The sequence below is a fragment of the Bos grunniens genome, chromosome 28 (assembly GCF_055505025.1).
Source record: "Bos grunniens cultivar Pamir isolate PY7600 chromosome 28, Bosgru_T2T1.0, whole genome shotgun sequence".
Lineage (NCBI taxonomy): Eukaryota > Metazoa > Chordata > Mammalia > Artiodactyla > Bovidae > Bos > Bos grunniens.
In genome coordinates, this window is record NC_141192.1 from 41,282,936 (window position 1) to 41,828,877 (window position 545,942).

The 545,942-nt window shown below is 43.6% G+C and overlaps 1 protein-coding gene, 1 long non-coding RNA gene, 2 other non-coding genes and 1 pseudogene across 15 annotated transcripts; 3 read left to right on the forward strand and 2 right to left on the reverse strand.

Moving 5' to 3' along the window:
- Nucleotides 1-47,757: 47,757 nt before the first annotated feature.
- On the reverse strand, nt 47,758-470,944 carry DISC1 (DISC1 scaffold protein). 12 transcript variants are annotated; one of them, XM_086381280.1, is made up of 14 exons: nt 470,640-470,934; nt 391,462-392,438; nt 379,356-379,425; nt 331,750-331,897; nt 316,896-317,025; nt 312,914-313,140; nt 282,141-282,195; nt 277,611-277,713; nt 265,436-265,624; nt 139,237-139,297; nt 83,155-83,428; nt 62,178-62,296; nt 53,177-53,333; nt 47,758-49,900 (listed from the first exon to the last, which is right to left on the reverse strand). In XM_086381280.1, exons 1-13 carry the CDS (start codon nt 470,695-470,697, stop codon nt 53,195-53,197), a joined length of 2,550 nt encoding a protein of 849 aa, XP_086237406.1. In that variant the 5' UTR covers nt 470,698-470,934; the 3' UTR covers nt 47,758-49,900; nt 53,177-53,194. The 12 variants fall into 12 exon arrangements, 10 of the variants coding, with proteins under 10 accessions (XP_086237406.1, XP_086237405.1, XP_086237414.1 ...); XM_086381279.1 differs by lacking the exons at nt 47,758-49,900; nt 53,177-53,333 and having other exon boundaries at nt 59,766-62,296; nt 470,640-470,936; XM_086381288.1 differs by lacking the exons at nt 47,758-49,900; nt 53,177-53,333; nt 331,750-331,897 and having other exon boundaries at nt 59,766-62,296; nt 470,640-470,935.
- LOC147343196 (small nucleolar RNA SNORA25) lies at nt 115,384-115,505 on the reverse strand. Its single transcript, XR_015157240.1, has one exon. It is a non-coding gene; the product is annotated as a small nucleolar RNA SNORA25 (small nucleolar RNA).
- LOC147343197 (uncharacterized) lies at nt 322,237-323,012 on the forward strand. Its single transcript, XR_015156617.1, has 3 exons — nt 322,237-322,374; nt 322,713-322,789; nt 322,894-323,012. It is a non-coding gene; the product is annotated as an uncharacterized LOC147343197 (long non-coding RNA).
- LOC147343198 (small ribosomal subunit protein eS24 pseudogene) lies at nt 405,635-417,258 on the forward strand (annotated as a pseudogene).
- A 15,064-nt stretch (nt 470,945-486,008) lies between the features above and the next one.
- Nucleotides 486,009-486,082, forward strand: LOC147343199 (small nucleolar RNA SNORD65). Its single transcript, XR_015157243.1, has one exon. It is a non-coding gene; the product is annotated as a small nucleolar RNA SNORD65 (small nucleolar RNA).
- Nucleotides 486,083-545,942: the final 59,860 nt, after the last annotated feature.

The window sequence follows — 545,942 nt, forward strand, 5'->3', positions numbered from 1 at the left end:
CCTTAACAAAATTCTAGCAATCAGAATCCAACAACAAATTAAAAAGATCATACACCATTACCAAGTGGGCTTTATCCCAGGGATGCAAGGATTCTTCAATATCCACAAATCAATCAATGTAATACACCACATTAACAAATTGAAAAATAAAAGCCATATGATTATCTCAATAGATACAGAGAAAGCCTTTGACAAAATTCAACATCCATTTATGATAAAAACTCTCCAGAAAGCAGGAATAGAAGCAACATACCTCAACATAATAAAAGCTATATATGACAACCCACAGCAAACATTATCCTAAATGGTGAAAATTTGAAAGCATTTCCCTTAAAGTCAGGAACAAGACAAGGGTGCCCCTCTCACCAGTACTATTCAACATAGTTTTGGAAATTTTGGCCTTAGCAATCAGAGCAGAAAAAGAAATAAAAGGAATCCAAATTGGAAAAGAAGAAGTAAAACTCTCACTGTTTGCAGATGACATGATCCTCTACATAGAAAACACTAAAGACTCTACCAGAAAATTACTAAAGCTAATCAATGAATATAGTAAAGTTGCAGGATATAAAATCAACACACAGAAATCTCTTGCATTCCTACACACTAATGATGAGAAAATAGAGAAATTAAGAAAACAATTCCATTCACCATTGCAATGAAAAGAATAAAATACTTAGGAATATATCTACTTAAACTAAAGACCTATATATAGAAAACTATAAAACACTGGAGAAAGAAATCAAAGAGGACACTAATAGATGGAGAAATATACCATGTTCATGGATCAGAAGAATCAATATAGTGAAAATGAGTATAATACCCAAAGCAATCTATAGATTCAATGCAATCCCTATCAAGCTAACAACAGTATTTTTCACAGAGCTAGAACAAATAATTTCACAATTTGTATGGAAATAGAAAAAACCTCGAATAGCCAAAGCAATCATGGGAAAATTTAAAATTACAGCTTGCTGCTTGTTCCATCAGCAGTGCTGGTCTAGAGCTGCAAGAAGAACGAAGGATTTAGAGTCCACTGGGGGACTGATGCGGAGAAGGCAATGGCAACCCACTCCAGTACTCTTGCCTGGAAAATTCCATAGACGGAGGAGCCTGGTAGGCTGCAGTCCACGGGGTCGCTAAGAGTCAGATACGACTTCACTTTCACTTTCACTTTCATGCATTGGAGGAGGAAATGGCAACCCATTCCAGTGTTCTTGCCTGGAGAATCCCAGGGACGGTGGGGCCTGGTGGGCTGCCATCTGTGGGGTCACACACAGTCAGACACGACTGAAGCAACTTAGCAGCAGCAGCAGCAGGGGGACTGATGTGTGCTCCAGTGGGAAAGGGGGTGAGTTTGGATCATTTCAGAGAAGTCTAAGTTAAAGGAACTTCCAATACAAGCAGAGAAGTACCAGCACAGAGCTATGAGATTTCCCAAGCAGGAGAAAGACTAATCTATAAGGAAATTCAGGCATAAGGAAATCTGTGTTTTCAAATGGTTAAACTATCCTCTTAATAATGAACCAAAGAAGGCTATTTGTGGAAGGGTGACAGGATGGGAAAGGAAAAGCCAGTGGTCCCATGAGACTTCCTTCCAGTGTCCTGTCCCTCCAGCATCTCAGTCAGCAGATAACCCATCCAAAGTCAGGTCCCATTGTCAGAGCTATGGTTTTTCCAGTAGTCATATACAGATGTGAGAGTCAGATCATAAAGAAGGCTGAGCGTCCAAGAACTGATGCTTTTGAATTGTGGTGCTGGAGAAGACTTGAGAGCCCCTCAAACAGCAAGGAGGTCAAACCAGTCAATCAGAAGGGAAATCAACCCTGAATATTCATTGGAAGGACTGATGCTGAAGGTTGGCCCCAGCAAAGAGTCAATTAGTTGGAAAAGATCGTGATGCTGGGAAAGATTGAAGGCAGGGGAAGAAGGGAGTGACAGAGGATGAGATAGCTGAATGGCATCATGGACTCAGTGGACATGAGTTTGAGCAAACTCCCAGGAGATAGCATAAGACAAAGGACCTAGGCTTGCTGCAGTCCATGGGGTCACAAGCAGTCAGACACGACTTAGCAACTGAACAATAAAAGCAGCTAATGATACTTAAAAGAGAATGGGATACTGGATGGGCATAGTCTGAGGAAAATAAAAATCTGAAATATGGGGATTCAAGATTTTTGAGAGGAGTATAACAGAGCCAAAAGAGGTGCAAGAAGCCTCAGCCTCTTACCTCCACTACTTCTGCAGAAAAGTTTTGGCCCATGATTCTGAGTCAAGCTAATCTTAATAGTTAAATAATGACCCACGTTTGCTCATAAAATAGTTATGACAAGCTATTTCATGTAAGCACAGGGTACTTAAATCCAGAACTAATACAAACTTACAAATTTTCCTTCATGGTCTATATCACCCTGTAAATGGCCAAGTTGTTTATCTTATGCTGTACAAAATTTGATTTGGTGCATTAATGCTAATCCTGCTCATTGATTATTTGCCCTGTTTTCTCCAGGATCCTTTTTCTTCCTGGAACTTTGTAATATTGCTCATAATTGTACAAACTGTTAAAAGGCACTGCTCTTGAGAGCCCTTATTAGAAGCAATTGAAGGGAATGATTAAATAATTCCAGTGGACTACTGTAAAGCCATAGAAACAGATAATGCAGATCTTTATGTATTTACATGGAAAGTAAATCATAGCATGCCAAAGAATTGATGCTTTCAAACTGCAGTGCTGGAGAAGACTCTTGAGAGTCCCTTAAATCGCAAGAAGATCAAACCAGTTAATCATAAAGGAAATTAACCCTGAACATGCATTGGAAGGATTGATGCCGAAGGTGAAACTCCAATACTTTGGACACTTTATGTCAAGAGCTGACTCACTGGAAAAGACTCTAATGCTGGGAAATATTGAGGGCAGGAGGGGTAGTGGGTGACAGAGAATGAGATGGTTGGATGGCATCACCGACTCAATGGACATGAGTTTGATCAAACTCTGGGAGATAGCGAAGGCCAGGGAAGCCTGGAGCACTGCAGTCCTTGGGGTCACAAAGAGTCCACAGGGAACACGACTTTTTGACTAAACAACAATAAATTATAGAGCAATATGCACCTGTGGGGGTTCCCTGATAGCTCTGTTGGTAAAGAATCTGCCTGCAGTAGAGGAGACCCTGGTTTGATTCCTGGGCTGAGAAGATCCCCTGGAGAAGGGATAGGCTACCCTTCCAGTATTCTTGGGCTTCGCTGGTGGCTCAGATAGTGAAGACTCTGCCTGCAATGCGGGATACCTGGGTTTGATCCCTGGGTTGAAAAGATCCTCTGGAGGAGGGCATGGTAACCCTCTCCAGTTTTCTTGCCTGGAGAATCCCCATGGACAGAGGAGCCTGGCAGGCTGCAGTCCATGGTGTCACAAAGAGTTGGACACAACTGAGTAAGCACGTGTGTGTGTGGACATGGGGATTTTTTATTTAAATCATATATCACTGAACAAATCTTGCTAATGCTGTTCCCCTGATTTCATGGTCCTATGAATGGATTTATTCCAGCTCTGCCTTCCTCTGAGGTTATCTCAGCCATGTTCTCTCCTTGGTTCCTCGCTGGTTTCAACTCTTAACCTATTAAGTCTTTATAACTACTTTCTGATGTGTTTCCCTTTTACTTACATCCCATTTTGAATTATGAATTTAAAAAATAAGTGAACAAACACAACACCAACAAAATAGCTCCATACATAAGTTTGACTAGTCCTGAATGAGTTCAGGTTTGATACTACCCCTGCTCTCTACCTGGTGTTTGTCCTTCTCAAGTCTCCTAAGCTTTAATGACCCATCCTCAAATCTTCACATGATTTATTCTCATGAATGAAATTTTGTAGTTCCTCCTTTTTATTTACTTACCTGACAATGTTCCTGAAAATTTAGAACCCTGATTCCCTTTGGTGTTAAACCCAGCTGTTCACTAAACCCCATATCACCTTCTACAGTTCAAAGTGATATAGAAAAAAATCTGTTCACGTTAACAAAATATTTGGACTTAGATGAGAGAAAATCTGGGAGAAGACAATGGCACCCCACTCCAGTACTCTTGCCTGGAAAATTCCATGGGCAGAGGAGCCTGGTAGGCTGCAATCCATGGGGTTGCAAAGAGTCGGACACGACTGAGCAACTTAACTTTCACTTTTCACTTTCATGCATTGGAGAAGGAAATAGCAATCCATTCCAGTGCTTTTGCCTGGAGAATCCCAGGGACAGGGGAGCCTGGTGGGCTGCCGTCTATGGGGTAGCACGGAGTCGGACACGACTGAAGTGACAGCAGCAGAGAGAAAATCTAAGCCCCACCACCTTATGATAGTGACTTAAATTTATATAATTTTTCATATGTAGATATCTTTAGATTAATAATTATCATTGTAGGAACAAATAGTATTCCTCTTTTCATCTATTATTATATTAAAATTTTTGTTTTATTTCAAAATTTGCAAAATCATAATTTGTAATCACCATATAATATTCCATTAAGCTAGTTAATCATAATTTATATAACCACTCCTATATTTTAGTTATTTGGGTTTCTCATAATTTTTTATTTGCTATTAGTTATACTAAAAAATATTTTGATGCATGTGTATTTTTATGTGTTTGGATGATTTATTTAAGTTACATTCTTAGAATTAATATTTTATTGGTTTGGAAGAGAAGAATACATTGTTGTTTTTGATAGACATTGCAAAAATTTTCTATTGTGAAAGATTTTACCATAAACCATGCTGAGAAATCTTCCTCTGTCATTTATAAATCTGCAACAGAAAAAATATATAAAATTCCTGTTTTTGGAGACTGGACAACAGGCAGCACAGGTCTGTGATTTCTATAGAAAGGAAAAACTGAGGAAAACCTCACAATTACTCAAACTTTTTTATGGGAAGCACTTTCCAGATGGTGATAAAACAGACCACAGTGATTTCACTGAGCAGAGAAGACAGACATTGGAGTTTGGAGTACCAAATCAGTTGAAATTTTCAGAATGTAAAAAGAAGGCTGCACTAGAGCACTCCTGAGGCTTTGGTCAAATACTAAGCTTTCATACAAAGAGCAAGAAACCACTAATTCTAGCAAATAACAACTGGATATAAAACAAGTACTAGGAAAAAGAACATTTCCTGGAAGCTATTAAAATTTGTACAAGTAGGAAGACACTTAAGACATGATTGAATGTGCTGAGCTTTCAGCAAAGACTCCAGCAAGACAAGGCCATAAGAGTAGGATATTCCAGTCACAGAGAAAAAATTATTTTACATGCATCCAAACAAAACTTTTAGAAATACTTCTTTCTTTTAATTAGTTAATGTATTTATTTTAATTGGAGGCTAATTACTTCATAATATTGTAGTGGTTTTTTCCATACATTGACATGAATCAACCATGGGTGCACATGTGTCCCCCATCCAAAACCCCCACCCACCTCCCTCCCCATCCCATCCCTCAGGATCATCCCAGTGCACCAGCCCTGAGCACCCTGTCTCATGCATCGAACTTGAACTGGTGGTCTATTTCACTTATGGTAATATACATGTTTCAATGCTATTCTCTCAAATCATATCACCCTCACCTTCTCCCACAGAATCTAAAAGTCCGTTCTTTATATCTGTGTCTCTTTTGCTGTCTTGCATATAGGGTCATAATTACCATATTTCTAAATTCCATATATATGCATTAATATACTATATTGGCGTTTTTCTTTCTGACTTATTTCACTTTGTATAATAAGCTTCAGTTTCATCCCCCTCATTAGAACTGATTCAAATGCATTAGTTTTAATGGCTGAGTAATATTCCATTGTGTATATGTACCACAACTTTCTTATACATTCATCTGCCAGTGAACATCTAGGTTGCTTCCATGTCCTGGCTATTGTAAACAGTGTGCAGTGAACATTGGGATACATGTGTCTCTTTCAGTTCTGGTTTCCTCAGTGTGTATGCCCAGCAGTGGGATTGCTGGGTCATATGGCAGTTCTTTTTCCAGTTTTTTAAGGAATCTCCACACTGTTCTCCATAGTGGTTGTACTAGTTTGCATTCCCACTGACAGTGTAAGAGGGTTCCCCTTTCTCCACACCCTATCCAGCATTTATTGTTTATAGACTTTTTGATAGCACCTATTCTGACCAGCTTGAGGTGGTACCTCATTGTAGTTTTGATTTGCATTTCTCTGATAATGAGTGATGTTGACCATCTTTTCATGTGTTTGTTAGCCATCTGTATGTCTTCTTTGGAGAAATGTCTGTTTAGTTCTTTGGCCCATTTTTTGACTGGGTCGTTTATTTTTCTGGTATTGAGCTGCAGGAGCTGCTTGTATATTTTTGAGATTAATTCTTTGTCAGTTGCCTCATTTGCTAGTATTTTCTCCCATTCTGAAGGCTGTCTTTTCACCTTGCTTATAGTTTCTTTCATTGTGCAGAAGCTTTTAAGTTTAATTAGATCCTATTTGTTTATTTTTGCTTTTATTTCTAATACTCTGGGAGGTGGGTCATAGAGGATCCTGCTGTGTTTTATGTCAGAGAGTGTTTTCCCTATGTCTTCCTCTAGGAGTTTTATAGTTTCTGGTCTTACATTTAGATCTTTATCCATTTTGAGTTTATTGCTGTGTATGGTGTTAGAAAGTGTTCTAGTTTCATTCTTTTACAAGTGGTTGACCAGTTTTCCCAGCACCACTTGTTAAAGAGATTGTCTTTTCTCCATTGTATATTCTTGCCTCCTTTGTCAAAGATAAGGTGTCCATACGAGTGTGGATTTATCTCTGGGCTTTCTATTTTGTTCCATTGATCTATATTTCTGTCCTTGTGCCAGTACCATACTGTCTTGATGACTGTAGCTTTGTAGTATAGCCTGAAGTCAGGCAGGTTGATTCCTCCAGTTCCATTCTTCTTTCTCAAGATTGCTTTGGCTATTCGAGGTTTTTTGTATTTCCATACAAATTGTGAAATTATTTGTTTTAGTTCTGTGAAAAATACCATTGGTAGCTTGATAGGGATTGCATTGAATCTATAGATTGCTTTGGGTAATATATTCATTTTCACTATATTGATTCTTCTGACCCATGAACATGGTATATTTCTCCATCTATTTGTGTCATTTTTTCTTTCTTTCATCAGTGATTTATAGTTTGCTATATATAGGTCTTTTGTGTGGCTCAGCTGGTAAAGAATCCACCTGCAATGTGGGAGACCTGGGTTCATTCCCTGGGTTGGGAAAATCCCCTGGAGAGGGGAAAGGCTACCCACTCCAGTATTCTGGCCTGGAGAATTCCCTGGACTGTATGGGGGTTGCAAAGAGTTGGACACGACTGAGTGACTTTCACTTTCACTTTTGTTTCTTTAGGCAGATTTATTCCTAAGTATTTTATTCTTTTCGTTGCAATGGTGAATGGAATTGTTTCCTTAATTTCCCTTTCTGTTTTCTCATTGTTAGTGTATAGGAATGCAAGGGATTTCTGTGTGCTAATTTTATATCCTGCAACTTTACTGTATTCATTGATTAGCTCTAGCAATTTTCTGGTGGTGTCTTTAGGGTTTTCCATGTAGAAGATCATGTCATCTGCCAACAGTGAGAGTTTTACTTCTTCTTTTCCAATTTGGGTTCCTTTTATTTCTTTTTCTTCTCTGATTGCTGTGGCTAGAACTTCCAAAACTACATTAAATAGTAGTGGTGAGAGTGGGCACCCTTGTCTTGTTCCTGGCTTTAGGAGAAATGCTTTCAATTTTTCACCATTGAGATAATGTTTGCTATGGGTTTATCATATATGGCTTTTATTATATTGAGGTATGCTCCTTCTATGCCTGCTTTCTGGAGGGTTTTTATCATAAATGAATGCTGACTTTTGTCAAAGGATTTCTCTGCATCTATTGAGATAATCATATGGCTTTTATCTTTCAATTTGTTAATGTGGTGTATCACATTGATTGGTTTGCAAATATTGAAAAATCCTTGCATCCCTGGGATAAAGCCCACTTGGTCATGATATATGTTCTTTTTAATATGTTTTTGGATTCTGTTTGCTAGATCACATCCTGGGCCATAAATCTAGCCTTGATAAATTAAAAAAGTTAAAATCATTTCAAGCATCTTTTCTAATCACAATGCAGTAAGATTAGATGTCAACTACAGGAAAAAAAAACTATTAAAAGTACAAACATATGGAAGCTAAACAACACGCTTCTGAATAACCAATAAATCACAGAAGAAATCAAAAAAGAAATAAAAATATGCATAGAAAATGAAAACACAACAACCCAAAACCTATGGGATTCAGTAAAAGCAATGCTAAGGGGAAGATTCATAGCAATACAAGCTTACCTCAAGAAACAAGAAAAAAGTCAAATAAATAACCTAAGTTTATACCTAAAACAACTAGAAAAAGAAGAAATGAAGAACCCCAATGAAGAAGGAAAGAAATAATAAAAATTAGGGCATAAATAAATGAAAAAGAAACAAAGGAGACTATAGCAACAATCAACAAAACTAAAAGCTGGTTCTTTGAGAAGATAAATAAAACAGACAAACCATTAGCCAGACTCATCAAGGAAAAAAGGGAGAAGAATGAAATCAACAAAATTAGAAATGAAAACGGAGAAATCACAACAGGTAACAGAGAAATACAAAGGATCATAAGAGACTACTATCAGCAACTATATACCAATAAAATGGACAACTTGGAAGAAATGGACGAATTCTTAGAAAAGAATAACCGTCCAAAACTGAATTAGGAAAAAATAGAAAATCTTACAGACCCATCACAACCATGGAAATCAAAATTGTAATCAAAAATCTTACAATAAACAAAAGCCCAGGACCAGACGGCTTTACGGATGAATTCTACCAAAAATTTAGAGAAGAGCTAACACCTATCCTAATGCAAACTCTTCCAGAAAATCACAGAGGAAGATAAACTCCCAAACTCATTCTATGAGGCCACCATCACCCTAATACCAAAACCAGACAAAGATGCCACACAAAAAACAAAACTACAGGCCAGTATCACTGATGAACAGAGATGCAAAAATCCTCAACAGAATTCTAGCAAACAAAATCCAACAACATATTAAAAACACTTCTTAATGGCTTGAAGCTTGTGACTAAATTAACAACCTTTCAGAATAAAAATTGACACACAATTGGGGAAAAAAACTAAACACAGCATTTATGATACTTAGAATACAACAATGATGACCAAACAAACACAGACAAATATTAAAAATAATCAGAAAAATTCTGATATGAAAGTTTTCTTGAAATGACAGAAACAATGGAATTAATAGACACATACTTTTAAAATGCTATCACAAATATGGTAAAGGCTTTCAATAAAAGCATGAATATAATGAAGAAACAAATAAGGAGTTTCAGTAGAGAAATAAGATGTATAAAAATGTTAGGACTAAATAATATAACTCTAAAATACAAAATTTACTTCATGGGTCTGACAGCTGAGTAGACACAGAAAGGAAGAGTGAATTTAAATTCAGGGCTAGGGAAATTATCCAAACTAAAGCACAGAGTGAAAAAAAAATACTGGGGAAAAAATAAAGAGTGCCTCATTAATCTATAAAATAATAGCAATCAGGTTAAAATATGCCTAACTACAGTACAGAAGTAGAGGAGAGAGACATGGGAGAGCAAAACTATTTGAAGACATCATGATCACATATTTTCCGATTTTGATGAATGATTGAAGATCAAAAAACCCAAGTAAGATAAATGTATATAAAACCACAGTAAAGCACATCATACCCAAACTGTTGAAAGCCAATAATAAAAATAAAACATTAAAAACAACCAGAGGACATAGAGATACATTATACATGCTTGAGAAACAGTAAGAATGATTTCTGACTTTTCATCACGAACAAGGCGAGTCAGAAGACAATGGAATGAAATATTTCCTCTGTAAGAAAAGATATTTCCATTGCCAACTAGAAGTCCAGCAAAAATATCCTTCAAAATTCAAAGTACAAAAATGTAATAGATGCACTTCTTTATGCTCCTCCTCCTAAGTTATGTTTTTAAAAAATGTTCTATTGTATCTAAGTGAAAAGTAAAAGCATTGTTCAGTCATGTCCAACTCTTTGCGAGCCCATGGACTGTAGCCCACCAGGCTACTCAGTCCATAGAATTCACCAGACAAAGAATACTGGAGTGGGTAACCATTCCCTTCTCCAGGATATTCCTGACCCAGGGATCGAACTCAGGTCTTCCATATTGTGAGCAGATTTTTTACCATCTGAGCCATGAGGGAAGCTCATTATATCTAAAACAAATATTAAAGACTGTGGAAGGTGGAGAGAAGTAAACAGATCAGCTAGAGACCTCAAGACCCAAAGAATTACATGCAGTGAGTTCTTGGATTTTCTTTTTGCCTTTTATATCTCAGACTGGTTGCCTGGAAAATAGGTAATAGGGAAATGGAAAGTAAAAAACACTAAAGGCAAAAGGAGCCCAAGGAAAGACTGCTACCTGTAGTCAAAGAACCAACAAATAGAGAACAAACAGCAAGAAAGAAAGCAGTACTCCTTAGACTAGTCTCCTACCCCTGCTGGGATGGTCTCAGGGTCATTGATTGAGGAGCTGGTAGTTTTATTTCTACCTGGCAGTAATGATACATCCCCACATGTGAGGATCCTGGACTCTCATTCAGTAGCAAGGAAGTGCTCCAGGCTCATCATACCTGCCAGGACTAATGTTAGAGGCCAAATGAGAAACCAGAACCTTCACCATCATCCAGAACACTTACTGGAAAACCAACTTTACCTGATTGTACATCCAACACCATAGAAAATGCATTCTTTTCCAGTGCACATAAATAAACACCAAGACAGATCATATGTTGGGCCATAAAACCAGTCTGAAGAAACCTAGAAAGATTGAAATTAGGCAGAGTATATTCTTCAACCACAAGGAAATTAAATAAAAAACACTGACAATAAGAAACCCAGATGCTTATATTAGAAAGGGGAAAGACTTAAAACCAAAGCTTTAAAATCCATCTTAAGAGGCAAGGATAAGAGCAAATCAAACCAAGGTAAAGGGGAAAAAGGATATTTGTAATAGAAGAAATCAATAAAATAGATAAAAAATACCAAGCTTGTTCTCTGAAATTATTAATAAAGTGATAATTTCCTGGCTAGAGTGGACAAGGAAAAAAAGAAATAAAAGAATATCAGGATGAAAGAGGGGATATCACTACAGATCCCACAGATATTATAAGCAGCTCAGTGATATAAAATTCTAAAAGTAAAAAATAGAAAACCTGAGTAGCCCTGTATGTATTAAATAAATTAAATTTATAGTTTAAAAAAATTTCCCACAAGATTCTAAGTCCAGATGGACTCACTATGGAATTCCCCCTATCATTTTTTTCCCCTACCATTATTTTAATTCTATCAATCATTTAAAGAATAAATACTAATACCAAATAACTTCCCCAGTAAATCAATACATCAAATTATTTTTAGCCAAATCCCAGCAGCCTATTTTGCAGAAATTGATAAGCTACTTTTAAAATTTATGTGTACATGAAAGGGGCTTCAAATAGACTAAACAGTTGAGAGGGTAACAGGCAGGAAGGCCAGGAGTCTCCAAAGGGAGGAAATAGGCTGCAAGTGTCTCTTAAAATTCTGTGTTGTTATGACAACACCTGGTTCCACCTGAACTCAGCATTTCTCAAACCTTGAGCTAGCCAGTGGGTTTTTCTTATGGAAATGCTTTTCTTAAGCTATATTAATGAAACTATGTATTTGCTTTGAAATTTGCCTTTCTTCAAAAGGGTTCCACCTAAAACTAACTTTTGGCTGATAATAGCTCAGCAAACCAGTATTCATGTCAATTGTTTTATGGCTGGGGGATGACAGACCTCAAGCCATCTTATCTCAAAAATGCATATTGTGGGAGGGGGCCTGTCAGCCTTGAGGGGGCTCTCTTATCTGATTAGCTGCTTTCCAACAGGCATAAAACAGCTTGCTAAAACTAGCAGGGGGCACGCTCCATCCCCCTTCTGCTGTCTGTGTCAGAAGCTTTCTCTGGCCCTTTTCACTTTAGTAAAACTCTTCTCTACAAAAGCCCTTGAGTGATCAAGCCTGGTCCTTGGTCCCGAAGTTAAATCTTCTACGGAGATAACGAATCCGACACCACTCACCATAAGCTATCACAATCTTGAACAAGAAGAACAAAATTGAAGCACTTATACTAACTTTTTTGAAGATATAAACTTACGGTAATGAGGGATATGTTTTATTGTCATAAAAATCGGTAAATGGTATCTATCTGAAATAGACATACATTTATACAGTCAACTGATTTTAGGGCAAGCTACCAAAACATTTCAAAGCAGAAAGGATTTTCAACAAATGATTCTCAAATAATTGGTCATCTCTTTGAAAGAAAAAAAAAGCTCAACTCCTACTCATTCCATATAGAAATTAATTTAAAATAAATCACAGACTTAAATGTAAAAGCTAAAATCATAAAGCTTTAGAAAATATGTATAAGATTTCTTAACTAAACTTCAGAAAGAAGAAAATACAGAAAATTAAGCTTATCAAATTAAATAATTTTACTCATGAAAGGTTTATGAATAACATTTACTAAAAGAACAAATAGGCAAACCATAGATCAGGAGATAATGTTCATAATATATTTATCTGACAAAAGACTTAAAGGACTTGCATCCAGAATGGTTTAACTTCTCCTGTGACTCAATCATAAAAAGAAAAACATTCGATTTAAATTTTTTTTTCAAAAGGCTTTAAAAATCAATTCCCAAAGAGAGATAAACAAATAGCTACTATGAATAAGAAAAAATGTTCAATATCACCTTTCAACAAGAAAGTGCAAATTAAAACCATGGTAAAATATCATTGGACACTCTTTCGATTTGCTGAACAGCCACTGGAATTTTCATAATGTGTTGGCGGAAAGTTTCAACCACTTTGTAAACCGTGAGGGCAGCGTCTCTAAAATTGTGTATACTTACCTTATGATTCAGCAATTCCACCTCTAGGTGTTTACCTAAGATAAATGAAAACATACTCATATGTTTCATACTCTATTTTCATAATTCAGATGTATTTATACTGTAGTCAGCTCTTGTTACTTACTCGTGGTAGTTTGGTTCTATAAATCCACTCTGAGCACTGAATTAGTAAATACCAAACTATTACTCCTAGGGAGAGTAAAGGATTAGGTCCCTGAGAGCCTCTGGTCACAATATTTTCATCAATCTATCAATACATCAACTTGTTCTAAGTGTGTTTTTGTTTAAAGGCAACTTAATATGTATGGTTGATTTGTTAGCATTGAACTAATGGCCAATAACAGTGTAACTTATGAAACAACCACATCTAACACACATACCTTCTCCATATGGCACATCGCAGCCTTCTTGATTAGGAATACTAGCCATAACTTCAGCACAATACTTGGGGCTATTTTAAAGAGCAAAATCACAAGTGCTAAGCACAAGGGGTAGACCACACACAGAGCACTTGCGGGCAGTACGAGAGCTGAAGCAAGAAAGTGAACGTCGCGCTGTTCTGTCTCAACTCTGAGCACATCAGCTCAACTCACAGTTTTTGCTGCTCTGCCCATGTCCATGAATGACCACAAAATCACCACAAAAATTGCAGTATTTGGGGGGGTTACAGATAAATTGTAGGAGAAGGCAATGGCACCCCACTCCAGTACTCTTTCCTGGAAAATCCCACGGACAGAGGAGCCTGGTAGTCTGCAGTACATGAGGTCGCTAAGAGTCAGACACGACTGAGCGACTTCACTTTCACTTTTCACTTTCATGCATTGGAGAAGGAAATGGCAACCCACTCCAGTGTTCTTGCCTGGAGAATCCCAGGGACGGGGGAGCCGAGTGGGCTGCTGTCTATGGGGTTGCACAGAGTCGGACACGACTGAAGCGACTTAGCAGCAGCAGCAGATAAATTGTGCATAGTAGACAAATTCACTAATAGAGAATCCATGAAAAAGGAGACTCAGCCATAATTATTCTATATATGTAATTTTCTAGGACAGGCAGAGCTCATCTACAGTGAAATCTGCAGAATAGAGGTTATCTCTGGTGGGATGGGGAATAGATATTGCTAACAAGTGTCATGAAGCAGCTTTTTGATGTGATATAAGTTATATATCTGAACAGGCTGTGTAATACAGGGGAGTGTTTGTTTTGTCAGAAATCATTAACCATTACATATATATGTCATCATATGAATTAAACCCCAATAAAATAATAAAACCACACAAAGGAAATTCAGCACTCTCTACACAGAAAGCAAACAAAACAATGATGTATCAAAGTTAATAAAAGCAAACTCTTTCAAAGAAAAAGTGATTAAAAGATATGAAAAGTCAATTCACAAAGGGAGAAATACAATATCCCTGTGGTGAATTGACTGTCTCAAAGCCACACAAGGATTTAGTTGTAAAACAAGGACTAAAATTTAGACCTCCTGACTTCTTTTCTATTATATCAAGGGAATGGTGCCTGATGTCAACAAATGTGGAAAACATTTAAGAGCAGGAGACAACTAAGTACTACAATGATAATTGTTTCCAAGTGAATTGCAGTTATATACTATTAATGGGCTTCTCAAGTGGCACTAGTGGTAAAGAATCCTCCTGCTAAAAAAGAAGACATAAGAGACATGGGTTTGATCCCTGGGTCAGAAAGATCCCTTGGAGGAGGGCACAGCAACCAATTCCAGTATGCTTGCCTGAAGAATGCCATGGACAGAAGAGTCTGGCAGGCTACAGTCCATAGGGTTGCAAAGAATTGGACACAACTGAAGCGACTTAGCATGCATGCATGGTATCAGTTTTCTTCTTGCATCATAAACAAGTAATTCTGAATTTTATCAGAACAATCAATATGAAAGAATATAGACACAAACATAGAAAATGGACTTTTGGGACAGAGAGGGTGGGACATGTTGAGGCAGTACTGTTGACGTATATACATTATTGTGTAAACCAGCTAACTAGTTGGAAGCTGCTATATAACACAGGGAGCCCACCTTGGTGCTCTGTGACCACCTAGAGGGGTGGAATGGGAGCGGGAAGGGAAGCTCAAGAGATAGGGGATATATGTGTGCATATATATATATATATTCATAACTAATTCATGTTGTAAGGCATAAACCAACACAACATTCTAAAGCAATTATCCTCCATTAAAAAATTTTTTTAGAGAATATAGAAACAATTCTGGGAGAAAAATTTTTAAACTGGCAAATGACAGTGAGTTACAAATACATTACAATCTAACTATAATTAAAATGTATTGGTGCAAGAATATAGAATTAAGTCATTGGAATAGAATATACACTTCCTTTGTATTCAGAATTGTCAAAAGGAATGAGACTATTATGTAGTAAATTGCATTCAGATAATAAGTAAGTAATTTTGGGGAAAATGTATTCAGTTTAGTCACTCAGTCATTTCCAACTCTTTGTGATCCCCACGGAATGCAGAAAACCGGGCTTCCCTGTCCATCACCAACTCCCGGTGCTTACTCAAACTCATGTCCATCGAGTCGGTGATGCCATCCAACTATCTCATCTTCTGTTGTCCCCTTCTCTTCCTACCTTCAATCTTTCCCAGCATCAGGGTCTTTTCAAATGAGTCAGTTCTTCGCATCAGGTGGCCAAAGTGTTGGAGTTTCAGCTTCAGCATCAGTCCTTTCAATGAATATTCAGGACTGATTTCCTTTAGGATGTGTTAGATTCTCAGTATGAGTTCAGTTCAGTCACTTAGTCGCATCCGACTCTTTGCAACCCCATGAATTGCAGCATGCCGGGCCTCCCTGTCCATCACCAACTCCCGGAGTTCACTCAAACTCATGTCCATCAAGTCAGTGATGCCATCCAACCATCTCATCCTCTGTCGTCCCCTTCTCCTCCTGCTCCCAATCCTTCCCAGCATCAGAGTCTTTTCCAGTGAGTCAACTCTTCGCATGAGGTGGCCAAAGTATTGGAGTTTCAGCTTTAGCATCAGTCCTTCCAATGAACACCCAGGACTGATCTCCTTTAGGATGGACTGGTTGGATCTCCTTGCAGTCCAAGGGACTCTCAAGAGTCTTCTCCAACACCATAGTTCAAAAGCATCAATTCTTCGACACTCAGCTTTCTTTACAGTCCAACTCTCACATCCGTACAGGACCACTGGAAAAACCATAGCCTTGACTGCTGCTGCTGCTGCGCTGCTAAGTCACTTCAGTCGTGTCCGACTTTGTGCGATCCCATAGAGCCTTGACTAGATGGAGCTTTGTTGGCAAAGTAATGTCTCTGCTTTTTAATATGCTATCTAGGTTGATCATAACTTTCCTTCCAAGGAGTAAGTGTCTTTTAATTTCATGGCTGCAATCACCATCTGCAATGATTTTGGAGCCCAGAAAAATAAAGTCTGACACTGTTTCCACTGTTTCCCCATCTCTACCATGTGAGAAAATGTATTAAATTCTCATTATACCATGCCATACCAGGGGGTGACTCAGATGGTAAAGAATACACTTGCAATGCAGGATTTGATCCCTGGGTGGGGAAGACCTGCTGGAGGAGAGCATGGCAACCTACTCCATTATTCTCGCCTGGAAAATCCCATGGACAGAAGAGCCTGGAGGGCTGTGGTCCATTGGGCTGCAAAGAGTCAGGTATGACTGTAGCGATTGAGCATGAGCATACCATAATATATGATAATACACCATAAACTACACCATATAAATGTTTGATATGAATATTTAAAAGTAAAGAACGGTAGAAGAACATAGTATCAAATATAAATAAAATATCTGGAGTTAACATTCTAGGCACAGAAGTAATTGAAAAAGCCTTCAAGGAAATGTATGATGGGGTTCTGCCAGTTGCTCATAAATTCAAAGATGAGAATGAAAGGAAGGTTTTGCCAAGAATGATTATTTTTATACAAGATTTTAATTTTAATGAAGTATAATATTTAAACAGAAAAGTGCATTAAGGTGGAGTCATTAGTCTCTACTTAAAGGCAACCTATATTTCAACTTCTAATACCATAGGTTTGACTATTTTTTAACTTTACATACATGGAATTATATAGCATATATTATTTTGTGAATGACTTGTTTCAGTTAACATTATATTTGTGAAATTCCCCCATGTTACTGGATGTAGCAGTAATTTATTCATTTCCACGGCTGCATAGTATTCATGCTACTATTTGCATCTCTGATGTAATAAAAACAATGCTGCTAAAAACATTGCCATACAAATCTTTTGGAACACGTATGTGTTCAGTTTTACTGGTAGACATCTAAGGTAGAAAGGCTGGTTTGTAGGAATATATATGATCTGCTCAGGTATATGAGCAAAGAGGAGATCCAAGCCCCACTGTTGCATTCTGTATACTTGGTATTTCTGACATCATTTTTCTTGGCATTTCTGGTATTTCTGTCCGAGGATGAAGGGGAGGGAGGGTTTGGGGGTGCTGCAATACCTTGTGTTTTACTTTTTAATTTCCTCAATTAATAATGATTTTGAGCTGCTTGCTTGGTCTCATCTTCTATGAAATACCCATTAAAGTTTTTGGCCCATTTTTAATTGGTTGCCTATTTTTTTCTTAATGGCTTTTAGGAGTTTTAAAAATATTCTGGATTGAGTCCTTTGTCAGTTAAATATACTGTTAATATCTTTCACTTCGTAGATTTCTTTTTTAACTCCTTTATTCATATCTTTTGATCAACAAATGCTCTAAATACTAACGAGGTCCAATTTATCAGTCTTCTATACTGTTTTTGTATGTGTGTCTTTTAAAAAAAATCTTTGATTTCTCAGGGTCGAAACTGTCTTCTAGAAATTTACTGTTTATTGTGCCCATTTAGATGCACAATTCACCTAGAATTAGTAACAGTTTTTTGTGTTGTGTGAGGTAGGATTTAAGTTTTTTAATACAGATATTCATTTAACATTCCCCTCTTCCACACATGAATATTTATTGAAAAGACCACACTTCTCCCCTCACATAGCAAGAGTATCTTTGTCAAAAATCAAGGGCCCACATAAGTACAGGTTTGCTGAGACTGACTCAATCTGTCTACTTTGAGTTGAAGTAATGAACTGGTTAAAAAATCACAAATGAACTGGTTAGAAATCACCACAAATGAGTTTAATGAGATATTATTAGATGTCATTTGCTCGTGTCCTATTTTTGTTTACACTGGAATGCAAATTCTGTCAAAAGTTGAAAGCTCCAAACTTCTAGCATTGTCCATTGTTTCTGTTTCCCTGAAACATAAATTAATCACCTGTTTTGAAAAAAGAATTACCTAAGAAAAAATACTTTTTTTTTTTGATGGAGGTAATGAAATGAGGAGTGGAGAAGAGGAGAATAATTTGGAAATTGAGAATTGTAAATCTCTAGATACAGTTAGATTAATAATTTTATAACTGAGTTCTCAAGTTACTTAGAATTGTTAAGTGACTTTTCTTGCCTCCTATTTATAGCCAATAAATGTTTCATTGGCTATAGTCCAATATAGTCCCTGGCTTAAGTCCAATTGCTATTTTGCTGAGGCTGAATGTGATACTTTGAGCCCATCTAAATGCTCTAACTTTGTATCAGTTCATTTAATCTTCTCATCACTGGAATACAACTCTTTTATCTGTCCATTCCCTATTCACTTTATAAACAAAGAGTGGTAAAACACAAAATAAATAAATGACTGCATGAGCCACGACCAAGAAGCAAAGATGGCAAAGTTGCTCAGATGGAGCCATTGGCAGGCAGAAGCATGCTCACAGCACCACACCTGGAGAAGTCGACTGGACAATATTTGAAGTCCCTTTGTAATTACATGCATGCTATGCATGCTAAGTCGCTTCAGCCACGTCTAACCCTTTGTGACCCTCTGGACTGTAGCCTGCCAAGCTCCTCTGTCCACAGGCTTTTCCAGGCAAGATTACTAGAGTGGGTTGCCATTTCCTCCTCCAGGGGATCTTCTCCACCCAGGGATCGAACCTGGATCTCCTGAATTGCAGGCAGATTCTTTACCACTAAGCCACCTGGGAAGTCCCTGTTACTTGGAAGCAAGTAATTACATGCTCACTTTCAAACACGTCCATCTTCATTTGAAGTATTTACAAATAGGAGAGGCTTGGGAAGCCGAAATATCATGCCAAGTGGAAAAAGAAATAATCAGTAGGGAGGAATATTTTGAGGTGAAGACGGAGGACAAAGGTGTGCTGGAAACTGATTTTAAGGTTCCCTGGAGGAAGGAGGCCTTCAACTCTGATTTAAAAGTGGGAAAGATTTTGGTTTTGGCAAACCGTGTCTATATAGTTGTACATAGATATAAGTACATATGAATAAAATTATGGGTAAACGGTTACATATATACACACACGAGCACACACACACGTGCACACACACATACACGGGGGTTCCCTGGTGGCTCAGCTGGTAAAGAACCTGCCTGCCAATGCAGGAGACTCAAGAGACTCAGGTTCAATATCTGGATTGGGAAGATCTCCTGGAGAAGGAAATGGCAACCAGATCCAGTATTCTTGCCTGGAAAATTCCATGGACGGAGGAGCATGGTAGGCTACAATCCATGGGGTCACAAAGAGTCAGACACAACTGAGTGACTTAACTTTCATTTTATTTGGAGTGTATTTGCAAGGCAATGGCACCCCACTCCAGTACTTTTGCCTGGAAAATCCCGTGGACGGAGGAGCCTGGCAGGCTGCAGTCCATGGGGTCACTAGAGTCGGACACTACTGAGCGACTTCCCTTTCACTTTTCACTTTCATGCATTGGAGAAGGAAATGGCAACCCACTCCAGTGTTCTTGCCTGGAGAATCCCAGGGACGGGGGAGCCTGGTGGGCTGCCGTCTATGGTGTCGCACAGAGTCGGACAGACTGAAGTGACTTAGCAGCAGCAGCAGCAGCAGCAATAGTAAGATTGTACCTGTAGGGTATCATTTTTTTTTTAACTGAAATGTAGTTAATTTACAATGTTGTATTAGTTTTATGTCTACAGCAAAGTGATTTAATTTCATATCTATCTATATAAATATATATATATAAACCTTTTAGGATTCTTTCCCACTGTAGGTTATTACAAGATATGAGTACAGTTCCTGTGCTATAAGCAGGTCCTTGTTGTTTATCTATTTTATATATAGTGGTGTGTATCTGTTAATCTCTAACTTATAATTTATCCCTCTGGTGGCCTTTCCCCTTTGGTAATCATTAAGTTTGTTTTCAATGTCTGTGCATCTATTTCTATTTTGTAAATACGGTCTTTTGTATCATATTTTTTAAAGTCCACATATAAGTAATATATGATATTTTTCTTTCTCTGTCTGATTTACTTAATACGATCATCTCTAGGTCCATTCATGTTGCAGCAAATGGTATTATTTCAGTCTTTTTTCTCTATAGCTTCTTTGTACATCTATACCAAAATATTAAGAGTATACCTGAACAGTAGGAATTCAAGTGTGAGTTTTTTCCTCTGAATTTTCTAAATTATCTACAAAGAACATGTATTACTTTAAAAGGAAGAACCTCTAAATCAAATTTAAAATTATTGATTGGAAAAATAAATCTTCAGAGAATGTTGTATTTTCAAGTAGAAAGACTCTGTTTAGGAGTAAAGAGACTTCCTCTCTGTAGGGAGAGACCCTAGATCTCTACAGGAAAAAGCCTTTACATAGAAAAGCTTGGTTATCACCAAGTCCCCAAAGCTCCAGTCAGCACGTCATGTTTTGTTTTGTTTTTTCATTTTTGAAATAAATTATATCTGGCTCTAAGGCTTTAAAAAGATTCAGTCTCAGTCATTTTCAGGGAGTCCCCCTTTCTTTTGGCCTTCTTGGAGTTTTATAAAAGCCTCGTGGCTAATGTGGCCTGGGACATTGGAGAAGGCCTTCCAGGTTTCAGCCTTTGGAGACTGCATTCCAGAACTCTGGCTGCTGGGTGACATGGGGCTAGGAGGGAGACCCCCACATGTGCCCTTCTCCCGTCTCCCCATCAGACCCTGCCATGGGACCTTATTACTTCCTGCTCCCTATAGCAACTATCCACCCACCTTGAAGATCTCCAGCATGGGAGACTTCCAACATTTCCAAGAGAAGTCAGATATCTATAATTTATGGGACAGTCTCCCCAGTATTCTAAGGTTGGCAACAAAATAAACTTTTTCTGGTGGCTCAGATGGTAAAGAATCTGCGTGCAAAGCAGGAGACCTGAATTCAATCTCTGGGTTGGGAAGATGCCCCGGAGAAGGGAATGGCTACCCTCTCCAGTATTCTTGCCTGTAGAATCCCATGGACAGAGGAGCCTGGTGGGCTACAGTCTATGGGGAAGCAAAAGAGTTGGACATGACTGAGCAACTAACCCTTATACTTTTTAGAGAAGTCAGCTTGCCCAGAGGGTGATTTAGCCAGAATCCAGATCCTGGTGGCCCAGTGATCCCGCCTATGAGGGTGCAGTAGGCAATTCTGTGTTCTCTCTTCTTAGCTGGTAAGTCCAAAGATCAAAACTGATAGCATTATTGTTAATTTTTCAGTAATTCACCCTGTCATAAAAGGGAGTATAGGACCTAGTCTTCTATGTTTAAGGTTCCAGAGACACCTACATCATTATGTCTCAAATGGGGCTCATAAAGCCCTTGCCTTCCAGACTTTACAAGGCTGCTGTGAAGATCAAATGAGTTAAGAGCTGCTCTCAATACATAAACACACTGCATAAAATTGGGGTAATGCCCGATGGGAGAAGAGAACAGACAGGGGCTGGAGCAGCTGGTGAGTGCTTTCTGGCCTGGCTGCAGGCGCTGTCTTGGTTAGAACCACTCTTATTTTCTTCATACTTCAAATAACAGTTTGCAACAGGACACACAGCTAGCCCATGGAGCTGGGACAGGAAAAGGACAGTCCCTCTGGAAGAGCTGGAAGAATTTAGAAGGGTTCCATGTACATAGACACAGATCGCAGGAAGCATTACCCAGAAAGAATGAAATAACAGTCGTAGCAGCATCATTCTTTATGCATGAGGACATAGTCATAGCTAATATCCTCATCTCACTATGGGAAGGTCAGCCAGGCAGGGTGTGTCCATTCTAGGGTGTGCAGAAGTGTAGCATCATATCCATCACTTAGCCCTCTGGTCTGCAGACAGGTAAATGGAATGGAAATGAAGCAACTAGAAACAGAAATTCCGAGTATCATATGCACAGATGCTTTCTGCTTGCTCCTTCTTCTTTGTTGCTCTATTGGCATTACTTATTCATGATAACAGGCCACTAGACTGTGTCCTTCAGGGCCGGCTCAACAGATGTGAAGTGAGGAAAACATGACTGTTGTATGTGTGCGTGAGTGTGTGCATGTAAATGCACATGAACTATAGATGGGGGTCTATAAAGGCTTCACAAATCACACACCACAAATATTTTACATGTTTTACAAAGCTTTAAAATTTTCAAAGCACTTTATTCTGAGTCCTTTCATAAATGATGTATTTTGATGAACATCAAAGTCTATGGGGTGGAACAAGGGGTCACCCAAGTATCAGAGGTCCAGGTCACAAATGCTGGCAAAAGGAGTCAAGTCCCTCTTGAAATGGCCATTGGACCCAAGCACTTTGTCTTTTTCATGCCGCCCCTTGTACTTATTCATTGCAGCCTATACATTTCCACTCTTTGGGAAGGGCTGCTTGGGATGGAACAGTATTTCAGAGGATGTGGGGAGAGCAGAGCAGCCTGGAGGAAGCCACTGCCATCAGCAGAGGCACAAAGAAGGCTGCGTGGAACAAGTGCCCAGGCGATGCTGGCAGGAGGCTACTCCCCCATCTCCTGTAGGAAGTGGTGTGAATGGCACTGGTTGGAAATCTTTCATGTGAAGCAGTTGGGCTGGAGCCACTTTACACCTTCCTTTTCACCCCATCCCCTTCCACGAACACTCCCAGACACACATAGGTACATTCATAGATACACACTTGCAAATACTTCCAAGTCCAGTGTCCTCCCAAAGATTCACCTGGTGTGGACAGCTGGCTGGCTCTCAGGAGGGAGAGTTAGAATAGAACTGAGCAGATGCTAGCCACAGGGAAATGCTGAAGGAGAAACACAGGACACACCGAGCTGGAGAGGGAGGAAGAAGATGCTTTAGAAACTGCAGTAGCAATCATGAAGTGTTACCTAAATATGGGTTATACATACCAGCTCCCAGCCAGAGATCTGAGGGCTTTACAAGCATCCCTAGAGAAGAGCTGTCACTTCCATTTTGACTGAGGGAATCCATTAAGGGAAATGATCTACTTGATCAAGGGCAATGAGTCATCCTGATGGGGCAAATGCCCAGGGTCCTTGCCCTGCACTATCTCCATTAGGTTGGTTCAAATGGCTGGGAGTCCAGCATGCATAGTGACCTCAAGCATCCCTACCCTGGGACCCTCCAGTGACTCCATTTATAGTGAACCACATGTCACAGGATGGGAGGTCTCTAATCAAGGCCTTTGTCTTCAGCCCCACCCTGCTAAACATTTCTAACAATGTTTGTAAAACCAACCTGATTATCAGATTTGCAGCTGCCCGAAGTTTGAGGAGATGGTTCATTTCTTAGATAACAGAACTGCACTGTGAGAAAAAAAATAATAATAACTGGAATGATAGTTCCCAAAGCTAACATGATAAAATGCTAAAGGAATTAACGTGAAGTCCTTAACTCAGGTTCAGAGTGTCAACCTCACCTGTACATAATATGAGACACCAATGATAGCAATGTCTATGAAAACGACCTTGAGCAGAAATTAAAACAGCATTGTAAATCAACTATACTTCAATTAAAAAAAAAAAAAAACAGAACTTGAGTGTTTAGTTGGCGCCAATGCTTATAGAAAAACTTGCAAGAAAACTAATTTGACCAAAGTCAAGTCCATTGATATGTATGGTGACATAATCATAGAAGATTATGACTGTAGGTGACATTAGAGGTCATCTGCCCCAGCTTTACCATTACATGAAGTCTTTAGTGGCTGCATAAACTAGTAGGTAGGAAGGATATGAATTGGGTTCCACCTTGGATATCAACTCTAATTGATGAGAAGTCCCCGCCTGGAGAACTGATTTTGAGAAGGAAGTTATCTTTAGCTCCTGCACCCCTTTGAAGGGAGTATTCAGAGGTCTCCCAGCATTGGCTCAGTCCCAGGGCACTGAACTGCCCAGAGGGTCTTCCTAACTGGATTCCTTCCTTGTCTGTCTCTTCTCCACACTCCCTACCAGGGCTTCCTGGAATCGACTCAACAATAAGCCACTTGCACTCAAATCCTCTCTCAGAATCTGCTTCTGAGAGAGCTGACCAAAGCTACATAGTTGCCATCTCGACAGAACAAAGGAAACAGTCATAACCCAGTGCTGGTCAGGTGACCCAACAGAGTGCTGTGCACCAGATCACTGTGGACGAAGAAAAACCCAAGGACAGAGAGCAGGACTGTGAAAGCATCTGTGTCCCGCAGGCAAGAAGGCAGGGCTCATATCCAAAAGGACACTAGGTCTGGAAATAGAGAGGGTGGATCTTCAATGAGATGGAGATAGTTTAGCCCTGACTTTGGTCCCATCATCCTTGGTATACAGGTCAGATCCGCCACTTGCTGGATGTGTGGTCTGAATCAATCTATCCCTTCCTGTGACTTTGTGAATTAAATGTGATAAATGCCTGAGTAAGCACAAAATCAGCACAAGCTATACATAAGAAAAATAACATCCTTCATCTTTTTTTTTTTTTGGCTCTCGAAGGCTTTGTTAGAGACATTGTTTTCATACAGCAGGCAGTCAGATTCAGGTGTAAATTAGTCAGCTGTGGTCATCACTTTTAACTGATACTCAGAGTATTCTCTGGTGATGAGACTGGCTTCCTTAGGCGTGACCCAGAGGAGAGGAGTGTTAGCAGCGGGTGGGGTTGGGATCGATGACCTCTATTGACCATGATTCTAACTGCCCCTCTGTCTGCCTCCAGCCCCTTCTGCCAGCTTTCTTCCTACAGCCCTCATTTCCCACCCGAGGCTCCAGACTGTTTAAACCCCCCGGGGACTCCTTTGTTTTCTCTCCTTAGAAGCATGTGCCCTGCAATGCTGATTTCAAGAGGCTAATTGGGTGGCATCCAGAAAGAGCACATCCGGCACTTCAGAGATGCATTTGCAGGGAACCTCAAAGCAAGACGTTGGCAGCACAGTTTCAGGGGAACATACGGAAGAGGGAAGCCACCCATGGGAATCCTGGAGACAAGCTGGGAGAGGACTTTTTGCACTGAGCCGGGTTGCGAACAAGTTTCAAGCGGCAGCTCAACCAAAACCAGTGTCAGGCCTCATCTGGAAGTGGGCCCCCACCCGTAAGGAGTGGGCGACTCAGACTGGCTGGACTCTAACGGCAAGAAGTTGCCACACTCCCTTCCCCTCCATGAAGGCTACCTTCACTGCCTCTCCACATCCCACACTATATCCTTAGGCTCTTTAGAGGGAACACAAACCCACCACGGTGGCTCAGCAGTAGAGAATTCCAATGCAGGAGACCTGGGTTCGATCCCTCGGTCAGGAAGATGCCCTGGAGGAGGAAATGGCAAGCCACTCCAGTGTTCTTGCCTGGGAAATCCCAGGGACAGAGGTGCTTGGTGGGTTACTGTCCACAGGGTCTCAAAAAGAGGTGGACACAGCTTAGCAACTAAACAACAACACACAACTGTTACTTTATCAAAATACCTAAAACATGAAAAACAATGCACTTAAAATACTCCCAACCATATCAAAATTAACATAGGATTATTCGGAGAAGGCAATGGCACCCCACTCCAGTACTCTTGCCTGGAAAATTCCATGGACGGAGGGGCCTGGTGGGCTGCAGTCCATGGGGTTGCTAGGAGTCGGACACGACTGAAGCGACTTAGCAGCCGCAACATTCATTTAACATTACATCTATCCATTACACATTAAATTATTACTCATAAATACACTGCATTTGAAAATAATTTGTGGGTTAGAATTTCTAATCCACAAATTTCTGAGTAAGCTCATGTTTGGATGAGACACAGCCAACAATAAATTGAAGGTACTATTTACTGCTGCTGCTAAGTTGCTTCAGTCGTGTCCGACTCTGTGAGACCCCATAGACGGCAGCCCACCAAGCACCCCTATCCCTGGGATTCTCCAGGCAAGAACACTGGAGTGGGTTGCCAGTTCCTTCTCCAATGTATGAAAGTGAAAAGTGAAAGTGAAGTCATTCAGTCGTTTCCGACTCTTTGTGACCTCATGGACTGCAGCCTACCAGACTCCTCTGTCCATGGGATTTTCCAAGCAAGAGTATGGTAGTGGGGTGCCATTGCCTTCTCCGGGTATAATTTGCAATCATTCTTTATTCTATAAGGACTGATTGTTTTCATATCAGGTTCTGGAGATTCAACCTTGAATGAAAAGGACAAAGTTTTGCCCCTAGGGAGAAAGTCTTTTCAACATGAAATGACATCCAGTGTCGGGTGTTATTACCCAATGATGTGGGTGGAGCTGTCAAGGTTGGAGGGTCTACAGAAGTCAGACCCAGACTCCAGCAGCCCTGGCTGCTGACTTGATCATCTTGTATGTTGTTAATTCACAACTACAGAATTTGATGAAGTATGAAGGGAATGTCTTATTGTGTGGAGATATTTTTTCATATGAGGCCACCTAAAGAAAAGAACAGAGACCAGTAGCCATAATTCAAGGTTATATTTTAATTATTTTTATATCTCTGCTGCTGCTGCTAAGTTGCTTCAGTCGTATCCGACTCTGTGCACTTAGCATATCACAGAGCTCAATAAATAACTATGAAACTAAAAAACCTAAAATATAGGGCTGGTATTACAGCTATGTTTTTTTTTTTTTTTATTCTTTGGATTTTATTGTTGAATGTTGCTTAATGTACTGGCCTGTGTAAATTCCTTGATTGTGATTACCCAGAAACTATTTTTACACACAGTGAGGCATTTCTTATTTCTGTAGCTTAGTTATTCCTCATTTTACCCTATAAAGACTTATGTTTAAGTGCAAGAGAAGCAGACTCCATAGTGGAAAATATCAACAAAAATAAACACACAAAAAAATTTTCCCCTGCCACCCAGTAATAAGTAGTATAAACATTTTGGTGAATCTGTAACTGGAGGATCAAGAAGTCCCTTACTCAGGGTAAAGGAGGTGTTGTTGTTTAGTTGCTAAGTGGTGTCTGACTCTTTTGCGACCCCATGTACTGCTGTAGCCCACCAGGCTCCTCTGTCCATGGGATTTCCCCGGCAAGAATACTGGAGTGGGTTGCCATTTCCTTCTCCAGGGGATCTTCCCAACCCAGGGATTGACCCTGGGTCTCTTGCTTGACAGGTGGATTCTTTACCACTGAGCCTACGTGGAAGTCCATATATAAATGATATGGATATTGATATAATAGGTATCTCCCTTACCAGGAATAAAAGATTATATATCTTTATGCTAGTTATTGTCCATTTACTGAAGCAAGTGAGGGACTCTCTCCTGTCAAACCTTAGTCCAGCCGAGGGTCATTGCAAAGTTTAGCCCTATTTGTGTGTGGCCCAAGATTGGCCGCTGAAGGTAGATGGCCATGGCTGTGTTGTTAGACAAGGCATCGCGCTGGATCCTGTTTCTTGTGCATCAGAAGAGATTTGTCAGCGTCTGAAAGTAGGAGGCTGAACAAGGTGGAACTATATTCCTCTGCTGGAACATCACCTCCAGTGTAGACAAGGCAACTTTTGGATATTATGTGGCATTGAAGAAAACCTATCTCTTCCTTTCTGTTGATTTAAATTGTGAAATCTGAGATGCAAGCCTGTATGTTTCACCTAGCAGATGGCCACTGGAGGGTCCCAGGAAGAACAAGGTGTATGTCCACCTCACAGCAAATAAGAGACCTCATCGGGACGCAATGCTGGATTTGAGGTGAAGTGTTTTTCTCTTTCTGACTTACTTTAGTCATGTGATAGTCTCCAGGTTCATCCACAGCTCTGCAAATGGCACAATCCCGTTCCTTTTTATGGCTGAGCAATATTCCATTGTATGTATGTACCACATCTTCAATCCAGAAAAAATTATATGGATGAACTTATTTGCAAAGCAGAAATAGAGGACAAGTGCATGATACCAAGTGGGGAAGGAGGGATGGAATGGATTGGAAGATCAGGATTGACGTGTATACACTTGATATTATGAATAAAATAGACAACTAATGAGAATCTACTGTATAGCACAAGAGAGCTCTGCTCATTGCTCTGTGACCTAAATGGGAAGGAAATCCAAAAAAGACAGAATATATGTATATGTATAGTTGACTCACTTTGCTCTACAGCAGAAACTAACACAACATTGTAAAGCAACTATACCCCAATAATTTTTTAAAAGTGTTTCCCAACCCAGGGATTGAGCGTTTGCCGTCTCTACTCACTTCCCAGCACAGCAGCTTCGCTGACTAGCTCAGAATTTGGGAGTAGAGTGCATTATTGCCCTGATGGTAGAAGGCAGTAGGATTCTAATCCTGCAAGAAAGCAGTGGGTTTTTCCAAAAGAATAAGGTAGTTTGTACTACTTAAAATAGAAGTGAGTGGCTGTCCTTCCAAGGAAAGAGAGAGGACAGATTTCAATACAGGGAGTGCCTCTATAAAATGTTAATTTCTTCTTTAGACTTCAGGAAGAGTCATATTTAGCATTCAGGATAACTTTTAGCTATTGATCCCATTTATTATTCCTGTCCCTACACTTACACATGTGCAGACTTGCACAGGTGAAGTCACAGGACTTGATGAAGGGCCATAAAGGAAATGTGTCCACCAACGTCACCACCCCCAGAGCACCAGTGATGCTGAGTCTTTCTATCCAAAGTACATATGCTTTTCCACGTGTCTGATTCTATCTTCATGGCTTTCAGGAGTGTTTCCAAGTTTTATTCACATGTTCAGATATGGCTAAGTATTTTTTTATGCCACATCAATATTGTAGATGAAATCTTTGTTTTCATCTTCTAATAGGTGTTCTACTCTTTTATGTTCTATTTCTCTGTGTAGAGACTATTAGGCATGTGTGTGTTAAACTGTTGACTAATATTTCAAAAGGGACTTCCCTGGTGGCCCTGTGGTTATGAATCTGCCTTGCAGTGCAAAGGACATGGGTTCCATCCCTGGTCGGAGAACTAAGACCTCACATGCTACAGGGCAATGATGCTTGCCTTGATGCTGGGAAAGATTGAGGACAGGAGGAGAAGGGGGTGACAGAGAATGAAATGGTCAGATGGCATCACTGATTCAATGCACATGAGTTTGAGCAAGCTCTGGGAAACAGTAGACAGGGAAGCCTGACATGCTACAGTCTATGGGGTTGCAAAGAGTCGGACACGACTGAGCAACTGAACCACAACAATATTTCAAAGACAATGAGAAGTAGTAGTGACTTTACTATTCCTGATTTTAGCAAGGATGCCAGAGTATCCTCATCAAATAAGATGCTAGTTTGGGAGCTGAGATAGATATAGAGATCTATAGAGATAGATATACAAGATATAGTATACTTGTATACTTTTTATGTTTAGGAAGTATCTTGACTTCTTCTATTTTTTTCCAGGGTTTTTCAGCACCGATGGAAAAGATCATATGACTTGCCCTGTGATTCAGTAGTATTTTGAATTACATTAAAGGATTTAAAGATATTTAATTATCCTTGTATTCTTGGAATAGATCCCACTTGGTCATAATATATTATTATATATTCTTGGAACTATTTTATTGTTATATATTTTTCTGGGAACAAACATTAAATAAATTTTTACTATGTTAGTTTATCCATAACACTAAAACAAAAAAGGAAAAAATAATTAAATGATAATGCACAATATTTTTCACTGTTTATATGCTGTGCTGTGTGCTCAGTCACTAAGTTAATGTCTGATTCTTTGCAACCCAATGGACTGTAGCCCACCAGGCTCCTCTGTCCATGGGGTTTTCCAAGCAAGAATAGTGGAGTACATTGCCATTTCCTTCTCCATGGGATCATCCTGATCCAGAGATCGAACCCACATCTCTTGCGTCCCTTGCATTGGCAGGTGGATTCTTTGCCACTCAGCCACCTGGGAAGCCCCTTTATGTGCCAGTCCTTTATAATTTTCTAAAGATTACTTTGTGACTCTCGGCTAATTTAGGATTTAATTATTAGGTTTTTCAGATTTTAACATATTCCATTAATCTGAGCAATTTTAACTATATTCTTCCCTGATCCAGTGTGTGTGGTGGCAACACAGTTGTTCGACATGATTAGGTCCAAATTATTTGATTTCCAAGGGGGCAGTCTCTGGAAATGTCTGTATTTTCAGTTGCAAAATTATTTCTTTCCTTTTCAGTTAAGAGAAGTCTTTCCATTCAATCTTGCCCTGAATCTAATAAACAGACCAATATGTTTCTATTTCCTTTTATGACTCTTGGAAAATGCATTTTACTTTCCAACTTTGTTGTTATAAAGTTGGCTCCTTGTCTAGTTTGTTTCCCCGTCCTCTTTTTCCTTTTTCATAAGCTATGGTAGATTATTTTGTTTTTTCCAAACATTTACTTTCCCCTCTGCCGTATTGCCAAGCAGTTATAGGATGTTCGTGCCTCCAATGAGGGGGGAATCGCTCAAACTCTACTGACGTTGGACCTGGGCCCTGTGACGTGCTCCCACCAATGGAAAACAAGCAGAGGTGGTAGATGCCATGTTTTAGCAGGAATTTTGAGTCATTGAAAATTTCATAATTTATACAACCACCAAAATGGTCTTGATTCTTTGGGAAGCTTTTTAACTTTTTTCTAGTGCTACTGTCATAATGCAAAACATTTTTGAAACTTCAGTTTCGAAATTGTCTTCAGAGTCAGTTTTAGAAAACTTAAAATGTGCCAGATCTTCTTTTTTGAAGGCATATATTGTTCTTTGAAAACAACCTGAAGTTAATCACAGTCAAACACAGCCAAGTGCATTGTACCAGTTAAGAGTATGAGCTTAGGTTAAGGTAAATTGAAAGCGAAAGTGGCTCAGTCATGTCTGACTCTTTGTGACCCCATGGATTGTAGTCCACGGAATTCTTCAGGCCAAAATACTAGAGTGGGTAGCCGTTCCCTTCTCCAAGGGATCTTCCAACCCAGGTATCAAACCCAGGTCTTCCACACTGCAGGCAGATTCTTTAGCAGCTGAGCCATAGGAAGTCCAAGAATACTGGAGTGGGTAGCCTATCCCTTCTCCAGGGGATCTTCTCCACCCAGGAATCAAACCGGGGTCTCCTGCACTGCAGGCAGGTTCTTTACCAACTGAGCTATCAGGGAAGTCCTGATTACAGTAAACCTGTATTCAGATCACAGCTCTTCCCTTCAGTTTCCACAACAGTTTTCTTAAAGTAACAAATGTGAGCAGTAATCGTGCTAGTTGTTTTCAGGAACCAGCATCCATTCTCACTTCCTTCTCATCTCTTCACTGTAACCCAGGGAAGAACTAGATTTCTCAGACAACCTTGCTTCCAATCATTTGAATGGAAGGAGATAACCCCTTGTGAAATTGGGGCATGGTGGCCAAATTCATGTCACTTCTCTGGACGAGGGCAATTGTGCATAGGCTTGTGTGCCCAGGGAGGTGAGGTGTAGAAATTGGATCTGAAGACAATTCAAAAAGAGGAATTAGACTCATTAAAGTAAGAATATCATCTCATGGAAAGCCTACCTTTTAAACATTAGTCCCTTGAATGAATAAGCTTTGGTCTATTGGTTGTTATATACTTCATTAATTCTTAATCATTCTTCGGAGTATTCTGCTCAGATCTTCCTTCTATGTTAGGGAACATAAGGATTATTAATCAGGGAAAGAAAGAAATATCTCCTACCACTACCATTTCTATTTTTTCTCCTTCTGAAACCTCTGGAACAGGGAAGAATTGACTTGACCAGTTGCTTCTTGTATTTTTCATGACTATTGTCCTGTGATTCAATGACACCAGACAAAAGTCTAATTAGCACTCCACATGGGGAAGTTGTTGTTTAGTCAACCAGCCGTGTCTAACTCTTTGTGACCCCATGGAGTGCAGCATGGCTGGCTTCCCTGTCCTTCACTATCCCCCTGATTTGCTCAAACTCATGTCCATTAAGTTGAAGATGCCATGCAACCATCTCATCTTCTGTTGCCCTCTTCTCCTTCTGCCCTCAATCTTTCCCAGCATCAGGGTCTTTCCAGGGAGTCAGCTCTTCACATCACGTGGCCAAAGCAATGGAGTTTCAGCTTAAGCATCAGTTCTTCCAATGAACTGATTTCCTTTAGTATTGACTGATTTGATCTCCTTGCAGTCTAAGGGACTCTCAAGAGTCTTCTCCAGCACCACATATTGAAAGCATCAGTCCTTCAGTGCTCAGCATTCTTTATGGTCCAACTCTCACATCCCCACATGACTACTGGAAAAACCATAGCTTTGACTAGTCGGACCTTTGTTGGCAAAGTGATGTCTCTGCTTTTTAATTTGATGTGTAAGTTTGTCATAGCTTTTCTTCCAAGGAACAAGCATCTTTTAATAGCATGTCTGTAGTCACCATCTACAGTGATTTTGGAGCCCAAGAAAATAAAGTCTGTCACTGTTTCCATTTCCTCCCCAACTATTTGCCATGAAGTGATGGGACTGGATGCCATGGTTTTCATTTTTTGAATGCTGAATTTTAAGCCAGCTTTTTCACTCTTCCCTTTCACCTTCATCAAAAGGCTCTTTATTTACTCTTTGCTTTCTGTCATTAGGGTGGTGTCATATGCATATCTGAGATTACTGATATTTCTCCTAGCAATCTTGATTCCAGCTTGTGCTTCATCCAGCCCAGCATTTTTCATGATGTCCTCTGCATTTATGTTAGATAAGCAGGGTGACAATATACAGCCTTAACATACTCTTTTCCCAATTTTGAACCAGTCTGTTCTTCAATGTCCAGTTCTAACTGCCACTTCTTGATCTGGATACAGGTTTCTCAGGAGATAGGTAAAGTGGTCTGGTATTCCCATTTCTTTCAGAATTTTCAACAGTTTGTTGTGATCCACACAGTTAAAGGCTTTAGCTTAGTCAATGAAGCAGATGTTTTTCTGAAATTCCCTTGCTTTTTCTAAGATTCAACAGATGTTAGCAATTTGATCTCTGGTTCTTCTGCCTTTTCTAAATCCAATTTGAACATCTGGAAGTTCTCAATTTATGTACTGTTGAAGCCCGGCTTGGAGAATTTTGAGCCTAGCTTGAAAGATTTTGACATGACCTTGCTAGCATGTGAAGTGAGTGCATTTGTGTGGTAGTCTGAACATTCTTTGGCATTGCCCTTCTTTGAGATTGGAATGAAAAGTGACCTTTTCCAGTCCTGTGTCCACTGCCGAGTTTCCCAAATTTGCTGGCATACTGAGTGCAGCACTTTAACAACACCATCTTTTAGGACTTGAAATAGCTCAGCTGGAATTCCATCACCTCCACTAGCTTTGTCTGTAGTGATGCTTCCTAAGGCCCATTTAACTTCACACTCCAGGATGTCTGGCTCTAGGTGAGTGATCACATCATTGTGCTTATCTGGGTCATGAAGATCTTTTTTGTATGGTTCTTCTGTGTATTTCTACCACCTCTACTTAATATCTTCTGCTTCTTTTAGGTTCATACTGTTTCTGTCCTTCACTGTGCCCATCTTTGCATGAAATGTTCCCTTGGTATCTTCAATTTTCTAGAAGAGATCTCTAGTGTTTCCCATTCTATTGTTTTCCTCTATTTCTTTGCACTGATCACTGAGGAAGGCTTTCTTTTCTCTCCTTTCTATTCTTCGGAGCTCTGCATTCAGATGGGTATATCTTTCCTTTTCTTCTTTGCCTTTCATTTCTCTTCTTTTCTCAGTTATTTGTAAGGCCTCCTCAGAAAATTATTTGCCTTCTTGTACTTCTTTCCTTTTGGGATGGTTTTGATCACTGCTTTCTATACAATGTTATGAACCTCCATCCATAGTTCTTCAGGCACTCTATCAGATCTAATCCCTTGAATCCATTTGTCACTTACACTGTATAATCACGAGGGATTTGATTTAGGCCATAACTGAATGACCTAGTGGTTTTCCCTACTTTCTTCAATTTAAGTCTGAATTTCAAGTAAGTAGTTCATGATCTGAGCCACAGTCAGCTACTGGTCAGTTTTGTTGACTGTATAGAGCATCTTCATCTTCAGTTGCAAAGAATAAAATCAATCTGATTTCAGTATTGACCATCTGGTGATGTTCAAGTGTAGAGTCATCCCTCGTGTTGTTGGAAAAGGGTTGTTTGCTATGATCAGTGCATTCTCTTGGCAAAATTCTGTTAGCCTTTGCCCTCTTATTTTGTACTCCAAGGCCAAACTTGCCTGTTACTCAAGGTATCTCTTGACTCCCCTATGATGAAAAGGACACCTTTTATTGGTGTCCTTTAAAGGTCTCATAGGTCTTCATTAGAACCATTCAACTTCATTTTCTTCAGCATTAGTGGTTGGGGCATAGATCTGGATTACTCTGATATTGAGTGGTTTGCCTTAAAAACAAACTGAGATCATTCTGTCATCTTTGAGATTGCACCCAAGTACTGCATTTCAGACTCTTTTGTTGACTATGAGGGCTACTCCATTCCTTCTAAGGGATTCTAGCTCACAGTAGTAGATATAATGGTCATCTGAATGAAATTCACCCATTCCCGTCCATTTTAGTTCACCAATTCCTAAAATGTGATGTTCACTCTTGCCATCTCCTGTTTGACCACTTCCACTTTACCTTGATTCATGGACCTAACACTCCAGGTTCCTATGCAATATTGTTCTTTACAGCATCGGACTTTACTTACACCACCTGTTGCATCTATGACTGGCATCTTTTCCACTTTGGCTCAGCTTCTTCATTCCTTCTGGAGCTATTTCTCCACTCTTCTCCAGTAGCATATTGGACACCTCCCGACCTGGGGGGTTCATCTTTTATTGTCATATCTTTTTGCCTTTCATACTATTCATGGGGTTCTCAAGGCAAGAATGCTGAAGTGGTTTGCCATTCCTTTCTCCAGTGGACCATGTTTCAGAAGGTAGACAGAACAAAAACTACAATTGCAGAAGACCCAGGGAAGGGACTTACCTTATTCACATGTCGTGTGGGTGTCCAGGCTTCCAAGGGAAGGAGTAGGGGACCAAAACTGGTCTCAAGAAGGGCAGATTAGACTATCATATATGCATAAATCTGGAGTGCCAGAGATCAAAGAGCCAAGTACTTTGAGGAACAGAAGTTCCTAAAAAGAAAGAAAATGATGTAGAAAGAAGGAAGACCCTAATTATAAACTTTGAGTAAGTTGTAATCATATTGAAGATGAACTCTGCTGCCAAGTTCCAATTAAACAGTTTACCAATAAACAGTGGGTGCCCATCAGCTCCTCCATTTTCAAAGGTTACCTAAGATAGACTGGTCATATATATTACAAGGGCTCCCCAAGTGGCTCAGTGGTAAAGAATCCCCCGGGTAATGCAGCAGACACAGGTTCAGTCCCTCAGCAGGTAAAATCCCTTGGAGAAGGAAATGGCAACCTATCAGTATTCTTGCCTGGAAAATTCCATGGACAGAGGAGCCTGGCGGGTTACAGTCCACGTGGTCGCAAGAGTCGGACAAGACTTAGCGACTCAACAGCAGCAACATGCATCACAAGCCATTGATATATTAGTTCAGTGACACCTAAATACTGTGCAAGACTCCGTAAGAAGAGAAGCGAATCAGCCAGTGCGTTAGCTAAAAGTCACTGCATTTTAATCATAAGACAACATGAAAATGGAATCAATGTGTTTCTGTCTCCTGGTAACATTGCTCTTTTCAGATTTTGGACTGAGGCAATCCAATATATCCTCCTTATAGGTAGGGATCCATAAGTTTAAGTTTCCTTATCTGTAGAAGAGGGATAACAGTAACTACCTGTGGGGTTGTTGTTATAATTAAGATTATTCATGCAAATCCCTTGGAAGTTCTCTGCTGAATATGGAATCATGTTTCTGCTCTTCTTCACATTAAAACTCCTCCCAAGGATTTTGTTTACTCTTATAATCTCCTGTGACTTTCTTTCCTTTTCTCCACTTACACTTCTCTTTCTTTTAAGTATTCCTCTCTTCCTACTTGTTCTACACGGTTCTATGGCTTTAAGCACTATCTATATGGCATCATCATTTAAGCACCATCACCAACTCTGAAAGATGGTGATGGACAGGGAAGCCTGGCATGCTGTAGTCCATGGGGTCACAAAGAGTCGGACACAATTTAGCGACAACACAACAGGACATGACTCCCTGGTCCAGCTTAAATATATGCTGCCTACTCAATATTCTGGCTGGCAATTTCCATTCCCTGCACCCCTCTTGCAACACACACACACACACACACTCACCCTCTTCCTCAAGCTCTTCTCTACCTCCATAATGATATCATAATGATATTTACTCACTTGCTCAGAACCCAAACCCAGGGCTTCATTGCTTTTCTTCCCTCACACTCTGGACAAATGATTATAAAGTGAGATACATGAAACCCAAGAATCAAGGCTGTGAGCACAACCATGAGCAAAGGCTGGTATGGAAACAGGTGAGAATTTGAGGAATAGTGAGTAACCCAGAGTAACTGGGAGGAGGTTGCTTAAGATGGGTTTGGAAGGATAGTCTGGTTACAGACAATGATCACCCTTGAATAAAAATTTTATTTTCTGGGCAACAACAAATGAAGATTTTGAGCCTGATCTAACCATTGGTTTAGGAAGATAACTTTGACCACGAATTTGAATTATGAGACATGCAAGACAAAGAAACCAATTAGAAACCTATAGCAATAGTTCAAGTGTGATGAAAAACTGGAAAAGATAGTGAATAGAGAAAATAAGAGAGATATAAAAACTTGAAATGCTAAAAGCATTAAGACTTTCCTGTTTGGATTTGGGATAAGGAAGAAGGAGTATAAGGTAATAGTGAGGGTTCTTGTCTTGTTTCCCAGAAGATAAATATGCCAGGAACTATGGTCAAAGACAGCTGAATGATAGACAGATTTTTAGAAGGAAAAACAAAATGAAATTGGCTTTAGACATGTTGAATTTGGGATGGTGTAGTGACAGGAATCTCCAGCAGAATCTAAAGCTCTGAAAAGAAGACAAAATCTGAGAATGATAGGAAAATACTGAGCCACATGTAGCTTCCCTGGTAGCTCAGACAGTAAAGAGTGCACCTGCAGTGTGGGAGACCCGGGTTCAATACCTGGGTCGGGAGCCACACACAGTTTGGAATCTGGGACCCAGCACCTAAAAATGGCAACCCACTCCAGTATTCTTGCTGGGAGATCCCATGGACAAAGAAGCCTGGCAGGCTACAGTCTTTGGGGTCACAAAAGAGATGCAACAACAACACTTAGTGAGCCAACAACCACAACCACTTAACATATGGGGGGTGCTCAATAAATAGTTTCAATTGTCTCATAACTTTGGGAATGATCTCTAGAAAGATAATGTTAAAATTGTTGGAGCAGATGAAATTACCCAGTGAGAAAGGAGATCTGAGGACAGAGGCTCAGGGTATCAATCTTTGAAGCAGGAGAAGGAATAATCAAGCAGCAATACTGACGCAGGATGAGACCTTGGTGGGTGTAGAGTCCTAGAACCCCAGAGGGGAGAGAGAGATTCAATGAAGAATAGATTTGTTTCAACACTGGACTTTGCTACCAAAATGTCAAGTGGAATGAAGACAGAAAACGCTATGGGATTTGGAAGGCCATACACAAAAAGAGTTTTAATGAGGTGGGGGAGACAAGAGTCACCCCCTGGGGACTACAGAGTGAGCATGGGATCTGAGAGCACAAGGATGCAGCAATAACTTCTAGTACTGAATCTTTATCCCAGATGCTTCCATGGTCAAGTTTCCCAGGTCTCTGGTAGTTGCATCAGCATGAATGAATATTTTAGCCCTTCAGTCCATACAGGTAACTATTTCTGATGAGCCCAGGAAACATGCCCATTTTGACAGTTCTATTCGACTTCCCATCGTGGTTCAAAACCAAAATACAATTTTTATCCCAACAACGCCACTAGGCTGACTTGTGGGAATCACATGTCTACCTCTGGAAATGTCTGGGGGATAAAAGGTTTCATTCTGTGTGCCTTTATGAATTTTTTTCCCCCTAATTGGGGAAGTCTTTCAGTAGTTCAAGAAAATCCTTCACTTCCTCTATGGGAGAGAGGCGTATCTTTATGATTCAGGGAAAAGCATTATGGCAGAGTGAGTCATAGTGTCTTGATAATATAACAAAGGGAAAAAATAAGAACTAGGCAATTTGAGAGCAATTATTGCAATCTTCTTAGTGGCTATGATTTCAGATTTGCCATAACCATCACCAATGAATAGCTGATTTAACAAGAAAGTGGTTTAACAAGAGAGAGAAAGGGAGAAGGGGTGGGCTGGGGTGGGGAGAGCAAGGAAATGATTCAATGTTGGTTCCCAACCTCCCCAACTGAGTCAGTCTCAATTCCCGACGTGGATGGGCTGGTGTCATCCCCGAGGACACTTGCTTTGGGTCAGTCTTCTACTGGCCTGTCTCCTGACTGCTTTTAGAATTCCATTCCGGGCATCTAGCAGGGCACAGCCTCCCAGGACAAGGTCCAGACCTGACTCCATGCACCTCAAGTACTGCTTGTTCATGGGAAAGAAACACAGAACCAAAGAAACCCTTTATCTGTGAATTCGTAGTCTAGAATCTTCCTTACATCTGAGACCTACCATGGTTCATTGGCCTCACAGTAGGAAAGAGCTCAGGGTCTTCCAAGCACAAAATATCCAGACGGGGAGTTCCCTGCTAGTCCAGTGGTTAAGACTCTGCGCTCCCAATGCAGGGAACTCAGTTTCCATGCTTGGTCAGGGAACTAAGATACCGCATGCCGCAACTAAGAGTTCGCATGCTGTGACTAAAGATTCCTCATGCTGCAACTAAGACCCAGAGCAGCCAAATACATGAAATATTTTTAAAATATCCAGACACTTTAATTCACTTCAAACCCCTTGAGGTTAAGTGTCTCTCTGGTGACTGCCAGCTCTTCAAGCCCAGAAGAGATGCCTATGTACACTTGTCCTTAAAAGTCAAAACTCCACTTAGCAAGATCCCACTTGGCTTGTGCCGGGCATGCATCTGATTTTCCTTGTGTGACAAATAATTAATTAGAGATTTCCTGTGCTTTGTGTGGGACCTGCCATTGCACAAAAGTCTTTTACATGTTTATTTTTTCCCCCCAGAGTTACAACGTATCTTTTGCCTCCCCCTGGCCTCATTACTACTTTCTTATTTTCTCCCATCTTTTGTAAGAGTGCATGTTTTATTGTCATCTTCATTTTTAAAAACACCCTTCAGCAGTGTCTTTGCCCACAGCAGGGATTATCAAAGTCTTTCTGGGTCCCCTCATGTTCCTGTCAAGGAATTCTTACTCACTCTGCTTGTAAAGAATGGAACTCTGGTGGACACAAAGCATCAGACACTTCCATCCCGATGAAGAAAGCCTTGGTGCAGGGCTCCTATTTACAAAGACTCCTATGGAAGCAGAGTCTCCATTCCCAGCATCTCCAGCTGTGTGGTTGTTACAGATGCTTTTATCCTGCTGAGAGCAGGAGTCCCCAGTGAAGGCGAGATAAATGCCGGAGCCCAGCCAGAGTCCCTTCAAGGTTAATAAACGAAGAGGGTGCTTTCGAACCAGAGTTCACCCTGGAGCTCTCAAGTCATCAGGAACTGCTACTTTTCCTTTCCCCTCTAAAGAGGAAAAGCAAATAAATTAGGTAAGAAAAAGAGATGGAAATCATCAAAGCCCTAAGAAGGAAGGATCAGTAAAAGTTAGGAAAGTAGGTGGTTGAAGTGGGGTGGAGATAAAAAGGATGGAGCGTCAAGGGACAGGGTACTGAAATACACCTTTGGAAGGAGACCAAGAGCTGGGGTAACTCACAGGGGCCTGGAATCTGCATTCCTACATTGCTCAGGGGCTAAGGATGTGAAATGTGTGGGGGCCAGGTAGGGGGAATGTTTTGGCTCTGGTCATTCAAAGCCAAGCTCTAGTTCATATGCAAGTCTGCAGGTTGGGAGGATGCTTTAGAAGGAGCCATGAGTGTTTATGATTATTTACCCCTCAGCTAGGCTGGACTGAGTAGATTAAACAGACGTTCCCCAAAGCACTTTCTATGTCAACCTTTCATGTTCTCTTGAGTATCTGAGACCACTCTGGGAGTTGGGAGAAGGGGCACACAAAGCCACAAATGTGAAACACGTTTTTTAATTGAACAAGAAAGGATCTCTTTATTTAAGTATATGTACCTGATTCTCCAGAGAAACCAAGATGATTTCAAGGAACATCCCAAGAAATACTAATCAATAATAAAATAGAGCAAAATTTATATAATAAACAATGCACAAAGTAAAATGTTATGCAAAAACATTTACATTATTAACACAATGTAATAAGCAAATATATTAATAATTGTATAATATACTATAAAAACTATAAGATTAAATTTTTAAAATCAGAATACTAAAATACAGAGTTAAAGAACAAGTAGAAATAGAAAACCCCACATACAACTCAAGTTATTCCCTTTGGGGCATACACAGTGGTCTTGACTGGGTTGCATTCACCCTTAAATTGATTCTGTTCACTTTCTATACTAGAAATTTTCCTCATTTTAAAGCCTATATATGCTGATTTATCTTTCAGTTCTTTCATTTATATTGATCTCTTTGTCTTTCCACCATGCCAAATGGAAGGGTTTATTATTATCAATTTCAATTTGCAGATATTCAAACAAAGGATCAAGAAGACAACTGGCAAGTGGGAAATGACTTCAGTCCAGGTCTTTGGTCTTCTAAATCCTGGATGCTTGTGGGACCCCACACACTTACCTGGAGAGAATCCAGACCTTCAAGAGGCAGAGCACAGACCTACAAGAGGGCAGCATCGGTGAGGAGGGCAGTGAAATGCCGCTGCAGAGTTGAAGCTGCTCGTTTTAATGGCAGAAATTGCCCAGCTGTGATTTGCCTGCTGTGGTAATTGTGGATATATCCGTGACAAGAGGAAGCACCACAAAATCAATGAAACCAATCAATACCTGGTCGGGAATCCCCTCAGCAGAGGAAGGACTGCTTGCAAGCTGGTTGCTGTCGTCAATTTGTTCCCTAATTTAAGCTTCATTGCAAATGCGTCACTCTTCCTTACCTTTTACTCCAGAATTCTCACTCCTGGGAATTCCTCCCAGGAACAAAATTCAAAGGAAAGGAAAATCTATATGCATGAAAATATTGTTGCAGCTTTGTCTATAACAGCAAAATATTGGAAAGATTTAATATCTCTCAAGAAACCTACATGCAGGTCAGGAAGCAACAGTTAGAACTGGACAGGGTTCAGACTGGAACAGACTGGTTCCAAATAGGAAAAGGAGTACATCAAGGCTGCATATTGTCACCCTGCTTCTGTAACTTATATGCAGAGTACATTATGAGAAACACTGGGCTGGAGGAATCACAAGCTGGAATCAAGATTGCCGGGAGAAATATCAATAAACTCAGATATGCAGATGACACCACCCTTATGGCAGAAAGTGAAGAACTAAAAAGCCTCTTGATGAAAGTAAAAGAGGAGAGTGAAAAAAGTTGGCTTTAAGCTCAACATTCAGAAAACGAAGATCATGGCATCTGGTCCCATCACTTCATGGCAGATAGATGGGGAAACAGTGGAAACAGTGGCTGACTTTATTTTTGTGGGCTCCAAAATCACTGCAGATGGTGATTCAAGCCATGAAATTAAAAGACGCTTAGTCCTTGGAAGAAAAGTTATGACCAACCTAGATAGCATATTCAAAAGCAGAGACATTACTTTGCCATCAAAGGTCCATCTAGTCAAGGCTATGGTTTTTCCAGTGGTCATGTATGGATGCGAGAGTTGGACTGTGAAGAAAGCTGAGCGCCAAGGAATTGATGCTTTTGAACTGTGGTGTTGGAGAAGACTCTTAAGAGTCCCTTGGACTGTAAGGAGATCCAACCAGTCTATTCTAAAGGAGATAAGACCTCGGTGTTCTTTGGAAGGAATGATGCTAAAGCTGAAACTCCAGTACTTTGGCCACCTCATGAGAAGAGTTGACTCATTGGAAAAGACTCTGATGCTGGGAAGGATTGGCGGCAAGAGGAAAAGGGGACGACAGAGGATGAGATGGCTGGATGGCATCACTTACTCGATGGACGTGAGTTTGAGTGAACTCCAGGAGATGGTGATAGACAGGGAGGCCTGGCATGCTGCAATTCATGGGGTCGCAAAGAGTCGGACATGACTGACTGAACTGAAGTGAACTGAATGACATAGGAAAGAAATAGAGGAAAATAATAAAATGGGAAAGATTAGAGATCTCATCAAGAAAATTAGAGATACCAAGGGAACATTTCATGCAAAGATGGGCACAATAAATGACAGAAATGGTATGGGCCTAACAGAAGCAGAGGATACTAAGAAGAGGTGGCAAGAATACAGAAGAACTATACAAAAAAGATCTTCACGACCCAGATAATCACGATGGTGTGATCACTCACCTAGAGCCAGACATCCTGGAATTCAAAGTCAAGTGGGCCTTACTTCGAAGCATTACTACGAACAAACCTAGTGGAGGTGATGGAATTCCAGTTGAGCTATTTCAAATCCTGAAAGATGATGCTGTGAAAGTACTGCACTCAATATGCCAGCAAATTTGGAAAACTCGGCAGTGGACACAGGACTGGAAAAGGTCAGTTTTCATTCCAATCCCAAAGAAAGGCAATGCCAAAGAGTGCTCAAACCACCACACAATTGCATGCATCTCACATGCAAGCAAACTGATGCTCACAATTCTCCAAACCAAGCTTCAATAGTACATGAACAATGAATGTCCAGATGTTCAAGCTGGATTTAGAAAAGGCAGAGGAACCAGAGATCAAATTGCCAACATCCTTTGGATCATAGAAAAAGCAAGAGAGTTCCAGAAAAACATCTACTTCTGCTTATTGACTATGCTAAAGCCTTTGAATGTGTGGATCACAATAAATTGTGGAAAGTTCTGAAAGAGATGGAATATCAGACCACCTGACCTGCCTACTGAGAAACCTGTATGCAGGTCAAGAAGCAACAGTTAGAACTGGACTTAAAACAACAGACTGGTTCCAAATAGGGAAAAGAGTATGTCAAAGCTATATATTGTCACCCTGCTTCTTTAACTTACATGCAGAGTACATCATGAGAAACGCTGGGTTGATGAAGCACAAGCTGGAATCAAGATTGCTAGGAGAAATATCAATAACCTCAGATATGCAGATGCTACCACCCTTATGGCAGAAAGAGAAGAAGAACTAAAGAGCCTCTTGATGAAAGTGAAAGAGGAGAGTGAAAAAGTTGGCTTAAAGCTCAACATTCAGAAAACTAAGATCATGGCACCTGGTCCCATCACTTCATGGCAAATATATGGGAAAACAGTGGAAACGGTGACAGACTATTTTCTTGGGCCCCAAAATCATGGCAGTCATGAAATTAAAAGAGGCTTGCTCCTTGGAAGAAAAGCTATGACCAACCTAGACAACATATTAAAAAGCAGAGACATTACTTTGCCGACAAAGGTCTGTCTAGTCCAAACTATGGTTTTTCCAGCAGTCATGTATGGATGTGAGAGTTGGACTATAAAGAAAGCTGAGCACTGAAGAATTGATGCTTTTGAACTGTGGTGTTGGAAAAGACTGTTGAGAGACCGTTGGCCTGCAAGGAGATCCAGCCAGTCCATCCTAAAGGAAATCAGTCCTGAATATTCATTGGAAGGACTGATTCTGAAGCTGAAGCCCCGATACTTTGGCCACCTGATATGAAGAGCTGACTCATTTGAAAAAAATCCTCATGCTGGGAAGGACTGAAGGCAGGAGGACAATGGGATGACAGAGAATGAGATGGCATCACCGACTCGATGGACATGAGTTTAAGTAAGCCCCGGGAATTGCTGATGGACAGGGAGGCCTGGAGTGCTGCAGTGCATGGGGTCACAAAGAGTCGGACACGACTGAGCAACTGAACTGAACTGAACTGACACAGAAATAGGGATTTCCCAGGTAGTGCTAGTGGTAAAGAACCCACCTGCTGGTGCAGGGCACCTAAGAGACACTGGTTCTTTCCCTGGGTCAGGAAGATCCCCTGAAGGAGGGCATGGCAACCCATCCCAGTATTTTTGCCTGGAGAATCCCAGGCAAAATGGACATGAGGAGCCTGAGAGTCACAAAGAGCCAGAGAAAACTGAAGTGACTTAGGACAGATGGATGGACATAGGAATATCTAAGTTACAGCAGATCAACTTGATAGAACATTATGCAGCAACAAATACAAAGATTACAATGATTATGTAGCAAAATGGAAAATACCATCATCTTAAACATAAAAAGCAGAATAAAAAATATACTAGCTGCAATTTAATGAAAATATATTTTTGTGTAGATGAATAGAAAAATGAAGATTATACATGAATCTTTTAAAACAATTTTTAATGTTGTTCTTATAAATAAAATAATATAGGAAACAAAATAATGAGTGACTATTGCTTAATATGAACTTAACTGCTATTGGGTGTCTTTCTGTGTGTGCATTGTCTTACAATTTATCATGTAGATGTAAAACCAAGAGTTCTGAGAAACAACGCATATTTTCATTACTGGCTGAATGATTTTCACTAAGATTTTAACCTCTATAAATTTATAAATAGTCAAAAATTTATCCATCATCAGTTCAGTTCAGTTCAGTTGCTCAGTCATGTCTGACTCTTTGCGACCCCATGAACCGCAGCACGCCAGGCTTCCCTGTCCATCACCAACTCCCAGAGTTCACTCAGACTCATGTCCATCGAGTCAGTGATGCCATCCAGCCATCTCATTCTCTGCCGTCCCCTTCTCCTCCTGCCCCAATTCCTCCCAGCATCAGGGTCTTTTCCAATGAGTCAACTCTTCGCATCAGGTGGCCAAAGTACTGGAGTTTCAGCTTTAGCATCATTCCTTCCAAAGAACATCCAGGGCTGATCTCCTTTAGAATGGACTGGTTGGATCTCCTTACAGTCCAAGGGACTCTCAAGTCTTCTCCAACACCACAGTTCAAAAGCATCAATTCCTTGGTGCTCAGCTTTCTTCACAGTCCAACTCTCACATCCATCCATGACCACTGGAAAAACCATAGCCTTGACTAGACGAACCTTTGTTGGCAAAGTAATGTTTCTGCTTTTCAACATAGAAAGAACAATTTTTATAATAAGAATTCAATAAATATTTCTGGAGTGAATAAATAGACAATGGGAAGAGATCAAATTCCTGTCATGCACTTGAGCTGTTTCCAATAGATGCTTCAAACTCTTGAAAACAGAAGAGTAAAATCAATCAGTTCTTATGTGTTATTTTAATAATGAGAAGAGATATTTTCTGGACTGTTCTTCACTCTGGTGTCTGTCAGAACCTCCTTTCTCCAGTGTGAAAGTAAATGTGGTAGGTCCCTTTCAAGGCATGCTGCTGCTGCTGCTAAGTCACTTCAGTCGTGTCCGACTCTGGGCGACCCCATAGACGGCAGCCCACCAGGCTCCCCCGTCCCTGGGATTCTCCAGGCAAGAACGCTGGAGTGGGTTGCCATTTCCTTCTCCAATGCATGAAAGTGCAAAGTGAAAGGGAAGTCGCTCAGTCGTGTCCGACTCTTAGCGACCCCACGGACTGCAGCCCACCAGGCTCCTCTGTCCATGGGATTTTCCAGGCAAGAGTGCTGGAGTGGGGTGCCATCGCCTTCTCCCCTTTAAAGGCCTACCTATTTGAATAAAACACTGATTGCAGAAGTAACTCCTAAGAAGCAATGGGGAAGAGATGTAACTCCATCCCCCAGCCGCACTCTGACTTCACAGCCAACTATAGCTCTCTTAGATCTCTTCGATCTTGTGTTCCGAGGAAGGAGGCTTTGCCCAACTCCCTAACCCAGGACCAGAACTGGAATTACAGAAGGGACTGAGTTTTTGGTACTCTACCACCTGACATCATTGTTCAAGTGTCAAAACAAAATTCATCCCTTGTCTTTAAAATGGTAATATTTATATTTTATAACATAATATTTGTAATTATAAATATTATTAGTTACTTCCTTCAGATCATTTGATCATAACATCTGACAGTTGTCTTTTTATCACCAGTATGTGGCACACTCCCCAGTATGGTGCTGGGTACACAGTGGGTGCTTACAAGGGGGTAAATTCTGAGGCAGTGCTGGGGGCCTGGGCCCAAGTGCCCTGTCCTACCCAAGGCCCCACTTCCAGTCTCCGTGATCATGGCTTTTTTCTTAAAGAATTGATTTTTTGAATAAAAAGCAGAAGCACTTGGTACAAATTTTTAAAAGAACAGGACACAGAAAAAGTAAATCTCCTTCCAACCCTCTTCCCCAAGTTAAGTGGGCCCCTTTGCAGGGATATTTCTGCAGACGCAAGTAGGCATGTATAGAAAGACCTTTTAGCAACTTCAAAGCATTCCGTAGTGTGGCTGTGCCATAATTTATTTAAAAAGTTTGCTATGGATGAAAATTTAGCTTGTTTCCAATTTTCTCTCTTACAAACAATAGGGCTGTTAAAAAATATACTGAGGCATTTTAAACTTTTTAAGATTTTTTTTTTTTTTTTGAGCAAAAATCAATCTGAATCAGTGCCAAACCAGAAGTAATTGGGAGACACCACTGACAGGAGGAAGAAAAAGTTTCACAGAGAAAATGTGGAAGCAAGGGAAGGACTGATTGGCTATAGTTCAAAGCCTAATTGGCTGTTTGTGACTGGTCGTCCTCAGGCCTCAATTTCATAACCTTGAAGCATTTACAGGCTTAGATGTGGGCTTGCTGGTATAGGTGCCAGGGCACTGGAGCTCCCCCAGGCTAATGGATTCCTCGTTTAACTGCTTTAACAGTATAAATGCATATGGCAACTCCGCTCATGTGTGAGTACATTTGTAATTTAAGCACCTGAATGAAGAATTTCTAGGAAGGATGAAGCAGAGAATGGTTGCTGAGAATATCTATACATTTGTGACTCTGTTGGGATCAGGTAATATTTAAGAATTTATTTACAGAGGTCTGATAATTTATGATGACTTTCTACCCAAAAGTTAACGTCATTCTCTGTATTCAATTCTCCTCTTGTGTTCTTCATCTTAAAATTTCCTTCAGACAAGGCTTATATGTTTCTTATTTATATTTGTTCCTAGCTGTTTTCTTTTCTTGTTGCTATTGAAAGTAGGTCTTTTCTTATACTTTATGTTCTGATTATTATTTGTATATGTAAAGCATATTGATTTTGGTAAGCTGATTGTGTTGTTATTTGTGTAAGTAAGTTTTGTGTTCGTTAATTCTCTTAGATTGTCTGGCTAACAATGACATCACCTGTCACTATTAATGTTGTATCTCTTTCTTTCCAGATTGTAACTCTCATTTATTTTTCTGGCCTAAGCCAGTACCTCCAGTAAAATATTTCAGTGTTGTTAGTGGACACTCTGTCCTGTTCCCCATTTAATAGTAATGTTATTTTCAATTGCTTCAAAGGGTCTGGAATAGAAAATTCTATCATTTTATGACTGGTTAATATCTGAAAGTAAGCATATACACACTTTTAAAGCATTGCTTTATTACAAACATTTTGTGCAATGTAAGTACATGACTCATCCTATAACAGAAAGATGAGACGAGTAAAGCTGTTACATTTTTCTATCCTCCATACTCCAGAAGATAAAAAAAAAAAGAAAAAAAAATTGTTAAAGGTGCACCAATGACTTGGGTAACATTTTTAGTTTAACACATAAAAAGTAAATTTCATGAAGTAATAAATTACATGACAAAATTCAAAGATTAGATAAGATGAGGGTATTCAAAATTAGAGCATCAAGTTACTTCTTAATGTAAGCCATTAAACAGTGAGTGTAAAGCTGCTTTCTCTAATGTTTTCTGAAAAACACCGATTAGATGGACGTTTTCAAGAAAATCTGCCTGTTGTCGGGGAGTAGGTGGTTGTTCCTGGCATGACTTTACAGGGGATGGGGAATGAATGGTGGATTAGGACAGTGGTGGGTGGCAGGTCCTTGAAGCCTGTCTGAGCCTAGACTTCATGGTCACAGTGCAGCGAGGCTCAACTCAGGGTGTGAGGAGCCAGGGTTTCCCTAGGCTCAGTTCTCTGATTCTTAAGCAGGAGTTCCAAGATGACCACCTGTTCTCAAGGGAACAAATAAGCTCTAGGGGAACAAATAGTCCCCCAAAGACATTGAAAGCACTTTAGTAAGAACACAGGTAAGAGTGGTCTACCTGTCTTCGGGGGTCTAACTGTTGCTTCTGGTCCCCTATTCACCTGCTCTGTGCTGTGGGTAATGTTCATCAGTCTCCCGAGGTGCAGTTCCATCAACTACAAACACCTGCCCCCTAAGGTTGGAGTAAGAATTAAGATGATAATGATTGCAAAGGTGTGGGAACAGTCCCAACACACACGTGAGCATTTTCATGCTCCTGTGCTGGGGAATCCACCCCTACTACACAGGGCGAATCGTTTCTAATATTACATGTTCATCTGATTTGAGGAAGATCATTTGATGTTGAAATTTCAAGAAGTTAGAAGGAGCCGGGAATGTCACTGACTGAGAACATGCCACGGCTCAGGCTGGTGGAAGACAAATGGCTGGCGTTCAGGTGCCAGCAGCTCAGTGCAGACTACCACGTGATTCATCATTGATTCTCTTGCATGGTGCCATGGAATCAGACCCAAAGTCATCATTTTCCACCTGCACTTGTGCTTGTGGTCCTGACTGTCTCCATAAAAGCTTAGCTTTTTTATTGTTATTGCTTTGTGGCTTTTAAATTCAAGTTCTAATCTCCTCTTATGTTGCCCTGACAGAAACTGTCCTATATTATGGTTTCGGATACACAGCCCTGGGTTTTTGGGGATCACAGTGGCTGAAGAGGGGTGTGAGAAGGTCGTGTGGGCAGAAGAAACACCCTGGCCTTGTGCAGGCTTCCTGGTTGCCTCTGACACCAGCACAGGCTAGGGATGAGCTGCAGCAGGTGGTTAAAGCATCATTCACCCACCTTGATCTGGCATCTCAACAAGGAGATGGATATGCTGCCCACTGGGGCACTGGAGAACACTTATTTGGGGCACACTCAGATAGTCATTAGCTTCCAGAATTTTCAGCTACATCATAACCTCACAGAATTATTCATGATGGTACCTGAGTAATATAAAATACTTGCGTTAGGTGACTCCCAAAATGTCTTGTGGGGTTTTTTAAGATGACACTTCTCAAAGTAGGGATTCATTAGAGACAATTCTGACTCTACAAGTTTTGCTTCACTGGAATTAATTCAAGGACTGAGGAATTCCATGTGCCATGTGACTAGTACATAATATTGCTTAGACATGATAAATAATTCAGGAATTTGCTCCATCATTGAAAAACACTGAAAAGCATTCCTAGAACAAACTAATTATATAATTACTAAAATATGCATAGTATATATTTTTAAGTGCTCACCAGAAAATTTTAGAAAAAACAATCAGAAAATTCATATGCTGTGCTTTTGCTTGTTCCCTGGACCACAGCCACCTGCTGGCTTAAGCAGGGCCATCTCCTGACGGAAGCACTGCACAGCATGGAAGGCTGAGCAAAGCACCAGCTGCCTTTGGTAATGGCAGTGTGACTTCAGGAAATGACAAAGATTGTCAACTGTCCATGGATCTGAATGAAGACAGGAGCGTCACTCCTCCTGTGAGCATCAAGAGACAGAAATATAAAAACACCAGTTAGTCAATTACACTTACGAACTGTGGCCAGTCCTTACTAACTCAACACTGCAAAAGTTTGGGGCTTTACTGGTAGCTCAGTCAGTAAAGAATCTGCCTGCAATGTGGGAAACCTTGTTGGGGGCCAGCGTGAGGCACTCCGCCCGTGGCAAAGGTCATGAGGAAGGAGGCTCGACATACTCAAAGGCGAGATCGAGCCTCAGGAGTCCCCCTGGAAATCCTCGAGCATCTACCCCCATAACCAGAGCCTGCCTACTTTACTACTTTGTGCTCTCACCTACACCTCTGACTTTACGGGGGGCTGTCCCCCACCACCTCTTTTGGAGAAGGAGTTAACTTAGAGCTCCAGTTAGTAATAATTCCTGGGCATGACAAGAGTGTTTTAACATACAAACTCCTCTGAAGGTTCTCTAGCCTGCCTGACAGGCTTGTCCGGCCCCATGTGATTGCCCACAGCCTCCCAACCGTGAGAGGCATGAGATGCTTTAAACCTTCTAAAAACAGGTTCCTTAGAAAAGTTAGAAAACCATTGGTATAAGTATAGTGGGCTGATTAGAAATTGTATTGGTGAAGGGTTTTTCATTTGTTGAGCCAATGTTTGTTGCTAAGTCTCCACATCCCCTGCCCTTACACACATTAATGAATATATAGAAGAAATAAGTATTAAATTTTGATATAAATCACGTCAGACCTTAGGCTAAGTAAATTCTTTCCTTAACTAAAACCCACTACACCCTCACCCTATAGGAATGTAACTTTATTTGGGTGGCATCTGTTTTAAGAATAATCACCCTTGGAGAAATAAGTGTTCTGGTTGACTGACCACTGTCACAAGGAGAAGGTCATAAATTGTCAGCAGGCCCCCTGGCCAGAAGATGATGTAACACCCCTAAGACCTCTGTATACATTTGTATGAAGTACCTGACTTTAATAAAAGTCAGGACTGCTGTCCCCACGTGACTTTTGTATAACATCTTAGTGTATAAAAACAGACCCCGGAAAATAAAGAATTGGGATCAGTTCCTCAAAATACTGGTCTCCCCATGTCTTTCTCCCTCTCAAACTCTGGCTGAGTCTCCATCTGGAGCGCGGAACCCACCAAGCTTACTAATTATGCCTGGGCTTCTAAGATCCGACTGGGGAGGCCTCAGTGTCTCCTCTCCTTCGGGAAAACGGAAGGATGCCTGCGGCCTACGTAAGTGGTGCAAGCTTCTTGTCTTGAAGTTTTATTGGTCTCCCGTGTAAACCAAGCTACTCAGCCTCTTTTCTCCACTGAATTTTCCTACTGAGCTATCCTCATTCTATTACTCTTTATATCTCTAATTAATATTTAATTGAAGCTATTGTATCCTGATGCTCGCCGACGCTGTCCCCGCTTCGAATACCCTGGATCAGCCGGGGCTGGACCCCGTCAAAACCTGGATTCAATCCCTGGGTTGGGAAAATCCCATGGAGGAGAGCATGGCAACCCACTCCAGTATTCTCGCCTGGAGAATCCCCATGGACAGAGGAGCGTGGTGGGCTGCAGTCCATGGGATCGCAGAGTCAGACATGACTGAGCAGCTAAGGACAACACAGCATAGCAAAGGTTTTGAGTTTCATCTCTAATGCATACATAAGTGATATAAACCAGCATATGGATCATGACACCCCTAGAGAATGCAGTTGACTGATGGAATATTAATAGAATTTAAATTTAAAAACTATGATCCATTAAACTTGGGGAGTTTGGGGTGAGACGGAATCAGGAGGGTTTTCTTACTTGAAGCACTCTCAAAGGCTAATATGCTGATTGCACCATTGCTTTCCAGCAGAAATGATGGCATAGGAATCTTCCCAAACATGCCAAAGGAGAGCGGTGTGTCTGCAGAGCATCTCTCAAGGCTGCCTTCCTCAGTGCACCTTGGGAAGTGCTGTTGGGTGAGCTCAGCCTGTTCTACAGCTGCTTCAGCAGGGAGGGGCCTTCAGTGCTCCACATTACTATTACTGACTACAGTCCTTCCTCACTGAGTACAGCACTGGTTAACTGAGTTCAGCACTGCCTCACTGAGTACAGCACTGGTTAACTGAGTTCAGCACTGCCTCACTGAATATAACACTGCATGACTGAGTACAGCACTGGTTAACCAAGCACAGCAGTGATTAACTGAGTATAGCACTGATTATCTGAGTACAGCCCTGCCTCGCTGAGTACTATACTGCACTGGAGCTTTCCATTTCCATGTCCTGCCTGACCCTGGGTGAGACTGGTTCAGGGGAATATAGGAGAGGTTTAAACATTTAAATAATTTCCCAACCCACTTATGGCCCCTACTCCCTTCCTGCTCTAGTTGTCGGTGAATTTCAGCAAGTCCTGATGAAACATCAGGGACCATCCTATAAAGATAGGCATTGCCACAACAGGAAAACCAGACAGCTGGGGTTCCTGATAGGCTGTCTCTTTAAAAATACCTTCTGGAAATTTTGATCTTAATTCTCCTGAGATGATGAAGAATCACAGGAGAAGTTAAGGTGAAAAGCTGTTACTTCCAGATTCTAGGGTTAATTAGCTCCCTTATATCGTGCGCCTGTAGGAAAATGTAGCAGGTATGATGAGAGAGACATGTATGCTTTCCTTTTTTATAAGTTCCTTAAATCAGGAGCTATTTTAACTGCAAAGGAAAGCAAGATGATGCAGGAAAAGAGACATCTTTCTAGGAGAATTCACCCCAACTTCTGTCTAATGAGGCTCCCTTGGTGGAATGAGGTTCAGATGGTAAGGAATCTGCCTGCAAGGCAGGAGACCCAGGTTTGATCCCAAGGTTGGGAAGATTCCCTGGAGAAGAGAATGGCAACCCACCTCAGTATTCTTGCCTGGAAAATTCCATGGACAGAGGAGCCTGGGGGGCTACAGTTCATGGGGTCGCAAAGAGTTGGACACGACTGAGCGACTAACACTTTCACTTTCACTGTCTGTCTAATGGGGTCTGTAATGGAGAGATTTTTTTCAAGTCCTCTGCAGGATGCTCTTGTTAATGACACAGTAAAAGTGTCTCAGACTGACAGAAGGAAATCAGCAGATGACCCCCTGCCCTGCATATTCCAATCTGCAAACTCCCCTGAACTCAGCCCCAGGAGAGAGGACCACCCTTTGGCTGGGCATCCAGGCTGCGCATCTCCGTAATGGGTTCAGGCACACTGGTTATGCAGAAGAGATGGGAGAGGCCCCCAGCACTCATGCTGATGACACAGTCACTCACCCTCCATCCTGTCAGGCCTCAGGACTGTGCTTCCCGGATGCCAGCTGTCACACAGGAAGCTGCAGCCTCCCTCTCCTCTGCCTCCTTTGCTGGCTGGAGCTGCAGGGCCATGGCCTGGAGAGTTTCCTTCACCATCTGGAGCTCCCCCTTGAGAGACTGTGCGCATGTTGTTAAGGAACACACGTGAAGGTGACGGGCGGCCCCTGCAGCCTCCCAGGGATCTGGGAAGAGCCACGTGCCTGCTGAAAGCAGATGGGCACTGCCCTCTAATTGCAGTTTCAAGTTCCTCCAAATTGGACCAATTAAATATTAATACAAATGTTACACTTCTTTTAAGAGTGACTGCAGTTCCTACGAGGCCCGAGGTCATTGACTGTCTCAAGGAAGGTTTCCAACAGGAAAAAGAAGAGTCAGCTTTTAGACTGAGACAGATGGCAAGCTAGGATGCTCCACGGAATATGGTCAGAGTGACTGTACTCCTGCTAAGCCCCCTGCTGGGGTGGGGGCCCCTGGCACATCCAAGTGCTCTGACAGTGGAAAGGAAAGAAGGCTGGAAACCAGAGTCTTCTGGAGAAAGCCAGGACTGGGCACCACCACAGGTCCACATTGAGTCATGAGTTACAGTGCCTGTTGGCCATTGGCCAGCCTTGTCACCTTGTGTAAATCATTTTGAATCTCAGTTTTCTCCTGAAACAATGACTTCAAAACACCTTTAGTTCTAAACTGCTCTCATGTGTTATTATGCTCTAGGGTACTTGTAAAACAGCCATTCGGGGCACTAGAGACTTGACATAAGGCAGGGAGCTTGCATTCTCTAGGTTGGCTAGTTGGTTGATATATTTTTCTTTAAACTGTTGGGCTCTTAGTTTCCTAACCTATAAAGTTGTTTCTCCTGTAGATAAAGCAATCACAGGGAACTTGGCAAGTAATCCTATGGAATAAATAATATGACTGCCATCCTTTAAAGAGATGAGCTCTCTTCTAGGTGTTTAAGCTCAGGAACATTTAACCAACAGTTGTCTTCCTGTCTGTCCACAGCTAACTCTGCTTTTCCTGGTGTGCCTGCAGTCAGAACAATTCTAAGACAAATACAGAATGAGTGGTGGCTTAGATTCTCTTAGTTTAATAAGCAAACTAATTTAACTTCATCCAACAGGAACTTAAGAAGAAACACAGAAACATGTTGATACCACTTAAATACTGTTAAGTCATTGCACGAGGTCAGACCACTTAAATATTACTAGATCAGATATGGAGAAGACAGAAAGCTTTAGGGTAAGCAGCTTGCAGAAATCTTCCCACTCAGACTGCCTACATCTACTACAATGTTGTTTTATCCAAATGCGATGTTGATGCAGTGTCAAGAGATACAGATACCTTCAGGTTATGACTATAGGAAGCGTTCTTTTTTCTTTTTTAAATAAGGAATTCCAAAGGATCCTGGGAATTATGCAAATGAACCTCACCTAAGCAAAAATCGCTGAGCCACCCTGACAAGGCTTTGGCAGTTATTCTTGCTCTTGAAGCCTCACCAGACTTCATCATTTACATAATTTACATACGTCTACTATGATGATTCACTCTTTGCACTTGAACTTGAGGGTGGGGGGGAACAAGGGTGGAGTTGAGATCCAAGAGAAGAAAGTATCCAATACTTGTCTTTTTCCTTTTTTAAAAGATTTCGTTTTCTTCTGTTTCTCTGAACAGCTCTGTTAATCTTTAGTGAAAACACATATGACTTTACACAAGCAAGAGCATAAGTCGTCCCAGACCAAATACCAAGCTGCCAATTAATCACAAAGTTAAGCTACGTTTATAAAGAGTAAGCATAGAGCTTAAGCAGTTTATGAATCTTGACAAACTCCTGAGACTTCATTACCTCTGATAGGTAGTCTGGGACTACAGGCCCCACTCTTGTGATATGCTGAATGACAACCAAGGTTTTTAGAGAGAGAAACTGAACCAAACTCAACTGCCTCTTAAAGAACTCATAAAATGTCTAGTCATAAAATGTCTAGCACTGGGAGAACACACTGAAAAAGGGTTTTGAAAAGAAAGTGAGAGAGAAGCCACAAAAGAGAAAGACTATGTTATACAACTAAAATAACACTCAGACAATAATCTCAGACAATCTCAGCCCTCAGACAATAATCTCCAGGGACACAGGGAGGAATGAGAAGATGGAAATTTGAGGATGTGCCCATCAGCTCTGGGAAGCTGGCAAACCGTCCGATGCTTTCATTATCTTACTCATAAAACGCAGATTTTCCTGACTGCTCCCCCAATAAGTTCATAGTTAAAGCCGATTGGCGTTTGACCATGTGTTTTGTGAAAGTTCTGAGGAAACAGAGTAAAACTTCGGTGTTGGAATTTATGTATATGTGACAGAGGTGCTCATTACATCTAAGTGCAAGAAGAGGTCTAAAAGGAGTTAAATGATTCTTAGTATGCCTGTGCTCTAGCAGCCTCTCAGCCAAGTGGGTATTTCATCCTCTGTAACAGATACGCCACCAAAGATCTGTGGCAGCTAAGAAAATCAGCCCATTAATTACAACAATGACACAAGGATTGGCATGCCAGTATCTTTAAAAACCCCTTGGAACCCGAGACCACCTTGCTGTAGACTACAGGTGTATTAGGCAGGAGTATTACTTCTTTAAAAATTTTTTTTACAATTAAAAAATGTTTTTTAAAATTTTGGCTGTGCTGGGTCTTCGCTGTAGCACATGAGCTTGGGAGTTTTGCCACACGGGCTTGGCTGCCTGGAAGCAAGTGAGATCTTTGCTCCTTGACTAGGGATTGAATCCATGTCCCCTCCATTGAAAGGCGGATTCTTAACTAGTGCACCAACAGGGAAGCGCCAAGAACATTACTTCTTGATAGTAAAATTGTGCAGAGTGTGTTTGCAATGAATAAAGGCACGTTTCACATGAGTCTTCTAGTGCTAAGACAACACTGTCCTTTAGGGCAGCCATGTCCAAAGATCCTCAGATTTTTTCAAAGGGGTCTTTGTTTATATATCAAAAACAATTGAGAATTTTACTGCCAATTGTGATTCCAAGCGATCATTTTATTAGCTGGGTCAAACGACGGTCTTCAGTTCATCTGATCTCCTTTGCTTCCAAAAGAAGTAAGTTACTCATTTGCTAAATTATTTTTTCCTTATCAACAGTGATTCCTCTGCAGGCCCTGTGGCCACAGTCCTGGGAACTTTCCTTCATTCCCAAAGCCAAAAGTGAGGGGCACAGTTGTTGACGAGCAAAGAGGAAAGCCCCGTCCACAGGCAGCAGCCTCAAAGGTTGTGAAGCTTGCGCAGGCCCACTTCCTTTGGTGCCACCCAGGGCCAAGTTCACCTGTGCTAAGCCTGCAGTAGGAGCCAGGTGTCCACACCTCTCCTGGGCTCCCACTCCTCCTCTTCCCATTCCACTCCTTTTCATGGGGGCCAGAGGGAAGAACCCCGGCCCCCATATTCGCATCAGACCAGTGCACACAATGGTCAAACTGCAGCATCTTAGGGTCTCGGTTCTTTCATCTATGACACCATGATGGTCACAATCCCTCTTCCAGCTCTTCAGTTCTAGAAGATGAAAGCATTTCCAAGGAGGCAAGAGCAAGCCCCCCAAACTCCCATTTCCTTTGTCAGTTACAGCTGCATGTTTTAAAGCTGAACCAAACAAGGGCTCTTAAGCTCATGTGGCATCTGTGCATGTATCTGGATGTATTTAGTGTTTGCATGCCATCAAGCACCACCAAAACTAATGGATTGGGCACCACGCATTCCAAGTAAAGAGAAAGAACAGAAATCCAGGAGGGTTTCCTGGACATGAATGCAAATAGAACCACAGATAGAATCAGTCTGTCCCATCTCATCTAGGATTCAGAGGCGTGCAGAACTACCCTGGGGGCTCTGAAATATGCTAAGTGTCCCACTCCTAGGTGTCCTTCTTTCCTTCTGAAAGTGTGTTGTAGAAGATGAAGGAGAAAGAGAAAAATCGCTGCTAAAACATCCACCTAACTTAGGTGGTTTTCAGTTAAAGCACTATGTACGGGGAGGAATGATTCCATCCCCTTAACATGTTTTTTCAAAACACAACTGCTAATTAGGATCCAAAGTGACTGTGAAATTATACTACAGACTCAGACAAACACTCCTGGAAATCCCGGCTTGAGTGGCAGTGAAGTCGCACCTCCCGTCCTCGCCTTAGATGCCAGGCGTGAGTCACCTCTGTGATGCCGGCTCTTCCAATTAAGGCTGCAGACTCTTCTCAGATGCTTGCCATGTGCTTCCTGACGGGTTGGTGCTGTTACTCGGTGTGATTTAGTGAGCCTGTCAGGAGGATGAAGAGACACGGCCTGTCTTCTTCCCTTCCTCCACTCTGTCAATCCAGTGTCTTCTTCATAAAAGCAAGAGACTACAAGTCAGCTGTCCACAGCCTTGATGTTAAATCAGGATGCCCAGAGGATCTGCTGGGAAGATCAGCCCCGCTGCTTGTGACTGGCCCACCCTCCCCTGATGCTACAGCCCCAGGGCTTTCTCACACTCATGGCTTATGCAAAGTTCCGTGCCTCCCGCATCTGCAGTGTTCAAGGCTTGAATCTTCTGGACATGGACATTGATGTGGGCTCGAATTAATCATGTTTTCACTCTGCAGCCTACACACAGGAGGCTCTGGCAGAGTCCTTAATGGAATCAAACAAAAGTACTACACTCGCTGGGAAATTCTTTCCTGTTGTTGATGGCAAGCTGTTTCTTTCAACTGCACTCAGCTTTGTCTCTTTGATGAAGAATGGAAACACAAACCAGTTGGAGTTTGGCTGGAGGATTTCAGCAGCCTCTTTGAATCGAGATAAGCTCTCATTTGAAACAAGAGCTTCAGTTTGTGTAAGAAGCTTCAGCAGTGCCTTGTAAATGTGCCTTTCTATCTGAAGGCACCGAGATCCACTAAGCACCACTCTGTTTGAATTCAAAGATACCTTCTTTGTATTTACTCTCAATCAGTGACACAGAACAAAGCCAGAGTTGCAGAGGAAAGTCTGCATTGAAATCCATATTGTGGTGTAAATGTTATTGGTGGAGGGTGACTTCAGTACCAAAACCAGTGCTTCCCAATCCTGGTTTGACCTGTTCCCTCTATGTTTCCATTTATTTCAGCAAGGACTAGCAAAATTCTCAATAAACATATCTTCACTTAACACCTCTTATTAAAGCTTAACATTTTGATAGTAATTGTGTGTTCCACAGAACAAGCCTGTCCAGCTATGTACAGGCATGGCTGCCTCCTGATTGGCCATGAAGGACCATGGGCAGGTGGCTGGATGCTTTGCCGTTCGTCAGAAATGATCTTGGACAGTCATGCAATTTCTAAGCCTCAGTCTTCTCAACTATCAAGTAGAAATAATAATCCCTATTTGTCTATAGAAATTTTATCAGAATGAAATGACTTTTCATATAAGTCATTGTAGGGTTACCAATCAGTTCTCTCAAGGATTTATTACAAAATGATTGAAAAAAATCTATCTTGAAACCTCATATAAAAATGGGATGTGGTTTGATCTTGTGACACTGACACTGAAAATGTTTTTCTTCCTAAAACCAAGCACTTAACCATGTATAAGAACTAGTGAAGTAAGCCAGAAGGAAAAACATAAATACAGTATACTAACGCATATATATGAAATTTAGAAAGATGGTAACAATAACCCGGTGTACGAGACAGCAAAAGAGACACTGATGTATAGAACAGTCTTATGGACTCTGTGGGGGAGGGAGAGGGTGGGAAGATTTGGGAGAATGGCAATGAAACATGTAAAATATCATGTAGGAAACGAGTTGCCAGTCCAGGTTCGATGCATGATGCTGGATGCTTGGGGCTGGTGCACTGGGACGGCCCAGAGGGATGGTATGGGGAGGGAGGAGGGAGGAGGGTTCGGGATGGGGAACACATGTATACCTGTGGCGGATTCATTTTGATATTTGGCAAAACTAATACAATTATGCAAAGTTTAAAAAAAAAAATAAAAAATAAAATTAGATTTAAAAAAAAAAAAAAAAGAACTATGTTCAACACATTTTCTGAATCTTAACCCATTTAACTCAAATAAAAACCTTAGTGGGTGCATGCTCAGTCACTTCCGTTGTGTCCGACTCTTTATGACCCTATGGACTGAAGCAGCCAGGCTCCTCTGTCCATGGGATTCTCCAGGGAAAGAATACTGGAGTGGGTTATCATGCCCTCCCGTCCAGAGGATCTTCCTGACTCACGGATCAAATCCACATCTCTCACATCTCCTGCACTGGCAGGCAGGTGCTTACTTGTGGCACCTGGGAACCTTACAGGTACCTGTTGTTATCTGACTTTAGAGATGCTTATAGAGGCATCTCTAAACCTATAGAAACCTATATGCAGGGCAGGGGGCAACAGATAGAACTGGACATGGAACAACAGACTGGTTCCAAATAGGAAAAGGAGTATGTCAAGGCTGTATATTGTCACCCTGCTTATTTAACTTCTATGCAGAGTACATCATGAGAAACGCTGGGCTGGATGAAGCACAAGCTGGAATCAAGATTGCTGGGAGAAATATCAATAACCTCAGATATGCAGATGACACTACCCTTATGGCAGAAAGTGAAGAGGAACTAAAAAGCCTCTTGATGAAAGTGAAAGAGGAGAGTGAAAAAGTTGGCTTAAAGCTCAACATTCAGAAAACAAAGATCATGGCATCTGGTCCCATCACTTCATGGCAGATAGATGGGGAAACAGTGGAAACAGTGGCTGACTTTATTTTTGGGGGCTCCAAAATCACTGCAGATGGTGAATGCAGCCATGAAATTAAAAGACGCTTACTCTTTGGAAGGAAAGTTATGACCAACCTAAACAGCATATTAAAAAGCAGAGACATTACTTTGCCAACAAAGGTTCGTCTAGTCAAGGCTATGGTTTTTCCAGTGGTCATGGATGGATGTGAGAGTTGGACTGTGAAGAAAGCTGAGTGCTGAAGAATTGATGCTTTTGAATTGTGGTGTTGGAGAAGACTCTTGAGAGTCCCTTGGACTGCAAGGAGATCCAACCAGTCCATCCTAAAGGAGATCAGTCCTGGGTGTCCATTGGAAGGACTGATGTTAAAGCTGAAACTCCAGTACTTTGGCCACCTCATGCGAAGAGTTGACTCATTGGAAAAGACCCTGATGCTGGGAGGGATTGGGGGCAGGAGGAGAAGGGGACGACAGAGGATGAGATGGCTGGATGGCATCACTGACTCAATGGACATGAGTCTGAGTGAACTCCGGGAGTTTGTGATGGACAGGGAGGCCTGGTGTGCTGCAGTTCATGGGGTTGCAAAGAGTCGGACATGACTGAGAGACTGAACTGAACTGAACTGAACTGATAGAGGCATTATCCACTGTCCATGATCCCATTGCTCCTGAATCTGGGTTGGGAACACTAAAAGCATCCCATTTATACACATCTCTGTCCCCTCTCAGCCTCCTTCCCACTACCCAAATCTATTAAAGAGAAAACCCAATTCCCTAGAGTCAAACTAACGTTTTTGAAAATGTCTAAATGAGAGGCTAACACAGACCTCAAATGCAGCTGTCAGAACTGTTACCTGAGCCCACCAGAAGCTGAGGGGTTTTCCCACTGACGAACAAGCCCACCTGCTGGCCAGGAGCCGCTCAGTGTGCACTGGCCCTCGGCAGGACCCTGCTCCCAGATGCCCCGGCGCAGACTGTCACTTGTCCATCTGCTGGAGGCCATACTCCCCTAACAACTGTCAAATCTGTGGGATCCATGAACATGAAATAAACAAAAGTAAAAGGCAAATATACTGCTACTGCTTCTTTGGCCAGCTTTTTAATAAGAGCTTAAATAACAGTTTATTAGGGGCAGGGACTTACAAAAAACAGAATGTCTGCTTTTAAAAATGTACCTTGAGCAATTGGAAATAATCACTGATTAAGTTGAAAAATTTTTTCCTCCTAAATTTAATAAGCAAGGTGAAAGATTTCAGGTTATAAGGAGAAAGGAAACACAACACTGAATCCATCATTAGACTGTGGATCTGAATACTTGTGATTATGATTAATGCTTGACCATTCAAATCTCTTTAAACATACACACGTATTCCAGATAAAGTCTGATAAGAACTAGAATTCTGAAAAGACAGCAATGAGAAACAAAGTTCAAAATAGCTACATTTCTCACAAATACATCTAATAAAAGTCATACTACTGAACAGAAAGGATAAATGAACAAAGATGTACTTTCATCTAGAGAAGTTTCAACTTATGATTAAATACCTAAAAAAAAATACAGGATGGAGCTGTATATGCCTTCATCCATCTTGCATGCACTCCTCTGCCCTCAGAAGAACTAACCAGGGACAAACCACACACTGATTAATACGCGATTCAATGCTTCACGTGGACAGACACCTAAGCCAGCAGTTTCTTGTGCCATCTTGCTCACTGGCAACTAGTTTTGATAAAGGGATTTGCAGATATGACAGGAAATGCACTGAATCTTGTATGAGAAAAAATTGGAAGGGAGTGATATGAAGTCCCACTAGTGTGATACTCTCCTGCCCCTTATAAAGCAGAATCGCATGGAAGAGGAAGCTGAAGATGGATTTGGGTTTCTCGGTATTCAGAAAGCCCCTAGAAAACCGATGCAGTCAGACTCACAACCGTGTGAGCCCCACAAACCCAGCTGCACAGCCCCAAACTGCATTTTTATTTGGCCTCATTTTGTGCATGTCTGAATTTCTTTGGTAATTATTAGCAGTCAGGTTTAGTCATCAAAAATGCCAACTTACCAAAACCTAGAGAGAAAACATCGCATACTGAATAATCTCAGAGATCAGAGGTGTGTTGAACTCTAAATACCAGGAGTATCTATTTGTTTCCATCTGCTGAGGCATAGGAAAACTGTGCAATTTTTTAAGACTTTCTTTTACAAAGTAACTTAACAGGTGCTCCATCTGCAGGATTAAAAGGATATGAATGAGATCTTCATCATGACTGTGGATTGCCACGTGCAGTTGATCTTCTAAGTACAATAGCTTCTTGCCTATGGTTTCACATTTTTCTCCAAGTTCTGCTGAAAAGATGTAAGATTCCTGGCCAGGGAAAAAGAAAAATATACCATTAGTAAACTACAGATATTTTCAGGGCTATGAACACATCTGTGATTTATCCAATGGTCTGCAAAGGGAAGACTCCCCAACACAGCTCTGCTACCCTCTGCATCCCATTGGAATCATGCCAGAAACTTTGTCTTCCCTGGAGGCCATTCTTGAGAATGGCAATTTCAGGTTATTACTGAATGATAAGCTGTATCTACATGACTCCACAGTTTATCTCCTGCATCCAGTCATTTCTAAGACTTATATCCAGTATATCAACTCCTAAAGTGGATTTATCAAAGGGGAAGCCTGGGTCTTTGAACTGCATTCATAGGCAAACTCACACTGGACTAGGAATTCTAACCAAAGAGAGGCTGACCTGTAATAACAGAGAGATGTTCCTTTAGGGGCACAGGGCTCCAATAGGGCACTGAACACGTATCTGTACACTGGTCACAGTCCCTGAAAGCTAGAATATTTAGGAGACTTTTTATGATTTTTTTAAACTTTTATTTGTTTTTTAATTGAAGGATAATTGTCTTACAGAATTTTGTTGTTTTCTGTCAAACTTCAACATGAATCAGCCATAGGTACACCCATGCCCCCTCCTTCCTGAACCTCCCTCTCATCACCCTCCGCATCCCACCCCAGCCCCTGTTTGGGTTTCCTGAGCCATACAGCGAATTCCTGTTGGCTATCTATATGGTAATGTAAGGTTTTCCAGTGGTCATATATGGATGTGAGAGTTGGACTATAAAGAAAGCTGAGCGCTGAAGAATTGATGCTTTTGAACTGTGGTGTTGGAGAAGACTCTTGAGAGTCCCTTGGACTGCAAGGAGATACAACCAGTCTATCCTAAAGAAAATCAGTCCTGAATATTCATTGGAAGGACTGATGCTGAAACTGAAACTCCAATACTCTGGCCACCTGATGCAAAGAGCTGACTCATTTGAAAAGACCCTGATGCTGGGAAAGATTGAGGGCAGGAGGAGAAAGGGATGACAGAGGATGAGATGGTTGGATGGCATCACCGACTCAATGGACATGGGTTTGGGTGGACTCTGGGAGTTGGTGATGGACAGTGAGGCCTGGCGTGCTGCGGTTCACGGGGTCACAAAGAGTAGGACATGACTGAGCGACTGAACTGAACTGAACTGAACTTTCCATGTTACTCTCTCCATACATCTCACCCTCTCTTTTCCTCTCCCCATGTCCATAAATCTATTCTCTATGTCTGTTTCTCCATTGCTACCCTGCAAATAAATTCTTCAGTACCATTTTTCTAGATTCTGTATATATGCATGAGTATACGATATTTATCTTTCTCTTTCTGACTTGCTTCACTCTGTATAATAGGTTCTAGGTTCATCCACCTCATTAGAACTGATTCAAATGCATTCCTTTTTATGGCTGAGTAATATTCCACTGTGTATAAGTACCACAACTTTTATATCCATTCACCTGTCGATGGACATCTAGGTTGCTTCCATGTTCCAGCTATTATAAATAGTGCTGCATTGAACAATGGGATACATGTGTCTTTTTCAATTTTGATTTCCTCAGGGTATATCCCTACGAGTGGGATTGCTGGGTCATATGGTGGTTTTATTCCTAGTTTTTAAAGGCATCTCCATACCTTCTTCCGTAGTGGATGTATCAATTTACATTCCCACCAAAGTGCAAGAGCGTTCCCAAGGAGACTTTAAATGCCAGGAGACCTGTATTATATGTATGTTATATGTAGCTGCTATCAGCACCAGTGCAAATACTCATTTTCCCTCTCTCACACCAGGGCATAAGTTCCATAAAAGAAGGGACAATCCACGTCAAGCCCCATAAGAGCTCGGACGATGGCGGCTTGCTCACTACTAGGTTCAGAGCTCCTGGCACAATGTCAGACACATGGTAGGCACATGGCATTCATTGTTTCCATGAATGAATAGCCAAGTCTGGGACCTCCCGCCTTCTGAAACGTTTCCCCTTCACACTTGTATCCAACACATGAACCAGAAAAGAGCCCTCTTTATGTCACTTTTCTGTACAAAATCACCATGTGGAGAATAATATGAAGGTTACTTTAAAAATGAAAAACAGAGCTACTGTATGAACCAGCAATCATACCCCTGGATGTATATCCAAAAAAAACTATAATTCAAAAGGATGCATGCACCCCAGTGTTCATAGTAGCACTATTCACAATATCCAAGACATGGAAGCAACCTAAATGTCCACCCACAGATGAATGGATAAAGAAGATGTGGTACATATATACACAATGGAATATTACTCAGCCATAAAAAGAACAAAATAATGCCATTTGCAGTATGACAGGACCTAGAATCTCTACTATACTAAGTAAGTCAGACAGAGAAAGACAAATGTCATATGATATTGTTTATATGTGGAGTCTAAGAAAATGATACAAATGAACTTATCATAAAACAGAATCAGACTCACAGACATAGAAAAAAGACTTATGGTTACCAAAGGGGAAAGGGGGAGGAGGGATAAATTAGGAGATTGGGATTAACGTATACATACTACTATACATTAAAATGGATAAACCAGGACCTACTGTGTAGCACAGGGAACTATATTCAATATCTTGTAATAACCTGCATCATATAAAAACAATGTACATCTCAACTTACACAGTGTTATATGTCAATTATATCTCAATAAAAATATAATAAATAAATAAATAAGCAGCAAAAAGTGAGCTCAGAATTTAAAAGTAACCAAAAGTAAAACTAATATTTTTCCAACTAATGGTGAGAGTCCTAGAAGGTATATAAAAATAATTTTGCATAGGGAAAAGAATTGAGATATACATTCAGATTAAATTGCAGAGTTACTAAAAAAGCTATAATTAATGGCTAGAAAAGAAACAACAAAATGCCCAGGTGTGGCAATATTTAAAAAGTCCTTAGAGTTCACAAGTTGTATAATACTATAATTGGAGTCCAAAAATAACTATTTAATCAAGATATGTAATTTAACATTCACTATATCAACTCCATCATTCCCTAAAGTTTATATCCCAAATGGTCAACTACATTAGAAGAAAACAGCGCAGATGAAGTACCCATAACTACCATAAATACTGAAGACATCTAATATATTATAAGTTAATATATGTACAAAAAACTTAGTGACAACATACAATTTTGCAGACAAATGGACACGATTATACAAGAAAGCATGTGAAGCATGTGTGAAGGTTTGTTCATAACTGACCATAGTAGTGGTGAGGAGAAAACAGTAAATATGTAGAAATCACATATACATATATATTTTCCTGCTCTAAAAGTAGTAACATTATCATTCAAAGATGTAGAATTACAGAGTAGACAAATTACATGGAAGTTAAGACAACAGGCAATGAGTAATGGCATAGTCATGCATGAACTAAATGAGACACCAAGAAAAGGAACATCTGGAGCAAAATGATTGACAGCAGCGAAACCACAAGGCATACATGAAGGAGAAAAATACAGTGTTAGTGGGAAAATATATACGACAGAGATTACACTTTAAAGAGACACAAAAGCATAGAATCAGAACATGAAGCTGAGGAATTGAAAACACTCTTTGATGGAATCAAATGATTCAATTTTCATCTTGGGGCTAAAACAAATAGAAATCAAAGCTAAATTGAGTCCATTTAAAATATGGCTTTACATATTTCCCCAAATACATAATTCCTGCCTGTTTTTATTTCAAAATTATGTGCAGATTGATAGTGATTGTGTGAATTTGGAAAAGTGATTTAAGACCATATAGAAAAACTTTGGGCTTTCCTGATAATGCTAGTGGTAAAGCACCTGCCTGCCGATGCAGGAGAAGGAGGTTCGATCTTCAGGTCAGGAAGATCCCCTGGAGAAGAAAATGATAACCCACTCCAGTATTCTTGTCTGGAAAATTCCAGGGACAGAGGAGGCTGGCAGGCTACAGTCCATGGGGTTGCAACAGAGTCAGACACAACTTAGTGACTAAACAACAACAACAGCAAAACTTTAAATTATTTATAGTCTATGATTCAATAGTCCCTTTATTGGAATTTATATATTTAAATTTAAATAATTTTTATTAAGCATTTTAATAAATATTGAAAATCTCTATCATATGTTAAATAAAAAGTTATTGTTATTTTAGTAATGCAAAAGTAATTGCATTAAGAGTATAAGAAAGAGGAAATAACATATGTCCAACAATAAAGAGAGTGGTTAAAATAAGTCCTGGTATATTCAATTTGTACTTAGCCATTAAAATCATTTTAATAGAAGAATATTTAATAATGAGGAAATACTCAAATAGGCAAAGCTCTAAAATATTAACAATTATTTGGAGGGCCAGCATTACAGTACGTTTTTATTTTCTTCTCAATGTTTTGTTGTATTTTCCACATCTCTGAAATATAATAAAGAAAAAAGTCACTAAGAACATTAATTCAGGCCATAATGAAAAAGTATGGAAGACATACAACTGAATATTTTTTTTTTAATTTTTTAAAGCTTAAAAAACACAGGAAATAGAAAACAAGACATACGGTTACTAAAGGGGAAGGGCAGGGGATAAATCAGGAGTATGCAATTAACAGATACAAACCACTCCAGATAAAATAGATAACTGACAAGGACCAACTGTATAGTATAGAGAACTATTTTTAATATCTTGTAATGACCTATAATTCCTGGTGGCTCAGATGGTAAAGCGTCTGCCTGCAGTGCAGGAGACCCGGGTTTGATCCCTGGATTGGGAAGATCCCCTGGAAAAGGAAATGGCACCCCACTCCAGTACTCTTGCCTGGAAAATCCCATGGATGGAAGAGCCTGGTAGGCTGCAGTCCATGGGGTCGCAAAGAGTCGGACACGACTGAGCGACTTCACTTTCACTTTCAATGACCTACAATGGAAAATGTAATAACTGAATCATTTTGCTACACACCTGAAACTAACACACCTTGTAAATCAACCATACTTCAATAACTGAAAAAAAAGATGAAAAGGCACAAACAGGCACAGGGAAACAAACTCAGTGAGATCAAGGTTCTCTGATCAGCAACAGAAGAGCTGACTGGCATGCTCTGGTGGGACCGCCTCTTCAAGTTACAGAATCTCCACAACACTCCTGCACAGATCACTGCGGACAGATTCTGATCCTGTACTGAAAGGACACTGCATGTGACCTGGGCATTATTTGAATGACTTATGGCTTTACCATAATGCTCTCATATGGATCCATGGGGATGGAATTCGCTTAAGACCTAAATTGAGAAGTGACAGCTAACGAGAGGAAAGATTTACACATTTTATCAATCTGATAAAAAAATTCTCCATCATTCAAAGAAATTCCGTCTGTCCACAGAGGGCCAGACGGAACCAGAGTCATGAGCACCAGATGGACGAAGCTGTGGAAGCCCTGCCTGTGGAGCACACCCTGGAGGGGCCGGGTAGAGCCTCCTTGCGGTTCCCATGCTGTGCCCAGGCAGGGCAGAATGTGTGTGTGGCCACAGCAGTATGGCCTTCCAGAACCTTCCCTGTGCTGCCAGGAGACAGAGTATTATTAATACTTCTCCCCCTTGAACCTGGCTGGTCCTTTAAGGATCCTCTGGAGCTGACACGCCTGACTTCCAGATCAACATCATAATAGGTGGTATGTCTTCTCAGATCACTTGCCCTGGAACCCAGGGTCCATGTCATGAGGAAGCCCAAGTCACTTGGTTTGGCCAGGTGTAGGTGTCTGGCTGAATGCCCCAGCGAAAGGCCCAGTCAATAGCCAGGTATGAGTGGGACTGAGCCTTCAGACAATTTGAGGACCCGCCTTCAAGTGATTCATTAAACACTCAGACCATGTGGGGCAAAGACAGTCCTCCTCACAGGTCCATGCATATATGAAAAAAATTTTTTTAATCACTAAGCTGAGCGTGATGTGTCAAGAATCATAGTAGCTAAAACAGTAGGATGCATGGGTATACACCACATGGGAGCCTGCCTGAATGGACAGGACCCCTGTACAACATTAGCAGGAGGTATCCCCTTCTGGTCCCTAGACCAGAAGTGCACGAAAGTGCTAACACCCAGACTTGTCTCAGGGTAGGGAGTGCCCAGCTGTGCTGGGAACTGGAGCCATGAGCGTAAGAAAAAGATTGCAATGAGTGGTCACTGCTGTTGGTCACTAGTCCCCAGATCCCCGAATTCTGGTCAAATATGCAGGTGCATAGTCTGAATAACATATTTGCTCAGGATGTAACCAGTGGGAGCTTGCTTCCCTCTAGCTTTGGGGCAAATGACTGTTTAGTGGATATTGTACAGCAAGATGTTTCCTCATGAGAGGCAGAAGTGTACTAGATGAATGGATTCATCTCTAGATCTCACAGCCCCCTTGGGGACACACTGCCTAGGATGAAGAACAAAATCGCCATCCTATGTAAATCCCCAAGGATTATATCCTCCTAGGAACATACGTGTGCATGTGCTCCATTGGCCCAGGGTGGCAGGGTGTTGGCGGGAGGCATCAGGCCTGTTACCATTATATCCCTCTTGCTTTGAGAACACTTTTCTCAAGTATGTCTTTTTTAAGTCATTGGTTTTTAGGCTCACTCCTTGGAAGGAAAGTTATGAACAACCTAGATAGCATATTCAAAAGCAGAGACATTACTTTGCCAACAAAGGTTCGTCTAGTCAAGGCTATGGTTTTTCCTGTGGTCATGTATGGATGTGAGAGTTGGACTGTGAAGAAAGCTGAGCGCCGAAGAATTGATGCTTTTGAACTGTGGTGTTGGAGAAGACTCTTGAGAGTCCCTTGGACTGCAAGGAGATCCAAGCAGTCCATTCTGAAGGAGATAAGCCCTGGGATTTCTTTGGAAGGAATGATGCTAAAGCTGAAACTCCAGTACTTTGGCCACCTCATGTGAAGAGTTGACTCATTGGAAAAGACCCTGATGCTGGGAGGGATTGGGGGCAGGAGGAGAAGGGAACGACAGAGGATGAGATGGCTGGATGGCATCACTGACTCGATGGATGTGAGTCTCAGTGAACCCCCGGAGTTGGTGATGGACAGGGAGGCCTGGCGTGCTGCGATTCATGGGGTCGCAAAGAGTCAGACACGACTGAGCGACTGATCTGATCTGATTCAGAGGTCCCCGGTCAGGAGAGTAGGGGGCTTCATTGTCAACTTTACCCTAGTCTCTAATTTTATCCATATCATTTGCCTAACCTGTGATGAAATAGGGAGGGACACCAAAAGGGATTTGTGTAGGGTTGACCTAGGGCAGGACTGAGGGGACGACAAAATGATTACAGAAAGAAATCAGAGAAGCAAAGAGCACCAGAAGCTGTCTCTTGACTTCCTTACTGTGGCTGATTCACGTTCAGGTATGGCAGAAACCAACACAATATTATACAGCGATTATCATCCGATAAAAAAAAAATCAAATAAAAAGGTAAAGTAAATAGGAGCCATAGAAGGGCTTTTGTTTGTTTGTTAGTTTTAACAGAAAGGGAACTTCTGTTCAAAGCAGTTGTCTTTCAACAGATCTTTGGCAATGCTGGCATTTCTCTTTCAGCCAAAATAAGCGCACTCTTAAAGCAGTGCACTGCTCCTGAGGCCCCAGCTTGGGATGTAACTGCAAGAAAGTGGAGTCCTTCATTTTCACTCTCGCCTGTTTCCCAGGACATCACACACAAGCGTGTACAAAGGGCCACCTCAGTCAGGGCTGCTGAGAATGTCACAGATGCTTCCCCAAGCACCTTCATGCCTAAGCAGAGAGAATTGGAGCTGGTGGGCCTAGGAACTTAGGTCTCATCTAATTCAGTTCCTCCTTATACACACACCAGAAGCATCTCTAAGAGTCTTGTGACTTGCCGAAGGTCACACAGAGAGAAAGTGGTAGCTTGGGGTTCAAGACAGAGGTCTTCCCACATCTACCCAGCTCTTTCCTCTGGATCTGGACTTAACCATGATGCAAGGAGGGGGAATGAAGGACACAGAAAGGGATTTGTGCAGGGCTGACCCATGGCAGGACTGAGGGGGCTATAAGTGATGACAGAAAGAATCAGAGAAGAAAACAACATCAGAAGCTGTCTCTTCTCTTCCTTCCTCCCTCAAAACTCAGCAAAGTCTGTCCTGTTTCCCAGAGGGCTCAGCCTCATCCAGAGAGGTACCTCCTCCATGACTTGCATACACGTCACCTAGCTGTTGGTGATGATAACCAGGACAATCCGGGATGCAGTGGTGAGTGAGGGACCTTTGGTCTCCAAGTCCATGAAACCCAAGGCTGGAGGCAGAGGACAGCGGGTGAGTCACATGGGAAGGATGGCCTGTTTTCCTTTCTGAATAAGAACATGTATCTGTGTGTTCAGTTGCTCAGTCATGTTCGATTGTGACCCCATGGACTGTCGCTGGCCAGGCTCCTGTGTCCACAGAATTTTCCAGGCATGAATACTGGAGTGGGTTTCCATTTCCTACTCCAAGGGACTTCCTGATCTAGGGATGGAACCTGCATTCTTTACCACTACCCCTCTGAGATTTGAGAGCCTTAACTGCCCATCTTTCCCATCTACTTGCTAGATTCCCAATGGACATTCTCTGAACCATATTCAGTAGTTCTTCATGCACTGGGCTCCTCTTAGTGTGAAATTGGTAACATTTGCTCCCACTTAGTTATTAAATTAAATGTGGCCCCCAAAATGTTACATGACTACATGACTGATACTTGAAGATTAAAATATCCCCCACAACAAAATCATTGGTATTCCTGGCTGAAATGGACTTCTGTAGTATTTGCAATTCTGAACAGATAAAGTACAGGTTGTTTGGCATTTCAAAGTGGCTTTGAAAACTCTCTAGTAATTTGTCCCATCAGGCAGTCTTTTCAGCCATTCAAATTATTATTTTTTTCTTTCTACACATTTATTCCATCATTTAGCCCTAGGAGTAACTATTTTCACCACAGGCCAGAATGAAAAAAAGCTATAGCAGGAATAGAGCCTCTTAGTGAGCTTTTCCCTTCTCTGCCTGGCTGACGCCCCCTCTCCTCTAAGAAACCCTGCAAACCTCACTTCCTCCAGACATGCTCCTGAATCCCTGAATCTCTTACTACCGCAGCTCCAGGCTGGGGTGTTCCTCCCATACCATGGACAGAACTTCTCTCACATGTATGCACCTGCTTATCTCTCCAACTAGACGGGGTTAGAATGGGGTCCTTCCATCCCTGGAGTTCCAGTGCAACTTGCCTAGTTTTCAAAAGATGCTCAGGACACATTTGTTGAAGCAAGGAATGGAGACTTCTTTTTTGCCAGGTCTTGAGGAAGCGATGCGGTTTCTCAGCCTGCCTTGGCCAAGGCCGCCTCTCACCAAGTGTGAAGAGCCAGGCAGAGACCTGTGAGATGTCCCTAGACTCGGTCCCTTCCCTGGATGCAGCCAAGAGTAGCTTGCCTGGGATGATCTCCTGCCTCTAGGGCAACTAGCGGGTCTTGTGTGTCTGTCCCCACTCTTCCACACACACTTGCCTTTTATCAGCCTCAAGAAGAGCCCTAAATCTTCCCTCCTGTCCTTCCACACATGTCTGATTCGGTAGCCCTAACTTGGTCAGGCAATATTTCAAAGAGAATTTGCGTAACTCACCTCATGATCAAAACCCGTAGACTTGAGTGTTCGGGCAGAAATTTCCAGCTGTGTTGAATTAGGGCTGATGTCAAATTTCTGTCCTACTCACTAAACTGGGGAAGCGTGATTTAAAACAGAAAAAAGGATTTCCTTTGTTGGGCAGGATTTTCTCATTAAAGTGACTTTCTAAAAACATTTATCTAGAAAGGTTTATACTTGGATCCAAAAATACATTCAGTTGCTAGCCTGAGCAGATGCCTGCACCCCACACACTGCTGAAAACCACACTCGCAGGCTCCGTGGTCAGGCTCTCCAAGGACTTTATTACTTAGTGATTTTCCCATAAAGAAGACTATGCCCTTGCCTATGAAATTTGGAAGATAAAAACATTTAAAGTTTTAAAACTAGAGCTCATATTGAAAGGGAAGGGGGGACTTCCCTGGCAGTCTAGTGGTTAAGACTTTGCGTTCCAATGCAGTGGGTACAGGTTCGATCCCTTTTTGGGAAGCTAAGATCCCACATGCCTCATAGCCAAAAACCAAAACACAAAACAGAAACAATGTAACAAATTCAATAAAGACTTTCAAAATGGTCCTCATAAAAAGTACTAAAAAAAAAGGGTAAGGATTATATTATATTATAACAATAATTGCTTTGATAAGAACAAGTATCTGGTAACATCTCATCTGGCTACATCTAGAGTGATGAGAGAATCATATGTATCATACACACACACACACACACACACACATTATTTCCTGAATAAAATGTATTTGGAATAGAAACTGTTTAGGTTACATTGCTAGTTAGGTTAAGTACTGCTGTAGCTGCCAACTTTACTTATGAAAGACTGCCACACCTAACACAGCATATGCTTTCAGAAATGTTATTCATCAGCGGTGACCTGCTGCAGATTTGAGCAGACCGGCTCCACCTTGGGTTAAGTCACTGGATAAAGAACATTGAAATAGCTGATGTTTTAAAATGCTGACAAAAGTAGTTCTAAAGGGCAAGGCAGTATGATGTCTGAAATGATAATAAGCAGCAGGACAAGAGAAACCTGATAACTGAGGTAAGAAGCCTTGCTGTGATTTACAAATTAAGCTGAGGAAATCAACAAGTACCCTTCAGGACTGTATCCCATGTGAGAAATGCATTGTGCTGGGCGATGTGCTTAAGGAACTCATCAGTATGAATGAGTGGACAAAGAAGACGTGAGGCACACAGATATATTCCATTACATATGTAACGGAGTACTACTCAGCCACGAAAAAGAATGATGTAATGCCATTTGCAGAAACATGGATGGACCTAGAGAGTATCATACCAAGTGAAGTAAGCCAAAGACAAATACCTTATGATATCACTTATATCTGGAATCTAAAAACAGATGCAAATGAACTTATGTACAAAACAGACTCACAGACATAGAGAACAGACTTATGGTTACAAAAAGGGAAAGGGAAAGGAGGAATAAATGAGGAGTTTGAGATTAACAGGGCTTCCCTTGCAGCTCAGCTGGTAAAGAATCCGCCTGCAATGCAGGAGACCTGGGTTCAATCCCTGGGTTGGGAAGATCCCCTGGAGAAGGGAAAGGCTACCCACTCCAGTATTCTGGCCTGGAGAATTCCATGGACTGTATAGACCACGGGGTCACAAACAGTCAGACACAACTGAGCAACTTTCACTTTCACTTTGGGATTAACATATATACACTACTATATATAAGATGGACAATAAGGACCTAATGTATAACACAGGGAACCATATTCAATATCTTGTAATAATTTATAATGGAAAAGAATCTGAAAAAACATATGTATATAATGGAATCGCTCTTTAAAATTGGCATATCATTGTTTTACAATGTTGTGTTAGTTTCTGCTGTATAAAAACATGAATTATACATATATATACGTATATCCCTCCCTCTTGAGCCTCCTTCCCACACCACCTATCCCACCCCTTTAGGTCATCACAGAGCACTGAGCTGAGCTCCCTGTGCTATTCAGCATCTTCCCACTAGCCATCTGTTTTACACACAGTTCAGTTCAGTCGCTCAGTCGTGTCCAACTCTTTGCAACCCCATAAATCACAGCACGCCAGGCCTCCCTGTCCATCACCAACTCCCACAGTTCACTCAGACTCACGTCCATCATAGTGTTACCTATTAACTGAAACATTTTAAATCAACTATACTTCAATTTAAAAAAAAGAAAAAGAAAAAATTAGCCATCAATATTTCCCACAGTTAGTAGCCAGGATCTGTGCTAACAGGGAAGGTCTCTGACTTGGACAGCCCCCTCTCTGTCCTACCAGCCTACTCAGATCCCTACTTTCCTTGGCCATGTAATAAGGCAACAGCAATAGGGGCCTATCCATAAAAATATCTAATTCCTGCAGTGAAAGTCACAGGCTACGTCACAAAGAAAGGACGGGCGACAGAGCAACCTGCATTTAGTACTTATGTTTCAAAATCAGTTAAAAACCCTGCACTGCACACATGCATCCTTGCAAACGAAAAATGGATCTTGAGCCTCATGATGTGTGTTCTGTTCTTAAGTTTCATTCCCTCTACTATAGCTTGAGGTAAACCAGATGTGATTACCACCATCCATGAGCTTAGCTGATACATTAAAGCATTTCCTTAGTTCAGTATTAAAGTCACAGCCTTAAATATGTTCCTTTGGGCTGTTTTCCAAAATACAAGCTTGGCAAATACATTCCAGAAATGCTATATGGTTTTCCTTTTTCTATTGTCCACATAAAGAATATTTACCTCAAACTCCCGTCCAATACCACAAAGGATATCTTTCACAATCTATTTGAAATAGATTTTGTAAGTATTCAGGTTTTCACATAAATGCTGAGTTCTGCAGTCATTATGTAATGCCAAAAAGCAGAGAGGCACATGGTGACACTAATGGTACATCGTTACTACTCCATAAGATACATGTATTCATCCAAATATTCAGATTATATGGTTACACCCTGAGTAAGTGGGTATTTCTTTCAAAAGCATCCAGATGTTGGTGGTGGTAAGGAAAGCATCTGAAATGTTTAGATGTCTTTAGGTCAGAACAAGTCAATTATTTGTCTTCAAGTATCTGCACACTGAGTTGGGGGAATATCCCCTGGAGAAGAAAATGGCAACTCACTCCAGTATTCTTGCCTGGAGAATCCCAGGGACAAAGGAGCCTGGTGGGCTATAATCCACAGGATCACAAAAGACTCAGACATGACTTAGTGACTAAAACAACGAAATGACAAATCTGCATGCTTATTTCAAAGAAGACACTAAGAAATGAGTTCTAAATAGAACCATTCATAGAACAAAAGATATGGCTGAAAGAAGAAATGGCCTGGTAATTCATGTATGTTCATTGGCCTGTGGTTTCTAGTTCACACGAAAGGCAAGCTTTAGAAAGCCATATTTCCTAGCCCATGATCACATGAGAGAATTTGGTCTGCTTCCTTTGACACACCAATGTTGCCCAAGGCCAAACTGTACTGGAAACTTTGGAGGAAAAAAATCTATTTGTAAAGGAGATTGATAGAATCAGTGAATACCTAAACAATCTGTTTAACACAAGACTTCAGATTCTGGTGATAGCCACATAAACTCTAAGGTCCTTTTGCATGAGAAAATGAAGACAGAACACCTCTGGGGGGGTTGCCTTTCAGGGGATGTGTCCTGTGTGTGTGTGTGTGCATGTGTGCTTCAGTTCAGTCACTCAGTTGTGTCCGACTCTCTGCGATCCCATGAATCGCAGCACGCCAGGCCTCCCTCCCTGTCCATCACCAACTCCTGGACTTCACTCAGACTCACGTCCATAGAGTCAGTGATGCCATCCAGCCATCTCATCCTCTGCTGTCCCCTTCTCCTCCTGCCCCCAATCCCTCCCAGCATCAGAGTCTTCCAATGAGTCAACTCTTCACATGAGGTGGCCAAAGTACTGGAGTTTCAGCCTCAGCATCATTCCTTCTAAAGAAATCCCAGGGCTGATCTCCTTCAGAATGGACTGGTTGGATCTCCGTGCAGTCCAAGGGACTCTCAAGAGTCTTCTCCAACACCACAGTTCAAAAGCATCAATTCTTCAGCGCTCAGCCTTCTTCACAGTCCAACACTCACATCTATACATGACCACAGGAAAACCATAGCCTTGACTAGACGGACCTTTGTTGGCAAAGCGTGCGTGCTTGGTCGTGTCCAACTCTTTGGGACCCCGTGGACTGTAACCTTCCAGGCTCCTCTGTCCATGGGATTTCCCAGGTAAGAATACTGGAGTGGGTTGCCATTTCCTACTCCAGGGGATCTTCCCAACCGGGGAATCAAACCTGCGTCTCCTGCACTGGCAGGTGGATGCTCTACCAACTGCGTCACCTGGGAAGCCCTGCCAGCTGCCTGTTGCTAAGAAGCACTGAACTACAAGGAGCTCAGACTCAAATGCCAGTTTCCACTTGTGTTCATCTTAAATTAAAGTTGTTTTGAATTTCTACATGTTTTTCTGTGAGTTATGCAACTATGAGACGACTAGAATCACTGCTTTGAACAGAGTATTAGTACACTTTCCAGAGATGTAAAAGCCTGGATTCAAAATCTCTCAGTTTCTCAACGGAAACTGTGCCACAAGTGTAACAGTCCTCTCCACCCAGCCTGTGACCAGCCTCTCTCAACCCCTCAAGTGTTCATCAGTGAGCGACAAGGAATTTCCAAGGTGAAGGAGGCTCCGAAGGCCCTGAGGTAGTTTTCCTCAGAAGCACAGAACTATTTTTAATTAGTAGAAGAGGCGCCACAGTTAGGCCCTGGAGCAAAGAGAGTGGTTCCGTAATTTTCCAAAAGCAGGGAGAGCAGACAGATCAGAGGCATCCACTTCCTCTCCTTGGGCAGGAGGCTAGCAGGCCGATAATATCAATTAACTGAGAGAAGCGACAGGAACCAGTTAAATGGTGGCCTAGAAGCCCCCTCCTCCCACCAGACAGGTGTCCGGAGCTCAGAGCCCTCCCCCAAAGCCAGGGGCCAAGGCCAGGGCCAGGGTGGCGCTGGTGAGCCTGCCAACTTCCCATCCTACTGACGGAGTGTTTTCTAAACCTTTTGGTGCCAGCTGTACTTAAAATTCTAATTACACAAAACCAATACAATATTTTAAAGTAAAAAAAAAAAAATTCTAATTACATAATTTAAATAAATACTATGTAAAGTAATGAAATATTAGTGGGAAAGAAGAGGAGTTCCTGTGTCCATCTAAACTATGTTGAAAACCTTGGGAAAACTCAATAATATTTAAGCAGGGAGGGACTGAGGACTGTTATGTAAGTGTTCTAGAAATTTCCAGGCCTCTTTAAAGAAACACAAACTGGAAATTTGTTGATGATGCATTATTGGTGAGGTTTCTGCAAGAAGAGCCATGGGAAAAGCCAGTCAGGAAAACCTGTACAAACGTGTGCCAAGCCTTGGTCTTATAAGTAGCAACAATTAGGAGATAAACTTAAAAAAAAATTTCAATGCACATATATCATTTTTTTACAATTCTCTGGCTTTTAAATCAATCAATCAATCAATTACCAATCCCCATGGCAACCTAATTGCTTCTACTGCTCTCCTCTTGGGGTAAGGAGGTTGGGTTTGCAACACAAAATCTTAAATTGTAGAAAGGATGGAATTTCTTTTCATGCCCAAGTTTTCTGCTTTCTCCTCAAAGGCCTTAGACAGAAAGAGAAAAAGAAGCTAATGATTAAGTGGGCATTCTACCCTGGGGGTTGTCTCACAAATTTCAAGTTAGATGAGCTACCAAGAGCATGTCCATTCACAAGTGAACGGATAAAGAAGTTGTACATATATCCAATGGACTGTTACATAAAAAAGAATGCATTTGAGTCTGTTCTAGTGAGGTGGATGCTAGAGCCTGTTATACAAAGTCAAAAGAGAAAGACAAACATTGTCTATTAATGCATATATGGGATCTAGAAAGACGGCACTGCTGAACCTCCTTGCAGGGCAGGAATAGAGACGCTGACAGAGAGAACACGCTTGACACAGTGGAGGCGGGAGAGGGTGGGACCAACTCAGAGAGTAGCACTGAAACATACACATTACGGTGTGTAAAGTAGAGAGCCAGTGGAAAGCTGCTGTATAACACAGGGAGCTCAGCCCGGTGCTCTGGGACAACGCAGAGGGGTGAGGTGGTGGGGGTGGGAGGGAGGGTCAAAGAGGGAGGAGACGTATGTATACTTATGGCCGATTCATGGTGATGTATGGCAGAAACCATACAATGCTTTTGTAAAGCAATTATCCTCCAATTAAAAATACAAAAAAAAAAAAAAAAGAAGAAGAAGAAGACATGTAGTTCAGGCCCTGCTCTTTTTACCCTGCTTCACTGGTGAGGCTGCTGCCCTGCTTATGGGAGCCAGGAAGTGATGAGAAAGAGAGAGAAGCAAAACTGCATCTGCCAGGACTGGAGAATAAGCCCTTCAACCACTACAGATGTTTCTAGAATTATAAATCAGTTTAAGATGGTGAGGACACACTTCTTCACCGCATATTGGTTTTTTTTTTCAGCTTTCCTTTCATGTGAAATGGAATAAAATGAAATTGGGAGACATTGGCAATCATTTTTGGAGACCTATATAATAACTAAAGGGCTTCCCTGGTGGGTTAGATGGCGAAGAATCCACTGCAATGCAAGAGACCTGCTGGGTTCAATCTGTGGGTCGGGAAGATCCCCTGGAGAGGGCATGGCAACCCACTCCACTTTTCTTGCCTGGGAAATCCCATGGACAGAGGAGCCTGGCAGGCTACAGTCCATGGTATCACAAAGAGTCGGCTACAACTTGGAGACTAAACCACAACCACAACAATAATAACGAAAACTGTAAGTCAACTAGACTTCAATCACAAAACAGAAACTAACAACATAAAATTACCCTGTATCTTACTGCTAATGCCCTTTACTGCAGACATCTCAACACCCTGGCTACTCAAATCCTGTGTGAGATGCTCAAAGCTGCTGGGCCTTTTTTAGCCTCTTTGAGCCTCTTTGAGCAGCTCCTGGCTGGGAAAGGAAGCAGCTGGAGGCAAAAGGCAGGGAGAGTGATGCTGTCCAGGGGAACTCGGCGGGAGGGAAGCCCACTTTGTAGTAAAAACAGAAAGCACCCCAGCAGGACAGGCTGCAGACAGGAAAGAGAGAATTACGCAGGTATAATGGCCAGAACACCAAGTACAAAAGAGCAACTTCAGAGTGGAGGAAGCTGGCTCACTGATTTCCCCAGCTTCTGTCTGGCCCCCATGCAATTTCTGTAATGTCTATAAAGCAGGGCCAACAGCAGCTGATTGTTTCCAGAGGCTGAGGCAACGCTTGCAGGAGAGCTGTAATGAAGCTGAAAAAGAAGAGGGCTCTTACCATTGAAGAAGCGCAAGTGAAAATTGGCCCTTCGCCCTGTGGCCAGCTTCCTAGGTAACAAAGCCCACAGCAAATTACTATGCCTTAATGGGCCCAGTTGTAAATGGGGGAAATGGTGCTGAGAAGCCCGGTGGGACCCTAAACACAGCAAAATCTCTAATTAATGACAAAGTACTTGTGAGAACCGGTGCAACCAAAATGCATGTACCCACGTGGGGCAGATAAGCACAGGGAAGGCTTTGAAAATCCATCTCCCTGTGGACCTCCAGAAGAAGTCAGCAATTTTTCATGGAAGATTTAGGTTAGAAAGTAATTGACTGCCTTCAGGGCACCAGGTTTCAAGAGAGAAACCAGTGCGGGGTGGCCAGACCCAGCAGGGAGTTCCACAGCAAAGCAACTCAGTGCTGCAAAGCAAACAGACACCATGGCCTCAGGATAAACACACGAGGAGCCAGAATCCAGTGAGTCCCTGGAAAGCAAGGCAGGAAAACAGAAGCACCTTCCTCCGAATGAGACCCTTGGTTATTGTTCACATTTCAGTAGCTTAGAATCCTTCATCCAAATACAAACAAAACTGTCCCTTTACTAAACCTTTCTTTACTTGAATATCTTCCACGGATTCATTGCTCTCTTTTCTGTCAATAAAAGAAGCAGGGTATACTATTTTTAAAAGGTCTTAGAGATTGTTGTGACTGCCATAGTGATAAACACACACACGATTATGAGTTAAGCCTGTACTATGTATGTGTCAGAGAAGGCAACGGCACCCCACTCCAGCACTCTTGCCTGGAAAATCCCATGGACGGAGAAGCCTGGTGGGCTGCAGTCTATGGGGTCGCTAAGAGTCGGACACGACTGAGCGACTTCACTTTCACTTTTCACTTTCATGCATTAGAGAAGGAAATGGCAACCCACTCCAGTGTTCTTGCCTGGAGAATCCCAGAGATGGAGGGGTCTGTTGGGCTGCCGTCTATGGGGTCGCACAGAGTCAGACACGACTGAAGCGACTTAGCAGCAGCAGCATGTATGTGTCAGGGCTCCCCTGCTGGCTCAGATGGTAAAGAATCTGCCTGCAATGCAGGAGACACAGGTTCAATCCCTGGGTCAGGAGATTCCCTGGAGAAGGGAATGGCTACCCACTCCAGCATTCTTGCCTGGAGAATCCCATGGACAGAGGAGCCTGGTGGGCTACAGTCCATGTGGTCTCAAAGAGTCAGACGCGACTTAGTAACTACACTGCCACCACATGTATGTATCATTCACGTTTAGGTGCATTATTTTATTTAAATCTTCACAAGCTTCTTTCATGAGATATTTTTCATTGTCCTCATTTTTTGTTTGGTTTTTTAATAGATGAGGAAACGCAGTCTGGATACAGCCCAGCGGCCTTGGCTCTGCTCATCTGCTGTACTGCCTTCTGATAGCCTTGAGACAAATGCAACCAAATCGAACAGCTAGAGCCTCACTTTTAAAACAGGGAGATATCATTTTTAAAATTACAGTCATTTTTGTAACATTACATGCAGTAAAAATTTTGGTGTAAAATTATAAATTTAGACGTAGGCACTCAGTTATGCAGAGACTTCCCAGGTAAGAGATGCAGTTCAATCCCTATGTTGGGAAGATCCCCTGGAGGAGGGCATGAACACCCACTCCAGTATGCTTGTCTGGAAGATCCCATGGACAGAGGAGCCTGGAGGGCTACAGCCCATAGCATTGCAAAGAGCCAGACATGATGGAAGCGACTTAGCATGTATGCACACACAGTTACATAGCCACTGCTACAATCAAGAACTGAGTAGTTCTCTCACTACCGCCCCACCCCCAACTCTTTCATGTTGCTGTTTGTGACAGGTACCCCTCCCCCGACCCCCACCAACCCCTCATCCCCACCCCTCCGCACCAGTACCCAGCAACAACTGATCAGTTTTCTGTTTATATAATTTTGTCCTTTCCAGAAAGTAAGCTCAAGCGTTCCAAAGATGCCCACCTTCCTCTCTGACCAAACCCCAGAACGCAATGCAGGGAGAGCACATTGGAACATGAAGGACACACAACTGGAAATGACCAGGCAGCATGCCCCTTGCATCAGAATATTCTTCGAAGCTGGCCCACCAAGACAGGCCACAAGTTTTAACAATGCTAGCCAAAAGCGAGGCAGCCAGGCTTTTCAGGGGATGCCCCCTGCAGGGCCTCAGCTAACAAAGGAGTTGAGATCATCCACAGCTCAGTGCAGAGGCTCCTTGTATGAAGCCAGCAGGATTCCAGAGAATGACAGCAGCTTGCTTTCTCATAAGGTTGCTCAGTGAAAATATATGATCAAGTATCAATTATCCAGGCAAGTCCAGAAGGCGTTGACAGTAAGCACAGGTCATCAGAGGGTGTGTGCTCTTAAAGACCAGGGTCCTGCAGACAGGACAGGGGCAGGGTACCCACATGGACATGTTCCCTGGTGAGTAGTGGCAAAGGCCCAGGGAGGCAGCACATCCAATGTCAACTGTGAGACACGGACGTGGAATGACACGTTCCTCCAGATTTGGGTGTGCGTGCTCAGTCGCTCAGTCGTGTCCAACTCTTTGTGACCCCATGGACTGCAGCTTGCCAGGCTCCTTTGCCCATGGAATTTTCTAGGCAAGAATACTGGAGTGGATTGCCATTTCCTCCTCTGGGGAATCTTCCCCACCCAGGGGTCGAACCCATGTCTCTTGTATCTCCTGCACTTGCAGACGGATTCTTTACTACTACACCACCTGGGAAGCCCCTCCTCCAGTTTCACCAAGGTTTTATTTTCTTTTAATATTCAGAACACCAGGGAATCTGGCCAGAAAAGTGCTCTGAAGCCTCGTGTCATGGCACTGAAACTGGAAAGAAATTCATAGAGCCCTTTTGTTGAAAGGATCTTATTAAGGCTAGAAGGGAAAGTGAGCAAGGATAAGGGAGAGAAAGGAGAGATGAAGCAGGGAGGGGAGGGGTGGGGAACTCAGATCTCTGTGAATCTAGGTCAGCCCTGGGGTAAAACAATGAATAAATCTACACTTTAATTTTTAATGCATATATCACAGGCCATATCTTAAGTTTTTTAAATGAAAAGAGCAAATTCTAACATTCATTATGATCTTGCTTTGGCAAAAACAGTTAATGGAATATATACATATATTTGTTTGATTCTAATGAATAAATTGTAGGATATGTATTCTAAATATAGAATTAAATGTCATGCCGCTACTGCTAAGTCACTTCAGTTGTGTCCATAGACAGCATCCCACCAGGCTCCCCTGTCCCTGGGATTCTCCAGGCAAGAACACTGGAGTGGGTTGCCATTTCCTTATCCAATGCATGAAAGTGAAAACTGAAAGTGAAGTCATTCAGTCATGTCCGACTCTTAGCGACCCCATGGACTGCAGCCTACCAGGCTCCTCTGTCCATGGGATTTTCCAGGCAAGAGTACTGGAGTGGTGTGCCATTGCCTTCTCCATTAAATATCATAGATGACATATATAGTATGTATACAGACAACAGCAACATGTTATATATGACATATAGAGTGTGGGCTATATACATACAGTAATTATATATTAGTTTACATATTCTGACTAGAGCCATGAAATTAGAATAAAAATAGAACTAAATATGCCAAAAGTTTTTTTTTCATTCTCTTATATATTGAACAACTTCTATAAAAATTCTACATCATTTTGAAATCATGTTCAGGAGTTGTTAAAACTTTAAAGAGTTTGGGTGGTTCGGTGGGAAGCCCACCCAGTATTTACTGCTCTCACTTGCAGTGTGGTCCCAAAGCCCCCCTCAGAGTAAGAATCCTTAATCCTATGAGGATGGACAGACCTCTTTCTGTTCACTGCTAGCACAGTGAGGCGAGGGAGTCAGGTGCACCGTCCACTCTTCAAAGGCTTGCAAAGGGTTCTTCCTTCCATCTTCAAGGTGGGACCTCAGGGGGGTGGCCAGAGCCATTGTATAAGTACCCCCCCCTAAGTCATCCGTCTGTCTCTCATCTGCAAACAGGCTGCCCCTGGCCTCCTGGAGCTGCAAGCTCTGGATAAGCAACTGACAAGCTTCCAAGTCAGCTTCCCATACTTTTCCAAGCAGCGGACACTTGCAGCTATAAGGCAGAGGAAGAAACAAAGGCATAAAGATTAATTCAGTGCTGTTTCTTCATACCAAACCAATAGCTTTTCCACTGGCTAAAAAGTTAGAGTGAACAACTTGCTTTTACATAATGATGGATTATTTCAACCAGAAGATTCAGAGGGGCCAAATTTGTATACCATCAAGTAACAGTGAAATAAGTATAGTCCTTCTTAGCTACTTGGTCTGTAAGGATATCCAAGATCCTAAATATTTTTCAAGACTTAGTGGTTCAATACAGCAACCCTACTCATGTTTGTCCTCTTGTCTTTCTGCCTTAATTTGAGTCCCTAGACTTGCCCAACTCCCTCAGGGCAAGTACTTTTTCATGTGCTACTTCATCTGCCTTGGACTATAAGAAGATTCAACCAGTCCATCCTAAAGGAGATCAGTCCTGGGTGTTCATTGGAAGGACTGATGTTGAAGCTGAAACTCCAATACTTTGGCCACCTCATGTGAAGAGTTGACTTATTGGAAAAGACCCTAATGCTGGGAAGGACTTGGGGCAGGAGGAGAAGGGGATGACAGAGGATGAGATGGCTGGATGGCATCACCTACCAAACCAATACCAAACCACCCATGGGTCTGGGTGGACTCTGGGAGTTGGTGATGGACAGGGAGGCCTGACGTGCTGCGATTCATGGGGTCGCAAAGAGTTGGACACGACTGAGCGACTGAACTGAACTTCATCTGCCTAGATTGTCCCTCCCCCACCTTTTCCCTTTACCAACCCATGTTCATCCAGGTAACATAAATGAGTGAAGCAGTGCAAGGGTAATATAAACCATAACAACAGATACTCAGCCTCAGTAACAGAATGCAGTAAGAGAGATGTGAACTAAGAGAGATGTGAACTCTTGCTAGTAGGAAGGACATATCCCTTTACAGGGAGCCCTTTCATCAGCTCAGACCAGATAAAGCTATGAGGAATGTAGACTCAATGTTCACAAAAATTTTGATTTTAATGGAAAGCCAAAAGCCCAAAATTTTAAATGAAAACATATTTTTCATCATCCATTCAGCTTCAGACCAAACACTTTCTATACAACTATCTTCCATTTATTAATCCTTCCTTCTACTGTATCTAATCTGCTATTCAATTTATTTATTGTGTTCTAAATTTTGGTTACTTTATCAGTTATATAATTTCTGTTGACTTTTTTTTTTTACATTTCAGTTCTCTTCTGAAATTATCCACCATCTCCTCTATCTTCCTAAATATATGGATCATCATTATTTTAAAGCCTGTAACTATAAATGATGAATCCAAAAGTAAGTAAGAAAAATGAGACAGAAGCTATATATTAGAAGAGCTATTGAGAATTTTCAGGTAATTGACAAGGGGCATCAAACTACACATTCAGATACAATCTCAAGGAAGGAAAAAGCAAACTTAAAAACACACCCAGGTTCATCTTAGTGAAACTGCTGAACAACAAAGACAGATCAAATCTCTTAAAAAGAGGGAAAAAAAGACATTCACTTCAAGGAAGCAATAATATGGGTGACAGAAATGGTGTAAGCCAGGAGGTGATAAAGCAACATCTTAAAAACAGTGGGGAAAAGGTAACATCCTATAAATTATACGATTATTTTAATTTCATTCAAAAATAAAAGTTAAAAAGGTATCCTCAAATAAATAAAAATGGAAAGAATTCCTTGCAGTATATGCACAATAAAGGAAATGATCCCAGCTGGAAGCAAGGACAGGCATTATTGTTGTTATTTAGTTGCTAAGTCATGTCCAGATCTTTTGTGACCCCATGGACTATAGTCTGCCAGGCTCCTCTACCCGTGGGATTTTCCAGGCAAGAATACTGGAGTTGGTTGCCATTTTCTTCTCCAGGGAATCTTCCCAATGCAGGGATTGAACCCACAACTTCTGCATTACCTGGTGATTCTTTATCACTGAGCCACCTAGAAAGCCCAAGGACATGCAGGCTGCTGCTACTGCTAAGTCACTTCAGTCGTGTCCGACTCTGTGTGACCCCTTAGATGGCAGCCCACCAGGCTCCCCCATCCCTGGGATTCTCCAGGCAAGAACACTGGAGTGGGTTGCCATTTCCTTCTCCAATGCATGAAAGTGAAAACTGAAAGTGAAGTCGCTCAGTTGTGTCTGACCCTCAGCGACCCCATGGACTGCCGCCTACCAGGCTCCTCCGTCCATGGGATTTTCCAGGCAAGAGCACTGGAGTGGGTGCCATTGCCTTCTCCAAGGACATGCATAAAGGAATGGAAAAAAACGGAAGAGTAAATATGTGGCTAAATTTAAGTGACTGTTGATATAAAAAAAAAGCAATAATTTCTTCTGTGATCTAAAATATATGAAGACTTAAAATACATGACAAAGAGGGAATGAAAGGCATTAAAATAGTTTCAGGTCCTTGAGTTTCCAGAAAGTAGTAAAGTGCTCAGTGTATTAAATTTTTAAAACTCATGGATTCATATTGAACTCCTTATGGTAATCATAAAGCAGAGAGATTTAAAGAATGTATAACTAACAAGCCAATATGTGAGAGCTTTAAAATTAAAATATACTAAAGTATTGGTTTTAATGAAAGCAGTAAAGATAGGAATGAATGTGATATAGATAGGGAAGATGGCAAAATAGAACTATTTATCCCTAATATGTTAGGAATTACATTAAATATAAATAGACAAATACTGTATTTAAAAGTCAGTTCTAATGAGGTGGATGAAACTGGAGCCTATTATATAGAGTGAAGTAAGCCAGAAAGAAAAACACCAATACAGTATACTAACGCATATATATGGAATTTAGAAAGACGGCAACGATAACCCTGTATGCGAGACAGCAAAAGAGGCACAGAGGTATAGAACAGTCTTTTGGACTCTGTGGGAGAGGGAGAGGGTGGGATGATTTGGGAGAATGGCATTGAAACTTGTATAATATCATATATGAAATGAATCGCCAGTCCAGGTTTGATGCACGATACTGGATGCTTGGGGCTGGTGCACTGGGACGACCCAGAGGGATGGTACGGGGAGGGAGGAGGGAGGGGGGTTCAGGATGGGGAACACGTGTATACCTGTGGCAGATTCATGTTGATGTATGGCAAAACCAATACAATATTGTAAAGTAATTAACCTCCAATTAAAATAAATAAATTTATATTTAAAAAAATAAATAAAAGTCAAAGATTTTAGACTAGAATAAGAAAAAATCAAAATCCAATTCTATGTTGCTTATAAGACACATACATCATTAGATATAAGGATACAAACAGGTTGCAGACAAAAGAATGGAAATATGTCATGAAGGCATAAGAAATACAGTGTAATGGGTAAAGGACAGCCTATTCAATATACTCAGGTCAACTGGATTAATATCACTATATGAATGGGATTCCCAGGTTGTGCTAGTGGTAAAGAACCTGCCTGTCAATGCAGGAGACATTAAGAGATCTGGGTTCAATTCCTGAGTTGGGAAGATCCCTCAGAGGAGGGCACGACAACCCACTCCAGTATTCTTGCCTAGAGAATCCCAAAGACAGAGGAGTCTGGTGGTCTAAAGTCCATAGTGTTGCAAAGAAGTGGACACAACTGAAGCAACTTAGCACGCACACACTATAGGGAAAAAAAGCTAATTCATGATTATTGGCTCACACCAGGCAAACATCAATTTCAGGTGCACTACAGATCAAAATGCGAAAAAGGAATAAAACTTCCAGAAAATAATTCAGGCATATCTTGCTTTATTATGCTTCATTTTATTTTACTTCACAGATACTGCTTTTTTTTTTTTTTTTTGCAAATTGAAGGTTTATGGCAACCCTGTGTCAAGCAAGTCTATCAGCACCATTATCTTTTCTTTTTAAAAAAAATCTATTTATTTTTAATTGAAGGACAATTGCTTTACAGAATTTTGTTGTTTTCTGTCAAACATTAAGAATAAGCCATAGATACACCTATGTCCCCTCCCTCCTAAACCTCCCTCCCATCTCCCCCCCAATCCCACCCCTCTGGGTTGATACAGAGCCCCTGTTTGAGTTCCCTCAACAGTAAATTCCCATTGGCTATCTATTTTACGTAAGGTATTGTAAGTTCCTATACTCTCTCCATACATCTCACCCTCTCCCTCCCCAAATCCCACTGTGTCCATTAGTCTGTTCTCTAGGTCTGTTTCTCCATTGCTGCCCTGCAAATAAATTCATCAGTACCATCTTTCTAGATTCCATATATATGCATTAGATTATGACATTTATATTTCTCTTTCTGACTTACTTCACTCTGTACGATAGGCTCTAGTTTCATCTCCCTCATCAGAACTGACTCAAATGTGTTCCTTTTTATGGCTGAGTAGTATTCCATTGTGCATATATATACACCACAGCTTCTTTACCCATTCATCTGTCAATGGACATCTAGGTTGTTTCCATGTTCTAGCCATTGTAAATAGAGTTGCAGTGAACATTGGGGTACATGTGTCTTTTTCAATTTTGGTTTCCTCAGGGTGTATGCCTAGTAATGGGACTGCTGGGTCATATAGTGGTTTTATTCCTAGTGTTTTTTTTTTTTTTTTTAAGGACTCTCAGAGATACTGCAGGTTTGGTTCTAGACCATGACAGTAAACCTGCGATGTCTCTGAGGTATGTCTGAATAGGATAATATCTTTATGACTTTGCAGTAAACAAAGATCTCTCAAACTGGGTATAAAAAGTACTAGCTATAAAGAAAACAAGTAAGAAATTTGACTATAAATATTAAGAATTTACATTCATCAAAAAACAAAACCATTGAGAGAATGAAGTGATAAGCCACAAAGTGGAAGAAGTTATTTGTAATGCATACAACCAAAAAAAAACTGCGTCCTGACTATAAACAGGACTCCCAAAAGGCAAGGAAGAGACAGACAACCCCATTTTGGTCAAAGACTGGAAAAGACACTTCACAAAAGAGGGGATCTAAATGCCAATGAGTGCTTTATGAAAAGATGTACAACAACATCAATCATCAGGAAAATGCACACTAAGCTCCAGAGTGAGACCCTACTGAGAGAATCAGACGTGACTAAGCACACACATGCGCACATGACCCCTGGGAACCCCGCAAAGATTACTAGTCCTCTCCTGTGCTGCTGGTGGGGGTGTGCACGAGTGCAGTGCCTGTGAAATCTTGTTGGCAGATGTGCTAATGATGAAAATACATCAGTCACATGACCCAGCAACAACTCTTAGGAATACGTACATTTCATGAGTATATATTTAGGACTTGTGTTAATTCACAGTAGTCATTTCTACAGTCACTATGAGCACTAAATTGGCAGATGCTGAACCACTGCTCTCAGAGGAAATGCAGCGCTAGCCTCCTGTCAGCCTTTGGTTGCATTATCATGGGCTTCCCAGGTGGCTCAGTGGGTAAAGAATCTACCTGCAATGCAGGAGACACAGGAGACATGGGTTCAATTCCTGGGTCAGGAAGATCCCCTGGAAGATGGCACAGCAACCCACTCCAGTATTCCTGCCTGGAGAATCCCATGCACAAAAGGAGCCTGGTGGGCTACAGTCCACAATCACAAAGAATCAGACGCAACTGAGCACACTTGCATGATCAATGTATAATCTTGTTTTATGTGTGTTCCTGTTTTAAAAAACCTTACTTAATATATAGTGTTGATTCACTAACACTAGTCCCATACAGAGCACTATAACTCATGCCCGAGCAAAGCTCACCAAACACATATGCTCTCTATAAGGCACATTCCAGCTTTCCTGCCTTTAGGAGCATCAGACAGCACTTCATCACTCTGCTGGTGAGATAGCCATTTGAACAGCAAAATCACCAAGAAAAAGCACAAAGATGTGAAAAACATGGCACTAAAAAGTCAGCAAAAGGGGGATGTCTCTACAGTATGACAACTGTAACCAGGAAGCGGAGCACTGCCTGGTTCAACCTCAGCTGGAATCGTGCCCATCAAGTGACTCAAAATTTTAGCCACTCTGGGCATGTCCTTGAATAACAGGGAGAACTCTGCAGGTATTGATTTGGGGGTTACAAGTAAATTTCCGTAAGTAGACAAACACACAAATTCAAAATCCACTAATAATGAAGACCAACTGTATGTATGATCAGACGTTATTTGTAACAGCCAAAACCTGGGAGGGAAAACAGATGTCCATAAATAGAAGAATGGATTAATCGTGGAGTGTCCAGTCATTGGAATTTTTGCAAAGAAGATGAACAAATTAGTACAATCTTCAAGAATATGGATGAATCTCAAAAACATAAGCTTAGACAAAAAGGCAAAGAGGAGGTACTATGATTCTATTTATTTTATAGTTTTAAATATGAAAAATTAATCCATGGTATTAGACATCAAGATAGTGGCTTCTTTGGAGAGAAGTGGAGTAAGGACAGGGAGAGGCATCAGGAGGCCCGCGGGCATGTTAGAAGGGTTTTGTGTGCCCATGGTGGTGGTGATGGGTATGTTCATTTTGTGAATATTCATCAAGCAGTGTGTTCACCATGTATGTACTTTCTCATCGTGTGATATGCAGTCTAAAATAATAAAAAGAGGTGGTCCAGTAGTTAGGGATCCAAGTTTCCACTTCAGGGACAAGGTTCCATCCCTGGTTCTGGGAACTAAGATCCCACGTGCTGCATGACACATCCAAAAAAAGTTTTAAAGGGATAAAATAATAAAAAAAAGAGAGAAAAATCACATTTCCTTAGCCACATCCTGGATCAAGAGAACAGGAATAGGGTCTGGTACACATGAGAAGAGATCATCCTTGTTAGAAACACTAGACTCTCTTTTCCAATTTCCTAATTGTAGCCAATCTGATATGTGACAAGTAGCATCTTGAAGTTGAGTTTCTCCACTACAGTCGCTTATTAGACACTCAGATTTTCTCCTGTGAAATATCTCTTCTGATCCATTGTCAGTTTATTCCTTTTCTGGGTTCCCCATCCTTCTCCTAAGGTTTTCGCTGAAAGTGTGAAAAGTGTTAGTCACTCAGTTGTGTCCGACTCTTTGCAATGCCATGGACTGTAGCCCACCAGGCTCCTCTGTCCATGGAACTCTCCACGCAAGAATACTGGAGTGTATTGCCCTTTTCTTCTCCAGGGGATCTTCCTGACCCAAGGATTGAACCTGGGTCTCCCAATTGCAGGCAAATTCTTTACTGACTGAACCATGTTAAAGGAAGCATTTTATTGCCAGTTGAATATCTTTAATTTTTATAGTCTACTCAGTTTTCCTTTTTCTAGTGTCTAGTTTAACATTCAGAGAAGGCAATGGCACCCTACTCTAGTACTCTTGCCTGGAAAATCCCATGGATGGAGGAGCCTGGTAGGCTGCAGTTCATGGGGTTGGGAAGAGTCAGACATGACTGAGCGACTTCACTTTCACTTTTCACTTTCATGAACTGGAGAAGGAAATGGCAACCCACTCCAGTGTTCTTGCCTGGAGAATCCCAGGGACAGGGGAACCTGGTGGGCTGCCGTCTATGGGGTCGCACAGAGTCGGACACGACTGAAGTGACTTAGCAGCAGCAGTAGCAGTTTAACATTAACACTGCATCTTTTATAGAAATCAATCCACTTTCTCACAGGTTTAATATGCATTAAAATGTTTGTTCATAAATTTTAAAATCACTTTTCTCCATAGACATTTTTCCTTTACATTCTGTATTTTATTTAAACATTTACCTCTTTTCTGACTAATCTTGTTCAGTGTTATCAGAGTCTTGCTAGCTTATTAACCTTTTCGAAGAACCTTTTGCTTTGTTCATCTTTGATACTTATTTTTGTTCTCTATTTTCTTAATTTCTGATTTTATCTTTATTTTTCTCATTCTTTAGATTTATCATCTTTTTATTAGCTTCTGCTGTCAAATGCTTGTTTTATTTTTCTCTCTATTTTAATTTTCTAATAAAAGTATTTAAAGCTCTAAATTTTCATCTAATACCTTAATCGTCTCCAATATTTTTGTTTTTTATTATAAAATGTTTTTTTACTATTAAAACTATTAAATATTTTAAATATATAGAAAAACATGAAAAATAGTTTAAAAGACACTTGTATAAGGCAGAGGAACCAGAGATCAAATTGCCAACATCTGCTGGATCATGCAAAAAGCAAGAGAGTTCCAGAAAAACATCTATTTCTGCTTTATTGACTATGCCAAAGCCTTTGACTGTGTGGATCACAATAAACTGTGGAAAATTCTTCAAGAGATGGGAATACCAGACCACCTGATCTGCCTCTTGAGAAATTTGTATGCAGGTCAGGAAGCCACAGTTAGAACTGGACATGGAACAACAGACTGGTTCCAAATAGGAAAAGGAGTTTGTCAAGGCTGTATATTGTCACCCTGTTTATTTAACTTATATGCAGAGTACATCATGAGAAACGCTGGACTGGAAGAAGCACAAGCTGGAATCAAGATTGCCGGGAGAAATATCAATAACCTCAGATATGCAGATGGCACCACCCTTATGGCAGAAAGTGAAGAGGAACTAAAAAGCCTCTTGTTGAAAGTGAAAGTGGAGAGTGAAAAAGTTGGCTTCAAGCTCAACATTCAGAAAATGAAGATCATGGCATCCGGTCCCATCACTTCATGGGAAATAGATGGGGAAACAGTGGAAACAGTGTCAGACTTTATTTTTCTGGGCTCCAAAATCACTGCAGATGGTGACTGCAGCCATGAAATTAAAAGATGCTTACTCCTTGGAAGGAAAGTTATGACCAACCTAGATAGCATATTCAAAAGCAGAGACATTACTTTGCCAACAAAGGTTCATCTAGTCAAGGCTATGGTTTTACCAGTGGTCATGTATGGATGTGAGAGTTGGACTGTGAAGAAGGCTGAGCACCGAAGAATTGATGCTTTTGAACTGTGGTGTTGGAGAAGACTCTTGAGAGTCCCTTGGACTGCAAGGAGATCCAACCAGTCCATTCTGAAGGAGACCGGCCCTGGAATTTCTTTGGAAGGAATGATGCTAAAGCTGAAACTCCAGTACTTTGGCCACCTCGTGCGAAGAGTTGACTCATTGGAAAAGACTCTGATGCTGGGAGGGACTGGGGGCAGGAGGAGAAGGGGACGACAGAGGATGAGATGGCTGGATGGCATCACTGACTCGATGGGCGTGAGTCTGAGTGAACTCTGGGAGTTGGTGATGGACAGGGAGGCCTGGCGTGCTGCGATTCATGGGGTCGCAAAGAGTCGGACACGACTGAGTGACTGATCTGATCTGATCTGATACCTACCATCAAACTTCCTGATTTTTCATATTTTTCTGTAATTGAATTTGACTTACTTCTAATTTGTGACATTATTGCCCCCCAATTTTACATATACTGTTGTTTTTTCTAATATTATAATTATTACTCCAACTCTCTTTTAGTTCAATTTTTCCTTTTACTGCACCTTATGTTCAGTTTTTTTTTACACTTTTCCTTTTTTTAATTTATTTTAATTGGAGGATAATTGTTTAACAATACTGTGTTGTCTTCTGCTGTACAACAGTGTGAATCAGTCATAGGTATACATATGTCCCCTCCTTCTTGAACCTGCCCCAGTCCCCCCACTCCACCCTACCGATTTTCCTTTTTCCAGAAATGAATGCAATACAACACATTTGGCTGAAATGTACAAAAATCCATTCTGGAATTAATCTTTGGGATTGGTGGCTTTCACCTATGTGTTTAGAATTACCATAATTACTGTTTAATAATTATGGTTGTTTTTCTGATTTGTTACAACCAAGATTCTTAATTTTTAAGTTTTATGTCTTTATTTGTTCCTATCTTCCTTTTTCTTAATTTATATAAAATCATGAAAAAGAATAAAGAGAGATCCATGAATCCTTTACCCATTTTCCGACAATGGCAACATTTTGCAAAAATATAGTACAATATCAGAACCAGGTAACTGCCATTGACGCAATCCACTGATCTTATTCAGATGTCCTCTCTCGTGTGTATGTGTGTTTGTGCGTGTCTACAGTTCTACATAATTTTATCCCTTGTGCAAGTTCATGTATCCACCACCACATTCAAGGTACCAAGCATCCTAATACCCTTTGCTATAACCACATTGCCACTTCCCACCTTGACTACCATCTCTAGTGTCTGGAAACCACTACATCCGTTTCCAAATTTTATCACTTCAAAAACATTATATAGATGGAATCATAAATTATGCAACTTTGGGATTGGCTTTTTTCATTCAACATAGTTCCCCGGAGATCCACACACCAGCAGTTCATTTCTTTCTATTGCTACATAGTGTTCCACGCTGTCTGAACCAGTTTATTCAACTATTCACCCACTGAAGGACATCTGTGATGTTCTTCCCAGCTTGGGATTATTATAAATAAAGCTCCTATGAACATTTGCGCACAGGTTTCTGTGCGAAATTAAACGTTCATTTGTTGTCTGAGAGGCTCCCACTGGGTCATGGAGGGAATGAGCCTGCCTGGCTGCCTCTTAGCAAACTTCCACCGCCCCTTCATTCTATTCTCATTCCACCTCAAAGGGGATACACTTGGACGCATTCTGAGGCCGTATTTTAGTTTCATATTTACTAAGACACATTTCTTGTTTTATTTGTAAGTTCTCTATCTCATCAACAGTAAAATTTACTAAAGTTTTTTTCAATTCTCTCTCACATAACTCACGTTGCCCTCCTGAACTTATTGTTTGTATTGTTGAAATATTTCCTTGAAAAACACTTCAAAGAAAACGTGTTTTGTAAATCTTTTAAGGACCTACAGGTCTGAGAACATCTTTATTTCATATTCAAACTCTAAATAATGGTTAGGTTTAATATTCTGCCTTCTTGCCTTCTATGATGTTGTTGAAAAGTCTGAGATCAGCCTAATTCTTACCCCTTTCTAGATAATCTGCCCTTAGACAATTTCTTTTTATCTTGGTTTTATATGAAGTTTAATTGCAACCTATTGATCCCCTCACTCTTTCCTATTCTGTTAGAGTTATTAAGCCCATTAGCAAAAGGTCTTATATCTTTCCCTTTTTTCTGGGAAATTTTCAGTCATTAGTCTCTCAAATATTTCCTCTCTCTCCTCTATTAATTGTTTTCTTTTCTTTTGGGATTTTTTTTTTTTTCATATGAACACTGATCAAATAACTCTATTCTGTACCTTGCTTAGCTTCTATTTTTTTTTTCCTTCTCTCTGTCTGCTCCTCAGGCCTTCAGAGTATTTGAATAGTTGTCTGGCTCACTAATTGGTTCTTTAACTGAATCCACTTGGCTATTCAACCCATTTACTGAGACTTTTTTCAACTTTTATATTCTGTATTCTCTGAATTTCCATTTGGTGTATTTTTTTTTTTTTTTTTTTTTTTACGGAAAAAAAAGAAAAAAAAAAATTTCCATTTGGGTTTATGACTTCCTATTTTACCTCCTGTTTCCAATATTCTCCTTTACCTTGTGGAAGTATATGATACAACCATTGAACATCTTGCATCTAATTATGCTTCATCAAGACTCCATTATTGTTGCTCCTTTACGGCAGTTGCCCTCCTAAGAAGTCTCATGTATATCCCATTGAGTTCTGTTTGCTTAGGCATATTAACCACCTCAGCTGGTGATGGGTCTTTGGAGAAGGGGATAACACCAAGGCCATAACTTGTGCCTATAGGCAGGCTGTCGTCTCTTATAGAATAATTTGTACTTCTGTGTTTGCAGAATTACACAAGACTCCCTCAATTATCTACCCTCCATGGAACAGAGAGGGCTGGAACAGTGCTGAAGATCCAAACCTTCCCGGGGCAGCTCCTCTGATTCACTGGCCGGCAGGCGCTTGTCTCTTTCCAGAAGCAACACGATGGGTACTGGTTTTCCCAGGCAATGTGGGAGAAAGAAAAGGGCGTGTCCCAAAACCCCTCCTCCACTTTATCATCTGTTTCTTCCCCACATGGAGACCACATCACCTTCAGTGGCCTGGAGGGCCCTCAGTTATTTTTTATTATTAACTTGTCAGATCCCCTGGCATCTCTCTGGCTTCTTTCTAATGGTGTGTGCAGGGCTGGATTCACACCTGTTCCCAGGAGAAAGAGTTTGCGGAGTCTATAAATAATTTTCTACATTATAGAACTCTGTGTCCATTTCCTATTTAATAAGATACATTATGTGTGGTCTTGGAGTGAAAATGAAAGATACTTATCCTGAAATACCTCTTAGAATGCATATGTCAAAGTTTGGAAATCAGTTTTAGAGACACAAACTGAATGGTAAGCAAATCATGTAGGTGTGAAATTACAGTGCTTCATTATAGTTCATGTAATAATTTCATGAAGGTTTAGATTTTTAAAATATCTTCTTATTGAATCCATTTGTAATGAAGCGTAGTAGCTAATTTGAGTCTCTCCTATGAAGGAGAATAATTAGGTCATTAGTAACAATCCCTTAAACAAATGACTTACAGCCATTTGAGCTATGTGAGATCTTTGGTGATGTTTTTACAACCAATAATGAGACAATTTGAAGACACAGGTTCAGTGTTTCTGGGGAAGCTCTTGAATAGCGAATAGAGATTCATCATTCCTATTATTCCTCATTTAAAAGCTAAATGAAGTCCCAGAGAGATCATCAGATTGTAGCTTGAATCTTGGTGGAACTTAGGAATGAGTGTGCTATTTACAGAGAATGATGTTAAAAGAGGGGCTAGGCAGGAAATTTGTGCACAAGTTTCCACTCATTTTAGAAATAGAAATAGTTCTACTACAGTGAGTTAGAATGCTAACACAGTGAGTGAATTCTAACACAATTCACAGTGAGAGAACTGTACGTGTCTAACACAGATGCTAAAGCTGAAACTCCAGTACTTTGGCCACCTCATGCGAAGAGTTGACTCATTGGAAAAGACTCTGATGCTGGGAGCGATTGGGGGCAGGAGGAGAAAGGGACAACAGAGCATGAGATGGTTGGATGGCATCACTGACTCGATGGACATGAGTTTGAGTGAACTCTGGGAGTTGGTGATGGACGGGGAGGCTTGGCGTGCTGCGATTCATGGGGTCACAAAGAGTCGGACACGACTGAGCGACTGAACTGATCTGAACACAGACACTGACAACTTCATTTCTTCTTACTAAACTCTCTTTCCTGACCTATTAGTATTTTCAATGATAGAGTATTAGCATTTTACCTCATTCTTTAGGAAACTTGAAAATAACCAGGTCTTTTCACAGAACCATAATGGAGTAAACTATCAAACCCGTATATGAATGCCCAGTGGTACTAAGCCTTCAACTGCAAACTGCTCAGACACCACCAGTCCTCATGTGTCTAAAATATTTTCATTCTTTGCACAACATAGATTAAAGTTCCAATTTTCAGAAACTGATTTTCTTAGAAATTTTAAAATATCATTCCTTTGTCTTCTATTTTCCAAGAAAGAAAGATTAATACAATCCTCCCCTGAGCAAAGACTTGTAGATAGTTTAGCCTGCTTCCCAAAATGCCATCTGAAACTCTGACAAGAGGAAATGTAGTATATGAAAAAAGTGTTTGTCTAGGAAACTGTAGTGAATACTGTTATTTGATGAGCCAATGTCTCTTCTTCTTATCCTTCCTAACAAAACTCAGGGAGTATTCAAGTAAACAACCCTCCTTTGTTGGGTCTTACTGGATGGGCTTCCCTGGGGGCTCAGCTGGTAAAGAATCCTCCCGCGATGCAGGAGACCTGGGTTCGATCCGTGGGTTGGGAAGATCCCCTGGAGAAGGGAAAGGCTACCCACTCCAGTATTCTGGCCTGGAGAATTCCATGGACTCTATAGTCCATGGGGTCACAAAGAGTCAGACAGGACTGAGCAACTTTCACCTTCACTTCACTGGATGATAAGCCTAGCTCCCCAGATAGACTGTGACTAGATGAAAACAGATAACCTATGACAGTCTATTGGGCAATCCTTTATGGTACAGGGGTTGGCAATCCAGATAGCTAAACTAAGTCAATCAGACCAAGTTCTATGGCCCATGCTGAGATGGTGGTGGGTGGCGAATAGTTTTCGTTTTCTCTCCCCAAACAGCAATGAACAAAGAAACCACTGTGTCTATCCTGTGATCTAATGGAGTCTTCCTACAGGCAAAGCTGATGCATTGTGAATGGAAATGATCGGAAAAAAAAAAGAAATGGAAAGAATCTTTGAGTTTTTGATGACAAGTCTGAGTTGCTAACTCAATCAACCCAGGTATCCATCCTACTTTTGTTTAAGCCAGTTAGAGTTTGTATGCCTATTAACTGTGGCTGAACATAGAGTTGATTCAGTCAAGATCAGATGACTTTGATTGGAATTTAGCCTCTACTATAAAGTTTGGTGATCTTTGGAAAGTACTTTCTCGCAGTTTGAGTTTCTACATTTGTAATATAACATCTCTTATTATCTCAGAGGATGGATTATAAAAAAGAAAGATATAAAATGATATATACAATATATAAAAGAGCAATAGTAGTAGAAAAAGTATTGAAGTTCTCAAATCTTGAATACTGGTAAGCACTAGGAAAATGAAAATCAGTCTTAAATGTGCATGTATGATGGCTAGGATATGATAATCATGGGCCCTAGTTATTTTTCTCCTATTAATTGGGTGAGACCACTAATTAATTCCACCCAAGATTTAACCTTCCAACAATGTAAAAGATGTTTTTCAGAAAGGTGGTACAGTTATTCATCTTCATCATTCTCATCATTCCTATCATCCCCATCATCTCCATCATCTTCATCAACTCCATCATCTCCATCAACTTCATCATCTCCAGCATCCCCATCAATCTTCATCTCCATCATCTCCATCATCTCCATCAACTTCATCATCTTCATCACCCCCATCATCTGTCTCCATCACCACCACCACCCTCATCATCACTACTGTTAATTAGCAGTGATTGGTCAGAAGTTGTTCTAAAAGTTGTTACCTCAAAATAACTTTAAGAAGTAGTCAGTATTGCAACACTGTGGAAGATTTAAATTACAATTCAAATTCTTTGACATTCCTACAATCGAGAGGTGGAGTCTCGTCCTCTCTTCTTGATTCTGGGCTGCCTTACTGACTTCCTTGTAACCAGTCGATCCTGGAAAAGGCCCTGTAGTTTCCACCAATTGTTCTGGGACACTTGCCCTGAGGGAAGCTAGCTGCCAATCAAGAAGTCTGTCTATTCTGAAATCAGCACACTGAGGGGACTACATGCAATTGGCCAATGCAAATTGGTCACTGATGCCAGCTACAATCTCAGCTGATGGCTACTCTCAGCTGCCAGTCATGTGAGCACCTTGGCTGTCCAGCACAGCTGAGCTGACAAGACAGCAACCTCAGTCTCATGACTACAGCCTCTAGTGAGAACTGCCCAGCCATGCACTTCCTGAGTTATGACCCACACAATTGTGAGCAAAGTAAAATGGTTGTGCTCGGAGAGATCTCCATTTTACAGGTGAGAAAATTAAGGTATCCTCAAAAGCCAAAGACATAGTCTAACCATAAGTCTGCTCAATTCCCTCTCCTTTGTAGATAGGCCAATTAGCCACGATTGGATCAGCCACGGGATCAGCCAGTCCTTCTAAAAGGACTTTTAGAAGTCCTTTCCGACTTTACAGCTTCTTTCAAACCGTTACTCCGCTCCCCGCCGCCCCACCCCACCACTGCCCACTGCATCACTCAGCTGTAAACACCGAGACAAAAACGGAAAGAGAATATCACCAGAAATAGCTATTGATATATAGACAGATAATTATCTTGAACAACTGAATGCTCAGTTTTATAACATGAAATCCAGGTTATCAGGAATCTCCATCAACCCAGCTCCTCCTCTTAATTTCTCCATTTATATTCATGCTCTCTTTATTCCTGCCTCCTCTTGGCTTATTTGTTGCTCTTGCACCATTAGAATTCCATCCTTGGAGAGCAGTAATCCTGACTGCCATGCTGACTGCTGCTCCCAGCACCTAGCACAATGTGATGTGTACTAAGACTCAACACATGCACCCCAACTGACATGCACACACTGGCATATTTTAAACAGGTAACCAACACAGTACCAGGAGCTCTACTCAATGTTATGTACAACCTAAATGGGAAAATAATTTGAAAAAGAATAGATACATGTACATGTATAACTGAATCGCTTGGCTATACACCTGACACTATCACAACACTGTTAATCAGCTATACTCCAGTATAAAATAAAAAGTTTAAAAAAGAGTAAACCGATTAACACAGCACTGTTCATCAACTACACTTCAATTTAAAAAAGAAGAGTGAATTGAATGAAGGCCAGACATTATGGTCACTTTCAACGTTCTTCTTTCCATCATCAAACTATAGATCCTAAACGGAGAACATTGTTTAGGTCTGTTATTCCTTTTTTGACTCTACTTTGCATTAAGCAATTCATCTTGTCACCCCTGCAGTTAATTATGAGCCTTTCTGCCTTCAGACATTCCACTCTTCTAATCTAGCACATCTATTATTGCTCCAAAAACGTTAGTGGCCTTCATTGCTTGCCAGATGGAAGCCAGCTCTTTCAAGGCCTTTCCCGTTGACCTCAGCCCTACTCTGGACACCTCCCCACGGCTCCCCTGTGTGTTCCCCGATGACACCCAAGTGCATCGCTCGCTCTTCCCAGGACAAATGCACAAGTTTCTAATTTCAGACAATCACTTCTCATGCTTTTTCTTTTCCAAAATCCCCACCTGTTAAAAAGCCAACCAATTCATCAAGGCCCATCTCAAATGTCACTTTAGTAAAGAACTCTTCCCTCATCCCTCACCATGTATAGTCTCCATTCTCTGAACCCCTATGGCATTTGGTAGTATTCTTAATACAGTTATTATATTCTGCTTTGATGTCTGACTTTGATGTACATATACATTCTACTGCAGGTTTCTAATGAAGTTTGAGAATAATTCATACTCATTTTTTTAAAAAATCCTGTGAATCATACAGTCTAGCAAGGTATTAACCATGATAATAATTCAGTAAGTATTTAATTAACTGAATGAACTTTCGGGAAAGATACACTAAAAGAACTCCTCCAATTTGAAGCAGATAAAACAATTAAGTGAAAAAATATCCACCCTAATAAAGGTTAATAGGGGAAAAGCTTTCCTGATAAGTGATCCCAGTGGACTGACTACATTAAAAATTAAGGTCTCAATATGCCACTCAACTGGCCAGTGCTGCATTGTTTTCTAAGCTGTTCAATGACTAAATGGAAATTTTAAATCATTTGACTACAAGTTTAAAGTGGGGAAGACACAAAAACCCGAAAGTCAAAAAAGGGACAAAAAGTGACAAATCCAGATACATGCAAATTTCAACTTCTAGACAGCAAAATGCCATAAATGAAAATCAAAATTCAAATGGCCTGTTTAGGAAAAAATATTTCTAATACATTGCACAGTCCAAGAATCAAATTCTTTAACCTTCAAGAGTTCTGAAAATCAATAAGAAGAAAAACAAACATTCCAAGAAAGAAACAGAATCAGCAGAAGAAGAAAAAGAAATGACCAATAAATACATAAAAAGGTGATCAGCAACATTTCAAGGTAAAGATGTGCAAATAAAGCATTACCCTTTTTTAGGAAAGTCATTTGGCAATGCTTGTTAAGATTAAAAAAGCACATGGTCTTTGATCTAGCTGCTCCACTTCGAAGCATGTACCCTACAGACATATTCAGACAAGAAAAAAAGAGCTGCATGGAAAAGTACAGTAATTGCATCACAAGAAACAACTGGAAACAACCAAAGGGAGAAAACAAATCAACCAAATTTACTGTTGCACACAATGCAACCATTCACAACAGAAGGCTAGGCTATGTTTCTCAAAATAATGGAAAGGCTTCTAAAAAAATTAAATCAAAGTAGGCAAAGCACAGAACAAATAGTATCCTGTTAAGACCTCATTTGAAGTTTAAAAAATAACAAAAGGGCAGACATATACATCCATATATGCCTAAGCACAAGTAAAATATTTCTGGAAGAATATACTTGAAATTGTTTCCTTATAGTTGGGAGGGGCATGGGGGATTTACTTTATATTTTACTGTTTTCTGCTGTATATATTCTTTTTTTTTGCATTCAAATAAACCACATGTATCCTTTATTTTTATAACAGAAAGGAAATCTAAATTTTAAAAAAATTTATCCACTGCTTTTCCTTTGGCCTTTTGGCCAAAATTTGCACAGTCCCCTTTGCAGAGAGATGCTGTCCTAGTTTCTGGGCACATGTGTGATCAGTGCAAGCTGTCAGTTGAGGAAAGGGCTTCCTAATCAGAGCTTTTCGAAGTAGGAGCTACACTAAGTCCTGAGAGCCACAGGATAAACAGAAACACATGCCCATGCTGAGGGCAGCCAAGGAATTTTAAAGGGAAACAGGAGCTAGACAGGAAGAGAGAGAGAGAGCTTCATAAATCGCCCCCCAGCTCCTCTCCTGGGTACTGTCCAATAGCTCAACTTGAAGAGAAAAGGAGCCAGACCCCACCCTGTAGGTGAAGGCTATGATTCTCCCCACCTCTCGGAGCAGGCACCTTTCCACAGACAGCTCAGGGCTGGGATGGGAAGAGAGACCTACCAAAGGGCTCCCACTGAATGCTTTATGGGACAAACGTTCAGTCAGAGTGTCAAAGAGGAAAGCATCCCTACAGCTCCATAGACATGTGCATCTGGCCTTATGGAAAAGAAAACAGAAAAATGTCCCCAAACTGTGTTCTATGGAGAAGAGTAAAAGCTACTTGGGAATGAGTGATGCCCCGAGCCCCAGCCCGGAGATGCTGCTGGCACAGTGTGAGAGCCTTGGAGATTCTGCGGGGCTGGAGCAGTGGAGGCCATCAGCTCATGCTGACATCGTGAGAGCCTTAGGTGGGCTTTCCCTGGTGCTGGAGTGCTCAGTCCATAAGCCACAGGAAGTGTAACATGAGCTCCAAACAGACCACAATCATGGCTCCAGAGACAGCAAACAGCCAGGGCTGGAGCCTCTGACACGAAAGGGAGCCCAGCAGCCAGCTGCAGCCTCATCATGGGCTGAGCCCCGATCCCCCGAACAAAAGACGTGATCAATATATACTCCAAGCAAAAGGAGCTCACCTTAGACTTCTTCACAGATGATAGACTGCAGGGGTGAAACAGGGGTGCTTTATGACAGCCCCACACAGCGGGATGAGGCACTGAGCTGCTGGATGACCACGTTAGGAGCAGTGGGCGCACCACACGAACATCCTTCGTTTATGGCCCTGCAGCCCATACTTCTGCTTTGACCTGTATCCTAGATTGTAATCATCCACATGTATTTGTTGCTGTTGTTGTAGTTCAGTTGCTCAGCTGTATCTGATTCTCTGCGACACCATGGACTGCAGCATGCCAGGTTTCCTTGTTCTTCACGATCTCCCGGAGTTTGCTTAAACTCATGTCCTTTGAGTCAGTGATACCATCTAACCATCTAATATATATTTGCTCCCTCCCAAAGCAAGGACAGGACTTCCCTGGTGGTTCAGACGATAAAGAGTCTGCCTGCAATGCAGGGGACCTGGGTTCTTTCTCTGGGACAGGAAGATCCTCTGGAGAAGGGAATGGCTACCTACTTCAGTATTCTTGTCTGGAGAATTCCATGGACAGAGGAGACTGGTGGGCTACAGTCTATGGGGTCACAACGAGTCAGACATGACTGAGTGACTAACACTTTCACTTTCAAAGCAAGGACACCTTCGAGGTCAGAGTGTGCCCTTGATGAATCAGGGAGTGAACAGACTTTAGTGTCCAAGGTGACACTCAGGCTGTCTTGCACTGTCCTCAGGCCATCATCAAGGCTGGAGGAGATCAAAGCCCAGAGCTCCCCTCGGGCCGGCAGAAAGGATGCTGTCAGCACAAAGAGCAGGAAGACTACGGAAACCTTCCTACCTCTCAGGAGAACATGTGCTGTGCCTGGGCAAGGGCCTTGGCACCTATGCCTCGCAGCTGCAGGTTATTCTAAGACCTTGGCTGCTGCTGCTGCTGCTTTTCAGTGGCTAAGTCATGTCTGATTCTGTGCCACCCCATGGACTGTAGCCCACCAGGCTCCTCTGCCCATGGGATTCTCCAGGCAAAAATACTGGAGTGGGTTGCCATTTCCTTCTCCAGGGGATCTTTCCAACCCAGAGATCAAACCCACGTCTCCTGCTTGGCAGGCAGATTCTTTACCACTAAGCCACCTGGGAAATCCAAGACCCTGGCTATAAACCAACCAAGGAAAGAGAAAGCCAGAGAGCAGAGTGGCCACAAAAGGATCATAACAATAGGACTGGTAAACAAGAGCCTCAGTGTTGAAGGGGCTGGAGAGATGAGCAACAACCTTCCCTGAGCTAGTTCTCCTTAAATGTACGAGATCAGGCATCACAGTGAAGGCCGGTCCACAGGACAACCGAGCCGCAGTGCAGGGGGTGCCCATGGCATAGGGGGTCCCACCAGGTATGCACTCAGAGCTCCTGATTGGCTGACTGAAGTTCATGGGGGCTGCACTCATTGAAATTACCTGCAAAATCTCATGTGAGAGTGCAGGAGAATAGGAGCCACAGATTTCATAAGATTCTAATATAGGCATGTGATTTTTTTTTTTTTTTTTTTAAGAAAAGAAAAAGGGATTAATGTACACATGGTTCACTTGGCATTCTTGGTTCCCAAGCCAGGGCGGGCCTGAGACCCTGCCTTCCAGCCGCATCTGGGTGGTGCCCGTGTTGCCAGTTTGCAGCCACACCTTGAACAGCAGGGTCTTACCTGCTGAAACCTACAGCCTCCGGGGCTGACCCGGCCTGCACCCACAGGGTTCAGTGCCATGCTGACCGGTCCATATGTTAGCACATGTGACAAGAAATACCTGACAAGAGACAAACTCAGACAAGTATCACTGGCACTTCCTAAATGCCTTTGGAGTTTACGACCAGCTCATCATTAATAGGGAAGAGCTAGGAAGACTGGCTTCCATCACCGCTGAAGAAAGATAACCCAGAGTACCAGGTGCCTGGGCCTTTCTTGTGAGTTCAGAAGGAAATCCAGCAAAGAGAGTAGTTTTTCTTCATTTTGGCTTTTATCTACCACCTCTGGGAAACTGACAGGAAAAAGAAGGATGGTCAAGCGACTTCATTTTGTTTATAGAGAATGTGTGTGGTGCTGAATATCTATGCATACGAAAGATCAGATTAAACCTTTCCAGGCAAAATGAAGCCTAAGTGGTTTCTGGCAGCAAATTCCACTGGCAAAGACTGTCGATATAGAGTGGGTCTTAGCCCTCCCAGCCTGGCTGGGCTTTTGGCCGCCAAGGAGCGTCCCGAGGGCTGAGCAGTGCTGAGACGCGGTCCTGAGACAGGAGTCTACGGGGGCAAGTAGAAAGCCTAGCTCCTGACAGCCGCTGGATTGTGCATCTACAGCTCTATCCCCAGTACACAAAGTATCATAAAGGCTGAAATCCAAATTGAAGTCTAAAAATAGCAGGATGAAATTATTTCCTTCCTTCCCTTCACCAGAGAGCAAAGCGGCTGACATCAATATCCGCAGGGCACAACTGACTTCTCCGAGTTTGCGTGGAAAGAACGATTACACAACTGCCCTTTCTCACCAGCAGACCTACTGTCCCAGGAAATAAGGAAGGGAAAGCAATTACACTGTTGCTGAAAACCAATAATGGATATTTGATTACGATTATTAATGGGGAAAGAAAGAGATGGACCGCTGAGCTGCAACCAACCGCTAAGTGAATTTGCAGGATATTCCAAGAGGGGGATTAATTTTTTGTTTTCTTTTCATCTCTCAGCCAGTCATTGGAATGTGACACCAAACTTTAAGCATGGCCTGTCACATCCTTATCAATATTCAATGCCACAGCACTGTGGTCACATTATCTCCCCTGGATTCCCAAGTGACAGGCTCCTTGCTGTGGGGGCTTGTTTTCCCTTTGCCTCTAAATAGGAGGCGGATGTAGCTGAGAACCGACTTGTCAGGTGTAGGAAATTAACTAATTTTCAAGACATCAGAAAGACATTTTGTAGCAAATATTTACTTCTCTGTTTCTTTCCTCCTGATATTGAACATGCATTATCTAATCTGGAGGACGCGGGATTTATAATCTCTCTGAACCAAGGGATGTTATGGCTCTTGCTGAAAAAAAAAAAAAAAAAAGAAAGAAATGCTGTCAATTCCTTCAACCCCTGGTGAGAACACTACTACAGCACGAAGTACATTTGTCATAAAAGAATAGAACATCTGGTGAGGCATGCAGGGAAAGAAGACAAGGAGAGATTTCTCTGACTTGATATGGCACCTGAAAACCCATTCCCCTGCACCGGCTACCTCACCACTGAATTTCCAATCACTGTCTGCCTCAAGGTCCAGATAAACATGGCAGCTTCATGTATTGGCCATTAGCCACTAGAGCTCCCCAGACAGGGAAGGCTGGGAATGGGGAGAGCTGAATTAGAGGGTGCAGGCTGAGAGGAGACTGGTACCACCCTCACTGTGCCTGCCAGGGCTTTAGGCACTTGTCACACATTATTTCATCCTCTTGTAAGATTTCACTACCAAGGTGAGTATTATTATTACGATGCTCTCAACTCTGTAGATCAGGGTGTGGACTCGAGGGTCTGGTATTTGCTCAGTTATCCAGCTAGCTAGTTGGTGGAGCTGAGACTGAATCCCATCCTGATGACAAAACCATGACCTGATGGCATTAGGTTTTCACTCATTTTGTGAGAAATATTTACTTTCCCTCTCCACCTGGGAAATGCAATTTCCTATTCTATACTAAAACCAAACAAAACATGTAAGGACTCATTTGACTGGTCTCTAAGTCCTAAGTGCCAAAGACCCATACAGTCACCCATACCTGATAATTTTTTTGTGATAGATCTTGCTCATTTTTGTGCCAACATAGGAACATCTCTCTTGAGATGACAGAAATAACAGTAGTTGCTGTAAATGGTAACAGACAAAGCAGGCATTCATTATTATGTGCAAAACTGAGCATTTCCCTAGACTGCCTGTCACACACAAAAAAAGGATTTCAAATGAAAACTATCTCAAAATTCTATATACATACACACACATACACACACACTTTTTAATCTAATCCTTAACATTCTGCAAACTCTAACATTCAGCCTTTTCCAATAATAATAGTAATCATCATAATAGCCTTTTCAATAATGATAGTAACAATCATAATTATTATAAATAATATTATTCTTGCAGATAATAATAGCAACAAACATTTACTGAGCCTATCCCATTATTGGTGAAAATAGGCCTGATGTATCTCATTTAATCCGCATAATAGCTTTGTGAGGGTTTCACTGTTATATGTCTTTTTAATAAACAGGAAAACTGAAACTTAGAGAGGTTAAATAATTTCCCAGGTCAGAAGGCACTTCCTTGGTGGCTCAGACAGTAAAGAATCTGCCTGCAATGCAGGAGACCCTGGTTCAATCACTGGGTTGGGAAGATCCCCTGGAGAAAGGAATGGCAACCCATTCCAGTATTCTTACCTGGGGAATCCCACGGACAGAAGAGCCTGGCTGTATATGGTGCTGCAGTCAAACATGACTGAGTGACTAAGTATGCATACCTGGTCACAAAACAGAAGCCAGGATCAGATAATCTGACCCAGGACCGTCTTCTGGACCCTGCATCATCCCTCTTCCCAACCCCTCATCCATCTAGGTCCTTGCCAGGCACTGGCCCCAAACCGACAATGCCTTGCTCTCTCCAGACATCCTGGAAACTCTTCTAGCTTGGGTACTGTCTTTTCTTGCTACCTTCCCTTGACTATTGGCACTCTCACCTTGCCTTACACTAAAGAAGCAGCCACATCTCAGCCACCAGGCAGCAAGCTCCCTAAGGTCAGGTCTCCCTTCCCCACCCACCCAGCTTGGGGTCTGGGGCACCATGAATCCTGCGCAAAGCACTTCCCCCAAGCCCATCCTCTGAGATCATGGTTCTGCCCCACTCCTCACCTAAGGGTATGAGAAACACTTGTCAAGATCTTCTGAGTGACATCTCTTCATACCTATAATGATAATTTTGAACTTTTCCCCTTTTCTGTTTTTATTACACTAAAGCAGCCCCCAGTCCATCAAACCATACTCAAAATACTATTTTCTAGTATTTTAGTAGCACCAGTTATTCCATTTATTCACGTTCCCCACGTGTTCTACCCCACATGTCCTGGTACATTTGTACCTTAAAGTAATTAAAATGCCTGTGTTTATAAAATATATAAGGTAGAGTTGGCTGGTTTCATCACAAAATTGTGTGTGTGTGTGTGTGTGTGCGTGTGTGTGTGTGTGTGTGCATGCGTGCGCTCAGTTGTATTCAACTCTTTGTGGCCCCATGGACTGTAGCCTGCCAGGCCCCTCTGTCTATGGAATTCTCCAGGCAGGAATACCTGAAGTGGGTTGCCATTTCCTACTCCAGGGGATCATCCCACCCCAGAGATCGAACCTGTGTCTCGTGTCTTCTGCACTGGCAGGCAGATTCTTTCCCACTGCACGACCTTGGAAGCCTGATCACAAAAGGTGTGACTGCAGAATTCTTTAAAGGACCTATGTTGCCTGACAGATACATCTGTTTGTTCCAAGATCAGTAATGACTTGACAGAATCTGTCAGACAGACTCGGGGTCAGACTGCTCACAGCTGAGCGCTGACTGTAGGCAAGCAACTTATCTGCTCTGAGCCTCAGTTACCTCATCTGCTAAGTGAGGATAATGTCAGCATCTCACTGGATTGTGACAGCAAAATGAATTAAAATATGCAAAGCACCAAGAACAAGGTCCGGATGTGATAGGTACCACTACCAATACTTCTACTGTTATCATCACCATCACCTCCATTACAGGGTCCTCCAAGTTCAGGGCCCTGACTATATGCCAGTTAAGAGTTCCCTGACTCAGCTCCAAATCTCCCTCACTGCCTGCTTTGCAAACATTTTAGCTGGACCCTTTAAAACTTTTTCCTTTGCCAGCAGAGGGCGCTGGAGAGACCTTCTTAGAGGAGGTGGGTCCTGGTTTGGGTTTTTTCAGGTGGACGGGGGAGCCTGGTAGGCTGCCCTCTATGGGGTCGCACAGAGTCAGACACGACTGAAGCGGCTTAGCAGCAGCAGCAGCTACTAGTAAAGAACCCACCTGCCAATGAAAGCGGAGAAGGCAATGGCACCCCACTCCAGTACTCTTACCTGGAAAATCCCATGGATGGAGGAGACTGGTAGGCTGCAGTCCCTGGGGTCGCTAAGAGTCAGACACGACTGAGCGACTTCACTTTCACTTTTTCACTTTCATGCACTGGAGAAGGAAATGGCAACCCACTCCAGTGTTCTTGCCTGGAGAATCCCAGGGGCAGGAGAGCCTGGTGGGCTGACGTCTATGGGGTCACACAGAGTCAGACACGACTGAAGCGACTTAGCAGCAGCAGCAGCCAATGAAAGAGACAAAAGAGACAGGTTCAACCCCTGGGTTGGGAAGATCCCCTGGAAGAAGACATGGCAACCCACTCCGGTGTTCCTTTCTGGAGAATCCCATGGACTGAGGAGCCTGGCAGGCTACAGTCCACAGGGTCTCAGCAGGATCGTAAGGGGATGGCTCCTCTAGACCCAGCTCCCAGAGCACATACAGCTGCTGCAGTGCCCAGGGCCCAGAACACGTGTGGGAATCTCCCAGTTCCTAGCTCCTGCAGGGAGGGTGGTGTCCCCCGTGCTCGGCTTTATGGGTTCTGCAGCACCAGCTCATTCAGGCTCCTTCCCCAGCATCCAGTTCCTTTTATGTGAACAGCTTCTGCTGCACAAGCCCCTGAAGCAGGCACAGCTGCTCCAACACCAGCGTGTCAGCAGCTCCTGGAAGGCCACAGCTTCTCTGAGAACCTCCTCAAGTACTTTGTCAGCAGACTGCCTCTGGTGAGACAACTCCCTATGAACCATCTCCTTTGGATCCCTGGAAGGTAGGTCCCAGGAAGTTCCAGGTAGAGGCTGGCCGCAGGTGCACTGGTGTGGCCCCACAGGCTTCCTGACTGCCATTGGTCATACCCCTTAGCTTGGGAGCAGCGGTTCCTGATCTCAGCCCTGAGATTAGCAGCTAAATGCTGTTTACTTCTTCTGGTGGATCCCTCATTACTTCAATACTTTGTTATAATGAATAGCTCTCTGTCAGGTGGCGCTAGTGGTAAAGAACCCACCTGCCAATGCAGGAGACATAAGAGATGCAGTTCGATCCCTATGTTGGGAAGATCCCTTGGAGGAGGGTGTGGCAACCCACTCCAGTATTCTTGCCTGGACAATCCCATGGACAGAGGAGCCTGGTGGGCTACAGTCCCTGGGGTCACAAAGAGTCAGACACGACTAAAATGACTTAACCTGCCCACATACTGTCCCTTGCCAACAAAGGTCCGTCTAATCAAGGCTATGGTTTTTCCAGTGGTCATGTATGGATGTGACAGTTGGACTCTAAAGAAAGCTGAGTGCTGAAGAATTGATGCTTTTGAACTGTGGTGTTGGAGAAGACTCTTGAGAGTCCCTTGGACTGCAAGAGGATTCAACCAGTCCATCCTAAAGGAGATCAGTCCTGGGTGTTCACTGGAAGGACAAATGTTTAAGCTGAAACTCCAATACTTTGGCCACCTGATGCGAAGAACAGATTCATTCGAAAAGACCTTGATGCTGGGAAAGATTGAAGGTGGGAGGAGAAGGAGACAACAGAGGATGAGATGGTTGGATCACATCACCGACTCAATAGACATAAGTTTGAGTAAACTCTGGGAGTTGGTGATGGACAGGGAGGTCTGGCGTGCTGCAGTCCACGGGGTCACAAAGAGCAACTAAAGCAACCAAACTGAACTGAATACTGTCCCTGTTCAAGTTACTTGTCTTGAGTTCTGTCTCATTATTAGACTTTGACCGAAATACTCTCTGCTCCCATTTCCTTCCCCTTATTAGGAACCATCCAGGGCCCTCAGCCTTCTTTTTCTTTCATACACTCCAAGTCTATTCTTTTTTGGGGGCTGTGCTGGGTCTTCGTTGCGGTGTGGGCTATTTTCTCTAGTTGTGGCAAGCAGAGGCTACTCTCTAGTCGCAATGCACAGGCTTCTCACTGTGGTGCCTTCCCTTGTCGCAGAACCCAGGTTCTAGGGCTTTCGGCCTTCGGTAGTTGAGGCACGTGGCTCAGCAGTTGCGGCTCCCAGGCTCTATAGTGCAGGTTCAGCAGCAGCAGTCGCACACGGGCTTAGTTGCTCTGTGGCATGTGGGATCTTCCTTGACCAGAGATTGAACCCTCGTCTCTTTCATTGGCAGGTGGACTGTACCACTGAGCCACCAGGGAAGCCCCACTCCAAGTCTTTTCTTGTCTTAAGATATCTTTTTCATTTTCCAGAATGTCCTGAAATCCCACCAAGCCGTTCCACGACTGGCTCCTTGGGCATTTCCTCTAAGTCACTTTCCAGGGTTTCTACCTGCAAGAGCCCTCAGTCACCATCTAGTACATGGTCCTGTTTCCTCTTCTTCACCACACTTATCACTGCATGAATTATCTTATTCTCTCCTCTGCCTCCTTCCCTAATTAAATCCAAGTTGTGACAGCAAAGACTGCGCCTGGATTGTTTGCTGCAGGGGCTACAGGGAAGAGGGGTCAGATGTGGGAGCACTTGATAAATAGCTGTATAAAAGAGATGAGAAGGGAGAATAAGAAAGTTTTGTTTTTAAAAAGGAGGAATCTAGGTCCTAGTTGTAATGGCCTTTACATGTAATGAATTACTTCTATCACCTGTTCTCCCAGTCACTGCTGCCTCAGATTCTGGAAGCACCAATATCGGTGACTTCCTACACTTGGTCACTAAGACCCACAGATTTTTTTAGTTAAATTTGCCCTTTCTTCTACTGTCTCTTCTCCAGTTCCATCCTTCTCCACACATCAGTCCTGCCTCTATGAACTCATGACTGTATTATCTTAATAACTTGCATGCTCAGTCGCTCAGTTGTGTCTGACTCTTTGTGACCCCATGGACTATAGCCCACCAGGCTCCTCTATCCATGGGATTTTCCAGGCAAGAATACTGGAGCGGGTTGCCATTTCCTCCTTTGGGTAATCTTTCTGACCCATGTCTCCTGAATCTCTTGCACTGGCAGGCAGATTCTTTACCACTGAGCCACCTGGGAAGTCCAATAGCCTACTTACTGGCCTGTCTAATTCCAAGTTCTTTCTCCTTTTAAATCTATTCTGAATAGTGTTGCCAATGAATTTTCCTAAAACCCTGCTTTTCTTTGAGCCCTTCCTCTCTTCTTTACAGACCAGTTGTTACTTGTTTCCTCCAGCCTAAACATACTGTCTCCCTCCTAAGGCCCCCTACGTTTGCTCCATGCTGCCTAACAAGCTGTACTGTTCATCAAGGTGCGACAGCCCTTCTGCCTGTTCAGACTGGCTCTCCCCAGCCCCATGAGTGAGCCAGGCCACCCTCATCCCAGGGCCCACTCATAGGGGTTCTCCTTCACCGAGATTCTGGTAGGGGACAACTCAAACTTTCCACTCTACAAACACTGGCAACCATGGGATCACTGACACACTCCTCTGTCACCTCCAGAAAACAGCAGGAATCTTTTAGACATGTATGTTGTCTTTCCTCATATTATCTAAAGAAATGCCTAAGCTCCTTAGTTCTCTGTGGCTTCCAGTAAGGTATCAAATGCATATTGGGCAAGGATGAATGAGGACAACTGACAGCCTTCTGGTTGAGGATCAATGTGAATTCTAGGGTCTGGAGAATCTGCCTTGGGGCAATCTAAGATCTTGTTGTTCTGTTCTGTTCTGTTCAGTCACTAAGTCATGTCTGACTCTTCTCAACCCCATGAACTACCACACACCAGGCTTTCCTGTCCTGCACTATCTCCCAGAGTTTGCTCAAATTCATGTCCATTGAGTCGGTGATGACGTCCAACCATCTCATCCTCTATCATCTCCTTCACCTCTTGTCCTCAATCTTTCCCAGCATCAGGGTCTTTTCCAATGAGGCAGCTCTTCACATTAGGTGTCCAAAGGATTGGAGCTTCAGCTTCAGCATCAGTCCTTCCAATGAATATTCAGGACTGATTTCCTTTAGGATTGACTGGTTTGATCTCCTTGCAGTCCAAGGGAATCTCAAGAGCCTTCTCCAACACCACAGTTCAAAAGCATCAATTCTTTGGCTCTCAGCCTTCTTTATGGTCTGACTCTCACATCTGGACATGACTACTGGAAAAACCATAGCCTTGACTATACAGACCTTTATATAGTCGGCAAAGTGATGTCTCTGATTTTCAATATGCTGTCTAGGTTCCCCTAGAAGGCTCTAAGATAGTCATCTGACCCAAATCACAATCTTTCTCATGATTCTAATATTAAATCTAATATGACACACTTTGCTGTGCCTTGTATAAAAAAACTTCTTTGGAAAAAATCAGAAATGAGAAGTTTCACAAAGGTGTTTGTTCTGTTTAAAGGTCCTCCTCCTGTCTATTTTCATCTGGTGTATGTTTCATAGTTTTCTTCTTTTGAAATTGTTAAGAAAAAAGACTTTTTTGGGGAAGAGCTACATCTTTCCTCATACTTCCAACCCTGGAAACAAGGACCCAAGGAAAGGACACAGGTGCCTATTAGTTAAATGATGTTGGTCCTAACAGTTCAAAGGTTCAAGCCTCTTGAGCAAAAAGAAATTAATTTTTAAGTTTTCCATGTAACAAAAAATTGGAAAACAAAAAATGTCCTTCAATGAAATGTGGTTAAGCAAATTGTAATATGTGTACTTATTGGAATGTTAATTACTCTGAAAATTGTGGTTATAATTGTCATGTGGTAACAGAGAAAAATATTTTGACAAACCACCTGGTTGGAAAAAAAAACAGTATTTCCAAAATCAGTTTATACAATTAATTATAACTATTGTGAGTCCTGGCAGATCTTGGAGTGGCATACTCTAAGTATGAGAAGGAAAATAAAAATGTTAGCACAGAATGGGTCACAAACAGAGCTCTGCACAATTGAAATCTAAAGAGGATGCTGGCTTGCTGTTCTTTACGACTTGACCCCTTTCTGATTAAATGGACTGCTGGGTTTACAATACAAAGATGCTTAACGATTTGTGGGTTCTATGTCCTACTCTCGGGAAGGCCTACATTCACAAGTAATGCTATCAGATGCAAGACAGCATGTGCAGTACTGCACCTTTCATCTAAGAGAGGGTTGTGAAAATATATGGGTATGTTATTAAAAAGCAGTGGAAGGATAAGCCAAAATTGAATTAAGATGGGTTCCTGTAAGAAAAAGTCAAGGAGAGGCTGAAGAGATGGAAAGACAGCTATACTTCTCTGATTGCACCTTGTTTTGTACATTTAACTTTGAGAATAAATTTTGTATTATATATTTCTAAAAGAAGCAACCACTAAAATAAAAGACAAAATGGTTAGCCTACTGTGCATTGAGCTAACTATGCACCGAGTTGATGGCTGAATGACACCAAGGGGAATTAATTAAAGTGATTTTGAAACTCTGTAATTTAACTCTGCATCCCTAGTGGGATATATGCTAAGAACAAAAAGAAATGCAAAGAAGTCTTAGGATGTTTTCAGTTATTATATTGTTAATTAAAATGTTTAGTATTATTCTGAAACCATACATAAAATGGTTATACCAAATATAATATAATATATATCTGTGTGAGCTGCATGCTCTGTCACTTCAGTCACGTCCAACTCTTTGTGACCCTGTGGACTGTAGCTGCTTCTTTGCCCATGGGATTGTCCAGGCAAGAACACTGGAGTTGGTTGCCATCCCTCCTCTAGGGGATCTTCCCAACCCAGGGATCAAACCCATGTCTCCTGCATCTTGTGCATTGCACATGGATTCGTTACCACATGCAGTCAGCAGGGAAACCCCAATAGAACATATATCTATATATACATATAGATATACACACACATATATAATGCAATATACTGCATGAGAGTGAAGTGAAGTCACTCAGTCGTGTCCAACTCTTTGTGACCCCATGGACTGTAGCCTGCCAGGCTCTTCTGTCCATGGGATTTCCCAGGCAATAGTACTGGAATGGATTGCCATTTCCTTCTCAGGGGATCTTCCCAACCCAGGGATCTAACCCAGGTCTCTCGCATTGTAGACAGACGCTTTACCATCTGAGCCACCAGGGAAGTCCTAATGTACTGCCTACATATATTCAGATATACTTTATAACAAAGATAAATGAAGACAGGTAGGTATACAAGTCTCTTAATGATATAAGGAATAAAATTTTTCAGCATAAGAGAAAAAGAAATGCAAGTATAAAATCAAAGAAGTAAAACTATATAATCATAAATTGAACTGGAAATAACAGTGTAAATCTGTGATATAATTTCTTTGTCTGAAAGAAAAATCCTAGCTCTACTTAAAAGTTTAAAAATAACAAAAATCCAGTACCTGTTAGCATCCCCAGGGCCCAGATTGTGGTCTCTAAATATCATTTCCTACTAAGAGTAATAAGAGCACCTTGCAGAGAATACTGATTCTTGACTTGGGCCAGAAAATATTCAAGATGAGCCCAAAACATCTTGTTACATCAGAAAACAAGGAAGTACTTTGGTTGATGTGAAATTCAGGAGCCAATCTGAATGGGATCTCAGCCAATGATGGGAAAATTTGAAAAAGGATAATGTCTGCAAATAATTGAAACAACAAATATGTTAAACATCCATGACTTCATAATGCTTTACACACATGTGTGTGCAAACAAACTTTTTTGTTGACCTTTAGGAATTCTAGAAAACCAATTATTATTCTGAAACCGGTGCATAAGAAAAAGAATCAAGCATTTCCTTTCTTAAATTATAAATCAGAACAATCAAATAGATATTGAAGGAAATTTTGTCTTTAAACTCTGAGACATTTACTACCTTTCTCGTATCACCAATCATGAATTATCTTTCTTCTCTTCAGGAAAACAGCACCATTTTTGTGGAGACATCCTGTGGAGAACTTTAGTCTCTGGTCATAGCATTAAGAGCTGTTTTCACATACCCACAAACCCTCTTTGAAATGACCCAAAGAAACTTCTTTTTTACTGAAGAATTTTACGTAAAAAAAATAAATGACTGTGATGGAAATAGAATGTTATTTTGCAGTCCACTAATGAAATAATAAACCCAGTCAATAATCACCAATTACATTTTTTAGGCAAAAAGCTGATGGAAAATTTGATACAGAGTGCAGGGCTCCCAAAATTTGAACCCAACAACCAGTCTCAACACCACAGGAGATGAAAAACAGATAGTATTGTCTTCCTTATATAGAAAATCACAACACTATCAATGAAGTACTATAACAATAAAATCAAACCTCAATATAATCAAATCTATAGATTTAGCTACCAGTTTATGGAAAATACATGAGGAAAAAGAAACATGTTAATGACTACAAAGATACAAGTAGTCAAATTCTGTAGGATAAAAATACTGGTGACTTCAAAAACAAGCAAGTGAAGTAAAAAGGAATAGGAACCTATATGATTAATGAGACCTAAGACCCATTTCTTAATTTGAATAAGCCACATGTCAAAATAAAATTATGAGGCAATTTGGGAAAACTGGGTATCTGACGATATTAAAAAAGTCTTCTTAATGTTTTTAGGTGTGATAAGGGTGTTTTTAGGTGTGATAAGGGTGTTTTTAGGTGTGATAACAGTATATGAAGTGAGAACTTCCAGATGTTCAAACTGGATTTAGAAAAGGAACCAGAGATCAAATTTAGAAAAGGAACCAAGATCAAATTGCCAACATCCGTTGGATCATAGAAAAAGCAAAAGAATTCCAGAAAAACATCTACTTCTGCTGCATTGACTATGCTAAAGCCTTTGTGTGAATCACAACAAACTGTGGAAAATTCTTAAAGACATGGGAATACCAGACCACCTTACCTGTCTCCTGTGAAACATGTATGCAAGTCAAGAAGCAACAGTTAGAACCAGACATAGAACAATGGGCTGGTTCATAATTGGGAAAGGAGTATGTCAAGGCTGTATAATGTCACCCTGCTTATTTAACTTATATGCAGAGTACATCATGCGAAATGCCGGGCTGGATGAAACACAAGCCGGAATTATTGCTGGGAGAAATATCAATAACCTCAGATATGCAGATGACACCACCCTTATGGCAGAAAGCAAAGAGGAACTAAAGAGCCTCTTGATGAAAGTGAAAGAGGAGAGTGAAAAAGCTGGCTTAAAATTCAACATTCAAAAAATGAAGATCCTGGCATCTGGTCCCAACACTTCATGGCAAATAGATGAGGAAACAATAGAAACAGTGACAGACTTTATTTTCTTGAGCTCCAAAATCACTGCAGATGGTGACTGCAGCCATGAAATTAAAAGACTCTTGCTCCTTGGAAGAAAAGCTATGACAAACCTAGACAGCATATTAAAAAGCAGAGACGTCACTTTGCTGACAAAAGTTTGTATAGTCAAAGCTATGGTTTTTCCAGTAGTCATGTATGGATGTGAGAGTTGGGCCATAAAGAAGGCTGAGAGCCAAAGAATTGATGCTTTTGAACTGTGGTGTTGGAGAAGACTCTTGAGAGTCCCTTGGACTCCAAGATCAAACCAGTCAATCCTAAAGGAAATCAATCCTGAATATTCATTGCAGGGACTGATGCTGAGGCTGAAAATATTTTGGATACCTGATGGGAAGAGCTGACTCACTGGAAAAGACCCTGATGCTGGCAAAGATTTAAGGCAGGAGGAGAAGGGAATGACAGAGGACAAGATGGTTGGATGGTATAATCAACTCAATGGACATGAATTTGAGCCACCTCCAGGAGACAGTGAAGGACAGGAAAGCCTGGCACACTGCAGACCATGGGGTCGCAAAGAGTCAGACATGACTGACTGAACGACAACAATGGTGTTACTGTTTGTTTGTTTTTTAAATGTTTATCTTTTTGCAGATGTGTACTGACATATTTAGGGCTTTCCAGGTGGTTCAGTGGTAAAGAATCCGCCTGCCAGTGCAGCAGACACAGGAGACTTGGGTTCAGTCCTTGGGTTGAGAAGATCCCCTAGAGATGGAAATGGCAACCCACTCCAGTATTCTTGCCTGGGAAATCCCGTGAACAGAGAAGCCTGAGTGGGCTATGGTCTATGGGGTCACTAAAAGTCAGACACGACATAGTAACTGAGTGCTGAGCACTGATATTTTTATGGGTTAAATAAAATGAGATTCCTTCAAAATACTCTTGTAGGAGGCTGGGTGGTATCATTGGCTGAACAGTGGCTCCCCAAAGGTGTTCAAGTCCTAAAGTTCAGGACCCATGAATGTTACCTTGTATGGCAAAGGGGAACTTTACAGACATAATTAAGTTAAGGATTTGGGGATGAGATTAGGTTTGGCTTTCTGGTCAGTCTAATGACATCATCTAGAGACTCTTGTAAGAGGCAGGCAGAGGATGATATGATGGCAGAAGTAGAGGTTGGAGTGATGTGCTCTGAAGATGGAGGAAGGGGTCACCAGTCAAGGACACAGGCGACCACTAGCAGCTGAAAAGGAGATGAAGCAGATCCTCCCCTGGAGCCTCCAGAAGAAACCAGCCCTGCCAACACCCTGACTGTAGCCCAGTGAGACCTACATCTGGGTTCCAGAACAGGAAGAGAGTCAATTTGGGTTGTTTCAAGTTGCTTAATTCACGGTTATGTGTTTCAGCAGCAGCAGGAAACTAGAACAGTGGTGAAGCGGAGGGGAGGACAGTTGAAATCAGCTCAGCCACGTACTGAAAATGGTTGGATTTGTGAGATGTGCGCATGGGGCTTCTTTATAATTTCCCTAGCTTTGCATATGTTTGAAAATTTCCACAATAGTTGGGATTTTTTAATAAAGTCTTACTAAGGAAATTTAAACCAAAAGGTTCATTTTTAAAGGGCTTTTATTTATTTATTTTTGGCTACGCTAGGTCTACGGCACTGCACGTGGGCTTTCTTGAATCGTGGTGCGCAGGTTTCTCGTTGCTGTGGCTTCTTGCTTCAAAGCACAAGCTCTGGGAGTGCAGGCCTTAGTGGCTGCAGCACAAAGCCTCAGTAGCTGTGGCTCCAGGCCTCAGAGCGCAGGCTCAGTGGCACACGGGATTAGTTGCCCCGTAGCATGTGGAATCTTCCCGGACCAGGGATCAAATCCATGCCCCCTGCATTGGCGGGCATATTCTTATCTTCTGGACCACCAGGGAAGTCAAAAAAAAAAAAAAAGTTCATTTTTAAGACACTGTTTCCGAGTTTCATACCTCTGTCCCATACCCAACTCCAGAAAGTTGTGCCAACATTAGCCGTGGAGAACGGAACTCTTAGGGGGTTTGAGACAGACAGATTACACAGCCATAGTGTACACCCTGAGGCATCTGAAGCAAGGCACTTGATCTCTGCTAGCCTCAGGTCCCTATGTATTCAGATAATAACAGAGCCTGCAGCTCACCAGGTTGTTGGGAGGCTTCACTTAAATAATCTATTTCAAGTGTTTCATGGATTACCTTCATACAGTATCTCTTATTAAAGGTCAGCCGTTAATACAGATCATCATTGCATGTCATTTCCAGCTTTCCAGAAAATATTTGAATAATTTCTCCAGACAGTCTCAATCATAATGCTTTCATTTGAATTAATGAATCCTCTAATATGTATTTGTGACACAAGTATTTAGGAGCTATTTAAATCACCAATATTTGGTTCTTAAAAACTATTGTGTCTGTTTGATTGTTTTCTTTTGATGGTCTCCTGTGATGATGAGCCATTCAAACTAAAGGTCCTGAGTGAAGCCCAACAGGGAAGCTATAAAGAAATAAGCCACGTCCTGGGAAAATGACTGGCTGGTCTCTCAGGCTCCAAATACCCTATGGTCCTTCTGTCCAGGAGGAGTGTCTGTGTCTTCTGGTTTAGTCTTTACCATGGAGCAGAGCATCACAACTCATCGTCCTATGTAAACTGAAGAGGGAACTTCCTTTTCCTGTCCCAAATTTCTCCTGCAGTAGCTGCAAGAAAGGTCAGACCAGTTCCTTCTTCATGAACAAATTTTCAGTACCTCTTCTGGGGTCAGCTCCTTCTCAAAAGCACACTCCTCTCTGCTAACTGGTAACAACAGGTGCTATTGTGGGTCAGAAAGCTGGAGTCCCTGCTGATGCCCCGAGGCTATGAAATAACCGGTAGTTTTAAAAACACCCCTCCCCCAACACTGTGCTGCCTCAACTTCATTTAGGGTTTGGAGTAACAAGCAGAGTTGGAGATGGGACTTGAAGGCTCATTTGCACCGAAATAGTTAGGACATTAGCCCTGAGACACACTAGAGTGAAGGGGACCACAGTGTCCCCTGCAGCCTAGCCTCCCTCCTGTTTCAGAAGCCACAAGACTTAAGAAGAATACGCAGTGAGCCAAGAAGGGCTCTTTAGACACTTAATAAATACACTAATGAGCAAGGCCTAAAATATCTTTCAAATGACTCTGTAGGCTTTGACATTTCTTGGAGAAAATTACTACTCCATAGGTTGCTATTATTGGTTAATTTTATTGTAATGCTAAACTAGATTTAAAAGAGTTAGCAGACCCCTGTGTTCACAGCCGCACTATTTACAACAACAGAAATGACCTAAAAGTCCATTGACAGATGACTGGATAAAGAAGATGGGGTACACATATACAGTGGAATATTACTCAGCCGTAAAAAGAATGAAGTAATGGCACTTGCAACAACCAGGATGGACCTAGAGGTTGTCATACTGAGCAAAGGAAGTCAGAGAGACAGGAACATCGCAGTGTACCACTTATGAAGTCAGAGAGACAAAAACATCGCAGTGTACCACTTGTATGTGGAATCTAAAATACAACAGAGGTGAAATTACTTATGAACAGAGACAAACTCACAGACATAAAGAACAGACTTGTGGTAGTCAAGGGGATCACTGAGGAGGAGAGGATTGGGAGCTTGACATTGGCAGATGTAAACTATTATATATAGGATGGATATACAACAAGGTCCTACTGTACAGCATGAGGCACTATATTCAATATCCTGTGATAAAACATAATAGAAAAGAATATATATACATAGGTGTAGTTGAATTACTTTGCTGTACAGCCAAAATTAACACAACATTGGAAATCAATGTTCAATAAAATTTTTATATACTTCAATAGTATTGCAGGGGAAAAAAAGTCACCACTAACTCAGAACCACAGAAACAGTCACAGGTTCACAGAAAGAGAGTGTTAGCTTGCAGTGGGAATAAGAAAAGTCCTTCACCTCTTAAGTAGCCTGTCACTGATTAAAATGCTGATTTTCGAGCTTTTGACCTCTTCTGTATGCAGGTCAGGAAGCAACAGTAAGAACTGGACATGGAACAACAAACTGGTTCCAAACCGGGAAAGGAGTACATCAAGGCTGTATATTGTTACCCTGCTTATTTACTTTTATGCAGAGTACATCATGAGAAATGCCGGGCTGGATTGAAGCATAAGCTGGAATCAAGATTGCTGGGAGAAATACCAATAACCTCAGATATGCAGATGATACCACCCTTATGGAAAGTGAAGAGGAACTAAAAAGCCTCTTGATGAAAGTGAAAGAGGAGAGTGAAAAAGTTGGCTGAAAACTAAGATCATGGTATCTGGTCCCATCACTTCATGGCAAATAGATGGGGAAACAGTGGAAACAGTGACAGACTTTATTTTGGGGGGCTCCAAAATCACTGCAGATGGTGACTGCAGCCATGAAATTAAAAGACATTTGCTCCTTGGAAGAAAAGTTATGACCAACCTAGACAGCATATTAAAAAGCAGAGACATTACTTTGCCAACAAAGGTCCATCTAGTCAAAGCTATAGTTTTTCCAATAGTCATGTATGGATGTGAGAGTTGGACTATAAAGAAAGCTGAGCACTGAAGAATTGATGCTTTTGAACTGTGGTGTTGGAGAAGACTCTTGAGAGTCCCTTGGGCAGCAAGGAGATCCAACCAGTCCATCCTAAAGGAAGTCAGTCCTGAATATTCATTGGAAAGACTGATGTTGAAGCTGAAACTCCAATACTTTAGCTATCTGATGCAAAGAACTGATTCATTGGAAAAGACCCTATTGATGGGAAAGATTGAAGGCAGGAGGAGAAGGGGATGACAGAGGATGAGATGGTTGGATGGCATCACCAACTCAATGGACATGAGTTTGAATAAACTCCAGGAGTTGGTGATGGACAGGAAGGCCTGGTGTGCCGCAGTCCATGGGGTCGCAAAGAGTTGAACATGACTGAGCAACTGAACTGAACTGAACTGACTGACCTCTTCAGTCTTGAAAATACTGAGTACTGTCTATAGTGGCTCATTATTATTGTTACTAAAACAACTCTTTGTGTAAACAGATGCCTGGCTTCTAACCTGATTCTGAGTCTCCATTGGTAAGGCAATGTTAACTTCACTGTTAATTTCACCATTGAGCAGCTATTGAGCCAAGCCTGAGAGATGCCTGTTACTATACAGTTAACGCAGATCTGGGACTTCCCCGGTGGTCTAGTGGCCAAGACTCCATTTTCCCAATACAAGGGGCCTGGGTTCTATCCCTGGCCCGGGAAGTAGATCTCACATGCTGCAACTAAAGCTCCCACATTAAAAACAGAAAAGAGAAGCAATGACAACAACAAAAACTCCACAGTTCTGAACTCAGGACTTTGAGTGGACAAGAAATCAACTGAGGCATTGAGGGGTTGTAGATAATGTTTATAAATCACATCCTTAGAGATGCCTGCTCCCGTGTGTGGGAACAAGATCCACAGTATATTCATGGCCCACATGATGTGGTGGGTTTGAAGCACCCTGATCGAAATTTTATCCTGAACCACAGTCCCCATCCCAGGAATTCTCGTTTCTACAACTTTGAATAAAGTTGTGGCCTTCTCTCAAGTGTTTACTTACTCTTCCTTAAAAGAGCAAGACGCTGACCTGGTAAGCCGCACATTCCCCAAAGTTATAATGGGTCAGGCTCCATCAGACAATGTGGGGCCAGACTGCTTAGGGTGTGTGTAGAAAAGGCACATGAGAAGGGACAGAGTCCAAGCAACAGGCCTCACATGGAACTCTGTCCTGGAAATGAAATATGGTCGTTGCTCTCAGGAGTAGCGTATTAGCTTTTCCCTAAACCTTATAGCTGGTTTCATTCCTTCCTTTCTTACCCTTGAGTTCAGGTGACACTGATGCCTCAGCATAGACTGTGGTAGCAACAGGCTGATACCTACTTTCTTGATCCACCTCCATAATCCTCCTATCCCAAAGTATCGGGGCCATTATCAAGGGTCAGACCTGGACAGGGAAGCACAGTCTGAGGCCACACTGCTGGCTGGTTTGCCTTCACGAGTCCCTCTCTCAGGATGTGAGTCTCCAGACACTGTCCCACTGATCTCAGAGGAGAGTCCTTCCTCCTGGATGGACTAACGTGCCTTGAGAAGTCAGGGCCCCATTATCACAGCTGCCACGTAAGGGCCCATGTGCTGACAACCCAGGAAATAAAGGTGGGACCAAATTCATTCTGAAGTCATTCAGATACACTAGAGTGAATCCTTCTCACTGAAAGGACTTGTAGTCACTTACAGAGACACAGAATCAGATGAAACATTCCAGGTGAGACCCTGCCCCTCGGCAAGCAGGAGGTGAGACCACTTACACAAACGCATCCCCACTTCATGCTCCAGGAAGCCACCCAAGTGGGCACATGGGCACCAAAACAACACTGAGAACCATCTCCTCCCTGTAACCACATGGCGGGCAAGCCTCATCATCAAAACAAAAATAGCTTCCACTGAATGGCTATAAATCAAGAAAATTTAGAGACAAAGCGTCAGTGAAAAGAGACAGGTTTGAGTTCACTTACAGAGTGAAATGGTGTGGCACCATGACCAGCCTGCCCAGGTGGGACGTGCCTAGTGCAGAACCACAGCTCCTAACCGGGCCACCTCTCCTTGCTGCCCCAAACTCAGAATAACAGAGAAAACCACCCAGGCGGACTGCTTTGTGTAACTATCACAAGTCACCATCTTGGTGAGTCCCTTTGCACATTGTTCACTAAATAATTTTATGATTTCTTTGGGAAACTTTTATTTTAAGAAGCACAACTAACAGCTTGGGAGTTTGGGATTAGCAGATGCAAACTAGTATATATAGGATGGATAAACAACAAGGTCTTACTGTATAGTACAGGGAATTATATTCAATATCCTGTGATAAACCATAATGGAAAAGAAAATGAAAACTGAGTCACTTTGCTGAGTCACTTTAATACAGCAGAAATTAACACACTATCCTAAAGATGTACTTCATCTTCATCAACTGTACTTCAATAAAATTTAAAAAGCAAAAAAGAAGCATCATTAAAAGGCCTTGTTGGGTAATGAATGAGAGCTACAAAGTTATCTTTTTAGGCTTAGCACATAATACCGTCAGGGCCCTTCCCAGATGGTGCAGTGGTAAAGAATCCGCCTGCCAGTTCAGGAGATGCCAGAGATGCGAGTTCGATCCTAGGTCAAGAATATCCTCTGAAGGAGGACATGGCAACTCGCTCAGGTATTCTTGCTTGGGAAATCCCATGGACAGAGGAGCCTGACAGGCTACAGTCCATGGGGTCACAAAGAGTTGGACACAACTGAGCAACTGAACACACATACACGTGTATAGTATAATCACATACAATTCTTCCAGTTCAAGAAATGGCATCTTTATATCAACGTCACAGAAGGAGAAAGGCTGGTTCCCACCTGAGAAGGCTGTAATCAGGGATTTAGAACCCACCCTGGGGTGAACTCCCAGGTGGAAGGGGAGCAGGCCAGCACAGAGAGTGTCTGCAGCCTGCTCTGCAGCTAACGTTCATACAGCTGTTGTATGACTCAGGGATAGAGGAGTGAGGAGGAAAACACAAGCAAAAATGAGCCACAATGTATGTGTATTATTTCGTCTAACCTACCTTTGCCAAGGTTACTGCAAAACTGTCACCTCACTTCACATGAGACAGGAGCACTGAGCATACTCTAAAAATGATTGCACGCTAAAAGTGAGTGTCGGAGAAATTCCAGGAGGAGCTTCACTTGTATTAATCATGCGTCTGAAGCTAACAGGTTCATACCACATTAGCAAATTAAACTATCACATAATCTTGACAATGCTTCCTTGAATCATTAAAAGTCTTCTCGTTTTAATTAATGACAAATTGGATATCTACCTACTGGGGTTTCCATCGATATAGCAATTAATTTTTCTTTAAGATTTCTCAGCTCCCTGCCAAAATGCATCAGGAACACTCAAGCTATAATGGTTTCTCTTGAGCTTGTAAAAATCATCTGAGTTTGGACATCCCTATTGATTAATTGGAGTTTCAGCTTCAGCATCAGCCCTTCCAGTGAACACCCAGGACTGATCTCCTTTAGGATGGACTGGTTGGATCTCCTTGCAGTCCAAGGGACTCTCAAGAGTCTTCTCCAACATCACAGTTCAAAAGCATCAATTCTTTGGCGCTCAGCTTTCTTATTATAATCAACTTTTAAAGAATGTGACAGGCCCCTTGAAATAGGCACAGAGTGGAGCACACTGGTGTATCCAGGGTCAAGGTACAGGGGCCCACAGAGCACAATGAACATAACATCTGCCCACTCCTGCCTGAAGTTCAGGCTCACACGGTGATCGCCACGGAATGGCTTGGCGCCACTGAAACTGAACAGAGTAAAGAAAGAGGATTCACTGGGCATCATGCCAAGCCTCAGGCCTCCTTAAATATTGACTGATTCCTTAATTGATCTCAGTGGGCAGAGTGATCGTATCGCTGATTTAAAACACACACTTCGGGTTGAACAGCACAAGCCACAGTGGAGTCTGTGAGCAGAGCCTTCTGTTTTAAGTAATAGTCAATCTCCTGTCCATTTCCTATTACACAAAATCACAGTCATCTTTTTTTCATTTTCCAGGCCACCTTTTCAGAATAGTGTTCAATGAAGGGCTAAAATATCAGGGGCAGAAAATGGTGACAGGTGACCAAGATCTTTGGTCTACACTTTTAATTCTGACGCTGCAGGCAAAGATCTGTCTTCTCATATATAAATGACCAATAGGCACATAAAGAGATGGTCAATATCACTAATCATTAGAGAAATGCAAATCAAAACCACAATGGTCAGAAAGTCTACAAATAATAAATGTTAGAGAGGGCATGGAGAAAACCCTCCTACACTGTTGGTGGGAATGTAAATTGGTGTAGCCACTATGGATAACAGTATGGAGGTTTCTTACAAAACTAAAAATAGAACTAAAAATATTCTAATAATCTAACTCTTGGGCATACATCTGGACAAAGTGAAGTCACTCAGTTGTGTCCAACTCTTTGCAACCCCATGGACTACAGCCTACCAGGCTCCTCTGTCCATGGAATTTTTCAGGCAAGAATACTGGAGTGGGTTGCCATTTCCTTCTCCAGGGGATCTTCTGACCCAGGGATCAAATACAGGTCTTCTGCACTGCAGCAGATTCATTACCATCTGTGCCACCAGAGAAGCTCTTCATCTGGACAAGACTATAAATCAAAAAGATACACATACCCCAGTGTTCATAGTAGCACTAGTTACAATAGCCAAGACAGGAAAGCAACCTCAATGTCCATCAACAGAGGAATGGATAAAGAAGATGTGGTACATATTTACAACGGAATACTGCTGCTGCTAAGTCGCTTCAGTCGTGTCCGACTCTGTGTGACCCCATAGATGGTGGGCCACCAGGCTCCCCTGTCCCTGGGATTCTCCAGGCAAGAACACTGGAGTGGGTTGTCATTTCCTTCTCCAATGCATGAAAGGGAAAAGTGAAAGAGAAGTCGCTCAGTCGTGTCCGACTCTTTGTGACCCCATGGTCTGCAGCCTGCCAGGCTCCTCTGTCCATGGGATTTTCCAGGCAAGAGTACTGGAGTGGGGTGCCATACTGCTGCTGCTGCTGCTGCTAAGTCGCTTCAGTCGTGTCCGACTCTGTGCAACCCCATAGACAGCAGCCCACCAGGCTCTGCCGTCCATGGGATTTTCTAGGCAAGAGTATTGGAGTGGCTTGCCATTGCCTTCTCCGGGGTGCCAACTACTTAGCCATAAAAAAGAATGAAATAATGCTATTTGCAGCAACATGTATGGGCCTAGAGATTATCATATTAAATGAAGTAAGTCAGATGGAGAAAGACAAGTATGATATCACTTGTTTGTGGAATCTAAAAAAGGGATACAAATAAACTTATTTATGAAACAGAAACAGATTCACAGAAATATATAACAAACTTATGGTTACCAAAAGGGGAAAGGATAAATTGGGAATTTGGGGTTAACAGATATACACTACTATATATAGAATAGATAAAACAAGGTCCTACTGTATAGCAAAGGGAACTATTTCAATATCGTGTAATAACCTATAATGAAAAAAAAATCTGAAAAAGGATATATATATGTGTGTGTGTGTGTGTGTGTGAGAGAGAGAGAGAAACCTGTGTGCAAGTCAAGAAGCAACAGTTAGAATCAGACATGGAACAATAGATTTTTTCAAAATTGGGAAAAAAAGGATATCAAGGCTGTATAGTTTCACCCTGCTTATATAACTTATATGCAGAGTACATCATGCAAAATGCCAAGCTGAATGAATCACAAGCTCGAATCAAATTTGCATAGAGAAATATCAACAACTTTAGATACACAGATGATACCACCCTAATGGCAGAAAATAAAGAGGAACTAAAGAGCCTCTTGATGCGAACGATCAATGGTTACATGTTAAAGATTATACAGACCTTTGTAGAATTAAGTGCTTTAAGATGTCTTATCAGTTTGAATCTCAAAATAGTAAGGTATTTTATTTAATTTTTTCTAATATTTATTTATTTAGCTGCCTTGGGTCTTGGTTGCAGCACACAGGACCTTTCTTTTGCCGCAGTACAGATGCGCAATATAGATGTGGCATTTGGGTTTAGCTGTTTCTCAACACTTGGGATCTCAGTTCCCCAACCTGGGATCAAACCCATGTCCTCTGCACTGCAAGGTGGATTTTTTAACCACTAGCAAAGTCCCCTCAAAATAGTAAGATATTCTAGATCCTTGTCTCCCCTGGAAAATTAGATAGTATAACCAAATTGTTTCAATATTCAAAAGTGGGCAAATCTAACAACGAATATTTCCATGAAGGCTTTAGTGTCTATGATGTGTCAGATCAACCCATCTGGTTTTAGAAGGAAACATGGACTTGCTAAAGTATCTCTGTCCACAGTGGATGAAGTCACAGCATCTTCTGGGTGGACAGACAGAGCCCCAAGTGGGCAACTGAGGTGAGAAGGCAGAACATGGACACAAAAAGGAAGTTCATGTCCCAAGACAGTGCAGTTGAAGGACAGGCAAGAAATAGACAGGAGACAAGACAGGAGCCAGAGGATGGAAACACTGTGGGCAGCACCTCCTTAATACAGTCTGGAATGGATAGACAGGAGTCAATGCAGGAGAGAGATGGCACAACAGGCAGGAATGAAAGGGGTGATATCTTTACTTCCTAGCCTCTGCACACTATACGTCTCCTTCTGCTAGTAAGGAGGCAGAGGCAGAGAGAGATAGGGAGAGGCAGAGAGAGACAGAGTGACAAAGAGACACAGAGAGATAAAGCGACAGAGATAGAGAGACAGAGAAACAGAGAGAGAGAGAAACTAAGATCAAGTGTAGTATGGGAGCTTCCCAGGTGGCACAGTGGTAAAGAAGCTGCCTGACAAGGCAGGAGATGCAGGTTCAATTCCTAAGTTGGCTAGATCTCCTGGAGGAGGAGACGACAACCCACTCCAGTGTTCTTGCCTGGAGAATTCCATGGACAGAGGAGCCTGGTGGGCTACAGTCCATGGGGTTGCAAAGGGTCAGACATGACTGAGTAACTGAGCACAACACAGAAGGAAGCAGAGAAAGAAACAGAGTGATAGAGAGACAGAGCATGAAGAGACAAAGGAACAGAGAGAGACAGAGAGACACACAGAGAGACAAAGAGACAAAGACCGAGAGATGGACGAAGACAGACAAAGAGGAAAGAAATCGAGCTGACGCAAACACAAACAGCTCCCAGCTGAGGCCGGAGGTGAACACAGGAGGGACACGGCAAACCGAGGCGGGAAAAGAGAGAAGCTGAGACCCTGCCTTCCCGAGATGGAGGAGGAACAAACAGCACGAGGCCGTGGAGAAGCAGTGAGGTCTGAGGAGAGAGGAGCATGTCTGACTTGTGCCTGTCAAGAAGGGGAGGAGGAAGGCCAAGGTCAGAAGCAAAACAATAAAACCAAAGTGCAAAATGCAGACGGGGGCATCCAGCTCTCTCTCTCTTTGCACCTGGGGGGCAGGGGTTCCCATGGCAGCCGGTCGCCTGTCTGCTGGCTGCCACTTCTTACAGTCACTTCCCTCAACAGCCTTTGAAATAAGGTCAATGTGGGTTGAAAATGGATTGTTCCAGGTGCACAGAAACGTCAAAATCGCCTTGCATAATTCAGAATAAAGAACATTCTATGTGGAACCCCAAAGAATTCTGTTCATTGTTAAACTCCTGTTGGGAAGCAAGTGACGCTCAGTCAAGTGTGGACCACACTCCCCGGATAAGCGGCCGCCTGGGCCGTCAGCTATTATGCTCTTGAGGACCACACACCTGAACAAGGCTCCTGAATTCCTGCCTGAGTTAACAACAGCTCCACATTTTAAATCCCTCTCTCATGCTGTTTGTAATCCTGCCCTTTCTGTCTGCATGCCTCTGCCTCTTTCATCTTCTTTTTTTTTTTTAATTTTATTTTATTTTTAAACTTTACAATATTGTATTAGTTTTGCCAAATATCGAAATGGATCCGCCACAGGTATACATGTGTTCCCCATCCTGAACCCTCCTCCCTCCTCCCTCCCCATACCTCTTTCATCTTCTTTGTGTCATCTGAGAGTCGGCTCTACTCTTACAGAATTAACTCCTTTTTTCCTCTGCGGATGTGAAGACAAAGAGGGTTGCTGCATAGCATGGTCATATACTGAATGCGACATCGGACTCAGTATTGGAAAATAAGTGAACACTAATTCAGCACTGTCTCTGATTTTTTTTTTTTTATGCAGGCACTCATCAGTGAGAAAATGACAAATATACACTCACACATTTGATAAATTGTATGCAGGCACCGCTATACACTGAAGCGCCAATACACTGGCCGCCGGATGCGAAGAGCGGACTCATTGGAAAAGACCCTGATGCTGGGAAAGATTAAAGGTAAAAGAAGAAGAGGGCGGCAGAGGATGAGATGGTTAGATAGCATCACCGACTCAATGGACATGAATTTGAGCAAACTCCAGGAGATAGTGAAAGACAGGGAAGCCTGGCGTGCTGCAGTCCATGGGGTTGCAAAGAGTCAGACACGACTGAGCAACTTAAAAACAACAACAACCACTACACATATAAAACATGTTCAAAGACAAAACCTAAATGAGTGAAATGAAAAAGTGAAACATAAATGCGAACGTGTTCTCCCCACATCCTAGGGGACTGTCTCATATGCAGCTGTCATGGAAACAAATGTTCTAGAGACCCCATCTTCAGCCCTAATTCCCATCTTCCTGAGACGGTGGGCACCTGGTCACCAACACTTGCTTTTAGCCTTGACTGATGGGTTCCTGGAGCCTCAGGTGAGGAAGCACACTTTAAACCCTGAGGTGCATGTGGACAGTGCTGCTCCCCCTCCAGATGGCACGCCCAGTGGGCACAGAAATGATGCCTTAGTCTCCTGATGTCCTCCACATGGCACACTGTGTTGGCTTAGAACACAGGACAGCTGTACCCACAAATGACTGGGCTGAAGGCAGAGCTGTCCAGACAGACAAGCTAGGAAGGTGGTAGGGTCCAGGCTGGAGCCACTATAGAGCTCCTCTCTCTGCTAGCCACCAGGCAGAGTGAATTCCCTGAGCTACCACTTCCCTGTAGGCTGAATATACTGAAATTGCAAGATAAACAGAAAGTAAACATTAATTTTAAAAAAAGAACCAGACCACCTTCGGAAAAATATATCAGTCTCTAAGTAAATTTCAGGTTAAGATCAAGGAGTTTTTGATTGTCCCTCTCATGCTAAGAAGGCCTATAAAAAAAAGGTATCTAATTACTGCCATATTCGAAACAGACTTTAATGATTTTTCTGCTTTCTTCTCTGATTGTGAAAGTATGCATATTCAAAAAAAAAACCTACTTGAGAAACGCAGAAGAGTACAAGGAAACAACCTATAATCCACTAAGCTGCACCTATATTTTGTGGCAGTTTTTAACGTCTAACTTTGGGGGGGGAATGTAGAAAAAAGAGAAATTTTACTATCAGGAATGTATACAAGAGATTCCACAAATCTAAGCGGAGCCTTAGGGTGGAGGGCTTGGTGCCCACGAGCCACAAAGGTGAGCTGACCATTGGACAATGATAAATTACTTCCATACATGTTTAGATACAAGATAAAAGTTGGCAGAAATATCAATAACCTCACATACACAGACGACACCACCCTTATGGCAGAAAAAGCGAAGAAGAACTAAAGAGCTTCTCCATGGAGGTGAAAAGGAAGAGTGAAAAAGCTGGCTTAAAGCTCAACCTTCAAAAAACAAAGGTCATGGCATCCGGTTCCATCACTTCATGGGAAATAGATGGGGAAACAATAAAAATAGTGACAGACTTTATTTTCTTGGGCTCCAAAATCACTGCAGATGGTGACTAAAGCCATGAAATTAAAAGACATTTGCTCCTTGGAAGGAAAGTTATGACCAACCTAGACAGCATATTAAAAAGCAGAGACATTACTTTGCCAACAAAGGTCCATCTAGTCAAACCTATTGTTTTTCCAGTAGTCATGGATGGATGTGAGAGCTGGACTACTAAGAAAGCTGAGCACCAAAGAATTGATGCTTTTGAACTGTGGTGTTGGAGAAGACTCTTGAGAGTCCCTTGGACTACAAGGAGATCAAACCAGTCAATCCTAAAGGAAATCAGTCTTGAATATTCATTGGAAGGACTGATGCTGAAGCTGAAGCTCCAATCCTTTGGACACCTGATGTGAAGAACTGACTCACTGGAAAAGACCCTGATGCTGGGAAAGATTGAAGACTGGGAAAGAAGAAGGGGTCGACAGAGGATGAGATGGTTGGATGGCATCACAAACTCAATGGACATGAGTTTGAGCAAACTCCAGAAGTTGGTGACAGACAGGAAAGCCTGGCATGCTGTAGTGCATGGGGTCACAAAGAGTCGGACATGACTGAGTGACTGAACTGAACTGCAAACATAGAATCAATGAAAATGAAACTCATCTACAAGACCTCTGAATATTCCTTTTGCCTCTTTGAGAAAGACAGTTAAGACAGAATATGTAATATTTGAGAAAACAGATACCACATCTTCTATATACAATAGAATATTACTCAGCCATTAAAAAAGAATCAAATTTGGCCATTTGCAACATGTATGGAGCATGCCGGGCGGAGGTTGGGTTGGTATTATGCTTAGTGAAATAGGTCAGATGGAAAAAGATAAATTCTGTATGCTTTCACTTTTATGTGGAATCTAAAAAATAAAACAAATGAACAAATATAACCCCCAAATAATAATAATTGAGAAAACAGAAATTCAAGCAAGGTTCAGCTGTAAGCGAAAATGAGTGAAGCCAAAATATCATGCTTAATTACTATAATACCTCTGGAAACAATAACCTAAGGAGTAAGAAGAAGTGGAGAAGACTTGTTAAGAGTAGATTTTTTCCCGAGGACCTAAAAAACCTCTTGATGAAAGTGAAAGTGGAGAGTGAAAAAGTTGGCTTAAAGTTCAACATTCAGAAAACGAAGATCATGGCATCTGGTCCCATCACTTCACGGGAAATAGATGGGGAAACAGTGGAAACAGTGTCAGACTTTATTCTTTTGGGGCTCCAAAATGACTGCGGCCATGAAATTAAAAGACGCTTACTCCTTGGAAGGAAAGTTATGACCAACCTAGATAGCATATTCAAAAGCAGAGACATTACTTTGCCAACAAAGGTCTGTCTAGTCAGGGCTATGGTTTTTCCTGTGGTCATGTATGGATGTGAGAGTTGGACTGTGAAGAAGGCTGAGCGCTGAAGAATTGATGCTTTTGAACTGTGGTGTTGGAGAAGACTCTTGACAGTCCCTTAGACTGCAAGGAGATCCAACCAGTCCATTCTGAAGGAGATCAGCCCTGGGATTTCTTTGGAAGGAATGATGCTAAAGCTGAAACTCCAGTACTTTGGCCACCTCATGCAAAGAGTTGACTCATTGGAAAAGACCCTGATGCTGGGAGGTATTGGGGGCAGGAGGAGAAGGGGACGACAGAGGATGAGATGGCTGGATGGCATCACTGACTCGATGGACGTGAGTCTGAGTGAACTCTGGGAGATGGTGATGGACAGGGAGGCCTGGCGTGCTGCGATTCATGGGGTCGAAAAGAGTCGGACACGACTGAGTGACTGAACTGAACTGAAGATTTTATGGCAAGACAAATGGATTTATGGAGCATTGCATCTTCTTAGGCTGCCTTAATTTTTTGAATTGAATAGTTGAAAATAACATTTTAAGGTACAATAGCTATTTATCTATCCACTCTTGCATTCTTAATTTTATTGAATATTTACCCCATGCCAAACAGCATGCCAGCCATTTGGAACACAAAGCAAGCTTGGCCTGGAACCCATTCATTCTCAAGGAGCTCACAGTCCAAGAGAATAAAACAGAAGTCAATGCAACAGATTGCTATAAGTGACTCCCATTGTGGGAAGCAAGAAGGAAGCAAGAAGAGGCCAGAGAGGCCCTGGAGAGAAGAGGTATTGTACTGAGTCTGGGGGTGAGTGTGCACCCAGGAGCCGGCATGGGAGGACTTCCCAAAAATGCTGCTGGGGGTGAATTGGGGAACTGAGAGCACAGGTTCCTCTGGAGCACTGAGCACCCAGTGAGGGTGGGGATCACAGTGACAAGGTGGACAGCAGGCTGAAGTCCCCTCATGGGGAGCCCTGGGAGCCTGGATGGGGATTGTGGGATTTATGCCAGATGCAAAAGAGCCTAGAAGGATTGTAAGCAGAGCAGTAACAAAGTCACTTTGGCTGCTGAGGCAGAGTGTACTGAATAAGGGCGTAGGGGGACAGGAGGAAGGAGGTATTACATGCTTTAATGAGCAGCAGCAGTGGGAACGGAGGGGAAATCCCAGAGGGAGTGGGTCTGTGAAATGACCATGATCCCTGTAACTGACGGCAGCCACCCTCCTGGTTCCCTGGCTGTAGAGAAGGCGGAGGTGGGACACCTCTGAAACAGATGAGGGAAAATCCACAAATCCCATCTCCTTTGTAGAACAGGGAGCAGCAACATACATGCACCTAACTTAGAACTCAGATTTTTTGTCATCAGTTCATTTTCTTCTTGAGAACAGGTGTATTTGCCAGAGGTTTGTAGTTTCTCTGCCTTTCACTGATAGAGAAATAATAAGCCAGATTCTCCCCAGCCTCCAAATAACCCCAATCATAAGGTTGGATGTAAAGCAAAGAATATCACCTGCTTCTTATCCATGAGTTTTCATTCAGTGCCATGTTACTAAAAGGGAATTTTCCAAATAAATATAATAACTATGAAATGTTTATTTTTCAAATGCAAGATTGTATGTTTGTGTATGTGTATATAAACCCACGTATGTGTATGTATCCCTGGAGGAGGAAATGGCAACCCACTCCAATATTGTTGCCTGAAAAATCCCATGGACAGAGGAGCCTGGCAGGCTACAGTCCATGGGGTCGCTAAGAGTTGGACAGGACTGAGAACGCATGTTAGTTTCATGTATGTTACATGAAATAAAGAGTTTATGGGTGTAATTTACAAATAATGATTTTACTATTGACCTATTTACAACTATACTTGATGGAATAGACAGAGCATATGAAATAACATAATTGAGATAATTTTAGGTGCATCAAATATTTGGCAGCATTAACACTGACAGCAAATAAAATCACGGTTTTAAAAATCAGGTTTTTAAAAAATCTTAATGCTTTTATGAGCATTCAAATTTAGAGGGAAATTCCCTTTTTTATATAACTCAGATTATCAAAAGGCAAATTATTCGTTTACTATATACTGCTGCTGCTACTGCTGCTAAGTTGCTTCAGTCGTGTCCGACTCCATGCGACCCCATAAACGGCAGCCCATCAGGCTCCCCTGTCCCTGGGATTCTCCAGGCAAGAACACTGGAGTGGGTTGCCATTTCCTTCTCCAATGCATGAAAGTGAAAAGTGAAAGTGAAGTCGCTCAGTCGTGTCTGACTCTTAGCGACCCCACGGATGGCAGCCCACCAGGCTCCTCCATCCATGGGATTTTCCAGGCAAGAGTACTGGAGTGGGGTGCCATTGCCTTCGTTCTGTACTGTGAGGAGATCCCTTTGGGCTGCTGACGGCGTCAGTTATTTCCTAATTTCTGATTCATTTGACTTTCTTGATAGAGAGAGGGACATTGAACCCACCCCAGTTTGTCTCAGTACCTGAGTGACCAGGTCTCACCAAAGATGTTGTTGTCATTTAGGTGTGTCTCCAAAATCATGACTGTGGTAGTTTAGTCGCCAAGTCGTGTCCAACTCTTGCAACCCCTATAGACTGTAGCCGGCCAGGCTCCTTTGTTCATGGGATTCTCCAGGCAAGAATACTGGAGTGGGTTGCCATTTCCTTCTCCAGGGAATCTTCCTGCCTCGGGGATCAAATCCAGGTCTCCTGCACTGCAGGCAGATTCTTTACCAACTGGGCCACCAGGGAAGCCCTAAAATCACGACTGGCCAGATCCAAATCTCGTGGTGACACTGATGATAAAGTGTGTCCTCAACAACTTTCTAACGGGAAATGAGCAGTTCATTCATTTATCAGCGACTGTCCTTCTAAACCCCTGTAAGTTCAAGAGACACTACAAACACTGCAAATAAAAAACAAAGATTTTCATCGGCATCTATCACCTTGCTTTTGTCAACATCTTGCAATATTAATTGAGTAGCCACCATGATGCAAACCATGCTATGCTATGCTAAGTCACTTCAGTCGTGTCCGACTCTGTGCGACCCCATAGATGGCAGCCCACCAGGCTTCCCCGTCCCTGGGATTCTCCAGGCAAGACCACTGGAGTGGGTTGCCATTTCCTTCTCCAATGCAAGGGCTAAAAACTGCTTTTGTGCTTTAAAACATTGATTCTCTTAGAAAGAACTGACTGTAGCAGGACTGTGCAACTATCACTCATCAAGCCTGGTAGGGAGGGTGGTTCTGTGTTGGGAGGGAGAGGCCAACCATGACCACACTTCCGTGGCCCCCAGACTGGCCTCCTGCTTTGAGGCAGCAGTAATTCGCCAGCATGCCCCTGGGGGCACACCAGTTCCCAGCCTCTGTCTGCTCCTTTGTCCACTGCTTAGAGATCACAGACCCCACTGTCTTTTCTCCTGTCTCTTCATGTGTTTCCACCACAACAGTTCAAAAAAATGTGGGCCAGCCCTCCTCAAACTTGAAACAGTCATGGAAAGAACCCTCAGGAAGTAGGCTGGAAGATGGCCAGCCACCACCCTGGTCCCTGGAGATGGCTGACGGATCCCAAGTCACAAACATCTGTCTTTCATGCATTCACAAGGCCGGAGAGGTGACAGATATGACACCGAGGTGTCTACAGATTGGCAGCATTCATTCGTCTATTCAATTATTCGTTCAGCAAATATCGTTTGCCACTCTAAACTGTTCTAACCTATCAAATCACTGAGGATACATTCAGAACAAGACATGTAATCTTCCATACCTGACATTAAGCACTTTGAAAATGAGAATAATTCAGTACAAGCATATGACTTGGTCCTGGGGAGTTATGGAGGGCTTCAAAGAGAAGATGTCTAAAACATGAAGGATGAACAAGGCTTATACAGATGGAGGGCTGGTAGGGTGGAGATAAGACAGCCCCCTGGAGCATATGCCAAGGAGGAGGTGAGAGTTCTCATGTCCACACGTGGGCTGGTGTGTCATGGGGAAGCAGACTGGCCAGTCTCAGGCCGTAGCATCTGACCTATTGCAGATGATTCCAAATCACTAGATACTTGGTTGAACCATAAGAAATTGTCATTTTCTAGGTCAAAATGGTCTAATATCAGTAATTTCACATGGTTCAACTGAATTCTTCCCTGAACAATGTCCCTTGACCATTTTCCATTCTGAATTACGTTCTCTCTAGAAAAACACCACAGTGGCATTGAGGAATATAAGGGAATCAGCAGGCATGGAGTAGGCTGGCGACCAGTGATGATGGCTGATACTAAACGACCTCCACAGAGGCCGTCCCACCGTTCTTCCCACGGAAGAATGGCAGAAGCCACAGTGGGACATGTAACTTTTATCCTTAGGAGGATGGGGATACATAAGGACCAGATTTGTATTTTAAGATGCTCCCTCAAGATCAGACGGAGAATGGGGTAGAAAGAGCAACATTGGACACAGAAAAAAATGTAAAAAGTAGCTGTGAGTGTCATTCAGGGAGATCCACACTAGTGTGGTGAATGCAGGCAGGCAGGAGGATCCTACACGGGCTGACGGGGCAGGACTACTGACTGACTCCAAGGAGCAGAGGAGGGAAGGGGTAGTGAATGGAGGTCCTGGTTCCACACAGGTGTTAGGTGGGACGGCCCGAGCAGCTGGGTGAAAGGCCGTTCCCTGACTGCATACGCAGCAGAGGGGCCCGGCTTGGAGGGGAAAGGATGCATGCTGTGCATGACTGTTCAGCCAGTCTGACAATTAGGGCAAGGAAGGTTGGAAAGTAGCAGGAGGCAAAGGAACGAACCTTTGTTGGCAGTTGACCATAAGAGTGCTTTATATACAGTGAACAATAAAATGCACACACCCATCCATCAGTTTTATAGATAAAGAAACTGAAGGTAGGTGAGTGCTTACCTGAGGTTAGGCAGCTGGTAAGTGATAGAGCTGCAATTTTTAAAGGCATGCTTTGCAGTATTGTTTACAATAGCCAGGACATGGAAGCAACCCAGATATCCATCAACAGATGAATGGATAAAGAAGATGTGCTACATATGTATAATGGAATATTACTCAGTCATAAAAAGAAATGAATTTGAATCAGTTGTAGTGAGGTGGATGAACCTAGACCCTGTTTCAGAGAATGAAGTAAGTCAGAAAAACAAATACAGTATATTAACACATACATATGGAATCCAGAAAACCAGTACTGATGGACCTATTTGCAGAAAAGGAATTGAGATGCAGATACAGAGAATGGATGTTGGATACAGTAGCGGAAGGAGAGGACAGGGCATGTTGAGAGAGTGGAACTGACATATACTAGTGTGTGTAAAATAGATAACTAGTGGGAAACTGTTAAAGAACAGGAAGGTGAGGTTGGCGTTCTGTGATGACCAAGGGGGTGGTATGCGGGGAGGGAGACTCAAGAAGGTGGGAATACGTATAATTATGACTGATTCACAGTGTTGTATGGCAGAAACCAGCACAACATTGTAAAGCAATTATCCTCCAATAAAAGAACAATAAATGGGCACCCTCTACCCATACCCACATCTTACAACCCCAACCTACCGTCCAGTCACCTAACAGAACACTTGGTGTGTGTGTGTTGTTTATGGCTAAAGCATGATAACTAGAGTTAAGATCAAAAGGGATGTGCAGAAACCTTCCCCAGCAGAACATGTGGGAGAGCAGGTGCCAGCCAGGGCAGCACACCTGAGCCAGGGGAGCACCTCCTTTCTAAGAAGGAGAGACCTCTTCTCAGAGGATGCCTCCTACCTGCACGCTCTCTCACCCCATACACACTACTGACTACCTTTGTCGTGGTTCCTCCGCACCTCTGGGGCTGGAAGAACCTGCTTTCCACGCATTAGAATTCACCCTGCAGAGCGGAGCTCAGCAAGGCAGCTCCTCTTAACATCTTAAGGGAGAAGCAGTATTTTAGCCGACGGCATTACCCTGGCAGACAAAGGTTTAAGGCATAGGCTATTTAAAGAGTTATTTAACAATTTCCAAAATAGTAGCAAAACATTTTCCATAAAGCTAAATGAGTCCCAGGGAAGAAAGCACGTATTACATTTTTGTACATGTTTCCTTAATTAGGAACAGAGCCTGGTGGCTGGGGTTTATTTTCATGAGTGCACATCCATAAAATCCAGAAACATCTTGACATGCTGCAGCATCCCTAATGTTTCTCAAATCTGAATGCCTAATTGGGTTAAGAAAAAAAGGCACAAGAATTTTCATGCTGGTTTTGATTCAAGATTCAAAACAGAACCTAAGATGTGCATTTTTCTATGGTTCCAAAACATATATACGCCGGGTCAACATCCATAACACCCACTTCAGACATTTAAAAGAACAGGAAGACAGACCAAGGCATACATTCTGAATTGAACATACCAAGGAAGATTCTTCTTCTTCTTCTGAAACATGAAAACTCTCTTGTGATCTCCCTCAGACACTTTTCAACTTCTTAATCTACTTACATTTTATAAAAAGAAAAACGTGCTGGGAGATGTTTGTATGACACCTGATTCTTCTGTTATGGGGTTCAAAGAACTCCTTTTTGTGTGTGTTTTACTTTGCTAATTTATGACAGAATTGGCTAGCCTTTTTCCTTGCTTTCACTAAATTTTGTTACAATGAAGAATCTAGACGTACCATTGAGTCTGCGATGAAGAAATTACCATCCTTACCTGTGCAGTTTCTCCTCAAGCATTTCCATGTACTTCATAGTATTCACCTTCACACTGGTTTCTGCAAAACAAAAATCCAAAATGAATGCAACTGGAGTCAAAGACTGAACAAAACCCAGAACTGCTCAACTAAAAGCCAAAACTCAAAGGATCACAGTCAAGGTGCCAGTGATAACATCCTATGTTTGGAAAACACCCGAAGCCACTGGAGGGGCTGTCTGGAGGGATGAGTTGGAAAGGGTCTGAGGCCTCCAGGTGCTACTGGAGCTGGAGTCAGGAGAAAAGGTGTGGGGCCTTTCACCACCAGCTTTCAAAGGCAGCTCTTTACATGTCTGGCGTGGATCCCATTGTACTCTGTGCCCCTCCCACTGCCCACTTGGTAGCTAAGAGCTTGGTGTAGAGTTTGGGAAAGAGCATAAAAGCGAGAAGAACAACCCATCTCAGCAATGAATCAGATAACTTCACCAGTGGTAGCTGAAGATTACAGACCCTTTCATTAAAACTCAAATAGAAATCCGATCCAGCCAATAAGTTGGCATTAACTGCTCAGCTCCCAAGCTGTGAGGTCAGCTTCTCCTAGAGATAAACTCAGTGCCTCATTACACCAAATGCTGAAGGAATAGATTACTCTTAAAGCTTCCCTGGTGGCTCACACAGTAAAGAATCTGCCTGCAATGCAGGAGACCCAGCTCTAATCCTTGGGTGAGGAAGATCCCCTGGAGAAGGAAATGGCAACCTACTCCAGTATTCTTGTCTAGGAAATCTCATGGACGGAGGAGCCTGGTAGGCTACAGTCCACGGGTTCACAAAGAGTCAAACACCACCGAGAAACTATCACCCACACAAAGCTCAATGGGCCAAAGAAGCACTTTACTAATGTAAAGGAGATATGGTACATTGGGGGAAAGTTCTGATATAGACTGAGATACAGGGGCTGTACTGGAAACTGGAAAAAGTAACTTAAAATTCCTCATCAAGAAAGCAAATATTTAGATGGGAATACAACAAAAGTTCTGGTTCATTAGTTGTTAATAGCTAATAGCTAAAACAGAAACACACAGAGTGAAATATATATTGTTTAAGTTGGCCTCTTATTTTATTGACTTGTGCTGCACCAACCTACAAGTTCAGTCAGTTCAGTTCAGTTGGTCAGTCATTTCTGACTCTTTGCCACCCCATGGACTGTAGCACGTCAGGCCTCCCTGTCCATCACCAACTCCTAGAGTTTACTCAAATTCACATCCATTGAGTCAGTGATGCCATCCAACCATCCCATCCTCTGTCATCCCCTTCTCCTCCCACCTTCAATCTTTCCCATCATCAGGGTCTTTTCCAATGAGTCAGTTCTTCACACCCGGTGGCCAAAATATTATAGTTTCAGCTTCAACATCAGTCCTTCCAATGAATATTCAGGACTGATTTCCTTTAGGATGGACTGGTTGGATCTCCTTGCAGTCCAGGGGACTCTCAAGAGTCTTCTCCAACACCACAGTTCAAAAGCATCAATTCTTCGGCGCTCAGCTTTCTTAATAGTCCAACTCTCATATCCATACATGACCGCTGGAAAAATCATAGCTTTGACTAGACGGACCTTTGTTGGCAAAGTAATATGCTTTTTAATATGCTGTCTAGGCTGGTCATAACTTTTCTTCCAAGGAGTGTCTTTTAATTTTAATGGCTGCAGTCACCATCTTCAGTGATTTTGGAGCCCCCAAAAATAAAGTCTATCATTGTTTCCACTGTTTTCCCATCTATTTTCCATGAAATGATGGGAATGGATGCCATGATCTTAGTTTTCTGAATGTTGAGCTTTACACCAACTTTTTTACTCTCCTCTTTCATTTTCATCAAGAGGCTCTCTAGTTCTCCTTTGCTTTCTGCCATAAGGGTGGTTTCATCTGCATATCTGAGGTTATTGATATCTCTCCTGGCAATCTTGATTCCAGCTTGTGCTTCATCCAGCCCAGTGTTTCTCATGATGTATTCTGCATATAAGTTAAATAAGCAGAGTGACAATATACAGTCTTGACGTACTCCTTTCCCGATTTGGAACCAGTCTGTTGTTCCATGTCCAGTTCTAACTGTTGCTTCCTGACCTGCATACAGATTTCTCAAAAGGCAGGTCAGGTGGTCTGGTATTCCCATGTGTTTAAGGATTTCCCACAGTTTGTGGTGATCCACACAAAGGCTTTGGCATAGCCAATAAAGCAGAAATAGATGTTTTTCTGGAACTCTCTCTGCTTTTTTGATAATCCAGTGGATGTTGGCAATTTGATCTCTAGTTCCTCTGCCTTTTCTAAAACCAGCTTGAACATCAGGAAGTTCACGGTTCACGTATTGCTGAAGCCTGGCTTGGAGAATTTTGAGCATTACTTTACTAGCATGTGAGATGAGTGCAATTGTGTGGTAGTCTGAGCATTCTTTGGCATTGCCTTTCTTTGGGATTGGAATGAAAACTGACCTTTTCCAGTTGTGTGGCCACTGCTGAGTTTTCCAAATTTGCTGGCATACTGAGTGCAGCACTTTCACAGCATCATCTTTTAGGATTTGAAATAGCTCAACTGGAATTCCATCACCTCCACTAGCTTTGTTCATAGTGATGCTTCCTAAGGCCCTATTGACTCCATATTCCAGGATGTCTGGCTCTAGGCAAGTGATCATAACATTGTGATTATCTGGGTCGTGAAGATCTTTTTTGTACAGTTCTTCTGTGTATTCTTGCCACCTCTTCTTAATATCTTCTGCTTCTGTTAGGTCAATATCATTTATGTCCTTATTGAGCCCATCTCTGCATGAAATGTTCCCTGATATCTCTAGTTTTCTTGAAGATATCTTTAGTCTTTCCTTCTATTATTTTCCTCTATTTCTTTGCACTGATAAATGGCTGTCTGAGGAGGCCTTACAAATAGCTGTGAAAAGAAGAGAAGAGAAAAGCAAAGGAGAAAGGGAAAGATACACCCATCTAAATGCAGAGTTCCAAAGAATAGCAAGGAGAGATAAGAAAGCCTTCCTCAGTGATCAGTGCAAAGAAATAGAAGAAAACCTACAAGTTAAGTTGTGCTAAATTTTTCTCCAAATAAATTAGTTAAACATTTGTTTTCAGTTTCTACGATGTGTCAGATTGTGTGCCAACCTGAGGATTCAGTTGTGGCTGATATGGTTCCTCAGAGCAGAGATCTCACTGGTTTATTAGGAATAAGTACCACAAATTCAGAATATTCCAACCAGAAACGCTCTGTTTCACATCTTTTATGTCTTTATGTGCCACACACTGTTATGTAAGCCCTGAGTATAAACCAGTGAACAGGATCAGTAAAGATGCCTGGGTCTTTCATTCTAGAGGGTAATAATAAGTATATAACATTCCATAGATGACTAGGGAGTGGTCAGTATTATAAAGCAAGAGAAGGAGATCAGAATGCGGCTACAAGGGTAGGCTCTGCTGAGCAGCTGACATTCGAATAAAAGCATGAAGATGGTGGGGGGAGTACATGAGCCGGCAAGCTGAGGAGGGCAAAGCTGCAGAGGGCCAGCCAAGGCAGGAGTCTGCCTGAGTGCCCCAGCCACACATGGCCTGAGCAGCAGGTCCCCCAGGGTAAAGCAATGCAGACAGAGAAAGAGCCCAGGTCCAATCACAGGCTACTGAGGCAGACTCTACTTCCAAACATGGCCACAGTGATCTTTCTGGCCCCCCACATGCTTCTAGAGCTTGGCCACTCTCCATTAAGCAGGAAAATCTATTTCCTTTCCCTTGAATGGAACAGGCTAAGACTGTTCCCACCGTTGAGTGTAACAGGAAGGGTGCTATATAGCTTCCGAGGTTAGGGGCCCAATCTGGGTTTCTCCTCCTTCTAGGAACCTAACCACCATGCTGTGAGGAAGCCCAAGCCACACTGAGAAGCCATGCAGAGTTGTTTAGGCCGAAAGCCAGGCAAAGATCTCAGCCTACAGCCTGCATCACTCACCAGATGTGCGAATGAGTGAGCTTCCAGATGATCTGTGCCTTTCAGTCTCAGGGAGCACCCAGACTTCATGCAACAGAGACAAGCCATCTCCACTGCTCCCTGTCTAAAGTCCTCACTCACAGAATTTGCGCATGTAAGACATAGTTGGTAGTCATTAAGTTGGCGGAAAATTTGTTCCATAGCTCTAGTAACTGGAAAGCGCATGTCAGGATTTGGGGTCTTCTGAGAGAAATGGCAAAGCACTGCAAAAGAATGGCAATAAATTGGCTCCTGGTTGCTGTGCCAAGAACAGATCCTGGCAGCAAGTGAGAGAATCAGAGCGACACAGGGAGGTCAGCTGATGGGAACTGAGACAAGGGCATCAGCAGGAGGTGGTGCTAAGGGGCAGATTTTAGGTATACTTTAGAGACAATGGGAGTTCTTGATGGACTGGATTTGCATGTGTAAAAAACCGACACATCAAGAATGACTATAGTACAAGATTTTTGCCCTGAGCTCCTGAAATAAAAACAGGGTTACCATCAACCAAGATGGGAAGATCTCAGGTGAAACCAATCTGAGGAGACAAGCAAGAGTTAATTGTGGATTGAAATTTGCTAAGAAAGTAGAACTTAAGTGTTCTCATCAAAGAAAAAAAAGGTAAACATATGAGGTTATGTTTAAACATATGTGTTAATTAAACATATGTGTTAATTAACTCAATGAGGGGAAATTCTTACACAATGTATATCAGACACCACATTGTACACTTTAAATATCTCATGTTGTCAATTACACCTCAGTAAAGCTGGAAAAAAATCAAAGCAATTGAAAAACTTTAAAAAAGAGCTCAATTTTGAATATGATAAATTTAGGTTTATTAGATATCCAGCCGGGCTGTCAAGTATGAAGTTGGATATATGAGCCTTGGAGAAGGTCTGAACTACAGATGGACACTTGGAAGACCCTGGCAACTGAAGCAAGGAGGAAAGATGTCATCACACTGGGAGTGAGAGTAACTTAAGAAAACCTTGATGATTCCATATAACTATGATTATACTGTGATAGCACCTTTTATCCAAGGGACAAAAATTCATAGCACCTCCCTTGAGGACAAGAAAGCCATATTCTCAAGTTCAAAATAATCCAGAGGTACACCTTTTAAATGATTTTGTTAAGAAATCAGGCAGTAAATACTTGAGTCATCTCAGTACTTGAAGCTCTAGTTAGTGACCTGCTGGACCCACAGGAACATCTTGTCCACTTGCCCAGAGGCTGCCATCTGCAGAGGATGTTGTGTTGATTGCTTTTGCTGGATCCTGGACTCATCACCCAGGCCAGCCTTGCTCACTCATTCCTGGGTTGAGTCATCACCTTCCCAGAGAGGCCCAGATTGCAGATGGGGAGTTTAGGTTTTTAACTTCCTAAAAGATGCCTGCAGACACACTGGGAACAGAGCTCGTCTTTTCTTCTCACTCTCCCTCTTCCTCCTTCCTTTCCCCAGCATCTTAGAGCAGGGACACGGAGAACAGTAATGGTGGTGAGACAAGGTCCCAAGAACCAAAGATGATGCTGAAACAGGAAGGAAGGGAGCAGGGCACTTCTGAAAGAATGATACAGCCCAAGCACACAACATAAGCCAATTAGAATCAAATGGGTCCAAAATGGCAGACAAGTCATCCTCAATCAGCAAGCTAAACGACACACCCAGAGGCACCAGGACAATTCCAAGGTACTATCAGAAGACCAAAAAGTGGGCAATGGCCCAGTTCCTGGAAATCTCCACCCCTTCCCCAAAATAGTTGGGATAATCCTCCGACTCATTAGCCTATGATATTACCCAGCCCCTAAAGACTAACCACACCACATTTCAGGATCACCACACTCACCCTCTGCAACGGCCTGCACAATGTCTGTGGAGTGTGTTTTTCTCTGAATAAATCCACGTCTTACTATCACTTTGTCTCACTGAATTCTTCTGTGATGAGACATAAAGAACCTGAGCTTCATTAGATTCTGAAACCAGGTCTGTGATCTCAGAAGACCCTGGGTTTTGACTGGGTTTGAATCCTGCCACATGGGTTCAAGTGCCAACCTGAGGTAAATGGTTTCAGCACCAAGGGAAGCTGAGTACCAAAAGAAAAAGGAGACCAGGGGTCACCAGGCATCCTGATGGGGAAGAGACAGGAACACTTCCTCCTCCCCACATGCTAAGGGAATCTGAAATCCAGAATCAGGCCAAAATATCAGAATGAAATAGTTTTATGAATCCAATTAAATAAGAACCAATTGATCATTAAACACAGAAAATCTGCAAAAACATTTATCAGAGTGCATGACACAAACACAAATCAATGTTACAGGAATGGAATTTGGGTCCTACTTCATGCAATACACTAGCCTAGGCACTGTTTAAGTATAAAAGAGACATGGCCTTGAGGGGCCCAGGGAGCAAGGTGGAGTCAGATGCTAACATTGACAACTCCCTGGAGGGCATAGCAACATTTTCTGTAAATCTTCATCATAACTGATGATCCAAAAATATCCCTACAAGTCTAATGAAAAAAATTACCAAGCTACCAGCAATATCCTTTTCAGGATAAGATAGGAGAATGTCAAGTGGAAAAAGGTCTAACTGAGTTTCATTGTATTAGATCTTTTGTTTGTGTAATAGAAGGACAGGAGGATTTGTCATGGGAAATGAGTAACACCTGCCATGAGACTGAATGACGCAGTGGTTCCAAAGAGCTTCAGCCCCACCACCTCAGTTAATAAGGACAGCATCATGAGATGAGTACAATATAACCTCAGAGTTGAAAATGGAAGCAAAGGGACCTCATCAGCTTAGCGTCAATCACAAATTTTCTCTAACATTACCCATTTTATTGACGTTTTCTAAAATAAGTAACAAGTGAGGTAGGACCTCATTTTACAAAAATAAATCATCAGATTTCAAAGATCATCATTCAAGGACAAATTTAGATAAGATGAACTCTCATTAGTGACATCTTCCAGAAGGAAGATGTGAAAGAGGAAGAATTTCAGAATTCTGAGAAACTTCTGACCACCTGAAGCGCCATTCTTCCGCATGAGCTAATGGAAGCACTTCTGTTTACTTGGGTAATTAAGCCAGACACGGAGATGAAGTAGTGAAGTAGCATCAACCAAAATCCAGGGAGGGAGCAACAGGAAAAAACGGACGTGCAGTTGGACTGAAGTGACTTAGCAGCAGCAGCAGCCATTATTATCCTCATTTTGGGCGTAGAGAAACAAAGGGACCAAAGTCACACAGCTAGTGAAGGACAGTTCCAGAGCCCACTGTTACAAATCACAAACTCAATTTTAAATAACGCAATAGGAGTAAGGAAATGCACACTGAATAAATGCACGTGAAATTTCGGCTGCCAACAAAATGAAGTCGGTGTTCAAACATGTTAAATTCAGGACAGGCCAAAGACTGCTGTAAAAAGTCAGAGTTACAAAGAGCACTAGCAATTACAAAACACAGCCATCAAAAGATGGAAACCTAATTGTACATCAACTGTGGGGAAGAATACTGCTAATATATCAGAATAAAATACATTACCATTGTGTGTCTTATATATATATACATACCACATATATACATGTATATGTGATATATATGCATGTGTGTACATTATATGTGTGTGTGTGTGTGTGTGTGTGTGTATAGTATAGGCCAAGAAGTATAGACAAAGTAATTGTTCGTGGTGGTGCAGTCACCAAATCATGTCCAACTTTTACAACCCCATGGACTGTAGCCCTCCAGGTTCCTCTGTCCATGGGATTTCTCAGGCAAGAATACTGGAGTGAGTAGTCCAGGGGATCTTCTCCAGGGGATCATCCCAACCCGGGGTTTGAACCTGGATCTCCATTGCAGATGGGTTCTTTACCAAATGAGCCACAAGGGAAGCCCTCTAAGTAGTTTGCAATGAGAAAATGATTAATGAATGATTACTTAATTTTCCAAGTCTTATATTCAGGTTGAGTCACTCCTCCCACAATGTCATATTCATGCGGTTTTACAAAAAGATTTTATTTGCCTCTATAGATTTTTTTTACTGCATTTTCCTGCCATCACTGTATGTGGTGGTCATTCACACAGAACTCTCAAGAGAGAGATCCCAAGTTAAATAGGCTATAATCCTTCCTAGACTTCAGACTGGTCTATCAGTTTTCAGAACCAGAGCATCGTAATATGATTCAGTCATCCATGAAGAGTAAAAGCAGTTATTCTGAGTTCTGTTGATGTGAACATCCTCTAGGGTTGGAACTAAAGAAACACCATCACTAACTTAGCAATGGACTCACTTATCATCAGCAGGACATCATTCAGTGTGCTGTTGTTAATTTTCTCTGATGTTGATACCAGATTTCCAGAGAGGAGAAAAGTGATCAGATGCGGGTCCCACCAAATTAACAGATGCTAACAAAGAGCAGACCTCTCTTTGGGGTTCCGTCTGACTCTCATTCTTATATCCATCTAACATTTCTGAAGTGCCCACTGCATGCCGGGTTGTGCATTAGCCACTGCGGCTACAGACTTGAATGTGGCACTGCTCTCAGCCCAGAGAAAACCAGGTTTGGAGATAAAGACAGACAAACAGATAGCTAATAAAAGCAACAAATTCGGTCCAATGATGGAAAGGTAAAGCATCTGTCACTCTGGGAGCACCGTGGAAGGAGATTCAGCCCAGCCTGAAGGGGTAAACACGACTTCGGGTGGAACCGACTGAGTAGAGATCTTAAAGGATTTTCCACACTGGCTGAAGCCGGAGGAGGCGTGCATAATCCAAAGCATCAGGTGCACATAAAATAAGATTTGTGTTTTAGAATATAGGCATTTAACGCCACATCGCTTTATCTTCCCAATAATTTCTGAATCACTCTTCCCTGAGCTTACATGTAGATCACTCAGTGTAGCGCACGAGCTGGCTACAGGAGATAGGCAGGTCCGAAGGTCTGAAAGCACAGGTTCTGAGCCTCCATCACCTGTCTTGGCCACTCCCAGCAGTGGATGTAAAGATTAACTGCTTCATCCAGATTTTCTCCTTTGGGCGATATGAGTCAAGCTATTACGGTAACTTCAAAGGCAGAGGGTAGGAAAGCCTTTTCAGAACTGGAGCATCATAATGTGATTCAGTTGTCCGTGAAGAAAGTAAAAGCAGTTCCTCTGAGCTGTGTTGATGTGTATGCTTCCGCCTCCACAGTCCCACGCTGTGTGATGCCCCAGGAGAAGCCCTGTCACCCTTGAACCCAGAGCGCATCTCAGGGACTCAGTCCAGATACTCATGTCAGTAGAAACGGTGACTGCTTAGATGGGAAGGGATCCTGGGCAGGAGGAAAGGGGAGAGAATGAGTAGGGAAGCTCCCCCAGGTTTAAAAACAGTTAACTATACAGCAAGCACTCACTCTACATAACAGATAAAGCCCGGTTCCAATTTCACCTGCTGGGCTTGTCACCAGTTAATTGGGTATCATCTGATACAGTAATTCTCACTTTCCCTGTTCAGACTTGCTCCTACATGCAATCTCTCCATGCCCTTGAAGCACACGGCCTAATAAATCAGCACTATTCAGTGACAAAAAGAAAACCAAGCACTCCCGGTATGGAAAGCAAGAGAGAAAAATGCGAACTCTGTCAGTTCTGCCCGCTTTAGCCACCCCCACTCACATACCCCTGACAATCAAGCCCTCCCACCGACTCCCCAGCTCTCCCTGCTGACAGAAGGGCTTGGGTTTGCTTTCTTCCTTCCTAGTGCGTATCCTTGGAAGAGCTGTGGTCTGGACATCCATTGACAATATTGTGTAAGTTGCTTAAAAAGTCTATTTACTAGTTTTGCCTGGGACTCTCCACTTGAGACTATACCCTCAAGTCTGATTCTTTCTCCTTTCTTCCCTCAAACATGGCACACACCCCACCGACGCCCACAGGATTTAGTTCTCTTCATTCTTTTCTAAAGGCAGACAAGGAATAGAATTGGGGACTTTGTTTTTAAAGTGGAACACTATATTCTTAAACAGTGTTAAAAAATTTTAAGCCCAAATCCACACTTGATCTTCTTGATTTTATTTTTTTATTTTATATTGGAACATAGTTGATTTACAATATTGCATTCATTTCAGGTATGCAGCAAAGTGATTCAGTTATGCGCGCTAAGTCACTTCAGTTTATGAACTATAGCCCGATAGGCTCCTCTGTCCATGGGATTCTCCAGGCAAGAACTACTGGAGTGGGATGCCGTGCCCTCCTCCAGAGGATCTTCCTGACCCAGGGATCAAACCCATGTCTCCTGTGGTTCCCGCATTGTAGGCGGATTCTTTACCGCTGAGCCACCAGGGAAGCCGATTCAGTTATATATACATATTATTTCTCAGATTATTTTCCCATTTAGGTTACAGAATATTGAGTCAAGTTCCCTGTGTTATACAGTAGGTCCTTGTTGGTTATCTATTTTATATATAGTAGTGTGTTTATCGGAGAAGGTGATGGCACCCCACTTCAGTACTCTTGCCTAGAAAATCCCATGGATGGAGCAGCCTGGTAGGCTGCAGTCCATGGGGTCAGGAAAAGTCGGACACAACTGAGCAACTTCACTTTCACTTTTCACTTTCATGCATTGGAGGAGGAAATGGCAATCCACTCCAGTGTTCTTGCCTGGAGAATCGCAGGGATGGCGGAGCCTGGTGGGCTGCCGTCTATGGGGTCACACAGAGTCAGACACGACTGAAGCGACTCAGCAGCAGCAGCAGCAGTGTGTGTATATGTTAATCCTAGACTCCCAATCTATTACCTTGATCTTCTTAAGCGAAGGAAAGCGAGCTCACACTAGATGCTGGTGTGGGGCTTCACTTTGTGCATTACCGCCTTTAATTTTCACAGTAACTCTCTAAATCCCTTATGAGGGTAAGGAGACTGAGCCTGAAGAAAATGCATTTAAACATAAATAAAAATAATTCATTCGGCTTAATTCCAGAGTCTACGTTTTTTTCAAATACGCAATACTGCTGCTCATTTATTACAGAACATATTTATGAACTTCACTGAAGGGCTTCTGTATTTCACAGAAAGTATGTACTTTTTCCTCTAGAGCTGAGGCTTAATATCTATTAAAGGTTTGAAACTGGACTCTCTCTATTTGACCACAGAAGCATCCTAGGACTGAGGGTCTGTCTGAGCTATAGCCCTTGGAAAAGAGACCCCAGAATTCTGGCTGGAAAACTCAGAACATGCTCCAGGGCAAGGACTGGCCCATGTGAAGCTGATAAGATCCCCAGCTACACGGTGTCTCTGTGTTGGAGGTATCCCACTGCACCGTCTTGGGAAGTAACTTGCACCCAGATTTTGGCAGTGTGGTGATAGGGAGGGGGAGGGCAAGATTTTAACATCAACTCCTGTGCTTACAGCCCCATGGAATATCACACCCATGACCACCTCCTCGGGGAGAGGGTCTCCCTGCACCACACCTTTCTCTTTGAACTTGAATAATCATCAAGCTTCCCTGGTGGCTCAGATGGCAAAGAATCCACCTGCAATGCAGGAGACCCTGGGTCAGGAAGACCCCCCAGGAGGAGGAAATGGCAACACACTCCAGTAGTCTTGCCTGGAGAATGCCATGGACAGAGGAGCCTGGTGGGCTACAGTCCATGGAGTCTCAAAGAGTCGGACACAGCTGAGTGACTAACGCTTTCATCACTAATACCTTCATCAGTTTCATCATCAACCTAGCCCCTGCCAGCAGGTCCTAGCCCCCACCACTCTCTCAGCAGAGTCTGCCCTCCACTGAGGGGCCATCAGGCTCCTACCCCAGCGTTTCCAAACCGTGTTAAGTGAAGAGGCCCTTGCCCCCCTTGGCTGACGCTGAAGAATGAGGGCTGCAGCCACCGCGGCCAGGCTTCAGTCACGGCAGGCGGGTGCAAGTGACACTCAGAGGTCAGCAGAGGGGGGAGGGAGTCCTCACAGCTCCCGAGGCCCCACCCCTTGCCTCGCCGCCTCCAGGGGACCAATCTGGGCCAGTATAGACTCTCCTGCTGTCCCCTTTGCCTGGAATACCCTCCCCAAATGTTTCTGCTCTCTGCCCACCAAGGGCGTCCTTGCTCTCTTGCCTTGCAGCCCCTCTTCCCACATGCTCTCCTCCTCTCTGGGGTCCTGCAGTCCTTTACAACCATCCTAGAGACACTGAGGTCACTTTGGCCATGCCCAGCTCTCTGCTAGAGCCATGGATGCTACGTCCTTTGAACCCTTAGAGCCCGGTACAGTCCTGGGCTCAGAAAAGGTGCCTAGTACCTCATGCCTCTCCCCCCGGGGGCAATGCTGTGCTGGTTGCAGGGGAAGCCACCACGAGGAAGACACGTGAATAATATCAAGGAATCAACAGCCTGATAAAAAGAGAAGTCAGAACAGATTCTCAGGATGCTGAGCAACTGAGGTCCTCGAAGAGTGAATTACTGGAGCGTGATGCACGCATGCGTGCTCGTTTGTGGGGTAGAGACACAGACCTGGGCGTGTGCACCCTGAGCGTGTGTGTTAGGGGTGGAATCTCAGAGCCAGCTGAGAGCACACTTCTTCTGTAAAAGGCTTGAGAAAATAAGGCAGTGAAAAAACACTAGAGTTTTTCCAAAGTGCATGTATTAATAGAAGATTAAAAAAGAAATGAAAGTGTTAGTCGCTCAGTCGTGTCCCACCCTTTGCGACCCCATGAACTGTAGCTTCTCTGTCCATGGGATTCTCCCGGCAAGGATACTGGAGTGAGTTGCCACGCCCTCCTCCAGGGGATCTTCCCGACCCAGGGATCAAATCTGCATCTCCTGTGTCTCCTGCATTGGCAGGCAGATTCTTTAGCACTGCCACCTAGGAAGCCTGACTGGAGGGTGGAGGACACACAAATGCAGCCCAGCCTGAGAAGGAGAGAGGGGGCCATGCAGGCTACCTGGAGCTGAGAAGGATGTGAACATGGGGCATACTTCCATCTCTAAATCAAAGCAAAACATATGGAAGAAGACACAGCGTTGTGACAGGAATGAAATAAAGAGGGATGATTTCAAAGCCCCTCAAGATTGCCGGGAGAAATATCAATAACCTCAGATATGCAGATGACACCACCCTCATGGCAGAAAGTGAAGAGGAACTCAAAAGCCTCTTGATGAAAGTGAAAGTGGAGAGTGAAAAAGTTGGCTTAAAGCTCAACATTCAGAAAACGAAGATCATGGCATCCAGTCCCACCAGTTCATGGGAAATAGATGGGGAAACAGTGGAAACAGTGTCAGACTTTATTTTTGGGGGCTCCAAAATCACTACAGATGGTGACTGCAGCCATGAAATTAAAAGACGTTTACTCCTTGGAAGGAAAGTTATGACCAACCTAGATAGCATATTCAAAAGCAGAGACATTACTTTGCCAACAAAGGTCCATCTAGTCAAGGCTATGGTTTTTCCTCTGGTCGTGTATGGATGTGAGAGTTGGACTGTGAAGAAAGCTGAGTGCGGAAGAATTGATGCTTTTGAACTGTGGTGTTGGAGAAGACTCTTGAGAGTCCCTTGGACTGCAAGGAGATCCAACCAGTCCATTCTGAAGGAGATCAGCCCTGGGATTTCTTTGGAAGTAATGATGCTGAGGCTGAAACTCCAGTACTTTGGCCACCTCATGAGAAGAGTTGACTTATTGGCAGAGACTCTGATGCTGGGAGGGATTGGGGGCAGGAGGAGATGGGGACGACAGAGGATGAGATGGCTGGATGGCATCACTGACTCGATGGACGTGAGCCTGAGTGAACTCTGGGAGTTGGTGATGGACAGCGAGGCCTGGTGTGCTGCGATTCATGGGGTCGCAAAGAGTGGGACACGACTGAGCGACTGATCTGATCTGATCTGATCTTAGGCACTAATCCATCCACAAGGCCACCCACATCACAGACCATTGGCATCCCACCCATCTCTGCTCTGGATGCTAGCCAGTGCAAACCCAGCCTTTCGTGCGGGCCACACAGATGTTCCCAACCTCTTACAGGCTGTGTGTGTGTGTGCACGTGTTAGGTCAGTCGTGTCTGACTCTTTGCAACCCTATGGACTGTAGCCTACCAGGCTCCTCTGTCCATGGGATTCTCCAGGTAAGAATACTGGAGTGGGTCGCCAAGCACTTTTCCAGGGGATCTTCCCCACCCAGGGATCTAACCCACATCTCTTACGTCTCCTGCATTGGCAGGAGGGTTCTTTACCACTAGCACCACCTGGGAAGCTGTTACAGGCTGTGACAAAGTCCACAAGTGAACTGGCTTTTTACTTCCTAAATAAAGGCCAGACAGGGACCAGCAATACACCCCAAGTGGGAAACCTGGAGTCTGGTTCCACACGAGGTTCTGGGCGAGGAGCGTGCCTGTCCAATCCGTGCATGTCACTCACCGCCCAGGCATGAGCAAGCCAACTCAGCCCCAGGGCCCAGCTCAGAGTACCCCGCCTCTCCCCACTAGATCAGACACCTCAACAAGACACCCCTGAGAAGACCAGATGGAAACTCTACATCATGGTGGAATGCAATGATTATCCCGGTAAATCTTCTATTAATACATGCACTTTGGAAAAACACTACAGTTTTTTCATGGCCTTATTTTCTCAAGCCTTTTACAGAAGAAGTGGGTTTTCAGTTGGCTCTGAGGTTCCACCCTGAACACACACAGGGTGCCCACATCCAGGTCCGTGGGTCAAAATCACGCGGCCCCACAGCCAGTCCACACCCGCTGGGCACTTCTTGCTTATGGACCAAATCTTGTCAGAAGCCGAACGCCAAACAAACATGCCTGTCCCTTCCTTCAACGCTCAGATGATGCATGGGTGATAAAATAGTTTTACAAAATTAACAGGGGAAAAGTATGAACGTTTGCATATCTGCTTCATCAGGACAAACGCAAGCCAGGTGTGGAGGGACCGAGCATTATAATAATAATACCAATAAATCACATACTATAATATATATTATATTCCTGTAATATAAAATCTTACAGGAAAACAGCCTGGATGGAATCCCTTGCTTCTGCCCTGAAGCAACTCATCCTCCAAAGTTCTTGAATCCAAGATTGCATTACGACAAGTACAAGAAAGCCCTGTGCCCACAGTATGCCCAGAGTCCAGAGGAAACCCCCTCTCCTTCCAGAAAGGGGCCTCAGGCCACACAGAGGAGTGGCCAGAGCTAGGACATGCAAGCTGGCTGTCCAACACTCGTATGGGAGGTGCTTGTGGTGACAGATGATAGAGACAGGCAAGGATGGGGAGGCCAGGGGCTGTGGCAGCTCTCTCCCTCCCCTCTACTTTCCAGCACAGAATACAAGGGATCCAAGAATTCTAAATCCCGGTCTCCCACCCGTTAAAGAGTTAAATTTGTCGAGGGCATTCATCATATTTTTTATTTTCTTTACTTGAGGATGCTTTGCCGTTGGGGTCTTCCTGATCCTAGAAGGTCTGCCCCTCCCACGTCTACGTGTGTGGGTGCTTCAGTCATGTCCACCTCTTTGCGAGCCCATGGACTGTAGCCCTCCAGGCTATTCTGTTCATGGAATTTTCCAGGCAAGAATACTAGAGTAGGTTGCCGTTTCCTTCTTCCAGGGGATCTTTCCAACCCAGGGATCAAAACCACATCTCTCCTACCTGGTCCCCTAGCCATTAAAGAGTTATATTTGTCAGGGCTATTAATCACATTTTCTACTTTCTTTATTTTACGATGCTTTGACATCTGGTTCTTCTTGATCCTGGAGGAACTTCCCTTCCCAGGGCTGGCCAGTTCCTAGAGAGGGAAAATACCTCACCTGAGGGCAAGCCTTTCACAGCAAAGCAACCGTCTCACAGCCCGCACCCAACCACCTCCTCTGTAGGCTCTCTCCACCCCGTACTAACCCTGATCACCCAGGGCCAGCTACCAGACAGCCAGGGACAGCCCCTACACCCCAGAGCCTTGAATTGATTCAGACTGGCCCGTCCTGCTCTACTGACCCTGCCTCACCTGTTCCTTCCCCCACAAACCTCAGTAAAGCCCCCTTGCCCAAGTTCCCCCTCTCTCTGCCCCCTCCTGACCATGCTGGTGCTTCTCCTAGGACTCTGCATAGCTTGACTGTCCCTCCTCTTGGGAGCCGTGAGTAACAAACTCTCTTTTCAACGGCATTGATCTGAGCTACTGGCCTCACCACATGTGAGTAATAACAAAACCTACACTTTAAAGCTCAGCTTAAGACAATAGAACATGCTGTATTTAGCCACTGACTAGACTGATTCACAACTTTAAATATCCAGATCTACAGTCTGCATGCCGCGTGCCGTGTCTCTGCCCCCAGCCCCGTGTGTATTAGTGATGAGCCTGCTCTCACCAACATTTGCAGTTAATTCTATAATGGACAAGGGGGAAGAAAGAGACAGGCCTTATCAGCTAGGAACACGACATTGTGAAAGAGGTAGATTACAGCCTTATCAAGACAGCCGACAGGGAACATAATCCTTGATCTATCAGAGCCCAGCAAGAACGTGTTATGAGACATCCAGCTGGTACCTTCCTGGAGGCAGCATCCGGGAATCAGGAAGGCAGTGTTGGGGGCTCAGCACAGGGGTAGTGAGCTGGGGGCTGGGAATGCCCACCCTGGCTGGGCTTCTGTGGCCCCCAACACGACACCCTGAACCAAGGTTCGTCACATCTGGCTACTGCATTTTCCATTTCCTCCCAGCAGCAGAGCTGAGAGGCGGAGACGGCTGGGTGCAGAGCTCAGATGGCGACCACGAGTTCTCCTTCCTCCAGGCCATTTGGCTGGGCCCCGACTCCCCCTCCTCACACGGGTCCTTCTCATTGGAGAGAGAGCCCACAAAAAAACTGCTTAACACCCTGCACTGGTTTCCCTTTGACCTTGGAACAATACCCAGACCCTCCACGATGCCTGCAGGTCTCCCCTTCCGCATCTCGTCCACCCGTCCCCTCTACCCACGTCTGGCCTCACTGACACACCGGGTTCTTCCCCATCCGTGCCTGGCAGGCTCCTCCTTGTACCCCCTGCAGGGGTGGTTTTCTTATCCTTTAAGCTTCAGCTTCAATGTCACCTCCTTAGAGGGCACTTCCCCTGGAGCCACTGACTGTCTGTCACTCAGCTATTTACTGTCTGATCCCTGACTGTCGACTCTGCAGGTCTTTAGAGCATCCTGTAATTATTTTATTTATGGGTTCATTTACACGGGCTCCCCAGATTGACTCATCTGTCAATGCAGGAGATGTAAGAGACATGGGTTCAATCCCTGGGTCAGGGAGATCCCCTGGAGGAGAACATGGCAACCCACTGCAGTATTCTTGCCTGGAAGATCCCACGGACAGAGGAGCCTGGTGGGCCACATACAGTCCATGGGGTCACAAAGAGTCAGACAGAACTGAGGCGACTCAGCATGCATGTTGTTTGCTACTTTTACTTTTCTGCTCCTCCCATTACAATTCAAGTTTCAGGAGGCCAGCCCCCATAGTGGTTCTCAGTGCCTGTCCATTAGTTAGCTTGTGTAGCTGCTCTGTTACAAAGTGTGTCTGATTTCATGGTCTTGGCCTCCTCGGTGCTGAGCCCCACTCCTGCTCTATAAAGCACAGGTGAAAACAGCCTAGTCATGAGCACAGGCACTGGGCGTTCGGCATCCCTGGAAAGCTGGTTGTGTTACCAGCTTTAGGAGACACTGGTGCCTTACACAGTCAACTTCAGTGTCAACACGCAGCTCCGCCCACCTGCGAGAAGCCTCAAACTCACACCCAGATGAGCAGAGCACCTCCAGGTAGAAACTGATGTGAAATCAGAAGGTTTGGCACCAACTCCTAATCCGAGAGCAGGGGCTCAGGACTGTGGGTGAGGAGAACCACCTCCATCTGTTTACAGAGACGGCTATGAGAGCATTGTTTGTAAGTGGGTGGCTGGCAGCCCCTGCGAACACCCGCATCTTCATCTGCTCCCATCCTCTGTCTGCAGGGGGCACAGGATAGACAGGGGGACACATGGGCTTGTAAGCAGAAGACAGAAGGTCAGTACTCACTCCCCAAGAAGTGAGGGCAAGCTGGCCACAGCCCCTTGTCACAGTGGAGAACAAAAGTACAGCACGTGTTGAGGCTGACTCTGATTTTCAGGCTTTGACTCCGGACATTGTATTTGAGGTAACGCTAGTGTGAAAATCGAAGGTATTACAACAGAGTGCAGCAACACCTCCAGCAGCTTCCGGTGCCCTGTCTCTGCTCCCTCTCCCACACCCTGACGAGCACAGGATCCGTGAGAATTTAAAAATAGCCTAACATGGGTTTCAAATAGAGTAAACTAAATGAGTCCAATTTTCTATGCCTTTCATTTTAAATTATGCGCTGACTGTCTAGCAGCAGAAAATTCAAGTGAGGAGGATGGGACATTTAAAATCTAATTTTCAAAAATTGGGTCCTAAGGCAGAACAGAGAAAATGCATTTACACATATAATTGCGCTTGTAAATCAATCCTGGCAGAACAAGTGGCCCTTTGGCTGGCGAGAGCGCCTGGCCTGCGCTCACCTGGCCCCAAGAAGCCAAGTCACAGGCTCACGGGTACTTTCTGAGTCCCTGCTAGGTGCCAGCTGGGGTGCGAGGTGCTGAAGGAGACCCCGCTCACCAGCCCAGTGCCTCAAGAACCTTGTGAACTCATGAGGATATCACCCATGTAAAGGGGTTTTTACAGCATGCTGGCAGAGGCCAGGATGGGCTAGCTGGTGAGAAGGTAGGCACTTCCCGTGGTAGAGATGGATGGAGGCCACAGAGGCGTCACGGGGAGGGGAACAGCCAGGGAGAAACAGGAGGGATGAGCAGGGAGCAAGGCAGGTAGCAAGAGGGAAGGGAACAAGAAGCCATGTGCAAAGACTTGGAAGTAAGGAGAGAAAGTACATATTTGGGAAACCGGAAGCTGAGACCACAGATGATTAAAGTGTAAGGAAGGAGGGGAGGGTGAGAAACAAAGATGGAGAAAGCATGGCAAGAAGGCCATTCAGGGACTTCCTTGGGGGTCCAGTGGTTAAGACTCCAAGCTCCCAGTGCAGGGGGCGTAGGTTCAAATCCCTGGTCGGGGAACTAAGATCCCACATGCTGCACAGTGTGGCCAAAAGATAAAATTTTTAAAAAGAAGGGGCATGCAAAGGTCTACCAGGAAGCACCACAGACCTGGTCTCCTAGTCCATTAATTTCTCTGCAGCGTACAGAATGGATTGTAAGGGGATGAGATGAGACACAGCCGGATCAGCGGAACACTGCTGCTGTGATGAGGGAGGCCTGGAACCAGAAAGTGCCTGCGGGTGAATAAAGGCAGGTTGATATCAGAACTAGTACGGAAACAGAACCGACAGGATTTTGTGTTGGGCTGAATTTATTCACTCAACTACTGCACACCTAGCAGCCACTCTGTACTGGGCACTATCAGAGAAGCTATAAGCATCACAGAAGAATGAGAAATCAGTGGGTATTTATAAAAATGTTTAAGGCAGTACTTGCTATTTGGGAACTACTGGGTTATTGCTTAAATAGAATGAATAAAATAGAATAGACATGCAGCTTACATTCCAAGTGGGGAGAGACGGAAGCCAAGAAGTAGGTATGATATACCAGCTGCTGTGAGTGAAAATGGACCATATGTGTATTGAGGGCAGCCGTTGTAAATATGGTGGTCAGAAGAGACCTTAAGATGGTAACAATTCAACAAACACTCAGCAGAGGTGAGACTACATGAGAAGCAAAATGAGACGAAAAGGCAAGCCTGATGGCAATGGGCATCACCAGAAAAGAAAGATTTGGGAGGACAGAAAATGAGCTCACTTTCTAACAGGTAGACTTGGACATGACCTTAAGATATCCAAATGGAGTTGACCCATAAAAGGTGGTCATGAGGGGTAGGAATTCACAAGGTGGAGAATAGGGACCCAGCCGGGAGTAGGGTTTCAGCTTCTAGAAGCTGCCCACATGCCTTGGCCCAGGGCTCCTTCCTTCCAGCTTCAAAGCCAGCAACCCCATGTCATTTCCCACCTCAGATCTCTCCAACCCTCCTCCTGCCTCATCTCTTCTCTGCTTCCAGCCTAGAAAGTCCTCTGCTCTCAAAAGCTCTTATGATTAGATTGTGCTCTTTATAACCCAGGGCGTTCTCCCCGCCTCAAGATCCTCAACCTCAATTATATGTGCAGAGCTTTTTGTAACATCACCTAGTCATAGATTCTGGGGACCAGGGCATGGCTATTTGGGGGCCATTATTCACCTAATGTGCCAACCATGTAGCATGGCAAGAAAAAGTGGCTGGGGACAGAATCCCCAAAGGAACAAAACCTTAAAATGATGAGCAGAGAAGGAGGAGCTGGCAAAGATGACAGAGATGGAGTGATCAGAGAAGTAGCAGGATCCCCAGAAGGGCAGGGTCTACAGAAAAGCAAATGAAAGGTGAAACGTCTCCAAGTGTCAGCAGGGTTAGACACTGACAAGAAAGCTAGAAAGGATCACCTGGGTTTACAATAGAAGGTGATCTGCAACTCCCCCCCCCCCCACACACACACATACACACACACTCACACACTCAGAAATCCCTCTTCCACACCACTTCCTACCAGGCTGCTGTTCCCTAGGCTGCCACATCCCCCAAACCCACCCAGGATTGGCCCCCAGAGCTGCACGGAGGGGACACAGGCTGGGCGCCAGGACCTCATCAAAGAGACATGAGCCTGGTTTTGAAAGAATCAGGCTGACTTCCATCCCACATGCTCACTCTCCCTCCTGTGGAACAAAATGAAGGCTCCGTGTGCAGGGGGCAGGGAGAGGATGGAGCCCTTTCTTACGAAATCCGCTGAGATTGATCCCTTGGTATGGGAAAACACTAAATGCCAACAGAAAATCTATTCTCCAATCCCCATGGTTTCCTGGTATTTGTTTTAGGTATTTAAAATGCATTTGCTTTGACTCTAGAATGGTTAATAAGTTAATGTCCTAGATATTTAGGAGGAGGTAGGTATAAAATCATTGGCTTAAAATGATCCCAGTGAAACCATTTCTTCTGACAAGATCATAAAATGCACTTTCCCAGTGAGTCATCCGTAACTGGCTCCACTCTGTAATAAAGTAGGGCTGCAGGTTTAATGGAAGACAGAACCTGCTCCACCACAGATTAAAGTGTCATTTTCCTCACGCGTCTCCATGTGGTTGAGGGATTGCAGTGTCTTTTTTCTGATACTCTTTCTATCATCGGACCCAGAGATAAGCAAGCAGTTTCTCCTTATCACAGGGTCATGTTATAAATATGTGAGTTGGATAGTGACCCTTTGACCACAATGAAAAAGAAAAAATAGGAAGTCACCGCTGAGTTTTTTATTTTACAGACAACACCAGATGGCCCTGTTATCACCTCAAGATCCCATTAAATTTTTAGCAGGGAATTAGTTTTTCATTTGGGGGTATTTTTCTTTTAGATTTTTTTTTTTAATGTGGGCCATTTTTAAAGTCTTTATTGAATTTGTTACAATATTGCTTCTGTTTTACGTCTTGGTTTTTTGGCCCTGAAGCATGTGAGATCTTAGCTCCCTGACCAGGGATCGAACCCATACCCTTTGCAGTGGAAGGCGAAGTCTTAACCACTGGACCACCAAGGAAGTCCAAACAGGAAGTAAGCTTTAAAGTTATGAAAATAGATTTATTGTGTTTAAAAATCAGGAAATACGGGGTGGGAGGTAGGAGGGAGGGGACATATGTATACCTATGGCTAACTCATGCTGATATATGACAGAAACCAACACAGTATTGTAAAGCACTTATCCTCCAATTACAAATAAATAAATTTAAATTAAAAAATAAAAGTCAGGAACTAGAGTAGATGAAACTCCTATGGACATTTTCTTTTTTAAAATTTATTGAAGTATAGTTGATTTACAATATTGTATTAGTTTCGGATGTACGACAAAGTGATTCAGTTATACATATATATGGGGCTTCCCTGGTGGCTCAGACGGTAAGAATCCATCTGCAATGCAGGAGATCTGGGTTTGATCCCTGGATTGGAAAGATCCCCTGGAGATGGGAATGGCAACCCACTCCAGTATTCTTGCCTGGAGAATGCCATGGACAGAGGAGCCTGGTGGGCTATAGTCCACAGGGTCACAGAGTTGGACACGATTGAGTGACTAACACTTTCACTTTTCAGGTGTATACATACATTCCTTTTTTATCCCCCCATTCTTTTCCATTATAGCATATTACAAGATACTGAATGTACATCCCTGTTGGGCTTGTTCTTAATTATAGGTGTTGAGAACAGAGACATTAAGTGGCCTTGGCCTCTGTTATGACAGCTGCCATTTTGACAGCTGAATTTTTTGAGACAGGTTTGTCCACCTTTTCATAAACTGAGCCCCACCAGTTTCACACCTATGCTGTTTTAATTATGTAATTCTTTTTACTATCTACCTTCCACCAATAAAAACCTTAAGAGACTCACTTAAAACAAAGACTACAATGTTGTCACTGCTTTCCATGATGTGGGCAAAGGGGCCGGAGAGGGACAAGGACCACCCCGCATAATCGCACGTGGCTGCCTGGTGCCCAGAAACACATGGCTGACTCCTGGACAGAGTGTATTGCTTTGTCCTCTGTGACATGCCCACCTCTGTGCCCTCTGGGCTAGAGAGACAAGAGTGCCCAAAGATCTGCTCTGAGGGGTTGCGGAATTGGGCCCAGATGGCGCTGGATGCTAGGCGAGCACAGCAGGAGGAAAACAGCTGGTCTGTGTGAGACAGAGCAGAGGGCAGCCGGGCTGGTTCAAGGTGCTGCAGGTAAGTTCCAAGGATTCAGCTAGGTGGGTTCTGTGTAACTCTGTAATGCACTAAAAATACTGGAAAGTCCTATTTTGCATGAATTTTCCATTAAATATCATGCACGGTGCATTTGTGCTGTGCTGGGCTAAGTCTCTTCAGTCATGTCTGACTCTTTACAATGCTATGGACTGCAGCCCACCAGGCTCCTCTGTCCATGGGATTCTCCAGGCAAGACTACTAGAGTGGGTGGCCATTTCTTCTCCAGGGGAGCTTACGTGTTGTACATTTATGTATACTCAAATCAGGGAGTACATATACACATATATATATAAGTATATATACTTCACTTCATGGGCAACTTAAGAGATTTTCAGGGGCAATTTTCAATGTGCTTTTTGTTTTGTTTTGTTTTTGTGCATCTTGTGGGATCTAAGCTCCCTGACCAAGGATTGAACTCGGGCCACTGAAAGTACTGAGTCCTAACTACTGGACTGCCAGGGAAGTCCCTATAGGTAATTAATAATTGCCTTAAGTGCCACCTTTAAAACTCAACCCGTGGACTTTCCTGGTGGCCCAGTGCTTAAGACTCCACACTTCCACTGCCGGGAGCATGGGCTCAATCCCTGGATGGAGAACTAAGATCCCACATGCCCCATGGCACACCAAAAAAGAAACCTAACCCCTGCATAAGGTGACTGTCTCTCTACCAATTGGCCTGAGTTTGAAGGCCGACCAGTTAACACTTGGATTAGACAGGGGTGCAAAGTGTTTGAAAGATGTTTTCAGGGCTTTCCTCGTAAAAGACTTTACGCTGATGTGTTCTGTGAAGCCAGCTGTCATTGAGCCATTCCGATTGTACCTGAAGGACAACGTGTGCAATTTAGGAACCCGACCTTCAATCTAAACTTTACTGCTTTGGAAAATCCAGGATCTGAATTTTGAGAACCATTTTAATAAAATGTAGCACTTTCTCCCCACCCCTTTTGTGGATTTATTTCCCTTGTATTCATGAGGTGGTTGGGGGGAAAAAAAAAATCTGTGTTTAAAAAAAAAGTAAGGACCTACCCACCATTGTTCCCAAGTGGCTTGGCCTCCCTCAGTCATGCACCACTTGTACATTAAACTCTCATTCTCAGGATGGGCCCCAGGCCCAGAGGCTCAGCTCCGGCCTCTCCATAAAGCCCAGGGCACAGCGCGGATCATCCTGCTTTACTCAGATGTCCTGCACTCTCTTTACCACAATCCTTCCTTGTCCCATTTTGGCAAATGCTCTCTCTGAATGTGAGCATACAAGTGCTGTGTCATTTATCTCTCTGGCTCAGACCCAACCAGGAGTTAATCCTTGCAGGCTGTGCAAACAAGAGCAAGAGGCTCAGAGATAAACCCTTTCCTGGATCCACCAAGCCTCTCTCTATATCACCTCCAGTGGGAGACACCAGTCCAGAGTCAGCTCTGCCCTCCCGTGGGGGAGACCTAGACACCCCCTTCACTGTCCAGAACCTTCCAATCACCTCCTTGGAAATGGAACTCAAGCTTGGATTATGAAATCTAACCATTTTCCATGCAAATAAGAATATGTATGTATAAATGAGCCACTTTGCTGTATAACAGAAATCTACACATTGTAAATCAAATATCCTTCAATAAAATTTTTCAGAAATTTAAAAAATAAGGAACTACACATTTTCTATAACTTCATCAAACAAATCATTCACATAAGACACCTAACAATAATTTATTTAACTGTTTTTGTCCAATTAAGTGACAATATACAAAATATACATCTTACAGTTTCAAAGGAGTGTGATATAAGATTTCACCTTCTAAGTTTAATATTTCTACCTGGATTTGCATTGCTTAAAAAAGATCATTCCTTTTTTTCTTTCATTTACCTGTACTAATGTGATGTCCATTCACACCCAGAACAGATACTCTAAGAACCCCCATCCTTGACTACAGGTACTGTTTCCCAAGCATGGCCATGAAGTAAGTGATGGGTCTACACTGAAACTGAAAACTACTCCCACAAAACCAAAAGGACAAGAAGGGGGAGGGGATGGAAATGGTGTCCCTGGAGCAGAAGGTATGCCACCTGAGACTGTGGCCCTCCCAGCCACTGCTACACGTGCTTCTCCACCTAGGTTCCTCACTCTCCATTCCCTCTGCTCTCTCTTTCCTCCATCCTTCCTTCCAGAGACATCATGGGGTAAGTCTCAGGTAGGCTGAAGGCTGAACAGGTAGGTTAATATTGGCTTTCTGCTTTCTACTTCCTCCTCAATCTCATTTTCACACTAGAATTTTCTGAGGTCTGCATAGCAGAGCCTGCAGAGAGAGTGAAGGATGGCTCTTTGGCATCCTAGGGGAGGTTCTCGGTGACCCACAGGTATGCAGATTTGGGGAGGTGGGAGGCCCAGCCAAGGGGAGGACTCTGGCCAGGGGACATACTGCTTGATTTTGTCCCAAACGTTTGGGTTGTAAGTATATCCCTACTGAATTTAGAACACCAAGTCTTCCCCACTGTCGTAGTCCATTCAGGCTACAATAACAAAAATCCCATAGACTGGGTAGTTTATAAACAATAAAAATTTATTTCTTATGGTCTGGAAATTGGGGAGTACAAGATCAAGGTACTACAAGGTTTGGTATCTAATTAAGTAAATGCTAGTCGCTCAGTCGTGTCCGACTCTTTATGACCCCATGGATTACAGCCCGCCAGGCTCCTCTGTCCCTGGGATTCTTCAGGCGAGAATACTGGAGTGCATAGCCATTCCCTTCTCCAGGGGATCTTCCTGGAGGTTTGAACCTGGGTCTCCTGTATTGCAGGCAGATTCTTTACCATCTGAGCCACCAAGGAAGCCCTTGGTGTCTGATTAGAGATAGTTTTCTGGTCATTTCACTGTGTCCTCACCTCCCAAAGGTGCCACCTCCAAATACCATTATATTGGACATTAAGATTTAATATATGTATTTGGGGGGAACAAATATTCAGTCTATAACATTCACCAATATGCTTGATGAAATATTTAATTTTGAAAGAAGTCAAGTTAAAATGAGCTTTTGAATTTTTTTTTTGGAAATTCACATTTTACCCTACAAAAATCAGGTATCATGAAATGTCACAAAACTAGGGATAAGTACAAATGTTTGAAGAAGATGCAACTGGTGTGTCTTAATCAAAAGGACATGTGTTTTAGCCATAATTGCTTTAGAGGTGGCAATAGGTGGCTGGATGATTTATTTTGTGCACAATTGGGGGTTTATTATTATAGTACTAACTTGTGTTTGCTTTCAAAGAGTCTGAAGCTCTTATAATTGAGAGACAGTATAAGTGGTTAAAAGTAAGACTTTGCACTCATGCTAACCTGGGTTAGCTTTGTGAGTTATCAGTTCAGTCAACTTGGGCAAGTGCATCATTTATTCATCTAAAAATCAGGACAAACTTGTACTTCCCTCATAAGATGGCTGTAAGGCGTCAAGGAAAAAATGCTCAGTAACTGTTAACTTTGATCAGTTCTTCTACTGTCATGATCGTCAATTTCACTGTTGTCATCACAATGATGTTGTGGTGGCAGAGGGACAGTAGATAGCCTCCATTTCACATATCTCTATGCTGGGTTTTTCTAACATGAGTTCAAAGTGGATCTAATTTATAAAGGAAATCTACAACTTGACTGGAGCTCTCCAGGGCTCCAATGAGAGGCTGAGAGCCAGAGGCATGATATGATTTTTCACAGGTTGCAAGAAGAATACAAGCTTTTAATTCTAGTATGTTAATACTAGATAAATATTAAATGTATCTAGTAGAGGATACACTATTATGCATTTTAGGATTATTGCATAGCTTCACTCACTCACTGAACTTAGAATACTGAACCGAATAAGAAACCAGCTCCTGAGGGGTCGGGGTGAGGTCGGAAAGGACGGCTGCATGTGGCACTACAGGGCCTCTCATGCAGATGATGAACCTGGAGTTAGGTGGCACCACTGAAGGTCAGAGGAAGACCAGACTTTGAGGTCAGACAAAGCAGGATTCAAACCCAGCCCCTGACATGAATCAGGCCTGTTACTGAACTTTAGATATACTTCCTAATACGTAAAATGAGAAAAATTATTCCTATGTGTTAGGTTACTCTCAGAATTAGAAATTTAATTCAGACCATTTAGTCAGACAGTCCTAAATACCCAGCCCTAAGAGAAGACAGGGCTTCCCCAGTGGCTCAGGGGTAAAGAAACTGCCTGCAATGCAGGAGATGTGAGTTCAATCCCTGGATCAGGAAGATCCTCTGGAGGAGGGCATGGCAACCCACTCCAGCTGGGGAATGCCATGGACAGAGGAGCCTGGCAGGCTACATAAGGTCACAGAGTCAGGCATGACTGAAGCAACTTAGCATGCACACAAGCAGGAGAAGACAAGAGGCTCATTGTCATTTTGGTAGATTATTTTGCAAGGTTACATCTCCCCAGGTAGTGCCACCACATAACTCCAAGGGGATAATCTCATGGAATACCATGACTTAACACTTTTGTTGTTGTTCAGTTGCTCAGTCATGTCCAACACTTTGCAATCCCATGGACTGCAGCACACCAGGCTTTCCTGTCCTTCACTATCTCCCAGAGTTTGCTCAAACTCATGTCCATCGAGTCAGTGACGCTATCCAACCATCTCACCCTCTGTCATCCCTTTCTCCTCCTGTCCTCAATCTTTACCAGCATCATTCTTCCCCAATGAGTTGGCTCTTCACATCTGATGGCCAAAATACTGGAGCTTCAGCTTCAGCATCAGTCCTTCCAATGAATATTCAGGGTTGATTTCCTTTAGGATTGACTGGTTTGATCTCCGTGCTGTCCAAGGGACTCTCAAGAGTCTTCTCTAGCACCACACTGCCATTGATTTAATAGGTACTGTGTCTGCAATTAAGGACACTGCCACGAGGTGTCAATATGGAGAAACAACCACGTGGTACAAAGAATCTGGCTCCCCAAAGCCAGGAGCAGTACACAAATCAGTGCTGAGGTACACAGCAGGTACCACAATTAATTGTGTGTCAGAACAGTGCAGACTTCCTATTGCTCTAGAAACACTTATTAGCCTAATTTGGTTCATTCACTTACTGACTCAACAATTATTTATGAACCCTGCTACGAACTGCTGAGTCAAGTCAAAGGTTTGTAAGTGAACCCACTCCTGGTTACTACATTATAAGCAAGTCCTTAGGGCATCTTCTGTAGATCCACATGCCCACAAATGCATCATAACAGGGAGGAGCTGTACAGATTCACCCACTCCTCCATCTGCAATTAGCATGACTTCTGTTAAGGGCTCTGAACACCTTGTGTCCAGGCTGGTTCTGGCTTCTTTCAGGCGAGGGACCACCAGGAAATCAGGACTACATTAAAGTAGGCAGGGGTGGTCCAGGTCCATTCTGGGCAACCAAGAGGAAGACTAGCCAAGGCAGGTCTCTAAAGCACAGTCTAGTTTGGGAGACAATATTCACAAGCGGACCAAAAGCAGAATAATCAAAACGGAAGCAACTTGCCCAGCCTTGAGTCTGTCCGGTGAGACACAGGAAATGTGACACTGGCTACTGAAGCAGCACGTGGGGAAGTGAGAACTAAATCAATGGCTTCCAGGTCTCCATCCCGCCCTCTGCTCAGCCGTGGGCCCCTGAAGCTAGACTTGCATCAGGCTGGCAATCTCCCCTGCTCAGTACCCAAGACGTCAACACCTAATATGGCACCATTCTTTCTGCCAAACAGCTGCAGCCAGCAACAGCCCCGAGTCCCCAGGCCCCCTGGTACCTGTCTGTGCTGATGGGCATCTTCTCTGTCAGGACCCAGAACATGTTTCCCTAGGGATGGGATGTTATAAATGGTGGTCAGGATCTCAGATTGCCTACCAAAAGGCGAAGTGGGCCATGCAGGGTAGTGACCAGGGCATAGCTCCCAAGGCCCACCACCCAGCGGGAATCCCACTGTCACTGGCCATAGGACGCTGGCCTACAGATTGAACCCTGCTATGTATGTCTTGGCTCATTGTCTAAACGTGGATCAAAAGTACTGCAGCCACCTCACATTGTTATGGTGAGGATTCAATGTGTTTGCATTTGAGTCACTTAGCAGGATGCTGGGAAAGAAACACTCAAAGTGTTTGAGTGAGAGAATACTGGCCTGGCAGCCCAAAGACCCGCACGTGGCTCTGGGCTCCCTGTAAACTTGAGACTCGAAGCTTCCACTGAAACTTGTCTGACCTCACGTGCCTGATCTGTAAGTGGCAGGAGATAAAACACCCGATCTCTGCAGTCTTTCCGATTCAAACCCCAAAGGAAAATGCTAATGGGAACGTTTTGTCAATTTGTTTTCTGAAATTCTTTGTTTAAATTTTCCTTTTCTTTTCCAGTGATATTCATAGTGAGGGCCTGCTTGATAGTGAAGGTCAGGTTCCCTGTCTTGTCCTGGGTCCCAGAGGCTTTGGGTGACCTCTCACTCCAAGCTGGAGGTCCTCAGCCTCGGGCTGGCTCCACAGGCCCCTTTGGCACCCGGACACCTGGCCCCACACATCAGTCAGGCTCAAGCAGCCACTGCCCTGAGCATGCCCTTAGCAAATGCCCTTAAATACAAGACCCGGGGAAAGTCAAGAGTGATTGTCCCTCAAGGAAGCAAAAAGAGGAGATGCCTTCTTATAAAGTGCCTTTCTCTCACAGTCTCCAAAGAAAGTCAGGCTTCCCCGGCATTTATTTCTTTCTGCCATCTGGTTTTAAGCCACCAAAAGCTCTCTTCTGCCCACTGAAGCCTGAGCCACCCTGTGCTTCCCAACCCAGACCTGCTGCACAGCATGAAGCACCTGCTCGCAGGTCCTGAGCACCCACCACCCCCGGCTGTTCCAGGTAGGCTGACGCCAGCACTGGGACAAGTCAGTCCGTCTGGGCCCGGAGCCGGCCGTCTGCTCTGGGAGGCGGGGCTGGGAGGCTCATTACGGCTGGGAAACATAACCACCCAGCAGCAGACTAACAGACGACAGCAGGAATGATTTAAGCCATTTTCGAAGTCTTGGGGTTAAAAATACATGCTTTTGGCTGTGAGATGGTGCATTGTGATCACAACTACTTGGGGACAGGATTTCCATATTTTGTCAGGAGTGGGGGAGGCGAGCAGGGGAGGAAGGATGGCGAGAACAATAGCATGGCCCCATGGATGGCTTGCCTGGTGCAAGCCCAGAAGGGCACGGCCTTCACCCTGAGTACACCCTGCTGGCAGGCAAGCAGAGGCCGTCTCCACAGGCCACCTCAATGCTCACAGCAACACCGTCCACAGTAGCCAGGATGTGCAAGCAACCTAAGTGTCCATCCACAGATAAACATTAAAGAAGATGTGTGTGTGTTTAGTTGCTTCTGACTCTCTGTGGCCACCAGCCTCCTCCGCCCATGGAATTTTCCAAACAGAATACTAGAGTGGGGTACTATTTCCTACTCCAGGGGATCTTCCCGACCCGGGGATCAAACCCATGTCTCTTGTGTCTCTTGCATTAGCAGGCAGATGCTTTTTTTAAAATTTTAATTGGAGGCTAATTACTTTACAATATTGTAGTGGTTTTTGCCATACATTGACATGAATTAGCTATGAATGTACACGTGTTACCATCCCATCCCTCTAGGTCATCCCAGTGCACCAGCCCTGAGCACCCTGTCTCATGCATTGAACCTGGACTGGCGATCCGTTTCACATATGATAATATACATGTTTCAATGCTATTCTCTCAAATCACCCCACCCTCGCCTTGTCCCACAGAGTCCAAAAGTCTGCTCTTTACACTTGCTGCTCACATATAGGGTCATCGTTACCATCTTTCTAAATTCCAATATATATGCGTTAATATACTGTATTGGTGTTTTTCTTTCTGACTTACATCACTTTGTATAATAGGCTCCAGTTTCATCTACCTCATTAGAACTGATTCAAATGAATTCTTTTTAATAGCTGAGTGATACTCCATTGGGTATTCTTTACCACTGGCACCACCTGGGAATCCCTAAAGAAGATGAGCTACGTATATATACATATAGAATACTGCTCAGCCATAACAAAGAGGTATCAACATGGATGGACCTAGAGAGTTCTATGCTGAGTGAAATGTCAAGACAGAGGAAGACAAATACTGTACAATATCACTTATATGTGAAATGTAAAAAACAAAGCAAAGGGATATAACAAAACAGACTTACAGATACAGAGAACAAACTGTGGCTACCAGTGAGGAGAGGAAAGCAGGGAGGGACAAGATGGGGAAGGTGATGAAGAGATACAAACAGTGTGTGTAAAACAGATGACCAACAAGATTCGGCACAGAAAAATACAGCCATCATCATGTATCAACTTTAAATGGAGCAGAATCGATGAAAAGATGGAATCACTGTGTTGTACACCTAAAACTAAGGCAACATGGTAAATCAACCACACTCCAATAAAAATAAATAAGAAACCTGATGATCATGTCTTAGTGCTCCTAATCTTGAAGTGTGCACGTATGCCTCACGCTTGGGAGCAGGGTTGGTCTTGGACTCAGACAGATCCCACGACCCAGATGCAGGAGGGTGGAGTCTAGACAGAGAATGAGGATGCTAAACCTTCCCATCTTTTGTCTCAGAGAAAGGGGGATTCTCCTTCCAGTGGGGGGACAGAAGGACCATCCCGGGTGCTCTCAGTGGTCCCCAAGGCTCCGTGATTAGGGTATAAGCACACTGCAGTGAACACGTGTGCCATCTACAGTGTGAGTGAAAACACCATTGTTGGGCTAAGTGGAATTCTAAGTAAAAATTCCAGGAAACCAATGGACTTTTGAGCAAAGCACATGAAGTGATGAAGACAATGCATCATACCCCTTGGGAAAGACTCGTTTTTCAAAGCTGGCCTTTCTTCAAGGAGGTCAGGAAGGGAGCATGAGAACTGAATTCGCATTTGAGCCCTCTCTCCACTCCACTCTCGGTCCTTAGATTTGGTGGAAGATAAATCCCTGCCTCTGACTTTCAATCTAAGGAGTGGCCTTTTTCTTTGTCCCTTTGGCTTTCCTCCCACTGTTTGTAAAAGTGTTATTACATCCCCAACTCCCCTTCAGCCTGACCTCTTGACATTCAGACTCAAAGGCAGCCACTGAAACTGGGTCAAGCAGAGATATGAGAGCCTGAGGCGGATCATCAAGCTTATAAACATCACAACAGCTAAATCTCCAGATCCAACTGTCCCAGGCCAGAAGGACAGACAGCTGTTGAAATGCGTAGGTAAGACAGACACCCACGAACAGCCCTCACCTCCACACAAACTGGCATTGTAACACTGGGTCTGGATTCGGACCTGTACTTCCCTGAACTTTATATTCTATACTCAGGGAGATAACACACCAGTGTTTTATACACATCTACTTTTGACATGGGTCTGGATTATAGAGACATTCTACTGATAAATACCAATAATAAATCTGGGCTTCCCAGGTGGCACTAGCAAAGAACCCGCCTGTGAATACAGGAGATGTAAGAGATGCAGGTTCGATCAGTCCCTGGGTAGGGAAGGTCCTCTGGAGGAGGGCATGGCAACCCACTCCAGTACTCTTGCCTGGAGAATCCCATGGACAGAGGAGCCTAGTGGGCTACAGTCCATGGGGTTGCAAAGAGTTGGAGATGACTGAAGTGACTTACCACATAACTACCACAATGATAACACTACTGATAATTCCTAAAAAAGCAATCCTGCTCTCTGAAATGTATTCACAAACAGGGTATGTCAAAGGTTGTTGTTGCTGACAACAACAATCTGAGGTCAGAAAGATTCTTGGAAGTGGAATAACTAATTCTCTTCAGGAACACACTGTCCTCCTGGGGCCAGGAGTCACCAGAGTGGCGTCTTCATAGCTGACGTTCATGGGGCGCTTATTATGGGTCAGGAATTGAATTCGTTTCCTGAGGTTGCTGTAACAATGTACACGAACTGGGTGGCTGAAAATAACAGAAATCTATTGTCTCACAGTTCCATCAACCAGAAGACCAAAATCAGTGTGACGGGGTTGGCACCTTCCGGTGGCTCAGGGGAGAATCAGTCCCAGGCCTCCCTCCCAGCCCCTGGTGGTGACCAGCAACCCTCAGCATCCTGATTATAGATGCAGCCCTTCAACCCCTGCCTGCATCTTCACGTGGCTTTCCCCAGTGTGATCTCCATGCCTCAAACCTCCCTCTCCTTTCTCTTAAAAGACCACCAGCCATTGGATTCGGGGCCCACCCTAAATCCAGGATAATTCCATCTCAAGATGCTGAAATTAGTTATATTTTCAAAGATCCTATTTCTGAGTAAGTTCACATTCACAGGTACTAGGGGTTAGAACTTGGACCTGTCTTTTGTGGGGCGGGGGGTTACAATTCACCCCTATTACAGGATTCATAAGGGGGACTTTGTGTTATCTCACTGGTGGAGGAAACCTCTGAAGTCATCCTGTCCCCACCTCCATGGCTGTGAACATTCTCTGCTATGATCCCTGACACCAGCCAATCAGCTGTCCCTGGACCAGTCCAGCACCAGGGAAGTCTCAGCTCTGATGGAAGCCTTGGCCACTTCAGACAGCTCTGGGCTTCCTAAAGATTGTCCTGGGTGCACACCTTCACCATAGGGTTGCTAATCCTATTATCCCCAACTTTCAGATGAAGAAACTGAGGCCAGAGCAGTCTCCTGCAGCAAGAGTACAGGGGAGGGGGGTGGTAAGTCTCTAGACGAGTTCTCAAGTCTCCTCTCAACTCTAGACACGTTCTCAAGGTGCCAGAATTACCTGGCATTTATAAGGCCACCACAACCTCACCTTGTTCATAAGACTGACAAATTCTGAGCTAATGCCAGGCCAATAATCAGAGCAAGAGAATCATATATTTTTTTTTCTTTGAGTTGCAGATACCCTTCCATTTTCTCAACAGACCAGTTGTGTCCCCCTTATGCTTGGCTGAGAATACAGAGCATCTCTTTAAGCAGAATCAGGGTTCCCAGGATCACACCTCCTCCCCTTTCCCTGCATCATTCACATGGCCACATTATCCTCATATCAGCCATGTGAATGTATTCACCCCACACACCCTCTGCTGAACACTGAAAGTATTTCAGTAGATTTTCCAGGAGAGCATTTTTGTCCCATATGTAGCCCTGGAGCTCAGTATGCCTCCTTTGACGAGACTGCTCCTTCCTTCCCTGATCCAATCATGAACAGACACACAGCATCCCTGGTAGGTGCAGCTGAGTGAGCTTAGCCCGAAGGCTCTGGGGGCTTGGGTGCAGGTCGCTCCCCAGGGACAGAGGAACAGGGCTTTCTTCTGCTGCTCTCCTTGGACTGACGGTCAGCTGCCTTACTCACTGGGGGAAACATTCATCTTTTTCCCTTTACATGTGTTTCTATGACAAGCTCCTCAAATTCCGTCATTAAATCATTACTAAGCTTTCAGGGAAAATAAAGCCAAACTTATTCAGGGAAATGAACCACTTTTAAGCCCTTAATACAGGAGAGAATAAGTAAAGGGACACAGCAGGACTTGCCTGATGAACTCAAACAAGCGCTCGCTTTTATGACTTCAGAAACACACACCCTTGAGCCCTCATCAGGCCTCCTCTCCGGGTAACAGTGCTGCAGCCAGAAACTGAAGCTGTTCAGAGCAGAATTCTTGCTTTTAGTTCTCAGGCAGCTCCAGTTTGCACCGTCTGATGCCCTGTGTCAAGCTGTCGTGGACGGATCTCGAAAACCATACAACTAACTGCCGACATCCTTCCTGCATGATGTGTGTTAACACGTGGGCCAAACCCACCCCCAGCAGCCATGCTTTCTCAGGAAGAAGCCCTAAGAGGTAGTCTGAATGTGCACCGTGCAGGTACATGTGTGCCTGTGTGCACGTGGGTGTGAAGTTTCTCAGTGAAGAAAACCACCCCCGGTGAGGTGAGGTCTATCTGCAGCAGTCAGTGAGTGAAGGCTCCTTTCCAGGCCCCAAAGCAAAACATCACAGAATTTTAAAAAAGAGAGAGAGAGAGGCCAAATTTTCCATCAACAGTTTAAACTGTCAACACTTGGGAACACCTGCTGAATGGGTGGCTTGGGAGGCAGGGTCCCCAGGAGAGCAAGTGTGTGGAGCCCCGGGAGCCCAAGACCAAGGAGAGCTAAGTGATAACTGACTGACTTCTTATTTGGGTCAGTACAGAAAAATTAAAACCATTTTGGTTTTTGTAAAAGTAAGCATTGCATTTTCAGGATTTGTGGCTTGAATCCTACTGCCATGCGGATGACATTTTGCCAGAATCAGAGGGAGGCTCTGAGTAGGTTTGGAACACAAAAGTTGTTTTAGAAACAACATCCTGGGGCTTCCCTGGTTGCCCAGGGGTTAAGACTTTACCTTCCAATGCAGGGGGTGCAAGTTCAGTCCCTAGTCAGGGAGTTAAGATCATAAATGACTGTGGCCAAAAAACAAAACAAAATACAGAAGCAATATTGCAGTAAATTCAATAAAGACTTTAAAAAATGGTCCACAAAAATGTAAAAAGAAACGATACAAATGAACTTACTTACAAAACAGAAAGAGACTCACAGACTTAGAAAACAAATCTATGGTTGCTGGGGGTTGGGGATAGTTGAGGACTTTGGGAAGGTCATGGACACACTGCTGTATCAAAACGCATAACCAACAAAAATCTACTGCAGAGGACAGGGAACTGCTTCATGCTATGTGCCAGCCTGGATGGGACAGGGCTCTGGGGGGAAAGGAAACATGTGTATTATGCCTGAGTCCCCTCACTGTTCACCTGAAACCATCAAAATATTGTTAATTGGCTATACCCCAATACAAAATGATTTTGGTATTAAGATAAAATAAGATTTTAAAATGGTCCACACACAAAAAAAGAGCAACCTTCCTGTGACTGGACTTGAGGGGCTGCAATGGCATCTTCTCTGGAGTCTGAGGGGGACCCCTGCGCTCAGTGCTCCCCACATATGTCATTTCTGCTCCCTTAGTTCCTTCCAGGGAGCTCAGTGTAGCCGAGTGTTTAGGACAACTATTCAGTCTGGATTCATGATGCTCCAAGGCCAGCCCCAGCTCCCCCACACACTGTCTGTGAAGTAAACTTCCCTGGGCTCCAGTTCTTTATCTGTAAAAGGGAATTATAGTGGTCCAACCCTCATGGAGCTTCCCAGGGAGCTCAGTGGTAAGAATCCACCTGCAATGCAGGAGACCCAGGTTCGATTCCTGGGTCGGGACGATCTCCTGGAGAAAGAAATAGCAACCCACTCCAGCATTCTTGCCTGGAGAATCCCATGGACAGAGGAGCCTGGCAGGCTACAGTCCATGGGATCGCACAGAGTCAGACATGACTGAAGTGAATTAGCACTCATGCAAGCCTCTTGGACTCCACGTAAGTATTAAAAGCAACAAAGCATACAAAGACTTTATTTAGGCTTTTACACAGAATACAGTAAACACTTTATAAGTGTTAGCAATTACTGCTATCTTTCTGCCACCAAAACCTCACCCCAGCTCCACAGCTGAGTGGAGCTGAACACCTGCAGGTACTTGATATTCCCACAGTCAGACCTGTATCTGAATGATCTCCTCTATCCTCCTGGGGACCTCACTGAGGACAGCATTCCCGTCATTATTTTTATCCTGATGAGAAAACTGAAGCTGCGGATGCAGAGATAGGATCCACCCAAGTCCCTGTGCCTCAGAGGCAAAGTTCTAGGTGGTCACACACGACTGTCCTCAATCACATAGAAATAATCCATTAAGTGGCTTCTCTGGGTGGTAAAAAAAGCAAAATGGGAAAAGAGAAATGATCTGAAATGGAGATGAGCAGCCAGTGAGGATGTCAACTTGTAATTAAATTGACTTTTTGAAAAATCCAATTGTGATACTATTTTTTCTATAAGCACCTTGGTGAACGCTAAGTCACTTCAGTCATATTCTCCTCTTTGTGACCCTATGGACTGTGGCCCACCAGGTTCCTCTGTCCATGGGATTCTCCAGGTGAGAATACTGGAGTGGGTTACCATGACTTCTTCCAGGTGATCTTCCCAATCCAGGTATCTAACCTGTGTCTTCTGTGTCTCCTGCATTGGCAGGTGGGTTCTTTACCACTGGCACCACCTGGGAAGTCCTTAATGAATATTACTTTGGCAGAACCACTGTGGGTGAAAAATAGAGCAAAACAGTATGTCAACACCTCCATCACCTTTCCCAAATTGAGAGCAAATGGCTGTGGACTCGTGAAGTTTAAGGAAACTAGATGTTTAATAGCACTCACATTGTTCTGCATGCACTTAGCTGTGCTGGGGATCTTGGAATATCCCAGATTTTACCTGCAAGTATGCAGATGACACCACCCTTATGGCAGAAAGTGAAGAGGAACTAAGAAGCCTCTTGATGAAAGTGAAAGTGGAGAGTGAAAAAGTTGGCTTAAAGCTCAACATTCAGAAAACGAAGATCATGGCATCTGGTCCCATCACTTCATGGGAAATAGATGGGGAAACAGTGGAAACAGTGTCAGATTTTATTTTGGGGGACTCCAAAACCACTGAAAATGGTGATTGAAGCCATGAAATTAAAAGACGCTTACTCCTTGGAAGGAAAGATATGACCAACCTAGATAGCATATTCAAAAGCAGAGACATTACTTTGCCAACAAAGGTCCATCTAGTCAAGGTCATGGTTTTTCCAGTGGTCATGTATGGATGTGAGAGTTGGACTGTGAAGAAAGCCGAGTGTCGAAGAATTGATGCTTTTGAACTATGGTGTTGGAGAAGACTCTTGAGAGTCCCTTGGACTGCAAGGAGATCCAACCAGTCCATCCTAAAGGAGATCAGTCCTGGGTGTTCATTGGAAGGACTGATGCTAAAGCTGAAACTCCAATACTTTGGCCACCTCATGCGAAGAGTTGACTCACTGGAAAAGACTCTGATGCTGGGAAGGATTGGGAGCAGGAGGAGAAGGGGACGACAGAGGATGAGATGGTTGGATGGCATCACTGACTTGATGGACATGAGTTTGAGTGAACTCCGGGAGTTGGTGATGGACAGGGAGGCCCGGCATGCTGCAATTCATGGGGTTGCAAAGAGTCAGATGCGACTAAGTGACTGAACTGAACTCATACTGAGAATCTAACACATCCTAAAGGAAATCAGTCCTGAATATTCATTGAAAGGACTGATGCTGAAGCTGAAACTCCAACACTTTGGCCACCTGATGAGTGACTGAACTGAACTGAATATATGACAATCACAGGGATCACAGCTGTCCATACAGCCCCAAGCCAGGGCCCAAGGAAGGGGCTATGGCCACGGTTCTCCACTCAGTAGGATTATCCAACAAAAGCAAACACAGGATGGCCAGTTAATTTGAGTAGTGGATTAACAGTGCATCTTTAAAAATATAAGTATATTCTGAAACTGCTTGTGACACATTTTACTAATAAACCATTCAGGAGCAGTAATGTTCAGAGCAGCACTATTCATAATAGCTGAAATGTGGAAACAATTCAAATGTCCATCAACAGATACTTGGATAAACAAACTGTGCTACAGTCATAACTCGGAATATTATTCAGTCTCAAAAAAGAAAGGAAATTCTGTTGCATGCTACAACATCAATGAAGCTGGGAGGATATTATGCTAAGGAAAATAAACAAAATGCAGAAGGACAAATATCATACGATTCCACTTCTATGAGGAACCTAGACTAGTCAAATTCACACGGAAAGTAGAACAATGGTTGCCTGGGGCAATTTAACAGGGATAGAATTTCAGTTTGGGATGATGGAAAGGGTTCTGGAGATGGACGGTGGTGATGGCTGCACAACAAGGAAATGAACTTAATGCCCCTCAACTTTACACTTAAAATGGTTTAAATGGTCATTTTTATGTTATGGATATGTAACCACAATAAAAAATGTTTACTGTTTACCTGAAATTCAAATTTAACTGGGTGTCCCATGTTTTTATTTGCTAATTCTGGTAGCCCCAAGCCTCAGGGACATTGGCACAGTCTGGAGACATTTCTGATTGTCACAACTGAGGACGAGGTGCTTCTGGCATCTAATACGCATCTAATTAGACTGGCTTCTAATACCGCTACCCATCTTCAATGCACTCCTTGGAGAGCCTCTGTAACCGGAGTTACCTGGTCTAAAATGTGAAGAGTGCCGAGGCTACGGATCCCTGCCCTAGAGAGATGCAGGGAAACCCTCAGGAGATTTTGTCCTGGACCTGGGAAAGTAAAGTTCACCACTGATCACAAACAATAGGTTCCCACAGGAAAATGAAAGTGCACAAATCCTAGCTGTATCAAGGCACACCCAAAAACTATTTTTAATCACTCTGCACATTATTTTTACATACAAAATTCTGTTTGTCAGAGAGACCCTGATAGCTATTCAGTTCAGTTCAGTTCAGTTCAGTCGCTCAGTCGTGTCCAACTCTTTGCGACCCCATGAACCACAGCACACACCAGGCCTCCCTGTCCATCACCAACTCCTAGAGTTCACCCAAATTCACGTCCATCGAGTCAGTGATGCCATCCAGCCATCTCATCCTCTGTCATCCCCTTCTCCTCCTGCCCCCAATCCCTCCCAGCATCAGAGTCTTTTCCAATGAGTCAACTCTTCGCATGAGGTGTCCAAAGTACTGGAGTTTCACCTTCAGCATCATTCCTTCCAAAGAACACCCAGGACTGATCTCCTTTAGAATGGACTGGTTGGATCTTGCAGTCCAAGAGACTCTCAAGAGTCTTCTCCAACACCACAGTTCAAAACCATCAATTCTTCGGTGCTCAGCTTTCTTCACAGTCCAACTCTCACATCCATACATGACTCATTGCCAAAAAATAGACACCCTAACAGAATTTGTTTTGACTCCTTCCAATAAAGATTAAGGAGGGGGGTTCACGATGGGGAACACATGTACACCCGTGGCAGATTCATGTTGATGTATGGCAAAACCAATACAATATTGTAAAGTAAAAAAAAAAAAAAAAAAGATTAAGAATTTATCAAAAAAATATCTTTCTGTCCAATCTCAGCAGCAATATGTCTGGTAAAGCACTTCAGCCACAAAAATAAAATTAGGAGATTGCCTAAGGATGGATTTAACCCCAAGCCCCACAGCAGATTTCCATGCAGTATCCAGAAAGACATGCACTTCAGCCATTGGGACAAAAACAGTTCAGTGGCAAGTCTGTGTGCCAAGGAGAAGCTTAGCTGTCCCCATGGGACCTCTCATTCCCTCCCTAATCCTTTTAAACATAGAAGAAAAGAAAATCCAACAAGAACCTGAGAACAAGCACAGCAAAGTTTGAAGCGCATTTTTCACTGTTAATCAATGACACAAATGGATGCTTTATCACTGATGAATTCAGAATCAAAGACAAATAGCGGCTTATTGTCAAACCTATCTTAAGAAAAACAACCAAACGAGTGCCACTGACTATGTATACATTATACTCATGATCCATCAAGAAAATCAATCAGTGAGGAGAAAAAACGCTATTTCTGTGGCTTAAAAACCATCGATTCATTCATCAACAAAAGTTTTTTAGTGCAACCAGGAAATCTGAAAGAAAATAGATGTTGGCAAGTTAAACCCTAGGAAAAGCACATTTTTTTTTTAATTGAGGGCCTTTATAGAAAGTTATGGGCTTCCCAGGTGGCCCCAGTGGTAAAGAACCCGCCTGCCAATGCAATAGAAGCAAGAGACTCAGGTTCAGTATGTGGGTGGGGAAGATGCCCTAGAGGAGGAAATGTCAACCCACTCCAGCATTCTTGCCTGGAAAATTCCATGGACAGAAGAGCTTGGTGGGTTGCAGTCCAGGGGGCCGCAAAGAGCCAGATATGACTTAGTAACTGAGCACACATAAAAAGCTGAAGAAGGAAAAAGCTCTATAGAGAATGGAATGCAGAAAACATGTAAATAAGAAAGGAAATCTATAGCCAAAATTAGGTCACAATGGGACAGCTGCTTCTCAGGTCTTGGAGGCAGGCACTATGTACAATGCCTCCGGGTGTGGAAATTTGCATTCATTTCCTCTGGCTGCTCCCGTCTCCTGCCTTCCTTCCCCAACTGTCTCTTCCTTCCTGCTGGCCTAGGGTCTCATAACCCTTGTAAGCATTCAAAGAGCCCTTAAAAAATATCCAGGAACCCTCAGAACAAGACAGATATATTTCTCCTAACCAGCGGTCCTACAGGATAACTGCCGGTAAAATGCAGACTTTAAAACCATCCTTGTATTTTACAAATATTCTGTTACCAAATAGCTGCTCTGCACCAGTTACCTACAGTCACACATGTAACACACGAGCATGCACAGGCAGGGTGAGGGCTATGACCACACTTGGCGTGCGTGTATGCTCAGTTGTGTCCAGCTCTTTGCAATCCCATGGACTGTAGCCTACTTTGTCCCTGGGATTTTCCAGGCATAGATACTGGAACACATTGTCATTTCCTTCTCCAGGGGTTCTTCCCAACCCAGGGTTTGAACCCACATCTCCTGTGTCTCCTGCATTGGCAGGCAGACTCTTTACCACCGAGCCACCTGGGAATCCTGTGCTTGATTGGAACGCGACACAGCAAACTCCACAGCTGGGACACAACCCAGAACCAGGCATCAAATTGAGGGTGGGATGACTTGAGAGAATAGCACTGAAACATGTATATTACCATATGTGAAACAGATCGCCAGTCCAGGTTCAATGCATGAGACAGGGTGCTCAGGGCTGGTGCACTGGGATGACCCAGAAGGATGGGATGGGGAGGGAGGTGGGAGGGGGGTTCAGGTTGGGGAACACGTGTACACCCATGGCTGATTCATTTCAATGTATGGCAAAATCATTACAATATTGTAAAGTAATTAGTCTCCAACTAAAATAAATTAATTAATTTACAAAAATAAAAAAAAAATAATAAAAAAATCTGAATAGTCACCCAGGAGTCTACAAGGAGGTCACTGGGTTTGTGCACTTTGTGGACAGTCTACCTTCAGCCCAGCGTCTGTCCTCCTTACCACACTTAGAGTTCTAAATGGTCTTGGTTTTCTCATTTCAGAGATCCCATCAGATGAAAACAAACAAAATAGCAAAGAGCTGAAACAGACAGGAACATCTCTCTCACAAATACAGCTCATAGCCTGGATGAGAGGAAAGCAGAGAAATGCAAGATGAAAAAGGTGATCACAACTCAAAGTACAGCAGCCCCTTGGCCCTCAGGGATGGGGTCCCTGCCACGCACCACTCCACAGACCACGACGTGACCACCTTGCAGACAAAGCCATGAACCTGGAGTCAGATATTGCAGTTCCAATTCTAATTTCTGCTGTTCACAAACACAGATAGTTTAGCCTCTTGGAATCTCAGCTTTAATCACAAAATGAAGATAATCAGCTTGCCACTTCTGACCACCACGCTGAGTATGAAAACGGTCTTAGAAATAAAGTGTGATCATATAAACAATCCAGGAATATTACTTACCTCATAATTAGTATGTATATGTGTGCAAGGGTTAGTCACTCAGTCCTGTCCAACTCTTTGTGACCCCATGGACTCAGGCTGCCATTTCTGACCCCAGGCTCAGGTTGCCATTTCCTTCTCCAGGGGATTTTCCTGACACAGAGATTGAACCCTGGTCTCCCACATTGCAGGCAGATTCTTTACCATCTGAGCCATCAGTGAAGCCCCTAATAATTAGTGTGTGTTAGCTTAGTCATTCAGTCATGTCTGACTCTTTGTGACCCCATGGACTGTAGCCAACCAGGCTCCTCTGTCCATGCGGATTCTCCAGGCAAGAATATTGGAGTGGGGATCTTCCCAACCCAGGGATCAAACCCAGGTCTCCTGCATTTCAGGCAGATTCTTGACTGTCTGAGCCACCAGGGAAGCCCAATAACTAGTATACATGATATTAACCCTAGGTCATCATGAGAATTTGGTAGTGGGTGTGTTCCAGGAAGAGAACATTCACATCCTAGTAGTCTGAACTAGGTGTGCATACAGGGAAGAACCTAGCAGAGCCTGTTGTTAAAACTTCTCTGTGTCCCCTTGTCTCCATCTGGCCCAGCAAATATCTGTTTACCAAATACATACTTTTCGTGAACTGACTTCCCCGCTCTGAGGTCCCTGACCACCCCAGTTAGCTCAGAACACCATGTAAGTCTCACTTGCCTGACTGTCCTCATATTTCTTATGGAGCCCTTGTATGTATGCAAATAATTTTTTCCCCCTGTTAATGTCTCATGTCAATTTAAGTATTAAGCCAGCCAGAAGAACCTAGAAGAATAGAGGAAAATTGTTCCTTCCAAATAGATCACCTATCTAGGGCCAGCCACTGTACTCTCTCCACCCAGACTGCTGACCCATCCTGGTTTCCTCTAGCTTGCAGCATCCAGAGGAAAAAGACACAGGAGGAGGGAGGGGAAGAAACAAGCTCATTCCTGCAAAACCTCAGGAAAGCCAACAGAGCTCTTAATTTGAATTTTCCTCATTATAAAAATGCCTGTCTATGTGATTCTTAACTGTACATTATCTTATTTGGAGCCCACAGTATTACATAAAGCATCTTGGAAGCCTTAACACACTCCCCAGACCACTGTAATTCATATCACCAAGGCATCAGGCTTCAACACACACCTGTATTTTCTTTATAGAAATTGAGATATATTCATTCAGTGAGAATGAAATACACTCCTTCTCAAATTTGATTTCCCCTCAGTAGAACAGAAGCCTTTCAAACAATTAGATTTATCCAGTAAAGCTGCAAGGAAAAAGATGGGATGATCCTTTCTTAAGCATATTTGAGACAGGTAGCCTCCATTATGTGCAAGGGTCTTGTAAACCCTGATGTTTCCAACTCTGGGAGTTTTAAAAATCTTTGTTCTTAATGATTAAATGACAAAGTATTTGCATTTTAACATTATGATGATTCCCTACAGCTTTACCATTTCTATGTCACATCCCTAAAAAGTGTGGATGACCCAACTGGTCACTGAGAAAAGGCACTTCTGGCACAATGGAATCCATATAAAAAGGCAAATCTGGAGAAGACGCAGTTTATGACTCTTGCAGAGAGCCAGTACACACATGCCTGCCTCACCTGCTAGGCGTCCCCAAGTAATCAACTTGTCTGACAATGCTCGGCCACTAGAGCCAAACTGAATTCATCTTCCCAAGGAGAATAAACCCATCATCCATGATATTTGCATCATTAACAGGAGCAGTGGATTAAATATAGTTCTGGCAGCTTTGCAGGACACAGGTAAAGACCATGGATGTTCAAAGAAAAGAAAAATGTATCATCAAATAAGAGGTCTCCGGTCAAACGAACTGTGCCTCTGGTCACAGTGGGCATGCTGTGGTGTGCAAATCCTATGCAGGAGAAATCGCAGATTTGAGATCTAAGAACTCAGAATCCTTCTAAGAAATTTTGACCTACACAATCTGATGCTATGATGCTTCCTTGGAGAATTCAGTTAGGTGACTTCCATGTGAAAACTTTCTTCTACTCTTTTCTATCTCAGCTAAAAATTAGTAGAACTTCTTTATTTTTTAATTTTATTGAAGTATAGTTGATTTACAATATTGTGTTAATTTCTGCTGTACATTAAAGCAACTCAGTTACACACACACACACACACACACACACACATATATATATATATATTCTTCTTCATATTCTTTTCCTATATGGTTTATCACAGGTTATTAAATATAGTTCCCTATGCTACACAATAGGACCATGTGTTTTATCAATATTATACATAATAATTTTCATCTGCTAATCCCAAACTCCCAATCCTGCCCTCCCCCATTCCCTCCTCCACAACCACAAGTCTGCTCTTTCTATCCATGGGTCTGTTTCTGTTTTGTAGACATGTTCATCTGTGTCATAATTCAAATTCCACACATAAGTGATATCATGTGGTATTTATCTTTCACTTTCTGACTTACTTCACAAAGTATGATAATGTCTAGGTCCACATTGCAAATGGCATTGTCTCATTCTTTTTCATGACTAATATTCCATTATAAATATATAGTATTTATACATATATATATATATAATACACATGTATATATATACACACACATGCATCCGGTCCCATCACTTCATGGCAAATAGATGGGGAAACAATGGAAACAGTGACAGACTTTATTTTCTTGGGCTCCAAAATCATTGCAGATGGTGACTGCAGCCGTGAAATTAAAAAACACTTGCTCCTTAGAAGAAAAGCTATGAAAAACCTAGACAGCATATTAAAAAGCACAGATATTACTTTGCTGACAAAGGTCCATCTAGTCAAGGTATGGTTTTTCCTCATGTATGGATGTGAGAGTTACACCATAAAGAAAGTTGAGCACCGAAGAATTGATGGTTTTGAACTGTGGTGTTGGAGAAGACTCTTGAGAGTCCCTTGAACTGCAAGGAGATCTAACCAGTCCATCCTAAAGGAAATCAGTCCTGAATATTCATTAGAAGGACTGATGCTGAAGCTGAAACTCCAATACTTGGGCCACCTGATGCAAAGAACTGACTCCTTAGAAAAGATCCTGCTGCTGGGAAAGATTGAAGGCGGGAAGAGAAGGGGACAGAGGATGAGATGGTTGGATGGCATCACCGACTCGATGGATATGAGTTTGAGCAGGCTCCGGGAGTTGGTGATGGACAGGGAAGCCTGACGTGCTGCAGTTCATGAGGTCACAGAGTCAAACACGACTGAGTAACTGAAATATGAACTGAAATATATATACATCCAGTGTGTGTATATATGTGTGTGTGTGTGTATATATATATATATATATACACACCACATCTTCTTTATCCATTTGTCTGTTGATAGACATTTAGGCTGTTGCCATGTCTTGGCTATTGTAAGTAGCGCTGCAATGAACATTGGAGTGCATGTATCTTTTTTGAGTTAGAGTTTTGTCCAGATGTGTGCCCAGGAATGGTACATAAAACTTTCTATGGCTGCTGAGATTCTAAGCTGTTCCATGAAGAACTGCTTTTCTTTATAACCCTGTAAATGTTGCTGTTGATGCACCCCAGGCTGTTTGCAAAGATACAGTCCAACCCTCTCAGAGCAAACACCCACGCACTGGTAAGAGGGGCAAGTACAGATCCCTGCCACCCAGGTCCCCCTGTACATTTTCTGCCTCAAATATAATTTCCTTTCCACCTAGACAGGCCTCTCTTTTTGTCTTTGTTAATATATATTAACTAATCAGATCAGATCAGATCAGTGGCTCAGTCGTGTCCGACTCTTTGCGACCCCATGAGTCGCAGCACCCCAGGCCTCCCTGTCCATCACCAACTCCTGGAGTTCACTCAAACTCACGTCCATCGAGTTGGTGATGCCATCCAGCCATCTCATCCTCTGTCGTCCCCTTCTCCTCCTGCCCCCAATCCTTCCCAGCATCAGAGTCTTTTCCAATGCATCAACTCTTCGCATGAGGTGGCCAAAGTACTGGAGTTTCAGCTTAAGCATCATTCCTTCCAAAGAAATCCCAGGGCTGATCTCCTTCAGAATGGACAAATTCAGGACAGCAATGTCTGCAGCCACAGTCACCTGTTTTCCTCTGTTATTGTCCCATCCTCAGGGAAGCCACCCCTCCTGGTGTGTAAGGCAGAGATGACAAACGTGGCTCATGTTCCCATGACCACGGGGATGGACATGTCACCCACAAGGAACCAGAGTCCTCCCTGAGACTGACATACGGGAAGCAGAAGAAAGGGTTTCCTTTCTGTGGTAGGGATGATAAGGCGGGGTTGCAAGGTGGAGCCTGCCAAAGGCCACTTTGATGGCTATTCTCCCTGTCTCGTCAAGTGACATGTTTGCAAAAGGAGCCAAGCAGAACTGTGATAAAACTCCCAGTTTTCTACCCAATAGCTATTCCCCTCATCATAACCGAACTCTTACTGGGGATGGCAATATGCTTAGCTAACAGTAAGTAAACTAGAACAAAACAAATGAAAATAAAAAAAAAACAGCAACAACTAGATTTCAGCTTCCTTGCAGTTAGGGTTCCTGAAGGACACAGTGGGATGGAAGCATGAGCTACTGGCTGGGCTTGTGAGAAATCTACTTATTAGAGAAGTAGACTCCTCTGGCATGCAACTTTGGTCCCTTGTCTGCTCTCTGCCTGGAATGCAGATGTAATGCTGGAGAAGAGACAGTCATATTGTGAACATGGGGGATAAGCAACAGTAGGGACGGCTCAGTGGAAAGACAGAAGGATCCTAAGTCTCAGGAAGTCACCACACAGACCTTGGGCTGCCTGCTTCCAGGGTTCTCATTACAAGAGAAAAGAAAATTTTCAAAAGAAAATCCTCATCAGCACTGTATGGAGGCTTCTGTCACTGACTCCTCACTGATACAGAATTTGTTACCTGCAAGCAGGATGCTACGAGAAACAGAACCAAAGTGAGAACCTGGCCAAAGAGAGAAGATAGAGCTTTCAGCATGTGGATGGAAATCTGGTATCTTGTGTGATGGGAAAAACATGATGAAACTGTCACCGACTGTACCCTGGAAATGCTACTTGCCAAGAGAAGCTGTGATATCAGAAAGCATGGCGGGGAGAATTCAGAGCACTGGCATCTGCTGGATGCTTCTTTTTAAAATATGGGTGGGGGGGCTATTCTGGGTCTTCATTGCGGTATGGGGGATCTTTGTTGCAACATAGTAGGATATTTTCTGTTGTGGCAAGTGGGCTCAGTAGCCCCAGGGCATATGGGATCTTAGTTCCCAGATCAGGGATCGAACCTGAGTCTCCTGTGTTGGAAGGTGGATTCTTAACCACCAAGGAAGTCCCCTGCTGGTTGCTTCCTGACAAAATGAAGATGAACCCAGATGGTCATGAGCCGGGCTGCATGGCCAGGACCAAGACAAGGCAGTGAGGTGCCTGTGTGCATGCTAAGACACTTCAGTCGTGTCTGACTCTGTGTGACCCTATGGACTGTAGCCCGTCAGGCTCCTATGTCCATGGGATTCTCCAGGCAAGAATACTAAAACGAGTTGCCATGCCCTCCTCCAGGCAATCTTCCTGACCCAGGGATCGAACCCGCATCTCTTAACGTCTCCTGCATTGGCAGGTGGGTTCTTTACCACTAGCTTCCCCTGGGCCTATAGTACATTTAAGAAGGCACTCACCCTGCCCATGCACAACCCTGAGAGTTGAATTCTATGTACTGGTGCCTCTGTGCACCCCCAACTAGGCCCAGCCTTGCCCTGCCTCAAACAGAGAGGAAAGGAAAGAAGTGCAGTCCTTCTAGAAGAGGCCTCTGCCTGAAGCTGGCAGGAGAAGCTAACCAAGAGTCTTATCATTTGAAGCCTTTAGTGCCAAAAAGGCCAACTTCTTTTCTATCCTAGAGTGAAGCATTAATAAGCATTAGCCATCAAATGACAGCCTTAACCAGAGATAAAACTGGGGCTCCACCAGCCAGAGGGGGTGAGCTTGCAGGCCAACATGGGATTATGGATGTCCCTGGAGAGGGACAAAGCGCAGAAGTAAAAGACGAGACTCTTCAGCTTAAAAAATTACATCCTGACAAAATGTTTGAATGCAGTAATTCACTCATAGGATTGACTGGAAGTAAATAAAAACAAATCCACTAAGCACAAAGGTTCCTTCTATTTGTGTATAGAAACCTACTGGGTACAAACACAAATAGACAGAATAGACAAACACAAATAGAAATTACGTATGCTGCTCATGTATTGCCTTAGAAGAGACTTAAGAAACATGCACACAGTATCTGCCCAGAAGCACAGTAGGGCACCATCTAACCTGAGCAGATTTAAACAACCCACAGCATCTACTGGGCTTCCCTGATGGCTCAGTGGTAAATAATCCACAGGCAACGCAGGAGATGTGGCAAGAGCCAAAGGTGTGATCCTCGGGTCAGGAAGGTAACTGGGAGAAGGAAATGGCAATGCACACCAGTATTCTTGTCCGGAGAATCCCATGGACAGAGGAGCCTGGCAGGCTACATGCATGGGGTCACAAGGAGTCGGACATGACTTAGCAACTAAACAACAGTGTCTAATAGAGAGAGCAGCGAGGCTCAGACAGCTGCCAGGTGGGCTACAGCCAGTGTTTGCTTTGTGTTGCTTTGTTCTTATTTTCACCCAACACGGTGCTATCCCGAGGAAGGACATATATTCCCCCTGGACTCACCCCGCCTCCCACTTGCAGGAAGCACCAGGAATATGTTATGACCTCTAAAGACATGGGAGAGGATTTTGTGGTTGTAGAGTGCTAACCTCAAGAACAACCCAAACAATCAAGCATCGTGTGTACATCTCCCCTGATTCATGGATCAAAATGCATGCCCTCAGTGGATTTACACAATCACAAGTTTCAGAAGAGCTGCAAATATAACATGAAGAACTTTTTGTTCCTCTGAATTATTGGAGAGTTGACCCTATGTCCCTTCATTCCTGAATACTTCAGTGTGTATTTCCTACAAACAAGTACATAACCTACTTAAGCAGGAGAAACCACCAAAGACTATCACCAAATTCTCAGGTTTCATTGATACTTTTTAAATGTCCCAATACTGTCTTTTGTAGACTACCAGCCCCTTCAGAACCCACACTAAATTTTCCTCTCTCTTCAGCTTCCTTCAATATGGGATGGGCCTCTCGTCTTCCCTTAACCTCCATAACTTTGGCACTTTGGAAGATTACATGTTAGTTAGTATACAGAATTTCCTCCCATTTGAGTTTGTTGGGTATTTTCTCATGATTATGTTCAGGTTTCTGTTTTGGGTAGAAATATCTCAGATTATTTATCTATCTATCTATCTATCTATCTATCTTGGGGCTTCCCTGGCGGCTCAGATGATAAAGAATCTGCCCGCGATGTGGAAGACCCAGGTTCAATCCCTGGGTCAGAAAGATCTCCGTAGAGCAGGAAATGGCAACCCACTGCAGTATTCTTACCTGGGAAATATCAGAGGAGCCTGGCGGGCTACAGCCGTGGGGTGACAAAGAATCGGACATGACTGAGCTTTGGAGGTTTATTTATTTATTTGTTTGGCTGCATTGCACAGGATGCAGGATCAAGTCCCCCAACCAGGCATCGATCCCAAGCCCCCTGCGATGGAAGGGTGGAGTCCTGTCCCCTGGATCACCAGGGAAGTCCCTTTATTGATGTATAATTGATTTACAATGTTGTGTTAGTTTTAGGTGTGCATCAAAATGACTCAGTTACACATACACGCATATAATGTACAGATAATTTTCATTTTCAGATAATCTTCCATTATAGAATATTGTTGTTTTTGTTTAGTTGCTAAGTCGTGTTTGACTCTGTGACCCCATGGACTGTAGTCCGCCAGACTCCTCTGTTCATGGGATTGCCCAGGTAAGAATACTGGAGTGGGTTGCCATTTCCTTCTCCTGGGGATCTTACTGACCCAAGGGTCGACTCTGCCTCTCCTGTATTGGTAGGTGGATTCTTTACCACTGAGCCACCTGGGAAGCCCACAGGGCATTACCAGATATTGGATATAGTTCCTTGTGATACACAGTAGGTCCTTGTGGTTCATCTATTTTATATACAGTAGTTTGTACTAGCTAATCCCAAACTCCTAATTTATCCCTCCCCTCCCCTCTCTCCCCTTTGGTAACCATAAATCTGTTCCCTATGTGAGCTTGTTTCTGTTTTGTAAATATGTTCATTTGCATCATAATTTGGAGCCCACATGTGAGTGATATCATATGGTATTTGTCTTTCTCTGTCTGACAACTTCACTCTCTATGATCATCATGTTGCTGCAAATGGCATTATTTCACTCTTTTTGTGGCTGAGCAGTATTCCATTGTTTATATATACCGCATCTCAGACCGTATCTGGGGAATCAGAAACTCTGTTTTAAATATATCCACCAGGTGAATGTGATACACACTATAGTTTGAGAACAACTGCCCCCGAGATTTAAGTGGGGAGCATAAGTTAGAATTCTACTCTTTTCCTGCCTTGGAAACTAGTATGAAAATTCTCAGGATGGACAATCAGTTTGTGACTGACAGCTTAGGGAAACCACACTGTATTCTGGAAATTTTCTGGTATTATTTGTTGCCTGGTTGTCCCATCTGGTCTAATTATTTATTGATGGAAGCAGTGAGCAACTATTTTCAGCTCTAGGGCTTCCCAGACGGCTCAGCGGTGAAGAATCTGCCTGCCAACGCAGGTGATGTGGGCTGGACTTCTGGGTCAGGAAGATCCCCTGGAGACGGAAATGGCCACCACTCCTTGCCTGGGAAATCCCCTGGACAGAGAAGCCTGGCGGGCTACAGTCCATGAGGTCACAAAGAGCTGGACAAGACAGCGACTAAACGACAGCAAATTGTCAACTTTACTTGCTGAATTCCAACGTCAATTTCCAAATTCCGTTTTGTTCCAAGGTCTTCAATTGACTCTAGAAATTTCCATGGTGAAGGGATAAAAGTCCAGGCTGTTCTCCTCTTTGCCTCCCTTGCAATTTGGTTAAAGGAAATCTTCATTCAGTCAAAATATCCGTCCCTCCACTCCCCTGCCCAGCACAGATCCCAGCCACTCCTGGCGAGCACCCCTTGTCTTCTGGACATCTGTCCTCCTGAGCAGCCTGCCGTTCCCCCTCAACACTGAAGCAATGGAAAAGCAAGAATATGAATTCTTTCTTCTGAGAGTCAGTGTGTTACCGTTTTGTTTTAAGATCTGTTTTAAGACCCTAAGTATACAGACATGCACGTGGTTGGAAAATTATGTGCGGTTGTATGAAATGCTCGCTGGAGGTCAAAGTCATGACTGACCTAGATCAAGTAGATGTAGACTTGGCTCATTCTCAGCTCACACTTCTGTGTCCAGTTTATACTGCTTTAATTCACTCAATTACATCTTGCTATGTTGTCTAATATTAATGTCTAACATTTTAATATAATTCTTCGTGATTCTACATTCTTTGAGGGCCACAACCAAATCTCTAACTTCTTGTGAAGTAGAAATATTCTTGTAATGAGATTCAAACATATTTGCTTGCATATATTTAATCAAGTACCTTCTCCCTCCTCCTTGCTCTAGGAATGAGCCTCTAAAATCCTACTTTGGTGATTCACCACTTGAAACTAGATTTTTCTCTGATTTTAAAAAATAAAGCAAAAGTTAAGACAGCCCTGGCTTAAGCTAACCCTAAAGGAGAAACTGACAGAGACAGTGCTATCTGTTCCTGAATATGCCAGTGATCAGGTGTGAAATAAACACAGTGTTAAATGCACCACGGGGCCTGGTTGTTACACCAGCACATGCAGATCAGCTCAAAATCAGCCACGTAACTTTGCTATCTAGCCCTGACAGCAGCCCAAGGCAGTTGACTCAACAATAAATGACCGCAAAATGTCACGGCAAAGGAGTTCTTCAGATGTTACAAATAGGCTGAAGGTCATTGTGGAAAAAGGGAAAGAAAAGGACAATTTAGTCAGTGGTGTGTGTGAAAGAAATATTTTGGCCTTGTTCCATAAATGATAACTGAAATGCTATCTGGACCAATTTATCAGGGGAAAATAAAGCAACGTGCCACTGTAACCCAGAAAGGAGAAAAACAAGGATAAAAGATCAAAAAGCCCCATTCGTTTCAAAGAAAAGACACAGTAACAAAGAAATGACAGCAAGGTTGACTATTAATCCAAGACCCCCTGTGATTCCAGCAGAAGCTTGCCCGAGTGAGTTCACCAAGGTCTGACCGCAACCCGCCCTCCCTCTGTTCCAAGTGTCCTGCCCACATCATCTAGCTGATGAAATTTCAATCTTCCTTCAATGTTTATCTCGACTGCCACTTCCTCTCTGAAGTCTTGCAAAACCCTGCCAGGCAAAATGAATCACCTGCCCCTTCCTGCTCCCAGCTCCCGCTGCTCTGCGGGTGTAGCCCTGTGGGTTCACATGCCTGATCCTGTGTGATTCTCACCCATACCAGCCAGTGATGCTGGGGATCATTTTTCAGTCACCTTTTGTTCACCCACAGAACCTGATAAAAGGTCTGGTGGCTTGCGAGTCAGTCCTCAAAGATACCTTCCACTAAATTGTTAGAATGAATTATAGACAGTGCTTCAGTCCCCAGTAATGGCAACTTTATCGGGTGTATTAAATTCCTCACGTCAATCCTGTGAGGACACTGGTGAAGAGACTACAGCACTGAGCTCTGAATCGAGTCTGACCCTGGGGCCTATTTTGCATCCTTGCTTAGTCACGTGCTGGGGGGCCATTTACACAACTTGTGTGAGCCCCAATGTCCACCTTGATAAAACTGGAATGACTACCTTTTAGTGCATTAGCCCACTTCCTACAAGGGCACCAGGAAGGTAAAGGAACCCCACCATTTATTGACGAAGGGAGAACAGTGAAAAGCATAAACTAAAATAGAAAAAACATGTGGCACTTGACCTATTTCTTTTCCAAAAGTTTCAGAAATGGCACCTTGCCTGCATCTCCAGAAGGAATAGTTCTCAGCACAAGTTATATCTTGGAGGGTTGTCTAGACCTCTATGAAGAGGCAACCTTTTTTGGACAGATTTTTGTACCAATTATTTAAACACTATCTATATGCCTGCTGTAACCGTCTGCCCTGGACCCCAAATTCAGGGAAAATACAGAGAGTGTCAGGTCACTGCATTTGCATTGCCGTACCCCTGACCATTCCCTGAATATCCCCATCGAACCAGGCTCCAGATCACAGCATACAAGTAATCGCATGAAAAATGATGGAGGGGCAGCAGCTATTAATACCATCATTGATACAACTGAACTCCACATGAAGTGGGAATATGGAGGTAGAAAATCTGCTGTGATCCAGCCAATGTTGTGTAGAGAAACCCCAGAAAACAAATGGACACTTAGTCACTATCAAGGGATGTGTATTTTAGAAGAATCACCGCACTGTGGGAAATAGTGTTGGGAGCAGAAGTGTATGTCAAAACAAGAGGGAATGGGTAAAGACCAGCTCCCAGGTTGCTGCAGCAGCCCAGATGGACGGAGACCTGGGAACAGAACACGAGGGACACGTGCCCAGTCACTTTACAAGTCTAACATAACCTCGGTGCCAAGACTGGTAAAAGGCAGTGTGAAGAAACAACATTATATTTAATTTACCAGTATGGATGCAAAAATAAATTAGTAAAAATCCAGCATGGAATTAAAAATAACAGTTTATCCCAGAAAAAGGAACAATAATGTAATTTTGAAAGTCTTATTGATTTGTGTTTATTATATATCTATCTATATATATATATATATATAGAGAGAGAGAGAGAGAGAGAGAGAGAGAAGAAAAAGAATGACAGCAAAAAAAAAAAAAAAAAAAAAGGAAGGGAAAATAAAAGTATATAGTTGTAAAATTCTTACTATATTTGATAAAAATTCCCTGGTGGCTCATGTGGTAAAGAACCCACCTGCAATGTGGGAGACCTGGGTTTGCTCCCTGGAGAGGGAATGGCTACCCACTCCAGTATTCTTGCCTGGAGAATTCCATGGACAGAGGAGTCTGGCAGGCTATAGTCCATGAGGTCACAAAGAATCAGACATGACTGAGCGACTTTCACTTTCACCTTTCACATATGACTTTAGATTAATTATATCTGTAATATATAAGGTATAACATTGCTTGAATACAGATTGTGATAAATTAAAGGTCCACAATGTGAACCATAGAGCTGCTGCTGCTGCTAAGTCACTTTAGTCCTGTACGACTCTGTGTGACCCCATAGATGGCAACCCACCAGGCTCCCCCATCCCTGGGATTCTCCAGGCAACAACACTGGAGTGGGTTGCCATTTCCTTCTCCAACGCATGAAAGTGAAAAGTGAAAGTGAAGTTGCTCAGTCGTGTCCAACTCTAGCGACCCCATGGACTGTAGCCTACCAGGCTCCTCCGTCCATGGGATTTTCCAGGCAAGAGTACTGGAGTGGGGTGCCATTGCCTTCTCCCTAACCATAGAGGAAACACTGTAAAAATAAAACAAAGTGGAATAGTAATAATCTAAGAGAAGTGATAAAATATCATACTGAAAAAGACTCAATTGTAAGTGAAGACAGAAAAAGAATAAAAAAATACACACAGAAAAAATAGAAAACCAACAGCAAAACAGTAGACTTACACTCAAACATAGTAATCATATTAAATATAAATGGATTAATGATTGCTGTTAAAGGAGAAAATTGCCAGTCTGGACAAAAAAGCAAATATCAAATTACAGTATATTTCCAAGAAACCCACTTTAAATATAAAGACACAGATAGGTTAAAAGTAAATAAGTGTAAATAGATACATCAAGTTCACACTAATCGTAAGAAACCTGAAATAACTATATTCAAACCAGATAAAGTAGACTTCAGAAAAAGGAGTACTGACATAGGTAAAGAAGAACATTTCATAATGATAAAGTGGACACTTTGTCAAGAACACTTAATGATCCTAAATGTGTATGTTTTTACTAGAGCATCAAAATACTTGAAGCATCAAAATGCTTAAATAATACAGCACTGAAATATATTATTTCATAGAACTAAAAAGAGAACAGACAGAATCATAGATGGAGATTCCAACATACGCCTCATAGGGGATAGATCAAGTAGACATTAAGAAGTAAGAATAGAGTATGTTTGAATGCTATCAATCAATATAACTTCCTTGACATTATAGAACATATACCCAATAATTGCAGAAATTACATTATTTTCATGTGCACAGAAAATATTACCCAAGATAAACAATATGTTACCTATAAAACAAGTCTCTAAGTCAGTGATCACACCATCGTGATTATCTGGGACATGAAGATCTTTTTTGTATAGTTCTTCTGTGTATTCTTGCCACCTCTTCTTGATATCCTCTGCTTCTGTTAGGTCCATACCATTTCTGTCCTTTATCGAGCCCATCTTTGCATGAAATGTTCCCTTGGTATCTCTAATTTTCTTGAAGAGATCTCTAGTCTTTCCTATTCTGTTGTTTTCCTCTATTTCTTAGCACTGATCGCTGAGGAAGGCTTTCTTATCTCTTCTTGCTATTCTTTGGAACTCTGCATTCAGATGCTTATATCTTTCTTTTTCTCCTTTGCTTTTTGCTTCTCTTCTTTTCACAGCAATTTGTAAGGCCTCCCCAGACAGCCATTTTGCTTTTTTGCATTTCTTTTCCACGGGCATGGTCTTGACCCCTGTCTCCTGTACAATGTCATGAACCTCTGGAACGTGAAGTCAAGTGGGCCTTAGAAAGCATCACTATGAACAAAGCTAGTGGAGGTGATGGAATTCCAGTTGAGCTATTTCAAATCCTGAAAGATGATGCTGTGAAAGTGCTGCAATCAATATGCCAGCAAATTTGGAAAACTCAGCAGTGGCCGCTGGACTGGAAAAGGTCAGTTTTCATTCCAATCCCAAAGAAAGGCAATGCCAAAGAATGCTTAAACTACCGCACAATTGCACTCATCTCACATGCTAGTAAAGTAATGCTTAAAATTCTCCAAGCCAGGCTTCAGCAATATGTGAACCATGAACTTCCTGATGTTCAAGCTGGTTTGAGAAAAGGCAGAAGAACCAGAGATCAAATTGCCAACATCCGCTGGATCATAGAAAAAGCAAGAGAGTTCCAAAAAAGCATCTATTTCTGCTTTATTGACTATGCCAAAGCCTTTGACTGTGTGGATCACAATAAACTGTGGACAATTCTGAAAGAGATGGGAATACCAGACCACCTGACCTGCCTCTTGAGAAATCTGTATGCAGGTCAGGAAGCAACAGTTAGAACTGGACATGGAACAACAGACTGGTTCCAAATAAGAAAAGGAGTACATCAAGGCTGTATATTGTCACCCTGCTTATTTAACTTCTATGCAGAGTACATCATGAGAAACGCTGGACTGGAGGAAGCACAAGCTGGAATCGAGATTGCCGGGAGAAATATCAATAACCTCAGATATGCAGATGACACCACCCTTATGGCAGAAAGTGAAGAGGAACTAAAAAGCCTCTTGATGAAACTAAAAGTGGAGAGTGAAAAAGTTGGCTTAAAACTCAACATTCAGAAAACAAAGATCATGGCATCCGGTCCCGTCACTTCATGGGAAATAGATGGGGAAACAGTGGAAACAGTGTCAGACTTTATTTTGGGGGGCTCCAAAATCACTGCAGATGGTGACTGCAGCCATGAAATTAAAAGACGCTTACTCCTTGGAAGGAAAGTTATGTCCAACCTAGATAGCATATTCAAAAGCAGAGACATTACTTTGCCAACAAAGGTCCGTCTAGTCAAGGCTATGGTTTTTCCAGTGGTCATGTATGGATGCGAGAGTTGGACTGTGAAGAAGGCTGAGTGCTGAAGAATTGATGCTTTTGAACTGTGGTGTTGGAGAGAAGACTCTTGAGAGTCCCTTGGACTGCAAGGAGATCCAACCAGTCCATTCTGAAGGAGATCAGCCCTGGGATTTCTTTGGAAGGAATGATGCTAAAGCTGAAACTCCAGTACTTTGGCCACCTCATGTGAAGAGTTGACTCATTGGAAAAGACTCTGATGCTGGGAGGGATTGGGGGCAGGAGGAGAAGGGAACGACAGAGGATGAGATGGCTGGATGGCATCACAGACTCGATGGACATGAGTCTGAGTGAACTCTGGGAGTTGGTGATAGACAGGGAGGCCTGGCGTGCTGCGATTCATGGGGTCGCAAAGAGTCTGACACGACTGAGCAACTGAACTGAACTGAACTGAAAACAAGTCTTAATAACTTAAAAAACGGTTAATATCATACCAAGAATGTTTTTTGAACACAACATAATTTAATTAGAAAGCAATAACAAAAAGATATCTAGGAAGTCCCCAAATGTTTAGAAATTAAGCAATCTATTTTCAAATAATGTTACACCATATGTACTGTAAATATAATAAGATGAAACAGAAAATTTTCTCAAGAGTGCAAATTGTTGTCGTTTACTCACTAAGTCGTGTCCAACTCTTTTGCGACCCCATAGGCTGTAGTTTTCCAGACTCCTCTGTCCATGCTATTTCCCAGGTGAGAACACTGGAGGAGGTTGCCATTTCCTTTTCTAGGGGAATCTTCTTTACTCAGGGATCAAACCTATCTTTACCACTGAGCCACCAGGGAAGCCCCAAGAGTGCAAATAAACCCCCCCAAAAAAGACAAGAATTATAATACTTAATCTAAAACCCTATATTTATTTAAACAAGTTGAATTTGTAATCTTAAGCCTTATTCAAATAATGCCAAAGTCAGGTAGCTTTACTGTTAGATATAATCAAATATTTAAGAGGGGGGAAGACACCAATTTTACACAAACTTTCAGAAGGGAATACTTCTCAATTTATATGAGGGCAGCATAACCCTGATCTAAATACAAACCAATTACTCTCATAAACATAGGCAAAGAATCCTTAATCAAACAGTAGCAAATCAAATTCAACAATATGTAAACAGCACAATATTTCATGATCAAGTAGGGTTTTTGTGGGAAGCAACATTATTTAGTGTGTGAAAATCAATTACTGTAACATAAAAGAGACAGTAAACACATTTCATAGAAATCTGGTAGAGGTATAAAATAGATTTCAACAAAATTAGAAATTTTTAGTCATCCAAAGACACCATTAAGAAATAGGTAAGTCTCCAGAGCAGTAAATAGCTGGAATAAATATACATGACAAAAGACTTGATTTCAAAATATACAAATAGCTTCCTTCAAAGTTAATAGTTAACAGAAAACCCAACAAAACCCTCAGCAAAAGGTTTGAATAGGCACTTCACACACACAAATATATGTATACACACACATATATATATATGATTAATAAGTACATGAAAAATTGCTCAATACCAATAGTCTCCAGTACATCGCCAATGAATGGCTATTTACAATGGCTAAAATGAAAGGGACAGATGACATTTAATGTTAGTAATGATGCAGAACAATTATAACTCTCCAGCAATGTTGATAGAAATATAAAATGGTATAGTTTTGGAAGTTTCTGATTAAATTAAACATGTGCCTGCACTATGACCCAGTAACTACACTTTTAGATTTACTCAAGTAAAATGAAAACAGGAAAGAGGTATACAATAATGTCCATTGAAGCTTTAGGCACATTAGTCAAAAACTAGAAACAATCCTCAATGTCCATTAGCAGGACCAGGCTCCCCCATCCCTGGGATTCTCCAGGCAAGAACACTGGAGTGGGTTGCCATTTCCTTCTCCAATGCAGGAAAGTAAAAATTTAAAGTGAAGTTGCTCAGTCGTGTCCAACTCTTAGCAACCTCATGGACTGTAGCCTACCAGGCTCCTCCATCCATGGGATTTTCCAGGCAAGAGTACTGGAGTGGGGTGCCATTGCCTTCTCCAATAAATAAATTACACTCATATAAAGCAAAAAAACTCAGCACTAAACAAGGAGTAAACTATTGATACCCACAAAACATGGATGAACCTCAAAAATATTATGCTGAATAAAAGATGACAGGCAGAAATGAATGTATGTTATCTGATTCCATTGATCAGTTTTTAGCATGTAAAGCTTTCAAGACTATTGAATTTTACCAGCCACACACATACACATGACCCAAGTTCTTTCGAATCTGGGTTTGAGTTTTCACTCTAAACTTACAATCTGCTGTTAACCTCGCCCAATCTGCCACACATTGTGCTTTTAATTCTGGAGTATGCCACATTCTAAAACACTGACCAGGCTTCGCAGTCATTTACATGGGTTATTCCCTACTCAGAGAATTGTCTTCCCTTTGTATACCCATTAATACTTAAATAAAGTGTCTTTTTTCATATGTGACTTGTCTACCCAGATAACCCCAGAAAGTGAGGTGACCCCCTCCTTTATGCTCCAAATAAGAAAACTCATCAACTGTTCTCCAATTGCCTGTTTTGATATCCATTTCCCCCAGTGGACTCCATGAGAATGGAGACCGCATCTCACATGTCTTAATACCTAGCATAGATGACATGGTAAAGTACCATAAGCACCATCCTCCTTAACATGTACAGCTCTGATCTTTCTATCAGTGTGTTCTTTAGTCCTTACAAGAATCCCATGAGCTTTGTATTACCACCTTTATTTGACACATAGGATACCTAGGCACTGAGTGGTCCGGCAGTTCACCTGAGAACACAGACCATAAGTGAGGGGAGCCCCTGACAGGCCATCCGGACGCCACACCCCATTCCTGTGACCATCATATACGCTGCCTCTCATGGAAATATTCCTGAATGAATAAATGAGTCGAGAATTTCTTCTTCTGTGCTAATGGAGTCAATGCTCTTGAAGGGACGTTTTGGAGGACAAGGCATTACTTCTGTGAAACCTGCTTCTGGTTTCTCATGCCCACCTCACCCATTTGAGGCCTGAACACTCTTCACCTTTGGGTGGTCATTCCCAGGGGGGTAACAGTGCTCTCAAGTGTCAGGTTTCTTCTCTGTGTAGAGCAGCTAAGCCCCGAAGAGGCTCTGAGGTGAGGGACCTCCTTTGTATTTGGAACCCCTATCCTGAAACATTTGTGGAATTGGGCCAAACAACCCACCTGGGTCAGTCAGTGCAGGAAAACACATCTCTCTTGAGCTGAGGCGGCAGCCAGCCTTGAGAAAGGGGCGGCCATAGGTTACCGCCACCGCTCAAACATGGATGCTCAAGTTCACATGGAGTGATGCTGTAGCACCCAGAAACGCTGCCTTTCTACTGGCAAGAGATGGCCTGGTGGATGGAACACAGTTTTTAAAAACATTCTCTTGACTCAGTCAAGAGTCTGAGTCTGACTGGCTAAAGGCCAGTCAATCCCCCTTCGAGCAGCCAAGAAAGTCCACACCCTCCCACCACACCCTCTGTGGGGCATTCAGTTCCCCACCTCACCACTGCCTAGTCACCTGGGGCTAGGAGTCAGACAACCAGGGAAGCCCCTACTTCAGAGCCCTTAAATGATCCAAAGTCTGAGCCCGCTGGCCCTGCCTCTCCTGTTCCTTCTCATGGAAACCACAATAAAGGCTCTCACCCTTTCCCCCCTCCTTCTGCCTCCTGATCAACCTCAGAGTTTCCCCACATGGCCCCCCTGGCATGGTTGCCTCTCCTCTTGAAATCTGTGATATTAAATAACAAACTACCTTGTCAGTGGCAGTTGTCTCCTGATCTGTTGCTCTATCTCTATCTCAAATTTTCTGTTTGGTACATTATATTTTAACACAGTGGAGGGCAAGGCCAAGCCAGTGGGCAAGGAAGCAGAAGGATAAGATAACTCCATGTGAGTAACTCCACCTTCCAGTCCCATGAGGCTTCAGGGCTGCTGTCAAACAGACGATGAGAGACAAACACCTGATTCCCACTCTTTGTCATGGGAGGAAAACATGAGCATAGCTTTAGCTATTAAAATAATCTAAAATGCTGAACAGGACACCCAAAGGAAAAGAATCAAAATGCACTCAATATCCAGAAAAACACACGCTCAGGTTTATCAGTAAATGGGAAATTTATCAAAATTATCAGGATATAGTGTCTGTTTTTAAATTGCAGTAAAATACACATAACATAAAATTTAACATTTTATCCATTTTTAAGTGTCTGATTTAGTAGCACTAAGTTAGGTTCACATGGTTGTACAGCCATCACCACCATCCACCTCTGAAGCGTTTTTAACCATCCCAAACTGAAACTCTGTCTCCATTAAACACTATCTCCCCACATACCCACTCCCCAGCCCCTGGCACCCTTCTTCCACATTTGTCTGTAAGAACTTGCCAACTGTAGGTACCTTATATAAGTGGGATCACATAGAGCATTATTTAAAGGGATTCCAAATACTCTGTGGTGTTATTTAAAAAATAAAAACAAATATATAGCAGATGTGCCTTCTCTGTTTGACTTTTATTTTTGCTTTGTGAAGGTAAATTTGTGCTCAATGAATGCTGTGTAGATAGTTTTCTATTTTGTGTATGCACAGCACATAATTTCATGGGAACTTTACTATGGGTTCCCATGGGAAGGAAAAAGAGATTTCTTTCCCTCTGTTTAATCAGTCACTATGCTTTTTGCTTACACAAGACTGGAGCCATCAAAGGCAGAGATCAGTCCCCTGTATACACGGGAGTTAAATATGCATGGTTTATAGTAATGTTTGGTACAATTGAAGAGCAACTACACAACTTATGGCACACCTTGGAAAATCCATGAGAGGAAATCAAATTTTAGCAAATCAAGGAGAAAAACACTCTCTAAGCAAATTCTGGAGTTTAGGAGAAACAATTCCTTGTAACAACAGTTCCAAAATCCCCCAAAATAATAGAACCACAAATGTGGGACAAACCACAGCTCCCTTTAGTATTAACTGATTTCAGTCTTTTGAGCACAACCTGAAGTATGAACTACACATGATATGAGCAACACTGCTCTTCCAAAAAACGTTTTGAAAAAGTAATTTTCAAAGGGAGCAGTTAATATTTCTCATAATCAAAGCCAATGAGGTATCACCTCACACCAGTCAGAATGGCCATCATTAAGAAGTCTACAAACAATAAATACTGGAGTATTTATTGTAATAATACTGTAATATTTACTGTAATAATACTGTAGTAATACTGGAACCTCCTATACTGTTTGCAGGCGTGTGACTTGGTGCAGCCACTATGGAGAACCGTATGGAGGTGCCTTAGAAAAGTAAAAATAGAACTACCATACGATGCTGCAATCCAACTGCTGGGCATATATGAGGTCAAAACTATAATTCAAAAGGACACATGCAGCTCTATGTTCACAGCAGCACTATTTAGAATAACCAAGCACTGACTCGATGGACATGAGTTTAAGCAAACTCTAGGAGGTGGTAAAGGACAGGGAAGCCCAGAGTGCTTCAGTCCACAAGGTCACAAAGAGCTGGACACAACTTGGCGACTAAACAACAACAAAGATATGAAAGCGACCTAAGTGTCCACCAAAGGATGAGCAGACAAAGAAGCTAATGGAATGTTAGCCATAAAGAATGAAGTAATGTGATTTGCAGCACCATGGATGGACTTGGAGATGGTCGTACTAAGTGAAGTCAGACAGAGAAAGACAAATACCATACGACGTCACTTACATGTGGGATCTAAAATATGACGCAAATGAACTTACTTACAAACAGAAATAAACTCACGGACATAGAAGACAAACACACGGTTACCAAGGGGGAAGGAGGGGAGGGGTAAGTTAGGAGTTTGGGGTTAACAGAAATACATAAACAACAAGGACCTACTGTATAGCAAACAGAACTAGTCAATATATATGATAAAACATAATGGAAAAGAATGTGGAGAAGGTTTCATCTATATATATATACATATATATATATATATGTGATTCACTTTTCTTGTACAACAGAAACTAACACAACATTGTAAGTCAACTATACTTCAATTAAAAAAAAAAAAATGTCCATTGTCTACGTGTGTTTCCCAGGTGGCGCTAGTGGTAAAGAACCCGCCTGCCAATGTAAGACCCAATCCCTGGGTAGGGAAGATCCCCTGGAGAAGGGGATGGGTACCCACTCCAGTATTCTTGCCTGGAGAATTCCAAGGACAGAGGGGCCTGGCGGGCTACAGTCTATAGGTTGCAAAGAGTCAGACATGACTAAGTGACTTAGCACGCATTGTCTACATGGGGAAAAAAATGGAAAGAAAAAAGAGGCAGGACTGCACAGAGGGAAGCATGTGTGTGTGTGTGGTGTGAAGGGGCAGAGGGGCAGAGGAACGGAAAGCCCGTATTTTAGGTGTGGCGCTAACCCCTCTTCTGTGGGAGGGGTTATTGAGTCAGTGCTTGGTTATTTTAAATAGTGCTGCTGTGAACATAGAGCTGCATGTGTCCTTTTGAATTATAATTTTGACCTCATGTATGCCCAGCAATTGGATTGCAGCATCATATGGTAGTTCTATTTTTAGTTTTCTAAAGCATCTCCATACCGTTCTCCATAGTGGCTGCACCAACTACCTGCCCCAGAGGGGCGGTTTTAGGCGCTTATTGTTCCCACACATGGATGTATGCTCTTGCTTCATGTCTGTGTGTCCATTAACATAATAAAATGTTGTTTTGCATATTTCTAAACTAAATAATTGGTGTTGCACTGCATATATTTTTCTGGAACTTATCTTTCTCACTGAGATTATGTATATGGAACTTATCCATGTTGCTATGTGTAGCTATAGTCTATTCACTTTCATAACTGTACCGTATTTTGTTTACTTGTTCGTAAAAGAAGTACTCCAACTATAAAGCAATGATTCTGGATAGAAAATCGATGTGAAGAAGTAAGGTAAAGTGTCCTAAAATTCAAAGGACACAGATAATAGTTGTGAATCCCCGCTTTATTTTCCTTCCTCTCTTATACCGATTTGATATCTGTAATTAATATAAATGCTAGGCTTGTTTCTAGAGTGATTACTTACAAATAATTCCATGCTTTAAAGAACAGAAATAGGTACGTATAGTAGAACACAGAAAAATGGACTAATGGCCAGTTAATAACCACCCGATCCCATCGATTTAATGGCATAACTCACAACATACAAATTTGAGAGGAAAGCTAGGGGAGGACTACACCCTCTAAAGGAGGTACCGGGGCTCAGATGCTCCACAAAGGGAATGAACGCTTATGGAAATAGAGCAAATCTATCTGTCGAGGAATACAATAATCCAGTATGGCACCTTATGTTCATCTTCCCAATGTTAAATGGAATATAAAAAGTCAACTCTAGACAACTGCTTGGTGCCAGGAGAACGGAGGTTGGCATGGGAAGAAGTTGGGGCACTGAGCGGGTTGGGAAAATGGCGCCATGGAAGCAGCCAAGACTTTGAGAAAACGGTTGGTCCATCTGTCTTCACGAGTTGCTTCAAGAAGGAACCAGCTGTCTGATATTGGGGAAAGTAGAGCAATAACTTGCATTTAAAATAAAATTATATTAGAAAGAAGATAGGTCTATTCTCTTTCACTTGTTTCCAAGTCATGTCCAATGTTTCATCCCATTTTATTGGCTTTCAGAGCCAAGCACTGGGTGGTTTAAATCATTTTGCAAAATTTAGCTAAGGGGAATAAATTTCCAGAAGACTTGAGAAATCCATATTACTCGTGTTCCATAAGACACACATCTGGAAATAAAGATGGCAACTGGACTGACCCAGATACAGCATTCAGCGCCCAGGGGAAGGAAGGGAGAGAAATGCACATTTTGGGTGTCCTCAAGTGTGTGTTCTTTCCTTAAAAACTCAGACACATCTTTCCTTCAAGAAAATTATTTCCTCAGTGATCCAACTTACCTGGAACTTTTAATCCATAGAAACTACCCAAGGGTTTTGAAGGCATCCCATAAGCAAACGATAAAGAGGGAGACTTGCTAATAATGTTTGATAAGTAAAATCACCACAAGGTTACTTCTCATTGTTATAAGGAGTATGACAGCTGAGGGAGAGTAATTTTGCAATAATCTCAGTTCCTTTTATTTTAGCTGCAAGCTCCCCAGAGCTCTCTCCCCTTCTTCTGCCCCCCTCCCCATCCCTCTCTTCCTCCCCTTCTGCTCTCCTCCCGTTCCTCCTCCTCCCCCTCCTCCTCTTCTACTGTCACCACGAACAGGATTAGGGAGAAAATTCTTCAGAACCTCATGCATTCATAGAATACATATCCACAAGATTGACACATAAACATATTTGATCCGGAAAGACCCAGAAAATGGTAACACCATCCACACACACAATTCCAGGCCATCCACACACAAGAGTAGGAGAGGTCATTGTCTTAAAGTTTTGAAAGATGGACTCCTGGGCTTCAGCCTGTGGTCTTCAGCTAAGGCTTTGCTTCCCCGACGGTTTGCTGTGCACAAACTAAATCAGGTTTGAATATCTTCCCTCACACTTTCACGCAGACAATAATTATCACAGAAGAGAGGCAAGAACTTACTCCCCCACTGCACTCCTTCCCTCCATCTTATCTCAAGAGTTCAGAAATGCTAAAAATATAAACTATGATTCAGCTTTTAGAACTTCTGTGGTCCTGTCATAATAACAGCAGGCTAGATGCAAGGGGGCAAGAGAGAAAACCCAATTACTCCTTCCCCCCTGGGCAAGCAATCTTATCAGATATTTCCCTTTAGCCCCAGCAAAAGTTTTGCATGAAAGATTCCACCTGTCAGTTTCTCGTCTGTTGCAGTCCAAAATCTCTGAGGCAGCATTTTTATTTTAAATCAGAGGTAAGTTTTATTAAAAATGCCTTTTACAGCCAGCTGGTGTCAAACTGTTGGCCTGCTAACCAGGCATCAACTGAAGAGTCTGTAATTCTCTGTTTCATGAAGATAAGCACTGTGATCTATTAATAACAAGTTCTAAAGCCAGTCTGCCCCAAGCCTTAGAGACCACAGAAGGTGGGAGATACTGGTGGAGAGAGGAGGGAGGAGGATGGAGAGAGGGGGGACCCTCCCTTTATGCCCCTCCAAGTCACATGCTAAGTCGCTTCAGTCACGTCCAACTCTTTGCCACCTTATGGACTATAGCCCACCAGGCTCCTCTGTGGGAGTCTCCAGGCAAGAATACTAGAGTGAGTTGCCATGCCCTCCTCCAGAGGACCTTCCAGCCTAGGAATCAAATGCACATCACTTAGGTCTCCTGCACTGGCAGGCAGGGATTTTACCGCTAGCACCACTTGGGAAGCCCTCCAAGTCAGATACTCCTGTCTTAAGTCATTCTTTCTCCCATCCTGGACTGATTCCTTCCAAAAAACTGGATCACACAAAGACACATTGCAGATTCCCTCCCAAGTTTCCTGTTATATTTATTATATTAGCATAACATATGGTGCTCCTTGGAAGAAATGTTATGACCAACCTAGACAGCATATTAAAAAGCAGAGACATTACTTTGCTGACAAAGGTCCGTCTAGTCAAAGCTATGGTTTTTCCAGTAGTCATGTATGGATGTGAGAGCTGGTATATAAAGAAAGCTGAGCACCAAAGAATTGATGCTTTTGAACTGTGGTGTTGGAGAAGACTCTCGAGAGTCCCTTGGACTGCAAGGAGATCCAACCAGTCCATCCTAAAGGAAATCAGTCCTGAATATTCATTGGAAGGACTGATGCTAAAGCTGAAACTCCAATACTTTGGTCACCTGATTCGAGGGACTGACACATTTGAAAAGACCCTGATGCTGGGAAAGATTCAAGGCGGGAGGAGAAGGGGATGACAGAGGATAAGGTGGTTGGATGAAATCACCAACTCAATGGATATGAGTTTGAATAAACTCTGCGAGTTGGTAATGGACAGGGAGGCCTGGCACGCTGCAGTTCATGCAAAGAGTCGGACACAATTGAGCGACTGAACTGAACCGATAACATACAGTATCACACATCAACAACATATGTGTCAAACACAAAATGCCATTCTCACCCATGGCAAGGGCATTTTCACAAGCAAAAACATCTCAGAAGAGATAACTTATCCACCAGACACGGGTGGGCACTGGCCGAGTGGCTGGGATGGTGGATGCAGAGAGGCAGGAATCCAGACTGCCCCTACCCCACCACCCTCCCTAGATCGCTTGACACCAGAACCTCACCTTAGGACACCAGGAGCTGCCATTCAGTTGGCTGACCCCCTGCCATGGGGGTGGGAGCTGGTATCACCTAACTTTCTATCCTGGGGTTCAGGCAGCCCTGGAAAAAACCTGGGGGATTTTAGTGGAAAAGCACTAAATCTGGTGTCGCTCACCCAGGTGCATCCTCTGGGTCCCCACACTCTGCTTTTTAACTAGCACCAGCCTTGGTTTGCTTTCCCCGCCATGAAGGTGTTAACAGTCCCTCCTACAAACAGTCCCTGCTACACCGAGGACATGTGACGTCTTTGAGGAATAGTACATTCGGGAAGCAAGTCTCCACAAATGCCAGTAAGGAGACCTCATCCTTCTGATGCACTCCCGGGTGAAGCATGAGGAATACCATAATTTACAAGCGGGATGGCCAAATCTGAACTGAGCAGTTTCTGAGACCTGACCCTTTTCATCCGTCCTATCCTTCAGTGGGTGGTGACGTGACCCAGTAGAAAGCTAGAACTCCGGAGGTCCTTCCAGAATCCTCACCCTACGCTCCCAAGCACTCCCGCATCATGGAATTGTTGTCCTCTTGCCCCTGGGCCCACTGTGTGGGCCCTGAGTGGGCTCTGCCTGAGCCCCGCCCTCTCCACCCTGCACCCCACTGCCAAGCTCTCCAAGTCCAACCTCGGGACCCTCATGGAAACCAGCAGGGCTCCTCGTGGCCTTCAGAAGACAGTTTCTGCTCCCTGGCTTGGTATCCAGACACTTTCCTGGGGGCCTGGTGTTGACCCTGCCTGCCTCCCTCTGAAAGTGAAAGTGAAAGTCACTCAGTCATGTCATGACTCTTCGTGACCCCATGGATTATAGCTTGGCAGGCTCCTCTGTCCATGGGATTCTCCAGGCCAGAATACTGGAGTCAGTAGCCATTGCCTTCTCCAGGGGATCTTCCCAACCCAGCAATCAAACCTGGGTTTCCTGCATTGCAGGCATATTCTTTACCATCCAAGCCACCAAGGAAGCTTCCCTCTGACTGCCCCATATCCACTGGATTGTTCAAGCCTCACTCTAAAGCCTGTGCTGTTCTCAGCTCTAGGCCCACCCTTCCCACCTGACTGCCTGACTACCCTGTACCTACAAGGATATGAGCTTCCCGAGGGCAGACGGGGCATGCCTTTTTTGCTCATTGCTGTATTTTCTGTACCTAGAACAGGGTCTAGAATCACATTTGTCGTCCTCCCTTCGTGTGTCTCTTTCTGCCTGTGACAGCCTGCAGGTACCTGTTTGTGTAGTGTCTGTTGCTCTGCATATTGACTGCTCAGTTTCCTGCGTGTCTTCAGCGCTATGCTAGAGGCCTCTGGAAAAAGGAACTGCCTTACTCTGCTCTTGTGTTCTCTGCTTCCATCTCCCTCTCTTGCTTTTCTCCCTCTCACCCCGCTCCCTCTTCTCCTGCATATCTGATACAAACAAGAAGGTACCCAGCTGAGCACCCTGAATGCTGTAAGCATCTCTGCAGGCCTAACATTAAGCACAATGATGAACACATTGTGGGCTGGCCATACATTTTAAGCCATTCCACATTCACATCTGGATAAGGCATCTTTTCTCTGAGCTAACTCATGGGTCTAATGCTATCAAGGACACATTCAAATACACATCAACCATTGGGTTCCATGAGGCAAATCTGATGAGGGACAGTGATTGAAGCTTCTCAACAGAAACATAAAACCACCTCATTGTACAGACAACGGATGATATACAAACGGTACAGACACCACAGCAAGACAGGACATGAGAAACGTGACATTTCCTATTTAATATGCTTTGCTCATTCAAGTGATGCCTGAAGGATTTGTGCGAGAAGAAAGTGAGGCAGACAGACGAGAACAGCATGAAATAAACTGTTGTGAGGTGTAGAACAGAAAACTCAAACGCATTTTCTCCCGGAGATTTCCAAATCTAATTCCAGTCAGGTTTATTTCTCTCTTTTTCATGAATGGATGAGACGGGATGTGGGGAATGCTGGAGACCGCTCAGCGTGAGATGATGGGGAGCATGCGCCACCCTGAAACGTGCTTCTTTATCTGGTGTTTCTCATGCTTCTGGGGAGTATTAAAGATAATCTCTTCCGTAGCTGTCAGAGCCTTGACTACAAGCCCTGGAAATAAGTCAGGGAAAAATAGTACATTCACCCAAAAGATAACTATTAAAAATCACTGTGCCTGGTCTTTCCTGGTGGTGCAGTGGATAAGAACCTGTCCGCCAATGAGGCAGACACAGGTTCAATCCCTGGTCGGGGAAGATTCCACTGGCTGTGGAGCAGTTAAGCCCAGGTGCCACAACGACTGAGCCTGAACCCTACAGCCTGCAAGCTGCACCTACTGAAGCCCTAGCACCTAGTGCCCATGCCCCACCACAAGAAAAGCCACCGCAGTGAGAAGCCCGCACACGGCAACTCAAGAGTAGCCCCTGCTCGCCACAACTAGAGAAAACCACGCACGGCAACGAAGACCCAGCACAGCCAAAAATACGGTAATTTAATAATTTTCTAAAAAATCACTGTGCCAACATTTGCTCCTTCCGCTAAACTGTGTTTTCAAAACCTGAGAGAGGAGCCAGATCCTGGTGCATCCCTTGTGGCCCAAGCCTGCAGCAGGCTGGAGAGGGGTGGCAGGTAGGCCTGGACAGATGCCTCATCTCTACTGACCAAGCATGTGACCCACATCACAGTTGCTCATCAGTTCGATGAAGTGGGAAACAATACCTCCTCCATGGAGTCGGGGGCGGGGGGTGGAGGGTGGGGCCTAGATGTGAATTTGAAAAGAAACAAGTTAAAGAAGCAAGCGAAACAAGTTAAAGGCACACATTAAAGGTCTGTGGTCATGATTATTATGGCTTTGCTTCAAAATTTCTGGTTGCTTGGAAGCCTTGTATGATAAGACAATTTTTGCTGACTCTAGAAATTCTAACTGCTTAGCTTGGTTGCCAGTGAGACGCAAAGTAGGGACAAGTTAGGGTTTCCTGAATGTGCAGGGTGAAGGACAGGTGAGCTCTGGTCCAAATGCAGGACCTTGACTGAGAGGGTATCATAGGAAAAAGCAGATTCCTCTGGGAAAGATACATTGGGGTCCTTAAGCCCTAGGACCTCAGAGTGTGAGATTACCAGGAGACAGGGTCCTCAAAGAGGGAAGAGAGTTATCAGGCTGGACCCTGATCCATCTGACTGACGTCCTCGTAAGAAGAGAAGATTGGGACACAGGCAAGCACAGACAGAGGACCATGTGAGGACGCGGAGAGAAGACTGATCGACAAGTCAGCGAGAAAGGCTTCAGGAGGAGCCAACCCTACCGATACCATGATCTCGCGCTTCCAGCCTCTACGAACTGTGAGGACACAAACTGTTGTTGGCGCCCCCCGGCATGTGGTATTTTGTTAAGATAGTCCAAGAAATTAAGACAGAGATACTCTGCCCCCGGCCCCATGGTGTCCTACAGCAAATACACACTTCCCACTTCCCCACTCGTGTCCCCACCACATATACAGTAGCCTAATGATCTTCAACCTGAAATAAAATAAAATAATTTTTTTCCTTTAAAATGTGTTCAAAAGTTACATTAGGAAAACCTGCTCTGAAACTAAGAAGTCATGGGACTGGATTGGCTGCTCTCCTCCCAAGTGACCTCCTCTCATCTGTGCTCCTGTGATTATCAATACCACATGCCCACCAGCCCTCCTGCCCTCCCCTGAGTCAGGTGCCTCTGTCTCACTGCCTCCTTGATTCCCACTTGAACAGCCCTGATGACCCTCAAATCAACAGGCACAAACTAGAATTAGGGTCCACACCTGCCCATGTCTGGCCCATCACCAGAGTTCAAACACCACCACCTAACCGGTCATCATGGTAGTAAGAGGTGAGCACAGCAGTAAGAGGTGATGAGGTCCTTCTTGTCGCCTCTCCCACTCCCACCCCCAGTTCATCCCCTGGGGCCATCAGCATTGCCCCACCAGTCTCTCCTGCATCCGTGCACTTCTCTCTGCCCACCTGGCTTCACCCACTGCATCCCCCCCATTGTCCTTTACCCACCAGGACAGCCCCCTCCGTGCGTACTGTGCTCTACAATCCACTCTCCTCCTAGCAGCCCACATGGTCTTTGAAAAACACAGGTCTGATCAAAGCACTGCTTGCAGAAAAACCTGTGAGAACTTTCACACACTGCAGGTGGGGGAGAAAGTCAGAACAGACACCTTAGAAAGTGGCTTGTCAGGATGCATTACAGTTTTACATACATACAGTCGACCCCAGACAGGATGGCTGGGTTTTTCAGCTTTACAACACTGCAACAACGATATACACTCCATAGAAACCCTACTTTGACTTTTGAATTGTGCTCTTTTCCCAGGCTAGTGATATGTGTTTAGATCCCTCCTTGTGAGGCTGGGCAGTGAGCAGCAGCTCCCAGTCAGATTGGAGAGCACAAAGGCAAACACGTGACACACTTACAACCACACTAGACCCAAGACAACCATTCTGCATTCCACTTTCACTATAGTATTTAATCAATTACATGAGATATTCAGCACTTTATTATAAGACAGACTCATGTTAGATGACTTTGCCCAACTGCAGGCTAATGGAAGTGCTCTGAGCATGCTTAAGATGGCTGGGCTAAAAGTCATGATGTTGAGTAGGTCAGGTGTATTTCAATGTGTTTTCAATTTACAATATTTTCAACTTACAATGGGCTTATAGGGAAGTAACCTCATCACAAGTCACGGAAGAGATACACCTTAAGTTCCAGAAGTTCCAATCTTAGAAAAACAGCCAATAGCAAAGTGAAATAGAATCACCAAGTATTTCACAGTAGCAGTACTCCAGACAGCCAAACCCAGGAAACAACCCAAATGTCTGTCCATCAATAGTAGAACTGATCAGTTATGTTATATTCACATACTAAGCTATTGTTGCAAACAGCTAGTGGATACATCTCATACTGTTGAGTAAGAGAAGCTAAACCAAGAATACAGGGTACGCCTCCGTTTATGTAAAAGTTCAGAATTGGTCAAAGTCAGTCTGTGGTGTTACCAGCTAGGAAAGGGTTTCCGTGGGAGCATGCTGGTGACTGGGAAGGTGCTGTGGCGTTCATCATGTTCTGTGTATTGGCCTGGGTACCGGTTACATGAGCAATGTATGCACCGTGAAAACTGATAAGCTGACCTGTATAGGCACCTTTCTGAAGGCATGATTGTGGACTAAATGTTTGTGTCCCTCCCGAGATTGTATGTGGAAACTCTATTCCCCCAAAGTGATGCTATTGGGAGGTGAAGCCCTTGAGGGGTGATTAGGATCAAACAAGGTCCCAAGGACTCTACACACAGGTTGCATTAGTGCCCCTGTAAGAGTCAAGGGAAAACCTCCCACTCTTTGCTCCCTACCAGGTGAGGACATGAGGAGAACAATCTCATCGGCAACCTGTTAGCAAGTCCTCACTGGAATTCCAGCCTCGGGAACTGTGAGAAGTGAATTGATGCCGTTTATAAGGCACTGGGTCTGTGTAATTTTTCACAGCAGGTTGAATGGACTAAGACAGCTTATCATACTTCAATTTACAAAAAATAAAGGAAAAAACAAACAATATTGATGATTCCATTGCTCTTTATAGAAAGATCAAGGTCCTTAACTTGCTTCAAAAACTTCTTGGTTGGGTCCTGGTTTATATCTTGAATACAGGGCTCCCCACACTCCTCTCCCCATCCTGGGCTTCAGCTACACTGGCCTCACTGTTCTCTCCATCCCCTGAAGCCACAGCTTCCTCTGACCCCTGGTCCTTGCACAGACTGCTTCCCCAGCCGGCCTGAGCTTCATCTCCTACTCCATCCACCTGTTACTTTCTATTCATCCTTCAGACCTCCACTCAACCCTCACCTCCTTGGAGAGGTCTTCCTCTGCCTCCTGGCCCTAGGCTGTGTACCCATTTTATACTCTTAGACTTCCCTTCATGGCAACTGTCACAGCTTATAATTCCCTGCTTGTGTCTTAGCCTAATATCTGTGTCCCCCACTAGACTTCAAAGCTGTGTGGTCAGGGTGCAGATCTGTCTGTTCTACAGACTGGATCTACAGTGCCAAGCCCAGCACCTGCCTTGTAGCATGTATTCACTGCATAAATATTCATGGGCTAAGACAGTGATCCATCATGAGACAGCGGCTTCATTTTTTTTCCATCAGACATCTCCAAAGTTAGGAAGTTTCCTTCCTGATGTCTAATTCCTTTCTGCTGCAATTTGAGTTCCTTTATCCTCATCTTGCCCTCAGTGAATATAAATTGAGATACCATGGAATTTCCATTTTCCATACTTTCTGTATATGTTTGAAGTCAGCTATTAAGTCACTTTTGATGTACATGTGTTCAGGAGAAAGAAGCTGATCCATGCAGATCAGTCATTCATGCCTGTTCTCTAATTGTGTTTTGTTTAAATGTAAACTCAGAATGCAAAGTTATTTGGAGGAAAAAAAAAACCAAACCACAGATCTGAACATCTACGTTTCACCAGGGATTGTAGACAGCCGCATCATTCAGCCTCACAGCTTGCTTGCTTAGTGGCTCAGTTGTGTTTGACTCTTTGTAAACCTTTGAACTGTAGCCTGCCAGGCTCCTCTGTCCATGGGATTTTTCAGGCAAGAATACTAGAGTGCGTTACCATTTTCCTCCTCCAAGGGATCTTTCTGACCCAGGGATCAAACCCATGTCTCCTGTATTTCCTGCATTGCAGGATGATTCTCTACCTGCTGAGCCATTGGTGTTTGGCACAGCCTCACAGAGTGTAGCTAAACTGAGGGTACCTAAAATAATACTGACACCCAACCTCCACTGAGCCCCACTTAGACCAGGAACCAGTAAGTCAGAGTGCTCCGGTACGTTTTGAGTAACCCAGCTCCTAAGAACTCGAGTCAGGATGAGGGCACAGAAGCCTAGAGTCAGCATCCAGATCTTTATCCCGTGAGAATACAGAAATACTTCTTCCTTTCCCTCCACCAGTAAATGAGCTACAAAAATAACAAAGCTTTGTGCTTACATTTTATCTTATTACTTTCAATGTTGTAAATATACTTTTTAAAAGATGGATTACTTGAATGTTTATGACACGTGACTTGTAAAAAAAACTAGAATCATTAACTTGTGTCCCTGTGTTATCAAAAAATAAATAAATACAAAACTTTGGATGCCTGTGTCTTGACTTTTCTTTAAGCTGTAATGAAGATAAGTTTTAGTCCCAGTATACACTGACTTTAGTTACTAGATTCATGACAGGTCACTAAGTAGAACATGATCTTATCCCCTTAGTGTTCAGAGTCTAACATAATTTGCCTATTACCTGGATTAGGAATATTCTAAATGAAAATGACATACGGGATCATCCAATTAATCCTCCTGGCTGTTCAGGTTTGGGCTCTGCAGTCAGACTCTTCTTTAGCACAGCCAGAATGGTGGGTGTCATAACATCCTATAGACCTCTTGATAGAAAAGGACATGCTCGTATTAAACTAAATGCCCCCTTTTTCATTTTCATCCACTGTTTGTGGGGGAGATTTCCCTGTGACTGTGATCTGGCCCCTTGATCAGGTAACCCCTAGTCTACTTTCCCTCCAGAGTGGTCCTTTAGCTGGATATAAAATCAGCACATGTACTATGGCTCCTATTGAAACTGTTCTCCATCCAGATAGAACCATCTTTCCTAATCTGTGGGGCTTCCCTGATGGCTCAGTGTATAAAGAATCCACTTGCAATGCAGGAGATGCATGTTCAATCCCTGGGTCAAAAAGATCCCCTGGAGGTGCGCATGGCAACCCACTCCAGTATTCTTGCTGGGATAATCCCATGGACAGAGACTAGTGAGCTACAGTCCAAAGAGTCACGAAGAGTCAGACACGACTAAGCATAAGCACAAGACTCCTAAGCTGTGGGCATGTTGTACATACCCCACATTCCAAGGAGGGGACCAAGGGAGGGGGAGGACAAAAGAGGTCCACATACCAGCCCTGAGCATCATCAGGCAGACAAGAACCACAGAGTTCTGATTCACCACAGTGCCCTGCATATCTCTGCTATGGCTCCAAAAAACCAGAAGCCCTCCAGATGCTCATTTGCTGCACAGGGTTCTGGATTGTGATACACTTAAATCAGTGGAGATGTTCAGACCCAAAGTTTAAAATACAGAATGCAGCTGCTGTGGGTCAGTGATACCCAGGCCATTTCTGCAAATGATATGACCGCCCTTCATGACTACTAGGAGAGTTAGGTGCTGCCACTGATGCTAACCAGAGTTAGAAACTTAACTAAAAGAAATATGACATGGGATAAGGTCTTCCGGTTACGCCACTATGTGCCAGGGCTCTCAGATCTTTTTTGGTCTGCATTCTACATCATTTTCAACCAGGAACCAGTGCAGAAGCACATTTGGGAAACAGTTAACAGGCAACAGAATGGTCTCAACATGACCTGGCCATTCACATACCTTCTGGTACGGTTTGCTCTATTCTTTTTTTCCCCTTTGGTTCTATTTACTGGGCACTCATGAGCTCTCTAAATCCTCCATGATGGATCTCAGGAGAAAGGTGGATGGAAGGAGAAGACCAGAGCCACGCAGCCCTTGCTGCTGCAAAGAGGGGTGGCCATGGGGTCTTTCCCTTTTGCCATTTAGAGCGAGAACAATTCAGTGACACCAAACCAGTATGTTCATACAAGACAGACCCAGATGAGCTAGAGGGGAATTAATGGATCATTTCAGCCATTCAGCTTATTTACAAAAGAAGAAACATGAGCTCAGAACCAGGAAAGTGAACTGCCTGAGACCCCTCAAGTTGTCAGTCCTGATGAAAGCATCAAAGTTGTGGCTTTGGTCTATAGCTGGCCGTCCCCACAGCAGGTGACACGCAATCAGTGCACCCAGTTTCCAATAAGGGGAGTCCCATGGTGGCTCAGACGGCAAGGAACCTGTCTGCAATGCAGGAGACCCGAGTTTGATCCCTGGGTCAGGAAGATCCCCTGGAGGAGGGCTTGACAACCCACTCCAGTATTCTTGCCTGGAGAATCCCATGGACAGAGGAGCCTGGCAGGCTACAGTCTATGGGGTCGCACAGAGTCAGATAAGACTGAATGACTTACCTGCTTGCTTAAGGCAACCAACACCCTACAATGGTGGCCTCAGTCACCTAGGCCCAAAGCTGGCTAAGGCTGGTTTCCCCACAGATTCAGCTAGCAGACAGCTTCTCCTCCTGACTAACAGCACCCCAGGTCATTGCCTCCAAATACTACAGCTGTAAGTGTCTGATCACAGGCTTAATGAAAATTCACTTTGCCACCAGGCAGGGCAGATTGATTTCTCTCTCAGTGTTTATATCCATATATTAGACAAGCTTGAGGTCAGACTGGGGTCAGACAGAGCTGGTCTCCTATGGTCACATCCAGAGGATGCTTGGAACAGACCCTGCGGGCTTCTAATGCCTGTACCCCGGATTCTGATAGAAATAGCTTTAGTGCCTTCATGAGTATCTCAGTTAAAACTATGATACTCTGAATAATTTAGATGACTGCTAAAGGGATGCACTGCGTTTTATTTTCTCAAACTGAAAGGCTATGAACAAAAAAAGTTTTCAAGTGAAAAAGACAAAAGTCATGAAAATGTGTTAGCTCCTAAGTCTTTGACCAGACCTACATTGGAGAACTATTTAAGATTATTCAAGATGCCTTCTAGTTGTAAAATTAAAATTTGAACATTTCAATTACATTTCCCCCCAGAACCCCACTTCTGACTTTCTGTTCTGGAAGTCTCCCATATAGAGAGGATCTCTATAGGAAAGATCTGATTGTGAGGTTGATTTTTCCTTAATAGCTTGAAATTTATTGTGTGAATGTTCCTTGATGGGTTGCCTAAGATGATTTTATCATTAGCACACCTGTGCGTATAATCCTAAACCCTTCCCCCTCAATTCCTTACCTGCTGGTTCTGTTACATTCTGTGAGCACTGCCTTCACTCCATTTTTCACATCATTAGTGGGCTGCTACGAAAGTCCAGGGCTTCCCCGGTGGCTCAGTAAAGAATCTGCCTGCAGTGCAGGAGACCCTGCAGGTTCTATCCCCGGGTTGGGAAGATCCCCTGGAGGAGGGCATGGCAACCCACTCCAGTATTCTTGCCTGGAGAATTCCATGGACAGAGGGGCCTGGCGGGCTATGGTCCATGGGATCGCAAAGATTGGGACACAACTGAGGGATTAGCACTGTTTGAGCCTCACGGCTACAGAGCGCTGAAGAAGGATGCAGGGTGGGCTCTTGGCCAAAGGTTGAGACACAGCCCTGGGACTGCTCACCACACTGACCTTAGTGCTGCTTCTGATGTGTTGCCCTATTATAACTCCCTAACGTGGTCTCAGCTCAAGAATCATACCCAGACACTACGTGGGTCATTCTACCCCTCTCTCTTCCTCATTTCTAGTCAGGCCTTGATGAGAAAGGATGTCCATATCTTTTGTGGTGACACAGTACTAGATCATAAGGTCTTCCTCCTCAGGGCTCCTTAAAATGGTAATGTGCTCACAATATCTTTCAGAGTCTGGGCACAAAGAGGACTGAGTGGGCCCAGGTGGAGTCCCTTTCACAGCCGCAAGTAGAGGGCGCCGGGGCCCCTCTGTCAACCTTCCACAGCCACGTCTGCAGGAAGCAAACTGAAGCTCCCGAGAGGATCCCTGGAAGACATCTTTATATGTGGCAGCAGGAAATTACATGAAACGGGAGGTTATTTTAGAATGTAAAAGGAAACATTAAAACCGAAAGCATATGTCAAAATCAATTTCTTAGACAATTGCTTATCTGGGGTAAAGGAAGCTACCTCAGAAACATGCACTTGTCTTGAGATATGCCGTAAACCTGGTGATAGACTGTAGACGGAACTGCATTGAGTAAGCAGATGAGTGATTTGATGAGAATATTCTTCTACTGGATCCCAAAGCATTGTCAAGACTGCTCCTGTCATCTGGATTGGTTCAAAATAAAACTCACTTGGTTTGTTCAGGTTTTTTTAAGAACAGATGGAAATAGGGACATAAAGGCGAAAGTATGCAAACAACAGCCAAATTTCAAACAGTAGTGGGTAAAGAAACGGAAAATAAACATAAGTCTAGGAAACAGCTACAACTTCAGTCCTAGAATGACATTCTGGAAGCTACCCTGCAGACACGTTCAAGCTGTTATTCTGTCTTCAGCCAATATCAGACTGGGGGTCTGTTAGAGACTTAGATACAAGGGGACCCAGAGGCCAGAATCGGACCTGAGGAGCTTTTCCAGGAGTTAAATCAATCAAAGGGGCTGGGAGTAGTAAGAAAGAGTTTTCAGGCAAATGGAGAGAAATAACCTTACAACAAGAACCAGTGTGACACATACATTTTTTTTCATTACTAAGATGAGGAATTTTTTAAGAGAATGAAAGAAAGCCAGTATTAAAGGGAGTAAAATGCCTACATAATTCAATAGAGTCTATGATCAAGTACCAAGGCAAAAATCCTCATTTTTGAGACATGGGAATTGATCTGCCCAGACAATAACATCTGCATGGACTGCATCAATCAGGCTGTCTGCATGCTGCAGAGCAGGGGTGCAGGGAGGCTTCCTACGCTCCATCCACAGATCTGCCCACCACATGGAGGACACCCAGCGCTGCTCTGTGGTGGGGAGATGGGGCAGCTGGAACCTCCAAAAGTGAATCCAGTACTCATACACAGGGGCTTTCCTAATCCTAATGGATTACATCAGGCCAGGGAGAGGAGGGGCAATGGCAGCCACCTTGTGCCACCACCAGGCCCTGGAAGCAATTCCCCAGTGCTCTCCCTGCCCTGACTCCACAGCCCACACATGCCATACACACACAAAGCACACGCCACACACACACAAAGCACACACCACACACATCACACACAGACACCCCACGCATACCACACACATGCATACACACATCACACATACACACACACGCACAAACTTCATCTTCTCCTCCAGTTCTGATTATCTTCACACTGCCTCTGCTCTTTTCCTCTCTTGTCGCACCTCCTGTCTCCCCACCCAAGTGGGCGTCCAGCCTGAGGGCGACCCTCACGGGCACTGTGACATCGGGTCCTGCCAATGTCACTCAGGTTTGTGGATGAGTGGAATCCTGCCCCCAGTACAAACACGTGTCTCTAGAGGGAGCTGTGTGGATGTCTCAGCCTGGGAGCATCATGGGCTCAGGCCCCTCCAGACACCCCAGCCCCATCCCCAATGACATCTAGGAATCCAGGCTGCTCAGCCCTGTCTCCAAGGGAGATGAAACCCTCAAGGCTCCGCCTGGCTACAATAATAAGATAAAATAATGAATGGAGGTTCATGAAGATCAGATCAGTTTTTTAAGATAAACAGGAGAAGTCATGAGTGATGTAGAAATCGTGTTTATGGAACTGCTCATATGTTCTGTGTTCACATAGTTGTTACCGGAAAACCTGCTTTTAGGAAGAGGGTGGTGGAGGAGGGGCACTTCATGAACTCTGCTGGCCACTGGGTACAGGAAGTCTCTAAGACTACAACCTAACTGCTATCTCCTGACGGAAAGCTGGCGGGCAGGCCAGGGGTGGTGCAGATGACTGCGGGTCTCACCCCCAGCAACCCTTAATTTCAAGTTTAAAGCTGTTTTCTCTATATCAGAGCCGGCAAAGTTGGTATCAACGTGGCTACCTGTTCTTACAAGGGCAGGGCTGGCACCAACTGGATCAGGGTACTGGGGTCAGAAGTCAAATAGGTGTGACTTAGTGCTATAGAAGAGGTTGGGGATGGGGAGAGTCAGTCCCTGCAGGAGCACGTGGAGTTCTGGACAGGCAGATTAGAAATCAGGGCCCCTGTCAGGGAGGGTAAAGGCTAAGGGATCCAACTGCAAAGCTGGGCCGAGGGGTGAGTTTTGTCCTCTCTTGCCCCCTTGACCAGCTAGCTTAGTGGTAAAGAATCCGCCTACAAATGCAGGAGACACAAGAAACGTAGGTTCGACCCCTGGATGGGGAAGATCCCCTGGGAGTGTGTGCGTGTGCATGCTCAGTCGTGTCCAACTCTTTGGGACCCCATGGACCGTATGCAGCCCACCAGGCTCCTCCGTCCATGGAATTCTCCAGGTAAGAATACTGAAGTGGGTTGCCATTTCCTTCTCCAGGGGATCTTCCTGACCTAGATAGAACCCATGTCTCCTGGGTCTCCTGTATTAGGAGGTGGATTCTTTACCCCTAAGCCACCCAGGAAGCCTCTCCTGGAGGAGGGAATGATAACCCACTCCAGTATTCTTCCCTGGAAAAATCCCATGGACAGAGGAGCCTGGCAGCCTACAGTCCATGGGGTTGCAAAGAGTCAGACATGACTGAGTTACTGAGAACACAACACACACCTCCCCCTTGACAGTGACTGCCCAGCACCCTGGGGTATGACTTTTCTTGTTCAGGAGACCCAGACACAGTAGAAGGCTTGCCCACTCCTGGGGGCACATGATTGGGCCCACCAAACCGGGGAAATGGATAGAAAATCACTCCTCCATGTGAGAGGCTGCCAATCTAGAGGTCTGTGCTGAGTTAGGCCTCTTAGTTCCCTCAAGCACAGGACCCCAGAAATAAGGCTATTTCATATCCTGCCCCAGAACAACCAGGCCCATCACACTGCCTCAGGGCCAGACTAGAAGGAACCTGCAGTAGCCATGGGCAGGCTGCGAAGGACTGACCTCAGAGGGAACACTCCGTTGGCATGACATCATAATCTGAAGACTATTATGGGCTGTTTTTCCAGATCAAAAGATTCCACACGAATGTGCCTGCAGAAAGTCAGCATCACTGGGTACATGTTTCAGGGAGTACATAAGACACAGCATTTTTATCAGCAACCGAGTCAGTGTTCAACCTCAAGGAAAAAGGACTCAGAAATGAAACCAGACAGGCAGGGCATCCGTGGGGAAACGGGCAGGAGAAGGAGGGCGTGTCCCTGGGGATGTGTCAATGTGGCATCTTGGTGTGGCATTGGTGTATGACCCCTGGTGTGCGAACATTCAATCTGAACTCAGCAATGCTATGCCTGGGTGACCTAAAAGCAAACTTCATCATTAAAAGGAAGAAGAAAATGTAAGAGATACCCTTCGATCACATGGCTCCTGAAATACATTCTATCCCACAATCGAAAGTAAAGCTAGTCTAAGGGAAGAAACTGTTCACAGCCATGAGTCAAAACAAGGGCTGGAGGCGAGGAGTTATACTGGACCCGAGAAAGAGATGGAAGATGCCGGAAAGCAGGTTCAAACCTGACTTCAGACCCGAGGCTGCAGGAATTCACTCCCCAGCAGATGGGTATGCCTACAAAGGTTGCAGTTTGGGTTTTAAGTCAGAAATGAGGCTTTCCAGGTGGAGCAGCTGGTAAAGAATCCAGTGCTGGAGATGCAAGAGATGTGAGTCCAATCCCTGGGTTGGGAAGATCCCCCAGAGTAGGAAATGGCAACCCACTCCAGTATTCTTGCCCCCAAAATTCCATGGACAAAGGAGCCTGGCAGGGGCTACAGTCCAGGGGGCTGCAGAGAGCTGGACACCACTGTGCACACACTGGCTGTCTGGCTGGAGGCAGTTCAACAAGCAAAGAAGTGGAGATGAAAAGAGAGTCAGTGCATCGAGGTAGAACCCACCGACAGAAAGGTGAAACCAGCCATAGATGGTCTGAACATAACTTTTCTCCTCCACCATAGGTGTGATCCTGGTCAGCGCCACCTCATACCTGGGACAAGAGTCCGTGTCACAGTTGGCACCACCCTGACCAAATGCACGAAGTGGAACAAGGGGGCTTGTGCCCGTCCAGTGACCATTCCCACACCCTTCCCTCCCCACAAAGGGGCTTCTTCTCTCCACAAAGGCTCCTCTCTTACCCCTGCCAAGTGCTGCCCTCAGAACCCAGCAAAACCCTGAGAAGACAATGACAGCTAAGGGAAAGCCTCTGCATAGTGTACAGAGCCCAGTCCAGGAGGAATCTGTGAGCCCAAACTTCCAGGCACCAACCCAATAAGACAGGGAAGATGGCAGGGCTCCAGGCTGCTGCATCAGTGGGCGAGGTCTGTTCCGAAGGCCCTGGAAGGTTTCAATGAGCTGGTCTACCCCACTTCCAACAGCAACAAGAAGAAAAATGCTGGAAACTCATCATGAAACACAAGATAGATGTAAGTTTATCCTCAGAAACTATATTCCTAGGGCAAAATTAAAGTCACGATATTCCATAAATAACTTTAAGAAAAATATTTATTTTTTAAAATATCTGAATCAATGTTCAAAATTCACCACTTATAAATACCACCAGGAATGCATCAGTTTAGAAAGGTAGGAAACAATTTCAGAGTTGCGGGGGAAAGGTTAATTGCTAATCTCTAAAAGCAGGGTCTATAGTAACTTAACATGATGGCAAGAGTGAAATTAAGCCCAGCATTCTTGTTTGACTTCATTAACAGGTTTTGGTGGCCTTTCTAGGCTGCTTCCAGTGGCCACTCCTCATTAAGCCTGCCAGGTGGGGACAGAGGGCGTCACTGCCGACCACACACCCGTGTCTGGTAGCCTTCGTGGCACAGGCTCAGGGTGACCCAGCCGGCAATGTTGGCCCCGAGGGATGGTCCCAAGAGACTGCAGGGCTGGCCACCTGCTAAGCGCACCTGGGTGAGAAGTGTGCAAACCCACCGCCCGGCGGTCATCAGACCCACTCAGGGGGAAGGAGGGAAGGTGCGCATCAATTGTTAGAACTTTCTGCCTCGCTGGTCTAAGGGTGTTGCAGTTGTAACTGTTTCTTCATGTTGTATTCCAAGCATTACACAGGCTGGCTCCTCTGGCCCCTGGGAGGCAGAGGGCCAGTTCTGCTCCCTAGTGGATGGAGTTGAGGTCTCTGCTACTTTGATGTCCTGCCCTGGAAAGGATGATCCCATAGCAGGAGCTCTCCCAGTTGTCAGGCAAAGAGTCACCAGTTGCTCAAACCTCTTCTCCTCTGCCTTCATTCTTCTCTGCCTTCCCATCCCCCTGCAGAGACCCACCGTGCCCAGGCTCCCAGGACCTCCAGACTCCTTCCCCTTGGGCTCGTGGACTCCAGAAGTGCCCCCTAGAGGTGGTTTCTTTTCTAGCTTCTTCCTACTGGAATTTCAGCCTTGGGTTCAGCTCCTCAGATGCCAGCTCTCCTCTAGGGACCAAGGACATAAGAGCTTTCACCCAGACAACTGAGCAAGGCAAGACCTCTCCCAGGAAAGAACCACTGCGCTATGAGGATTCCCTTGGTGACTCAGATGGTAAAGAATCTGCCTGCAGTGCAGGAGACCCAGGTTCAATCCCTGGGTCAGGAAGATCCCCTAGAAAAGGGGATGGCTTCCTACTCCAGTATTCTTGCCTGGAGAATTCCAAGGACAGAGGAGCCAGGCAGGCTACAGTCCATGCGGTTGCAAAGAATTGGACATGACTAAGCGACTAACACTAACACTTCTTCTCAGAAACCAAGGCCCAAACTGTTTCATCTCAAGATCTTGAGGGGAGACTCTAACCCTGAAAACTTCGGGCTGATGGTTCCCTAATCTTTGTCAGGGCCCACGCTGACCTTTTTCACTCCACATCAACCATCACAATTGTGCTTCTGAGTGAAGCATGTCTGTAAAAACAGGTCCAGTCATCCACTTACTTCACTGCCTGTCCCTCACTCGCCCCCTCCCTGCTCACTCCCCCTGATGTTTTGAGTATTTTCCCCCTGGCCTACATCTCTTCAAGATCAGCACTCCCTCTCCTAAGCTGAAGAACTTCCCATTATGGGTCCAACTGTATCCCCTCCTCCTTCCATTCAGGGACTACCCACCCCAGCTCTTGTCCTAATTAATACCAGTTCCCTGACAGCAATCCCCATGACTAATTTCAAGAAAAATACAACTACCGACCCTTTCTGAAGGTGCTGGGTTGGATTTCATGTTGTTATCTTCTTCATGTGTGCATGCATGCTAAGTCCCGTCAGTTATGTCCGACTCTACACGACCCCATGGACTCCAGCCCACCAGGCTCCCTTGTCCATGGGACTCTCCAGGCAAGAACACTGGAGCGGGTTACCATGCCCTCCTCCAGTGGATCTTCCCAACCCAGGGATCGAACTTGCATCTCTTATGTCCCATTCATTGGCAGCTGGGTTCTTTACCACAAGCTCCACCTGGGAAGCCCCTATTATCTGCTTCACTGCTCTCACAAAAAGAACAAAATCAGTGTGTTTGGGCCAACGGCTATCTTGTGGACACTCGGCTAGAGGGGCCCAAACCTAGCCTAGCCCGGAAGCCAGCAGGGTCCTCAGACCAGTCCTGCCCACCCCTGAGAAGGAGTAACGAGAGAGATGAAAAAGAAACAGAAGGAGGAGAAAAGGGATCGAAGGGGAAACAAGGAGAAGAGGAAGGAGTGGGAAGGAGGGGGAGGAAAAAGGTAAAAACGAGACAGGGCAGCAGAAGGCAGCTCCACTCAGGGAAATGAGGAGAGTTTGGGGCCAGGTATGAACTCCAGCCGCACACATGTGGCTTTTTCAAAAGCAGAAATAACTGTTTGTTTTTTTTATTCCCCCAGAGACAAGCGTCCTCTGAGGCTTCTGTTTTATGTGTGTTTTTGTTTGGGTTTGGGTTTTTGCCTTGTCAGCTAAGCAGGAGTTTTCTCATTTGCTCAGCACCAACACACACTCATTGCAAAACAAATGGGGTGTTATCAGGGGGACGCTAAGGGCATGAGAGGCTTTTCTTCCCTTCCCAGGAGTGGGGTTTCAAGTGTTCTGCTTACTTGCTAGAGATGATCTTACCCACATGAATGATTCACAGCTCAGTAGATGAAAAAGTCTGTCTTTGTGTTAAGCCAAACACAGCGCTGAGCCTAAACAGGCTTTCTTAGGGCTTCTGTTTAGCATCATTTACAAGGACTTAACATCTTTTCCTAACTGAATACAACTGTATGTGAAGATCTATTTTACATATGGACACAGTTAGAGAGGTAACAGGATGATAACACGGGGCCACAGGGCTGCACAATGACCTCCTCCTGTCCTGCACACTCAGGAGGGTTCCCCAGCAGACTAACAGTGAAAAGCATCTCTGTATGTCACAGGACTCTCTGCGGCTCTCTTAGGCACCATTGCTTCTCCCAGTTCCCTCCACTATTTTTTAAAAATCTTTTGGCTATGCCTAGAGGCATGCGGGAATCTCAGTTCCCTGACCAGGGATCGAACCTGTGCCCCCTGCATTAGCAACTTACAGGCTTAACCAGTGGTCTGCCAGGGAAGTCCCCCTCTACTATTATTATTTTTTTTTTTTTTACTTTTTTAAAATTTTATTTTATTTTTAAACTTTACAATATTGTATTAGTTTTGCCAAATATCGAAATGAATCCGCCACAGGTATACCCGCGTTCCCCATCCTGAACCCTCCACCCTCCTCCCTCCCCTCCCCTCCCTCTGGGTCATCCCAGTGCACCAGCCCCAAGCATCCAGTACCGTGCATCGAACCTGGACTGGCGACTCGTTTCATACATTCTACTATTATTTTTAAACACATTTCCAAATGGCTCCTTGGTACCTAAGATCCAGCCACAGGGAGCTTCTACGAGGCAGCCACAGTTCTTTTGTGCTCTCTGTTCTTGTCTGAAGCACAATAGGTATATCTGTTGAATATTAAATAATTACTTTCTTCAAATCTGTCTCATTTCCCATCACACGGAATGGCAGTGTGATCACAAACCATACATGTGAATAAGTAATGAAAGATAAAGAGTGGATTTAAATAAAATATCCCTCATTATCATGCTTAAGTCTATCTGCTGCTAAGAATACAGCCATCTGGAGCACTGTACCAAGGTGAGCTGTGAGAAGGCACACGCCACCCGCAACACAACACAGAACCAGGGGCTCGAAGTCAGACCTGAAGAACGCTCTAATGTTATCAAGGAAGGGTGTGGTTGTGTTGATTTATATGTTTTTTCTATTCTGAATTTTACAGGAATCAAAACTGGCTGACCCACGTTGATGGGTGAAGTCCTAGAAATGCCATATTTCTTTTGAAGTTGGTCCAGGGAAGTTGCACTCTCCTAAGACACAGGATGTGCAGAGTAAGCTTTGCCAGGGCGCCCTCTGGTGTCCAGAGCCACAAGGATGTCATTCCCTAATTGCCCTCCCTAAGAAATCCCATTATTACTTTAATTACAGATTAATTACACCCTTTCATCAAGGTTAGAAGAATCCATACAAAGCCTGATTGCTAGAGAGTAGAAGATGTGCTTTTTGCTTTTTTCTTCTTACTGTGACGTCATTTCTTTTCAATGCTCTTTTAATTTAGTTGAGACCTAGGTTTTGGAGTCAGACTTTGTCTTCCAGGCACGGTGCTCTGGCTTGCAGGCTGTCCTTAGGCAAGTTACTAATTCTCTATGTCCACTACCTCTTTCCTAAGGTAGATGTGAAAGTAAATGCAAAGGGATTTTGAAAGTGCCTAAGTTTTGTAGTACATGTTAGATGGTGGTCATTACTGTTGTTGTTGTTCCTTTAAATTTTATTTACTAATCTATTTTTGGTTGTGCTTGGTTTTCATCGCTTTGTGCAGGTTTGCTGTAGTTGTGGCGAGCAGGGGCCACTCTCTGCTGTGGTGTGTGGGCTTCTCATTTCGGTGGCTTCTCTGGTTGCAGAGCACAGGCTCTAGGCACGAGGGCTTCAGTAGTTGCTGCACTTCGTCTCAGCCGTGGCAGCGCGTGGGCTCTAGGGCTTGGGCTCAGCAGTTGTGCTGCATGGACTTAGCTGCTCTGCAGCATGTGTGATCTGCCTGGATCCAGGATCGAACCTGTGTCCCCTGCATTGGTAGGCGGATTCTTATCCACTGCACCACCAAGTCTTTGTTGTCTGTTTAATAAATTAGAGAACTGCTACATATGCCCTTAAGGGACTTTGGAGATAATTAAGTCCAAGCTCCTCGTATTACAGCTGGGAAATCTCCAGTTTGAAGGAACAAAGTGACAGTCACCCAGACATTCCACAGCAGAGCTGAAATGAGAATTCAGTTCTCCTGGCTCAACAAGATCCAAGCCCTCCACACCCACTTAGGGGTGTGGACACTGGTGCAGGGCCACGGGCTGTGAGGGACGTGTAGGACCAGGGCAGAGCCTCCTAGTCAGAGGTCTGGTCACAGGGGTAATGGTCAGCCCTCTCCATCATTTGTTAGGATAGTTTCAGGGTGGTGACACCTGTTACCTAAGACTGAGAACAGGACGACGTGAAGTGCAGTAGACCTAGGACTGACCCCTCACACTTTCAGGAGGCCGAAGATAACTACACACAGGCGCGGTGAATATCTCAGGCTTGTAAATGTGTTGGCAGAGTAAACTCCCGCATCTTCTGAGATGACACGGATTCCAGAGGCCACGCAGTCTATGGAACTGGCTTCTCCCATGGAAAGGTTCGGTTCATTTTGCTTTCAAAGACAGTATTCTTGCCTGGGAAATCCCATGGACAGAGGAGCCTGGTGGGCTACAGCCCACGGGGTGGCAAAGAGTCAGACATGACTGAGTGACTACACACGCACGCACACACCACAAATGAACAAATGTGGTAGGATCCCATTTATACAGCGTCCCTACAACAGACCAGTCCTTAGAGACAGAAAGTAGAACAGGGGTGACCAGCAGTCGGGGATGGGCGATGGCGTGTTACTGTTTTGTGGATCTGGCCAATATCACCAAGGAAATATATGCCAGTCTGCAGACTGAGTAGTTCTTAAGACTTTTAAATCTCGACCTAATGTTGATTTTACTGGGCTAAAGAGTATTTTATCATGGATTAAAACTCATATACAACCAAGACAATGAGGCAACACATTACCAGAACTTCTCAAATCAACCTCTAGAATTTCTTAACCTCCTTCGATTTCCTGACAGCACCTAATACTGACCTATCAACAAACAGGGGGAAACACAGTTACTGCTCCATGTATTTGGTAGTAGTGTTAGTTGCTCAGTCATGTCTGACTCTTTATAATTCCATGGACTGTAGCCTGCTAGGCTCCTCTGTCCATGCATTTGGTGGTCTTGGGCAAATATGAAGAGTGGCCATGAATGAATGGTACAAAACTCCCTTCCAAAGCAGACACAAAGATGTGGGCCTCAAATATGAAATATTTGGACTTTCCTGGCAGTCCAGTAGATAAAACTCCATGCTTCCAATGCAGGGGACACAGGTTTGATCCCTGGCTGGAGAACTAAGATCCACATGTCTCACAGTGGAATCAAAAAATAAAAATAAACAAGATAAATTTAAAAAAAAGAAATTTCAAAAAAGTATGAAATATCAGCACATGGTAATACTAGATTCATCAAGTCAGCATGTTTGTATGAAAAGAGTTCCAGCACAGAGATGGGAAGATGGGTTCTCATCATAGCTCAGCCACTCATGAGCCATAGGACCCCAGCTAGGGGCACAAATGCTCAGGCCTCAGCTTGCTCCTCTGTACAATTTACCAGGGGATCTCTAAAGGCTGTCAATCATCATAATGTGATCTGAGCCAAAATGGTACTATCCCCAGCTACAAAACTGAAAAACTTCCAAAAAAGATTTCAATTGTACTAAGGTTACAATACCAGACCTATACACAGATCAGGAAGCAACAGTCAGAACTGGACATGGAACAACAGACTGGTTCCAAATAGGAAAAGAAGTACATCAAGGCTGTATATTGTCACCCTGCTTATTTAACTTATATGCAGAGTGCATCATGAGAAATGCTGGGCTGGAAGAAGCACAACCTGGAATCAAGATTGCTGGGAGAAATATCAATAACCTCAGATATGCAGATGACACCACCCTTACGGCAGAAAGTGAAGAAGAACTAAAGAGCCTCTTGATGAAAGTGAAAGTGGAGAGTGAAAAAGTTGGCTTAAAGCTCAACATTCAGAAACTAAGATCATGGCATCCAGTCCTACCATTTCATGGCAAATAGATGGGGAAACGGTGGCTGACTTTATTTTGGGGGGCTCCAAAATCACTGCAGATGGTGACTGCAGCCATGAAATTAAAAGATACTTACTCCTTGGAAGGAAAGCTGTGACCAACCTAGACAGCATATTAAAAAGCAGAGACATTACTTCGCCAACAAAGGTCTGTCTAGTCAAGGCTATGGTTTTTCCAGTGGTCATGTATAGATGTGAGAGTTGGACTATAAAGAAAGCTGAGTGCCAAAGAATTGATGCTTTTGAACTGTGGTGTTGGAGAAGACTCTTGAGAGTCCCCTGGACTGCAAGGAGATCCAACCAGTTCATCCTAAAGGAGATCAATCCTGGGTGTTCATTGGAAGGACTGATACTAAAGCTGAAACTCCAATACTTTGGCCACCTCATGCAAAGAGCTGACTCATTTGAAAAGACCCTGATGCTGGGAAAGATTGAAGGCGGGAGGAGAAGGTGACGACAGAGGATGAGATGGTTGGATGGCATCACCGACTCAACAGAGATAAGTCTGGGTGAACTCTGGGAGCTGGTGATGGACAGGGATGCCTGGCGTGCTGCGGTTCATGGGGTCTCAAAGAGTCAGACAAGACTGAGCGACTGAACTGAACTGAACTGAAGATTACCATGTCCTTGCATGTTAAGGAGCTTCAGTCATGTCCGACTCTTTGTGATGCTATAGACTGTAGCCTACCAGGCTCCTCTGTCCATACGGATTTTCCAAGCAAGGATACTGGAGTGGATTGCCATGCCCTCCTCCAGAGGATCTTCCTGACCCAGGGATCAAACCTGCCATCTCCTGTGACTCCTGTGTCTCAAGCAGAATTTTTCACCACTGAGCCACTAGGGAAGCCCCCACCAAGTTTTTCTAATTCTCTCTTCCCTTCGTGGAATCATCTCCAAATGCAGAATGAAAAACTGAACACAGGACATCCCAAATCCAAACAAAAAGAAAGTTGTAGGAACAACATACAAGAATTTTAAGATATTCTTCTTACCACCCATACTTTTTAAACACCTCATGCATGCAGTGCCATCGTGAAAAAAAATTGTCATATCCCTTCCTCAGGTTTAATGATAATCCCATTGTGTACAAAACAGAGGCAACTGTGATGAGCCATATAAATGGGAGACCAAGTCTTTGACATCCATAGAAGACACATGAGAGCATGACATGGGGCAGGAGATGAATACTTCTAAAATTTCTTCCTGCTTTCATCTGAAAATTTCCCCTCAGAAATGAGAATAGTGAAAACTTATGAGCATCACTGTATAAGCAGGATGCATCTTGCATGTTTTATCTTGTTAATCTTGCACAGCTAAAGCTATGTTTAAGCTCAGAAGCTCATATATTGCTAGTGGTCTATACTCTACAAAAGGATGTATGAAAAAGATGTTCATTAAAAAACATCTACCGTGTCAGCCATTACAGTCCTTTCATCTGAAGAGGCACTAAAACAGAATTCCCCCGTGCAAGATTTGCAAGGAGTACTTTTCTCTTTAGGGGCACAGTGATTTCCCCCAAGAAAGGGAAGAACTCAATATCCTCTTTATTCTGAGTTTCCTCTCATGGACTTCTGATCTAGCTGATTCTTTCCCTCCCCACTGCGCCTCAGGGGACTGGGAATAAACTAGACATTGGCAAAGCCTCCTTTTCTTTTTACAGAGACTAGAAACAAGGGACTCATTACCCTACTTTCTTAAAAGTTCAGGACAAAGAAAGAAATGAACTAGTCTAAAGATGCGGGTGTTGGAAAGAAGTTGTGATCTGTCTCTTGACAGTTTTATGACTTTAATCTACACAAAGCATCTGAAAGAAACCACACTGTCTTATTAAAAGCCATCGTTCAAATTTATCTGAATTTGACATGAAACTATACTTTTGTTAAAAGAATGTTTCATAAACGATGTCAATCATAACTGAATTTTTATTAATCCAATATTTTTGTAGCAGTGAGGCTGCACACCCCAAGGCGGCATCATTATGAACTTTTTATGTGCAGCCCTCGGTGCTGACCCAGAAACTGATGAAGGCATGTGTGTTGCTTATTACCCCTTATCAAAATGGGGTGACCACTGACCATATGAAAACCTTTTAGAGCAAGCCTTTCAGAGCCCGGCAAAACTAACTCAAATACCAGCTCTGCCACTTATTTGCTATGTGAATACGGGCAGGTTTTACCTACACAGCAAACTGAAAACATTAGCGTTTACCTTCAAGGTGACAAGCAAACCAAGTAAAATCTATCCAGTCCTCCCAGCTGTGCCAGGCCCGCAGGAAACCTCCAGCTTCGTGCTGCACTGTGAGTCATTCTGAGATGATCACACTCGTAATGTGAAAATATTGCCAAACAGCAAGGACCTACCGTATAGCACAGGGAACTATACTCAAGGTCTTACAATAACCGCCTATGAAAAAGAATCTTTTAAGAAAATAGATACAGGGAATTCCTGATGGTCCAGTGGTTGGGACACCATGTCTTCACTGCCGAGGGACTGAGTTCAGTCCCTGGTTTGAGAACTAAAATCACACAAGTCCACGGTGTGTGTGTATATATAAAACTAACTGAACCACTCTGCTGTACGCCTAAAACCAACACATTGTAAATCAACTATATTTCAATAAAATAATAAAGATCTACCAAAATATAAAGACAAGTTAAAAAACAGAGAAGTGCTGGGGGAGAATGGATATGTGTATATATATGGCTGAGTCCCTTAGCCATTCATCTGAAGGTACCACATTGTTAATCGGCCATACCGCAATACAAAACAAAAAGCTTAAAGTTTGGGGGGAAGAAAATAGGTAAGTGCTACACAAAATATAGAGGCTATTGTAGGGAAACAGAAAACAAACAAAGAAGTAAATAATAATTAGGTTCTGAGCAAAATTCAGGAGGTATGCCCTTTCTGATAAAGAGGCTTCCAAAACAACTGAAAAAGAAAAGCTTGTGGAAACAATGACAGGAAAGGTTCCTAAAGGGCCCAAAACTGTGAAGAACACTCCAACTGAAGGAAAAACACCTAACCAGGCCTCCCCCTGCAGGGCCTCCATTCACACGGGGCTTCACTGGGGAGCCCGGAGAAGAGCCCTCTTCCTGCTGCTGCTCAGGGCTTGCCCGTGCCCACAGGAGCAGGAACAGAGGAAAACGGAAGTGAAGACGTTCCCCGGATACAAAAACCAGGAAGACGATGGCTTTTACTAATCTCTTTCAAAGGCAAAAATGCCCCTGAAACACTGCTAGTGAGACCAGAACCATTTTCAGACGCCTGGCCTGAGAAGGCGGTCTGAAATCCTCAGACTCAACTCATCGTGCGATTGCCCTGGTGCGCCTGGCTCTTCACGTGGCCCAAGTGAGCCGCCGTCTGTGTGACGTGGTGGGAAACTGGCTACAGCTGGAAAGATCTGCACCGATCTAAGAAGTGGGTTAGGCAGTGATGTAGGGGAGAGAAGTGAGTCACATTCAGGCCAAATTTCAGTTTTTCCGTTTTTATAGGTCCTTCTCAGATTAATAGGGGCTTCCCAGGTGGAGCTAGCCATAAAGAATCTGTCTGCAAACGAGGAGACGCAACAGATGCAGGTTCAATCCCTGGGTTGGGAAGATCCCCCTGAAGGAGGAAATGGCAACCCACGCCAGTATTCTTGCCTGGAAAATTCCATGGGCAGAGGAGCCTGACAGGCTATAGACCATGGGGTCACATAGAGTCAGACCCAACTGAGCGTGCACACACATTAAGTTTAATAATGCACGTAAAGATAGCAAAAATGTGGAATGAGAGGATGAAATGCTTGGTAATAGTAGGTCTGAAGTAGAGTGTCTTCAGTGGCAAATACCCTATGACTTTCACCAGGAAGGGGAAGAATGTCCACTCTTGTCTTCTTAAATTTTTTCCTGAAAATGTTGACTTTTCACATCTGCTTGACTGAAGCGATTCTAAAGATGCCTTTCCCCACCCTCACTCACATGGGCATGTACATACCTCACAGAGACATTACTGATACTATGTTGAATGTGTCTTTGGCTTACAGTATTCAGTTTTTCATAAACCAGAAAAAATCAACCAGAGACCAGACTCTTTAAAATTTTAGTAGCATTACAGATTAATTGATAATAAGCCTTAAACTATATCAAATTAATTTTGTTTGTAAATAAGAAATAGTCTGAAAGTAACAGACACCACTATCTTTCTTAATGTAAGCACTTCACATTTTTTAAGCTTTTACTATCTATCTATTTGGCTGGGTCTTCATTGCTGCATGCAGGTTTTTTCCAGTTGCAGGAAGCAGGGGCTAGTCTCTAGATGCAACGGCTTCTCCAGTTGTGGCACACAGGCTTGGTTGTCCTGTAGCATGTGGGATCCTCCCAGACCAGGGATCGAATCCATGTCCCCTGCCTTGGCAGGTGGATTTGAACCACCAGGGAAATACCAGTAAGCACTTATACTTTGAAGTTCGTTAAGGATCTTTCCTGTCTTCATTTTTTGACAATTTTTTTAAAGACACCTGCACATTTCACTCTTGATTTCCAGATGTCTGTGGTATAGGTGTCAGCTCTCTACCCAAAGCCAGGCTGAAGCGCTAGATTTAGCCTCCTTCTTCACCAAGCCCTTTACAGGCTGCGAAAGCACCAGTCACCTCGCCATGTGAGCTCACATGTGGGCAGAGGCAGGGAGGACCTCCCCACAAGGAACTTAGCTGGGCCCTCTCTGGATCCTCAGTCTTTGACTAACTAAGAATTGGCAAGAGAGCCCCAGCTTTCTGATTCCTTGATGCTCAGGGCACCCCACCACCCATCATCTTCTGCATTTTGAAGGCTTTTCCTGGAAACCACTGACCCATCAATATCGCTTTCAAGGTCACAGGCAATGCATCAGTGTCTTACATCCATGGCCCTTTTCTGACATTTCCACTTTCCGAGACATCCAGCACAAGGACATCTAAGGAACCAAGCCAGAGACATCAAAGTACCAATGAGGCCAAAAGCACTAAACCAAGGGAACCCTACAGTGCTCCAGAGAAAGCTAGCACAGGGAAGGAACTTTGACTTCACAACACCTTTTGAAGGTTAGCAGAGGGCTTCCCTGGTGGTCCAGGGGTTGGGAGTCTGTCCTGCAATGCAGAGGACATCAGTTCAATCCCTGATCCAGGAAGATCCTGCATGCCTCAGGGCAACTAAGCCAGGGAACCACCACTACTGAAGCGTGAGCCCTATAGCCCGTGCTCTGCAAGAAGAGAAGCCCACGCGCCACGAGAGAAAGCCCATGTACAGCAACGAACACCCAGCATAGTCAAAAATTAAACATAAATAAATAAATAAGATGTAGGGAAAAAAAGTCAACAGAAAAAGGGAAACTACAGGGATTGACTCCAAATTATAAGCTGCAACAACAAAAGTATTCCAGAATGGTGAGCAAAGAGCAGGAAGGCAGGGTGCAGAGAAACCAGAGCAAAGGCAGCACTGTCTCACCCAGGGGTCAGTAGCGCACGAAACTTCAGACGTTCAAAATAAGACCTCGTTCAAAACAAGGTTCTCTTTCAAAGAGAGACCATGAGTCAGCTGGTTTTACCCATCTGAAGTCTGGTAATCAGTTATAAGGACTTCCCAAGTAGTGCTAGCGGTAAAGAACCTGCAGGTAAATGCAGGAGACATAAGAGAGGAGGGTTTAATCCCTAGGTCAGGAAGATTCCCTAGAGGAGGGCATGGCAACCCACTCCAGGATTCTTGCCTAGAGAACCCCATGGACAGAGGAGCCTGACGGTCCATAGGGTCACAAAGAGTCAGACACGACTGAAGCAGCTTAGCACACAGGCAATCAGTAATAAATTAAGTATATGCTGACTAAACATTACAGTCGGAGAAGGCAATGGCACCCCACTCCAGTACTCTTGCCTGGAAAATCCCATGGACGGAGGAGCCTGGTAGGCTGCAGTCCATGGGGTCCCGAAGAGTCCGTCGCGACTGAGCAACTTCACTTTCACTTTTCACTTTCATGCACTGGAGAAGGAAATGGCAACCCACTCCAGTGTTCTTGCCTGGAGAATCCCAGGGACGGGGGAGCCTGGTGGGCTGCCATCTATGGGGTCACACAGAGTCGGACACGACTGAAGCGACTTAGCAGCAGCAGCAAACATTACAGTCACCTGGAGCTCTGACATAAATACCTCTCACCCCACCCCTAACCCCACAGACTTATGACCAGAAGGTGGCTCTGAGTGCAGCTGGGGAGAAAAACCCAGCTACAAAGCGGTGCCCACGTACGGCCTCCGAGAACACGCAGGGACCCCCACTGCCGCCGCCGCCGCCAAGTCGCTTCAGTCGTGTCCGACTCTGTGCGACCCCACGGACTGCAGCCTACCAGGCTTCTCTGTCCATGGGATTCTCCAGGCAAGACCTCAGCTAGGCTCTATTTCATGGGCACCTGAACCATTGATTTAGTAAAATCGGCCTTACCTTTTCTGTTGAAACAACAGAATTAGCACAGATGGCTGCTTGTTTTGATGTCCTGCCGGCTCAACCTAAGACTGTCCTAGCGCAGCAGGCCCAGGAATGAACTCCCCTGGGAGGTGGCCTGGGAGGAGAGCTGGGCGAAGCTCCTCCCTCTGCTCAGCGTGGGAGGCACGTGACTTCAGCGCCGGGTAACACCCCGTGCCGGGCACCTGGTGTCTCTTCGGACAGGGTTAGAGGGTGTTTGGAAAATACAGCCACAGAAAGCAAGTGACATTGAATGTGGCAGGGGACCTCCCCTCCCGACGGCCCTGCTCCAGCGATGTCCGCGTGGCTCATCCAGTTCTGACGATGGGAAACCGTGGCTGCATTCGGGCCTGAAGAGCGACCCCAGCTAACTTCAAGATTCTAGCCAACAAGGCTGGTTATTGTTTTCTTGTGTTAGTTTTAAATTCACAGCATCACCAAAAATCACTGCAAAGCCCTTGCAGAGTTATCTAGTGCAGACCCTTATTTTTGCCATCAGGAGGCCAAGGCCCGGTGTGTTTATGGCGCATAGCCAGGGCCATCAACTTATCAAAGATGGTGGTTCCCCGGCCTGCTTCCTCCCCACACGCCAGGGGACCTGACACCTCATGTTCCCCTTTCCTGAAAGTGGGTTCAGAGGCAGTAATCCAGGTAAACTGAATATAAAATTTTTTAATCAGTTAAATAGATGAGTGTTCCTGTGCTCCATGGGCCATGCTATCTAGCCTAGACACTTGAAGCAAAACTTTTAATTGTGTTTCACTAGAAATCTGTTCAAGCCCATTCTTGGTTTCAAACATCTTACTCTTTTCCTCATGTAATTTCATACATACATATATGTATGTATGTATTATATATGTGTGTGTGTGTATATATATAGTCACATATTTCACAATTATTGATATATATGGTTGCTTTGGGGTCTTCCCCAGTGATTCAGCAGCAAGAATCCACCTGCAATGCAGGAGTGGCGAGATGCCAGTGAGATTCCTGGGTCAGGAAGATCCCCTGGAGGAGGGCATGGCAACTCACTCCAGTATTCCTGCCTGGAGAATCCCATGGACAGAGGAGCCTGGAGGGCTACAGTGCCTAGGGTCGCAAAGTCGGACACAACTGAAGCAACTGAGCACGCACACGTGCACGCATGGTTGTTTTGGTTTTATTTTTGCTTTTTTGTCTCTTTCAAAATACAAAAATAAACCTATAATTTCTAACCAAAATTATAACAATAATAGATTGACTCCCCACAGCCGGGCCACATGAGGACCCACAGTCTGTGTGGGGCAGGGGCTTCAACCAGACGTCCTACCCTGAGCTCAGCAGAATCCACCTGAGCAGGAAGGGGAGGAAAACGATGCACAGCCCTGTAGTAGCTAAAAGAACACACAAGCAAATTCAGTATTAAAGCCATTAATTAGGACAGATGCCTACACAGATGTTTGACCGAATTTGATTTTGAAGCAGCTTCTGCATTACCTACCACATTTTAATCAGTAACCCCAAGAAGCAGAGGGGACACCCCAAAGAACAGGGAAATGGGGTGTTTACTGTCCTAGACTCCCAGACTTGCCACCATCTTCCTCTCCCTTCAGGTCACAGATTCATTAAATTCCAATACACTCTGACACATAAATATGCAATCCAGCTAAGAGCTCATAAAGGTCAGCCTCCAAATTGGGTGACCCATCTCCCACCCCATAACTCTAGCAGCTAATGAACTGTTCAGGCTCCCAGAGCTTGACAAACATTGGTAGGAATTCATGTTCTCTGAAGCTGTCAGCATGAGCACCAAGCCAAAAACAAAGCTGTAAGTGCAGGGGCCTCCAGCACAAGCCCTCACATTCTCAGGGCAATTTTAGGATTTGAATTTCAACAGTAGGGTGGCTGTTTAATTTGCATATTTTATCAAGCAGACCCTGTAATGAGAAGCCCTTTTTAGAATATGCACGTGAACATGTCCAGTGAAGACAGATGTATTGAGGGTTTTCAGGCTTTGAATCGAGTTCCAAACTGGAGGCTCACTGTTGTTGACTGTGAAATGGATCAGCTGAAGAAAAGGGAGGAGGAAGGGCACTTCGCTTTGGAAATAATCATCCATAAAATAGTCTCATGATTGGCAAAACCAACCATACTTAGGAAACAGAGAGCAGACAAGAGTTCGGCTTTAAGGATATGAGTGACACCCCAGTTTTATTCCTCTCCCCAGTCCCTGCCCTCCAATATGTGTGGTGTGAGTTGTATGTTGTAAATACAAGAGGAATTATTGCTTTATGAAGAGAGGGTAACAAAGTGGAATTTCAAGATTTGGAGGGAAGATTGGATGAAAATCAAGCTTAATTGCATTTTATCACTGTGGGTGAGGTGACAAGATAGAAAGGCATTATATAAACACAAGACATTATTATATGAGTCTTTATATTATAGTATAAAATTAATGATGAAACCTAGAATAAGGTATCAGGTTTCAGAAGTGTCATTTACAAATTCAATAATTTGTGGAGGAAACTGCATTGACATCGAAAACCACAATTACCTCCGTTTTAAAAACCTACTCAATAAACCTCTTTCCTTATCTAAAAGTTTCCTCAGATTCTTATATCACCTCCTGCCAAGTATATAATAATAAACTACGTGGGCCATGGAATTGTAGAAAGAGCTTTGAAGTCTCGGACATAAAGCTGAACATTCTCAGTATATAACAAATTTAGGGCACTCCTGTAAAGATTTGCAAAAGGATGAAAAGCTAAGGAAGGTACATGATATTTCATAGTTGCAGCCAGGTATTTGATTAAAAATTTTATACATATTGCTCTATATGTTACATAAGAGAATTACATGTAGTAGTATATATAGTATGCATATGTAATATTACATCTACATTACACATAGGAGTAGTCTACATAATATTAGTTAGGAGTTGCCAGGAGTTGGACGCACATCTTACAACTATGGCATTTTACTAAAAGTTTTATACATTTTGTACTATCACATTCATTATATTTTATATTGTCATATATGTTACCTTATTTATCCCTCATGATGGCTATAATAGGATTTACCCTCATTTTATAGGTGGGAAATCTGAGGCTCAGCGAGAAAGAAGTTACATGACTTACACACAATTACACCAGTGAGAGGTTAATCAGTATTAAAACCCGGCTTCACCCAATCAACAAAGCCCATGCAGAAGCTGGTCCCATTTTGCAAGTCTGTTAGTCTGTGGACTGGTTTCAGCCCTAGGGTGATAATCTCCCATGAGGTCCTGTGTCTTTGTGTCAGGCACTGTTGCCCTAGGCCTGCCATCCTACCGTCCACAGCTTGGCTCTTTATCTGCAGTGATGCTACACTTACCTTGATCATTTGCAATAGCCAGCAGGTTATACTGTCAATTTAGTCTCTCTAGTCCCATCAGCGGAGAAGGCAATGGCACCCCACTCCAGTACTCTTGCCTGGAAAACCCCATGGATGGAGGAACCTGGTGGGCTGCAGTCCATGGGGTCGCTAAGAGTTGGAGACGACTGAGTGACTTCACTTTCACTTTCACTTTTCACTTTCATGCATTGGAGAAGGAAATGGCAACCCACTCCAGTGTTCTTGCCTGGAGAATCCCAGGGACGGGGGAGCCTGGTGGGCTGCCGTCTATGGGGTCACACAGAGTTGGACACGACTGAAGCAACTTAGCAGCAGCAGCAGTCCCATCAGGGCCACTAGGCTCCTCAGGCTTCAAACACAACCACAAACTCTGGGTTGCAGGCATGGAAGACGCAGAGCCAACCCAAGCTGTATCCTGGCCCTGGATCCAGCCTAGAGCCTGTCTGCAGCCTACATTCAGCACCACTCAGTCACCATTAAGACAAGAAGCCCCACCTGCTCCGCTTCTTCTTCACCCTGTCTTTTCTGAAGTATTTCAAGACTAAGGTTTGATTTTTTTTTAGGATGAGTTGTTTTGTTTTGGCCATGCCACTAGGCATGTGGGATACTAGTCCCCTCACTGGGGATCGAACCCACACCCTCTGCTTTGTAAGCTCAGAGTCTGAATCACTGGACCATCAGGGAAGTCGCAAGCTTTGATTATTTTGTTTCTCTCCAGTCCTTTTCCAAGGACAGTAGCATTTTATTAAAGAAGTCTAAACACTTCCAGAAAGAATGATAAAGGCAAATATCAGCAAAGTTGTCTGGCACAGTTTTCATGCATCCCCAAGCCGTGTTGCTCTTAAAAGCAGAGTAGAGTGGAATTCATCTGGTTCTGTTTAAAAATCAAGTCCAGGGGGCATTCTCCACTCAACTGCAGTCTAATCTTCTAGAGAGTTGCTCTAAGGTCAAATATTGGGCCCAAATCCAAAACTATCTGGCATAATCCCCTGTCGTTTAAGATGGGATTTGCACAGTGGAGAAACTGAAACTTGGTTACAATTCTATTTCCCATTCACACCAGAAAAAAAATAACCCTGACTTTTTCCTTCTCATTATCATTGAGAATCTGACAAGTACATCTCCCTGATAATCTTCACTCCGCTGTGTGTGTGTGTGTGTGTGTGTGCGCGTGCATGCGCATGTGTGCATGCAAGCGTGTGCTCAATCATGTCTGACCTTTTGCAGCCCCGTGGACTGTAGTCCGTCAGGCTCCTCTGTCCATGCGATTTTTCTTTTTTTTTTTAAATGTATTTATTTTAATTAGAGGCTAATTACTTTACAATATTGTATTGGTTTTGCCATACATGAACATGAATCCACCACGGATGTACACGTGTTCCCCATCCTGAACCCGCCTCCCACCTCCCTCCCCGTACCATCCCTCTGAGTCATCCCAGTGCACCAGCCCCAAGCATCCTGTATCCTGCATCAAACCTGTGTCCATGCAATTTTTCAAGCAAGAATATTGGAGTGGGGTGCCATTTCCTACTCCAGGGGATCTTCCCGACACAAGGATCAAACCCACATCTCGCACATCTTCTGCATTGGTAGGCGGGTTCTTTACCACTGTGCGGCCTGGGAAGCCCTCCTCACTCCTGACTTCATCTCATATGGGAAGGGAATTGGTGGCTGTCCTCATTATGACCAAGCTGTTGGTCAAGCTGACGCAGCCCATGGCGGTAGTGCCACATTAGGCAGAGAGCAAGTCTAAACTGAATAACAAATATGACTGAGTTAACTTGGAAGCTGAGGACACAGAAGAAGCAGCCGCTCTTGCCAAACTGACCCCTGATTTAAACAAGATCAGGCGCATATATTGTAGCTTATCCCAACATCAGCATTTGAATGCTTACAAAATATTAGAAAAACTAATCATGATACTGACTTTTTTTGGTTAAAGCTGATGTGTATACGGAAGACGCATATAAAAGCAACTGTGTTTATATCCTTCGAACCCTTGCTGTGTTCTTACCTCATAGGTCTCATACTTTCTTTACTTATTCAAAGAAAACGGGACACCAATCCATAGCTTTTAGAGTCTTCCAAATCCAAAACCCGAGATGAATAAAGCTCAGATATAAAGATTCAGAGTGACTGAAGAAGTGATCAATTCTAAAAGCAACCTTCAAATATTGCAACATAAGATAGCCCTAGACCATTGTAGAAGAGCTAAAAAAATTTTGAATTTTTTGTCAGTCCTGTTTTGGAGGTTCCATCACTTACTAGCTGTCTGATCTTAAGCTGTCACTGAACCTGTCTCTTTTTAAACTTTAATTGGAGGGTAATTGCTTTACAGGGTTGTTAGTTTCTGCTGTACAACAATGTGAACCAGCTATAAGTATACATACATCCCCTCCCCCTTGAACCTTCCTCCCACCCCACCCCACCCCTCTAGATCACCACAGAACACTGAGCTGAGCTCCTTGTGCTACATAGCAGCTTCCTACGAGCTGTCTGTTTTACACATGGTAGTGTACATGTCAGTGTTACTCTCTCAGTTCATCCCATCCTTTCCTGCCCTCTACGCTGTGTCCAGAGGTCTGTTCTCTATGTTCGTGCCTCTATTCCTCCCCTACAAATAGGTTCATCAGTACCATTTTTCTAGATCCCATGTATACGTGTTAATATACGATATTTGTTTTCCTCTTTCTTACTTTACTCTGTATGACAAACCCCAAGTTCATCCACCTCACTAGAACTGACTCAGATTCATTACAACCACCGTCCTGACGGTGCTGCTACTACCGTACCCACAAAAGTCCCAGGCAGGCACGCCTCTTGGAGGAGAGACCTCCCGCTGAGCACCTTTTTCCATAAGGAGAACATGTCGGCCTGCTGATCCCTTCACTTACCCGCCAAAGATGCCCTTATTCAGTCTTCTCCCAGGTTGACATTTTGCCTCTCCCTCTTCAAATACGACATTCCGATTTTATATTATAAGCCTTTGGTAAAATAGGGACTCAGAAGACTAGGGGACTCCACTCTCCTCAGACGATGGTCTGAAGGCACGTGTGCTGCCCTCCCACCACTAACCTGCATTCCCACTCCTCCCGTCTTTACTGCCCTGTTCTTCCATCAGCTCCCTCATCCCCAGGTCATTAAAATCCTATACAACAGACGTAACTGTGCTGGGGGAATTCTCCTCTCCTTTCAGGTTGCAATTGCACTGGAAGCATAGAATGGTCATGTTCCCACCCACTTTGAACTTGCGCAAAGGTCCACCTGTCTGGTCTGGCCTGCGAGGGGCTCCATTCTGTTGCTGCTGCTCAGGGCTGCCTCCGTTTTACACCAGGTCTTACAGCCGATACCTTGTCCCAGCTCTGCTTCCTGTGATAGGAGCTCAGTAGGTCAGGGGAGTCATCTCTGCGCTCACAGTTTCTCAAAAGGATAGAATGTTGAGAGAAAGAAGTGATCTGCCTAAAGGTAGACACCACCAATATACAAGTGAGTTCTTCTGCACTTAAACCTCTCACAGACAAATTCAGCTTGAAAATGCACTCAGAGGCTCTTGTAATCCAAAATACCACAAACATGTAAGGATATTTACAGCAACAAGTACTAAATGTATGTGTTTAAATGTAGGTATTAAAATGTACAGAAGCTGTAGAAGAGGCAAGTCTTACTCTATGGAAAGTCAGGGGCCTTATCAGACTCAGACCTCACCAGACACGTGCTCCCAGGCACATTGTTGCCCTTGCTCTGACCTTCACACACTCCTGATGCCAGTCTCCCTTTAAGGGTGCCTGAGATGACTAGGTGACAGCCCAGGGAAATTCAAAGTTAAGACAATGAGCTATTTGTGGCTCCCACTCCTACTGATGACTGGCTGAAACAGAGCAAAACGCCGGGGCCTCAAAGCTTCCTAAAAGGAAAGAATATCAGAACAATTCAAGATAAAAAGTAAACCAAACATGCTCCCATAAAATAGTCCCTACTTTTGGCATTTTCCAAACAATTCTAACATATTATGCTTTTGCAACTTCATAAAAGACAGAGAAAACTCTTTTTTCCCTTAGTGTATTTGTTAATAGAGTGACAATGCACTTACCATTCATCTAGTACTAATGTCTCTAGCATTGAATTTTTTTTTTCAACCTGTAACTGTCCACATAGTTAATTCAGAATATCCCCTGTCAGGATCAAAGGAGAGAGTCTATTTTGTGCTCTGTACAACTCTGGAAGACTTTTATCATCCCAAAGACACATGAGAGACATTTCTGGTTTGCTGGAATTTTAAACAACTCAAGCCCAAACTTGTTTGAGACATCATTTCACAAACAGGCAAGTCTTTCAAGAGGCAGCAGATTTACTTGATGGCAAAGTTTGCCGTCATCCCTCACTCCCTAAGGGCTTTCAGCCACAGGATCACACTTTATGCCCACTCTGTCCTGACTTAGCCATCCAAGATGCCAGCAGGGACAGAACAAACACAGCTGACAGTTGTTCCTGGATCCCTCCTGCCTCCCTCTGTGTCCTGCCCAGAGCACAGAGCATGCACCAACCCAGTCCTGGCTGACTCCTGTTATTAGCAAACTGCCTCAGCCCTCTCCATGTTGAACTTGGCCCTCCAGCAGGCAATTTCTCTTTCACTGAAAAATATCATAAATCAAAATTGATCAAGACAGAGAAACCTCGAGCATTCCCAGGTTTGGTGATATTTTTACACCATAGCGAGTGCTGGGGAGACTTCCCTAGTGGCTCAGTGGCAAAGGATCCGCCTGCCAATGCAGGAGACATGGGTTCCGTCCCTGGGCTGGGAAGATCCCCCAGAGTAGGAAGTGACAACCCACTCCAGTATTCTTGCCTGGAAAATCCTGTGGACAGAGAATCCTGGTAGTCTACAGTCCATGGAGTCACAAAAGAGTGAGACATGACTTAGTGACTGAGAGAGCTGGGGAAGCTCTTTTAGGTCCTGCTCCATGCTTCCCAAATCCTACTCAGCTCAAGCCACACCAAAAAAATAATGATTGAGTTCTGGAGGGAATACAGTGGGAAGCAAAACCCAGTCCCTGTTCTTAATAGTCTACAACCTACAGGAGAAAACTGGGCATGTGCCCACAAGAGCACAGAATTAGTACAAGATCAAGGGCTATGGTGGTTAAAAGACAAAGATGATACTGGGGATCAAAAAAGCATCTGAGCTTTCTTGCAAGTTCACAGTTGTCTACAATCTTTGTCTTTAACTTAAAATCACATACCTGCATAGAACCTAAATGATTACTTGACGAGCACAGTGACACAACACACACACACACACACACACACACACACACATCTTCAGAACCCTGTAGGATGCTGACCTGGGCAAACTGGGCGTGTTGTTCAACCTCTCTGAGCAGCAGTTTCCTCTTCTGTAAAATCAGGATAATGATTCCACATTGGAGGACTGTTGTGATGAGTAACACGTAGCCTTTCCCTTCTCCAGGAGATCTTCCCCATCTAGGGATCGAAGCTAGGTCTCCTGCATTGCAGGCAAATTCTTTACCATCTGAGCCACCAGAGAAGCCCAACATGTATAAGGAGCCCTACAAGCAGTATCTGCTCAACAAATAATACCTGTTGATACCTACATTCCTCAGACATGATAACCGAAGGTCTAGAGAGAAGGCAATGGCAACCCACTCCAGTACTCTTGCCTGGAAAATCCCATGGACGGAGGAGCCTGGTAGGCTGAAGTCCATGGGGTCGCAAAGAGTTGGACACGACTGAGCGACTTCATTTTCACTTTTCACTTTCATGCACTGGAGAAGGAAATGGCAACCCACTCCAGTGTTTTTGCCTGGAGAATCCCAGGGATGGGGGAGCCTGGTGGGCTGCCGTCTATGGGGTCACACAGAGTCGGACACGACTGAGGTGACTTAGCAGCAGCAGCAGAGAGGTTAAGGAACCTGTTGAAAGTCCTACAGGACATACATGTCACTTATAATGAAAAAGATTTGATATCTTGTACTTATGATAACGTCCAAGCTCCTTAATTAGTATGCAAGCCCGACTGGCCTGCCTAACTCTGGAGCTTAAGCTCCCCCTGCCCCATCCCACAAAGAAATCGGCCACACTGAACTTCTTGTGTGCGTGTGTGTCACGTGTGTGCTAAGTCACTTCAGTTTGGTCCGACTCTTTGTGACCCCATGGACTGTAGCCCGCCTGCCAGGCTCCTCTGTCCATGGGATTCTCCAGGCAAGAATACTGGAGTGGGTTGCCATTTCCTTCTCCAATGCATGAAAGTGAAAATTGAAAATGAAGTCGCTCAGTCGTGTCCAACTCTTTGCACCCCATGGACTGCAGCCTACCAGGCTCCTCCGTCCATGGGATTTCCAGGCAAGAGTACTGGAGTGGGGTGCCATTGCCTTCTCTCTAGACCTTCGGTTATCATGTATGAGGAATGTAGGTATCGACAGGTATTATTTGTTGAGCAGATACTGCTTGTAGGGCTCCTTATACATGTTGGGCTTCTCTGGTGGCTCAGATGGTAAAGAATTTGCCTGCAATGCAGGAGACCTAGCTTCGATTACCAATCCCCCTCCTCCAGGAGATTTTCCTGACCCAGGGATCGAACCAGCATCTCTATGTCTCCTTCATTAGCAGGTGGGTTCTTTACCACTAGCACCACCTGGAAGCCCACTGAACTTCTTACAGCTGCTAAATGAAGAGCGTTCCTTCTCACCTTCAAGCCCAGCTTTCTCCTGCCCCAGATGTGCTTCCCATACTTTTCTGTTTCAGCTTTTCCATGTCCTAAATCACAGCTTAGGTATCGTTTATTCTGGAATTCTTTCCCTGGCACCCTGTGCTTCTCCATCAGAGCATTTCTCACACTTTACTGCAATTATCTCTTTTCTGCTTGTATCTCCCAGAGTTTTCCCATCTCTGAGGGCTGGACTCTCAGTGGCTGCTACAAAAAATTAATTGAAAACAAGGGCAAATTTTCCATGAATCTAATGATACATACAACTCAGGGCCCCTCACCTTCAGTGGGTCCCCTCTAAGCCCTGTAACTAATTTTAATTCATAACCTTATGTATATAGTTTTTCTTAGCTTCCCTTGTGGCTCAGCCAGTAAAAAATCTGCCTGCAGTGCAGGAGACCTGGGTTTGCAACCTGGGTTGGGAAGATCCCCTGGAGAAAGGAAAGGCTACCTACTCTAGTATTATTGCCTGGAGAATTACATGTACTGTACAGTCCATGGAGTCTCAAAGAGTCAGACATGACTGAGCAAGTTTTTCTTAAATAAGACCAACCTACAAATTGTATGTTTTAGGGCCCCTTAAGACCTGGATCTGCTGCTGGTTACATGAGTAAACGAGGCAGAGAATGAGGGTCACAGAAGTTAAATAGCTACCCCATCTCATGTCCCACTTCATAACTTGAATTTGCATGGGCATCCGCACAGCCCCAACTCTGCCGGGACCCATACTCAGAAAGCCAGTTCATCATGCATGGCCTCCATTTTGTCACATGGGAAAAAGAATACAGACTTCATAGGATTCATGAAGAATAATTCCTATAACACCTCCAGAGGTAGCTACACAGGAATTGGCACAAGAATGATTCTGAATATAGGCATGTCTGGTGAATGATACTTTGAAATACCTCATATCACAAATTCCATTCAGTTCTCAAATTCAGCATCCATCTAATTTATCCAGGCTTCACTAAACCCCTATTCTATACACAGAGCATAGACCTGGGGGTGGTGTGTGTGGGTGGGGAGGACTGATGACCTCAAAGAGCTGCCACAGAGGCTGGGAAAACAGATGTTTAAAGAAAACTAAAATCTGCAAAGAGTTCTTCTTCATCTTCATCTTTTTTTTTTCTGTTCCTCTTTATTTAATACTTTGCTTTTTTTTCTCTTAGGAGTTATCTCCCCAGCCTCTGTTCTATAGTTGACTATGTTGGTAAATTACCAGCTCTACTCAGCCATGTAGTTGTCTTGGGTTACAACCTGAATAATATTTAAGGGGCCTAAGAGAAACCTGTGAACTGACCAACAGATGAACAAGATTTTCAAGGTGTCACCATAAACACCCTCTAGGGAAGTTGCAGTTCCTTGAAAATAAGCCAAACTGAACTTAGCCAACAGCCATAAGTTAAGAAGTTGGGGATGAAACAGTAAGTAGCCAATCCCTCTCTGAGACTAAGCACTTACAAAAACATTTCAAACTTTCTCCCATTTGTAAAATTTGAACCAGCAGGATGCACAATGCAACAAACACTGACCATCAGCTGGATACCTAGTGTGAACCTGACTCTTAGGCCAAGAAATGTGACTTCTGCCCTTCTCCATCTCCTTGAGGGCTGGGGTGCAATCCTGAAAGGTTGTTGCTGAACCACAAAAGATGCCGGGATTCTTGGCCTCCGGAGGAGAAGAATTCAATCCAGGGCCAGAGAAAAGGCTTGATCGCTCAGAGCTTTTGTGTAATAAAGTTTTATTTAAGTATAAAAGGGATAGAGAAAGCTTCTGACATAGACATCAGAAGGGGGCAGAAAGAGTGCTCCCTTCGCTAGTGTTAGCAAGGGAGTTATACACTTTTTAATTAGTTATTACAATGAATCAAAAGAATGTCTGGAGGTTGTAAAGATCGTACTAGACCCATTCCCATAATTTACATTTTAAGATGACAGGATTAGCCAGAAGGTTTTCAGGAAGGAGAAACTGTCCTCAAGCAGGATACATTGTTGTTATATACTCCTTAGTACAGAGTTTAAACTCAGTTGTTTGTTGTGTAATCATTGGTTCAGGACTTAAAGATAAAAACAGTTTATGTGACTAAGACTAAAGAATGTAGAGGGGGAAAAAAAGTTTGCCCTTTCCTCCTCCTTGAGAATTCCAGACCCCTCTCTCCTTTTGGATCCCTGGACTTCTTATCAACCTGCCTAGGAATTGACTCAATCCCGTGGGCCTAACGAGGGACACAGACTTGGCTCGTGCCAGGCTCTGCTGTCTGGAAGGGATATGACCTAGGGCCAAGCCTCAGGAAGCCTCAGCTAAATCAACAGCAATAATATTAGTAGACAATGGTGAAGGACCATTTTTCCAGCATCAGTTCCTGTGACCAGCTCCTACAATTGCATTCAATTAATTCTCAGGTTCCTAAGAATTACCTGCTTTAATTCTACTGTATGTTTGTCCCTCCACAAGCTCCATAAGAAGCCCCATCACCTCCTCTCTCCTTCTCCCCATCCTGTCATCCAAGTTCATACATGGAGAATTAAATATAATATTGTTGCCATACTGTTAAGAAAGGCAGAAAATTCACTTTTAAGAAACAAACTATTGTCTTGCTGTCAAATTCCTCTACCCAAGGTTTGAGAAGCCTCATCACCATCATGCTTCAAGGAAGGGAAAAAACCCTCATATACTTTAGTCACAGAGAGCACAAAAGGGGATTTGCTTTAGATGTTTCCATCTCTGTGTCCACATATCATCCAAGGCCAAACAACAGGCATGTTTAGTGTTTGTAATTAGATGAAAACAGCAATACTTTTTTATAAGAAGCATCTTATCTTCCCCGTATGTATGTGCACACACTGACAGCCATGAGCTGGGTGATGTATCTAACACAGCCTGGCAAGACAAGATGACCTTTCTAATTGTCATGATGAGAAGCACAATTGCAAGTGACTTTGAAACATATGGTAAACTTCATTATGCTAAAATATAATAGCTTCTTCTTTGGGGCTCATGATGAATATTAATGTCAGGGCTCCTGAGGAAAATGTGCTCTAAATTTTATATTGTATAAAACCCTTTCAATACCAAAGAGAGCATTTATTTATAGTCTTCAACCTTCTTCATAGATGCTGTTAAATATTCCATTAAACATGGCAAAATGGAATGAATAATCATGGAACATTGGAGGTGGGTGGGGACAATGATCCCTTTCCAAGTATCAAGCCAAGCTCCAGGCAGGGCCATAAGAAAAAGTCAAGGGATAGAAATACAAGGTCAAGGAGGACACAGAGTATACAGAGAGGTAAGTCGGTGGGTTCTGCTGCTGGAGGGCATCCTCACAGAGATCTCAGAGGAGCTGGTCCTGGAGAGGTGTGGGAGTGCATCATATAAGATATCCAGAGCATGTGGAGACCATGGAAAATTTAGCAGGTCAAAGGATTGTCTGGGTGATACCCAGAAGAAAGACAGGGAGTGTGCACTTGGGTGGATGAGGGTGTGGGAATATCTGAAAGATGGAGGAAAGAAACCCACAGCAAAAACTATAGGAAGATGTGGTTGGGGTGGTGGAGAATCTGATACCCAACGGTGGCAACCGGCAAGGAGGTGCCTTCATAAACCCCAGTCATAGCAATTTACAGTGATGACACATGGTCCATGGAAAAGGACCTTTGACTTAATACCCTGCACTGGTTATTACCTGTGGAGAGAAGGAGCAGGAGCTGTTACAGACCCAGCTCCTCTCCACAAAAAGCTGGTGACAGTCTAAAAGGTCATCCCGTCCAGCCCTCTTCCCACCCGGCCACCATCCATCACCAAGTCCTATGACTCCCACAACTGCAGCCTCAGCAGCCCCAGGCACCAACAGACACTCTCCTATAGTCCCTGAAATAATAGCATGCTTGGCAAGAAAAAAAATCCTACTGGCAGGAGCTGTTTTTCTAATGGATCCATTTAAGAAAACAGCAAATTTTTGTAAAAAGCCAAATATGGTGAAGTACTCAATGTGAGATGCACGATACAGAAAAAGTAAAGCAATGGATATGAAACTGCACATTTCTCTCAGCTTCTTTATTTTAATGGCCGTGAAAACGTAAAATGGATGCCTTCCACAGATTTATTATAAAAATGATTTTGGTTTATTATGGTCCCAGTTACAGCTGTTCCCTTGATATTGCATTAGCTTTAAAGGCCAGGCCCAGTGAATATTAATGCATGGAGTGGAAACAGAATGCATTTTCCCGAGAAAACCTATGTTGTTTGTTAAATCCATTGCACTCTAAGCCTTAAGAAGTTTCAAAATTCACCCTAAACTGCTACTTCAACATGTTATCACTGCTTTAAAAAATTTCTCCTTTCATTCCATTATTAATCATGATAATGGGTTAACTTCACACACATACACACAGCATACAAGCAGGAAAAATGATAATAACCACATTATATAGAGATAAGGAAACGATCAAATTTCCTCCTGCCCCCTCTCCAAAAATAAACAACAGATATGAACAATACACAATAGAAAAAAGTATAAAGGCACCAAAAAAGCAAGTTCAACTTCATTATTAGTCAAATACATACTAAAATAAAGCCTAAATTAAATACAATTTTTATTGTTATTATACTACATAATTTCTTAAGAAATAACACTTAGTGTAGGAAGGATGGATGGGGGTATCAACTAAACTGGTGTAATACTTTTGAAAGTCTTTGCAGGATGTACCAAGTCACAAAATGATTGTGCTCTTTGGCCCCAGAAATCCCAATCTCACTTTATCTTCAGAAAGAAATTTATAAAATGATTGTTACAAACAACAAAATAAGGAGAAAGTTAAGTAGGTCATGGCATAGTGATTCTTAGAACGTTATTAAGGTTCTAGAAACTAACCTAGAACTCTGTGTTACAAGGAAATCTAACTCTGTGCTGATTCTGACTCTGGAGCCACACAGATGTAAGCCATGTTCCAGCTCTCCACATCCATCTACAGCCCTCCTAGCTCCCTAAGCCTCAGTTTCAGCATCAGTAGAATGGTATGATACATTTTTCTGAATGTATAGCAATGAGGATTGAGTGATGTAATGCTCTCATTTCTGCCACATAAGGCTGTAAAGGTATGATGGTGCCCACTCTCTCAGTACAAGTGTGTAAAAGGTCTGCATGTACTCCGGGCATTGGCAGCAGTGGGAAGGCAGGGTGGGAACACCAAAAATGCACCCAGGGACTCTGGCTCTGCTATGGAAGCTATGTGGTGGACATTTTTCATTCAATTTTTAAAATGTTTAATATCTTATGATATTCTGTGAAATAAATTAAAAATTGGAAAAAATCACACTAGAGAAACTCTAGGAATTTCATAACTTGAAGTTCAGAGGATTCTTGTATAATCCACTGGGGAAATTACTCCACCTCCAAAGGTTACTACATTCTCAGGACCCCAGACATTGGGGGATCTCAGTGTCAGGTGGCCTTCTTAGGGCAGACCTGGAGTTTGGTATTCAGTCCCCCAGTGTTCCTCAATCTCTGAAAAAAAATGCAGGGTTGTATGGAGGGCAGACAGACATTCACCAAATTCTAATTTATCTGTCATGCTGATGCAATGGGGACCTAACGACCAAAGTCAAAAGCTGGGTCAAATATGAAGTTAAAAAGAAGCTCAAGACTCCAGTCACCTTGTCCCAGCAAGACCAGGCTTCCTTTCATTAATCATACCCTGATGTCATAATATATTTGCATTAGATTCTTTCGTGGGAAAGGCAATATAATATTTAGAAATATATACAGTGTAAAACAGCTTTAGTAACACAGATGAAAAGAGAGCTGCTCAAAACAAGCTAAAATAACCAAAATTCTAACATCATTTTGGCAAATTAAAAAAGAAAAACAAGTCTGGTTATCATTAAACCTATAGCAAAGCATGCAATCAATTCTTAATAAGTTATAAAAACTTCAGAGAGTTTCATGTCAAAAGACAAATAAAATTACCTTCTGTAACTATAGACCACCTGATCTGCCTCTTGAGAAATTTGTATGCAGGTCAGGAAGCAACAGTTAGAACTGGACATGGAACAACAGACTGGTTCCAAATAGGAAAAGGAGTACATCAAGGCTGTATATTGTCACCCTGTTTATTTAACTTCTATGCAGAGTACATCATGAGAAACGCTGGACTGGAAGAAACACAAGCTGGAATCAAGATTGCCAGGAGAAATATCAATAACCTCAGATATGCAGATGATACCACCCTTATGGCAGAAAGTGAAGAGGAACTCAAAAGCCTCTTGATGAAGGTGAAAGTGGAGAGTGAAAAAGTTGGCTTAAAGCTCAACATTCAGAAAACTAAGATCATGGCATCCGGTCCCACCACTTTATGGGAAATAGATGGGGAAACAGTGGAAACAGTGTCAGACTTTATTTTTGAGGGGCTCCAAAATCACTGCAGATGGTGACTGCAGCCATGAAATTAAAAGACACTTACTCCTTGGAAGGAAAGTTATGACCAACCTAGATAGCATATTCAAAAGAGACATTACTTTGCCAACAAAGTTTCGTCTAGTCAAGGCTATGGTTTTTCCTGTGGTCACGTATGGATGTGAGAGTTGGACTGTGAAGAAAGCTGAGTGCTGAAGAATTGATGCTTTTGAACTGTGGTGTTGGAGAAGACTCTTGAGAGTCCCTTGGACTGCAAGGAGATCCAACCAGTCCGCTCTAAAGGAGATCAGCCCTGGGATTTCTTGGAAGGAATAATGCTAAAGCTGAAACTCCAGTACTTTGGCCACCTGATGTGAAGAGTCGACTCATTGGAAAAGACTCTGATGCTGGGAGGGATTGGGGGCAAGAGGAGAAGGGGACGACAGAGGATGAGATGGCTGGATGGCATCACTGACTCGATGGACACAAGTGTGAGTGAGCTCCGGGAGTTGGTGATGGATAGGGAGGCCTGGCGTGCTGCAATTCATGGGGTCGCAAAGAGTTGGACACGACTGAGAGACTGATCTGATCTGAACTATGGAGCATGTGAGCTATGAGTATACATGGTTTATACATTTTTGATGTCGAGTCAGTAGACCTTTAAGCAGCCCTTGATTGTTTCTGCCATGTCATAAATATTAAATTGCAGTGCATTGGCTTAGAACTGTCTATCCCTACAGGATCCAATTGTCTATCCCTAGGGGCTTCCCTGGTAGCTCAGAGGTTAAACCGTCTGCCTGGAATGCAGGAGACCCGGGTTCAATGCCTGGGTTGGGAAGATTCCCTGGAGAAGGAAATGGCAACCCACTCCAGTACTCTTGCCTGGAGAATCCCATGGAGGGAGGAGTCTGGTAGGCTACAGTCCATGGGGTCTCAAAGAGTCAGACAAAACTGAGAGACTTCACGACGTCACGACATGACAGGATCCAAAGTTGGCTTAAAACTCAACATTCAGAAAACTAAGATCATGGCATCAGGTCCCATCACTTCATGGCAAATAGATGGGAAAACAATGAAAACCGTGACAGACTTTATTTTCTTGGGCTCCAAAGTCACTGCAGATGGTGACTGCAGCCATGAAATTAAAAGACTCTTGCTCCTTGGAAGAAAACCTATGACCAACCTTGACAGCATACTAAAAGCAGAGATACTACTTTACCAACAAAGATCTGTCTAGTCAAAGCTATGGTTTTTCCAGTAGTCATGTACGGATGTGAGAGCTGGACTCTAAAGAAAGCTGAGCACCAAAGAATTGATGCTTTTGAACTGTGGTGTTGGAGAAGACTCTTGAGAGTCCTTTGAACTACAAAGACATCAAACCAGTCAATTCTAAAGGAAATCAGTCCTGAATATTCATTGGAAGGACTGATGCTGAAGCTGAAATACCAATACTTTGGCCACCTGATGGGAAGAACTGACTCATTTGAAAAGACCCTGATGATGGGAAAGACTGAAGACAAGAGGAGAAGGGGATGAAAGAGGATGAGATGGTTGGATGGTATCACCGATTTGATGGACATGAGTTTGAGCAAGCTCCGGGAGTTGGTGATGCACAGGGAAGCCTCGAGAGCTGCAGTCCATGGGGTCACAAAGAGTCGTTCATGGCTGAGTGACTGAACTGAACAGGACCCAACCCTCCTCAGTTCCATAAACGTCTGAAAGTAAAGTAAATGAGGCAGGATGGCCATCACCCAAAGTCTGGTGGGCCCAGGGCAGCAAAATTTGGTGCAACAATGCGGTGAGGACAGTAAACACTTATCATGAAACCCTCTCTTCTTTACAAGAGCTAAGAGAACCTGAAAAGCCAAATTAGCTACAAATGATGACTTCTCAAAAAGAATTATCTCTCTTGGGTTACAGAACATATGGCAGCTTCAAAGAAGAAGAACAAAGAGAAAAGAGCAGGAGGTCATAACTCACGACAAAGTCAAAGAGGAAAACAAGACATTTCTTATTAGATTAAGCACTAAAAATACTATGACAGTATAAAATACATCATAGTTAGCACGAATAAAATTTAATTCTGCAAAACTTCACAAAATTGGACTCAGAAAAAAAAAAAAAACCAGTCTTAATCTCCCAAAGCCTTTAATTATAGAATATTGTACATGTTGCTTAAAGTTCGAAAGCTCACTCAAAAGAAACTCACAACAATGGCCATCAAATTTTTCAAGTTAATTCCTTATAATTTATTGGATGGCATATCAGTAAATTCTTACAGGCAAATAGGGGTTTGAAAGAAAAGTGAATGTGTTAGTCGCTCAGTCATATCTGACTCTTTGGGACCCCCGTGGACTGTAGCCCACCAGGCTCCTCTGTCCATGGGATTTCCCAGGCAAGAATACTGGAGTGGGTTGCCATTCCCTTCTTGAAGGGATATTCCCAGCCTACAGATTGAACCTGGGTCTTCTGCATTGCAGGCAGATTCTTTACCATCTGAGCCACCCTTTTGCAGCTTAATTCCTCATAATCAATTGGATGGCATGTTAGTAAATTCTTAAAGGCAAACAGGGGGTTTCTCCCGCAAAAACTCTGACTGGGATATCAATATACTTTCAATGCCTGATCTTACAGGACTACAAAGGAAAACACTGACATTCAAGCATTTTTGAACAGGAAGCAGAACTAGCCATAGTTCTTTGAAAATAAAATATCCAAAAGTGGTTTGAAGTTACCACATTTGTATCCAACTAAATTGCTATAATTCAACTTTTTTCTCATTTGTGGTAGTATGGTAAGTCCCTATTAGTTATCCTCCAAAAATAATTTGGGTTTTAATACAAAATATGTGAATATTACATGGCTGATAAACCTAGAGAACCTTCTGTCAAGTTCCATGATGAACTGAGTGTAGGAAAATTGCAGACAGTAGATCGTCATTTGGGGCCTGAAATACAGAATGTGTACTTAGAAATTTCAAAAATAAAAACAGTCTCTCTTTTCAGGACACTCAACATCATCAAGAGATGTTGTTAGTGGACTTTTGTTCCATAATCTCGACTCTTGAGTGCAGTATGGAGGTGGCTGGCAATAAGGGTAGTAAGCCGGTGGTAAGGGAGGGTGGAAAGACCTCATGTTAGGAATCAGGTTCATAAAGAATATAAATCTACATAAAAGCTGAAATCACAATATAAAGGGATTCAAATCCTAGCCCAAGACTCCCATCCTTCCTGAGTCTTAGCATCTTCATCTGTGAAACAGATGGTGCTGGGCCAGCTGCACAAGTGTCCAGAGGATCAGACAACCAAATGCACGTGCAGCCTTAGCCCAAAAGAAGAAAAACTAACATTTGTTACTGAAGAGAAAGTGACAACATACAGGGAATCATTCCTTCCTTTCAAAGAACATATCACATCCATTAAAGCTATAGCTACTCTGTGCACACAGCAAGGGATCTAATAAATACATGCTAAATACATACAATAAAGATCACAGGAAGGAGAAACCCCAAAAGAATTCATTTTTAAACCTATAAGGTTCTACATTAAGGATAATATGTAGAGAATTAAATTCCAATAATTTCAATTAAGTTCTAATAATCACAACAATAATATTCTATTTTCAGATCATAACATAATGCTGAAGTTGTTCAGGTAACTGAGGGTGCTACCACTCCCACTCAGTTCAGTTCAGTCACTCAGTCATGTCTGACTCTTTGTGACCCCACGGACTGCAGGACGCCAGGCCTCCCTGTCCATCACCAACTCCTGGAGTTTACTCAAAACTCATGTCCACTGAGTTGGTGATGCCATCCAACCACCTCATCCCCTGTCATCCCCTTCTCCTCCCACCTTCAATCTTTCCCAGCATCACGGTCTTCAATCTTTTCGCATCAGGTGGCCAAAGTATTGGAGCTTCAGCTTCAGCATCAGTCCTTCCAACAAATATTCAGGACTGATTTCCTTTAGGATGGAATGGTTGGATCTCCTTGCATCCAAGGGACTCTCAAGAGTCTTCTCCAACACCACATTTCAAAAGCATCCATTCTTCAGTGCTCAGCTTTCTTTATAGTCCAACTCTCACATCCACACATGACTACTGGAAACTCCCACCCAAGAACATGTAAAAACAGGTGTGGGAAGAAGCAATATACAAAAGACAGTACTGAAGGATGAGAAGCATTCTGCAAGTCAGGGTACAGCCCCACACAATGAATAACGCCTCCCCCAACCCTGGCCAAGGGGCTCTCCGCCAGGAACTGTGGCATCCCGCTTACCACCACTTTTAGCTTAATTTTCAGGAGGGTGTGTATGCGTGTGCATGTGTGTGCACACACCAAGGTCATCAAAAGCCCTGAGTCCAAGTGAAATGTAGACAGAGACTAACATAGGCACTGGTTGATAAGAATGTTCCAGAAAGAAAGCAGAACACTTGTCAAGTACTTTTAAGATTCACATGGAGCCACTTATAACATAGAACCAATTTCCTGCTCCAAACAAATCGGCATGTCGAAAAACTGCCTGTTGCAATTGGGTATGAAATACTGTTAAAATTGTCACTCTATTCCACGTAGGGGCTCTGTTGAGGGAATATTGTTAGGGGTGTATAAAAAATAAATGGAGGGGCTTTCCTGGTGATCCAGTGGTTAAGAATCTGCCTTGCAATGCAAGGGATACTGGTTTGGTTCCTGGTCCAGGAAGATCCCACATGTCACAGAGCAACTAAGCCCATTTGCCACAACTGCTTAGCCTACTTCAGTGCTGCAATGACTGAAGCCCCAGCACTCTAGAGCACTTGCTCCTCAACAAGCCACCACTGTGAGAAGCCGGGGTACCGCAACCAGAGAACAGACCCCTGCACTGCAACTAGAGAAAGCCTGCACACACAGCAACGAAACCCACCACAGCCAAAAATAAACAAATGAATCTTTGGGGAAAAAGCAAATGGAGAGACATGTAGAAAAGGGAATAGCCTCAGTAAGGATTTCTAAAACTAACTGCATGGATAAAAATAGAAAAAAGAAATCAGAAGTGGACATTAGGTCCAGACAAATACTGTTTGATTCCAGTTACATGAGACACATAGAATAGTCAAATTCATAGAATCAGAAAGTACATTGGTAGATGCCAGGGGCCAAAGGGTGGGGAATGGGTATGGGGAATTAGTGCTTAATGGGAGGACAGGGAGTTTCAGTTTAGGAAGGTAAGAAATTCAAGAGATGGACGATGATGAGAAGCTGCACAACAATGTAAATAAACGTAGTGCCACTGAATGGTACAGTTAAATATGGTTGAAATAGTATATTTTATATATGTGACTTTTACCACAATTTAAAAAAATACTTGAAAGCCAATTTTTCTTTAAAAAAAAAAAAAAGGAACAAAATTGGAAGGAATCCTGGGAATTCAAGATCAGAATGGACTAGAGTAACCAGTGATTTCACCTCTTGCAGGAATTGTATGATTCATTCTGGAACACAAAGTCTTTACTAGGGGCTTCCCTGATAGCTCAGCTGGTAAAGAATCCGCCTGCAATGAAGGAGACCCCGGTTCGATTCCTGGGTTGGGGAAATCCCCTGGAGAAAGGACAGGCTACCCATTCCAGTATTCTTGGGCTTCCCTGGTGGCTCAGATGGTAAAGAATCTGCCTGCAATGAAGGAGACCCCGGTTTGATTCCTGGGTTGGGGAAATCCCCTGGAGAAGGGATAGGCTACCCACTCCAGTATTCCTGGGCTTCCCTGGTGGCTCAGATGGTAAAGAATCCACCTGCAATGCAGGAGACCTGAGTTTGATCCCTGAGTTGGGAAGATCCTCTGCAGAAGGGAAAAGCTACCCACTCCAGTATTCTGGCCTGGAGAATTTCATGGACTGCATAGTCCATGGGGTCACAAACAGTCAGACACAACGAAGCAACTTTCACTTTCACTTTATTTTCAAATGATACTAGAGATTATCATATTAAGTGAAGTAATCCAGACAGAGAAAGACAAATCCCATGTAATATCACTTAGTGTGAAATCTAAAACAGGATATGAACTTACCTGTAAAACAGAAACAGAATCATGGACTTAGAAAACAGATGTGTGGTTGACAAGTGGGAGGGGGTTGGGAGAGGGATGGAGGGGAGGTTAGGGTTAGCAGAGGTAAGGTTCTATGTACAGAATGGATAAATGACAGGTCCTACTGTATAATAAACCATAATGGAAAGATATAAAAAAGAATACATATATGCATAACTGGATCACTTGCTATATAGCAAAAATTAACACAACATCGTAAATCAACTATACTTAAATAAAAGAGTTTAAATGACGGAGGGGTGGATGGAAATGAAACGTAGACATCTGGCTTTGCCGTGACTTACATCAAGCACCTGGGAAGCAGAAAGAATTCATTCATCCAACCTCACACTGTGACGCCACACGTGCCAGATGAGACACAGATGATAAAGAAGCAACAGAACTGAACGGAGGCCACCCACCAACTAACACAGGCTTTTTGCACTGTTGTGGAGATGCCTCCCAAAGGAATTATCATGATTATTTAATAAAAGAGGAAGGAAATTAATCACGAATTTCAAGCTTGGAATTTCACAGCAAGAGAGTCTGAAGGGAAATAACCATACTCACAGTGATGCAGGAATAAACTGGAAAGAAGAAAACTATGGAGAGAAACTAAAAATTGAAAATGTAAATTTAATTGGGATTCTGATAATTTAATAAGATGATTAGAGATGTGAAAGCTCAGCTCACAAGACACCTGAGAAAAGAAATTTTCAAATTTTAAAGGTTTTCTCCAAAATGTTCATATTATACATATATTCGATCTAAACAATAAAGATTTCCAGTTAGAGAGGCAGATATTAATAAAATACTTGCCATATAACAATCTAAGTTCCTTCACCTCGAACCTGCAACACTCATTCTGGTTCCCAGATAAATAGCTGAGGTCGCTCAGTCATGTCTGACTCTCTGCTACCTCATGGACTGTAGCCCACTAGGCTCCTCTGTTCATGGAGTTTTCCAGGCAACCGTATTGGAGGGGGTTGCCATTTCCTTCTCTAGGGGTCTTTCCTGACCCAGGGATCGAATTGGCATCTGTGCGTCTCCTGCGCTGGAAGGTGGGTTCTTTACCACCTGGCCCACCGAGAAATCCCCTTGGTCCATCTACACAAGGGCTCTCTAACACCCCTTTAGGTTCTAGGGGCTTAGAACCAGTGATGTCACATCACTGGAAGATTCTATATTTAAACTCAATTAGCCTGAGGCCTCCCTAATTGACTTCCATCTAATTATACGTTAACAGAGTTTCTTAACATTTGGAGGAACTTAAAATTTGAAGGAAATTTTGACTCCCTCAGAAATCTGCTGAATAACTGGATCTTTTTGTGGAAAAAAATGTACAAACTCACAGATCTGAAGTCTGTGTAGTTTCACAGTCTTCCCATGAGCTACTGCTTTCATCTGCTATTTTTTTTTTTTTTTTGTCAGAAATGGTTGGTAACGGCCATGCATGCTTTTTCATTTGCTGTAAATCTATTCATGAAGACTTTCCATTACACTCTCAAAAAAAAATCATCTTTAAGAATTTAACACCACTCCATGTTCCTGAAAACATCATGCTTTAAGCTACTTTTGAGGAGGACAGATGATGCTTTATTGGTCTTTTTTGCTCTGGCTTCTAGGAAGTTCATGATCACATCATATTCTCAACCAAAATAATTAACACTCATCACTTGCATTTTCTTCTGTCTCAGCTTTTCCATTATATTTGTTAATTTTGTTGTGTCTATCTTTGATGTATATTTATATAAATTCCAGTTTTCCATTTCTTCCCCAACCACCCCCCCAAAAGACAGACTTTATTCCCCATTCTAATTTTTCTTGAAAATTTCACCTAAATATAGATAATAAATGTGGAATAGGAGTGACTGCCTATATACGCAAAACCTGCTAAATCACATGATCTCTAAACCAAAAGTTTTTTCTTAAAGTGATTTACAAAAGATGTTTCACCAGTGGACTAAAGAGTTAAAAAACTAAAAAAAAAAAAAAAAAGAGTTAAAAAACTAGTATCTCACTGAATGGCATTAAACTTCCTTTTATTACCTATTAGGAGGTAGTCCAAGAAGAAGGGTAGGATTATGTGAATGTGGCCTTTCTAGCCTAAAGGAAAAAGTAGATATTAGACCCAAATCATAATTGAAAAGTTGAGCTACTTCCACTTCACCACCTTTAAAAACTGACCCTTATCTGACTTCCACTTCCTCCAGACTCACTGAAAGGCAAACATGAGACTTTAGGCTGGACACAGCCAGCCATCACTCCCAGAAAAAAAAACACCATTTGACACCCGCACTGAGAATTCTTTGATGCATTTCACAGATCCTACGTGGATTCCTGACAGCTCACTGGGACACAGACGCTGCCGGATTTTTGAGCTACATCTGCAGTATCTTTTCTACTCGGGCAGCTGGCATAAAGTGGGAAAATTCATTAACATGCTAATGATGTCCTATTTAAAATTCTGGCCCTGATTATTCTGTGATTAAATCTCTCCCCTTGACGTCTGCTTCCTTTATATCCAAGTTACAGTATGAAATCAACAATATTAATAAAGGACAATACAGATTACCAACTTATACACAAGAGAGGGAAACACCATTCTGTAAATCCCAGGGTTGTCTTTTTTTCTGAAAAACACATGTAGCAAACTTAAAAGTGTTACTTATTCTTTTTCATACCACTCTCCCTTAGGGAAAAAAAAAAACACTGAAATCCACAATAATTAAAGGTCTATAGTTAATTTCCACAAGTATTCAGAGGTTGAAAGATAGATTTAATCTATTTACTGCCCCTACAACTGCTCAGACTTCAAATGCATTCTCCTGAAGTCCTAAGAACCACTGATGGGGTATAAGCACCCAGGGTATTCCTTCCCTCTTTAAACAGACTCTGTGTCACTGAGTCGAAAGTCAATAGATTCATAATGATTTCTGCCTCCCTTGCCCCCAAGTACTTTGGCATATTTCAGTCCTTCTCATCACATTGTTCTGTCTGCTGCTGCCCCAATCTGTATAGCCAACTCGGACAACTCAAGCATCTTCCATGAAAAACTAGCAAACTTTATCACTGCCTTAATTAGACTGGAAGATGAATTTTAAACATTTGAAAGAAAAAAAGATACAAGGTCTGGGTCTGTGAGTCAAAATAAGGGAAAAAAAAGACTAATGTTTCTTGTCAGCATCTGGCCCCAGTAAGTGAACAAATATTTATGGCCTCTTTACTAGTTTTAATGACATCATGCTGGATGCTGCCAACAACAAAAATGAAACCTAAAGACCGTGCTTTCACCTCAGTGGGCTCACAGTTGAACCACAGACCCGAGATATAATGACATTGTAAGTGATTTAGCAAAGTCAGTTCATCTGCGATGCGCCATTGCATATTCTCTTCCCATCATTAAGAACCCTCTGAATGACAGAGATTGTTAATTATTCTCTAAGACTGCAGATGTCCCCTTCCACTATAGACACAGAACCCCGACTGGATGTGGACACACACATGGCTGGGTCAGCCTACCTAGAGCCGACATCACGAGCCTGGGTCGCTGACTGTCGTGACAGTCACACATGCATGGAATCTAGAAAAATGATACTGATGAACCTATTTGCAGGGCAGGAATGGAGACACAGACATAGGGAACGGACATGTGGACACAGTAGAGGAAGGAGAGGGCGGGACGAATTAAGAGAGTAGCACTGACATATACGCACTACCATGTGTAAAATCGGCAGCTAGTGGGAAGCTGCCGTGCAGCACAGGGAGCTCAGCTCAGTGCTCCGCGACACCCAGAGGGGCAGGATGGGGGTGGGTGGGCTCGGGTGAGGCTCATGAGGGAGGAGATACATGTATACTTATGGCTGATTCGTGCTATGGGGCAGAAAAAACACAACATTGTAAAGCAATTTCTACAAACAATAAATGCTGGAGAGGACGTGGAGAAAAGGGAACCCTCCTCCACTGTTGATGGGAATGTAAACTGATACAGCCGTTATGGAGAACAGTGGAGATTCTCTAAAAAAACTAGGAATAAAGCTATCGTATGACCCAGCAACCCCACTACTGGGCATATACCCTGAGGAAACCACAATTCTAAAAGACACATATACCCCCAATGTTCACTGCAACACTATTCACAATAGCCAGAAAATGAAGCAACCTAGATGTCCGTCAACAGATGAATGGATAAAGAAGATGTGGCACATATCTACAATGGAATATCACTCAGCCATAAAAGAACAAATTTGAGTCAGTTCGACATATGGAATCTAGAAAAATAGTACTGATGAACCAATTTGCAGGGAAGGAACAGAGACGCAGATGTAGTGAATGGCCTTGTGGACATAGTGGGGGAGGGAGATAGTGGGATGAATGGAGAAAGTAGCATCAGCATATATACACACTGTCCTGTGTAAAAGAGACAGCTGGTGAAAAGATGCTGTATGACACAGGGAGCCCAGCCTGGCACTCTGTGATGACCTAGAGGGGTGGGATGGGGGAGGGGACGGAGGCTCAAAAGGGAGGGGATACATGTATAATTATGGTTGATTGTTATATGGCAGAAACCAACATACTTGTAAAAAAATTTTTTTTAATAAAAAAGAAAATAGGAAATAACATCTAGAAAAAATTTAAATAAATATCTGTTTTTAAGAACATTACACATTGCTCATTTTTTTAATAGTCTTATTTTAGGATGTTTTCTCTAAGATTAACAAGAGTCAGCTCATGGTAATACCTGAAGCAGCACATTATTTAGTTCAGTTGCTCAGTTGCGTCCAGCTCTTTGCGACCTCACGGACTACAGTACATCAGGCTGCCCTGTCCATCACCAACTCCCAGAGCTTGCTCAAACTCATGTCCATTTAGTCGGGGATGCCATCCAACCACTCAGTAATGTGCAGAAGCACCTTACTTCTTTGCATTTGCTCTACATTTAAACTTGAGCACAGAGCTCACTCCAGATTTTTAACTCTCAGACCCAACAAATAACAGAATATGGACGTTGGTCTAGTTTAATATCATATCAACGGATAAAAGCTTCACTTTACTAAGAATTTATTTCTTTGTCTCTCACACTCTCACCACCCCAAGATGATTAGTTTGGTTCACCTAATACCAAGTCACCTCAGATTGCCTAAAAATTAGCTTTAGCCTATAAAACACAAGGAAGGGATACCCAGGTGGCTCAGTGGTAAAGAATCCACCTGCCAAAGCAGGAGCTGCGGAAGATGCAGGTTCTATCCCTGGGTCGGGAAGATTCCCTGGAGGAGGAAATGACAACCCACTGCAGTATTCTTGCCTGGAAAATCCCATGGACAGAGGAGCCTGGTGGCTACAGTCCACAGGGTCTCAAAGAGCCGAATACAACCAAGTGCATGCGCACACACACACACAAAGCACAGGGAAAGGGTAGCTGATCCAGCAAAATCCAAGTGTGAAACATAAAGAATGCCTTCACAACAGTAATGAGCCATCTGCAATTTAGAATCATCCATGGTAACAATCTCTCATTCCATTTGTTTATGTTTTATTCATCATTTTGAAAATACTTAGTCAAGTGACAATGATGAGATTCAAAAAGTACCACACGGCTTTTTTTTTTTTCCTAAAAAAAAAAAGAGATATTAATGGCTTTCAAGAGCTTAACTGTCCAAATGAAAATATTGCTGCATCCTATTATATATAGGATGGATACAAAGATCCTGCTGTATAGCACAGAGAACTTTATTCAGTATCCTGTGACAACCATAATGGAAAGGAATATGAAAAATGTACATATATATATATATATATCTGAGTCACTTTGCTGTAGAGCAGAAATTAACACAACACTGTAAATCAACTGTACTTCAATAAAGTTTTTTTAAAAAAATAAAATATTGCTGAACTAAATTTGTCCAAATTTGTTTTCATCTTTTCTCCGCAATATAAATTTCCTATTTTGCGCCAAAAGTCTTATGATGGTAACACACGACATCTCATAGTTTTCCTTGTTTATATTTTTAAAAATTTAAAACAAATTTATAAAAATTTATAGCAAAATTTATTTAACTACAAAATTAGACCTACAATAACATAATAAACTGCAGCATTACATCTTGGAGGAACATGTTGTCATTTCTCAGGACTATAGTTATATACTAAGGCTCAAATGCATAGTCTCTAGTTTACTTATTTGGCAAAAAACAAAGCTCGGACCTGCCAAAGTGAAAAAAAGATAAGGCCAACTTAGAGGTGTCCACGGCTGAGAAGACACAGTAGTGGTTGACAGTCGCACCTGTCGTTCAGTTAACTACGAAGGAACCTCTCTCTACAAAATTTAGTAAGCCTTTAAAACAAAATGTATTAGCAGTGAAATGACACACCTATTTCTTCTAGCTGATTTCATATTTGTTTGGTTTTAAATACTAATCTTGATTTACTTCAGTTTGTGGACTATTTTCAAGTAAGTGTGTTAAAAGTGTCAGTCACTCAGTCACATCTGACTCTGCAACCCCATGGAGTGTAACCAATGAGCCCCTCTGTCCATGGAATTCTCCAGGCAAAAATTTTGGAGTGGGTAGCCATTCCCTCCTCCACGGGGATCATCCCAACCCAGGGATCAAACTCAGGTCTCCTGCATTGCAGGGGGAATCTTTACTGTGTGAGCCACCAGGGTGGCCTTATTTCAAATCTGGCTACCTAATACCTTCATTCTTGTTTCTTTTCAAACAAGAATACTTTGTAAATACAGTTCTTTATTAGTATAAATGTCATTCATTTTTCTTTTTTTTTTAATTTTATTTTATTTTTAAACTTTACATAATTGTATTAGTTTTGCCAAATATCAAAATGAATCCACCACAGGTATACGTCATTCATTTTTCTAGTAAACATTTATTTAGGAAATATGATTTACTATGTATGAACTTTGCCTTCCAACAACCTCTAGTTCCCAAGGGAAGGGCAAAGGTGTATGCACACACACACAATCTCAGGATCTTAATAATTAATGCAATTAATCTGTATCACTTAACCAGCTTATGAGATGGATAATCTATCATCTCATTTTACTGGTGAAGAAACAGGTTTCAGCATCTATTGTATTTTAAATATAAATTTTCTCCCTATGATTTCATTCTGTATATTAGAAACTGAATCATCAGAAATTCTTTACTACTTTTTTTTTAAGAAACAGATTTGACTTTATTAATTTGGGCTAAACCGCAATCTTCCGAAATTATCCCTCAGAGTGAAACTTCAAGGTGACCTCATTTACTGTTAACAACTAGACAAGAAAAGACCACAAGAATAGTTTGACTCCTCCAACAAATGGATACTTTGGCCAAGGCAGCATCTTCTGCATCTGCCTCTTCTTTGTGGGCAGCTCTCAGAAAAGCCCACAAAGAAGAGGCACTCAATGGTCTTTCCTTGGTTTTCCCAAAGCCAGCCTGCTTTCATGTACAATTGTGCAAGCCAGGAGGCTGAGCCAAGGAACAAAAGGGAGATAATTGTCAACCAGAGAATTCTCAAGACCTGTGCCAAGGTGGAGATTGCTTCAAGCAATCACAAGGCCATTAGCAAACAGAGTAGAGGAGGAGGAAAGACAGGAAATGAAAAGGCATCAGATTGATAGCAAAACAAACACTGAAGAAATGGTGCCCTATTTTCTAGGGCTCCTGCCAAAAATATCCTGTGTGGCTCCAGGACAGCCGTCACAGTGAAGGGTACATGTGAACCAGTACAATAAATAGCACACATATTTCATCGGGCAACCGTGTGACCACTTACCATAAGCAGCTCTCCCCTGGTCCAGTTCTTGCCTGAGTCTGCTGTAATCTTCTTTCACACTTCCCAGCTTTTGGACGTTCCTGGAACTCAGTACCAACAGCTTGTGAAGAAGTCCCTCCAGCGCTTCCCTCTCCAGTGTTAATGATCTGATCTCCTCTGTGAGCTCCTTGGCTGTACAGAAATGGTTTCCTGCAGCGCATTGTGGGAGAGGAGGGAAAACAAGCATTAGAGCATCCCTACATGCAGAAGACGCAGCCATAGCTCACATGTACTAACAGTGAGAGTCCCGTGGACTGCAAGGAGATCAAACCTGTCAATCCTAAAGGAAATCAACCCTGAATACTCATTGGAAGGACTGATGCTGAAGCTGAAGCTCCAATACTTTGGCCACCTGATGTGAAGAACTGACTCATTGGAAAAGACCCTGATGCTGGCAAAGACTGAGGGCAAGAGGGGAGGGGGCGACAGAGGATGAGATGGTTGGATAGCATCACCAACTCAATGGACATGAGTTTGAGCAAACTCCAGGACACAGTGAAAGACAGGAAAGCCTGGCATGCTGCAGTCCATGGGGCCGCTAAGAGTCGGGCATGACTGAGCAACTGAACAACAATAATCATGTGAGGCAAGGAAACTGAAATTTGCAGCTCTGTGTAACTGCATGAACGGTCTTCTGTGGATGAATCTGGAAGCATGCTGACAGTCCTTTTAAACTAGGAAAACTTCTAGTCACTTTTTCACCTTTTCTCATTGTATTTTGTTTTAGAGGTTCCATTGATTCATTCATGTCCTTCTGAAACACAATGACACCAAAATGTCCCAGTGAAACCCAGGGAAGCTACATGGTATCACTCCATTCAAACATCCAAATGTCAAAGAGGTGAAATATTACAGTAGGGTGGAAAGGGAATGGGCCGTGGAGTCAAAGTAGACTGAAATTCAAATCATACTCCCCTGGTAACTCAAACTGTATGACCTGGAGCAAAAAAAAAAAAAATAGCATATGGAATTTCAGGGCAAACTTCTTACAGAATATGATTGTGCTAATACCTGCATTAGAGATGACTGCAAAAATAAACTTGAAATTCTATAAAATTCTAAGCAAAATATATGGCACATTGAATTTATCAGGGGTGAAAGAATCCAGGTCAATACATGGAAATTAACTGTATTTCTAAATACCAGCAGCAAACAATTTAAAATACTATGTATATTTTAAAACTCAAAATACTTAGGGATAAATTTAAAGAAACATGAGAAAACTTCTACACAGAAAACCATTTTGAAGCTTCTGAGAGATCTAAGGAAGACTTAAATAATTAGAAAGACATATCATATATACATATACTAAAACTGAATTTTGTTATGATTTTCATTTTCCTCAAATTGATCTATTGATTCAATACAATTTCAATCAAAACCTTATATGAGTCTTTTGTAGAAATTGAAGAACTTATTCTAAAATGCGGAGAAGGCAATGGCACCCCACTCCAGTACTCTTGCCTGGAAAATCCCATGGATGGAGGAGCCTGGAAGGCTGCAGTCCATGGGGTCGCTGAAGGTCAGACACGACTGAGCGACTTCACTCTCACTTTTCATTTTCATGCTTTGGAGAAGGAAATGGCAACCCACTCCAGTATTCTTGCCTGGAGAACCCAGGAACGGGGAAGCCTGGTGGGCTGCTGTCTATGGGGTCGCACAGAGTCGGACACGACTGAAGTGACTTAGCAATAGCAATAGCAATTCTAAAATGTACAAGGAAATTCTAAACCAAAACAATCATTAAAAGGTAGAACAGAGTTAGAGGACATCTGCTACTTGATTTCTTATTAACACTGAAGTTACATTAAACGCAGACAGTATGGTACTGGCATAGAGACAGACAAACAGCTCTATGGAACAGAACAAACAGTCTAGAAGTGGACCCACACTCACAGAGTTAAGTGATGTTCAACCGAAGTGTCAAAGCAAGTCAATGAGGAAAAAGGAGTGTTTTCAGTGGATACTGGAACAAGTAGCTACCTACCTGGGGAAAACAGTAACCTTAATACATACCTCAAACCATACACAGAATTTAATTAGAGATGGATCAAAAACCTAAATGAAGAAGTGAAACCTGTAAAGCTTCTAGAAGATATAGAAGAATATCTGTCTAACTTTGGAGTCAGCAAAAATTTTAGAAAGGACACAGAAAATATTAATTATAAAAGAAAAAATGGATAAATGGACTTCATCAAAATTAAAAACCTCTACTTCTCAAAAAATGCCATTAAGAAGATGCATAGGCAAGCCACAGACAGGGAGAAAATATTTACAATACATATATCTGATGAAGGACTTGAGTCCTGAAACTCAATAATTAAACCACAAATAACCTGACTGGAAAGTGGACAAATGATGCCACAGACACATTACAAAGATATACACATGGCCAAGAAGCACATGAAAAAGTGTTGCCAGAAAAATGCGCATTAAAGCTGTAGAGATTCCACTGCAAAACCAATCAGGTGGCTCAGATTAACTGGACTGAAACCAGTTAACAAGGACAACCAGCTACTGGAAATGTCCCACATGGTGGAGATTGAAATGTACAACCACTTTGAGAAAGGTTCTGCCAGCTTCTTATTACCTTGCTGCTGCTGCTGCTAAGTCGCTATAGTCGTGTCCAACTCTGTGTCACCCCATAGACGGCAGCCCACCAGGCTCCACCATCCCTGGGATTCTCCAGGCAAGAACACTGGAGTGGGTTTTCATTTCCTTCTCCAATGCATGAAAGTGAAAAGTGAAAGTGAAGTCGCTCAGTCGTGTCCGACTCTTAGTTGACCCCATGGACTGCAGCCTACCAGGCTCCTCCGTCCATGGGATTTTCCAGGCAAGAGTACTGGAGTGGGGTGCCATTGCCTTCTCCTCTTATAACCTTAACATACACCTATCCTGTGATCCAGCAATTCCGCTGCTAGGAATTTACCCAAGAGCAATGAAACACATAAGCAAAAATTCTGGACTCAGATGTTCACAGTCGCTTTACTCACAGCCCCAAACTGAAGACAACCGAAACATCCATCAATTGGAGAATGCAGAAAAAGTGATACATCTACACACAGGAAGGCCACTCTCCAAGAAAAAAGGCATGAACTCTTCATACATGCAGTGACATGGAAGTAGATCAAAAAAAGACACAAAAGAGTGTACCCTACATGATTCTGATGATATTCAATTCTAGAATGTGCTCAGTCACTCAGTTGTGTCTGACTCTTTGCAACCCCATTAACAGCAGCCAGGCTCCTCTGTCCTCCACTATCTCATGGAGTTTGCTCAAATTAACATTCACTGAGTTTTGATACTATCTAACCATCTCATTCTCTGCCATCCCCTCTCCTCCTGCCCTCAATCTTTCCCAGAATCAGGGTCTTTTCCAATGAGTCAGCTCTTAGCATAAAGTAACCAAAATATTGAAGCTTCAGCTTTAGCCCTTCCAGTGAATACTCGGGTTTGATTTCCTTTAGGATTGACTAGTTTGATTGCCTTGCAGTCCAAGGGAGTCTCAAGACTCTTCTCCAGCACCACAGTTCAAAAGCATCAATTCTTTGGCACTCAGCCTTCTTTATGGTCCACCTATCACATCAAGGACCATTTGAGTCCTAACTGTTGACATAGATTTGTAAGATCAGGAAGGCACCAGCATTTAAAACTTGAAGAATGGTGTAAGCAGCTTGGCAGAAAATCCTATAGAAAATAGTTCACTCTTGGAGGAAAAAAGTTACATCACCAATAGCCTCACTGATGCGGAGGATGATAATGTGTGGAGAAACAGGAGTCTTGACTTGAGTCAAACTGTGTATCAGGACACTCAGTCTGAATATGAAACATTTTAGAAAAACCTTAACCAATTCATTGCCCTTATATTTTTCTTTTTAAAGAGTAGTATGTGACTTTTCAAAAGCTTAAGTACATCTAAAAGGGCTATTTCAATAAGTATAAAATAAAAAGTCTAAGCCACAGAAAGCATTGCATCATTGTTTAATTGACAGCAATTTTTCTTTCTTAGTACTATATAAAATAATGGCTCATTTTATGTTCACTAAAATACATGTTGTTATCTCTGTTTTACAGTGGAGAAAAGTGAAATCTAGAGAATTAAATATCTTGCTGAAGGTTCCATGCCAGTAAAATGCAGGCCAAGTTTCCAACTCAAATACAACTCCAGAAGTCTCCGGAATAATAGACTGTGCTATTTATTTCTTCATTCTGATTATTTAATAGGCAGATTTCAATATTATATAAATATGGAAAAGGTTACAAAAATTTTTTCCATGTTAGGGCATTCTGAATACCCAAAAAATATCATTTCTGTTACTGAAATCCAGTTTCCAATTCCATGACTGGATAAATATCTTTTGAGACTATTTATTGTCTATCACTGTGTCGGCATATACAGAAAGGCACAAGGCACAGTCCCTGCTCTCCAGGAAATTATCTTGAATAAAGGGGATAAACTGGGGACTTCCCTGGTGGCCCAGTGGTTGAAGCTTCACCTTCCAATGCAGGTGGTGTGGGTTCAATTCCTGGTGGGAAGTTAAGATCCCACATGCCTCATGGCTGAAAAACCAAAACATTAAAAAAAAAACCAGAAGAAGCAATATTGTAACAAATCCAATAAAGACTTTAAAAATGGTCCATATCAAAAAAAAGGAGGGGGAGGGGGGATAATATGTATGGTTAAAATATATATATAGGCAAATATTCACTAGACGGGATCTTAGAAGGGAGAAAATTCCAGAAAGGGAGATGGAGGCAGGTTCTCCAGGAAAGAATGTAAGGTTTCCAAAGAAGAAATGGGAACCTGGTTAAGCAAACAGCCTCATCTTTGGCGGGAGGCATATGACTGAGGTGGAGCCTAGAGCAGCCAAGAAGTCAGTGGAAGCCCCAAAAGTCAAGCCAGTGGGTTCGGACCACTTAGGAAAACCAAAGTCCTGATAAGGAGAGCAGGCTGGACTCCACAAGTTTTGAGCTGTAAATGGAAATACAATTAAAACTTTTCTGGATCCATGACTTCTATCTGAAAAATGACCACTGAGGGCCGCTGCTGGTGAAACCCCCCACGAAGGGCCCCAAAAAAGCCAAAGGACCTGCCCCAGAGGTGTGGTTGCCGATGAACAATGCAGTCCCAGCACATGGGGTACCTTCAAGTTCCCTTCTCAACCTAAAATACCCCAGACCTAACCCTCACCCTCACTCTCATCCTGCTGGGCCATATTCTCAAGTCCACAGAGTTAATAAAATGTAGGGTAAGCACCAACTGGGACCCAGAGACTCCAGGCAGAAGGTGCCAAGTGTGCAACTTCCTCCCGAGAATAGTTCAGAGAGAAGACCTCTCAAAACAAACAGGAAGAGACTACAGAGATGGAGTGAGTGCCAGTACAGAAGGTTTCCTAGAAATACATCACCAGGCCCTCCTGCAACTCATCACCAGCTCTAGAGAACAAGGCCTTAATAAAACATGGGAGCAATCACTAATTAGGAACCTTCCTTGATCTGAAGGGGTATGGCTTGGGAAAATGCAGAGTGACATGGAAGTTTGATATACACAGAAAGAGTGTGAATTCCCAAAGAGACAGTCAATATCAAAACCCATGCCATGAGAAAGCATGACAGTGCCTTTGGTTAATATTTCCTAAGCATTTTGGCTTCAGATCCAAGCCCAGGAGGTGAATCTGGCTTGAGGCAGCCCTCCCTGATTGCTGAAACTGGCCAGAGTTTTTAGATTAAAATTAAAAAAAAAAATGTTGATCCTTGAAAGTCCCATCAGCAACCCAGTGACCCCAGTCTCCATCACCCTGATGGGCCTTCCCTAAAGCCAAGGGGAATCTCTGTGCTGTGTATGACTTAAGCACAGTCGCTTAAGCTGTGTATGACTCTTTGCAATCCCATGGACTGTAGCCCACCAGGCTCCTCTGTCCACGGGATTCTCCAGGCAAGGATACTGGAAAGGGTTGCCATGCTCTCCTCCAAGAGATTTTCCCAGCCCAAGTATCGAACCTGGATCGCCTGCATCTCCTGCACTGCAGGTGGATTCTTTTACCACTGAGCCATGGGGAAAGCCTGGAATCTTAGGGGTGTGTATATGCTTTGGCATCAAGTTGCACACATGCCCACCTGCTCTGCAGCAAGGGAACCGCACATGGGCCTTCAAGTGGGTTTTTTTAAAGCACCTGTCAAAATATTTTATTCTACAAATAACACAACTAAAAACTTCTAGGTGTATGCCAAAGCTGAAACTGATGTCATCCATTCTGTTCTCTCTAACTACATCCTGAGTGTCTCTGAATTCAAATATTTACTCTTCTCTGCTTCATGATATCTGCAAGTCACTTTCTGAGGTCTTTACTTAAATCTCATAGATTACAGAGCTCATGGATAAATTCTCCTTTAGTCTTCCCAAAATTCCAGGAAGGGGCTCTTGTAATAATTGTCTTTGCTGTCTAGTTGAAGAAACGGAGACCCAGAGAGTGACTCTCCCAATGTCACAAAGCTTTGGAATTTGAAGATGTCACATTAGATTACTGAACTTGAACTTGGTTCTTCCAACCTCATGGTAGGTGCTCATTCTACCAAATATAGTTCAGTAAGGGACTTGGTAAACACATGGCCACAACTCATTCATAAAGGGAGGGAACCACAAGAAGGAGGGTTGAATCCTGTGCTCAGAGGGGCCATTTCCCTCGGTCAGTGCCCAGGCCTCACAATGACATCCGCCCACGGGGACGTGCACACGCATGGTACTCGCTGGGCCAAATGTGTCTCCATTTGTGATGATTCTCCTAAAACTATCCTCTTCAGTTCAGTTCAGTTCAGTCGCTCAGTTGTGTCTGACTCTTTGTGACCCCATGGACTACAGCATGCCAGGGTTCCCTGTCTTCCCATCCTCTTCTACCGACCCAAATTTGAGCTATACTTGACTAGGGAAAAAGAAATAAAGCCAGTGTTGAACATAAACCCCTAACGAATGGAATCCTGCATCTCTTCTCTGGTATGACACCAGATCTTTTGAGGAATTCCAAGTTCAAGTCCACACCCTCTGCCTTATAGGCACCGCCCTCAGCAATGGTCAAGGCCACAATCAAGCACCAGCCAACTGCACCCATCCCCCTATCCGTGGTAGCTCCTTCAGCTAGAATCTGCTATTTTCTGCTGGCTTTGTTTCTTTCTTCCAGCCACCATGATTTCCTGAGACACTGAAAAGCATCTTCTGTGAGCCAAGTTCCATGACTGGTTCTGCACATCAAACATTTTGGAAATGGCCACATTGCATAGAGAAGACGCAGGGAACAGAATGATGTAACACAGGATTTTATTAATACATAAAACATAGACTGCTTCAGCTAGCTTGAGAAAATGAGCTGCCTGGAGAGAGACAAAGTATACAGATAGACAGTGGCCAGATCATACTTAGAATAGAATCCCAGCCTGCAGCAGTGTACCGAGGAAACACACCCCTATCTATGTACAGTAACCAGCAGAGGAGGCCAGCCAGCTATAAGGCAGACTTGTAGGCAGGCAGACGCTTTCTCTAACCACAGTCCACGAAGCTAAACAACAGCTTCTGTAACAACTGGCCCTAAATAGCCAGCACTTGATTAATAACAGCTTCCCTAACCTTTGTCCCTGCTTCCGGCTTAGGACCAATCAGAGAAAGCCAAACATGCTCCCCTAAGCAATCATACTGGATGCTCTAGTGACCTCACCCCCAGCTTCCCCAAGGCCAACAGCTTCCAGTCATTACTGGAACCTCCTTTTTTTTCTACCGCAAAGCTTTCCCACTCCTCTGTCTGCCTTGGAGTTTCTGCCACAACATAAGTGATGGTGGTTGACTCCCTTGCTATTAAGGTTTCAACAATACACTTTCCTTCTTCTCATTTGGTAGGTCTCTATTTCCACCTTAGATAAACATCATCTTTGAAAAATCTTTACTGAGTCTATCAGATCCCCCAGCCATTGATCAAAACCATGAACTTTTTTAGAGAGAAGCAAATATTTTGTATTTACCTAGAAAAACTAATTTTATTTCTAAGAATGTTCCTATTTCCCTCCAAATCACACAGTGGTAAAGGATCTGCCTGCCAATACAGGAGATGCGGGTTCAATCCCTGGGTCAGGAAGATCTCTTGAAGAAGGAAGTGGCAACCCACTCCGGTATTCTTGCCTAGGAAATCCCATGGATAGAAAAGCTTGGCGGGCTACAGTCCTGGGATTGCAAAGAGTGGGACACAACTGAGCGACTAAGCAAGCACAGTTCAGTCACTCAGTCGTGTCTGACTCTTTGCAACCCCATGAATCGCAGCACACCAGGCCTCCCTGTCCATCACCAACTCCCGGAGTTCACTCAGACTCACGTCCATCGAGTCAGTGAAGCCATCCAGCCATCTCATCCTCTGTCGTCCCCTCCTCCTCCTGCCCCCAATCCCTCCCAGCATCAGAGTCTTTTCCAATGAGTCAACTCTTTGCATGAGGTGGCCAAAGTACTGGAGTTTCAGCTTTAGCATCATTCCTTCCAAAGAAATCCCAGGGCTGATCTTCAGAACGGACTGGTTGGATCTCTCCAAGGGACTCTCAAGAGTCTTCTCCAACACCACAGTTCAAAAGCATCGATTCTTCGGCACTCAGCCTTCTTCATAATCCAACTCTCACATCCATACATGACCACTGGAAAAACCATAGCCTTGACTAGCACACACGCACATAAAACAAGAAAGATTTCAGCCCACCATTGTATCTAACCAGTGTATTTTTATTATTCCCTCTCTCTGCAGAGAGCAAATGATTCTTAAATCAAGAGAAATCCTCAGTCCATTGATCAAAACCAGGATGGGAGATCTAGAAGCTTTCAGACAGACAAAAGGCCCTCTAAGAACCTAATGGTATCCCATAAGTTCCTCTCATTCAGTAGGGCTTCTAAGAACCTGTGAGCATTGTCCCAGCATTCTCATAGAGATCCTAAAATAGAGAAAGGCCTAGTACAGCCACTATGGAGAACAGTGTGGAGATTCCTTAAAAAAACTGGAAATAGAACTGCCTTATGATCCAGCAATCCCACTGCTGGGCATACACACTGAGGAAACCAGAAGGGAAAGAGACACGTGTACCCCAATGTTCATCGCAGCACTGTTTATAATAGCCAGGACATGGAAGCAACCTAGATGCCCATCAGCAGATGAATGGATAAGAAAGCTGTGGTACATATACACAATGGAGTATTACTCAGCCATTGAAAAGAATACATTTGAATCAGTTCTAATGAGATGGATGAAACTGGAACCTATTATACAGAGTGAAGTAAGCCAGAAAGAAAAACACCAATACAGTACACTAACGCATATATATGGAATTTAGAAAGATGGTAACAATAACCCTGTGTAGGAGACAGCAAAAGAGACACCGGTGTATAGATCAGTCTTATGGACTCTGTGGGAGAGGGAGAGGGTGGGGAGATTTGGGAGAATAGCATTGAAACATGTATAATATCATGTATGAAACGAGTCGCCAGTCCAGGTTCAATGCACAGTACTGGATGCTTGAGGCTGGTGCACTGGGATGACCCAGAGAGAGGGTAGGGGAGGGAGATGGGAGGAGGGTTCACGATGGGGAATGTGGGTATACCTGTGGCGGATTCATTTCGATATTTGGCAAAACTAATACAATATTGTAAAGTTTAAAAATAAAATAAAATTAAAAAAAAAATAAAACTGTTGTAAAAAAAAAAAAGAAAAGAAAGTTTAAAATTATGTACTAAAAAAAAAAAGAGAAAGGCCTCTCTTGGAGACGTTTGTGCTTTTGTCTAACAGAGTGAGGGTTTGCTATTTTGACTATATAAAAACAGACCTGCCAGCATCCTAAGGAGAATACCTCTTCCTCCCTTGACCCTCCCTCCTGTGGAGCACAGCTCAAAAGGAAATGGAAACTGCATTATGTACAGAAGTTAAGGGGCTTCCCTGGTGGCTCAGCGGTAAAGAATCTGCCCACCAATACAGGAGATACAAGAGACGTGGGTTTGATCCCTGGGTCAGGAAGATCCCTGGAAGAAATGTCAATCCACACCAGTATTCTTGCTGGAAAATCCCATGGACAGAGGAGCATGGTGGGCTACAGTCCATAGGGTTGCAAAGAGTGGGACTTAGAGACTAAACCAATACCACCACAGAAGTTAATGATGATCATCTGTCACCAATCCAACCCACAGGGCAGTTCATGGACTGAAAGGGCTGTTCACCAAGGGGCTCAAGAGTGTCCAGGAAATAGGATGTGGGGAGTGTGTTCCCACCCCAGTTAACTCAGGGAATCCCTCATCCAATCAGTTCTCACCAATTTCTCAGCTGATCTAAAAACTACACAGAAAACTCAGGCCCTCTGTGCAAGATAACATCTTAAGAATTTTCCCTGGATCCTAAATAGGAGATAATTCACATTTGAGAGAGGGTTTCTCTGCTGCCCAAATGATGCATCTCCTCCTCTGGGCTTAATAGAGACACATCCACCTGTATTCTTGAGAAAGATGCATTGATTAAGAAAGGCAAAAACCCTAATTCAGAAGCAAGATTGTATTCAATCTTTTTTCCTCTTAGCAAATGGGGCCATAATTCAAAGGAAATGGAATGTGAAGCTGTTGAGAGCCGAGCCCCACATGCGCGTCCGCGTGTTCTACGGGCTGTAAATGACACGCATCACTGCGCCAGGCACCAAATTGCTCGTTAGCTGCCAACATTAGTTGTTTAATGATCTGAAGAGCAGAAGCTGCCAATTATTGTATTCCTTCTTAAAATGCCATTTAAAACCCATACATGTAATTATTATACCTTTTCATTAAATTTTTATGATTCTTCTGGAGTTGATGCGCTACAGATTCATTCAACTTATAAAACATGGTGTCATTACATAACTGGGTTAAAAATCCATATATCACACCTGGACACTAGCCCTGATCTAGCACCACTCAGTTAATGGGGTTAATTTAACCACAGGACACATTCCAGGGCCTCAACCTCTCCCTTTGTTCCTCGGGATCACAGTGTTTCTCCCTCCTACCTGATAGAGCTGATGTGAAAAAAAAAAATAATAAATGCAGAGGAATGTTCCAAAGCAGTGTTCAGGGGCTTCCCTGGTGGTCCAGTGGTTAAGAATGCAGGGAACACCAGTTTAATCCCTTGTCTGGGAAGTTTCCACGTGCCTCGGGGCAACTAAGCCTGTGGGCTACAACTACTGAGCCCATGATCCACAGTAAGAAGCCACCACAATGAGAAAACTGCACAGAGAAACTTCTAGAGAAAGTACAGCAACAAAGACCCACCTCAGCCAATAAATAAATAAACCTTTTCTTTAAGTACTATTCAAATGATAGAGTAAGATCCTATTTTCAGAGACTCGTCTTTTCAGCCTACTGATTAATGGAAAAGTATATCCCTTTATAACTACCAAATTAAGGAAGGATAATGATCCACTGAAAATCCTCCAAAAATCTCTTACCTATGACTAGGTTGTTACTCTGAGCAGTTTGTCTCCTGATACCACTCTTTCCCCCATAGGAAGCGGTTGATCACACCCTCACTAAGCATCTCCAGATACATAAGTCTGTAGAAACCCTAGCTAGAATTACATGGCATCCAGAGTACATCTCATCTCTAAACACTTAAACAGAAACTGGGAATGCAATCTACACAAATAGCTATTTTATATAACGTGTGCTTGTGCATTTTTAAGAGTCTTATACATCCCTTATAGGAGTACCCTGGTGGCTCAGTGGTAAAAACTCTGCCTGCAATGCAGGAGATGCAGGTTCAATCCCTGAGTCGGGAAGATCCTCTGGAGAAAGAAATGGTAATCCACTCCAGTATTCTTGCCTGGAAAATCCCATGGACAGAGGAGCCTGCAGGCTACTGTCTATGGGGTCACAAGAGTTGGACCCGACTGAAAAATAACAACCCATCCCTTATTAAAAAACCCTGCTGCCCATCTATTCCATGAGTTTCAGTGAGACTCCCTGGGAAGGCTCTGAGTTGTCAAGTGACAGGTAGATGCTACACAACATTCAGCACAGGTAGAATGTTAATCCAGGACGAGAAAGGGGTGTGGCGTTTGTCATCACTCACTCCAACTGTCTCCACATCCCCTCTGTCCCAGGTACCTGAGATGGCAAGCATTTTGGCTTCAAACAGTGCTGGCAGTTGGGTTTCAATATCGTTAACCTTCTTTCTCAGGGCACTGCAGAGTCTTTCACTCACACACACCTAGATGGAGAAAGACAGCCATGAATCATCATTTGCTCAGGTAAAGGTTAGAGGGCGACAGAGCACCAGCCAGATTCCTGGCTTTATAAGTAGTAAAGGGGCGATACAGAATAACCGCAGGAGATTTCTCAAAAAACAAGCAACACATGAAGGAAGGAAGGATGGAAGGAAGAAGAGAGGGGAGGAGGGAAGGAGGGAAGAAGGGAGGAGGGAGAGGAGGGAGGAAGGAAGGAGGGAGAGGAGGGAAGAAGGAGGAGGGAGAGAGGAAGGAAGGAGGGAGGAAGGAGGGAGGGAGAGGAGGGAGAGAGGAGGGAGGGAGGAGGGAGCAGGGAGGAGGGAGAGGAGGGAGAGAGCAGGGAGGGAGGAGGGAGAGGAGGGAGAGAGGAAGGAAGGAGGGAGGAAGGAGGGAGGGAGAGGAGGGAGAGAGTAGGGAGGGAGGAGGGAGCAGGGAGGAGGGAGAGGAGGGAGACAGCAGGGAGGGAGGAGGGAGAGGAGGGAGAGAGCAGGGAGGAGGGAGGGAGGAAACTGAGATGAGCTGGCACAACTGGACACAACCACAGGTAAATAACTCGAGCCCTCTACCTGCTCCCTCCCCAGAGCCTCTGACACTGGCATCCTCCTCTGGGTGGCTCAGCTTGTCCGTGGTGGCACAGCCCACAGGGTTTGCCTTGGGAAGAAGGGCCGTGTGGATCACCCACGGAACATAACCACCCCTCAGCCCTTCCTCCCTCCCACCTGCCCCTGCAGGCTGTCTGTCCATAGCGTCCTCTCCAGCTGACACACTGCTGCCATTCTTCCTTTATTTTTCTCTTACCTCTCTGGGGAGGACACACGCTATGGGAGCAGGGGTTTCATTCTGTGTCTGGCACATAGTAGGCAGGAAATAACGGTGCACAGATGTTGCAATCAAGGGCAGAGAGTTCCTAGTGGATGCTGTCTAATAAAACTGGAGGGTAAATACTTGCTGGGAAGCCAGATTTGAAAAATAGACAAGTAGATCTCAGGAAAGTTTGCAGGTTTTAGCATTTCACTTCCTACATCTTTCTTGATCTTGAAAAAATAGCAAAAATCTTAAATCTCAGTTTGTTTTTCCAGATGTCTTAGGCTATTTTGTATTTGTTTGAAGCTAAAATATGAGATTTTGTTTCTTTTATTTAAAGCAAAAATCTTGTATTCAATTGCTACCTATACTGAGATTAATGAACTACCTAAAAAAACCTCCAGTTCAGCGAAAGCAGAGAGCACAGCTGAATAACAATGAATACATATGTGAAGACATCTGGGGGATCCACAAAGGATGTTACTTAGAAGCACCCCTCTTTTCTCACCAAAAACCCAACATTCCATTCAAGAAATAACAACCCAGGTGGATTCACAGAGCCCAGAGAAAATATAAAATTTAATCTCCCCAGAAGTTTCAGCTCATGCTAGATATTATCACCTTGAAGTGCTTTGCTGACCTCAGACTTCAACAGATATTCTTTCTAAAATCAACACAGACCTGGCCCACGCTGTCTAAAATAGTACACCTTTGCCCCCATGGCCTTCAGCATGTTCCTTTCCATTAAGCAGCTGTAATCTCCCAAATCTCTTTATAAAACTCTTTTTATAAATCTCTTCATAAAAATCTCTGGATGAAGGGACAGCGTAAAGGCTTCTACCCCAAAGCTCGCGCCAGCAGAGCTGAGCAACCACTGTCCAAAGCCATCAATTTAGAGACACCCTCTCGATGGCCCTGAGATTCATCACAATGTTGGGACCAGAAGTTAAAGGAAGTTGCTGTGACATCTGCCCAAGCACTGTCTCGTGGGCTCCATGCTGATGACAGGAAGATCCCGTCCCCTTGGTCAAAAGCGTGTCACCAGAGGTCCCAGGACATTTCTGTCAACTCCATTACCCCAGTCATGACTGTTGCACCTCATCCGGGTATGTCCAGTATTTCTGATTTTAGCTCACAGTCTCTCTTAACCATAATTGGGTCAGTTTCTCTTTTATTGAGTGAGCTGTCACTATTAATATAAAACAACCTCTAAATCTTCTTATTAAATTGCAATGTACATTCTTTCCGGCACTGCTGAATGTAATCTAATATCTACCAACCTCCGGATATCCCATTTATTTCCAACACTTTCTTCCATCTCCTTTATCCCCTAATTACCTTTGGTTTGGGTAACCCATAAGAGTCAAAAAATGTAATGAGTCAAAGGCAGGTGCCAGCTGTCTTTGAGGAAGGAGTTGAAAGAATATCAGATTATTGTGTCTAATACACTGAAGAAAGAAGACTGGGCCAAGCTGTGACTTTCACTTCAAGGTCACCAGTCAATCAAGTTCAGAGTAGAGAGAAAGTTGTTGTGTGCAACTGAGCAGTTTTAATTCTCTATAGACTAATATATGGCTGTCACACACACACACATTCATGTATGTGCACATGTACACACCCACCTATATATACAAACACACATGGCTGCAGGCATGCATGCCCCAGAAAATCTGCATCCCCTTTTTTATTTCCAAATAAAATTAGACCCTAAGGAACTCATTATCAAGTGGAGCTTTTCCATTTACATTTTAAAATCGTAGGCATGCATTTGCTAATTTTTATGGAAAAGCAAGGGAATTGTAATTTTTTTTATAAATGTTTTGGAGCAAAGATACAAACAAAGCAAAAGACTTTTGGCATTTGGGCAAATCACAGCAGCTGGAGAGACTGACAAACCCCAGTGCCGTGTGCACATGTGTACATGTGTGTGTACATGATATAAGATGTCGTAGAAAACACACACATACAAATACCATCTGTGTTACAGATTATGCACACCTACATCCTCCCTGTTGGGATCCAGACTCATTCATGTTACACACACAATATGTGTGTTTATCTGATGCTCAATAAACCCAAACCCAAGAGTCCTTCCACGTTTTAATTCTACACAGAAATTAGGCTGTACTTACAAATGGCAAAATTTCTGGTAGGAAGCACAAGAGGTACCTCTACCACATCCCCATCCAGGAAGCTTTGGCCCCACCTCAACTCCCCAGTGGCTCCCCTGGAGGTCACAGAAGTGGATGGGACAGGAATGTCAATGGGAACATCACCATCCCTGATAAGGCAGAAATCCAGGTGTGCTGCCTAGCATCCGCTCTTGCTTCTTATAACAAAACTGGTAAACCAAGCCAGTGTCCTTGACCCAGTTGGGCAGGAGACACAATGTCAGCCACACTCTGCCTGGGAGCCTGAAATAAAGTCCTTTCCCAAGTTCTGCATGTGGATTCAGGTCCCCAAACGGCCACCTGAGTCTCATCCTGCCCTTCTGCTCTGGGTGAGCATTCTGGGGTGGTTCTTTGGGAAGCCAGGGCAGGTGGACTTCAAGCGTTCTGGGGTCCAAGGCTCAATCCTCACAGGAAGCTCTCTTTCGATACAGGGCAGAACTACCCATCAAACTGCTGTGGTGTGGTTTTTAGCAAAATCATATAGTTTTTTTTCAAAAGTGAACTAGACACAAAAACCAGGAAAAGGACCAGAGCCACTGTGGACATTTTTTGCCAAAAATACATCCACTGTCTTGGTTCTGCTGGGGTCTACAAAACCCCCACAGGTCTTCCTACTCTCCTCCCTAGGGACGGAGAACAAGATCTTCCCTCCAGGCCGGTGGACTCTTGGCTGCTTTGCTCCCTGCTCAGAATCCTGTCCTTTACATATTTCAACCACCTTATAACAGCCTGGTTCCCAGACTCAACACAAATCATTGATTCAGACCTAGTTCTCTGCCTGCCTCCCCTCTAATAATAATTCACAGGGTAATTGATCCTGCTTCACCATTTGTCAATAACTTGGTGGGGAGTAACTATCTCTGTGGAGGAGGGTTTTGTTTTGTAAACTGTGGTTATCCTCACTGACCACATACTGACTATTTAAGTGAATTGACTATGTGCTCCCAGGCAATAATGTTGGGTTCTATCTCTATGCAAACCAAGGTGCTGATATGAAGTATAAATGGTAGGTAAGATAGGCAAAATGATTTCGAAGTCAACTTAACTTAAAAAAAAAAAAAAAAAGCGCCTACTGTACCATTTCCATCTGTTTGTGAAAAACGTGAACCCAGCCCTTCTGGAAGGGAATGTATTCAACTTGTCAGATTACACCCATCTTAGAAGCCTTTTTAAGCAAAGACATTTGATTCTGCACAGCAGTAATCATGTTTCCTTCCCCGAAGGCCAAGCCCATCGATGCCTGGGGACCACAGCCAGAACATCCACCAGAGGAGCAGCCCTTGGCCCTGGCTCATGGGCTAGCCCATCACTTAGCCTGTAGAATGGTTTTGGCAAGTCCATATTTTGTCCAGAGCCCAGGTGATTTGTGACATGAAATTACATCAAAAGAAAACTTCAGCAACTTCTTTAGAAAGTGGGCATAGAAAGGTACTTACCTTAGCAGTGATTTCTTTAAGTGACAAGCTGAGGGACTTTATCCTTTCCTGGAGGCTAGAAGAATTGAAAAGAGGAAATTGGTCTTGGTAAAAGCTGAGTCCTACCACATGTTACAAGATGGCAAAACAGTGAATCTTCCATCAGCACAATGGCTGAAGAAGAACAGTAGGAAAGAAGATGCCAAATTGGTTCTGTTTGACTGGAATTAATATGTCTCTAGGAAGCTGAATTTTCCCTCCCTAATTACGCTCTACCTAGGCTGGTATTGAAATCTGTTATCATTCCCATAATGCATATCTACTGACAGAGTGAACAACTCAGATGTGTTTCTGGCAGCAAAATATCAAATTACATTCCTACAAGTACCTCCCAAGAAGGATGGTCTATCCAAGGTAGTCTCACAGTCAGGTGATCCAATATAATCCATTTGGGTTAATAATTCACTCAATATGTTCCAAGCATCTTCTGGGTTTAGCAGGGAGGTGCAGCAGAGAGAAGATACATATATTTAAAGTATCTAAAACAGAATTCTCTGATCTTTAGGCTTTTCCCTGCTCCTTTTTTTTCTCCTTAGCACTATGCATCTTGACATATTTATTTGCTCGTGTAATTTCTTTCTCCTCTCTTTGGAATAAGAGTTCCACAGCTGGAGCAACTGCCTGCATCCTCCTGTGTCCATTCCTGTATCCTTGGTGTTCAAGATAATTCCTGGAGCTTATAGGTGGGGACTTGGTTAATATCTACAGAATGATCAAGTGAATGAATGAAACGAAGTCTCAGACTTTATTTCCATCACTGTTATCTATCAGAGAAAAAGTACAAAGGATCCACAAAGAGTCAGACATGACTGAGCACACACACACATGATAACCAACAGAGAAAGGTGGGGAGGAAGGGTCAGTTATGAATTTGGGATTAACATATACACACTCCTCCTCCTCCTCCTCCTCCTAAGTCGCTTCAGTCCTGTCTGACTCTGTGCGACCCCATAGACAGCAGCTCACCAGGCTTCCCCATCTCTGGGATTCTCCAGGCAAGAACACTGGAGTGGGTTGCCACTGCCTTCTCCAATGCACGAAAGTGAAAAGTGAAAGTGAAGTCGCTCAGTTGTGTCCGACTCTTAGCGACCCCATGGATTGCAGCCTATCAGACTCCTCCATCCATGGGATTTTCCAGGCAAGAGTACTAGAGTGGGGTGCCATTGCCTTTTCCAAATACATGCCTTTTCCAAATACACACTAGTATATATAAAATAGATAAACAGGGAACTGCTGTATAGCACAGCAAACTATACTCAATATCTCAATATACAGGAAAAGAATTTGAAAAAGAATATACATATATGCATGCATGTGTGTGCAAGTCATTCAGTCGTGTCTGACCCTTTGCAACCCCATGGACTGTAGCCCACCAGGCTCCTCTGTCCACAGGATTCTCCAGGCAAGAATACTGGAGTCGGTTGCTGTGCCCTTCTCCAGGGGATCTTCCCAACCCAGGATCAAACCCATATCTCTTACATCTTCTGTGTTTGCAGGAGGCTTCTTTACCACTAGCACCACCTGGGAAGTCATATATACATATATAACTGAGTCACTGTGCTGTACACCTGAAACTAACACATTGTATAATAAATCAACTATACTTCAATTTTTTTAATAAATTAAAATAATAATAGTATCTTATAAATAGGTTTTCCCAGCCACATACAAAGACTAGTTCATGCATCAACAATTAAGACAGAATTTAGGGAGAGGAGCTAAGATGGCGGAGTAGTAGGACGGGGAGAACACTTTCTCCCCCACAAATTCATCGAAAGAACATTTAAACGCCGAGGAAATTCCACAAAACAACTTCTGAATGCCAGCAGAGGACATCAGGTACCCAGAAAAGCAACCCAAGTCTTCAAAAGGATGTAGGAAAAAATATAAAAGACAAAAAAAGAGACAAAAGAGGGAGGGATGGAGTTCCATCCCAGGAAGGGAGTCTTAAAAAGAGAGAAGTTTCCAAACACCAGGAAACCTTCTCACTGCCGAATCTGTGCGGAGCCTTGGAAGCACAGAGGGCAACATAACAGGGAGGAAAAATAAATAAACAATTAAAACCCGCAAATTACGAGCCCTACGGTAACTCCCCCAGCGGAGAAGCAGCCCAGATGCCTGCACACGCCATTAGCAAGCGGGGGCTGGGCAGGGAGGCACGGCACAGGCTGCATCACTTAGAGTAAGAAGCTGGCCTGAATACCCCGAGCGCTATCTGAGCGAAATAATTTGGGCTAGCAAACCAGACTGTGGGATATCTACCAGGCAAAAAGCCAGCCCTAACCTAAGACACCGCCAGGCCCGCGCACGGAACAAAGGACTGAACAGAGATAGCCGGCTGCAGACCATCCCCCTCCGGTGACAGGCAGCCAGAGCCAGAAGGGGGCAATCGCAGCCCCAGAGAGACATTATCTATAAAACTGTAAGCAGGCTTCTTTGCTAACTAAGATTTCTTGGGGGTCTGGACGGTCAACATCCGCCTGAGAAGGTGCGCCGGTTGTACACCTAGATAACTGAGCGGCGGGGAGGCAATAAGTCGCAGCAATTGCGCTCGCCAAACACCTCATCACCTGAGCTGCTCGGACCTGGGAAGGGCACAAAACGCAGGCCCAACCGAGTCTACGCCTCTGAGGACTACCCGAGTGCCTGAACTTGAGCGGCTTGGACCTGGGAGGTGCAGGCAGCCCAGGGCCGGCTACGGATGGTTCCCAGCGGAACAACCTAGAGCCTGAGCAGTGTGGGCAGGGAGGCTACAGGCGCCGTGAGAGGGGGCAGACCCAGTGTGGCTGAGGCACTGCGAGCACACACCAGTGTTACTTGTTTGCAGCATCCCTCCCTCCCTCCCCACAGCGCGACTGAACAAGTGAGCCTAAAAAGAAAAAAAGAAAAAGTGTCCTCCACCGTCCCCTTTGTGTCAGGGCAGAAACCAGACACTGAAGAGACCAGCAAACAGAAGAAGCTAGAACAGAGGGAACCGCCTTGGAAGCTACAGGCAATAGATTAAAACCCTGTGGTTACTACCGACTACATAGGAAGGGGCCTATAGATCTTGAGAAATAAAAGTCGGACCAAGAAACTAGCCAAAAATGAACTGAACCCACAATACTCACAACAAAACCAGAGAAAGTCCTCGATATATTTTTACTATTTTCACGATCATTCTTTCTTTCTTTCTTTAATTTTTAAAAAAATTTTAAGTCCTCTATTATTCCTTTAATTTTCACTTTTATAACCTACTATTACTTTGCAAAAAAAAAAGACCCTATTTTTTTAAAAGCAAACTTCATATATATATATTTTATAATTTTTTTGACCTTTTTGTTTTTCTTTTCTTTAACATTGTATTTTTGAAATTCCAAACTCTACTCTAGATTTTTAATTTTAGCTTTTTGGTATTTGTTATCAATTTTGTACCTATATATTTTTTCTTTTTATAATTTTTGTGACTTTTTTTTCTCTCTTTCTTTCTCTTCTTCTTTTATATAACATTGTATACCTGAAATTTCAAACTCAACTCTAGATTTTTAATTTATACTTTTTGGAATTTGTTATCAATTTTGTACTTATATTTTCTTTATAATTTTTGTGACTTGGTTTTTGTTTTTGTTTTTCTCTCTTTCTTTTTCTTCCTTTTTTTTAACATTGTATTTTTGAAATTCCAAACTCTACTCTAGAGTTTTAACTTTTGCTTTTTGGGATTTGTTATCAATTTTATACCTATATTTTCTTTATAATTTTTGTGGCTTTGTTTTTGTTTGTTTGTTTTCTCTCTCTTTGTTTTCCTTCTTCTTTCCTTTAACATTGTATTTTTGAAATTCGAAACTCTACTCTAGATTTTTAATTTTTGCTTGTATGTATTTGTTACCAATTTTGTACCTTTAAGAACCCAATCTTCAATACCCATTTTTCACTAGGGAGCGAGATTATTGGCTTGACTGCTCTCTCTCCCTTTGGACTCTCCTTTTTCTCCACCAGGTCGCCTGTGTCTCCTCCCTAACCCCTCTCTACTCTACCCAACTCTGTGAATTTCTGTGTGTACCAGACAGTGGAGAACACTTAGGGAACTGATTACTGGCTGTATCTGTCTCCCTCCTTTTCATTCCACCCTTTTATCCTCCTGGCCACCTCTGCCTCCTTCCTCCTTCTTCTCTTCTCTGTATAACTCCGTGAACATCTCTGAGTGGTCCAGTTGTGGAGTGCACATAAGGAAGTGATTACTGGCTAGCCCACTCTCTCCTCTATTGGTTCCACCTCATCTCATCCGGGTCACCTCTAACTCCCTCCTCCCTCTTCTCTTCTCCATGTAATGCTGTGAACCTCTCTGGGTGACCCTCACGACGGAGAAACTTTTCATCTTTAACGTAGATGTTTTATCAATGGTGCTGTATAGAAGGAGAAGTTTTGAAACTACTGTAAAAATAAGACCGATAACTGGAAGCAGGAGACTTAAGTCCAAACCCTGACTCCAGGGAACTCTTGACTCCAAGGAACATTAATTGACAAGAGCTCATCAAACGCCTCCATACCTACACTGAAACCAAGCACCACACAAGGGCCAACAAGTTCCAGGGCAAGACATACCAAACAAATTCTCCAGCAACAAAGGAACACAGCCCTGAGCTCCAAGATACAAGCTGCCCAAAGTCACCCCAAAACCATAGACATCTCATAACTCATTACTGGACACTTCATTGCACTCCAGAGAGAAGAAATACAGCTCCACCCACCAGAACACCGACACAAGCTTCCCTAACCAGGAAACCTTGACAAGCCACCTGTACAACCCCACCCACAGTGAGGAAATTCCACAATAAAGAGAACTCCACAAACTGCCAGAATACAGAAAGGACACCCCAAACTCAGCAATTTAAACAAGATGAAGAGACAGAGGAATACCCAGCAGATAAAAGAACAGGATAAATGCCCACCAAACCAAACAAAAGAGGAAGAGATAGAGAATCTACCTGATAAAGAATTCCGAATAATGATAGTGAAATTGATCCAAAATCTTGAAATCAAAATGGAATCACAGATAAATAGTGTGGAGACAAGGATTGAGAAGATGCGAGAAAGGTTTAACAAGGACCTAGAAGAAATAAAAAAGAGTCAATATATAATGAATAATGCAATAAATGAAATTAAAAACACTCTGGAGGCAACAAATAGTAGAATAACAGAGGCAGAAGATAGGATTAGTGAATTAGAAGATAGAATGGCAGAAATAGATGAATCAGAGAGGAAAAAAGAAAAACAAATTAAAAGAAATGAGGACAATCTCAGAGACCTCCAGGACAATATTAAGTGCTACAACATTTGAATCATAGGGGTCCCAGAAGAAGAAGACAAAAAGAAAGACCATGAGAAAATACTTGAGGAGATAATAGTTGAAAACTTCCCTAAAATGGAGAAGGAAATAATCACTCAAGTCCAAGAAACCCAGAGAGTGCCAAACAGGATAAACCCAAAGTGAAATACCCCAAGACATATATTAATCAAATTAACAAAGATCAAACACAAAGAACAAATATTAAAAGCAGCAAGGGAAAAACAACAAATAACACACAAGGGAATTCCCATAAGGATAACAGCTGATCTTTCAATAGGAACTCTTCAAGCCAGGAGAGAATGGCAAGACATACTTAAAGTGATGAAAAAAAATAACCTACAACCCAGATTATTGTACCCAGCAAGGATCTCATTCAAATATGAAGGAGAAATCAAAAGCTTTACAGACAAGCAAAGGCTGAGAGAATTCAGCACCACCAAACCAGCTCTCCAACAAATACTAAAGGATATTCTCTAGACAGGAAACACAAAAACGGTGTATAAATTCGAACCCAAAACAATAAAGTAAATGGCAATGGGATCATACTTATCAGTAATTACCTTAAACATAAATGGGTTGAATGCCCCAACCAAAAGACAAAGACTGGCTGAATGGATACAAAAACAAGACCCCTACATATGTTGTCTACAAGAGACCCACCTCAAAATGGGGGACACATACAGACTGAAAGTGAAGGGCTGGAAAAAGATTTTCCATGCAAATAGGAACCAAAAGAAAGCAGGAGTAGCAATACTCATATCAGATAAAATAGACTTTAAAACAAAGGCTGTGAAAAGAGACAAAGACGGTCACTACATAATGATCAAAGGATCAATCCAAGAAGAAGATATAACAAATATAAATATATATGCACCCAACACGGGAGCACCGCAATATGTAAGACAAATGCTAACAAGTACGAAAGGAGAAATTAACAATAACACAATAATAGTGGGAGACTTTAATACCCCACTCACACCTATGGATAGATCACCTAACCAGAAAATTAACAAGGAAACACAAACTCTAAATGATACAATAGACCAGTTAGACCTAATTGATATCTATAGGACATTTCACCCAAAACAAAGAATTTCACCTTTTTCTTAAGCGCACACGGAACCTTCTCCAGGATAGATCACATCCTGAGCCATAAAGCTAGCCTTGGTAAATTCAAAAAAAATAGAAATCATTGCAAGCATCTTTTCTGACCACAATGCAGTAAGATTAGATCTCAGTTACAGGAGAAAAACTATTAAAAATTCCAACATATGGAGGCTGTAAAACACGCTGCTGAATAACCAACAAATCACAGAAGAAATCAAAAAAGAAATCAAAATTTGCATAGAAAGGAATGAAAATGAAAACACAACAACCCAAAACCTGTGGAACACTGTAAAAGCAGTCCTAAGGGGAAAGTTCATAGCAATACAGGCATACCTCAAGAAACAAGAAAAAAGTCAAATAAATAACCTAACTCTACACCTAAAGCAACTAGAAAAGGAAGAAATGAAGAACCCCAGGGTTAGTAGAAGGAAAGAAATCTTAAAAATTAGGGCAGAAATGAATGCAAAAGAAACAAAAGAGACCATAGCAAAAATCAACAAAGCCAAAAGCTGGTTCTTTGAAAGGATAAATAAAATTGACAAACTATTAGCCAGACTCATCAAGAAACAAAGGGAGAAAAATCAAATCAATAAAATTAGAAATGAAAATGGAGAGATCACAACAGACAACACAGAAGTACAAAGGATCATAAGAGACTACTATCAACAATTATATGCCAATAAAATGGACAACGTGGAAGAAATGGACAAATTCTTAGAAAAGTACAACTTTCCAAAACTGGACCAGGAAGAAATAGAAACTCTTAACAGACCCATCACAAGCACGGAAATTGAAACTGTAATCAGAAATCTTCCAGCAAACAAAAGTCCAGGTCCAGACGGCTTCACAGCTGAATTCTACCAAAAATTTAGAGAAGAGCTAACACCTATCCTACTCAAACTCTTCCAGAAAATTGCAGAGGAAGGTAAACTTCCAAACTCATTCTATGAGGCCACCATCACCCTAATACCAAAACCTGACAAAGATGCCACAAAAAAAGAAAACTACAGGCCAATATCACTGATGAACATAGATGCAAAAATCCTTAACAAAATTCTAGCAATCAGAATCCAACAACACATTAAAAAGATCATACACCATGACCAAGTGGGTTTTATCCCAGGGATGCAAGGATTCTTCAATATCCGCAAATCAATGTAATACACCACATTAACAAATTGAAAAATAAAAACCATATGATTATCTCAATAGATGCAGAGAAAGCTTTTGACAAAATTCAACATCCATTTATGATAAGAACTCTCCAGAAAGCAGGAATAGAAGGAACATATCTCAACATAATAAAAGCTATATATGACAAACCCACAGCAAACATTATCCTCAATGGTGAAAAATTGAAAGCATTTCCTCTAAAGTCAGGAACAAGACAAGGGTGCCCACTTTCACCATTACTATTCAACATAGTTTTGGAAGTTTTGGCCACAGCAATCAGAGCAGAAAAAGAAATAAGGAATCCAAATTGGAAAAGAAGAAGTAAAACTCTCACTATTTGCAGATGACATGATCCTCTACATAGAAAACCCTAACGACTCCACCAGAAAATTACTAGAACTAATCAATGATTATAGTAAAGTTGCAGGATATAAAATCAACACACAGAAATCCCTTGCATTCCTATACACTAATAATGAGAAAACAGAAAGAGAAATTAAGGAAACAATTCCATTCACCATTGCAACGGAAAGAATAAAATACTTAGGAATATATCTACCTAAAGAAACTAAAGACCTATATATAGAAAACTATAACACACTGGTGAAAGAAATCAAAGAGGACACTAATAGATGGAGAAATATACCATGTTCATGGATTGGAAGAATCAAAATAGTGACAATGAGTATACTACCCAAAGCAATTTATAGATTCAATGCAATCCCTATCAAGCTACCAATGGTATTCCTCACAGAGCTAGAACAAATAATTTCACAATTTGTATGGAAATACAAAAAACCTCAATTAGCCAAAGCTATCTTGAGAAAGAAGAATGGAACTGGAGGAATCAACCTACCTGACTTCAGGCTCTACTACAAAGCCACAGTCATCAGGACAGTATGGTACTGGTACAAAGACAGAAATATAGATCAATGGAACAAAATAGAAAGCCCAGATATAAATCCACGCATATATGGACACCTTATCTCTGACAAAGGAGGCAAGAATATACAATGGATTAAAGGCAATCTCTTTAACAAGTGGTGCTGGGAAATCTGGTCAACCACTTGTAAAAGAATGAAACTAGAACACTTTCTAACACCATACACAAAAATAAACTCAAAATGGATTAAAGATCTAAACGTAAGACCAGAAACTATAAAACTCCTAGAGGAGAACATAGGCAAAACACTCTCCGACATACATCACAGCAGGATCCTCTATGACCCACCTCCAGAATATTGGAAATAAAAGCAAAAATAAACAAATGGGACCTAATTAAACTTAAAAGCTTCTGAACAACAAAGGAAACTATTAGCAAGGTGAAAAGACAGCCTTCAGAATGGGAGAAAATAATAGCAAATGAAGCAACTGACAAACAACTAATCTCAAAAATATACAAGCAACTCCTACATCTCAATTCCAGAAAAATAAATGACCCAATCAAAAAATGGGCCAAAGAACTAGCCATTTCTCCAAAGAAGACATACAGATGGCTAACAAACACATGAAAAGATGCGTAACATCACTCATTATCAGAGAAATGCAAATCAAAACCACTATGAGGTACCATTTCACGCCAGTCAAAATGGCTGCGATCCAAAAGTCTACAAGCAATAAATGCTGGAGAGGGTGTGGAGAAGAGGGAACCCTCTTACACTGTTGGTGGGAATGCAAATTAGTACAGCCACTATGGAGAAAAGTATGGAGAACAGTTTTTTCCTTAAAAAACTGGAAATAGAACTGCCTTATGATCCAGCAATCCCATTGCTGGGCATACACACTAAGGAAACCAGAAGGGAAAGAGACACGTGTACCCCAATGTTCATCACAGCACTGTTTATAATAGCCAGGACATGGAAGCAACCTAGATGCCCATCAGCAGATGAATGGATAAGAAAGCTGTGGTACATATACACAATGGAGTATTACTTAGCCATTAAAAAGAATTCATTTGAATCAATTCTAATGAGATGGATGAAACTGGAGCCTATTATACAGAATGAAGTAAGCCAGAAAGAAAAACACCAATACAGTATACTAACACATATATATGGAATTTAGAAAGATGGTAACAATAACCCTGTATACGAGACAGCAAAAGAGACACTGATGTATAGATCAGTCTTATGGACTCTGTGGGAGAGGGAGAGGGTGGGAAGATTTGGGAGAATGGTATTGAAACATGTATACTATCATGTATGAAACGAGTTGCCAGTCCAGGTTCGATGCACGATACTGGATGCTTGGGGCTGGTGCACTGTGACGACCCAGAGGGATGGTATGGGGAGGGAAGACAGAGGAGGGTTCAGGATGGGGAACACATGTATACCTGTGGTGGATTCATTTCAATATTTGGCAAAACCAATACAATATTGTAAAGTTTAAAAATAAAATAGAATTTAAAAAAATAAAAAATTAAAAAAAAAAAAGACAGAATTTAGCTGACCAAAGTGTCAGCGCCTTTAGCTCATGCCCAGTAGGTCAGGCACCGTCCTTCCAGAGTTTGACATGTTCATTGGTCTTGGCTCAGTCTTGGCCCTGTCCCAGAAAGAAGATTAGTCTCCTCTCAAATACTGATGTTAAAGCAGGAAGGCAGAGAGGCAGATAATTGAATGCATTGTTTTATATTTGATTTGATTTATATTTAATTTATGCTATATTACTTTTTGCAGTAGATTTACCTTCCTAATTATGTTTTGCTCAGGCTAATATTAGCATTAGTTGCATCCCTGGGGTACGCACAGAATGGAAGCAATGGGGGGCAGAAGAATATAAATCATCTATACCCCACGTGAGTGATTTTCAAACTATTTTTAGTAGTAGAGCTCTTTCAAATGAAATTTTACTCAGAATAGTAATATATACAATAGATAATAGAGCATCTATTCTGATTGAGGTGGGATGTCTGGCCTGGGATACAAGTGAGGTCACATAGACCCTGCACACTGAATATTACCACCATCACCCAGGCGTGTCATTCACTCAGTCATGTCTAGCTCTGCAACCCCATGGACTGTAGCCCACCAGGCTCCTCTGTCCATGGGATTCTCCAGGCAAGAATACTGGAGTGGGTTGCCATTTCCTCCTCCAGGGGATCTTCCAAGGGTCCCCAAATCATGATTCCAGGAGCAGGAATACAAATTGAAAACCACCAAATTAGATGAGTTAAATGTTTATAAATAAGAGTTACATGTACTTCAGTGATTAAAATGAATCCCCACGTTTCTTTGAAGCCTGCATATGATTAACGACAAGTAAACCGCTCTCTCAGATCAAATTATGCGGTACCCTGGAAACACACATTGTCTCCACAAATTAGCACATAATGTTTTAACAAACACACCAGGCCTAATTTACTCAAATGAGTGTCTTCCTGAAAAGCAGCCACCCTAGGAATAATAAGTGTCAAACATTTATTGAGCACTTACTGTGTGCCAGGCACTCTCCCTTGTATTCCTTACATGGATTAGCCTTTTAAATTCTATGTTTAAATTCTAAGTTCTACTTCATAACTCTATGAAGTAGGTACCTAATATCTACATCTTCAGACAAGAAAACTCCAGGAGAGATTTCAGTAATTTTCCCAGGGTCAGCTAGCTGGTAATGGGAGAATGACAACCCAGGCAGTTTAGCTGTCTGTTCTAATTACTAAATTATGCTGCCTCTTCCAGAAGATGTGTAATTATTTGAGGTACACTGTCACGGTATACACTAGTTTTTAGAATCCTATTTGAGAATGGTGTTGAGTTTACAATGTGTGTGTGTTAGTTACTCAGTCACATCTGACTCTTTGCAACCCCATGGACTGTGGCCCGCCAGGCTCCTCTGTCCATGGGATTTCTCAGTCAAGAATGGGAGTGAGTTGCCATTTCCTTCTCCAGGGGATCTTCCCGACCCAGTGACTGAACCCAGGTCTCCTGCATTGCAGGCGGATTCTTTACGGTCTGAGCCACCAGGGAAGCCCTGAATTTACAGCACAACATCATTATTTGTAAATGGACATTATCCTCTACTCACAAATTGTACTTAAATCATTTGACTGAAATTCACCCTTAACACATGAAGCCTCAGAAAAAGTTGAGCCTATTGTGCTATACAGAAAGTACAATAGGGGCAGCTGGGCTTGAGGGTGGTGATGGTGAAAGGAAACTGAGTATACAGGGGTCTATTATGGGTTGAGTGTGTGCCCCCAACCCCAATTCATTATGTTAGTGTCCTCAGAATGGTACCTTATTTGGTGATAGTGTCTTTATGCTGCTGCTGCTGCTGCTGCTAAGTCGCTTCAGTCGTGTCTGACTCTGTGCAACCCCATAGACGGCAGCCCACCAGGCTCCCCCATCCCTGGGATTCTCTAGGCAAGAACACTGGAGTGGGTTGCCATTTCCTTCTCCAATGCATGAAAGTGAAAAGAGAAAGTGAAGTCGCTCAGTCGTGTCCGACTCTAGCGACCCCATGGACTGAAGCCTACCAGGCTCCTCCATCCATGGGATTTTCCAGGCAAGAGTACTGGAGTGTCTTTATAGAGGTGATCAATTAAAACGAGGTCATCAGGATGACCCTAACCCAATATAACTGGTATCCTTGTGAAAAGGGGAAATTTGAACACAGAAAGAGACACACACACAGGGAAGACCACAAAAGAGACACAGGGAGAAGACAATCATCCACAAGCTAAGGAGAGAAGCCTGGCACAGATTCTTGCCTCACAGCCTTAGAAGGAACCAGCACTGCCCACACCTTGATCTTGGACTTCCCGCCTCCAGCACTGTGTTTAAGCCCCTCAGTCTGTGGGAGTCTGTCGTGGCAGCTCTAGCAAACTAACATATGTGACATTTCCATTTTTAACAGTATGATTGATCACATGTGTTATTAAGATTCTACATACTGGTGCTCCAGTTCAGTTCAGTTCAGTTGCTCAATCGTGTCCGACTCTTAGTGACCCCATGTACTGCAGCCAGGCTTCCCTGTCCATCACCAACTCCTGGAGCTCACTCAAGTCCATCAAGTCAGTGATGCCATCCAACCATCTCATCCTCTGTCCCCTTCTCCTCCTGCCTTCAATCTTTCCCAGCATCAGGGTCTTTTCAAATGAGTCAGTTCTTCACATCAGTGGCCAAAATATTGGAGTTCCAGCTTCAACATCTGTCCTTCCAATGAATATTCAGGACTGATGTCCTTTAGAATGGACTGGTTGGATCTCCTTGCAGTCCAAGGGACTCTGAAAAGTCTTCTCTAACACCACAGTTCAAAAGCATCAATTCTTCGGTGATCAGTTTTCTTTATAGTCAAACTCTCACATCCATACATGTCTCTGCTTTTTAATGTTGTCTAGGTTGGTCATAAAGTCTGACACTTTATGTATATGTGTTAGACTTTATTTTTGGGGGTTCCAAAATCACTGAAGATGGTGACTGCAGCCATGAAATTAAAAGATGCTTACTTCTTGGAAGGAAAGTTATGACCAACCTAGATAGCATATTCAAAAGCAGAGACATTACATTACCAACAAAGGTCCATCTAGTCAAGGCTATGGTTTTTCCAGTAGTCAGGTATGGATGTGAGAGTTGGACTGTAAAGAAAGCTGAGTGCCAAAGAATTGAGGCTTTTGAACTGTGGTGTTGGAGAAGACTCTTGAGAGTCCCTTGGACTGCAAGGAGATTCAACCAGTCCATTCTAAAGGAGATCAGTCCTGGGTGTTCTTTGTAAGGAATAATGCTAAAGCTGAAACTCCAGTACTTTGGCCACTTCATGTGAAGGGTTGACTCACTGGAAAAGACTCTGATGCTGGGAGGGATTGCGGGCAGGAGGAGAAGGGGACGACAGAGGATGAGGTGGCTGGATGGCATCACTGACTCGATGGATGTGAGTTTGAGTGAACTCCGGGAGTTGGTGATGGACAGGGAGGCCTGGTGTGCTGCAATTCATGGGGTCACAAAGAGTCAGACATGACTGAGTGACTGAACTAAACTGAGGTGGGTCATAGTTTCTCTTCCAAGAAGCAAGTGTCTTTTAATTTCATGGCTGCAGTCACCACCTACAGTGATTTTGGAGCGCAAGAAAATAAAATCTCTGTTTCCATTGTTTCCCCATCCATTTGCCATGAAGTGATGGCAACGGATGGCATGATCTTAGTTTTCTGAATGGTGAGTTTTAAGCCAACTTTTTCACTTTCCTCCTTCACTTTCATCAAGAGGCTCTTTAGTTCTTCACTTTCTTCCATAAGGGTGGTGTCATCTGCATATCTGAGGTTATTGATATTTTTCCTGGCAGTCTTGATTCCAGCTTGCTCCACAGTCCAAGAAAAAAAGTCTACTACATATGGGAGCTGCCAGACAAGAGTCACAATGGCCCTTCTGTTTGTTTCAGACTAATAGATGATTTCATTTTCAACTCACTAAAGTGGGAAACAGAAAACCTCTCCAACAATAGATTGTAAACATTCTTGCCTTGTAGTGTAGGCTCTAAGGACAGGTGGCTATAAGAAAATTGCATGTGACAATGTCTTTGAGTTTTTAAAAACTGATTATGGGGCCTTTGAAGTAGAAGTGGTAGTCGCACAGTTGTGTCCTACCCTTTGTGACCCCATGGACTGTAGCCCGCCAGGCTCCTCTGTCCATGGGATTCTCCAGGCAAGAATACTGGAGTGGGTTTCCATGGCCTCCTCCAAGGGATCTTCCCAACCCAGGGACTGAACCTGGGTTTCCTGGATTGCAGACAGATTCTTTACCATCTGAGCCACCAGGGCAGCCCAGAGCACCTTGCTAACCTTCCTTGCTAAAACCTAGAGCTGCATCTGGTATCTATCTGGTTACAGAATCCCACGCCCTGCTCTACTAGCCACTAACTATTTACTCCCTGTTTCTCCAGATGCTGTCACTTCGGGAGGCATAACTCAAAAGACTTATCAGAAATTTGAATCCGTACCCTCTCATAGTAATACTTTCCACATCTTTCATGGATCCAGGCATTAGAGGGCTCTGCTCTTATTCTCCTTACTCCCAGAAGAAAATATCTATGGGGCCAAAGGTATTAATACATGCCTATGCAGAAGCTGGTGAAGGCAGCTGAGACCAGAAGAGCCTTCCCAGAGAGCAATGAACCTGCTTTCTGCCTGGGCCTCTTTTTAAGGTCTTCCTCCCCAGGGTGCACCACACTGCAGGGATCAACCTGGAAGATGTGGCTAGTTCTTAGACATGCAGGCCAAGGGTCCCATCACAGTGCAGAACAGACCACAGGGTGGGGATACAAGCCAGGTCCTCCTGCTTCCACTGGTCTCCTGCTCTGGGCCACACGAGAGGCAGCCTGGAGGACACCTCTGTGTTCATTTTCTAGAGAAACCACCTCACACCCATTTCTCCTTCCTCCATTAGTGATGCTGTCTCTCACCTCCAGGAAGCCAGCCACGACTACCCTCAGCACCAGCCTTGGACATCAGCATTAAACTCACACCCAGGATGCCAAGCATACATCTGCTCCAAAGACAAGCCTTTGGAGGACAAACTCTGCCGCTACTCTTGTCTGACCTCTGATGCACAAGAATATTAATGGCATGCAGAGATTTCCACCACCACCTTAAGTTTCTGCAGAATTCTGAATAAGTCCCTTTCTTCTGGGGTTCTCTTTGCTCATCTGCAAAGTGAAGAAGTCGGACCAGGTGATTTCTAAGAACATCCCAGTCCTACCGTCCAAGATGCCTTTACTGTTCTACTATTCAAGATTCTTTTGCTAAGGTTATTTTATTTGCAGAGATCTGGAGAATCTAAAACACACACACACACACACACACACCAGGAACTTCTGTGGTAGTCCAGTGTTTAAGACTTCATCGTCCAGTGGAGGGGTGTGGATTCAATCCCAGGTCAGGAGCGAAGATCCCACATGACTCAGTCAAAAAAACAGAACATAAACATCGGAAGCGATACTGTAACAAAATCAATAAAGACTTTAAAAGATGGTCCACATTAAAAAAAAATTTTTTAACACATCAGTCATGCAAAGTGCCAGAGAGCATTAATGACAGAGGCAGAAATATAAGGCCATTTTTACTAAGCAAGACATGAGTGTTTCTGCCCTCAGAACAGAATTGTGCAAAAAGTCTGCCGTCTGCTGGCCACTGAGCACCCAGCTTTCTGCCTATGTAGATCTGACCATGTACCAACACGCCAATGTAGTAAAGAGCTACAGGAGCAGGAATGTCAGCTCAGTTTCCAGTCTTCTCCCTGTCCCCTGTCCCCATCCCCAGCTCCATCCCTTGGCTTGTTTAGTAAAAACAAGTTTAAGAAGGAGAGACTGTTACTGAAGCAAACTAGAAGTGACATAAAGGGCAAGATGACAGCTGCCCTAGCACAGGCACTACTTGGTCTTGAATTAAAATATATATACAGATACAGGAATCCTTCACATTAACAACCTTGCCAATTACTGCTTAGGCCGCTAACCTTCTGTCAGGGACAAGTGGTGAAGAAAATGACAGCAAAAACAGCTTTAGGAAATGCAGGACTTCATCTACTTGGCTTTTTCCCTTCCTCGGACCCTTCTCTCCTCACAGCTGATAATGTCACATGTCACCAGTGGGACATAGATGGAGCACAGACAACAAATGCCAAGAGCTCCTCCGGGCCTCAGATGATCTCACAAAGGCACGATGGGACACGCAGTCATCAGAGGTAAGCCACTCTCTGTGGCTGTAAAAGCGATCACGCTGGTCGCCTGAGACACTTACTCTGATCAAAGGCTACATGCAGTGAAGAGAGATATTTGCCAGCCTCTAGTGCCACTGCAGGCCACCCTGGTCACCTTGGGCACAGCACAGAACCCCTGTCCAGCAGGGAAGGCAGCCACACACAGGACGTACCCACTCAAAAAGCTAGCTCATGTGTGGGGGACATTGCCAGAATTAGAAAGATTTTTTTTAATAAATCATTTCTACAAATAGCCATGCCTATATCAGAGTAAGAAATATTTTCAAGTAATCTGACAAAAATTGGGCATGTGCATTTTTAACTAATATGTTTGACGTTTTTCTCTCTAGCCCAAGCAGAAGAGGTGAAATGAAAGAATCAAAGCAAAATTGGCCAGAGAAATATTTGGACTTTTGGTCTGTTGATTATTTCTCTGAATATGGATCACATTAGTGACTCATATCCTTACCAAATATTTCTCTGAACTTCAGGGATCTTAGTCTAAACTTAAATAAGGATAATTCATTCTATCGCTCTTGAATCTTTGTGGTAAAGTCCAAATTCTCCAACTGACTCAGCAAACTCACACTGAGATGTCAAATGTTATTAGGGCATACATTCTTTCTAATAAAAGATGTCTGTGTCACTCATATGAAAGTGAAAAGAGTAAAACTGTTAGTTGCTCTGCTGCTGCTGCTACTGCTGCTGCTAAGTCACTTCAGTCATGTCCGACTCTGTGCGACCCCATAGACAGCAGCCCACCAGGCTTCCCATCCCTGGGATTCTCCAGGCAAGAACACTGGAGTGGGTTGCCATTTCCTTCTCCAATGCATGAAAGTGAAAAGTGAAAGTGAAGTCGCTCAGTCGTGTCCGACTCCCAGCGACCCCATGGACTGCAGTCTACCAGGCTCCTCCGTCCATGGGATTTTCCAGGCAAGAGTACTGGAGTGGGGTGCCATTGCCTTCTCCGTTAGTTGCTCAGTAGCGTCTAACTCTTTGTGGCCCCATGGACTATAGCCTGCCAGGCTGTCTCCATGGAATTCTCCAGGCAAGAATATTGAATGGGTAGCCATTCCTTTCTCCAGGGGATTTTCCCGACCCAGGGATCAAACCTGGGTCTCCTGGATTGCAGGCAGATTCTTTACCATCTGAACCACCAAGAAACTCATATAAGCACCCCTAAAAGGGATCTAAGAGAGAGACAGAATAAACACAAGGATTTCCAATTTCTTAAAAAAAAAAAAGACTTCCTGGGGTCGAGGTGCTGATGGAAACATGCTGAGCAGAGGAAAGAGCCCTAATAATGAATTTACTGGATACATAGAATTTTCCAAATCAGCTGACATGAATAAAGTGATGCACATAGACAAGCTCACGTGCACACACGCACACACACACAGCCTGGCCCCTGCCATCTCTTGCCAATTTCCATCTCCACTGAGAAACCGCCTGACTTTACAGAGTCACACTTTGCATCTAAGTCCAGTTCCATCAAGAATCACAGCTTTCTTTTGGCCGCACCATGCGGCATGTGGGATCTTAGTTCTCTGACCAGGGATCAGAGCTGTGTCCCCTGCATCGGAAGTGGAGAATCTTAACCACTGGACCACCAGGGAAGGTCCCAACCACAGCTTTAGTTTCAACTGATGAATTTGTTATCTGGCTTATCCAAATATTCCAAGTGTTATTTCAACCAACTCTTCCTGCTGCCTCTCAAACAACTATATTCCAAACTGAAATTATAATGCAGGTGCCAAAAACATTTTGACTTAGAGGCATTTGTCTGCAAGAGCTTTTAGTTGCCCAATAAACGAAAAAATGAATGGAGTCACAAAAATGAAGGACCCTATGTCTAGGTCATAACTACTCGCCTTTCCACCTCTTCCTCCCAAATTATTTTAAAGATATCTTTTTATATACAGTAAGAAAATAAATTACTGGTCTCTTATTTTCTGAAGATTAGTAACCAAGATGGTGCCAGATTTCAACTACTGTCATAACCCAAATGTATATAAACATTCAAAAAGATTTCTATTCTTGGGCCTCTAGAGCTTTTCGCCACAAAATTCCTGTGAGTTCAATCCTTCAAACCCTACAATTTGATCCAGGGGGAATATGATCCTGCCTCTGGGTTTATTCTGTTAAGGGATCCAAAGGTAACATCCAATTTCCATTTCACTGCTCCCCTAATTCTGACTACTTAATAAGTAATATCCCATTGCTTTCAGGGTTTTTAAAAGAAATGCTTGCATTTCCACTTAATCCAAAAATTTTTTTAAATGTACGTTGTTTCTCCTAAATTCTAAACATGTATACTTTCTATAACTCTAAGGTTTACCTGAAAGGTTTTACTTTCTGTTTTGAGTTTAAAAAGCAAGGGAGTTCCAGAAAACATCTACTTTTTGCTTTATTGACTATGCCAAAGCCTTGGACTGTGTGGATCACAACAAACTGTGGAAAATTCTTCAAGAGATGGGAATACCAGACCACCTGACCTGCCTCTTGAGGAATCTGTATGCAGATCAAGAAGCAACAGTTAGAACTAGACATGGAACAGACTGGTTCCAAATAGGGAAAGGAGTATGTCAGGGCTAAATATTGTTACCCTGTTTATTTAACTTATATGCAGGATACATTATGTGAAATGCCGGGATGGATGAAGCACAAACTGGAATCAAGATCGCTGGGAGCAGTATCAGTAACCTCAGATACACAGATGATACCACTGTTATGGCAGAAAGTGAAGAACTAAAGAGCCTCTTGATGAAAGTGAAAGAGGAGAATGAAAAAGTTGGCTTAAAACTCAACATTCAGAAAACAAAGATCATGGCATCTGGTCCCATCACTTCACGGCAAATAGATGGGGAAACAATGGAAACAGTGAGAGATTTTATTTTCTTGGACTCCAAAATCACTGCAGATGGTGACTGAAGCCATGAAATTAAAAGATGCTTGCTCCTTGGAAGAAAAGCTATGACCAACCTAGACAGCATATTAAAAAGTAGAGATGTTATTTTGCCAACAAAGGTCCGTCTAGTCAAAGTTATGGTTTTTCCATTAGTCATGTATGGATGTGAGAGTTGCACTCTAAAGAAAGCTGAGCACCAGAGAATTGATACTTTTGAACTGTGGTGTTAGAGAAGACTCTTGAGATTCCCTTGGACTGCAAGGAGATCCAACCAGTCAACTCTAAAGGAAATCAGTCCTAAATCTTCATTGGAAGGACTGATGCTGAAGCTGAACTCCAATATTTTGGCCACCTAATATGAAGAACTGACTCATTGGAAAAGACCCTGATGCTGGGAAAGATTGAAGGCAGGAGGAGAAGGGGACAGAGGATGAGATGATTGGATGGCATCACCAACTCAATGGACATGAGTTTGAGCAAGCTCCAGGAGTTGGTGATGGACAGGGAAGCCTGGCATGCTGCAGTCCATGAGGTCACAAAGAGTCAGACACAACTGAGTGACTGAACTAATGCTTTTCTGATTTATCTTTAACTATCTGCCAACTGGCCAAGAATAAGCGTATGCATATAAAGCTGCAGACACAGCTTAAACCTTAGATTTCTCTCAGGCTCTTTCAAAACTCGCTGACAAAGCAACACATCAGTCAGAGTCCTGAAACTGGGGAATACTATAAATTTCACTTCCTAAAATGCTTCAGTGGGTAAGCTAAAGATTTACACATTTTATTGAATAAAAGATTGCAAAAATAGACTGCTCATAAAGAAAATGAATAAACAGCAGGAAAAAAATCCAGTTGACTAAACAAATAATTGAATAAATAATCAAACACCAATATCAATACCACTCAAAGAGGAAGCTGAGGGAACCTGTCCAAAAGGATGTACAAAGTAATTTTGATAATGGTGGCCAGCATGAGCACAGTAACAAAAAAAATGACCCCCATGTATAAGGCACAGGGCCTCCCTGCCTGTGTGTAAAGGAAACCTAGAGGTCCTGGTACATGACTTTCTAGCAGCCTAGGAATCAGTGCAGGGCAGGGCAGGCCTTGAGCAGCTTGGAAAAATGAAAGTGTTAGTTGCTCAGTCGTGTCCAACTTTTTGTGACCCTCTGGACGGTAGCCCGCTAGGCTCCTCTGTCCATAGATTTCTCCAAGCAAGAATACTGGAGTGGGTAGGTATTCTCTTCTCTCTCCAGATCCAGGGATCAAACCCAGGTCTCCTGCATTGCAGGCAGATTCTTTACCATCTGAGCCACCAGGGAAGCCCTGGTACAGCTTGGAAAAGACGTGTTACTAACCAACTGAAGTCTCAGCCAGTAAGGAGCAGATGTTCCAGACCTGGGGATATTTGCTGCAGTCCCTGGGAAAGGATCTCTCAGCAGAACTGAATTACTTCTGCTGGAAGAGCTTTAAATCTTCAGCTCAAAGAATGAAGAACAGTTTAGGTAGGCGTATTCTTTAACATCTGAAAAGTTAAAGCAGGAACCAAAAACCTACAACCGGAAGATAGGATAACACGTTGAGGATTTATCAGGAATAAGAAAATTTGATGAAAGGGGATGGAGGATTGTAGAACACACGCAAGTTACACAGAAATTAAGCATAGGACAATTCTCAAGTTGACAATAATGAAAAATAAAAACTGAAATTAACCAGAATAAAAACTATTAGAAGAGGCCACATGCATTCACCTAGGCCGAGAGCTGACTCACAGTCACAGCACCCAGAGAACCAGCTACAGTCATTTCAGTCTCTGAGAATCCATGAGGCTCTAGTCAAAAATAGTTTATCAGATACCCAAGTTATAAAAGAAGAATGGATGAGTCCATATATTACAAGTTTCCCAAAATAACTACCTAAATAATAATAAAGGTTGTAAATTCCTTGAAGAAAACAAAGCACGGAGAATTTATAAAATATTAAAATGCAGCACTTAAAAATAAATAGCCACAGGAACCTCCCTGGTGGTCCAATAGCTAAGACTCTGTGCCCCCAATGCAAGGGGCCCCGGTTTCCCTGGTGGCTCAGATGGTAAAACGTCTGCCTACAATGCGGGAGACCTAGGTTCAATCCCTGGGTCGCGAAGATCTCCTGGAGAAGGAAATGACAACCCACTCCAGTATTCTTGCCTGGAGTATTCCATGGACGGAGGAGCTTGGTAGGCTACAGTCCATGCGGTCGCAAAGAGTTGGACATGACTGAGCAACTTTACTTTCTTTCACTTTTTTTCAGGGATTATATCATACATGCCACACCTGGTGCAATGGGCATGAACTTGGGCAAACTTTGGGAAACAGGAACAGCGAGGAACAGGGAGCCCTGGCGTGGTATAGTCGATGGGGTGCAGCAAAGGAGGCCTGGCATGCTGCAAAGTCAGACATGACTGGGCGACTGAACAACAACAGGCAAATAAATTAGTAAATAATTCAAAATAAATAAATAAAATTAAAATATATAGCCACTTTTTCATCCTCCTCTGCTCTTTTTTAAATCGTCCTTTGTTTTACATTTTTTCAGTCCTAATAAATTTACTTTAGCACAAAATAAAGTTGTTGTTATTTTAATCTGTAGGTAAGATAAGATTCCTCCTTGGGATTTCTCAAATGTACTAAACAAAATACGGAAGTCAGGGTCCTGTTTCCTCCAGGTAAGTGGCATCCACACATGCCCAGACAGGTGGTAGTTTCAATCTTCTCCTTCTTTTCCAAGACTTTCCTTCTTTTCCAAGTTGTGGCCCTGTAAAAACTTTCCTTTGTCTGTGATGATGACTTTCCAAAGGAAATAGGAGGATACAACAGTCAGTTCCCAACTCTAAACAGTGGCCACTGGGAGACCAACTCCATTTTCATCTAGTGGATTTCCCTGGTGGCTCAGCTGGTAAAGAATCCACCTGACACCACGCAAGAGATCCAAGTTCCGTCCCTGGGTCGGGAAGATCCCCTGGAAAAGGAAATGGCAACCCACTCCAGTATTCTTGCCCGGGAAATCCCAGGGACAGAGGAGCCTGGTGGGCTACAGTCATGTGGTCGCAAAGAGTTGGACACGACCGACCAAATAAACCATCACTAGCAGTCATTAGCAGTGACTCACTTAGAAAAGAACGACCTTGAGCACTGCAGGTCTGGATGGTTGTCACCTGCCTAGGGAACATTACAGGGGAACATATTTGGGGGCTATGAGGAACAGAATTACCGATTTTTTGAAGCCATTTATTTTAACCTATTTTACAAAGTCTGAAAGTGCAAAGTGTTCGAGACCTGGAAGGGACCGCCAGCGTTATCCAGTTCAAACCTTCACTGATAAACAAGACTTCCTGTTCTGTGGGCGCCCAGCAGGTCCTCTCCTCCCGCAGCTCCTCTCCTGCTCCCCTGTCTTTGAAACTGCTGCCACCCCTCTGACCTAGTCAGTTGCCTGGTGGTCTCCCCAGGCTGTCTGTGTTTGGAGACCTGTTTGCCCTGATCCCTCTCAGGTGCCACCTTGTGACCCGTTGGGCTGAGAGAGAACTTGCTGGCCTGAAACGGCAGCATTCTGTCTCACTTGGATCAGCTGCACACCTTTCCCTGCCTGTCAGGCGCACCTGCCCCAAGCCCCGCTCTCTTCCAGGCCATCCATGCTAACCACCTCTCTCCCCTCCATTTCAAAACCTGGCCAAAGACCTCAGGACTCTACTGCAGTGTGAATCTGGACCCTCAGCAGCCTCATCTACAAAAGACATTGCAAAAACCAGTGTGTTGCCCAACATACCTTATAGGGTTGTGAGCAGAAATGAACTTTTGTAAATAATTTGTTATTGTTTACTCACTAAGTCACGTCCAACTCTTTTGAGACCCCATGGACTATGTAGCCCATCAGGCTCCTCTGTCCATGATACTTCCCTAACAAGAATACTGGAGTGGGTTGCCATTTCCTTTTCCAGGGGATCTTCCCAACTGAGGGATTGAATCCGTATCTCCTGCACTACAGGCAGATTCTTTACCACTGAGCCACTAGGGAAGCATAAAGTGATATTTAAATTAATGTATTTTCATGATTACAAATCAAAATAAGAAGGATGATAAATATGAGAGCTGTCTTGAACATTGAGGACTCTGTCTAATCAAGGAAGACTTCCTGCAAGAAGTGTCAGTCTCATGCCGCTTATACGTTGCAACCTCACTGCATTCATTGAGTCTCTGGGCAAAGATTTGCCTGCCTCATGAATCTGTGGGAAAAGCAAGGTGTCTGTTTTAAAAATAAAGGGAAAAAAGTCAGAATCTCACCTCAAAACCTATCAGTTTTAGCAACGCAAAGCAGTCCCCCTCCTCCAGATGAGTCCTCGTACTTCAGTCCCATCAAGCCCCTGTCTTTTTTTTTTTTCAATAAGCCAGTTTTTAGCTTTATTAATTTTCTATTGCCTATTTTGTACTTTTCTAATTGCTGCTGTTTAGCAACAAAACATTTTCCTTCTACTTATGTTTATTTTGCTCTCCTCCTTGTAGTTTCTCTTTTTTTAATATAAATTTATTTATTTCAATTGAAGGTTAATTACTTTACAATATTGTATTGGTTTTGCCATACATCAACATGAATCCGCCACAGGTATACACGTGTTCCCCATCCTGAACCCCTCTCCCACGTCCCTCCCCATACCAGCCCTCTGGGTCATCCCAGTGCACCAGCCCCAAGCATTCAGTATCATGCATTGAACCTGGATGGGCGATTTCTTTCACATATGATATTATACATGTTTCAATGCCATTCTCCCAAATCATCCCACCCTCTCCCTCTCCCACAGAGTCCAAAAGACTGTTCTATACATCTGTGTCTCTTTTGCTATCTCGCTTACAGGGTTATCGTTACCATCTTTCTAAATTCCATATATATGCGTTAGTATACTGTATTGGTGTTTTTCTTTCTGCAAGCCCCTGTCTTGACAAACCAACTAGATGAAGGACAAAGGCAAGAAAGAAGAAAAGCAAAGACCGGAAGTAGAGACTAAAGCACACAATCACAGCAAGTGGAGAAGAGGCGTGGAGATCAGGAGCATTTCTTCTGAACTCTGCACTGTCCAGGCGCATCGCCAGGACACACACAGCTGCTTCCCCTATCCCTGAACACACCCTTTGAGAATCAGCTATGCTTGTCCCACACCCTGGAGTCTGTTTTCTGATTCAGGCCTTGCTGTTGCACTGTGACTTTTAACTATAATAAGATAAGTATCTCGGAGGAAAGTGGGACTATTGATGTTTTTTTCCCAGTCAATTGTGAACTGTGCTGAATTTCATTATTTCAAATCTCACTTAAACAGAGTTGTAACATCAGCCTGGCTGCTCACTGTGGGCTGAGGGTAGGTATGATGGGAGGCTTGAGCACCTCTAAGAACTGGTCAGCCATGCCAAGGGGCCCTAGGAGGTTAAGTCATGGGGACCAGGGAGCAGGCCCAGCTCTCCACCCACACCCCCAGCAACTCAGACACACCCACCAAGGTCCAACCAGTCTCGCAGTAACCAGAGCTTGTGTTTGTTTTGCAGTCTGTGCCAATGGTTTATAAAAAGATGTGACATGTTTCTCCCAACTGTACAACCGGAGACGATTCATCCATGAGCTGCCAGAATGCATTTCATTTGAAGCATGAAAAATTCCAGGAGCCGAGGAATGAAGAACTCAACCACAGACTAATACAAAGCAGCCAAGCATCTCTAAGGAATGTTAGCAAGTAATGGAGCCCTCACTCTGTCAGTTACTACTACATTCCTACCTGGCTTTGCGGTCAGCCAAGGTCACAGTCGGCCCTGCCTCCACTCATGCTCAAGGCTCCCAGACCAACAAAAGGGGCTGAGCTGACCACCCTGGAGGCAGATGAGCTGCAAATCACAACCCTCCTCCACTTACAGAAATAAACAGACGGACACTCACATCCCACATGGGGAGACATGGTCCAGGAAAACCCCAGAAACTGTCACCTCCTCCCTCCCTCTGTCCCCATTCTTCCCATCCCCTAGTCCACCCCCCAATCCCACTACAGAGAAGGGAAGGGTAGGTTCCCAAGGGAGAGTGAATCAGGCTTACCAGAAAAATAGCTGTCCTTCTAGACCTCTCCCATCACAGGAAGACTTGAAGGAAGAAACAAGGAGTTTGTTCTAAAGCCAAAGGACTGGAATCCCAGGGATGAGGGAAATTGCAAAGAATATTCATCTTCCGAGTGGCTTCTGTCCCTCACCCATCCCTACCCTGTAAGCTTTCACATTGCGGAGTGCCTACTACCCAAGTAGTTAAAAACACTCTCCTCTTGTTTGGAGGAAGAAATCCACTCTCTGGTCCATTGGAAGGCAACTCGGATATTTGAGAAGGCAGCTCTTCATTCCATCCTGATAAATTATTTGATCCTGGGCTTCCCTGGTGGCTCAGACTGTAAAGAATCTGCCTGCAATGGAGGAGACCAGGGTTCGAGCCCTGGATCAGGAAGATCCCCTGGAGAAGGGAATGGCAACCCACTCCAGTATTCATGCTAGGAGAACTCCATGGACAGAGGAGCCTGGCAGGCTACAATCTAAGGAGTCGCAGAGTCGGACATGACTGAGCAATTAACATATGCACACACACATGTTATTTTATCCAAAACACAAACATCAGAAAATTCAAACTGCTGCTTTGATTTCTATCAAAATACCCAAATATTAAGCTGCCAGGTCTCTCATCCCCAGCACGTGCCCTTCTACTTTCAGTCTTTCTCAAACATCAGCCCAAGGATTCCCCAACAAGCTACAGTCAGAACGTAAGGCGCCCACAAAAGCAGAGTCTCCAGCAGCAGTTATCTCAGGAATGCCAAGTGCTCTTAGGAAACTCCTCCCCAAACCAGTGCGTGGTTTATCCAGGCAAAGAAGCAGAACCTCCCCTTGAACTTGCACACTGTTGATAGAGTCGATCAGAAGCAGCTCCTCCCCAGACAGCATCCTAAGCTTATAGCTGGCCTCCGTGAAAAACCTTCGTGGATGATGACAAAGATGTTAGGATGTTGAATGGTCTGTTTCTCCAGCTTTCTCTAACCTCTCTTCCTAAGACCAAGATTTTCCTATTTCACAATTTGTCCAGATCTCTCCATTGGGTCTGAGAAGAAACTACAGTTGACCCTTGAACAACGCAGGTTTGAACTGCAAGAGTTCACTTACACACAGCTCTTTTTCAATAGCATATACTGTTGGTGGTTGGTTGTTGGTGGAATCTGGGGATGCCGAGAAACCATGGATACAGAGCCAGCTGTAAGTTACAGGGGGGCTGAAAGTGAAAGTCGCTCAGTTGTGTCTAACTCTTGGCAACCCCACAGACTGTAACCCACCAGGCTCCTCTGTCCAAGGAGTTCTCCAGACAAGAATACTGGAGTGGGTTGCTATTCCCTTCTCTAGGGGATCTTCCCAACCCAGGGACTGAACCCAGGACCCCTGCATTGAGTGTGGCATGTTAGCCATTGGACCAGCAGGTAAGTTTCCCATGTTGATCTCTACCTTTAATGATCCCAGGATATTCCCTCCTACCCTCATTGGGCAACTCTTAGTCCTTTTATTCCTAGGACTCGCTCTTATACAGAGCCCTGCTGGGTTCAGGTCACCAAGATGCCCGGGTGTTCCCACAGGCAGACAGGCACAAAAACTGACAGACTGCTCTTGACTGAACTCTGTAACCTCCCGGGCACAAGTGGGCTCGGGGATGGCGGGTCCTGCCCGAGGAGCCCCCAGCCAGCACCGCAGCACGTTCAAGAGCCAGCCTTGCATCCGATTTCCCTAAAAGTGTTGTAGAATCGGATTGCCACACGCCTTGAAAGGTCTTTCAAGAGCCTGTTCAGTTGATTAGAGCACTGGATGACTTAGCAAAAGTCACACTTTTATTTCGACTGCTTCTCATCCTGATTAAAAAGGCAAAGCTGGAGCACGTGGGCATCATAACAGACTAGAAATGGTAAGATCTGAGTTCCGGGGCCCAGCTCCATCAGCCACCATACTCAGGAGTGCCTTGTTTTAGACTGAGGCCTCTAAGTGGAAACTCTTTCAATGGTTCAGACCCAGAAGCACCTATAGGTGGATATAAGTAGTCTCTAACCAACTCCATCCCCTGGAAACTTTGAGCTTTTATTTCCTCAACTGTTAAATAAGAACAACAAGCCCAGCCCTCCCACCACGTGGGCTGCTCTACGAGCCGTGAGTTGATGAGTGAGAAAGCAGCCTCTGCCCCGGGGCATCTCTGTGCAATTGCAAGGATGGGTCACACCTGCAGGTACGCTGCCCAGGGACTCAGCTCAAAGCACAGAGGCATTGTGAATCCTGCAGCAGGGTCAAAGGTAAGCACACCCCAGTGTTTCCCCTCGATAGAGCTTATGAGTGACATAAAAGGAGTAAAACTAGCCTCTGTGCTGCTCAAAGCGAAAGGAGAAATAAGTAGGACACATCTGGACAGTGGGACAGAAAGAGGCTCACTTTAAGCCTCATGTGTAAATTGCGTTTGTAAAAACAAATGTATATGTATATTTCATGTTATATAAATATTCCTTATATATTAATGTGTGTATGTGCTTAGTCACTCAGTCCTGTCAGACTCTTTGCGACCCCATGGACTGTAGCCTGCCAGGCTCCTCTGTTCCAGCAAGAATACTAGAGTGGGTTAAAAAAAAAAAAAAATACTAGAGTGGGCTGCCATTCCCTTCTCCAGGGGATCTTTCCAATCCAGGAATAGAACCCATGTCTCCTGTGTTGCTGGAGGATTCTTTACCATCTGAGTCACCAGCGAAGCCCATATATCAGTACCTCTGTGTATTATAATGCATATATCACATGCATGATTACACATGATATGTAACATCATGTGTGTGTCCACATGTGTGTGTGTGCTATGAGTGTGTATGTGTGTGCATGTGTGTGTATATATGTGTGTATGGGCTTCCCTGATGGCTCAGATGGTAAAGAATCTGCCTGCAATGCAGCAGACCCGGATTCAATCTCTGGGTTAGGAAGATCCCCTGGGGAAGGGAATGGAAACCCACTCCAATATTCTTGCCTGGAGAATTCCATGGAAAAAGAAGCCTGGTACACTATAGTCCATGTGATCGCAAAGAGCCGGACACAACTGGGAAACTAATGGTTTCACACTTTCACATGTGTGTACACATGTATAAGTGTGCATGTGTATATATGTATGTGTTTGCATGCATATGTGTGTGCTTGTATATGCATGTTTGTGTGCATGCGTGTGCGTGTGTGCGTGTGTGTGTGTGTGTGTGTAGAAAGACTTCCGCAGGAGGGATATGGGAAGCAGGAGTAGGAAAGGTCACGGGAGGCCAAGGCTGCACCGTGGGGGTGAAGGAGAAAGGGCACAGGCAGACCTGGTGGTCAGCTTCCTTTGACTAAAATCTGGCAACAACCCACGTCTTCCCCTTCTCCATGGATGGAGCCCAGGGTTAAAGCTCTGCAGGGAAATATCAGGGCTGGGACGGGGAGGGGAGGACATGGTGAACATCTTCCTGGACAAGCATCCCAGCTGATACTGAGTGTGACATGTGTACAGGGAGCAGATACTTGCTAAACAGTCTACGACACATTTGCACGGCAGTTAGAAGGCTTCTGAAGATGGAAATCCCTGTGATGGAAAGGACAGGCACCGTTACATGACCGTAAAGGGGCGTGCTGCCACCCGGGCACCAGCATATGACCTCTATATTGATACATATTAACTCCGTTCATCCCAGTAACAGCCCCCCCATAATAAGTGGTTCCAACTAATATGTGGATGAGTAAATAGCTGCTGCTGCTGCTAAGTCACTTCAGTCGTGTCCGACTCTGTGCGACCCCATAGATGGCAGCCCACCAGACTTCCCCGTCCCTGGGATTCTCCAGGCAAGAACACTGGAGTGGGTTGCCATTTCCTTCTCCAATGCATGAAAGTGAAAAGTGATAGTGAAGTCACCCAGTCATGTCTGACTCTTCGAGACCCCATGGACTGCAGCCCTTTAGGCTCCTCTGTCCATGGGATTTTCCAGGCAAGAGTACTGGAGTGGGGTGCCATTGCCTTCTCCGGAGTAGATAGCAAGAGTCCATATTCTCAACCGCTACAGGTGGTGAAGCTTTCTTAAGTTTTTTCTGCAGCATAATTATCGAGCAGCACATTCATTCCCCTCGTTGCTGCACCCACTGAACCCTCAAGCCTCACCACCAGCTGCCTCTCCTTCAGGGCATGGCTCGACTTCTGTCTAATAGGAGTAAGGGCGGGTTCCATCTTTGGCTAGAATAAGGCAATGACCTCCCAGAAGGTCAGAGGTCCACACATATCTCTTGTGTCTTCCTCAACACAAAACACAGGGAAGGTTCTCCCTCCACAACAAGTGGATAAGAAACAAGGCTTTGACGTAACAAACACGAATTTTAGTATCAGTTTTGCCTCTTATCAATTGGGACTTTGGCAAATTATGTGACCTTCCTAAACTCTCTTGTCCTCATCTGTGAGATGGATGTAATAATGGACACCACTCATAGGGTAAAGCTTAGCACAGCGCCTGACACACAGTAAGACTCAATAAATGTTGGTTGTCATGAATAATAATTTCTTCTTCCTGCTCACTGATTGAGTCTCCCCTCTTAGTAGCTCATTCCCTCCTTTGTCTCCAGGCTTCCCTGGTGGCTTTGACAATAAAGAATCTGCCTGCCATGCAGGAGACCCAGGTTCGATCCCTGAGTCAGGAAGATTCCCCTGGAGAAGGAAATGACAACCCCCTCCAGTATTCTAGCATGGAGAATTCCACGGACAGAGGAGTCTGGTGGGCTACAGTCCATGGGGTCGCAAAGAGTCGGACACAACTAAGTGACTAACACTTTCTAACATCTCTCATCTCCAGATGATTGTCCTCAGTAAAGGTTGGCATCAGACTCTCCAACCGATCAAACTCCAATAGATCCCAAAGACAGAGAAGGCACCTGGGGGGGGGGCATTAGGATATGGGGAAGGTGCCTAGCAGAATGGAGAGAAAGAGTGGCATTTAGCAGGTTGGATGCATCCTGCTCAGTCACATCTGACTCTTTGCAACCCTACAGACTGTAGCCTACCAGGCTCCTCTGTCCATGGGATTCTCCAGGCAAAAATATTGGAGTGGGTTGCCATGCCCTCCTCCAGGAGATCTTCCTGACCCTGGGATTGAATTCGTATCTGCCTGTGTCTCCTGCATTGCAGACAGATTCTTTACCCACTGAACCACCTAGGAAGCCCAACAGGTTGGGTAGCCAAGGTGTAGAACATCCTGAGGTGCACAGGACTGCCCTACACAAAGAAGGACCTTGACACTCAAAATACCAAGACTACTTTCCCTTGAAAATTCACAGCACTGCTTGGAAAATACTGAGTTGACCGAAAAGTTCCTTGGCCAACCCAATATTTACATATGTAGGACAGCAGACTAAATCAATCCCATAAACAGATCGACAAGGCGAGAGATCCAAAATCACTTAGGAAATCACCGGTACCTCCGGATGGTTTCAGGTGGCTCTGCGTGGAGGGGAATCTGCTCGGCCAAGGCCAGGGTGTCCTGCAAGGTCTTGGTGACCTCCTGCAGCTCGCCCAGGGACAATCCTCCTACAGGGTCGCAGCCCTGCCATGGGAGAAGCCGCTCCTGCTCCTCTATCTCCCGTCTCAGCTGCTGATCTTTTGCTTCCAGAACAGACATCCTGGCTTGGAGGGTCTCAATTTCTTTCTGCAGAGAATGGAGAGAGCAGGTTTTTATAAATTAACCCCATTCATGGTCGACTACACTGCTCAGAACTCTCTCTTTACAGGAGAGTTCGCCACCTGCGTGAGGGCCGTGAAGCTCCCCTTCAAGGCGGGCAGATTTTTGGAGGTTTGCTGAACTGGAAAAATCATGCCAGCTTTGTATTTCTGATTAGCTGGCATAAGGAAAAAGCTTCCCTCCCAAGCATTAAATAACTGTGGGTGGTGAGCCAAGAATTAGACGTGGAAGAATCCAGCAAATATGTAAGCCACTTACTTCATTTCAGGTCACAGAGCCAGAACACAGTGCAACAAACTTCAGGGACTTGAGATACCAGCAAAGCAGCTAACATGACCGAGAAAGGAAAAGCAAACAAGCCATGGCTGATCTGACCCCAAACATGCAAATGTAGCATGCGTAGAAAGATTAGAAGTCATAGTTTCTTAAGTCTAAGGATTGAAAGAGATGCCACAGATAGGGTTATGCAGTCTAAGGTTCATAAAAATATTAAATAAATTTAATTTCCACTAATACGGCAAACCAAATCCCAAGAATTGAGTATCATCCAATCTTGAGGTCAATGAACAAAATAAGCAGCAGGTAATTGAATGCCTGCTGTGCACACAGTGTTATGGCAGATAATCATCTCAGTGCCCATAGCATCCTGAATCTCCAATGAGACTCTTGTAATTAACATACGCCCATGTTTTATGCATTGGCTGCCAGCTGATAAGAGCACAGCTCTAATACTGGCTGTCTCCCCATCTCACCCACATCCTCGCAACCCCAAGATGCCGACCACCCTACCTGATCTACCTGCTGACCCCTTCTCCAGTAGGGGAGGGAAGAGACACAGGAGGAGGCACTGAAGATCCACGGCTAAGACACGCTAAGAAGACAACAGCGTGTGTCCTGCTGGTCCAAGATTATAGAATCATTGACAGGGTCTCCCATCACACCTCCCTACTTCCTACCTTTGAATTCCCATCCCTATTCTTTCTTTTTGTGTTTGTTTGGGTTTTTTCAACTGTAGTAAAATATAAGTAATAGAAAACTTACCATCTTAACCATCCATCTCCAGGATTCTTTTCATCCTGCCAAGCTGAACTCTGACCCCCCCTCCCCCCCTGCATTCAGCCTTGGAAGCCATCTTTCTACTTTCTGTCTCTGTGACTCTGACTCCTCTGGGTGTCCACACGTGGAATCATACAGGATTTGTCCTTTCATGGCCGGCTCATTTCACTTAGAATAATGTCCTCAGGGTCCATCCATGCTGTTTTTTGTGTCAGAATTCTCTTCCTTTTAAAGGCTGAATTTAAAGGCTTCATTGTATTTATATACCACATTTTGTTTATCCAGGCATCCCTGGTAGCTAAGCTGGTAAAGAATCTGCCTGCAACGCAGGAGACCCTGGTTCGATTCCTGGGTCGAGAAGATCCCCTGGAGAAGGGATAGGCTACGCACTCGAGTATTCTGGTCTGGAGAATTCCATTGACAGAGGAGCCTGGCAGGCCACAGTCCATGGGGTTGCAAAGAGTCAGACAGGACTGAGCAACTCGCACTCTGTGTGTCCATTCATCTGTTGATAGACACTTGGGTTGTTGCTTCCACCTTTTGACTATTGTGAACAATGCTGCTGTGAACACATCTGTGAGTCTCTGCTTTCAGTTCTTTGCAGTCTTATACCCAGACGTGAAATTGATGAATCACATGGTAACTCGACTTTTAATTTTTTAAAGAACCATCATACTGTTTTCCACAGTGGCCCTCTATCCTATCCTCACACAGAAGTCAAAATGACTTTTTGAAATGTGGTCAATTACATCACTTCACTGGTTAACCAACCCCACTCCATGGCTCCCATTCCAGTCAGAGAAAAGCCCAAGACCTCACAAAGGCCTGCCAGCGCCCCCCCAATCACTGATTCTCTCCTCTTCTCCCCCAGCACTGTGCCAAGAATGCTTCCTTCAAACACTCAATATGTGCATGTGTGCTAAGTCACTTCAGTCATATCCAACTTCGCAACCCTCTGGACCGTAATCTGCTAGGCTCCTCTGATCGGATTCTATAGGCAAGAATACTGGTCTGGGTTGCCATGCTCTCCTCCAGGGGATCTTCCCAACCCAGAGATCGAACCCACATCTCTTATGTCTCCTGCATTGGCAGACAGGTTCTTTACCACTAGTACAACCTGGGAAGCCCTCAAACAGTAGTTCAGTTCAGTCGCTCAGTCATGTCCAACTCTTTGCGACCCCATGAATCACAGCATGCCAGGCCTCCCTGTCCATCACCAACTCCCGGAGTTCAAGTAGCCTGGGCTAAAAGTATGTTCTGTGCACTCTGACATTATCAGGAATATTCACCTCCAGCTGGTGAATATTATCCAGAATCAAAAATCAGACTTCACATTTTCAGCTACCTGAACTTGCTCAACAAGTGTGCTCAACGTGGTGAGCTCAAGAGCGTGAAAGCACCAGTTTACTGAAAAAATATTTTCAAACTGGAGAAGGAAATGGCAACCAGTATTCTTGCCTGGAAAATTCCATGGACAGAGGCATCTGGTGGGCTACATGTAGTCCATGGAGTTGTAGAGTCAGACACGACTTAGCAACTAAAAAACAACATTTTTTCAAACCTCTTGGCTCAGAGGGTAAAGAGTCTGCCTGCAATGTGGAAGACCTGAGTTCGATCCCTGGGTCAGGAAGATCCCCTGAAGAAGAAAATGGAAACCCACTCCACTATTCTTGCCTGGAAAATCCCATGGACAGAGGAGCCTGGTGGGCTACAGGGCTATAGTCCATAGGATCACAAAGAGTTGGACACGACTGAGCGATTTCACTTCACTTTTTTCAAATTGCAATGATATTTGCCTCCCTTTGCTGCCTTGCTATCATATGGAATTGGAAGGGTGAACTCATAACAAGAAGACTCTGCATGGGAGGTGGGGGTTTCCAGTGACCTCTCCACGCCCCATTCATCTGTCTAAGGTCACTCGGCTGTTTAGAGGCTAAGCCACCCTGAGGATGCATGTGTTAAAGAGCTCTGCATTTTCCAGAAGTCCGTGTTTCCTCACTGCTCCCCAGTCAGGCTTCAAGTTCTCTAGTCTTGGGAAGGTGTGGACAGAACTTCAAGGCTCCTTGCTTCTGGGGGGCCCTGTCAACTTCCAGAGCCCCTGGTCACCTTCTGGCTATAACTCAGAGTTGCACCAAGATTTCCAGCCCCCCATGATTCTCAGCCAATTTGTATCCACTGCTTCGGGACAACCCAGAGCTCCCACGAAGCCCAGTCATTCCCAGTCTTTCCCAGTTCCGCCCGCCTTGCCCAGTCCCCACTCACAGCTCTGCCTCCTGACAGTTGCTACCCACAGTCCAATCTGATAGCAGTTTCCATAAAGGATTGCCTCAGCTCAGATTTTTTTTTTTCCTGCTTTCCGAAAGAAACTTCTCAAGGACAAAATGATAAGAGGTGACAAATTGGCCTGGCACACAAGGAAAGCATATTCAAAAGGTAAAGTACCAGCAAACACAGGCACAAACACTGCTGAACTTCCAACCCCTTGTTTGTAAAGAGACTCCAACAAGCCCTCCAGTCGTCTCCACCCCTCGCTCTGCCTCATGCCTCCTGGGTGCACTGCCAGCTCTCTAAGGGCTGTATTTAAGCAAAGACTCACTTTGCTGCATTTGGCTCACATGTGTTAGAAAACTGCTGTCTTGCTTCATAAAGAGTCTTCACCTGCTCACCTGTAGCTGCTGCTTTTCTCGGAGAAGCCAGTCTCGCCTGGTGATGGACACTCGCAAACTGTCCTGAGCAGCGGCTTCCAATGTCTTTGGATCCATTCTCAGCCGGGCTTGGGGGTCGTCACCGCCAGCTCTTAAAACACACACACACACACATATATATATATATATAGGCACAGATATGAATGACCTGAAATCTTCAGATCTACATGAATGTTAATGCAAAGAAGACTCACAAAGTGGCTCCCAGCTGCCCTCATCCTTAGAAGGGTCATGGGGAAGAGGTCCCTAGTGTATGTGTTGGTTTGAATGATAATCTGTTGGGGCTTTAGCGGTTGCCTAGAGTACTCTTGCCTGGAAAATCCCATGGACGGAGGAGCCTGGTGGGCTGCAGTCCATGGGGTCACTAAGAGTCAGACATGACTGAATGACTTCCTTTTCACTTTTCACTTTCATGCATTGGAGAAGGAAATAGCAGCCCACTCCAGTGTTCTTGCCTAGAGAACCCCAGGGATGGGGGAGCCTGGTGGGCTGCCGTCTATGGGGTCACACAGAGTCGGACACGACTGAAGCGACTTAGCAGCAGCAGCAGCAGAGTCACCTTGCTTTATTGGACTGGGTGCTGTCCCACTCAACAACTATGCATGTAGCTATCTGTACTGAAAGCATAAAATACACATCAGATTTTAATGTCTTAGTATGAAAACAAAGGATGCCAAATGTCTCATTAATGATATTTTCACATTCATTACATGTTGGGATGACAACATTATTGATACACTGGGTTAATTAAATGTATTTCTTAAATTAATTTCACTTGTTTTTTTTTTTCTTACATTTATAAAATATGGAGAGTAGGGACTTCCCTGGTGGTAAAGTGGCTAAGAATCTGCCTGCCAATTCAGGGGACATGGGTTCGATCCCTGCTCCAGGAAGATCCCACATGCCAAGGGGCAACTAAGCCTGAGCTCTAGAGCCTGTGAGCCACAAGTACTGAAGCCCACATACCTAGAGCCCATGCTTTGCAACAAGAGAAGTCACACAATGAGAGGCTCCGCACAGCAACCAGAGAGTAGCCTCTGCTCACTACAGCTAGAGAAAGTCCAGCAACAAAGACCCAGCACAGCCAAAACTAAATTAAAAATCTTATTGTGGCTACTATATTATTTAAAATCATGTATGTGGTTTGCATTATACATCATTGGACAGCCCTGCCTGGACCCATCCAGAGCCAAATTCCAGGGCAGATCCTGGCTGTGGACACTACAGAGAAGGATGGCTGATTTGAAGATGTTTGGGTCAGAGCTTCTCAGAAAATGTGTGCTAGAAGACTATCAAAAAACCACTTAAAATCTGTATGGCTCTTTCTCCTATGCTCACAGGAGTTGGCATATTTGGTTGAAGGAATGCTGGTGAAGATGTGGCTCAGGCTGCCACCTTACACGGGTGAGTTGGCCTTGCAGAAACCTTGCAGATGTTTCTCATCAAAGGATGACAAGTCAATTTCTAACTGAATACAGTCGGTTGGGAAAAAAGTCTACCCTAAGCAAAACTATGTCAACAATTCAAGGAAACAGTGTCTATGAAAGCTCCACTGACTACAGTTAAAAGGCAAACAACAAGTTGGGGAAAAGGAAATATTGCTAATGTCAAGAGTGCTAGCAACAGAAGAAGAAAAAGATGAGTACATCTATCAGAAACTCAAAAAAAGAAATTATGAAGGTTTATCATCAAAAATGTTTTCAAAAGCAAATTCAAACAACATAAAATATCATTTTTCATGTAACAACTGACAAAAGCTTTTAGAAACCACAATTCCTTGGTGAGCACAGGGAATAAAAATTAGATCCAAAACATGCCTTTGGATCCTCTTGTCTGGGCTTTAAAAATTAATTATATGTAAATTGCCTTTTCAGACTATTCATGGGGTTCTGACCATCCTTATGGCAGAAAGTGAAGGAGAACTAAAGAGCCTCTTGATGAAAGTGAAAGAGGAGAGTGGAAAAGTTGGCTTAAAACTCAACGTTCATAAAATGAAGATCATGGCATCCGGTCCTATCACTCCATGGAAAATAGATGGGGAAACAATGGAAACAGTGACAGACTTTATTTTCTTGGGCTCCAAAATCACTGCAGATGGTGACTGCAGCCATGAAATTAAAAGACCCTTGCTCCTTGGAAGAAAACCTATGACCAACCTAGACAGCATACTAAAAGCAGAATATCACTTTACCAACAAAGGTCTGTCTAGTCAAAGCTATGGTTTTTCCAGTGGTTGTGTATGGATGTGAGAGCTGGACTCTAAAGAAAGCTGAGAGCTGAAGAATTGATGCTTTTGAACTGTGGTGTTGGAGAAGACTCTTGAGAGTCCCCTGGACTGCAAGAGATCCAACCAGTCAATCCTAAAGGAAACCAGTCCTGAATATTCATTGGAAGAACTGATGCTGAAGCTGAAACTCCAATACTTTGGCCACTGATGAGAAAAACTGACTCATTGGAAAAGACCCTGATGCTGGGAAGGATTAAAGGCAGGAGGAGAAGGGGACAATAAAGGATGAGATGGTTGGATGGTATCACCGACTTGATGGACATGAGTTTGAACAAGCTTTGGGAGTTGGTGATGGACATGAAAGCCTGGTGTGCTGCAGTCCATGGGGTCACAAAGAATCGGACACAACTGAGTGACTGAACTGAAGAATATGTAAATAATTATCGGCCTGCCATGCAGGAGCTGCTGCTGCTGCTGCTGCTGCTGCTAAGTCACTTCAGTCGTGTCCAACTCTGTATGACCCCATAGACGGCAGGCCACTAGGCTCCTCTGTCCCTGGGATTCTCCAGGCAAGAATACTGGAGTGGGTTGCCATTTCCTTCTCCAATGCATGAAAATGAAAAGTGAAAGTGAAGTCGCTCCATGCAGGAGACTCAGGTTCAATCCCTGGGTCAGGAAGATCGCCTGGAGAAGGCAACCCACTCTAGTATTCTTGCCTGGAAAATCCCATGGACAGAGGAGGCTGGTGGGCTAGAGTCCATGGGGTTGCAAAAGTCAGAGACAACTTAGCAACTAAACAACAACAATAATCATAGGTACGCATAAAGAATGGATAAAAAAAAAAAATACCACACTCCTTAGTAGCCCAAACTGAAAACACTGCAACTGTGGCCCCGAGTTAGGACTGGAGCAGTAAACCATGGTACCTCCACCCTGAGGAGGGCTCTGCAGCCACTAAAATTAAGTCACCAAAGAAGATTAAATTGCATGGAAAATGTTCACTATTTATAGCTGTTTTCTAAAGCAGGTATTTGGCAATCCATATAGCATGGAACAACTATTCTAAAAATAACATATATATTAAGTAAAAGATAGGAAAATATCTGCCAAAATGTATCAGCTTTTACCTCTGTGTGATGGAATTACTTCTTTTGGCCAACCTTTTATTTTCTAAATTTTCTATAATGAGCATGTATTAGTTTTTACAACTATAAAATACAAGCAATAAAATGAAAGAAAAACAATAAGATAATAAAAACATCTTCTACCATATACACAAACAGTTGTATCATTAAACATTCTAACATATCCAACCTGTTCCAGGTCTTGGACAAAAGAGACATGTATGCATCAGAAATAAATCCTATCCATACATTAGCAATCAAGGGTGTCTTCCCAGCAGAGAAGCAGGTTCTGCTGATGGGTGTGAGGCATGAACCACCCTGTCCGCTCTTCACTGGGACTTCCTTCCACACACCCTGGGCGTGGCTGCCATGTTGACCTCAGGGTCCCTCACACTGAAGTGGGGGAGGTGTGTGTTCTGATTTGTACATTCACGCAGGATCACACAACCTCCATATTTCTTAGGAAAGAAAGTGAGTAACTAATCCAAATATGTGTGGCTATTTTGTCCATTTCTTTTCACTCCTACCAATTTGATGTACTCGTTCATTCATTCAGAAAAAGAACCATTCTTAAGCCCATTTACTATGTGCCATGAACTGTGCTAGGTGCCACAGACACAGCAATAAACAAGACGTGGTTTCTGCACAGAGCAGAGGTGATGGATAAACCAAAGCCATGGACCAACATTCCTCCCAAGGCTCAGACAGACTGCAGAAGTGGAAAGGTAGGAGCCGTGCTCCCACTTCCTACATCTTAGCATGGCCCTTACAAAACAAGAAGGCCAGCCAAGCCCTGCAGTGAGGCAACCCTGATATTCTTAGAGACAGTGGTAGAAAATACGTCACCTAGGCTTTTCCAAGTTAAAAACCAGCAGCCTCAGAAAAGGGAGCCTTGCTTGGATTTCTGGGCCTGACACAGATTCAGACTCTGAATAATCTTGAAAGCTGCTTACTTATTGCAGCATACCACGCAATTTAGAAGCTTATTTTAAGACTTGTTACTCTCTGTTTCATCTGTGTAAAGGCAAATTACAATGGTAGTAGTAGTAATGAAAAAATTTAACTGGTAATAACAGAATAACTTAGTATGAATTGAGAATTTACCATACACCAAGTGTTATCAGTTTTGCCAACAAGGAAACAGAGCATCAGCAACTTGCTCTGGTGTAACTGAACAGGACCCAATGGGGGCCTTTCCAGAACAGGACTGCAGAAAAAACTTCAGTCAAAGAATAAATTCAATTGGAAAAAAAGAAAATGCAGAAAGAAAGGAAAACAATCAAGCAAAACAATAATAGCTTAGTCACTAAACTAAGTCAAGAAACTTTAGTTCCTCTTGCAGAGCTATAGATAATTCTCTGAGCCATGTCCTTTGAGATATTCTGCAGGTACTGAAACCTCCATCAGGTGGAAGATGTTAACTGTATGATGCCCACAAGCATGTAGACCCCAGACCAGTTGGAACCAGAAGGTAGATGATGACTCCTGACTACCTCACCACCAACCAATAAGAAGAATGTCCATGAGCTGATCACACAACCCATAACTCCCCCTTCCTCACCCTGTCTTTAAAAACCTTTCAAAGTCTTCAGCGAGTTCAGGGACCTTTCACGCTCTAGCTGCCTGGAGTCCTTGCTTGGTGCCTGCAATAAACGCTGCACTTTCCTCCACCACCACTAGGTGTCAGTAGACTGGCTTTACTGCACAGGGGCGAGAAGACCCAATGCCGCCCTTTTCTAGCCGTGTGTCCTTGGAGTTACTCACCCTAACCCTACCAAATCTCTCTGAAGCTCACCTCCCTCATTTACAAAATGAGAATGATGGTGGTGATCCTGATGTTGATACCTTCCCTGAACAGCGGATTACAGGGAACAAATCTATTCAGCAAATGACCATTGAGTATCTACTGTGTGCAGACTCTGCCCTCTCCCTGGGACCTCTGTTCTCTGTCCTCAGGGAGCTGGCTGCACCCGTTCCCTGCCCACATCAATGTTTGCATCAGGAGAGTGAATGCTGTGCTCACATCCAGTGGACACACTGTCCTTTTTAATGAAGAGTAAAGAAGAGGCTTTTCTGACCACCTTTCCAGGTATCAGAAGAGGGGGTCCCTGGAAGGAAACCACATCATCAATTGTGGGAATGGAACCCACTTCCTCCCCTGGACTCCAGGGTCTTGGCCTGTCCACCCAGCCTCTCGCTCAGAAGGGTGAACCTCAGCCCATCCTGTGCTGTTATCCCCAGGGTCCAGCACTGGGTAGGACTTCACAAATATTTACTGAGTGACTTAATGAATCCCTGGCCTAGAAAAATCAAGAAGCCATTTATATTCAGCTTTCTGTTGCATGAGATCATTGCTTCACACTAATTTATTTCTCAATTTGCTCTGCTTATGCAAATATTAAGAGTTTTCCTGAATTTCCTAAATAGATACCATCTGGGTTGGGACAGGAGTTATTGAAGGAAATCAACACAGAATTGAAAATAAGCTGCGGGGGGAGCGACAGGTGGGTAAGTGGGAATTCTCCCATTTATCATTAATCACATTCATTACTTAATCCTTAAGAAAAAACCCTAGTGATTCACCCAAACTCCTCTTTATGTCTCTCAGACTTTGACTCTGGGTGAAGAAAGCTGGGCACAGACGGCTGTGCCCCGGGACACATGGAAGTTCGGTAATGAAGCCGGGGACGGGTTTGCATCTCAGCTCTCCAGCGCTCAGAGCCAGGCTCCCCTGCTACAACATTCCACAGTGTGTTCCCTTTATTCTAATAAACCTTAATGTGTAATCCCGAATGTCACTGCAAATTAGCTGTGCTGCTACAAACTAATCAGTATGGAAAATGAGCAAACCCCTCGGGGGCAAGAATTAAAAACATGTGGGTTGCAATGTTAGCACAGCACTCACTGCCCACAGGGAATCGGGGTATCTAGGAACCCACCATCAGCCCTGAGTTTCAGGCCCTCAACTGCCCAGTGCTGTATAATCTCTGGCCTTTCTATTTTTGTCTTTTCCATTAATCGTTTAAAGAAGGATAAAAAAGCCATTGGTAAAATAAGCTCCTACACCACTAAAAACAGCATAGCTCCAAATTACACAGGAGAGCATTCTTCATCCCAGGGAAAACATCTTCCACCTGACTTTTGTGAGTGCAGAGTTCAGTAATATTGAGAAAAGGATGAAGCCTTCCAATGCACCACCTTTGATCAAAGGACCACCTTCGGGAATGTCCAGAGTGACAGGGCCGAGGGGAGTCCAGACGTTCCCCCTGCTAGGACACCCCGCGCCAGAATGGCTCATGGCAATTGTGCGGTTTATGTAGTCGTACCTGTAACATGGACGGTCTGTTTCCAGGCAGAAATGACAGTCACCACGATGCCAGAAGAACTGCTATTTGGCTGCCACTGCTCGAATCGCAGAGGCTTTTTTAAAGTAACTATTTATTTACGGCTGATCTGGGTCTTTGTTGCCGTGAGGGCTTTTCTCTAGTTGCAGTATGCGGGCTTCTCACTGTGGTGGCTTCTCTTGTTGCAGAGCACCAGCTCTAGGTGCACGGGCTTCAGCAGTTGTGGCTCATGGACTCAGCAGTTGCAGCTCCCGGGCTGCAGGGCAAGGGCTCAATGGTTGTAGCGCACGTGCTTGGTTGCCCCGTGGCATGTGGGATCTTCCCAGATCAGGGATCGAACCCGTGTCTCCTGCATTGGCAGGCGGATTCTTTACCACTGAGCCATCTCGGAAGCCCCATGGAATCATAGTTTTAACTGAGCAAAGAGCCAAAACTGATGCTCTCATTTCCACTGAGGAAAACCTCAGCTCCAATGACCACTTCCAAAAACAAGACTTGAGCAAGACCTTCTGAGCACCTTTGCCAACTGCTGCTTGTATCCGTTACTATTCTATCAAATTTATGTCATCTGACATATATATTTCCATCTCCCCCATTCTGAGAAGATGGTGATATGGAAGTGGTTTGGGCCAGTCACTGAAGTGTGCTTTAAATCTGGAAATAGCTTCCTCAGCCAACAAACAATGTCATAAATGATGGAGGCCACTCTGATGGCACAATCAAACATTGTAAAATTGTCAGAGATGATGCAGGTAGCTTTGCGGTTCTGCCTTATATACCTGATTGGGGTCTAAAAGTAAGGAGAGTGGAGTAAAATTCATACATCTTAGGAAAGTGGGCATTATTGGTTTCTAAACATAGAGGTGACAGCCCTGCAGGAGGGCACACGGACATCTACTTGGGTTTATAGTAACCAAGTCCAATAAAACAGGCTTCAGACAGACTTCAGATAAGTTGGAGCCAAGAGGATGGAAGTTCTTTATTTGGAAGCTTTTATTTATAATCCACTGATTTTAAAACAAATTTCAGGAAGTCTTCTGTGATTCCCGTCAACTGGCTTTTCTCCTCTCTTCCTTCCTCCCTTATCTTCTCATGATGACGAGGGGTTGGAGGTGGGTCCTCTGGGTCCTCATTTGGCTCGAGCTGTGATTAGGGTTCTGAAATGTCTCCTGGCATGTTGGGAAGAGTGATCATTTTATGCCACCTCATTTTACATCTCAGGTAGAATGTGTCTATGTGAGTTATTTCCTAGCCTCTAGCAGTACATCTCCATTCCAGACTATGAACTTAGAGCTGATGGTCACTGAATTCTATGGCCCCAACATGACAATTAAGTGGTAATAAAGAATCATTTTTCAAAGGGAAGACACAGAGACCTGGTCAGAGGAAAAAGGACTCCATCTAGAAGCAGCATAAGCTACACAACATTCATCTCTTCTGCTCCCATCAGAAAGAAGAGATGTGAGCAGGAAATATTGGGCCTTGATAAGCCACATTGGAAACCTCTGTATATCTTTACTTTTAAACCTCTGTTGTATTTTGTTTACATGTGTTTTATTGGTAAAAAGGTCTTTGATAAAGGACATTTTACACACACACACACACAGTTGAAGTTGTAAATATGACCAGTTTTCATGTACGCATTGGTGGAGGTCCCATGGGAAAACACACACAGGATGCAGTCAGAGAAATGCAAAGTATTAATGAGAAAATTATCAGTTATATGCACACAGTAGAGCAAACCCCTGTCTTAGGAGAAAGGAAAATATAACTTTCTTTGGACTAGATGAATACAGCAAGAATAGATGCCTCTCTGCTCTCTTCCTATCATTGCAGTGAGAGGATATTGAGGTGGAAGTTTCTGCTTGGTCCAGAATTAGAAGCAAACGCTGAAAGACACAGGCCTGAAGCCTTCTACCCTCAGCTGGGAACATGAGGGGAGGTGCCCACCCCAGGCTGCACACAGCATCACCACCTTCCACACCACCACCCTCCACACACACGCACCTGCTGGCCACGTAGGAGACAGAGCCTTCATGAGAGATGCTCCCCAGTCCCACCTCCAGCCCCACATGGGAGGGAGCAAACTCTCCCACTGAAATCAGATGAAAGAAAAGCCACTCCACCAGACCTTCTCCGCCAGCTGGGAGTGCCCCATAAAGGAGGCTGACATCTGTATCTCCCACGTGAACCTCCATCTGCATCTGCATCTTCAGAGCCAAGTCCCAGATGAGGAGCTGAGTTTGGCTGGTTTTAGAAGAAGCAATTCTCAAGAAATTAGAGTGAAGGACTGAGAAGGAGAAAAAGTCAATGAACAGTGAGCTATAATGAGCTGATCACCACCCAGGCAACTGGAGCACCAACCAACTAGGAACCTTCTGGAAAAAAATGTGTGGAATGCTCCTCAGAGCCATCCGCCTGGAGGTGGGGCGGCAAGGGCATTAAGCCACCAGCTCCCACCCTGGGGTTAAGGGCTGCCTTCAGGGGCATTACTCATGCCCCTTCCTCACAGGCTTCAGAGACAGCCCCATGACAGAGAAGCCTGTTGGGTGCTGAGGTGCAGAGCAGTCAGTGGGCACGAAGGTGTCCACAGCTGGAGAGGGAGCGGCGGGCGTGGCTGAGGGACTGGGACTCTGGGTGTCACATCTCTGCTGCAAGGCCCGCCCACACACCAACTTTGTGAGCAGGGATGGCATCTGGTTCCGCACTGCTCTGTAATATAACTGGTTCAGTGGGGTGTTACCACAGCTACAAAGGGGTTACAACAGCTCAGTGACTGCCCGTCAAGCAGGGATGAAGGAACGGGAGAACAGTGGCAAGGCATTGGGAACCACCCCCGCACCCTCAACCCAGCCTCTGCAAGACCACCATTCAGTGTGACAATACATGTGAACCTCCCAGGAATCAAGTGGACATGACAAAAGGGATCCGCCCAACCAGTGTGCCTACTGGGCAAGGGGGCTCACAGGAAGAGGCTGGGTGACATGTAAAAAGCAGTGATTGCCCCCATGGAGCGGAGAGATTGCGTTCACGTCAAGATCAGGGAGGCGCTGCAGTGGCCTCCGGGGACCTCACACCTGAGCTCCCCAGGAGTGAACATGTAGGCACGTGTTCACGGGGGTATGAGGGGCTGCGCTGGCCAGGGGAGCAGCGATGTCCCACAAAGAGAGGATTCCAAACACTGGACAAGGAAAGATTTGAATTGGACATACAACTGACATTTCAAACTGGACTGACAGGGTGAGCATCAGTAACTGAAAATGCCCCGGACATCTGTTATTATCTTCCCAAGATACCACAGAGAAATGGGAAAGATGTGTTCAACAGAGCACAGCAGACCTGAGAATAGTCAAACCACGATGCCTTTGTACCCCCGCTGAGCAGAGACACCCCAGTGAACCAGTTATATTACAGAGCAGTGCGGAACCAAAGACAGAAAGAGACACATGTTAAACCATCTGAGTATCCTATCTGCTTTAGAGGTGCCCAGTTAACCCCTGCGGTGACAGCTAACACTCTCTGGGATGCTGGAAGGAGCTGGACAAACAGAGTGTGACTCAGGATGAAAAGCTCAGGGAATTAAACATACCTTTTTAAAAAGTTGAATTAAACAGGGAAAATTAAGATATGAAGTAGATGGGTGTACTTGGTTACATTTCCTCAGATCTTATTCTAAACCAAATTTTCTTAACTAGAGACCCAAAGCTCCTCCCCCCAGAGAGCAAAGGAATAAGCTGAGAAGATCTGCATGCAACTATCTGTATGCAATCGTCCATACGTTTGTACATATGTGGTTTTGTGATGGAAGAAACCCATCGTTTTCATTAGTTTTTCTAGGAAATCCTTGATCTCAACAAGGTAAAGAGGCACTTATTTGTGTTACTAATCGGTATTGAAATTTTTCCATGTCAATACCACTGTTTTATTTCTTCAGGAAATAATTGGAAAGCATTCTGCTTCCCCCTGGGCTCAGAGAGCCCCTGGCCTGTGGCTGCGCAAGCTCCAGCCGGACAGCACATCCCCCTGGTGGCCTCTGTGAGAACTGCAGCCAAAGCCCCTGGTTGAGAGAAAACCTGCCAGATCCAGATAATCCTGCCGATGACAAACGTCACAGGCTGCATGTGCCGTCGGCACACCGAGACACAATTTCTTAAACTATTAATGACTATGTAACTTTGTTAACATGCAATAGAAAAAGATAAGAAAGGAGTTGATTTTGAGGCATTATTTTCTAACAACAGGACAGGTGGATTTAGCACAAGAAAAGCCAAGATAATACTTAAATAACTGAAGTTTGGGAAACAGTGATCTAATTAACCCCTCCCCCTTTTTCTGATGAGGGGAGTGAAGTGCGAAAAAGGTAGGAAACCACACCAGGTCACATAGAGCTTGTTAGTGGAAAAGACAGGATCAAACTCAGGTTTCCTGAACTCTAGTCCAAGGTTCTTCAAGGTACTGTGAGCCTCCTCCTTGCCAGGCGGTAGCGCTAGAGATAGAAATCGAATCCCAGTGGGCTCAAAAAGTGAGCAGGAACTAAAAACACAGCCTCCAGGTAGTTCACGCGGGCAAAGGCACAGGGTTAACAAGGCGCGCCAAGGGTTTCTATGAGCCTCACAAACGGTTAATAGTATCTTTTTGGACTCTCCTGGTGGCTCAGATGGTAAAGCATCTGCTTACAATAGGGAGACCTGGGTTCGATCCCTGGGTCAGGAAGATCCTCTGGAGAAGGCACCCCACTCCAGTACTCTTGCCTGGAAAATCCCATGGACGGAGGAGCGTGGTGGCTACAGCCCATGGCGTCGCAAAGAGTCGGACACGACTGAGCGACTTCACGTAATATACATCTTTTTGTAAAGGACGTATTAAGTTGAGCGACATGAACATGCTATCTTTATGGGTCACAAACAATCAAATATGAGACAGGTCAGGTGATATAACCTGAGAATGTAGGGCTCTGCCTTTTAGTTCACAGTGCCCTATGAGACACTTATAGGGAACAATGGAGTTAGTGAGGTTTTTTTTAATTGAAGTATAGTTTATTTACAATGCTTTGTTAGTTTCTGGCGTACAGCAAAGTGACTCAGATGCTGTGTTAGTTTCTGGTGTAGAGCAAAGTGATTCAGATATATATTTTTATATATACACATATATATGCTTTTTCATATTCTTTTCCATTATAGTTCATTACAAGATATCGAATACAATTCCCTGTGCTATGTATTAGGACATTGTTGTTTACCTATTTTATATATAGTGGTGTGTTTCTGCTAATCCCAGACTCCTAATTTATCCCTCTCCCCACCTTCCCCTTTAATAGCCATAAGTTTTTCTTCTAAGTCTGTGAGTCTGTTTCTGTGCTGGAAATAAGTTCATCTGTAGCATATTTTAGATTCCAAGACCATAACCAAGCCACATTCTCTATCCACATCATGTGCAGATAAAGAGATGATCACTGGAGAGCAGAGGCCAGTTCTGACTTAGAGCCCACAGGGAGAGAGTTCCCAACTGGGACTCAGGCCAGATGCCAGGTCTGTGCCCAGGCTCTGTGCACACATACGGGGTCTGGCACAAGTCCCCAGAGCCCTCCTGTACCTGGTTTCCTCAACTCTAAATACAGACACAGATGCAGATGGCGATGTAGGTCTCCATATTGATAGCAATATACAAACTCTACTACCCCCTAGAATTGTCTTGAGGACTCAGTAAATTACTTCCTGTTCATCAAAAGATGAATAGTTAGGCAAAATAGGGTACATGATACAATGGAACAGGATTCAACCTTCAAAAGGAAGGAAATTCTGATACCTGCCACAACATACACGAATCTTGGCTAAGTGAAATAAGCCATCACAAAAGGACAAATACCACATGATTCCACTCATGTGAGGAACCCAAACTAGTCAAATTCACAGAGACAGAAAGCAGGACGGTGGTTGCCAGGGGCTGGGGAGGAGGGGACAATGGAGTGAGAGGTTTTTTATTCATTGAAGTATAGTTTACTTACAATGCTATGTTAGTTTCTGGTGTGCAGCAAAGTGATTCAGTTGCTGTGTTAGTATCTGGTGTATATCAAAGTGATTCAGATATGTATAGGTATAGATATATATTCTTTTTCATATTCTTTTCCATTATAGTTCATTATAAGATATTTAATATACTTCCCTGTGCTATGCAGTAGGGCCTTGTTGTTTATATATAGTGGTGTGTATCTGCTAATCCCAAACTCCTAATTTATCCCTCTCCTCACCTTCCCCTTTGGTAACCATAAATTTGTCTTCTAAGTCTGTGAGTCTATTTCTGTTTTGGAAGTAAGTTCATTTGTATCACATATTAGATTCCACACATAAGTGATACTATATGATATTTGTCCTTCTCTGCCTTTATCTGACTTACTTCACTTAGTACCATAAGCTCTAGGGCCATGTATGTTACTGCAAATGACACTGTTTCATCCCTTTTATGGCTGAGTAGTATTTTATTGTGTATATATACACCACCGCTTCTTTACACACTCATCTGTTGATGGACACTTGGGCTGCTTCCCTGTCTTGGCCATTGTAAACAGTGATGCTATGAACTGGGTGCTTGTATCTTTAGAGTTTTCTTCAGATGAATGCCCAGGAGTGGGATTGCAGGATCCTGCCTGCAATTAGCTTAGCTCCAGTTTCAGTTTTTTAAGGCACCTCCATGCTATTTTCCACAGTGGCTGCACCAATTTACATGCCTACCAACAGTGTAAGAGGATGGGGTGTTAGTGTTTAATGAGGACGGGGTTTCAGTTTGAGAAGATGAAGAAGTTCTGGAGATGGATGGTGGTGACGGTTGCACGCAATGTGAATGTACTTAATGCCACTAAGCTGTATACTCACAAAGGGTTGAAATAGTACATTTTATGCTACGATCATTTTATCACAAAGGAAATTTAACTGAGCTACTTCTTAATGCACTCAGTAACTCTTACACAAGTGTTTTTTAAATGAATAGAGACACAACACATTGGCAGATGCTACAAATGGCCCACGACTGGGGCGGAGGACCAGAAATAACCCCAAGGATCAAAAGAAAGAAGGAATTAAGTAGAAAGTCAAGTTGGGACAGTCCCGTGTGAGAAAGGGACAGGAAACAAGCTGATACCTCAGTGGCAGACGAAAATAAAAATAAAAACAGGAGGTGAGGTTCACCTGTCCCTTAAGAGGTAGAAGTTCACTCCACAAGCATGTGTAAGGTAGCAGCTACCAGCGACCACGCACACTGCTCTATGCTTCCTGCAAAACTGCAGGACAAGCAAGCGAGAAAATAAGCAGCCTCACTGCAAGGCAGGCTGTAGGGAGCCGCTAAGATCAACCCAACGTGAGTGAGAACTGGGTCGCGCAGGCTTGTAACTGTCAGAGCCAAGTGGAAGCTGGAAATAAAATAATTGCCGTGGCTATGCTTGTACCCGAGCAGAAGCAGACCTGTGCTGTGACTCGGCTAATCACATTCATCACCACTCCTTCCTCCCAAGTCTTTAAAGCCCGAAGAGAGAGGTCACCAGCAAACAGAGGAGAACAACCGCTTACAGACGTTCCAACAGGCCAACGCCTGGGCCCCAGCCCCAGACAGCCTGACTTAGCTGCTCTAGGGTAGAAACTGGACATTTAAAATCTCTTCAGGTGACTCAAACGGGCACCCGGGCCTGAGATCCACCCAGTTAGAATAGCAACTGCGCTCCATCTAGTCCTGGTCCTGGGAGGCCCTTGGGTAGAGGAAACAGCAGAAGATGCTCTAGAGCTGGACTCAGGAGGAGGATGCGTTTTCATCCCTCAGTCAGAGGGGACCGCCTGCGATCTTACAGCCGCTCTTGAACAGAGGAAATCCACCCCACCTGCTCAGGAGGTGGGCTCCCCCAGGGAGCTTAGCACCCAGCTGGGCCCGTGAGGGTTAAGAGGCCCTCCTGCCACTGATCAGAAGGGCTTCTCGGGGCATGTGACCCACAGAGGTCTCTCCCTCTGGAAGGAACCCCACTCCACCCCTACCCTGGCCCAACCAACAGAAGGGAGGGTCTCCTAGGCTAGGCTCCTACGTGTTCTTCCCCACTCAGGAGTGGGGAGAAGGGAAGAGGACCCCGGGAGAGCGCTTACCTCTGAGCTGCCCAGCGCAGGGAAGCCTGGGCCTGGGCCCCCAGGTGGCCCAGGAGGGCGCTGAGGGCGGGCTGTTGAGAAGGAAGCTGAAAGTGCAGGCTGCTTCTCTCCTTCTCCAGGGCTTCTAATCTTTGTTGGATCATCTCGGCTGGAAACCCAAAAGGATGAGAGAGAAAGAAAGAAACATGCGACTCAAAATAGACAACCCAAGGTCCCTGGCTCCACCCCCCGCCAATGGTCGCCTCAGCGACATAATAGAAAGGTCACTTGTTTCTAGGTCAGTACTCTTCATCTCTAGGTTGATGTTTTTTAAGTATCTTCTGTCTTTTTATTGAAAATACAGCCCCCTTAGCTTTCATTCTTCTAAGTCTCAGAGGTTATAGTCCATGTATTTATATGATGATCATCATTATGATCATCACACAGGAGCATGCCTCATACTGTGCATATCAGTCAGTCGTGTTCGACCCTTGGTGACCCCATGGACTGTAACCCGCCAGGCTCCTCTGTCCATGGGATTCTCCAAGCAAGAATACTGGCGTGGGTTGCCATTTCCTTCCCCAAGGGATCTTCCCAACCCAGGGATCGAATCTGCCTCTTGCATCCCCTGCATTGGCAGGTAGGTTCTTTACCACCACACCAACCGGGAAGCCCATACCTCACACGAATTATTTTTAACACCATGATGATCACTTAGGAGAAAACCTGCTAATGTTGATGAGTTCTGTATAACCAGTTGAAAAAGATCAGTCCCCAAGTGCTGATTTTGAGAATGTTTCCTTAGACACTGTTCATCAAGAGAGACTTACTCACAGTTACTAAAGTCACTAAAGTGATGCTCAAACTCTGTCATGCTACAGATGAGCAGAGATCCACTTCTGTTCAGAGTATGGCTCTTATTATTTTTTCAAAGACATTAAATCTCCTAAGAGAAGGCATAAACAGTAATCACTGCGAGACATTTTTTTCTTCAAAGAAAATAAGCTGCAGAAATTGGAATCCCATTAACTAAGAACCTACCCTCATAATCAAATACCTCAAGAACTGGAAAGTTTCCCATAAAGCTATTTTTTTTTAGAAATGCAAGGACTGGAGTTAAAAATATATGAGTCAGAGCTTCCCTTCCGTTGGTCCTTGACCGGTGGGAAGGACCTTGATCCCCTCCGCCCCCTGGTAGTAGATGGGCTCTGGGGCCCCGGAGATCCCAGGCAGCCACTTCCAGCCACGAGCGCCACCTGCTGACCCCGGTGTGCAACGCAAATACTACCCTTTACTATCGGGGCTTCCCAGGTGGCACGAAGAACCCGCCTGCCAATTCAGGCGATGTAAGAGACACGGGCTCAATTCCTGCATCGGAAAGATCCGCTGGAGGAGGAAATGGCAACCCACTCCAGTATTCTTGCCCAGAGAATCCTACGGACAGAGGAGCCTGGCGGGCTACAGTCCATAGGGTTGCACAAAGTCGGACAAGACTGAAGCGACTTAGCACACACACATCTTTTACTACGTGTGCCGTGAGAGCATGTTCCAGAGGCTCTGGCCTAGATCACAGAGCGTGCTAAGTCAATCAGTCGTGTTTGACTCTTTGTGGCCCCATGGACTATAGCCCCAAAGGCTCTTCTGTCCATGGAATTTTTTAAGCAAGAAGATTAGAATGGGTTACCATTGCCTACTCCAGGGCATCTTCCCAACCCAGAGACTGAAGCAGGGTCTCTTACATCTCCTGCATGGGCAGGAGGATTCTTTACCACTAGCACCACCTGGGAAGCCCCAAAATTTAAAGCAAAGTTCTTCAAAGATACTCTTTTACTATTGTTGCTGTTGTTTAGTCACTCAGTCGTGTCTGACTCTTTGTGACCCCATGAACTGTAGCCCTCCAGCCTCCTCTGTCCATGGGATTCTCCAGGCCAGAATACTGGAGTGGGTAGCCCTTTCCTTCTCCAGGGGATCATCCCAACCCAGGGACTGAACCCACATCTCCTGAATTGGCAGGTGGATTCTTTATCACTGAGCCACCAGTGAAGCCCTAGCTCACAATATATGTTTACATTTCTACCGCCCTACAGCTCATTTTCCAAGTGAGCCATTTCTATAAGGCTCAGTTTTAAATGGAAACACTGTTTCAACAAGCTTGCTATTTTGAAAGCTCTTTGAACACACTTTTTATCCTACACCAGCAGAGGTCAGGGCTAATCGCAGTGCACCCCTCTTGAGCAGCAACACGTACTTGGAGGAGACGAGGGCCCAGGTGTCATGGGGAGCAGCCCCAAGTCTCTGGGAGTGTCAATGGCAAGATCTTCCCATCAATTTGCTGCAGACCTTGGGACTAATAGCCAGAAACTTGCTGAGAGAATTTGCCAAGAATTCATTCTAGCGACACTGGAAAAGGTCATCTACGTCCTGTTGGAGATCAAGTACAGGTACTGCCAGGGCTCTTAGTCTGTGCCACCTTCTTCAGAATGACAGTGGAACTAATTCAGACACCACACTTACAACACACGGTGGATTCTGGCTGACAGGTGTACTAGGATTGCGCCCAGTTACCCGACCCGACCCATTCTCTAACACCAGGCTTTTAAAATACTTTATTTTAATTAATGTTTACATTTTTCTTAATTTAGTTCCTTTATTATTTAGTTATTGACTTACTTCTTTCTGTATAAGGGAGAAGGCAATGGCAACCCACTCCTGTACTCTTGCCTGGAAAATCATTCCATGGACGGAGGAGCCTGGGAGGCTGCAGCCTGTGGGGTTGCTAAGAGTCGGACACAACTGAGCAACTTCACTTTCACTTTTCACTTTTGTGCGTTGGAGAAGGAAATGACAACCCACTCCAGTGTTCTTGCCTGGAGAATCCCAGGGACGGGAGAGCCTGGTGGGCTGCCGTCTATGGGGTTGCACAGAGTCGGACATGACTGAAGCGAGTTAGCAGCAGCAGCAGCTTGTTGTATAAAACCAAAACTTCAGTGAAAAGCAAGCACATAATACCTTATATGCTTTAAAATAGCATACTGATACAATCCTGATGCAGTGATAAAGATGTGTCAAGATGTTATTACATAGAGATTAGTAGGAAACTGAGTTGGCACCTCAACTCTGCCATTTCTAGCTGCCTGACCTTCAAATAACTTAACCTTTCTAAGCTTCCATTTCCTAATCTGCAGAAACAGGCCTAATAATAGTCTACACATGACAAGGTCTTCTGAGGATTAAATGAGATAATCCACACACAGCATTTAGCACCATGCCTGGCGCCTGGCATGTGTCCAAAAGGATTGGCTATTATTAGTTACACTACAGCATCCTGGCCTTCAAGAGTCCACAAGAAAGTTAGAGACCCAGGCTGGGCTCCCTCCACTGGTCACTGTACTGTAAATTGCACCCTTCCGCTGCCACATGAGAAGTCCACAGAGAACCCTAGCTGGCCTAGCAGAAGCAAACACTAGAAATGGGAAACTGGCTTCCAAAAATCAGATTCACAATAAATGCCAAAGGAAAAGTAATTGTGATTATCCCAGGAAATAACTGTGATTAGCTATGTTCAATGCTGCCACTTACTTTAAATTATTTCTATTTTATGATTTTAGAAAGTGCACTAGATCATCTCACACCAGTCAGAATGGCCATCATCAAAAAGTCTACAAACAATAAACACTGGAGAGGGTGTGGGGAAAAGGGAACCCTCCTACACTGTTGGTAGAAATGTAAATTGATGCAGCGACTATGGAAAACAGTACTGAGGTTTTTAAAAACTAAAAATAGAGCTACCATATGACCCAGAAATCCCCCTCCTAGGTGTATATCCAAAAGAAACCATAATTCAAAAAGATACATGCACCTCTATGTTCATAGAAGCACTATTAACAGCAGCCAAGACATGGAAGCAACCTAAATGTCCATCCACAGATGAATGGATAAAGAAGATGTGGTACATATATACAATGGAACATTACTTGGCCATAAAAAAGAATGAAATAATGTCATTTGCAGCAACATGGATGGATCTAAAGATTAGCATACTAATTGTCAGACAGAGAAAGACAAATATCATTATGATGTCATTTATAAGTGGAAACCAAAAGAAAAAAAAAGTGATTGTTGCTGTTTAGTTGCTAAGTCCTGTCTGACTCTTGGAATCCCATGGACAGAGGCCATGGACTGCAGCCTTCCAGGCTTCTCTGTCCATGGGATTCTCCAGGCAAGAAGACTGGAGTGGGTTGCCATGCTCTACTCCAGGGGAACTTCCTGACCCAGGGATCAAATCCACATCTCCTGTCTCTTGCACTGGCAGGCAGGTTCTTTACCACTAGCACTACCAGGGAAGCTCTCATTTGCAGCTGGATGAGTATAAAAACGTAACACTCATCAAATCTAAAATCTACTGCCTACCTCGCAAGATTCTGCTCCTTCTTCCAAAGGCACCATCTGGGCCTGCAGTTGTGCATTCTCTGACTTGGCTTCGTCCTGTAACTCCAGGTTCTGGTGATCCTCCCTGTAGTTTCCCCACACTCACACCCTCTCCATTTGTTCTGCATCTGGTCCAGCCGAAGTCTCACCACTTCTGCAGCTGAGTTACTTTCCACCCAGGAGCTTACATCTCCACCGTTTCATCTCTGCACATCACTGACAGGGCTCCCCTCACAACACTCAGGTGTGAGAAGCTCATGAGCCAGTGAACGGACACAGGAATTTAGAGACTGTCACACCTTATCACAAGATGTTCTCCAAATCCCGGAGGACTTGCCTGGCCTCCAGGACAGAGGCCAAATGTCTATGCCTGGTGCTGGGGACCACAGGCACGCTGTCTAGCCTAGCTCACTCCACCCCCATTGCACTCTGCCCCAGAGTGATGCAGTGGCAACACTTCTTGAAAAGAACACAGAATCTAAACACTAAGAATCAGGGCACCAAGCTGGTGTAACCATTTTGGAAACTGTTTGGCAGTAACTGCGTATATACACTATATCCCATGATCCAGTAATTCCACTCCTAGGGATATATCCAAAACACTTCCATCAAACAAGAAATATGACAACAGACATAAATTTATTTATAATGGTTCAAAACTCAAAATAACTCAAAAGGACCACAGATAAATAAACTACACAGCAGTAAAAACTGAACTGACTACTGCTACATGAAGAACATGGATGACTCTCATACACACACTGTACAATTCCATGTATAGAAAGTTCAGAAACAGGCAAAACCAAACTATGGTGATAGAGGTCAGAATAATGTTTATCATGGGGGAGGTAAAGACATTGTCTGGGAAATGGGGATGAGGGAGTCTCACTGAGTGTTGGAAATATGCTGTATCCCGTTCCAGGCAGTGGTTACAGAGGGCACACATACATAAAAATTGACTGAGATTTGCACTGTACAATACAGCTTTATGCACCTTATTACATTACTGGCCTTCCCAGGTGGCGCTAATGGTAAAGAACCCACCTGCCAATGCAGGAGACATAAGAAACGTGGGTTCAATCGTTGGGTCAGGAACATTTGCTGGAGGACAGCATGGCAACCTACTCCAGTATTCTTGCCTGGAGAATCCCATGGACAGAAGAGCCTGGTGGGCTACAATCCATGGGGTCACAAAGAGATGGACACAACTGAACCGACTTAGCATGCACCTTATTAAATTATTATATATTTTACCTCAATTAAAAAATTTTAGTGCATAAAAAATAAGAAGCACCTGAATTCCATCACCAACTTCAATGCTGGCAGAGTTTTCAGGGTCCGATAAGTTACTTCCCCATTTAAGTCTCAGAGTTTCATCCACTAAATGGGAAGAAGGTCTCCTTAGGGGTCTAAAGAAGTCACAATTGTGATTAAACAGCAAAGAGATGTACTGGTGGTCAGCTCACAGCAGACATGTTCTCTCAGCTCTGAGGCTGGAGGTCTGGTATCACCGAGGCCACATCGGGCCCTGTGAGGGGCTCTCCTGGGGCATGTGGGGCAGACTGTCACCATGCACGACCTCACAGGTCCGAAAGAGAGGCAGCCAGCTTCTTTCTGCAAGGGCACTGATCCCATGCACGGGGCTCCATCCTCATGATCTGACCACCCCAAAGGCCCCAGCTCCTAACACCACCATATCAGGATTTGGGGTTTCAACATATGAATCTGGGGGATGCAAACAATCAGTCCATCATATGCTTCAAAGTGGGGAGGGGATGCTTCAGCCAGAGTGGCCTGTTTTATCTACCCATGTAGATGGTGTGGAAAAATGGGAGGGATGGAGGAGTGTTTGAAAATGACTGGAAATAGCATTTTTCACTTTCTAAATAACATGCTTATTTGTTATTTCATGTATTCATTCCATTAACAAATATTCTGGTAACTGAACATTCTTTGGCTGTAGGGTTGCCAGGATGAGCAAGACACAGTCCTGGTTGTTCAGGGACCCGGTGACTGGGGACAGGGGATCAAAACCACAAACAGGCCTTGTCTTGTCTGCCCGTGAGGAGGGGGAGCCGGCTGTCACACGGGGAGAGGGGGCACGTGAAGGAGCACATAGCCGTGTGTGCCTGCCAGCACTTAGGGTGCAGGGGGCAGGGCCTCAGGGAGCCACACAGAGGCCTGGGGGGCCCAGCTGGCAATGCGCCCACCGGTGCCTGAGGGTAGAGCATACTGCGGGACAGCCAGATGGGTGGGAGGCAGGTCACACTGAGAAATAAACCGATGAAACAAGTAAGTGAATGCATGAGGGTAAAGAGAGTCAGATGTTTCAGTATGAGAGGATATTCTTACAATTATGGAAAGAGATTAGGGCTGAAAGAACTTAGGATTGTTATATTAGATTTGGAAGAACTGATGTGTGTGTGTGTGTGTGTGTGTGTGCGTGCACTCCGTCATGTCTGACTCTTTGCAATCCCATGGACTGTAGCCTACCAGGCTGTTCCATCCATCGAATTCTCCAGGCAGGAATACTGGAGTAAGTTGCCATTTCCTTCTCCAGAGGATCCTCCCGACCCAGGGGCTGAACCCGCATCGCTTATATCTCCTCCATCGGCAGGTGCGTTCTTTACCACTAGCACCATCTTTAACACAAACATAGATAATTATGGAAATATCCATTTATATGTGACTGTGTTTACAGATATTTTCTATCTTCATCCACTGAGAAAGCCTTGACACAACAATACCCCAGTAGCAGTGGGCACACAGATCCTGGTTTCTAAACACCACCCTCCTTGAAAGGAGGCCTGGGGGGCCTTGTTAAGACTGGCTGATTCTAAGTCTGAGGCAGGGCCGGTTCAAAATGAGTCTGGAGTATCTTGTTGTACAAATAATAAGGACAAGCTAAAGACTGATAGGGATATATCAACTGAAGACAAGAACTACATTGAATGAGCTCCCATAAGTGGCTCTAGTGGTAAAGAACCCGCCTGCCGATGGAGGAGACAGAAGAGATGCAGGTTCCATCCCTGGGTTGGGAAAATCCCCTGAAAAAGGAAATGGCAACCCATTCCAGTATTCTTGCCTGGAGAATTCCATGGACAGAGGAGTCTGGTGGGCTATGGTCCATGGGGTCACAAAGAGTCAGACACAAGTAAAGCAACTTAGCACACACACAACACAAGGCAAATTTAGAATAGTTTATGAAGTACCACCCACTGAATAGAACAGGAGTCTTGCAATTGCATCTATGCCAACAGATTGCCAACTGCTAAAGAGGAATGGCTCTTTGGTAAGGTGCAGGGCAGAAATGTGATCTTAGCATTTAATCAGTTTCTAGAGGACAAACAGTAAACGCATGCTGAGAAGCCCGGGAGCCACGGGTACAACCAACTGATCAAGGCTAGCATCAGCGGTGGCCAGAGGAGTCTGCCTGTGGAGATACCTGCTAAGATTCGCCAAGAAGTGCACAGTCCCTGTCCCACATTTCCATCACGTCTCTGTCAGGGCTGCACCGCCTGAGTCCAGTCACGAGGAAGCATGTTGGAGATGGACCCACGTTGGAATTCATCCAACAAAACGTAAGGTCTGCACGCCTTAAAACGCTTAGGGATGTAGGGCCGAGTACTGAGGGATGGTTCCACACAGGAGGGGACTGAGGGAACATGACGACCACATGCAACATGCCTTAACACTCTCAAGGACATAGGACTGAGTACTGAGGGATGGTTCCACACAGGAGGGGACTGGGGGAACATGATGACCACGTGCAACATGCCTTAAAACGCTCAAGGACGTAGGACCGAGTACTGAGGGATGGTTCCACACAGGAGGGGGCTGAGGGAACATGACAACCACATGCAACATGCCTTAAAACGCTCAAGGACGTAGGACCGAGTACTGAGGGATGGTTCCACACAGGAGGAGACTGGGGGAACATGACGACCACGTGCAACATGTATTCTAGTCCAGGGAGGATAAACGCCCAGCGCTGGATCCCGGTTGGTGATGTGTAAACAGTCTGAGGACCGGACAGGAACGGTGGGTCAGTGTTGACTCCTTGACTGACTGAGACAGTTGCAGGGTGGGGGCGTGTGACAGGATCTTTGTTTGGGGATGTGTGTGGGGTAAGTAGGGCTGCCAAGGTACTGCGCCCACAGTTGACTCTCAAGGGATACACACAGCCAGCGGGGGACCCAGAGGGAGGGAGAGATGCGAGCTCTCTGTACTGTACTTGCAACTTCTGTAAGTGGGGAATTATTTCCAAATAAATTCTTTCTAAAACTTATGAATAGCGACTTCCCTGGTGATCCAGTATCTCGGGCTTCATGCTCCCAAGGCAGGGGGCCTAGGTTTGATCCCTGGCCAGGAAACATACCTGCAACTATAGATCTCACATGTGGCAATGAAGATCAAAGATCCCACATGCTGCAACTAAAGCACAACACAATCAAATAAGTACGTTTTGTTTAAAATTTTTAATTTAAAAAGTAAATAAAAAACAAAACTTACAAGTAGACAACTGCAGCACAACTAAATGGGGTATTTGTGACTTGACATTATTTGTCTGAATTCTGCTTCGTCTTTAGGAAAATCTCTTCTATCGTTCTATTTGGCCAGCGGTTGAGGAAACATAACTCACTGTCTCTGGCTTTTCTTTCTTGTACACCTCTGCCAGCTTTCTGCACATATTGTTCATCTGATTGCAGTTTGAAGCTCAAGTCTGAAAGCCAGTTTTAGAGAGTATTGCATACAGCAGGTGCTGAGTAAATGTGGTTGGCTAACTGTCAGAACAGTCACAACATTAGAATCTGGGGGTGCATTTTGTAAGCACAGTGGAGTAGTAAAAACAAACAACTCAAAGTTAACCAGGAAAGATATTACCAAGCAGTAAGCAAAATGATGCATAATATGTTCTCAATGATACAATGTATTTAATTTATGAATCTAATACACTATTTATAGGACCTCAGCAATGAAAATGCTAACTGACATCTCATTCCAATTTGGATCAAGCAAATGCTTTTTTTGATGTTGCTATAACATATTTATTAATGTTTAATTGAGGGGCACCACTCATCTGTTACTCCTTGGCATATTAGCCCTGAGCACCTGTTTCCTGGGCTACAAGATGGAAACAGAATGAAAGAAAAGTAATTTCTACATCTATGAATAAATAAGCAAACAACCATTTACAGAGCAGTAAGAAATCTCCACACCTAAAGGCATCCTGCTAAACAGACTCAATTCCTTCTGCCGTGTTCCCTCTATGGGATGACAGAAGAGATGGTGTAAACCCCTTTCTTGGCCATGCAGCCATTCTACCTTCTAAGGGGGCCCTTTAAAGTTAAGAAGCAATCAATGTCTTCCTAAGTCATCCTGCCTTGGTTTTTACATAATAGCCAAGAAATGCTATTCATTGAGAGCTGAATAGTATAACAATTCCACATTACCATATACATCATGTGAGATGACCAGTTTACAAAGAATAAGACTGTGATAAAACGTATTTCAGACTGACCGGAGACAGCCTCTGACATTTCAATGTGTTGGAATCTGCTGGACTCGTTATCATAAAAATCAGCCACTCTTGGGGCACTGAAGCCTTCAAGCATAATAATCCTTTCTGAGCATCTATTACATGCCCAGCACTATATATACATTATTTCTGAGCTTCACAGGACTTCTATAGCAGGAATCCAATTGCAGAACCTAAGATGCAGAGAATTTAAGTCATTTGCACAAGACCTGGATTTCCCTCGTGGCTCAGCTGGTAAAGAATCCACCTGCAATACGGAGACCTGGGTTCAATCCCTGGGTTGGAAAGATCCCCCAGAGAGGGGAAAGGCTACCCACACCAGTATTCTGGCCTGGAGAATTCCATGGACTGTATAGTCCATGGGATCACAAAGAGTCGGACACAACTGAGTGACTTTCACTTTCACTTTTCAGAATGTGAACCTTGACTCTTTTGGTGGCAAACTCTAGGCTTTTGCTATTAGACTTCCCAAGAGCCACCCCCAAAACTGTACCAGCACCCACAGTTTCCCCCATCACACAGAGATGCTGTCTGTCTACTCACCTGTGTGGGTCCCTAGAGGCAGTGGCACCCACCGGGCAGAGCTGAGTCCTAATCATCTCTGCCAATACCCAGTTCAGCACTAGGCTCACAGTAGGTACTAGGCAAAGGTACTAGGTACTTATTCATTCGTAAATAAATGAATGTCTACATTTGCATGAAGAACGCTGTAGACATGGAAAAACAACAACCAGCCTGCACACTGCTAGCGCCAAGTGCCTTGCTATCCTCACAGTGACCTCATGAGGGGGCCGTGGTTGTTCCCATTTTACAGATCAAAAGACTGAGGCTCATGGAAAGTTTAAGAGATTTTTTTCTGGGTTAGTTGTACCACTATATGGATTTAGAAATAAAACCAAGGTCTGTCTGACTCCAAAACCTGTTCTACAGGGAAGATCACATCCTACAGTGTAGACCATATCCTGAAATACACACCAGGATGCGTTATATGGGATGCTTCTCTGGTGGTTCAGATGGTAAAGAATCTGCCTGCAATGCAGGAGACCTGGGTTTGATCCCTGGGTTGGGAAGACCCCCTAGAGAAGCGAACAGCTATCTACTCCAGTATTCAAGCCTGGTGAATTCCATGGACAGAGCAGCCTAACAGGCTACAGCCCATGGGGTGGCAAAGAGTCAAACACAACTGAACAACTAACATATATACATACGTATGCAAACGCAAACGATTCTATCAGCTCATCTTTCACCTAACCCGTTTACTCACAGGAAGCATTCAGGAGCCAAAACAAACCAAAAAAAAAAGAACTGGCAAAAGTGGAAACAGCCTCACATCCAATTCTAGGGGGATGTTTAAAATAAATTATGGTATTTAGCCACTTATATGGAATGCTATGTAGAAAAACAATTAGAAAATCTGCGAGAGAGCATTTTAATATTACACAAGAAAAACAAGATACAAAATTACAAGCACGGGGCTTCCCAGGTGGCGCTAGTGGTAAAGAACCCACCTGCCAATGCAGGAGCCATTAAAAGACATGGGTTCGATCCCTGGGTCAGGAAGATCCCCTGAAAGACAGCACGGCAACCCACTCCAGTATTCTTACCTGGAAAATCCCATGGACAGAGGAGCCTGATGGGCTACAGTCCATGGAGTTGCAAAGAGTTGGACACGACTGAAGCAACTTAGCACAACACAGTACAGGGTCCATAATTATTTATAAATATGTTTTTTTTTTAAATCTGGGAGGAAGTAAGAATTTTGGCAATCAGTCATGCAATTACAGGTGACCTTTTCTCAATTTCACTTCTTAAAAAATCAGCTGTAAAATCTTGAGCTGTTTAGTATTTAGGAAAGTATTCTATTTTTTGAAAGCCTACTGGTTTCTTATTCTACTCTTTGATTTCTGCATAAAAAATGGAGATTGGCTTCCTCCAATTCTTAATGCTAAACTGCTTAAGGTAAGCCTGGTCTCCCTGGGTCATAGATCGTTTCAGTGTATCCCAAAGAGGATTGCCAGAAATGTTATATTTTTAAGCTCCCCAATGTGTGGAAAGAAGACTAAGAAATTACTTTGGTTGTGGTATAAAAGGAAAAACAAACATTTGGGGGAGATACAAAAATTTCAGAAGACAAGCAATGATTTAATCATGGTATTTGCTCACTCAGCATTTAGCCTATCACCTTGCTCTTAATAAATATTTGTTGATTCTCTCTGAAGTATTTTCATAGAATACTTGGTTTGAAGCATCTGTTCTTCCTCAGCAAGAATTTACCAGGCAAAATCAATTGTGAGCAATCAAAATAGCAAAAGTAATGAAACGTCCAGGTTCTTCCCCAGGTCTGGGACGTGTGTGTGTGTGTGTGTGTGTGTGTGTGTGTGTGTGTGTAGGAGTGTGCACACAAATGCTGTCCTTTGGCCTGCAGACCGTGCTTCAAGTCGCAATATTCAGACACAACACAAAACATAAAGAATTCCTCAGGATCGTGAGTTTGCCAAAGGAAGGCTTGGTTATGGGTCCCTCCAAAATATTCTTTGCATCAACTCTCAAAACTAAATTCCCAAGAAAATATTTCTTTCACCGAATGTCAATTACCAAATGCCCTAGGCAAGTAACTGACCAACTGAATTTTGGTTACTTTTTATAAGAGCCCGAGATATTCATAATTATAAAAATTGTCTCTAAAATATGTTTCCACAGGTGCTATTGAAAACTAGACTACTGCATCTGTGTGCTCCGAGCTCATTGTTCAGAATTTGCGGTGGCTAAATTCTACTGGCAACTCTGTTGTCTGTATTTTTGTAAGAGCCAGGTCCCCCAGGATTCCAACCACTTCCGACACCTCTGCTGCCACTGCCTCCTCTCGCACCATCACCACCTGCCCAGCTGCCACTGCCTACAGTCCTGCCCCACCTAACATGCCAGCTACTTACTACAAGACAGGAGCTGAAAGCATTTCCAAGATGGAGGAACATTCATTTCCAAATAGCTGCAGAGCAGAGAACCCGAAAGAAGTGACAAGAGAAGAAAGGCAGAACAATGAAAAAAGTTGAAGAGAACACACCCCAAAATATTAAGAGTAGATAGCTGTCTCTGCATCTTGAGAACAAAGATGATTTTTTAAATTTATATTTCTGAACTTACTAGATGCTTTTTTACAATGATCATGTATTGCTTTAAACATTAACTAGTTATGTTTAAAATTTGACTTTTATATAAAAGCATCTAAACACCCCCAATTGGGCTTCCCTGGTGGCTCAGCAGTAAAGAATCTACCCGCCAATGCAGGTGACACAGGAGACCCTGGTTTGATCCTCTGAAGTAGGAAATGACAACCCGCTCCAGGATTCTTGCCTAGAAAACCCCATTGACAGAGAAGCCTGGCAGGCTACAGTCCATGGGTTCACAAAAGAGTCGGACATGACTTAGCAACTCCACAAGAAACACCCCAATTACAAGGTAGATGTAAATTGGGTAAAAGACCAGGATTCAGTTATATGCTACCTAAAAGAATCCAGTCCAGCTTTGCTTGGATTAGTATTAGGATGATACATGTTTACATGGTATTACTTTAAACCCTTTTATGTCTTTACATTTAAAGTGTATTTCTTAACAAGGCCCTACTATGGCCTATGGAACTACACTCAACATTTTGTGATAACCTATAAGGGAAAACGGGCTTCTCTGGTGGCTCAGCTGGTAAAGAATCTGCCTGCAATGTGGGAGACCTGGGTTTGATCCCTGGGTTGGGAAGATCCCCTGGAGAAGGGAAAGGCTACCCACTCCAGTATTCTGGCCTAGAGAATTCCATGGACTATACAGTCCTTGGGGTCGCAAAGATTCGGACATGACTGAGCAACTTTCACTTTCACTTCACATAAGGGAAAACAATCTGAAAAAGAATATATTGGGTTGGCCAAAATGTTTATCTGAGTTTTTCTGTTTGCGTGTGTGTGTGTGTGTGTGTGTGCGTGTGTGTGTGCACGCTTAGTCACTTTAGTTGTGTCTGACCCTTTGCTAACCCCATGGACTGTAGCTCACCAGGTTCCTCTGTTCATGGGATTCTCCAGGCAAGAATACTGGAGTGGGTTGTCATGTCCTCCTCCAGGGGATCTTCCCGACCCAGGGATCAAACCTGGGTCTCCTGCATCTCCTGCATTGGCAGGCAGGTTCTTTATCATTAATGCCATTGGGCATTATATATATATATATATATATATATATATATATATATACACACACATTATATATATATATTATATATATATTATATATTATTAATATATATATCACTTTGCTGTACACGTGAAACTAACACAACATTGCAAATCAACTATTCTTCAATAAATAAATATGAATTTTGATAGATAAATTCCACTTTTAGAAATAAAAGGTAATTATCAGCTGGTTCATTCAGGTAACAGCAAGTAGGGTGCCTACCTGGGGTCAACTAGCACTAATTATGAAGTAACCACAGTCGGGCCTGTCTTTTTCCAGCCATTTAAAACTGTATAAACTGTGAAAGAGGAACTCTTGTTTAAAATATATTGGCAGATCTTCCTATGTGAAACAACTTTTTATGACATGTTCTTCATTTTAATTTAATTTAGATATATGATCCGTCATTACCAAAATGGCTTAAACACTTAGGCAATTACTAACTCACTCAGTCAGTTACTCACTCACTTAGCAATCTAGGCACACGGCTGATAAATGGAACACCTCTGTAGACTGAATACTGAAGGTTTATTAGGATGAAAAGGACAAAGCTTTACAGCAGACTGACCACACCTGCAAGGCTATGGGCATTTCTGGAAAGCAGTGGCACAGCTTAAAGATTCAGCCATTGATTCCCAGACCTCTTGTAGAATGACGTTATTGCAAATCCAAGTGGTCTCTTCTGAGCTTCTCCTTCATGAGCTCCTTTATCTTTCTCCACATCTGTCTGAGGGTTTGGGACTGAGGTGATGTGTCTCAGCCCTGTGAACCTTCTGTAGAAGTCACACAAGTGAGAGTTCAAATGTCTGTTCATCACCTCTCTCCACTGGTTTTGGCTGCACTCCATTTTCACTATTAAACTGGACATGGCATTCAATTAGTTCCTATGAACAGGCTTTTCATGAGTAATTTGCTCCGCTGGTGCTTCATACAGAATTAGTTGGACACATCTGCTTGTCACCACTCAAAAACCACAGTCTCTCTCATCCTTTTGTTAGTAATCATCACAACCTGTAATCTTTTCGGACTTCATTTTTTTTTTATAGAACATCTTTCAATATATCCGTCTCTAATGGAACTCAGAATATTAGGAGTGCACTGTTAACCAACCACTGTCATTTTAAAAATATAATGCAAACCACATTGATGTGCCTGTCCCCTTCAACAATGGACAAATAGAATACTCCAAACTCGATGCCTCATGCCAAAGGATTCTCCTAAACTGATCTCTGGCTAATGGCATGGCAACATAAACAGCTTAAATTCTTTGAGTGGCACAAAGGGATAGAGATAAAATGGCATATTCCAAAAAAACCTAAGAAGATTAAATAAATTCTTTTCCCCAGCCAGAGCCATTCCAATTAGGCTGAAATCCAATCAGGAGGAATCAAGCATGCTAGAATATTAGTTCCTTGGAACAAAATAGAACTAAGCTGTTTTCTTTTGGCTGAAGCACCACAACAAATAAAACTGTGACCTTCAATTCAAAGGCGATGTTAATAGAGAGAAATCACAAAACAGCAGCCAGTGATCAGAATGACTACTAAACAGCAACCCTTTCAGCTGTGAGCCTGCATTTGTACTGGTTTCAAGCAATGCCCCTATAAATAGTAAGGAGAGGCTACTGGGACTTAAAGGCTCTCCAGTTTTAGACCTAGAGTCCTCAGGAACCTTGAAGATTTAAAAAAAAAAAAAAAACTGGAGTGAGTAGGAATATTTTCCCAGAGCAGGAATGCAACAGTAACTGAAAGTAGATACAAGAAACACTTCAAGGCTTCCGCTTCAAGATGGCGGAGTAGAAGGGCTTGCACTCATGTCCTCCTGCAAAAGCACCAAAATTGCAACTAGCTGTTGGACAACCATCGACAGGAGGACCCTGGAACCCACCAAAAAAATACCCCACATCCAAAGACAAAGAAGCTGCAGCAAGATGGTAGGAGGGGTGCAATCACAATAAAATCAAATCTCATACCCACCAGGTGGGTGACCCACAGACTGGAGAACAATACTACCAAAGAAATTCTCACACTGCTGTGAATGTTCTGAACCCCATGGCAGGATTCCCAGTCTGGGACACAGCAAAGGGACCGGGAATCCCCAGGGAATCTGGCCTTCAGGGCTGGCAGGACTTGATTATAGGCCTTCCAGAGGACTGAGGGAAACAGAGGCTCCAGTCTTGGAGGGCACAAACAAAATTTTGCATGGACCAAGACTCAGAGGACAGGAGCAGTGACCCCACAGGAGGCTGAACCTAAACTACCCAATGGTGTTGGGGGGCCTCCTGTGGAGGTGCGGGTCAGCAGGGCTCACCACAGGGACGGAAGCACAGAAAGTTCCCCTTTGGAGTAAACCCTCTTCGAGTTTGCCATTAACCCTACCACACAGGCTGTAGACCCCAGGCCTGGGTCACCTCAGGCCAAACAACTATCAGCCTCATCCAGGAGCAGATAATTGGATTAATGCTTTATTAAGCAAGGCCTTGCCCACCAGAGCAAGACCCAGTTTTCCCCATCACCAGTCCCTCCCATCAAGAAGCTTATACAAGCCTCTTAGTTTCATCCATCAGAGGGCAGACAGAAGAAGCACAAGTATCACAGCAGCTAAAACAAAAACCAAATTACACAAAGTTAATCATGGTGAAAAAGCAGAAAGTTAGGTCCCAGGTGAGGGGACAAGATAAAACCCCAGAAAAATAACTAAATGAAGTGTAGACAGGCAACCTTCCAGCAAAAGAATTCAGAATAATAATCAGATCAGATCAGTCAGTTGCTCAGTCATGTCTGACTCTTTGCGGCCCCATGAATCGCAGCACGCCAGGCCTCCCTGTCCATCACCAACTCCCAGAGTTCACTGAGACTCACACCCACTGAGTCAGTGATGCCATCCAGCCATCTCATCCTCTGTCGTCCCCTTCTCCTCCTGCCCCCAATCCCTCCCAGCATCAGAGTCTTTTCTAATGAGTCAACTCTTCGCATGAGGTGGCCAAAGTACTGGAGTTTCAGCTTTAGCATCATTCCTTCCAAAGAAACCCCAGGGCTGATCTCCTTCAGAATGGACTGGTTGGATCTCCTTGCAGTCCAAGGGACTCTCAAGAGTCTTCTCCAACACCACAGTTCAAAAGCATCAATTCTTCAGCGCTCAACCTTCTTCACAGTCCAACTCTCACATCCATACATGACCACAGGAAAAACCATAGCTTTGACTAGACGAACCTTTGTTGGCAAAGTAATGTCTCTGCTTTTGAATATGCTATCTAGGTTGGTCATAACTTTCCTTCCAAGGAGTAAGCATCTTTTAATTTCATGGCTGCAGTTACCATCTGTAGTGATTTTGGAGCCCAGAAAAATAAAGTCTGACACTGTTTCCACTGTTTCCCCATCTATTTCCCATAAAGTGGTGGGACCGGATGCCATGATCTTTGTTTTCTGAATGTTGAGCTTTAAGCCAACTTTTTCACTCTCCACTTTCACTTTCATCAAGAGGCTTTTTAGTTCCTCTTCACTTTCTGCCATAAGGGTGGTGTCATCTGCATATCTGAGGTTATTGAGATTTCTCCCGGCAATCTTGATTCCAGTTTGTGTTTCTTCCAGTCCAGCGTTTCTCATGATGTACTCTGCATATAAGTTAAATATACAGGGTGACAATATACAGCCTTGACATACTCCTTTTCCTATTTGGAACCAGTCTGTTGTTCCATGTCCAGTTCTAACTGTTGCTTCCTGACCTGCATACAAATTTCTCAAGAGGCAGATCAGGTGGTCTGGTATTCCCATCTCTTTCAGAATTTTCCACAGTTTATTGTGATCCACACAGTCAAAGGCTTTGGCATAGTCAATAAAGCAGAAATAGATGTTTTTCTGGAACTCTCTTGCTTTTTCCATGATCCAGCGGATGTTGGCAATTTGATCTCTGGTTCCTCTGCTTTTTCTAAAACCAGCTTGATCATCAGGAAGTTCACGGTTCACATATTGCTGAAGCCTGGCTTGGAGAATTTTGAGCATGACTTTACTAGCGTGTGAAATGAGTGCAACTGTGCGGTAGTCTGAGCATTATTTGGCATTGCCTTTCTTTGGGATTGGAATGAAAACTGACCTTTTCCAGTCCTGTGGCCACTGCTGAGTTTTCCAAATTTTCTGGCATATTGAGTGCAGCACTTTCACAGCATCATCTTTCAGGATTTGGAATAGCTAAACTGCAATTCCATCACCTCCACTAGCTTTGTTCATAGTGATGCTTTCTAAAGCCCACTTGACTTCACATTCCAGGATGTCTGGCTCTAGGTCAGTGATCACACCATCGTGATTATCTGGGTCATGAAGATCTTTTTTGTACAGTTCTTCTGTGTATTCTTGCCATCTCTTAGAATAATGATAGTGAAGATGATTCAGGGTCTCCAAAAAAGAATGGAGGCAAGATTGAGATGATGCAAGAAATGTTTACCAAAGACCTAGAAGAACTAAAGAACAACAACAACAAAAAAAATAGAGACAAATAACACTAGAAGGAGTCAATAGCAGAATAACTTAGGCAGAAGCATGGATAAATGACCTGGAGGACAGAATGGTGGAAATCACTGCCACAGAACAGAATATAGAAAAAAAAAGAATGAAAAGAAATGTAGACAGCCTAAGAGACCTCTGGAACAACATTAAATGCATCAACATTTGCATTATAGGAGTCCCAGAAGGAGAGCAGAGAGAGAAAGGGCCTGAGAAAATATTTGAAGCAATAATAGCTGAAAAATTCCTGAACATGGGAAAGGAAATAGCCAACCAAGTCCAGGGATCACAGAGAGTCCCAGGAAGGATAAACCCAAGGAGGAACATACCAAGACATATAGTAATCAAACGGACAAAATTAAATACAGAGATAAAATATTAAAAGCAACAAGGAAAAAACAACAAATAACATACAACATAACATATTTGTCATAATAAAAGTGGCAAATAACACACAAGGGAACTCCCATCAGGCTATCAGTTGATACTCTAAAAGCCAGAAGGGAGCATGATTATATTAAAAGTGATGAAAAGGAAAAACCTACAACCAAGAACACTCTACCCAGCAAGACTCTCCTTCAGATATGATGGAGAAATTAAAAGCTTTCCAGATAAGCAAAAGTTAAGAGAATTCAGCACCACCAAACCAGCTTTACAACAAATGCTAAAGGAACTTCTCTAGGCAGGAAACACAAGAGAAGGAAAAGACCTCCAGTAAATAAACCCAAAACAAAATGGTAATATACATATCAATAATTACCTTAAATGTAAATGGATTAAATGCACCAACCAAAAGATATAGACTGACTGGGTGGATGAAAACCTGAGCATGTATGCACTTCCACTTACCACATCACTCTGTTTGACTCCCCTCCCCCCACCCAAATTTATGTAACTGTTTTATATTCAAGTTAATCATGTTCCCATTATAGCTTACAATTGTAATTATCTTTTATTTTTTGTCTGGCTATTGATTGTGAAAACTGATAAACATCTTTCACTATTGTGATTATGTAACTATTAGTCATTTAATACCATTGTATCATGACTGGTCAACTGAAAAATAATAGAACTCTCTATCACCAAAAGTAGGATCTAATAGAAAAACCTGTAATCGCTTTTTAAAATCCAAATGCATATCAGAATTATCTTGAGATTTTTTTGAAAAATGTAAATGCTCAAGTATTGCTTTTTTTCTCCAGAGCTCCAGATATGTTTCTAATGAGCAGTCATGTTTAAAAACAATTGGAGTATATGATGATCTTTTACTTTTATCTAGTTTGTTTAACTTTTTGTGTTTCATATTCAGTGCTCCCATTTCATTCAGTTTATGCTGTTCAATTTTTCCATCTCTTCTTTTTTCTGATGTTCTATCTCAAGCCTTTATCAAGTGTAGTAGAAATGCTTCTGTATACATACATACATATATATATATAATATTTTAGAAAACTTATGAATTTTTTCCTAACTAAAAAAGTTATGGCATTTTTATTCTACTTGTTTGACTTAGGATGAATAGAATGCATGTATACCTGTGATGGATTCATTTTGATATTTGGCAAAACTAATACAATTATGTAAAGTTTAAAAATAAAATAAAATTAAAAAAAAAATAAAGTTTTCCCTGTAAAGAGGGAAATTCCAGCCAAATAAATAAATAAATAAAGTCAAAAGGAGGTATATCTTTGCAACAAAAAAAATAATAAAATAAAGTAAAAAATAAAAATAGATATGCAACAAGCAACAAAGGTTTACTGTATACCATAGGGAACCATAGTCAATATGTTATAATAACCTATAATGGAAAATAATTTCAAAAATAATATATGTGTATTTGCATAATTGAATCATCTTGCTGTGTACCTGAAACATTGTAAGTCAACTATACTTCAATCATATATATACATATATATATATATATATTTAAAACAGAGAAAGAAACACCTCAAGTCCTTTGTATTGACTATTGATGTTCAGTCACTAAGTTGTGTCCAACTCTTTGTGACCCCGTGGTTTACAATATGCCAGGCTCCCCTGTCCTTCACTGTCTCCCAGAGTTTGCTCAAGCTCATGTCCATTGAGTCAGTGATGCCATCCAACCGTCTTATTCCCTGCTGCCCCCTTCTCCTCCTACTATCAGTCTTTCCCAGCATCAGGGTCTTTGCCAATGAGTCAGCTCATCGCATCAGGTGGCCAAAGTATTGGAGCTTCAGCATCAGTCCTTCCAATGAATAGTCAGGATTGATTTCCTTTAGGATTGACTGGCTTGATCTCCTTGCTGTGAGAGGAACTCTCAAAAGTCTTCTCCAGCACCACAATTTAAAAGAATCAATTCTTTGGTACTCAGCCTTCTGTACGGTCCAACTCTCACATCCATACATAAGTACTGGAAAAACCATAGCTTTGACTATACAGACGTTTGTCAGCAAAGTGATGTCTCTGATTTTTAATACACTGTCTAGTTGTGTCATAGTGCTCCTTTCTCCCAAGGAGCAAATGTCTTTCTATTGATAGAACCAAATAAATTCCCCACGTGGTTCCATGTGGCATATAGTCGTGGTTCCTGGCCATCAGGCCCTTCATTAGTTAAGCATGACTCCAAGAGCAGAGCTTCCAAGTCCCTGAGTTAAAAAAATAAGAGAAGTTGGAGGATCATTAACTCTTACTTGGTCCAGAAGTCCAACTCCTGGACCCAGATGGGGACTCCCAGCCTTACTGCCCAGGAGTGGGAGACTGAGCTCCTATAGGTGCCAGACAATGTTGCTTTGTGGACGGCTTTCTGCCTAGCATCTAACCCAGTCAATATTTATGGAGTGAGTGAAGAGGGCTATATGCACACTCTCAGAACAAACCTTGGCATTATAATACTGAAAACTAGAATCTTAAAGATAAGTGCCGTAGATTGTATGTTATCCTAAAGATAAGTATCTAAAGATGTACAAATGATCAGGTAAACATTTAAAAATGGAGTGGTGTGATTCCTTTCTCTCTGATTAAGATCTTCTAAGATGAAAAGAAAATCAAAAATTTTAAATGATTTCTTTGCTTACGGATCAGAAGACCCAGATTTTTGTCCTGGATTCACTGGGACCAACTTTGTGACCTTGGGGTTATTTAATTTTTGTATTAAATAGTTTCCTCATCTGAAGATACCTGAATAATCAACTTGTGCCGCTGTCTAATTCTGAAATGGCAAAAAAAAAAAAAACCTGTGAACAGTTTAAAAAAATACAAGTGGCAGAGTTGTTACAAAAAGTAAAAATGATTCAAAGAGATTGTTGTGAGGGCCCAACTTGTTGATTCAGATTTAATTTGACTCAGAGGACATCTACGTAAAATTCAGCATACATTCCATGTAGCCCAGCACCTGGAGGATTGTCAGCAATGGAGGAGTTTATGCCAAGTCTTGCTGTGTGCATCCTTTATCATAATGTAAACAGTGCATCAGCTTCCTGGCCCTCCTTCTCCCTCCCAGCCCATCCTCCGTTCACACGTGTAGGTAGCATGGGCTTTAGCTTCCAGGGTACCAGTGGTTCAGAGCCATCTGAAAGTCAGGAAGTCCTTCAAGGACCACCATGACACACCAATACAAAATTCCATCATTTGCATTTGCAGAAATACCCGTAGGTGTGCCATATAAAATTATAGTGAGCACCATTGGTGTCCATGAAGAAAAGAGAGAAAAAAGCACCTGTAGGACTAAGCAAGACAAAGACTTTCTGAGTTTTTCACTGCTAATCTTTTGCTACATGTCCATCTACTTTATTATCTTGCAAACACCAGCACACAAGTGGTACCAGGCACTAATGCACTGGTTTTCTAAGAAAAAAAAACGTGTAATAATATTCATGACCAAGTACTGACGGCATTAACATGACAACTCTACAACTAGGTTGATTCTATCAAGCACAAAAGTCCTCTCTGAATGAACACTCCTGAGTTGTTGCACACCAGATTCCTGCAAGGAGGTAAAATCTCACCACTGACCCTTACCTATCAAAGCCTAAGAAGGAATGTGTGTATTTCCAGAAGGATCATGCAGTACATCCATGTCTCTTCTCTTGGATTCTAAAACCACATCCTGAATTAGGACAGAGCAGCAGAGCCACGTGATTTGGGACCACAATGTACTGACCACCTCAGAATCGATTTTACCTAAATGCATTTTGGGGTGATACTATCCACCTGTAAGAACCGGCCCCTACTAAGTCAACTAATTTGGGGATATTGTCTTTGACATCATGTAGGGAGGAAATGGGTTTTCCTGGTGGCTCAGACGGTAAAAAATCTGCCTGCAATGCAGGAAACATAGGTTCAGTCCCTTGGTTGGGAAGATCTCCTGGAGGAGGAAATGGTTACCCACTCCAGTATTTTTGCCTGAAGAATCCCATGGACAGAGGAGCCTACTAGACTACAGTCCATGGAGTCTCAAAGAGTGGGACACAGACGAGTGACTAATACACACACACACACACACACAGGAAATGGGCTTCCCTAGTGGCTCACACAGGAAAGAATCCGCCTGCAATGCAGGAGACCCAGATTTGATCTCTGGGTTGAGAAGATCCCCTGGAGCAGGTAATGACAACCCACTCCAGTAGTCTTGCCTGGAGAATTCCACGGACAGGGGAGCTTGGGGGGCGGGCTACAGTCCAGGGGGTCGAAAAGAGTCAGACATGACTGAGCGACTAACACGACTGTGGTTACTATATCATGGTAGTGACCTCATGGCTATTATGCCTCCCCGCTGCTCCCCAGGCGTCCACGAGGAGGGCTTTCCCTGTTGCCCCAGCCCTTACACCTGCCCAGGGACAAGGAGAGGAGCTCTGTCCTGCCGGGGCTGGAACTTAGTGGAACACCCACCCTTGTGGCTGTCATAGGGTCCTGTCAGGCTCTGCTAGAGAGAGAGGCTGTGAGGCCAGAGGAGGAACAGACTTACTACTGCCCTTCTGCCCCCTGTATGGCCGTCCTGACCCTGCCCATGACACCCTGGCAATGCCAGGGCAAGCGTTCCAGTACAGGGGCCGCAGCCGACTCTGGGGTGCCGTTTATCCAAAACTCACAGACCGGCCTCGCCCACTGGTGGTTTGGGTCACCCCCTGATGTCTGGGACCACCCCTCAGTGTGTGGGCACAGGGACTGACTCAGGCAGGACAAACTTGACTTTCCCAGCACGTGGTAAAAAAGCACCATTATGCCAGGATGTATCTCATGGGTGTAAAGTATGAGAATCATTAAACCCAGTAACCAAGGGAGAACTCAGTCCCCTTTGATCATGGCCTCTCCATGGAGCCTGACCACTGAGGACCTCCTTGTGGTTAGTGGGGACCTGGGCTGACCCCCTGTCCACTTCTACACTCCTGTAGCCCTCTTTGTGATCTCTCATGACCAAGATTGGCAGCAACTCGGGTGGAGGGCCTGGAGCCAAAACAGGACGCTAGGGACCCAACTCTTTGCTTCTAGAAACACACAGGGACCCCATAGCCTGGAGAACCCACCCATGGTGAAGGGGACAGCAGAGAACAGGAGTGGACAAAAACCCGATCCTGCAGAGAAGACAGTGTATCTGGTCAAGTGGCAGCTGGCACGTTGTTTGTTAAGAGCAAAGCTGTGCTGGGCACTCGGTACTCATGGTCACCTGGACGACGAGCCTCACTGAGCCAGAGTAAGAATCGGGAAGGCAAAATAACCAGTGTGAACCTGCCTTCCTGGGAAGAGATGGAACTGTTTCAGTGATGTTGGGATTACAGTGGGCAAGGGCCATGGTTCGGAACAGAAGATAACAAGTTCTCAAGTCAGGCTCTGGATCCACCTGTCATATCATAGACCACTGATGGGGATTCCAGGACTTGTCTGCCCTGTGTGTGCACACAGAAGCCAAGGACAAAAGGCTGTCTTGGCGGGTGGGGAGAACAGAGCCCATGACACCAAATAGAGTCCTGCAGACAGGGATTACTGTTTCTCTCCCCAAGGTCAAAGGCCTTAGGAAAACCATCTTGAAGTCCAGGGGTGTCTGAAAGAAGGGTAAAGTGCATCTCACTTGCGGCTTAAGGTTGGCAGAGTTCAGAACCCACAGGCCACTCTGGTGCCACCTTCAAATATGGTGAGAAGTCCCTGAGGAGAAAGCAGAGTGGGGGAGTCGGGAAAAGGCAAAGTCCCTCCTGGAGCCCTGCTGTTTCTTGAGGAAAAGGGGTTTCCAGGTTTCCTGAAGACCAAGGCAGAACAGGGGCCCTTAAGTGTCCCTGGAGATAGCCCAGAGGAGCAGAACTGCCCCAGCCCCAGGCAGGGGGTGTGAGTCATCTGAGGGACCAGAGTGAAAGAAAGACAGTGTTAGTCCCTCAGTCGTGTCTGATTCTTTGTGACCCCATGGACTGTATCCCGCCAGGTTTCCCTGTCCATGGAACTCTCCAGGCAAAAATACTGCAGTGGGTTGCCATTTCCTTCTCCAGGGGATCTGCCTGACCCAGAGATTGAACCTGGGTCTCCTGCATTGCAAGCAGATCCTTTACTGTCTGAGCCACCAAGGAAGCTCCGGGGGACCAGAACAGTATTTTTCAAATGCTGGCCCACCCATTAGTGGGTGCTAATATCAATTTTAAGGATGGAGACCAGCATTCATTTTTCCTGAGCTAAACAGAACAAACACAATGTGGAGGGGGCTGTATTTTTGTCCGTGTATGTGTAGGATCAGGTGTATTTCTTTCTGTGGGTCACTGCAAAAAGCTGAGAAAGCCACTGACCCGGAGAATTAACTGTCCAGACAGCTGCAAACTTGCCCCAGACACTCCTCAGGTGAACAGATGAAGCCCCACAACCCCCAAGAGAGGGAAGAAGAAGGGAGGGAGCGGATGAACCTCTGTTCTGGGCGCTCCTCATCCCAACAGCTGGCATCAATAGCAGAGGTGGATCTGCAGGAAGGCGGGGCAGGAGCTAGGAGGCTGAGTCTGAGGAAAACACTGAATTGAGGAGAACGCTGAGGGGGTAAAGGGATAATAGCCCAGTCAATGACACAAAAGTCTCCAGAGCAGACTCTAAACTGTAAGTTATAAACCAGAGTCGGACCAATATTTTAAAAAGTCTGCTCTGGGCTTTGGAGAAGTCTGATGTAATCCCCATGTTATAAGAAATCTAACCTTTGATGTAAGTGTAATAAGGAAGTACCGTCACTTCAACTGGACCAGAAATAAGCTCTATCAAAAGAGTAAGTCCACTGTCAGGGTATCTGACCTCATAGCAACATTTCTGGAAGAGAGGGGTGACTGTCATCACCTCACAGAGTCTGCAGAGCAAGTGACTCCCTGCCCAAACGTTCTGCCTGCAATTAATACATGCTGCCACCAGGGGGAGGAGGAGTGCTCAGCTATGGCCCTCAGTTCAGTTCAGTTGCTCAGTGGTGTCCGACTCTTTGTGACCCCATGAATCAAAGCACGCCAGGCCTCCCTGTCCATCACCAACTTCCGGAGTTCACTCAAACTCATGTCCATCGAGTCGGTGATGCCATCCAGCCATCTCATCCTCTGTCGTCCCCTTCTCCTCCAGCCCCCAATCCCTCCCAGCATCAAAGTCTTTCCCAATGAGTCAACTCTTTGCATGAGGTGGCCAAAGTATTGGAGTTTCAGCGTTAGCATCAGCCCTTCCAATGAACACCCAGGACTGATCTCCTTTAAAATGGACTGGTTGGATCTCCTTGCAGTCCAAGGGACTTTCAAGAGTCTTCTCCAACACCACATTTCAAAAGCATTAATTCTTCGGTGCTCAGCTTTCTTCACAGTCCAACTCTCACATCCATACATGACCACAGGAAAAACCATAGCCTTGACTAGACAGACCTTTGTTGGCAAAGTAATGTCTTTGCTTTTGAATATGCTATCTAGGTTAGTCATAACTTTCCTTCCAAGGAGTAAGCGTCTTTTAATTTAATGGCTGCAATCACCATCTTTGGTGATTTTGGAGCCCCAAAAAATAAAGTCTGACACTGATTCCACTGTTTCCCCATCTATTTCCCATGAAGTGATGGGACTGGATGCCATGATCTTCGTTTTCTGAATGTTGAGCTTTAAGCCAACTTTTTCACTCTCCTCTTTCACTTTCATCAAGAGTCTTTTTAGTTCCTCTTCACTTTCTGCCATAAGGGTAGTGTCATCTGCATATCTGAGGTTATTGATATTTCTCCCGGCAATCTTGATTCCAGCTTGTGCTTCTTCCAGCCCAGAATTTCTCATGATGTACTGGCCCCAAAAGTTCAGTTCCCATAAACGACATTAATCATGGCATATTTTTCTATTCACTTTTGGATGAGAACTTTTCCCTATAGAAATCTAATTGTCCAAACACCGATGTTGAACAATAGTGGTTTTTCACACCATAATAGGGGACTGGGACATTAGTGGGAAAAGTCTTAGGGTGGGAAGAAATGACCAGCTGATTTTCTCAGTCCCACGGCCAGCATCCAAACAGCTGCTATCCTGAAAGACAGAGAGACACAGAGAGAGAGGCAGAGGAGCAGGATGCTTCCTTGATCTTGAATGAGCATATCCTTCCATCCAAATCCTCTTTTTCTTTTGTCTAAAGAGGTAATGGTGGGCTCTGTGTATCTGTTTGTTTTGTTTAAAATTTGGGAAGTTTCATTAATAGGAGTTTGGTTTAGAATGTGGAGGTTTGCATGGTGGATCCAAAGCAATTGGTTCCACCTGCCAAGTAGAAAATGAATCCCTCTAAGTGGAATGGACACGGAATAACATCCTTGACCAGGACGAATGGCACTGGAAGCACACTGCTGTTTATGCTGAAAAACCACCCTTGTATGAGCTCATAGGAAGTACTCATGCTCTGTGGGTAACTAGAAGGATTTGTTTCAGTATGATTGGCAAACCACACTTGCCAATCCTGTACTCACTATTCAGAACCTCATTAGACTCAAGCGCCATCATCCTTCTAGGCTGAGCCCCTATGAGGTATACTGTTTTTAGACACTCTAAGGTCAAGCTTTCATGAGATATGAAAAAGAAACCTGGAGACAGAAGGAATATCTCTTCTTTCCTCTCTACAAAGTTTCAGGGTTTCCAAGCTGTCATCTTTAAGTCCTTATCATGATACTTCTCAAGTATTTTTGCTTACTTCTTGTATTTTTGGCTTGTTTTGCTTTGCTTTGTTAGCAATGGAACCCATTTTGTGATGAAACCTTACAGGAGTCCTAAGAACAGACAAAGCCCAGGTGCTCTGGTGCTCTGGATGGTCCCCTCCTCCAGCCTGGGACCCCTGAGAACACAGCCTGAAAATCACAGCCTTCTGGCATTCTGAAGAAAATACATAAACACAAAAGTGTTGAGGAGCTGTAAATACTGCCTTTCCTAGTGGCTCAGAAGGTAAAGATTGGAGAAGGAAATGGCAACCCACTTCAGTGTTCTTGCCTGGAGAATCCCAGGGACGGCAGAGCCTGGTGGGCTGCCATCTATGGGGTCGCACAGAGTCAGACCCAATGAAGTGACCTAGCAGCAGCAGATGGTAAAGAATCTACCTGTGATGCAGGAGACCCAGGTTCGATCCCTGGGTAAGAAACGGCAACCCACTGCAGTATTCTTGTTTGAAGAATTCCATGGCAGAGGAGCCTGGCGGGTTACAGTCCATGGGGGTGGCAAAAGAGTCAGATATGACTTGATTAACATAAACTGCCAAGTTTTTGTGAATCTGCCTCAAATTCACAGGATGTAAGTGAGCATTTCATGCTATAAGTCAAGAAAAACAAAGGTTTACATCTTCACGCACTGTTTTGATAGACAGAAATTCTTATTTAAACAATGTGAGTGAATTTCTGATTCCATAGATATGTATAAAATATTAATCTCAGCAAGATTCACTCATTTGAAACAAGAGGCTAAGTCCCAAGCTGTGGTACTGAGGATTTTATCAGATTTCTAACTTTCCAAAGCATGTTATTTTCCCTCCTAAAAACTTTTCTCTCCTTCTGCTTTTTTTTTTTTGTAATGTAGAAAGGATTAACAGAGACCATTATCTACAACATCCCAACCACAGACAGGCCCTGTTAACATTTTGGCAAAGTTCTTTGAATCAGCCCACTTTCCGCATCCATTGTTGTCTTTGTTCAGTCGCTATGTCCAACTATTTGCAACCTCATGGACTGCAGAATGCCAGGCTTCCCTGTCCTTCACTATCTCCCTGAGTTTGCTCAGACTCATGTCTATTGAGTTGGTGAGGCCATCCAACCATCTCATCCGCTTTCGTCCCCTTCTCCTCCTGCCTTCAAGCTTGCCCAGCATCAGGGTCTTTTCCAGTGAGTCAGCTCTTCGCATCAGGGGGCCAAAGTATCGGGGTTTCAGCTTCAGCATCAGCATTTCCAGTAAATATTCAGGCCTGACTTCCTTTTAGATTCACTGGTTCGATCTCCTTGCTACACCGATGATCCTTGCTGTCCAAGGGACTCTCGAGAGTCTTCTCCAGCACCACAGTTTGAAAGTGCCCATTATTCTCTTTGTTTCTCACAGGTTCAGGGGAGTGAACAGGGTAAATGCAATTGCACCCATTTAGTAGATGAAGTGTTTCTCACACCAAACAGATCTGGCTCTGGAAGAAGTTGCAGAAGGACACATGCATTTTCCATTTTTAATTTTCCTGATCAGGACTGCCTGTGGCCCTCACTCCAAACAAAAACGTAATCCTTCCACAGGCTTCCTAAAGCGATGAAGTTGATTACCTGCAGTCATCCATGCAGTTGGTACCAGAACTAGGGAGACAACCTAAGTGGACCTGTTCTCAGCAGCACATCCCTCCACCACAACCACCAGGCTGAACCTCCACACATTCCCTCTGCTTCTCAGAACCGTCTGGAGAAGGAGCAAACTTGCAAAGTTCACAGACAGCCCTCGTGAAGAATCGCTCAATGGTAGAAAACTAACGGGAAGTAGTAAAGTGGAGGGAAATGCAAAAATGAAGCTGCAAGAAACAGTGAGCAGAAAACATCCTGTGACGTTCTGGCAAGGAGAGGAAGAGAGCTAACAAAGACAGAAAGTCACAAGAATACAGAGTGATCAAGTCCAGGGCAGTAAAAATTCATTATGAACAAGCCTCAGTGAAAAACAAACTCCCAGAGGAGCTAATTACATGAGCTGCTCTTGCAGTGACTCAGGCAGCAGGCATTCATTCACAGCCACCCCGGGGACATGCAAGTCACCACATCCCAGAGCTAACGGGCTGCCTTAGTGCCCGCCTCCTCCCAAACAATAAGCTTTCATCAGGTTAGCATTCTCTCAAGCCTGTCAATTGTAACCCAGTTTGTGTTAGGAGACAAGCTGGCACATTGTATAAAGGGCAAGTGGAAAACTGTCCCTTCTGCTACATCACTGTCATCAACTGATAAAGGTCATCCCACCCAATACACGGCCGTGATGGAAAATAACTTTGTTTGTCTACTGTGAAATATTCAAGAGTCCCTCTGCTATAGGCTTTCTGGTTTCTCTCTGCTCTAGGAAGCCACTAAATTTGTCACTCCAAGGTATGACAAAACCTTGTTTGCAAACAAATTTAAATAGAAAAATACAAAGACAGTAAGTTTTAACATTATCTACATAGACTCATAATATCTAAATATTTAATGGTGGTTTTAATTGTAGTAACTGACATTCATTCAGTGTTATATATAACCCATATATTTATTCTACACCATCTCATTTAGTTCTCAACTCTATTATCCCATTTTACAGATGGGAAAACAGCAGCTTGCAAGGATTAGGTAATTTGTCCAAGCTCACACAGCTGGTAAGTGGCAGAATTTGACTTTGTGACCTGAAAGGTACTAATAGTTTATGATTCAATTGTTAGTAGAATTATCAACTATTAACAACATGATAACAGTGATCATCATCATCATTTATTGATAAGATGTATCTTAAACATTCATTAGTTCATCCAACAACCATTTCTTGAGAGTCTACCCTGACCAGGCATGATGCTAGGTGCGGAGGACAAAGGCTGAAATTAGGGAGAGTCTGCTTCTCCCAGAAGACAGCTTACAGTTCAGCCAAGGCCACAGCAAACAGCTATATTAACACATGCTGTATATGAGGCTTAGGGAAACCTACAAAGCACTCAACAGAAGGGACCCTGAAACCAAGTCTTGATGGCTCGTAGGATCTAAGATGGAAAGGGAGCAGTGCGTGCAGGCAAAGGCGAAGTGCCATATGGGAAAGGCAGCCACCTCCAGGGACTATGACAGACTGGAGAGGGGGCTACATGGGGGAAAGGAGTGGCAAGAAATGAAATCAGCAGGCCAGAGAGTGGTCAGGGCAAGAAGGTGTTGCTATAGACCAAGTTAAACATTTATCCTGAGGATGTTAATCATGGACAGAGGTGAAAGAGAAAGTGGTCCCCCAGGCACTGGAGAAGGGCAGCTGGCGGTAGTGAGAGCCAAATTGGAGGAGAGTGGGAATGGAAGCGGGGACCCTGGAGAGACTAGTGCATGAGTCCAGGCAAAACCTGATAGATCTAAGGACAGAAGAAAGAGATATTCAGGAGATGAAATCCAAGAGACGTAGTGGCTCAATGTCTAGGGAAAGGTGAGAATCTAGCACGACTCCCAGTTTTCCTAGCCTGACTTGCCATTCAGTGCAGGAGGAAATGCAGTCAGAGAAGCTGGGTTGAGACCTAACAGAGCCCAGGACTTGATCCTGCCAGGGCGGGATGGCAGGAAAAGTGCAGTCTTTGGGTCTTAGGCTGGACGTTCTACACAACCATATGGGAGTGGGAAGATGTCACAAATTCCAGGCCAGTTTCTTATTATTTCAGAGATATTTGACTGTCTGAAAACAAACATACAATGAAAACAACTCTCAGGCTAGGACGAGTGGACAAATGAAACTGGGAGGTGGGAGGTGGCAGAATTATCTGACGGATGTACTGAGAGAACACAACAGAAAGTTGTTCAGTTTCTGGGCTTGGAGACTAGATGGCTGAGGTCGTCTCTCTCCTCGCTGATTAACTTTACAACCCGCTCAGTTCTTGTTCCAAATGCATGCCTTGCCGCCTTGATTCACTTGGTCTGCCTTTCCTCCTTGACAAACAGACCCAAAAGGCCAATGCAGGACCCACACTCGTGACTCAGTCAGGCAGAGGCAGCAGTGAGAGCTGCTTAAAAACCTTGTCAAGACTCCAGATTGTTTTGACCAGCAACCACCACCAAAGCAGAGGTGAACAACTCTTTCCATAACGTTCCACCCACAACCCAGGAGATGTCCTTTCCTTCTCCAGAGCATCTGCCTCCATCCGACCGAAGACCTGGGTAAATCTTCAAGCATATATATATATTTTTTCTGTCCAAATCTTACAGAAAACTTATGCAAATTTTCCTAGATAACTTTTCTTAAGTGGTCATAATTAGTCTTCCAAAGACAAGGCCTCCAGAGCAGCTAATGCATTCACACCATGCTTCCGGTCCTCGTGGGTTTGGGAGCTGGAGCCATGGGCAGAGAGCGCAGCAGACGATGTCCACAGAGCTTGTGAAAACCAAAGGGAACAGCCAGTCATTCTCCCCTGGTGTGTCTCTGTCATCTACAATAAAGCAGCAGCATGCTTACTGTCGATTTTTTTATTAGAGGGGATGCAAGATTTAATTAAGTGTCTGGACAGTTTATTAAAAAAAAAAAAAGAGCATCTGTCCAGTGACGCATCACCCCATGCAGGAAGCCCCATGAAGGGGCAGGGGCACATTGCCATTGCCGTTATGCAGAAGAAATGGGCGCCATGTCTGTACGTGAGCATGTTAAATGGATTAGGTCATCATCTCAGACCTGCATCTTCACTGTCTCTGCCCACAAGAGTACAGGTCACAAGACAGAGACCCACAGAAAAATGACCAGAACAGAGGACCAATCTCTCGTCAATCTCTTCTTTGTCCTTGTCTTTAGCCCTCCATTTATGTCTCATTTTCTTCCTTTTTCATGTTTTTTCCAACTACCCTCGAAACCAGGGAAACCAATTCTTTCAAGCCCAAGCAGTCTTTCAACTTCATTTTCTCAATGTCATCCAAAGTCATGCAACAGAGAATGAGGCAGAGAACAAGAAACTCAAGGTCATGAAATTTAGACCGCAGAGAAGAAAAGTAGTTTGCCAGGAAAATGTGAAGAGCAGTCAGACTCTAAATGCCTCATTATAATCTGCATGTTTTAGTATATATTGCTTTACCTCATTTCTGAAATTTTGCAGCTTGAAAGAAATCAGGTTATGTGCAAATAAGCTGCTTATTGCCAAATACAAAATAAGAAGCCAAACGATTCTATCTTATTTTCTGCCTGCTACTGATGCTAACTGCTGGCAAAGAGATGATTCAGAAGCAGCCCCACTCTGGACTGCATTTTCTAACCTGTGGTACCCAGGGATGTGGGATGAGAGTGAGGAGCGGGCAGAGAAAGGAGAACAAGCAATCCATCAATATCTGTGCACCACGCACCTCACACATACCATTATCACAGTTAACCTTCCAGCCACACAGCAGCACAGGGATTATTATCCCCAGTTTATCCAGGAGTGAACTGGTGCTCAAGGACAGGTGACAGTATGAAAGGGCAGTGTCACACTGACCCGAGGTCGCCTCACCCAATCCTGGGGTGTGCACTCTGCATGCTGAGCTGCTTACTAAACACTTCACAGCTCCTTGTAGGTAAATCACACCTCAACTGAAAATATACAGAATTAAAACTAAATATGTAAATAAACACTGGGCGAACTTTTCACAGCTCCCGGAGGTGTTTTTAACTACAGACTCCCCCAGGTTGAACAGAGTAAATTATTTCTAATTGTCACTCCATGTAGAAATAGAAGAGTTGATTCTGCCAATTGATTTCAGCCATCCTTCAATTCAGTGACAGGAGATGTGGGGCCAATCAGCACCACACTATATATACATGTAGACAATAACGTGCTGATGGACTGACTTTATGAGATAAACTCACAAAGCCGCCCGAGACGCTACCACAGTCAGAGACAAATCAAAGATTACCTTGCTTCCTTTGGAGGACTAGGACAAGAGTCTCTGGAAAATCTCTAATAAGAGGCACTTTTCCATCCAATCTGTGAGAGCAGGTTTGGGGAGGGACTGTGTAATCCACCACACTCCCCACCATGCGGCGGTGCTCGGACACCTAAATGAATGGACTCTGGAGAGTGTTTTCATCCTAATCTTCTTGAATGTTGTTAACATCCGTCATTTTGAAATTCACACGTTGCTCTCGTTCTTTTTTTAATTTTTCTTTTACATTGGAGTACAGTTGATTTACAATGTTGTGTTAGTTCCTGCTAGACAGCCAAGTGACTCACTTATACATATACATGGACCCATTCTTTTTTAGATTCTTTTCCGACTTAGGTTATTACAGAGTGTTGAGTAGAGCTCCCTGTGCTGTACAGTAAGTCCTGGCTGATTATTTATCAGTCATTCTTCCCACACAGACAATCTCACCTCATCACAGACACAAGTAAACACACTTTTCTACCTGCCGTACCTTTAGCTGCAGCGATTGGTCCCCCAGAAGTCGTCACCTGACTCAAGCTCTCTGTGAAAGCTTTCATACTGGAGCCAAGAAGGGAGGTTCCTTTTTTTTCACACCTTCCCCAGTGCTTATTATTCATAGACATTTTGGTGATGGCCATTCTGACCAGTGTGAAGTGATACCTCATTGTAAATGAACTTATTTACAAAACAGAGATAGACTTGCAGACATAAAAAAAAAAAAAACCAATCTTACAGTTACCAAAGGGGAAATGTGGGGTGAGGGATAAATTAGGAGTTTGGGATTAATAGATGCACACTACTACATATAAAATAAACAAGAATGATCTAGTGCACAGCATAGGGAACTGTACTTAATGTCTTACAATAACCTAAAATGGAAAATAACCTGAAAAAGAATATATATAAATATATATAACTGAATCACTTTGCTGTATGCAGCAAAGTAACACAGCATTGAAAATCAACTATACTTCAATTTAAACATTTTTTTTAAAGATGATAGAACTCCCTTCAGCTTCCTTTCTCCCTCTCTTCCACCGCCCCTTCTCTCTCCCCCTACATTAAACACCACATTGTGAGTAATTGAAGCAGCCCCATGAGCTGCAGACCCTGCTGAGACCCTGAGACCCTGAAGACCCTGCTGAGACCTAGTGTACAGCCAGCACCACTGCCCAATGTCAAATCCAGCATGACCATGTGTCCCAGTTAATGTCAAATGGAGCGAAGAATAGCTCTCTCTACTGAGATTTCCCCAAGTTATAGAATTTTTTAGCATAATGACTGTTGTTATTTTGGTAAGCCACTAAACTTGGAGTTGTTTGTTACATAGCAGCAGGTAACCGGGAACAGATTTTGGTGCCACATTGGTGCTGCCATAACAAAGAATCAAACACGCGGTCATAGATCTGGGGCTGCGGAGCTGCATGGAAGTTGGAACAGCCCTGAAGAGAAGTATGATTGATCTTGAAGAGGCTATTGGTAAGTAAAGAAGTAAAGAAATAAAAATGTTACTGGAAGCTGGAAGGCTGTTTAGCAACATTCTTATTTAAAAACTCTCAACTTCTAGATTTTGAAGTCAAACTTCCAAGGGACTACCTGAATTGCTTCTCTATCCCCATAGTATAATGAAAGAAAAGAGAATAAGTCAAAGAAATAACTGTCACTATAAAGGAACCAGGATGAATAGGGCTTGAAATTCAAATTATTTCTTATTCCTAGCTTCTCCAGATAACAAATGATGCTAAGATTAAGAAACAGCTTCCAGGCAAAGAATCAAATTCAGAGTGCTGTCAGGAAAATATGGTCAAAAGATGAGGCCAAGGCTATATACTGTGAAGCCCTTTTCTTAAAAATCTTCCCCAGAGAGATTTAAGGCTCATCACCGACTCTTTCAAACAGTCGAACAGCCCCTTCAGACTCTGAAAAGTGTTAACCCCTGCCCCTCCAAGCCTTACAGGAAGCCTGAGAAAAGAGGCTTCTCTTGAAGAGACTTGTGGATATAGCTTTTGTCTGATGGAGCAGATTATAAATGGATTCATATAAAACCCAAAACATTTTAAAAAGAATTATGCCAAGTTGAAAAATTAAAGAGAAAGTACAAAATGAAAAAAAGGCATTTGGACCCCCAAACGTGTATGAGTGGGAAGCAGGCTACACCCTCAGACTACTTCTTATGGAAAAGGAAGCATGATTCAGAGTGTAGAACCAAGAGTCCAGAGGTCAGAGATGTAGAAAATAATTTCTAGGCAGTAGGGCTAAATCTTAACCAAGGAACAGACAACAGGTGGATTTCAGAATTGCTCAGCACCAGTGGCTGCTGCAAGCCTCCCACTTACCCCTTTTGAACAAGTATCTTTAGCAGTTACCCTATCCATCCCACCATCATAGGTTGGGTTTGTAGGGGTTGATTCCCTCATAGCTCAGTTGGTAAAGAATCTGCCTGCAACACAGGAGACTCAGGTTCGATTCGTGGGTTGGGAAGACCCCCTGGAGAAGGAAATGGCAACTCACTCCAGGATTCTTGCCGGGAAAATCCCATGGGCAGAGAAGGCTGGTAGGCAACAGTCCATGGGGTCGCAAGAGTCAGACATGACTTAGCGACTAAAACCAACCAACAGCCTATCTCATTAGTGCACAGGTGTTCAGATCATCCAGAGAAACTGTAACCCAGAAGCTGTGTTCAAGAAATCACCCCTGAGGAGCCTCCTCAGCACCTGCATCTGAGTTAGTGGAAATGGGGACATCAAGTCTGAGCCTGATGCCTTAACATACGAGAGCTTTAAGGGGTCTTGAGAGGGAATGAGTATGTTTTGCACATGGAGAGAATGTGAAAGCATCTGAGAAGAGAGGACAGTCTGTTGTGGTTTAACAAGATGCCCGTAAATTCTTTAGACCTTCCTCCCATCAACAGATGGAGTCTAATGACTCTGTGCTTGAGTAGGGGGTCACACTTGGTGATCTACTTTTAAGGAATAGAATGCAGCAGTAGTAGCAGTAGTACCACTACCTGATTTCCAAGGTTAATCCTTAATAATTGATTGTTTTTGCCTATATCTCTCCCTCAGGATACCATCACCATATGAGGAAGCAAAGACTACAGATAAGTGCTCCAGCCATGGCCCCAGTCAGGCGCCAGCAGACAGCACCAACCACCAGACACATGACTGAGCATGGTCTCCACCTCCAGCCTTCAAACTGCCCAGTGAATGCCCAGAGCAGACATGAGCTCCACCCATTTTGCCCTGACCAGCTGTAGGTTCATGAGCAATGTAAGTGTTGTCACCATTTTTCTTAAGCAGTTTTATTGAGTGTGATCTACATACCATACAATTCACCTATTTCAAGTGTACAATTCAACCAGTTTTGGTACATTACATTACTTTTTTAAATCGTAGAAGGTATGGCAACCCACTACAGTATTCTTGCCTGGAGAATTTCATGGACAGATAGAGCCTGGCAGGCTATAGTCCATAGGATCACAGAGTTGGACAGAGCTGAAGCCACTTAGCATGAACGCATGAAAGTGAAAGTGAAGTCACTCAATCGTGTCCAACTCTTTGCGACCCCATGGACTGTAGCCTACCAGGCTCCTCCCTCCATGAGATACTTCAGGCAAGAATACTGGAGTGGGTTGCCATTTCCTTCTCCAGAGGATCTTCCTGACCCAGGGATCAAACCCCGGTCTCCCACATTCCAGGCAGACGCTTTAACCTTTGAGCCACCAGGGAAGCCATATATATATATAGATAGCATGAATGCATATATATATAACAAAATGTACCATTTTAACCACTGTTAAGTGTACAAATTCCAGGGAGTAAGATGTGCCTCCCTTTTACAGGACGGCTTCCCAGATGTCTCAGTGGTAAAGAACCTGCCTGCCAATGCAGGAGACATAGGAGATGTGGGTTCGCTCCCTGGGTTGGGAAGATACCCTGGAGGAGGAACTAGCAACCCATTCCAGTATTCTTGCCTGGAAACTTCCACAGACAGAGGAGCCTGGCAGGGTTGCAAAAGGTCCGTGGGGTTGCTAAAGAATGCATGGCCAAGCATGCACGCACGCTTTATTTTAGAGCCATCCATGTTTCAGCCTACCGCAATAGCAACCAGGTGAAACGAGTGGTTTGAGAGAACAAGTCAACCCACAGACAGAAAAGTGAGAGTTCTGACCCCCTCGATCCCCTGACCCCAGACACCCATCAGTAAGTCCTCTTTTCTTCTAGCACTAGGTTAAGTTGGTTCTCTTCTTCTTGAAAGTAGACGGTTCTCATGCAAAAAAAAAGAAAAAATCAATTCTAATGTTAACTGAAATTTTACCTACTTGTATAATTATTGCTTACCTCAAATAAGCTCAGAGAAAACATTCCCTGAGGGGAGGTCACCTCTCACACGTGTGTTGGTTTACCACAGCCTGGTAAACCTGACAAATATTCCTTAAATAGCTGTTCATATGAAACAGCAAGGTACGGTATGACGTACTAGCTTAAGACCCAGGCTCTGCCCCTAACTGTGGCATTTCGGACAAAACAAAATGCCAGTGACAGCCAGGTTCATTTGTGGACAGGCAAAGGACTAGTCAACCCATTTACTCAAAGTCACAAAAGTTTGCCTTTTTTTTTTTTAACTTTTCTATCAAATGTCTACATATGACCACAGAATGGTCAAACAAGTATCCACGTTTGTGCAAATGCCTGGATGTGTTTAGTACTCAGCTCTGCTCTGAGTCCATTAGGCCTCTCATTATGGGTTTAATTGTGCTTCCCAAATCCTATCCTCCAAGACTTCAGAATGTGGCTGCATTTAGAGACAGAGTCTTTAAGGAGTTCTTACATAAAATGAAGTCCTTAGGGTGCACCTTAATCCAACAAGACTGGCGTCCTTAGAAGAGAAAGATTAGGACACAGACACACACAGACAGAAGGCCATGTGAGGACCCAGGCAGAAGACAGCGTCTACACACCAAGGAGCACTCTCAGAAACAACCAACCCTGCTGATGCCTTGATCTTGGACTTCCAGCCTCCAACTACAAGAAATCAATGTCTCGTTTAAGCCACCCATTCTTGTAGTGCTTTGCTATAGCAGCCTGAGTGATTAGCACATTCCTTCTATTAAAGGAGAGTCAACCATTTGTGCTTAAAACAGAGATAGGTTGGACCTGAAATGATTGTAGTGGGAAGATTCAGTCCTGTTCCAGCTTTTGCCCCTGGTCACAGACACATCCCTTCTAGGTGTGTTTGCTATGTCTCAGTCTGCAGACAGAGGGTAAATGCCCCTTGAAAACAATTGAAATTTCTATTTCACTTGAGAAGGTAAAGTTGTTGACATTTCTAAAGTCTGGAATGCCTATCCAGGGGAGTGAGTCTCAGGCAGATACACAAAGAAATCAAGACATGCTTACTGTTACTGTTACTACACAACCACCTACTAATAGCAGTTTAAAAAGTGCTGCACTATTTACAATTGCCAGGACATGGAAGCAATCTAGATATCCATCAGCAGCTTAATGGATAAGTAAGCTGTGGTACATATACACAAAGGAATATTACTCGGCTATAAAAAGGGACACATTTCAGTCAGTTCTAAAGAGGTGGATGAAACTGGAGCCTATTATACAGAGTGAAGTAAGTCAGAAAGAGAAACACTAATACTCTATATTACACATATAGAGAATTTAGAAAGATGGTAATGACGATCCTACATGCAGGGCAGCAAAAGAGACACAGATGTAAAGAACAGACTTTTGGACTGACTATGTGGGAGAAGGCAAGGGTGGGATGTTTTGAGAGAACAGCATTGAAACATGCATATTATCACATGTAAAACATATGACCAGTGCAAGTTTGATGGATGAAGCCAGGCACTCACAGTCAGTGCTCTGGGACAACCTAGAGGGATGGGGTGGGGAGGAAGGTGCGAGGGGGGTTCAGGATGGGGGGACACATGTGCACCCTGGCTGATTCAGGTCAATGTATGGCAAAAACTATCACAATATTGTAAAGTAATTATCCTTCAATTACAATAAATAAATTATTTTTTTTAAGACCTACTGACCCAAAATATAAAATAAAAAGTGCTGCAGTTCAGCGGGTAGGAAAGTGTGACCAAGTTCCAACTAATCAGGGAGAAGAGCTGGGGGAAAAAAAGATTTTTTTGTTTGTCTTGGTGTTTTATTCTCAGAAGCATATAAAAACTGGGAGCTATCAGGTTCCATCATGAGTAATGGCTGTGACCACACCTCATGTGGTCCTTGAAGGGCAGACCAATTTCCTCACAATCAGCGAAGCAAAGCAGAAGCCGCCTGGGAAGCCATGACGTGGCCACAAAGAGGGACATTCACTCCCCTGAGCTTCTACCCCCAGAGTGACGGTGGGGGCAGGGGGTTAATATTCCACACTTAACACCAAGACACCCAGCTGGAACACGGGGGAGAAAAGGTATCATGCTGAAATATATGTTTTAATCTGCTACAAATGAAAGGGATGCATATCCCATGCAGACAAACCCTCCAGGTCTGTGCACAAAGCTCCAATCCCAAGTAGGTGTTACATAGCTGAGTGTGCCCTAGGCACACTGAAAAAAGCCAGCACACAAACCTGCAAACACAAACAGTGATGCTGAAAGCCGCCATCAGCTGAGATCTCTGCCCTTAGTTCACAGAATCAGAAACTCTCCTATAAACAGGAACAGAACCTGAGACAATGTAATCAAGGGAAGTAAATGGCATTTTACACATATTCTTTTTCTGCAGCATTTGTCTATATGTATCACTTATCTCCCACTTTTTCAGTTTTTACCTAAAATAGGAGGCAGACACAGGAGCTTCCACTCTTGTGAGAATGATGCTGAAGATTAATACTGAATCAATGCTCATTTCCTAACAGCCTAATGTTTCTAGATAAGATCATGGACCATTTTCCTGATGCATCCCCAGCAAGAAGCCCTCATTTGCTCCTCCCCCAGTGGTCATATACATGAGTTGCCAGAATCCACAACCTTCCTAGCTGGGTTTTGTCCCCCACAACCGCTACAAAGCTGTTTTCCACATTGGGATGCAAGATGCTCTGGATCCTGCCAGGTCGAAGTACATGTCCTCTCTGAGCAGCACCCAGGGCCTCGTCCAAGAAAGGGGGTGGTGACAGTGCCTCCTGGGAACTGGCCAGGATCCCAGCTGATGGTGACTTGGCTGGTTCGTGCGCTGGCATTTTTCATGAGTGCAAAGGATGCAGTCTCCTGATGGCTCAGCCATAAAGAATCCGCCTGTCAATACATGAGACGTAAGAGATGTGGGTTCAGTCCCTTGATCAGGAAGATTCCTTGAAGCAGGAAATGGCATCCTGCTCCAGTGTTCATGCCTAAAAAGTTCCATGGACAGAGGAGCTTGGCCAGCATGGGGTCGCAAAGAGTTGGAGACAACTGAGCAACTGAGCTCAAAGCACACAAGGATGCAGTCAGTCGAGTAACACCTACTTGAGATTTGAGCTTCTGTTTTTGTGCTTTTTAATGGAAGCCTCACTATCCCAGGACCAGGGGAGACACTCAAGGGCCACAGGGGGCAAGCCCTCTGCATAATGGGTCAGAAGGATGCTGTTTCCAGACTGGGATGCAGGGAGAGGAGGCAAGGGTGTGGGCAGGGGGCTGCAGACAGAAGCTGCACCCGCATTCACATTGGGGTTCAGGGCGCATGCTAAGTTGCTTCAGTCGTGTGTCTCTGTGTGACCCTGTGGACTGTAGCCCACCAGTCTCTGTCCATGGGATTCTCCAGGCAAGAATACTGGAGTCGACTGCCATGCCCTCCACCAGGGGATCTTCCTGACCCAGGGAAAACTGCATCTCTTGAGAAGCCCTGGGGTTCAGTGTAGCTCTTTCCAAGTCAGAACATGAAACAGTACAGGCTTCCAAGAATCACATTTTTGTTCTGGGGTAGCCAGAATGGGGCCCACCTCCCGTTGACTCTTCTGTCCTATGGATATAAAAGTGAGCAGATTCTACTCAGTCTTGTTTTTTGCTTTCTAGACTCAAATGAAATGCAGTGAAAAGGAACCCGTGGGTTTTCACCATGCTCAGTCACATTTGTAGTTCCAAGACAAGAATGCATCAGATTCCAGAAGCCATGGGTAGATGTTTAGAGTGGGCCCCTGGGAAAAAATGGGTGTCAGCTTGGATGATTTGCACACTGTCACCACGGAGCCACAATGGATGGAGAAAGCTTGCTAAGGAAAGAATTCAGGAAAAAAGATGTGGCAGTTTAGACAAGAGCTGGCCATTTTCACGGTTTCACGTTTGGCCTCTGCTTGGATCATCTTTCTCTGAATGCCCCACATTTTATTGTGCAAGAGTTTTGTCACAGTGACTACTGGTTGAGACACAAGGAGAGAGAAAGGAAGTCAGTGCTGGCCACTCTCCACTCCAGGAAAGAAAGTCTAGGCAAGCAGGAAAGCCAGCTTGCTCCATGGCACAGCAATGTGGGTCACTGAAAAGCTGAAACCACCGCCTCACGGCCTCCTCGTACGTGTGTGACGTCATCACCAGTGGACACGCGTGGCCAGGGGATGTTAGAGGCCACAAATCCACACAGGAACCACTAGGATAGTAACCATGTCGAACACCGTGGCCCACACCCTCCTTTTCTCCCTGCCAGCACGTCGCAGACCCGGGCCTCTCACCCCCAGTCCCTGGATGGCAGCGTCTCCCCCGTGGGACTCCCAGGTCTCAGCCTCGCCCCTCAGCTGACCTGGGACAAGCGGTCAAGTGAGGAAACCAAGGAGCACGTGGAGTCTCTAGGAGAGAGACCCCTAGAAAATGCCAAAGAGCAACACCTTTTTCACCTCAGTCCTCCCAGCTTTCTGCAAGAATATGAGGATATAGTAACCTTCCTTCCCTAGCGAGGGAGAGATGTCATTAGAGATCTGAGAAGGTTCCTCACTGGGCATCCGCAGGTAAATCTGTCAGCACATTAATGAGATAACAAAACACGGAGCTTTCTATTCTGTGCCCATGGCTCATTTCCCTGGAACACAAAGTTGTTTTTACAAGTGAAACTGGAAAGAAAGAGAGAAAAGCAAAAAAACAAAACAAAACCAAGGGGGATAAGGTCACCCTCTACGTGCTCCTGGCAAACCTTGTGGACATCAGCAGACCCATTCCCCAGAGACAGAGCACAGCTGCAGAGCAGCTCTTCTCAGAATGAGGAGGCAGTCCACACGGACTAAACACTGAGTGGCAAGGACATCTCAACAACTCTGAAAATGTTTATTAGTAACTCAGGATAAATGGCACCCCACTCCAGTGCTCTTGCCTGGCAAATCCCATGGGCAGAGGAGCCTGGTGGGTTGCAGTCCATGGGGTCGCTAGGAGTGGGACACAACTGAGCAACTTCACTTTCACTTTTCACTTTCATGTGTTGGAGAAGGAAATGGCAACCCACTCCAGTGTTCTTGCCTGGAGAATCCCAGGGACAGGGGAGCCTAGTCGGCTGCCGTCTCTGGGGTCACACAGTCAGAGACGACTGAAGCGACTTAGCAGACTTAGCAGCAACTCAGGATAAACTATCATAGATGAGAAAGGAAGATTTATTCAACTCTTAGGTCAACACATTTCATGATCACAAACTCTCCACCTCAATTTCCCTAGTTACTCAGCAATTAGTTTCAGTTCAGTTCAATTCAGTTCAGTTCAGTCGTTCAGTCATGTCTGAGTTTTTCAGACCCCATGGACTGCAGCACGCCAGGTCTCCCTGTCCATCACCAACTCCCAGAGTTTACTCAAACTCACGCCCATTGAGTCAGTGATGTCATCCAACCATCTCATCCTCTGTCATCCCCTTCTCCTCCTGCCTTCAATCTTTCCCAGCATCAGGGTCTTTTCAAATGAGTCAGTTCTTCACATCAGGTGACCAAAGTATTGGAGTTTCAGCTTCAGCATCAGTCCTTCCAATGAATATTCAGGACTGATTTCCTTTAGGATTGACTGGTTGGATCTCCTTGCAGTCCAAGCGACTCTCAAGAGTCTTCTCCAACACCACAGTTCAAAAGCATCAATTCTTCAGTGCTCAGCTTTCTTTATAGTCCAACTCTCACATCCATACATGACTACTGGAAAAACCATAACCTTAACTAGATGGACCTTTGTTGGCAAAGTAATGTTTCTGCTTTTGAATATGTTGTCTAGGTTGGTCATAACTTTTCTTCCAAGGAGCAAGCACCTTTTAATTTCATGGCTGCAGTCACCATCTGCAGTGACTTTGGAGCCCAAGAAAATAAAGTCTATCACTGTTTCCACTGTTTCCCCATATATTTGCCATGAAGTGATGGGACCAGATGCCACGATCTTAGTTTTCTGAATGGCAAATAGTTTATGACAATTTATTCATCACCTGCTATGTGCCAGTCCATGCTCTGGGCCCTGCAGAGATCCATTTCAGATGCTATGTGCTATGTGCTAAGGGCTTCCCAGGTGGCGCTAGTGGTAAAGAAAAGTGAAAGTGAAAGTCACTCAGTCATGTCCGACTCCTTGCAACTCCATGGACTATACAGTCCATGGAATTCTCCAGGCCAGAATACTGGAGTGGGTAGCCTTTCCCTTCTCCAGGGGATCTTCCCAACCCAGAGATCAAACCCAGGGCTCCCACATTGCAGGCGGATTCTTTACCAGCTGAGCCACCAGGGAAGAGCCCACCTGCCAATGCAGAAGACCATAAGAAACGGGTTCGATCCCTGGGTCAGGATGATCCCCTTGAGGAGGGCATGACAACCCACTCCAGTATTCTTGCCTGGAGAATCCCATGGACAGAGGAGCCTGGCAGGCTGCAGCCCATAGGGTGACAAAGAGTCAGACACAACTGAAGCTACTTAGCACACACACACACACACACACACATGGTCTTCCCTGGTGACTCAGTTGGTAAAGGGTCTGCCTGCAATGGGGGAGACCCAGGTTCAATCCCTGGGTTAGGAAGATCCTCTGGAGAAGAAAATGGCAACCCACTTCAGTATTCTTGCCTGGAGAATTCCATGGACAGAGGGGCCTGGTGGGTTACTGTCCATGGGGTCACAAAGAGTCAGACATGACTGAATTACTTCACAGCCACACACACATGCACACACACACAACAAACACACACAAGCTAAGTGGCTTCAGTCATGTCCAACTCTTTGCAACCCCATGGACTGTAGCCTGCCAATATCATCTGTCCATGGGATTCTCCAGGCAAGAATACCAGAGTGGGTGCCATACCCTCCTTCAGGGCATCTTCCTGACCCAGGGATCGAACCCCCATCTCCTGCATTGTAGGCAGATTCTCTACCACTGAGCAACCAAGGAAGCCGTTAGATAATAGAGCCGTTTCAAATCTTTCGAGGCAATCAGACTCTGGGGTGGTGGCTCATAAGCAGTGGTGGCTCTTCCAGTTCTTTGCCCTTCCAGTGTATCCTACTCACCGCTCAGAGCCCAGTCATCTTCACCAGGAGGGGCATGGGCCATGGACTGAGCCTCACTGGCTAGACTCAGCTGCCACCACTGCCCTTCCAGTGTATCCTACTCACCGCTCAGAGCCCAGTCATCTTCACCAGGAGGGGCATGGGCCATGGACTGAGCCTCACTGGCTAGACTCAGCTGCCACCACTGTAGCACAGGCCTGATTTTCCACAGAAGAAAGTCCTGCACCGTGTTTTCCCAGGCATCAGCATGCACCTCCATCACCTGGAGGGCTTGAGGAAGCACAGAATGCTGGCCCACCCCCAAACATCTTCAGTGGACAGCGACATACAAACAAGGAACATAAACAGGCAGAAACACTGAATAAAGTCACCTTTATTCTTTCAGCCTCCCTGTGAGGTGTGTCCTATTCAACTTCTCCCCTGAGGTATTTCAGAGACATCTGGAGAAAGGACTAAACAAGTGAGGCCTTCATTTAATGAAGCCCATTGAGAGCACCGCATCCAGAAAAGTTGAGGTTTTTCTTGATCAGAAAAAGAGGGTGTGGTTTTTCACCTGTGTCTGAAGCTTTGTGTGTTACAGAGAGAGCTGTGTTGTCAAAGGAACCTAGGCACAGCCCTTGGAAGAGAAAATAAACCCGTGCCATAGTGGGAGCCTCAAAACCTAGGTGTCTCCCACTGACAAAAGCCCCCAGGGACACCTGGGTCTGGGAATAGCTCATCTGCTCCTCTTTCACCTACATCATCCTCCACCAGGCATCATTCTGAAATCAAAATGTCCTGTCAAAGCGGAGTGGCAGAGTTTAAAGAGCTCCATCCCCAAATTCCTCTCCTTCCTCCCAAAGCCAATGGTGAACAAGGACACCAGACAGCGTCAGCTCTGCTCATGTGTTTCCTAGAATAGGATTTGCACCCTCCTTTTGGGAGTCACTTGCCCCATTCCTGTAGCACCAGTTCCTAATGGTCAGTGATGTACTGTCTGGGAAACCAGAATATGGCCCCATGAGGTTGAAGACCAAGCCTCAGGGCTAACCAGCTTCCAGGGGAGCCTTAAATCTAAAATATCTCCAGGCCAATCCTTGCTGTGCTAAGCTTGGTTATCACCAGCATAGTTCTCAAGGTCATCAGTGCCTGGTGGAACAAGAAGTCCTCTAAGGCCCTCTCTTATCCCCCAGACCCAGCAGAAATGAGTGTCAGATCTTACAACTGATACCCGCGTCCTTAAGATCCTTCCCAATCCAGCTATACCTGCAACCTTTCTTTGACAGTCAGTGTCAAAGAAGTCAACCCAGTGTCCACTTGGCAGCCATGATACCCTTGTCCACTTTGGCCTGACTCCTATTTGGGTGCCTCACTCTGCTTTGGGTTTGTTTTTTTGCTTCTAACCAACTCTTCCATCTTCATGTCATGACTTCTTTCCAGCTTGACTATTTCAAGCCATCTACATGGGAATTCTGGAGAAGGCAATGGCACCCCACTCCAGTACTCTTGCCTGGAAAACCCCATGGACGGAGGAGCCTGGTAGGCTGCAGTCCATGGGGTCGCTAAGTCAGACACAACTGAGCAACTTCACTTTCACTTTTCACTTTCGTGCATTGGAGAAGGAAATAGCAACCCACTCCGGTGTTCTTGCCTGGAGAATCCCAGGGATGGGGGAGCCTGGTGGGCTGCAGTCCATGGGGTCGCACAGAGTCGGACACAACTGAAGTGACTTAGCAGCAGCAGCAGCACATGGGAATTCAATACATCTGAGCCCACTCGCAGAGTCTGGCATCATCCCTTAAACTCATCCCAACTCCTACACCTGGTCCCCAAGCATGTGAAGTCAGAAAGCTCCACAAGGGCTCATACTCACAGGCATCCCAAGGCCAGAAACTGTATTCTCTTACTCTCCTATTCCTGCCACAGTGCTGGCCACATGGTAGGTGTTCACCAATATTTCCTGATGAGTGAATAAAGTATAGCTACATCACAAATTGGAGCTTCCCTGAGCTCAGTGATAAAGAATCCACTGGCCAATGCAGGAGATGTGGGTTCAGTCCCCGGGTCAGGAAGATCCTCTGGAGAGGGAATGGCAACCCACTCCAGTATTCTTGCCTGGAGAATCCCATGGACAGAGGAGCCTGGTGGGCTACAGTCCATGGGATTGCAAAGAGTCAGACACAACTTAGCAACTAAACAACAACAACAACATCACACCTTAGATAGGTAGATGATGACTTAATATAACTCTTATTGTACAACTACTCAGAGTGCTTCTGGAAAATCAGTAAGGTTATACTTATGACCCAAAGGATTATTCCTCCCAAACTGCTTTGAAACTCAGAAAACAACAGTGCTGTAAAATAGTCAACTGTACTTAGTGCAGGTGATCCGGGAACAGATTACACAATTCATTTGCAGTGTGGAGGATACAGGTGAATACGGAGGGAAAGTGAAATTGCACATTCTGGGAAGAGAAGAAAGAATCAATAAACAAGGCAAAACTCACCCTTATCATAATCATCTTCTTCAATCGCTTTATCTTGAAGTTTCTGAAGCTTTAATCTCAAGGATTTTACCTATGTTGGTTTGAAAGGGGAAAAAATGAAAACTGAATTACAATCTTGTTCACACAAACTAATTTTGTTACAGTTAAGAACACTTAGAAACTATTTTGAAGCTGAACCACACTATTCTCCTTTAAAAAAAGAACCACAAATGTACATTTTTCCAATGCCATATGCATTCATTTCTCCAAAAAAAAGTTACATAAAGAAAAAGCGTAATTTGAGCATAAAACCAAAAAAAGAGTTGGAATGTCATTTTTAAACAAAAACATCACGCTGTACCCTTATCTGTGTGAAAAATGCATAATAAAAAGGAATACAAATTTCCTGACCTGACCAAATGTTTTCTGTTCAAAAGCATCATGTTAAATTTATGAAAACAAACACACCAACATTAGAGGAGAAACCAGGAAAAGAAAACAATGAACTTCAACTCAGCAGGCTGTCCTGAGAATGAAAGACTTCATCAAAGAAGTCCTAAGGATCTTTCCATTATAGAAATGGGCACTGTCTTATTTAATCCACATGTAGACTCAAGGATGGTCTTCCCTAGTGGCGCAGCAGTAAAGAATCTGCCTGACATGCAGGAGCTGCAGGAGATGTGGGTTCGATCCCTGGGTCAAGAAGATCCCCTGAAGAAGGAAATGGCAACCCACTCCAGTATTCATGCTTAGAGAATCCCATGGACAGAGGAGACTGAAGGGCTACAGTCCATGGGGTCACAAAGAATCAGACATGACTTAGCAATTGAGCATGAGAACAAGACTCAATGATCCCATCACTTGTCTGAGAATTACCAACACATTCATTTCTCATTATTTCTCTTCTCAACAGGAAGCTCTGGGATTTTCTGAAGGGATATTCTTGGCCCATTGATAAATGGATTTAATCTTTCTCCCTGGAAACCAGCTTCCTGCCATCCTTTGCCAGCTTATACCTTCCTCTCCTTCCACACATCTTTCAGGCATCACCCCCTCCAGTCCACGTTAGATGTCCTGCCTCTCTATTGACAGCCTCACCTGTGCTTGTACTTACTCATGATCTGAACCATTTTTCAAATATTCGCTCTTAAGTGTCAGGCCCTGTTTGAGGGGTCGCAGATACAGCACAAAATTCTTAGCCCTCTAGCCTTATCAATTTTGTGTAAGACACAAATAAACATAATAAGTAAGTTTTACAAGGCCTTAGAAAAGGATTAGTGCTAGGACAGAGGAAAACAGCAGAACCATGTAAGGGGGGCCAGGAAGGCTGGTAGACAGTTGGGTTGAAGTTTTAAGTAATATCTCATTGAGAAGATGATATTTGAGCAAAGATATATGAGTGGTAGGGCTTCCCTGGTGGCTCAGTGGTAAAGAACCCACTTGCCAATGCAGGAGACACGGGTTCGATCCCTGGGTCAAGAAAATCCCCTGGAGAAGGAAATGGCAACCCACTCCAGTACTCTTGCCTAGAGAATCCCGACCCTGAAGCTCTCTGGGAGACACATGTTCCAGCAGAAAGCACAACTGCCACAGAGGCTGCAGGCAGCAACTCCCCAGGCACCGTAGAGTTAACAGGAGCCAGCCATGCCTAAAGAGTCTTGGTTAAAGGGGGAAACTGTAGCACAGGAGGTCAGAAAGGTCATGAGGCACATAGGATGAAGACATTTAAGAGTTCTGATTTCCGGGACTTCTCTGGCAGTCCAGTGGTTAAGACTTAGCCTTCCACTGTCGAGGGCACAGGTTCGATTCCTGGTCAGACAACTAAGATCCCACATGCTGCATGGGTGTGGTCAAAATAAGTTCTGATTTCACTCTGGAGGGCTTGGGAAGCTACTGGGGGACTCTGAGTAACAGAATTCATGATTCAATATATGTCTGACGTTTCCTCTTGACAGCTGTGGGTAAGGGCAGAAGTCAGGTGGCCAGGGAGGAGGGCATGGAAATAACCCAGGAAGGAGAGGAGATGGTGGTAGCCTGGATTCTAGGAGGAGCAGTGAAGATGGGGAGAAGTGATGTGATTGTGGACATACTCAGAAGACAGTTGGTGGAAGACAGAACCACCAGATTTCACCAATAGATCTTGTGTTGGGATAACAAGGGCTTCCCTGGTGGCTCAGAGGTTAAAGCGTCTGCCTGGAATGTGGGAGACCCAGGTTCAATCCCTGGGTCTGGAAGATCCCCTGGAGAAGGAAATGGCACCCCACTCCAGTACTCTTGCCTGGAGAATCCCATGGAGGGAGGAGCCTGGTAGGCTACAGTCCATTGGGTCGCAAAGAGTCAGACACGACTGAGCGACTTCATTTTCACTTCACTTTCTTTGGGATGACAAAGCCAGGAGGATGCCAAGTTTTTGGTGTGAGCCACAGGAGGATGGAGCTGCAAGTTTTCTTAGTACCTATCACACCAGGCAACAGCTATTGTTGTGTCATGTGTTGTGGTGTGGTGCCATGTGGTATGGTGTGGTGTGGTGTGGTGTGGTGTGCTGTGGTGTGATGTGAGTGGTGTGGTGTGATGTCATGTGGTGTGGTGTGGTGTGAGTGGTGTGAGTGGTGTGGTGTGTCATGTGGTGTGGTGTGGTGTGATGTAGTGTGGTGTGGTGTGGGTGGTGTGGTGTGAGAGGTGTGGTGTGGTGTTGGTGGTATGGGTGGTGTTGTGTGGTGTGGGTGGTGTCATGTGGTGTGGTGTTGTGTGGTGTGGTGTAGTATGGTGGGGTTTGGTGGGGTGTGGTGTGGTATGGTGTCATGTGGTGTGGTGTGGTGTGGTGTGGTGGGGTGGGGTATTGTGTGGTGTGGTGTCATGTGGTGTGGTGTGGTGTCGGTTGTGTTGAGTGGTGTGAGTGGTGTCATGTGGTGTGTCGTGTGGTGTGGTGTCATGTGGTGGTGTGTGGTGTATGTGGTGTGTTGTGGTGTGGTGTGGGTTGTGTTGTATGGTGTGGGTGGTGTCATGTGGTGTAGTGTTGTGTGGTGTGGTGTCATGTGGTATAGTGTGGTGTGGTGTGGTGTCATGTGGTGTAGTGTGGTGTAGTGCCATATGGTGTGGTGTGGTGTGGTGGGGTGTGGTGGGATGTGAATGGTGTGGTGTGGTGTCATGTGGTGTGGTGTGGGTGGTGTTGTGTGGTGTGGGTGGTGTCTTGTGGTGTGGTGTGTGGTGTGGTGTGGTGGGGTGTTGTGTGATATGGTGTCATGTGGTGTGGTGTGGTGTGGTGTTGTGAGGTGTTGTGTGGTGTGGTGTGGTGGGGTGTGGTGGGATGTGAATGGTGTGGTGTGGTGTCATGTGGTGTGGTGTGGTGTGGGTGGTGTTGTGTGGTATGGGTGGTGTCTTGTGGTGTGTGTGGTGTGGTGTGGTGGGGTGTTGTGTGATATGGTGTCATGTGGTGTGGTGTGGTGTTGTGAGGTGTTGTGTGGTGTGGTGTGGTGGGATGTAGTGGGGTGTGGTGTGGTGTTGTGGGGTATTGTGTGGTGTGGTGTCATGTGGTATGGTGTGGTGTGGTGTGGAGTCATGTTGGGGTGTGGTGTGGTGTGGTGTGTGTGATGTGGTGTGGTGTTGTGTGGTGTGGGTGGTGTCATGTGGTGTGGTGTGGTGTGGTATCGTGTGATGTGGTATTATGTGGTGTAGTGTCGTGTGGTGTGGTGTGGTGTGGTGTGGAGTCATGTTGGGGTGTGGTGTGGTGTGGTGTGTGTGATGTGGTATTGTGTCATGTGATGTGGTGTGGTGTTGTGTGGTGTGGGTGGTGTCATGTGGTGTGGTGTGGTGTGGTATCATGTGATGTGGTATTATGTGGTGTAGTGTCGTGTGGTGTGGTGTGGTGTGGAGTCATGTTGGGGTGTGGTGTGGTGTGGTGTGTGTGATGTGGTATTGTGTCATGTGATGTGGCGTGGTATTGTGTGGTGTGGGTGGTGTTCTGTGGTGTGGGTGGTATCATGTGGTGTGGTGTTGTGTGGTGTGGTGTCATGTGGTGTGGTGTGGTGTGGTGTGGTGTGGTATCATATGATGTGGTATTGTATGGTGTAGTGTGGTGTGGTGTGGTGTGGTGGGGTGTGGTGGGGTGTGGTGGGATGTGAATGGTGTGGTGTGGTATCATGTGGTGTGGTGTGTGGTGTTGTGGGGTGTGGTATGGTGTGGTGGGGTATGGTGGGGTGTGGTGGGGTATTGTGTGGTATGGTGTCATGTGGTGTGGTGTGGTGCTGTGGGGTGTTGTGTGGTGTGGTGGGGTGTGGTGGGGTATGGTGGGGTATTGTGTGGTGTGGTGTCATGTGGTGTGGTGTGGTGTCATGTGGTGTGGTGTGGTAGGGTTTTTGTGGTGTGGGTGGTGTTGTGTGGTGTGGGTGGTGTCATGTGGTGTGGTGTTGTGTGGTATGGTGTGGGTGGTGTCATGTGGTGTGGTGTGGTGTGGGTGGTGGTATTGTGGTGTGGGTGGTGTCATGTGGTGTGGTGTGGTGTGGTGTGGTGTGTTGTGGAGTCATGTTGGGGTGTGGTGTGGTGTGTGTGATGTGGTGTTGTGTCATGTGATGTGGTGTGGTGTGGGTGTGGTGTAGTGTCTGAGCACTCCATTCAACCTAGAGCATCTAGCGTGCAAGAGCCTCTTTGTATCCATGTAGAAAACGACAGCGCTCACCCTGATTTGGTTCTTCACTGCTCTGGGCTCATGGAGGCATTATACTGCCCTCCCATCCTTGTTCTGCTTCACAGGGTGTGCGTGGAGGAGACAGAGGTGGCTTGTGCTCTGAATTGCTTTTGTGGATCCCTCAGCCTTCTCCTCCTCGTCTCAGGGACTGTGACCTGAGTGGTCACCACACCACACCACACCACACCACACCACTCAACACCACACCAGTCCCTGCACTCAGGGGTGGAGCAGGGCCCCCAGTCACCCCTGTGGAACACGACTCATAGGCTAGAAACACAGCTGTGTTATGTGAAGCCTCTCATATCACGCTGCTGTCTGTTACTAACCTACTCCAACCAACACAGCCTCCACGCCAGTCATGAGGTGCACTCTTAGCAGTAGGCACGTGATTTCCAAGTTAATGACAGAATGAATGAATGATCAATCACATTTATTCCTTGAGCTGGTCCACATGACAAGTGCATATTTTATCAGGAACTTAATCTTAAATGGGCTTCCCTTGTGGCTCAGACGGTAAAGTGTCTGCCTACAATGTGGGAGACCCAGGTTCGATCCCTGGTTTAGGAAGACCCCCTGGAGAAGGAAATGGCAACCCACTCCAGTACTCTTGCCTGGAAAATCCCCTGGACAGAGAATCCTGGTAGGCTATAGTTCCTGGGGTCACAAAGAGTCGGACACGACTGAGCGACTTCACTTACTTACTTACTTAGTCTTAAATAGTAGGGATAGGAAGACAGGCTGAATGCCCAGCTCAATTGCCATGTGAAGTTATAGCATCACCACAACCACATGAGTTGATGCAAAAGAACCACAGGAAAGGTCAAAGAAAAAATTGCAGCCAGAGCCCACCTCGCTTTACCCCCTCATCCAACTATCCCTGTAGGACCCTGAGTTGCTGCCCTGCGATATGTCTGAATGTCCATCTTGGCTGGAAACACAGCCACTAATGGGCATGTCTTATCCAGCCACACTACCCATGTGAGGCAGGCCCTTTGTCTCCTTTTCCTCTAGCCCCACAACCTCAGGTGGGACCCAGCACTCAGGGTCCTCCCACTTACTTCCCTCCTCTGCACCCCAGCTAGCATTTCCTTTCACCACAATTTTCTCAGTTCAGTTCTTGCTCAGTCATGTTTGACTCTGCGACCCCATGGACTGCAGCATGCCAGGCTTCCCTGTCCATCACCAACACCCAGAGTTTACTCAAACTCATGTCCAGTGAGTCAGAGATGCCATCCAACCATCTTATCCTCTAGTCGTCCCCTTCTTCCCCTGCCCTCAATCTTTCCCAGCATCAGGGTCTTTTCAAATGAGTCAGTTCTTTGCATCAGGGGGCTGAAGTATTGGAGCTTCAGCTTCAGCATCAGTCCTTCCAACGAGTATTCAGGACTGATTTCCTTTAGGATTGACTGGTTAGATCTCCATGCAGTCCAAGGGACTCTGAAGAGTCTTCTCCAACACCACAGTCCAAAGCCATCAATTCTTCAGTGCTCAGCTTTCTTTATGGTCCAACTCTCACATCCATAATGGACTTCCCTGGTGGCTCAGACAGTAAAGCATCTGTCTACAATGTGGGAGACCTGGGTTCCATCCCTGGGTCGGGAAGATCCACTGGAGAAGGAAATGGCAATCCACTCCAGTACTATTGCCTGGAAAATCCATGGACAGAGGAGCCTGGTAGGCTACAGTCCATGGGGTCACAAAGAGTCAGACATGACTGAGCGACTTGACTTCACTTCTCACATCCATACATGACTACTGGAAAAATTATAGCTTTGACTAGACGGACCTTTGTCATAAAGTAATGTCTCTGCTTTTAATCTGCTGTCAAGGTTTGTCATAGCTTTTCTTCCAAGGAATAAGCATTTTTTTCCCAACCCCTGGTAACGTCCCTGAATGGCTATTTCTAAACAGTATAAAATACACAGTCGAGTCTCATATGTGGTCGTTAAGTTCCATAGAATCACTGGGAAAGCTCAGTTAGCAAATACTGAACCACTGTTTCCAGGGGGAAAATAGGGTTAGGTCACAATATTTTTATCAACTGATCAATATATAATCTTGTTTTGTGTGTGTTTCAGTTTAAAGATCCTGTCTGTGTGTGCTAAGTAGCTTCAGTTGTATCTGGTTCTTTGTGACCCTATGGACCATAGCCTGCCAGGCTCCTCTGTCCATGGGATTCTCCAGGCAAGAATACTGGAGTGGGTTGCCATGCCCTCTTCCAGGGGATCTTTCTGACCCAGGGATCAAACACAAATCTCTTATGTCTCCTGCATTGGCAGGCAGGTTCTTTACCACAAGCGCCACCTGGGAAGCCCTTAAAGATGCTGTATTTAATATTTATCTCTGCTTCATTAACATTCAGCTCACAACTCACACCTGAAAGAGGCTCATCTAACACACGTACTTTCTCCACTTAGGCACATGGCAGCCTTCTTGTGCTTACAAGTACCAGACAGCACTGCCAGTCCTGTGCTTGGGAACCAGCTTAAACAGTGACCTCACCAACAAAAAACAAATCAAACGTGGGAAAAGCATGGCATTAAAAAAAATTTTTTAACTGAATCACTTTGCTGTACATCTGAAACTAACACAGCATTGTAAATTAACTGCACTTCAGTAAAAATAAACAAAAATTTTTTAAAAAACTGCATATCAAATTAAAAAAAAAAAAACAGGCCACCTAAAGTACACTAGTTTACAGTCTGAGTTGAAACAAGACCTCAGGTAGAACACGCATGTTGGGTGGCCCAAATTTTTAGTCATTCTGTGCATGTCCACAAGGGCTTCCCTGATGGCTCAGCAGGTAAAGAAACTGCTTGCAATGCAGGAGACAAAGGACACTAGAGTTTGATTCCTGGATCAAGAAAATCCCCTGGAGAAGGGAAATGGAAGCCCACTCCAGTATTCTTGTCTGGAAAATCCCAAGGACAGAGAAGCCTGACGGGCTACAGTCCAAAGGGTCCCTAAGAGTCAGACAAGACTGACTGCATGCATCTCCACAAAAGACCAGGGAAGCACTGGGAGCCCTGACCTTGGACTTCAGTAAGTTTTAACAAGTAAGTGAATTCCCAAATACAGAATCTGGGGATATGAAGGATGGACTGTATTTAACAGGAACTAAAATTCAAATTCTTGAGATTTTCATTTTCCCTAAGGAGAGAGAAGAGGGTTAAGGAATTGGAATATAATATTTTAAAAAGCCCCAGAACACTAGAATCCCAATCTTTGAAGGGATCTTTTTGCATATCCTTAGCTCAGCCCTTCCCCAGTTCTTCAGCCCGAATGAGCAATCTGAGGTTTCTGCACAAACATGGTGGAAAAAGCAAGACCTCCCTCATCAAGCACAACTCCACTGTCGGGAGCCTCTTCCTCCATCGCAAGCAAAATCTGCATTCCCGTAAGACCTTCGCCCTGGACAGGGTTCCTTGTGTCACTCCACGACCCTGAATAAAGGTCATCCCTCTTCCACACCACAGACATGCAAATCACCGGAAAGAGCATCATGTAACTCACTATGCAGCTGCTGGAGAAACAAAGGAACTTACACTACACGTCAGCTGTGTCCAGATCCTACCATCTGAGACAAGACGTGAGTTTAATTTGAACTGTAGGGTGAGAAATGGAATATTTCCTGCCATATCAGTAAACATGAATGTCACAGTCATCCCTGACCGTAGCCTTCCAATGTGAGCCAGTGAGCCCTGCAGGAACTCAGGAAGGAAAAGGATATCTGTCATCTAGCAGCCATCAGACTGCAGCCACTCCCTACGGTGAGCCCCAAGGAAGCTTAGGATGTGAAAAACACAGAATATTGGCCCCAGATAGCTGAGGTGAGTATCAAAGGAATGATTTCAGTGAGCCCAGACTCTTGCATCTTCCCATACACAGAAAAGTGCTAAACTACTTAACCTGGGATATCTGGTTTTTGTTAATTAACAATAATCGTTTGATGTTCAGACTACCTTCCCTTTGTTGCAAAACTTCTATATAACCTGGCTCCCCCTCTTGCCTCCTTGGAGCATCTCTCAGGGTCCCTTGAGATGCTATCTCCTGGGCTTAAGTCCTAAAAATTCCCACCAAAATAAAACATAACTCTCAATTTTTAGGTTGTGATTTTTTTTTAAAGGTTGTGAATATTTTTTAAGTCAACAAGGAAGAAGAGTGAATTCCCCTTTTGACTCAAATTCTCTTCGCCTGAGCCATTTCTCTAATGAGCAATACTCTATAACAATGAGCAATATTCTGTGTTCCTGCTGGGCATCAGAACCAATCTGAAGCACTGCACATGGCCCAGCACTTTTCATCCTCACGACAGTATGAGGTGGAGACTGCAGTTACCTCCAACTACTACAAGAGCATCTTGAGGCACAGAACAATGAAGGACATGACTTCAGGTCACACAGCAAGGAAGTGAAAGCACCAGGCTACCAGTCAGGCCATCCCACCAGCATGCCAGGAGTACAAGCCCCCGGGTGACCCGCCAGAAACCAAGACCCCATAAAACAACTCTCCAGTGGCTTATAGGTAATTATAAGAAGAGATATATCTAGGGTGTGTTTCATTTATTTTTAAAACTAAAGATCATTGGATCTAAAAGGGGAGCCAAGGTGGTTTTCTGCAGCCACAGCCCCTAGAATTCCAACTCCCAGGCACCCCAATGTCCTGGTAGTTCAGAGACTGGCATGGTGAGTCTGTGGCCCCCAGAAAGCATATCTGCTCAGGGTTTCACAGACTCCAAAGTATCAAAAAATCTAGGCCAGGACTAGATATCCTGGTCTATATCTAGACACAGGCATGCATGCTAAGTCACTTCAGTCGTGGCCGACTCTTTGCGACCCTATGGACTGTAACCCACCAGGCTCCTCTGTCCATGGAATTCTCCAAGCAAGAATACTGGAGTGGGTTGCCATGTCCTCCTCCAGGGGATCTTCCCAACCCAGGGATCAAACCCAGATCTCCTGCGTCTCCTGCATGGGAAGGTGGGTTCTATACCACTAGCGCCACCTGGGAAGACCCCTATATCTTGGTAAGAGGAGTTGAAAGGAAAGGAAAAACTGTTGGTTCTACCAAAACTCAGCGACTGGATATTCTGGACTGACTACAGCAGACCCATTGCCAGGTGATTTTCTGTTTGGTTATCTAGGAGGAAGGGAAGCTGGTCTTTATAACCACATTGTACTTCTGCTTGACTTGGGTCAAAACTTGGATTTTTGAAATGCAGATATGTTGCTGAGATTTTTCTTAAAAGATTTTGGAAATAACGTGTTGAAAACTGGCATTCAGAGTCCAAGAATCACGATGGTGCAAACCTCCACTGAGGGTTTGGGTCCTTGTGTGTGTGCCTCTCAGCATCTCTCCCTATGCCTCAGACATTCAGTCCAAGAAGTCTATCAATTAGATTCCTGTGGCCCATCTTACCAAGATAAATTATTTCACTAAAACCAAAATTTTAATCAAGTACCAGGCAGTATGCCAGGCATCAGGCATCCAAAAATGACTAAGAGAAGTGAGCTGGAGATAAAGAGCTCGTGGTCAAGTGAGGAACTTGGACCATGAACAACTGATTATTAAAGTGACAAGTGCTGTCACGGGGCACATCCAAGGGATGGAGGGAGGGATTCATTCAGTCTCGGGGCGGGGGGTAGGGAGGAGAGGTCTCACAAGGAAGTGGCTTTGGAGCCACACTGAAGGGAATAAGAAGAGCTTAGCAGGTGGCACAAAGCAGGAATCTCACTCCAGGCAGAGGCCCGAGACACAGGAAGAGAGAGCAGCCAAGCTGGAGGAGGAAGGCACTGGGCAGCTGTAGCAGGTCGGGAAAGGTCTCCATTGTCATGATGAGGGGTTTGGAGACCATCCTAAGGGAAGCAAAAAGCCACCAAATGTTTTAAGCCAAGGAATAACAGCATCCCAGCAGTATTCCCAAAGACAATGCTGCTGACCTTGCAGAGGAGGAATTGGGGAAGAGAGACTCTAGAGGAAAGTATATACATCAGGACCCCTTACCGAACTCGGGTAAAACATAACAATGATTTGAACCAGGCAGGGACCACAGCCGTGGCCGTGAGAGTAGGTTAGCAGCAGATCTGGGGGTGCTTAAAGATGGAGCAGAGGTTGGGAGAGGGCAGCGGGGAAGGTGCTGAAGAACCTGAAGCTCCTCTAAGGAGCTGGATGCATTCTATTAGATCAAATCAATAGTTATAGATCAACGATGACACCTGTTAGGACTGGTCTAATGGGTAAGACAGTGGTGTCCGTTTTGGACATGCCTGACTCAAAGATTCCACGCATCGCCTGGGCATCCTGCACACTGCACTGTCCTTTACACACTGGCCTGGCTGCTCTGTCTCCCTGGGTAATGAATCTGATGGCCGGTCTGGGACAGGGCAAACAGGGACGTGGCTGGGACTTTAGGCCACAGGCGAGGGGCTGAGAGCAGATGAGATCAGTCCCTCGGAATGAACACGAGCCTCACATTTTCAGGTCCTCCTTCCAATTCTGATGAGAGAGGCTCTACTTCCCTACTTACATGTACCTACACCACACATACACGCATACACACATGCACACACATGCACATGTGAATACACATCCACATGTATGTACACGTGTACATATGCACATATATACACATAGATATACATGTGCACATATACATGCATGCACACCCCAGAAGGAAATCAGTCTTTCAACAGGACGAGTCAATGGGTCACCCCACCACAAAGCACCTCTGCCCAGGTTTCCCTGGGAACTTTCTAGGGTAGAACAACCCCGCCTACTCCAAGGTGGACCCACCTCTCAGATAACTGGGTGGCCAGCAACATTGCAGTGTCAGGACTTACATCTATACAGTCCATCCCAATTTCCAAAGCACTTACATTTCCACCGAACCACGGAATAACCCTGTGTGGTGTTATCATCTCTAAACAAGGAAACTAAGGGGCTGAGAGGTTTAGTGACCAGAAACAAAGCCCCCCGATTCCATGTCGGGAGCTCCCACAGCTGCAGTGGGAAATGAGCTGTAAATGCAGAAGCGACTCTGGATTGCCCCCAATTGGGAGCATCACCACCGCTGTATCACTCAGTCCGTCCACACATCAGCCAGCTCCAGGTTCCCTGTTCCGTGGTCCCAACCTCCCACTTCAAAGAAGAGTTCTGCTGAGCCAACCCTGAGTCACCCATGCAGAAACTTCAGAGAAGCCTGTGGCCCAACAAACAACAAACCTGAGCATCTAAGGGACAGAGAAAATGAGACAGATTTGAGTTCAGGCTGAAAGAGAAGAAGCAGAAGTGGAGCAACATCTTTTGGGGCCAGTCACCAAAGGTGCTGCCACGTTTTCCAGTGGGAGATCGGTCAACCCCAGAAGCGCCGTTCCTGGTCCTCTGCCTAGAACTAATCTGAGCCATGACCATCCCGCGCCCGTAGGCTGGAAAGACACCCACCTCCAGCCGCCTGCGCTGGCCCTGCAGGCAGTGCAGCAGCGCCGGCTCACATCTGCTGAGCAGGGGGTCCCACCGCTGAGCATCCGCAGAGCTGCTGGCTTCAAACCACAAGGGATCCAGGGAGCAGGAGGAGGCAGCATCCGTGTCCAGCAAAGGAAGAGTCTGGCACTCCAGCCCGGGGCTGCCCCCCGAGGTCTGGGCGGCGTCTGCCAGGCCCTGAGAAGCCTTGAGAGTGAAGGGGAGAGAGAGGAGCCGAGGATGATCGTGGGGCCCACCCGAGCTGGCAGCCTTGGCCTCCATCTCCTCCAGGCTCTGATGAGGGCCCTCAGCCTCTCTGGAGGGTGGGCAGCCTTCTGCTTCTCCCCGTTCCCCAGCAGAGCCCAAGGAGAGGCGAATGAAACTAAAACTGGAGGTAAAGACGTCCTGAGAGCTGGCAGGGACGGCGGGAGCCTGGGGGCCACTTCCGAGGCTGCAGCTGGTGTCACTCATGTCCTCCGGGGATGGACAGCCTTTGTTCCAGGCTTCCCGGCAAGGACTTGGGGCCTCGCGAGTGTCCGTGGACGGCAGCTCCCCTCGACAGCCAGTGGCCCTGGGGCCACACAGCCTGCTGAGCCTATTGGGCAGGGCAGTGCCAGCTCGGGGCTGAGCCCCAAGGAGCCCTGGGCTTCCTCTCGCAGCCATCAGAGCCGGTCCTCGGTGCCCCACGGTCAGAGCCGAGGTGGCCGTGCTCCTGGGAATGAGGCTCCCAACTGAGCGACCTTGCCACTGGCCTCCGGGGTCAAGGCCACACGGGCCGGCCCTGGACTCAAGGTGGTGAGACTCCTTGCCACACGCCCCTCCCTGGGCCCGGAACGGAGCGCCCACTGGCGGGGAGAGGAACCCGATCCTGGGCCCAGCTGCGCTTCTCATGTAGCCCGGCCTCCGTGCCAGCCGCCTCCTCCGAAAAGACGCTGCAGGTGGTGAGCAATCTTGGCTGCCTGGAGAGAAAGAGAAAACATCATCATAAACACACACACACACACACACACACATCTCTCTGGCTCAGCCAGAACTGGGATGGAAAACAACCCCAGGCTCAGAGGTCATCCCTTGGGCATCTGTCAAAGAGAGGTGCTGGCTCAGTGGTCACCAGGCCAACCTGGTAAAGAAACTGATGATCCTCAGGAAGCGACCCCGGGGATGTGTAGACACAGCCCAGCGTCCCAGCTCCTCTGTTCAGCAGAGCAGCTGGCACAGCTCTTATGCTAACATGTCTCAAGCACAACGTCGGCAGTTCCTTCTGAGCCTCCAGCATCCTGCCTGTTGATCTTTTAGGTGCATCAGCGCTTTCATCCTGGAGTGGCCTGGAAAGCAGACGAGCTGAAGCCGAATGCCAGCACACTCCTCAGATGAGAGCCAATCACCTACTCTGGCTACTCTTAAGATATACGTATGGTTTGGCTACCTGAGTTTTCCACGGCTTTGCATGCCTGTGGACAGTGGAGAGCTGACTGAGACCCTATGCCCATCAAGTCATCTCACAATGAATTACAGGAGGCCCTGTTTGCTGTGTTCTCCAAAGCAAGGGCTGTGTTCCCCTCCCAGCTATGTGAGAAGAATAGAGACAATAAAATTGTTGATGCCTCTTAGAGGCATGATGCCATAGCAGCTGACAGCATAAGTTTCAGCACCTCATTGCCTGGTTCAAACCACATTGTGCCATTTCTTGCTGTGTGACATTTCAGAAGTTACTTAGCCTCTCTGTGCCTCAGTTTGCTAATCAGTACAATGGAGATATCAACAGTACTTCTGTCCTAGGATGGTGGTGAGCATTAAACTAAATGAGTTACTAAAGGCGGACCCCTCAGAACAGTGCCTGGCACTCAAGATAATTGTGATTAAAGTGTTATTAACGGTTATTATTTTGATATTTTGTAGCACCTCGTTACTCATCACGTATCCTCATCTGCATTAATTTCCATAGCTCCCTACCAAAGTCATGTGAATCAACCAGGAATTGTAACATTTCTTTCAGTTAAGAAAACAGGCTCAGAGAAATCAAACTCCTGCAAGTGGCTGAGTCTTGGGGCCCTGCTACAACTTGAATCAGACTGGATGGAAGACGCAAGAGCAAACAACATGAGGCATAGTTGTGTATCAGGCAGCCTGTGCTGAGAAGTGGAGCACAGCTCCCCACCCCTACTGGGTCCACATATCTTGTCCTGCCCTACCTCCCAGAATACAGATGGTCTCAGATTCTTCATCAGGTAAACAGCGCCAGGCATCCAGGATCCCACTGTGTTATGACCATGCCCTGCATTTAAGTTGCTTGATAAACGGTGGATAAATTAATGGATGCGAGGATATATGGAGGGAAAGTAGAATGGATGGATGGATGGACTGGGGCCCATCTGACCCCAAATCACACGCTTTTTCTATATCCTTTACCTCCAAGCACATCACTTAGGATGACAACTTGCAATGACAAGAAGTCAAAGAAAGGTTTTATCTTTTCTTTTTTATTCTTTTTCTTTTCTCCCATCAAAGTTTGAATTGGTGGAAAAGAACATGGCAAAAAGGTACAGAAAATGTACAGAAGGAATCATTAATACATCATTTTGGACCACTCACTAGGATAGCTACTATTAAACACACCCAGAGAAAATAAGAAGTGTTGATGATGAAGTGGAAAAATTGAAACCAGTGTGCTCTATAGGAATGAGCACTTATGAGAATGTAAAATGGTATAGCTGAAAAGAGTATAGAAATTCCTCAAAAAATTAAAAATAGAATTACTACACGGTCCAGCAGTTCCACTTCTTAGTATATACCCAAAAGAATTGAAATCAGATTTCAAAGAGATAACTGTACCCCCGTGTTATAGCAGCATTACTCACTACAGACAAAGTGGAAACAACCCAAGAGTGCCTTGACAGATGGATGGATGACACATGGTCTATCCACACGATGGGAAATTATTCAGCCTTATTTAAAAAAGGGAAATTCTGACTCCTGTTAACCTCAATCTTGAGGACATGATGCTCAGTGAAATAAGATAGTCACAAAGGGACAAATATTGTTTGATTCCACTTACATGAGATACCTTGAGGAGTCAAATTAATAGAGACAGAAAGCAGAAAGAAGGTTGCCAGGGGCTAGAGGAAGGCAGACGGCTGGAGGTAGGAGTATGTTGGGAGCTAGTGCTCAGGGGGGACAGAGATTCAGTCTGGGAAGATAGCAAGGTTCTGGAGATGGACAGTGGTGACAGAAACAAAACAATGTTAATGTCCTTAATGACACTGAACTGTACACTTAAAAATGGTTACAAGGATAATTCTGTGTTATATGTGTTTCACCTCAATTAAAAAAAAAAAATTTAATAGACCAAACTGGGTCACCATGCTCTGTGATCCCAAGGAGACCCATCCTTTCCCTCATTGCTCTCGCCATCTGAGGCTTCCCCCTGTACCCAGAGGTAGTCAGCACAGGGCTGCAGGAGCTCAGGACAGGGCAGAGGGATGCCAAGAAGAACTAACTCTCCTCTGCCTGTGAAACTGGCAAAATATTTTTCAAAGAACAAGGAATCCAGAAAGAAGCAGAGAGAACACTGAATTCTGGCTTCAATTACCAAAGGAAAATTATTCAGCAATTTCATACCTTCAAAACGGAGTCCTGTGAAATATATATTGTCTTTCGGCTTAAAGAGACTTTAAACTAACTTTTTAATGCAAGTCCAATCACACAAATAACCCTTCTGAAGTTAAAAGAGCAACGTTAAGCAGAAAATAATTTGTTTGAAATTTCACTTCTTTTCAAATGCCTGTAGGCCCTTGGGTCTGAGTAGCCCTCCATAAAGCTACTTAACCAAGGGTCTGAAACCTCCCCAGGCCTGACCCAGCTGCCATCCAAGCAGTTCCCCAATGGGAGCCTGAGTTCCTGGGAGGGGGGGGTGTGTCCTGTAAGATGCCGTCAGGCCACAGTGTTCATCAAATGAGGGGCTGAGAGGTAGGGCTGGGGAATGGGGGTAGCCCAGCCTCTGAATCCTCCTGTATACCAGACATCCCTCCAGGTGTGAGCCTTCCCAGAATGTGACCCCAGAAACAGAGACCGTCACACGGAATCAATCCTAAGCCTCCAGAGAGGGCAGAGGAGCTGACAGGGTTGGATCTGGAGGGCACCTGTGGAATGAACTAGAAGGGGAATAAGAAACCCATACGGAGCACATGGCTGCTCTGAAACCTTTCTCCATTTATTTTTTAATTTTTTTGAGGATATTTATGATGTCCCTCTGGAGAAGGAGATGGCAACTCACTCCAATATTCTTGATGGAGAATCCTCATGGACTGAGGAGGCTGGCAGGCTGCAGTCCGTGGGGTTGCAAAAAGTTGGACACGACTGAGCAACTTAACACACACACACGCACTTGATGTCCCTCTGTGTGTGCATGCTGTCACTTCAGCCATGTCTGACTCTTTGTGACGCTATGGACTGTAGCCTACCAGACTCCCCTGTCCATGGGGTTCTCCAGGGAAGAATACTGGAGTGGGTTGCCGTGCCCTCCTCCAGGGGATCTTCCCAACCCGGGGATCGAATCCTCATCTCTTAAGTCTCCTGCATTATCAGGCGGGTTCCCAACTGGGAAGCCCCTTCCCTCTGACCAGAAACCAATTGTTACTTATCTGCTGCTGCTACTGCTAAGTCGCTTCAGTCGTGTCCGACTCTGTGCGACCCCATAGACGGCAGCCCACCAGGCTCCCCCGTCCCTGGGATTCTCCAGGCAAGAACACTGGAGTGGGTTGCCATTTCCTTCTCCAATGCATGAAAGTGAAAAGTGAAAGTGAAGTCGCTCAGTCGTGTCCAACTCTTAGCGACCCCATGGACTGCAGCCTACCAGGCTCCTCCGTCCATGGCAAGAGTACTGGAGTGGGGTGCCATTACTTATCTATCCTGCCTGAAATCCACCCTGACATCCAAGTCCAGCCTTCACATCCTGTGGTTAAGGAAGGCTTCTAATGCATTCAGCCCTTGGAGAGAAAGAGTCCTTCTGGCACCCTGCTGCAGTCAGCCCTGGAAACACAGGTTCAAGCGGGCAGGAAGTCGACTGTGGCAAGATGAGGGCAGGACCTGAAGCCAGCTTTGCACTCTGCTCCGTGTAAACCCAGAGAGGGCTCCAGTCTGCCCAGCTGGCCCCAGACAGGCTGAGGCGGAGGCAGGGCCTCAGCAGCTGTCTCCTTCCCTTGCAGCCTCACACTCCACAGCAGGCTCCAGGGGAGGGCAGCACAGTCCTCTCACCTCTCCACGGCACAGACCGGCAGGTCCCTGCTTATGTGGGATCCCGTCTCCACCCCCACCCACCCAGTGAGCTCTGAGACTGAAGGGAGTGAAAGACGAGGGCTTCGACTCGGCCCAGATGTCACAGGGCTACCACACACAGCCCAGATAAGATACCCAGGAGCATCTGCTTACCTAATTCACGCAGAAAATGGGAGAAACCAATGTTTCCAGCCAGGTCGGCAAGGATCCTGCCTGCCCCACCTCTAAGGCTCTCCCTTTATCCATCAGCTACCTCATTCAGATCACCCAACTCACAGGCCTTCACCAAGAGTCCACATTTATTAAGAGTCCCTATTTATGAACACCCAGTCTGCAGTTATTCTCTTTGGGGTATATAAACTGTTCTCAACTTATGCTGTAAATAAGCTCCATGAAATCCTTACGACAGCCCCCCACCCAAATCCTAGTATATAGAAAAGGCATCTAATATACATTGACCAGATCATATTCTTTTTTAACTAGGAAATCTAAACTACGCAATTTAAGAAAACATACTCATGAATTTACTGGGAAGACCTTAAAGCCAATACCCAAGTTAAAATCTACACAAAATGCTCGTGTGGGTTTGGGAAAGTTGCTCGGTGATGCTAAGGCCCCATGGGGAGAGCACTTCTGCCTCCTGAAGGGGAATCACAGGGACTCGGAGGCACTGCTGAGGACATGTAGAGCAGTGAGAGAAATACAAGCACATGATGACTTTACAAAACATGACCTGTGTATAAACGTACAGTGGAAACATAAGTGAATATACTCTTTCCATGGAAGGAATTTTAATCCTATTTTTCATGGTCAAGGCATAGACTTTTATAAAATGTTCAGGTTAACCAGAGGTTCTGGATCATAAAGAAACCACACATCCCTGAGGATTAACTAGTTTTCCAAGAACCAGAATCCAATCATATACATTAAGCATAAACACTCAACTGAGCGCAAGTTCATCTTTCTGTCTGAGAGCACCCGAGGATTCGGAAGTGCCTCGGGGTCGCTGTAATAAGAATCTGGTGAGAAAGACAAGTGCTGGAGAGAAATAAATCTCTTTATTAAATAATAAAGAAAATTAAATAAATAAAGCTTTACTGCGTTTCCATTTTAATTGTGCGATCCATGCCAACATAACCAGTCCTCACTGAACACAGGATACTGGATGGGGATGCATCCCAGCCCCCAGACTGCTTAATATCCAGCACGGGATGTAAGTCATGTACATAAACCCTCCCAAGATGGAATGACTACTCAACCACAGAGAATGGAGAATTCCATTTGAAGTTAACTAGTGGAGGTACCGGAGAAGGCAATGGCACCCCACTCCAGTGTTCTTGCCTGGAGAGTCCCAGGGACGGGGGAGCCTGGTGGGCTGCCGTCTATGGGGTCGCACAGAGTCAGACACAACTGAATCGACTTAGCAGCAGCAGCAGCAGCAGTGGAGTTACCTGGGGCTTCCCGGTGGCGCTAGTGGTAAGGAACCCACTTGCCAATGCAAGAGACTTGAATTGGATCCCTAGGTCAGGAAGATCCCCTGGAGGAGGGCATGATAACCCACTCCAGTATTCTTGCCTGGAGAATCCCATGGACAGAGGAGCCTGGTGGGCTACAGTCCATAGGACACACAGAGCCGGACACGGCTGAAACGACGGAGCACACACACAGTGGAGTTGCCTAGTTGGCTCAGCTGGTTAACCTGATAGCAAAGCAGAGGGCTCTCTGAGCTCCAGAGTACTCCTCACTGTATGTGCTACCCCAAAACTCACCTCCTGGAGTTAAAGGGAAAGATAAGGTGAACACACAGACCGTTCCGGGGGAGACAGGACAACTCTTATAAGCAACCTGCGCCCAACAGTCCCCCCGTCAGCCTGACCAGAGCTTTCTGGGCTGTGAGACTTGCTCCTTCCTTGTCTTCCTGGAAGGCTCCCCTGCCCCCTCCTTTATCCTCAGGGGCACTCCCTAAACCTCTCCCACGTCCCGCCCCTCCGAGCACCTGCCTCTCAGAGGACGCAGACCCTGTCCTCGAGGGAGCATGGTGAGCTCTCAGGTGAGCTCTCTTGTGATCACACAAGCACACAGAGGAACAGAGACAGGGAAGGTGACGGGCAGACTCGCAGTGCCCAGCCACAGTAACGGAGCCCTGGTTTTGGTCAGTGGGGTCTTAAGATCTGACGGGTGAGCGGGAGGCAGGGAGGCCATGGGGGAGGCTGCTGGGAAGATCCTGAAAGAGGAAGGGATGGAGATGCAAGGGCAGATGGGGGACCCTGGTGACAGGCAGGTGGCAGGATGGAGCCAGCCGCTGCATCCGGCTGCACCAGGACTGGCTGTTTGTCCTGAGAGTGATCTCTGGAAAGACGCAGGATCTGATCTGCATGTTTTACTAGATTCCCTCTGTGGAGAAGAGACCAGACAGGAACAAGAAAGGACACAAGGACAGCAGTTAGGAGACACCAAACCCAGAGTAAAGGAAGCCCAAAGCTTCCTACACACAGCAGGGGGGCACCAAGCCAGGAGGAGCCATGATGTCATCAGGAGCCCCTGATGTCTGCATCCTTCTCTGCTCCACAGCCACCCCAGGACTCCTCAAGACAATGGGCGGGAGTACACTTTCTTCTGAGCATTATAGGCATGCTGCCCACCCTCCACCACCTTCTGCTGACATTTAATTTTTTAATTATTTAGTTTTGGGGCTGTGCCAAGTCTTAGCTGTGGCACATGGGATCTTCATTAGGTCATGAAGGATCTTTCGCTGTGGCGCTTGGACTGTCCAGTTGCAGCATGGGTTAGTGCAGCACACAGGCTTAGTTGCTCCGTGGCATGTGAGATCTTAGTTCCATGACCAGGGATCGCACCCACACCCCCTGCATTGCAAGGCAGATTCTTAACCGCTAGACCATGAGGGAAGTCCCCAAGAAACATATAGGCAAAGAAATATTTCAGGGCCAGATAAATGATATTCTCAATCTTTCTACAAAGCACCCCTTCAGAATCATCCTAACTAGTTTACCAAGATGCCTACATTTTTAAAAATATCCATTAGGTCAAAACGGAGAAGGCAATGGCACCCCACTCCAGTACTCTTGCCTGGAAAATCCCATGGGCAGAGGAGCCTGGTAGGCTGCAGTCCATGGGGTCGCTAAGAGTTGGACACGACTGAGTGACTTCACTTTCACTTTTCACTTTCATGCATTGGAGAAGGAAATGGCAACCCACTCCAGTGTTCTTGCCTGGAGAATCCCAGGGACGGGGGAGCCTGGTGGGCTGCCGTCTATGGGGTCGCACAGAGTCGGACACGACTGAAGCGACTTAGCAGCAGCAGCAGGTCAAAAATGTCTTTCTTTTTCCTTGTCAGCTTCTACCATTATACACATATCCATATAAAACTCCCCATACCTAAAATAAGCCAGCCGCCTCCTCAAGAACCTAAGCTTAAATCAGGGGCTAAAATCAGAAGTCCAACAGGAAGTACATTTTCAACAGCATCATCAATGGGCAGGGAGGACCCGGGTGTGTGTGTGTGTGTGTGGATGCGCACACATGCGTACTCAGGGGTTCACACATGCCAGCGTATAATAAAAAGACACATGCAAGTGTGTATGTACATACACAAATATTTATGGGAATGTAGATTATATAGGGCTTCCATCTATGGGGTCACACAGAGTCGGACACGACGGAAGTGACTTAGCAGTAGCAGCAGATTATATATATACGTGAGCTTCCCTGGTAGCTCAGTCAGTAAAGAATCTGCAGGTAGAGGGAACAGCAAGTATACAGGAATGGCATGATTCTTTCTCAGGATCACTGAGAGTAGGCAGGGCAAGGCCATGGGGGCAGAAGGGATGGCAGGCTGTGGGCAAGCCTGGAGGGCTTCCAGGCAGAGGCAGTACGAGGCAGGGACCTGGGCTGGAGAGAAGAGGAATGGATGAGAACAGAAGAGCCTGGAGAAAGGACAGTGCCAGTTAAGGAGGAATTCTGGAGGAAGGGGAGGGCTCAGGAGAGAAAGAACCGAAAGGAAGCCAGTGGTGACTCCAGAATCATTGGGTGAGGGACACCATTACACCAACGCAGCCTGTGTGTCCAGCTGCTGTCACCACTGTCCTTGGCTTTAGTTCTGCAGCTGAAATGCTGAGATTTTGGATCAGATCAGATCAGATCAGTCTCTCAGTCATGTCCGACTCTTTGCGACCCCATGAATCGCAGCACACCAGGCCTCCCTGTCCAGCACCAACTCCCGGAGTTCACTCAGACTCACGTCCATCGAGTCAGTGATGCCATCCAGCCATCTCATCCTCTGTCATCCCCTTCTCCTCCTGCCCCCAATACCTCCCAGCATCAGAGTCTTTTCCAATGAGTCAACTCTTCGAATGAGGTGGCCAAAGTACTGGAGTTTCAGCTTTAGCATCATTCCTTCCAAAGAAATCCCAGGGCTGATCTCCTTTAGAATGGACTGGTTGGATCTCCCTGCAGTCCAAGGGACTCTCAAGAGTCTTCTCCAACACCACAGTTCAAAAGCATCAATTCTTCGGCGCTCAGCCTTCTTCACAGTCCAACTCTCACATCCATACACGACCACAGGAAAAACCATAGCCTTGACTAAACGAACCTTTGTTGGCAAAGTAATGTCTCTGCTTTTGAATACGCTATCTAGGTTGGTCATAACTTTCCTTCCAAGGAGTAAGCGTCTTTTAATTTCATGGCTGCAGTTACCATCTGCAGTGATTTTGGAGCCCAGAAAAATAAAGTCTGACACTGTTTCCACTGTTTCTCCATCTATTTCCCATGAAGTGGTGGGACCGGATGCCATGATCTTCGTTTTCTGAATGTTGAGCTTTACGCCAATGTTTTCACTCTCTACTTTCACTGTCATCAAGAGGCTTTTGAGTTCCTCTTCACTTTTTGCCATAAGGGTGGTGTCATCTGCATATCTGAGGTTATTGATATTTCTCCCAGCAATCTTGATTCCAGCTTGTGTTTCTTCCAGTCCAGCGTTTCTCATGATGTACTCTACATATAAGTTAAATAAACAGGGTGACAATATACAGCCTTGACGAACTCCTTTTCCTATTTGGAACCAGTCTGTTGTTCCATGTCCAGTTCTAACTGTTGCTTCCTGACCTGCATACAAATTTCTCAAGAGGCAGATCAGGTGGTCTGGTATTCCCATCTCTTTCAGAATTTTCCACAGTTTGTTGTGATCCACACAGTCAAAGGCTAGATTTTGGATCAGTGGTTCCCAAACAAGGCTGCACATTAGAGTCACTTTTAAATGTCACCTCTTAAAAATTCCACAGTCCAGGCCACAACCCAGGCTGATGACATCACAGAGTTGGGGAGAGGGACTCAGGCCTGAGTCCTTTGGAGGCTCCCTAAGTGACCCCATAGGCAGTGGGGCTAGGAGCCTCTGCTTTACGGAGGAGTCCTGAATAACCTCCTGGAACACTTGGAGTTGAAGCCTATCATAGACTTATTCACAGCACTGTAGGTCATGTTTCTTTGCAGAATCTTCCTCTTTTGTTTCTTGAAATGTAGCTGTAGCTGTTGCCCACTACATGCAGACCAAGTGTGATCTGTATTTAAAACTTGTCCGCATACATCTGTTCTAAATCTTCTCCCCCGCATAGGCTTTCCACTTCCTATAAGACAATGGGAGGCCTGGGCACCGCCCACCCCCATCACCACCCATGAGGAAGGCACGGAGGCCGGCAGCTTTCTCACTTCCCCCATCTGCAGTCAGGACAGCAGGGCCCAAACACAGGTCAACATTCAGCCCACTTTGGTGTTTAAGGGTCAAACCCACACATGCACCATGCAGTGTGGGATCCTGGATCGGATCTGGGAACAACGAAAGGATATTTGTGGAAAGTTGGTGGAGCTCAAATAAAATCTGTAGGTTAGCTCATTGTACCAATGTTAATTTTTTAGTTTTAATTATCCTCCCATGATACAGGGCTTCCCAGGTGGGACAGTGGTAAAGAATTCATATACCAATGCAGGAGGCCCAGGAGATGCGGGTTCGATCCCTAGGTTGGGAAGATCCCCTGGAGGAGGAAATGACAACCTACTCCAGTATTCTTGCCTGGAAAACCCCATGGACAGAGGAGCCTGGTGGACTACAGTCCATGGGGTCACAAAAAGTCAGACATACATAACTTAGCAACTGGACAACAACAAATATATAGTATATATTATAACATATTATATATGTTAGCATACGGAAACCTGGGTGAAGGAAACTGTATTATCCTTCCTGCTGCTGCTGCTGAGTCGCTTCAGTCATGTCCGACTCTGTGCGACCCCATAGACGGCAGTCCACCAGGCTCCCCCGTCCCCGGAATTCTCCAGGCAAGAACACTGGAGTGGGTTGCCATTTCCCTCTCCAATGCATGAAAGTGAAAAGTGAAAGTGAAGTCACTCAGTCATGTCCGACTCTTAGCGACCCCATGGACTGCAGCCCACCAGGCTCCTCCGCCCATGGGATTTTCCAGGCAAGAGTACTGGAGTGGGGTGCCATTGCCTTCTCTGATTATCCTTCCTACTTTTCTATAAATCTATAAATATTCCTAAATAAAAAGCTTATTTAGAAAGCATGTACATACCCACACACAAATTATGGACCTGTGTTTTTCAGTAGGAAATGGTGTGGGCTCGGGAGACAGATAACCTGCGCTTAAAATTCCTCTCTGCCACTTCCAAGTGAGCGCTGTGGGTTACTTGCGACTCTGCCACTTGTGTTATCTGGTCTGTCACCTGGGACTCCACCTCATGGCATTGCTGAGATGGTAGAGAAGGTTACGAGTTTCACTGCCCTCTGCCAAGCCTGGCACAGAGTAATCATTCAAAAGCTATTTTTACTTGCAACTCAGGAATAGGAAAAAATATCATCTTAAAGCCAAGGCACCTGGACATGGCCCCTGTAGGCAGTGAAGATGAAAGTGTCAATCGCTCAGTCGTGTCTCTTTTCAGCCCCATGGGCTGCAGCCTGCCAGGCTCCTCTGTCCATGGAATTTTCCAGGCAAGAATCCTGGAGTGGGCAGCCAATTCCCTTTTCCAGGGCATCTTCCCGACTCGAGGATTGAACCCAGGTCTCTGGCACTACAGGCAAATTCTTTACCATCTGAGCCACCAGGGAAGCCTTGTAGACAGAACTTAAGGTAAAGATAAACCAGAGCAGGAGGAGGTTCTTGGAGGCTAACACGCACGGCACCTAGCATGGTATCCCTAGACACTTAACCCACCCACTCTCGTTGGCCAATACCTTCCCAACTCTCTGATCCAATGTCCTGAGTTCTCTTTTCTTTCCTTTTTGCCCCTGGATCTCCTTCCTCCAGGTGAAGCAAGTAGTAGAGGAATTTAGCAACTAGAGACTCATAAAACCCGTGAAAGGGTTTGCTCTGAAATCACTGAGCAGCCTCTCTCCACAGTACTATTAATTCTCATAAACGATTGTCTTTTTTCTTTCCATGTAAAGTGCTACTCAAAAATCTGATCACCATCTGAACCCCCTCAAGAGTGCTGTTAGCTCCAGATGGGTGTCGCTAATGAATTTTTTAACTGCTACCCTAATAAAATATGGATGAACCAGAAGGAGCCCTCTCTGTAGCTGTTACTTCAAAACAAGTTTCTGCTCTTATTTTTGCAGCAAAGAACCGTAAGCTCTCACATCCACCCTAACAAAAGAGAGCTTTGCTCAGACTTGTCCATCTGTAAAGTTCACAGTTACCTTTTTCATGCTGTATTTTATGCACTGGCTTATTTTCATGGCTTTCTAAATGCCCCGCTTTGCATGCCAAATTTGAGATGTGTTTATTAAAAAATGCTCTTAAGTTGTCAGCACTTCACACATAAGTAGTAGCCTGTCTTTCAAGGAAGTCTCTACTTTGCACTAAATTTTTATAATACTCAGAGTTTAAGCCCATATCAAAGGTTTGTGCCATTTTAAATGTCTGTCCTTAAATATGATACAAGCAGCAAATGTCTGCTCTATTGTCCCACTAGAAAACAAGAGGAAATTTGCTAGTTTTTTTCCACACTCCTATATTGGAATGTGGAAATACTTGATGCCCTGGTGTGAAGAAATTAAATGATTCCTATGTTATAAAGATGCTCTAAGCCACTGTGAGCATGGGGGAGAGTGCTGAGGGTGACTTGTCACTTAACCGGGTCTTAGATGTAAAGAAATATTTTATAACAGAATATGATTGTCTTTCTTCTGCACTTGAGAATTCCTCTTTCATAAAACTTTTCTAGTCTCACTTCATATTGAGATACTATATATAGCATCCAAGTTCTAAGAGGCCATCTCTCCATCCAGGAAGCTCAAATCTTTCTGATTGATTCAAACGCCATTAGCATTTGGAGTGGATGAAAACCAGGCAGGGGCTGGACTGGAGTTAACCTCTGCACCACCTACAAAGAAGGGGCTTGTTTAAACAGTCCTACTTTCTGGAAGACAGCAGTGGGGAATACTTAGGATGTTTAAGAGAGCAAACTGTTTTCAAGTACCCATTTACATTCACATAGCACAAACTCATTATACAGAATCCTTGTGTCTTCTTGCCTTTGGAGTGCCTCTTCACTCTGGAATCAATTCAAACAAAACAATACATTTTACTCTTAAGAATAAGTCTCCACGGATGCTTTGATGCTTAAACATCTTAAGTGTGCTTTGGTTATATCAATGTTTCCATACCATGGAAAGCAACTTAACATCTTCATGCAACTCCTTTTGAAAGCTTTTGTTCTCAAAATGAGGTATTTTGCAGTTTTTTCCATAAAGATGAGATTCTATTGTCTCCACCAGTCACTACTATCAGGGAGGGTATCACAGAAAACTCTCAGATCAGGACCATCTGCCAAGGGGGGCAAAGAGCCGGAGATGCTGGCTGCTCCCCTGGAGGCTGGCGTTCAGAGCATGGTGATGACACCCCCAGATATCACAGCCAGCCCAGGCCAGCACAGAGCCAGGTAACCCAGGAAATCATTCCTGCAGTCCAGGCTTCCCAGAGAGATGCGTGTGCATCAAGGGATGCTATGGCCCAGCAGGCACACACAGGAGTTCAAGCCACCCATGGGACCAGGCCCCACAATCAATCATCCACAAGGCTCAGCATCCCAGGAATGACAAGACTTGCAAGAGGAAGAATGACATTCTCAAGAGAGTCTGGGACTTCCCTGGTGGTACAGTGGATAAGAATCTGCCTGGCAATGCAGGGGACATGGGTTCAATCCCTGGTTCTAGAAGATTCCACATGCCGTAGAGCAACTAAGCCCACAGGCCACAACTACTGAGTCAGTGCTCAGTGCTCTAGAGCCAGGGAGCTGCAACTACCGAGATTGCCTGCCACAACTTCTGCAGCCCGTGCACTCTGGAGCCCGTGCTCTGCGACAGAAGAAGCCACTGTGATGAGAAGCTCGAGCACCGCAACTACAGAGTCACCCCCGCTCCCAGAAACTATAGAAAGCCCACGTGTACAAAGACCAAGTGCAGCCAAAAATAAATAAAATAAGTACTTTAAAAAAAAAGAGAGAGAGAGAGAGTCTGAACCTACCTCTGCCCCTCAGAGCTCCTTGGCTTGTCAAAGTAAACCTTCTTTGAACTTGGTTTTCTCACCTGGGGACTGTTAACAATCTCCTCGCAAGGGAGAGGCCCTGGAGAGCTTTGCTCTGAGCCACATCTGGCTGCACATGGACCACAATGCGGAGCTGCCTGTCTGCCTTGCAGACAGGAGGGTTCCCACCAATCCCCACCCTCTCCCCGGCCCAGAAGGGTGAAAACAGTGCATTCGTCCTCTGTCCTCCTAGTCAGTGTTCCCTACTCCCCAGCAGGGAGCATCTCTGTGTCAGCATCTTTCTCCACATTAGACCCACGCGGTGTGCAAGATGTCAGTTTTGTATTTATGAGCGCATTCCAGTCCTGCCTTCCGGGCATTGCAGCCATGTCACCTTGGAGCCACGATGTCTACAGACAAGCCCTGCATTTCCTCCGAGGATGACTAACCTCATCTGTCAGGTATGAGGTTCCCAGTTCAAGACTCAGAGAGAGGATCTGGCTGCACAAACAAGAGCTGGATTCTGTCTGCTCCCATCTGGGTGACGTGAGAAAGTGACTCAGCCCACCTATGCCTCAGTTTGTTTGTGTATAAAATAGGCGTAGGGACTTCCCTGGTGGCCCTGTGCTTAAGAATCCACCTACCAAGGCAGGGGACATGGGTTTGATCCCTGATCTGGGAAGATCCCACACGCTGCAGGGCAACTAAACCCATGAGACCCAATTACTAAGTCCACGCACACTACAGGCCGTGCTCCTCAACAAGAGAAGCCACTGCAGTGAGAAGCCTGTGGACCACAAAACATTCTAGTTGTGGTCCACACACGAAAGCGAAAGAGACCCAGCACAGCCGAAAAAAAATAAATAAAGGGCAGAATCCCCATACCCTGAAGGACTGTTCTGAAGATACGATAAAATCGCTGACATGTATTTTCAAAAGCCCATCAGAGTTTGTGATTAGTGGTGACACCGGCTCAAAAAATTAGCTTCTTTCCTCAAGTTCTTGGGCACCGGAAGACATCATTGTATTCTAATGGCATCTTACAATTTTCCTGAACAGTGTTATTTATGTTATTTAGTGTTTCCAACAGTCCGCTGCTGCTTCAGACTCAGTTTTGTGCTGTTGGTTTTTTTTTTTTTTTTTTCTCTTCTTATCTTCTTAATAGGGTAGAAGACAGCAGAGAGAAAATAAATGGGTGACTATAAAAGCACAGAAGTCCATGGAAATTCCCAAATTATCAGAAAGATACCAGACGTCTGTAAGCAATTTCTGACAAATGTAAAAAACTCCTGAAGATTTTAATTGATCCATATTTTCCCCTAGAGGTGCAGAAATCCTTGCCATGTGCATGCCTCTCCAGACACTGCTTTGAAAACTTTCTCATGTTCCTTAAGGGAGCTATTAAGGGAAAGAATGACATTTCACACTTTTTCGGAACACTCAGAATCAAGGGTTTTGTCCCTCTCTCTCTTCATTTACCTTTTCAGTCTTTGGGTTATTTTTCTCAACTTCCATCAATATCCAAAGGCTGATTCCTTTTTAAAAAACATGTTTAATAGCAAAAACAAACTAGATGAGTCTGTTTTCCTCTAGAATGGGTTTTAAAACTTGAGTTAACTCTCACTAAGGGAATAGAGCTTCCTCTGTACACAGGCTATTTTGAAACAAATGAGGCAATCCTGGGCAATAAATTGGCTTTAATTCACTTATTAACTGAAGGAACGTGAAAATGAGATCAGACAATTGCTGAGGTGTTCTTTAAGAAATCTGGAAGAACAGGAGACACTCCAACAGACTGGAAACACAAAAGCACCCTCTCAGGTTCTAAAAAGGGAAATAGATCCTTCCTGCAAATTGCAGCCTGCTGCTGCTAAGCTGCTGCTAAGTCGCTTCAGTCGTGTCCGACTCTGTGCGACCCCAGAGATGGCAGCCCACCAGGCTCCCCCATCCCTGGGATTCTCCAGGCAAGAACACTGGAGTGGGTTGCCATTTCCTTCTCCAATGCATGAAAGTGAAAAGTGAAAGTGAAGTCGCTCAGTCGTGTCCGACTCTTAGCGACCCCATGGACTGCAGCCTACCAGACTCCTCCGTCCATGGGATTTTCCAGGCAAGAGTACTGGAGTGAGGTGCCATTGCCTTCTCCCAAACTGAAGCCTAGCAACTGCAAATCAACACACAGGACACAGACACCAGATGAGCTGCCAAAGGTTAATCACAGGGATGTTATATGAACACTTACAAATGGAGGACACCTACATAGTGTATTCAAAGTAAGTTGGGTCTGGACTTCCCCGGTGGTCCAGTGGTTAAGAATCCACCTTACAATGCAGGGGACATGGGTTCCATCCCTGGTCAGGGAACTAAGATCCCACATGCCGGGGAACAATTAAGCCCACGAGTCACAACTAGAGAGCCTGCATCGCAACAAAAGATCCCACGTGCCACAGCTAAGACTCGATGCAGCCAAATAAATAAATGCTTTATTAAAAAAGTGAATCGTGTCCAACTAACTTTATTTAAGCAAGAACTAATAAAAAGAAAAAGACAGTAGAGAGAGATCAGTCAAGATAGCAGAGTAGAAGGACCCTGAGTTCACCTCCTCTCATGGGCACACCAAATCACAACTGTGTTTATGGGACAGTCAGCAATGAAAAATACCTCCCACAGCTAAAAGACATAAAGGAGGAAATACCACAAGACAGCTAAGGAGGGATGGACTTGTGACATAGTCAAGTCCCTCCTCCCATCCTGAGTGGGTAACACACAAGCTGGAGAAGGTTGTGATCACAACTGCAGAGGTTCTTCTAAAGGAGTGAGGGGTCTGAGCCCCACATCAGGCTCCCTAGTCCGAGGGTCCTGCCTGGGAAGATGAGCCCCAAGAGCATTTGGCTTTGAAAGACCAGCAGGGCATACTTTCAGGAGTCTCAGAGGCCTGGGGAAATAGAGACTCCGCTTTTAAAGGGTTCACACAAAATCTCACATGTTCTGGGTCCTGAGGCAGAAGCAGTGATTTCACGGGAGCCTGGGTTAGACCTACCTGCTGATCCTCAGAGAGTCTCCTAAAGAGGCAGGAGGCAACTGCAGCTCACCCTGGGGACACAGACACTGGTGGCAGGGCCAGGACCCAGATCCACCTACCAGTGGGCAGGCACCAGTCCCTGGGGCCCAGCCTAGCCCTCCAAGGAGCCTGCTCTAGTCTCCAGACCAGTCTAACCCACCAGGGGACAGACACCAGACACAAGAAAACCAGTCTCAGGGCCTGTGGAACCAACCTGCCCACTGGGACAGACTGGGCTCTGGCCCCACCCACTACCAGGACACCCCAGATCCTGTACCGAACTATGTCTAGTAACTGACCCCCACACACCAACAATCCAACACCACTTCAGTGAGTCCTGGGCTCTACAACCAGACTCAAGACAAGCTCTGCCCACCAGTAGACCCAGCAATAACCCCAGGTCCTGGCTTCACCCACCAACGAAGTGGAATTGCCCCAGAGTCTCCTAGACCATGACTCCACCCATCAGTGAGCCAGCAGTGGCCCTGGGGCCCTCCTGGGTTTGGCAGTCAGTCACCCCATGACCTGGCCCCTGCCAACAAGTGGCTTGAAACCTTCATACAAGGCAAATCCTGGCAACCAATCAAACTGGGAGCCAATCAAGCCTACCAGACTACCCACATAGTCAGCCCCCGACAACAGATGGACCCAAGCTGCCCTCATAGAAGGAACCCCTAGAGCATACTGCTTGGGTAACAAGAGGGCAGTGCGCTGCTGGGACACAGAGCATCTCCTACAGCAGGCCACTTCTCCAAGGTTGGGAAACACAACCACCAAATACATAAAAATAAAAACAGCAAGTTAGGGGAAAAGGTGAAAGAGGAACATGTTCCATAAAGGAGAGAAGCCCAGAAGAAGAATGAAGTGAAGTGGAGATAGGCAGTCTCCCGAGTAAAGGGTTCAAGGTAATGATCCTGAGTGCATGCCAGGTCACTTCACTCGTGTGCAACTCTGTGCAACCCTATGGACTGAGGCCTTCCAGGCTCCTCTGTCCATACCTTCCAGGCAACAGTACTGGAGTGGGTTGCCATGCTTTTTCCAAGAATAATCATACAGATGATCAAAGAACTTGGGAGAAGAATGGATGCACAGAACAAGAAGTTAGAAGTTTTTAAAAGAGTCAGAAAATACAAAGAACAACCAAATAGAGGTGAAGAATACAATAACAGAAATGAAAAGTAAACTAGAAAGAATCAACAGTATACTAAAAGATACAGAAAAATGGATCCGTGGTCTGGAAGGCAAGAGTAGTGGAAATTACTGAAGCTGAACAGAAAAAAGAAAGAAAGGAAATAAGGACAGTTTAAGAGACCTCTGGGACAACATCAAGCATACCAACATTCACATTATAGAAGTCTCAGAAGGAGGAAAGAGAGAGAGGACCTGAGAAAATATCTGAAGACATTATAGCTGAAATACTCCCTAACATGGGAAAGGAAAAAGTCACCCAGGTCCACAAAGCACAGAGTCTTCTATTCAGGATGAGGTCAAAGAAAAAACATACCGAAACACACTGTAATTTAAATGGCAAAAATTAAAGAGAGAATATTTAAAAGCTGCAATGGAAAAGCAACAAATAATATACAAGGAAACTCCCATAAAGCTATTAGCTTATTTTTCAGCAGAATCTCTACAGACAAAAAGGGAATGGCACGATATATTTAAAGTAATAAAAGGGGGAAATCTATAACCAAGAATACTCTGCCCACAAGGTTCCAATTCAGAGTTGATGGAGAAATCAAAATCTTTACAGACGAACAAAAGCTAAAAGAGTTCAGCACCACCAAACCAGCTTTACAAAAAATGCTAAAGGAACCTCTTTAAAGTTAAAAAGAAAAAGCTAAAACCAGAAACATGAACATTACAAAAGAGAAGGCTCATCAGTAAAGGCAAATATAGAGTAAAGGTACAAAACTATCCATACACAAAGCTAGTAGGAAGGTTAAAGGGCAAAAGTAGTAAAATCATCCGTATCCACAATAAGCAGTTAAGGGATACAAAACACAATTTGATGTAAAACATGATATTAAAAACAGTCATTGTGATGGGAGGAGAGTACAAATGCAGGGTTATGAAAAAGAATTTGAAATTAACAGATTTTATGTTAAAGAATGAAATGAGAACACTCTCTAACACCATATACAAAAATAAACTCAAAATGGATTAAAGACCTACATGTAAGACCAAAACCATAAAACTCCTAGAAGAAAACATAGGCAGAACACTCTTTGACATAAATCGTAGCAATATTTTGGGGGATCTGTCCCCTAAAGCAAAGGAAATAAAACCAAAAATAAACAAAAGGGACCTAATTAAACTTAAAAGCTTCTGCACAGCAAAGGAAACCATCAATGATATGAAAAGACAACTACTGAATGGGAGAAGATATTTGCAAATGATATGACTGGTAAGAAGTTAATATCCAAAATATATAATAGCTCATGTAACTCAACATCAAAAAAAATAATCAACCAAATATAAAAAATGGGCATAAGGTCTGAATAGATATTTTTTCCCAAAGAAGATATACAGATGGTCAACAGACACATGGGAAGATGCTTAGCATTGTTAATCATCAGAGAAATGCTAATTAAAACCACAAGGAGATATCACCTTACACCTATTAGAATGGCTATCATCAAAATGAACACAAATAACAAATGTTGGTGAAGATGTGTAGAAAAAGGAACTCTCAAACACTGTTGGTGGCAATGTAAATTGCTGCAGTCACTGTGAAAAACAGTTTAGAGATTCCTCAAAACACTAAAAATAGAACTACCATCAGCTCAGTTCAGTTCAGTTCAGTCGCTCAGTCATGTCTGACTCTTTGCAACCCCATGAATCGCAGAACTACCATATGACCCAGCAATTCCCCTGTTGGGTATCTATCTGAGAAAAACAAAAGCACTAATTAAAAAAAGAGCACCCCAATGCTCATAGCATTGTTTACAAATTTCCAAGATGTGAAAGCAAGCTAAGTGTCCATCAACAGGCTAATGAATAAAGAAGAAGTGCTACATATATACAACAGAATCCTATTCAGCCATTAAAAAAAAAAGAATGAAATAATGCCATTTACAACAATTGCAATGCCATTTGGATGTGGAGGGTCCACACTAGTGGTTACCAGTAGGGAGAGGGAGGAGGTAGAGGCAACATAGGGGTAAGGGATTAAGAGGTATAAACTACTACGTATAAAATAAATAAGCTACAAAGATACATACAACACAGAAAATACAACCAATCATTTATAATAACTTTAAATGGAGTGTCCATATAGTCAAAGTTATGTTTTTCCCAGTAGTCATGTGTGGATGTGAGAGTCGGACCATAAAGAAAGCTGAGCAGTGAAGAATTGATGCTTTTGAACTGTGGTGTTGGAGAAGACTCTTGAGAGTCCCTTGGACTTTAGGGAGATCAAACCAGTCAATCCTAAAGGAAATCAGTCCTGAATATTCATTGGAAGGACTGATGCTGAAGCTGAAGCTCCAATACTCTGGCCACCTGATGCGAGGAACTGACTCACTGGAAAAGACCCTGATGCTGGGAAAGATTGAAGGCAGGAGGAGAAGGGGACGACAGAGGATGAGATGGTTGGTGACACCACTTACTCAATGGACATGAGTTTGAGCAAACCCCAGAAGATGGTGAAGGAGTGGGAAGCCTGGCGTGCTGCAGTCCATGAGGTTGCAAAGAGTCAGACACGACTGTGACTGAGCAACAACAAGTCAAGTACAGTAAATCAGGGGAAAGGTGGTAGACATATATCTCTGGATTTCATCCAAAAGATCTGAAAAAGACTCCCCCAGTTTCCCTGTTTACAAGTAGAGCCCGGAAGTAGGACCAGTAGGAGAGGCAAGTGGGTTCACAGCTGGTGAGTGACAGGTCCAGGCAAAAGGGCCCCGAGTCTTGGATGGGCGGCTGGCTAGTGGGAGGGTCCCAGCTCCCTGATGCAGGACTATTTCCTTTGCCCTATCCTCTCCAACATGATGGATTAGAGTTAATTAAGACCAGAAAAGGTTTCAAAAGGGAGGAGACTCGTATAACTGCTATATGCTATGAGAAAGAAAAATAATTCAACTAAATAATGGGAGGGGAAGGGAGAGGACTATAATATACCTGCCACACTCACAATTACCAGTGTAACCAAGAAGGACCCTATGGAGCCCTCCCAGGGACAGACCCCCTCCTGCCCCGTACCATTTATCCTCTGCTGTAGTTTCTCTTTGCAGTACCCAGATAACAGTATCTCGTGCATATTTTCTGTGTTTTTTTAGATACTAAAACCACCACCAAATGGAAGAAATTGCTACTTGATGATCATGAGCACATAGCCCCCAGACCTTCTGGCACCAAATGAGTGACCACCATCAACCAATCAGATAATTGAACAGGAGCTGATCACATACCCTGAAACACCCCTCTCTCACCTGGCCTTAAAAATGCTTTGGGGAGTTCAGGATTTTAGAGCACAAGCCACCCATCCTCCTTGTATTGGCGCCTTACAATAAACACTGTACTTTCCTCCACCACAACCCAGTGTCAGTAGATCGGCTTTATGGAGTGTCAGTGAGTAAACCCAAGTTTGGTTCAGTAACACCAGGACAAGAGAAATCCAGCTTACGGGGAAAAGATGTCACCCAGGGCGGCAATGGGACAAAGAAGGACCCTTCAGGTTGGAAGACAAGACAAGGACAGGGTAAACCCTCCACCAGGAAGCCTCTGAAGGGTGCACAGCAATGGTGCACATGGGCCTCTAACATTCCCCATCATGTTAGCATCCATAAGGATGCAGGCGATGCCACATAGGTGCTTCTAGGAATGCTCAGCCACCCCAAGAGACCTGTTAGCTAGGGAAACTTTGACAGGAAATGTGTATGAAGTTTATATAGACGTATATAGGGAAGATCCCTTGGAGAAGGGCATGGCAACCCACTCCAGTATTCTTGCCTGGAGAATCCCATGGACAGAGAGGCCTGGCTGGCTATAAAGTCCATAGGGTCACAAAGAGTCAGACAGGACTAAAGTGACTGAGCACGCATGCACGCATACACATATACACATATATATAATTATAAAACAAACAATTTTCTTGGAGTCAAATATCAACCTGCAACTGTTTTCACATGAAATCTTTCTTCACGCCTAGATTCCTATCTCAGAATGCACACTCACAACCAGAGAGGCCCCAGAGCAAGGCAGCTCTGAGAAGTGTGCTAGGGTAGGGTTGGGGGCACAGTCAGGGAGAGGAGTCCCAAAGCCCAGTGTTCAGCCCCAGGGAAAACAGATGTGCTGTTTTTTCAAAACACCGACACAGTGTCACACTGTGTGGTTAGGAGCCTAGCTCGAGAGCAGGACACACAGAGGATTTGTGTGAAACCATGCAAAGGCCACACAAGCTGTGTGCAGAGCATAGAGGGTCTCTGCTTTTCATTATCAATAACATATTTCAAAAGAGATGTTCTTTGCATACACTTACAATTGGAACTCTCTAATAAGCTTTGGTTTAAATCCACCAATCCACAGATTATGTTTGTGGGCACATTTTCAATTATACAACTAATCCTGGGAAAGGGCCAGACAGCATTGAAATCAGGGACGAGTCTGGATGGGGGTGGGGTAGAAACAAAGGGTCATCAGGAACACCACACAAACCCTCACTCCGTGTAGGAGGTGAATTTCAAGGTTATTTTTGTCAGGCTTTGTCATTACATTGGCTATGCGTGCGTGCTCAGCCGCTTCAGTAGTGTCCGACTCTTTGAGATCCTATGGATGGTAGCCCACCAGGCTACTTCTGTGCATGGAATTTTCCAGGCAAGAATACTGGAGTGGGTTGCCATGCCCTCCTCCAGGGGATCTTCTCAACTCAGGGATCGAACCAGCATCTCCTGCATTACAGGCAGATTCTATACCACTGAGCCACTGGGGAAGCCTTATACTGGCTGCTCAGTTCAGTTCAGTCGCTCAGTCGTGTCTGACTCTTTGCAACCCCATGAACCACAGCATGCCAGGCCTCCCTGTCCATCACCAACTCCTGCAGTTCACCCAAACTCATATCCATTGAGTCGGTGATGCCATTTAACCATCTCAACCTCTGTCGTCCCCTTCTCCTCCTGCCTTCAATCTTTCCCAACATCAGGGTCTTTTCAAATGAGTCAGCTCTTCACATCAGGTGGCCAAAATATTGGAGTTTCAGCTTCAACATCAGTCCTTCCAGTGAACACCCAGGACTAATCTCCTTTAGGATGGACTGGTTGGATCTCCTTGCAGTCCAAGTGACTCTAAAGAGTCTTCTCCAACACCACAGTTCAAAAGCATCAATTCTTGTGCACTCAGCTTTCTTTATAGTCCAACTCTTACATCCATACATGACTACTGGGAAAACCATAGCCTTGACTAGACAGACCTTTGTTGGCAAAGTAATGTCTCTGCTTTTTAATATGCTGTCTAGGTTGGTCATAACTTTCCTGCCAAGGAGTAAGCGTCTTTTAATTTCATGGCTGTAATCACCATCTGCAGTGATTTTGGAGCCCAGAAAAATAGTCAGCCACTGTTTCCCCATCTATTTGCCAAGAAGTGATGGGACCGGATGCCATGATCTTAGTTTTCTGAATGTTGAGCTTTAAGCCAACTTTTTCACTCTCCTCTTTTCTCTTTCATCAAGAGGCTCTTTAGTTCTTCACTTTCTGCCATAAGAGTGGTGTCATCTGCATATCTGAGGTTATTGATATTCCTTATATTGGCTGTAAGTTTATTTAAATATTTCCTTAAGCAGAACCACATACACATGGCCACAAAAGTGTAAAAGCTATTTTTTTCATAACATCCTTCTGTGCTCAGCATAGCACTGGGTGCTTTATGCACCCACGGGCTCAAATAAGCCACAAAGAGTGGTTCTGACAGTGTCCCAGGTCTGAAATTGCATACCTGGGTCAGAGCCAACCTGATGATGGAACATAAAGAAAAACCATTTTCCCGTGCACTTAGGTTTCTGTTTAAATGAGAGCCCACCAGGCTCCGCTATCCATGGGATTCTCCAGGCAAGAATACTGGAGTGGGTTTCCATTTCCTACTCCAGGGGATCTTCCCCACCCAGGGATCAAACCCAGGCCTCTTATACCTTCTGCATGGCAGCTGGGTTCTTTACCACTAGTGCCACCTGGGAAACCTTTAAATGAAAAAGGACGAGAAAACACATTTAAGCTGTAAAGTGTTATAGAAATGAAAAGTTTTCCTAATGCTATTTTCTAAGATTGATAGCCCAGTTTTATCCCAGTAGCTTATGAATCAAACACTGTAATCGCAACAGTCTGGTTACTTCCCACGATACTGCATCCCCACTACCACCTTCCGCTCCATATCATCAAGCATTATGGTACACCCAACAGATGTGATCTCAAAAGCAACTCAGAATGCAAGACATGAAAATAACACCAAAAACCAGCTTGACTTCCCCTCCCAACCCTGGTTGCTTGAAGATCAGCAGCCATCGTGAACGACACAGTAACTACCTGGACCAGGAAGTCTGTGACCAATCAACTATTTCAGAAGAAACAAATAATCATCAGTGCCCTTCACCCCGGGAAGGCAACAGGACCTAAGACAGAAATTTGGGAAAGACTAGCCAAAATGTACAAGATAACACCAGATGTATCTTTGTATTTAGATTCAGAACCCAGTTTGGTGGGGGCAAGGCAACTGGCTTTGGCGTGATTTACGATTCCTTTATGATCACACAAAAAAGAATGAGCCCAAACACAGGCTTGCAAGACATGAACTGTATGAAAAGAAAAACATCTCAAGGAAATAGTGAAAGGGATGGAAGAACAGAATGAAGAAAGTCAGGGGGAGTGCAAAGGTCATTGTCGATGCTGGCAAAAAGAAGAAGCAAAGATTCTGCAGTGACTGTATCTGTGGTGACTGTGCAGATTTTTCATGAGAGGATTAATAAACTTAGACCTTTTACAAAAAAAAAAAAAAAAAAGCTTGATGAACTTGACATCATTGCATGCGCACTTACTCCTTCAACATACACTGAGCCAAGAGCCAAGCACATTCTAACCTCTGCATGTTTATATCATTTTATCCTCACCAAAACCTAAAAAGGTCAGGATTATTATCACCCCATTTCAAAAATAAGATCACGAGGCTTATGGAAGAGAAGAAATTTGTCCAAAGTTACACCGCTACTTAATGCTGGAGCCAGGACTGGGAAGCCTGACCTCCACTCAACCTCAACCCTGTCCTGCAGGTAACAGACCCTGACGCTGGAATGAGAGTCTGGGGTACAAACAGATCTCTTAGAGCTGAGACTGGATCTCAAGGAGTACATAAGGCCTGTATGACATTTGTTAACACTCAGATGCAATTCCCAAAGCAGAAATGCTCAGTGATACTCACTGATTACATGTAAAATTTTCCAGAACAAGGAGATTGCTAACATCACTAAGTTGGACCATAATGAAGGCTGAGTGCTGAAGAATTGATGCTTTTGAACTGTAGTGTTGGAGAAGACTCTTGGGAGTCCCTTGGACTGCAAGGAGATCAAACCAGTCAATCCTAAAGGAAATCAGTCCTGGCTATTCATTGGAAGGACTGATGCTGAAGCTCCAATACTTGGAGGTCCCAAATTTCTGTCTTAGGTCCTGTTGCCTTCCCGGGGTGAAGGACACTGATGATTGTTTGTTTCTTCTGAAATAGTTGATTGGTCACAGACTTCCTGGTCCAGGTAGTTACTGTGTCGTTCACGATGGCTGCTGATCTTCAACCAATACTTGAAGGGATGACTCATTGGAAAAGACTCTGAAGCTGGGAAAGATTGAAGGCAAAAGAAAAAGAGGGCAACATAGGGTGACCTGGGTTAGATAGCATCACCAACTCAACAGACATGAATTTGAGCGAACTCTGGGAGGTAATGAAGGACAGGTATGACTGGCATGAGACAGTCCACGGGGTTGCAGAGTCAGACACAACTTAGTGACTGAACAACAGCTCTAAGAAAAACAGCACCCAGCAATAATGTCCACATGTAGCTACCCTGAAGGATTTATAAAGTCCTTTATACAAAAGTTTCCAAGCTGAAAATATGCCAGAGTCAGTTTAGCTTCAAGCAGAGGCTCTCAAGGAAAAGTCCTCCCCAGGGAACATCGGGAGTCACCTGACAGCCACCCAAAAAGTATCAGTTACACAAAAGTGAAGGGGTGCCCAGGTGAAGCTGAAGTTAGAAACTGCCCCAAAAGGAGGCTCAGAGATGGGAGGGAGAGTGAGGCTCTAAAGCTGTGAGTTATTTAATTTGTTATAGTTGGAATATATTCAAGTCCATGTTACTCTCTCTCATTCTGTTATCTTTCTTGAATGGGAATGGAAGGGACAGAATAAAGTTGTCAAGCCAGAAGCAGGTACCTGATCCTGCGGTCAGCCCCCCAGAGAATCGCTCATGAGTCACCTCCACTCAAGGCTTGAAGGAGGAAAGAGAACAAGCACTTTTACTCCAAAGCAGCTAGAGTTGAGTTGAGTGTGGTCCGTGGATTACTTGCATCTAGTCACCCAGAAGCCCTGTGAAAATGCAGGAAATGTTCGGGGGACAGGGGGCTTTCCCTAGTCCTCACCAACTAGAATACCTATGGCAGGAAATCTAGCAATATGTGCTTTTCACAAGTGCCCAATCACTTAATTAGCATAATAACCCCAATGCAGCATCTACAAGAACTTCAGAGATTGAAGGGAGGCTTTCCAAGAGGCAGAAATTTTCAAAGGGCAAAAATAAACAGACGGGAAATAACAGGAAAAGTACAAAGGGGTCATGAAGCAATAAGAAAAATGTCAGAAGACTAGAAGGCTAGAAGGAGTTATTCCTTCTGTAAATATGCTAAAAGCAGGGGCGGGGGGAAAGTGTGCTTCAGATCAACCAACCAACCAGCCAACAAACAAACCAGGATAAGAAAGTCATGCTACCAGGGACAAGCCCACTAGTTACGGCACAAGGGAAACAGATAAGAGAGAAGACAGGACAGAATCACACAGCTCCAAGTTTCAACCTCATTTCTACTAAAAATGATCTTCAGACTGGAAAGAATGGTGGTAGCATTATTTAGGAGGAACTGAAGCTCAAGAGAGGCAAAATGATAGAGAACACCCAGCCACTTCAAATGAGTTCATATCCTCAAATGAGGTCAGATAAACTATTATCCACACTGCTGCTGCTACTGCTAAGTCACCTCAGTCGTGTTTGACTCTGTGCAACCCCATAGATGGCAGCCCACCAGGCTCCCCCGTCCCTGGAATTCTCCAGGCAAGAACACTGAAGTGGGTTGCCATTTCCTTCTCCAATGCATGAAAGTGAAAATTGAAAGTCAAGTTGCTCAGTCATGTCTGACTCCTAGCGACCCCATGGACTGCAGCCTACCAGGCTCCTCTGTCCATGGGAGTTGCCAGGCAAGAGTACTGGAGTGGGGTGCCAGGGCCTTCTCCGATTATCCACACTAAAGGAATTCAATTCTAAAGCAAATCAACTCTGAATACTTGTTGGGAGAACTGATGCTGAAGTTGAAGCTCCAATACTTTGGCCACCTAATGCAAAGAGCTGACTCATTGGAAAAGAGCCTGATGCTGGGAAAGATTGAAGGCAAAAGGAGAAGTGGGTGGCAGAGGATGAGATAGTTAGATAGTGACACCAACTCAATGGACATGAATCTGAGCAAACCTCAAGCGATAGTGAAGGACAGGGGAGCCTGGCATGCTGCAGTCCAAGGTATCACAAAGAGCTGGACATGACTGAACGACTGAACACATATGCACCCACCTACCATGGACCAAGATTGGCAAGTGTTCTGGTTCCAAGAAGAAAAAAAGGAGAATCTAAGAGTTATAGGTTGAACACAATATAGTAAAACCAATTATACTTCAATTAAAAATAGATTTAAAAATAAAAAGGTAAAAAGTTATAGGTTGGTTAGCCAGATATCTACACTAGATACAATTCTAAATGAATGCTTACACAAACATTTATGAACAAACAAATCCAGAAAGAGAATGAAATAAAAGCAAGTTAACTGAACCTCTGTGAAGTCCACTGAAATATACAAACAGTGAGAAGTTGGGGAGAAAACTATTGGCAATGTATGATCATATGCCATATCCATTTAATAGGCCCTTATAAGGTGCCTATTTGTTATTTATGCCAGGCATTGTTATCTACATTTTACAAACATTAATTCATTTGATTCTTATAACAGCCCTATTCCAGCCTCTTTTCACAGATGAGGAAAACTAAGTAATTTGCCCAGCCTCACAAAGCTGGTAGCTGGCAAAGTAGAAGTTAAAACACAAGCAGAGTGCTCCAGAGCCATGCTGCTTCTCAAAGCTCTGAGGAATATTCTCTAAACACTTTGAAATGTGGATGAAATTAATAGCAGACCCCAAATCAATACTTTCCTCTTCAGTTCTTGAGAAGGAAAGACGTGTTTTTTCCTGAGCTGCTGCACTCAGAAGAATGAAGGGGGCAGGCAGGAGATGAGAAGAAGGCAGCTGGAGGCCAGTTGTTAATTTGAGAAACAGTAGTAACATTACAATTTTTAGAAAACAATACCCAGGATTTACCCTAGGCCAGTGGATGCCTGCCTGGGTGTTCTGTTCAGTTCAATTATAAAATGAAGTCATCTTGAGGTAGGAGGTAGACACGTTGCTAAAATCTTGCTTCTCTGTCTACCAATGCCGAATAGAAATACGGAGACAGAGTTTGAAGGAAATAGAAAAAAAGAGTAGCTTTACTCTTCTTGGCAGGCAAAAGGGAAACACAGTAGGCTAGTGACTCAAGAACTGTGCCCCGCTTCTGTCAGGAATAAGAAGAGGTTTTCTATCTTCATGAAGGTCCTACACTTTTTTTCTTTTGCAAAGTTTCAAAATGGCCACAGCTAGCATCAGGCAACTCAGCAACCTGGTCTGATGTCCCTGAAGTTATCGGCCCATGACCTTTGTGAAACGCAGAAAGCTACAAGAGAGTGTAAGAGGAGAAGAAAGGCCAAGTACAGGTTACAACTCATATGAAGTCAGCTTTGTTTCCCTTTGTGAAGGACAAGGCTAGCTACAAGTGTTTATTAGTGTAACAGCTAAGGAATAACCAAGATTGCTTAACTCTTTCAGAACTGTTTGCCTGGTATGTGCCAAAGGCTGTTCACTTATTTCTGGTTTTGCTGCAACAGACGGGCCCTCGGGGTGAGTAGCTGGAGTTTGTCCAGCAGAGTAAATGGAAGCTTTGCTTTCCCTAGAAACTCCAAGGACCAAGTTTATGGCAGGAGCTGAGCTCTGCTGGAGCAAAGAGATAAGACAACCACATCTATCACTTCTGAGGTCAAGGAAATCTTCCTGACTGCACTTGCACAAGCATGGTCCTCAGAGGTCAAAAAGGAGGGGGTGCCACTCCATAACTGATGCTGTCAAAGCTCCCACAGGCCTCTGCACTGGAATCCATTTTGGCAAAAAGATGTAAATGCATATTGGCTAGGTTCCTAGGGCAGATCGGATGTGAGAAAAGAAGCAAGATGATTGGCCAAAGGTAAACAAAGACTAGGAAGAACTGCCCTATATAAATGATTTAACTGCTTCTTTACTGCACTTCTCCTCATTAGGGATGCCCACACCCTTTCTCTCCGGGTGTGTATTTCTGCCTTGCTTCTGTCTTAAATAAACTGCTTCTCTGTGTGCTCTCCCACACGATGTGCTATGTCTCTAATAATAAAATTTGTACCTGTTTCTACAGTTTTTGCCTCCTTGAAACATTCATGCTTTCAAACAGGGCAAGAGTCAGGGCAACTTTGCTTTTACCCTGTATCCCTTGATGGACTAGGATCTAGGACTCCTGGTTCTCACCCAAAATACCCAGGTCTAATTCCTGGTCAGGGAAATAAGACCCGGCTTCAAGACTGCTCGCTGCTGTCTCTCCAAGAACAATCTGAGAAGCAGCAAGAAGTATAGTTTTGGCTGAAAAGAGAGTCAACAACTTGGAGTGTCAGCTTCAAATAATGACAAAATGCAAGAGAAAAGGTAAGGAGAAAATCATTATGGAGAAGATGATATACATACAGAGCAATAAATATATGAATGATTGGTGTCCCTCAAGAAGAAAAAAGACAGAGGGAACCAAAGATATAATAGAAGAAAACATCTACGGAATAAAAATCTAAATCTGTAGATAAAAGGTATACACAGCATCCAGGAAATATTATGACCAACACCTGCCTATATGGTAAAATCACCTAACTCCAAAGAAAAAGTATGAATCCTGTGTAAACCTTGGAGAAGATTCAAGTTACACATATAAAGGGCTTTCAAAGTAACATTCAGTGCCAAGTGACATTGTCTATACAGTTTGGGGGTTGGTGTGGGGACACTCAAGAATTTTATACCCAGCCAAGTTGTCAAACACTATAAAAACAACAAAAAGTCATTTTTCAATATGCATTCATGTTGGGCACTGTAATAGTCATGGATCTTCTTGATGAAAATCTCTGGGTGGTGAAATTCAGACAACCAAGCAATAAATCACAGTACAGGACTCAGGAATGGTAGGATCCTTTTAAGAAAGACTACCAGCAAGCACCAGATCCTTTAAATAAAGCACTAAGGCTAGACAACAATGAAAAGTACTGATACAGAATAGAATGTAAGTGTTATACTGCATACAATATAAAGTAATAATACAACTCATGAAAGAACGATCATTTTGACATTTGTATGGCACACCCCAGGGATCCCAGGTGGCTCAGTGAGTAAATAATCCACCTGCAATGCAGGAGATGCAGGAGATACCAATTTGATCCCTGGGTTGAGAAGAGCCCCTGAAGGAGGTCATGATAACCAACTGTAGTATGCTTTCTTGGAGAATCCCCTGGACAGAGGAGCCTGGCAGTCTATATGCCATACGGTCACAAAGAGAAGGACATGACTGAAGCAGCTGAGCATGCACACACACATATGCGTAGCGTACCCCAACTAATCAAAGCATTCTCCACGAAACACCCTCCATTTAATCAACGAAATAATCTTAGTGCTGAGAAATCTTTAATAGAGCTCAGAGAGGCAAGTTGCAAAGATATTCTCACAGACTTTCCAACCCAAATCCTAAAGAGTTTGCACGTTTTTTCCCTGACATAAATATTTCAATTTCATTTTGCTTATAGCCTCTATTTTGTGCATCGATATAAAGCCATTTGAGGACATAAGTATCACTCCTGAATCTGTACCCAGTTGTTCCCCCTGACAATCCTCAGGTATCCTCCCCACTGTGATTTTTCTTTCCATGTCATCCCTGTGAGCAAGGAGATCAAACCAGTCAATCCTAAAGGAAATCAACCCTGAATTGGAAAGATGGTTGCTGAAGCTGAAGCTCCAATTATTTGGCCACCTAATGCAAAGAGTCGACTCACTGGGAAAGACTCTGATGCTGGGAAAGGTTGAGCTCAGAAGGAAAAGGGGTTGACAGTAATGAGAAGGTTGGATGGCATGACTGAATCAGTGGACATGAACTTGGGCAAACTCCGGGAGATGATGAGACAGGGAAGCCTGGCATGCTGCAATCCATGGGGCTGCATGCTGCAGTCACAAAGAGTCGGACACATTTTGGCAACTGAATAACAACATATAAATAAAGACAATGAAAACAAACTAGCCTTTTGGAGGAGGAACAGAAGCCTGCTCAGCTCTGACTGTATTACAAAGGGAAATTAGTTTTAAAGAAGGTGAGCACACACACACCCAGGACACACTAGCAGCAAGCTGAGACTTTCTCCTTGGCAGCAAGAGAACATGAGAAGGTGAGCCAACAACATTCCATGTCACATCCTGTGACTCTGAAAACCATCTCTTGTACCACTGGGGACACATCGCTCACCTGTATAGTGGATAAGAATCTGCCCGTCAACACAGGAGACATGGGTTCAATCCCTGGTCCAGGAAGACTCCACATGCCACAGAGCAACTAAGCCTGTGCACCATAATTACTGAAGTATAGGAATGAGTGTGTGAGGGGGGAAATGTTATTAAGTAATTTTAAAGCTATTTACTCTTATTCACAAAAAGAATAGGAATTCGAGATGAAAATGCATGTTATAATAAATAAAGCTGGCAACAATGGAAAAGCGTCTTTACAAATGCTAATAATCAATAGTTGTTGATCAACTATACTTCAGTTTAAAAAAATAGTTAATATCTGTTAAGTCTTCTAAATTTTACAAAGCATTTTCACTTACATCATTACATGTGATCTAGTTAAAGTAATTACTATTCTGTCCCTGGTTGCTCAGATGGTAAAGAATCTGCCCACAATGCAGGAGATCTGGATTCGATCCCTGGGTTGGGAAGATTCCCTGGAGAAGGAAATGGCAACCCACTCCAGTATTCTTTCCTGGAGAATTCCATGGACAGAGGAGCCTAGTGGACTAGAGTCCATGGAGTTGCAATAAGTCAGACACAACTGAGCGACTTAACACTTTCACTTTTTCATTCTGTCCCCCAAAAAACTCCACAAAGCATTCCTTACAATAGATGACAGCTAAGGCCCCTTCCAACACCAACAGTCTCAGGATCTGAGCTGCCTTACAAACCTTGCAATTTGAATGGCTAATTTTTAAAAGAAAAGGAATTTTAAATTAAAACTTTAACCAATGATCAGTTAGAAATCTGGATTGGATTTACTGAAGTAGAAAGCAATTCGATCTTAACTCAGTGAGGATGAAGCACATCCAGGGGACATTAAAATGGCAATCTCTCTGCATGTGTTAACACAGCACAGATCACACAGGCAGAATAACTTCCCTATAGCCATCAGGATGGAGGGCTGAGGAAAGGTCACCAAAGATGAGGACACATTGAAGCCCTGCTTCTGCCACTTTAGAAGTAACCTCCAAAGGGGTCAGACAGACTGCAAAGTTCAAATGTGCAAAGTAAAATTTTCTTCCTATATCCCTTGACAACCGAGATTTATCCAAAACAGACTTTTGTGGCCCTCTTGGATACCTTGGAGTTAATGGAAACAATCTCACCACTGCTTTTCTCTTTCCTTTAGGGGCACTATTTCCTCAGTGTTCTGTAAGAACTTCCTTCAGGACATGGGTTCCTGACCTGCCTTCTCTCTGCCGGGTTGTGCAAGGCAATCACAGACAGGGAGCCGACGACTTTACCTGTTTTGGAGGTATAGCGCCTTAGCTGAGTTGTTTAAAACGTTTTCCTGGGAAATGCATAAACATTTAAACACAAAATTCTAGGAAGCCCAGAGGGTTCATGGTACAGCCATTTTGAATGTTCAAGGAAAGAACTATTCCATCTCTGAGAATTCTCGATAAGCTCGGCATCTTTCTTCTCTGAAGCCAGCCCTGAACTCTCCTCTCTGCACTCTCAAGTTTCCATTCATCCTCAGAGTCCATAATGGCCAGGCATGGATGAAACCCTTTTCCCTGAAGGCATTCTACCCTACTCTTCAAGCTGGTGGTGTCACAGGTGTGCCACAGATTGAAATGGTTGGGGGATCTCATGCCCTCTGAAGAGTGGGGTGGGCTGGGGGCGTATAGAGAGTGGGTAAGCAGATACCCTGTGTCTCTCTGATTCTCTCAGCTTCTTTTGTATCATACCAGTATTTGTTTAAAACCACATTTCTATGTAAGGCTGAAAAAAATAATAATGAGATTAGATATTTGCTGAGGGTTTCTTAGCTGACACTGATTGTTATATCTTATTTATGCACCAATAAAAAGTTCTCATAGCCCTTTAATTCGATTAGCTCTAGAATTTGCTATATTTCCCTCAGAATTCCATCTGTCTTCCTTACTAGCCTGGTCTTTAAATCTTTCCCTGAAGAGATTAAATCAGTACACTTTTTCCCTCTTGGAGCCAAAAGCTACATGACTCGAGATGACAGACATTCTACAAGATACAAGAACAATTCATAATGTCTCTGGCTTTCATATGATCTGAAAAGCTTAGGGATTGCAGTTAACAATAAACTCAACTGAGCAGCCAGTGTGATGCCATGTGAAACTGAAAGTGAAAGTTACTCAGTTGTGTCTGACTCTTTGCAGACCCATGGACTATACAGCCCATGGAATTCTCTAGGCCAGAATACTGGAGGGGTAGCCTTTCCCTTCTCCACGGGATCTTCCCAACACAGGAATTGAACCCAGGTCCCCTCATTGCAGGCAGATTCTTTACCAGCTGAGCCACAAGGGAAGCACCAAAATTGAGCATGATATTGGCATGCACTGGAGAGACTCAAAAGTGAAAGTGAAAGTCTCTCAGTCATGTCCAATTCCTTGTGACCCCATGGACAATAGCCCACCAGGTTCCTCTCTCCATGAAATTCTCCAGGCAAGAACACTGGAATGGGTAACCATTCCCTTCTCCAGAGGATCTTCCTGACCCAGGGATCAAACCAGGTCTCCTGCATTGCAGACAGATTCTTTACCATCTGAGCCTACTGGAGAGACTCAGTACTCAGGTTAAAGGATGTAGAAGACCTACCATTCCCTGTACTGCTAAGACCGCATATGGGCCATTCTTCTTTTTTCTTGGCACCACTTTTTAAGAGAAAACAGCCAGGAAGATAATCACCATGGTGCGGCCTTTAGCAGAAGGGAGAATGTTTCCATGCCCACAGAAAGTGATAACCCAGTTGGTGAAAAAGAGTCCTGGAACACCACTTAGAATGGGGACAGAGGAAAGAGATGTGACAGAAAAAAGAGCAAAGAAAGCAGAAACACGACAGTATTAGTTTCCTACTGCTGCCATAACAAATCACTGCAAATTTCATAGCTTAAAGGAGCACATATATATCATCTTAGAGTTCTGGAGGTCAGAAATCCAAAGTGGTTATCACTGGGCTAAAATCAAAGTGCCAGCAGGGTTACTTTCCTTGTGAAGACTCTAGGGGGAAATCTGTTTTCTTGACTTTTCCAGCTTTTAGAAGCTGCCTGAATTCCTCAGTTTGGGGCCCCTTCCTCCATATTCAAAACCAGCAGCAGAGCATCTTCTAATCTCTCTCTGACTTTGACTCCTGCCTCCCCCTTCCACCTCGAAGGACCCTGTGAGCACATCAGGCGCATCATGATAATCCAAGATGATCTACTCATCTCAAGTCTTAACTTAATCACATCCACAGTGTGACTGTAACACAACATATTCACAAGTTCCAAGGACTCCAATGACTACATCTTTGAAGAAGCATCATTCTGCCCACCACAGCTACCATTGGGAGAGGGGGAGATATAATGGAGGGCTATTGGATCACAGGCAAGATGATGAAGTTAAAGAATTGGGACAGTGAGTCTTTGTGAGACCTGAAAATAAAAATAAGCAAAGGAGTTGTGGGCTTGGGTTCAAGTCTAGCTCTTCCATTTATGAGTTGGATAACTTTGGCAAGTTACTTAACACCGCTGGGCCTCAGTTCTCTCATTAGAAAAATGGGGGTGAGAACGGCCCCCCACTCCTTAGGCTGTTATGATGCTCAAGTAAGAGTACATGGCCCAATATTAATACATAGTAGAGGCAAAAAATGGACCCCCAGATTCAAAAGTAAGAAAACTGAGGTTCATAAATTTAAGCAGCTTACCTCTGTCTGTCCACCCTCATATCAGAGATGTGTCCATTAGCTAATCATTAGGATTAAGATCATTGTTTGGGACTAAATTTTCCCTTGTGGCTCAGATGATAAAGCGTCTGGCTGCAATGTGGGAGAGCCAGGTTTGATCCCTGGTTTGGGAAGATCCCCTGGAGAAGGAAATGGCAACCCACTCCAGTACTCTTGCTTGGAAAATTTCATGGACGGAGGAGCCTGGTGGGCTACAGTCCATGGGGTCACAAAGAGTCAGATGTGACTGAGCGACTTCTCTTTCTTTCTTTCTTTCTTCCTTTCTTTCTTTTGAAAAACATCTACTGATTCAATTTAAAAAAATTAAAATTCTACATTCAGGTTACAAAGCTGAGTGCCAGTGACTTAAAGAAGGTTTAGACCCCAAGAAACTCAAGATCTATCAAACAAATAGACAAAATAGAAATACATAAATCTGGCACAATGAGGGAAGGAGAGGGTGGAATGAATTGAGAGAGTAGCATGGAAACATTTATATTACCATATGTAAAACAGACAGTGAGTGACAGTCAGTGAAAAGGTGCTGTATGACTCAGGGAGCTCAGTGCTCTGTGACAACCTAGAGGGACAGGATGAGGTGGGAGGTGGGAGGGAAGTTCAAGAGGGAGGGGACATATGTATACCTATGGCTTATTCATGTTGATGTATGGCAGAAATCAACACAATATTGTAAAGCAATTATCCTCCAACTAAAAATAAATAAATAAATTTTTAATAAAAGAAATACATGTGTCTAGGACTTCTCTTGGAGAAGGCGATGGCACCCCACTCGTGTTCTTGCCTGGAAAATCCCATGGACAGAGGAGCCTGGTAGGCTGCAGTCCATGGGGTCTCAAGGAGTCGGACATGACTGAGCGACTTCACTTTCACTTTTCACTTTCCTGCATTGGAGAAGGAAATGGCAACCCACTCCAGTGTTCTTGCCTGGAGAATCCCAAGAACGGGGGAGCCCGTTGGGCTGCCATCTGTGGGGTCACACAGAGTCGGACACGACTGAAGCGACTCAGCAGCAGCAGCAGCAGCAGGACTTCTCTAGCAGTCCAGTGGTCCAAGACTCCATACTTCCAGTGCAGGAGGTCTGGGTTCAACCACTGGGCAGGGAACTAAGATCCCACATACTGCAGCATGGTCAACAACAATGATGAAAAGAATAATACTAAACATGATGCACTAAATGAGGGGAACAGACAGTCTGTGCACCAAGTCGGGGTGCACTTAGATGAGAGTCATTAACCTGAGCTCATAAAAACCTTCCTAGAGGAGATGGAGTGTGGAGGAAAGAGAGACTTTTTAGGGAGGAGGGTCAGAGGTGACACAACCAAGGTGGGGATGCAGATCACCAAGTAATAGGGAACATATAGCCAAAGTCAGAATTCACGTGCAAGACAGGGACTCGAATGCCAATAGGCAGCAGGGAGCCATTGGAGACGCAGGGGTCCACCTCCAGGGGTGTGGGGACAGAGCAGAAGGCTGGCCTGCCCACTGCACTGCGCAGGCATGGTATCCTAGAGCTATTTCTCCCCTCAGTTCTCCCAGCATTCAGCCAGTTCAGTTCAGTCACTCAGTCGTGTCCAACTCTCAATGTTGGTGTCATGTATTTTGCAGCTCTGATATTTGGTACATATATGTTTATAATTATCATATCTTCTTGATGAATTGAGTCTTTCATCAGTATTTAATATCTTATGTACACTATTGCTACTATGTTAAGATAGATAACTAATGAGAACCTATTGCATACCACACAGAACTCAATGCTCTGCAGTGACCTAAATAGGAAGGAAATCCAAAAAAGAGTAAGTGTTAGTCACTCAGTCGTGTTCGACTCTTTGCAACCCCATGGATTGTAGCCTGCCAGGCTTCTCTGTCCATGGAATTCTCCAACCAAGAATACTGGAATGCATTTGCCATTCCCTTCTCCAGGGGATCTTCCTGACCCTGGGATCAAATCTGGGTCTCCTGCATTGCAGGCAGATTTTTTACCTCTGAGCCACCAAGGAAGGCTGTATAGCTGATTCACTTTGCTCTGTAGCAGAAACTAACAAAACATTGTAAAGCAACTATTGTGGTAGTGGTGGTCGAGTCACTGAGTGGCATCTGGCTCTTTGCGACCCAATGGACTGTAGCCTGCCAGGCTCCTCTATCCGCGGGATCTCACAGACAAGAATACTGGAGTGGGTTGTCATTTCCTTCTCTAGGGGATCTTCCTGATCGAGGGATTGAACCCATGTCTCTTGCATTGGCAGATGGGTTCTTTACCACTGAGCCACCAAGGAAGCCCCAAAAAGCAACTATACTCCAAAAAATATTTCAAATACATATATATATATATATATATATATATATATATACACATGAACTTCCCAGGCGGCACTAGTGGTAAAGAACCTGCCTGACAGTACAGGAGATGTAAGTGATGTGGGCTTGATCCCTGGGTCAGGAAGATCCCCTGGAGGAGAGCATGGCAACCCACTCCAGTATCCTTGCCTGGAGAATCCCACAAACAGAGGAGTCTGGTGGGCTATAATCCATAAGGTAACAAACAGTCAGACAGGACTGAAGCAACTTAGCATGCACACACACATATGTGTGTGTGTGTGTGTGTGTGTGTGTGTATAATGCCCTTCTTTGTTGCTTGTAACAATTTTTTACTTAAAGTCTACTTTGTCTGATATTAGTATAGACATCCTGACTCTCTTTTGGTTACAATTTTGCAGGGAATTTCTTTCTCCACCTCTTCAATTTCACTCTCTGTGTGTCCTCAGACCTAAAGTAAGTCTCTTACAGACAGCAAGTAATTGGATCGTGTTTTTATCCACCTGCCAATCTATGCCTTTTGATTAGAGAGTTTTTTATATTTAAGGTAATTACTGATCAGGAAGGACCTACTTTGGCCATTTTGCTATTTGTTTTCTGCTTGTCTGAAGGCGTTTTTGTCCTTCATTTCCTCCTTTATTGCTTTCCTTTGTGTCTTTTGGGACACTTTGATTATTTTCTCATTTCCTTTTGTGCATAGTCTATAGATGTTTTCTTCGTGGCTACCGTGAGGATTACATATAACATCTTAAATGATAATAATCTAATTTGAATTAATACCAACAACTTCAATAGGGAACAAAAACTCCATTTCCCACGGCTCCATCCCAACCCCCTTACATTACTGATGTTATAAATTACATCTCTATAATTACATCATCCACATAGATTTATAATAATTCCTTATGTATTTATCCTTTGCAAGCTGCAATCCATGGGGTCGAAAGAGTCAGATACGACTGGGCGACTGAACAATAACTGTGCATTTAACACTTAAATTTTGTAGAACCTACCATTTTGAGGACTTCCCTGATGGCTCAGGCAGTAAAGAATCTGCCTGTAATGCAGGAGACCCAGGTTTCATCCTTAGGTCAGGAAGATCCCCTGGAGAAGGGAATGGCTACCCACTCCAGTGTTCTTGCCTGGGAAATCCAATGGACAGAGGAGCCTAGCGCATGGGGTCCATGGGGTCGCAAAGAGTTGGACACGACTGAGTGACACATTTTCAGTTACCATTCTGAATGTGGCTCTTTCTGAATTGGGCATTCACTTACTTGCTCTGACTATTTTCCAAAGCTCCTGTAAAGTTGCTTGTTCTGGTCTCTAATTGTTATTCATTGTTTGTTTTTAAATTTCCAGGGAGGAACAAGGACCTGGTGCTTCCTACCCGCCCGCCCCCCCATTTTTCTGACATCATTACATTCAGGTACTGTAGGGCCTATGACGGAGAAGGCAATGGCACCCTACTCCAGTACTCTTGCCTGGCAAATCCCATGGATGGAGGAGCCTGGTAGGCTGCAGTCCATGGGGTCGCTAGGAGTCTGATACGACTGAGCGACTTCACTTTCACTTTTCCCTTTCCTGCATTGGAGAAGGAAATGGCAACCCACTCCAGTGTTCTTGCCTGGAGAATCCCAGGGACAGGGGAGCCTGGTGGGCTGCCGTCTATGGGGTCGCACAGAGTCGGACACGACTGAAGCGACTTAGCAGCAGCAGCAGGGCCTATGAAGAAGTTGAGACCCCAGACACCCTCCCTACCTACCAGCTCTCAGCCCTGAGAATGTCTACTGGGGACCCCAAATCACAGGCAGTGACTCAGATTGGAGCAATCTGAGACCAGGATTTATGTCAATAACTTATTTTAACTGTTTCTGTGAATTCCTTCTAAAATTCCTCTATCTTGTAAGAGTTTGTAATTTTCTATTATTTTAGTTTCATTTATCATTTTGTGGGTTTAGTTTAACCTTTTTCTCATTTTGCATACAGGAAATTTCTATTTTAATTGCTCTGAGCTTTATCTATGTTGTGCCTCACCGAATACTGAGTCCTGAGTTTGCCTTTCTTAATACTTTGATCTTCATTTATTCAGCTTGCTCTTTCACTTATTTAATACTTTTATTCGTTTGTGATATTTCACTATTTTTTCACTGCATCTTTGTGCTTTTTTTCAGTTGACAGATATTTATAAGCATTTTTCCTCTAATTTCCAGTTTCTTTCATATTTAGCCATTGTGTTTTATTTATCACATTTTACCCTATATTACATTGAAGGCTATGTATCATTCTTTTAAGCTTGTATTCTTTGCTTATCAACTCTAGTATTTCTCTTTATTTTATGCAGTTTTTAAATTTATCACTTCTAATTCTCACTTTTAAACCTTTGAGTCTGTGGTCTTCCCTTTTATCCTTTTTTATATTTTACTGTTAACTGTATTCTATGTTATCAATATAGATAGTGAATAAGGTCGCAGACCAGACCAGGTCATCTGGATTCAAATCCTGTCTCCAGTGTTGATTAGCTGGGTGACCTTGGGGGAACTATTTAACTTCTCAGTGCCTCAAGTTCCCATCTGTTAAGTGAAGTTATCAACAGTTTCTATCTCACAGAATAAAAAGAGTTCATACATGTAAGGTTTTTAGAAGAGTCTCTGCTACATAAGCATTCAGTCAGAAACTGATAATTACTCACCAGCACATTTCCCTTTTCTCTGGGACACACAGGTAAACTACATTTCCAGGTTCCCTTGAAATTATGTGTAGCCAAGTGGCTGAATCCTCGCTAATGAAATTGTGGACAGAAATGATGACCATCACTTTTCAGGCCTGGCTAATAAAAACCTTGTGGTCATTCCACAGCCCTTCTTCCTCTGTCTGTGGATTAGGTATTGATGTTCTGAGAGACTTTGGAAGCCATACGTTGAAAATGGAGGTTCACTGGTTCACCTGACTCCCTAAATGATCACACAGAGTAGAATTATGTCCCCTAAAAAACACCACCACCACCTTCCGGGAGCCAGCACGGGAGTTCCCACCCATGACAAGGTCATGCGGGAGAGCCCTGACAAGCAAGGCGAGTCAGGGCTCAAGGACCCCCCCTGGATCTGCCTGAGCGTCTACCCCAAAACCAGAATCTGTCTGTTTTACTATTTTACAACTTTAACCAACTCCTCTGACATTAATGAGGGGCTATCCCCGACCACCTTTCTCTGAAGGAAATCAACTTAGAGCTCTAGTTAATTAGCCTCTTGGGCATAATAGGAGTGTTTCAATCCAAACCCCTGAGATGGCTTTCTAACTTGCCTGACAGGTTTATCCGGACTCCTACAGCTACGCATATGATTGTTTACAGCCTCCCAACTGCGAGAGGCATGGGAAGTTTAAGATATTCAAATAGTATAGAGCCTCTCAGAGAGTTAGAAATTGTTAGAATAGAACTAGTAGGAGATGTCATTGCTGAGCCAATGCTTGCTGCCAAGTTTCCACATCCTCTGTATTGTATCCTTGGAAGTGTATTAATTAATATAGTTGGTATGTAGAAAAAAATAAGTAGTGGCCTTGGTGCTAACAACTTTAGACCCTTAAGGTAATAAACTCTTTCCTTTGTTGTAAACCCACTGCACCTTTGCCCTATAGGAATGCAACTTTATCTAACACCTTCGGAGGATGGCGCCAAACTTTAAAATAATTACTCTTAGAGAAAATAAGTCTTATGATTGACAAACCTTTATCAGAGTCATAAAATGTTAACAGGCCTTCTGGCCAGAAGATGATGTAAATCACCTAAACCATTTGTATACGATAAGTTTGCAGAAAAGAAAGCCTGGTCTCGAAAAGGATCAAAGACTGCTGACTTTGCATGATTTTACACCCCCTATTATCCTCTATGCACAACTTCAGGTATATAAGTTCCCTATGAAAATAAAGCTACGGGCCTTGCTCAAAGCTTGGTCTCCCCATGTCATTCTTTCTTGCTTCCTTTTCTCTTTCCTTTTCCTTTTCAGGCTGATTCCCTGGAGCGCAGGGGCCCTCTGCGTTCACTTTCCTGCCTGGGCTTCAAAGATCCATTCGAGAAGGTGCCTAAGGTGGTGCACCTTCAGCTATTTGAGAGGGCGCCTGCAGACTACGTGAACAGAGCAAGTCCCGTGCTGGGGCTTTATTGGCTTTCTGTGTAAACCAAGGAATATCAGCCTCTTTTCTCTCCTCAATTTTCTTAACTGCAAAATTCTTTCCTTATCTCTTTCTCTATTTCTCTCAGTTGCCGATGCCATCCTCCCAAAGGAATCCCTGGATCCAACTGCGGCTGGACCCCGGTAACCACCAACCTTGCCTCAAAATTTAACTTATATCAGCAAGAAACAAACTTTGAAAGTGATATGCTACTGAGAATTTAGGTTTTATATTACAACAGCAGGGGTTAACTAGAGCAAAAATTGGCACCTTAAAGTAGACATCAATAAAATAAATCAGATCAGATCAGATCAGTTGCTCAGTCGTGTCCGACTCTTTGCGACCCCATGAATTGCAGCACGCCAGGCCTCCCTGTCCATCACCAACTCCCGGAGTTTACTCAGACTCATATCCATCGAGTCAGTGATGCCATCCAGCCATCTCATCCTCTGTTGTCCCCTTCGCCTCCTGCCCCCAATCCCTCCCAGCATCAGAGTCTTTTCCAATGAGTCAACTCTTCGCATGAGGTGGCCAAAGTATTGGAGTTTCAGCTTTAGCATCATTCCTTCCAAAGAAATCCCAGGGCTGATCTCCTTTAGAATGGACTGGTTGGATCTCCTTGCAGTCCAAGGGACTCTCAAGAGTCTTCTCCAACACCACAGTTTACAAGCATTAATTCTTCGGTGCTCAGCCTTCTTCATAGTCCAACTCTCACATCCATACATGACCACAGGAAAAACCATAGCCTTGACTAGATGAACCTTTGTTGGCAAAGTAATGTCTCTGCTTTTGAATATGCTATCTAGGTTGGTCATAACTTTCGTCCCAAGGAGTAAGCGTCTTTTAATTTCATGGCTGCAGTCACCATCTGCAGTGATTTTGGAGCCCAGAAAAATAAATAAATAAATGGTACTGACTTAATAACCAGGAAGTGAATAGCAAGCAAACTGATATCAGAGCCTGGAAAAATGGAAATCCAAGTAATGCAATGGCAAAATGTTTGGTAAAATCATCATCTGCAATAACTAAGAAAGCAGACCTAGGGCCTACCAAACTTGTAGCTCCAGGGGGGAATTTGAAAAGTAGAAAATTATTAATAAAATAGAAGTGATAGTAAAATAATATTAACATAATATTGAAGGAAAAAAATATACTCAGTCACGAATATGTTGGTTTGCAGGCATAAATGAAAGAGGATAGAATTCAGAAATTTGTGTGCTTAAAGGGTTGTAAAAACTGTCTGCTTCTAAGTCTCCAACAGTAAGAAATAAGATTGAAAAAGTTTATGAGTGAAAAGGCCCAAAGACTCAAAGACTGTGGCAAAAAACTGAGTAAGAGTGATGCCTTCCTGTCTGAGTCTGGGGACCTCAAGGTAACCTCCATTTAGATGAGATGGGAGGGTATGGGGTGATAAAGTCATACAATAAATCAAGCTTCATGGGACCTCCCAAGTGGTCCAGTGGTTAAGAGTCTTCCTGCCAATGCAGGGGAGAAAGGTTCGATCCCTGGTCCAGGAGGATTCCACGTGCTGTGGAGCAGCTGAGCCTGCACACCACAACTACTGAAACCCAAGAGCCTAGAGCCCGAGCTACTGCAACAAGAGAAGCCAGCACAATGAAAGCCCGTGCACCGCAACTGCAGAGCAGCCCCGCTCCCCACAACTAGAGAAAGCCCAAGCACAGCAATGAAGACACGGCACAACCATCAATAAACACATAAATAAAATCTCTTTAATTAAAAGAAAGATGGCAGACTCCCCAGCAACCACTTCAGATGTTGCCATGAAAACTAAAGGCCAAGGATGAACCTGGCAGGACAGACCAGGGGCCATGGAGACAATCAACAAGAGACATCCTCTCAGGACAGAACCAAGGGCCAGTGGAGAAAGTTCTCCCACCTCCTGGCCGGGAGCCTTCACCTTGCCTACCCACTGGCTTCTAGGACTTGCTTTGAGCCTGGAGATGCATGTGACTATGGTGAATCTCCTATTTTACCCAGTCCAAAGGGGAATTTTCATTGTTGTGTCATTCTGTCTCTGCTCCACCACTAAAAACTGGGAGGGGCTAAGGATGAGGTAAATAAAATGTTTTCCCTTTTAGTTCGTAAGTCACGGAACCTCATTTTCTGAGGATCATTAAACCAGAGTCCTCATGTAGGAGAAAAGTCATCTGGAATGACTGCATAGGCCTCGAAGTGTCTCTCCTGGGCGGGGTGCAGTTTAAGTCACTTCAGTCGTGTCCAACTCTTTGCAATTCTATGGACTGTAGCCAGCCAGGCTCCTCTGTCCATGGGAATTTCCAGGCAAGAAAACTGGACTGGGTTGTCATGCTCCGCTCCAGGGAATCTTCCTGACCCAGGGATTGAACCCACATCTCTTATGTCTCCTGTATTGGCAGGCGGCTTCTTTACTACAAGCACCACAAGAACCAGGATTTGGTGACCACTAGAAGGAGCTCTGTTAGCCAAACCTAGGTCTTTTCCTCCTTCATATCCAGCTAAGTGAATTTCCCAGCCTCCCTTGCAGCTCTGTGTGGCCATGTGACTCACCTGGCCATTGTGATGTGGCCAGTAGTGGAGTCTGCCACTTCCAGTTCTGATGTTTACAAAGCTCCCCATGAAATCTGCTCTCTCTTTTCTACTAACTCCTGGCTGGATGGCAAAGGACAGAACAATCTTGGAAACCACATGCTAAAGGTGGCAGGGCCTTTGTCAGCCTGAGTCCCTGGATGGCCATGGAAGGCAGTGCTTCCTGTCCATTAGAGCAGTGCTTCAGGATAACCACCAGTAAAGGGAGGAAGAAGTAAACTTCACAGGAAAGAAACACACTTCTGATACTCTAAGCACTGATACCTCAGAATACCTCTTAGAGCCTTAGCGTCACCATAAGCAGAGGAACTTAATACAAGCTAGCATGTTCTAAAGGGAGACAGCTGTAAACACTCCAGTTTAGTGTGGCTGGGTGAGTAATTTATGGTGCAAACATAGGATACTGTGCAGTCATTTGAAATAACGAAGTAAAGCAGTATTAGTTGACATGAAACTGTTTCTCTGCTATACTAGTAAGTGGGAAGAATTAGCTTAGAAAACAAGGTGACATACGGACCTCCTTGGCAGTCCAGGGGTTAAGACTCCAGGCCCCCAGTGCAGGAGGCATGGGTTCGATCCCTGGCCAGGGAACTAAGATTCCACATGCCACAAGGCATGGCCACACCCCTGGTGGTTCAGTGGTGAAGAATTCGCCTGCCAATGAAGGGGACATGGGTTTGATCCCTGGTCCGGGAAGATCCCACAAGGCACAGGGCAACAAAGCCCATGTACCACAGCTACTGAGACGGTGCTCTAGTACCCACGAGCCACGGCTGATGAGCCCATGCACCCTGGAGCCCCTGCTCCACAGCAATAAGAAGCTCAAGCACCGCAACTAGGGAGTAGCCCCCACCTGCTGCAATGAAGACCCAGTGCAGCCAATAAACAGATAAAAATTTTTTAATAAATCAAGGTCACATAATCCCAGTTCTGTACAATTGCATGTGTGTATAACACAGGCCTGAGAACCCTTCAGAAAGATGACCACTGAAGAATTTAGTGAAGAAGGTGGGGCTTCAGTGATCACTTCTTCCACCATGTATTTTTCAGGTTTGCTTGACTTGTTATAATACCTATGTTTGTTTTTTATATGAAAACACTAAAGCTATGCTTGAACATTGACTGTATTATTTTTCCTCCAGTTAACCCTATTATGTCCCTTTTATTTCCCTTAAGAGATTCTTGCCAATCCCTTCACTCTGGAATTTCCTAAAAACATTACTCCAAAGAAGTGAGAAAATCTGTGGGGGTGAGAAACACAGTCCCCGCTCCCAAGACAGTAACATCTTATCTGGGCTCACAGCTCATCTGCACTTTTCATAGTACATCTATTTCCACCAGTTTATAAGAAGCGTCATGGTTTAAACTTCCCAGTCTCTGTCCTCCCTAATCCCAGGACTTCAGGCAGGCTTTGTGCACTGACGCTGTCTTCCGGGAGAGGAGGAGAGGCCAGTGCAGCCCAGGGCCCTGTCCTCAAGGCCCCAGTCTGGGCAGGTGGGGAGAAGGGAAGGAGATGCAGCAGGAGTTGGGGCCAGGGTCTGCAAGCTTCCTCACACCCACTGCTGGTGTGTCTGCCACTGGACTAACACCCTGCCTCCAGCCAGGGCCAAAGAACAACGCTCTGACTACAGAGGTTTGTTATTAGGATTGCAGAGGTGGTGTCCTTAATTATGATTCTCACCACTGTGGTTTAGGTCACAGATGACTATACCTTTATCAAATGGCTGGAAAGTTAGAGTTTTGAGATGTGTGAGCCAGGTGAACTAAAGTTTTAGGACAATTAATCTGACTATTAAATGACACCATGATTAGGAAGAGGCTAAACTGAAAACCTATTGTAAAGGCTATGGCAATGATGCCGATGGGCATGATGGAGATGGAAACAGAAAGGAAGAGATCCTGGGGAGCGGGCCTAGCCCCTAAGCACCCAACAGATCCACAGAGACCGCACACAGAGTGCAAGAAAACTAAGACCACTCCAAGCATGCCAAACAGAGGACATTTAATACAGGGAGTTAGTCACAAAGGTATGGAAAGAACTGGAGGAGAAAAAAGAGAGATGAAAAGGAAAGTAGCTAGGGGTCAGACACTGATGCTCTGGGCTGCATCCCTAGCCCGTTCAGCCTGCTGCACTGTTGAAGAGGTTATGCCCATTGGCTCTAGAGCCTGGGGAAAGGGCTTACCCATCAGGATTACTAGTGCTTGCCTCAGAGAAGGCAATGGCACCCCACTCCAGTACTCTTGCCTGGAAAATCCCAAGGACAGAGGAGCCTGGAAGACTGCAGTCCATGGGGTCACTGAGGGTCAGACACGACTGAGCGACTTCACTTTCACTTTTCCCTTTCATGCATTGGAGAAGGAAATGGCAACCCACTCCAGTGTTCTTGCCTGGAGAATCCCAGGAACGGGGGAGCCTGGTGGGCTGCCCTCTATGGGGTTGCACAGAGTCAGACACGACTGAAGCAACTTAGCAGCAGCAGCAGCAGCAGTGCTTGCCTGCAACTGCCCCAGCATCAAACTAGAATCAGGAAGCTTTCTCTTTCTCCTGACTCTGGTCTCCCTATCACTGCCTCCTGTTGGCAGAATTTAACAGGAAGGGCACTGGCAAGGGAGCCAGAAATGTGTCTGATTCCCGGCCCCAACAAAAGGAGCAAAGCACAGAAGGATGGGTGGGGGACCACGAGTCAATAACCAGCGTCCACTGCTGCTCTCACTCATTCTTTTCCGGCCTGTTAGCAAGTGTGCATCCCAGAAGACAGGGGCAAGGCAGCGGTGAGGAGGGGGCCTTAGGAGGCAGATTATCGTCCTTGGCCTCAAGGAAAATTCTAGACAAAATTTAAAACTGAGGAAATAGCAAAATTGCTCCTCTGCCTGTGGTAATCGTATCTTTGAAATTAAAGTGAAATGAGCCGACTGGAGCCAGGTAAAGCATGCCTTGCATGCTCTCTCTCCAGGAGGGTCTGTCCGCTACACTAATAACAACATCTTTCTTTTGTCAACAGGGCTGCAGCTAGCAGATATGGTGCTTGTGTGCAAAATTTTTAAAAGTTACCCCCTCTGGGTGATGAACTATAAAAACATGTTCCCTCTGGGCAGATAAATTAGAAAAAGGTGACCCCTCTGAGATGATGAACTGGAAGCAGTCATGCCTTCCTTAGCACCATAGCCCAGGCTGGGGGTCGGTCCCACTCTCCCCTGGGCTCCACCTGTACTCCTGGAGGGATCTGGCCCGCACAGCTAGAGGTACAGCTCACCTATTTTAATAAGCTACTATTTTCTAAGCTCTCTGCATGTGTCTCATAAAATCCCCACAACAGGTCTATGAAATAAGCATTATTATTGCTCATTTTACAGCGGAAGATAAATCATTAACAAATGACTTGTTCCTGGTCATATACCTAGAACTGCTGGTAGAAATTTGAAATCTAACACTAGCCCCTCAATAATAACATAGATGGCCTATGACAGGGCAGAGGCTGGGCTCATAGCCTTACTCTTAGGACCACAGCTGATTCTCAGAACAGCATGAAGTGGGGTTGCTGTGCAGCCCTAGGGGAAGCCCCCACCTGCGTGTTAGTGGGCCCAGCAGGAGTGCTCCACTCCGGCCACTGCAAACAGCATCCTTTCATTTATTTGTTTTCTGTTCAAGTTACTGCCTCCCACAAAGGAGGCAAAAGCACAGCCAGCTCTGACGGGACAAGGAGACTGCGGAGGAATGGCTCAAGCTGAGATTTCCTGTAGGTCTTTCTCCTGGTAAAACAAAAAGTCCCTTTGACTCTGGCTCCTGTGGGCTTCCAGGGAACAAGCTGGCATTACTTTCTCACTGAAGGGTCTTTGACTCCCACACTCACTGCACACAACGCTGAAAGAACACCCAAATGATTAGCCAATTGACTTGCCAAGTCCCCAGCCTCACAGAAAATAGTCACAATTCTCCCTCAGTGAAAATAGTCCACAAAGAGCAGCTCCAGAAATTTAAATGGAGCCCGTGAGGTTTGGCGGCAGAGCAAGAAGCAGGCCCCTCTCTGTCCCCTCCTGCACTCAGGTGAGGTTCATTTCCATCAGAGTCTTATTAAATACGTGTGGGCTGTGACGATTTCCTCCCTGCAGCCAAAACACCTGGGAAGCCAAGCAAGAGGCCAGACTCTGTGCTTAGAGAGAAAGGGCAGGTGCACTGCTAAGCGGAAGCTCTTCTAAGGTTAGAATGCCCTCTTTGGGTGTGAAATGATACCAGCAAGAGCGGAGAATTTCTGCAACAGGAAAGGCAAACTATCCGAGGGGATGCTGAGAAACCAAAAGCCAAACGGTGAATTACAGAGTGTACATTTCATATGGGTGAAAATTTTATAAGGACAAATGCAAATTAAATTACACCTTGAACTTAGAGGGGTGGGATGGGGGCGGTGGGGGGTGGTGGTTGGGAAGGGAATTCAAGAGGAAGGGGATATATGTATGTGTGCTCATTTGCTAAGTCGTGTCTGACACTCTGCAACCCCATGGAGTGTAGCCCACCAGGCTCCTCTGTCCATGAGATTTTCCAGGCAAAAATACTGGAGTGGGTTGACATTTCCTCCTCCCGGATGTATGTATACTTATGCTGATTCACGTTGTATGACAGAAATCAACACAACACTGTAAAGCAATTATCCTCCAATTAAAAATGAATTTAAATATATATATGTACATACAGTTTTAAAATTTTAAAAATGACACCTTGAAGAAGTGAAGATTGACTGGCTCTAGAACCAGAGTTCCAGAATTTCCTCCCCAGAGTCAACCCACATGTATTGTTACACCGCCTTCACTCTCTATGATCATTTGGTGTCAATCAGTCACATTAAGCCTCCCTACCACAAGCAGCCCACAAGCACTCACAGCCCAAGACAGCAATATAAGAACCAAAGGAATTGCCCACATTGACTTTTGGTGGTGGTGGGCATTTAAGGAGGCACCATGAGAGCTCCAACCCCTTTTCCTTCCAGCTTATCAATGACAGAAACTGTCCCAAACTCCCTCCAAGACAAGCAGGGGCTCCAGAGCCCAGGAAGAATAGAAGGTAGGGTATCCTTTGCGCTCAGGCTGCAAAATGTGACCCCAAAGGATGAATCCAAGAGGCAGCAGCATCCAGAAAAGAGTCAAAGCCAGTGCAAGACAGTCTCCACAACCCAGCCCTCCCAAAGCAGCAGAGAAAGCCAGAGAATCCAGGTGTCAGACCAAAGACCAAAACCTGGAGAGGCCTGGTGAGCATACCATCTTGGAAGCTGAGCTTGAGAGCCCCAAACCCCCCAGAGCAGACTGCCTGCCAGCATTGCCTTGTAGAGGAGTCAGTCTGCTTTCCTGCTCTGGAAACCTGCTGAAACTCAACAGAACAACAGCACCCTCCAATGGGGGTCCTGCTCTCACCTCCCCTGGGATACACCTCTGTCCCTCTGCTCAGCCCAGATGCAAGCTGGCTTGTGTCTCTCAACAAAGGCAGCCAATCAAGGGCCCATTTCAGAAACAACAGAGATAATACAACTGCAACTAAGGCTAAGAATTGGAAATGAAGAGGGAAGAAATGAGGGAAAAGGGAGAAGAAGCAGAGCAAGTATAACAACTATTAAATACAAGCTCCTGATTAAGCCTCTAAAATTCCAAACTCAGAAGTCCCTGTTGAGAACCACAAGCTTCCCTTCAAACAATCTGCAAGACTCCGTGCATCCTCACATGCACAGGTGTAAAGTGATGGACAGCTTATTTATCCTTCTGAGTTAAGGGCATAAGCATCGATGTTGCTGCAGAAATACTAATGAGATTCAGATAAGGGATCTGGGACCTGGATTAGGGTGCAAGGGACAAGCTCTAAGGCGAAGTGAGATCACAGACAGGATTACTGTTTGAGACAATGTCAGAAAGTTTACAATCAAGACAATGCTTTACACACAAATATTACAGATTATGATGCACTTGTATAAATATTCTATTAGACCTTTACCACAATTCTACATTGAAGGCTGATAAATTTATCCCCAATTCCACAAGGAAGGGCACTAGATCCAAAGACGTTAAAGGATTTGCCCAGGGTCTTGACCCCCAATCCATCTGGCCACAAAGTCAGCCATGGCTAACCATGGTTTACCCACAACAAGGACAAGTAATTGATGACAATTTAAATGAAACTTGCCATGTACTTCTTTGTATCTGCACTTTCATTAAAAGATCCATTGGTCAATGTTTCAGAAATTCACAATACATCTTGATAAGTGATGAACATCCTGGGTGATAGGATGTAGGGGGAGGGGAAAAGGAGCGGTGTCAAAAGTCAGCCTGGGGTGCTCAGCCCCAACATGCTTCCTCAGCCTTCCAAAAAAGCTACTCCAACAAATATCATGATGAAGTGCTTAAACATGGGCAGCTGATATTTTTATCTTGTGAAATATGTGAATGCCAGAGCCTTTAGAAGTTTTTGCTACTTGTATTGATCTTAAATATGCAGTCTAAGGATTTCCCTTAGACAGGATAATCAAAATCATCTTCAAGAAAAAGAAATACAAAAAGGCAAAATGGTTGTCTGAGGAGGCCTTACAAATACCTGAGAAAAGAAGAGAAGCTAAAGGCAAAGGAAAAAAGGAAAAACATACCCATCTGAATGCAGAGTGCCAAAGAATAGCAAGGAGAGAGAAGAAAGCCTTCCTCAGCAATCAATGTAAAGAAATAGAGGAAAATAATAGAATGGGAAAGACTAGAGATCTCTTCAAAAGAAATTAGAGATACCAAGGGAACATTTCATGCAAAGATGGGCACAATAAATGGCAGAAATGGTATGGACCTAACAGAAGCAGAAGATATTAAGAAGAGGTGGCAAGAATACACAGAAAAACTATACAAGGAAAATCTCCATGACCCAGATAACCACAATGGTGTGATCACTCACCTAGAGCTGGACATCCTAGAATGCGAAGTCAAATGGGCCTGAGGAAGCATCACTACGAACAAAGTTAGTGGAGGTGATGGAATTCCAGTTGAGCTATTTCAAATCCTAAAAGATGATGCTGTGAAAGTGCTGCACTCAATATTCCAGCCAATTTGGAAAACTCAGCAGTGGCCACAGGACTGGAAAAGATCAGTTTTCATTCCAATCCCAAAGAAAGGCAATGCCAAAGAATGTTTAAACTACCACACAATTGCAATCATTTCACACACTAGCAAAGTAATGCTCAAAACTCTTCAAGCTAGGCTTCAACAGTACATGAATAGATAACTTCCTGATGTTCAAGCTGGATTTTAAAAAGGCAGAGGAATCAGAGATCAAATTTGATCAAATGATCAAACCAAAGACCATCAAAAAAGCAAGAGAATTCCAGAAAAACATCTATTTCTGCTTTATTGACTACACCAAACCCTTTGATTGTGTGGATCACAAAAACTGTGGAAAATTTTTTAAGAGATGAGAATACCAGACCACCTGAACTGCCTCCTGAGAAATCTGTATGCAGGTCAAGAAGCAAGAGTTAGAACCAGACATGGAACAACAGACTGGTTCCAACTGGGGAAGGAGCACCACAAGGCTGTATATTGTCACTCTGCTTATTTAACTTCTCTGCAGAGTACATCATGTGAAATGCCAGACTGGATGAAGCACAAGCTGGAATCAAGATTGCAGGTAGAAATATCAATAACCTCAAATATGCAGATTATACCACCCTTATGGCAGAAAGTGAAGAACTTAAGAGCCTCTTGATGAAAGTGAAAGAGGAGAGTGAAAAAGTTGACTTAAAACTTAACATTAAAAAAACTAAGGTCATGGCATCCAGTCCCATCTCTTCATTGCAAACAGATGGGAAAACAATGGAAATAGGAACAGACTTTATTTTCTTGGGCTCCAAAATCACTGCAGATGGTGACTGCAGCCATGAAATTAAAAGATGTTTGCTCCTTGGAAGAAAAGCTATGATCAACCTGGACAGCATACTAAAAAGCAGATATATTACTTTGCCAACAAAGGTCCGTCTAGTCAAAGCTATGGTTTTTCCAGTAGTCATGTATGGATGTGAGAGTTGGACTATAAAGAAAGCTGAGCGCCAAAGAATTGATGCTTTTGAACTGTGGTGTTGGAAAGGAAATCAGTCCTGAAATCGGTTGTAAAGGTAATCAGTCCTGAATATTCATTGGAAGGACTGATGTTGAAGCTGAAACTCCAATACTTTGGCCACCTGATGTGAAGAACTGACTCACTGGAAAAGACCCTGATGCTGGGCAAGATTGAAGGCAGGAGAGAAAAGGGGACAACAGAGGATGAGATGGTTGGATAGCATCACTGACTTGATGGACATGAGTTTGAATAAGCTCTGGGAGTTAGTGATGGACAGGGAAGCCTGGCGTGCTGTGGTTCATGGGGTCACAAAGAGTCAGACATGACTGAGCAACTGAACTGAAGGCCTTCTGTGGAGGTCCAGTGGTTAAGACTCTGTGTTTCCAAGGCACAGGGCATGGGTTCAATTCCTGGTCTGGAGCTAAGATCCTACATGTTGCATACTGTGGTCAAAAAAAAAAAAAAAAAGAATATGTTTATGTAGTGTGTTTGCATGCAGAAGCAACTTTTTAAGACGCATGCTGCATCCTGCCTTTTCTAACCCAGATGCTGCTTAAGACTCCCCAGGCCACGTTTCTGGACCCACCACTGGTTGGAAAGCAATTTTCTTGCATGCCACGGTGGCCAAATTATGCATGTTAGCTTAAGCCAACGCAATTCAGTTAAGTCTTTACTCCTACTATAGATCTAACACAAATGATAAGAAGATAAATAAGACAAGGATATTCAGCCCAGGTGAGAGTTGGACTGTGAAGAAGGCTGAGCACTGAAGAATTGATGCTTTTTAACTGTGGTGTTGGAGAAGACTCTTGAGAGCCCCTTGGACTGCAAGGAGATCCAACCAGTTCATTCTAAAGATCAGTCCTGGACGTTCTTTGGAAAACTCCAATACTTTGGCCACCTCATGAGAAGAGTTGACTCATTGGAAAAGACTCTGATGCTGGGAGGGATTGGGGGCAGGAGGTGAAGGGGATGACAGAGGATGAGATGACTGGATGGCATCACTGACTCGATGGACGTGAGTTTGAGTGAACTCCAGGAGTTGGTGATGGACAGGGAGGCCTGGCGTGCTTTGATTCATGTGGTCTCAAAGAGTCGGACACGACTGAGCAACTGAACTGAACTGATTCAGCCCAGACTAATGTTTCTCTCCTTCCACTAAATTTCAGCTTGACTCACCCCTTCCTGGCTCTGTAATGGTGAATAATTAATCATTTTATTGGGAAAGGCAGTCTCCTAATTTGGATATGATATTGTTTTTTTCCCAGGTGGCTCAGCAGTAAAGAATCCACCTGCCAATGCAGGAGACGATGGTTCGATCCCTGGGTTGGGAAGATTCCCTGGAGAAGGAAGTGACAACCCACTCCAGCATTCTGGCATGGGAAATCCCATGGAGAGGAGGGCTACAGAAGCCTGGGGGGTTATAGTCTATCAGGTGACAAAGAGCCAGACACAACTGAGCAACTAAACAACAACCGTTTTTCTGTTGTTGTTGTTTTTCTTTAAGGATTGTATACTCCTTTAAAAGCAGAATACAATTTTAAAAGCAGAGTCCAGGGGTGGTCCTAAGATGGCGGAGGAATAGAATGGGGAGACCACTTTCTCCCCTACAAAGTCATCGAAAGATCATTTGACCACAGAGCAAATTCTACAAAACAACTTCAGAACACAGGCGGAGGACACCAAGCACCCAGGAAGGGGATAGCCAGAGGGAGAGAAAAAAAAGAGGAAAGAGAGAGAGAACTTTCCTGCGAAAAGCTGTAACCTAAGGCACTGCCGGGCCTGCTCACAGAACAAAGGACTGAACACGTATCAGAGGAGAGCCAGCCGACAGCAGAAAGGCCCATCCCCTGCCAGAGGCAGGGAGGCAGGCAGGTGACAGCCAGAGCCGGAAAGGGGCAAACTCGGCCCCAGAGACGGCATCCTCTACCAAACTGCGAGCAGGCTTCCAGTTGCTAACCAACTCTTCCTGGGATTCTGGGCGGTTGACATCCACCAGGAAGGTCGCAGCCAGAGATCAGCTCCCCAGAGGAGACACACGGCACACCTGAGACAGCACTCCCCAGCGGCTGGGACTGGGGAGGGGATAAGACGCACCGCCTACCTGGGGAGAGTGCGCTCGCCAAGCACCTGGTCGCCTGAGCTTCTCAGACCTCGGAAGGGCACAAAACGCAGACCCAACCAAGTCTGTGCCCTTGAAGAGTACCTGAGAACCTGAACCTGAGCGGCTTATACCTGGGAAGTGCACGCATCTCAGGGCCCGCCTTAGACAGTTCTCCAGCAGAACAACCTGGAGCCTGAGCAGTGTAGACCAGGAAAGCACACACGCTGTGAGCAGGGGCAACCCCAGTGTGGCCCAGACACTGCAAGCACTCCCCACACACGCCAGGGATATTTGTTTGCAGTGTTCCTCCCTCCCGGCCGCACAACTGAACAAGTGAGCCTAAATAAGTGACTACCTTCGCCCCCTTGTGTCAAGGCGGAAGTTAGATACTGAAAAGACTTGCAAACAGAGGAAGCCAAAATAAACGGAGAGAACCACTTTGAAAGTGACAAGTGCAATAGATTAAAACCCTGTTAGCACTGGCTATGGGAGAAGGCGATGGCACCCCACTCCAGTACTCTTGCCTGAAAAATCCCATGGACGGAGGAGCCTGGTGGGCTGCAGTCCACGGGGTCGCTAGGAGTCGGACACGACTGAACGACTTCACTTCCACTTTTAACTTTCATGCATTGGAGAAGGAAATGGCAACCCACTCCAGTGTTCTTGCCTGGAGAATCCCAGGGACAGGGGAGCCTGGTGGGCTGCCGTCTCTGGGGTTGAACAGAGTCGGACAAGACTGAAACGACTTAGCAGCAGCAGCAGCATTGGCTACATTGGAAGGGGCCTGTAGACCTTGAGAAGAAGTACACACTGGAACTGAACTGATCCCACATTGCCCTCAACAGCTTCAGAGAAATTCCTATATATATTTTTCTGTTATCACTTAAAAAAATTTTTTTTAATTTTTAAGTTCATTACTCCTTTTGATTTTCATTTTTAAAACCTACTATTACCTTGCAAAAAAAAAAAAAAAAAAAACCTATTTTAAAGCAAATTTCATATATTTTTATAACTTTTGCGACATTGTTTTTTTTTTTAATATTATATTTTTGAGAGTCTAACCTCGACTCTAGATTTTTAATCTTTGCTTTTTTGGTATTTGTTATCAATTCTGTACCTTAAAGAATCCAATCTTCAGTACCCATTTTTACTTAGGAGTGTGATTACTGGCTTGAGTGCTCTCTTCCCTTTTGACTCCTTTTTCTCTCCCAGGTCACCTCTATCTCCTCCCTCCCCCTTCTCTTCTCTACTTAACTCTTGTGAATTTCTTTGGGTGTCCCGAGCTGTGGAGAACATTTAGGGAACTGATCACAGGCTAGATTGGTCTCCTTTTGACTCCCCCTCTTCTCTTCTTAGTCACCTCTATCTCCCTCCTTCCTCTTCTCTTCTCCATGTAACTCTGTGAACCTCTCTGGATGTTCCTCACTGTGGAGAATCTTTTCACCATTAACCTAGATGTTTTTTCATTAGTGCTGTATAGACGGAGAAGTCTTGAGGCTACTGTAAGAATAAGACTGAAAGAGAAAAACCGACAAACCAGATTACTGAACCAGCAAGGATCTCATTCAAATATGGAGAATCAAAAGCTTTACAGACAAGCAAAAGCTGAGAGAATTCAGCACCACCAAACCAGCTCTTCAACAAATGCCAAAGGATCTTCTCTAGACAGGAAACACAGAAAAGGTTTATAAACTCGAGCCCAAAACAACAAAGTAAATGGCAACGGGATCATACTTATCAATAATTACCTTAAATGTAAATAGGCTGAATGCCCCAAGACAAAGACTGGCTGAATGGATACAAAAACAAGACCCCTATATATGCTATCTACAAGAGACCCACCTCAAAATAAGGGACACATACAGACTGAAAGTGAAGGGCTGGAAAAAGATATTTCACGCAAATGGAGACCAAAAGAAAGCAGGAGTAGCAATACTCATATCAGATAAAATAGACTTTGAAATAAAGGCTGTGTAAAGAGACAAAGAAGGACACTACATAATGATCAAAGGATCAATCCAAGAAGAAGATATAACAGTTATAATATATATATGCACCCAACATAGGAGCACTGCAATATGTAAGACAAATGCTAACAAGTATGAAAGGGGAAATTAACAGTAACACCATAATATTGGGATACTTTAATACCCCACTCACACCTATGGATAGATCAACTAAACAGAAAATTAGCAAGGAAACACAAACTTTAAATGATACAATGGACCAGTTAGACCTAATTGATATCTATAGGACATTTCACCCCCAAACAATGAATTCCACCTTTTTCTCAAGTACACACGGAACATTCTCCAGGATAGATCACACCCCAAGCCATAAATCTAGCCTTGGTAAATTAAAAAAAAATGAAATCATCTCAAGCATCTTTTCTGATCACAATGCAGTAAGATTAGATGTCAACTACAGGAAAAAACTATTAAAAATACAAACATATGGAGGCTAAACAACACGCTTCTGAATAGCCAACAAATCATAGAAGAAATAAAAAAAGAAATCAAAATATGCATAGAAATGAATGAAAATGAAAACACAACAACCCAAAACCTATGGGATTCAGTAAAAGCAGTGCTAAGGGGAAGGTTCATAGCAATACAAGCCCACCTCAAGAAACAGGAGAAAAATCAAATAAATAACCTAACTGTACACCTAAAGCAACTAGAAAAAGAAGAAATGAAGTACTCCAGGGTTAGTAGAAGGAAAGAAATCATAAAAATTAGGGCAGAAATAAATGCAAAAGAAACAACGGAGACCATAGCCAAAATCAACAAAGCTAAAAGCTGGTTCTTTGAGAAGATAAATAAAATAGACAAACCATTAGCCAGACTCATCAAGAAAAAAAGGGGAAAGAATCAAATCAACAAAATTAGAAATGAAAATGGAGAAATCACAACAGACAACACAGAAATACAAAGGATCATAAGAGACTACTATCAGCAACTATATGCCAATAAAATGGATAACTTGGAAGAAATGGACAAATTCTTAGAAAAGTATAACTTTCCAAAACTGAACCAGGAAGAAATAGAAAATCTTAACTGACCCATCACAAGCATGGAAATTGAAATTATAATCAGAAATCTTCCAACAAACAAAAGTCCAGGACCAGATGGCTTCACAGCTGAATTCTACCAAAAATTTAGAGAAAAACTAACATCCATCCTACTCAAACTCTTCCAGAAAACTTCAGAGGAAGGTAAACTTCCAAACTCAGTCTATGAGGCCACCATCATAGAATACCAAAACCAGACAAAGATGCCACAAAAAAAGAAAACTACAGGCCAATATCACCAATGAACATAGATGCAAAAATCCTTAACAAAATTCTAGCAAACAGAATCCAACAGGATATTAAAAAGATCATACATCATGACCAAGTGGGCTTTATCCCAGGGATGCAAGGATTCTTCAATATCCACAAATCAATCAATGTAATACACCATATTAACAAATTGAAAGATAAAAACCATATGATTATCTCAATAGATGCAGAGAAAACCTTTGACAAAATTCAACATCCATTTATGATTAAAAAAAAAAAACCTCCAGAAAGCAGGCATAGAAGGAACATACCTCAACATAATAAAAGCCATATGTGATAAACCCACAGCAAACATTATCCTCAATGGTGAAAAATTGAGGGCATTTCCCCTAAAGTCAGACAAGACAAGGGTGCCCACTCTCACCACTACTATTCAACATAGTTTTGGAGGTTTTAGCCACAGCAATCAGGGAAGAAAAAGAAATAAAAGGAATCCAGATTGGAAAATAAGAAGTAAAACTCACACTGTTTGCAGATGATGTGATCCTCTACATAGAAAATCCTAAAGACTCCACCAGAAAATTACTAGAGCTAATCAGTGAATATAGTTAAGTTGCAGGATATAAAATTAACACACATAAATCCCTTTCATTCCTATACACTAACAATGAGAAAACAGAAAGTGAAATTAAGAAAACAATTCCATTCACCATTGCAACAAAAAGAATAAAATATTTAGGAATAAATCTACCTAAAGAAACAAAAGACCTATATATAGAAAACTATAAAATACCAATGAAAGAAATCAAAGATGACACAAATAAATGGAGAAATATACCATGTTCATGGATTGAAAGAATCAATATAGTGAAAATGAGTATACTACCCAAAGCAATCTATAGATTCAGTGCAATCCTAATCAAGCTACCATCTGTATTTTTCAGAGAACTAGAACAAATAACTTCACAATTTGTATGGAAATACAAAAAAACCTTGAATAGCCAAAGCAATCTTGAGAAAGAAGAATGGAACTGGAGGAATCAACCTGCCTGACTTCAGACTATACTACAAGCTACAGTCATCAAGACAGTATGGTACTCGCACAAAGACAGAAATATAGATCAATGAAAAAAAATAGAAAGACCAGAGATAAATCCACACACCTATGGACACCGTTTCTTTGACAAAGGAGGCAAGAATATACAATGGATAAAAGACAATCTCTTTAACAAGTTGTGCTGGGGAAACTGGTCAACCACTTGTGAAAGAATGAAACTAAAACACTTTCTAACACCATACACAGAAATAAACTCAAAATGGATTGAAGATCTAAATATAAGACCAGAAACTATAAAACTCCTAGAGGAAAACATAGACAAAACACTCTCTGACATAAATCACAGCAGGATCCTCTATGACCCACCTTCCAGAGTAATGGAAATAAAAGCAAAAATAAACAAATGGTACCTAATTAAACTTAAAAGCTTTGGCACAACGAAGGAAACTATAAGCAAGGTGAAAAGACAGCCTTCAGAATGGGAGAAAATAATAGCAAACAAAGCAACTGACAAAGAACTAATCTCAAAAATATACAAGCAGCTCCTGCAGCTCAATTCCAGAAAAATAAACGATCCAATCAAAAAAATGGGCCAAAGAACTAAATGGACATTTGTCCAGTGAAGACCTACAGATGGCTAACAAGCACATGAAAAGATGTTCAACTTCACTCATTATCTGCTAAGTCACTTCAGTCATGTCTGACTCTGTGCGACCCCATGGACTGCCGCCTACCAGGCTCCTCCGTCCATGGGACTTTCCAGGCAAGAGTACTGGAGTGGGGTGCCATTGCCTTCTCCGACAATGCAATACTGCTGCTGCTGCTAAGTCGCTTCAGTCGTGTCCGACTCTGTGCGACCCCATAGATGGCAGCCCACCAGGCTCCCCCATCCCTGGGATTCTCCAGGCAAGAACACTGGAGTGGGTTGCCATTCCTTCTCCAATGCATGAAGATGAAAAGAGAAAGTGAAGTCGCTCAGTCATGTCTGACTCTTAACGACCCCATGGACTGCAGCCTTCCAGGCTCCTCTGCCCATGGGATTTTCCAGGCAAGAGTACTGGAGTGAGGTGCCATGGCATTCATTATCAGAGAAATGCAAATCAAAATCACAATGAGGTACCATCTCACACTAGTCAGAATGGCTGCTATCAAAAAGTACAAACAATAAATGTTAGAGAGGGTGCAGAAAAAAGGAAACCCTCTTACACTGTTGGTGGGAATGCAAACTAGTACAGCCACTATGGAGAACAGCGTGGAGATTCCTTAAAAAACTGGAAATACAACTGCCATATGACCCAGCAATCCCACTGCTGGGCGTACACACCGAGGCAACCAGAATTGAAAGAGACACGTGTACCCCAATGTTCATCACAGCACTGTTTATAATAGCCAGGACATGGAAGCAACCTAAATGTCCATCAGCAGAAGAATGGATATGAAAGCTGTGGTACATATACACAATGGAATATTACTCAGCCATTAAAAAAAATGCATTTGAGTCCATTCTAATGAGGTGGATGAAACTGGAGCCTATTATACAGAGTGAAGTAAATCAGAAAGAAGAACACCAATACAGTATACTAACGCATACATACATGGAATTTAGAAAGATGGTAACCATGACCCTATATGCGAGACAGCAAAAGAGACACAGATGTAAAGAATAGTCTTTTGGGCTGTTTTGGTGGGAGAAGGCAAGGGTGAGATGATTTGACAGAATAGCATTGAAACATGTATATTGTCATATGTGAAACAGATCACCAGTCCAGGTTCGATGCATGAGACAGGGTGCTCGGGGCTGGTACACTGGGATGACCCTGAGGGATGGGATGGGGAGGGAGGTTGGAGGTGGGATTCAGGATGGGGAAGACATGTACAACCATGGTTGATTCATGTCAATGTATGGCAAAAACCACTACAATATTGTAAAGTAATTAGCCTCCAATTAAAATAAATTAATTCATTTTTAATAAATAAATAATTTTAAAATAAATAAAAGCAGAGTCCATATAAATGTATCCCAACATCAGCTGGAGGTCAGTAACCCCCTTGGGATATTTCATATTCTTTTCACTAAGCCCTATTCCACCTCAGCAAAATGGGAAAAACAAGAGTGGTATCATTAGCTCTCCTTGTATATCACCTTATGCTTTTCAGAAAAATGTCAAAAAACATTTTGATACAATAAATATTAGAATGAATGTACTTAAATAATCCCAAATCATAAAGTCAAGAAAATATAGCAGTTGGATTAAAATGACAGAATTTGCCCATTTTTCTGTTCAAATGACTATCTGAGCCAAGTCGAGGCAAACACACAAAAGCTGCACTGTGGGGAAATAGTTCAGAACTCATCGTGCAATCCCCAGGGCCAATAAGGCAGCTGGGCAGAGGATGAGGTCATCAGTGTGGGATCAGCTTGACACACTTCCCCTCCTGTCACCCCAGACTGCCGTGGGCCTCCCCTAGCCTGGGAAAGGTGTGCAACAGACATCACCGAGCCTCCTGAGAAGAGCATATCTGTGAAACTGAGCAAATGTAACACACAGCCAAGAAATTGACACAGTTCCTATAGATGGAAAACTAGTACCTCTCTTCCTAGATAAAGAGCAGCCCATGTTATATACATGTGTGGAAATCAATACGTAAGTAAACCATCTTCAAAATTACAGTGGGGAAGGAAATGAGTGAGTCTAATGGAAAAAAATTAGCATCAGCATATATGCACTATCATGTGCAAAATGGATAGTTGGTGACAAGTTGCTGATTAACACAGGGATCCCAGTCTGGTCCTCAGTGATGACCTAGAGGGGTGGGATGTGAAGGAAAGGAAGGGGGCTCAACAGGGAGGGGATATATGTATAATTATGGCTGACCCAAGATGGACGGGTTATGGTGGAGACGTCTGACAGAATGTGGTCCACTGGAGAAGGGAATGGCAAACCACTTCAGTATTCTTGCCTTGAGAACCCCATGAACAGTATGAAAAGGCAAAATGATAGGATACTGAAAGAGGAACTCCCCAGGTCAGTAGGTCCCCAATATGCTACTGGAGGTAAGTGGAGAAATAACTCCAGAAAGAACGAAGGAATGGAGCCAAAGCAAAAACAATACCCAGCTGTGGATGTGACTGGTGATAGAAGCAAGGTTTGATGATGTAAAGAGCAATATTGCATAGGAACCTGGAATGTTAGGTCTATGAATCAAGGCAAATTGGAAGTGGTCAAACACGAGATGGCAAGAGTGAACGTCGACATTCTAGGAATCAGCGAACTAAAAGGGACTGGAATGGGTGAATTTAACTCAGATGACCATTATATCTACTACCACAGGCAGGAATCCCTTAGAAGAAATGGAGTAGCCATCATGGTCAACAAAAGAGTCTGAAATGCAGTACTTGGACGCAATCTCAAAAATGACAGAATGATCGCTGTTCATTTCCAAGGCAAACCATTCAATATCATGGTAATCCAAGCCTATGCACCAACCAGTAACGCTGAAGTTCAAAGGTTCTATGAAGACCTCCAAGACCTTTTAGAACTAACACCCAAAAAAGATGTCCTTTTCATTATAGGGGACTGGAAAGCAAAAGTAGGAAACACCTGGAGTAACAGGCAAATTTGGCCTTGGAGTACGGAATGAAGCAGGGCAAAGGCTAATAGAGTTTTGCCAAGAGAACACACTAGTCATAGCAAACACCCTCTTCCAACAACACAAGAGAAGACTCTACACATGGACATCACCAGATGGTCAACACCAAAATCAGATTGATTATATTCTCTGCAGCCAAAGATGGAGAAGCTCTATACAGTCAGCAAAAACAAGACCGGAAGCTGACTGTGGCTCAGATCATGAACTCCTTATTGCCAAATTCAAACTTAAATTGAAGAAAGTAGGAACACATGTATACTAATTAAATAATTTTCTATTAAAGAAAAAAAAAAAAGTAGGGAAAACTACTAGACCATTCAGGTATGACCTAAATCAAATCCCTTATGATTATACAGTGGATGTGACAAATAGATTTAAGGGACTAAATCTGATAGAGTGCCTGATGAACTATGGACATAGGTTCGTGACATTGTACAGGAGACAGGGATCAAGACCATCCCCATGGAAAAAAAATGCAAAAAAGAAAAATGGCTGTCTGAGGAGGCCTTACAAATAGCTGAGAAAAGAAGAGAAGCAAAAAGCAAAGGAGAAAAGGAAAGATAACACCCATTTGAATGCAGAGTTCCAAAGAATAGCAAGGAGAGATAAGAAAGCCTTCCTCAGTGATCAATGCAAAGAAATAGATGGAAACAACAGAATGGGAAAGACTAGAGATCTCTTCAAGAAAATTAGAGATACCAAGGGAACATTTTATGCAAAGATGGGCACAATAAAGGATAGAAATGGTATGGACCTAACAGAAGCAGAAGATGTTAAGAAGAGGTGGCAAGAATACACAGAAGAACAGTACAAAAAAGATCTTCATGACCCAGATAATCACGATCACTCACCTAGAGCCAGACATCCTGGAATGTGAAGTCAAGTGGGCCTTAGAAAGCATCACTACAAAGTTAGTAGAGGTGATGGAATTCCAGCTGAGCTATTTCAAATCCTAAAAGACGATGATGTGAAAGTGCTGCACTCAATATGCCAGAAAATTTGGAAAACTCAGCAGTGGCCACAGGACTGGAAAAGGTCAGTTTTCATTCCAATCCCAAAGAAAGGCAATGCCAAAGAATGTTCAAACTACCGCACAATTGCACTCATCTCAGACACTAGTAAAGTAACGCTCAAAACTCTCCAAGCCAGGCTTCAACAATACGTGAACTGTGAACTTCCAGATGTTCAAGCCGGTTTTAGAAAAGGCAGAGGAACCAGAGATCAAATTGCCAACATCTGCTGGATCATCAAAAAAGCAAGAGAGTTCCAGAAAAACATCTATTTCTGCTTTATTGACTATGCCAAAGCCTTTGACTGTGTGGATCACAATAAACTGTGGAAAATTCTGAAAGAGATGGGAATACCAGACCACCTGATCTGCCTCTTGAGAAACCTATATGCAGGTCAGGAAGCAACAGTTAGAACTGGACATGGAACAACAGACTGGTTCCAAATAGGAAAAGGAGTACGTCAAGGCTGTATATTGACACCCTGCTTATTTAACTTATATGCAGAGTACGTCATGAGAAACGCTGGGCAGGAAGAAGCACACGCTGGAATCAAGATTGCTGGGAGAAATATCAATAACCTCAGATATGCAGATGATACCACCTTTATGGCAGAAAGTGAAGAGGAACTAAAAAACCTCTTGATGAAAGTGAAAGAGGAGAGTGAAAAAGTTGGCTTAAAGCTCAACATTCAGAAAACTAGATCATGGTATCTGGTACCATCACTTCATGGCAAATAGATGGGGAAACAGTGGAAACAATATCAGACTTTATTTTGGGGGGGGCTCCAAAATCACTACAGATGGTGACTGCAGCCATGAAATCAAAAGACACTTACTCCTTGGAAGGAAAGTTATGACCAACCTAGATAGCATATTCAAAAGCAGAGACATTACTTTGCCAACAAAGATCCGTCTAGTCAAAGCTATGGTTTTTCCTGTGGTCATGTATGGATGTGAGAGTTGGACTTTGAAGAAAGCTGAGCACCAAAGAATTGATGCTTTTGAACTGTGGTGTTGGAGAAGACTCTTGAGAGTCCCTTGGACTGCAAGGAGATCCAACCAATCCATCCTAAAGGAGATCAGTCCTGGGTGTTCATTGAAGGACTGATGCCAAAGCTGAAACTGCAATACTTTGGCCACCTCATGTGAAGAATTGACTCACTGGAAAACACCCTGATGCTGGGAGGGATTGGGGGCAGGAGGAGAAGGGGACAACAGAGGATGACATGGCTGGATGGCATCACCGACTCGATGGACATGAGTTTGAGTAAACTCCGGGAGTTGGTGATGGACAGGGAGGCCTGGCGTGCTGCGATTCATGGGGTTGCAAAGTCGGACACGACTGAGAGACTGAATTGAACTGATGACTGACTCAGATTGTTGTATGGCAGAAACCAACATAACATGGTAAAAATTTTTTTAAATAATAAAAAACACTATAATATTCAACACAATTATTATACTTAGCAATAAACACTGCAGTTGATAAATTCTAAATTAACAAATTCCTTCTTTCTTTTTCCACTCTCCTACCCAGCTATCCATCCATCTATCCTATAAAATATTCACTGGATACCCACTAGCTGCTGGTCACTTCTTGATAATTTTGGTGTATCCCAATGGCCAATCATTTTGATGAAACAGCATCCAGAAATGCCAAAAAATGAATTCTCCTTTCTCCACTGCACTGTGACTTGTCAAGGGTATGAACAACAATATACAATTCTCTTTTTTATTCAAAAGGCCACCGTGGTATCTAGCAATGTGATTTGTGCATTACAACAAACTTCTGAACTGAAATGAACTTCTGGAACTCTGATTTCCAAAGATATAAAAATTAACAGACTTGGTTAATCCACCCACTGGATTGCTCAATCTAAAATACAGTAAAGCATTTAATTCAACTCAAAGTGTAGTAAGCTATGATGTACTACATACATGAGAGACAAGGAGATAACCAGAGAGCTTCCTTGAGCTGAAGGGATTTACACTGGAGGCAGAAAGCAGGTTAAGAAACAAAAAAACCTGCCACGGAACACAAGTGGCAAAGAGTAGATGATTCCAGAAGACCAGGGAAGGCTGGAAGTATTGAAATAGCGCAAGACGCTATTTCTCCTCTCCCCTGCCCCCACCCCGTCCTCAGCCTGCCTTTGTCTGCGGAAAAACTTTAGCCAAAAAATAAGTTTGACCAGAGAAGTGAGAAAATGCAGAAACAAAGGAAAACAGTCCAACAATACTAAATAATAATAGTTCAGACATTAAGTATAAAGACCTATAATTCCTTTTCAGGGGATATAGCTAATATTCTGAACCATGTACTATGAGCGATCTTATAGATACTGAAACCCCACCAAGTTGAAGAAGTTAACCACGTGATGACCAGGCTGTAACCATGACATAAGTCGAGAATTGGTCTCAAGGAAATGGGAACAAACTGACCCTAAAACTGAAGATTAACTGAAGATTAATAATCAAGATGATGCTGGTCAGATCACTGATGACCAATTTCAAGAGCTGACTGTGCTGTTTCTGCATGTAGCCCCCTACCTCTGTCTGTAAAAGTCTTGCCCCATGATTGTCAGTGGGGAGGAGGGGGATTGATTTGGACAGGAGTCTGCCCTCCCCATCTTCCCTACCAGTTGCTGGAATCCAAAATAAAGCAAACTTTCCTTTCCACCAATCTTGCCTCTTTATTGGCTTTTGAGCAGTGAGCTGCCAGACCCCACTTTTGGATACAGTAAAATGAGGTGTGGAGACTTGGGACAAAGAGGACAGATGCCATCATGTTCTTGGTGGGCAGAATCAAGCGAACCAGAGCATTCATTTTAGGGATTTGGTGGACTGTTCATGGAAGGCCTGGAAAGGAATGCTAAGAATTTGCCTACAGGACAGTAATGAGTATTTGCACAAGGAAGAGTGACCTAACCAGATCTCTCCTTTGGAAAGATTATCCTGGCAGTAGTATCCAGGACTGACTGTCAGGAGGTACTGAGCAGAGAAATACTGACACAAACAAATGTCAGGACTGCGAAGGCACAGGAAGGCCTTTGGAAGACACAGATGCCTTTGGAAGAAGCATCCTAAGAATGACTGTGAAGCTCTGAGGGTTGCCTTAAATCACCTGGAAAGAATACCAGGCTTTGTTAGATCTTCGCTTTAGACTGGATGGTCCTTGTGGACAATCCAATACATCTTTAAACACACTGCTTTATACACCACAGTGCCATGCAGACAGTAGGTGCCAAATAAATGTTCCTGAACAGATGAATAAATACAATGAAATGAATAAATGGATAAGTTAGTGTCTTTAGAAGAGAATTCTATACCCAGAGAAAGGAAAACAAAAGAAGTGATCAGAGTCAAGGTAATTTAAGGCTTCAAATCTATTATTTGAATTAAATGCAGAATATCTATGCCCACGGTCAGCTGTCTCGCATTTCACTATGCCTGGCCCATGGCTATAATGAAAAACACCAGGGAAATATTAATAATTGTACAGAGTCGATAAGAGAGTAGACGTTAAAAGTTCTCATCACAAGAAAAAGACTTTGTAACCATGTAAGACTCTAATGCTGGGAGGGATTGGGGGCAGGAGGAGAAGGGGATGACAGAGGATGAGATGGCTGGATGGCATCACCGACTCGATGGACGTGAGTCTGGGTGAACTCCGGGAGTTGGTGACGGACAGGGAGGCCTGGCGTGCTGCAATTCATGGGGTCGCAAAGAGTCAGACACACCTGAGCGACTGAACTGAACTGAACTGAAGGTGGTGAATGTAACTAGACTTACTGTGGTGATCATTTCACAATTTACACAAATAGCAAATCACCATGTTGTACACCTAGTCTAACCTTGTTTGTGTCAAATATATCTCAATTAAAAAAAAAAAGAATTGTACTGAGATGTGCAAAATTTGTTCATTTGAAGATTTGTAATCACACAGCAGCATTCACAAGTCTATGTTTCCAGTGCATTAGAAACACAGCCCCCACTGATCTGTTTTTGACCACTGTGAAACAGTCCTTTTCGGCTATCAGTATTTTACCAAGATGAGACGTGCTTTCATCTATAAATGCAAAACACCTTCTCCTGTGTCAAAAATAAAGCCTAATAATTATGCCAAATCATCTTAGCAATCTACTTGCAAATTAAGAAACCACAGGTATGAAAAAGAAAAGTTACGTTGGTGTCCACGTCGCAAAACCAAATTTAAAGTCAGATTCTACATTCGAGACACAATTCAGTCATTAAATTTAGATATTTCCCCCTTCAACCTGTGAAAGCATTTAGTCTCCACGCAGGGCCACCTGTCAAATGCACGTTTCTATTCCTGGTCACTGTGTTTGCCTGAGTGAACACGATCGTGTTAATGATTAATATCAATCCTAGATACAGGTAACCCTGGGAAGGTCAAGTACCAACTGCATTCAGGCAGCTGACTGCAGTGGGGAGGCAGTCTGAGCCTCCTGAAATGGAACCATGTGGGTGGGGGAGGAGGCAAAATGTGAAACCCCACAGAGCAGGGACTAGGAAATTCACACAGTCCCCCAAGTCCCAGACAATCCCAGTCCTCCAGGACAAAAGTCACTGAATCCGAGAGCTGTAAGGGTCCCCACACATCGTCCACTGCAGCCCCCTCCTGCCCCACATGCAGACTCCCCCGTATGGGCACCCCAGAATCAGCCAACAGTAACTTAAATGCTTCTGGGGCAAAAAGCTAACACTTTTCAAGATGGCCTCTTCCATTGACGGACAACTTTTTAGCAAGTTTTTCTCTAGGTTAAGTTCAAGGACATCAGTCCTGGGTGTTCATTGGAAGGACTGATGTTGAAGCTGAAACTCCAATACTTTGGCCACCTGATGCAAAGAGCTGACTCATTTGAAAAGACCCTGATGCTGGGAAAGATTGAGGGCAGGAGGAGAGGGGGATGACAGAGGATGAGATGGTTGGATGGCATCACCGACCCAGTGGACATGGGTTTGAGTAGGCTCTGGGAGTTGGTGATGGACAGGGAGGCCTGGCGTGCTGCGGTTCACAGGGTCGCAAAGAGTTGGACACGACTGAGCAACTGAACTAAACTCAAGTTCAAAATTGACATCCTACTCATGTGTGGCTCTATTTGTAATTCTGGGCCAAGAAGGCACTCTAAATGTCGAATGAATTACGAATGATTAGTGAACAGATGGGGCCTTACAGATCAATGACAATATTGGAAAAAGAAATCACTCACAAATTTAAGCTTTTAAGAGCCATGATGGCTCAAAAATATATAAATAAGGATTTGGTTTGATTCACTTAATATTACTTAAGCAGAGGGGGATCATGCAGCACTATGGAATGAAGCATACTTAACGGAAACAGTTCTAAGTAAGGGAGAGGACTCAGGTCCTAATACTCACTCTGCTGCTCTCACCCACACTCCACACCTGTCAACTAAGCTGGCCAGATCCCGATCTCCACCATCACTTAAGACTGTCAGTACTCTGATGTGACTTATCCCCAAAGACTGTGGTGCCAAAACTCCAGGAATTTCTGTCTTAACTTCATTTCTCTGAGAGTTCAAACCCATCTGCAAATAAAGGGTAAAAGTCCTACCAAGGGGACTTCACTCGTGGTCCAGTGGCTAAGACTGCATTGCCAATGCAAGAGATTCACGTTCAATCCCTGGTTAGAGAACTAAGATCCCATATACTGCAACTAAAGATCCCATGGGCTGTAACTAAGACCTGGCACAGCCAAATAAATGAATTAAAAAAAAAAAAAAGTCCTACCATGGCAGGCAAATGCAGGGGTTGAACAGTTAGAATTATATCCACCTGTTTTCAGGATGAGCACAAGGCAACATGGTTGGGAAATTAACCTGAAGTTGATTGGGAATGAGAACCTAGGGCTATTTATTTCAATTACCTAATGTGAGACCGTTATAATATACATACATACATATACAGTTCAGTTCAGTCACTCAGTCATGTCCGACTCTTTGCGACCCCATGAATCCCAGCACGCCAGGCCTCCCTGTCCATCACCAACTCCCGGAGTTCACCCAGACTCACGTCCATCGAGTCAGTGATGCCATCCAGCCATCTCATCCTCTGTCGTCCCCTTCTCCTCCTGCCCCCAATCCCTCCCAGCATCAGAGTCTTTTCCAATGAGTCAACTCTTCGCATGAGGTGGCCAAAGTATTGGAGTTTCAGCTTTAGCATCATTCCTTCCAAAGAAATCCCAGGGCTCATCTCCTTCAGAATGGACTGGTTGGATCTGCTTGCAGTCCAAGGGACTCTCAAAGCGTCTTCTCCAACACCACAGTTCAAAAGCATCAATTCTTCGTCACTCAGTCTTCTTCACAGTCCAACTCTCACATCCATACATGACCACAGGAAAAACCACAGCCTTGACTAGACGGACTTTTGTTGGCAAAGTAATGTCTCTGCTTTTGAATATGCTATCTAGGTTGGTCATATCTTTCCTTCCAAGGAGTAAGCGTCTTTTAATTTCATGGCTACAGTCACCATCTGCAGTGATTTTGGAGCCCAGAAAAATAAAGTCTGACACTGTTCTCACTGTTTCCCCATCTATTTTCCATGAAGTGATGGGACTGGATGCCATGATCTTTGTCGTCTGAATGTTGAGCTTTAAGCCAACTTTTTCACTCTCCACTTTCACTGTCATCAAGAGGCTTTTGAGTTCCTCTTCACTTTCTGCCATAAGGGTGGTGTCATCTGCATATCTGAGGTTATTGAGATTTCTCCCGGCAATCTTGATTCCAGCTTGTGTTTCTTCCAGCCCAGCGTTTCTCATGATGTACTCTGCATATGAGTTAAATAAGCAGGGTGACAATATACAGCCTTGACGTACTCCTTTTCCTATTTGGAACCAGTCATTGTTCCATGTCCAGTTCTAACTGTTGCTTCCTGACCTGCATACAGATTTCTCAAGAGGCAGGTCAGGTGTCTGGTATTTCCATCTCTTTCAGAATTTTCCACAGTTTATTGTGATCCACACAGTCAAAGGCTTTGGCATAGTCAATAAAGCAGAAATAGATGTTTTTCTGGAACTCTCTTGCTTTTTCCATGATCCAGCGGATGTTGGCAATTTGATCTCTGGTTCCTCTGCTTTTTCTAAAACCAGCTTGACATACATACATAATTATAATGTATGGATGTGAGAGTTGGACTGTGAAGAAAGCTGAGTGCTGAAGAATTGATGCTTTTGAACTGTGGTGTTGGAGAAGGCTCTTGAGAGTCCCTTGGACTGCAAGGAGATCCAACCAGTCCATTCTGAAGGAGATCAGCCCTGGGATTTCTTTGGAAGGAATGATGCTAAAGCTGAAACTCCAGTACTTTGGCCACCTCATGCGAAGAGTTGACTCATTGGAAAAGACTCTGATGCTGGGAGGGATTGGGGGCAGGAGGAGAAGGGGACGACAGAGGATGAGATGGCTGGATGGCATCACTGACTCGATGGATGTGAGTCTGAGTGAACTCCGGGAGTTGGTGATGGACAGGGAGGCCTGGTGTGCTGCGATTCATGGGGTCACAAAGAGTCAGACACGACTGAGCGACTGAACTGAACTGAACTGAACTGAATGTGAGACCAGGCCTTATACACTCATGTTTAATGTTATAAGGACCAAATATATATTTCCCAGCCCTGCACTTGATAAATACACTTGTCCATGCCTCACCGGCCAGAACTCAAGAGGTTTGACCACTTGATCATTTGAGGCTTCATCCAGCAGTAAGTTCTGCGATTCTGTTATAAACACCAATCGACCCGAGTGATCTCAGGAAGCTCCACGTCTCTATCATCCATTTCTGAGCTATGAAGGGAGGCAGGTGGCCAAAAGGAAGGAGCACTGAGTAAAAGGAAGCAGACAGAAAATCGACAGTCATGTCAGCAACTGAGCACACCACATGGGCCCCCACTGCCTTCCAAAGCCAGAGAGAAATATTACGTCACTAACTGGTCAGCCACAGTTCTCCTTTCCCACTTCCACTTGGTATGAAAAATGGGAAGCTGATGGTGAAGTCTGTGCTCAAAGAAGCAGCTGGTAAACTGATTTCAAAAGAGAAAATGGATCAGAATGGTCAAGGTATCTGTGGCAGATATTTTTAAAAGGGCATGACTGTTGCATGAAAGATATTTGCTAAGGAATTTTTACCACAGGCGTTCAAGTTGAGAATAGCAACAGAAGACTCCCAAGGGCTAAAAAAGCTTACGTGACTAGATGGTGCTCTCTTGAAAGTGCTTGGCCAAGGGCAGCCCCAGCAGTGCCCAGAGGGGACCCTTCCCAGCCCCAGGGTGACTGCCCAGGGCCTCTCTGGAAGCAGCGTTCTCTGCTGGCTTTGCATGAGAACCTGGCATATAAGCTGAATTACTGTCATCATTGCCAAAAAAAAAAAAAATTATTCTAATTCTGGTCTAATAATACTAATCTAAAAATTCTATGCTCAAAAACTGTCCTGTGCCAAGCTTCAGATCTTATTATTTAAACATCACTGGGCTTCCCAGGTGGCGCTAGTGGTAAGACAAGGCATGCAGTTTCGATCCCTGGTCGAGACTACGATCACATGCCACAGTCAAAACAAGACCTCAAGTGATGAGCAGGTTTGTAAATGACTGTGCTCTTTCAGGGGCTTCCCAGGTGGCTCCAGTGGTAAAGAACCCACCTGCCAATGCAGGAGACATAAGAGACACGGGTTCAATCCCTGGGTCAGAAATATCCCCTGGAGGAGGCCATGGCAGCCCACTCTAGTATTCCTGCCTGGAGAATACCCGTGGACAGAGGAGCCTGACTGAGGTCCATAGGGTTGCAAAGAGTCAGACAGTACTAAAGCAGCTTGGCACACACAAAGATCATCACTGTCTTCATTCTGAAGATCTTTCATCAAACTTTGACCAAAATCACGAGAAAATTCAGACATTAATGATATAATCTCTAATCCTTCTTCACTCAAAATTTCAAGAATTTTTTTTAAAAAGGAAATGTTTTAATGAGCATAATAAATTTGGACTTTTTCTAAACTAATACCTTAATGTTTGCACAATGAGCAAGTATTATTTTTGTCATCTAACTAAACAATAATAGTTTGCATGCAGTGTTTTGGAAACATATAAATTAATGAACATGGCATAGAAATGGATTACAAGAACAGAGACACCAAACTATTGATCTGCATTGGTGGAATTATGGTGGTTTTCAATGTTCTTTTTCTCATTTGTAGTTTCCTAAGAGCACAAGTTACTTCTGGAAAAAGAAACAAGAAGAAGAGAAACAACGGAACAGGGAATTGGTTATGCAGCACAGAAACCTGGCCTTCACTTTCCCTCAGGTATACAGACTTTGCCTGAAAGCCCATTGCTGGGGGCATCTCATGTGAGCAGTGAGGTCCCTGCAGAAATGTCCTGGGTCCTAGCCTTGCCAGGTAATCATAACCCCAAAAGCCTGAATCCCAGCTTACCCTTTTTGTGCCAACTTAAGGGTCCTGGCAAATATGTGTGTTAAAGCATTCATGCAAAGTCCATTTAGTTTTGAGATTTCTGATAAGTTCTCTTTTTTTTTTTCTTTTTCTCAGAGCAATTATTTTTTAAAAGGAGATTTCTGATGATTTCTTGTGATATGTTTTTATATGAGATTTTAATACTTTTTTTCTCTGCAAATTTTCATTGTTTATTTTGGAAAGAAGATAGCTTAAAATGGCATTTTTTACATAGGGATGAAAACAAGATTATTTCAAAGTCTCTTCTTCCAGAGTTAACAATTCACCCATGTTTTAGAGTCTGTAAATATGTAGGGTATATAGTTACCAGTGATCTAACATAGGTGTGCTTGAACATCAGTTTATCTCCATAACTTTAGTTCAGCCAGTGGTTGAGAACACAACTGTGAGAGGCACCAGTCCACAGTTCTAACCCTGGTTCTACCTTTAATGGCTATGTGACTTGGAAATAAGAGGGGTGAATCTGCTTCTCAGATTTGTATGGGGAAAATGAAAATCATAAGTAGCTACCTTACAATGGTCTGGGGCAGATTTCATCACAGCAATTCCTGATAGACCGCCTGGCATACTGCAAGCTCTAAAAAAACTGCAGACTTTCTTATTCCCTCCTGGTAGCACTGATATCTTCTATTTGCAGTCAGTCATATGCTCCAAGGTACTCGCACCATTTACTTCACTGAATCCTCAGGCAGCTCTAACCCAAAAGTTACTGTCCCCATTATATCTTTTTTGTAAACAGATGAGGAAACTGAGGATCGAGGACACACAGCTTAGAAAGAAGCTCCAGGCCTCTTTTTGCTTAGTGCCAGATTCTCACCTGGGCTTCCCAGTGTCTCAGATGGCAAAGAATCTGCCTGCAGTGTGGGAGACCCAGGGTTTCATCCCTGGGTGGGAAGATTCCCTCAAAAGATTTCATGTGCCACTTGTGAACTTATTAAGATTAAATTTCTTTTTAAATACTCTGCTATTCACAGTCAGCAAAAACAAGACCAGGAGCTGACTGTGGCTTAGATCATGAACTCCTTATTGCAAATTCAGACTTAAATTGAAGAAAGTAAGGAAAACCACTAGACCATTCAGGTATGACCTAAATCAAATCCCTTACAATTATACAGTGAAAGTGACAAATAGATTCAAGGGATTAGATCTGATAGACAGAGTGCCTGAAGAACTATGGATGGAGGTTCGTGACATTGTAAAGGAGGCAGTGATCAAGACCATTCCCAAGAAAAAGAAATGCAAAAAGGCAAAATGGTTGTCTGAGAAGGCCTTACAAATAACTGTGAAAAGAAGAGAAGTGAAAGGCAAAGGAGAAAAGGAAAGATACGCCCATTTGAATGCAGAGTTCCAAAGAATAGCAAGGAGAGATAAGAAAGCCTTCCTCAGGGATCAGTGCAAAGAAACAGAGGAAAACAAGAGAATGGGAAAGACTAGAGATCTCAAGAAAATTAGAGATACCAAGGGAACATTTCATGCAAAGATGAGCACAATAAAGGAAAGAAATGATATGGACCTAACAGAAGCAGAAGATATTAAGAAGAGGTGGCAGGAATACACAGAAGAACTACACAAAGAAGATCTTCAATACCCAGATAACCACGGTGGTGTGATCACTCACCTAGAGCCAGACATCCTGGAATGCGAAGCCAAGTGGGCCTTAGGAAGCATCACTATGCTTCCTAACAAAGCTAGTGAAGGTGATGGAATTCCAGCTGAGCTATTTCAAATCTTAAAAGACGAGGCTGTGAAAGTGCTTCAGTCAGTACGCCAGCAAATCTGAAAAACTCAGCAGTGGTCACAGGACTGGAAAAGGTCAGTTTTCATTCCAATCCCAAAGGCAATGCCCAAAAATGTTCAAACTACCACACAACTGCGCCCATCTCACATGCCAGCAAAGTAATGCTCAAAATTCTCCAAGCCAGATTTCAACAGTAGGTGAACCATGAACTTCCAGATGTTCAAGCTGAATTTAGAAAAGGCCAACATCTGTTAGATCATTGAAAAAGCAAGAGAGCTCCAGAAAAATATCTACTTTTGCTTTACTGACTACACCAAAGTCTTTGACTGTCTGAATCACAGTAACTGTGAAAAACTTTTCAAGAGATGGGAATACCAGACCACCTGAACTGCCTCCTGAGAAATCTGTATGCAGGTCAAGAAGCAACAGTTAGAACTGGACATGGAACAACAGACTGGTTCCCAATCGGGAAAGGAGTACTTTAAGGCTGTATATTGTCACCCTGGTTATTTAACTTCTATGCAGACTACATCATGAGAAACGCTGGGCTGGATGAAGCACAAGCTGGAATCAAGATAGCTGGTATAAATATCAATAACTTCAGATATGCAGATGACCCCACTCTTACAGCAGAAAGTGAAGGGGAACTAAAGAGCCTCTTGATGAAAGTGAAAGAGGAAAGTGAAAAAGTTGGCTTAAAACTCAACATTAAGAAAACTAAGATCATGGCATCTGGTCCCATCTCTTCATGGCAAATAGATGGGGAAACAATGGACACAGTGAGACTTTATTTTCTTGGGCTCCAAAATCACTGCAGATGGTGACTGCAGCCATGAAATTAAAAGGTGCTTGCTCCTTGGAAGAAAAGCTATGACCAACCTAGACAGCATACTGAAAAGCAGAGATTACTTTGCCAAAAAGGTCCATCTAGTCAAAGCTATGGTTTTCCCAGTAGTCACGTATGGAGGTGAGAGTTGGACCATAAAGAAAGCTGAGCACCGAAGAATGGATGCTTTTGAACTGTGGTGTTGGAGAAGACTCTTGAGAGTCCCTTGAACTGCAAGGAGATCCAACCAGTCAATCCTAAAGGAAATCAGTCCTGAATATTCATTGGAAGGACTGATGCTGAAGCTGAAACTCCAATCCTTTGGCCACCTGATGTGAAGAACTGACTCACTGGAACAGACCCTGATGCTGGGAAAGATTGAAGGCCGGAGGAGAAGGGGACGACAGAGGATGAGACTGGATAGCATCACCGACTCGATGAACATGAGTTTCAGCAAGCTCTGGGAGTTGGTGATGGACAGGGAAGCCTGGCGTGCTGCAGTCCACGGGGTTACAAAGAGGTGGACACGACTGAGCAACTGAAGTGAAGGGAGCTGATTCATAGTTCACGAGAGATGTAGTTTTTCCAGATGGCACAGTGATAAAGAATCTGTTTGCAGATGCAGGAGACAAGGGTTCTATCCCTGGGTCAGGAAGATCCCCTGGAGAAGGAAATGGCAACCAATTCCAGTATTTTTGCCTGGAAAATCCCATGGACAGAGCAGCCTGGTGGGCTAGACTCCATGGGGTTGCAAAGAGTCAGACATGACTGAACACACACACACACACACACACACACATTCATACTATAATCAAATCAAACTGGTGGGCTTTTTTTTTTTTTACACCACTCCAAATTAATTGGGTTTTGCTTAGTGAAAAGAGCATCTGAGGCTCTTATTTAGAGCTTACTATGTATCTCAGCAACCAGCTTGGGTGTTCACATCCATGGCCACAGTTAAACCCACAGCGACTCTATGAGGTGGCCTTGTCATTGACCCCATTTCATAAATCGGGCAACTAAGGCACAGCTAAGTGCAGGATTGAGATGCAAGCTGTCTCGAAGTCCAGCTCTTAAGACTCTGCTGCTGCTGCTGCTGCTAAGTCACTTTAGTCGTGTCTGACTCTGTGCGACCCCATAGACAGCAGCCCACCAGGCTCCCCCGTCCCTGGGATTCTCCAGGCAAGAACACTGGAGAGGGTTACCATTTCCTTCTCCAATGCATGAAAGTGAAAAGTGAAAGTGAAGTCGCTCAGTCGTGTCCGACTCTTAGCGACCCCATGGACTGCAGCCCACCAGGCTCCTCCATCCATGGGATTTTCCAGGCAAGAGTACTGGAGTGGGGTGCCATTGCCTTAAGACTCTGGTATTATCCAAATCGCACTTGCCTGCCCAACTGACCATACATTTTGCAAAGTGTTTTCACACACAGCAGCTTTCCCGACGGGATGGGGAGCGGGGAGGTTACCAGTGTTCTTTTGTATATGTGATGAAATCGAGGCTCAGCGCTGTTAAAGGAGCTGTCGAAGTTACCCGGCCTTCTTCCAGTCCAGCAAGGACACACAACTCCCTCACTCCAAATCTCATTCTCATCCCAAAGTCTCAAATTCCTTTGCACATGTATTTTAAAAGCGAGATGGCAGGAGACATCCTGTCATTCCTGCAAAGCAACTGTGCACTTCACGGCCTCAGTGTCAACCCTGAGCGCTGACAGCGTTGACAGCTTGACCGGGGCTCCCGGCTCCAGCTCCGAGCCAGCCGTGGGCATCATTGAACTGGAGGAAGTGGGAGGTGAAACTGCTCGCAGAGCAGCGCCTTGGGACGGTGCCAGCACCGCGTCCCCCATCCCACCCCAATCTCCTCCCTCCAGGTCCTCGAGGGGTGAAACCCGAAACTCTGCGGGGTGTCAGGACGCGGTCCCCGGACCAGGCGGCGGGGCGTGCCCTGTCCCACGAGTGCTCAGGGGAGGGCGCGCGGAGCCCCGAGCCTCTGCTGGCTCAGTCCCCGGGAGCAGCGAACCCCGGCGCGCGGTCAAGCCGCCTTCCTCGGCCACCGGGACCCACGGGGGCGGGAACTGCGGATCCCGGAATCTCAGCACCGTCTTCCGGGAGGACCTGGCCGGGTCGGCGCTGGCGGGCAGCCCCAGGCCCGACAAAGACTTCACCTCGGCACGCTTCGCGCCCTGCCTCAGTTTCCCTCAGCCCGCAAGAGTGCAGAAACCCTAGATATCAACCGAGGAGCACCCCAGACCTAAACGATCTCCAGAGGACAGAGCTCACCCTCGCCGCGGAACCCTCGCCCCGACCCGCCGGGCGGCCGTGACAGCACCCCTACCTGCGCGGTGGCCCCTGCCGCCACCAGCCGGGGCGCCCTGGGGACCCCCGCCCAGCATGCGCCCCGCCGGCTCCTCCCGATCCGCCTCCGCCTTCTCCAGCTCCGCTGCGGCCAGAGGGCTCTGTGCACCCGAGGCCCGCGTCCGGGAAAGCTAACGGCAGAGCCGGACGGGAAGTGGGGAGGGGGCTGGCGAGGAAGGGGAGGCTCCTTCCTCCTCCCGGGCTGGACCGGCTGTTTCCTCTCCAGCCTCGGCCCAGGCACGCGCGCGCGCGCGCGCACACACACACACACACACACACACACACAAGCGGACGGCTGGAGCGGGCGGGGCGCGCAAGCCCACAGCCTGGGTCACAGACCTCGGAAAGCTGATTTTTCACTCTCCCTCGGTGTTGGACGAAAATGAGAGGGGAAGTGCAGTGGAGAGGACGGGTGTTCGGGGAGGGAGAGACTAGGAGGCTCTCCTTGGAGGATGGGAGGGGTGATCTACGAGGGTACCTCCCAGACACTAATTAGGGAAGTGATCACAGGGTTGGTGGAAGAGCTGGAGGGAGTGAGAAGGACTCGTTTCGCAAGGAGCGGGCGGGGGGCGGGGGGAGGATGAGGGGAGACTGCAGCTCACCCTGGGAAAGAGAGCGGGGCGAGTAGTTCTACATGAACTGAGTATCCAACTGTTTGAATCTTCTGGCAGCAGAACTGGGCTGGCCCCAGATCCGCCTCCCCACGTTGGGCAGCCAGCCTAGGACACAACTGCGATCCGTGCTGAGCTCCTAAGCCAGCCCACACTCGCCTCCTCTTGTGTTCATTCAAGGAGGCTCCTGGAGCATCCCTGAAGAGGCACCTGCCAGAAACGGTTCTCGCCCTTAAGGAGCTTCTCCGGCCTCCCATCGGGGGAAGATAAACATGCGCGTGTAAAACTAAATAACGACGTACAGCAGAATATGCCAAGAGCCAGAGGTCTGTCACGAAAGAGTGTAGAGGTGGGGGGAGGGGCGGTAAGAGGGAGAGCTGTGAAGAAGGGTCAGAAAGGCTCCCTGGAGGAAGGGGAAGGATCGTCCTAGACCTGGAGGAGAGTCGAGGTCGTTCAAAAGATCAGAACCGTGTGAGTGAAAACACCTGTATATGCTTAGAAGTCAGAGTGTTGTGGGACGGGATGAATGTGAGCGTGAATATGAAGAGTGTGGGGAACCGTTGGATGAGGCTGAATGTAATGACGGACACCACCAAACAGAGATCTGGATTCACTGCAGTTTGAGAGATTAGAACAAGCTCTGTTTGCTTAGCTAGTTGACAGAAATGGGAGGCAAGAGGTGACCAGCACTAAATGATGTGGAAATGCCAGAACTGCCTTGGTACACTGTAAAGGAATTATCTAAAGGCTTAGGCAGATTGAAATATTAGCATAGATTTATCACATAAGACCCACTTACTGACTCCCAGAGGGTCCAGAGGACACAGCATTCACCGTGACTCTGAGAAATAACTTTGTGACCCAGCATGCCTGGTCAACTCTTCTCTGTAGATCAGAAATTACAGTGGAAACTGCACCACTGCAGTGTGGGTCCTTAAATGCAGTGAGAATAGTTGGATCCCAGAGTGGCTGGAGCCAAATGGTGGCAATGAGTTACCCAAGGCAGGGTGGGCATGGTTTCTGTAATGGACAGCAAAGGCAAAGCAGCAACCAGAATAGTCTGACCCCCACAGACCTATGGCATTGACCATCCAGGATGAGAATTCTACTGAATTCTTATGTGATCTGTATGAGCAGGAAAGTTCTTGGTCAAACACGCAAAAACCTAACTTAAATTACCAAAACAGAGAGACTCTATCAGTTCCCAGACTTGAGTCAATTTGCAGACTCCAAACTCCTTGAACAAAGGGGATGTTTGTCTCCTCCAATATTCTGCAACATTGTCAAAAATATATACTATTACTCTTTCTTGGAGCCTTCCCCAAAGGGACATGTGGCCTTTTACTAGGGTGACTGTGCACTGGGGAAAAGGAAATAATCAGACTTTTCAGGAATTACTGGACACTGGCTCTGAACTGCCACTGAGTCCAGGACATCCAGAACATCACTGCAGTACTAGTGCAAGCAAGGGTTTGTAGGGTCAGGTGATGAATGGAGTTTTAGCTCAGGTCCATCTCATAGTGGTCTCTGCACCCATACTGGGGTTATTTCTCCAGTTTTGGAATGCACTGTTAGAATAATTAGACTAATACTCAGCAACTGGCAGAATCCCTACACTGGCTCCATGACCCTTGAAGTGAGGGTTATTTTGTGAGAAAGAGCCAAGTGGAAGCCTCTACAGCTGCCTCTGCCTTGGATGAGCAAAGTGGTTGCGGTGGCAGTCCTGGAAGTTATCTAGAGGCTCAGCAATACAGACTTGCACTCAGCAAAGCCAGTGTGACCATGGCCACTGCTGAGGGTCCAGTCCGCCAACAGCAGGACCAACAGTGTGGCAGCATTCCCCAGTTAACCAAAGGCAACACTGCCTTCTTAGAGAGACTGCAGAGAGTAATGCCACCATCAAGGACTTGAAAGATGCAGGGGTGGTGACTTCTACCACCTCCCCGTTCAACATGCCCATGTGGCCTGTGAAGAAGACAGACGGAGCCTGAGAATGACAGTGGATCATCATAAACTAAACCAGATGGTAATTCCAATTGCAGCTGCTGTACCAGATGTAGCTTCACTGTTTAAGCAAATTAACACATCCCCTAGTATCTGCTGTGCAGTATTGGTCTGGCAAAATGTTTCTTCTGCATATCTGTTAGTAAAGACCAACCACAGGGCAGCCTTCTTTCAGCTGGCAAAAACAGCAGTACAGTGAAGACTGCCCTCCCTCAAGGATAGATCAGTTCTCCAGCCCTACATCCTAATTTGGTCAAGCAGGGACCCTATTGTCTTTCTGTTCTAGAAGACCTCACACTGGTCCATAGCACTGATGATGTTATGCTGATTGGACCTAGTGTGTAGGAAAGAGTAGCTCTTCTAGGCTTATTGGTGAGACATTTGTATGTCATGGGGTGGAAAGCAAATCTGACAAAAGTTCTAGAGATTTCCTTCTCAGTGGGTTTTCAAGAGATCTGGTAGTATAGGCTATCCATTCTAAGGTGAAGGATAAGAACTTCCCTGGTGGTCCAGTGGTTAAGAATCAGCCTTCCAATGCAGAGGATATGGGTTTGATCCCTGGCTGAGGAACTAAGATCCCACACACCACAGGGCAACTAAACCCACATGCCACAACGGCTGAGTCCGAGCAGCACAGCTAGAGAGAAGCCCCTGCACTGCAACAAAAATCCCACATGCCACAACTCAGACTCGATGGTTTCAAATAAATAAATAAAGAAGATGAAGGATAAGTTGTTGTATCTGAGAAGGCAATGGCAACCCACTCCAGTACTCTTGCCTGGAAAATCCCATGGACGGAGGAGCCTGGTGCGCTGCAGCCATGGGGTCGCTAAGAGTTGGACACGACTGAGCGACTTCACTTTCGCTTTTCACTTTCATGCATTGGAGAAGGAAATGGCAACCCTCTCCAGTGTTCTTGCCTGGAGAATCCCAGGGACGGGGGAGCCTGGTGGGCTGCTGTCTATGGGGGCGCACAGAGTCGGACACGAATGAAGCGACTTAGCAGCAGCAGCAGCAGCAAGTTGTTGTATTTGGCCCTTTATATGACCCTGGTGGCTCAGACAGTAAAGAATCTGCCTGCAATGCAGGAGACCTGGGTTTGGCCCCTGGGTCAGTAAGATTCCGCTGGATAAGGGAATAACTACCCACTCCAGTATTCTTGCCTGGAGAATTCCTTGGACACATGAGCCTGGCGAGCTACAGTCCATGGGGTTGCAAAGAGTCAAACACGACTGAGCGACTAATATTTTCATAACCAAAACAGAGACACAACACTTGATGGTCCTCTTTGGGTTTGGGACACAACATGTTCCTCATTTGGAAGTGCTGCTGCTGCTGCTGCTAAGTTGCTTCAGTCGTGTCCGACTCTGTGTGACCCCATAGACGGCAGCCCACCAGGCTCCCCCGTCCCTGGGATTCTCCAGGCAAGAACACTGGAATGGGTTGCCATTTCCTTCTCCAATGCATGAAAGGGAAAAGCGAAAATGAAGTCGCTCAGTTGTGCCCGACTCTTAGCGACCCCATGGACTGCAGCCTACCAGGCTCCTCCGCCCATGGGATTTTCCAGGCAAGAGTACTGGAGTGGGTTGCCATTGCCTTCTCCGTTTGGGAGTGCTACTCAATTCAGTTTACCAAGTGACCCAAAAAGCTGCTGATTTTGAGTGGGACCAAGAACAAGAGAAGTCTCTGCACCTCATCCAGCTCGCACTGTGAGCTGCCCTTTGCCGGCTGAGCCATGTGATCCAGCAGATCCAACAGTCAGTGGTAGATGCTGATGGAGGCTGGGTCAGAGCCCCAGAGGGAGTCATCTCACAGACCCTTAAGATTACAGAGCAAGGCCCTGCCATCCTCTGTGGATTTTGAGAAACAGCATTTTACTTACTACTGGGCCTAGTAGTAACTGATAATTTAACCATGGGCCACCACATCACCATGCAAGCTGAGCTGCTTGCCATGAACTGGGTGCTGCCAGAACCACAGGCATAGGTCCAGGTGTGTACAGCAACACTCCAGCATCAAATGGAACTGATACATATGAGACTCAGCTCAAGCAGACCTAGAGGACATGCTTAAGTTACATGAGGAAGTGGCCCAAGTGCCCAAGGCCCCCACCTCCCTATCCCTCCCAGCCTGCACCTGCGGCCTCAGGGCCGGCTCCCTATGATCAGCTGATTGAGGAAGAGAAGACTTAGGCCTGCCTAATGTTCGGGCACCACCCGAAAGTTGACAACAGCTGTACTATAGCCCCTTCTGGAACATCCCTGAAGGACAGTGGTGAATGCAAGTCTGCCCAGCTTGCTGACCTTTGAGCAGTCAACCTTGTTATTCAGTCCGCTTCAAAAGAGAAATGGCCAGAAGTACAAGTAGACGCCAGCTTATGGACTGTGACCAATGGTTCGGCTGGATGGTCAGGGATTTGAAAGGAACATGACTAGAAAATTGGTGACAAGGTGATCTTAGGAAGAGGTAGGTGGATAGACCTCTCTGAACAGCCAAAACAACTCCAAGATACTGTGTCCCAGGTGAATGGTCTGATCTCAGCAGAGGAAGCTTGTAATCCTCAAGTGGCTAGGACACTGTTCTTTGGGTACCAGCCAGCCTCCTTCTCCAGCTACACTTGACATTGCCCAATAGGCTGATGAACAAATCAGTCATGGTGGCAAGGCTGGAAGTTATCCAGAGGCTCAGCATTACAGACTTCCACTCACCAAGGCCAGCCTGACTATGGCCACCAATGAGGGTCCAATCTGCCAGCAGCAAGACCAACAATATGGCAGCATTCCCCAAAGTGATCAGTTCAATTCAGTCTCTCAGTCGTGTCTGACTCTTTGCAACCTCAAGGACTACAGCACGCCAGGCTTCCTTGTCCATCACCATCTTCTGGAGTTTACTCAAACTCATGTCCATTGAGTTGGTGATGCTATCCAACCATCTTATCCTCGGTCGTCCCCTTCTCCTCCCACCTTCAATCTTTCCCATCATCAGGGTCTTTTCTAAGAAGTCAGTTCTTTGCATCAGGTGGCCAAAGTATTGGAGTTTCAGCTTCAGCATCAATCCTTCCAATGCATATTCAGGACTGATTTCCTTTAGGATTGATTGGTTGGATCTCCTTGCAGTTCAAGGGACTCTCAAGAGTTTTCTCCAACACCACAGTTCAAAAGCATCCATTCTTTAGTGCTCAGCTTTCTTTATGGTCCAACTCTCACATCCATACATGATTACTGGAAAAACTATAGCTTTGACTAGATGGACCTTTGTCGGCAAAGTGATGTCTCTGCTTTTTAATATGCTATCTAGGTTGGTCATAACTTTTCTTCCAAGGAGCAAGCACCTTTTAATTTCATGGCTGCAGTCACCATCTGCAGTGATTTTGGAGCCCAAGAAAATAAAGTCTGTCACTGTTTCCATTGTTTTCCCATCTATTTGCCATGAAGAGATGAGCCCAGATGCCATGATCTTAGTTTTTTGAATGTGATCAACCAGTTTGCCACTTGGTGACAGGTTGATTATGCTAAACCACTTCCATCATGACAGGGACAGCATTCTGTTCCTACTGGAATTGATAATTACACTGAGTACACTGAGTTCCTTTTCCTTCACACAGTGCTTCTGCCAAAACTGCCACCCATAGACTCATAGCATGCCTTATCCACTACCATTGCTTCTGATCAAGGAACTCACTTCACAACAATTGGAATGTGGCAATGGACTCACACTCACAGAATTCACTAGTCTTACCATGTTCCCTATCATCCTGAAGCAGCTAGCTGGATAGAGAAATGGAATAGCCTTTTGAAGACTCAGTTACAGCATCAGCTAGATAGCAGTATCTTGCAGAGTTGGGCAAGGTTCTCCAGGAAATTCTCTGTGGAGGCTCTGAATCAGTATCCAATATATGATGCTGTTTCTCCCATGACCAGATTCATGGGTCCAAGAATCAGGGGATGGAAATGGGAGTGGCATCTCTCACCATTAGCCCTAGTGATCCCCTAGCACAAGGTCTGCCGTCTGTTCCCACAACCTTATGCTCAGCTGACCTAGTGGTGTTAGTCCCAAAGGGCGAATGTTTTCATGAAGAAACACAACAATCATTGCATTTAACTGGAAGTTAAGACTGCCACCTGGCAACTTTGGGTGGCTTGTGTCTGAATCAATAGTCAAAGAAGGGAGTCAGGGTGTTGGCTGGCATGACTGAATCTGACTACCAAGGGGACACTGGACTGCCTTTCCACAGTGGAGGTAAGGAAGCACATACATCTGGAATGTAGGAGACCCCTCAGGGAACCTCTTAGTGTTTCCATGCCCTCTGACTAAAGTCCATGGAAAACTATAACAACCTAGCTCAGGGAGGACTGCTAATGGCCCAGACCATTTAGGAGTGAAGGTTTGTGTCACCCCAGAAGGTGAACAACCAGGACCAGCTGAGGTGCTTCCCAAAGGTAAAGAGAATGATCACTGGAAGAAGGTAGTTAGAAATAGCAGCTCCAAGCAGCTAATACAACTACGAACTTTGTTCTGAACATCTCTTCCTTATTTTGTTATGACTATGTATATACACGGATAAGAAAGGGAAAGAAACAAAGATATTTGATGTATTATTTTATAATTTACCTTTGTTTTCTTCTCTTACTTATCCACTTGTATAACATAGGATATATTAATAACAGTTAAATTTACAACACAGTATTTAGGTCCTAGGCATGAAGGGAAAGAGTAAACATCACCCAAGGACTATACATCTTCTTCTGGGGAGAAGGTTCGTGCGTTTACAGTTACACTTGGGGCAGCTGTATCATGTTAAGTGGAAGTGCTTGTTATTGTCTTTACTTGGAGACTAAGAATGGCTTAAGGATGACTTCCCTGGTGGTCTGGTGGTTAAGAATCTGCTTGCAGTGCAACGGGGTACTTGTTTGATCTTGGTCCAGGATGATCCCACATGCCTTGGAGCAACTAAGCCCATGTACCACAACTACTGAGCCCATGAGCTGCAATTACTGAAGCCATTCACCCAGAGCCTATTCTCCACAATGACAGAATCCACCGCAATGAGAAGTCTGCACACCACAATGAAGACCTACCACAGCTAAAAAAACAAAGTAAATATTCTTTTTTTAAATAAAGAATGACTTAAGGAGATGTGTATGGATGCCAAGTCAACAGGAGTGAACTGGGATGTAGGTCTTATATGTCAGCTGGGCCAGGCTAGGGTACCCAGCTGTTTAACCAAACTCTAGTCTAGGTGTTTCTGTAGACACACTTTCGTAATTGTGGTTATATCTACAGTCAGTTGACTTTAAGTAAAGGAGTAGGTGTAAGTAAGTGTTAGTCACTCAGTCGTGCCCTACTATTTGTGACCCCATAGACTATAGCCCGCTAGGCTTCTCTGTCCATGAGATTTTCCAGACAAGGATACTGGAGTGGCTTGCCATTTCCTTCTCCAGGGGATCTTCCCAACCCAGGGATCGAACCTGGGTCTCCTGCACTGCAGGCAAATTCTTTACCAACTGAGCTACAAGGGAAGCCTATAAGTAAAGGAGATGACCCTTGATAACATGGGTATGCCTCATCCAATCAGTTGAAGTCCTTAAGGATAAAAAGTGAGGCTTTCAGACGGAGAAAAACTCTCCCTCAAGACTAAAACCTCAAATCCTGTTTCCAGGCTGTGACCTGCCTGACAGATTTCATAATTGCCAGCCCTAACAAATGCATGCACCAGTTCCTTAAAATAAATCTCTCTTCTATTATCTATCTTTCTGTCTATATCTCTCCATCCATCCCTCCCTGTCCTCCTCCCCTGCCTGCTCCTCCCTTTGGACCTCCTCCTTTGGCTTCTCCTTTCTCCCCATTCATTCATTAGTCTTCCCCAGAATTGCATCCTCAGCCTTCCTTTATTCTTGAGCATCCTTCACTCTGCATCTGACTATCTCATCTACTTTCAAGGTTTCAACTACCCTGATATAATTTCAGTTGGTATCTTTGACAGCAACCTCTCTCCCAAACTCAATTCATATTTCCAACCGAGCGGCTCTGCTGGTATCTCAAGTATCTCCAGAAGGATTCTCACTGCCCTCTCCTGCCCATTCCCCAAACTGCTGCTTTCCCAGCATCAGCTTTGTTCTGAAGGTAGAGCCCTCTCCCCTTGACCCCTCCCCTCAGGATGGAAACCCGGGAGACCATGCTGCAGACTCCTGCACCCCCGCCTTTGCACCCACTGAATCCTGTCCCTTCTAGGTCAGCACTGTCCTTTGTGCCCATCCATTCCTCCCCATCCCCGACGCCCCTCACTGCATCTTCAGCTGCTGCCGGAATATCACCACTTGGTTGTCTAAGAAACCATTCAAACCAATGAAGTTCAAAGCTGTTCTCAACTCCCCCTCAACCGTACACTCTCACCTGTGTTTCCCACCTCAGCTGCTAGCCCTACCATCCCTCTAACCTGCCCAGCACCGCAGTTTGGAAGGCATCCCACCTGTGGTTAGGAGTACAGGCTCTGCCCTCAGATAACTGTGTGCGTATCTAACCCCAGTACTTTTCAGCTGTGAACCCTGGGGAGTTATTTAACTTTGCGAATCTTCAATTTGCTCCTCTGCAAAACAGAATTAATGGTGGTGTGTACCACAGCAGGTTGTCATGAGAGGGTCTGATGTATGGCCTAGGGTGGGGTGTAAGCCCTGGGTGTTTTAAAGTCCCCGAGATGATTCTAAAGTGCAGTCAGGGTTGACAGCACTATGTAATGGTAGTAGGATGGACCTGTGGAAGATGCAGAAAGACCAGTTATGAAGAGACAACAGTCCAGGTAGGAGACCATGAGCTTTTATAATGAGCATGGAGAGGAGGGGTCTTTGTTCAGGAGATACTGTAGGAAGCAAAATTATATAAAACTTGGTGACTGGATGCGGAGTGAAGTTGAGAGGAAGGCAGCTAAGGTGACTCTGGTTTTTATCTTGGTTGACCAGGCTGAGCAGAAGGTGGTGCCATAAAGCTGTGGGTCCCAAATATGTTTGTTCACAATAATCACTTAGAATTTTTTTTCCTAAGCTTATATCTTAGCTACTTTGTAGAATTGTATATCCCTAGCCAATCAAAGATTTGTACACAGGACTATTCTGTCATCAGCTTGATTATTCCAGGAACTCTGCTCTGCAGAATGCCCTTCCCTGGATAGTTACTGCTTACCCTGGCCAAAAGTGTGCTGTCTGGAGGAGGCAGCGAAGCAACAGCCATCTCACACGAAAGGCCACTGCTGGTGAGAGGCAGTGGAGACAGACGCAGAGGTGCTGGCTGGTTCTGGCTCGTCCTTTCTCGTCCCAACTGACAACATCCAGGTTCACACATCCCCGAATGCTTCTCTGTGCGCTCATAGGCGTAAAGAGACATTGACTTCCCCTAGACCTCCCATAGCTCAGTGGTAAAGAATCTGCCTGCCAATGCAGGAGACACAGGAGACAGGAAGACACCCTGGGTCGGGAAGATTCCCTGGAGGAGGAAATGGCAACCCACTCCAGTATTCTTGCCTGGGAAGTCCCACAGACAGAGGAGCCTGGCGGGCTACAACCCACTGGGTCACAAAGAATCGGACACGACTGAGCATGCGCGCGCACGCACACGCGCACACGCGCACACACAGACTTCTCCATCAACCCCTCCACAGCCCTGTTCTGACAGTCGGACTTGCACAGTTTCCAAGTTTCCTGCACACCCCAACTCCTTTACCCACGCAAGAGCTGGTTAACAACCTTCCTCCAGCCACTCTCACAATGGTGTCAGGTCTAATTTCTATAATATATTCCTTATTTCAGAGCACTGATGGAAGTTCTGCTTCTTCAACTGAACTCTCACTTTGTAAACCCACTGATTTCAAATCTCTGGCACAGATATTGCAGGAATCTTCCTTAATGTCAAGACAGCTTTATCATCCCCACACAATGCTGTATTAGTGTGGACTCTGTAACTACAACTAACCAAAACCAATATACTCTAAGTCAGAAGAAATTTCCTGAGGATACAGTGGGTGTTTCACAGAATTCAAAGGCATAATGAATCAGGTCCTCTGGAGAGATGAGAGCCAGCTTCTTGAAAACCAGCAGGACCCTGGCAATCTACCTCCTCCCTTCTTTTTCCTGCACATCTACTTCTATTCCTCCCGAGTCTCCATGTTCATAAGTCAGCCACAGGGAAAGCCTGACCCTCATGGAGCCAGTTCTTTTTAAAATATATATTTATTTTTTTTCGGGGGTGGGGGGGCGTGGGGTGCTACAGCGGGTCTTAGTTGCAGCATGTGGGATCTCTAGTTGCGGTCCAGGGACTTAGCTGTTCCATGGCATGTGGGATCTTAGTTCAATCCCTGGTCATGGAGTGAACCTGAATCCCCTGCATTGTAAGGCAGAGTTTTAACCCCTGGACCACCAGGTAAGTCCCATGGAGCCAGTTCTAAATCTCTACGGATGAGATCCTGACTCATGTCCAAAGTAGGTCAGGAGCCTCTCTTGCTGCCCAGTATAGACAAGGAAGTGGGGTCACATACGAGTGTAGGATAAGCTCAGTGCCTGCAAAGCACCTCTGAACACAGAGGGAAGGGAGGGGACCACTGTGAGCTGGGCAGCAACCCAGAATGTGTCTACTCTAAACGTTCTGAGACGGCTCAGGACCAAGGATCCTACTGCTTGTGAGCAAACAGGTGACACCTTTAGTTTCCCTCTGCTTAATATATCATTTCCATGATGGCTATTTCCCAGCAATGTTTGCCATGGATTTCAGCTCTGGGTATTGAGATATGTATATAGTGTCCTACAGAAAGAATAACTGAGAGCAAATAATGATGAGATAATTGTTCTAGCAATATTTTTTAATTTAAACTTTTGGAAAATTTTTCCTCATAAATCCTACCAAAATCTTCATTAGAGCAGAGATGGAGGGACATCACTATGCCAATGCAATCTAAAGCGATAGCCCGGGATCCTGGCCCCATCAAGATAGGCAGCAGTAGTTCTGTTCTATTGAAACTACACATATCTACAGATTGCACTGACATAGACAATGAGCATTAAATACTATAGGTGTAGTGTTAGTCACTTCAGTCGTGTCTGACTGTTTGCGACCCCATGGACTGTAGCCTGCCAGTCTCCTCTGTCCATGGGATTCTCCAGGCAAGAATACTGGAGTGGGCTGCCATTTCCTTCTCCAGGGAATCTTCCCAATACAGGGATTGAACCTGGGTCTCCTGCATTGCAGGCAGATTGTTTACCATCCGAGGCACCAGAGTAAATTTTATAGCAAAAAACTAGGACATCAGAGAGGAAAAAACATATAGCTCTTTTGCCAAAACAGTGAACTTCAAAATATGGGAGTCTTTTAGAAGTTGGCTAATAGTCGTTAGAAGTTGGCTAATAGTCGCTAGAAGTTGGCTAATAGTCGCTAATATATACTGGGCACTTACTATCAGTGAGACACTGTTCTAAACAATTTAAACTTGTTAAATGCATTTCACCTTTGGAACAACCCAATTATCACACCCATTTTCAGACTAGATAACTGAGGCACAGAAACTTTAGAACTTGCCCCAAATCACAAGCATAGTGAGTGGCAGAGAAGGGGTTTTAACCTGGCAGCCTGGCAGAATAGTCTACTTTCCTAACCGCGACGATGCACTATCTCTCACTAAACAAAAATGACAGTTTTTGATACCTCAGAACAATCACTCTCCTTTCATGTAGTGAGATTTATATTTAGGTAATAAGTCTTCAGACTGAGAGGTTTTCATGCATAATTTCCCCCACCCCACCCTTCCCTTAGTTTCACTCCCAGAGGAAAAAAGTCAGTGGAGCTAAGTTGTTGTTAAGTTGCTCAGTCGTGTCCGACTCTTTTGTGACCCCATGGACTGTAACCCACCAGGCTCCTCTGTCCATAGGATTTCCCGGGCAAGAATACTGGAGTGGGTTGCCATTTCCTTCTCCAAGGGATCTTTCCAACCCAGGGATCAAACTCATGTCTCCTGCATTGGAGGCAGATTCTTTACCACTGAGACACTAGGGAAGCCCAGAGATAAGTTGGGACATGATAATTTCCTATATAAATAATGTCCCTTTGCCTCACTCCTTTAAATTGTAAGCTCTTTGAAGGTAGATATCAACCTTGTTCTTCACTGGATCTTCTGGCCAGACACTTATTAGAATGAATGTTCTAAATTGGGATTCTGATACTCGACAGGCCAGTGGATTTATTTCTCCAGTCTCCTGCAAATTATCTGAGCATGGCAGTGAAGGATAGTCACAAGAATTCCCATCAAGTGACATAGCTGGAGTTAAATAGGAAATATCCTCATTGAGAACAATAACAAAGCTTAAACAATTCTGGGAAATTTTAATGTCTAAAGGAGATCTTTTCTTAAAAAAAAAACAAAACACAACTTGAATGAATTGGAGAAAAGAAATCTATCTTCAAGTCAGGAAATTACATTAGACAACATGAAGTCCCTCATTTGTTAATGCCTGGAAGCAGGAAGTTGGTTCAGTTTCAAATACCATCAGATAAAGGCCATGCCAAAGGATGTTATCATAGTTTTAGGCTAAATATAGAATATAAATAACCTTCCTTTCACAATGGACATTGTCTAAAAGCTCTAATAGTGAGATAACACGTGGGAAGTGTGGGCACTCGTTCTAGACGTGCCATCCTGACCCCTCACTGTGGCATATCTTCATCTTCCAGTGATCAGTGTCCACTAGAGAGTTGGCATTCAGAGTGGGTTTGTGTGTCAAATGGCTAGAGCATTCAGAGAGGCTGCCTAATGTTATGCTGCATGAAGACCCATCATCCAGTGTCTTTTTAACCCGTTCTTTAAAAAAAAAACTTATTTTTTGTTGGGGTATAGCGGATTAGCAATGTTGTAATAGTTTCAGGTAAACAGCGAAGAGATTCAGCTATACATACACATGTATCCATTGTCCCCCCAACTCCCCTCCCATCCAGGCTGCCACATAACATTGAGCAGAGTTCCACGTGCCATACAGGAGGACCTTAATGTTTTTAACCTGTTCTTGCCTCAGTTTCCCACATGAAATGTAGGAAGAACTAACAGAATCTCTCAGAGATTTATTCACAAGATTTATTCAATTTATTCATTGAGGTATGCTCTTCCCCTGGCTGCTCTCCTCCTTGAATAGACTTTGTTCTCCATTAGAAATTCAGTTACTCAGCCATAAAAGGGAACGTATTTGAGGCGGATGAACCTGGAGCCTATTATACAGAGTGAACTAAGCCAGAAAGAGAAAAACAAATATTGTATATTAACACACACGTATATATAATGGAATCTAGAAAATGGTATTGAGTAACTTATTAGCAAGGCAGGAATAGGGACGCAGACGTAGAAAAGAGACTTGTGGACACATTGGGGGAAGGAGAGGGAGGGACCAGTTGAGAGAGTAGCACTGAAACATGTATATTACCGTATGTAAAATAGACAGTGGGGATTACTGTATGATACAGGGAGCTCAAACCGATGCTCTGTGACAACCTAGAGGGGTAGGAGGTGGGAAGGAAGTTCAAGAGGGAGGGGACATATGCATACTTATGGCTGATTCACATTGTTGTACGACAGAAACCAACACAACTTTGTAAAGCAATTATCCTCCACTAAAAAAAAAATTTTTTTTTTTTTAAAGAAATTCCATATCTACACCTATTTCAAGTTCCTCCAAGAAAGAGACACTGTCCCCCACTCACTGCCTCTCATTAGTTCACTAGTCTGGCCGGTTGGCCTCCCCACCCGCCACTTCCTCCCAGCAGCTGCCAGCCTGCCCAGGCCTCTGGGGCTGACCATCTCACGTGACGGACACCATTGCTGCTGTCACCGTCCTCACACACCAGGGACAACAGTAACCACCACAGTAACTCATGACAGCCTTACTGTTGTTAGAAAGCTCAGCAGCCTCAAGGCTTCTCTTTCCCGAGTTTTAATCTTCCCTGCCAGTGATTAGGAGAACCTTGCCCACCCGCTCTGTAGCCTCGTGCCCATTCTCTCACGGCTGACTTCCCATATTGTCTGATCGGCATCCATTTCTGGCTCACCTTTCCCTAATGGAGGAAAAGCAACCCCCTCAAATGGATACACACCACAGCCTACAGGAGCTTATAGCACCCCCATCAACAAAGCACATTCATAGAGGACAGAGCTCAGCAAATCTCAGGAAGTCACCCAGCAGTCCCAGAGTCCAAAGTGAAGAGCTTGCCTCATTCATCCAGTGCCTGAGTAGTGTGGCCACCCTCAAATGCCTTCCCAGGCAGCCCTTTGCCTGCATGTGCTTCATGGAGAGTTAAGTAAATGTGTTCTTTTTTCTTGGGCGGGGGGGGGGGGGTTGTGCTGGGTCTTCGACGCCGCACAGGCTTTTCTCTAGTTGTGACAAGCAGGGGCTACTCTTCCTTTTGGCGCACAGGCTTCTCGTTGCAGTGGCTCCTCTTGTTGCAGAGCCTGGGCTCTAGGGTGCACAGGCTTCGGTAGTTGTGGTACACGCACTTAGCTGCTCCACAGCATATGAGATCTTCCCAGACCAGGGATCAAACCAGTGACCGTGCATTGACAGGCAGATTCTTTACCACCGAGCCACAAGGGAAGCCCCAGTAAGTGTGTTCTTGAAACTTCTCTGGAAAATACTGTCAACTATACATGTCTCTATAAAGCTGTTCCTAGGGAAGAAAGGCTCACACATTTAGCCAATCTGAAATTTGAATCCATCCAATGATGAAATCACCCTCAAAAAGCTGGAATTACCGGCATATTGTGTAGTGATGAACCTATGAGTTTCTGAAGAAAAGAAAAAAAAAAAAAGGGATGAAATTTGAATCTAAGAATCGATTGAGGATTCTTTCTCCAATTAGATGGGTGTGTTTGAGGGGCAAATCGTTTTGTTTCCTAGTTCCTGTGTTTGCAAACAAAAGGGAAACCAGTTGAGTGGCTATCAGACTCTCAGAGTTTGCAAATGATCAGTAAAAGCTTAAGAAATAACAAGATGGTCAGATATATAATATAACTAACATTTTAAGGAAATTTAGCTTTTAAAAAACTTTCACCAACTTCCATCACTAGTATTTCACACACAAAAAAAGCCTTTTTAACCTCAAAAAAGTAAATAGACACGACACCTTTCTTTCATGCACCCTGCATCCTGAATTATGGATATGATGGCTGGAGCTCTAGAAGCCATTTGGGACCTTCAAAGGAAGAGCCACAGCCTAGGGGTGGTAAAGAAGAGATGAGGAATTAGTCTGGCTCCTTGACAATTTTGTGGAAATGTCATATCACACCTGAGTTGCCTTCTTTTGAATTTCTTTATGTGATAGAAAAAAATTATCTTGTTTATGCTACTTACTTTACTATTTTCTTATAAGAAGTCAAATCGAAATCTATACATTTTTAAATTATTTTTCAGCACTGTGTATCTCATTTTTTTTTAATTTCTGTTTTTAGGGGTTTTATGAGTTAAAATGAACTTCCCCAGTGGTTCAGCAGTAAAGAACCCACCTGCCAATGCAGGAGACATGAGATGCAGGTTCCATCCCTGGGTCAGGAAGATCCCCTGGAGGAGGGCATGGCATCCCACTCCAGTATTCTTGCCTAGAGAATCCCATGGACAGAGGAGCATGAGGACAGAGGACCTATGGTCCATAGGGTTGCAAAAAGTCAGACATGACTAAAGCAACTTAGCATGCACACATAATTTAAAATAATGTAGAAAACTGATTTTGAAATAAATATGAATTCACTGAGGAGATTTTGTTTTTAATGGTAAACAGAGTTTGGAGCCCACCAATATGGAACACAGAGCAGGAGGGGCCACGGGGATTCCAGACTGTTCTTCAGGTGTGTGAGGCTCATCTACCCTGCACACGTAGGGGGAGGGTGGCTAAGAAACTGTTGCATTCATCCTCTTGGTGGGATTTGGAGGACTTTTGATACCCGACCCTCACTTCTCAGTAAGCTAGCATCTCTGGCATGAATACGCTAAGGATATGACTCCCAGAAGGAGGAGGCAGACTACAGACCTGGTGGTGATCACTCAGGAATAGTTTCCAGTTTCACCAAGGATTTTTCCTGTTCCTCTACCACTCACTACCTCCCACCCACTAGGGTTTGCTTAGAGATTGACAGTCAACTTTTATTGTTGTTTCGTCAATAAGTCCTGTCCAACTTTTTGCAACCAGCAAACTGCAGCACACCAGACTTCCCTGTCCTTCACTATCTTCCGGAGTTTGCTCAAACTCAGGTCCATTGAATCCGTGGGACTATCTAACCATCTCATCCTCTGTTGTCTCCTTCTCCTTTTGCCTTCAGTCTTTCCCAGCATCAGGATCTTTTCCAATGAGTCAGCTCTTTTCATCAGGTGGCCAAAATATTGGAGCTTCAGCTGTAGCATCAGTCAACTTTATGGCTAGCCTAGTTTATGTAGACTTGATAAATCTGCAGCTGCCCACCTTCTATGAAAGCAACTAAACATGAATTCTACAGCAAGTAGACATTTTGAAAAATGATCCATGTAAAGGATTCCTCCCATCCATGCATGTTTACAGAACTACTCTAATGATATAACGTATTTGACATGGGTGATGTGTGATAGGGTCGATCATTGCTAGTTTCTACCTTCGCTATGCCTGTTCTGCTCTTATTCATTTCACTACCCCAGCTGAAAAAGAAGATGGTTCAGCAGAAGTTCACATGAAGTGCTATAAGGAGATTTACCATTCTTCAAAGGAAGTCAACCCCTCAAATCAGAATCAGCCTTTGTCATTACCTGACTTTCCAGGAAATGACATGGAATGAGCTAGTGGTGTTGGGAGGACACTTGCTGAATTTCACTGCTGCTTTTGAAAGAGGCTTTTCTACACTCCTGTCACATCTGCCAGGAGCCACCCGAGGATGTTGGGCACCTGCCAAAGCCCTTGCTGAACAATGTTCAGCTCACTGACAGCCCAACTGCTCCTCTGGCCCAGGGCCAAGGCCAAGAGCTCCTCTGGCTGGTCTCCTCTGTGGGCCCTTTAGACAGCAATGCAACACACCACACTCAGACCACAGCCCTTCCCAGGAGACGCTGATGAAAGCACTTTCTCCATCAGGAAGATATCGTCCTATCTCAGGGACTTCCTGCCTTCCTGCTCATAAAAAGCTGAGACTATTCTATGACTTGCTAGAAACTGTGGTTCCATAAGCAATGCCTGTGCACACAGCAGTGTATACTGATAGCCATGCAGACACTCAATCCAGGGTTTACTATTGCTGCTAACCAGCCAGTTCAGTCACTCAGTCATGTCCAACTCTTTGCCATCCCATGGACTGCAGCACACCAGGCTTCCCTGTCCATCACCAACTCCAAGAACTTGCTCAAACTCATGTCCATAGAGTCAATGATGCCATCCAACCATCTCATCTTCTGTTGTCCCCTTCTCCTCCTGCCTTCAATCTTGCCCAGCATTAGGGTCTTTCCCAATGAGCCAGTTCTTTGCATCAGGTGGCCAAAGTATTGGAGCTTCAGCATCAGTCCTTTCAATGAATATTCAGGACTGATCTCCTTTAGGATGAACTGGTTGGATCTCCTTATAGTCCAAGGGACTCAAGAATCTTCTCCAACACCACAGTTCAAAAGCATCAATTCAGCACTCAGCTTTCTTTATAGTCCAGCTCTCACATCCTTAGATGACCACTGGAAAAACCATAGCCTTGACTAGACAGACCTTTGTCGGCAAAGTAATGTCACTGCTTTTTAATATGCTGTCTAGGCCAGCCATAGCTTTTCTTCCAAGGAGCAAGCATCTTTTAATTTCATGGCTGCAGTCACCATCTGCAGTGATTTTGGAGCCCCAAAATATAAAGTCTCTCACTGTTTCTGTTGTTTCCCCATCTGTTTGCCATGAAGTGATGGGACCAGATGCCATGATCTTAGTTTTTTGAATGTTGAGTTTTAAACCAACTTCTTCACTCTTCTCTTTCACTTTCATCAAGAGGCTCTTTAGTTCTTTACTTCCGGCCATAAGGGTGGTGTCATCTGCATATCTGAGGTTATTGATACTTCTGCCAGCAATCTTGATTCCAGCTTGTGCTTCATCCAACCCAGCATTTCACATGATATACTTGACATATAATTTAAATAAGCAGGGTGACAATATACAACTTTGACCTACTCCTTTCCCTATTTGGAACCAGTCTGCTGTTCCATGTCCAGTTCTAATTGTTGCATCTTGACTGCATATAGATTTCTCAGGATGCAGGTCAGGTGGTCTGGTATTCCCATCTCTTGAAGAATTTTCCACAGTTTGTTGTGATTCACACAGTCAAAGGCTTTGGTGTAGTCAGTAAAGCAGAAGTAGTTGTTTTTCTGGAACTCTCTTGCTTTTTCAATGATCCAGCAGATGTTGGCAATTTGACTTCTGGTTCCTCTGCCTTTTCTAAATCCAGCTTGAACATCAGGAAGTTCATGGTTCATGTACTGCTGCAGCCTGGCTTGGAGAATTTTGAGCATCACTTTACTAGCATGTGAGAGGAGCACAATTGTGCAGTAGTTTGAACATTCTTGTAGCTTCCTTGCTGGCTCAGAGGTTAAAGTGTCTGCCTCCAATGCGGGGGACCCAGGTTTGATCCCTGGGTTGGGAAGATCCCCTGGAGAAGGAAATGGTAACCCACTCCAGTATTCTTGCCTGGAGAATCCCATGGATGGAGAAGCCTGGTAGGCTACAGTCCATGGGGTCGCAAAGAATCAGACATGACTGAGAGACTTCACTTTAACTTTGAACAGTCTTTGGCATTGCTTTTCTTTGGGATTGGAATGAAAACCGACCTTTTCCAGTCCTGTGGCCACTGCTGAGTTTTCCAAATTTGCTGGCATATTGAGTGCAGCACTTTCACAGCATCATCTTTCAGGATTTGGAATAGCTCAACTGGAATTCCATCACCTCCACTAGCTTTGTTTATAGTGATGCTTCCTAAGGCCCACTTGACTTCACATTCCAGGATGTCTGGCTCTAGGTGAGTGATCACACCACCGTGGTTATCGGGGTCGTGAAGATCTTCTTTGTATAGTTCTTCTGTGTATTCTTGTCATTTCTTCTTAATATCTTCTGCTTCTGTTAGGTCCATACCATTTCTGTCCTTTATTGAGCCTATCTTTGCATGAAATGTTCCCTTGGTATCTCTCATTTTCTTGAAGTGATCTCTAGTCTTTCCCATTCTATTGTTTTCCTTTCTTTGAATTGATCACTTAGGAAGGCTTTCTTATCTCTCCTTGCTACTCTTTGGAACTCTGCATTCAAATGGGTATATCTTTCCCTTTCTCCTTTGCCTTTAGCTTCTCTTCTTTTCACAGCTATTTGTAAGCCCTCCTCAGACAACCATTTTGCCTTTTTGCATTTCTTTTTCTTGGGGATGGTCTTGATCACTCCCTCCTGTACAATGTCACAAACCTCTGTCATAGTTCTTCGAGCACTCTATCAGATCTAATCCCTTGAATCTATTTGTCCCTTCCACTGTATAGTTGTAAGGGTTTTGATTTACGTCATGCCTAAATGGTCTAGTGGTTTTCCCTACTTTCTTCAATTTAAGTCTGAATTTTGCAATAAGGAGTTAATGATCTGAGCCATAGCCAGCTCCTGGTCTTGTTTTTGTTGACTGTGTAGAGCTTCTCCATCTTTGGCTGCAAAGAATGTAATTAATCTGATTTCAGTATTGACCATCTGGTGATGACCATGTGTAGAGTCTTCTCTTGTATTGTTGGAAGAGGGTGTTTGCTATGACCAATGCATTCTCTTGGCAATACTCTGTTAGCCTTTGCCCTGCTTCATTCTGTACTCCAAGGCCAAATCTCTTGACTTCCTACTTTTCATTCCAGTCCCTTGTATTGAAAAGGACATCTTTTGGGGCTGTTAGTTCTAGAAAGTCTTGTAGGTCTTCATAGAACCGTTCAACATTAGCTTCTTCAGTATTGCTGGTTGGGGCATATACTTGGATTACTGTGATATTGAATGTGTGTGTAATTAGCACCTCCCTGTGAGAACAGAGAAACCCACAGGCAGCCAGGGGACGGGGGAGGGGATGGGGATGAATAGTCAGAGCACAGGGGAATTCTAGGGCAGTGAAACCACACTGTATGACACTGTCATGGTGGATACATGTCTCTATGTATTTAGCAAAACCCATAAACTGTACAATACAAAGACTGAACCCTAATATAAATTATTGTTTGGGGGGTAATAGGCTCACCAAATTGCAACAACTGCAAGAGATTAATAATAGCTTAGGGGCTTCCCTGGTGGTCCAGCGGTTAAGAATTCTCCTTCCAATGCAGGGGATGCTGGTTTGATCCCTGCTGGGGGAACTAAGATCCCACATACCTTGGGGCAACTAAGCTCATATACTACAACTAGAGAAGCTTGTGAGCCACAACAAAGAGCTGGCATGCTTCGACAAAGAGTCAGTACAGCTTAATTAATTAAGACTAAAATAATAGGGGAAATCGTTTGGGCCGGGTGCAGCCTGGGGAGGAGAACATAAGAACTTTGGAGACTTCCCTGGTGATCAGTGGTTAAGATTTCACCTTCCAATGCAGGGGGTGCAGGTTCAATCCCTGGTCAGGGAGCTAAGATCACAGATCACACACACCTTGTAGCCAAAAAACCAAAACATAAAACAGGAGCAATAGTGTAACCAATTTGATAAAGACTTTTTAAATGTTCCACATCAAAAAAAAAATTCTTTAAAAAGAAGAACTCTATACTTGCTACTCACTTTTTCTGCAAATTTTAAATTGCTCTTAAAGAAAAAAAGCCCACCAAAATTTTAACAATTTTAATAGGCTGCTCAATAGGCAAGGTTGGCCCACAAAAAATAAAGAGGGCACACAATAAGGCAGGGGGTGAGCACCATAGATCTGTAGCCCTGTGGTTCAGGCACCGAGTGCAATCATTTTCCTGGGTTGGGAAGATCCCCTGGAGAAGGGCATGGTAACTTCTCCAGTGTTCTTGCCTGGAGAACTGTGTGGGCAGAGGAGCCTGGTGGAGTCCATGGGGTCCACGGACAGAGGGGCCCATGGGGTCGCAAATAGTTGGACATGACTGAGCAACTAACACATGAGTGTTACTTCAGAAAGAACCAGCGAAGAATAAGGAATAAGCCTATAAACTTGGCTAGAGAGCTGTCAAGCACGGTACCCATCGAAATAAAGTTAAATCAGTGTATCCTTTTTAATCCTAACTCAAGGGATAGGGGAGGAGGAAATGAGGGCCAAAGAGGGAGGTGAGAAGACCAACATGTTTGCCAGTTGAGAAAAGCCTTAGATGAAAACGACCATTTGGCAGTAGTGGCAAATAGAGTGAGCAGAGTCCAAATGCCCGCATCCTGCTGGTTGGATGGTGCTAGAAGATATGTGAGTGTCAGGGCCACACAGGGAGGAGAACATCTTGTATCATGATCCTCAGGATGCCAGAGATCCTGAGGTTCACGGCTGTGTCAGATGTGTGTTGTCAGCTTAGAATCTGAACCACCTCCTTGAGTGGGAGCCAGACGCCTTGACAGATGGCAGAAATCTGCTGTTCCCAGGCACCCCGTCATCTGAGCAACTTGGCAGAAGGAGCGGGTGCCCTGTGCCCAGCTGGTAATCGTCTTATGTCCTAGGGCTTAAGGAGCCACAGCCCTTTGCAATTGTTCTTTCCAGGCAACACTTAAGCTACACAGTCTGATTTAGTTGTTTAATAGCAGAAACTTCCCAGGTGGCACAGTGATAAAGAATCCGCCTGCCAGTGCAGGAGACGCAAGAGATTAGCGTTCAATCCCTGGGTTAGGAAGCTCCCCTGAGAAGCAGGTGATAGCAGGAAAGGGGTGTGGACATACAAACAAATACAGGGCTCTGGACTGATGGGGAAAGACAAAGAATAGCCAACATGTGTATGTCCCTGGACTTTCTCATACTTGCCCAATATGTGTACGTCCCTGGACTTTCTCATACTTGTGCTCTTTCGCTGATGACAACAGCCATACGAGAAAGCAGGAAGGACTCCTTCCAATTTTTTTTTTAATAAAGTGAAAGAAATAGCAGTGTCCATGACTGTGGTTAGTGAAAGGCAGCACATCCCAAACACTTGCCTGATCAAGTAAGATCCAGGGTCTGCATTCAGGGCTCTCAGTTCTTTGGAGAACATACATGGACATTAAAAAAAAAAAAAAAAGTGAGGAGAGAACAGGATGGCGGAGGAGTAGGTGGACGTGGAGTACATCTCTCCACTGATACATCAGGAATACACCTTCAGACACAGAAGTGCATGCACAACACCAGCTGAGAGCAGACAGGAGTACCTGACCAGTGGAAAGAATATATAGAACCACGCAAAACTCGGTAGGAGGAAGGAACTGGGGGAAAAACAGGAGTGTTAGAAGGACTGGATCTGCCCTCAGAGGGTGGTGGAACTAAAGCAGGGGTCCAATCCCAGCATCAGGGCAATTGTCTGAGTCAGAGGGAAAACATTTAAGGCCGAGAGTGAAACAGCTGATCTGTGGCAGCCTAAATGGAATGAGAATCAGACAGTCCTTGCTGCAGCCATACATACCCTGGGCAGGGACACAGGTCCCCTGGAAGGCACAAGGGCTGGGAGCTGTAGTTTAGGGATTGTGGAGCAATCCCAGGGCGAGGGCTGCTATTGACTTCAGAGTGACAGATAGAGGGGATATGAGGGAGGAGACTGTGGTGGGAAATGCCAGTGGAGGAAAGCCAGGCAGCCATGGAAACAAGGCGATACTGCTGAGTCACGTGTAGGGGGTGGAGCCATCACCATAGCCTCTCTCTCTCCACACACAAGCATCTGCAGCTGAACAATAGAGAGGCTGGCCCATCAAATGCCTGACACACTGAACTGTGGAGTAGAACCCCATCAGGGGGCTCCTTTAAGTGACTGATGTGCCATTCTACAGAGTAAGACCCCAACCAGGGGGGCCCCTCTATGTGCCTGATGCCTGAACAACAGAGAAGGACCCCAGGCAAGGGAGCCCTCTAAGTGCCTGAACTGGCAGAGGTACGAAGAAAGACTGGCCAAAGAAGCCTTCTGATCGCCAGCTACAAGAGGTTCGAAAAAAGACTCTTGATAGGGCCATAACTCCTGTGGCAGAGGCAGTCCATGTCCCTGCACACTTGGCACCACCAGGGTCCAGCAAGCTAAGCAGCTGCACCACATTCATGCTCAACTCTTACTGGGGCAGGGCTGCCATAAGCAAAAAAGTCATACATCTAAGCACGCAGGGTTGCTTTGGTAGTGTCCAACTCTTTGCGACCCTGTAGACTGTGGCCTGCCAGGCTTCTCTGTTAGAGAGGGGATTCTCCAGGCAAGAATACTGGAGCGTATGGGCTAATACTGGTTGCCATACCCTTCTAGAGCACTATATTTCCTGCTGCCCTAGCCACCAACTCCCCAGAGTACCTGGTGCTGCCAGAACCCCTGTGACCCAAGCAGCTGCACCACCTCCACACCTGGCCCCCACAGGGACAATCCCAAGCCCTCCAGGGCAGCCTCAGGAGCTAAACCCCAGTGGATGACCCACATGTAGAGGTGGAAATAAAACCACAATTGAAACCCAGGGGCATTGTGCTAAGGAAGAAGACCCGAAACTTTTCCAACCAGCTATACAAGCTGCAGGTTAAATCCACACAATGAACTAGGCAGACTCTGTGTCTATTGAACATATAAAAGGCCATTGAGAACTCCCACAAAAAACACAGTAGTTCCGATAGCTGTGGACATTGCAGGCAAGAACACACAGGCGTAGGACCAGACTAGAATCTGAGCTGCCCCCACAGCAGGTCCAGAGGCCAGCACAGTGTGGGATGGCATCCTAGGGAGGTGAGGTGGACTGTGACTCCCAGCGAGGGGAAGGACTCTGACAGCAGTGACTCAAGAAAAACATTTATTATTCCTACATTTTGACCTGTTCTGTAGATTCTTCTGGGCTTTTTTCTCTTTTTCTCCCCCTTTTGCCCCCCACCCCACTCTGTTGTAGTTGTCAATTTTATTGGCCCTGTTTTAGTTGTCGATTTTATTGGCACTAAGAAATCCAATTAAGCTTTTGAGGTTTTTTTTTTTCCCTCAGTCACATTTTTTATTGTTGCTATAAACTTCTGCCTCTACATTGGGCTTTTGCAGTTCTGTGGGGTTTTCCTTTTTATCCTTTTTTCTTTTCTCTTTTTTTAATTTTAATTTTTAATTTTTTAAACCTATTATTATTTTTTCTACATTTATTCCTTTTTTTCTTTTCCTATCTTTTCCCCTTTCAGTTAATTTTTAACATATATAAATCTTCTTTATCTACCTCTATTTAACTTTACATATCTATTCTTTCTTTTTCTTTCTCTCTTTTCCTCTCAACGTATTTGTTGGTTTTATTTTCATTGCTTTACTCCCCAACTGCACCTAGCTTTAGTTTTGTTTTCCAGTTTGTGCTTTAGTTAGCTTTGTTCTGCTAGATATAATTCATGGTTTCCTTTGTTCGCCAGGTCAGTCTATTGCACTTAATTTTTGTTGGACAGTTTTGATTTTGCTATGGGTGTATATGTATATGTGTATATTCAGTCACACTTTTTATTGTTTTATAAACTTCTGCCTCTATGTTGGGCTTCTGCAGTTCTGTGGAGTTTTCCTTTTTTCTTTCTTCTTCCATTTTTTCCTTTTCTCTTTTTTTATAATTTTAATTTTTTAAATATAATATTATTTTTTCTACATTTATTCCTTTGTTTCTTTCTTTCCTTTCCCTCAACGCATTGGTTAGCTTTATTTTCATTGTTTTATTCCCCACTTGGCACCTTATTTTAGTTTTGTTTTCCAGTTTGTGCTTTAGTTAGTTTTGTTCTTAACTGGTAAATATAATTTTTTTATTTCCTTTGTTTGCTGGGTCAATCTACTTTACTGTTTTGGTTGGACTGTTTTGACTTTGCTCATGAGTTTATAAGTGTATATTCCATTATTTTAATTATTATTTGCCTGATTTTGTAACTGCCACTTGTCTGGGGTTCAACTTTGTTTTCTCACTATTGGATATTTGTTTTAATCTCACTTAATGCCATAACAAACCACTTGTGGAACCTTCGTTCCTGACCAGATATCCAGCCCTGAGCCTTTGGAGTGAGACCACTGACTTCAAGGCCCTAGACTACCAGAGAACTAACCCTAGGAAGTATCAAACAGTGAGAACTCAGACAAAGGAAATCACTTGAATAGACGACCCGGCATCACCCAACCACTAGTAGCACCCTGTGCAGGACGCCTCATCTAAACAACAAACAAAACAAAAATATAAACCCAATCATCAGCAGACAGGATTACCACCTCACTCAGCCTTGCCCATCAGAGGAAAAACAAACAGACAAAAACACAGCACAAATCTCACCCTATACAAACCTCATGCAAACCACTGGACCAACCCTAGGAGGGCAGAAACAAAAGGAAGAAAGAATTCGATTTTCCTTGAAGCCTGGGAAAAGGAGAGCTCAAACACAATAAGTTAAAAACAGAATAATGAAACAGCAGAGAAATACTACACACATGAAAGAACAAACTAGAAACACAGATGTCCAAATAAATGAAGAGGAAATAGGAAAAAGAATTCAGAATAATGATAGTAAAGATGATCAAAAACCTTGAAAACAAAATGGAGAAAATGCAATTAACAAAGACCAGGAAAAATTAAAGGATAAACATACAGAGACAAACAATACAATTAATGAAATTAAAAATACTCAAGAAGGAATCAATAGCAGAATATCTGAAGCAAAATAATGAATCAGTGAGCCAGAAGATAAAATGGTGGAAACAACTTCTGAAGAGCAGAATAAAGTAAAAAGAATGAAAAGAGCTGAGGACAGTCTCACAGACTCGAGTGAGTGAGTGAGTTGAAAGTCGCTTAGTCATGTCTGATTCTTTGCGACCCCAAGAACTATACAGTCCATGGAATTCTCTAGCCCAGAATACTGGCATGGGTAGCCTTTGCCTTCTCCAGGAGATCTTCCCAACCCAGGGATCGAACCCAGGTCTCCCGCATTGCAGGCAGATTCTTTACCAGCTGAGCCACAAGGGAAGCTCCAGAGACCTCTGGGACAATATCAAATGCACCAACATTCAAATTACAGAGCCCCCAGAAGAAGAGAAAAAGAAAAGGTATGAGAAGATTTTTGAAGAGATTATAGTTGAAAATGTCCCCAACATGGAAAAGGAAATAGTCAAGTCCAAGAGGCACAAAGAGTCCCATACAGGATAAACCCATGGAGAAGCATGCCAAGACACATACTAATCAAACTAACAAAGACAAAACACAAAGAAAGAATATTAAAAGCAGCAAGGGAGAAGCAACAAGTAACATACAAGGGAAACCCCATATGCTTAACTACTGATCTTTCGGAAGAAGCTCTGCAGGCCAGAAGGGAATGGCAAGATATATTTAAAGTACTGAAAGGGAAAAATCTACAAACAAGATTACTGTACCTGGCAAGGATCTCATTCAAAATTGATGGAGAAATCAAAAGCTTTTCAGACAAGCAAAAGTTAAGAGAATTCAGTACCACCAAACCAGCTTTACAACAAATGTTAAAGCTTATATAGCAAAGACTTGTATAGTCAAGAACTATAAGAGAAGAAAAAAAGATCTATAAAATCAACCCCAAACAATTAAGAAAATAGCAATAGGAACATATATATCAATAATTACTTTAAATGTAAATGGGCTAAATGCTCCAACCAAAAGACACAGACTGGCTGAATGGATACAAAAACAAGACCCATATATATGCTGTCTACAAGAAACCCATGTCAGACCTAAAGACACATATAGACTGAAAGTGAGAGGATGGAAAAATATATTCCATGCAAATGGGAAGCAAAAGAAAGCTGGAGTAGCAATCCTCATATCAGACAAAACAGACCTTAAAATAAAGAATATTACAAGAGGTAAGGAAGGACACTACATAAATGATCAAGGGCTCAATCCAAGAGAAAAACATAACAATTGTAAATATCTATGCACCCAATGTAGGAGCACCTCAATACATGACAAACACTAACAGACATAAAACGAGAAACTGACAGTAACACATTAACAGTAGGAGACTTTAAAACCCCACTCACACCAAAGGATAGATCATCAAAACAGAAAATTAATAAGGAAACACACGTCTTAAATGATACATTAGATGAGATGAACCTCACTGATATCTTCAGGACATTCCATCATGCAGAAGAATACACCTTCTTCTCAAGTGCACATGGAACATTGTCCAGGATAGACCACATCTTGGGTCACAAGTCACACTTCAATAAATTTAAGAAAATTGAAATCATATCAAGCATCTTCTCCAACCACAACGCTATGAGACTAGATATCAATTACAAGAAAAAAATTCTAAGAAACACAAACACATGGAGATTAAACAACTCAATTCTAAATAACTGATAGGCTACTGAATAAATCAAAAAGGAAATCAAAAAATTTCTAGAAACAAATGACAATGAAAACATGACAACTCAAAACCTATGGGATGCAGCAAAAGCAATTCTAAGAGGGAAATTTATAGCAATACAATCCTACCTCAAGAAACAAGAAAAACATTGAATAGACAACCTAACTTTACACCTAGAACAACTGGAAAAAAGAACAAAAAAAACCCCAAAATTAATAGAAGGAAAGAAATCATAAAGAGCTGAGCAGAAATAAATGAAGAGATGAAAGAAACAATAGTAAAGATTAATAAAACTAAAACCTGGTTCTTTGAGAAAATAAACAAAATTGACAAACTTTAGCTAGATGCATCAAGAAAAAAAGAGAGAGGAATCAAATTGACAAAATTAGAAATGAAAAAGGAGAGGTTACAATGGACAATGCAGAAATACAAAGGATTATAAGAGACTACTATGAACAACTATATGGCAATAATATAGATAACCTGGAAGAAATGGACAGATTCTTAGAAAAATTCAATCTTCCAAGACTGAACCAGGAAGAAATAGAAATCATGAACAACCCAGTTACAAGCCCTGAAATTGAAGCTGTAATCAAAAATCTCCCAAAAAAGAAAAGCCCAGGACCAGATGGTTTCACAGGAGAATTCTATCAAACATTTACAGAAGAGCTCATGCATATCCTTCTTAAACTCTTTCAAAAAATTGCAGAGGAAGGAACACTTCCAAACTCATTCTACGAGGCCATCACCCTGATACCAAAACCAGACAAAGACAACACAAAAAAAGAAAACTGCAGGCCAATATCACTGATGAACATAGATGCAAACCTCAACAAAATTTTAGCAAACAGAATTCAGCAACACATCAAAAAACTCATACACCATGATCAAGTTGGGTTTATTCCAGGGATGCAAGGATTCTTCAATATATGCAAATCAATCAATGTGATACAACATATTAACAAATTGTTAATTGTAAAAAACATATGATCATCTCAATAGATGCAGAAAAAGCCTTTGACAAAATTCAACACCCATTTATGATTAAAATAGAAGTAACCTACCTCAAAATAGTAAAGGTCATATATGATAAGCCTACAGCAAACATTATTCTCAGTGGTAAAAAACTGAATGCATTCCCCCTAAGATCAGGAACAAGACAAGGGTTTCCACTTTTATTATTATTTTATTACCACTATTATTCAAAATAATTCTGGAAGTCCTAGCTATAGCAATAAGAGAAGAAAAAGAAATAAAAAGAATCCAGATCAGAAAAGAAGAAGTAAAGCTCTCACTGTTTGCAGATGACATGATACTGTACATTTAAAAAAAAGACGCCCTAAAAATAGTATCAGAAAATTGCTAGAGCTAATCAGTGAATTTAGCAAAGTTTCAGGATACAAAATAAATATACAGAAATCACTTGCATTTCTATATACAAACAATGAAAAATCAGAAAGAGAAATTAAGGAATCAATCACATTCACCATTGCAATAAAAAGAATTAAATATCTAAGAATAAATTTACCTAAGGAGACAAAAGAACTGTATACAGAAAATTATAAGACATTAATGAAAGAAATCAAAGACAACATAAACAGATGGAAAGATATTCCACGTTCCTGGGTAGGAAGAATCAATACCGTGAAAATGACTATATTACTAAACACAATCTATAGATTCAATGTGATCCCTATCAAATTACCAATGGCATTTTTCACAGAACTAGAACAAAAAATTTCACAATTCATATGAAAACACAAAAGACTCCGAATAGCTAAAGCAGTCTTGAGAAAGAAGAATGGAGCTGGAGGAATCAACCTTCCTGACTTCAGATTATACTACCAAGCTACAGTCATCAAGACAGTATGGTACTGGCACAAAAACAGAAATATAGACCAATGGAACAAGATAGAAAACCCAGAAATAAACCCATGCACCTATGGATATCTTATTTTTGACAAAGGAGGCAAGAATATACAATGGGGCAAAGACAGCCTCTTCAATAAATGGTGCTGGGAAAACTGGACTGGTACGTGTAAAAGAATGAAATTAGAACACTTCCTAACACCATACACAAAGATAAACTCAAAATAGATTAAAAACCTAAATGCAAGGCCAGAAAGTATAAAACTCTTAGAGGAAAACATAGACAGAACACTTGATGACATAAATCAAAGCAAGATCCTCTATGACTGACCTCCTCAAGTAACAGAAATAAAAACAAAAGTAAACAAGTGGGACCTGATTAAACTTAAAAGCTTTTGCATAATATATTACAAAGGAAACTATAAGCAAGGTGAGAAAACAACCCTCAGAATGGGAGAAAATAATAACAAATGAAACAACTGACAAAGGATTAATTTCCAAAATATTCAAGCAGTTCATACAACTCAATACCAGAAAAATAAACAATCTAATCAAAAAGTGGGGAAAAGACCTAAACAGACATTTCTCCAAAGAAGACATACAGATAGCTAACAAACACATGAAAAGATGCTCAACATCGCTCATTATTAGAGAAATGCAAATCAAAACCACAATGAGATATCACCTCACACCAGTCAGAATGGCCATCATTAAAAAGTCTACAAACAATAAATGCCAGAGAGGGTGTGGAGAAAATAGAACTCCTGCACTGTTAGTGGGAATGTAAATTGATACAGCCACTATGGGAGATGGTATGAAGATTCCTTAAAAAAAACTAGGTGAAAAAAACCACCATATGACCCAGCCTCCCAATCCTAAGCATATACCCTGAGGAAACCAAAATTGAAAGAGACACATGTATCCCATTGTTCGTTGCAGCACTATGTACAATAGCTAGAACATGGAAGCAACCTGATGTCCATCAACAGATGAATGGATAAAGAAGTTGTGGTACTTATACACAGTGGAATATTACTCATCCATAAAAAGGAACAGATTTGAGTCAGTTCTAATGAGGTGGATGAACCTAGAGTCTATTATACAGAGTGAAGTGAGTCAGAAAGAGAAAGATAAATATCATATTCTAATGCATGTATACAGAATCTAGAAAAATGGTATTGAAGAATTTATTTACAGGGAAACAATGGAGAAACAGACATAGAGAACAGACTTATGGAGATGGGGAGAGGAGAGGAAAGGGTGAGATGCATCGAAAGAGTAACATGGAAGCTTACACTACCATATATAAACTAGATAGCCAACGGGAATTAGCTGTATGGCTCAGGAAACAAACAGGGGCTCTGTACCAATCTAGAGGGGTGGGATGGGAAGGGAGATTCAAAAGGGAGGGGATATATGTATACCTATGGTTGATTTATGTTGAGGTTTAACAGAAAACAGCAAAATTCTGTAAAGCAATTATTCTTCAATAAAAAATAAATTAATTTTTTTAAAAATGAGGTAAAAGTTCAGGGAAGGCAGAAAAGCCTGTGAGTTCAGGTGCCTGGAGAATCCTTCCTAAAAGAGATGGGGAGGAGACTTCCCAGGCAAGGGGAAGGGTGGGGCAAGGAGGCAGCTTGTCGACCCCACCCACTGGAGCTGAGAGCTCATCTCCATGAGGATTCAGAGGCGGCAACTTTAGAGATAGAGGTTACAGCCAGGTTGGGAAGGGCCTTGAATGCCAAGCCAAGGACTTTGGGTTTTGTCCCCTGTTGGCTAGAAGGAGCCATTAAAGATTTAGTAGAAGACAGTTATCTAAACAAAGCAGATTTTTGAACTTGGACCCAAGGGAGAAAAAGAGGCAGCAAAGAGAGGAACACAGACAGGAGGTGGAAGGTCAAGGAGATGGTGGGGCCAAAGGAACCAAAAAGGAAAAGCCAAAGTGGTTTTTTCAGTATAGCATAAACATGCTTAAGGGCTTCCCTGGTGGCTCAGTGGTAAAGAATCTGCCTGCCAATGTCGGAGGTGCGGCCCGTCTCTGGGTTGGGAAGATCCCCTGGAGAAGGAAATGGCAACCCACTCCAATATTCTTGCCTGGGAAATCCCATGAACAGAGAAGCCTGGCGGGCTACAGTCCATGGGATCGCAAAGGGGTCAGACACGACTTACTGACTAAACAACAACAACAAAACATGCTTATAAGAAGACAGCGAGGAAAGAAATAAAACAAAGAGTGATTATAGAGGGGAATATAAAGATGATGGAATGACTGGGGTGAGGCACAGGAGACTGGAGGTGAGAAAGAACAGCAAGCCCAGGAGACAAGGAAAGGCGTGCATTCTGGGCTCCTCCCACACAGGGTGAGGGTGGGGAGCAGACACGTGACATTACTCCCCCAGCTGTCTTTTCTCATGCATATCACAGGGGCAACCGCATTAGTCTGGAAAGGCCACGCTGAGAGGAATCTCTTCTTAAAAACAGACACCTGGAGAGCAACAAGTACAGATAGGGAAACAAAAAGAATAAGAAAAGCTGACAGAAACGAGGAACTCACCTGTGACTTATTGTCATTATGCTAAGGGCTTTTCTGTGACATTTCATTCCATTCTCATGACACCCCTGCAGATTACGTATTGACAAGAACTATTACCCCCATTTTACAAATGTGTGACCTGAGGCTTTGAAGAGACTGAATGCCACACCCACACTCATAATGTAAGCAATGCTTCCCAAGTAGTGCTAGTGGTAAAGAACTCTTGCCAATGCAGGAGACATAAGAGATGCTGGTTCAACCCCTGGATTGGGAAGATCCCCAGGAGGAGGGCATGGCAACCCATTCCAGTATCCTTGGCTGAAGAATCCCTTGGACAGAGGAGCCTATAGCCTACTGGCAGGCCACAGTCCATAGGGTTGCACAGAGCCAGACTGAAGTGACTTAGCACGTGATGGACACCATGGGACTCCAGAATCCATGCTGGTTTATTGCCTCAGGAGAGCTGGAGTGACCAGAGGAACTAGAACGAGACTGGTCAGTCAGAAAGCATTCCTCAGAGTGGCGGTTCAGTTGGTGTAGTGTTTCGGTGTGAAAAGTGAGTCAGGACAGATTTCGAGGAAGAGGCTACCAGGGGTATCACCTTAAAGGGGAGTTACGTCTGCAACGTGTAAGCAGTAGGATTGTGCAAGAGCTTTCTGAAGCAGTATCGAAAGCCCCAGATTCCGTCATAGATGCCTCTCACTCTAAGAAAATCTGACATTCCATATCCAGACTTAACAACCAGAAACAACTTGCTCACTGAGCCTGTACTGTGTTCAGTGCCTGGGGTGTGCCTGGCATTGCATGGGAGCTTTCTAAACATGACCTCACAATCACACAGTTCTGCAGGATGGGGATAGTCAGCTATGCTCCTAGGTGTCATGGGCTGAATTGTGAAAGTGTTCGTCACTCAGTCGTGCCCAACTCTTTGTGACTCCACGGACTGGAGCCCACCAATCTCCCCTGTCCATGGAATTCTCCAGGCAAGAATACTGGAGTGGGTAGCCATTCCCTTCTCCTGGGGATCTTCCCAACCCAAGGATCAAACCCAGGTATCCTGCATTGCAGGCTGATTCTCTACCATCTGAGCCACCAGGGAAGCCTGAATTGTTGTGAGTGAAGTTGTTCAGTCACGTCCAACTCTTTGCAATCCCATGGACTGTAGCCTGCCACGCTCCTCCATCCATGGAATTTTCCTGTCAAGGATACTGGCATGGGTTGCCATTTCCTTCTCCGGGTGAATTGTTGTATCCACCCCCCCAAATTTTGTATATTGAAACCTCACCCTCAGCACCTCAGAATGTGACTGTATTTGGATATGGAGGTTTTAAGAGGTAATAAAGGTAAAATGAGGTTATTCAGGTGGACCCTAATCCCACATGACTGGTGTGTCCGTAAGAGGAGATTTGGACACAGATACACACAGAGGGAAAATAATGGGACGAGACCTAAGGAAAAGGCAGCCATCTGCAAGCCAAGGAGAAGCCTCATAAGAAAGCAACCCTGCCGACTCCTTGGTCTTGGACTTCCAGCCTGCACGCCTGTGAGAAGATAAATGTCTGTTGTTTAAGCCACCTAGTCTGTGTTATGGCAACCCTAGCAAACTAATCCACCAGGAAATCAGGCCTGGGGAGCCTGTTTCTTGTCCTCGATCACAAAGATGGAGACAGAGCCGAGATGAGAACTTAGCCAGTAAGACACCAGAACCTACGCAACAGAAGACCCTCTGTTGTACCTGAGGGTTTACTCCAGGCTTCCTCTGAGTATCACAAATACAATTCATTTTGCAAAAGCAACTTGCTCTTCTGGCAACAAGTATTTCAAGCAAAGAAAATTCTACTGATTTCACTCGTGTTCTGTTTGTAAACATGATGTTTCCAAATAGATGAGTTGTACAATTCTGACTCCACATCAGGAAATCCGGATTGATTCTTGTATTGATTAGATTAAAATGATGTTTGCTTGTGGATTAACTGAAGAAAAGAGCTGAAAATGTAAAACAACTATTAAAGAGGGGGAAGTGAAATGAATTTTTAAGTAATGTTTATTTTTCATGTTTTATAAAGTTTATCTGAAAAATGATCATTTTAAATGTTTTTCTGTTTAACCTTTTTCATATTCATATTTAGTACTTCTTTTGCCCCAATTGCCAAAATTTATTCTTCCTCAAAATGCCCCCTATTTATAAACTGTTTTTTTTTTTCAGAGTAATTTTAGGTTCACAGAAGTCATCCCCAGACGCATGCACAGCTTCCCTCATTATCAACTCCCCCCACCTGAGTGTTACATTTCTTACCATCAATGATAATCACCCAGAGTCCATAGTTTACATTAGGCTTCGCTCTTGATGTTGGACTAGCACATGCACATCGGTCCGGACAAATGTGTGAAGCCATGTATCCCTCATTACAGTATCCTGCAGAACAGTCTCACTGCCCTAAAAACCTCTTTTCTATTCATCTCTGCCAGTAACAAGTGGTCTTTTACCTGTTTCCATAGTTTTGCCCTTTCCAGAATGTCATATAGCTAGAATCACACAGTATGTAGCATTTTCAGATTAAATGCTTCTCTCATTTAATAATACTCGTTGTAGGTTCTTCCATGTCTTTTCATGATTCGAGTCTTTTTATTACTAAATAATATTCTGCTGTCTTGATGTACTACAGTTTGTTCATCCATTCACCTCCTGAAGGACACCTTGGTTCCTTCCAAAATTGGGCAGTTAATTAATAAGGCTGCTATATACAACCATGTGTGGGTTTTTATGTGAACATAGTTTTCAGCTCCTTAGCATTTACCCAAGGAACGAATGCAAGTGCTGGATCATATGGTAAGACTGTATTTAGTTCTATAAGAAACCACAGGACTGTGTTCCACAGTGGCTGCATCATTTTGCATTGCCACAGCAAAGAACAAGAGTTCCTTCTGCTCCACATCCTCTTCAGCATTTGGCGTTGTCACAGTTTTAAATTTTCACCATTCTAATAGGTATAATAGTATCTCGTTGTTTTAATTTGCATTTTCCACATGTTAGGTGGAGTATCTTTTATACACTTCTTTGCCATCTGTATATCATCTTTGGTAAGCTATCTCTTAAGACCTTTGGCCCTATTCATTTACTTTTTAAAAATAATTTTATTTTTGGTTGTGCTAGGTTTTGTTGCTGCGCAGGCTTTTCTCTAGTTGTGGTGAGCAGGGGCTCCTCTCGAGTTTCGGTGTCCAGGCTTCTCTGGGACGCCTTCTCTTGCTGTGCAGCCAAGCTCAGTAGTCGTGGCGCTTGGGCTCAGTTGCCTCAGGCCACGTGGGGTCTAACCAAGCCAGGTACTGAACCCATGTCTTCTGCATTGGCAGGCAAGTTCTTTACCACTGAGTCACCTAGGGATGCCCCTGGCCCATTTTTAAATTGGGTTGTTTGGCTTTTAATGTTGAGTTTTCCTATTTATATTTTCAACAAAACTTTTTTCAATTAAAAACTTAAATCACATATTATAAGTATCATACATACAAGACAACAAAAATCCAAATGGTGTAGAAGGAACAGACTAAAACACCAGTGTGCCTACCCCAAGGACCCTCTCAGAGTATCCCTGAGTGTTTATGCCTTTGATGGTTATTTCCGTTATGCTGCTGTGTTATTTTGCTCTTAACATTATAAAAGAAAACACGGATGATGAGATAGGAATGTCAACATCAAACCTTTTTTAAAGTAAATGAAGTGGAAGAGAACTTCTCAGAGATGACCACTAGGTGGCGGAAGTCGACTAAAAAATGCGATACGGCGGAACACCATCACGATTGCTCTGAGTAACGTTTCTCGTTTAAGAAGCTCGTGTGAGAACTTTCCCAGGGTCTTCTCCTGCTATATCCAACTTCCCCCTCCTCCAGACCCCTTGATCAGGCTGCCCTGGGGCCATTTCAGACTCTGCCCAACGGAGATGAGAGGACCACCCTCTCACCTAACCTGAGAGCTGGACAAGACTGTGAAGGCAGCCTTTCAACGCGAAAGGATGTGATGGCGCCATCCGTCACGCTCAGTATGTCCACAGTTAGGTAAGGCGCCGTCCAAATGATGGCCTGCATCCCGCCCCTCCATCCTACTAAGGTGAAGGTGCCCCTTCTCTCCTGTACGACGAGAAGAGAGAGACTAGCTCTCAGTGCGGATCCACACCTGCCCCAGAGGAAGGAAATGTCCCAACAACAGCCTTTGGATTAGTGCAGAGAGTGAGTTAATTCAAGCCAAAGTTTCCAGAATCTCTTTTCCACTTTGTGTTCTCTTTAAATTCTCAGTAAAGACCTGTTGCTTTGACTTGATCTCAAAACCACATTCCCAAGCACTGAAGGAGTAACTTTCCATCCACTGGATGCTCCTTAAGCTAACACAGGAGCTTCCCTGGTGCCTCACGGGGTAAAGAATCTGCCTGTAATGCAGGAGACCCAGGTTTGATCCCTGGGTTGGGAAGAGCTCCTGGAGAAGGGAATGGCTACCCATTCCAATATTCTTGCCTGGAGAATTCCATGGACAGAGGAGCCTGGCAAGCTATAGTCCATGGGGTTGCAAAGAGTCGGAGCAACTAACACAAGTGCCTGAACAACAGGGGAAAGTTCTTAAAGATAAATGAAATGAGAACATTCTGTATACTTTTCTTTATGACTCAAATATTTCATGATTCTAAAAACTTGAGAACAAAAACAGTTAAGTGTAAAAGAGAAAAAAATGTTTAAAGAAGAAAAATAAATAAACGTGAACAAACTTTCACCCAAGAAATTTACTCCCCGAAATTTACTGTAAGAAACTATTTCAGTAGAAGCAAAATATTACAAAAGGAAAAGAAAAAATGTGAATACATAAATATCCAATGATTGAGTAATAGTTGATTCTAACATATTAATTTTCTCTATTATTTATTGTGAAAGTCATTTTGAAGACATGAAAAATGATAAATCATGCATTGTAAGGTTACAGTTTTTTAGACTTGAATATATTAGTAAAAGGCAAAGCAAAATAAACAAGAAGTTTCACCATAACAGTATGCCAATAGTAAGACCCAGAAGTTGACCAGAGCGCTGTGTTTTGCTAACAGTTACTAAGAATTCAGTCTCTCAACCCCAGTCTCATGTTACCTATAAATGTGATAGAGTGTCGCAGTACGGATATCTTCTATTTGCTGTCTTTGTGTTTTATTGTTGCTATAGCAGTAAAACTTATTTTAATAGAATTATTACACTTTCCTTTACTAAAGTATACTTTATTTAGGACTTCCCCAGTGGTACAGTGGATAAGAATCTGTCTGCCAGTGCAGGAGACATGGGTTCAATCCCTGAGTCAGGAAGATCCCCTGGAGAAAAAAATGGCAACCCACTCCAGTATTCTTGCCTGGGAAATCCCATGGACAGAGGAGGCTGGTGGGCTACATCTATGGGATTGCAAAGAGTTGACACACCAGCAACAAAACAACAGAAACAACAATATAAACAGAAACAAAATAAACAACAATATAAATGTGCTCGCAACTCTGCTACCACAATGTTGAGTTCAAATTTTTAATCTGTAACAAAATGTGTATAAACATGTAAATGTCCTTCCTGGGCAAGATGAGGAGCTGGCTTAACCTCGGGAGGGTCCAGGTGTTTATGGCAGTCGGGCTAGAGCACACTCCCCCAAGGAGAAAATAAGTTACTTATGCCAGTGTTTGTATAGGAGAATGAATGACACTCAAATTCATACTTAAAAAAGAAAAGAAAACGTGGTTCTCTCCTAGTTGTTACTTGCATGTATTTTGGCAAGGAAACTGAGCTTCCCTGGACTAGGTCCAGACCTGCAATCTCAGGACCTACACAAGGACCAAAGGGCAGCGAGGCTGATGAAGCCCCGCAGAAAGATCTACTTCCTGCTACTTCACAGACACAGGCTTCTGACCCTGCAGAATTGCACAGTGTGCAGAGAGGGTAGGAGAAATGGCGAGTTTTGCTGTTTCCAAGGAATTATACTGACCAGCGTTCTTGACCTTCTCCAATCAATAGAAGTAGAACAGAAGCAAAATGGGCTTCCCCAGTGGCTCGGACAGTGAAGAATCCGCCTGCAATGTAGGAGACTTGGGTTCAAACCGTGGTTCAGGAAGATCCCCTCCAGAAGGGAATGGCTACCCACTCCAGAATTCTTGCCTGGAGAATTCCATGAAATCCCCTGAGCCTGGCAGGCTACAATCCATGGGGTCACAAAAGAGTAGAACACAACTTAGCAACTAAATAGGCCAGACAAGAAATTCAGGCAAGTCTTTACTGGGGCTCCTGTGGCTGCAGCAGGGAGAGAGAATAATAGATTCCCTTGCTCATCCCCAACATGAGGCGAGCTGGTTCTTAATATCAGGTAAGGGTAGGACCGTGTCCAGGGGTTGGGCTAGAGGGATGGCTTAGGTGGCTTGCTCACCCTTTGGTGATACTGTGTGCAAGAAGCATGCACAATACTCTGTTTTTGCTCCCTGCTCTTCAGAAGTGGCAGTTGGGTTTTTGGACTTTTTGTATCTTATTGTCAGTAACTTGCCCCAACAGCACACGCAGGCTGTTATTTTTAGTCCTTTATAATTTCTTTGCATTCTGTTGCTTGAGGAGATGTTTGTCCAGGTGCAATCACTGCAGCAAAGGGTCCCAGGTCCCAGTCTGTCTCAGAATTAGCCAACAATTCTAAAGAATCCCCGTACCTTTCCCATCAGAGCAGAGTGAGTGGGGGAACTGACAAGAGTCATCATCAGATCAGGAACTTGGAAAGGGCCACAAAGATCCCAAATCTTTCACTCAAGCCCTTTTATTTCCCCCTAAAAACTTTTTGCTCAAAAATATAGAAAAAGGTATATAATGAGAGTGGCTCAGTGGATTCCTTCATATACATGCCATATATTATAATACACATATATAAAGATTTCTCAAATATACATGCATATTTATAAAAAGCAATATGCTTTTAAAAATGAGACTGTCCATCAGAGGCTTTGTGATTACAACAGTGAGGTGGAATTGAGTCAATCTTGGTCTTCCAAGAAAATGGACCGTCACTGACAACCTTAAAACTCACCTAAAATTACTCATTTTTCATCTTCATCCATATCAAAGTAACATATTTTAAATACCATGACAAAGATAAGAGGTTAGAAAAGAATTTATATGTATTGTAAGAATATGTGAACTGAGCAGGAAATCAGAGTTCTTTAAAAAATGCACTACGTTGGAGGGAAATATAAACTCAAAAAACATGTGCCATTATTAACTCACATTTCCCTCTTATAATGCTTACAAATTTAATAAAGAAATATATATATAGTATATTGAAATATATTTTATATATCATCTATATTACATTATGTGCTGTGCTGTGCGTAGTTGCTCTTTCATGTCCGACTCTTTGCAACTGCATGGACTGTAGCCCACCAGGCTCCTCTGTCCATGGGATTCTCCAGGCAAGAATACTGGAGTGGGTTGCCATGCCCTCCTCCAGGGAATCTTCCCAGGTCAGGGATCGAACCCAGGTTTCTGGCATTGCAGGCAGATTCTTTACTGTCGGAGCCACCGGAGAAGCTCATATTACTATATTTTACATTTAAGTAGTATATTAAAAGAGATATTTAGTACAGTACTTTAAAACTTATTTGAAACAGCAAATTCTTTGCAAATGGGAATCAGAAATCAGGTGAGTATTCCAGGAAAGAGATGTCTGTATTGAAAAAAGCAAAGAACCTATGTGCAAATAAATAATCACCCATGTTAAAGGGTCAAAGACCAGCTTGGCAGCTGGAATAAAGAAAATTTGTCATCAAAACCCTTTGGCCTTTCTTTCCTAAAGTAAATTTGGAGCTAATTAGCTTTCAAGACTTTTCCGGGATTTCTTCCACAGTGACAAGGCAAAGAAACACACTTAAGATAAAAAAACAGATGTTGACATTCACTGGTCACTTGTTCACACACATTATACATGTCACTGTTAAAGCTTCAGTTTGGCCACGGTCTAGACGCATTAGGTGAAATGGAATTTGTGGGTCTTATTCTAATTGTTACTCAACATTCAATTTATGAGAAACCAGTCTAACAAGCCTGGATTCTTCCTGGGCTGGAATTCATCTCCTTACTCTGTTAGATGTTCCTTGCTGCAGTTGCCCCTGGGTACTGTGTAAAGATTTCAAAAAATTGCAGGGACCAGAGAAGGTATATCCCATCTTACATTGCCCCCTCCCCACCTTCCTCACACCCTCTCTTTCTTGTCAAACCATGAATTTTGGTTACTCAATTCTTGGCTCTGTGAATGCAAGAAGAGGAAAATACAGTGAGAATTTCCCCACACAAGTGTTAGAGAAAACCAGGTAAGAGGTGAGATAAAAAGATAAGCAGGACATACCTAAAATCCCTGAGGACCTCTGTCTGATGTCTTAGGATCCTGATCCAGGTTTATCTTTGTTTACACAATGAAGTCTGTACCCCACAAGAACTAACAAATGCTTTAGGATGTAACATCTCTATGCAGATAAGGGCCCTGGTCAGCAGTTGACTCCAGATCTCCAAATGCTACAGAAGTCCCTGAGGACCTGTGGCACAGAAAGAATGGGTAGAAATAAAATATTTCTGGGTGAAAGATACTGCAATAAGTAGATTTATATTTGAATAAATATATCCATTACAGGTTCCAGAACTTTCCTTACTGAAAATTTTGAATGAGATGTGACTAAAAGCATTGAAGGACAATTCTCCTATTTAATGATCTGTATCTCCAAGTTGGGGCTTCCCAGGTGTCTCAGTGGGTAAAGAATCCACCTACAATGCAGGAGACACAGGCAGGTGGGAGTTCGAGCCCCAGATCAGAAAGATCCTCTGGAAGAGGGCCTGGAAACCCACTTCAGTATTCTTGCCTAGAGAATCTCATGGACAGAGGAGCCTGGTGGGCTACAATCTATAGAGTCGCAAAGAGTCAGACACAACTGAGCGACTTAGCATGCCCACACCTCCAAGTTTATATACAAATAGTTCTTCCCTTTAAAAACTGGGTGGGCTTCTGCATCTTTCTCCACAGACTGTGACTTGCATATGGTGGAGTCATCTAAAGAGAGAGGTTTAAAAAATGTTTGGTCCAGTTTTATGTCCTCCCATAGGAACGTATCTGGAGTTCTGAAATGCACAAGGATTTAAATTGAGAATTTAAAGTGAGTCTGATCAGCTGGCATCCGTTCTCCTCATGGTCTTCGGGGGGAAGTTCGGTAATTTCCTTCTGGAGTTTCTCTAAATGCTGCAGAGCCCTCACAGGTGATTCATCCTTGAGCATATGCCTCAGATGATAACTCACTCAAATACTAAATTTGTGGCCTATTGTTCTAAATTCAGGAAAAATAGAGAAATTGCAATACTGTTTTGCTTTTGCAAATAGGAGGTTTGTTCACAAAGCCCCACGTGCAGGAGTTGATAGGGTTTTGGTGGATGAGCAGGAAGCCTTCACTGGAGCCTCATTTCCAAGCAGCCCATGGGCAACATGGACCCAGCACAGGATGACCTTTCTCTGGGGGCCTCCCTACCTACCTGTGGCTGAGCTCCCAGCAGTCCTGCCTGAGTTAAGGAACCTCCTTCCCTGACCCCACTCCTTTCCTTGGGAATATAGCATTGTGATTCTTCATGTGTCTCTGACTCCCAGACGGTTAGGATAAAGCCAGCAAGGTCTGGGAGCCCCTAACAGCCTCCTTCTCCCAGAGTCTCAGCATCAGGAACCCAGCTGTCCTTCCCCTGCCTTTTACATTTCTCTTTTTTGATTAAAATATGTCCAAATGGTTACTGATCCCCACCTTTTTCTTTTTTTAATTACTGTAATATACATAAATTTTACCATCTCTAGGTGTAAGGTTCAGTTGAATTAGGTACATTCCAATTGTTGGCCAACCATCATCATCTCCCATCTCCAAAATGTTTTCATCTTCCCAAACTGAAACTCTGTACCCTTTCACAATAACTCATCACCCTCCTTCTCTTCAAACTCCAGCACCCACCATTCTGTTTCTATGAATCTTACCAGTATAGGTGTTACTAAAAGTGTGTGGGATCCAGCTATCGCTATTGCTAAGTCACTACAGTCGTGTCTGACTCTGTGTGACCCCATAGACGGCAGCCCATCAGGCTGCCCCATCCCTGGGATTCTCCAGGCAAAAACACTGGAGTGGGTTGCCATTTCCTTCTCCAATGCATGAAAGTGAAAAGTGAAAGTGAAGTCGCTCAGTCGTGTCCGACCCTCAGCGACCCCATGGACTGCAGCCTTCCAGGCTCCTCCATCCATGGGATTTTCCAGGCAAGAGTACTGGAGTGGGGTGCCATTGCCTTCTCCGGTGGGATCCAGCTACTCCCCGCTCAAAAGCCAATAAACAGGCCGGGTTGGTGGAAAGAAAAGTTTGCTTTATTTCAGATGCCAGCAACTGTGGGGGGAGCATGGTAGACATCTGTCCAAAGGCCAACTCTCCCCCTACCCCTGACAAGCAGCGGATGAGAGCTTTGATAGACAGAATTGGTGTTATAAGCAGAAACAGCACAGTCATCTCTAATAGTCATCTTCAAATTGGTCATCAGTGGTTTTACCAGCATCATCTTGGTTGTTTCAGGTATAGTTAATCTTTAGCTCCAGGGCCCATTTATTCCCATTTCTTTGCAGCCAGTTCTCAGAATTGTGTCAGCTCATGTCTGGGTACGGTCTGGTCATCATGTAGTTAACTTCTCCACCTGGTGTTTTGGTAGCTACAAGACTACTCACAGGATATGGCTCAGAATATCATCTACAGCCCTTGGGAAAGAACTAAAGGTCCTTGAGTATGCTTAATGACTTGTTGTCATTATTAGTCTCCTTTTACTATTTTCCATTGTTTCCGCATATCTCACTTCTCTGATTAAACTTATTCTTTGGCTAAAGCTTTCCACAGACAAAAGACAGGCAGAGGACATGGTCAGATGGCAAGGACTGTAGGGTCCTACTCCGTTTCAGAGGTACCTCTTGTAAGTAGAACCGTACAGTATTTTTGCGTGGCTTATTTCTCTTAACTTCATGTCCTTCAGGTGCATCCATGTTGTAGCAGGTGTCAAAATTTCCTTCCTTCTTAAGGTTGAATAATACTCCATTGTATGGACACACCACATTTCGTGCATCCATTCATCCACCCATGGACAGTTGGGTTGCTTCCACCTTTCGGCTATTGTGAATAATGCTGCTATGAACATGGCTGGGCAAATACTGTTCTGATTCCCCTTTTGTAACTTTGAACTTTTAAAAAAATTTTGCTCATGAAGGTTTCAGTCTTATATTAATTTTGGTGTTTAATGCCCATTACATTAGTAGCCCAGTCAAAACTCAGACAGGAAGAAATTCATCTTAACATTCTGCTAAAATAAGACTCAAAGTTAACCTTAAGCTCTATGCAAAGTCCTGGAACCTTAGACATATTCCAGACAGGTCTTGTCATCCAGAGAAAAGGAGCTTGGATGAAAAGGGCCTCCTTTTTTCTGGTGGAGGTTTCAGTACAGACTGGTCCCAGGCAGCTCCTCAAGATATAGAATCCAATGCTAAGGTAGAGTGCTTCACAGGTAGCTCGGTTGAAAAGAATCAGCCTGCCAGTGCAGGGGGACATGGATTCAACCCCTGGGCCGGAAAGATCTCACATGCAGCCAAATAACTAAGTCCATGCTCCACAACAATTGAGCGTGAGCTCTAGAGCCTGGGAACCACAACTACTGAGCCCCGGCTGCAGCCACTGAAGCCTGCGTGCCCTTGAGCCCCCGCGATGAGGAATCCACTCACCACAACAAAGAGTAGACGCCCCTCTCCTCAACTACAGAAAAGACCTCACAGCAGTGAAAACCCAGCAGAGTCAAAAATAAATAAATAAGCAAACAAATAAATGCTGACTCAGAGTTTACCCACAATCCAGCAATTCCACTTACACCCAGGAAAAATGAAAACATGTCCATACAAAACTTGTCGACAAATGTTCAAAACAGCGTAATTCAGAATATCTGAAAAGTGGAAAAAACTCACATGTGCATCAACTGACAAATGGACAAACTGTATTCTATCCAGTCAATGATCTACTTAGTATTCCTCAATAAAGTCAATGCAGTATTGATACACCTTATGATATTGATGAATCTCAGAAATATACTAAGTGAAAGAAGCCAAACACAAAATTTACATATTGTGTGATTCCATGTATATGAAATGTCCAGGAAAAGGAAATCCATTGGGACAAGAAGTTGATTAATGGTTGCCTAGGGCTGGTTGGAAAGAGTGGGGAGTGACTAAAGAAGGACACAAATAGAAAGAAAGCCCTTTCTTTCTGCAGTGATGAAAATGTTCTGAAACTGGATTGTTGTAATGATGACACAAATCTGTAATTTTACTAAGAATCATTTACTTTAAATGAGTGATTTTTATGGTATAATCATACTTCAATAAAGCTGTTTTAAAATAGAACTCCAATATTTAACAATTATAGTTCATGACATTATTGAAACACAATCTTAATTATTACATAGAACTTTTTATGGCAAAATGTTCATAGTGATTATCTTTGGCAATTAGACTATAAGACTTTTCTTTTGGCTTATATGTATCTTACAAACTTTCTTCATTGAATAGATGACTTTCCTAACAATAAAAGGTGTGTGTGTGTGTTTTAAATAAAAGTCATGTGTGAATTGACTGATTGTAGTGGGGAAGGCTCTGCAAAATAAGACAGACAACCCACAAGTATAAAGGCACTCTGCCAAATTTGCCATACAAAATGTTAACATTTCTTTGTTGTAAAACTAAACCAAAACAAAATCAACAACTAAACAGAAAGGTAGAACACAGAAGACAAACTGGGGAAAACATTTGCAGAACACAATGATAGACAGAAGATAATTTCTTTCATTTACAAAGCCCAGCTGAATCAGTAAGAAAAATGCAAAGAATAAAAATGCAAAGAATATGAACAAGCAATATACAGAAAAAGAAATACTGACTGCCATTTTACATATAAAAAGATGTTCAACCTCATTCATATTTTGGTAACAGTATAAATCTGTGCAACTTTGTAAAAGGGCCATTTAACAAAATCTACCAATACCTTTTTAAAGTGTAGTTCTTTAAGACTTAGCATTTCCACTCCTAGGACGATTTTAGTTGTGTTCCCAAGCTTTAAGATGGCCCTGTTTGGTAGCATTGAATTGAATTAAATGATTTCATGGAGATGTTTTGGTGGTACTTTTGTAAATGAATAGCTTCTAGATCACCACAAACCAAGCCTAAGACTCTCCTAGCTGTGAATACTCATATTTGCAGGTTCAGTTACATTTTAGATTTGTGAGTTGCCTGACAAAGCACTTGAGAATTTCTTTATATTAGATAAAATATGGTACTTTACAAATGGAATTCCAAGCATCCTTAAAAATTATTAGATTCAGATGTTCAAATGTGGAAATGTCCCTGAGACGTATGAACCGGGAAGGCAGGAAGAGCAGAAGAATGAACAGTAAAAATCCACATCGTATAAATACTAAAAGGGTAAGAATATATATATATATACATACATATTGTGGGGGCGGACATAATAATCATTCCCTTTGGATAGAGGGATTGCTCAGAAGGGCGGCTATTGACTTTTCATTTTAAAACTTTTATGCTGTTTTGCATGTTTTAAGCTCATGTCTGTCATTTCCTTAAAGACCAGAAAGGCGTTCGCTAGGAGATATTTTTCCTTTCTTATTTTTAACTTTTCTAGATTTAAAAATAACTGAATGGATTTGTTATTTAAACAGGTTATTTTCTGCTTGACCTCGGGTCACAGAGCTGCCAGATGTGGTGAAGGAGGAGTCCCCCGGCAGCCAGGGCACGGGACAAAGCGCACGTCCCAGCCGAGCCCCGAGCACCCAGCCCAGGCTCGGGTCGAGGGTCACACCTCGGGGAACCTGGGCTCGCGGCGACCCGGCAGTGTGCATGCGCAGAAGGACCGCCTGCGCGCTCAGAGTTGCTGGGTAGGAGTCCCTGCGTAGGAGTCCCGGCGATCGCCTAGGGGCTGAGCGCTGTCCTAGCCCAGCTCTGGCAGGCGCCGCATACGGCGTATGGGACGCCTTCTCAAGCTGGGATTTCTTATCTAAGCCCACTCGCCAGCGGGCATCCCCTGCCCCCAGATAATAATCAGGATGCGGAGACAGTGGGCCCTTTTCTCTTTTCTATAAGTTCCAAAGGTTTCACAATGTGCCTGCGTTATTTTTATTATCGTAGAAATCTATTTTACAAAATGAATCATAGATGTAAGTCTGTTCATATGAAGGCATCATATCTACTGGATTCTACATGGCCGACCGCCTCTGCGTGCACTGAACCAAGGGGTGGCTGAGGATTGTTTGACCTTTCCCGGGAGGAAGGGCTGGGCAGAGTGGGGACGGCAGGGGAGGCGAAGGACAGGGGGCGGAAAAGAGAAGAGCTGGGGTGCGCACATGCTCTGTGTGTGTGTGTGTGTGTGTGTGTGTGTGTGTGTGTCCGCGCGCGCGCGAGCTGGGGTGCGCACATGCTGTGTGTGTGTGTGTGTGTGTGTGTGTGTGCGCGCGCGCGCGCGCGCCCGCGCGCACTCAGTCGCTAAGTTGTGTCGGACTCTGCGACCGCATGGACCGTAGCCCGCCAGGCTCCTCTCTCCAGAAATTTTCCAGGCAAGAATACTGGAGCGGGTTGCCATTTCCTCTTCCAGGGGATCTTCCCCCACAGGTCCACTTAACTGTATTTTCCCACTCTGATCGATCTGCACAGAATTTGCCGTGAATCTGCTCTACTCACCTCCATCTGGCTGATTTTATAATGCTCTCACACTGAGTCTATATGCGAACATTTACCCGGGAAGCCGGGATACACCGGCGTGGTGACCCCTCCTGCGAGGCGCTAGATGGCAGACGCGGCCAGGACATCTCTGTGGTCACAGCCTCAGGTCCCAAGACGCCCAAGGAGGGGACTCGTCCCACCCGGCTGTGTGGCTGCACAGTGTGTCTAAAACCATGTCGCCGCGTCACTCTTCTCTCCAAGTTCTGCCTCTTGATGAAAGAGAGAGAAAGAACCTACAACTTTAAGTCAGTGTTGGCTTCATTAGGCTAACAGGTTCTTTTATAGAGACTGTATTCCCCTAAGCGTTACCTGGGTGTTCTCACCTCTCCACTCTGGGGATCCTTTGGCTCTGCTCTCCTGGGCGGTATCTGTGTCTCGGCAGGATACACGCTGTGCATTTTAGTCCTGAGAATCAGAGCTTATTCAGGATGGAGGGTGTATACAAAGGAGGGGGAACTGGGGCACAAAGAGAGGAAACGGGCCCCCATTCTTTAACTTGCTCCCCCTTCCGGCCTCCTGTTAACACAAAGACAGGCGTTGCTGGCAGATGTCGGAGGGGAACGCAAAGAGGTCTTCCACTTCCGGACTTCAGGTTGACTCTGCGTGCCTGCAACAGCCTCCTGTGTCCTCGGGTCTCTTGCCCTGGCCCATGTGTGAGTCTCTACCTGCAGTGTCCCCAGCCCTGAATGTATTCAGCCCCTCCTTCACCCCAGAAATCTCTCCTACACACACCATGGTGTGCCCATACAATCTCTGTCCTCGCAGGATCTCTCAGCCTTTCAACCGTCACCGTCTCAGCTAACCCCCTTTAGGACAAGGTTTTGCTTTGCTCATACCTTTGAAATGCAGTGAACAAGCGGGGTTCCTTTGAATGCCACCACCTCATATGGCTCCAGGAAACCCTGTGCTTGTCCACCATTTGTTGTTACTCAGTAACCCCCTAAGTTCTAGTTGGGGGATTCAAAACTTGACTAGCAAGATTCTTGCTTTCAAAAACGACTAGTGCACACAACTAGCGAATAATTCAGAATGACACTTTAACACAATAATTTTTCAAGTTTTTTTTTTTTTTTAAGTGTAATGAAATGACCATGCTTGAAAAGAAGACTACCCTGGTAGATCTTATATAAAAACTGCACAGAGGGACTGTTAAATGACGGGGATCCAAAGATGCCTTGAAAGTTTGGATGAAGCACTAGAATCTGATCATCGGTATGAACAATGGCTGGGTTTCCAAGTCGATGAAAGCTATTTGAGTTTCCTGAGAGCAAGGAGCTCACGGATCAGTGGTTTACAGGTCGCCAGTGTGGCACTGCCCAGAAAAGTCTCTGTGGGGCTTCATGCCTGAACAAGGTCTCCTGCAGTGGAGGAGAATGACCGGAAGTGCTCAAGGGGAGGGAGCACCAGGAGGAGAAAGGGAAAGACTCCTTCAGGGGCTTTGTGCAGGACAAGGCTGCTCTCATCCTGCTGCTTTCCTGTTCAAAATCTCTGGCTTCTCATTGCCTAAAGCAGCATTTCCAAAGTGAATTCCACAGAACAATGGGTTAAACCAGCACTTCTCAAACTTTAATGAGCATATCTGTCACCTTGGGATGTTGTTGAATGAAGCCTCTGACTCTGGAGTAGAGACGAAGATTCTGCATTTTCTTTTTTAAAAAATATTTATTTATTTGACAGCACCCTGTCTCAGTTGCAGCCTTCGAATTCTTAGTTGCAGCACGTGGAATCTATTAACAGTGCCCTGTCCAGGGGTCAAACCTGGGCCCCCTACACTGGGAGTGTGCAGATTTAGCCACTCTATCACCAGGGAAGTCCCTCTGCATTTCCCATCAAGCTCCCAGGTGCTACTGATGCTGCTGGTCTGCAGATCACATGCTGAGTGAGCAAAGGATCAAAACTTATTAAATAGATCACTATTTTTAAAAAAAAGAATTTTGATGTCTTTATCGTGCTCATGTGCACTATAAATCTCCAGGAGGTGTGAACAGAATCCAGCGTTTCCCAAAGGCATCTGTTCTTGGAATCCTTTTATTCTTGGTGAATCTCTGGTTTGGGGAAAAGGCTAATCTAAACGATGGAATCAAGTTCTGGCATCCAAGGGAGTGTGATGCTCTCCTACTTGCCCTGTTCTCCATCCTGCAGATTCCAAGCTCCTAACTAAAGGCTTGGAAAGTTGTAAAGTCACAATCAGTCCCCAAAGTCTCTCCTACATCACTCACTCCATGTCTGCATCTCCCCATTTCCTTTCCTGCCTCCTGCTTCCCATCCTCCCGGCTGCTCCTAAGTGCAGTACCTCCTAAACTTCAATGTGCACAAGAAATCCCCTACCTTCCGAGCTGGTTAAATGCAGATTCTTTGGCCCCACCTCCAGTGACCCCGATTTCGTAAGTCTGGAGTGCAGCCTGTGAATCTGCCTTTCTAACAAGCTCCTGGTGACACTGATGCCACCGTCCAAGGGCCACACTTGGAGACGGCATCTCCATCAATAGAGGGACCTCCTTTCCCATTCACTATGGAACTTTCCCAAATGTGGGGTCCCGGATGATTGTTTACTTTTCCTTGGCTGTGTTTTATTTCCTGTAGATCTGTAAGCCTCTTGAGTGAAGGGACCGTGACTTTTTTCCCTAGTTGTCTAGTTCAGTACTTTGAATAAACAGCAAACGAAGCCTGGCCTTTTGTGAGTCTGCTGCTGAGGCTGGGCTGGGGAGTATGCCACCCTTCCCTGCTCCAGCCATCCCTTCCTCCCGACTGGGGGGACTTCCTTCACAATGATGCAAGCTTTCTGGAAAAAGACAATGGACTGGCTCATCATCAAACTCATCTCTTGCTTCTGACATCTGTGCTTGTGTTGTCCAGATCCTTGGGCTGGCATAGACCCTGGCACAGATATTTTGCCCCTTTGTCCTGGTTACCGGTAACCAGGTTATGTATCCTGGTTACCGGTAATTGGTTTTTGTCTTCATACTCACTCCTCCCCTTCAAATCCTGCAGAATCTCTGTCCCCAGAACATTAGCATTAGGTTTCAGAATGCTCTTATAATCCTAATGCTTGTATCCACTACTCCTGAGGCATCCACCCATTCAGCCACTAACTCAGAGTCTTCCCTAGCTTTTTTTGAAAGTCATACTTGCTTCTCTCTCTCTCTCTCTCTCTCTCTCTCTCTCTCTCTCTCTCACTCCTGGCTGACACCATCAAGTGGACTATTACAGCCTGGGTTGTCCACCTGACTTTCAGAGCCCAAGCACTTTGTCCTGCCTTCAACAAGGGTACACAAACCTAACTGCATGCATTCAGGTACACAGACTATGTACCTGAAAAAAATGAAATTTTATTTTAATAAAATCCTGCCTGTTGCCATTTGGAGGTATAGCCTAACCTGGGGACCAGAGGTAGCCATAGTGAAAACTATATAAGGCCCTTGACAAACCCATCCTCTATGCTTGGCACTTCCGGTTATAAGAAGATGAACCGGACTTGGAAGATCTTGCAGTCTAGGAGGAGAGTCAAGACTGTTAACAACACAGAATGTGATACGTTCCATGAACGAAATATAAACGAAGTGAGGAGAAAATTCAAAAGAAGGAATTTTATGGGTTGAATTGGGGTCTCCAGAAAAATCCACATATTGAAGTTCTCACTCTTCTTACCTTAGAATGTAGCCTTATTTAGAAATAAGCTGTTGCAGGTATCATTTGTTAAGATGGGGTAGAACTGGAATAGAGTGGCCCAGTCCAATGTGTCTGGTGTCCTTAATACAGCGGATGTTTAGAGACAGACATGCACACAGGGAGAGCACCATGTGAAGACCAAGGCAGAGACTGGGGGTGATGCCGCCACAGGCCAAGGAATAAAGACCACCAGCAAAGCATCAGAATCTAGGGGAGGGGCCTGAAGGGCTCTCACAGCCCTCCTCACAGCCCCAGAAAGAGCTGATCCTGCTCTCAGAAGTATGAGATATGTTTCGGTCATTTAAGCCTGTCCATCTGTGTTACTTTGTTAACAGGGAGAAGTTAACAAAGGAAGCAGGAAGAGTTCATGATGCAGGCTAGTAAGGAAGACTTCATCAAATTGGAGGAGTTGGAATCCAAGCTCAGTCTTAAAAAGAGAAGGCATGCAAAGAGGAAGGAGCATTAGGAAAACCAGAAAAGAGAAAAACACTCAAAGTGCTTGGGAAGCTGACATTACCTATAGAACCTAGAGGGAGTCAGGGGAGCAGGCAGAGGTAATTCATTAGAGATGTCACAGATGAGTATCTTAGGTTTGGAGAAATTGTGACATTATTTCTGTAATTCTGCTTGTCTTACAAATAAAATCTCATATTTTCATCCAGACCTTAATGTCACTGCTGAACTTTAAACATTTCACTACTGACTTTTGAACTTGAACATGCACAATTTTACAGCCGCTAAAGGGAATATATGATATCAGAATCAAAACTTAGGCCTTCAATTTTAAAAACGAGATGGCGTCAGAACAGTTTCCCTACTCACATATCAGTGATATTAATAACTTTTTATTCTGGTTTAAGGGCTTGTTAATTCCTAGTGTTCTACGAAATACAATACAAGGAGTCTGGGATAGACTTCAAAAGGCCTAGATTCAGGACTTCCCCGGGGGTCCGGTGCTTGAGACTCCAAACTCATGCTGCAGAGGCCTGGTTCAGTTCCTGGACTGGGAACTAGATCCCGCATGCCACAACTAAAAGAAGATTCCACATGCCACGATCACTAAAGATCCCACATGCAGCAACTAAGACCCAGTGCAGCCAAATAAATTAATGTAAGTAAAAATTTTAAAGTCAATATACAAAGCTTCATTTAAAAAAAAAAAAGTCTAAATTCAAGGAAAGAGGTCAGTTCAGTGTAGACTTTTTAAAGTGGCAAGGACACTTGTCCCACCCCCACCAACACACACACAAAGCCTCACTTGCGTTTATAAAAATAGAGCAACATCTCCAGTTTTTACCTTTCAAAACTGTTGTGAGGGTAAATGAGATGAGATTTTAAAAGACGCTTATGCAGGGACATAGATGTATTTTACTTGATTTCTTCATTTACTCAAGAAAAAGTGTAGGTTACATGGTCTCTAATATTCCTCCCACTATTAAATCCTAAGTTAACTGCATTCTTACAGAACAGGCTTAGAGCAATGGGAATTGTGTATGTGTATGGGGTAGAGGGATGTATCTACAAAGACACAGCCTTGCTTCTATTTGTGCCCTTAGATGGCTTGTTGTTGTTTAGTCACTAACTTGTGTCCAACTCTTTTGCCACCCCATGGACTGTAGCCCTGCCAGACTCCTCTGTCCATGGGATTTCCCAGGCAAGAATACTGGGGTGGGTTGCCATTTCCTTCTCCAGGGGATCTTCCTAACCTGGGGATCAAACTCGGTCCTCCTGCATTGGCAGGAGGATTCTTTTATCCCTGTGCCACTGGGGAATCTCTTACTCTTAGATGGCAGCAGGGGGCTCATTCACAACAAAGCCCACTTCAGCCAGGTTTCTCCCTTTGTCAGACAGGTTTCCCTTGGTTTTTTAACTCAGAGATTCAACAGGATAATCAATCAACCCCTCTCAATATCTCTCTCCATCTCTCTCTTGCCCTAAGAAACTACCTTTTTACTACATTTTTAAAACTATCAGATGTTCTCAAAGTGAGAATAATACAATGGCCCCATAAAGTTCTGCCACACTTGCTTCAACTATCCACCGATTCCTCTCCCCCTCCCTCCCTCCCACTCCATGGAATTTTAGAGCAAATTCCAGACTTCGTGTGCTTTGATATGCATGTCTAAAATACATATGCATATTGTTTTTGGCCACGCTGCACAGCATTCAGGATCTTAGAGCACCAACCAGGGATAGAACCTCTGCCCTTGGTAGTGAAAGCACAGAGCCCTAACCACTGGACTGCTGGCGAATTCCCATGTGTATATTCTTCTACGGGCTTCCCTGTTGGCTCAGCGGTAAAGAATCTGCCCGTCAGTGCAGTAGTCGAGGGTTTGATCTCTGGGTTGGGAAGATCAAATGGCACCCCACCCCAGTACTCTCTTGCCTGGAAAATCCAATGGACAGAGCAGCCTGGGGGCTGCAGTCCATGGGGTCACAAAAGAGTTGGACACAACTTAGTGTCTAAACAACAGCATATTCTTCTATGACAAGATGCCATTATGAAACTTAATAAAATTAATGATAATTTATTAGAGTCATATCATGCCTCCTTTCAATGTTTTTAAACAAGAATAAATGGCAAGACTTTACATAACCTACAATTTAACCAGAAGAATACTTGAGTAATAAACCAGCTTGGAGCTTTCTGATATAGCATTCTGTTATATAAATGACTTTAGAGGGAAGTATAGAGGGGCTGTAACTGGAAGCCGTGAAAAATATTCTCTCACAGATTTCTTTGTCCATCTCTCATCATTGTTCTGTGCTTCAGTCCTAGTAACCTCAGAATGATGCTGTTACCTGACAGCACACTAACACAGATTAAAGAAATAGCATCTGTCGGGAAGATCCCCTGGGGAAGCGACAGGCTATCCACTCCAGTATTCTTGGGCTTCCTTGGTAGCTCAGATGGTATAAAATCCACCTGCGATGTGGGAGACCTGGGTTTGATCCCTGGGTTGGGAAGATCCCTGGAGAAGGGAAAGGCTACTCACTCCAGTATTCTGGCCTGGAAAATCCCCATGGACAGTGGAACTTGACGGGCTACAGTTCATGGGGTTGCAAAGAGTCAGACATGACTGAGTGACTAAGCACACAGGGGCAGGTTGGGAGTTTGGGATGGACCAGTACACACCGTTATATTTAAAACAGATAATCAACAAGGACCTAGTGTATAGCACAAGAAACTCTGCTTAGTGGTATGTGGCAGCCTGGATGGGAGGGGAGTTTGGGGGAGAATGGATACATTCTGATGGCTAAGTCCCTTAGCTGTCCACCCGAAACTATCACAGCATTGTTAATCAGCTATACTCCAGTACAAAATAAAAAAGCATATTAAAAAAAGAAATAGCATCTGTTAATCTTATTAAGTTCATTGAGGCAGGATGGGGGCTGGGTGCTGGTAAGTGGAGCAGATAAACGTGAGGCATATATACTTTTTTTCAGGTTGAAAAGTAATCATAGAGAACCCTTTCTCCTTCAGAGCACGTACTGATGCTTCAGAGCACGTGTGCCACATGGAATTCCTATTAACTCTGACAGGGTGGAGTTTGGTAGGAAAGACATGCCAGAAACTCACTCCCTAACCTTGGGAGAAAATGTTAGTGTTATGCCTACAGCTCTAGGAAGAGATACATATAAATATATGTTCATGTCATTTCAATCTTCAATATCTGGTAAACAAGAATTTAGGAAAGGGAGTCTGGCTGATAATTGTCCCAGAAGAAAACAACTCAATTTGTCAGTGAATAACAAAAATATTCATATTACCCAGCTATTCTGCTTTCAGCAACTTATTCTAAATAAATAAACAAAGACACAGGCAAAGACCCACTTCTAAGGTCATTTGTATCAGTATTGTTTATAACCACAAACATTTTAAAAATGTTCAACAACACAATTGATGGAATAAATTACATTATAGCATCATGATGGTATACTTTGTAGCCTTTAAAAAGCACCTAGTAGGAATATAGTGGTTAATATGTAAATATTTTGACATTATATTTAATTTTTGAAAATCATGTTATTAAATAGCACAATGAGGATAATTCCTCTTTAACTTAATAATAATTATATTAGTGTTTACACACCCGCACACATCCATATACACATATGCACAGAGAAACAAGATTACAAAGATAATTAAATAGAATTAATACAATGCTAATAGTAATTATAAAAAGAAAGTAGGAAAAACCACTAGACCATTCAGGTATGACCTAAATCAAATCCCTTATGATTATACAGGGGAAATGAGAAATAGATTTAAGGGACAGGATCTGATAGACAGAGTGTCTGATGAACTATGGACTGAGGGTCGTGACATTGTACAGGAGACAGGGATCAAGACCATCCCCATGGAAAAGAAATGCAAAAAGCAAAATGGCTGTTTGGGGAGGCCATACAAATAGCTGTGAAAAGAAGAGAAGCCAGAAGCAAAGGAGAAAAGGAAAGATATAAGCAACTGAATGCAGAGTTCCAAAGAATAGCAAGAAGAGATAAGAAAGCCTTCCTCAGCGATCAATGCAAAGAAATAGAGGAAAACAACAGAATGGGAAAGACTAGAGATCTCTTCAAGAAAATTAGAGATACCAAGGGAACATTTCATGCAAAGATGGACTCGATAAAGGACAGAAATGGTATGGACCTAACAGAAGCAGAAGATATTAAGAAGAAATGACAAGAATACACAGAAGAACTATACAAAAAAGATCTTCATGACCCAGATAATCACGATGGTATGATCACTGACCTAGAGCCAGACATCCTGGAATGTGAAGTCAAGTGGGCCTTAGAAAGCATCACCACAAACAAAGCTAGTGGAGGTGATGGAATTCTAGTTCAGCTATTTCAAATCCTGAAAGATGATGCTGTGAAAGTGCTGCATTCAATATGCCAGCAAATTTGGAAAACTCAGCAGTGGCCGCAGGATTGGAAAAAGTCAGTTTTCACTCCAATCCCAAAGAAAGGCAATGCCAAAGAATGCTCAAACTACTGCACAATTGCACTCATCTCACAAGGTAGTAAAGTGATGCTTAAAATTCTCCAAGCCAGGCTTCAGCAGTACGTGAACCGTGAACTTCCAGATGTTCAGAAAAGGTTTCAGAAAAGGCAGAGGAACCAGAGACCAAATTGCCAATATCCGCTGGATCATGGAAAAAGCAAGAGAGTTCCAGAAAAACATCTATTTCTGCTTTATTGACTATGCCAAAGCCTTTGACTGTGTGGATCACAACAAACCGTGGAAAATTCTTCAAGAGATGGGAATTCCAGACCACCTGACCTGCCTCTTGAGAAACCTATATGCAGGTCAGGAAGCAACAGTTAGAATTGGACATGTACCAACAGACTGGTTCCCGATAGGAAAAGGAGTACATTAAGGCTGTATATTGTCACCCTGCTTATTTAACTTATATGCAGAGTACATTATGAGAAACGCTGGGCTGGAAGACGCATAAGCTGGAATCAAGATTGCTGGGAGAAATATCAATCACCTCAGATATGCAGATGACACCACCCTTATGGCAGAAAGTGAAGAGGAACTAAAAAGCCTCTTGATGAAGGTGAAAGAGGAAAGTGGAAAAGTTGGCTTAAAACTCAACATTCAGAAAATGAAGATCATGGCATCTGGTTCCATCACTTCATGGGAAATCGATGGGGAAACAAATCACTGCAGATGGTGACTGCAGCCATGAAATTAGAAGACTCTTACTTCTTGAAAGAAAAGTTATGACCAACCTAGACAGCATATTGAAAAGCAGAGACATTACTTTGCCAACAAAGGTCCGTCTAGTCAAGGCTATGGTTTTTCCAGTAGTCATCTATGGATGTGAGAGTTGGACTGTGAAGAAAGCTGAGCGCCGAAGAATTGATGCTTTTTAACTGTGGTGTTGGAGAAGACTCTTGAGAGTCCCTTGAACTGCAAGGAGATCCAACCAGTCCATTCTGAAGGACATCAGCCCTGGGATCTTTGGAAGCAATGATGCTAAAGCTGAAACTCCAGTACTTTGGCCACCCATGCGAAGAGTTGACTCACTGGAAAGACTTTGATGCTGGGAGGGATTTGGGACAGGAGGAGAAGGGGATGACAGGATGAGATGGCTGGATGGCATCACTGACTCGATGGATGTGAGTCTGAGTGAACTCTGGGAGTTGGTGATGGACAGGGAGGCCTGGCGTGCTGCGATTCATGGGGTTGCAAAGAGTCAGACACGACTGAGCGACTGAACTGAACTGAATGGTAATCATCTCTTCAAGCAGAACATAATTTTTTGACTTTAGATTTTTCAACAATATATATATATAAATTAGGTAAAAAATTTTTTTATTTCAAAAATTTAACTACCAGATCTGGCACCATGGAAGAATGACCTGAAGTAGAATGCCATATACTATAAACCCAGAGAAATGACACATAAAGGAACACAGAAAAAGAAAACAAGTGTCTGAGAAAGAGTGATCTGAAATGCAGGCTGAGACGCACATGAATTGACCATGCCCATGGTTGAAAGCACATAGATATGCTGCTCCCAGGGGACCTAACAGTAGGTACTAAACACCAGGAGCCTGGATTTAATGACACTCAAGGACAGGAGATAAAACTTTAGGTTAAGTGGTAAACCACAAATTAAAAAAAAATACGTAATATACCCGAACACATGATTCCCATTGATGCACCAGGATTAGCCCCTCAAGGATAGTCTGAAAGATATTATGATATAAGCATATTTAAAAATTAGAGAGATTTTTAAAAGAAAGGAGTAGAAAATAAAAGAATAAGACACTATGAAAATAGAACAGGAAAGAATGAAAAACAGATAAAACTTACAGAAATTAAAAATAGTTATTGAAACAAAAAAAATTGATTCTCTCCACCAACAAGTTTAATAGATGAATTAAATAGTAAATTAACTTCCAAAGTAGAGATTATGAGAGATCTGCAAGCTATCATTAAGAAAACTGCTGAATACTAACTAATTCACTGACTGGATAGCAAGGCTCATTTGACGCAGAGGCTGCCAGGAAGAGCTAGCAATTGCTAGTCAGGAACTTGGAGAAGCGGGGCGGGGAGAACTGGGAAGTCTGTTTCCAAACCCTGAATGAGCCCTTACATCTTGTTAGGTAGGTAAAGGAAAGATTAATAAAAACATAAAGGCCTATGATTATAAAAAGTTAAATGTGTACTTACTCTGTACCTTGGCATCATGAAGTCATCATGTTTTCCTGTAATATTAATTTTAAATTGTTCGAGAGACTGTTGATTTGTAACTCTGCTGCTGGGAACATGCTTGTAATAGGAAAGTCACAATATTTGCTGTAGAGAATGGATCACTTATTGTCATAACCTTTTTTTTGTTGTCATGGACTGTTGATTTTCCCTGCTGGCTGAGGTGATAATTAATTCACTAATTCCATGTAACTCACTCTAACTCAACCATAACAAAGGAACAAAGTTAAAGATATTTTCCTCCTTATGAAATGGTATATTTGAAGTGACTAGCAAATTCAGTTTAAAACACACTGCAAAATTCTATCAATACTGAAAGAAGAAATAATACAAGAACAGTAAGACAAATTTGATGAAAAGGCAAGAATAGTTGCCCTCTCATTTATCAAAACTCAGTATAAACTTACAGTGATTAATAAGTGTGTTATTGGTGCAAGGACAGGCAAATAGACCAGTGGGCCATAAAAGGGAGCCAAAAGAAACCCACGTTTCTTAGGAGAACTTAGGAGAATGGAGATAGCATTGCAAACTGATGGGGAAAGGATAAAGTTTTCAATCCACATGGAAAAATAAGACCCCTTCTCTCATCCATATCACACACCATACCCTGGAATACCAAAATAATTTCCACAATGATCCCAAACCTAATGGAAAAAGAAAAACTTTTAAAGACTTATAGACAACCCAATCAAAAAATGGGCAGAAGACCTAAATAGACATTTCTCCAAAGACATACAGATGGACAGCAGGCACATGGAAAGATGCTCATTGTAGCTAATTATTAAAGAAATGCAAAGCAAAACCACAATGAGGTATCACTTCACATTGCTCAGAATGGCCAACATCAAAAAGTCTGCAGGGGATATCCGGGTTGTCCAGTGGTTAGAACTCTGCATTTTCACTGCCAAGGGCCCAGGTTCAATCCCTGGTTGGGGAACTAAGATCCCACAAGTCATACAATGTGGGGGAAAAAAGCTACAAAAAATGAATGCTGGAGAGGATGTGGAGAAAAGGGAATCCTCCTACACTGTTGGTGGGAATGTAAATTGCAGCCACAGTGGAGAACAGTGTGGAGGTGCCTTTAAAAACTAAAAATAGAATTACCATATGATCTAGCAATCCCACTCCTGGGCATATATCTGGAGAAAACTCTAACTTGAAAAGATAAATGCAACCCAATGTTCATAGCAGCACTACTTATAATAGCCGGGACATGGAAACAACCCAAGTGTCCATCAACAGAGGACTGGTTCAAGAAAGGGTAGTATATAGATACAGATAGATATAGATACAGATATATGATGGATATTACTCAGCCATAAAAAAAGAATGAAATAATGGTATTTGTAGCAATGTGGATGGACCTAGAGATTATCATACTAAGTGAAGGAAGTCAGAAAGAGAAAGACAAATGTCATATCAACTACGGTTTTTCCAGTAGTCATGTACAGATGTGAGTTGGACCATAAAGAAGGCTGAGCACCAAAGAATTGATGCTTTTGAACTGTGGTGCTGGAGAAGACTCTTGAGAGTCTCTTGGACAAGAAGGAGATCAAACCAGTCAATCCTAAAGGAAATCAACCCTGAATATTCACTGGAAGGACTGATGCTGAAGCTGAAGCTCCAATACTTTGGCCACCTGATGAGAAGAGCCAACTCACTGAAAAAGACCCTGCTGCTGGGAAAGATTGAGGGCAAGAGGAGAAGGGGGTGACAGAGGATGAGATGGTTGGACAGCATCATCGACTCAATGGACATGAGTTTGAGCGAATTCCAGGAGAGAGTGAAGGACCGGGAAGCCTGGTGTGCTGCAATCCATGGGGTTGCAAAGAATTGGACATGACTGAGAGACTGAACAATAACAACAAGAGCAACAACAAAATCACTTATGTGTGGAATCTAAAAGAAAAAGATACAAATGAACTTCTTTATCAAACAGAAACAGACTCACAAACAGAAAACAAACCTATGGTTACCAAAGGAGAAGAGGGAGAGATAAATTTGGAATTTGTGATTAACAGATACACACTACTGTATACGAGATTGATAAACAACAAGGATTTATGGCATATTATAGGGAATTATATTCAATGTTTGTAGTAACCTATAATGGAAAAGTCTGAAAAAATATATATGTATATTCACATATATGTATAAACTGAATCACTTTGCTGTACACCTGAGACACTATACTTCAATTTAAAATAAAAATTTTGTAAATGATAGACCAAAATATACGATAATATACTTATGACCTCAGGGTATGGTTGAAGTTCTTAAGACAATAACAGTACAAATCATAGAAGAATGGTAAATATGATGGCATTAAAATAACACATATCTGTATGAGAAAACACACTCCCAACCATAGACCAGGAAAGGGTATTCATATAAAGAAGAATTGCAAAAATGGGGAAAGGCCATGAGGGGGTTGGGGGAAATAATATAATAGAAAAATGTTGAAATCATATGAACAAGTAATTTGTAAAAGAAGAAATATGAATGGCAAAGAGTTTGTAATTGCAGAGATAGTCACTGTCAGATTAGACCCCATTGAATTATCAGTATTCAATAGTTTTTGGCTCACAAAAATGCAATTTCATATAGGTAAAACGAGTACAGTGAGGGACAAAATCATTTTAAAAGATACCATTTCAAAACCATCAGGTTGGGACTTCTCAGGCAGTTCAGTGGCTAAGGCTCTGTTGGGGAACTAGATCCCACATGCCACGACTGAAGATCCTGTATGCTGCAGTGAAGATCAAAGACTCTGAGGGTCGCAACTAAGACCCGGTGCAGCCAAATAAATAAATATTTTAAAAAGAAAGAAAGAAAGAAAAATGAAAACCGTCAGGTTGGTTATTAGGGTTGGCAAAATGATGCGGGAACACAAACTTTTACACAGTTGCAGAAAGAAATATAGATTAGTATAGCACTTTATAATATCTAGTAAAATTTAATGTCTGCATTCTAAAACCAAGCAATTTCTCTCTCATATCATCTACCTAGATAAATTCTTATGTATGCTCACAAGGAGACAAGCTAAGAATATTGTATTCATCAGTTTTACAGAGAAACAGAACCAATAGGGCGCATGTGTATGTAACTACCGATAGGTAGGTAGACAGACACATACATGTAACATGCATATAGACAGACATAAAGAGATTTATTATAAGGAATTGGCTCCTGCAATTATAGAGGCTGAGAAGTCCCAAGAACTGCAGCTGTCAAGCAGAAGGCCCGGGAGAGCTGAAGGTATAAGTTTCAATTCAAAATTCAGCAGGCTCAATAACCAAGAAAAACTGATATTTCAGTGAGTTCAAAGGCCAGAAAAGACCAAAGTCTCAAGCAGTCAGGGAGGAATTCCCTCCAGCCTTCTGTCCTATTCAGGGTTGGATGGGGTCCACCTGCATTAGGGAGGGCCAGTTGCTTTATGCAGTCTACAGATTCAAATGTCAATTTCATCCAAAAAAAATCCTCACAGACATACCCAGAATAATGTGTGATGAAATGTCAGGGCATTTCTTAGCCCAGTCAGCTTGACACATAAAATTAATCATCACAGGTACTCACTGCTGCTGCTGCTGCTGCTAAGTCGCTTCAGTCGTGTCCGACTCTGTGTGACCCCATAGACGGCAGCCCACTAGGCTCCCCCGTCCCTGGGATTCTCCAGGCAAGAACACTGGAGTGGATTGCCATTTCCTTCTCCAATGCATGAAAGGGAAAAGTGAAAGTGAAGTCGCTCAATTATGTCCGACTCTTAGCGACCCCATGGACTGCAGCCCACCAGGCTCCTCCGTCCATGGGATTTTCCAGGCAAGAGTACTGGAGTGGGGTGCCATTGCCTTCTCCGCAGGTACTCACTGCTCTATTACAAATATTATTTGTAATACCAAAGAACTGAAAACAATCTCCTTGTCTATTCATTGCACAAGTATTCACTAAGTACCCATTATGTGTACGCATGGATTGTTCAATATATCTAGGATACACCAGGGAGTACAAACATTCCTCTCCCTGGAGAGCTTACATATTAGTTAAGGGAGAAAAATAGCAAGTGTAATACTTGGTTGGTTACATACTACCCATGTAAAAGGGAATGGTACTTTCTACAGTGCCAAGGACACTGTTCGTACTGTGTTCCATGTAGAGGCCAGCCTCTGAAAGTGCATTGGGAGTAGGCTGCAAATGGCAATTAAATTAGATCCTGGTAGGCCTTATTCGGAGAAGGCAATGGCACCCCACTCCAGTACTCTTGTCTGGAAAATCCCATGGATGGAGGAGCCTGGTAGGCTGCAGTCCATGGGGTCGCTAAGAGTTGGACACAACTGAGCGACTTCACTTTGACTTTTCACTTTCTTGTACTGGAGAAGGAAATGGCAACCCACTCCAGTGTTCTTGCCTGGAGAATCCCAGGGACAGGGGAGCCTGGGGGCTGCCGTCTATGGGGGCGCACAGAGTTGGACACGACTGAAGCGACTTAGCAGCAGCAGCAGCAGGCCTTATTTGGAAGGTGGCCTGTTAGCACAAACTTAAAAGTGATGAGGAAAATAGTGCACAGATATCTGAATAAAAAAAAAGAGACAAGAAGAAACAGACCTTGTTAAAACAACAAGCTGGAGGCCAGTGAGGCTGGAGTGCAGTAAGTCAAAGGGAGTGTGGTGTGTGTGTGTGTGCGCATGCGCGTGCAGTCATGTCTGACTTTTGCAACCCTATGGACCGTAGCCCACCAGGTTCCTCCGTGCATGGGATTTCCCAGGCAAAAATACCGCAGTGGGTTGCCATTTCCTCCTCCAGGGGATCTTCCCAATCCAGGGATCGAACCCAAATCTCCTGCATCTCTTGCATTGGCAAGCAGATTCTTTACCACTGAGCAGCCACCAGAGAAGCCCTGAGGGAGAATATTAGGCTAAAATAAGAGGAGGCAGGCAGATTGTATAGAGCTGGGGTCACCAACCTCTGGGACCTAATGCCTGATGATCTGAGGTGAAGCTGATGCAATAATAATAGAAATAATGTTCAAAATAAATGTAATGTGCTTGAATCATCCCCAAACTGTCCTTCCCACTCCCCAGGTCTGTGAAAAAAACTGCCTTCCACGAAACTAGTCCCTGATACCAAAAAGGCCGAGGACCTCTAGTGCAGAGTCCTGTGGCCATCTCAAGGGCTTGGGCATTTTCATCTGAATGAAACAGTAGCCACTGCAAGGATTTCAATAGAGAGGCAAGCTGACCTGACTGCAGGTTAACAGACCACTCTGCCTACTCGGGAGGGGACAAGGATGGAAGCAGGAAGCTGCTGCAGTAACCCAAGTGAAAGGCGGTGATGGCGTGGACGAGGATGATAAAAGATATTGGGTATATTTTAAATATAGAGCCTACAAAATTCCTGACAGATTAAATATGGAATGTGAGCCAAAGAGAGGAACTGAGATGACTACCACCATGCCTGATCGTTTACAAGGATGAAGTTGCCATCAAATGAGAAGAAGCAGATAGATGGAGAAGGTTTGATGGGAGAAACAAGCTAAGTTCTGGACCTGTTAACTTGGATACATCCATCAGACACTCAAGTGGAGATTTTGAATTGGGAATTGACAGGTATAACTGGGAGGCTTCCCAAGTGGCACAGTGGGTAAAGAATCTGCCTGCCAACACAGGAGATGCAAGAGATGTGGGTTCAATCTCCGGGTTGGGAAGATCCCCTGGAGAAGGAATGGCAACCCATTCCAGTATCCTTACCTGAAAAATCCCATGGACAGAGGAGCCTGGCAGCCTACAGTCCACGGGGTGGCAGAGTCGAACATGACTGAGAACACACATGTGCATCTGGAGTTCAGAAGAGATGCCGACACAGAGATATGAAACTGTCAGCATGTAGATAGTATATACATCCATCAGTTCAGTTCAGTTCAGTCACTCAGTCATGTCAAACTCTTTGCAACCACATGAATCACAGCACGCCAGGCCTCCCTGTCCATCACCAACTCCCAGAGTTCACTCAAACCCATGTCCATCGAGTCGGTGATGCCATCCAGAAATCTCATCCTCTGTTGTCCACTTCTCCTCCAGCCCTCCAATCCCTCCCAGCATCAGGGTCTTTTCCAACGAGTCAAATCTTCACATGAGGTGGCCAAAGTATTGGAGTTTCAGCTTCAATATCAGTCCTTCCAATGAACACCCAGGACTGATCTGCTTTAGGATGGACTGGTCGGATCTCCTTGCAGTCCAAGGGACTCTCAAGAGTCTTCTCCAACACCACAGTTCAAAAGCATCAATTCTTCGGTGCTCAGCTTTCTTCACAGTCCAACTCTCACATCCATACATGACCACTGGAAAAACCATAGCCTTGACTAGATGGAACTTTGTTGGCAAAGTAATATGCTTTTCAATATGCTATCTAGGTTGGTCATAACTTTCGTCCCAAGGAGTAAGCGTCTTTTAATTTCATGGCTGCAGTCACCATATGCGGTGATTTTGAAGCCCCAAAAAATAAACTCTGACACTGTTTCCACTGTTTCCCCATCTATTTGCCATGAAGTGATGGGACCAGATGCCATGATCTTCATTTTCTGAATGTTGAGCTTTAAGCCAACTTTTTCCCTCCCCTCTTTCACTTTCATCAAGAGACTTTTTAGTTCGTCTTCACTGTCTGCCATAAGGGTGGTGTCATCTGCATATCTGAGGTTATTGATATTTCTCCCGGCAATCTTGATTCCAGCTTGTGTGTCCTCCAGCCCAGTGTTTCTCATGATGTACTCTGCATAGAAGTTAAATAAGCAGGGTGACAATATACAGCCTTGACATACTACTTTTCCTATTTGGAGCCAGTCTGTTGTTCCATGTCCAGTTCTAACTGTTACTTCCTGACCTGCATGTAGGTTTCTCAAGAGGCAGATCAGGTGGTCTGGTTATTCCCATGTCTTTCAGAATTTTCCACAGTTTATTGTGATCCACACAGTTAAAGGCTTTGGCATAGTCAATAAAGCAGAAATAGATTTTTTTTTTTTTAACTCTCTCCCTTTTTTCATGATCCAGCAGATGTTGACAATTTGATCTCTGGTTCCTCTGCCTTTTCTAAAACCAGCTTGAGCATCTGGTAGTTCACAGTTCACGTATTGCTGAAGCCTGGCTTGGAGAATTTTGAGCATTACTTTACTAGCGTGTGAGATGAGTGCAATTGTGCAGTAGTTTAAGCATTCTTTGGCATTGCCTTTCTTTGGGATTGGAATGAAAACTGACCTTTTCTAGTCCTGTGGCCACTGCTGAGTTTTCCAAATTTGCTGGCATATTGAATGCAGCTCTTTCACAGCTTTGTCTTCTAGGATTTGAAATAGCTCCACTGGGATTCCATCACCTCCACTAGCTTTATTCATAGTGATGCTTTCTAAGGCCCACTTGACTTCACATTTTATGATGTCTGGCTCTAGGTGAGTGATCACACCATTGTGATTATCTTGGTCATGAAGATCTTTTTTGTACAGTTCTTCTGTGTATTCTTGCCATCTCTTCTTAATATCTTCTGCTTCTGTTAGGTCCATACCATTTCTGTCCTTTATCGAGCCCATCTTTGCAAGAAATGTTCCTTTGGTATCTCTGATTTTCTTGAAGAGATCTTTAGTCTTTCCCATTCTGTTGTTTTCCTCTATTTCTTTGCATTGATCGCTGAGGAAGGCTTTTTTATCTCTTCTTGCTATTCTTTGGAACTCTGCATTCAGATGCTGATATCTTTCCTTTTCTCCTTTGCTTTTCACTTCTCTTCTTTTCACAGTTATTTGTAAGGCCTCCCCAGACAGCCATTTTGCTTTTTTGCATTTTTGGGGGGGATGGTCTTGATCCCTGTCTCCTGTACAATGTCACAAACCTCCATCCATAGTTCATCAGGCACTCTATCAGATCTAGTCCCTTACATCTATTCTCACTTTCACTGTATAATCATAAGGGATTTGATTTAGGTCATACCTGAATGGTCTAGTGGTTTTCCCCACTTTCTTCAATTTCAGTCTGAATTTGGCAATAAGGAGTTCATGATCTGAGCCACAGTCAGCTCCCAGTTTTGTTTTTGCTGACTGTATAGAGCTTCTCCATCTTTGGCTGCAAAGAATATAATCAGTCTGATTTCAGTGTTGACCATCTGGTGATGTCCATGTGTAGAGTCTTCTCTTGTGTTGTTGGAAGAGGGTGTTTGCTATGACCAGTGCATTCTCTTGGCAAAACTCTATCAGCCTTTGCCCTGCTTCATTCCGTACTCCAAGGCCAAATTTGCCTGTTACACCAGGTGTTTCTTGACTTCCTACTTTTGCATTCCAGTCTCCTATAATGAAAAGGACATCTTTTTTGGGTGTTAGTTCTAAAAGGTCTTGTAGGTCTATCTTCATAGAACCATTGAACTTCATCTTCTTCAGTGTTACTGGTTGGGGCACAGGCTTGGATTACTGTGAAATTGAATGGTTTGCCTTGGAAATGAACAGAGATCATTCCGTCGTTTTTGAGATTGCATCCAAGTACTGCATTTCAGACTCTCTTGTTGACCATGATAGCTACTCCATTTCTTCTAAGGGATTCCTTCCCACAGTAGTAGATATAATGGGCTGCTGCTGCTGCTGCTAAGTCACTTCAGTCATGTCCGACTCTGTACGACCCCATAGACGGCAGCCCACCAGACTCCACGTCCCTGGGATTCTCAAGGCAAGAACACTGGAGTGGGTTGCCATTTCCTTCTCCAATGCATGACAGTAAAAAATGAAAGTGAAGTCACTCAGTTGTGTCTGACTCTTAGCGACCCCATGGACTGTAGCCCACCAGGCTCCTCCATCCATGGGATTTTCCAGGCAAGAGTACTGGAGTGGGGTGCCATTGCCTTCTCCGAGATATAATGGTCATCTGAGTTAAATTCACCCATTCCAGTCCATTTTAGTTCGCTGATTCCTAGAATGTCGACGTTCACTCTTGCCATCTCCTGTTTGACCACTTCCAATTTGCCTTGATTCATGGACCTAACATTCCAGGTTCCTATTCAATATTGTTCTTTACAGCATCAGACCTTGCTTCTATCACCAGTCACATCCACAGCTGGGTATTGTTTTTGCTTTGGCTCCATCCCTTCATTCTTTCTGGAGTTATTTCTCCACTGATCTCCAGTAGCATATTGGGCACCTACCGACCCGGGGAGTTCCCCTTTCAGTATCCTATCATTTTGCCTTTTCATACTGTTCATGGGGTTCTCAAGGCAAGAATACTGAAGTGGTTTGCCATTCCCTTCTGCAGTGGACCACATTCTGTCAGATCTCTCCACCGTGACCCTCCTGTCTTGGGTGGCCCCACACGGCATGGCTTAGTTTCACTGAGTTACACATGCCCTTAATGGTTTTATACATCCATAAGACTGCATAAAACCATTAAGAGGATGAATGTAATTAGAGAAGACATCCAAGGATTGAGCCTCAGGTCCTCCAAGGTGAGGTCAGGGTGATAAGAAGGAATCAACAAAGGAGGCTGAGAATCAGCCAGAGAAACAGGAGGAAGACCAAGAATGGGGTATCTGGAAGTCAGTGGAAAACAGCATCCAAGGAGAAGGTCCTGGACAGATCCATCACCACCTGTCAAATGCTGCCGCAGGTTGAGTAAGACAGACAGTTATGTATTAAACTAAACAAAACAAAGACATATGCAAGGAGGGATGGGAGGAGGCTCAAGAGGGAGCAGATGTATGTACACTTAGAGCTGACTCATGTTGTTGTACAGCAGACATACAACACAGTGTACATGTTGTGCACCAACACAACATTGCAAAGCAATTCTCTTCCAATTAAAAATAAATTTTTAAAGAAAGAAAAAAAAAACAACATTTGGAAAAGAGCTGAAGTTCAGGTGAATTGCTGGGGACAAATCTGAGTGGATCCCGGAGAATGGGAGAAGAATTAGATTCAGAAAGTATACACATCTCTTTCAGGAAGTTTTTAAAGATATGTGTGTATGTTGGCGGGAAATTCCAGTAGAAAGGGAATAAAATCAATCATTCAGGAAGGAGAGAGATGAGACTTGCTGGAGCCACTGAACAGATGAGAGCGGACCCAGGACACAGGTGGAGAGGCTGGCCTCAGAGAAAACACAGATAGCAGGAGGCAGGGAGGCAGAGGAGGTGAAGCCAAATGCTGGCTGATAAGTGTGATGAGATTGTGGAAATTCTCCTCTGTCGTCTTCAGTCTTCCTAGCCCTTGGCCAAATGGGAGGCTGAGGAGGAGATACAGGAGGAGACGATATAGGAGGAGACAGTGTGAAATGTCACTGATGAGAGCGGAAGAATGAATGGACTGAGGAAAAACAGTATGACTGCCAGGCAGCATGAGACCAACATGATATCCATGGTCATAAAGTGAGACCCATCAACTTTTCGTATATTTTCTTCAGCACCACAGGGGCACGTGTAAAGGAGTTAAAGAGATGGACTTAATCTGGGATTTAGTTTCACCAATGAGTATGATGAATAAGAGAAAGCAGGAGAGCTGAAGGTGTGTGCAAAGGAAAGGGAATTATTAGCAAGGACGTTAAAGCTGGGAGATAAAGGGAAAGAGGCTACTCAGAGGTCAATGAGTAGTGGAAAGGTCAATGAATTGAAGGGTCCAGTGGGGTCTTAAGAACTGTTAGAGTTGGGATACTAGAAAGGGGTAAACTGATCTTTCAACATGGTAGTAAACAGGACTTCCCTGGTAGCCCAGTATGTTAGAAGAATTATCTTCATGTATCTTGAATTTGCCATTGAATTAAAATGGGTCTGATACAGAAAGAATGAGCATAAACCAGGAGCTAAATAAATTAATAAACCTAAATTAATAAACCAGGAGGGTGGTCTGGGGTACAGCTATAGTCTAGGGGAAATGGTTAAGCCCTAAAAGTAGAATACTATGTAGCAGCTAACATGAATTAACTGGAATTTACATATATCCATGTGAGTAAATTTCAAAATTTTAAATATTAAATGAAATGAAAAATACTAAATGAAAAAAATCTAGTTGCAAAAAGATTTGTATACTATGACAGTATTTACAAAATTTTAAAATGCAAACAAAACAGAAGTGTTTGTGGATTAATACATAGGCAGTAAAAAAAGAAAATAAGTATCAAAAGAGTATGTATTCCAATCTTGTGGTTGATAACTGCCTCTGGGGATGGTGGAGGTGGGGTGAAACTCTGTAACATCTTAATTCTTTGAAAAGAAGTCTGGAGCAAATGTGGTTTTAAAAAGTTTTAATGAACTCCTGTGTCCATGGGATTCTCCAGGAGAGAATACTGGAGTGGGTTGTGATGCCCTCCTTCAGGAGATCTTCCTGACCCAGGGATCGAACCCTTGTCTCACTGTGTCTCCTGCATTGGCAGGCAGGTTCTTTACCACGAGTGCCACCTGGGAAGCCCTTCTCTGGTCTATTTGCCCCCAAATCACATCTTTTTAAATCTCAAATCTTCCTAAGAGACGACAAAGTTAATAAAAATAAAAAACAATAATCCAATATTATCCTTGGTTTCAAGCTCTTTACATCACAAAAGGCCTACGAATGTGCCACCAATTTTTCTCCTCACCCATTCATGTGTGAAAGGAGGGCAGCGAACAATCACCCTTGTCCTTTTGTGTGCATTCTTCTAGAAATAATCTGCATGTTAACAAAAACATATTATTTTAACCTTTGCACGGCAGTGGCATATCTACATTTTTCTAGTTTCGGTTAAAATAAAATGAATAGCTTTCCATAACAGAATTTGCAGACCTGCCTCATTGTTTTCAATGGCTTTATAGCATCTAATCATATGGTTGCACCATAACGGATTTAATTTGTCCTTCATAAAAGGACACTCACATTTAAAACATTTCAGTATTTCAAAACAATGCTATAATAAGTATGTTTTAAACATGTAATTCACAAATGTATGAATAAACGTGATAGATATTACCAAAATACCCCTTGTAGAGAACAATGTCAATTTCATAGCATGCATGCTAAGTTGCTTCAGTCGTGTCCGACTCTTTGCGGCCCCACGGACTATAGCCCTCCAGGCTTCTCTCTCTGTGGGATTCTCCAGGCAAGAATACTGAAGTGGGCTGCCATTTCCTTCTCCAGGGGATCTTCCTGACCCAGGAACTGAATCCATGTCTCCTGTGACTCCTGCATTGGCAGGCAGGTTCTTTACCACTAGCACCACCTGGGAATCACCAGTTTCATAGATTAATGTCAATTTCCATTTTTTACAGCAGCGTGGAAGCCAACTTCCCCCACTTCAACATACTGCTACCAGTCGTCCACTCTATCCAGCTGATAGGTGAAAAGGGCCAACTTGTAGTTTCTACTTGCATTTCTCTTGCAAGAGATAACAGGCACCTCTTTCTCATGCTTGTTCCCTGGTAGTCAGCATTCAGTCGGGAACAGAAAGCACTCGAAGTATCACACAGGACAGGATTTAACACAGGTGCTTCCAAAACCTTGGAAGGGCTGGGTGAAAGGAAGTTCAGGGAACGCTGCCAGTGAATTCAGGAAATCAATAAGTCACAGGAACTGCAGGAAACCATGGCTGATGAGCTCAGCTGCTGGCAGCACTGAAGCAGGTGATTAGTAGAGTGCAGAAGCTCCTGCAAATCCTCACGTAAGCCCTCTGAGCAAGCCCGGCTCTCTGCCTCTGATGCTGCAGAGCAATTATGGCTTCTGTTTCTCTTGTTCTTCAAAATATTACATGTGCCTCTCACTGGGAGATGGCAAATAAACCCTCTTAGCAAGGAAATCAAGGAAGTGTGGCTTCTAAGCTTCCACCTCCAACAGTACAGGGAGAATTCAGAAGGCAGCCCTGGTACCAAGAGTGTGTGTGTGCCCTCAATCATGTCCAACTCTTTGTAACCCCATGGACTACAGCCCACCAGACTCCTCTGTCCAAGGAGTTTTCCAGGCAAGAATACTGGGTTGCCATTTTCTACTCCAGGGGAGCTTCCTGACTCAGGAATTGAACCCATGTCTCTTGCATCTCCTGCACTGGCAGGCGGATTCTGTACCACTGCACCAACTGGGAAGACCTTCATACCGAGTATCAATAGGCAATGCCCAGCATGGTCCACTCCTCTGGCTTGCGGCACTCACACCCTTCCAGCTAGCTTTGAACCTTCAAACCACTTCATGCTTCCATCTAATGTAAGGCAATGATCCTTCACGCAACCAAAGTGGTTCACTGTCTTCCCTTAGGAAGTCCCATCAGTCTCTACCCATCTCTGGTCTCCGTTCCTCTTTTAGTTCAATACGACTTGTTTCTGCAACTGCTCCCAAGGTGAGAGCTGATATTTATAATTTTCTTCTTCTACACCTCCTTCTATGGTTCCTATGCCTTCAGTCAGAACCTCAGTTAATTGAGATGCTTTACCTGTGGTGCCTCAAATCGTGATTGCTAAAGATCGGTGCCATTAGGATTCTGCCTCTTTGGTGTTGCCAAAGCCTTCTATCCATTCTCCCTCCACGCAGGGACGTACTAAGAGGTGTTCAAAGTACTGTGGGTGTGTGTGCATGCACACATGTGCACTTGTGGGTACTATTAGGTAGACAAGGAGGTTTGGAGGCTTTTATTTGTATTATGAATATGGAAAAAAGTTCTGGACTTTGAGTCTTGAGTTCTTATACTTCCTAGATGCTGTTTTGTCATGTTTCTTAAGCAAGACTTGGGATTTGGCATGTGCAATTGCTTACTATTCAAATGATCATTGAGATGGGTTACAAATAGGATTTTCCTCCCAAATTGTAGACCAGTAAAAAAAGTACTTTTGATGGCAAAGGCACAGCAACAAAAGCAAAAACACTGATTTGCACTGTTGTACAGCAGAAATCAACATAACGTTGTAAAGTATTTATCATCCAATTAAAAATTTTAAAAAGCAAAAACAATTAAATGGGACAACATCAAACTAAGAAGCTTCTGCTCATCAAAAGAAACAGTCAAACCATCAACAAAATGAAAAAGCAACCTACTGAATGGGAGAAAATATTTGCAAGTCATATAACCAAAAAGGGTTAATATTCAAAATATATAAAGAATTCAAACAACTCTATAACAAGAAAACTATTGATATAACAAACATTAAAAATGAGCTGAGGAATTGGACAGTTTTCCAAAGAAGACAAACAAATGGCAACAGATACTTGAAAGAATGCTCAACATCATTAATGAATAGGGAGATGCAAATCAAAACCACAATGTTACCTCATGCCCATTAGAAAATGCTATTTATTATCAAAAGATAAGAGATAACAAACGTTGTAAGGGTGGGGAAAAAACAGAACCCTAGTGCATTGTTGGTGGGAATGCAAACTGGTGCAGCCATTATAATAGAAAGCAGTATGGAGTTTCATGAAGAAATTAAACATAGAATTATATGATCCAGCAATCCCACTTCTAAGTATACATTCAAAGGAAATGAAAACAGGATATCAAAAAGATATCTGCACTTTCCTGTTTACAGCAGCATTATTCACAATAGCCAAGATATGGAAACAACTTAAGTGTCCATCAATGGATAAATGGATAAAGATGTGGCATATATAGTCACTCTCAGTATCCAAAGGCAATTGGTTTCTCCTGCAGATACCAGAATCTATGGATATTCAAGTCTCTTAAATAAAACAACGTAGTATTTGTACGTAACCCATACATATCCTCTCAAATATTTTAAATCACCTCTACATTATTTATAATACCTAATACAATGTAAATGTTATGCAAATAGTTATAGATATAGTGTAAACAGTTGCCTGTATACAGCAAATTCAAGTTTTACTTTTTGGAACTTTCTGGAATTTTTTTCCCTGATATTTTTTGATCTGTAGTTGGTTGAATTCATGGATCCAAAACCTAAAGATAAAAAAGAGCTGACTGTATACAATGGAATATTATTCAGCCATAAGAACTTTCATTAGGGGACAAGGGAAGCAATAACTGGAACATTCTTCAACAGAACTTCACTTATGGTTTAACAAACAAAAGAACCAAAGAAAATCCCACTACTTCATAAATCCTAGAAATTGCTTCATCTACTTAGGATCTTTGGATTTATAGTCTTTTATGATGCATGGTAACAAGAAAACATCTAGACCAGTAATTCTTGGCTTTTTAAGGTCAAAGACCCATTTGAGAATGACATGAAAGTCACAGGCATTTCTCAGTAGAGAAACTCTCTAATATAATATTAGCATTTCACTCACACAACAAAATTGAGTATCTGCCCCTTTTGGAATTTCACAATGGAAACTGCATGCTTATGCAAGTGCACAATGTGAAAGACACTTTGAATTGCTCCAATAACAATGTCTCCTGGGACTTCCCTGGTGGCCCTCCAGGGGTTAAGAATCTGCTTTCCAATGCCGGGGACGTGGATTTGATACCTGGTTGGGGAACTAAGACCCTGCTTAGTGGCAACTAAGCCCGCACACCACAACTAGAGAGCCCACATGCTGCAACAAAGACACGGCACAGCCAAACCAAACAGAAACAAGGTCTCTCAATCTGGGTCTCAGGGACTTAGTTTTACAGTGTCCACAGATGGACTCCTGAAGGCGTATGCATCTCCTTAAATTACATGCAAAATTTTGCAGATATATTCAAGAAGTGACATTCCTGGGTTCTTCATGCCCTGAAAACCATTTTCACATAGATTATACCGTCCAGTCATAAAAACACCTGAGAAAAGTAAGGCTGGCATTATTTGATAATAAAACTAAGGTTCAGAAAGTGGTGTGCTATTGCAGAAAGGCTGTCACTTAAGTTTCATTAAACATGGTTTCTAATTCCAAATCTTTGTCTAGTGTAGTAGGTAACCTTGAGCAAGCTACTTAACCTCTCTCTAGGTCTTAGTCACACTAGTTGTATATTTATTTATGTATAAAGGGGGTATCGAGAAGCAGATATTACCATGTCCTGCCTACATCAGAGCTCTAAGAATCAAATGAATTTATATAAATGCACTTGTAGACAAAAGGTAGTAAGTCCTATTGTCCCATTGTTAACCCATGGGTTGGAATTTATTTTATTTTCATGGGTTGCAATTTAAAGTATAAATCATTTAAAACCTTCCAAGTCTCAACAGCAAAAAAGATTATGAGTTGCAAATGTGACACCTATTGACTTGAACAAATTATTGACCATGAGGTACTTTCTTGACTTCTGGGTCCAAGTATATCTAGTTTCACTTAGCAGTTTTCCAGGCTCATCCATGATGCAAGTACTAGCATTTCATTTTTTATGGCTGAATAAGTATTTCATGGCAGGAGTATGATCAGTTGATGGACATTTGGGTTGTTCCCACTTTTTGGCTGTAGGTAACACTGTTGGAAACATTCATACACAAGCCTCCCTCTCCTTCTGTTTTTTTTTCTTTTACTTCTCTCCCTCCCTCTTCTTCCTTCTTTTCCTTCTCTCTCTCCTTCTTTCATTATATAGAAGACATAAAAAATATATATGTAGTGAATGTACAGTGGTACTTTATGATTTTGATTTGCATTTCCCTCCACTCCAGTATTCTTGCCCAGAAAATTCCATGGACAGTGGAGCCTGGCAGGCTACAGTCCATGGGGTCGCAGAGTCAGACACAACTAAGCAATTGAGTACACACACATGAAATGGTTAATGATGTTTAACATCTTTTCCTGTGCTCACTGGCCATTTGCATGTCACTTTTACAAAACTATCTTTATAATTGGTTTGCCTACTGTTAAATGAGGTTGTCACTTTATATTGAGTTCCTTATATATTTTAGATGCACTTATCTATTATCATTGTACCATTATCAGATTATGATGGGCAAACATTTTCTCCCATTCAGTGGGCTGCCTTTTCACTTTCTTGATAGTGTCCTTTGACACTTAAGTTTTTCTTTTGATGGATGTTTCACTTTTTTTCTTTTGATGCTTGTGCTTTTGATGTCAGACCTAAGAAACCATTGCCTGATCTATGGTCAAGAAAATGTACACCTGTTTCTAAGGATTTCATAGTTTTAGTTTTTATATTTGTCTTTGCTCTA

What these genes read in the sequence shown, in the direction of transcription:
- DISC1 (XM_086381279.1), bottom strand. Translation starts at nt 470,697, where the DNA reads ATGCTGGGCGGGGGTCCCCAGGGCGCCCCGGCTGGTGGCGGCAGGGGC. An exon ending in AGAAGATGATTATGATAAGG is followed by an intron (nt 331,898 to 379,355) that starts GTGAGTTTTGCC and finishes TTGGGTTTCCAG; the next exon opens with CCGAGATGATCCAACAAAGA. An exon ending in CCACCTGAAACCATCCGGAG is followed by an intron (nt 282,196 to 312,913) that starts GTACCGGTGATT and finishes CAATTCTTCTAG; the next exon opens with CCTCCAGGAAAGGATAAAGT.